Source organism: Schistocerca piceifrons, chromosome 3 (assembly GCF_021461385.2).
Source record: "Schistocerca piceifrons isolate TAMUIC-IGC-003096 chromosome 3, iqSchPice1.1, whole genome shotgun sequence".
NCBI classification, from domain to species: domain Eukaryota; kingdom Metazoa; phylum Arthropoda; class Insecta; order Orthoptera; family Acrididae; genus Schistocerca; species Schistocerca piceifrons.
The window spans coordinates 692,044,490-692,621,205 of record NC_060140.1 but is presented as its reverse complement, the minus strand read 5'-3'; the positions used below and the strand labels follow the sequence as shown (position 1 = coordinate 692,621,205).

The 576,716-nt window shown below is 42.1% G+C and overlaps 1 protein-coding gene across 1 annotated transcript; it reads right to left on the bottom strand.

Annotated features, from left to right (window-relative positions):
• Nucleotides 1-211,584: 211,584 nt before the first annotated feature.
• Nucleotides 211,585-540,786, bottom strand: LOC124788970 (ATP-dependent translocase ABCB1-like). Its single transcript, XM_047256259.1, has 23 exons — nucleotides 540,705-540,786; nucleotides 505,081-505,209; nucleotides 501,600-501,725; nucleotides 501,431-501,497; nucleotides 440,323-440,625; nucleotides 433,772-433,872; nucleotides 418,139-418,435; nucleotides 414,263-414,458; nucleotides 398,354-398,578; nucleotides 352,931-353,056; nucleotides 351,221-351,424; nucleotides 348,825-348,995; nucleotides 333,611-333,806; nucleotides 321,401-321,657; nucleotides 308,501-308,605; nucleotides 290,651-290,812; nucleotides 277,349-277,552; nucleotides 235,974-236,215; nucleotides 225,064-225,223; nucleotides 216,951-217,145; nucleotides 212,521-212,727; nucleotides 212,269-212,415; nucleotides 211,585-211,779 (listed from the first exon to the last, which is right to left on the bottom strand). The coding sequence occupies exons 2-23, from the start codon at nucleotides 505,098-505,100 to the stop codon at nucleotides 211,585-211,587; spliced, it is 3,906 nt and encodes a 1,301-aa protein (XP_047112215.1). The 5' UTR covers nucleotides 505,101-505,209; nucleotides 540,705-540,786.
• Between the last annotated feature and the right edge of the window lie 35,930 nt (nucleotides 540,787-576,716).

The window sequence follows — 576,716 nt, the reverse complement described above, 5'->3', positions numbered from 1 at the left end:
GTACAGTTGAAAAGGAATTGATATCACTAGAAAGGGCAATCACAGAAGTTTGCGAGCTAACATCCCAGAGATGTTCGGGCTCACATGCGGTTCCTCTTCGTCGAAATGTCTTGGCTCAAACTCGTCTCGGGGTTGAACCGCACGTGTTGCATTACACGCCTCAAATTAGACACTTGTGATCCTTTGGTTAAATTGTCTGGCTGATGGCAAGTTTACGAAATACACAGTTAATATAACATATAATAACCGTAATAATAATATCGGGAAATAAATTAACGACCCATAAATGATGTACGTCACACAGTTCTGATTTGGTTAGAATAATGTATATTCAGAAAGAAAACTAATAGCGAAAGTGGTCGTATTTACAATTACTATTACATTTGAGCCCATATCCATTTGACACAGTTTGATCTTTCACAATCTCATCAGTAATTACAAGTCCAATACTCCACTTTGTCAACTACGCGAGAGTTCACACCAGGCGCGCTGGTACTCGCCGCTCAGAGACTAAGCCCCGCGATACCACGAAATGCGAAATTTTTAAAGTCGATCTTCCTAGCTACCTAAAGACCGACCGTCCGCTTTCGCGTCCCTATCAGCACTGTCCACTTTGGTGTCTCCCGCCACACTGTCCATTTTCGCGTCTCCATGCGAACTGTCCCCTCTGGTGTCTCGATCAGCACTGCCCTCTGCCCGTCTCCGACCGCGTTTCTCGCGCGCTGAACATCTTCGCTCAACAGACTAGCGCAGTTTCCTTTCCTGAAGCCGTCCATCTGATTGGCAACAGCTTATACTACATTACTTTACATTTTAACATATTTAAATAATAAAAGCTTGACAACTTCCACATTCTAAATAAAGTAACAATACATATCCATTACACAATAAACATTAAATTCTTTTACATGAAACCAATACAATTTCCTTCTTAGCGTTGAATGACAGTAGCCTTGCACCAATGTTCTTTCTGATAAGTAAATAAAAAACAAAAGTAACGATCATGAACAAAACTTTACAACAAGTATTCTATTACCTAATAATTCAATAAGGTGTCATGCTGCCATCGTTCAATGTGTTTTGTGTGGAGGAAATGATTATTTGATGCTGAACTGTAAATACTGATAATTTAAATTTCTGTATCTTTTAAAGAAATAAAGTTACTGAGTTGATATTTACAACGTTTGTCATTTTAATTATGTGCTTCTATATGAGACGTCCATCGTTAAGATCGACCAAAGCGTTCAGATTTTAACATTCTGGTCTTTGTTACAAAACTTGTTGATTTCACTTTAACAGTATCTCCTAAAGTATTATAGATATGTTCAATATTCAAGTTGTATTGGGATCACCATGAAAATGTATGAAGAATGGTAGATTAAAAGAACTGTGGCTTAATTCCCTAAACTACTACAGAATTAAACAGTTTTCATAATGTTCCCTTTATGGCCGATCTTAGGTCCGCCATATTTAAAACTGCTACGTTTCCTTGGCCACAAAGCCTCCTACTGGTTTTCCCTATGACGTAGGTTCTTGTCTGTCCCACTTACTACAACGCTTAGGCCTCAATACGCGCCTGTGAGTTTCCTCATCTCGTGGTGAATCTGCGCCCTTTGTGGCATCCGATCCTGGACGACAGGGTTCGTTTCACAATTCCTGGAGGCTGACTTTTTCGGCGACATACTTAAATGAGAGCGAAATGCTCTTTAACTCACAAGTAGAAGAGAAAAACATACGTACAGAGAAGGTAGCTGTGAAGAAAAACTGGGAAACAGAAGAAAAATTTCAGCTGATCGATAAAGGAACGAAGTGAAAAAATGTTAAGGGACATTCAGAATACGGAACTACAAGTGGCTGAATAACGTAATAAATAGGAAGTACAGAGGAGATAGGACGAAATGGCTGCATGAAAAATGCGAAGAAGTATAATAAGAAAAGATTGTCGGAAGGACTGACTCAGCATATAGGAAACTCAAAACAACCTTGGGTGAAATAAAAAGCCAGGATGGTAACGTTAAGAGTACAACGGGAAATCCACTGTTAAATAAAGAGAAGAGCGCAGATATATGAAAAGAGTACGTTGAAGGCCTCTATGAGAGGAGATCTGTCTGATGTGATAGAAGATGAAACAGGAATCGATTTAGAAGAGATACGGGATCCAGTACTAGAATCAGAATTTAAAACAACTTTGGATGGCTCAGAATCAAATGGGCACAACGAAATGAGGGACAGATAACATTCAGGATCAGAATTTCTAAAATCATTGCGGGAAGTGCTACAAAACGACCATTCACGTTAAAGTATAGAATGTATGAGTCTGACGACATACCACCCGACTTCCGGAAAAATATCATCCACACAGTTCCGAAGGCTGCAAGTGCTGACAAATGCAGAGTTATTGCCCAGTTAGAGTAATATACAGAAGAATGGAAAAGAAAATTATGGATGTGTTAGATGACGATTAGTTTGGCTTTAGGAAAGGTAAAGTCACTAAAGAGACAATTCTGACGTTGCCGTTGATAATGGAAGCAAGCCTAAGGAAAAGTCAAGACACGTTCATAGGATTTGTCGACCTGGGAAAAGCGTTCGACAATATAAACAAGTGCAAGGGGTTCGAAATTCTGAGAGAAACAGGAGTAAGCTATAGGGAGAGACGTGTAAAGTATAACATGTACAACTGGCAAGAGGGAATAATAAGAGTCGACGACCAAGAACGAAGTGCTCGGATTGAAAAGGGTCTAAGACAGGGATGTAGTCTTTCACCCCTACTGTTCAATCAGTACACCGAAAAAGAAATGATGGAAATAAAAGAAATGTTCAGGCGTGGATTAAAATTCAGAATGAAAGGATAATAATGACAAGATTTGCTCACGACGTTGTTATCCTGAGCGAAAGTAATGCTATCCTGAGCGAAAGTAAAGGAAAATTACATGATCTGCTGAATGGAATGAACGGTCAATGAACGGTCTAATGAGTACTGGATACGGTTTGAGAGCAAACTGAAGAAAGACGAAAGTAATGAGAAGTAGCAGAAATGAGAACAGTGAAAACTCAACATCACGGTTGATGTGACGAAGTAAATGAAGTTAAGGAATTCTGCTATCAAACCAGCAAAATAATCAACGATGGATGGAGCAAGAAGGACATCAAAAAGCAGTCTAGCCCTGGCAAAGAGGGTATTTCTGGCCAAGAGAAGTCTACTAGCATCAAACATAGTCCTTAATTTGAGGAAGAAATTTCTGAGAATATACGTCTGGAGCGCAGTAGTGTATGGTAGTGAAGCATGGACTGTAGGAAAATTGGAACAGAAGAGAATTGATGCATTTGAGATGTGGTGCTACAGAAAAATGTTTAAAAGTAGGTGGACTGGTAAGGTAAAGAATGAGGAGGTTCTGCGCAGAATCGGATAGGAAAGGAATATGTGGAAAACTCTGACGAGGAGAAGGGACAGGATGATAAGACATGTTGAGCCATCAGGGAGTGACTTCCATAGTGCCAGAGAAAGCTGAATAGGGCAAAAACTGTAGAGGAAGACAGAGATTGGATAAAACCAGAAAAAATTGAGGAGGTGAGTTGTAAGTGCTACTCTGAGATGAAGAGATTGGCACAAGAGAGGAGTTCGTGGCTGTCTGCATCAAACCAGTCCGAAGACTGATCACTGAAAAAAAGAAGGAAACATGTGGTTCGATACTCGTATGCTGCTGCCTGTCAACGCTCCCTCCCATATAGCTAATTCAACGTCTAGTGTCTGCCTGCTGCTGCATTGCAATGCAATGTGCCACACATTGATTGCACTCTTGGATGTGGGGCGATGCGATTATTTCCAATGATTTTACAGTATATACATTATTCTATATCAAAACGTTTTGAATTTCATTTCCAATAATTTTACCCTATCAGTTTTAAAAGAGAAAGTTAGGTTTAAATTGTTCAAATAACTTACGATGAAAAGCAGATACTACTTGCGTGTACTTTTGACAATGTGGCTGTTACTTGTGTCCAGCTTTCACAATTTCATTTTTTCGCTGCCTCGGGTGTGTATTCAACCTTTACATAATCGACGTTTTTTTGACATATATCGACGCTTGGGGAAGGATTACTCATGAACAATTTATTTTATTTGCTTATTCGAGGCATGGATGGTAGGTTCACAATTGTTCAGCACTGTGGATATTGGATAATTTTTTATTTCGTCTGTCTCAGTTGGACTGATATAAAATTCAATTGTAGCAGTCGGCTCACAAGCCCGTTCTTAAACCACATACATAAAATTAGAAAGTACATATCTTACAAAAATTTGTACAAACGGTATGTATGTCCATATAATATGTCCATATAACAGGTACTCAAATCCTTATAGACATAAATTGCTATTAACGTAATTATTCATACAATACAGTAACAAAAGGCACCAACAGCTTCTGTATAGCGAATTACAACTACCCTCATTGATCTTAGCCTGCGTGTCCTTCGAAACCGATTGATACAGCCAAACTGTCAAACATTGCCTCCAGCAGCCATACTTACGCGCATGCGCAAATGGACACGAGTTAGTTTCCCATGGAGCCGCCACCGCAAACGCTTTCATTTAGTGAAGAGACCTTTAAATAACAATTTTACATTTCAGCAAATATTGACAGTTTTGTTTCACAAAATAACATAGCATCCAAAGGAGAATATCAGTTTTACATAACGTAAATCTAAATCTACACGAATACTCTGCAAATCACGTTAAAGAGCCTGGCAGTGGGTTCACTGAACCACCTTCACAATTCTCTGTTATTCCAATCTCGTTTAGCGCGCGGAAAGAACGAAAACCTATATCTTTCCTTTATTTTATTGTGGTCATGGTTTCTCTCTTTGCAGGTCGGTGTCAACAAAATATTTTCGCATTCGGAGGAGAAAGTTAGTCATCGGAATTTCGTGAAAAGATTCCGTCGCAACGAAAAACGCCCTTTTTTAATGATGTCCCGCCCAAATCCTGTATCATTCCAGTGACATTCTCTTCCATATTTCCATATTTCGCGATAGTATAAAACGTGCTACCCTTCTTTGAAATTTTTCGATGCACTCCGTCAGTCCTATCTGGTAAGGATCCCACACCACACAGCAGTATTCTAAAAGAGGACGTAAAAACTAGTGTAAGCAGTCTCTTTAGTAGATCTGTTAGATTTTCTAAGTGTCCTGCCAATAAAGCACAGTCTTTGCTTAGCCTTCCCCACAACATTTTCTATGTGTTCCTTCCAATTTAAGTTGTTAGTAATTGTTATTCCTAGGTATTTAGATGGATTTGGCCTTTATATTTGGCTGATTTGTCGTGTAACCGAAGTTTAAAGGATTTCTTTTAGCACTCATGTACTGAGATGTCCTGTGGACTACCGTAGGTAACGTTTGTCAGTTTGGTTGTGTCAGCCAGTTTCAACGGACACCTAGGCTCAGGTCAATGAGGGTACTTCCGGCCCACTGTATACTTTGCTGCATAGAAACTGTTCATGCCTTTTGTCAGCTTTTGTATGAATAACTACGGTTGAAAGCAACACATGTCTGTAAGCATATGGACATACTTATTGTTTGTGCACATTATTGTAAGATATTTACTTTGTAATTTTAAGTTTGCGGACTGAGAATGAACGTGTCAGCCCGAAACTGGTAACCACTATAGCAGAATTTTACAGCAATGTAACTGAGACGGATGAAATAAAATATTATCCGATTTCTTGTTTTAATTTTCTGACGTGATCACTGGGATCAGCGGCATCGTTCCCTTCCATATCCATATTCCTTACGTCGCCAGTTACATGAAGACGGTGACATGGCATGTTTGGAGAGAGTCTGAGACGATTACTTACTTCTTTTTCAGAACAACGGGGCCGAAATCGAGCCACAAATGTGGCAAAGCACTTTCACGCCGCTTTCAAAACCTAGTCTTTTAATCGTTCCTGGGAAGATGGTAAGAGGAACCTCCCAGAAGGTACTAGAAAGTTCTCTGTCCTCAAGGCTCTGAGGCCGTTAGCACCCCGCGCTCTTTCGAGTCAATGTGACTGGGTTAGCGCCCCCCCCCCCCCTCCACCCATTCCCATCCCACGAAATCACGAAATCTTTGTGCTGGACACAATCCGCGGTGAATTTTAGGTTCTGGAACGACTCACTACTATTGTAAGTAGGCTGTTTAGGTTTTTATGTTGGTAACGCCACGTAGCGCTCTGTATGAAAATCACTGACTGTGCTGTGTGCAGTCTGTGGCTGGTTGGACTCGTTATCGGAATATTCGCTTGTGTAGTGTTGGGCAGTTGGATGTGAACAGCCTGTAGCGTTGTGCAGTTGGAGGTGAGCCGCTAGCAGTGGTGGATGTGGAGAGAGAGATGCCAGAGTTTTGAAAGGTCACTATAAACGGACGATCTGGATATGAGTCCGCCAGAAAAAGGAAATTTGTAAAGATGGGTGTCATGAAATGATCATATATATATATATATATATATATATATATATGATGACGTTTGAATATTATTAATGTAAATACATTGTTTGTTCTCTATCAAAATCTTTCATTTGCTAGCTGTGCTTGTCACTAGTTAGTGCCTGCAGTAGTTAGAATCTTTTACTTAGTTGGCAGTATTGGAGCTCGCTGTATTGCAGTAGTTCGAGTAACGAAGATTTTTGTGAGGTAAGTGATTCATGAAAGGTACAGGTTATTGTTAGTCAGGGTAACTCTTTTGTAGGGATTATTGAAAGTCAGACTGCGTTGCGCTAAAAAAATATTGTGTGTCAGTTTAGTGATGATCAGAATAAGTAAAGAGAGAAATTTACCAGCACAGTAATTCTTTAATTTTTGTAAGGGGACGTTTCACTGTCCGAGACTCACGTAAACAGGAGGAGCTAGTGAATCGCTATATTCGTTTTACTGACAGATAGTGTGGTTTACTTATTTCGTGTGAAGTTTTACATGAAGCAAATGGCTCTTATATTACCCGCGTGCCACCAGTGTAGACATATCAAGAAATAAGTTGAACTTCTGGTGCTGACTCTTTACTTTGATTTCTCAAACGCTGTTAGGATTCTGACGCACTCATTATGTAATATTTCAGGAATCAAAATCGAGTGGGTCTGTATTTATTGTAAGATGGGTTCCATCGCCACGTGGGATAACAGCCGTTGTTCACGTTTTTAAAGTGTACCATGAGTTGGCAGTTTAAAAGATGCCAATTTTTCCTGTCATATAGTTTATTCAAAGCTTAATAGTAGTCAGTTGTCCTTGGTGATGAAACCATTTACCTTCTTCGGTTCTTTAGAGATTCCCCCAGTGTGATAAAGCTGTCCCCTGTCGATTGTTCACAATCAAAACGTATCCCACCTTGCAATACGTAGGGGCTATAGTAGGTACCTAAAGTATTATAAGTATATCGAACTACGCTGTAATTTTGTAATAAGTAATTAATCAGTTGAACACGAAAATAATTATCATCATAAATAATATAGGAGTATCCAATCGCTATCGGGTATTTATCAGAAAAGGTGTACGCTGAGTGAAATTCGTCACTGAACACTTTCACTGGGTCTTAGCGTTGTCGTTGCATGCATATATTCCTCTATCACTCAGATTTAGAGCTTAAATCTGAATTTCAGTCATGACTCAAAAGAGCCACTGCACGTGCAGTGAACGCCCTAGCCGCCCGTGGGACATGACATGACAGGTGAATTCCTGCTTTGTGTGCTAGTCTAAGCTAAATTCCGCCTCATTGTACGTAACCGAACACGCTCCGGAAAGGATGAAAAAACAGATAAGGTAACAGGCCACAAATGTAGTAACTTCCTTTCAATAGGAATGTAGCTTCGACATTTGGTGATAATTTAGAGTAACGAAATTTCGGGAATACATTTGTCTAGGTAACAAATTTAATTGAGGACCGAAGATGCTCCATTTGAGATCGACTGGAGACAGATCTGGTGATCGAGTGGGGAAAGTAGCATGTCGCACTCTGAACACAATGTTGGCTTACAACAGCAATATGTGATTGAGCTTTATCCTGTAGGAAAACATCTCAAATGGCTCTGAGTACTATGGGACTTAACTTCTGAGGTCATCAGTCCCCTTGAACTTAGAACTACTTAAATCTAAGTAACCTAAGGACATCACACACATCCATGCCCGAGGCAGGATTCGAACCTGCGAACGTAGCGGTCGCGTGGTTCCAGACTGTAGCGCCTAGAGTCGCTCGGCCACTCCGGCCGGCCAGGAAAACATCTCCTGGTATGGTGTTCATGAATGGCAGACTGACTTACAAATTTGCAGTAAAGGTTCGTGAGATAACCACAAGACTGCTCCTGCTGTCGAAGGAAATCGCACCCCAGTCCGTACTCCAGGTGTAAGTCCAGTGTGTGTCTAGCATACAGACAAGTTGGTTGCAGTTCCTCATCTGGCCTCCCTCTAGCCAACACATAGACATCACTGACTGCGAGACAGAACCAGATTCCATCAGAAAACACATCTCCACCCTGCGCTTCAATGAGCTCTCGTTCAACACCACTGGAGTCGCAAATGGCAGAGGTTTGGGGTTAGTGGAATGCACACTACAGGGCTTCTGTCTCGGAGCATTTCTAGAAGTAACCGAATTGTAACAGTCAGTTGTGTCACTGTGCTGCCAACCAACTGCTGGTCAAATCGCTGCTCCAAATGCAGTACGATGATGCCCCAGAGCCATACACCGCATACGGTGGTCTTCCCTCTCCGTAGGGCCACACGGCCGTCTGGAGCCCGATCTTCTTGCGACCGTACATTGTCCTGACCACCGCTACCAGCCATCACGAACAATGGTCACATTCCTGCCAATTCCTTTTGCAGTACAGCAGAAGGAACATCGAGCTCCTCCGAGCGGTATTACTCGATTTCCTTCATATTCAGTGAGGAGCTGATTATGACTGTCCCCCAAAAGGCAACTTACTACGCCCAATGTCAAAGGTAACTTACGCTTCCGACCGTTACAGCGTGTATTTAAAGTAAACGTGCTTTGCATCCTTGTAGTAGCGCTACTAGCCTACCCCTGTGCGACCGGCGCTAAATTTGAACATCATCTTTCAGGTGTAGAAGAACGCCTCCCAACTTTCATTTATATCGCACAACTCCTTCTTGGTGTTACGATTTTTTTTCTGTCAGTGCATTTCGACAAGTGCACCCCCTGGCCAACTGCAGCGAGAGACCGCTGTGGGAGGAAATTTAATACCTCGGTGTGATGAGCACATGCGGAAAGATGACACATGGAACCTTCCTCTGAAAATAGATTTGTTCGAGCTTTTATTTTCACATATTGTTATGAAATCGGAAGGAAATACCAGATTCGTAACGAACTTTGCACTTCCTGCGACACTAGTGTCATTATCATCCAGAGTCTAACTATTCTGCTCCATTTGTTACGTGCGAGATATGTGCAGCGGTCAGAAAATTAGCATTATAGATTATTAATCAGGTAAGGGCGGAATGGTGGCAGAAGTGTTGGAAGTGTTAAGGGATTCTACAGGCTCAATGGTGCAACAGCTTTACGCCACATAAGATATGAGTATTAACTTTATCGACGATTCCCCAAGGCTATTCTTTGCGGCCTATGAAGAGGTTTGACTTAAGCAATCAAGATCTCCAAGAACTCGTTATCAACTAGTCAAAAGACAAAAACACTCATCGCAGTTCGTTATGTTGAACAAGGATTACACGTTATGTGTAACGGATGTAGTTTCTCGTTGTGTGGTCACTCCTTGAATTTAATTTAAAAGAAGGTGTAAATTAAAGAAAGTGAGGAAACACTTTCATACAGATGATCTAGAAATACGAAGTCCTATCTTCAGCTTGTAACCTCATTCCACATGCACATTGTGTACAATCTGCGGTCTCCTACTCAGACTCAGATCATCAATAGTCGTTGTATCCCAACAAGGCGTCTCAGCGATGAAAGTTCATTCGGCACCATGACAGTGGGAAATTCGCGCTAGCTGCAAAGAACCTAACGGCTGGCACAAATAATGAACTCTCCTACAGTAGCGCAGCACAGAAGCTATAGCACAACAGAACAGCAGCTTAACCCTATAGAACCACAGGGTTGGCATTACCCGTTGCTTACCTAACTTTTTTCTGTTATCTTGCAGCTGATTTTTTATTTCTTTTCCTTACACGCAGAACGGTGCATATATAATTGATGATTCACTGACAAATGTTGCTCTGTTTTACTTAACCTACCACACTGTGACATTGATTTCAAGTTTTTTTCTGTATATGTTCCTACGTTCCACGATTCGTGATGTGAAATATCAGATGCTTGAACGTGGTAGGGAAACTAGAACATCTGAAAAGAGAACTGCAAAGGCTCATTCTGGATGTAGTAGGGGTCGGTGAACTGAACGTTAGATGGGAACGTAGGCTGAAGAGTGTGCTACTGTGAGCAGTTCAGTGCTTGGGTTGTTATCAGAATCGACAACAAGCGAGCACCGACAACGATAGTTCGGGTGTACATGCAGACGACACAAACTGAAAATCAAAAGACAGAGAAAGTATATGAGGATATTAAATAGGTAATTCAGTATGTAAAGGGAGAAAACAATATAATAGTCATGGGAGAGTGGAATGCGTTCGCATGGAAGGAGTAGAAGAAAGGGCTGCAATATAAAATGGGCTTGGTAGTAGGAATGAGAGAGGAGGAAGACTAATCCAGTTCTGCAATAAATTTCAGACAGTAACAGAGAATATTCTGTTGAAGAATCACAAAAGGAGCAGGTATACTTGGAAAAGGCCGGAAAAGACGGGACGATTTCATTTAGATTACATCATGGTCAGACAAAGATTCCGAAATCAGATACTGGATTGCAAGGCGTACCCACTAGCAGCTATGGACCCAGATCACAATATGGTAATGTTGAAGACTAAGCTGAATTTGACGGCCGGAGTGGCCGAGCGGTTCTAAGCGCTACAGTCTAGAACCACGCGACTGCTACGGTCGCAGGTTCGAATCCTGCCTCGGGCATGGATGTGTGTGATGTCCTTACGTTAGTTAGGTTTAAGTAGTTCTAAGTTCTAGGGGACAGATGACCTCAGAAGTTAAGTCCCATAGTGCTCAGAGCCATTTGAACCACTTTTATAGGCTGAATTTTAAGAGATTCGTCAGAAAGTTGACACGCAAAGAAGTAGGATACGGAAGTACTAAGGAATGACGAGACACGCTTGAAGTTCTCTGAGGCTATAGATACAGAAATAAGGGATAGCTCAGTAGGCAGTACAGTTGAAGAGGAGTGGACATCTCTAAAAAGGACATTCACAGAAATTGGAAATAAAAACATAGGTACAGAGAAGATAACTGCTAAGGAACTATGGGAAACAGAAGAAATATTTCAGTTGATTGATGAAAGAACAAAATACAAAACTGTTATGGGAGATTCAGGAATACAAAAATACAAGTCTCTGAGTAATGAAATAAACAGAAAGTGCAGGGAAGCTAAGATGGAATGGCCGCATGAAAAATGTGACGAAATCTAAAAAGAAATGATTGTCGAAAAGACTGACTCAGCAGATATGAATGTCAAAACAACCTTGGTTGAAATGAAAAGCGACGGTGGTAACATTAAGAGTACAATGGGACTTTGACTGATAAGTACCTGCAGTCGCGCTATTCGTCTGTGTCCTCGGTGGCTCAGATGGATAGAGCCTCTGCCATGTAAGCAGGAGATCCCGGGTTCTAGTCCAAGTCGGGGCACACATTTTCAGCTGTCCCCATCGAGGTATAGCAACAACACCTGTCGGCATCTGAGGGTTTCAAATAATTATCTATTAATATACTGTTCTCTTACGTCAAGACATGTTCTATTAATAATATGGTGGACTGATCTTTATTTATGGTGGTAAATTACAGCGAAAGTAAAAGAGCTAAAATTACAAGGCTTGTAGAAAATGTCTTACATTACTCGCATTGTCTCTTCTGTGACAATATCACCTGTTAGTTATACACTACACTCATACTATTGAATAATAATATAACACATCGCCGGCCGGAGTGGCTAGCGGTTCTAGGCGCTTCAGTCTGGAACCGCGCGACCGCTACGGTCACAGGTTCGAATCCTGCCTCGGGCATGGATGTGTGTGATGTCCTTAGGTTACTTAGGTTTAAGTAGTTCTACGTTCTAGGGGACTGATGACCTCAGATGTGAAGTCCCATAGTGCTCAGAGCCATTTGAACCATATAACACATCGACACGGAAACTTGTTGTTATTATTTCAGCTGAGGTGTTGCCATTGTTTAGTTCATTGTTCTACAGACGTCGCAAATCAAATCCAAAATATTCTCGTGATCCACGCATCCAACACCCGCCCAGGCTCTACATTTGACACACAGCACCCAGTCTTCTTCAAATGACTCTGAACACATAATGTACTTTTCTTCTTCTTTTCACCCCCAATTATTTCTAGTAAATTCCAGTTTTCTTCTTCGCTTTGTAACTGGCTTTCCATCGCCAACTTTTGCATGCTTAAATTATTTGGGAACTTCCGATTTAAATCAGCTTCCTTCACCTCTCTTTCAGACTTTATTTTTCCTACTTTTAATCTATTCTTTTTAGAGGCAACCTTTTTCTTTTCTTTGTTGAAAACGCCTCAGCTGTCTAGTCATTTTGTTAGAAATAACACTGCTCCGAGCCATTTTCATGCACTCTTCATTAAAATTTTCCACTTACTTTTTTCACATTTTCCGCCATTTCAGTCTGAAAATAAGTAAGAAGAAGAAAATATAACTTAAAAATTGAAATTACTTGTGGTCGGTACTGGAAGGCTATCGGGTAGCCGATCTGCACGACAGAGACACAGCAGGATCTAGTCATACTCTAGTCATACAGAAAATCGGTGAGCGGGTCGAAGGCTTCCATCCAGTCACTCACTGATCAGTCTGGCCTGTCAACGGAAGACAGCAAAACGAAAGCTGAAATTTTAAATTTAGCATTTGAGAAATCTTTCACGCAGGAGGATCGTACAAACATATCGCCGTTTGAGTCTCGTACAGATTCCCTTATGGAGGACATAGTGATAGACATCCCTGGGGTTGTGAAGCAGCTGAATGGTTTGAAAATAAATAAATCGCCAGGACCGGATGGGATTCTAATTCGGTTTTACAGAGAGTACTCTACTGCATTGGCTCCTTACTTAGCTTGCATTTATCGCGAATTTCTTGCCCAACGTAAAGTCCCGAGCGACTTGAAAAAAGTGTAGGTGCCGCCTGTATATAAGAAGGGTAGAAGGACGGATCCTCAAAATTACAGACCAATATCCTTAACATCGGTCTGTGGCAGGATTCTCGAACATACTCTCAGTTCGAATATAATGAATTTACTTGAGACAGTCTGGCCTGGCAACGGAAGACAGCAAAACGAAAGCTGAAATTTTAAATTTAGCATTTGAGAAATCTTTCACGCAGGAGGATCGTACAAACATATCGCCGTTTGAGTCTCGTACAGATTCCCTTATGGAGGACATAGTGATAGACATCCCTGGGGTTGTGAAGCGGCTGTATGGGTTGAAAATAAATAAATCGCCAGGTCCGGATCGGATTCTAATTCGGTTTTACAGAGAGTACTCTACTGCATTGGCTCCTTACTTAGCTTGCACTTATCGCGAATCTCTTGCCCAACGTAAAGTCCCGAGCGACTGGAAAAAAGCGCAGGTGACGCCTGTATATAAGAAGGGTAGAAGGACGGATCCTCAAAATTACGGACCAATATCCTTAACATCGGTCTGTGGCAGGGTTCTCGAACATATTCTCAGTTCGAATATAATGAATTTCCTTGAGACAGAGAAGTTGCTACCCATGCATCAGCAGGGCTTTAGAAAGCATCGCTCCTGCGAAACGCAACTCGCCCTTTTTTCACATGATATGTTGCGAACCATGAATGAAGGGTATCAGACGGATGCCATATTCCTTGACTTCCGGAAAGCGTTTGACTCGGTGCCCCACTGCAGACTCCTAACCTAGGTACGAGCATATGGGATTGGTTCCCAAATATGTAAGTGGCTCGAAGACTTCTTAAGTAATAGAACCCAGTACGTTGTCCTCGATGGAGAGTGTTCATCGGAGGTGAGTGCCCCAGGGAAGTGTGGTAGGTCCACTGTTGCTTTCTATATACATAAATGATCTTTTGGATAGGGTGGATAGCAATGTGCGGCTGATTGCTGATGATGCTGTGGTGTACGGGAAGGTGTCGTCGTTGAGCGACTGTAGGAGGATACAAGATGGCTTGGACAGGATTTGTGATTGGTGTGAAGAATGGCAGCTAACTCTAAATATAGATAAATGTTGATTAATGCAGATGAATAGGAAAAAGAATCCCGTAAGCTTTGAATACTCCATTAGTAGTGTAGCGCTTGACACAGTCACATCGATTAAATAGTTGGGCGTAACATTGCAGAGCGATATGAAGTGGGACAAGCATGTAATGGCAGATGTGGGGAAGGCGGATAGTCGTCTTCGGTTCATTGGTAGAATTTTGGGTAGATGTGGTTCATCTGTAAAGGAGATCGCTTATAAAACACTAATACGACCTATTCTTGAGTACTTCTTGAGCGTTTGGGATCCCTATCAGGTCGGATTGAGGGAGGACATAGAAGCAATTCAGAGGCGGGCTGCTAGATTTGTTACTGGTAGGTTTGATCATCACGGGAGTGTTACGGAAATGCTTCAGGAACTCGGTTGGGAGTCTCTGGAGGAAAGAAGACGTTCTTTTCGTGAATCGCTACTCAGGATTTTTAGAGAACCTGTATTTGAGGCTGACTGAAGTACAATTTTACTGCCGCCAACTTATATTTCGCGGAAAGACCACAAAGATAAGATAAGAGAGATTAGGGCTCTTACAGAGGCATATAGGCAGTCATTTTTCCCTCGTTCTGTTTGGAAGTGGAACAGGGAGAGAAGGTGCTAGTTGTGGTACGAGGTACCCTCCGCCACGCACCGTATGGTGGATTGCGGAGTATGTATGTAGATGTAGTCTACATTGATTACGAGAAATTGTCATGAAACGTTTGTTAGATGTCATTCCTTAAATAACATAGACAACAGAGATATAGCAACGAAATGAATCACTTGCCCTAGAAACGAGCACCACAGGTCATAGGAGCTACAGCAACACCCTCAAGCATTCAGAACAGACAAAGCACTGAAGGAAAGCAGAAGAAATGCAACTCCGGTGCACATGGATACCTAAGCTTTCTTCAACTTACTGTACACTTCTGCCATTTGGAGGCGGAAAGGGAAATCACAGCCGAGGCCGATACTATAAGCCGGCTGATACTGCACGACTCTCCCTAATAACTTTTAAACTGTTTTCATGTCCTGTAACTCTGAAAAACAATTATCGTGAAGTATCAGTTTAAAATTCCCATTTTTGCCCAAAATTCATCTTTAGCTGTGTTTGAAACGCTACGCCCCCGGCAGACCAACATCGATACACTCAGTAACATTACATCGAAAAACCCACGGATATCACTGAACAACGACGGAAAGCTTCGTAAGGGTAAGTGTATTGTCTTTGACAGATTCACATAAATACTGCTAAATAGTTATGTATATATGTCGCAGTTGCAAGATAATCCTGTAAAACATTTTCGGATTCGATCTTTAGAGGGTTTTGCTCAGGTCTCCATCGATTGACTACGATGTAACACGTCACCTATAGGCGGGATTCCCATAAATGAACTAAGTCACGCAATACGATACGTGATGTGACTCACAGCACGATGCAGAAATAACCTGCACTGGTGATTTTCAAAAAGAGTTAGTTGAAGCGGTTTATCTGTTTCACACCGAGAAGTAGCTCTATTTCGTCACCCAGCTGAAGAGCGTGTGCTGATTGCTCCACGCCACTGTATTGCAAGATACAAGTTACGAGTCATCAGATATGCCTTGAAGAAAACTGTTTTGTATTAAGTGAAACAAAGCTACATCCATCTCAATAGTTAGTTTCTCAGTAGATCTTTTACTTTTTGCCTAAAAAATTGCTATCCATGGTTTGCGGTCTTTCTCATTCGATTCTAAGGTTATTCGATAAAAAAGTGTATTTCTCACATCTTATAGTTTCACCTCACAGACCGATCATGAATTTGTTTCCCTTTCGTTATTTCCCGTGTTTATTGTGATACGTCAACAATACTTTAACCGCTGAGGGTATTTTCATAGATTTGCAGTGAAGAATGCAGTCATTACCCAGTTTACATTTGGTGCAGTTTAGCCGGCCGGTGTGGCCGAGCGGTTCTAGGCACTTCAGGTTGGAACCGAACGACCGCTACGGTCGCAGGTTCGAATCATACCTCGGGCATGGATGTGTGTGTTGTCCTTAGGTTAGTTAGGTTTAAGGAGTTCTGAGTTCTAGGGGACTGATGACCTCAGATGTTAAGTCCCATAGTGCTCGGAGCCATTTGAATTTTGGTGCAGTTTAGGTCATACATGGCTGTGTATGAAATATAGCTGATATACCGAAATCGTTGTTAATGTTAGAAGGGGGGTGAGACCTCTTTCCATACTCAAGGAAGTTCCTAAGATACACTGGAGTTCGTCCGCATCGAGGTTGGCAGCTACATGCCTCAAGCAACGCTTCTGCCACCGGATGTGGCCTACTATGCGGAGTGCAGCACAACTTCTGGATTATCTTATTTTGTGTGCTCTTTATACAAGGTGAAGATGGAAATGAAAAAAAGAAAAACACTGAAATAATATGACACCAGGAGTTATCAGGTGATGATTGCTATTTTTTTTTTTTTGTCTGAGCTTGAAAGGGACTGTCCTATTTGCCATGGCGACTTTCAGATAGTTTTGGCCGTAAATCTGACTGAAGTTGCGAATTTGATAAAGGTAGTCAACAATTGTAATATTATATTGTTTGGTCGGAGACGTTACTTCTTTGGGTGAGTACGTTGTAGTAGTGTGTGTTGCACAGTCTGGCAATGAAAGTCAGCATTATTTTAAGAAGGATTTTCTACTAATATGTTTTAAGGAAAGATAATGAGATTATATAAATGGAAGAAGATCAAACTTTATTTTTCATTGTATAACGTTTTCCGTATTTTTGTATCTGTATAGCTTCTTAATGTAAGAACATTGTGGATGATAGAAGTTTGCTGTAGAACTCTTGTAATGCAACATATGGTTGTTTCTTATAACTGAAACAAGTATCAAGGAAAGTAATTGTACAGAGGAAAGTTATTAAGAAAAATTCTGCTAATATATCTAGGTGTGAGAACTTTATGAAAAGGTGTGTTGTAGTCATGGGTTAATTAAGAATAGTCAGAGTTGGATATTTGTTCTCTCTTTTATCAGTCGTTAAACTTACTTCTCCATTTTAATTTATTTTCATGACTGTTTGCACGCTCGTGTGGTCATCGAGAGTTATTTACTGAGAAGCATTTTGTGAAAAATGGTCAGATACTGTCTTGCATTGCACATCGCAAGTACGTCAAATAAAATTTAATTTTTGACAGTCTCATCATTATCCTAATAGCGACAGGCTACAGAGCAGACGAGCGTTCCGTGCCCGCAGGTGTGCCAACAAATGAAATTATCACCAAAGTTCATGTCCATTGTAAAGCACATTGGCTTAATACCGGTAAGAGATATCAGTTAAGTGCTGTCTTCTGAATTTTCTGTTTGTTTTATGAGATAGTCAGACGCGTTGATTTGATGGCATGTGTTGAAATTCCAGGTAGTAAAGGCTTAGAGCACCCATGGTAACTTATTCAGTTACAGAGGATTTTGAATAATAAGCGCTCAACTCTGCAGTTTTAAAACCGACAATGTTCTGGAGATACGTCGCTGGCATATACATAGTTTGGGTTCTTGGCGAGGAGGGATTGATAGCATTTCTTGAAAATCCTAGCACCCTTAATAAAAATATCACTTTTACCATGGAATGCGAAATTAATGGCTGTCTACGGGTTTTAGAAGTGTTAGTTTGGCGTAGGGAGGGTGAATTCTTAGGACATCGCATGTACTGTTAGTTCACCCACACAGATTTATGCCTGAATGCGTCTATCTGACACCATCCTTTGCACGCTAAGAGTGTACTCCAAACATTATTACATAGGGCCCATGTAGTGACCGATGCCCACAGCTTAGTGGGTGATCTGGCACAGTAAAATTTGATATAGACTGGGAGCGCTATGAGAGCGAAAAGGTCTGACCAACTAAAGAAAGAGGAATAAGAAACAGATGTATAATCTTCGGCCTTTCTACCGTAAATGGGAAATATTTATTCAAAAACTGCCAGAGCAATGAAGAAGCGTAAGGTGGAGCAGCCAAGACAGCAGCTCTTCTAGGATCTGTGAAATATGATTTGCTTTTACGAAAGGTGGACAGATATTAAATTCTTTACCCGTATGGGAAAAAGGCATATAGGAAAAACAATATCCACTGTACAAGAACGGTGCTTCGAACAGCAACGACACTCTTGCCTTGCACAGTGTAACGAATCTCCATGGACTGAACATTGTATTTCCACTGGTCATTCGATGGGTTATGGAAAACGAAAAATGCCGGCCGAAGACTCACTGTATTGGGATTCAGTAGTCAAGGAAACTTTGGAATTACAGCTGACGAACTGCTCAACCTAGACGAGGGATTACAGTTCTACAAATCATGAAACCACTCATTTACTGTTTTGAGACTACACTGCCAGGGATTCAAACACATGCCATTCATTTTAATATAAGGCGTGATCAAACCAGTTTCCGTTTGAGGGCGTTGCCACAGGATATATGCAACGTAGCATGACTCCGAAGCAGCTACGTAAGCATCGACATGTACAAAAGGGATTAGTGTGACATTCGTAACTTGTGGCGTGCGTGCGATAAATCCAGAAACGCGAAATGTAGCGACGTTATTACCAAATGTGTACAAACAGTATCAACGTGCTCTTATTCTTTTCTCTGCCGAAGGACGAATACCGGTGGAGAATGAAGAACGTGTATGGGGCTTCCTGTCTGTCGAAAACCCGCCCTATAATCCTGATCTCTCTCCAAGCTATTATCGCACCTTCGCTCCCTTAAGAAAGGCCTTGAAGGGTTGACGATTGCTGTCTAAAGAGGATTTGCAGCTATCAGTAACGCATTTCTTCACGCACCAGGTCACGGTGTTTTACTAAGTAGGCATCTTGCTCCTGCTGTATCGGTGGGATGGCTGCCTCAACGTTCACAGTGATTTTGCTTGATAAGCATACCAGTTCTGTACTGTGTTTACTCCACAGTATTGCGGGCTGGTGTAAATTCTGCCAGCGACTCATGCTGAAAATGGTTGTAAGATTCAATTGGTTCAAATAGCTCTAAGCACTATGGAACTTAACATCTGAGATCATCAGTCCCCTAGACTTAGAACTACGTAAACTTAACTAACCTATAGACATAATACACATCCATGTCCAAGGCAGCATTCAAACCTACGACCGTAGCAGGTCGGTTCCGGACTGAAGCGCCTAGAACCGCTCGGTCACAGCGGCCTGACGCTGTAAGATTATCAACTGAAGTACTGGAAGAAATAATGTTATCCCAGGTGCAATCTTGAAAGACGATGAAATATTTGGTTTTCCCGTAAGACTTCAAGAAACACATAATTAATTTATTACAAATTTTCAATAGTAAGCAATTAGAAGACTCGAGTTGATAACCAGTACTTAGACAATTCAGCATCAGTTTAGCTTTTTCACCACCAATCACAACAATACTATTCGGACATTCACACAAAAGAATGAAACACATGTTTCCATCTTCTGAAGTTCTGCAGAATGTTTTCCGTTCCCTTTCTCTCCACAGAATGCAACAACGAACCTATAACAGAAAGACGCAGCAAATGTTTAATAACAACTTAATTTATACAGCCAGAAACGAAACAGTTTCACTCAAACTTGACTATCGTCAAATCGCCGTGAACATTTGTAAAATTTGTGTCAACCGTTGTGCCATCGATGGATCGCGCCATGTCTCATGGAACACGAGCTTTGACGTGAAGGGGGAGTGACACGTTTGCCGCGAGTGGCATTGAGGCCGTCCTCCGGGAAACGGAGGCAAGCAGCATGGACAGCGAAGGTCCGCGAGACAACGGGCCCAGCTCTCCGTTCCACCGCCCATGTGTTGGTTGGTTGGTTTGAGGTATAAAGGGACCAAACTGCAGGGTCATCAGTCCGCCCATGTGTCTTCCAAGTCTGTCTGGCTGAGCATCTTCCGGGCATGAGGGACCACATTCACCGTAAACGGGAATGGACACATTATTCCTTTGGCCGACCAGATTTAGAAGCGAGCGGTGATTCGCCATTATCCAAACATCTCCTGGTGGCTCAAAGTTTTTCCCTTGCTTGGCACCAAACAGCGGCTTTGGATGCTCGGAGAGCTACTTTCAGTTCGTTGCCTCGGTGCCGAAACGAGGCGGCATTCGTGTAGACTGATCTTGCTGCCCCTGTGAGCGTGGCAGTTATGACTGGTTCGCTTCCTGCATTTCTTTGTGTCTTGCTGCTTCTGTATCTGACTCGGTTCAGCCTCCTATTTGCTGCTGTTCCCTGTTCCTGTGCCTGATCAGGCGATTTGAGGAGCGTATCGCTCGTATCAAAACATAATAGCGTCACTCTGATAATTGTCATAGAGTTGTGTTTTGATTTGTTTTAAATTATTGGGTTTGTAAAATTTCTTTATGTTCAGTGTGTCATTATTCGTGACGTCCAAATTTTTTCCCCCTGGCACGTTGTGCACTATATTGCCAAGTCACTTTATTGGGTTATTTGGAGCCCTCAAATTTGTGCGTCTTACGAAGGAAAATCTTGTTGCATATATTTTGTAAGGGTTATACTTCCAATCCACATAGGTGAGGTTCATCAGCCAATCTTTCGCGTCTTCCTTCCACCTACGTTTCCGTCCCTCGCGACAGTTAAGTATTTACAGTTTTCACCTCGTGGCGTGATTTGAAACAGTCTTGGTTAGCCGTTGAACTTCTTTACAATTAGATGAAGGGGGGAGGGGGGGGATTGGGGATTGCCATGGCCAGCTAACTTATTATCCTTCAACGACTTATTGCAACTGTTTTTTCTGTGCTGCCAGTATGTAATCTGGTAACTTCAGTTTTTAGTTGTTTCACTTAAGTAACTTCTCTGCTCATCATTCTATCATTGTATGCTTGTGCCTTGAGACGTCACCCATTGGTTGCTGAGAAAAGGAGGAGTATGGTGAGCAGCGTATAGGGCCTGTCCTAAGTAATTTCCGGACCACATTGCCCGATGCCTAGTGGCTTCATATCAAGAGGGTTTAATTGTTTTTCTTTCCATTTAATGAACTCCCTTTTAGGTTAACCTGTATTATTTATTGTATTTTAATTAAGTAAATTCCAAAGATGTTTGGCTGCTTGTTTTTCTATCGTGTTTTAGCTGTTGTTAAACAGTTATTTAGGGCATTCTTGAGTTCTGTACTGCAACCTTTAGAACCTTTCAGGACGCTGTTTTATCGATTATCAATAATTGTTCTTAAATTGTCTTATCTAATTAGATGGCTTTATCTTACTACGTCATCTATTTGGTAAAGTTACTTTTCCAGAGGAGTGTTAATAAAACTCGTACTAATGATGTTCAAGCCTTATTTTTCCCGGTTCTTCGACTCCCAGGCAATCTTACGCCAGTAGTGTGTGTCGTTGTGGTTATTTCTTTCTAGTAACTTTCGTCTAGAAAGTTTGTTCAGAAAACGTAGAGTAAAAGAAGGAAATCTTACAAGCTTCTAATCTGCTCCTGCCAGGTAGAAAAGTGGCTGCAGGCAGGACCCCAGTAGCCTCGAACGAGACGCTGCCGTGGTCAACGGTTTGTATCTGGGGCTTCGGCGGATTTTAGGCTTCTGTCTGCCCAGTGAGGACGGATTCTAAGTGATTTGTCCTATCTCGCTTTAAGTGATGTTCGGTAGCTTACAATCCTGAAGATCACATCGTCGATAGCACATTAAACCCTCATTTTAGTTTGGTCCTCCTAATAACCTAATGGAAAAAAGGAGTGAAGAGAAGAACGACAATCCACGACTGTTCGCATGTATTCTTGTGCACAACGCCTGTACAGAATCTTTATCACCAAAGGACAGCAACATTGTTAAAAGGAGATCAAAAGCACCATCATTACAGCTGCCGCCGCGCCAACCAACGCCTTTTCCACCATTACAGTTATCACAAGCTTTATCATTATCTTCTTCTTCTTCGTCACTACCATCATGACTGTCGACTCTTTGCGCGGATATAAAAATCTTTCCTACTATAAATGTAAATGTATCACACAAATCTGGGGGCGACAGGTATGATTATTTTCAAACCGTTTGTTTAATGTGCAAAATACTAACACTAATTATCTGCAGAAGAAGGGAACAACTGACAGAAGCTGACACAAAGGACAATCAGTGCAGGTGAGCAGAAATACGGGAATAAGCAAAGCAATACGTAGATCATGGTTTAATGTAGAAGTTTGGTTGAGAAAAGACAAAATTTCCAACAACGTTTATTGAAGTACGCTGACAGATCAGATTATCATAGGAAATTATCACAGGATTAAATACAATTTTTGAGAACTCAAATTAGAAAGTGAGAATCTGAAAGTTGTTGATCAAGTTTTAGACATTTTTAGCGACGTAATTGACAGCAGCAGAAGTCAGGGCATACAAAATGCAGACGATGTTATAGCATTTGAAAAAAATTCTAGCAATGAAAACATATTAACAGCGATATAAATTTAATTGTTGTGCAGTCTTCTCTGGAAGTATTTGCCTGGAGTTGACAATCAACAGTACAGATAAGAAAGCAATATCAGCTTCTGAAATGTGGTGCTACGGAGAAACGTTGAATATGAGGTAGATTCATCAAAAAACTAAAGAACAGTCAATGAATCCAAGCAAGGAGAAAAGAGCTTATGATCCAACTTGACTAAAACAAGGGAAAGAGTGAACAGGACAAAGCATTACTTTGGTACAAGAGGAAACTGAGAAGGGTAAAAGTGATACGGGAGATCATGCCTTGAATATAGTAAACAGGTACAAGTAAATGGAGGTTTCGCTATTTCTGCAGAGATGAGGAGAAATGTGCAGAGCAGACAAAAATGTAAAGAGCTACGTCAAAAAAGTTTTTGGAATGATGACTACACCTTATTACTACCACTAATCACATGTTTTATCAGACTACTTGTAAATTTCAGAACGAAATTTTCACTCTAAAGCTCTGTGTGAGCTCATATGAAACTGCCTGGCAGATTTAAAGTCTGCGCCGTCCGAGACTCGAGCTCGGAACCTTACACGGGCAAGTTTTCTACCGACTAAGCTACGCAAACCTGACGCACCACCCGACTTCACAGAAGCTCTGCTGCGAACTTGTAGTTTCCGCGATGTTTCTCCCACTTTTCTGATACTGCAGAAAGTGAAGCAACTGGATGGTGGTGGTGAGGCTGCTAAATGCGTACATAGACTAATCACTTCGGAAAATTAGGTTAAGTCCCAACCATGTGAAAGAGATACATTATTATGTAATTCACGCCGACAGTGTTCACTAGTTTGACGACTTGCATCTTACTCTTCCTCCTGGAAAGACTTGAGCAATCACTGCAAGTTTCATATGCAGTGAAGGTAATGAAATATGCATCCAATAGTTTAATAACATTCAAAACCAAATTAACGTAAAGGTTCCACTAAGATGTAAAAGAAATAACTTTCTTCAAAAATTTACTCTTAGGTATTTACTCTAAAAATTAGTCTCTTTTTAAAACTTACGCCTTACTTCAAAAATCAAGTACTTGTGTCCCTCTTCATATTCTTGGCATTTGCTGTGCTGATTAAGTTCTTATATAATGCTAACACCACCTGCTCGGCTACGTGTTCAGAGTGTTACAAACATGGAATTTATCTGGTCCATTCAAGGCACAAAGTTTCAGAGAGAGTTGTTAACCGCATTGAGCAATGATTTCAGACTTACTGGGAATTAAAACTTCGTTGCGGACTGCAGTATCGTAGAGATGAAGGGCAAGTGGTCTGTGATCTCCAAGACAAACAAGATTTTCCGGAAATTTTCAGTTATTTTGATCGATTTCAGGGAAATGAATTTTAAGTTAATAATCATTGTAACATAATTATTTTATTTTTTGATTTTTCTCATGAAATATTTTACAAACAATATTTGTAGCAAATCGGTCAAATATCTCCGTATATGAAACGTTCTTTTGTTCACTACAAGAACACTTAATCATTAAAGTTCCTTGTTGCTATCACACCATCAAAATTTATAGGTTTCATTTCAAAATACTCAACTGGTAAACGGTTATATTCGACGCCCGATCCGTGGAAGCCGTCCTCGTTCCAGTTGCAAGCTTAACACATGATGTCAAACCTTCACGAAACTTTATCTCGCTCACAACCGTCACAAAATGATGAAAGCAAAAAAGTTTATCGATTACTACATTTTCGTTGTTCATGCGGTCAAACTTCAGCATTAGGCACGGCGTTTTAATTCATTACTTATTTACTGCTTACTCTATTCGCATCACACTTTGCAGACGGAATGCACATGCATCACTGAATGTATCTGCAAGACTGTATCATTGTAGTTCAGGAGAAATGACATAATAAACATTCAGCTGCCTAAGAGAACACGTTTAGCAAAAATTACTCACACTATATTAATTACCCAGTGCCCCATAATGAGAGCACGTACCGACTTATAACAAACTTTAGGCATAATTTCAAATAATTTCTGAACTTTTTCTCGCGTGTATGCTTAACGTCAAATATTTAACCCATTAACTGAGACGTTTGAATATGTTTTACACATCGGTGTTCGATTCGCTAGGGAATCGGAGATTTACTGGTGCTTGTACAGACGTTAAATGGGATTTTCTGAATTACGACGAGTCCCATTTTATATTCGACACGCCAACATAAATTAGTCTAGTAGTATCAGAACGATACACCCAAGACATGCACTGGAATACAGCTAACCTCTCGGTCTCCATAAAGGTTTTCGTTCATACCGGTAGAGGCGCTCGCAGTCAAAAATGCTACATTGGCACACTCCATGGATGTTGCATTTTTACCATCAACTCGACTGTTCTATTACTCAGTGAATGGTGTATGAGTGAAACTGATATGGCAGTATTCAATAAAATAACTGAAAAGATAGACAGCATTCAGATTTTACTACATTGTTATCAGTTTCCAACAAAGCAAGTTCGCCTTTTTTACATTTCATTTACAATTGTTGCTCTGTTCAAAAGTTATATCATAATTAATAAGATAAAGTCTCTTTTTATTTATGTTACGTCAGTGACTGAAGAAAAGAAATCCTTAGGCGTACCCACAATCGAAAAAGATAACTGAAGCAAGAAGAAGCAGCTCAGAAATCCAGAAAAACAATGGAATCAGTTTCTATTATGTATTAAACCGCAGACCTAGACGGAGAGGCTTCGTCCCGCCGTAGTCCTCAGTGGTTCACAACCCCACAACAGGCCACAGCAGTCCACCCATCCCACCGCCGCCCCACACCCAACTCAGGGTTATTGAGCTGTTAGGCCCCCAGTGGACCCCCCCCCCCCCTGACTCCCCGCCCCCCCCTCGAACCTCTCCGCCCCCTCCTGGGAACGTCTTATACCAGACGAGTGTAACTCTAATTGTTTGCATGGTAGAGTAATTATGGTGTACGCGTATGTGGAGACAGTGTTTGCGCAGCAATCGCCAACCTAGCGTAACTGAGGCGGAACAAGGAGAACCAACCCGCATTTGCCGAGGGAGTCAGAAAACCAAAGATGTTGCTTATTTAAAATTCATTAATAATCTTCCTGTAATATAGAATCAGCTTCAAACAGAAATAATTATTCGTGGATGTCGCATATTACAGAAGGAATGCAGTCTAAATGCAGAGCAGCATCAGCTTATCGTCTAATGCCAAAATGTCTGTTCCGTCGACGGGTCGGTAATGAAAAAGAAGGAACAGAAGCCAACCGACCTTGATTATTATATTTACCAAAAAATAATGTAGCATGCTGCTATTGTTGTTTTCTGGTTCTTACATCAAATTCTGCGATACAGTCATCTTTCGTAACTACATCCGGTTTTAATAAATGGAGCAAAGAAATTGTTTAGCCATAAAAGAAGTCCATAACATCGAAAATCATTTACAACTTGGAAAGAAACAGAAAGAAGATTGGTTAATACAACAGGAATCGTTGCATCATTAGAAACAAATTTGAAGTGTGGTAAAGAACGGCGGCGAAATTTATTGCAACGACTTGCATGAAGTACCTGATTGTAAAAAATCTTCCTCTACGTGGTTACGTTGAAAATCTAGCGCTTCAATATGGTACAAATGTCGAAAACGTATTACTTTACTTGAACTTGTAGCTCAGTTTTATCAACTAGTAGCAAATCATCTTAAAAATGTTTTGGGGTGCCCAAGAACTGTTTCATACCTATCACCATAAATTCAAGTGACTTTATTCACCTCCTGGCATATACAGTTCGAAATCAATTAATAAGTGACATAAAAAGGAATAAAATTATTGATTTTTATTTGAGTCGACTTATAATATCGTTCATCGAGAAGAAATTGATTTTTTCCAACAGCAAAGTTACTATTAAGAATCTTTTTTGGGGATTTATTGAAATACATACTAAAGATGTATCTTCAACTGAAAATACAAGTTTTGAAAAATTAAATTCGGATCGTATTTAATTAAGAACTGTAGATGACAGTGTTATGAGAATGCTTCCATAATGTAAAGGTTTATTACGAAATTGTGGAAAAAAACAATAAAGCTTTTTTTTAAACTGTGATAACCACTCCTTATATTTTGTAGGAGCTACTGCGGTTAACAAGATCCAATCCCTATTATATGTTTTGGACTAAATGAAAACATATAACTCTTTTTTCTCACATTCAACATAATACTGGGAATTATTTAAGAAAATTATTTATAGGAAACTTTTAAACGTTAATCTGAAACACAATGGAATGGCAGGGCACAAGCGGTTATTGTCGACGAACTGGAAGAGTTAAATCAGAAAAACTGGCAGAGGACATTACTACCACAAGTGACACCAGAACTGAAACTACAATTGTATTGCAAAATTCACTGGATTTCAATTTCCTGACTTTAGGCAACCTATGACGTAAAATCTTGAGGAGACCTGATGGCGTGCAGCTCAGATTACAAGGTCGTAAAATGAATTTTAGAGCTGCGTTCCATGATCTTGAACCATTAGCGACTGAACTCAACATGTTACTAGCTCAGAAAATGCTCTCGTCATGACTGTAATAATTCGTCCTAATCGGTCACGAGTGCGTTGTGGATAGGAGCAGGAGTAAACAGCCGACGTATCTTATCTATGCATTACACAGGCTTCACGCTTGCGTGCGGTATGTTTCGGCAGATGGGCAGAGTCACATGTCTCCTGTTATCAGCGCGACCTCAAGACTGATGGCAGATGCTTCTGGCTGTCTGTCTCTTAAGCGTGGCTTTGCTGACTGTGCGGCTGATTAATTTGCTTATATTTTTGTGGTTCGAGATAAGCGTGATTCATCTAGTCAACGTAACTGCTCGAAATTTATGAGGCTAGTTGATTGAAATTGTCTTGATGTCAGGAAATCAAATATTGTCATCGATATGAGCCTTGAATGACTCCTGTATGACTCCATCTACTATTGGCATTTGACACTGTTCTTTCCTCGTCTTCGTACTTACTAAGGATGTTTAAATGTGTGTGAAATCTTATGGGACTTAACTGCTAAGGTCGTCAGTCCCTAAGCTTACAAACTGCTTAACCTAAATCATCCCAAGGACAAACACACACACCCATGCCCGAGGGAGGACTCGAATCTCCGCCAAGACCAGCCGCACAGTCCATGACTGCAGCGCCTGAGACCGCTCGGTTAATCCCGCCCACTTATTAAGAACCGGTTCTCCTGACATTAATACAAGTATATACTCTTGGATATGAACCTTGGCGTAACTTGGAACTAATCACATTTGCAATGAATATTACGAGTCAGGATGAGTTCTAGGGGCATCAGCAGTTGTCCTGAAGAGTTACAGTAATGCGTTAACAATCCATACATATATAAGTGCTGCTGCCCATACTAAGGCATCTACCAGGTGCGGTAAGAGAAGTAACTCGTATAGCGTAACTCTGAAAAACTGTCGTATCTGTGACATGGTGTACCCTGTAACCTCCCCACAAAAAATTTGGAATTTTAAATAATTATTATGGATAGTGATTCTCATTTTTGTGTGACCTCGGAACAAAACTGGTTCCCATTTAATGTACCCACAAAATTCTTTTCTCATTTAATGTAAGCACGAAACAGAAAAATTCCTAAGCCTCATAATAAAAAAATAAATTCAGTAACCTGGTAAAATTTGGACGACAGCAGTGCTGCGTCGTGGCCCTGTAAGATCATTCTGAATAAAAAGCAAAAATTCTTACCTCAATAAAAACGGCGAATATATCTGCTCTTACTTAACATTTTTTTCGGCAAAGCTCCGTTCAATGCTGGCCTATACATTTGTGATTTGTGAAAGGTAGCAACTGATTTTTTGAAAGGAATGCTTTTTTTAAAAAAAATTACTCTGTATTACCAAAATTATTATTAGGAATTTTTTTAAACATTCGAATGACAGTTGCTTTTTTTAAAAAAAATACTTTATATTACCGAAATTATTATTAGGACATTTTTAAAACATTCAGATGACAGTGCAGATAAATTACTAGATATGCGCGACGCTGCTTCTTTACCTTACACAATAATACTCCATCTCCAGATTCCTGACCAGGGCAGACTGCAGACAAGCGCAGACAACCTCAGACTAGCGACTAGCAACAACTAACTGCTACAGTTACACAGTTCGTACTGCAGTCAACGCTGCTCTCTGGTCAGCGATTCTCATATCGCAGTCCACGCATACCTCTTACATAACCCTCCACTGGGGGGGGGGGGGGGGGGAGGGGCAAAAATTTGGCAGCGATGAAATAAAATATAGTGCACATGCACTGAGTACAGAACATATCAAGATGTATACGCAATGAGTACAAAACATATTAACAAATGACATAAAGTGCACACGCACTGTAGTACAGAACATATCAGGTAATGACAAAATGTATACGCAATGAGTACAAATCATATTAACAAATGACATAAAGTGCACACGCACTGTAGTATTTTTTTACCATTTTACAAGAACTAGGATAGGAAAGGCAAGGATTGCATCATGGTTGTAGCACAGTAGGTTGCACGTAGCTGCACTGAAAGTCCATATCTTTCTACAGAAGCACAACACCAAGTGAGACAATCTGAAGTTCTCTTCCCTGAAGAATCGATTAGTGTAGCCAAGACACTGAAATGTCGTATTAATATTCAATGTTATCATTTTGGTAGTACATTAGGTACACCAATCATTGGGACCATAATAACATCTCCATCGCTCAAGGTGGTGGACAGCATTTCGTGTCAACACCACGTTCTTGTAAGGTACACCAACGTAGAATTAGTGCAAAAACCAAATATAGTGCTCCATGATCATGAGGATAGACAGGACAAACGGATATTGCAGTAATTCCTGGTCATTAGGTCAGAAGGTGAAGGACATTAAGTCTTATGCCAGTCATCACTGAGAATTACACTAGTCTATCAACTGATTTGAGTAACTGGTGGCACTCATCGCCTAGTTACTGAACATTTATGTACTATGTATGAAGTATTACAGAATAATGTTCATAAGTCATCTGATTATAGTGAACATTGGCACTCATTGCCCAGTTCCAAAACATTTTATGCATTATTCAAAAGTGATCATTCAACAAGAGTTAATTAATGGCATACTATTTACATAATTCAGCTAGTTATAGTAATCATTGACACTCATTGGCCAGTTACAAACCATCAGAACTCATCCTTAAAAACAGGAGCTAATGAGTGTAGCATCAAGCCAATAGTATTCATGTATATAGCATGTAAGTGACATAATACAAATATAAGAAACAGTGGCATTCATTGGCCAGTTACTAAACATATAGCAAGTATTGAATATTACAAAACATTTTTCATCATTCAAGTGACATACGACATATTTAAAAATAATTATTGGCACTCATTGGCCAGTTACAAAACATCAGAAGTCATCCTTCAAAAGAGGAGTTAAAGAGTGTAGCATCAAGCTACTAGTATTCATATATGTATATATATATATATATATATATATATATATATATATATATATAGAGCATGTAAGTGACATAATACAAATATAAGAAACAGTGGCATTCATTGGCCAGTTACTAAACATATAGCAAGTATTGAATATTACAAAACATTTTTCATCATTCAAGTGACATATAACATATTTAAAAATAATTATTGGCACTCATTGGCCAGTTACAAAACATCAGAAGTCATCCTTCAAAACAGTAATTAAAGAGTGTAGAGCATGCAGGCATTATTACAAAATATCATTCACTATTACTCAGAACTCATCATTCAAGTGACATATGACATATTTAAAATGTAACACACTGTAACTATTACTCAAGGTCTGTGATTAGAAAAACATCATTCAGTATTACTCAGAACTCTCTTAAACTGGTAGCATTATTTGGGACTGTTAATACTTTTTTTATATTAGCAATGCATTGCCTTGGGATCGATAATTAATTGCCGGGGCATAACAATATTTACTCTTGACTTATTGCTGCAAATGAGGATAGGTAACGTCATTCGTCATGAGTCAGCTGTAGCAAGGTTACGAAACAAATAAAGTATATGTGATCACATTCATGAATGACACACACAAATGGGTAAAAAAAATGCAAGTACTAGAACAGGTTTAATGACCAACTGCTTATAGCACATTAATTTCGCGAATAGCTTCGCCTGGACTATTAAGCTGAAAGAAGAAACGCTTATTATGCTGAAAAGTAGTGAACTTCGAATTAACAGGTAATGAAATGTGTATTAAATATATATGTTATCTAGCTGTCCTTTCCAAAACCTTCAGTCATCATACTATGCGACATAAGACATACTGTCTGAACGAACAGCAACAAATACTTAAATAACTACATAGCATAAATACATAAACTTCATCATTATCCTCATCTGCAAATAAAAACTTAAAAGTGGTGCGTTTAGTGGCCATATAAAGTTTATCACTATCAACACCTGTAAACAAAAACTTCATTATTCATATCACCATATCTCCATTATTATCATCACCTGTAAAGAAAAACATCATTATTCATATTACTATATTCTTCATCACTATTCATCACCATTCATTATCATCTGCAAAAAGACACTTCATCATACAACAATTCATAGTATAGAGTTCCTTATTTCTAGTATATTTCATCACTAAAACTAAGATGTGTAGTTCTGTCTGACAGCCTGCATCAATCGCCTCGTATTCTGAAAAAAAAAATTAGTTAAGACCGCTATCATATCTACATCTACATCTACATTTATACTCCGCAAGCCACCCAACGGTGTGTGGCGGAGGGCACTTTACGTGCCACTGTCATTACCTCCCTTTCCTGTTCCAGTCGCGTATGGTTCGCGGGAAGAACGACTGTCTGAAAGCCTCCGTGCGCGCTCTAATCTCTCTAATTTTACATTCGTGATCTCCTCGGGAGGTATAAGTAGGGGGAAGCAATATATTCGATACCTCATCCAGAAACGCACCCTCTCGAAACGTCGCGAGCGAGCTACACCGCGATGCAGAGCGCCTCTCTTGCAGAGTCTGCCACTTGAGTTTATTAAACATCTCTGTAACACTATCACGGTTACCAAATAACCCCTGTGACGAAACGTGCCGCTCTTCTTTCGATCTTCTCTATCTCCTCCGTCAGACCGATCTGGTACGGATCCCACACTGATGGGCAATACTCAAGTATAGGTAGAACGAGTGTTTTGTAAGCCACCTCCTTTGTTGATGGACTACATTTTCTAAGCGCTCTCCCGATGAATCTCAACCTGGTACCCGCCTTACCAACAATTTATTTTATATGATCATTCCACTTCAAATCGTTCCACACGCATACTCCCAGATATTTTACAGAAGTAACTGCTACCAGTGTTTGTTCCGCTATCATATAATCATACAATAAAGGATCCTTCTTTCTATGTATTCGCAATACATTACATTTGTCTATGTTAAGGGTCAGTTGCCACTCCCTGCACCAAGTGCCTATCCGCTGCAGATCTTCCTGCATTTCGCTACAATTTTCTAATGCTGCAACTTCTCTGTATACTACAGCATCATCCGCGAAAAGCCGCATGGAACTTCCGACACTATCTACTAGGTCATTTATATATATTGTGAAAAGCAATGGTCCCATAACACTCCCCTGTGGCACGCCAGAGGTTACTTTAACGTCTGTAGATGATGTGTATAGTATATTCTTGTTAATGCTTGTTAATTCTGATCCATTTACTCTTCGTGACGAGGTATTGCATCTTCTTTCGTTCATTCCGAAGGTGGAATTCCCATTTCATAGTAATCCACTGTGGTTTGTTTAATTTATTTCTTTTACAAGTTATTGCTTTCTGAAAATGATGAACAATGATTAATTTCTTGCATTTAAATCATATACCCATTAAATAAAAACTGGTTTCTAGTGATATAATTGAGCATACAGCATAGCATGACAGAAAACGTAATATGTCAGAAACATAGACAGTGTGCAGGTGCAAAAATGTACACAGAGTATCACAATGTAGCAGCAAAAAAAATGTAAAATAGTCACGATGTTGAGATATCATAAGGCAAAATGTCAAAGTCAACTGGTGTTTCTTGTATCTTAAATATTTCATAGTGCATACAAACAAAACAGGAAAACATTCATACGTGAAGAATGGAAAATGTGCACGGTCTAATGTGTAACGACAAGAAAAGCGACCTGCTAACCTTACCTTGCCGGGCACTTGCCAAGAAAAAAATACGATAATCATCAGTAAGTAGTCACATAAATGTAATTGCATCATTGGTCATATAAAAATCAGGAAATGGCATTACAGTGTGATAAATCATAAAGTATATTCATTTAATAAAGGGTTTAATATTGGAGACATGGTGATTACCTTTACTTTTTTTGGTTCTCAAAGTTTCGACGTGTACTACATTGGGGTGAGGAATGCTGCGAATTCGATATGGACCTGCGTTCAGAAGCTCAAATTTACTACACCTATTCTTTCCTCTGTTGGATAAATAATGTGTGCGTACTAATATCTTCTGTCCAATGTGAAAGTCACGGCGCGTACAAACCTGTTTTTGCTGTCTTCTCCGGCGCTCTCCGGCACGTTTGATGTTGTTCAGCGCAATGTCAATTATTTCATGGGATCGTAGTCGACGAGATGTAGGAAAGGTTACTAATTCTTTAATTTTGTTAGGTGGTTCAACATTTTTCAGTATAACAGTCGGAGATAGCATAGTAGATTCATTTGGTATGGAATTAATTACATCTTGGAATGAGAGTATGTGTGTGTCCCAATCAATATGTTTTTTATGGCAGTATATTCTACACAGTTTACCAATTTCTTTCATTAATCGTTCACAAGGGTTCGAAGAAGCATGGTACCTGGATATATAGATCGGAGAAATGTTTCTAGCTCGTAATATACATGTCCATATAGCAGATCGAAACTGTGATCCATTGTCGGAAATTACTTTCAATACATGCCCTACATGGAATAGAAAATGTTTTACAAATGCTTTCGAAACAGTTTTAGCAGTAGCTTTGCGTAACCGAGTGAAGGTAACAAATTTTGAAGTGAGTTCAACAGCGACAAAGATGTAGCAAAAACCTCTATTAGTTCTGGGGATCGGACCAAAAATATCTACAGCAGCCATGTGTCTCAATTTAACAGGTACAATGGGATGTAACGGAGGAATATGTGAAGTCGTATCTGACTTAGCTTACTGGCAGATTCTACATGACGCTAAAACTCGTCGAATACGTTTCTCCATGTTGGTAAAATAACAGTTCTGTCTCAGTATAAGAAGACATTTTCTAGCTCCGTAATGTGCGTAACTTAAATGAGTATAACAAATTAATTTGTTAACAAGCTCGTCAGGAATATATAATAACCAATTGTTGCTGTCAGGGTGAGAGCGGCGAAACAGAATATTATTCCGTACAATGTAATGGTTTCTAATGGTAACATTATTCCTATCTTGCCAAAGGTGTTTAATTTCTTTCCATATGTTGTCTTTACTCTGCTCTTGTGCTATGTCTTGTAATGAAGACGAAATGAAATTTTCAAATGCAACTTGTTGAATGAACATGACGCTGAAATTTGCTTTGCAGAAGTTGGTTGCGATGTCTTGCTCATTGTTGCTGAGAGAACGGGATAGTGCGTCTGCTACAATATTTTGTGTGCCGGGAATGTGAACAATTGTAAAATTAAATTCCTGTAAATACAGTTTTCATCTGCTTAACCTGTCGTGTGTAAATTTAGCGGAAAGTAAAAACTGTATAGCTCTATGATCTGTGTGAACGGTAGTGTGTCTTCCATAAAGAAAATGCCGAAATCTCGTAAATGCCCAAACAACACATAATGTTTCAAGTTCTGTAACAGAATAATTGTGTTCAGCAGGTGACAGAATGCGACTTGCAAAGGCGATGTTTTTAATTACTGTGGTACCATCTTTTTCAATTTCCTGAAAAATATGTACGCCTAAAGCGGTGTTAGAACTGTCGGTGGCAATGGAAAAATTTCTAGTAAGATCTGGATGTGATAAAAGTGGTGCACTTAACAAAGCTTCTTTCAGGTTCATAAATTCAGAATGTGCTTGCCTATCCCAGGACCAAATAGTGTTTTTACCCGTCAATTGACATAATCTAGGGGTGTCTAAAGCAGAGCAATGAATAAATTTACGAAAAAAGTTAATTAAACCCAAAAAGCTGCGTAGTTGTTTCTTCGTCGTAGGAACAGTAATGTCACGTAAAGCTTGAAGTTTTTCCGGGTCAGGCGCAATGCCTTCTGCTTAGATTACACGTCCAAGAAATTTTATAGAAGTTTTGCCAAAGTGCGATTTACTGAGATTAACTGTGAGTCCTTGTGCACGAAATGTATGCAACAGTTGTTCAAGAATCATATTGTGTTCAGACCAGTCAGCTCCTGCAATAAGAATGTCGTCTACGTACGTTGTGATTCTGTCTTGAAGTTCTGTCGGAAGTATAGTATTCAAACCGCGAATAAATGCTCCTGAAGAAATAGTTAAACCGAACGGTAATTTACAAAATTGATAACAGTCACCAAAACAGAGAAAGGCCGTGTACTTTTCTGCAGTTCGGATGGAGTTCAATTTGCCAAAATCCCGATTTCAAACCTAATGTGGAATAAATAGCAGTACCATGAAATTTCTGTAGAAGGCCTTCTAGTGTTTGTGGGCGATCGGTTTCATTAATAATAATGTCGTTGATGTGACGCGAATCAAGTACGAGACGAAGTGAACCATTCTTTTTCTTAACAATATGGAGTGGATTTATGTACGGACTAACTGCCGGTTTAATAATACCTTGGTCATGCATAGCTTGCAATTCTTTATTAACTTGTTCTCTGTGAATATACGGAATGGGATAATGTTTGGCTTTAAATGTGTCGTGCTGTTTAGCCTGAAATTCATACATAAAACCGGACATAGTATCAGGAACGTTGTCAAAAACTGGAGCTTGCTGTAAAAGAATTTTGCGTAGTTGCGTGCGTTCATCGTCTGTATTTGCACTGCTCTGTTTAACTTTATCAGAAATCATTTGCATAACGTCATAGTCAGCTTCGTCTGCAGTATTATAGTTGTGTACGTACGTATCTGTGAACAATGTGGAATGACAGTCTATGTCACGTGATCCGGAAATGACCTCTGTACGATTAATTGTTTGTTCTTCTGCAGATAAAGAGTGCTGAATTTCTAAAGCCAGTTGTACATTTTCATCCTTTAACATTAAATAGGTGTTTTGAAAGTCAATAATTGTGTCGTGTTGTACCAGAAAATTCGTACCTAAAATAACGTCTGTCGTCAATAAGGGAACAATCCAAAAATTTGAGTGAAATGTATGACCTGCAATACAAAATGATAAATGTGTCTGTAATTTTACATCTACTCCTTTACCAGATACTGCTCCTTTCACTTTAGTTTTGCCTAATGGTAACGTAGAATAGGTATTCTCTTTGTTACATTCGTTGAAAGTTTCCTCATTTATAACTGACATGGGTGATCCAGAATCGATTACTGCTGAAAATTTGGATGATCCAATCTTTACTTCAATGACAGGGTGTGAAATGGTTTTTTTAATAACCGATTTTTCCTGCAAAAGAGTGTCTCGGATGGCGTCAAAGTAATAACATTTTCGTGAACAAGATTCTGCGTGTCAAAAGTATTGCTTGCGTTGCTGGCAGATGCAACCTGTACTGTATCTAGTCAAATTCTATCTGACGTGCTATCATTTGCGGGAGGATGCTATGGCATTTCCACTGTTTGTACTGTTCTGTTATTTCTTCCTGACGTATTACGTTCGAGATTATATCTACTGTCTGGTTCATTCATGATAATTTGTTGTTGCGGATGATTTTGCTGCTGATAAGACCGATTGTTATTAAACGTACGCTGAAAATTGTGACCATTACTTTTACGTCTGTCATGATAGTCATTTCTATACGGTGCATTGCGATATGAGTTGAAATGATGTGTTTTCTGTACGTAGTTATTTCCTTGTTGCTGTGCGTTACTATTTGGTGGAGCCGACGCTATACCCGTAGGCGGCGAAACATTAAAGCTTGGTTGACCTTACAGATTACATTGTTGATTAGGTATGTTAACCGGCTGGTTTCGTTGCTGTTGTGGGGAAAAACCTCTATTGTTACCAAAATGTGGTTCCTGTTGCTGATAATTTTGACGATACTGATAATTAAAATTTTGTCTGTTATTAAAGCTCTGGTGGTTGTCGTTCCTGAAGCGTCTATTAGCTTTGCTATTGAAATAGCGTGGCTGATCGTAATTGTTGTATCTTTGTTGACCTTGGTTATTATGTGAAAAATTTTTGTTTATGAAGGAATAATCTGATTGCTGAACTTCCAAAAGCTGTAACAGATCTCTAAATGCCGAAATATTTTCTTTCTGCTGACCCGTTAAAAGTGATACTCTTAATGATCGTGGTAATTTAGAAATACATAATTGAATAAGATCAGATTCACTCTATGGTTCACTTAAGTACTGGTTTTGTTGCACCATGTGTTCAAAAACCTGCGTGACAGTGGAAAAATTTGAGTTCTCATAATTCGGTAAACTAATTAACTGATCCTTGATTCCGCGCTGTGTCGTCTTCGACCAATACGCTGACAGAAAAGCATTCTGAAATTCTTCTACCGAATAGCATTGTCTCGCGATCGGTCTCATACGAGTTGCCGGTTCGCCTTACAAAAAACTGCAAATAAATTCAAGTTTGTGTGTTACGGGCCAAGTCGGTGGAAAAGCAAAGCTAAATTGTTGTATCCAATCCAATGGGTGAATCTGTGTTCTGTCATTTTTAAATACTTTAAATTTTCTTACAGATAGAAAATGCTTGTAATCAAAATTATCGTCTCTGTATGTCTGAACAGGTTCAGGATTGTATGAGAATCTATTTGTCTGTGACTGTTCGGAATCTAACTCACGTACTCTCTGTAAATTACCTAAATTATACTGGCGGTGTGAGTCTGATAAATGTTCGCAAAGTGGCGTCTGCTGTGATGTGGTAAAGGCCGAAATATTTTTCATTTCCGTCACTTCGTGCTGTAAAGTTGACAATTTTCTACGTAATGTATTATTGGACGAACCTATCTCACTGATCGTCTGCTGCAAATTTTGGAATTCGTGTGTTTGATTAAACGAAATCGGTGAAGTATCGTCTGATTTGGTGTCATTATTACTTTCAATAACATCAACACGACTGGCCAATTCATCATATTTTTCTGTCAGTGCTTTTACCTGATCATCGTTTTTAGTATCGCAGGCATTAATTTGTTCTTGTATTTTACGTGTGGTTTTGTTCAACTTTTTAACGTCTGCTTTGATAGCGTCGGGATCCTGAATTAGTTCTAATTGTTCAAGTCTGTCGGTCACTGTCTGAAAGTCTACTGTGTGTGTGTCTGTTTTTGTTTTAAGATCAGAGATTTCATCATGAAATTCGGTGTTCAACTGATTGATAGCATTAATTTCGTCTGATACTGTAGCAATATTGTTGTCTACGTATGTTTTTGCTTTCGTAAACAATTTACGCTTATCTTCCTGTCACTGTGCAGTAATTGTTTCCATGACTTGTCGCTTTACTTTATTCTGTTCCTGTATAAATTTACGGTAACGTGTTTCACTGTTTTGTAGGTGGTGATTAAAACGTTCGTCAATTTGGCTGTTCTGTTGGTCAAATTTCGCGTCTACTTTTGCATCCAGTGTGCGTGACAGTTCTGCTGACATTAATTTAAACTCGTCGCGTAACTGTGTTGCGTTTTCAGAGCATTGTCTAGCGACTGCACTAATTTCGTCTCTAAGTAATTTAGTTGTAGCTTCATGTGTGTTATTTAATTCCTGTGCCACAGATCTAATTTCTTCACTACTGTTCCTAGCACAAGCCTTATTTCCTCACGTAATTGTTCCTTAGTATCATGACATTGCGCGGCAACGGCTGTAATCTTTTCATTAAGTTGTTTGAAATTGTTGTCTTGTTTTTCATTGTTTTCATTAAGTTGTTGTTTGAGATTTTCATTATTTTCATTAAGTTGTTGTTTGAGATTTTCATTATTTTCATTAAGTTGTTTGAGATTTCACTAAGTTGTTTGTTTGATTCATTAATTTGTTGTTTGAAATTGTCGTCTTGTTCTTTCTTCGACTGTCTGAAATTTTCATTAAGTTGTAGCAATAACGCCATAACTTGATCCATGCCAATATGACCTACTCTATTCTCTGTGCTGTTTAATAGAGTACCTGCAATTGTCACGTTTTGTGTAACCATTTGTTCATTCTGTGATTCTTGAAAAGGTTTGCCAATCGGACGTGCACTGTGGGTCACTACCTCGGAACCAAATAAGTCTGACGTATTTTGACTACATTGTTCATCTTCGTGAGAAAAATTTATCTGTTCACTATTCAAATTTTGCAAACCGGGTGTGTCAAACTGCGCAGCGTTCATTGTATCGGAACATGCCGCGTCATCAATTGTTAGATTTACGGTGGACGTAGTTGACTTTGTTTGCTCATCATTAGCATTAAAATCATTATTAGTGATCGGTACGCACTGATTATCTGTAATTAGGGGATCATCACTATTACACTGAGTGTCGCAAATATTATCGGTCAAACTATTCGAGTCGGCTATTTCACTCATTGCACATCGCGATGTGCTGTTAACAGTTTTTCGCGGCATTTTTCACAAATCAAAATTAAGCACAAAATGAAACAAAGACAAAGCAAAAATGGAACAAACACAATTACAACAAAGAGCAATAAATTGCCGATGATCTGCGAAAGCAAGAGTGACAAATTAGTAAATGCGTTGCGCAGATGCAAACTACGTTTAAGTAAATAAGAGCAGATATATATCTACTTCTCAGAGATTCACAAAGAAATACGATCCTGGCCGGATGTCGCCAAGTGTAACCTCCCCACAAAAAATTTGGAATTTTAAATAATTATTATGGATAGCGATTCTCATTTTTGTGTGACCTCAGAACAAAACTGTATCCCATTTAATGTACCCACAATATTCTTTTCTCATTTAATGTAAGCACGAAACAGAAAAATTCCTAAGACTCATAATAAAAAAATAAATTCAGTAACCTGGTAAAATTTGTACGACAGCAGTGCTGCGTCGTGGCCCTGTAAGATCATTCTGAATAAAAAGCAAAAATTCTTACCTCAATAAAAACGGCGAATATATCTGCTCTTACTTAACATTTTTTTCGGCACAGCTCCGTGCAATGCTGGCCTATACATTTGTGATTTGTGAAAGGAAGCAACTGATTTTTTGAAATGAATGCTTTTTTAAAAAAAAAATTACTTTATATTACCAAAATTATTATTAGGACATTTTTTTTAAACATTCGGATGACAGTTGCTTTTTTAAAAAAAATTACTTTATATTACCGAAATTATTATTAGGACATTTTTAAAACATTCAGATGACAGTGCAGATACATTACTAGATATGCGCGACGCTGATTCTTTACCTTACACAATAATACTCCATCTCCAGATTCCTGACCAGAGCAGACTGCAGACAAGCGCAGACAACCTCAGACTAGCGACTAGCAACAACTAACTGCTACAGCAGTCAAAACTGCTCTCTGGTCAGCGATTCTCATATCGCAGACAGCGCATACCTCTTAACCTTCTAAAAATATTGCACACTGTCTTCTTTTTCTATTTGCTTTACTTCAGATTTGAAAATAAGAGGGTCACACAGGCAGTAATATCTTAATCAATATTAAAAAAAGGGGAATTATTTTATTTTGTAGGTCGAAGTACGTACCATCTAGAGCTTTAATGTAAAATTTTCTTTGAAACTGAGACTTTATTCGTATCGTGTGGATACATTCAAATAATTTTTCTCCCTGTGTTGATAATAACATAATAGTTCCTCTCCCTTCAACATTGCTCCTGGACGTGTTGATATACCATCAACTCTCCCGTCTGTTGGTTAAAGAGACTCTGGCGGAAAGCTGTCGGATCTCCTGCCAGATGATTGTTGATAAACGGCTCTTTGTCACTGCCACCCATCTGGTGTCCCGAGAACTTATTTCCATCTGCAGGAAGCGTAGGGAACGTCAACGTTCACACATCCGTCTTCTCATTGCCCCTCAGTTTTGTTTAGCAGGTACTCCGTTGTCCGTAGAGAACATTTTCATATACAGAACGCGACATTCACGTCTGCCTAATAATCATTGCCTCTTTCTCTATATCTCACAATTGTGACGATTATTGTCTGTAGTTATTGCTTTTTTCTCGATGAACAGACGAAATGAAGCTCGAATCTCATGATAATCATTGTTTGTTTGTTAGTGGCTGCACACCTCAGTTGTTATGCAGCTCAAAAGCAACTGAAAATATCTCACTTTGCAACGAAAACTATACACTTTTCTCTTCTAATGTGCTAGATGCGAGATAAACGAAACAGTTTGATGGATATGATCAAGAAAACGTACCTGCCTGTTGATCAGTCGTATCTATAACAAAGGAAAATTTGAAAGTACTTCGAAATGACTATCGACTGATCGACGTCCAGAAAGAGAGACAGTTAATTTCGCCATCCAAATGATTAGAAAACTTCTATTTAAAAAGTATGGAGTGAGGAAAAGTTAGTGGCACCAACATTTATCACCTCGGACCTTGATTGAAAGGAACAGGAGAATCAAAATATGCTGGACGCCTTGAGTAGCAGGATGAAATACACAGGCTAGCGCTTACTCTAGTGAGATGTTTGATGGACCTTCAAGAAGAACAGCAAGAATGGTCAGAACTTTGTTCAACTATTACACGGTGTCGGTAGTGGGAGAGATAACTGGGTACATAACCGCAAAATGACATCTTCTTCTTCTTTTTTATCGTCACCTTGTCCCACGTCATGTAGGGTCGCCGTTGCTCTTCTGGATCCTTCTCCTCCATAGTACTCTATCCATTGCCTCTTCCTTCTTCCATCCTTTCTCCCTTAGGTCCCCGGATATCTTATCCTTCCACGTCATCTTCGATCTTCCTCTCCTTCTCGCTCCTTCAATCTTTATATATTCAACTCTGTTTCAGATGTACTCTTCCCCTTTTCTCTGTAAGTGTCCGTACCACCTTAGTCTGCTCTCTTGTAACTTTTTCCCCATGAATCCCACTTTCACAGCTCCTCTAACAAATTCATTTCTAATCCTGTCCTTCCTTGTAACCCCACACATCCACCTCAGCATCCTCATTTCCGCCACTTCCATCTTCCTTTCCTGGGCTACTGTGGTTGGCCATGTCTCTGCCCCATAAATCATAGCAGGCCTTACCACCGATTTGTAAACTTTCCCTTTCAACCCAATGCTCACCTTCTTGTCACACAACACTCCACTCATTTTCCTCCAGTTGTTCCAGCCGCAATTTATTCAGTGTTGTATCTCGCTTTCCAGTCCTCCGTCCCTCTGTATGTACGACCCCAGGTATTTAAATCTGCAGACCGATTTCAGCTCATCATCCTGGATCTTGCAAGACCTCATCTGCACATCCTTCAGTGCTAAATATTCTGACTTTGTCCTGCTAATTTTCATCCCTCTTTTTTCTAGTGCCTTCCTCCAATCCTCCAGCTTTTCCTCAAGTCTGTCGATGTTCTGCTCACAAAGAACCACATCATCCGCAAACACCATATTCCATGGCGCTTCCTTCTTCACATCTTTCACCAGCACATCCATAATCAGGTCAAAGAGGTTGGGGCTAAGCGCAAACCCTTGATGCAACCCTACTTTTACTGGAAACTCCTTTGTCATGCCCACACTACTTCTCACCTGTGTCATTGCTCCTCTGTACATTTCCTTCACTAACCTCACATACTTCTCTGGCACGTACTACTCTCTCATGCTTCTCCATATTTCGTCCCTTGGGACTCTGTCATATGCTTTCTCCAAATCAATTAAAGCCATATGTAGATCGGCTTGTAGCTCTCCGTGTCTCTCCATTATCCGCCTTAAAGCATGTATTGCATCAGTCGTTCCTCTTCCAGGCGTGAATCCAAACTGTTCTTCACCCACCACAGTCTCCTTGCGTAATCTTGCTTCTATAACTCTTACACAAATTTTCATTGTGTGTGCTATCAGTTTAATACCTCTATAGTTACTGCAGTCCTGCACATCACCTTTCACCTTAAATATTGGGATCAGTACACTAGTTATCCACTCATCTGGCATCTCCTGCTGTTGCCAAATCTTCTTCATTACATCCCAAAGGAGCTCAATTCCCTTTTTACCGAGACACTTCCATACCTAACAGGGATCTGGTCTGGGCCAACTGCCTTCCCATTTTTCACTTTTTCAACTGTCCGTTCGACTTCATCTCTACTTATATCCATCGTTAATCCTTCGTTTGCCCCTCCTTCCTCAGTTTTCACTCTTAACATTTTCTACATACAGTGATTTCTCAAAATAATTCAACCACCTTTGGATTATTTTTCCACGGTCATGCCGAATTATTCCTCTTTCATCTATCATTTGTTTTATTGCTGTTAGATCCTTAGAAGTTTTATCTCTTGATTTGCCTATCCGTATCAGTTGTCTCATATTGTGATTTTTCTGTAGTTGTTCGTATGCCTTCCTTACTGATTCAACTTTAGCTTAAGCCACTGCTCGTTTTGCCTCCTTCTTTGCACTTTTGTATGCTTGCCCATCCTCAGCACTTCCGGACATATCCCACTTCCTCTCAGAGTCTTTCATTTCCTTCACAACCTTCTGCACCTCTTCATTCCACCACCATGCTTCCTTATCTTTTGGCACCCCTCTCCCAGATGTTAACCCAAACACTTCCTCCCCGTTCTTCATTATAACCGCACTATTTATTTTCCACCACTCCTGCACACTCTCTGCCAATTTTACCTTTCCAGGTACTTGTTCACTAAACTCCTCCCTCAAATTTTTATCCTTTAATCTCCACCACTTAATTTTCCTTTCACATTGATTTATGTGCCTCTGTCTTATACATACTTTCATCTCACAATCCGCTACAATCAAGGTATGTTGTGTTGCTGTTTCTTCACCGTATATGACCTTAGTATTTCGCACCTCCCCACTATTTTTCCTTCTACATATTATGTAATCAATTTGGCTTTTATTTTCGTCACTCCTGTATGTTATTAGTTTCTCTCTTTTTCTTTGGAAGTAGGTATTCGTAATCGCTAGATCAAAAGCCACTGCAAACTCCACTATCTTTTTTCCTTCCTCATTTCTCTCGCCATACTCTCATCATCCATGCCACCTCTCTCCCCCACCTTTCCTTCCGTCACCACGACCATTTAGATCCCCTCCGATTATCTCTCTTTCATTCTCTGGTATCCCGACCATTACTCCATCCAAATCTCTCCAAAACTTTTCCTTCTCGCCCTCCGAACATTCCGCTTGGGGTGCATAGGCTGTCAGCACTGTTACCATTTCTCCGCTAAACATCATCTTAACATATATGATCTTATCATTTACTCTGTTGATTTCACATACCTCTTCTTGAAGCTCTCTGTGCAAAATAACTCCAACTCCATTTCTTGATTCCCGGCTTGCACTATTATAAAGTAGCTTATGGCCTTCAGCTAAGATCTTTGCCTTCTTGCCCTTCAACCTCGTCTCTTGTACACACAAGCCTTTATCTTTCTCCTCTGCACCATGTCTACTATCTCTCTTCCCTTTCCCGTCATCGTTCCCACGTTTAGAGTTCCCACTCTGATCTTGAACACCTTTGGATCCTTTGCAAAACGCCTCCCCCGGATATCCGAATGGGAGGCTATTACTCCGGAACATTTATCTTGAGAAGTATCCATCATTCCTCTTGTTTTGGAAATGTTTTTACAGCCGGATGCCCTTCCTGCCGCCAACCCCCTTTCCGTTTTAGAGGGGCGGAGGCAAAATGACTACTTACCATATAATAATTAAGAAATCACAATTTCAGAGAAAGAAAATTTAAACAGTTTTAAGCCAGACAAGTAACAACAAAAAATTTTCTCGAAAAACACTGAGTAGCCGCCTTTTCCTAGGCACGAATGTTGTTCCGTAGCTTATAGATCACATTACGCATGTAGTCGTTGCTGACTAGCCACTAAAATATGTACAAAATTGAGTTTCTGCTCATCTGAAAATTGAGTAACATTAGACTTTTGGTAAAGACACACGCTTACAATGCAAGTCTCTTCCATCCTCTCAGGTATTTTCACCGAAGAGCCAAAGTAAATGGTACACCTGTTTAATATCCTATAGGGCCCGCGCGAGAACGCTGAAGTGCCGCAACACGACTTGGCATGGACTTGACTAATGTCTGAAGTAGTGCTGGGGGGAACTGATGCCGTGAATCCTGCAGGGCTGTCCATAAATCCGTAAGAGTACGAGGGGGTGGAGATCGCTTCTGAACAGCACGTCATTGCAAGACATCCTAGATACGCTCAATAATGTTCATGTCTGTGAAGTCTGGTAGCCATCTCGGAAGTGTTTAAACTCAGAAGAGTGCTCCTGGAATCACTACGTAGCAATTCTGGACGTGTGGGGTATCCCGTTGTCCTGCTGGAACTGCTCAAGTCCGCCGGAATGCACAATGAATGTGAATGGATGCGGGTGATCCGAAAGAATGCTTACGTATGTGTTACATGTCAGAGTCGTATCTAGATATATCAGGGATCGCATATCACTCCAACTGCACACGCCCTACACTATTACAGAGCCTCCATCAATTTAAATAGCCCGTGTTGACATGCAGAGACCATGGATTCATGAGGTTGTCTCTATATCCGTACCCGTCCATCTGCTCGATACAATTTGAAACGAGATTAGTGCGACCAGACAACAAACATGATTCCAGTCATCAACAATCAATGTCGGTGTTGATGGGCACAGGCGAGGCGTAAAGCTTTGTGTCGTGCAGTCATCAAGAGTACACGAGTGGGCCTTCGGCCTCGAAAGCACATATCGCAGATATTTCGTTGAATGGTTCGCACGCTGACACTTGTTGATGTCCCAGCATTGGAATATGCAGCAATTTGCGGAAGGTTGCACTTCTGTCACGTTGAACGATTCTCTTCAGTTGTCATTGGTCCCATTCTTGCAGGACCTTTCCCGGCCGCAGCGATGTCGAAGATTTCATGTTTTACCGGATTCCTGATATTCACGATACTCTCGTGAAATGTTCGTATGGGAAAATCCCCGCTTCATCGCTACCTCGGAGATGCTGTGTAGCATGCTCGTGCGCCGGCTATAACACCAAATTCACTTAAATCTTGATAACCTGCCGTTGTAGCCGCAGTAACTGATCTAATAACTGTGCCAGGCACTTGTTGTCTTATACAGACGTTGCAAACGCAGCGCAGTATTCAGTCTATTTACCTATCTCTGTATTTGAAAACCCAAAGCTGTACCAGTTTCTTTTGCGCTTCAATATATATACACGGTATTTTAAAGGTCACTTTTATCTCGGAGATCAAAACTTAAGGTCCACGTCAGTGTAAGAGGTTAACATACTGCTCATAAAATAACTAATGTTGGGCGGTATAACAAACCTTCAAACCCCGAGTGTAAAACACGTATAATTCAATTAATTAACAAGACAAACTGCTTAATACGAATGCTTATAATATATGTTTAAAGTATGTACGTCAGTAAGTGCCTAAAACATTTATTGCACTTTCTGATAAACTCTGTGATTCAAAATTGTAAGTCAGATTAACAGAGCAACTATCAGGGTTAGCTCTTCCCACAACAAAAAAAGGTATTGTACTCTTCACTTACGATACTCGTAATGATAACAGTTTCCATCGTACAAGAGTCGCCAGCGCATCACTATCTCCGTTCGCAGTCGCAGTAACCATTCCGGAGTAGAACCTCCTGCAAAGACCGATCTAAACCGTCTTTACAAACAACACCAAAGAACTGGAAACAAACTCGGTACCAATCAAGCAAATTCCAGTGCGGGATCTGATAAGAGTAGAGACGCCAGATGACCCAGTTTTCTATTAATAAGTTACATGAAGAGAACCGACAGAAAGCAACTCTAGCATTCCAAAACATAGTTCAGTGGAGTGCAGCTATTCACCGCTGTTAATGCTATCTGAAAATTCGGCTACACTCAACAGTAAGAATGTCGGTTTCAAGTATGAGTATACACAGCGTAGTGAAGTACAACCAGCTCATAGGCAGATGAGAACAAAGGGCTCTCAGCAGGCAGAATCATGAACATTCTCACCAGTGCGTCCTCTGTCTTTACATAAAATGCCACTGGACTGCGGCTTGCACTCACTAGTCGCCTCCAGCCGTCAGATTAATAAACCTCGGGGAGTCTCGCCCTGAACTCCACCCTCGGCCGCTTCGTAGAGGTCCACAAATTGGGCGTTTGGCTCTCTCATGCTCGCTACGGGCATAACGTGTTCGAATTTTAATACTGGAAGCGAGCATGCTGTCTTCGAACGTAGAGCCAAGTGGAGGGTAAGGGCAGACGCCAGCCGACCTGGCGCGCTCGACGCTCTGTGTGTCGGTAGGCTGGTGTTGCTGTTGACATACTCCCACCAGATAATGGAACTACAGTCGGATCACTTTATTTTTATACTGGAAACGTATATTTTCGCAATTTAGTCTATACACTGATCAGCCAGAACATTATAGCCATGATATCAAGTCGTCCAGGCGCTAACAGCGTTACCTGGCAAGGAATTATTGTTAATCACGCACATGCACGGTACATGTAGTATCAGCAAGCGTGATGTCCGAGTGTAGAATGGGGAAGGTACGCGATGTATCTGAGTTTGACCTAGGACTGATTGCGATCGCCCGGAGGCTCGCCACGAGAATTTCGGAAACTGCACGACTTGTCGGATGTTCGAGGAGTTCTGTGGTGTCTTCAACACTTAGCGAAACCAAGGTGAAACCGTGTCCAGCCGTCATGGGGTTGAGTGGCCACCCCACATTACAGGTGTCGGACGTCACAGGGTGGGCATACTGGTAGAACTGGACAGGCGGTAAACTGTGGCGCAAGTGACATCAGCCTCTAATGCCGGGCAGAGTGTAAGTATGCCTGAACACACAGTGCACGGAACACTCCTAACGATGGGCCTCCGCAGCCGGCGGCTCATGCATCCTAACACCACGACATTGGAAACACAACGTCTGAAATGGGCACGTGACCATCGGCACTGGACGTTGGCCCAATGGCAGGGCGTTTCATGGTCTGATGATTCCCGATACCTTTTTCATCATGCAGAAGGGGGCGGGGGTGGGGGAGGGGGGTCGCAAATCGGTAGTCTTCCAGGTGTACAGCTCCTTGACACCTGTACTGTGGGACAGAGGCAAGCTGGCGGCGGTTCTTTTATGACTGGATGTGGCGTCAGAGCCCATCGCACTCCTCCCGGGAATTTATGGGAATTAAGAGACTTGTGTCTGCCGATGTGATGCCACCTCCCTCCAGCGACTTACCAAGACCTCACTGCTTCCATCCCACGACGCGTCGCAGCTGTTGTCGATGCCAAAGGTGGACAGACCAGCTATTAGGTAGGTGGTCACAATGTTCTGGCTGATCACTAAAATCGTGCCGTCATTATGAGCCGCATGAGAAAATTGTTTTAAAGCAGTTAAAATTTTCACAGGAAAACTAAGTAAGTATCAACTTTTGTACTAATGGTCTCGGAGTGAAAAATCGCATGCCTGTTTTTCATAACACCATCCGCTCGACTGACTCAAAATTTCTTATGTGAATTTTACCACCTTAGAAATTAGAAATCTAACAGGAACCAAACTGTGTCCTCATTACTCTCAGTTAGCGTCCTAATTACAATAAATGGCAGGGATATCATCTACTCATGTCGGATCAAGTCTCCATCGTCTGTCCTAGATAAGGTTCCCTGCCTACTAAAATGTCTCTCGCTACTCACATTTTAGGCTGAAACACAACGTTCTTCTCGCTAAGTTAAATAGCTTGAGAAAGAGGCTAATGTTACGCTTCAACCACTGAAGTAGATGGTCATCGTCACCACTATTCATTACGCTTGAATAAAAGTCAATCTCATCGGAAGGTCGAGTGCGACGTGGCCACAGTGTGGTCATTCCGAAAACACACACTACATTTTTGGGGTGGTGAGTGCGGCTGGCATTCTCTCGGCGGCGCTAAAAAAGTGGTTATACAACAAGAACAGAGTAGTTATTACTGTTGCGTTGTAATTTGGTTCTAGCTTACCTGAAAATGATATTTCATCACAAATTTGACGCACAGTACTTAAAATCTCTGAGCAGTGTCGCATATCGACCTCTCGCGCCATGATTTGGCGGGCATTTATTTTTGGCTGGAGGACACCCACGGGCGGCTTCTAAGAGGTTTCTCGCAGACAGTCCGCCGAGGAGGCAGCTGGTGCCGATACGGAAAGCTCGTGGGACGTGCGGAGCTCCTGGCGGTCGGGGCCGTCGGCTGTGCTTCCGACGATGGGTGTGTGGGCCGCGTGCCGCCATAGCTGGTGGTATAGTGGGAAGAGGGGCCTTTGCCACCTAAGCCTGGCTGGTGGTACAAATCGCAGTCTATGGGAAAGGTCCACTGTAGGTGCTGCCACGGGACCTCAATGTGCATGTTTACGTTCCTCCATTAACACCCGGTGAAAAGCTTTCAAGCGCTTGCCTACACTTAGCAGTGCAACAGCGCTGTTCTAACAGCAGTTACGACACGTTGTACCAACAGAGTGTCTTGCAAGTTGCGCTAACTTTGGTAACGCTCGTTAATTGGGAGAGATTCAGAGAATCCGATACTCGCTAATCATCATCTCGTGGCAAAGCTCCCTTCTAATTACATGCTTGTTGTTTAATGCGTTGGTTCTTTGGTGAGGGAAGGAGATAAGAACATACGATCTTACATTCAGTAAGTTTTGTCCGGCTGAACAGTGTAAATTTCTGTTGTGACTTTTAACGCTCCACTTGTGTTCACTGCGGGTCTCCTTACGCAGTTCGCCTAGCCTGGGCAACCTAAGCTATTGACTGGATTGTCTATCTAAGACCAATAGTGTGGATTTTGCAACCAAAATCTTTCTACGAAATGCAGAAAAATTGTCTTAACTTATTGTAACTCTCAGGTACTAGGAATTTTTACTTGTCCTTTCTTACGTCATAGAACATAGTGGTACAGAAGAAAAGGGTGTAGCTAATCCCTAAATATAATCTTCAGAGTGTGAGATTCAGCACTTTTTGCCATGCTACGTTGCGCGTGTTAATTTTATTGTGTTTGTAATAACAGCTTTGGGTATATTTTGGAACCAGTTAATTTGGGCTACTTGGCCGCGTCCGTGTCTCGGGCTCTACCGCCCAGTGCGAACCACTTGTAGTACCAGGAGATTGATCAGAATAAAAGTTTCCTCTTAAAATTTCTTATTAGAGTTATTGTGCAAGTCTTCCTTAAAACATAAATGACACTGGATGTGCCCAGTTAAGATTTAACTGGGCTTTGCTGTGAGTTTGCGTACATTATTTCACGCACTACTAAAAGAGCTTCAGTGTTGTTTGATTTTATTTAAAGCCTATAAAAATATTATTATGTAATTCTACTGTCAATTGTTCTTTGATGTAATGAATATTAGGCAAATTTCATCACATCTAAGTCCTTGCCTTGCAATACGCTCAATTTGGAAATTGGTAGATATATCCTTTGGTTTTGAGGGCCATCCTTCTAAAATTAATTTCAGACGTGCATTAACGAACGATGTTCAATCCCATTTGCCCAGTCCTTCCTTTACCTTTCTAGTAGAGGCGTACTAAGGCGTCTCAAGTCTCATTTCTATCAGAAACGGACATCATTTTTAATAACGTGAGAGGTGACTACAGAAATGTGGAGTGTCCGAATTTAGACTCTCTCCTCTATTCGACAGAGAGAGAGAGCACGCTTTCAGCGCTCGTAGTCTATTCGGTTAATAGACGACAACATAACAGTTCTACCGCACTGACAAAATAACAGCGACGTTGAAGATGGCATTCCACAATTAAGTTGTTTCTGCTGGACACGCAACCTGTATTAGACAAGAAAACACTGTGTCCAGTAACTTAAACGTGCCTCTGTATCCTCAGACACTGTGTTAGTGTGACTTTCCTGTTTATGAACCAATAATAAGAATAACTGTATTGTATTACACTTCTTGCTCTAGAGCACTTCTGTTGCATCTCTGATTAGCCATTAAAAAGTCACGAGTTCTTTTGTAGGGTTGTTATTGTAAGCAATAAATTATTCAGACAGCCCATCTCTGCAAGCATATCCATGTTTTCTTCGTACAGTCCCACTTAAAATTGTTGCATTCCAAACAAACTGTTTCACCTAATCTCAATTTCTTGTTTCAAGCTTGTCAGTAATGACTATCTCTCGCACACACTGCAGCAACCCCCGCCTTTCGCCCTCGGAGTACATTCTTTCGAATCGAGTTTCACTTCCCACACTCTTCTTTGGCTCACGTTCGCGAGCCACGATCCTGCAGCGAATGACTGAGTGCCGATCGGGTAACTAGAGTAGACAGGAGGGCCACTCGAGCATGAGATGCTCGAACGGGCATAAAGGAAGTCATCTCGTTGCTCCCTTCAGCCAAATCCTCTGTATTGACATCGAAGTTTCGAGGAACCACATTCACTCAGCAATTCGAGATACCATAAACGCCACAGGCGCACCTCTACTGCTCCCTCACCCCTCCACGGCTTCGCCAAAGAGGGGGCACCATTGCCAGGAGCAAGGAACCGCATTTGGCTCGCAGCAGTCGAAATTATGACAAAGCCGCACGTTGAGCAATGTGAGAGCGTCGCGAGGATTCTGAAACACCTAAACGGGCAAACTCTTGAAGATAGACGCCAACTATCATGTGAAAACTCACAAGAGAAACTCCCCATCTCAGCCTTCCTCAGATTTAGTGGTAAGACGGCCCAGTGGATAGCACGTCAAAAACTGAACACTGATGAAGCACAAAAACAGGAGATGGTGTTCTGAGCTGTGGAAAAGAAGCACAATAGAAACAGTGAAAACTTCAGGCTCGAGGTGTACAACAACGAGGAAGATGGAAGATCCACGGCGTCTTGTTCACGGTGCTGGACTGCAAAGTGGAAGATCCATTTTCAAACGACCATAATAATCACGAAATTCGGCGGCTGCTGTGAAAACATCTATGCGCGAAGCCTACAACTACTACCGTCACACCTAGCAAAATATGTGTCAGAGAACCCGAGAAAATTCTGGTCATATGTAAAATCACTAAGCGAGTCTAAGGCTACTGGTGTGGCGGTTGAAGATAGCCGAAGTTTTAAATTTTCCTTTCAATAAACCATTCACAGAGGAGAAAAGTACAAACGTACCGTGTGTTGACCATCGGACATACACCCTCATGGACGACACAGAAATAAGCGGACCTGGCGTAGAGAAACAACTGAAACATTTGAAAACAAATAAATCACCAGGTCCGGATGGAATCCCAGTTCGATTTTACAAAGACTGCTCTACGGCGTTGGCCCCTTAAGTGGCTTGCATTCATCGAGAATCTCTCACCCAGCACAAAGTCCCAAACGACTGGAATAAAGCCCAGGTGAATCCAGAATATAAGAAAGCCAAAAGAACGGACCCGCAGAATTACAGACCAGTATCCCTAACTTCTGTTTGCTGCAGAATCCTTGAACACATTCTCAGTTCGAATGTAATATACTTTCCTGAGACTAAGACGCTTACATCCATGAATCAGCTTGGTTTGAAAAACCATCACTCTTGCGAAACTCAGCTTGCTCTTTACTCGCTTGATATACTGAGAACTATGGATGATGGGGAACAAACAGATTCCACATTTCTAGATTTCTGGAAAAAATTTGACGTTGTGCCAGATTGCAGGCTATTAACGAGGGTAGGGGCATATGGAGTAAGTTCACAGATATGCAGGTAGCTCGAAGACTTCTTAATAATAGAACCCAGTATGTTGCCCTCGACGGCGAGTGCTCATCAGAGACAAAGATATCGTCAGGAATGCCTTAGGGGAGTGTGACAGGACCGTTGTTGCTCCCTATATACATAAATGATTTGGCGGACAGGATGGGCAGCAATCTGCGGTTTTTTCCTGTTGATACTGTGATGTACGGTAAGGTGGCGAAGTTGAGTGACTGTAGGAAGATACGAATTACACAACATTTCCGGTTGTTTTGATAAATGGCAGGTAGCCCTAAAAGTGGAAAAATGTAAGATAATCCGGATGAGCAGGAAGAACAAACCCGCAATGTTCGGAGACAACATTACTAGTGTCCTGCTTGACACAGTCCAGTCGTTTAAATATCTGGTCGCAACGTTGCTAAGCGGTATGAGGTGGAACGAGCATGTGAAAACTGTGGTAGGGAAGGCAAACGGTCAACTTCGGTTTATTGGGAGAATTTTGGGAAAGAGTGGTTCAACTGTAAAGGAGACCGCATATAGGACGCTGGTGCGACCTATTCTTGAGTATTGCTCGAGTGTTTGGGACCCATGCCAGGCCGGATTGAAGGAAGACATCGACGCAATTCAGAGGCGTCCTGCTAGATTTGTTACCGGTAGGTTCGAACAACAGGTAAGTGTTACGGAGATTCTTCGGGAAATCAACTGGTAATCCCTGGAGGGAAGTTGGCGTTCTTTTCTAGAAACACTATTGAGAAAATATAGAGAACTGTCGTTTGAAGCTGACTGCCGAACGATTCTATTGCTGCCAACATCCATCGCGTGTAAGGGCCATGGAGATAAGACGCGAAACATCAGGGCTGATACGGAGGCGTACAGACAGTCGTTTTCCCCTCACTCTATTGGCTGGCGGAACAGGGGGGAAATGAAAAGTAGTGGTACAGGATACCCTCAGCCACGCACTGTACGGTGGCTTGCTGAGTATCTATGTAGATGTATATGTGGGTTTAGAGCTAGGGCCGCGACCCGGCTGACCACTGCCAACAACTCTGTCACGCGTGAAGAATGTGTAAATGTCCTCCCAGATACAGCCGGCTGTATGGGCAGTTGCTCCATCCCGTTGGAAGTAACTGTAGGTGTTTTACTCCTCTGTTATTGCTGCTACAGCTGCTCCGGGCCACTTTTATTTGCCCCACCGTGTAGGCGCACCACTGTGTGCGAGTGAACTGTGACGACGACTGGAAATGTGCTGCAAAGTTGAAGTACGTGCGAAAGCACGATTCTTCTTGGCAACAAATATTATGTGAATGAAACCGTCTTAATCGCTAAGTAAATTTCTTTATTTACTAGGTGTTTAGGTCTACTGCCATCATCAGGCATCTGGGGTTGAGGTTAGAGGAACGTAAAGAATGACAGGCATTTGTTATACAAAATTAAGTTACAAAAAATTAAAAGTTCAAAAAAATTTTCTTGACAACTTAAGCTCTAAGATGAGGCCCCGATTAGTCTACGTTTTAATATTGACGTTGAACCTTGTTTCGCAATTTCAAAATTTCTTAATTTTTAAATTTTTTGTATCTAGACATATGACAAACACTGTCACTTTTTATGTTCCTTTCCTCTGATGATGCCAGTAGCTGAAACGGCGTAATAAATAAAGCAATTTATTTGGCGATCGAGACGGTTTCACTCACATAACATTTATAAATATCGTTAACTCATACCGAAATTTTATTTCTTTTATTCAAACCATCTAAATTGCGCAGAGATTCACGACTAAACTCTCTAGGTATGGTCTCAACAAACAATTTGACCAAAGTCGCACAGACGTGGGCGGTGCTGAGGGGAAGGAAGGTCTACAGTTCAGTTTTGCACCTTGTGATTTCCATCTTTTAAGCAAGCTAAGGAAACATCTATGGGGAAAAAAAATTCAGTGGTGAGGATGTCCACTCAACAGTCCTCGAGCGGTTGTGTGACCGAAGGTCGTATTTCTGTCGTCGAGGAACTGAACGATTGTTAGAACGCTCCAAACGTTGTTTGCAGAGATTTGGAGACTACATTGAAAAATAATGTTTAGTATCTGCGTCAGTCTGAAATGTAGGGTAGCATTCAAGAAAGTCACTTCGTCTGCCATAATACCATGTAACTTTCTTTTGGAGGTCCCTTTGTATATGCAGATTTATCGAAATAAGAGAAGATCATTTCAGTTGCGCACTTCATCATTGTTTCAAAGTAAATTGATAAGCAATACTGTGTGAGACTAGGTACACTCTGCCACTGAGGCCATTGCTTCTTGGTGGACTGCAATTGTTCATCGAATGGTAATCAAAGGCAGAAATAAAGAATATAACCAATTCCAAAATCATGTCTGAGAAACACTTCGAATTTGTGTAGCAAGTTTATGTCGCCCTGTGAAGTTCAAGTAATGTGGCTGTTTTAATGAGGTACTGACTTACTGTACATGCAGTTTCACCTTTCTTTGAATACTCCAACATTCTGTGCAGTGACTGATTATGATTTTTTTCCGTTCACCATATCAGACAGAATTTGAGTAAGTCACTACACATGGTTTTAGACTATTTCAAGTTTGAGCTGAATTTATCAACCAGCAGCCTTTGTCTGATGGTGAAGAAAGATAATACCAGTACCAATACGATTGTGAAATTGTTAATTCATGCTGTATTGTAAAACGTGAGACTCAGATTAACTGCTACGATTGTTAATTATCTAAAATTCTTAAACGGTTCGTAATGAATCCAACCAATAGCTGTGCATCTAGAATCTATCTGTAATCACGGTAGGAAGTAATACAGAAGTTGAAGGTTTCTAGTGCTTGTGTCGAGAAGAAACGTTGAAGTGGTTCCTTTCACATAAACTGATTAATCTTTCACATCATAAAGTCTCTCTTAAAGCGATAAAAAACTAAAGCACAGCTGTTCTCATTGCTGATTTAAATTTATTGTTTTTATCTGCATGTATATACTCTTACGATAAACTCCGATCATTTTTACTTCAAATGAAAATACACTCATTGATTGTGACTGAATGAAAACTAGCTTGAAGAACCATGGTCGTTGTTGCTGAACATTGCGGTTGGTGACGATTGACTGTGTAAGTTGAAATGGCTCTGAGCACTATGGGACTCAACATCTGAGGTCATCAGTCCCCTAGAACTTAGAACTACTTAAGCCTAACTAACCTAATGACATCACACACAACCATGCCAGAGGCAGGATTCGAACCTGCGACCGTAGCGGTCGCACGGTTCCAGACTGAAGCGCCTAGAACCGCTCGGCCACTTCGGCCGTCTGACTGTGTAAGTATTTAATGCTCGTAGAGAAGAGGTTGTTTGGTGCATCACGATGCAAGTTTGACCTTTTGATAATAAAATAACTAACAATAGAGCCTTAAGGTGCTCGATCGCTGTCTCTCCAAACAAGCCGCTTCCAACTTAATTTAAAAGCCCAGACATTAAATGCTTGATTTAACTAAAACATGAGAACCTGTAACGTAGCAAGTTATTACTTGTTAATATGGATGCAGTCAAGTATGGAGTCGTGAGCACCTATGACCAGTAGCTCCAGGAGATCGGTTTTTTTCCCGAAAGCAGCTGACGCACCTCTGTCAGATGCCGCCTGTGGTAATGATTCACACTACCAGTAGATGGCTGCGAATACGAATATGGATCTAAATAAAATTCATTACTTATTCTCTGATTTTGATCAGACTTTATACATTCCTTTTTGACACGGCGTCATAGGGAGCTATTACGAAGAGTTCAGCTCCTTAACATCATTTGTAATTTTTATTTCCTGGAGTATTTGAAACGTTTGGAATTAATATTCCGTTATATTTTGTTATGTGAGTGAGGGGGAAGTGACAGAGTGTGAATGAGGGACTTATGAAAATTCGAAATATTTTATTTTGTAAATATCTACGTGAAATACAATCTTTGGTAAAATAATTCCTGGGAAGAACCACGTATCATGTGACGTTTGTTGCCGGCCGCGGTGGCCGAGCGGTTCTAGGTGCTTCAGTCCGAAACCGCGCTGCTGTTACGGTCGCAGGTTCGAATCCTGCCTCGGGCATGGATGTATGTAATGTCCTTAGGTTAGTTAGGGTTAAGTAGTTCTAAGTTCTAGGGGACTGATGACCTCAGATGTTAAGTCCCATAGCGCTCAGAGCCATTTGAACCATTTTTTGACGTTTGTCTCAGTGAGCATGCTTTTGTAAAAGGCACTTAGGAACGGATTACATTTGTGAATTTGTTATTTAATTTTAAAATTTTATGTACTTTATTTGATTCAGGATAAAATCTAATGTAATAAACCGAATTTTGCTTGCGTGAAATAACTTTCTAAATTGTGATTGGATAAGAGAAGATCTGGCTGCGAGGATCATCTAGAAAGAATGTTCTGATCGGTCATTCAGATCAACAGCTAATCACAGCTGAGAGCTTCCCGTGCTGAGAGACGGGTGCTATTGTTACGAGGACACCGCCTAGGAGAGTCGCTTCCGAACCATTGTTCCGAAAACATGTTAGCCGGCTGCGACATAGTCGCGAATTGAACAGTGACCCGTATATAGAGTAAATTCCCTTTACTTCACGTCTACAGTCACAAATTTTTTGTCATCGCAAAACCGCTTTTGGTCTATAATGACCATCTTAAGATGTGTTTTCTATTAGGACATGTTTTTATAAAACAGATCTGAAGATGGGCATTACAGACCGAAACCGGTAGTCTGATGACAAAAAAATTGTGGCCGTAGACGCGAAGCAAAGGCAATTTGCATCAAGATAGGTTCATCTTCGCAAATAGTTTGTAAAATGAAGGATTAGAGACGTAAATTCGGATCGGTTATCGTTAATAGAGAGAGACGTGATGGGAAAGCATTTTACTTAACGTTTGGTAATTTTATGTGCTTCTGGGTGAAAGATAACCGTGTTTGAAATACTCAGGTCGAGCTTAGGAAATGCCGATGGCATGTTTCGCATTCGTGACGGAACAGTATGACGAGCACTTCGGTAAAGGAAGAGCAGTGAATCGAACGAATGTTTAAACCTCATGAAGTTGTGAGTCAGTGTTTAGATCGTGAATAATGTTAGGGTCGAGCTTGTAAAATTCTGGCTCCTTCCGTGTGACTATGTGTAGCATATCTTAATAACTGTAAATCTTGCAGAGACAATATTAGTGCAGACGTAAATAGGACTTGATAGCCATTTCAATAGAACATTGAACGTCTTGCTACAAGTAAGCAGAACCCGAACGCCCGAAATTTTTCATGAACTTTCAGGAACTGATTTTTAACTAGAGTTTTGCGACGTCTGTCTACGTGAATACACTGCAAATTACATTTAAGTTCCTGGCGTGTATTAAGTGGGTCGTGATTTCTATAACGCTGCTTTGCACCATCTAGAAAGTACCTGCTACGACAGAGTGAGGGTGCAACGAGCAGACAAGAAGCCTATCGAGATAGGTGGGTTGAACTGCGCGAATATGATAAAATTACGAAGCAACCCGAACCCCGCCCCGCCGTAAATGGTACGTCATCCAGGAAGAAAAGAACTCACTAACTTTAAAAGCAACAGTGCAATGAACACGAGAAAGAAAGACCCAAACTTTCAGACTAGTAAGTAGAAAGAGGAACTGTATTATCGAGGCAAAGACGATTACGTAGATTTAGCGGCCTTGAGCATTTCGAGGATGGTTGGCGACATCCGATCATCGCTCGGTGCAAATCAGCGGCGGCCGGGAAGCAGTGCAGTTGGCAGCAGCGGAAGTAAGGGGTACCCATGATCTTAATTGGTGGGAGCAGAGCCTGGAGAAGGGACCCGTAGTAACGCCTCGCTGCCCAAACAACGAAAGTGAAAAGCTAAGTGCTGTTTTAATTAGTTTAATGTGCGTATGTGTAAAGAAATTTGCGGATGTGGCAGATAGTAATAATCCAGCTATAAATGATGAAAAGGTGTATGTTGCTTCGAAAAGGTTAGTGGCTTACCAGATTCTATAATCTGTAATGATGGGTTCTAGGCACTACAGTCTGGAACCGCGCGACCGCTACGGTCGCAGGTTAGAATCCTGCCTCGGGCACGGATGTGTGTGACGTCTTTAGGTTAGTTACGTTTAAGTAGTTCTAAGTTCTAGGGGACTGATGACCTCAGAAGTTAAGTCCCATAGTGCTGAGAGCCATTTGAACCATTTTTGTAATGATGGGTCAGATAACGAACAGGACCTGGTGGAAACGATGTCAAATTTATACCATTTCGTGTTCAGACAAGGAGACAAATTTTGACGTGGATGAAAACTATATGCCCATTACTGCTCGTGCGGTAAAAATGGAATCAGAATAAGAGGTTGATGTTAAAATAACAGCAGTTGCTATTCCAGAAACGAAAATGGAGCTAGCATCAGTGTCTCTTGAATACAAAGGGGATATTGAAGCAGTGTTGGCTAATATGATGAAACAAATTAGGGATCTGTGTTCTGAGAGTAATACTAAAATGAGTGAAATGACTTCTGATCTAAAAAATTCATTAAGCTCTAACTGAATTTCAAAATAAATAAAATGCGTACTGCGATACATTCTAAAATGGATGGGTCAGTTTCTGAAGTTAATCAAGAGTTTATAAACAATGTAATAAAATTTGAAAGCTAGAATGAATTACAAGACTACTAAATTAAGGGATTTGTGGGAAAATGACTTGTCACTTTTTAATAAATGGTTCAAATGGTTCTGAGCACTATGGGACTTAACATCTGTGGTCATCAGTCCCCTAGAACTTAGAACTACTTAAACCTAACTAACCTAAGGACGTCACACACATCCATGCCCGAGGCAGGATTCGAACCTGCGACCGTAGCAGTCGCGCCACTTTTTAATAGTAGTGTAAGGAAAAATTTGTAAACTTAACAAAAATGTAACAGTGATGTTGTAAAATTAAAAAGTGAATTAAAAGATCAAATTAAGCAAGTCGCTGAAGATAGCAAATAGTTAACGGAACAGGTAAATCCATAATAAAGTACATTACAAGAGCAGGTAAATAATGTGCAAGAACAATGATAAACATATTTTGGAAAATCAAATTAAAAAAGGGAACACTGCGTGCGAGAGTTTCAGTGCGCGAGCGGCTGCCAAATTTACTAACCTAGAAACTAAACTAACTCAGTTCAGCACAGAGGTAGGTGAAGAACTTCGTGATCATAATGGTAAACTGAAGAGTGTAGAGTGGTAGGTTAGCAACAATACTGATCCTATAATATCTAATGGTGCAGTAGAATCATCTGAAGCTGCAATGTTATTCGTAGACAATTTGTGGGGTTTGATTCTATTAAAAATATACATCCTAAAGAATTTTGTAGTGACTTTGAGGACGCTTTACCTTGGAATTATAAACAGAAAACTGGTTCTATTGTGTCTAATTTATATGTGAAGTTCGTGTTTGGGGCAATTTAGCCATAGATAAAAATGACAGTATGGAAGGTTTCAAACAGGTTTTCATTGAGGACTGTGGAGACTGCAAAAAAGAAATGGAAGTGTTATATAATTTCTGGTCGGGGAAAATGCGCAGTCCCAAGAAATATAATTATAATAAGTCTATGAAAAATGGGTTACCACTTTGCCCCATTTGAGCGCTAAAATGGATAGAGAGCAGATGTGGGTAGAGAATTAAATGTCCTTATGATTGAGGAATAAGATCATTTTGGCACCCAGTGATGATACTGATAAATTGGTTCGTTAACTTGAAAGAGCAGAAAAATCGTCTAAAGAAGAAGGAGAATGCTAATAGAGACTTTAGGCCTCCCATTAGACAAAATGAGGGCAAGGGCGAGGCACATATACACAGACTAAGGGTATAATGAACTAGTAATTTTAGAGGAAGGCACCGGGGATGAGGGGGTTCTGCTGGAAGCAGAGACAATGAGAGAGACAGGAATATCGAGTTCAGGCAACAGCAGCCAGCTGACTGGACGGAGCGGCATAGGTAGCCAGTCGACCGTAAAGCCAGTGTCAACGATCGCGCAGGAGAGGGGGAAAACTAATACCAGACTGTAATGGTGCTAGCGTTTGCAAGCTGCAGCGGCGTACGCTATATCCGCTAGCAAAACCTCTCTAAGACAACCATAAACTGGAAGTCTTAATACTGGTACGTCAGAAACATGCACTGCAGAAGAGGAACGGGATACTGTCAAAACACCTGTTTTCCAAGGAAAGGTATTAGACTTTAGCGAAAGTAAGGATCGTACCACTGATTCTAGGAACCATGGTGACGAGAAACAGCAAATAGACAATGATGATTCAGAACAGGTCATTAGTGCAGAAGTGCACTGCGATGCCGATGGGGTTTTTGTACAAACCTGTAGGATAGGTAGTATAATTGGGTAAACAGTGTTAGGAGTGCCGGGGGAAGAGTACAGGCGTGTAGATGAAGCATTGCGTAGATTAGAATGAGTAGTGTCTAATAGTGATGAAGGAAAAAAAAGGAAGAAGCAGGAGGTTTTATTGAGAATCGTGACAAAGCTGTACAAACGGTTGAAGAATCTGATTATACTAACGATAAATGTTTAGAGAAATGTTTGGAAAAATGTTTTAACTTGTCACTAACGGACAGATTAATTAAAGCTGCCACAGAGAGAGGGGAAGAAGACCGATAAATACATGCGTGATTTCCACAGATGGCATAAGATTTAACAGACATGAGGTAGTACAAGACTTGCTACAAAATCCTGTTTGGGAAGCTAGGAATGAGAGAGATGGACAACCTACAACTGAAGTTAAGGTTTTTGACGAGAAAGTTACTAGATTGTTAGATAGTGATTTGGATTTATGTGCAGCGTCGCAAAATTTTGTAAATACTTTCCCTGACAGTAATGATGTTGTTATTATGTCAGTAAACTGAATAACATTATTGTAACCACTGGAAAAAACAAGAAAGTGGTTAAAGACGAGGTTACGCTGCCTCTCAGAAGAGATGATGTACAACTGCAAAATGGCTCTGAGCACTATGGGACTTAACGTCTATGGTCACCAGTCCCCTAGAACTTAGAAATACTTAAACCTAACTAACCTAAGGACATCACACAACACCCAGTCATCACGAGGCAGAGAAAATCCCAGACCCCGCTGGGAATCGAACCCGGGAACCCGGGCGCGGGAAGCGAGAACGCTACCGCACGACCACGAGCTGCGGACTGTACAACTGCAGAAAAAATTTTCTTATGACAAATGGCTTAAGAGTGGAAATGTTAGGGGGAGCAGATTTCTTACAAAAGTACACGGGAAAAACGAATTTTGGATGTAATGAGGTGGCCATTGCGGTAAAGGAAAAAATCAGTAAAAATTCGTTTCGTCGGTACGAAGTAATACGAATGAAACTAACAGTGTGACTTGCATATACGTTACGGTCGAAAGAAGGAAGATTTCGTGGGTTGCAATGAATATGGAGAAGCTGCGGTCGCAGGTTCGAATCCTGCCTTGGGCGTGCATGTGTGTGATGTTCTTAGGTTAGTTCGATTCAATTAGTTCTAAGTCTAGGGAACTGATGACCTGCGATGTTAAGTCCCATAGTGCTTAGAGCCATTTGAACCATGATAGACGAAAGGCAACGGGAATTTTCAGAATTGACAGAGGCTTAAAAGAACGAGTTAAAGCAAGTCTTACGTAAATATAAGGAAGTGTATTCTGATCAGCTTGGACTAGCTAGAGTTTATGAATTATATCTAACTATAAAATAGGATGCACATTTTTCCGAAAGACGTTAGCTCTTGCGCTAGTGCATAAAGAAGCAGTGAGAGACATGATTCAGAAAATGTTAAAATGGGACTTTATTGGAAAAGGATTTAGTGTTTATAACAATTCTCTAGCGGAGGTACCTAAAACGGACGATTCAACTAGGCTTATCTTGGATGCTAGAGCCTTGAACAAAATAATACTGCTAGAAAGTGATAGGCCTGAAAATATAGAAGTTATTACAGAAATTTAAAGGTGCCAAATTTTTCACATTTATGGGCGTAACTTGCGAGTACTGGAACCTAGCTTTAACGACAGAATCTAGAAAAAACGCAGCTTTCCTGTTCGAGGGAAGGTGCAATCATTATAAGATTGTGCCTTTTGCATTGAACGTCAGCCTTTGTACATTTGTCAGAGCGATGTCTCAAGTATAAGGAGATGAACTATTAAGGAGAATTACAGTCTGTGCGGACGATGTGTTGTTTTCAATTTATACTTGGCAAGAAAATGGTCTGTTGTTGGTAAGGTTTTAGAGGCGATAGAAAGGGGTGAAATGAAGTTAGATAAAGCAGAGTTTATGAAGAAAAAATAAAGTTTCTTGGACATATTGTTAGTGGATAAGGGTCTATGCCTGACCCTGTCAAGATTAAAGCCATTAGAAATTATGATGCACCAGCTACTCTACAAGACTTGAAAGATACATATGGTCGTCTCCGATTTTAAAAGAAAATTGTGTACTTTGTCTAAGGGAACTGTTGAAGAAAAAGTTTCCATATAAATGGGTAGACGGATGTCAGAGGGCTTTTGAAGAACTCAAAGTGATGTTGCTGGGCAGTCAGATATTAAATAATGCTGATTTTTCTCAGCCCTTCTGTCTAGGATCAGACGCATGTGGATATGGCCTGGAGGTGGATCTGTTCCAATATGAAACAAATGAAAAAAAAACAAGTTCACAAAACGTAGCGTTTGCTATACAGTCGTTGCAACGTGTGGAAAAGAGGTATGGCATTTCGGAGTGAGAGATTTTAGCAATCATATTTGGGCTCCAGAAGTTTGAACATTATTTACTAGGTCATAAAGCAATAATTTACTATTATCATCGGGCTCTAACATTTTTGAAGAGGCACAAACTAAAATTCCTCAGGCTTAGAAGGTGGCCGACGTATCTGCAGCAGTTGCATATAGAAATTAAGTATGTAAAGGCCTCGGAGAATGTAGTAGGTGGTTTATTTCTCGGTATATTGAAGAAATACATACAGAAAGGTGATGGGATGGTAGTAAATAATCTACGTCAGGGGAAAACATCGCGCATCCCGAGTAGTTGGCAATATTATTTCTTTTCTTCGTGTCATTGGCAACCTACCTGTTCTTCATTCTGAACTTCCTGCTGCTGTCTTCCTTCTTGTCTATACAATGTAAAATAGTCTACGTGAAATTTGAAATCGAGAGTGAATGCAAGCAGACCAGCAGAGATGACTACAATTATTTTGAGGGTAAATAAGGGTAAACAATGACTGAAGAATAACTTAAATGAAAGTGGAGTGAGTGATATATATGTAAATATACACTTAACACTTACAAATTAATATTGGAGAGGTAATATTAGATACTAATGTATTATGGGAATTCTGAAGTAAGTTTCATAATAAATGGAATGATATATGAAAATAGTTGCTGTATGCGGCATAAAGGAAATGCTTAGAGGAAGAAATAAATCGGACTTTGCATCTACGTGAAATTTGAAATCGAGAGTGAATGCAAGCAGACCAGCAGAGATGACTACAATTATTTTGAGGGTAAATAAGGGTAAACAATGACTGAAGAATAACTTAAATGAAAGTGGAGTGAGTGATATATATGTAAATATACACTTAACACTTACAAATTAATATTGGAGAGGTAATATTAGATACTAATGTATTATGGGAATTCTGAAGTAAGTTTCATAATAAATGGAATGATATATGAAAATAGTTGCTGTATGCGGCATAAAGGAAATGCTTAGAGGAAGAAATAAATCGGACTTTGCATCTATGGACTACAGATACCTAATGTAGCCCTTGTCAATATTTTCAATATTTTCAGTATTTCCAATATTGTTGTGTTTTGTGTGTGTTTCAGCTAATACTGGGTACTATTATGGAGCCATTGAATGGTAACTGTAAAGATAAATAATCTTTCTGGAAAAGAGTTTTTCTGATTCATGAAAAAAAATAATTTATGAAAGTAAGCAAGAAGTACATTGACTGCATAGTTGTAAGTATTGATTTCAGCAGTAACTGGCGTTAGTATTTTGTGTCAACCTAAATGAATTTCATGGTCCTTTGATAAAAAAAGTAAAGTTATTAGTGCCATCTTTTATCATGCTTTGAATGATTAGTTAAGTTTTTATTGGAAAATATTAATACTGAATGAGACTAGTAGTAATTCTGAATGAGATTTGTTTGCAAAAAGTCATAACTATAAATAGAAATTCGATAAAAAAGGAATTTTCTATGAAACTAATAGGTAAAAATGTTCCTGGAGCCCTTGTACTGTAACAGAGTCGCCCATAAAAGCTGGGCATACCGATTGTGACAAGTGAATATCTATGTTTACTTAGGATGAAGAAATTGTGACAGTTGGTCTAGACGTACTATATTGTGCAGGTACAGAAACATTGTAGGACCGGATATGAGACTCTCAGAAACCTGACTGAGGATAGGTGACTGGACGCTGGTTCCCAGTGCAATGTCCTTGGTTGAGCCACGTATAACTGTAAGAAAAAAATTCTTCCTCCCCAGTGATGCTGCAAAAGTAAGTCTTTTTTTTTGTTAGGGTAGATATTAACGATCTTCTGCCACAGCATTACACAATACTTTCGGTCAAAAAGCATTATCAAATTTAGCCTAAAACAAATAAATCAAACCATAGAGATTACAGGGAAATAGTTTAAATAATATTTCACTTACTGACGTAAACGGCAGGGAAGTTATACCATAAAAAGTAACTTGCTCTGTTAAGCCCACCGTAGTACATGAAAAATTTCCTACTATAATAAGTATGTACGATAATTTTCGTGAAGAAGTAAGTCCAAATCGACAGCTAGTAACACACCGATAGTTATCACAGGGCCAAACAGTCAAGGATACAGTCAAAGATAATGCCATGTCAGAGATAAAACTATAGGACATGCTATCAACTGCAGTATAACTTTACTAAAAGGTGCATTATAATCTTTGGTTCCAAGTAAACACTGCTTATTAGTGAGCGAGATCGAGAAATTCCATACATAATAGTATAATCCATCAAGAAATGCCAGACAGGTGACCTTTGTAATCTAAAATACATCGTACCTGCAGAAAATAAATCGGCTTAAACCATAGAAACCATCTAATGACATCAATACACTAGTTAACGGTACTCTGGTGAAATATTGTATATTACAAAGCATCGTAATTGCCAAAAAATAAGTCACCTAGGGCATATTACTGGGCTGGAATCTTTTTATGTTAACAGGTAAACACCGAAATAGCATATACTAGCAAGTGATGATCAACTCACAAAATGATGCATCGTAAAATTTCAGGTACAGTGTGAACAAAAAAAAAAGCCAACCTCACACAGTATCCTATACCAAAATATATTACAACGCTAACATGCATTCCTATTTAACATAGAGATTAAAACTTTACTACACTTTTCATTCCACATACATAATCGAAGATGTGGGGGAGGTGGGTAGGTTGTGGGGGCGAGGGGGACTTTTCTAACCAGTAGAAATTTTTTGGTGAAGAATGTGAATGCAGAGATTAGAACTCTCTTACCCTATTTATTTCACATACCCAACGGAACGTCTGGGTGGGGGGAATATTTCTAAAAAGTAGAAATATTTTGATGAATGTGAGTATGGAACATATTACCCAGAAAGTAGAAGGAAGTAGTACTAATTTTTTCTCCCTATAAGGAGGGAACTGTCATCTATGCTTTACTTTTCTAGGTTCTTTTGACTATCATTCATTATCTTAAATGCTTTACTCTCCAGCTGTACAATGATTTTCTACAACCACTGTTTTCTTTGTAGGTCCAAGGGTAATGGCAATGGAAGTATAAAGTTTATGGGTGTGACACTGTAGATGCTTTTGTAATATTGTAACGATCCTTTTAGTGTACCAGCTCAAGTCTGATACGATTTTATATGGATTACACAAGATTAAGTGTATTCTAGGTACAAACTCTATGTGTGGATCTTATCTGTAAGGGTGGAAGTGTTTGGAGACTGATGGTGTCTCTTTACGGGCATCTTTATTGAACGTAAGATTTTATGTAGACATAAATACCTATCAATTACGTTTGGAAATTATCATGTATGTTATATAATTTATAGGATCACATATTTTCCATTATCTTCAAGACATTCATTACTCTCTAGTCGTGAGTCCCAACCGTTTTAGTACGTGCACGAAAGTGATAATGCAAGTATACAGTTCGTATATGTCATGTTGTAGATTCTTCTGTAAAAATTTTATATATTTTCTAATGCATCAAACCATCTGTGATATGATTTGATAATACTACTTATGCGAAGCCTATTCTATGTGAAAGTTTTGTGAGTATATACAGACTGGATTTTCTTTTGTAATTTTGGAAATGTTTGGAGAAGGGGACTCTCTCTTATTGGACACCACTATTGCACATGAGTTTTAAGTATATATATGTTCCTCACCTTAGCCTCATTTTACACTCTTTGAGCAAAACTGTGTTTTCACTTTTTTGTATACACAATGAGTTTTCTAATCTAGAGAAGTTAACTTCTTTTTTGGACATAGAATATTTGCCAGTAATAAATATTTAAATGTGAAATGTAACATTTTGATGACTTCCAGTCGATAATATTTTATTATTTATTTCTTAGACATAACAGAGATATTGGTTATGGTAGGTCTTTCAAAAGATGAGTAGTATTAGGTAGTTTTTGGATTGTATATGGTCCTCACGTAATTGAGGACCATGGGTTCTTTCGCAGTTTTTTATTTTCCTTGTCACATCTTGTTTCTCTTCTGGTTAGGCATGAGCCCTCAGATCAATTCCTAACCCAATACACCCCCCCCTCCCCCCCGCTGCCTTGGATTGTACGTCTTGTATGGTTTTATTTGGTTAGGTGTTCGCCAGCAGATCCAAAAGGTGGTCTGTAATTTTGATAAAATAACATTTGCTTATCCCCCCCCACCTCCCCTATGGCTCCTCCTGTTAAAGAGTCCGTATAAAATTAAGTTATTTATCTCACTGTTTAAGCTGAAAGCTTATTAGACTTTTTTATCCTCATCATTCTATCAGCTGATCGTCTCCCTCACTTCCAACCCTCCTTATAGGGAGAAAAAGTTAGCACTATTTCCTTCTGCTTCCTCTGTGGCTTGTTGTACACTCACATTCATCAAAAAATTTCTGTTGTTTGGAAAGGTTCCCCCACCCTGATGTTTCATTGGGTATATGGAATAGGAAGTGGAATAAAGTTATATCCTCTGCATCCACATTATTCAACACAAAATTTCTCCTCTTTAGAAAAGTCCCCCTCCCTCCCTCTCCCTGCCCACACAACCTACCCACCTCCCACCCCATCTTCGATTAGGTACGTGGAATTAAAAGTGTAATAAATATTTTTTCTCTATGTTAAAGAGGAATGCATGTTAGTGTTGTAACATATTGTGGTGTAGGATACTGTGTGACGTTGGTTTTCTTTTAGTTCACACTGTACATGAAATTTTACAATGCTTCGTTTTGTGAGCTGAAGTTCACTTGCTAGTATATGCTATTTCAGTTTTTACCTGTCAACATAAAAACGTTCCAGCCCAGTAATATGCCCTAGGTGACTTATTTTTTGGCAATTACGATGTTTCGTTATATACAATACCTCGCCAGAGTGGATTTAACTAGTATACTGATGCCACTAAATGGTTTCTATGGCTTAAGCTGATTTATTTTCAGGAACGAAGTCTTCCGCGACGGCACTTATATGTAAAACATTCTCGGTTTTTTTTTTTTTTTTTTTTTTTTTTTTGCTGCGTCAATTCGGGATAAAATCTCAAGCTTTCGACGATATCAGCAACTGACTGTCTTCAATGCTACTGTGGTAGCCTTTTCTATAGCCCGTGGACGACTTCTGATTAGTCGGCTTATGATTGGTCGACGATTACGTACTGTTGTCACAGACTGTGTCAATGTGTGCGCCGGTGGCGCCATCGCTTCCGTTGGAACGTAAATTGGAAGGAACGTCTCTGCTGCTTCTCTGCATCAAGCGCCCGTTTCCATGCATAGCTCAAATAGTATCCGCTATCGCGGTTAAAGTTCATATTATAAAGTTCTTTATTGTAATTTACATAAAGTAAATTCACTTAAAATGTAGTATAATAAATTCTTATTCTCTTTTCCTGTTCTGCAAGTGCACAAAAGTAGGTGCATAAGGCTACTTACACACCTACGGCTTTTATATTGTACTGATTTGTCGAAATATAGCTATCATTAACCCTCTGGAAAAAAGAAGAAGAATCAGGATGACCAAAAGTAAGAAGCTGCTGTGTGTATTTGTACTACTTGAGCAGACAAGGAGCAGTTTAAATTTTTACAGTAAATGGCCGTTTAAATTTCATTACTAAATTCATATAAGTGATTCATTACGTTGAAGAATTGCTAAGCTCGCCATCGCAAAGGCAACAGAGTAGAAATTCATTTGTTTTTGATTTCATAAAGTTTAAATTTTGGGATTTATGAATTTTTATGTGATGTGAGATTAACGAATGAAGCCAATTCAAACAGTTCACAAAGTGACCGAATTTAGGAAGAGAGGGAAGGAGCGCCAGCCTGTAGAAGGCGATCGATAGTATTTTTAACACTCGCCGGCGGCCGTTCTATGTGACCGATGGCTATGATGATTATGATGTTTGCTTGTGGGGTGCTCAACTGCGCTGTCATCGGCGCCCGTATTAAGTCCCAATTATTATGCAGTCCAGTTTCTCTATACAGACCAATCTTTCCATTGTCACGCATGATGATGATGATAAAATGATGATGACAACACAAAAACCCAGTCCCTGGGTAAAGAAATTCCCCAACCCGGCAGGGAATCGAACCGACGCATGGTTAGACAGCCAACCAGTGATAATGACCCATTAGCGAAGTCGTTAGTTTTCTGAGTGCTCCCAGAACACTTTCTTAGTAGACCAAGTTGCTTGCTCACTTTGAAACGCGCCAGGCTAGAGCCATCCCACCGGTTTCATTTTTTTTTTATTTTTTTTTTTTTTAAGAATGCTAGATCCGCAAGCAAGAGATACAGAGACTTTTCTCCATTTTTATGTTGCACAATGCGAGTTTTGATAGAAAAACCAATCTTACAGGTTGATTGTGGAGGTTACAGTTTCTCTTTCACCAATCATTTTGCATTAATTGCATACTGGTTTGCTTGTGGGGTCTCTTTAGCGCTTTATTTGGATTTTGAGGCTGCCGTCGATCGGACGCTGGCAGCATAGTGATCCTGTAACGCGGAATGTGGTTGCTTGGCAGCTACCTGAGACCTCAGCTAATTGAGTTACCATCAGGACGGGTGGCTCAACCTACACCATTTCCAGATACGGAGCCCTTCCGTAGCTGCTGACCACGTTATCGCATGTGACGCCGCGCAGAGATAAAGTGTGCAGAGATTATGGGCAGTTGAGCTGGGCGCAGATAATTTCTTCCAGAGCCTGTGGCAGGACAATCGTGTACACATTATGATCGTTTGGACTTCCACCGAATCGCCGATGGCGACACCCTGGCGGGCCAAGAAGATGCATCTGGAAACCTCATTCAGTAGCTTGAAATGCAGATAACATTTGACAAGTTCCTGAATTTCACCACCGCCGCACTGGCACAGCCACGTTGGTCGTTATCGATATGAGATTTCGACGTGGGAAATGCGCATTCATTGACTGGATGATATCTTAAAAACTAGGCAGGGTGGGAGAAGTGGCATCGACGATCGAAAAGGGGGAAGGGCGACCTCTCTCCTATTGACCAGCTCTTCCACTATTTTCCCAAGTAGGGTAAATTCTTGTAAATTTGTTTAACCTGTAAATTAAGATACAGACTCTAATAATAACGAAATTTTTGGAAGGGAGATAGAACTGTTTTATGCACGGCCTGTCTCTAGCAATGTTCCAAACATTGTCTAATTGGACAACCAGTAATTTAAGGCACTCTTCCGCTAGGATGAGCCCCGTTTAGAAAGTACGCTCGGTCATACATGAATATGAACAGTACTCCTTGTGGGGACGTGAGGAATAGAAGAAATCTTATACAGGATGAGAAGCAGAATGATTGTGTTGGTCAAGACTGAGCCGTTGCAGCTAGACGGGAACCAGGATGAGAAATTCAATCTCGAAACAGAGTGTGAGAATGAAACAGGTGAGTCGAGACTCATCTTCGTGTTATCCACAACTGAAGGTGCACTAGAGGTCATGCTGTATTAGAGAGGCCACCTGAGCGAAATTATGAGTCAGCTAAAGGGAGGAAGATCACGTAATCGGGGATCTGTCAGCTGCCGGTGAGACGGTATTTTTACCATCAGAACCAGAGGCTCTAAGTGACTCTGTAATTGAAATCAACTCAGTAAACAACTTACAATTATCTGGAAGAGGTCAGGATGTTGATGAAGGTGAACACGCAATACTTCCATATTCCTTAGACGCTGCAGTCAATATTTGGTACCCACGATGAAGAGGATATTAAGGAAAGGCTTGCAAACTTTTGCATAATGGTCTATTGAGTAACCGATCCGATCCTCTCCTGCATCGTCTGAGCATCAGTGTGTACCGATAGAAATCCTCAGACTTCTTCAGAAAATGGATCAGAAAGCAAAAGAGCGGGTTCGAAGAGCGAAGGAGGAAGTAAAGTGGTTGCATGAATCAAGAAAGAAGGCGGGAGAGGCAGCACAGGAAGTCAGAAACGAGGCTGTTAAAACTTTCGTGCACCTGTCTGACTTGTCAATGCAGTTCAGTGATATAGCAGAGACTTTAGAACAGATTCCGATAACTAAACAACAGATTAGCGAAGTGAAGTATCGGCAGGAGAAGCTTGAAAGCAAAATAAAAATGGACAGATGGGTAGCCACACTACAAATTAGCTTCCAGTTGCTAACCAAGGTATCATAAGGGCAGAGACAAAGAACTTGCATAAAGAAACAAGTGGAACGTGGCTGACACCGGCAGGAGAAGTGCTAGAAGTGAAGCACTTCTCGCATTCAAAGAGAAACAAGAAAGTTGGAACGAACGAATGCGAAGGATAGAAGAGTGCTTCGATGAGGACTATGGTGGTTTCAAGACCAAGGTAGCAGAAGTATTAGCCTTGCTGGGTGACACTGTGACACTAATAATTGCTCACCACTTAGTAAAGTCGGTGCTCGTCAGATTCGGGAACGATGCACGGGATTCTTGAGATGAGAGGTCGGATTCTTCCGCATCAGTCAGGATTGATGGCCAGTCTTTCAGCATCAGTGTAAATCACTGTCATAAAAGGTTTTTCCACCCCATGGACTGGTGATACATCAACCAGTACGCAGAAGGAGGAGAAGAAAACAGTCTTGGTTGCGATACCGAAACAAATGTTTATTTATTCATCAATGTCGAGCGCTTCGCCTAATTTAAAGCATCTTATACTGGCCTACATTAATATACAATCGAATGTATTTCAATGTAGGCCAGTCTGAAGATGCCTTGAATTACGCGAAACGCTTGTCATTGATGAATAAATAAACAGTAATTTCAATATCACAACCAAGACTGTTTTCTTCTCCTCCTCAAACAATTTTACTTTTACTGGAGCAGTTGGACTACAGACGTTACGAAATTAGTACGAAAGTTTCAGTCTTTCAAAGGTAATGCAAAACACTTTGTGTCTCAAAACGTGGATCCAACATTTTGACAGGAATTCCCTACCTTCTTGGTCATTGATGCACCGACTGACGCGGTCATGTGAAAGCAGCATAACAACTGTGTCCAATCACACTGCAATGCACAGACTATAAACTGTTCTATGATGCATTCCTCACAAAGTACTGGTGGAGGCCTGTGCAAGAAATAATGAAAGCAGGTTGCAATTTCGAAGGGCCTGGAGCTCACAGTGCGGTGACATTTCATAAATCTAAGCTACACAAGAGTCTGTTCCTAGACATCACATACAGCCCCTCGGAGATTATTCGGTTTTGTTGCGAGAAATTCCTGTCAGTTAACAACACGCTCCTGCCTGATGGTATGGTGAAGACATCCATACAGCTTGAAACAAGAGTTAGAACTCGTACAGATGGGAGATTACAATCGGCACAAGCAGTATGTACCGGCGCACAATTTTGCAGGACAGCAGCGATCTCTTAGTGATCGCAGAAACAATGGTTTTCGAATCAGTAGTGGTGGACATGTCCATCCATACTAGCTAACCAGAGCAGGCTGGAACCATTATCAGTGCAACAACAACCCTATGTTCAGGCTTCGAGAGAATAATACGGAACAACATCTATCACAGGCAGAGATCATTGAGGTTCGATCATCTCTCCTGCGATCAATCCAGTTGCCGGCCCGTCATCTAGGCAATGACGAGGAGCTTGTATGGAGAGAATCATTAAGGAACCCGTGCCAAATCACAGATTAAGTGAAATTAATGCCATCAAGTACTAAGATTTAAGGGATACTTTGTTACAGGAAAAGGAGAACAAGACAATACAAAAATTGCATCCAGTTGTGTGTGAGCTACTAAGAAGAGTGGGTCTGGAAGCTATTTTGAATAACAGGAGTGAGGTGTCAGCTACATTAGAATTCGCCTTTCTTTAATGTATGCAAGACAATAATAGGTTGATGTTAAACCTTCACAAGAACAAAGTTCATGGAGCACTGGCAGGGAAAAGTATGCAGGTGCGACAGCAAGTTTGTCTTGGGTTTTTGTGCCTGGAAAACAGACTGGAAGGGAACATTTTAGTTGCGCCAAAACTGGCCATGTCGCTCATGTGGGTAATGAGTTCTTACAAGAGAATCAGGTAGTTATGGACTTGGCATGGAGAATTTGTGTTGTGGAAAAGTACCCCTTACACGTTAGTTTTGCAGAATAAGTGCTTGAAAACAACGTCTTGTGGACTGTCTAAAGCTGTGTACAGAATCAGAAGAATCAGAATTGGAGTCAAGTAAATGTTCCGAAAAAGAGGTGAACATCCACCCAGTGGTCAGGGCACGACGGAACGCGAAATGACGAGGAGAATTCAGGAGTAGGTGGATGCAATTCAAGAAGCTGAGATGACAGAGGAAGAAGAATTGTGAGAAATTTTGAATTCCAAGATATCTGTGTTTTCGACGAAGCAGGGAGCAATTAATAATTTTCAGTATACATTCCCTGTGAGGAAACACACAAAGCTTTTCGTGCTCTCATATCACATTCCATTGACATACAAGCAGAAAGTGCTCGACAGAATTCAAGACTTGCTAAATCTAAATGTCACTGAACCAGCGGTTTCATTGTGCAGTTACTCCCTGAGAATGGTGCAGAAGTTTGATGGAAGAATCCATTTGATGCTCGACTCACATGAGATAAAAACCATTATAGTAACAGAGACTGATAGGCCAATACACTTGGAGGATTTTTTCCAGAGAAGTTCCATGGAACTCAAGTTTTTCATCACCTGGCGTCCACTCTAGTTACTGACTGACCAAGATAGAGCTCAAAAAGGTTCAAATGGCTCGCCGGCCGGAATGGCCGTGCGGTTCTAGGCGCTACAGTCTGGAGCCGAGCGATCGCTACGGTCGCAGGTTCGAATCCTGCCTCGGGCATGGATGTGTGTGATGTCCTTAGGTTAGTTAGGTTTAAATAGTTCTAAGTTCTAGGCGACTGATGACCTCAGTAGTTAAGTCGCATAGTGCTCAGAGCCATTTTCAAATGCTTGCACGATGTGAAGTGGTAAAACGCATTTTGGTCGTGAACGCTGGTCAAGTCTATCCCGCTGTTTGGAAAGCGGTGGACACCTCATTTGCCTGTCACCTGCCGGTCTACAAACTTCAAGCGTTCTTGTTGTCACCTCTTCACTACGTAATATGGCGCCACAGTCTTCGTGCACCGTAGGTGCTGCGAAAGGTCTTCATAATCAACCATGTGTGATGATAAGCAATGCCATTAATGTTACGTAGGAAGAGGCAAACTAGGAATCAAAAATTTCTTTAAAGATTGTACTTGAGATTGTTGCAGGAACTGCTAATTGGCACAATAAGGAGAATCAAGAAGGAGGATGGAACCAACAAAGTGCAGTCTTTATTTCGCCTTTCCCACAATATTATCTGTGTGATCTTTCCAATTTAAGTTGCTCGTAATTGTAATTCCTAGGTATGTAGTCGAATTGACAGCCCTTAGATTTTTGTCTACATGAACAATTGAAATCAACGAATGTCCTTCTGGTACAGTCTGTAACCTCCCCCTCACTATCGACCTTAATGACAGTGAAAAATTAAACCGCGTGTACCTAATGGAAATTTGGGAAAAGCAATCATCACCGAAGTGAATCTGTCGGTAAAGAGGGAGGAAAGAGTTACATCTAAAAGAAAGGAAAAATGCAAATGAAACTAGTGGAAATTAATTTTGAAAAGTAATAAAGTTAATAAAGAAAGTAAATGTGCGGCCGTTACGTTAACAATTAACTAGCGATAATTAGATATTTGAGATTTGGGGGAAATTACGGTCGCCAGTCCTAAGGACAATTACTATAGTAACTGAAAAAGAAAGGTTATTACACATATAATTAGCACTAGAAGCGTGGCAACTGAAGGTTGACACGTGTAGTGTGAAAACTGAAAGTTTGCCAGAAGTAATAAATTTCGCTACACTCTGACTTAATTTAGCAAAAGAATTAATAAAACCGGAAAATCGAAAGTTAATTTAGTGACTGAAGTTAATAGTGAGCTTTCTTTCTTAAGCACATCGAAATTCAGTAAGATACGGTTAGTCTTGGACTACCTCAACAATCATTTCAAAAGCTACTTGAATCTACGCAATTTAGAAATAAGAGATTTAACTTTGAACTTGAATTAAATGATTCTGAACAATTAACAATAGTAAAATTTAGTACGTACCAAGCTGAGCTGCAGTCACAGGTAAGCTAAAATACGGTAACAAAACTCGCACTCTTAATTTGTGCTTGTGTAATCTAAATATTGTAGCCAGCTATGAATACCTCAACTGAACTTTGAAATTAAAGCAGTGAAATCTAATGATGCTGGCGTTTGAAGTTCAACGACACTCGGGTTCATTCCGGAAAAGGAAGGGACCCTGCTTGGTAATGCAATTGGGACAACGAGCAACAAAGGTTCATGCTACATTGCTGTAATTTTGTGATTTGAACAGTTTGAAAAGCTGAGGTCTGCCATACAGTTCTAAAACTTTACGTGCTTCCAGTGTTCCTTGTTGGTTGATTGAAGGTTTGAAGCCGTCGATCGAGGAGGTGGCGACAGTCACTCATTGTCGGTCGTCGCTGTTGCAGAAGCTGGATGTTGGCGCGCCTTCTTCTCGACACGGTCACCAGGCAAAACGGGCTCTTGATGTGCACCAGCTAATGCTTCCCGTCCGCGACACCGTGTGAGAAACTATCATAGCAAGTCGAGCGCAATTACATGCTGCCCAACCCCGAAAGCGCGGCAACTCGCGGGAGCGTCACACAACACACCTGCTCCACTGCACTACCCCAGCCAGATCCTCTCTGCCCGCGCTCCACGCGGCAGAGTTAACACTACGAAAGATCCTAAACACTTTGGTTCTCGACACGACCTATCGATGTATTCGTTCGATAGCATAGTTTTCCCTAGGCCAGACCCAGCTTATAAATACAAATAATATTCACAAAACAAACCAATTATACATCGACATAAATGCATATATATACAAATAGTAAAACAATTACAACATACAAAGACACAGAAATGTCATATCTTCAGGTGACAAAATAAGGAAAAAAAATTATAGTACAATAGATGGAAATAGAAGGATATGCATTTCCGGCGTTACAAGTCTCCACTTTACTGTTAATGTAGGTTTCCCCACTATTTCGCTTCTTCTTCCTTAGGGTTTTCTTCCATTGTTCCCTGTTTCCTTTTTTTTCTTTTATTGCCAGAAATTTCATGTTCATCTGAAAAACAAATCACTTAGATCTACAAACTCGTTTTCAAAACTGATTTATTAAGAATGCCAATCATGAGACCAAGTTACGATATTCCATTTCATTACTTTCGTAGCTGACGAATATGCGAAATACAATTCTTTCAGGAACTCTTCTTCCAGAGTGAACCATCTCCACATTAAATCGCATTTCCCACCCTAAATAAAGAGGTATTTCTTTCCATGGGGTCAATTTTTCTCTCCCCTCATTATTTATGGCAGCACTGGCCGAAATATCGACATACACTCACTATCGATTGTGCAGTGACCTTAGATTTACTATTTGTGTTCATGGTTCATTCTGGCATGTGAGGTAAACAACATAACCTCCAATTAACGAGTTTATCCTCTAAACTAAAGTATCACTAGTTATTAAAATCTACTTACCATTTGATGATTGAGAGGCACCACCATTAAGTTCATATACGTCAGAAGAACTAGAACTAAACGACTCGTCTTCACAATTATCATCGTTTTCTGCCATTGCGCGGAAACGTGCGCCTGAGCTATATACCGCGGTAGCCATCTTGTGATGCCGCATGGTTCACTTTGGAATAAGAAAATGAATAGTACCAACCTTCTGCCAAGGAAATGCCTTGCTACAGCAACGAAACGAGGCGAGTTGTCAGATAGTTCGTTTTGTCATAAGACAAAATGAAACCCTATCATTTTAAAATGGTGAAGAACTCAATTTTTTTTAATTTGTCGCTTAGTTCATTCTGGCATAAGACCACTCATTTCTGAATTCAGTAAATAGCGGACATGTCGTCTCTTCTGTAAGATACTGTGTCTGTGAACAATTTGTTATTGCTTCTAATGATTGTAAGACCTCTTGCTGTCCATGACACTGTACGTTTTTGTTTATACATAAAATGATAGGAGTTGGTAATTCTCACCTATTGTAAGTCATAAAATTATGCAAAACTGTTTCATTACCATTTTGTATAGCTTCTCTATCATTTCCTGTTAGATTTTATCTAATGATTCATTACCAATTCCGACGTTAAATTCTCGTGACATTATGGTGTAGTCACTTCCATTAGCATAACCTGATGTGTATTGTCAATCTTCCTACCTTCTTCCAGTGCATATGCGCCTATTGTCTACAGGTTTCCTGTATTGACTTTGAATCTTGCAGAAAACAGCTACTATTTATCGAGTTATAGTCTTCTGTTTCTCCAACAATCGTTTATCAATGTTGCTACCGCAGTTGTTGCCGTGCTCTCTTGTATCATAATGTAGTTGTTACCTAATCTTTTGTTCCCTGGAGGCTTCTCTTGGTTTCTTTAAATCCAGTAGTACTTATTTCCTTTATTGTAGCACATTTATTACCTCGTGCTCTTTTCTAGTTTTATCTTTCCCGAGACGCAGTAACGTTCTCCTTTTCGTTTGTCTTTGATCGTCATCGAAGGATGAATTCGGCTATTTATATTTGAAACTTCCTGGCAGATTAAAACTGTGTGCCCGACCGAGACTCGAACTCGGGACCTTTGCCTTATTTTTTATATTTGTAATATTATAGATCCTGACATATCCCTGTAAGAGTAGTGGTTGGTCTCCGTATCACAGCTTCCATTTTAAGCTCCCTCGTCTTGAGGAGGCGAACAGCAGTCTCCTCTGCACTAGATATTACAGTTATACCGCAAAAACTGGACTACCAGTCTTAATGATGATGATTATGATATGGGGCGCTCAACTGCGCGGTTATCAGCTTCCATACAAATTCCACTTTCAGGAATGATGATGAAATGATGAGCACGATACAAACACCCAGCCATCTCGATGCAGGTGAAAATCCCTGACCCCGCCAGGAATCGAACCCGGAACCCCGTGCTAGGGAAGCGAGAATGCGACCGCGAGACCACGAGCTGCGGACTACTAGACTTACGTCAACTAGATATGGTACACCACTACATGTAAGGTTCACGTTTACGAGGAAGAGGAAAGATATTCGTTTCACTATCCCACATCGCCTCCGTATAAAAACACGCCAATATGGTTATCTGATTCGTGTAATATCATTACCACACAGCGTACAAATGATCTGAGGGTAATGTAACTAATTAAACTTATTTGTTTACCATGAGTGCATTTCGTACACAGATATTGAATTTCAAATACTGGCATAATTTTTTTAAATTTTTTAACTAGAAAATCCAGTACAAAGAGAAGCAGAAACCGCCTTGTTTCACAACGTGACACAGAGCAGGTTCTTCCAGCTTGTGTCACCACTCGTAGTTTTAATTAGGTGCCTCGCTTGGAGGAGGTAAACCGGAGTAATGGGCACTTAACTTAAGCGCAAGCGGGTCTGACAACACCGGCTTTCCGCTGTAAAGTGCGGTGTGGTTGTCTAGGCAGGCTAAAACCAGATAAAGGGACAACAAGAAGACGAACTGATAAGATATGCTAGAGCTCTGGAGTAATACGCGTTCACGTGATGGCCGTGAAAAACATTACACATATTTGTGAATTCAGTGAATATAACAAGAGTTTTAAAATTGTAAACATTTTAGGAATGTTCTCACCATTTTAATTAATGAAAACTGTAGAGTTTTGGCAGCAGGATATGAAATGTGAAATTTCATCTGCATGTAAATTCCGGGGTAGGAGCAAATTCAATTACTAACGACCATTGGCTTAGAAGTTACTTAAGACGGACCACTGGTTCGTTTGCAGATCGATGGTCTTGTGTTATTCTATTGTTTGTCCTATTAGGGATTTATGTCACCTAAGACGTTTGTTCTAGTGAAGATTTACAATGAATACCTATCTAGGAATCAAAACTACTTGACATCTTCTCCTATTTTTTAATCATTTTACTGAATACGTTTAGTTTTCTTCACGAGAACGAGTTGTTTCTTAGAAGAAAACAGCAATCTAGTTCGCGGGTTGTGAGCTGTGTAGAAAACTTGGATACTCAAGCACATGTGGGTAATGTAACATAGGAGCATGTGAGCTAACACGAGAAATACTGTCAGCTTTCATTTCCCTGTAGCTGCTGCTGTTGTGGATTTCAGTAAGAAGACTAGTTTGATGTAGTCCTTAACGCTCGTCTGTTCCGTGCATACCTTCTGCAACCTACGTCCATCTGAACCCGCTAGCTGTAGTCAAGCCTTGCTCTGCCTCCATAGTTTTCAACCAAGCATAATTCGTCCGTAATCAAATTAACGATTACTCGAAGCATGACGACGTTTCCCATCAAACAATCTCTTCTTACACTCAAGTTGTACCACACATATCTTTGCTTTTCCACCGGATTCGGTATCTCCTCATTAGTTACACAATCTGCCCACCTAATCTTCAACAATCTTCTGTAGCATCGCATACCAAAAGCTTCTACTCTCTAAAGTTGAGAATATTTGAGTGGAGTTGATAGTTCTCTGCTTGTATGAACTGTCTGTCGTCCACGTTTCACTTTCGTACGTGGCTATACAACAATTAAAGGACTTCACAAAAGATTTCCTAACGGTGAAGTTCATATTCGACGTTAAAAAATTTCTCCTTTTCAGAAACTTTTTCTCGCTGTTGTCAGTCTGCATTTTATATTCAGTCTAATTCAACCATCGTCAGTAACTATTCAGTCCAAATAACACCAGCCATCTGCTGCTTTACCTTGGTTCCACAAATAGTTCCTACAGCACCGCGTGCTTTAAAACATTTCATTACCCCTGTCATACTTCTGTTAATAGTCACCACATCCATTCTGACCAACTCATCTTAGATGTACTTTACCGTCTCTGGCAGAAACAGTGTGATCTGCAAACTTTATAGTTTGATTTGAAAAAAAAATTATTGCCTAGGATAATCACGACCAATCTGAGAACGAATTTACCGGTTACGCCCCATATTCCGTTTTGTGAGGACCCTATATTGTCTCACATTAAATATTTGTCATTATGCGTAACGTTCTATCTAAATTTGTCGATCGGCTTCATAGCACATTGCGTACTGCAGTTACCTCTGGTTTTTCCGAGCCAGAATTCCAAAGTAATCGCTGCCTGCTGACAATAATTTGTGTGGTTGCTCGGCGAGAGCGCTTAATGTAGCAGTCTAGTGGAGTGAAAGTCTGAAATTCGCTGTCGAGCCGAGTGGAGCTCAGATGATATTCCTCTCCGCATTGTTCGGATGAAATTGTTAATTCGCCTTTGTTATAATAATTCACATTATGACTGTTCACTTTGGAGTTTCAGTGACAACCGATCAATGCCGTGCGGTGGCGTGCAAAATATTGTTAAACTGTGAATATTTAAAAGTGTTTGCAACGAGTAATGTTTTAAGCAATAAATCGTACTGTTGGTCATCCACTAACAGGAACTGTTCTGTATCATGCCCCTGATTATCCGCTTGCTTAAACTGTCAGTAATTCAAATGGGTGCCGTTAAACTGATGGAATGGAGCGAGGCAGAAACGTCGTAACGTACCACATCTAACCATTGTGTTATACCTAGCGACTGTCACAGGACATCGAATCTTGCATCGATCCAAAACCCGATTGCCAGCATCAACGCATGATGAATGAAATTGGAATTTTCATTGACACCAAGTAACGTTGGACAGAAAAAAGAATATAGATAGTGAGCAGTTACTTTGTTTATAAATTGTGTGCGCAGTATATATTTGAATAACAATGGCTCATCAGGCTGAGAATAGTGACATAATTAATGGAGAAGACAGTGTTGATCAGGGTGGTGTTGTAATGTATCTCATTCATGAATTGGATTCAGTGTGCAGATGCAGCAAAAAATGAAAGTTCTACTTATGTAAATGTTGAACAAGGTGAGGCAGGAATAGATAATAACTGTGTTTAGACTGTTGGAGGGAATTACATGGTACTGCAACTGTTAAAACAAATAATTGCTGATTGTCAGAAAAAATTATACAATCAAAAACTGAGCACAGATTCAAGCAAAATACTCAATGTTAATAATGAAAAATTGAGCGAGGATTTGAACAAAGTACTTGCTGATAATAACAATAATCTTTGAACAAAAATATTCGCTGAACATAAATTCGAAAAATAATACCGTAGTTCGTTTAATGTACAACTACCTGAGCTCATGTGCCAGATCACGACACATCGACTCTAGACGTACCTAACTCTAGAATAAGACACGAGTAGATTCACAGCAGTAAATTTTGAAACGAGTTCTACTGGGTTGCTGCCCTCATCTTTTACTTTCCCCCCTTTGGGGAAGTGTGTGGGGGGGGGGAGTTTGTAGCTTTTCAGCTTTTACTCCCCTATGTACGTGTGTGTTTGATTTCTTCTGTGCTTTTTTGGTGTCTGTGATATGTGATGACTGTTCTGCATGTGTCTGGTATTTGCCTGAGGTTGGCGATATGTTTGGTGTTATATGCGAAGGAGTAGGATTTGGGATTTGGTATTGGGATTTTCTCTTCGACTTAATCGTCGAAGATCGTCATAGGGCGCTTGTGCTTGTCACGTGACATGTCATACCGACCTAGGGACTGGATGAGGGCGTTTCCTGATCCGGAAGAACCTTCATAGAAGGCCCTTGACAGATCTTGGAAACGATCTCTCAGGAGTGGGATTTCGGCTGCGGCGTGCAGATCATCTGTGGGGAATCCAAGAGGTAAATGCAGTGCCCTCCTGAGGGCGCGGTTCTGTAGCGTCTGGAGTTTGTCCAGGTGCTGCTTTGCCGTGTATCCCCAGAGAGGGAACGCAAATTCCATTACTGGCTGGATCAGGACCTGGTCAGCATTTACTGCTACTGGGCAGGGAAGGGAGCTGGTTGAGTTCAAGATAGGGTATAGGATGGACATTCTGGCGCAGACCTTCCTGTGGACCTCGTCTATGTGGGGTTTCCACGTAAGACGAGAGTCCAAGGTTACACCAAGGTACTTGGCGGTTGTGCGCCAGGGGAGTCGGGTTCCGTTTAGGTGAAGGTAGAGGGGGGGACGTTGAGGAGGCCCGCGCCTTCCGAGCCTGCGGGTAATCAGTATCGCCTGCGTCTTTTCAGAGTTGATGGTGATGCGCCAGCGACGGGCCCAGGTTTCTGTCATCTAAAACCCTTTGTAGCCTACGAATGACCAGGTCCTTGTTCGCATTTCTCGTGTAGAAGGCTGTGTCATCAGTGTACTGTGCCGTGTGCACCAGGGAGGCCGCTGGAGTGTCCGCAGTGTACAGACTGTACAAAACGGGCCCCAGGACCGATCCCTGTGGCACCCTAGCACGAATATGACTTTTTGTGGAGGTGGCAGTTTCAACTTTGACGGAGGAAGTTCTATTCGTGAGATAGCTGTTGATCAGCTGAACTATGCTCCCGGGAAACCCTTGTGTGTACAACTTGTAGAGTAGCCCTCTATGCCATATTGAATCAAAGGCTTTGGCTACGTCTAGTAGCACTATCCCGCAGTAGCCTCTGTGGTTGAAGCCCTCTGTGGCTGCTTCAAACATTCTCATGACCTGTTGTGGGGCAGAGTGGGTCTGCTGGAACCCGAATTGGAAATCCAGCAGAATTTACTCTCTGGTAATATGTTCTTGTACGGGGCCTTAGCAGGAGGCGCTCATAGATCTTGCTGAGAGTTGGCAAGAGGATAATCGGCCTGTAGTGCTGCGGGAATAGAGGGTCTTTCCCTGGTTTGTGTACTGCGACCACTTCCGCATGTTTCCAGCAAGCTTGGAACTCGCGGGAACGAGTAATCTCGTTGAGGACGTTCGCGAGGTGTGTGATCGCTGTGGGTGGGAGATTTTTGACTAACTGGTTAGTGACACTGTCGTGCACTGGCGCCTTTTTTGTAGGAAGTCACCTGATTACTCTTGCCACGTCCGTAGGAGCAAAAAGTATGGGTTCGTCCTCTGGGTCCTCCTCAGCATTGAGGAAGACAGCCAGTTAATGACTGACTACCTCTTCATGTTCTTCATCATGGGATTCTGCCTCTTGAAACTGCTTCTCGAAGGAGTCGGCGAGGGCGTTGGCCTCCCCAGCATGGCTGTAGACCATTCCCCGCTCGCCGTGCAGTGGCAGCATCCTAGCACGTCTTTTTGTGAACTGTTTGGTTGCTTGCCATAGTGTATGATCGTCTACTTTGAGAGCTCTGAGGCATTTATGCCATTGCTGGTTTCTGTCCTCACTGAGCGCTACCTTCAGTTCTCTCTGTAGACGATTGAGCAGCCTCCTGGTGGCCTGATTTCTGGTGATCTTCCACTCTTTTGCCACTCTGTTCTTATGTCAAATTTGAGCTAGCGAGTGTTCCAGGAGCTGTATTTGCGGCGGTGGGCCATCCCTTTGTGGAGGGGTGGCCTCTTCCGCTGCCTGAAAGATGGTGCCTGTTCAGTCTTGTAGCGCTTGTTCTACTGTAGGTGGCGGAGCGCGAGCAATATCAGAGGCGACAGTTTCTCGGTATCGCTCCCAGTCTGTACGTTTGTAAGACGTCTGGTACCGTGGGAGTGCTACCCATTCTCCCACATCGACCTCTAGAATCACTGGGTTGTGGTCGGAGGACATTCTGTTGATTGTCCTTGCGGCCACAAACCCGGCGATCCTCCTAGAGAGAGCTATGTCTTACACACCGGGTCTGCTTCCGTTTTTCGGAAAATATGTGGGCTCGACTGGACCCCATGTTTCGAAGTGGTGGGTGCGCGCTAGTTGTGGCAGTTTGGCACCTGCTCTGGAGGTTACTCTAGAATTCCAATCAGGGTGTTTGGCATTGAAGTCTCCCCCTATTACGAGTTTGCCTTCAATTTGCCCTAGAGCAGCTATGTCTCCCTTATCTATCTGGTCATGTGGGGGTTGGTAGACTGCAAAAATTGTTAGGGGTCCGGTGGCAGTGGCTACATCCACCACCACTGCTTCGATTTTATTGGTAGCTGGTAAGAATACCTGGTGGTGCGGGATCCCTCTTTTTATGTATATGGCCACTCCTCCGCCTTGGGTTGGCCTGTCTTTGCGATAGCTAACATCGTTTTACCCAGGCCCTGTCCGTGTGTGTTGTCGTGTTTTGTTTTCTTGCGTGGCTGGATGGGATCGTGGTGTTTTGTTTGCATCTGTGGGGGGCGGCCTTTGCGCCCTTTGCCTGCTGTGTGTGTCGTTTATGGACCTCACAACGTTGGTAACCCAATGTGTGGTTTTTGCCACACAGTGCGCACCTTATTTGTGGGTCCGTGTGTTTTATTGTGCATGTCCTTGTGTCATGGGCCTCGGCGCATTTTATGCACCTTACTGTCATGGAACAGTGTGCTGCAATATGGTTAAGGCCCTGACACCTGAAGCACTGCACCGTCATGTTTTTGCGGCGCAGTGGTTCAGTGGTCACAGGGACAGCCAGGATCATCCTAATATCCCTTTTGTTTTGCGGGACATCTGGCAGTGTGACCTGATACCGGGGCTATTTGCTCCCTAAGTTGCCCATCTGCTGGACCTCCTTGACGACGTACCCTTGGGCAGTCAAGTCTGTTTTGATCGCCTGGGGGGCCAGTCGTCTCGGTAGGTCTCTGATGACAATGGTCTTGTTTCGTGTCTTTGTTGTGGGGAATGTGTAGTGGGGTATGTTTTTGTTGTTAAGAAGTGTTTTGATTGTGGTGTAGTACTCAAGTGTGCGTACTGTTATTTTGATTTTATTACCACCAGCAGGTTTTGCCTGGAAATTGCCTCCCCCGACTTCTGTTTCTAGCATCTCGAAGAGCTCCTCATAATTCCGGTAAACTCTGCGACGATCGGAGGGTGGTGGTGGGTGCCCTGATTTTGTGTTTGTGTTGTATCATGTGATGTCTCTGGCTCATCAGCCACCGCCTGAAGCCTGTTCGGGGTGGGTTCCACTCCCCGAGCAGCCGGAAGCCTCGGCTGGCGAAAGGTTTTCTTCTGAGTCTTGCCCGGTTACGTGGTTCCCTTCCAGTGTGGTTGTTTACTGGTCCCCACCCAGGGCGACGACAGGTGCTGTCGGGGGAGCAGGTTCCTCACAGGGTGATGGAGTGGTTGGGGTGGGGGTGTTGGAGTGCTTTTTCCCCTTGGAGTGCTTCTCCTTCCTGTCCTTCCTTGCACGTCGCTGTTTGGATGAGGTGGACTTAAGTGGGGGGGGGGGGGATTTGAGGAACTGAAATCAGTAGGGGGTTGGGTAGCAGTTGCGGGTTTGGGAAGGATTTTGGTCGGTTGACTGGACTTCTGCTTGCCACTTAGGTCGAAGATGTGTTCGGCGAGGCGGTGACGACCGTTGGCATGCAGAAGCGGGCTGAGGAAAGGGGAGGGAGGGGGGGGATTGCAAATACTGACAATGTATTTGTTTGTTTGTGTTTTGAGTTTATTTGCCATGTCAGGAGCGGAAAGGGGGCTTGCTGCCAGGTGATTGTCAGTTGCAACTTTTGTTGTCACCGTTTGGTTTTCCGGTTGCATTACTGACCCTAAGAGAACGATGGCAGACGCGGAATTCTGGACGGGGGCGGCGGAAAACCTTTCTGTGGTTCCCCGCCCCGCTTCCAGGTCCTGGCCTACTTTTTCCCTGTTCTTGGGGGGGGGGGGGGCAGAGACTAACTCTGCGGCAGCTGAAGTGCTCGAAACGGCCGGCCGCGCGGCCCGCGGTAACGAGAAAACGCGCCTGTGTCGTCAGCGGAAAGAGACCGCCGCGACCCCAAGGCACCACCCAAGCTCGACATACCACCTCGACGAGAAGACACGACAATTCTGTTGTCAGGCGACGCCATGCAAAATTTCGTAAGTGCCGTTTGTACTAAGACCTCGGTGCAAGTGACCGTCAGTGTTTTAATAAAAACAGAGCCGGAAAACACTTCTGTTTGTACTCCCGTGCAAGCGGGGGCCTATGGCTGACAGTGCGCGAGTAAGAGGAGCGATGCTCAACCCTTGACCACTCAGCGAGTGTCTACTGGGTAGTACAGTAACAAATAAATAGGTAATTTGTGCTTAAGATGCATGCGAACAAAATAAAGAATTGGCCATTTAAGTAGTATCGTATGTGCAACAAGAATTTTTCGATTTCAAATGAGAAGTGCGGGAACTAGAAGGAACGGTGAAAAATATCATAATTTGTCACACGCCAGCTGGTACGAACATAATTCAACAAGAAGTGTTAATTCGGGGAAATTTTAGTGTGGATTTGTACGAATATCATTGTCGATAACATGCACGGTCAAGGATAGTTCAAGGACTTTAACACCTACAAATATTTACCTCCCCTGGACGTCATTTAAAGTTGTGTTCGCTTAAATTCAAGATGAATTAGTGAAGACTGATATTTTTGCACGACACGCGAGTACATGTGCTAAAACATGGGAAACTCTTGTGTCCGATCAAAATACTGTATTTGCAGACTTTGAAAATGCTGTCTTTCCTCAATTATTTGTTGCGAGAGAAACAACGAAGTATCAGAGAAAAACTGTTTTCGATTCACAGTTACAATCACCACGAAGAATCCATGTATATCTTTCTTCAGAAATACTGGGAACGGAATAGTTATTTCGATAACATTATCAACAATGATTTGATCGTAATATTTATAAAATAACCAGTAACAACTCGTCAAAATCATCGAACGTTCGCGACGCTAATTCTTTTCTGAGTTTCTACGACAAATGTTTTACCACGGACTGTCAGAAAACAGCGCCGCGAATGTTCAGCGATTTTTGTGAGCTGTTACGAGTTGTTGATCGTTTAGAACAGAATGATTGAGAACGGTCACTTGATGAATCGGAACAAAATACGACACGTTGTAATCAAAAGTGTCAGCGACGGACGGGCCGCGGCAAGATAATTTTGGATAGCCGCCGTGGAATCGAGAGGACGACAATCAACCGCGATACAATGGCACGAGAAGAGATGATTTTTTGAGGACGATCGTTTTCGAAATGAGTAACGGAACAAAAATAATTCTGATAGACGTAACCACGCGGCGGTAGAACATACATTTCAGAATCGTTCACCACTCAGAAATGTGGATGACAGATATCGACAAAAAAGATCGCCGGCAAACAAATTATTTGCTGACGCTACCCACGCTAGACCATGCGAACAATTTTATGGGTCAGATGTAAGAATACAAATGACTGAATCCGATAAAGAAGACATTAAGGCAGAACTATGAGAGAAGAGCTGCAAACTATGATAATGCTTTAATTCCAGTTATTGAACTCAGTATAAATGGTCAGAAGATCGCAGCAGTTTTAAAAATTCTGGTAGTGATGCTACAGTGATTACAATGAAATGAACACCCTTAGCTGCTTACAGCCGTTGACATACGTCAACGGGGACGGATTAACATGTGAGCCCCGACCGGGACTCGAACCCGGGATCTCCCGCTTACATGGCAGACGCTCTATCCATAATTTTTTTTTTTTTTTTTGTTTGTTTTCGTTCGTTGTATCTGCTCGGGGCGGACGTCGTAAGACATCCGTTTAAGTTCTGTGTTGATCGATTAACTCAGTTTTTTATTACAGAGGGCAGCTAACCCTCTGACCGAACACGCTGAGCAACCGTGCCGGCTATATCCATTTGAGCAACCGAGGACACAGAGGATAGCGCGACTGCAGGGATTTATCTCTGGCACGCCTCCATCGAAACCCACATTCTCAGCCGGCCGCGGTGGTCTAGCGGTTCTAGACGCTCAGTCCGGAACAGCGCGACTGCTACGGTCGCAGGTTCGAATCCCGCCTCGGGCATGGATGTGTGTGTTGTCCTTAGGTTAGTTAGGTTTAAGTAGTTCTAAGTTCTAGGGGACTGATGACCACTGATGTTAAGTCCCATAGTGCTCAGAGCCATTTGAACCCACATTCTCAACGTATTGTCCCACACCACATTCGTAGTGCCCCCACCCATTATACACATTACTCGCGGCGCGTTGCCGATTCCCGTAAGAGTTCGGGCACTGTTCGTGCATTCGCACAGAAGAAGAAGATGGTCAAGTGGCCGGTGAGCCTTAGCTATATATTTAGTAAGATGGTATCTGTTCTTTCGGACATGTTCGCGGGAGGCGTGCCAGAGATAAATCCCTGCAGTCGCGCTATCCTCTGTGTCCTCGGTGGCTCAGATGGATAGAGCGTCTCCCATGTAAGCAGGAGATCCCGGGTTCGAGTCCCGGTCGGGGCACACATGTTAATCTGTCCCCGTTGACGTATGTCAACGCCTGTAAGCAGCTAAGGGTGTTCATTTCATTGTAATTTCATTCTAACGAGCTGCTTGGTCACCTATGGTATCTGTTCTTTCGGACATGATACCATCTTAGTAAACATATGCTACAGTGATTACCAAAAACTTACACGAACAGCTTCATGAAATAGAAGAGGTACCTGTTTACACTGTAATGGTGTGCATAGAGCTACTGCAACTGGACACAGTCGTGCAGTAACTGAGAGGTTTCTCATTAGGTACAAGATTTTTGGAAGATACACTGACGTGGCTAATTATTGATTCTTTGGCTGTTGATTGGATTTTTGGTAATTATTGGCTGACAGAACGAAGATGTAGAATTGATTTTGGAAGACGATGTTTAAGTATCTGTGATAAGAAGGAAGAATTAGAGGTTAATTTCCTGGGATTAGTCGGAGAAAAAAGAGAAGCGTCTCCAGGATTAGGAGTTCCAGTTACCTAGAAGAGGGTGGATGATGGGATCGTAGCGTCAGTGTATATAAAGGATAATATGCTCACAGTAAGAGAATAAGGAATTCGTGACGCCAGAAAAAAAAATCAGGAAAAATTGCTGATTTGAATAGTTTGACCATATTCTATACAGAAGAATTGCTAAAGTTCTACGTATGCACGCGGAATAATTTACAAGTAAACCTGGACTGATGAAGGGACGTTAATAACAAATTAAGATGCGACTGAATGAACTGTGCAAAATAAAATCTTGTTTTGTACCACTAACCAAAACAGTAGGAGATTACGCTTATGTTAGATAACGATATAAGTGAAAGATCAGTCAGCGAATGTTGCAGTCCGATAAATCCTGTTATTAAAAAGAACAGAGCATCAGGCTTGTTTTGGATGTACACATTATACACCCATTATTCCCCTTCAGTAGCACCAAACTGAGAATATAGATGAAATTTTGCAGAAGTTCACTAATTCCTGTTATCTTAGTAGTTTTGATATGATAAGTAGCTACTATCAGTTGCAGCTTGAGGAGGGTAGATGAAATTTCGATGCATTCTTGTAGTACGGTAGTCATTACCATTTTCAACGAATGCTGTTCGGTTTAATCTTTGCATGAGCTGCATTTGTTAGCGCTTTGGTTGCGATTCTGGGAGAGGAAACTTTACAGAATATAATAATGTATGTAGGTGAAGTTTTGATTGAGTCTACGTCGTGGGAAGAACATATGGACATGGTAAATAAAGTTTTGAACATCAGATGGAGTAAACTTGATTTGAAAAGCTGCGAATTCTTACGATATATCATTCTGTCAGCGGGAACTGAGCCAGATCCGAAGAAGTAGTTCGAAATATTCCACTATCACCACGTAAAAAACAACTTTTCCCTATACCATTGGCAATATCTTAAACAATGTTACTAACATCAATAAAGAAGAATTTAGTTTGGACCTGGGGAACGGAACGACAGGAGGCTATTGATGAAATGAAGAAAGAACTCTTAAAAGCTCGACTATTGCACCAGCCGGATCTTAATGAAACAATTTGCACTGATACTGACGCCAATGACTATGGCCTTTCTGCCCATTTACATCAAATAGTCAATAATAATAGTCAGGAACAGTACCGCATGGTTGCGTTCACAAGACGCGTTTTGTCAGCTTGGAAAAGGATATACACTGTGACTATACAGCACTTGCGATAGTTTGGGGCTTCGAACAGTTCCGCTATTTTCTGCTTGGACGACAGACGATTGTAAGGACTGATCGTAAAGCATTATCATTCGTTCTTTATTGCGAATTGTTGTGTAGCTACCTTGCTATATGGACGCTACAAGAATTCAGTATATTCGAAACGAAACAAATGTGGTATTCTGATGCATTGTCACGTCTTCCACAACATTTAAAAGATGTTTGCATTGAAATCAAGATTAATTTTATGAGAAGAGTAGAGAGAGAACAGAAAAGCCACATTGTGTTGCATAATATCAGTCATTATCAGCAAGCAGGTGATGTATTAAAAATGATAAAGACAGTGTACCAGCATGAAGTGGAGATTAAAATTCAGCAATATCATTTAAGTCATGACTGCACCTTGTACCGCAGAACAGACTTAAGTTCAAAGTCATGGAGGATTTGCGTACCAAAACATATTTTCGACGATCTGATTAAATATATCTGTAGCAGATTAACACATTTTGGTTCAAAACAATGTTTACACCAAGTTCAGAAACAAGTGATTTTAGATTACATGTCTCAGAGATTGCGAATGAGTTTTAAAGAATGTGACTTACGTCAGCATACAAAAGTGTCTATAACGCAACAAGAAGGATTCATGTGCAATATTCTCCTACAAACAATACATGAATTCATTGGTTTGTATGTTTTTGGCCCCCATCATAAATCTCGAGGATACGTCTCGCAGATCTTTGTAGTTGTGGAATTATTTACAAAATTTGTTCGCTTTGTTCTGCTAAGAAAGACTAACAGTAAATTCACAGCTAACATATTGAAGGAAGACTATTTTGTGAATGATATTTGACTACGAAGTATTCTGCCAGATAATGGACAGCAATTTCGCTCTAAAGCAAGGAACTCATTTATTGAGGAGGATGAGCGTCATTGTGCTGGCCAGCCTCGTATCTGCTGAACATACAATGAGAGAACTAGGAAGACGGTTCCGAGCGTACTGCAGAAACAAACACAAGAGCTGGATTAATCAGTTATCTGACTGTGAAGATAGTACTGGTCTGTCACCCTGTACAGTTTTACGTGACAAAGAACCTGACAATATTTTGGGTAAGATTATTAATTTCCGTTACAAATTGAATTAACCACCGAAGAAGCTTCGCTACATACTACAGCGTTGTATTTATCGCAGTAGTAAAAAGAATAACTTACAGCCGAGGGCAATCTATGCTGAGAGGCAAACGTCAAAGAGATCCTTTCTTTCAACGAGTGTTTAGTTTGTGCATTGTTGAGCTTCAGTGGCAGACGGAAGTGTTTTGTTAGGCTCATACGCAGATTATCTCCGTGAATTTTTCAATCTGTGAATGTTTTTAGTTCATGTAAACGCTTTGGACTTCGCTAAGGTTTAGACAATAGCTGGAACAAATAAGGTTGGAGACGAAGATGGAGGTTTTCAAAGACTTTGATAACGAATTGAAACAAGTAGACGAGGCGAGGAAGTATGGACTTACACAATCAACCTTAGCTACATTCCTTAAAAAACGAAAAGAAATTGAAGAAAATTCTGTTGGTGGCAAATTTAACCCTTCAAGAAAAAGGATGAAGTCGGCTGCTGCTGACGATGTGGACAAAGTTACACAGCGGTGGTTGAATGAGATGCGTGCGCAGAACGTACCAATTAATGGTCCGTTGATATGTCAAAAAGCCTTAGATTTCGCTAAGTTGCTTGGCGATTCTAATTTTAAGGCAAGCAAACATTTAACGACAGGCATGGGATGATTTTAAGGGGATTTCAGGAGAAGATATATCAGCACCTTTAGGTGATGCAGAATTTTGGAGGAAAAACACCATGTGTAAACTGTTAGAAAAATACAGTCCTGAAATCTTGTTCAACGCAGATGAGACGGGATTGTTTTATCAGCTGACACCAGAGAAGACGATGGCCTTTAGAGGAGAAAAGTACAAAGGAGGGAAGCAGTCAAGCAGTCTAAAGCAGGCCTAACTGTTCTTCACTACAGCAAAGAGTCAGGGACACACAAATTGACACCACTGGTGATCGGACGATGAGCAAACCCACGGTGCTTCAAAAATGTAAGAATTTCACCAGGTAGGTGGGTAAATACATTTTATTTTACCTTCCTGTAATTTATAAGTTAATTCGGTGCAGTATAGCTTCCGCTGTAAAGTTTTGCTGCAGTCGTATTGTAAATGTGATTTCTTTTACTGCAATCACTTACAAGGCAAATCGAAAAGCATGGATGACGATTATTCTTTTTAGTGAATGGCTTCTTTCCTTGATAAAGAGATGTCAATGAAGAATAAGAAAACTGCATTGGTGGTGAATAATTGTTGTGCGCGTAACAACATGCCAGCATTGAAGGACGTTGAACTGAGCTACTTCCCCCCGAACTGTACTTCGATTCTTCAACCACTAGATATAGGGATAATTAAGAACTTTAAAACAATATATCGTTCACGTTTAGTTCAATAAGTGATCGCAAATACTGAAAGAAAGATGAGCAACCCCTACAGTTTCAATGTGAAGCAGGCTTGTGACACGATTTCTAGTTCCTGCAACAGTGTACAGCCGAATGTGATTGTGAACTGCTGGAAAAATGCAAGCATTTTCGAAAGTGAAGATGATGGTGAGAATGTTGTGGTGGATGAAATAACGCAGGATGATATTCAAAGTGATCTGGAGATTTATTCAGCAGTTACTGATAAAAACATAGATGCTTCAGTAGCTGAATACTGATGATGAGGCGTAGGTGTTTGTAGAATATACCGACGAACCTGTCATCGAGGAGTTAAACAGTAATTCGCCTGTTGAAGATTCTGACGACGACAGCGATGTGATAAGTGCGAATCCCCCTCCTCTGATGGAGCTAATAGGCCAGTTAGAAACCATTCAGCAAGTAGCATGTTCAATCCCCAGTGTTTCAGTGCAATTGCGTTAGAGGAGATAAAGACAATATTCACAAGAGAATCTTTAAGAAAAAAGAAACAAAGGGAAATAGGTGAATTTTTCTGTACATAAAAGTAAGATATTCTACAGGTACAATATTAATAAATAAAGTGAACAAAATGTGTTTCTTTACTTACCTTTTAACGTTATATTTCATCTGAAAAGTACTACAGTAATGTGCTTCTCAGCTACGAAAACATGGCTCCTTGCTCTGAGTCACTATAACAAAACCTCTTTACGACAATAACCCTGGTACAACAATTTAATTTTCATGGCCCCATGAAATTCGTTATATGGAGGTTTGACTGTATACATAATTAATTTTTTTTCCAAGTACATGTTTGGAGTCCTCGTATACATTGTAATTCCTAAGACGTAGTACCGTATGCCCTCACCAGAGGAGCCAAAAACAAAACGGTACAGCACATCACCACTTTATTGCTGGGCTGCGCCAGTTTGTTTTGACTTCTCTGGCGGCACTCTACAGTACTGTACAGTGGGGATTTCAGTGTGTACCAGTGCTGCACACACATACCTACAAACAAACAAAGAAGAAATTACACAACTTAATTTTTTTGGATATGACAATTAGAACTTTATCACTGCCCCTGGTAAATGTAAATATACTGACGTTGGAAATAATTTATCTACATGCTGCTGACGAAATAAAACCGATGGATAGGAAGGAGATATAGTTAAGATATTCAGAAATTGTAGTGGTTCCCAGCTTGGATGTCATTGCGCCCTCATGCTTCTCACACTTATAAATTCACGAAGGAGTTTTGGAAGGAAATGGCGCAGCGGGCTACAATATTTTGAGATAGGATAGATGACCCAAATGCGTAATTCTTTCAGTGGCAGAGATGTTAAGTTGTTTGCTTTTGTTCTGTTACCAATGTTTATTTTTCAGCAAAGACGCATGGATTTAAAATACGAGATATTCTTTATTCAAACATGGAAACTGTATGTAATTTGTTTGTTTTCTCCCGTCTAATTAGTGTTATAAAATGGTTCAAATGGCTCTGAGCACTATGGGACTTAACATCTGTGGTCATCAGTCCCCTAGAACTTAGAACTACTTAAACCTAACCAACCTAAGGACATCACACACATCCATGCCCGAGGCAGGATTCGAACCTGCGACCGTAGCAGTCGCGCAGTTCCGGACTGAGCGCCTACAACCGCGAGACCACCGCGGCCGGCATTTGTGTTATAATTTCATGTATCTGTAGGTAATGTTATTTCCTTTTGTCACACAGGCAAATGACTTCGGCTTGCATGATGACTTTAGGTTCAGAGGATTTTCTTAAACTGCCTTTTACTTACCCAGTATCTTTTCTAGCTCGTTCAGTGTTGCGTTTTTAAAAGGATTGTTTTCACTTGTCTGATCTTTAATATGAACAGTATGAGGCACTGATAACAACATGCATAATGTAGTTAGTTAAGGATGTAGGCGGTATGATTATTGTGTGTGTGTGTGTGTGTGTGTGTGTGTGTGTGTGTGTGTGTGTGAATTCCTAAGGGACGAAACTGCTGAGGTCATCGGTCGCTAGTCTTTAACACTACTTAAACTAACTTATGCTAAGCCCAACACACACACCCATGCCCAATGGAGGACTCTAACCTCCGGCGGGAGGGGCAGCGCAATCCGTGGCATGGCGCCTCACACCGCGCAGCCACTCCACGCGGCGTGTATGTTCTGGTATGTCTATTGGTGATAATGAGAAGTTGTTCTAGTTAATGTCTATGGAGGAATACGGGTGGCTAATCAGTATACTATCAAGGACTGAATGTGCTTTTTTATGAAAGATGAGTAGTGGTTGATTGAGTTACAATGGCGCCATCACTAAGATGAGAAGACGAGTGACTGAGGGAAAAGAGAGTGAGGTATTGCCGTTTCTCCAGAATGATAGAGATGCAATGTAGGGACTTCTGTAATCAAGTTTTGTTTCATGTATCTGTAGGTAATGTTATTTCCTTTTGTCACACAGGCAAATGACTTTGGCTTGCATGATGATTTTAGGTTCAGAGGATTTTCTTAATCTGCCTTTTACTTACCCAGTATCTTTTCTAGCTCGTTCAGTGTTGCTTTTTTAAAAGGATTGTTTTCACTTGTCTGATCTTTAATATGAACAGTATGAGGCACTGATAACAATATGCATAATGTAGTTAGTTAAGGATGTAGGCGGTATGATTAGTGTGTGTGTGTGTGTGTGTGTGTGTGTGTGTGTGTGTGTGTGTGTGAGAATTCCTAAGGGACCAAACTGCTGAGGTCATCGGTCGCTAGTCTTTAACACTACTTAAACTAACTTATGCTAAGCCCAACACACACTAATGTTAGGGCCCTGCCAATTGCAGACTGGGCAGTTGACCCATGGGAGAAGTTATACTTCAAAGAATTAACAGGTAAATCCATCCACCGCCTAGACGCTTAGTAATGCGTTACGCTAGAAGATGGGCATCAAAGCTACATCTTAGCAGATTCAGCTTGATATCTGCCCCTGACAACTTTAACGTCAATGGGTCAGCATTGGTCAGAGTGCTACACCAGCGATCCTCACTCACGAAAGGCCTCTGGGCGGCAATAAGTGACGTAAAACACTGTTGTTTCTTGGTATAAGAGGAAGTGTATTGTCGTTTAGCTTTCAGATGAACGTCGTTGCTACCAAACTTTGAGTTTGTTAATGTAAAGTCCAGGAAAATCCCTACCTACCGATTAGGAGACGGGAAGCTACTCGAATGTGGTTCACCAGAGGCATCCTGGAGATACAGCGTCATTCGTCATTTTGGCAGAAGCCTGTAAAATGCCGGGAGATTGGTTGGACGATTATAGGAAGGGAAAAATAGTGCATCGCCATAATCCTTTAAACGCCTATCTTTTTGTATTCAGAGTTCTCAGTCAGATCACTGGGGCACCAATTTAACGTCGCTCGTTGCCAACCTTGATAAGCTCTGAGAAGTCTGTTTTTCTCACTTGGAGCGCTGCTCTCAAAGTTTGTACTTAAAATTCTGCCTCTGTCAGCACTCACGCCACGGGCTCAGACACTGACTTCTGTTGTGCAGTCAGTTGCACACTTTGTTTTTTCTAATGTTTAGAATCACTCTTCAGTGCAGTAGCTAGCGAGGTTGCAAATAAATTGTGTTAATCACATCCACGAGTATCATTGAATTTGCTGCAGCGAGCATCCTATCGAGTCTCAAAATCTTGCATCTGTCGTAGGTGCCCTATGACGCTGCTTAACGCTACTTCTAGCATTCAACCTGCTATCATTGGAAGTTGGTCTTTCTGCATTTGTTCCTAGTTAAATTGCAGATTGACCTGTAACCCCCGTCTTCCCCCTATCCTGCGTTACGAAACAACAAAGTGTGACGTCATCGGCCTAAAGTTTCCTTGGGCTGAAAGGTTGTGAAATACATCAAGATAGGAACAACAGGTGATTTCATTTATATTACTATTACACTTTCTCATCGAAAATGTGATAATTAAGTTTGTTTTTCTTTTAATTTCTGAAGCAAAGCTACAAAAAAAGTTCTGCATCACCTCGGTTCCGAGAGTTACGGGACCTATAGAGAAAATTGGAATAGAGATCAACATAAACATCATTTCTGCCCTTTTTATTGCTCATGAAAACCACACATTGCATGTTAAACCACCATACAGCGAGACCTTCAGACGTGGTGGTCCAGTTTGTTGTACACACCCGTACCGCTAATACCCAGTAGTAAGTCCAATTTCATTGATGCATGCCTGTATTCGTCGTGGCATGCTGTCCACAAGTTCATCAAGACACTGTTGGTCCAGATTGTCCCACTCCTGAATTGCGATACGGCATAGATCCGCCAGAGTATTTGGTGGGTCACGTCGTCCATAAATAGCCCTTTTCAATATATCCCAGGCATGTTCGATGGGGTTCATGTCTGGAGAACATGCTGGCCACTCTAGTCGAGCGGTGTTGTTATGCTGAAATAAGTCGTCCAAAAGATGTGCACGATGGGGGCGCGAATTGTCGTCCATGAAGACAAATGCCTCGCCACTATGCTGCCAATATGGTTGCACTATCGGTCGGAGGATAGCATTCATGTATCGTACAGCCGTTACGGCGCCTTTCACGACCACCAGCTGCATGCGTCGGCACCATGTAATGCCATCCCAAAACAGCAGGGAACCTCCACCTTGATACACTCGCTGGACAACGTCTAAGGTGTTCAACCTGACCAGGTTGTCTCCAAACACATCTCCGATGATTGACTGGTTGAAGGCATATGCGACACTCATAAGTAATGAGAACTTGATGCCAAATCTGAGCGGTCCATTCGGGATGTTGTTGGGCCCATCTGTACCGCGCTGCATGATGTCGTGATTGCAAAGATGGACCTGGCCATGGACTTTGGGAGTGAAGTTGCGCATCATGAAGCCTATTGCGCACAGATGAGACGTAACACGACTTCCTGTGGCTGCACGAAAAGTATTATTCAACTTGGTGGCGCTGCTGTCATGATTCCTCCGAGCCATAATCCGTAGGTAGCAGTCATCCACTGCAGTAGTAGCCCTCGGACGGCCCGAGCGAGACATGTCATTGACAGTTCCCATCTCTCGGTATCTCTTCCAAGTCCGAACAACAACACTTTGGTTCATTTCGAGACGCCTGGACACTTGCCTTATTGCGAGCCCTTTCTGGCACAAAGTAACAATGCGGACGTGATCGAACCGCGGTATTGACTGTCTGAGCATGGTTGAACTACAGACAACCCGAGCCGTGTACCTCCTTCCTGGTGTAATGACTGGAACTGATTGGCTGTCGGACCACCTCCGTCTAATAGGCGCTGCTGATTCACAGTAGTTTACATTTTTAGGCAAGTTTAGTGACATCTCTGAACAGTCAGACTGTGGCTGTGATACAATATCCACAATCAACATCTATCTTCAAGGGTTCTGGGAAACGGGGAAATGCAAAACTTTTTTTGATGTGTGTAATATACCGGAACAGAGATCAACATAATTTCCGCTCTTTTTATTGCTCAAGAAAACCACACGTTACATGTTGCACCACCATACAGCGAGACCTTCAGACGCGGTGGTCCGGATTGCTGTACGCACTGGTATCTCTAATAGCCAGTAGCACGTCCTCTGGCATTTATGCATTCTTGTATTCGTCGTAACATACTATCCACAAGTTCATGAAGGCACTGTGGGTTCAGATTGTCCCACTACTCAATGGTGATTCGGCGTAGATCCCTCAGAGTGATTGGTGGGTCACGACGTCCATAAACAGACATTTTCAATCGCTCCCAGGCGCGTTCTATGGGTTTCATGTCTGGACAACATGCTGGGTACTCTAGTCGAGCGATGTCGTTATTCTGAAAGAAGTCGTCCACAAGAAGTGCACGATGGGGACGTGCTACACTCGCTAAGGCGGACAGGGTTGTCTCCAAACATATCTCCGATGATTGTCTGGTTGAAGGCATATGCGACACTTATCGGTGAAGAGAATTTGATGCCAATCCTGAGCGGTCCATTCGGCACGTTTTTGGGTCCATGTGTACCGTGTTGCATGGCATCTGAGGTAGTCAGACCCCTAGAACTACTTAAACGTCGGAAGTGAAGTTGTGCATCATGCAGCCTATTGCGCACAGTTTGAGATGTGACAGGACTTCCTGTGGCTGCACGGGAAGCTTTATTCAACATGGTGGCTTGCTGTCAGAGTTTCTCAGAGGCATAATCCGTAGGTCGCTGTCATACAATTCAGTAGTAGCCCTTGGGCTAAGCGTGGCATGTCATCAACAATGCCTGTCTCGCTGTATCTCCTCCATGTCTGAACAACAGCGCTTTGGTTCACTCCGACCCGCCTGGACACTTCCTTTGTTGAAAGCTCTTCCTGGCACAAAGTAACAATGCGGACACGATCGAACCGCGGTATTGACCATCTAGGCGTGGTTTAACAACGATACAGTATCCACAGTCGACATCTATCTTCAGGCGTTCTGGGAACCGGGGTGATGCAATATATATATTGCAGAGGTCTTAGAAACTTCTAATAATGTAATTGTGTATTGGGTCTTTATTCGCAGTGAGCCTTGCAGTGAGCAGTGATGGGTGTCTTACTAGGCAGAGGATGAAGAACCCTTGGGAACAGTCACTCTCGCGTCCTAAGAGCCCAGGGAGCTCCCCATCCAATGGCCTCAGGCCCAGTGGTAGGACACCGCTCCTCCGAGCATTGTGCACTGGACCCCCCTTTTTCGAAGGATTGCGACTTTTTCCCGGAAACTGGACAGAGTTCTGACAATCGGTCTGCACAATATAGTTTCCAGTAGTGTTGAATACAGAAGTAGCAGGAACTGTAGGAGATGTGAGCATTTCTTTACACTGTGCCCTACTCGCCGGACGCTAGTCATACAAGAATGACGTGTGGGTGGAATGAGTCACGCGATAATATCTTGCCAGGCTGTGGGAGCATGTAACTTGTGGGGTATTAGGCCCCCATTTCGGAAAATGGTGGCAAATGTTGCCAGAAGACAGGGGTTATTACCCGATTACTAACGCAGGAAGTGGGATACGTGATAAATAGGTGGGGAATCAATAAATAGAGTGGGAGATCGGACGCAGTTTCGCAGGAAATGGAACCGAGGGTTTTTCGCATTTGTCTGAGACATTGTTTTTTTAATTTTTTTTATTTGCAGTGGATGCAGTCACCAAATGTTTGCTAATTTGTTCAAATGGGAAAAATTAGAGATTGGCTAGCGGGTAAATAAACTTTTCGGATGTGCGTGGGCAAGTTTTGTTACATTGCATCCTATTGGCAGCACATCTAACGGTGTTTTTTTTTCTACTTTGGATTTTCTTTGCAGAGGTATTTCTCCTTCGAGTTACATCATCGCGACTTCTTCGGGCTTCTGCACGAGACTTTGGCTCCTATGGCTACTCAGATCGCAGTGCACCTCCTTGTATGGATGCACTGCGGTACGTTCAGGCTACCTGGGGGAGTATGATGGGAGTAACGAGACTTAGTTAAGCGCGTTTCTTTCTTAAACTAAGGGAACGTTGTGAGGAATTGCGTTTTGTTCAAAGTCCCTCTCATGATGGAGCATTTGCGGTTTGCGCATGTGGCTTCCTTCGATCAACAAAGATTGATGCTATCAACTGTGCGATACCAAAGCGTGATTCATTTATTTTGATGTAGTGCGGCGTCGTAACTCGATCCTTTTCTCTACACTGTTACAACTGTTGTTTATTGCATTCATTGTAAGAACTTTTGAGTTTCAATTTTCTCTTACCTCCGTTGTTTTGGAGAATATATTGTTTCATTTATAAATCATACTTCCGCTTCACTTTTTAATCTCTATAACAATACACTACCGCCCAAACAGACCAATTTTTCTTTTGAGTTGATAGGTGAACCCCGTAACTCCATTTAGTGCTGTTGAATTTTACAAGGACCACACTCACGACTCCGTTGTCAGGGTCATTAATTTCGAAATCGTTTCCGTTGTGCACAGTTCGCCACATCACATTTGATTCAGAAGGGGGCGATCTGCAGATTGAGAGGGTTATTGCTGTACTGAGAAGATTCAAAATGGTTCAAATGGCTCTGAGCACTATGGGACTCAACATCTGAGGTCATCAGTCCCCTAGAACTTAGAACTACTTAAACCTAACTAAACTAAGGACATCACACACATCCATGCCCGAGGCAGGATTCGAACCTGCGACCGTAGCAGTCAGGCGGTTCCGGACTGAAGTTCCTAGAGCCGCTCGACCACCACGGCCGGCTACTGAGAAGAAGCACTATTTGTACTTAGGTGTAGGTCAATGGTACGTCGCGGCTTGTTTGCTGGTTCAAACATAAAAGATAACGTAAAATGATGTTTTTCTTCTAAAATCAGAGATCTCAGTATTATCCTTCCGAAGTTTGGCAATCCACATTTAATTATGAATATAAACGGGTACAATATCTGTGGTAGATAAAAGGAAGTGGAAAAGTTATTACATCTGGAGACGTGTCTCAACGAAAAAAACATAGATTCCCTCCAAAAACCAAATTAAATTTCATTTAAGCAACGAGTCAGACAACCGTATAGAACGTTTTTACTGTAGTAAAAATGCAGTCCGGTGACGATTTTGCTGTCTAACCAGGGAGAATAAATTCATGAAATAAGACAGTTTCTTCAGACAGCTGAAGGATTAATTGCTGACAGGATATAAAAGTGCAGCAACACCATCGTTGGGACAGAAAGAAATAATCTACTGACGCATCTCAGTATGAAAGCAGATTTTCAATTCTGCAGTTGTGTAAGTAAAAATATGACGACATCTGGAGGTCCGTAACGAATTAGTATTTGTAACTGATATTCCTCTGATGCAAACTTTTAACTGAAACGGCGTTCATTCTATTACTACTAGAGCTTGCAAACACTACACCTGTTGTTGTTGTGGTCTTCGGTCCTGAGACTGGTTTGATGCAGCTGTCCATGCTACTCTATCCTGTGCAAGCTTCTTCATCTCCCAGTACTTACTGCAACCTAAATCCTTCTGAATCTGCTTAGTGTATTCATCTCTTGGTCTCCCTCTAGGATTTTTACCCTCCATGCTGCCCTCCAATGATAAATTTGTGATCCCTTGATGCCTCAAAACATGTCCTACCAACCGGTCTCTTCTTTTGTCAATTTGTGCCACAAACTTCTCCCGAATTCTATTCAATACCTCGTCATTAGTTATGTCATCTACCCATCTAATCTTCAGCATTCTTCTGTAGCACCACATTTCGAAAGCTTCTATTCTCTTCTTGTTCAAACTATTTATCGTCCATGTTTCACTTCCATACATGGCTACACTCCATACAAATACTTTCAGAAACGACTTCCTGACACTTAAATCTATACTCGGTGTTATCAAATTTCTCTTCTTCAGAAACGCTTTCCTTGCCATTGCCAGTCTACCTTTTATATCCTCTCTACTTCGACCATCATCAGTTATTTAACTCCCTAAATAGCAAAACTCCTTTACTACTTTAATTGTCTCATTTCCTAATCTAATTCCCTCAGCATCATCCGATTTAATTTGACTACATTCCATTATCCTCGTTTTGCTTTAGTTGATGTTCATCTTATACCCTTCTTTCAAGACACTGTCCATTCCATTCAACTGCTCTTCCAAGTCCTTTGCTGTCTCTGACAGAATTACAATGTCATCGGCGAACCTCAATGTTTTTATTTCTTCTCCATGAATTTTAATACCTACTCCAAATTTTTCTTTTGTTTCCTTTTCTGCTCGCTCAATATACAGATTGAATAACATCGGGGAGAGGCTATAAACCTGTCTCGCTCCCTTCCCAACCACTGCTTCCCTTTCATGTCCCGCGAACCTGCCTCACTCCCTTCCCAACCACTGCTTCCCTTTCATGTCCCTCGATTCTTATAACTGCCATCTGGTTTCTGTACAAATTGTAAATAGCCTTATGCTCCCTATATTTTACCCCTGCCACCTTCAGAATTTGAAAGAGAGTATTCCAGTTAACATTGTCAAAAGCTTTCTCTAAGTCTACAAATGCTAGAAACGTAGGTTTGCCTTTTCTTGATCTTTCTTCTAAGATAAGTCGTAAGGTTAGTATTGCCTCATGTGTTCCAAGTTTTCTACGGAATCCAAACTGATCTTCCCCGAGGTCCGCTTCTACCAGTTTTTCCATTCGTCTGTAAAGAATTCGCTTTAGTATTTTGCAGCTGTGACTTATTAAACTGACAGTTCGGTAATTTTCACATCTGTCAACACCTGCTTTCTTTGGGATTGGAATTATTATATTCTTCTTAAAGTCTGAGGGTATTTCACCTGTCTCATACACCTTGCTCATCAGATGGTAGAGTTTTGTCATGACTGGCTCTCCCAAGGCCGTCAGTAGTTCTAATGGAATGTTGTCTACTCCTGGGGCCTTGTTTCGACTCAGGTCTTTCAGTGCTCTGTCAAACTCTTCACGCAGTATCTTATCTCCCATTTCGTCTTGATCTACATCCTCTTCTGTTTCCATAATATTGTCCTCAAGTACATCGCCCTTGTATAAACCCTCTATATACTCCTTCCACCTTTACACCTACGCTTGTAATATTATGGCTTTCAGAACTACCGAGCTGTCATATGCAAGGTTGTACTGCCTGGAAGTGCAACGATAGTCAACTCATCTGCTGCTGTTTATAAAATAAGCACCATCTATGACAAAGATCACTAAAGAGAATCCGTCACTGGCAGGTGAAATTGATAGCAGTGGAATCACACGATCGATACCCTCGCACCAGTTACGTGCATCGTTATCAAAGGACTGAAGCAGGACGTTGCGATAAGTACAGGTCTACTCGTAGCACCTCTGCGGTTTCCAATGTCGACTCCGTAAAACTGCAATACATACAGAAAAATGACTCGTATATGTGGATGGAGCATCACTCCAAATTTTGATTCCTAATCCGCATCGCGTAGTAGCTGCACCGAGATATAGTTGTGTCACTACAAGACAACAAAGCATCCGCACAGTAACGCCGCATTTACACTCTAAGACATACAGAAACGCCACATCGCGAAGGAATTATCTCAATCGGCCAAACAAACGATTACAATCTCAGAAAAATTCAAGAGAAAGAGCTTCACAAATTGAGCAATCCAATAACGTATTGATTCACCTTTGGCCATTATGGAAGCAGATATTTGGCTTGGCACTGAATGACAGAATTGGATATCCTCCTTCGGTATATCTGTCAAACTGACGCGTTATATCGTCCAGATCCCGAGATAGTTGAAGGGCCCTGGGCACAATGCTGCAGACTTTTTCAGTTGACGTTGCTGACCAAGGTAACATTTGGCAAGCAGGAAGACAAGCATTACATACTCTCGCCGTATGCGGGCAGACGCTAGCTTGCTGAAAAGTAAGCGCAGGGTGGCTTGTCAAGAAGAGCAACGAAACGGGCGCAGAATATCATCGAGGTACTGCTGTGCTGCACAGGTGCCGCAGATAACAACCAAAGGTGTCCTGCTATGAAAAGAAATGGCACCCCACCTCATCATTACTCCTGGTTGTCGGGCCGTATGGCGGATGACCCATTTTTAGCCCACTACTGTCCGGGCCATTTTCTCTGGTCACCGTGGCCTGAAATGTCATTGACAGGAGTAGAATTGTCTTCAGTAATGAGTCCCGTCCGAAATGATCCCTGATGGCCAAGCGACCGCTACGGTCGCTGGTTCGAATCCTGCCTCAGGCATGGATGTGTGTGATGTCCTTAGGTTAGTTAGGTTTAATTAGTTCTAAGTTTTAGGCGACTGATGACCTCAGAAGTTAAGTCGCATAGGGCTCAGAGCCATTTGAACCATTTGAATCAACCCTGATGGCCAGCGAAGACGAATGCCAAGCCGAATAACATGTTGTATAAGCGCCCGAAGTGGACCAGTTGTAACCTGCCCCTCACTTATCGACCTTAATGACAGTGAAAAATTAAACCGCGTGTACCTAATGGAAATTTGGGAAAAGCAATCTTCACCGAAGTTAATCTGTCGGTAAAGAGGGGGGAAAGGGTTACATCTAAATGAAAGGAAAATGCAAATGAAACTGGTGGAAATTAATTTTGAAAAGGGGCAAAGTTAATAAAGAAAGTAAATGTGCGGCCGTTACGTTAACAATTAACTAGCGGTAATTAGATATTTGAGATTTGGGGGAAATTACGGTCGCCAGTCCTAAGGACAATTACTATAGTAACTGAAAAAGAAAGGTTATTACACATATAATTAGCACTAGAAGCGTGGCAACCGAAGGTTGACACGTGTAGTGTGAAAACTGAAAGTTTGTCAGAAGTAATAAATTTCGCTGCACTCTGACTTAATTTAGCAAAAGAATTAATAAAACCAGAAAATTGAAAGTTATTTTAGTGACTGAAATTAATAAGAAGCTTTCTTTCTTAAGCACATCGAAATTCAGTAAAATACGGTTAGTCTTGGACTACCTCAACAATCGTTTCAAAAGCTACTTGAATCTACGCAATTTAGAAATAAGAGATTTAGCTTTGAACTTGAATTAAATGATTCTGAACAATTAACAATAGTAAAATTTTGTACGTACCAAGCTGAGCTGCAGTCACAGGTAAGCTAAAATACGGTAACAAAACTCGCACTCTTAATTTGTGCTTGCGCAATCTAAATATTGTAGCCAGCTATGAATACTTTAACTGAACTTCGAAATTAAAGCACTGAAATGGAATTACGCTGGCGTTTGAATTTCAACGACACTCGGGTTCATCTCGGAAAAGGAAGGGACCCTGCTTGGTAATACAATTGGGACAATGAGCAACAAAGGTTCATGCTAAGTAGCTGTAATTTTGTGATGCAACAATTTTAAAAGTTTGAAAAACTGAGGCCTGCCATACAGTTCTGAAACTTTACGTGCTTCCAGTCTTCCTTGTTGGTTGATTGAAGGTCTGAAGCCGTCGATCGAGGATGTGGCGACAGTCACTCATTGTCGGCCGTCGCTGTTGCAGAAGCTGGATGTTGGCGCGCCTTCTTCTCGACACGGTCACCAGACGAAACGGGCTCTTGATGTGCGCCAGCTAATGCTTCCCGTCCGCGACACCACGTCAGAAACTATCATCGCAAGTCGAGCGCAATTACATGCTGCCAAACCCCGAAAGCGCGGCAACTCGCGGGAGCGTCACACAACACCTGCTCCACTGCACCACCCCAGCCAGACTCCCTCTGCCCGCGCTCCACGCGGCAGAGTTAACACTACCAAAGATCCTACACACTTTGATTCTTCACACGACCCATCGATGTAATCGTTCGATAGCAGTTTTCCCTAGGCAAGACCCAGCGTAAAAACACAAATAATATTTACGAAACAAACCAATTATACATCGACATAAGTGCATAAATATATATATATACAAACAGTAAAACAATTACAATATATAAAGACACAGAAATATCATATATTCAGGTAGCAAAAATAAGGAAAACAAATTATAGTACAATAGATGGAAATAGGAGGATATGCATTTCCGGCGTTACACAGTCTGTTATTGACTTGTCCAGTTTGTGAATATGTCATTCCATTTTTCTGGATTGTAATCATTTGTTTGTCTGCATGTCTACATCACATCTACCGATTTCCTGCCCATGCCGATAATTCCTTTGCGGTGCTTTTTTTTTCACCGTGTAATTTGTTCACACCTGTAAGTAAACAACACAATGAACAGACTTCCAGGGCTGGCAGCTGTCGCGTCTTCGTCGAAATTCGTGTCATCTACTTCATCTAACGTCACGCTCGTACTGAGGTTTGCACGCCATAAACAGTGCGGTGGGTATCTGAAACGTGACTTAAAAACTTCGAAAGATACTCCATTCATTCATGTTTCTGCTTATTGTATGTCTTGAAGTTGTTGTTAAGTTATATTCTGAAATTGCAGAGGTACTTAGAGATAACCCTGAATATATGCACAGTCTCCATGGCACTCAGTTCCTGTTCGCGATGTCATATGCGACCATACTGACATGGATGAATGTGGCCTCCACTACCCGATTACGGTGAGAATGTCGAGCCACTTGTGTAGTATTATCACACAGCGTACACTTTCTCTTGTACTGACATTTCAAACTAAAGCATTAAGTCCGAATGTACTTGAGAGTAGTTACTGTAACGTTTATATAACAGTGCACCTACATATTCCAAATGGAGCACATTTAAACGGTGTTCATTACAATCAGAATGAACGTTCCCTTCCCTCTTATCAAATTATAGCAGTCGTCAACTTTGAACTGTCTGTTCGCAATATCTCACTGTTTCTCTTATCAAGAGATCTTTGCTGGGAATCTAACATACACAGTAATGACCTGTTGACCTTTCCTCACACCTATTTAATTGTTTCCAAAGAACGTTCCCAAACATCTTATCAAACTGTAACAGCCATCATCCGTGTAATGTGTCATGCAGTATCTTACTGGTTCTGTTGTCAAGACATCTTTGCTATTCATCTAACATACACATTAATCACCGCTGTTGCCTTTTTCTCTTTAATAGATACCAACATACACAATTCAGGAAAACTTTCTTGTTAGGAGTCTCCATCCTCAATATTCATACGTATTCATGTAGACAAACACTGAACAATGACGTGAAAATAGAATAATGAATTACAGCAATATTAAATAACTGAATAAGTGATAGAGTTTGTGTTAGCTAACGACATTATCGCGTTATGACTTTCGTTACTTGAGCCAGCCTAGACAGAAAACTATTTACCGTATGGGTACCAAACATTATAGGAATGTTCTTCAGACTATGCGCTTTTCAGTCAGGATTTGCGTTGGTAGTAGTGATAGTGTCATGTCTTGCCGTTAAGCGCCGGTGCTGGCTTGGCGACATAGGGTTGAAACAAACATCAGTGTGCATTGCAGTTGTAGACAGTCAACGTGGGTCTAGACAAGATGAGCAGGGCTTTACTGCTGATCTTCCCGAGTATCGTCGCTTTACAGGAATGCGGAGAGGTCCTCTTTCCGCGATTCGGAAGTTCGAATTACCTCTCGATTTTGAGTTCCTTCTGGGAGAGACCGACGGCCAATTGTGCCACAGTTTATTGAAGAATCTACTGTTGCCATGGCTGAAAATGTTGGACACAGTGTGCGGTCTTCAAATACACGAACTGTGTCATGACAGCCATCGTTAAAAAGGTGTTGTGAACAATTGTGAAATGGTACCTCTAGTGCAATTTCAGGCTGTCGTGGATGCAGGTGGTCGTCATATGGAGCAACGTTTGGTAGTTTTGGTACAGAATATGGCTGACGTAGTAAGTGGTAGGATTACCGGTATTAATGTTAGGCTTGGTTGGGAAAGAAACGTTAATGAATGTGGGAGAGAGAAACTCGGAGCCAACGACTTTTCTTAGTTTTTTATTTGTTTGTTTCGCACGTAATTAGAACCGCACGTCATTCAGTGTTAGTCTGTTGCGTATTTTATATCCTCACAAAATACAAATTGTATTTTATAACCCATAAAAATTTGTTGATCGTGTAACTTCTGCGCTTTTACTTTTCTTTACTTTTGATCTTAGTACAGTTTACATTTACAAACATAAGAAAATCTGTAAAATTCTTGTTGATGTCTTGTACTCAATGAACTTTCTCCGTCATGATCAAAAGCAAGAATCAAGAGTTACCTGTTACTATTGATAGGTACGAAAGCTGTTTAAGACTAACAGAAACATATTTCACATAAACTCGAGGAAGTAATGAAGCCATGTTTGATATGTTTTCATTTTGCTGGACATTTTTTTAGTGAATTCCCTTTCTTAGCACTTTATCGTAAAACTGTAACGTTTTTATTTTTACTACAATATCGTTCGGTTTCATGTCACAAACCAACGGTTTTCTAAAACAAACTGAATTAATTGTTGTTGTTGTTGTTGTGATGGTCTTCAGTCCTGAGACTGGTTTGATGCAGCTGAATTAATTATTGATTGCTAAAAATACTGTTTATTTATAAGTAACAGACAGGATAGTAACTAAGTAGAACAGTAGTAGGTGACACAGATGATGTTAAAGTTAATAATAACCGACGAAAAGCAGGGACAGATTAATGACTGGGAATGAAAGAGAAGAAGTATTATGAACGTATCCGGAAATGGACGGTATGAGTACAATGGCAACAAACCGTCCTGGAACACGGTACAGAGCATCGTCGCATACACATTACGGCAGATGTTCACAATGCCCTTTATGGGGTGCAGGTGACAGGAATAGTAGAGGTTATCATGCAGGATGTATACAATCGTACTCTGGCTTACAACACGCTGGCGGGCTACTTGCCTGGAACTTGGACTAGGGTTTGTCTCAATTTCCTGTAGAACCCGGTACTCCAAATCTGGTGTACGTACAGTCTGCCGTCTCCGTACACATTTGAATGTCTGAAAGGACCCTTGATCACATAAACGCCCAAAAAGGGTTTGAAATTTTGTTTTATATGGTTGGCGTCTGTGAGGGGACTTGTTTTGGTATAGCTGTGCAGACTCTCGCCCATTTGTATCTGTTTGGCCGTACACAAACACCACATCGGCTTGTTCCCGGTATGAATACTGGACCATTCTGCTGCTCTCAGTACGCTGCGCCAATCAGACAACCCACAACGTACAAGGAACACACAACATGTGGCTGGAGGAACTGTCATTCGTCAGCGCCATTTGGCATGGCAATGAAGCATTTCCAGATACATGTTCATAAGTCATAAGTCTTTTTTCCTCCATTTACGGTCAGGAATCCGTCGTTGCAGTTTGTCGATTTTATTCATGTTATCCGTACTCAGTTTTTAGACATGTCACCGTAACCAGTTTTCAGGGGAATCTGGTACGACACTGACCGCACACGCAAACAAAGCGAACAAAATTAGATAACGTCCGATAGCTATGCAAAACAACTAACGTACAGGAAACGCAGTTACGATCTTAACTGATCCTAACTGACAAAGGCTATTAGGATAATTACCACAGTCCACGCTTTCTTATGTAAGGCTATGACAGTTGTACAACTTTAGACGCAATTAACAAGTGTTGCACTTTCATGCGAAAATTAAAATGTGTTTCTTTCAAAGGTTTATTCGTTCTTTCTATTCCGCATGCCCTTCAAAATGGTTTCACAAAGTTTCATTGTACTGCGATCACTCGTTTTTCATAGGTGTCCTCTAAGATAGCGAAAGTTTTATTGTAACCCCCGTGTATTTCGACGAAACTCCCACACAGCTTTTTCAGGTGCTGCATGGTTTGCTTCTATGTGTATTCCCTGCCTGGATTCCAACCAAACTAAGAACTCTTATCGGTCTAGCGCCTCCGTTTTTGATGCCGAAGCCCACTGCGACCATTGCTGTTCTTTTGTTTTTCTGAGCCCACACTGATATCCCTTGAAGTGATAATTCTCTCTGTGTGTACTAGCTCTGGTGAATGTGATCGCCGGAGAGATTTTCATAAACTGGCTGCCGACCACCAAGCCTTGCATAAATTGAAACCTCCGTCCCTGTTTATTATTTCGACAGACTCCTTAATTACGCTGTCCCAGAAACTTAGTGTTTGCACTGCGATATTGGTCTCATCATTCGTGATTACATTCGAGGCAGTGATCGGCGACAGCTGGTTTGCTTGGTTGTTTTAGTCGGTCGCGTCGCTGACGTTCCTTGCATCTATTGTCGACTGTTCTCTTAGCCTGCCAACGGAAGACATGCCACTGTCGCACAGATTGCCAAGTACGCCCAGCTTATGGAGACCTAGATTGTATTTAACATTACAACGAATAGTTTTTATCTGAGACAAAGGTAGCGAAGTGCACTGGATATCGTGTTTCCGTAGGGGTCTACCTATCTTTCCGGATCTTGGGTCGAGTTTTAGACTTCTAGGAACTCTTGAAGCTTTTCCGGTCTATGTGGCCACACCACAAACTTGTCGTTCACGTACTGATAGAAACACGTTGGTTTCATTTTGGCTGCTTCTGGAGTCTTTGCTTCAAAAATTTTTGTGAAAAGTTCACCATGATAGGCCGTAACGGACTACCCATCGTCACGCCATCAGTTTGTTCCTAAAATTTTCCGTATTACAGGAAATATGTAGACGTCAGAAGGTGTCTAAAAATTTATGTCATACAATCGACCAAGTTTTCCGTAATTAGCTGCCAGGAATCAGGAAGTGGTACTGCTTTAAAGATGGAGACAGCATCAAAACAGACCACAATATCTGTATCCCGGAGCCACAACTGACTGAAGTGGTGTACGAAGTAAGCGGAGTTGTGAATGTTGTGTTTGCACTGCTCATATATTGCTCGTATATTCGCCGAGCATTTAGGTACAGAGGCTTCATAAATGTTTACCCTGATAACAAAACAATGTAACCCTTTACTGAATATAGTAGATGAAACATTTGCCTCTACTTACTAATTTTTGATCCTTGGGTACACATTTAAAACAAGTAATACACTTCAATGCCAACGGCCTTGCCGCAGTGGTAATACCGGTTCCCGTCAGATCACCGAAGTTAAGCGCTGCCGGGCTGGGCTACCACTTGGATGGATGGCCGTCCGGTCTGCCGAGCGCTGTTGGCAAGCGGGGTGCACTCAGCCCTTGTGAGGCAAACTGAGGAGCTACTTGATTGAACAGTAGCGGCTCCGGTCTCGGAAACTGACATACGGCCGGGAAAGCGGTGTGCTGACCACATGCCCCTCCATGTCAGCATCCAGTGACGCCTGTGGGCTGAGGATGACACGGCGGCCAGTCGGTACCTTTGGTCTTTGATGGCCTGTGCGGAAGGAATACGCTTCAATGTTTAAATCACTTCAACTTTTGCACCCTTGGTAACACGCAAAATATCAAGCCAATATTCAGCCTCTTGCCCCATTCTACAACATGTCTGGTGTGGCTGTGCCAATGTCACACCAGAAACTACCGTTTTGTACACAATATCTATCACACACCCCCAAAGAAACAAATCTAAGGAGATAATGTCAGGCGATTTAGGTGATTTTAGGAGCCATGGAATTAGGCCGTCGCTGCCAATCCACATGTGGGGGAAGGTATCATTAAGAAAATCGCGGGTTTACAGAGCCCAATGAGGGGGAATGCCATCTTGCCGAAAGCCTGCGGCTGGGGAACGGCATAATTTACCAACATATCTAGGTAAACGTATCCATTCACATTATTTCCGAGGAAGAAAAACGGGCGAATCACTCGATTACACATTAACCCCACATTGACCTTTGGACTGTTCCGAATGTGTTCTCGTACGACATGAGGATTTTCTAATCCCCATATCCAGGCTCTACCGAGGTTAACTGAGCCACAAACATGAAATGTAGCTTCATCGAAAAAACATGCACGCTTCAAGATATCATTGCTCTCACGCAAACGGTTCAGCATGTTCCCTGAAAATTGTTAACGTTTTGGGTGACCATATAGTTGTAATGCATGGGCAATTCGGTCGTTGTACGCGTACAGTATAAGACGTTTGCAAACCACATTTTGCACTGTACGCTTTAGCAGCGGAAGCTCCTGCAGGGGTCGTTATTCAGGAGATGGATTACCTTCTTATTGTAGTCCACAAGTGACATTACGACCGTAACGTTGTTCTGTCGACTGGCAGAACTACAGTGTTCTTGTCCTTTCCTACCTGCTCGTAGATGGATATGTTGGATCTTAGTATTCACGCCTTGGCAATTCCTCTACAGCTGTTGTCTCGTGTGGGAGATACCACGGTGTCGAGTATAGACTTCTGATGAAAGATAGCCTACATGTGCAAGTAAAAAGGATACCAGACTACGTGCGCCAAGGAAATCAGACAGCCGAAGCTAGTCGTGTGATAGAATAAAGAAATTATCAAGATTCTCTGGTGGTCCATTTTCTCATAGATTCAGTATTCTTTTCGTGATTCACCTTCACAGTCTCTGAATACGTGACACACTTAATTCTCGATTACCCGCTCGCCAACATGTCCCATCAAGACGCCATTGCTTCATCTCTGAAAGCACTCTTCGTTAGGTCTGCAATTTTTCGAAAGCAGCTTCATACTAATTGCTTCTCAAGGTAGTATTTCTTTCTGCACAATTCCCCATAAGTCCCGGCCTGAATATTGCTTCAAAATACTTCTTCTATCCCATGCACCTATCTTTCACAAACATTGCCCAATCAAACTTTGCTCGTCATTAACTTTCTTTCAGGGGTCTTCTTGTTCATTACAAAGATAAATGATTATTAAGACCTATCGGTCACAGTGCTTCAACATAAAAAAAATTACACATTCAACGTATTAATATCAGAGAAATGTACAACAGAAGTGAAGCATTTGCAAACAGGATTTCATACATTCAAATTTAAGCGCCTTGCATATGGTATTAGTAAAAATGAGAAGTAAAACGTGAAATAACGCAATAATGAAATACAAAATAATGACAAAAACGGATATTGCTGTATTATTCATACTTATTAGTTACAATGAGCGAAAATCTTTGTTACAATGTGTATCCTATATCTCGATATAAAATCCACCAGCATTATTGTTTGGAAGTGATTTTACTATTTCAAAGCACAACCCATTCAGATGTTCGGTAACGAGTACTTTCCAAAAGTCACTTTACTCTTTACCCATTCTCCGACTTGCAAAAATTACAATCGAACTTCTAGAGTGAGGAACATGACTATACGCTTCGAGACTGGCGAATGTTTTGGTGCGCTGTAGCACGTCTATCCACACAATCCACGATAACTAACGGCAACCCATCTCTACAGCACGTTGTTGCCTGTTGAAACTGAGTGTAGTGTCGTCTTACCCTGAATCGAGATACTCAGAGGGTTGACACACAGGTATGCGGGTAACTAAGAGCCTGAACGGTCTAGGAGACTTGATGTCCAATGGTACGGGCATATGAGACTGGCCGACAGTAGTATGTGGTCAAGAACTAGCGCACCCCGTCCTCAACTCTCAAACCAAAGAGCAGTACCCGTCAAAAGCTAGAGATTTTACCCAGATTTGACGACACAAGCAAACAGTGAACTATATAAAATGTAATACCCAGCCAACCAGTTGCACACAACATTTAACAAAACATGTTAACCAGGTTTCGATATTTTAAGACTATCTTCATGAGAATGGTAAAATTTACCTAGAAAAATATATAATGCATAGATAATATACATCAAATAGTTAAATATGTGAAAATTCTCAACTGTAACTAGAAAACTGTACTTACATAAAATCATATAACAGAGTCTAAATTTCAGCAACAGTAATTTCGTCAAATGACATGTCTGTGTCCCACGATTCCAGAACAAAAATCATGGTTGCAAGTGGCGTCACAAGTTAACTGTTGTAGCCGGCTAACACTGGCACTTACACAGCGCAAGAGGCATCAGACTAAATGACATGCAAGCCCACACTGCCATGAGATGGACACGAGGATTAGTAGTGCCATCTAGTAACCAAACGGCAAACTTATAAACATCTGCGTCAAGAACAAAATTACATGGCTGTAGGTATACGTTAGTAGCGTATAGTACCCAGATAAAGGCAATATGAAAGTGTGCAAAAATAGTAAATCAGCCTTTTTTATAGGTAGTTTTAAATAAAGTAAAATACTGACAATGACAGTTCGATAAGGTAAACCAGCATTCTCGACGCTACTGTGAGGAAAATTCGAAAATCGGGCAGTTCTATGTAAGGGCTTGAAACCTCGAAAGAAGTTTTTATTATGCAACTGCAATTCTTCGTTAAGAATAAAACCGTCTTTAAGCTAGAGGTGTTTGAAGATTTCCAAATATGAGACTTTTTTCACAAAGTGTAGGGTACTGACATTTTGCACTTCCTTGGGTTTATAACTTGTGATTAACAAGTGGTCGGCAAAGGAATTATTAATATTAGTACCACTTTTTCCTAGAAGATATTCTCTAAATCTTACAGATATAGCTCGCCCTGTTTGTTCTATGCAATAGGCCGGACAAGAGCCACAGATGATTTTATGAAGTCTTGATTTTCACAAATGAGAGTGTGTTGAATCCAGATTGTGAATAAGATTATTTTTTAGAGAATTATTGGTGGAAAAAGCTACTTTGCAATCATATTTGTTTTGTAGAAGATACTGTATTCTGTAAGAGACAGGTCCAAGAAATGGTATATAAATAAAATTTTTCTTATTATGTCGATCATTAACGGAAACGCCCAGAGTGGTGATTCTGTTCGTTTTTTTATTAAAAATGCTTCTTACTATGTTGGGTTCGTAGCCGTGATTAACTGCAATAGTTTTGGTAAAATTTATTTCTACTTCAAGATTTTCATCGGATAAGGCAACAGAAAGAGCTCTATGGACAGCTGAATGAAAGAACGCTATTTTATCTGACTACGAGTGTGTTGAAGTAAAAGGTACTATTTGATCAGTGCATATTTCTTTATGGAAGATGTTGAAGGAAATTTTATCATCTGCTATTGTCAGAGTAAGGTGTAAGTAGTGTAACCGCAGGAATTCGTTTTCAAGTTCGCAGGGGAAAGCAATTTTTTTTTTTTTTGTGAAGTTCGTTGAAAATTTTGAGTAGATGATCAATCCAGTTATTCGGTCAGCTCTAAATAATCAAAATATCGTCAGCATACCTAGAATGTGAAATGGATTCTAAGGCAGCAGCTGAAAATGTTTAGAAAATTTTTCTTCTAAGAAATTTATAAAAATGTCTGCTAGGATTACTGCTAACGGGTTCCCCAACGCAAGACCATCACGTTGTTGATATAACTGTCCACTGAATTCGAAGTAATTATTTTTAACTACGATTTGAAGCAAACTGCTGAAATCAGAAATCTGTTCGTCAGAAATGTCTTTTCTGAAGAACCGTAAATTATTTTTCTACTATGTCCAGCGCTGTTTGACTGGCATATTCGTACAGAGATTTTTAAAGTCGAAAGAAATTAACATAGTACCTTCATCACAATATATGTCTTTAAATTTATTGACAAAGTTTTGACTGTTGGACGTAGAACAATTATTCTGGAAAAACATATGGTTTCAATTTGTAATACAGAAATCTGACTAGGTCATGGTAGGCACTATTCATACTCTTAGAAATGGAACGTAAAGGAGTCCTAATTTATGAACTTTATATTCTACATGTAACTTTGGAGATTGAGGGTGCATGTTAATTAACTGACTTTTTTGGTAAGGTTTAAGTAAAATTTTAGAATTGTTAACCGCGATTCTGATTACTTTTTGCGGAACAGGAATGCGAACCTTATAGTTCGGAAACATCGTTCTTCTCGAAAAGCTTCAAGGTTTTCGTAACATATTCTTCCTTTTTGCAAGTCAGTATTTTACTTTATTTAAAACTACCTGTAAAAAGGCTGATTTACTATTTTTGCAAACTTTCACATTGCCTTTATCTGGGTAATATACGCTACTAACGTTACTAACTACCTACAGTCATGTAATTTTGTTCTTGACGCAGATGTCTATAAGTTTGCCGTATTGCTACTAGATGGCACTACTAATACCTTGTCCATCTCATGGCAGTGTCGGCTTGTATGCCATTTAGTCTGACGCCTCTTGCGCTATATATGTGCCGGTCTTAGACGGCTGCAGCAGTTAACTTGTAACGTCACTTGCGACCATTATTTTATCATTCTGTGATAACTGCCTGTCTTTTTTATTATGATTTTTATTCTTGAATGATGGGACACGAACATGTCATTTGACGGGAGTTGTTGTTGTGGTTTTCAGTCCAGAGACTAGTTTGATGCAGCTCTCCATGCTACTATATCCTGTGCAAGCTCTCCCAGTACCTACTGCAACCTACATCCTTCGGAATCTGTTTAGTGTATTCATCACTCGGTCTCCCTCTACGATTTTTACCCTCCACGCTGCCCTCCAATACTAAATTGGTGATCCTTTGATACCTCAGAATATGCCCTACCAACCGAACCCTTCTTCTAGACAAGGTGTGCCACAAATTTCTCTTCTTTCCAATTCTATTCAATACCTCCTCGTTAGTTATGTGATCTACCCATCAAATCTTACTATTCTTCTGTAGCACCACATTTCGAAAGCTTCTATTCTCTTCTTGTCCAAACTATTTATCGTCCACGTTTCACTTCCATATATGGCTACACTCCATACAAATACTTTCAGAAACGACTTCCTGAAACTTAAATCTATACTTGATGTTAACAAATTTCTCTTCTTCAGGTACGCTTTCCTTGCCATTGCCAGTCTACATTTTATATCCTCTCTACTTCGACAATCATCAGTTATTTTGCTCCCCAAATAGCAAAACTCCTTTACTACTTTAAGCGTCTCATTTCCTAATCTAATTCCCACAGCATCAGCCGATTTAATTCGACTACATTCCATTATCCTCGTTTTGCTTTTGTTGATGTACATCTTATATCCTCCTTTCAAGACACTGCGCATTCCGTTCAACTGCTCTTCCAGGTCCTTTGCTGTCTCTGACAAATTAGATTGTCGTCGGCGAACCTCGAAGTTTTTATTTCTTCTCCAAGGATTTTAATTCCTACTCCGAAATTTTCGTTTGTTTCCTTTACTGCTTGCTCAATATACAGGCTGAATAACATCGGTGATGTGCTACAACCCCGTCTCACTCCCTTCCCAACCACTGCTGGAATTTAAAAGTTATGTGATTTCATGTAAGTATATTTTTCTGGCTTTAGTTGAGAATTTTCGCATATGTACGAGGACTGGAACTTTAATAGTGGCAACTATTTATTTACAGCTCATGTAAAGTAGATACGTGTTTCAAAATTTTACTGGCCTTCAAAGTAGCAGCCAGCATTGTGTATGAGCCGTTGCCAGCGATGTGGAAGTTGTAGGGTACTCGTAGCAGTGCCAGTTGTGTTGACAGTTTGACTGCTGTCTCTATGCTGTTCATTTTCGGAGCACAACCTACGACCAGCCTAGGGACAGAAGGGATGAAACATTTTGCAGGGCCTGACCATCATTTTGCAGCACAATGCTGCAGCACGTACAGTGCAAGCTTCTAGTTATTTGTTTGACTGATGGGGCTGCTAAGTGCTATACCACCTACTGCCCTACCCTGACTTAAGCCCTCGTGAGTTCAACTCGATTTCTAAACTGAAGGAAACATTGCATGTCATTCGCTTCAGAACAGCTAATAGACCGCACCGCTAAAACTGTCAACACAGCTGGCACTGCTAAGAGTATCCTACGGCTTCCATATCGCTGGCAACCGGTTATACACAACGGTGGTGACTACTTTGAAGGTCAGTGCAACTTTTAAACTCGTATCTATTTTGTACGAGCTGTAAATAATGAGTTGCCACTATTAAAGTTCCAACCCTCATAACTATTTCCTTATATATTTTTCTAGGTAACTTTGACTATTCTGATAAAGATAGTCCTAGAACTATCGAAACCTAGTTAATGTGTTCTTTTTTAAGTTGTGTGCAACCGGTTGTCTAACTATTACATTTTATATAATTGCATACATGGTTGCTGACCGCACAGTCACAAAACGTTTAAAATGAGAAACAGTGAATGTCTTATGTAAAGATATCGTCGCGGAAACTTCAGTCGCACGTCCAGAGTTTTGCGTTGTAGTTTATGCTACACAATTTTCATTTACGTACCTCAATAGCTGACAAATCCGGCATAGAGCAGATAACCAGTTTGCCAATTTTCCATCAGAAGCGAATAGAAAAACTGAACTGTGTTCATTGTGAAGTATCGATAAAATTCGTTTTCCACTTATTCTTAAAATCATCTTTGAAAGAACGAAACAGTCGTACAAAGAAATATGCACAACGTACATATGTATAAGCACTGTATAGAAATTGAGATACATGATTCCAGAAAGTTTCTGCACTTTGGGGGCAGTTGCTTCGCGTTTCTACAATTCGACCGTGTAAATATCTCTGTGCCAAAGGCTCTTGATAGCTCTACAAACGGATACTGTTTTCGCATACAGCCATTCGCTCTTCGCAGTTGAAAGCTGTCAAAAGCGCTGCCACGTGTCAGGCATTTTCTTAACTGGACTCGACTGTGCGAGTGTGATAGTAGTAAAGAAAAAATGTATTAAAATGTCATGCATTACGTGCCAATTTTTGACCCAAGCCATTGTTTGACATATCTATTGAACTATGTATCGTACTATTCTGTATTTGTGTAAGTACATTCAGCGGCATAGGTGGATACTGCTGCGAAATATGTTGCGAATAGTGTTAGTAGCAAGAAAGTAATAAATTTGTACGTCACGCATCTCAGTGTTTATGACGTCATATGTCCTGATCTATGTGTCTTACAATGACATAATTTTTATAGGTAAATTCAGCGTCATATGAGGATACTGCCAGGAAAATGTGTTGAGAATACAGCTAGTAGAGAAGAGGTAACGAATTTAAACGTCATGGACAATGTTGCAGTTTTTCACACATCCCAGTGCTAATGACGCCATATATCTTGAACTACGTAGGCTACCTCTTTATACTTTTGTAAGAGCATTTAGCGGCAAATGTGGACAGTGTCTGCAAAATTTGTAGCGAACACGGTAAGTAGCACAGAAGGGACACATTTAAACGTCTTGCATGACGCGATCGTTTTTCACGCATGTCATTATTTATCACGTCACGTCTTCTGAATTATGTTAGGTAGGTGATTATTGATTGATAGTAAAAGATACATGTACGAAGAAATCGCAATAATGGTTTAGGATGAGATGTGGTACACACACACACACACACACACACACACACACACACATACACACACACACACACACACACACATACACACACACACATACATTTTTATACTATGTATGCATATAAGGGGCGATCAAAACATTTCCGTTTGAGGGCTATTGCTGCAACGACAAACACCGGTGGACACCTAAAATGAAGTAGGGTGTTGACAGGACAGCTAGTCCAGGCAAATTAGAAAAAATGAGTGAAAAATTTTATCAAGTTTTGAAACTTTAGAAAAACACTGTTACGGAATGGAGAGTAAAAAACAGAAAGTTCCCATTCCTATCGGTGGAGCTTCCGCCTCCCCATCCCTTAACGTAATTTATTTTCCTTTTTTCAAACTATACGAAAAATGGTTCATTTAACGAAGTTATCTATATAACAGAAAATATTCCTAGTGCAATTCTACTCATAGAAGGTCAAATCCATAATTAAGCAATGTAATTAGTTTACGAGTGCCAAAATTTGTAGGTAAAAAAGAAATTTATTTTAAAACAGACTTCTATTTATATGGAACAATTTTGCTTCATAGTCTTTTACTTTAGATTTGTTCAACTTAAGTTATTGGAATGATAATCATTTTTTATGAAAATTGAGAATTAGTGTAAAACTAATAAACAATTATTTTTCTTGTAATATATATTTACAATCATATGTATTGCAACTAGACAATGTAAATACCATAATATCTATCAAACAAATTAATTCTTGAAACTTCCTGGCAGATTAAAACTGTGTGCCGCACCGAGACTCGAACTCGGGACCTTTGCCTTACGCGGGCAAGTATAGTAATTAATTCTTGTAAATACTTTTTTAACATAAAACCATCATACAAAACTTCTGTCAAATCAATGCGAGACACTGTAGTGTAGCTTTGTCCATGTCAGTTTTTGCACATTGATGTGAAATGTTAGTCAGCCTTCACACATCTGCACTTTCTTCCGCAGCCTTGAGTGCAGCCGCATGAAATCAGTAGCAATATTTTCTCTGGAGCATATAGTCGTTTCATGTGAATTTGGGAGAGGGATGAGTTTGAGTCCCTCCAGCCCCAGTTTCTTGGATCCAAGTTGTTCCCCAGCCATCATTGGAATTGTATGTAAACTCTGTAGGAAAAGAGGCGTCCTGCATCAGTAGCGGGTAGCAAACGAGAGAGTGTGACAGCATTGTTTTCCTGACCCACGACTACATTAAAACGCTTAAATCGAATGGCATTTAAGTTATGGTCGGGACACTTGTTTTTGTATAGAAAGAGAGTATACATTTCTCTCCTGTTTTTACAATGGTATCAGGAGAGGAAGCAGGAGTGTTGAATATCTGTGGTATATTATGGAGTTGAGGATACTGATGGAATAGTTGGAAAGCTTATATCTTTCCTTTCCCTAACAAGGCTGAAGTGCTGTCGCAATCACATACTGCTTGAAGAAACAGTACTGAATTCTTGCATTCATGAACAAGTGAGGAGTTACGTATACCTTTAGAACTGTAACACCTTGTTATGATGCTATCTTTACCTTCCATCAGGACTATGTCTGTGTCGTCTGGAGTATGAGCGGTAAGTAGCACAAAATGATCTACAGCTTGACCCACTACAATCACTTGATAGTAAAATTTTGAGGCATTAATTGCTTTTACAACAATTTCAACATCTGAATCATCCTCAATCCTGGTTTCAATACCAAAACTGTCTAGTTTTTGCACAAGCTGTGTAATAAACATTTCCTTATTGCTGAGGTTACTAAAAAAGGCAGACTGTGATTCAACGCATAACGTCTCGTCATTAAAGAAAATTTCTCGCGAGGTCCGCTTCATCGTTCGCCTTTGGCGTTTAGTAGTTTTTATGTTCAGAGAGCTTTCTGAATATCTGTCAAATACAACAGCATCATCATCTTTACAGTGTCTCTGAATATAGGCTATTAAGGTTTCAAAAATATCACCGAAAGTTCCATTCTCGGGCCACACGACGTGGTGGATAAGAAACCCTACATCTATAACAAAGAACTTCGATTCATTATTGTCAAGATTCCTTTCAGGCACTTGACTGAAAAGATTGTACAGCGACAACTTTTTTATTTTCCTCATCAATCCACTTTTGCCAAACAGAGACATCGGTACACTCTACAATTCGTATGTGAAGCAATTCTTTAAATCATCAGGTGAATCAAAAGTGCACAGTATTCTCTGAAATAACTGAGTTGTATCTGCTTATACTTTTTTCAGGCATAAAGTTGACAAGCACATTGTCGTAACCATGCTCGATTTCTTAAGCTACAGAGAACCAAATTTTGGCGAGACAGCAACTATTGTTCGAAGAGCTTCTTCACCAACAAACACAGCTTTGTAGCGCTTTACTTCCTGAGAATCTGCTAATCCCTATCTTAATTAATACAATTGCTCCTTATAAGCAAATGGAGTGTGTTTTTGCAGCCATAGCTGAAACCTTCTGCGAATTTTCTCGTCAGTTTCTATCCACCAACTCCTCAGTTCAACGTGTTGATCACCCTAAACCGAATGTAAATTGCAGAACTGTTCCATAGCTTCGCATATGTGATGGGTTGTTGGTATACCGCAAATCTATCGGTTCAACATACTATCGGTGAAACATCTTCCGGGTGAAAAACCTCCAACACTCTTCAGGTTTTCATAAGCGTTTGTTCTATCGTCATGTCGGTCCATACTCCACACCAATACTTATCAGAGTCTCGAACCATGAAGAGGCTGTCCTTGGTGAATTTATCAAAATCGGCGGGTTTCATGGTTTCTATCAGTTTTTCCATGTCTTGGTGGTACAAATGACACGCTTTGGCGTAATGGAAGTGTACAGTAGCATGGAATACTGGGAACATAGCTCTCAGACATTCTATATAGAGCTTCCAATTCCCCACACTCTCTGCTTGGATGAAATGCTATGCCAGGATGACAAGCTGATTATATTGCATCCATAACTGGAAAGTTTTCCCTCTTTGCTTAATATCACCCATTGTGCTACCAAATTTATTTTTCAGCTTTTGAATCTTTTTTCAATTCACCGAAAGATGCACCATTTCTACTCATATCAGAAATACAGTCTTTAATATGTTGCTTCTCCTCCTCATCACTGCCATTTCCTCCAGTATTATGATGGAAAGAGCACACATGACGGCGGAGTGAGCTTTAATTGGCCTCCAATTCAATTGGTCTCCAAAAGCTCAGAGACTCCACTGTCGCTCATTCAGAATCATATTTCTCCTGGAAAAGACATTATCAAGTGAAAGCATCCTAAACGAATAACTACATTAGTGAACAGCTCATTACCTCCATTAGCCTCCACTGCAACTATATTTTTAGCTTTCATGTAGCGTGGTTGATCGAACGTCGTGATACATATTTGCTGCGTGATCTTCTTACTCTCCGTGGCGGCATAAGTTAAAGCAGTTAAAATAGTGCTACAATCCGTGGCAGGGTTGTTGATGAAGGGAAGCGCCAATGCATTTGATTGCGTATAAGGTTCTTCAGTTGTGATTTTCTCCATAAAACCTTTCCACGCAGGGATAGAAATCTGTAAGAACTTCCCCAACATCGAAGTAAAATCGTGAATGATAGGCACTGCTGCTTTAGTGAATGATTGTTCTGAGTATACATTTTGCCAACAATTTCTTGAATTCAACTCTATTCTGCCTTCGGAATGTTACCAGACAAATTTTTTGGGCACTTGTTGTTTCAGTAGAGCTCGAAATGACAGAGTTTCGTTACTTCCTGATGTTCTATCACTTTCACTGGAGTCACACACCTGACTCCACACATAGCATGGAATGTACCTTTGCCCGTCATTGTTGCAATATTGAAGTCAGCATTATCGAAAAGGAACTGTGAGAGCAAATCACTTGAAGTATTTGGTTTCCAGAACTGAACGGCAGAAGCCTCAAATAAAGCCACAGTACTATTTGAAGAAACTCGTATTCGAGACAATTTCAGCAATATATTATGATCCCACTTTACGAAACAAGTACATTGCAAGACCAAGTTGCAGTGGGGAGATAAATGAACGAGGTCTGGTAGCTGCCACAATCTCATAGGATATTGCTTTACTTTTTTTAAAAAAAGGGAACTGTTCACTACCTTTCCTTTTTGACAAAACCACGTCCTACACAAATTCCTATAATGTGTCAGGAACCACAACTTCAGCATTCTCTGCGAGGTCGTTGACATCTGGATAATTGGCATTACTGTAAGGAGGTGCAACCTGGTAGTCAAGGAAGGCAGGATTCGGTTACGATTGTGGACGGGGCCGTAATCAGTTATTGTCGGTTCCCTTTTGCAATTACACATATTTATTTTAAAACGGTAATTCCAGACTCAGCAATAAATAAAAATATCACACGCTATTAATGAAGGAAGAAACAATAGTGTAATTAATAGTGCTTTCAGTGCGTTACAATTTACCAAATGAGCATAAATACAGACACAGAAAATAATGTTTTAAAAACAAGCCAATTTGGTCCAAATTAGAATTTTAAGGCAAGTAACCATAGTCACGGCTGAAGGCCTTTAACGCCAAGAACGGCAATTATTAAAAAAATTAATAAACATACTGTAAAACAGGAATGCAATAGCAAGGTTAATTTAAAAAGATAAGCAACTGATCACCAAACGGCTGAGACAAAATGATGGTAAACTTTGTAGCACAACCATTTAAACCTGCTGTAACGCCAATAATGGCAATCATATAAAAAATTTAAAAAACATACAGTGAAACAGCAATCGTTAATTTAAAGGTCAAGTAACTGATCACCAAACAGGTGAGATAAAATTATAATAAACTTGGTAGCACAATTATTTAAACCTGCTGTAACGCCAAGAATGGCAATTATATAAAAATATTTAGAAACATATAATAAAACAGCAAATACAATAATAAAACACAAGGGCCAGTCACAGACAGTGCACCAGGAATCGACCTCAGAGTAGGTCCGGCAAAAAAACACTTTTGCGAGCGATGAGATAGGCAGCCAAGAGTTGTATTCTATTCGCAAGATGGTAACTCAGACTAGTGGCAGTCTAACGAATGACTAATGATAATCTTGCTGAGGCAACCTGACGTCCAATAAACCACATTGCAACAATCAAGAAAGCTGTCAAAACTACACGCCTCACCGGACAGCAGCGGCAAGGCGAGGAAACGTACTCTACCGTTACATACACTAACCCCCAGGGCAGGTAACTGAGGCGTTTGGAGGCTACGAGGCAGGGAGAAATACCGCTGATTGAACTTAAATAGTAACAAACTGAACGCTATAAATAGTAACTAGAAGACCAGGAAAGCTAATCAGATCCGCCTTTCCCAAGCACTCCACTCTCTGCTCTTCGCCTCAGCAACATTACGAGCAGCAACACGAACCCAACTCACTGGAGAATCGCAAGATCTCACAATGGTGGACGTTCCTCTACTTGAATCCAAATGCACTCAACTTAAAACTTGCAGTATCTGGTTTACGACGAGGTCGGGCACCCTCGTAACCACAGGCCTTCAAGCCGGCAGTCCATGCGCGCTGCCAGTGCTCCTGGCGTGTTCTCGCACTGCGTGGACGTGGCTTCTCCTGAGTCCCCAACCGAACTGCACACTCATGACCCGGAACAATCACGACGTCTCCCCAAAGATATGGCCACAGTTACTACATATCGATACCCGCCGCTGCTGCCACTAGCGGACAGGCAATGCTTGCGAAACCAAGTGGCGCCAGTCAACACGAGAAGAAGACAAACAACCGCAACCATGTCAACTAAACGATACGGTCTGGCCTCCAACAGAGGACAGAAACCTACGAACAGCACCAACGTGAGCTGCAGCACGGCTCAGCAGCCATTCTAATATCTTCATGGATGATAGCTGCTGCTGCTTCTACTACTCTATTTCTCTCATCTTTACACCATTGATTCAAAAGTTTGTGGCCACTGCCACGAAAACATACAAATGAGGGACATTTTGGCATTGTCGCAAACAAGACCTCATCATCAAAGAGTTTTTATAGTCATTGTCTCTCCTTCTGGGAGACATTCCTTAACTTTCAGCAACAAATCGAGCAGTGAAATTTGACATTCCTCTAAACTACCTATAAATTTGCACAATTCTTTAAAAGCAGGATCGAAGCTAGTATCTTGAGGGTGGCCTCTTTTTCGAACAGAGGAGGAGTTCGACACTAATTTAGCATAGCAATCTTCATAATAACGGGCTTGTGCAGCTACTAAACACTGTTGTTGCGTTCGGGACCTCTCTACCAAAATCATCATAGAGTTTCTTTGCTTTACCAAGCAGCATATGTTTAACAGTTAAAGAGCGAACTCCAAACACTCCATGGCGTTTGTGGCATGGTTTTTTTTGTTTTTGTTTTTTTTTTTTTGCCTCTGACAAACTTTTCAGCACAAATGAAACAGTCTTTTCTGAAATTGAATGGATAAGAGGAAGAGGATCTCAAACTTTTATCATCTGCTTGTGCAACATTCTGCTTAATTAGTTTCCTTATATTACGTTCCTTAATATATTCACGTCGACATACCTTATGCACTTCAATCAGTCCAGCGTTCTGTAGAAGATTATGAATCCTGTCCTTCCCTTCCATGCTGATGCGTATCAGAGTTTCCAAGTCCTTCGCCACTATTGATGTCTCTCCGTCCGAAACAGATTTACCACAAATAAAACAGGTGGTAGGGTCCAGCATTATTGTTTCCTCAGTCCGGACAAAAGAAGTGAGAGTGAGAATAAGCACTTCATAACACCACAAACTGATGAATGTTGTCACAAAAACACATTCCTCTGTCACTATTCTGACAGTTCACAACATTAACTCAACTGAACTGGACACTGGGCGAGAGAAAACGGCAGCAACAGTAGTGGTAGGGGAGCGCTGAGTGAATGGGAAGGGAAATTTGACGTTTCCATTGTTGGCGCATTTTCTTGATGTCAATCGCAAAAGAAATATCATCAATTTGAATATATAGGCTACGAATTATTCCCGCACACTTAATTACACTTTACATTTAAATACTTTGCTACGCAACAAATGCTGAAAACTATTACGTTAACAGAATTCTATTCCAAATCTTATACCTCAAATACCGTTCGTGTAAATGAAAAGATGCACAAGATTTTTTCATGTACAATTTTGCGAGGAGTACATTTACTAATAAGAGCCTTGTTCGAAACATGAGTTTTGCGTATAAATTTAAAATATGGTACAAACTGACTTTTGGAGGGGATAAAATGGGATGCGCCCCACTTACGAAGGGCAACTTTTCTGTTATTTATTAATATTCCCCAGATAAGTATTTTCCCGAAGTTTAAATAGTTTATAAATTGTTCCCCCAACTGAGCTACCGAAGCACGACTTATGCCCGGTACTCACAGCTTTACTTCTGCCAGTACCTCGTCTCCTACCTTCCAAACTTTACAGAAGCTCTCCTGCGAACCTTGCAGAACTGGAAACATCCCCCAGGTTGTGGCTAAGCCATGTCTCTGCAATATCCTTTCTTTCAGGAGTGCCAGTTCTGCAAGGTTCGCAGGAGAGCTTCTGTAAAGTTTGGAAGGTAGGAGACGAGATACTGGCAGAAGTAAAGCTGTGAGTAGCGGCCGTGACTCGTGCTTCGGTAGCTCAGTTGGTAGAGCACTTGCCCGCGAAAGGCAAAGGTCCCGAGTTCGAGTCTCGGTCGGGTACACAGTTTTAATCTGCCAGGAAGTTTCATATCAGCGCACACTCCGCTGCAGAGTGAAAATCTCATTCTGTTCCCCCATTTGATGATTTTCTTACTAATTTGCCGGAGGTAAGCATGTTTATGGAAAACCACCGTTGTGGAAGTGCGCGCTGAGTTAGTGCTGCCATATTGCAAATGTAACGCAGAAGTTCCCACTAAAGTAGCAGATACTCGAGGCTCCTGATCTGTCCATCGATTACGCCACCCTCTATCCCTTAAAAAAGGCTCGACGATTTCTTTCGCACGTGGATGTGAAGAAGGCAGTTACGGCCTTCATGAAGAAGGAAACGGTGCTTTACCTAACCGGTGTTTTCAACCTAGTGCGTCGATGGGATGGCTGCCTCAACGCTCACGACGATTTTTCCTGATTGACATACCGATACTGGATTGTATGGTCTTCAGACGGAAACTTTTTGATCTCTTTTTAAACATAGAAAGTGTCTCCGTATCCTGTGAAATCCCCATGTAGCAATGTATTCATTTCTCCGCGATCGCACTTTCGCGCTCCTCCAACGTAACATCTGCTCTGTAATCGATACTTGATTCTCTGTTTATTCTAAATTAATAGCATAAGGCACGTTAATCTTTCGCATTGGATCCTGTCCGTGATGCATCAGTATCGTTCGTGATTACGTTGTTTTCGCTAAAAAAAAAACCAGAGCTATTGTTATATGAATAAGAGTTCAAATGGTTCAAATGGCTCTGAGCACTATGGGACTTAACATCTGAGGTCATCAGTCTGTAACCTCCCCCTCACTTATCGACCTTAATGACAGTGAAAAATTAAACCGCGTGTACCTAATGGAAATTTGGGAAAAGCAATCGTCACCAAAGTTAATCTGCCGGTAAAGAGGGAGGAAAGGGTTACATCTAAATGAAAGGAAAAATGCAAATGAAACTGGTGGAAATTAATTTTGGAAAGGGGTAAAGTTAATGAAGAAAGTAAATGTGCGGCCGTTACGTTAACAATTAACTAGCGGTAATTAGATATTTGAGATTAGGGGGAAATTACGGTCTCCAGTCCTAAGGACAATTACTATAGTAACTGAAAAAGAAAGGTAATTACACATATAATTAGCACTAGAAGCGTGGCAACTGAAGGTTGACACGTGTAGTGTGAAAACTGAAAGTTTGTCAGAAGTAATAACTTTCGCTGCACCCTGACTTAATTTAGCAAAAGAATTAATAAAACCAGAAAACTGAAAGTTAATTTAGTGACTGAAATTAATAAGAAGCTTTCTTTCTTAAGCACATCGAAATTCAGTAAAATACGGTTAGTCTTGGACTACCTCAACAATCATTTCAAAAGCAACTTGACTCTGCGCAATTTAGAAATAAGAGATTTAACTTTGAACTTGAATTAAATGATTCTGAACAATTAACAATAGTAAAATTTTGTACGTACCAAGCTGAGCTGCAGTCACAGGTAAGCTAAAATATGGTAACAAAACTCGCACTCTTAATTTGTGCTTGTGTAATCTAAATATTGTAGCCAGCTATGAATACTTTAACTGAACTTTGAAATTAAGGCAGTGAAACTGAATGATGCTGGCGTTTGAATTTCAACGACACTCGGGTTCATTCCGGAAAAGGAAGGGACCCTGCTTGGTAATGCAATTGGAACAATGAGCAACAAAAGTTCATGCTAAGTTGCTGTAATTTTGCGAGGCAAATGGAACAGTTTGAAAAGCTGAGGTCTGCCATACAGTTCTGGAACTTTAGGTGCTTTTAGTCTTCCTTGTTGGTTGATTGAAGGTTTGAAGTCGTCGATCGAGGAGGTGGCGACAGTCATTCATTGTCGGCCGTCGCTGTTGCAGAAGCTGGATGTTGGCGCGCCTTCTTCTCGACACGGTCACCAGACGAAACGGTCTCTTGATGTGCGCCAGCTAATGCTTCCCGTCCGCGACACCATGTCAGAAACTATCATCGCAAGTCGAGCGCAATTACATGCTGCCAAACCCCGAAAGCGCGGCAACTCGCGGGAGCGTCACACAACACACCTGCTCCACTGCACTACTCCAGCCAGACTCCCTCTCTGCCCGCGCTCCACGCGACAGAGTTAACACTACCAAAGATCCTAAACACTTTCGTTCTCCACACGACCTATCGATGTATTCGCTCGATAGTATAGTTTTCCCTAGGCCAGACCCAGCGTATAAATACAAATAATCTTTACACAACAAATCAATTATACATCGACATAAATGCATAAATATATATATACAAATAGTAAAACAATTACAATATATAAAGGCACAGAAATGTCATATATTCAGGTAACAAAATAAGGAAAAATTTTACAGTACAATAGATGGAAATAGGAGGATATGCATTTCCGGCGTTTCACGTGCCCCACATTGTCTGAGGATGTTCGTGTAACCTAAACAGACTCAGAAAATGTCCCAAAAAAGAAACAGCGGAAATGCATATGTTCAAAACATCAACAAAATTTAGCATTCGTCTAATTAAGCATAAATCAATTTTTAGACCGTAATAATTGAGTGGAGACACTCCTAATCTTATTCCACTCTGTCATCTTGCACAAAATAAAACAGGTTGACAATATATTAAAATTCATAGAAAACATAGAAAATGGTTTAGCTATTCTAAAATTGTCAAAATTCCTAACAGTATCAAGAAATGGAATACTATTTACACAATTAATCAGATTACATGGTCATAAAAAACCGGTATATCAAATATGCAAATTAATAATTAATTACATAGAATACACATTTTATATAACGTTTTCATAATTAATACTCTCGCCATGATAGTCCACTTAAACGGTAAACAAGAAAATGATACACATCAGATCGAAAAAACATAAATATTGACAGCAGAATTCTTTCACATCAGCTGTCCGGGAAGAAAAACAACTGCGCCTTCCGTACTCGCAAGTACAAAGAATGCCGACAGCGGCACAAGAGCCGACAACGGCACAAGAGCCGACAGCGACTCCGCCGCGCCAGTATTGTTGCGCCCGCCTGTGCGGCACGCTTGATCTCACTCGCCCTGTGTAACGGCATTTCCAGAACGTCCGTTACACTGAATTCTTTCGGAAAAACTCACTCCCGAGTAATCTCAAGGAGTCCATTAACACTATCACAGTGGATAACTCAACACTGTCCATCATCACACGCATGTTCTAGCCTGAAACTTAAAACAGCGTCTAAGTACATCGGCAATGACTAGTGAAACACACATTCATGAAATCTTACAGCTAGTTACAAAATCATATTTACAATGCTTCATCTACTGTGACTCAGCTGAAAACTTAAGCTAGCAGCTTGGATTTTCGATTGATTAATACTCACTCTCTCTTAAATCATTTAGTAAAATTTAATTACTCATTAATTACAACTTCTTTAATGTCCTCTTGGTCAGGCAAAAGCATGACAAGCTAGTAAATCGTTTAAATCTTACACTCTATATTCACATACTGTACAAATTACCCATTCTGTGGTATTAATCAATCCTAGGTTGGTACAATTTCAAGTCTACAATGTTCCGTATACCTAATAGTTTTCCAGAGCTTGGATACTCTAAGCAATAAGCATTTGTGTGAGGTATACCAATGACTTTATATGGTCCATTATAAACAAACTTAAATTTAGAGATTTCATTGTCTATCTCGCTCGATTTCTCATGAGCTTTTACAAGTACTAAGTCTCCGATTGCAAACTTAGCAAAACGCGCTTTAGCGTCATGACGACGTATGCGAGCATCGGCTTTAAGCTTCATTACTTCTCGCAAACGATCTTTTTTCACACCAATACTAACGTCAATCCGTGGAGGGAATTTGATTATCTCTTCCACTAAACTTTTACTTCTGTCATCCAACAAGATTTCCTCTGGAGAAAATCCCGTCGATTCATGTCTCAAGGTGTTCATAATTCTCTCAAATACTGCTACATATTTGCCCCATGCCCTATGGTTGTGATGGCAATAGGTACGGCAAAGTCGGCCTAGCTCGCGCATATACCTCTCAGCGGGATTCCCAGCCGGACAATAAGCTGAAATATGGATCACCTCGACCCCATTACTTTCCATGCCTTCATTCCACAACTTAGAAGTGAATTGTGCCCCATTGTCTGATAGAATCGCCTTGGGCTTGCCAATATGAACAAAATAATCGTTCACAAGCTTGCTATAGACCGCTTTGGCTGTAGCTTTCCTAATCGGGTATAGTTTGATGAACTTGGAAAAAGCTTCTAGCACTACTAAAATGTAGGCAAAGTTTCCTGATGACTTGGGCAAAGGTCCCTACAAGTCCACGCACAGTAACTCAAAGGTGTCGTTAGGCCTTATACTTTGCGTAAGACCACGACTCGTACAGTTGGTAACCTTTACCTTCTGACATAAATCGCAAGTTTTCACTCTGTCAGTAACTCGTTTTAACATGTTGTTGAAATGCACTACTTCACTCAGCTTTTCCGTACATTTCTTTGGTCCACAGTGACCATACGCCAAATGGTAGTAGTCTATTATTTCCGTGACGTATTTGGTGGGCCAGCATACCCGCCAAATATTACTATCTTCACCCTTACGTATGTACAAGATATGATCGTATATCTTGTAATACTTCCTTAATTTCTCTCTTTCTGGACTCTTTTCATCATATCGGGTTTTCACCATATTTAAACAACCATCCTCGTTCTGATGACGACGTAGATTCTTACAGATGTTCATTATTAATTTACGTCCCTCAACTTCTTTAAAATAGTACAATTTGACCACTCCATCTGCCTAATCTTTCAATAGACCTTGATTAGACTCGGGCAACCGCGACAGCGCATGCGCTACGCAATTGTCGGTCCCTTTTACGTAACAGATGTCATAGTTAAATTGCTGTAAATACAGCGACCACCTAGTCAGTCTTTCGTGAAGTAGTTTACAATCCTTCAGATAAGTGAGCGCCTTATGGTCCGTATGAACAATCACCTTACGGTCCCATAGGTAACCCTTGAACTTCTTGAATCCCCACACGATAGCGAGACACTCTTTCTCAGAAATCGTGTAGTTTCGCTCACTTTTTGATGAAGTTCGACTCGCGAACGCTATCGTCCGGTGTTCCTTATCCTCTCCTTTACCAACTTCTTGGAACAGTTCTACCCCCACCCCGTAATTCGACGAATCCGTTCCCAGATGGAAGGGTAGCGATAAATCAGGATGAAACAGTATGTTAGATCTTAACAACTCGTCTTTTAATCTCTCGAAAGCGGTCTGACACCCGTCAGTCCACACAAACGGAACATTTTTGCGTAAGAGGTTATTCAAATTTTCATCATTAAACACTTGTCCTTTTACAAATTTACGGTAAAATCCTGTGAGCCCTAGAAAACTTTTTAACTGTTTCCTAGACTTGGGTGGAGGACAATTCCTTATTGCCACTAGTTTCTCTGGATCTTTCGTAATACCAGCAGTGGTAATTACATGCCCCAAAAATTTCAGTTCCTGCTTCACAAATTCGCATTTCTTTAGCTTTAGAGTCATTCCGCCATGGCGCAATGCTCTAAAAACTTCATCTAACAGGTCACAATGGTCATGCCAAGTGGCATTGGCCAACAATAGGTCGTCAACATATACAGTTAATCTTGAACTCAAAGCCGGTCCTAGCACTTTATCTAGGGCCCTGATGAATACGGACACAGATATATTAAGTCCAAACGGCAGTACTCTATACTGATAACACCTGCCCGCAAACAAGAAGGCGGTGTATGGCCTAGATTCTTCTTCGAGTTCTATTTGCCAGTAACTAGCCGTCAGATCGAGGCTAGTCATGAACTTAACGTCATGAAAACGTTGGAAAATCTCCTCCATACTCTCTGGTCAGTCTGTTTCGCGTTGAACGACCCTATTCAACGTGCGTGCGTCAATCACAATACGCACACTACCATCCCGTTTTGCTACAATGACGAAACCGTTATTGTATGGACTCGTACTTCTTTCAATCACTCCCCATTCGATCATCTTATCTATCTCCCGTTGCACTGCTTCCTTTTTGGACAGCGGAATAGCATACGGTCTCACGAAGAATGGTTCGTGCAGAATTACAAACAACTTGCATTTATATCCTTCCACAAGCCCTGGTTTGTCTGAAAACACACTCTTATTCCTCATTATTACTTCATACAGGCCTCGTCTTTGTTCGTGTGTTACGTTTGACACACCGTCTACAATACTTTCCAATTCACTTTCTACACTATTGTCAATGCCGAGATTCCTCACATTACAGTAGTTCAAATTCATACCACGTCATTACCATTCGGCCAGTTAACAATGTGTATAGGCTGGTATTGCCTATGCACACCGTCTCCTGCCTCGTCAAAACTAACTACTATTGTTTTATCTTGGGACGTACATGTCAAAGTTTTGCTTTCGCAATTAATCACTGCACGGTACTTTAATAGCCAATCTAACCCGATAATTACTTCCGTAGTTAAGTCTGGCACGACGACAAACTTGCTCAAAACGTGCCCCACATATCTCGAAGTTGACAAAAATCTGTTTTGTGACCGGTTTACTGGCCTTCCCAGTAGCACCGATAATTTTCACTCCTGTTACTGGCATAACTACGATGCCGGGTCTGTCTTTCAGTAACTCAAATATTTTCCCAGATACAGCACTCAATTCTGCACCGGTGTCAATCAACACGTTTAGTTGTAGGTCGCGCATATTAACAGACACTACTATCTGTCTACACTTGTCCTCGACTGTTTCATTATTTTCCCACAGAAAATCTTCGTCTATATCCAGGTCATTCCAGAAAAAACCATCCGGCTTTGATCCTAAATTCGGCTTATCTGGCGGCTTTTTCAGCCTCTGTTCACATACAGTTTTAATTTCAACACGTTTGTCCTGAGGCTTAGTCTGTAGCTTCGCCTCCAATACCGAAACCTTTTCCTGTAACTCGTCAACTAGTGAGTGTTGCTTTGCTATCAATTCACCAATTGTCACCTTCGTTGATTCCACTTTGGTCAGATTGATCTCATCTGCCAATCTACCTGGAAGAATGTGCCCAGTAGCATCTGAAATTACTTCCTCTGGATCTGCGCAACCCACACTGCTACCGTCTGACCGTATAACGTCAGCTCTAACCTCATACACGCTGTAATCAACGTGCTTTTCTACCAATCGTTTCCGGCTATCACTAAAATTTTCGTAATCTTTCTCCTTAATACTCTCGCAATGTTTAAACTGGATGTTCGCGTCGGATGGGTCGGCTACTTCTACCACACTACAACTTTCGGTAAAGTCTGCCGGTTAGGGCCAGAACTTTCCGTTACTACTTCAACATTCAACTCCTGCGGGACGAAACACGACGCATCTTGCTCGTGCTCCCCCTTAACATCAACTATTTCTAGTAAAGTCTGCCGGTTAGGGCCAGAACTTTCTATCACTTCACAATCACTATCTTCCTGCGGGACGAGGCGCGGCAAATCCTGCCCGCGCTCCCCATAAACACTTCTCCCGTACAGGCCCCTATAATCTCTTAGTTCGTCGTATAAGCGACCGAACTGCCTTAACCAGACCTCATCCCTCTCTGCATCCTCTCGCTCGATGACGGACGTTTTATCCGACATCTGATCTTCTTTCAACACTTGCGAATCATTCTTAAACTCAATCTCCAGTTCCACTGTGGGTGTTACAGCTGCCACTTTATAATCGATTTCCGGAACACTGCTTAAATTGTTCTCACTGACAGTGAATGTATTTTCTACTGCCGTGTCTACAGCTGATCTACTACTTGTGGGCGCACTCCTTTCTCCTAACACTGGCACACTCTCCCGCCGTTGATTATTCCATACGGAATTTTCATAACGACGACACCTGGGTTTTCTCCTGTTATTGGGCCGCCAAAATTTCTCCACGCCCGGTCGGCCCCTCACCGGCGCGGCTAATGGTTTCCCTGTCTCGTCCCAGCAGATACGCTCCCCGGATACTGCTGAGGCGGCTGGTCACACCCTCTGGTGTTATTACTATTCTGCGCAGCCCGTATCACGCTAGTATGATACTGGTTTCCGTCATTCCGGTTATTATTTGCATTGTACCGATTGTCATTACGGCCCGAACCATTATTGCTATTGCTGCCAAGATTGCGGTATGCATTATTCCCATAGTTATCGTTGTTGTAGTTCCCGTTGTTGTTACCACGGCCTCTACCACTGTCGCGATTATTGCGTCAATTGTCCTCGTCCTCAACTCTTTCTAGGAAATCATTGATTGTCTTGTAACTGTTTCCTATGTAGCGTTTTGTATCATCTGGAGGCTTCTTGTAGAGTTCCCAGACTATTTCGGATTCCGTGCGGCGATCACGCAAATATTCCAACTTGCGGATCCAGCCCTCACAAAACTCCTTCATCGAAACGCGTGAATTTGCAGCCAACACATCAATAACCGCATTAATTTTTCTCTCATTAGTCCATGATCTTGGTAAAACTCTTTCACAATTTTTAATGAAATCCGTCGGGTGTATACCGCCTTTTTCTCGTAATCACTTGGCAAGTGGTTGTCGCAAGCGTTTCCACTTCCCTCTTTTTCTCTTCGCAGGTATTAGCCTGCTTCGTCACTTTGGTATCTATTTCGGATACTAAAGCCTTTAAAGTTTCCACCTTCTGTTGATCCTCTTTTCTCACTAATTGAATTTGTTCCGTCACCTTATTCTCGATGATCGGATCAACTGCGTCTCCTACACTTTTCTCGATTCTGCTAATTTAGGAATCAAAACGAGTATTTATGCTCGCAATTTCCGCCTGAACGCCTATCATTTCCTGTTTAAGATTACCGATTTCGGTATTAATCACGACAATATCTTCTTTGATTTTATCAACTTCTGTGTTAACAACTTCAACATTGTTGTTAACAACATTAATAGCTTTGTTCTGATTGTCTAGCACTCGTTCAATTTTTTCAGACTGAGCTACTTGCTTGGCAGCCTGAGCTGCTTGCTTGGCAGCCTGAGCTTCTTGCTTGGCAGCCTGAGCTTCTTGCTTGGCAGCCTGATCTTCTTGCTTGGCAGCCTGATCGTCTTGCTTGGCAGACAGAGCTTTAATTTCTGCCGATTGACTCTTGATTTCGTTAATCAAAACATTCAATAAATCAGTTAAATTCCCGGAAACTACCAGTTTTACTTCTGCAGCGGCTTCCTCTTTAATTGTCCCCCCGTATTCGTCATCAAGGGATTCAGATTTGATTTTCACTTCCGATTCCGAAACAATTTCTAAAGTTTGGAATTCCATTTCTGCTCTTTGTTGCGTTTCGGCGGTCGCGTCTTTCATGCTAGCCGCCTGCCCCTGAACAATGGGTACCGTGGTGCGCGTTTCCCACTGTTCGACCGATTGTTCCGTATCCAAGTCTACCAAATTTTGGCAATTGTTGCCTTCACTCATTTTAATATTTTTCAATATAAATGCCAAATCTCAAATGTAATTAGGATTCCTCACACTAATATTCTCGCCGACGTATCGATCATTTCGTAACCAGTACTTTGTTACAAGATTTGCACAATGCAAAATTCGTGTCCAGAACAACCTCAAATCTGAAGATTGTCCTGTCACCAGGTCGCCACGTGTAACCTCCCCCTCACTTATCGACCTTAATGACAGTGAAAAATTAAACCGCGTGTACCTAATGGAAATTTGGGAAAAGCAATCGTCACCGAAGTTAATCTGTCGGTAAAGAGGGAGGAAAGGGTTACATCTAAATGAAAGGAAAAATGCAAATGAAACTGGTGGAAATTAATTTTGGAAAGGGGTAAAGTTAATGAAGAAAGTAAATGTGCGGCCGTTACGTTAACAATTAACTAGCGGTAATTAGATATTTGAGATTAGGGGGAAATTACGGTCGCCAGTCCTAAGGACAATTACTATAGTAACTGAAAAAGAAAGGTAATTACACATATAATTAGCACTAGAAGCGTGGCAACTGAAGGTTGACACGTGTAGTGTGAAAACTGAAAGTTTGTCAGAAGTAATAACTTTCGCTGCACCCTGACTTAATTTAGCAAAAGAATTAATAAAACCAGAAAACTGAAAGTTAATTTAGTGACTGAAATTAATAAGAAGCTTTCTTTCTTAAGCACATCGAAATTCAGTAAAATACGGTTAGTCTTGGACTACCTCAACAATCATTTCAAAAGCAACTTGACTCTGCGCAATTTAGAAATAAGAGATTTAACTTTGAACTTGAATTAAATGATTCTGAACAATTAACAATAGTAAAATTTTGTACGTACCAAGCTGAGCTGCAGTCACAGGTAAGCTAAAATATGGTAACAAAACTCGCACTCTTAATTTGTGCTTGTGTAATCTAAATATTGTAGCCAGCTATGAATACTTTAACTGAACTTTGAAATTAAGGCAGTGAAACTGAATGATTCTGGCGTTTGAATTTCAACGACACTCGGGTTCATTCCGGAAAAGGAAGGGACCCTGCTTGGTAATGCAATTGGAACAATGAGCAACAAAAGTTCATGCTAAGTTGCTGTAATTTTGCGAGGCAAATGGAACAGTTTGAAAAGCTGAGGTCTGCCATACAGTTCTGAAACTTTAGGTGCTTTTAGTCTTCCTTGTTGGTTGATTGAAGGTTTGAAGTCGTCGACCGAGGAGGTGGCGACAGTCACTCATTGTCGGCCGTCGCTGTTGCAGAAGCTGGATGTTGGCGCGCCTTCTTCTCGACACGGTCACCAGACGAAACGGGCTCTTGATGTGCGCCAGCTAATGCTTCCCGTCCGCGACACCATGTCAGAAACTATCATCGCAAGTCGAGCGCAATTACATGCTGCCAAACCCCGAAAGCGCGGCAACTCGCGGGAGCGTCACACAACACACCTGCTCCACTGCACTACTCCAGCCAGACTCCCTCTCTGCCCGCGCTCCACGCGACAGAGTTAACACTACCAAAGATCCTAAACACTTTCGTTCTCCACACGACCTATCGATGTATTCGCTCGATAGTATAGTTTTCCCTAGGCCAGACCCAGCGTATAAATACAAATAATCTTTACACAACAAATCAATTATACATCGACATAAATGCATAAATATATATATACAAATAGTAAAACAATTACAATATATAAAGGCACAGAAATGTCATATATTCAGGTAACAAAATAAGGAAAAATTTTACAGTACAATAGATGGAAATAGGAGGATATGCATTTGCGGCGTTACAAGTCCCCTAAAACTTAGAACTACTTAAACCTAATTAACCTAAGGACATCACACACATCCATGCCCGAGGCAGGATTCGAATCTGCGACCGTAGCGGTAGCTACTCTCGGCCACTCCAGCCGGATGAATAAGAGTTTTCCTCGCTAACATGCTTCGCAAGATATTCATCGTTACCTATGCCCTTCTAAACAGATGATTTGATTTTTAACTGGATGTTGCATCGTGTTGGGCAGTCCGCACTCGGAGTGACTGAAAAAGAACGCAACGAGCAGGTGATATAAATCGGCAACTGATTGCTGATTAGCTGGCAACGCAGTTCCGCACGCAAAGCAACTCTGAAAAGAAAACTGCAGTTGCCATGTTCGAGCATGGAGGACAGGGAGCATTGTTCGTGCACCCGAGAATCTTTCGATTACACTCAGCACGTCGAGCATAGATTCAGGATTGAGTTCATCCATACATCCAAATAAACATAAACTGCAGGGTAGATGTAGCAACCGCGGAGTTTCAGCAGACAGATTCGAAAATCGTAGCTTTTTATAAAACGGCTAAACGTGCTGTTGTGATTTAGCACGCTTGATTTCTTCCGCCATAACACAAAGTTTCTTTCATTCCGAAAGGTGTAATAAGTCGACAAATAGTTACAAATAAACAGAAATTAGTAAGGCAAGGACAGCGTACTTGTTATTCAAACTTAAACTTGGTAAGTATGTGCCATGTATCTGTGTTCCTATGAAGTGTAGTGCAACATTCTATAAAAGTCACTTAGTCGGCAAAAATAATTTTAGCTTAATTTTAAATGACCCCTCGTAGATTATATATGAGTATCCGACATAAATGTAACGCTGAATCTTCTTTACAGTTTCTTAAGGAACATTAAAAGATTCGAGGAAGCTAGGGTCCGCAAGGTATTAATGGTATGATAAGGACTCCCCTTTCGCCTTAGCCAGGAAGTCTAATGTGGACCGCAGGAATCTCTTCACTTCTGTATTAAAAAAACCACACACAAATTACGATCACCGAGGGGGTTTTAAAGAATTATTGAACTGGTGCTCTTTGTCAGTGTAACATATGCAAAACAAAGCAGCTGTGTGCAGGACGTTACGTGAGGCGTGTGGAGAAAACATTTCCACTGACTAAAGGTATTCACTGCTGACAACAGCTTCAAATGTCGTCTCAGCTTTTCGCAACCTAAGCTTGAGCGGCAGCACAGGATCATGTATGCAATGACAGGTAACGAAATATTAGTACAATACAAGAGTTCTTCAACCCTGTCACCATACAGTGGCGTACACAAAAAATACAGAACCGTTTATCTCCAGATGTTATTCAAGATATGCGCTCACTGAACGTTACATATCAGTACTGCTGCCAATAATGGACTCTCTTAGACGGAAGACTGATATGCAGTTTGAGCTGGCGTGGCAGTCAAAACAATCACATCCATGCAAATGTGGGGCGGAGTCAAGTAAATTAAAATTCTTCTCACGAACACAAGTTAGTAGTACTATGGTGTCAAAGTTTCAGTAACTAACTACTTTGACCAAGAATTTCACACACCAAGATAAATCCAAAATCTGATCATGCTCTGAAAGTTTGTCAGAAGAATTCGGACCCGCCATTCTATATATACTAGGAGCCTTTCGAATGTCATTTAGTGGAAATTTGACATAACATGACCCATTCTACTCGTATATACTCGGAGACCTTCGAATGGCATTTAGTGGAAGACTGGCGTAATATGCTCCATATTGTTCTATTATGGATTACATTCGCATGTTGTTTTCATAAACACGTAGTTTATAAATTATAAGATGTCTTCATTGTTCTGCCGGGTAATACCGTTAAGAAAGTAGCATGATATTTCAAAGACCAGTCTGAACTTCATTGAAAATGACTGCGTTAGTTACTTATTCTGCATCATTTTTTCCATGTCAAGTAAGGCTCAAACTGTTACTAACTGTCCATCATGAGCAGCGTAATTATAGAGCTGCAGCTATACGCCTGCTGGAAAGTAAACTACAAGCGGCCACGTGTGGCTGGTTGCCTGCCTGTAAAATCGCAGGCGTACCACTTTATTCATAACTGTAAAGGGTATCGTCGCACAGCAGTTGTCACTAAACATCGAACGTCGAAGAACCTACGATATAGCATGTCTGAGCTTCAGTAACGGTTGGTTCATGGAACGTCTGCACTGTATGGGCCTTACACCATTCGTGCAACAACTACATTTTCTTAGATAGCTGTAACTGCTGCGATTGCACAAATGCTCCCTTGAAATCTGCTGAAATTTTACTTGCCGACTTGGCAGTCAGCCTTTAATACTTAAACCGCGATAGTGTGGTATGAAACCGGTAATAAATTGTTAACAACTTATTAGATCGCATTTTCTTCGTAATTGCAATATAAAAGGCGTCGACAGAGAGAGACACCTTCTCAGACGGATAGGAAAAAGAGTGAGTCATATTTTCCTGAACGATTGTCTGCAATAGGGAATGTAGTTATAGGTTCTTCCTTGATAGAATACCAGAACCTGAAAGACTTACAAGGGAATGGTACCATATGACACGACGAAACTTGCCCTGAAATTTTTTTATGGGGAGATCACAGCTAAAGAAATACACTGACAAAATTTTTGCTACTGAGGCGCACTGTAGTATTTTTAAAAAATATGTTTGCCAATTCTGTAGCCCGGCAGGGGGCGGGACAAACGTACACCCCTACCAGGGATGTGGCAAACTGCGAGTGGACAACACTATAGGAGCATGTACGTATTTGATTGACGACGTATTTGTTAAAAGATAACACGACACAATGCGATTGTAATTTCGATTAGTGTTAACAGTAGGTATGAAACTGAATTAATATTCATTGTATTTTCTACATATATGCCTGTTAATAGCATCTTTCTGGACAGGTTCCAGAGCTTCGCAGTAATGCGAAGTCCAGTTAACGTTCTCAGTCTTGCAAAGATGAAATATGAAGAATGTGAAATGCAGTCGAAATCTCCTACTTCTCCTGAAGACCTCCGTATGTGCTTTTTATTAGTTACTTTCTTGGACATTCATTCGAATGGTGTCGACCTTTCATTAGAAACTGTGGAATATTTAGAAGAAATATGTAATACCTGTGATGATTCCGTGAATTGTGGTTCCAACGATGATTGTTGTTCCAATAAGAGTACGGAGCAACAATACCTTCCTATCCCAAAGTAGCTTTCAAAGAATACTTTTCAAATAAAATGATTAAAATTATTCTTTCCAATTTTTCTCAGTTTTGATACATCCATTACAAGATTTCTCCAACTAAAGATTTTTTTGTGGTCCTAACTTGCCTTGAGGTTCCTAATGACAGATATAAAGCTGAAGAAACAATAATCCACTCAGACTATTCACTGGCATCGTTGTATACGAATGTGTCATTTCATTCATTGGTTGCACAAGGGCCCTACCTTTTTCTCGCTCCGAAATGATACAGTGAGGTTTGCACGTTGTTTTTTCACGAAATTTTACTGATGGGCTTCATTCGCAGCAAGCTTTCAAGGAATATGTTGTGAATTTCTGGATAAACAAAGAAGGTAGAAAACATCCAAAATTAAGCAGTGTCGTTACGTAAAGTGTGAAAGTTAACTCTATAGATGGAAAGCATACTTACACGAAGTAAGAAATGTGTACCAAAATTAAAATGGCGAAAATGTGAAAGACAATCTTATTCGCAAGATTTTAGAATTGCTCATGAGGGATACTGCACCGTTACCGAGAGAGCTTTTCCATACCACGCCTTATGAATTGCAAGTGAGATGAAACTCTGTTTCCAGGCTCCTTCGACCTGATAAGTAGATTCAAAAAACCACACGGAATAGCAAGGCGCAAAATTACGAAGTTTACTTTAGAAGCCTTTAATAGGCAATACTACAGAGAAATTCGTAGCTGACGTGAAGACGAAGCTCACTGTTATTCCCGCCTGCTGCGTATAAAGCCAATCAGTCAAATTTCGTGAAAAATCTATGTGCAAACAGCACTGTATCATTTCGTAGCGAGAAAAAGGTTCAAAAATTGTTCCCATGGCTCTAAGCACTATAGGACTTAACATCTGAGGTCATCAGTCCCCTAGACTTAGAACTACTTAAACCTAACTAACCTAACAACAGCACACACATCCATGCCCGAGGCAAGATTCGAACCTGCGTCCGTAGCAGCAGCGCGGTTCCGGACTGAAGCGCCTAGAACTGCACGGCCACAGCGGCCGGCCGAGAAAAAGGCAGAGTCCTTGTGCAACCAATGAATGCTATGACACATTCGTATACAACGATGCCAGTGAGTAGCTTGAGTGGGTTATTGTTTCTTCAGCTTTACATCTGTCGTTAGGAACCTGAAGGCAAGATAGGACTACAAAAAAGAAGATCTTTAGTTGGAAAAATCTTGTAATGGATGTACCAAAATTGAGAAAAATTGGTAAGAATAATTTTAATCATTTTATTAGAAAAGTCTTCTTCGCATTTGCAGAAAGTAATTCATAGCTTTTGTTGGTAGCTTGGTCTGCACATAATGAGACCTCTGTCTCTGAGGAGGATGAACGCAAAGTCTGTCGATAAAATGTGCGTTCTAATTGGAACACATAATGTGAGGGAATCTGTCGATGAATGACTTTGTCGACAATGGAAAAAATTTTCACCAAATTGTTGGACAGTATAATATCCGATAATTCTTTCTCATTTCTAGTTTACCAGATGAACAAAAATTATCAGTCTAAATCGAACAAATATGCCTCTACACAGAGCGATATGCAAAACGACGAGATCCATCCGTAATATGTCTAAATAAAATTAGTTATTTTGTGCCTGAATCCATTATTTTTATCAGATGTACCTAGTGCAATGAAAATGTTTGTTTTCAAGTTTCAATCGACACTTCCCATTTTTGTGACAACTACAAGGAACTGATTCATTGTAAGTAAAATATATATTATTCAAAAATTTTCATACGTACCGTGATTCAAGAGTAAGAAATATTTCATTTCCACAAATTGAAATCTCGATTGACGAAAATCATCTGAAATTTTACGTGAAACATTGCCTTAATTTTCTTTTCCTCTGATATTGACCTATGTTAGTATTGCATTGTAAAGAGTTTATCTATTGATATGAGCTACAAGTTATTCAAATAATTTGGTAAGGTTTACTTGTTTAAAAATCGCAAGTCTGCAGCCCTGCATTTTAGCGCTACACTACTCTCTCGTCAAGGCTGTATCCGCTAATTCAGCGAGTCGCTGTTAACCGTACTGTTTGTCTAGCATGTAACTTACTAAAATTATGTTGCAAAAATTATATTTGGCGTTTTACTTTCGAATAGAGAATGGAATGTTTTACAGTTCTCGAATATGCGGACGCAGTACATTGAGTTGTCAGTGCGAGACACACTACTGTTTCAAATCCATTGTGGAACATTGGAATTGATTGTGATACTGTGCGCTGTCTTTACCTGACATTGATGATTTTTACAGATAAATCGCAAGGCAGCTGAAATGAGTGAAATTCGTGGTATGAATACTGACTTCGAATTTTCCTTTCCTAGTTAATACTTCCGCTTTTGCGATGTTGTTCAGATGCACTTTTTGTGAAAGCATACAAGGAACAACGAACGACTTTAGGACTTATTCTATTGGGAAGTCTAGACAATCGTATTGGTTCATCATTGCATCAATAGATTTAAATAGTTCATATCAGATATGTTCTGATTTGCTTATAGTACGTATGTGAACATTCAGTATGTCTTGGTATTTCCCGAACAACGTATGTGCAGTTAGACCCCCCTCCCCAACCCCCCACCCTCTGCACACACACACACATACACACACACATACACACACAGGCACTCAAGGTTAAGGAAGTATGGTTATTTACATTTGTAAATGCGATAACAATAAATCAGACGCAAATCAATTTCTTAAATTACTATAGTTGATTTTTAAGACTGTCAAACATTGAGTCACCTCCACATCAAAACATTCATTGTTTTGGCATAAAAATGACTATATGGCATGATATGATACGTAAACGATAAATGAACTTTTATAATGTGTTGATTGTTATTGACCAAAAGCTGATAGTCATAATTTCATGAAATACTTGACACCTGTTAGTTATTGTCCCAACAAAAAAAATTGATATTGCAACAACCTGAAAACACAAATGATAAATTCAGATTCTGGTGAAATATACGTAGTTCCGTTGAATCGTGCGAAAATTTAGTGAAACATAGAAGTCGTAGTTTTTATGGAAACGTAGCATATAGAGGTAGCGATAGTTGAAGAAAAACCCTCCTATACTATTACCTCATCGTTCGTGGTAGAGAACATCAACAAGGCATTAAGAAAAAACCTGTAACTGTGGGAAACAGGAAAGGAAGGGAAAATCCATACTAATATTTTCATTGTGAAAGTAATTCTGTTACGTTTCACGACTGAACCTCTCAAGAGAATTCGAAAAAAATTGGTATGGAGATGGTTTGAGGAAGAATATAAGCTGCTTTGAAAAACTGTGTAGTACAAGATATTTATTGAAGAATATTACCCGCATTAAGGAAAAAATGTTTACTCTTTGAAAAAGCTATTCACTCTGTAGGCAACAAATTAAACCCACATACAGCTTTGCACAAAACACTTTACTTCTCTAACTCGAAAAAGAAAACGAATTGAACTGACAGTCAAAGAGTAAAAACTTATACCTAACGTTCGCTGCACTTGCATGGAGTAAACGAAGCACGATCACTGGCTAACTCCCACGTTCCTACACAGCCTCCCCCCCCCCCCCCCTTAAAGTGCGGAGCACCCGCCATAGATGGGTACTTTAAACTTGACTTGTCTCCTCGCTCTCGTACTTGTTGCTGTGAGGATGAGAGAGCCGGTGGGAGCTGTTGCGTTGTGGTTCCATGTCCTCTTGCCATGGGTTCTTCTGCCATATCATGCGTAGTGAGTTCCAGACATCGGTCCTTCTCATCCTGTTGAGTGTCATCATACTCCAGTTCTTGTAAGACTCATGCTGGTTTTACCCTCTCTATGAAAACTCTAATAGTGTTGTCGTTCTGTGAGATGTCCATAGTATGGGTGTGCGTCGCACTATTCGATAAGGTACAGTACATGGAGGTTGTAGTGGTGCTCTGACTGTATCTGTGCGGAGCATGACATGTGTACAGTCTGCCAACGCCTTAGCACGAATACTGATAGATCACCATGTCTAGATGCCGATAGGCCTTCTCATTGTTTCGACATGCTGACGGATTTCCCGTATCAGTGATGAGATGTTTGTTGGCATCGCTGATGCGGCGCGGTTAAGTAATCTGCCAGGATTCTCAATGGTTCCCCTACACCAATTCCGCCACAGGCACCGATGTCCGTCTTGTATGCGGTCCGTAATCAAAGGAGAACCAATGATAATGCTTCTGTCCAGCTTCTCTGATGACACATGAGAGCTACTTTCAACGTCCTGTGTGTGCCACCTCTCCACCATACCACTGCTCGCTGGATGGTAGCTTGTTGTATGGTGGTACTGGAACCCACATAAATTACGTAGCTCGTTGAGCAGACTAGGCTCGAATTGTTGGCCTTGATCTGTTGTGATATGTAGGGAGCACTCAAAGCGAGCTAGCCATTGAGAGACAAACGCCTTTGCAACCGTTTCTGCCGCTATGTCAGTGATAGGAATGGCCTCCGGCCATCTAGTGCATCTGTCTACCACTGTTAACAAGTATTTATAGCCATCCGAAACTGGGAGTGGACCCACTAGCTCCAGATGGACACTGGCAAATCTTACTGGTGATCCTGTGAAATTCCCCATTTCCGCGTGAACGTGTCGTCGTTCTACATTACAGCGCTGACATTGTAGGCATGCGCGAGACCATTCCCTAGCGTCCTTTTTAATTGATGGCCAGACGAAACGTGCTGTCAGTAACTTGATCGTGGCATTTGCCCCTGGATGTGCCACGGCATGAACACTGTGAAATGCCGCCTTACGAAATTGTTGTGGAATGTATGGGCGCGACTTCTGCTGTGATATATCGCACCATAACTTAAGCCTTCTTCCTGGCATGAGTATCGGCTGTAAGTGTAGCCATATTGTGTGGTCCGTCAATAGCTTCTTTAAACCAGATCCGATTCCTGTGATGTCGCGTGTTCTTCGTTGTTTGTTGTGCTGGTCACACCGCAAACACGAGAAACGTAATCTGCAACCAGATTCCCCGCGCCTCTGATGTGCCTTCTTATATCCATGGTGAATTGACTGACAAACTCTATATCCCTGAACTGCCTGGCGAGCACTTATCGCTGATGTTGCTGAAAGCTGACACTGTAGGTTTATGATCAGTGAAAATTGTTACTGGCCTCGCTTCAATGTACGGGCGGAATTGTTTGACGCTTTCATATATTGCCAACAACTCTGTCATATGCACTCCATTTTGTCTGTCTGAGTTGCAGCTCCTTTGAGAAGACACTAAGAGGTTGCCAAAGTCCATCGACTTGTTGTTGCAAGGCTGCACCAATTGCGACTGGCCGGTGTCTACTACAATACTAAACGGTGCTGCAGGTATGGGGTGCGCGTGTGACACTGTCTCCTCAAAGCTTCTTTGTAAGTCGCCAAAAGCTTTGGTGCTTTCTGGTGTCCATTGCAGCTTTCGATTTCCTGCAGTATTCTTGCCAGCCAGTGCATTCGTAAGCGGGGCCTGTGTTTCGGCGGTTATTGGTAAATGCCGCTGGTAAAAATTTACCATACCGAGATAACGCAAAGTCGTTTGTAGTCTGTATGTTTGGGTAAGTTGCGCCACAATCTTCACTGGTAATGGCTGAATACCGTCGGCTGACACTATATAGCAGAGAAAGTTACTTCACTCTTGCCCATGACGCATTTGTGCTCATTTAACACTACTCCATATTTATCGAGCCTCTGTCGTACCTCCTGAATATGTCTATCATGTGATAGACATATCATCCAGATATGTATAACAGAAAGGTAATAACTGGAGCACTACATCAATGATTCTTTGTCAGGATTGGGCCGCATTTTTGAGTCCGAATGGCATAAACAGAAATTGGAATAGCCCAGAGGGTGTGATCACCGTTGTCTCTGCCACGTCAGCCGGAGCCACAGGATCCTGACTGTATGCCTTACGACAATCCAGTACTGAGAATACTTTCCCACCCGCTAGAACGTAAGTAAACTCTTGAATGTCTGGTATGGTGTACTTTTCCTGGATTGTTCTCGTGTTCAGTCGGCGGTAGTCGCCACAAGGACGCCAGGTGCCGTTTTTCTTGCGTGCTAGATGGAGAGGGGACGCCCAAGAACTGTCAGACCTTCTAATTAGTCCAGCCAGGACCGTCTCCTCAAATATCGCTTTTGTTTCCTCTAATCGTTCTGGGGCTAATCTGCGGACGCGTCTTAATACTGGCGCACCTGGAGTGGTGCATATTATGTTTAACTACTGGAGTCCTTATGGCTTCCTGTTGGGAAGCCTGTATAGCTGAGCTACTGAGTCCTCCTAAACCACCTCTACCGCTCTGCACCGAAAACCTTTCATGATGCCCCTATTTTATCCGGTAGTAAGAGTGTTGTTTGCCAAGTCCACGGTGACAGCAAAATGAGACAAGAAATCTGCGACTAAGATCGACTTTAAAATAAAATATATGCCACTACAAAATTCCACTTATAACAGATAGCTAAACCAATATCTATCATGAGCTCTTTATAACCGTACATATTTATACTTGAATTGTTAACGGCTATCAATTTCAAAGGCTCCCACGTGTCCTTTTTAACAAAGCTCTGGGCCGGCAAAGTACTCACTTCCGAGCCGATGTCTATCTGGAAGTTTAGGCCTCAGAGTCTATCAGTCACTTGTAATCTGTGTGATGTTAGCTTACACTCCCAGGGTGACGCAGAGTGGCATAAAAGTACAGCAACGCGAAGCCTTCAAGTGCCTTACCTCGACTGTGCGTTTTGCTGCCTGCAACTGTCACCTGGTTCCTCGTTCGTATACGGCGTCGTTCGTGAGTGCCGCAGCCCGTGGAGCCTAGAGCGGGCTGTCCTCATTTGGGTATCCACAAGGTTTTGTGCATCTCGTAGCTTGTGGCCCGAATCGTCTGTAATACCAGCAAAAATTGTCAGTCTGAGCTTGATCCTGTTTGGAGTGTGACCTCTTCTTGTTACTGGTGGACCTGGTGAACGTCTGCAGCTCCCTGTTATGTAGCCGAGTAGCCATATTTCCCATCGCGTCTTGCAGTTTTCTGATCCCCTCAGTGATGCCTGGTTTTTGTCTGTAACCTGCGGCTGCACAGCGTAACTTCGACTCTTCTGACCATTCCGATGAGTCATCATTGGCTTTGGTTGCAGAGGTGGCAGGTGACGTTGCTAAGGACGCTACGACCGTAGACTGTAGATTAGCGAAAGCTCTGCCAGCTGTTTGCAATTGTTTGTCGTGAGACTGTCCTTCTTACGAAATCAACGTCAGTTGAACTTGATGAGGAAACTGCTGTCGCCAAACGTGCAGGACAATTCATTGGATATCATGCGTGCGTCGACTATAGTGCGTAAATGTCTCCAAAATTCAGATGGACTTTTGTCCTCGTGTTTCTCCTGATACATCACCTGGGAAAGACGCTGTTCAGGTAATTTCATGCAGCAAGCGATCAACGCCGTTTTAAGTGTGGTGTATGATTGTCGGAGCGGCGGATGTATGATCATATCAGAGACTATCGCTGTTGCCCTTGAATTCGGGTTGCAATTGCGAGAGTGAATTTTTCGCGGTCTTCAGTTTGCGTTGTTACTTAGAGATATTCTCTATTATCTCAAACCATACGTCTGGCTGCTTAGGCGTAAATGGAGGCGCTCTTAACTGCAACTATGGCGTGGCTGATAAAGGCGCGTTGGTGCGTGAAAAATCTTCCGCATGTGAGTGTGCTCGTGGAATGGCTGACACTACTGGAGTTTGCAAATTCATGGATTACCGCTTTGCTATCATTCTTCGGCGTTGCAAGCTCCAAAATCTTAATCTCTTGCTTTAGCCGTCGTATCTCGTCGTTTGTTGCTTGCAGAATTTTGTTAGCTTCTTTCATCTTTGGAGAAACATTAAGTTGCGAGAGCTTTTCTTATTTTTCCCGGGGTCACCAAATATGTAGGCAACAAATTTAACCGACATACAGCTTTGCACAAAATACTTCATTTTCCTGACTCTGAAAAGAAAACTAACTGAACTGAACTAACAGTCAAAGAGTAAAAACTTATACCTAACGTTCGCTGCATTAGCATGGAGTAAACGAAGCACGATCACTGGCAACTCCCACGTTCCCTCAACTCTTTGACTTTTAAACTTAATCATATTTGTCAAAATGTTGTTATTGGCTGATCTGGTCTGCTTGATGCGATTCAACTTAATGAATACAACACTTACTCAATCCTCAACTAGTTAAGTCCATGCTTGGTTGCTATCCGTACTAACATAAATGTGAAAGTAACTCTCTCCGTTACGTTTCCACGCCTAACCGATTTTGATGTATGGTAGAAAATCCTGAAGAAGACCATAGGCTACTTTAGAAAGTTGTGTTATCATTGTATTTAATATTTCTGAATATGGCGAACGTGAGTGGGATGCAGATAAAGTTTTCGCGGAGGTCGAAGACATGGAGTCTTTGTAGATCATTCCGTAACAGTGGGATCCAATGTTTACCAATGCGCGCTTTTCTGAAAATTTATAAACAATTTCTACACCACCTGGCGAAGCTGGACAGTGTTACAGCGAAATATTTAGAGCATGCAATAATACAACCCGCAGGTAAACCCGAGAACCGAATTTAAAACTATTACGTCGGGAAAACCTAAATGAACATATTATTAAAATTTATTTTACGATATGCCTCGCATATTTCTAAGAGAGCTCGAGCTGCGGAAATTACACAAAGCCAACAAACCTCGCAGCAGTCTTATATCCGCTGGAACTTAGATGCAGAATGTCAAGCGGCCGTAAGAGCTGGAGAGACATCACGGCAGTCAGAAGCCCGTCACATTTGAGTCGCTGAGCGTCATGCGCCCCTTGTAGCTTCTGAGACACTTGAACACTCACAACGACGGCGGCATTTAAATGCTGTACGAGAAAGAGACGTCGTGACTTTATATCCAGAACTTAGTGAGGCTACATTTGATTATGATCCATTAACTTACGACGTTTATAATCATCTTAAGAGGATTTGACATACGGCAAAATAATAGTAACACATTCATTACATATCATTATACCGTTACTACCAGTATATACCAAGATATCTGTAAACTACTAGCTTACTATCTCGCAATCACTCATCATAACAAAACTACTGACAAATTTGCAGAACAGCGGGTAGATGCTTATTCGCGAATGGAGGAGGTGCAAACAATGTTACATCAGGTATACGTCTTCTGGAGAGAATATAGTGACATCAAAGAGCACTTTTATATGCTGTCTAGTGCTAGAACAGCACTCTTACTGAAAAACTGTACTAAGTACCTTGCAAATGGAGATATCATTGAGTTGTCAAAATCCATATCCGAGGAAATGACTGAAGAGGAAAGAAATCACGAAAAGGCAGGGGATCTTCACCATGAGGCATCCATTGTGAGTTCTACACCGTGTTCTGATAGTGTATTAGGAGCTTATCAGAGGAGAACCATATTACCTGTTCTCACAAAAACAGAAGGCCAGGATCCATAGTCCTTGTGATAGCATCACAGAACCCAGAAGAGTAACGCACTTCGAACCAATATCTTTATTATATGGCGAAATGCTCTCAGATATTCTCGAGAAAACAAAGGTGTACCTGTCTCAACAGATCCATATCGACTGATAATGTATAGCTGCAAACATTGTGACGACTGGACATTCATTGCAAAATTGCTGTGATGAAGTTAATCGTTTAAAACTAACAAATGTTTTATGTAATGTGAGATATCATAAATGGATTCAGTACGATCAGTCCTAAACAAATTTTTAGAAATACAAATATTTTTACAATTTACGGTAACATCCCAAAGCATGACTAACTATCAACAATATTATTCATCATCTCGTTGGAACAGGAGACAGACACTGTCAGCAATCATATTTCAGCGTATCACATAGGCGCAGAAAAATCCACCGGTGTTGCTTGTGCTGGTGATGTAACGTACGTAGTCAGTGATCAGTAAGACATTGAGAGCGTAATCGGAGTAATGGATACTCACACCAAAACACAATTCTTGTGATAAGATGAAAGTGACTATCCAACGACTCATCTTTAGATGAAAATGACAACCTAACGGCTGATCTTTGCACAGTCTGTTATATGACGGTATCGATCTTACCACGAATATGGTCGGGTTCCAACGGCTGAGCCCCTGTAATAATTCAGTGACCGCTACACAAAATAAATTAGTTCAGGTACAAGAACGCTTATTTCTTGTAACTCACAAATACCTTTACATCCACCTTTTGATACGCATTTAATCTTTACCGTCTGAAAGACAATCCTTTAGTATATACCTGGCCAGAGACTGCGCTATGGGCTGTGGTGGTTCCAGTCCTTGTGGACTGTTTTTAGAATATTGCAGTACGCCGGTGGTGTACTCCAGACGAACTCTGGCGAAGAACTAAGTCCGAAGACAACTGATGGTTCATCGAATAGTAGATTGACCACGCTGAAGACTGAAAAATGAACAATGAACACTGAAGATTGCTCACCAAAGATTGCCCTGCAGACTGTCTGGCCACAGTTGTATCACTGCACGGACTGCTACACCGAATCCGCACGATTAGCAACAGTTGCTGGAAATCACCAGCCCATCACCAATTTGCTCTTCAAGTGCGATGATGTCATCATTGCACATCTGCTTGGCCCTCATTGTGGTCATGGTAAAGTAGTTTGGCCACTGCGAGTGACTTCCGTAAACAACCACTGAAGCTGTTCTTGGCCTCGCCGAGATAGACGCTATGCAGAAAGCTACTACGATTGACGGGGGCCTATCCAGCAGGGGTAGTAACATGAGAGGTAACACATGGAAAACATTAAGATGGAAGTGTCAGCAGTAAAAAATGAAGAAGGCATAGGGATAGATAGCGGAGGCGAACGCAGAAGAAGTGCTGGTAAAATAGATGGTTTAATAATGAGTAGCACAAGCAGCCTGAATGTCAAGCAAAGAGTCATATGTGTTCACCCAACCGTGCTGTCAAAAATGTGGGCCACTGCTCAAACTGTGCGTTTTTCAAACAAAAAAATAAGAAGTAATTCGTGCAGCAAAGAATCGATTGACGAATTCACCAAGACCTGGTAGCGTTAGTCTGACTGTGAGTATTAAAGCGCTTAGTAAAAATTACGTAATAAAATCTCCTAAAGCATCAGGAAATAAATTTGGCTTGGACGAGGCCATGTGACATAACACAGGAGGAAAGATCACTTACGAATTCCACGAAGTAGAATTCGTATGTTGGGAAACATAAGGGTCGATACAGCGAAGCTACCAGATGAAAGAAATTGCACACCACAGAAAGTCAAAATCACTCCGAAGCGAATCAGATATATCCAAGCAAATATAAAGATTTCAACTGGATGTTGACATACTTAGGCTACCCGCAGTAGCAAACATGTTCCAAAACGACTTGATCCCAGCAGCTATATATTAAAGTGGAAACAGACGTTCGTACCTTTCTACTTATAACAAAATAAATCTTTTAGTCTTCAGCGGAGCATGTACTACTACGAAACTTTCTGGAGAATGAAAAGTATATACCAAAAAATGGTGTTTTGGAAGTGGGCCACAGGTAATGGCGGACCTAAAACTGTGAGGGCGTGTTTAAGTCGCGCCTGGATAGCTCAGTTTGTGAAAACATTGTCTGAAAAAGGCAACGTTCCGGATTCGAATCCCAGCTCAGGAGACATTTTTAATCTCCGGGAAATTTCGTAATGTGTAACTAACTTGTTTCGAAACAAATTTCAACGCCCAGAATGGTGCATTGCCTTTAGATGCACTGCAATTACGCTACAGGTGTTAAGGGGTACTCAGAGTTCCAGTGTCTAACTTCCAGCTTCATGTTGCAGAGCTCTGTCAACGAATCACGAGGGTACATGCTTTTGAGTGGAAGTTGTAAAGTGGAAGTGGTAAACATGCTAAGTGCTAGAACTGACATTTGGCTTCAAATGGTTCAAATGGCTCTGAGCACAATGCGACTTAACTTCTGAGGTCATCAGTCGCCTAGAACTTAGAACTAATTTAACGTAACTAACCTAAGGACATCACACTCATTCATGCCCGAGGCAGGATTCGAACCTGCGACTGTAACGGTCGCGCGGTTCCAGACTGTAGCGCCCAGAACCGCACGCCCATTCCGGCCGGCAGAACTGACATTTGCCAGGAAAGTTTGCACATAACTGATTTGTACCCAAAAATCTGCGAAGGCATTTTGATACCATAGAAGAATTCTGCTCACCGCATCACTGCAGGAAATAATGAGACAAATTAAAAGTAAATATTTTATTAAGAATGCTGTAAGTGCCATACCAGGAAACTGCCTGGTTCTAAGTGCGAATAAGAAAGTTTTCAGGAGCAGATTCTTGCAAACAAGAAAATAGTAGCCAGCCACTGTTAATAATAGTTTTTACTTACACAAATAGTGCCATCACCAATTTCATAGTGACACATTTATCTTCAGACGACTTTTAATAAATATATTACATTTGTTGCTGTTTACATACGGAGTTAAAAAAAATAAACAACCGATGTAGTGAGGTTTTGGACGGATTAAATAAAAGGTTGCGAACGTTAGGTGTTTTCTTTGATTTAACGAAGGCTTTTGACTGTGTTGACCACAAAATATTACTGCAGAAGTTGGAACATTATGGAGTAAGGGGAGTAGCTTACAATTGGTTCGCCTCCTACTTTAAGAACAGAAAGCAGAAGGTAATCCTCCGCAATATTGAGAGTGGTAATGATGTTCAGTCCCAATGGGGCACTGTTAAATGGGGCGTTCCCCAAGGGTCGGTGCTGGGGCCACTGCTGTTTCTTATTTATGTAAATGATATGCCTTCTACACTCCTGGAAATGGAAAAAAGAACACATTGACACCGGTGTGTCAGACCCACCATACTTGCTCCGGACACTGTGAGAGGGCTGTACAAGCAATGATCACACGCACGGCACAGCGGACACACCAGGAACCGCGGTGTTGGCCGTCGAATGGCGCTAGCTGCGCAGCATTTGTGCACCGCCGCCGTCAGTGTCAGCCAGTTTGCCGTGGCATACGGAGCTCCATCGCAGTCTCTAACACTGGTAGCATGCCGCGACAGCGTGGACGTGAACCGTATGTGCAGTTGACGGACTTTGAGCGAGGGCGTATAGTGGGCATGCGGGAGGCCGGGTGGACGTACCGCCGAATTGCTCATCACGTGGGGCGTGAGGTCTCCACAGTACATCGATGTTGTCGCCAGTGGTCGGCGGAAGGTGCACGTGCCCGTCGACCTGGGACCGGACCGCAGCGACGCACGGATACACGCCAAGACCGTAGGATCCTACGCAGTGCCGTGGGGGACCACACCGCCACTTCCCAGCAAATTAGGGACACTGTTGCTCCTGGGGTATCGGCGAGGACCATTCGCAACCGTCTCCATGAAGCTGGGCTACGGTCCCGCACACCGTTAGGCCGTCTTCCGCTCACGCCCCAACATCGTGCAGCCCGCCTCCAGTGGTGTCGCGACAGGCGTGAATGGAGGGACGAATGGAGACGTGTCGTCTTCAGCGATGAGAGTCGCTTCTGCCTTGGTGCCAATGATGGTCGTATGCGTGTTTGGCGCCGTGCAGGTGAGCGCCACAATCAGGACTGCATACGACCGAGGCACACAGGGCTAACACCCGGCATCATGGTGTGGGGAGCGATCTCCTACACTGGCCGTACACCAGTGGTGATCGTCGAGGGGACACTGAATAGTGCACGGTACATCCAAACCGTCATCGAACCCATCGTTCTACCATTCCTAGACCGGCAAGGGAACTTGCTGTTCCAACAGGACAATGCACGTCCGCATGTATCCCGTGCCACCCAACGTGCTCTAGAAGGTGTAAGTCAACTACCCTGGCCAGCAAGATCTCCGGATCTGTCCCCCATTGAGCATGTTTGGGACTGGATGAAGCGTCGTCTCACGCGGTCTGCACGTCCAGCACGAACGCTGGTCCAACTGAGGCGCCAGGTGGAAATGGCATGGCAAGCCGTTCCACAGGACTACATCCAGCATCTCTACGATTGTCTCCATGGAAGAATAGCAGCCTGCATTGCTGCGAAAGGTGGATATACACTGTGCTAGTGCCGACATTGTGCATGCTCTGTTGCCTGTGTCTATGTGCCTGTGGTTCTGTCAGTGTGATCATGTGATGTATCTGACCCCAGGAATGTGTCAATAAAGTTTCCCCTTCCTGGGACAATGAATTCACGGTGTTCTTATTTCAGTTTCCAGGAGTGTAGTATTACAGGTGATTCAAAAATATTTCTGTTTGCTGATGACACCACCTTGGTAGTGAAGGATCTTGTGTGTAATATTGAAACATTATCAAATAATGTAGTTCATGATATAAGTTCGTGGCTTGTGGAAAATAATTTGATGCTAAATCACAGTAAGACTCAGTTTTTACAGTTTCTAACCCACAATTCAACAAGAACTGACATTTTAATCAGACAGAATGGGCATGTTATAAGCGAGACGGAACAGTTCAAGTTCCTAGGCGTACGGATAGATAGTAAGCTGTTGTGGAAAGCCCATGTTCAGGATCTTATTCAGAAACAATGCCGCTTTATTTACCATTAGAACAGTATCTGAAATATGTGACATTTCAACACGAAAAGTAGTATACTTCGCATATTTTCATACGCTTATGTCATATGGTATTATTTTTTGGGGTAATTCTTCTGATTCAAAAAGGGTATTTTTGGCTCAAAAACGGGCTGTTCGAGCTATGTATGGTGTAAGTTCGAAAACCCCTTGTCGACCCCTATTCAATAGTCTGGGAATTTTGACATTGCCCTCACAGTATGTATTTTCTTTAATGTCGTTTGTTGTTAACAGTATTAGCTTATTCCCAAGAGTTAGCAGCTTTCACTCAGTTAATACTAGGCAGAAATCAAATCTGCATGTGGAATGCACTTCCTTGACTCTTGTGCAGAAAGGAGTGCAGTATTCTGCTGCATCCATTTTCAATAAGCTACCACAAGAACTCAAAAATCTTAGCAGTAGCCCAAACTTTTTTAAGTCTAAACTGAAGAGTTTCCTCATGGCTCACTCCTTCTATTCTGTCGAGGAGCTCCTGGAAGAGCTAAAAAATTAAGCAAATTCCAGTGTTACATTCTTGATTTTCTTTATTTAAACTAACGACTTGTCGCCTGAATATGTTTCTGATATTTCATTTTATCTGTTTCTATAATCGTGTTATAATTTCATGTATTGACTCGTTCCATGACCATGGAGACTTCTCCTAAATGTGGTCCCACGGAACAATAAACAAATAAATAAAAAAAAATAAACAAAAATGTAAGCAACCACCAGTGTACGAGGGCTATTAGGAAAGTAATGAGCGATCTGTCGCGAAATGGAAAACACAGGAAATCCGATGAAGCTACGCACAGATGTATTGGGCAGTGTCCTTAGTATGCCCGAAGATAGCGTCACGTCACTTTTCTCAGTTCTGAACGCACAGTGAGATCGTAAAGATGCCTAGAAAATAGTGTTTCCCGACAAACATGGGTGGCTGCAGAAAAACTTCGCCTCTTTCCATGCAACCCCACATTAAACACCTGTCACGCAATTCCGTTTTAATGATTTATCGGCCACACACTGCAAAGACAACGAGGACGCTATGCAGCGTTTTCGATGGGAAATGTGTGACCACCCACCGTGCAGCCTGGACCTGGTTTCCTCTCTTTTTCGTCTCTGCTCAAATGAACCACTGGTTATGAAGACATCATTTTCGCGTAGAAAACTGTCGAAAAGCACAGGAGGCTGCCTTTTTTGACAAGGCTGTTGGAAAGTTGGAACAACGCTACGACAATGTCTAAGTGCCGGCCGGTGTGGCAGGGCGGTTCTAGGCGCTTCAGTTTGGAACCGCACGACCGCTACGGTCGCAGATTCGAATCCTGCATCGGGCATGGGTGTGTGTGATGTCCTTAGGTTAGCTAGGTTTAAGTAGCTCTAAGTCCCAGGGGACTGATGACCTCAGATGTTGAGTCCCATAGTACTCAGAGCCATTTGAACCAATGTCTAAGTCGGAGCGGCGACTATGTAGTGGAGTTCCTGGAAGGTGTAGCTAACTATTGCAAACAAATAGTTTTGATTTTCACTGCCGTTTCCATTTCGAGACAGATGGTTCCTCATTTTCCGAATAACCCTCTTAAAATAAACGTGACCAGCCGTCTGAAGACAACCCGTCTGTTCGAAGTCAGTAACGGCGCTATTTGTGTAAATAAATATCATTATTAATAGTGGTTAATTGCTGTTTTCCTCTTACGGAGTCACCCTGTATTTTGTATACAGCCAAAAATAAGTTTCCGACCAAATACTAGGAAGGAAGTTTTTCTTCCAAGTGCTGTTAATAATGAGGTACTTCGTCGTATTTGTGGTTATACAAGCAGAGAAATATAGTATTACATTTTTAAGTAGTAGAAAACTGTTGTAAACAAGACACATTCTCTTTTAAATTTTTGACAAAGACCATGCGCCAGCTTCTAACGTATTTTGAATGACTTTTTCCATGGTTTGGCTCCTGGATCAAGATTAGGGACATGCAGTTGAGTACGGTATGCAATTGAGTACAGAAAACACTACTGCACTGAACTCGTTTTGTGAAGGAAATGGCATTTAGAATGTTTTTCATTTTCACTGTTCAGTTCATGGAGCTAGGATCAAAGGAATTTGCTCGGCACTACCTTGTAATTCATTGTGACGCAAGAGCGTTGTGGGAACTGCCACGGCCAAGAAGAATCACAGGTAGGGAGGGGAGAGGAGGAGTCGGAGACGCCCCCTCCCGGCGGCCACAGCCAGTGGAGGGGAAGTTGCGGCAGGCTCGGGTCAGTCGCCTCAGCTGGCGCCGCAGTGGGTCTCGGCCACGTGACGCCTCGCTTAAACACGTCGGGGTCTCGGACGATCACACAGGCCATCGACTATAGCTGGGACCACGAACGATGACGGTCAAGTTTAGGCTTGTGTTACGCTCATACGTCACGCATTCTTGGACAGCTAATATTAGTTTTCTAAGCGCTCTGCTGTGCATGTCATAGTCAATGCGAACGTTAAACGAGATCTTAGGGAGTTATTCAGGGAATTTTTGTTCCATTTGTTGATAGTTCTCATCGCTGATCGTTAGCGACAAATACTACTAAGAAGACGAGGGACGTAATTTGCAGGACAACTATTTTTTCAAGACTAAGGCATGTGTATGCCCTTAACGCAACTGTCGCTTGGAACCGGCAACAATGCAGTCCCAATCCGTACCTCGACCAGAGTGAATCGTCATCGTTCGCGAATAGGACTGTAAGATATGCTACAGCAAGAGAATGTATTTAACAGACAATGATGTGATTTGTGTCTCGGACAAGAGTTGCTACTGTGAGCAGCGCAGCGTCCTCCTCTGCAGTCAGCACTTACAACTATGTATTCAGAACAGAACTGGTGGTGAACAACATAATGGAACTGTTAGTTTTAGCTTAATTATTTTAAGTCAGTTATCTTATTCGTGGTTCGCTTAATATCACAACGCCCTTGTTCCTTGTATGTTTTCTCATGTACCGCAAAGAAGCCTGTGTCGTTTTCCATTCAAGCTGTATACTCCATTCTACTGAAGACGGCAGCTCAATACTACTCAGCCCACCATGATATTATCATTTATTTCTTATGTATATCATGGCCATGTTTTTAATTCTTGCACATTCCTTGTTAGTTATTGGGAGCTCCAATGTTAGGCGGGTCATGGAGACCCTCAGGAACGTAGCGGCTAGGGCGGGGAAGAAGTCCAACGTTCGCCAGCCGGAGTGGCCGAGCGGTTCTAGGTGCTACAGTCTGGAACCGCGCGACTGCTAGGGTCGCAGGTTAGAATCCAGCCTAGGGCATGGATATGTGTGATGTCCTTAGGTTAGTTAGGTTTAAGTAGTTCTAAGTTCTAGGGGACTGATGACCTCAGAAGTTAAGTCCCATAGTGCTCCGAGAAAAGTCCAACGTTACTCGGTGTACTTGCCGGGGGGCCTTGTCCGTGATGTGGAAGAGGCTCTCCCGGCGGCTACCGAGTGTGCGGGGTGCAGCCAGCTGCAAATTGTTGCACATGTCGGCACCAACGATGCCTGTCGTCGAGATTCAGAGGAAATCCTTGGGTCCTTTCGATGGATGGCTAAATTGGCGAAGGCGGCCTCCATCTCTCGAGGAGTGGAAACCAAGCTGACGGTTTGCGGCGTCGTACCCAGGCTGGACCGGGGTCCTCTGGTTTGGAGTCGAGTGGAGAATCTAAACCAGAGACTACGTCGACTCTGAGACGAAAATGATCGTAGATTCCTCGGATTCCTCGACCTACGCTATGAGTTGGATGAGGTGGAAGGTTGGAAGGGGTGCACTAGACACAGGAAGTAGCTACATGGGTAGCACAGCACTTGTGGCGTGCACATCTCTTTTTTTATTTTTATTTATTTATTAATTTTTTTTGTGATTAGGTTCCTCCCCACGGGAAACAAACCGTTGGCCTGAAAAGTTCCCAGTTGATAACATTGATGTGGGTGTGCCAAATGCAAAAATTGTTAGTTCGCCTAAACAGGTCATTCAAAACGATTTAAATATGCTAAATCTCATGTTAGTAAATTGTTGAACTTTCTGTAGCAAGGTCCCCGAGTTACTCTCCGAAATAAATAGTAGTAATGCCAATATTGTATTAGGTGCCAAAGGCTGGTTGAAATCAGACATAAAAAGCAGTGAAATTTTGAACTCGGATTACACAATGTTTAGGGAGGATAGGACTGATGCTATGGAAGGTAGTGTGTTTATTTCAGTTAAAAGCTGTTTGAACGCAGTTGAGATCGATACTCGGTCGGAATGTGAAATGGTCTAGATAAAGCTGTCAATCAGAAAAGGAGTGACCATTGTATTAGGATGTTTTTATAGACCACCAGCATCCGCAACAAACGTAGCAGAACGTTTCAGGCAAAGTCCTGACTACATAGGAAATAAATATCCAGATGATCCATTAGTTATAGGTGGAGACTTTTATCTTGTGTCCATTGACTGGGAAAATGACAAGTTTATCACAGGTGGCAGAAGCAAAGATTCGTGTGAAGTTATTCTAGGAGCACTCTCAATATACAACCTTGAGCAATTGGTTAGAAATTCAACTCGAGATGGAAACATATTAGATACATTGGCGACAAACAGACCTGATCATTTTGAGGAAGTTAATCTAGAAGAAGGTATTAGCGACCATTTTCTCGTTGTGGCTTCTATGTCAGTGGAAGTTGCAAAAAAACCAAAGAGCCAGCGTAGAGTTTTCTTGATATTGAGCATCTTTGGTCGGAATTTAAAGGTATTGTCCACCATGTGCTAGAGAAATATGTACCTAGCAAAAATATAGGGGAGGGAAAGAATCCACTTTGGTTCAACAAACATATTAGGAAGTTGCTGGGAAATCAGAAAATCTTGCATAGTCGTTTTAAACGTAGTCGGACCCGCTGACAAACAGAAATTATGCGAAATGAAATCAGATGTCAAAAGGTCAATAAGAGAGTCTTTTAACGAATTTGAAAGCAATATTTTATCTGTAGATTCTAAAAATAGACCCAAAAAATTTTGGTCGTACGTAAACTCTACGGACGCTACAAATAATTCAATACCTTCTCTTGCTGACAGTATGGGTAATGTAACGGATGATGATAAACAGAAGGCCGAAATTATAAACCTAGCTTTGAAAAACTCGGTAGAGGACTGCAGCACTATTCCCCCTTTCAGTTATCGAACAAACGCAAGGATGGCTGACATAGTGTTTAGCGTATCTGGGATTGTAATACTGTTAAGATCCTTAGACGCCAGGAAGGCATCTGGTCCATACGGTATTTCCGTAAGATTTTACGTTGACTAGGCTACAAATATAGCACCATTCTTATCCATCATCTATCAGAGATCACTGGAACAGCGGAAAGTTCCACGGGACTGGAGAAGGCCCAGGTCATAGCAATCTATAAAAAGAGTAGAAAATCAGATGCACATAATTACCGGCCAATTTCACTGACATCGATTTGTTGTAGAATCATGGAACATATTTTGTGTTCAGACATTATGACCTTTCTAGACTCTGAGAATCTCACCTGCAGAAACCATCACGGTTTTAGGAAACAGCGGTCATGGGAGACACAGCTGGCTCTCTTTGTGCTTATATACAGCAGGTTCTAGATACCGGCTCCCAGGTTGATGCCATATTCCTCGACTTTCGAAAGGCGTTCGACTCAGTTCCATACTGTCGCTTGCTCCAAAACGTGCGCGCATAGCGTCTGTCCGATGACATATGCTGTTGGATAGAATGTTTTCTAACAGACAGATAGCAGTATGTCGAGCCGGTCGCGGTGGTCTCGCGGTTCTAGGCGCGCAGTCCGGAACCGCGCGACTGCTACGGTCGCAGGTTCGAATCCTGCCTCGGGCATGGATGTGTGTGATGTCCTTAGGTTAGTTAGGTTTAACTAGTTCTAAGTTCTAGGGGACTGATGACCTAACATGTTAAGTCCCATAGTGCTCAGAGCCATTTGAACCAGCAGTATGTCGTCCTGAATGGGAAGACTTCAACAGAAACAAGCGTAACATCAGGTGTGCCGCAGGGCAGCGTAATAGATCCGCTGCTTTTTAAGATTTACATAAACGATCTGGTTGATGGTATTGACAGCGGTATTAGACTGCAGATGATGCTGTAGTCTACAGGAAAGTAGAATCACACGAAAGTTCTGAACAAATCAATGAGGATTTGCAGAAAATAAACGCGTGGTGTAATGACTGGCAGTTATCTCTCAATATTAGTAAGTGTAACCTACTGTGTATAACAAAGCAAAACCCCCATTAATGTACGAGTACAAAATAAATGCCCTGCCTTTGGAAGTGGTATCTGGGTGTGACTATTCGAAATGATCTCAAATGTAACGATCAGATTACACAAGTAACGGGTAAGGATAACTCTAGGTTCCGGTTTATTGGTAGCATCCTGAAACGATACAGTCCTTCAACAGAGGAAATTGCCTGCAATACTTTAGTTCGTCCATTCTTAGAGTATTGTTCGTCTGTATGGGACCCTTACCAGTTCGGCCTGATTCGTGAGATTGAGAAGGTCCAAAGAAGAACGTCAAGTTTCGTGACTGGTACATTTACCCATCGCGAGAGCGTTACAAATCTCATAGAAAGTTTGAAGTGGGACATACTTGCAGATAGATGACGCGCTAATCGGAAGATCGGAAGGGGCTGCTTACTAAATTCCAGAATCCGATCTTCGCCGAGGATGTAGAGCATTTATTATTACCACCTACTTTAATATCGTTCAATGATCACCATTCAAAGATAAGGGAAATTAGAGCTCGTACTGAAGCGTTCAGGCAGTCGTTTATCCCTTGCGCGATCCGCGAGAGGAAGAGAGGGGGGAGAGGGGGAGTATGACTTTGGCGCGAATAGTGCCCTCCGCCACACACTGTTTGGTGGCTAGCGGAGTATATACGTAGATCTAGAAAACGCCTGTCTCTCTTGTTAGGTCTACTACAAAAGTGGGTCATTAGTAACTGTTTATTCAGTGTGTGTGTGTGTGTGTGTGTGTGTGTGTGTGTGTGTGTGTGTGTGCGTGCGTGGTAGTCATACATACTACGATTGTGTCTACGAAGATGTGAGTGATGTTTCTCACGTTATTTGTGGACTGTATGACAATCATACACTTGTTGTTGTGTCGTAGTTGTAGGATTATGAGATGATGAGCAAGTTCTCTTTGCCTCATTCATGGTCTCTCTCTCAAGAGTCATCAGGCGCCTTTTCTCCGGTGTTTCTTAAGACGGTTACAAATCCTTTTTTGCAATGTATAACGGAAGTCAGCCCATGAAAATTTGGTCATCACGCTCAGCATCGATTGAAACTGTCCATTTGCTTCCCGTTACAAAGAAAATTTCTTTTTAAGTGGAATCGTAAGTGTCCATATGACAGAGCTGTCCCAAATTAGTCTCGTGTGATATTCGTTTGATCCGCTTGCATTGACAGGGACAGTAAAACACGAAGATTAGCCACTACACCAGTAGCGACAGCACCGCCATGGCCTGCGCTGACTGCTACAGCCACGCAGCAGCGCTGCTCTGTTGCTGCTGGAGTGCTGGCTATCCTCCGAGGTTCAGTGTCCCTGTTACCACAAATGGCTGAAATGGACAACGTGGCAGACTAATTTCCGACTACTCTATCGAATGGGCACATAAGATGTCACTTAAAAAATGATTTTGTTTGTACCAATAAAAATGCCTCCCCTCAATGATAGACGTCATGTGAAAGACGAGACGAGCAGAATTTTATTGGGCTACAAACGGCAAAACCATAATGGAAAATATCTGTCGAACCCCAGAGAAAATGCGCCTGACAATCCATACTGGAGGTACTTAGCGTATGTTGAGGCAATGCAAGTGTTGTCAATACATTATGTCCCACTCGAATCTCCCTGATTTCAAGGACCCAGGAGAGAAAAACCACAGAAGATACGACAATGAAAAATGCACCACATAGTAGAGCATCTCAAAGAATTTATATTCACGCGTCAGAAGTGCCAAGTATCGTTGCCAGAGTGCACATGGTCGCATGAAATGAAAATGGCGACTCCATAGCAGCACGGGTAAGCAGTAGTGTGGTTTGCAGAAACAAAATCACCGATTACTGCGCAAAGAAATTTTCGTCCTGTGTATGAATGTGATACACCTGATGTGAAAACAATTAAGGAATGGTATAGGAAGTTTCTGGTAACAGGAAGAGTTCTGAAACATTCTGGCGGTGCACGTTATGCAGTTTCAGAAGAGACAGTGGAGGACATCGGACAAACATTTCTCAGAAGCCCACGTAAGACGACTTATCAAGCATGTAGGCAACTTGATGAACCTCGATCAGCATTTCATCGTGTAGTTCACCAGCGTCTTCGTATGTATGCTTACAAATTGCAAATTCTGCAAAATCTGATGCCGAACGACAAACCACGCCGACAACAATTTGCTGCGGATATGCTGCAGCGTATTGACATGGATACCAGTTTCCTGCAAAGATGTTTATTCTCAGATGAGCCAACCTTTCATCTATCAGGAAGGGTTAATATGCATAATGTTTGGATTTGGTGTTCGCAAGATCAACACATTGTCATTGAACATGTTCGTGATAGCCCTAAACTAAACGTCTGGTGTGGGCTAATGCACGACAGGATTGTTGGACCGTTCTTCTTTGCGGAACAAACAGTGAATGGGTCAGTGTATCTGGACAAAATGGCTCTGAGCACTATGGAACTAAACGTCTGAGGTCATCAGTCCCCTAAAGCTTGTTGTTGTTGTTGTGGTCTTCTGTCCAGAGACTGGTTTGATGCAGCTCTCCATGCTGCTCTATCCTGTGCAAGCCTCTTCATCTCCCAGTACCTACTGCAGCCTACATTCTTCTGAATCTGCTTAGTGTATTCATCTCTTGGTCTCCCTCTACGATTTTTACCCTCCACGCTGCCCTCCAGTACTAAATTGGTGATCCCTTGATGCCTCAGAGCATGTCCTAACAACCGATTCCTTCTTCTAGTCAAGTTGTGCCACAAACTCCTCCCCAATTATATTCAATACCTCCTCATTAGTTATGTGATCTACCCATCTAATTTTCAGAATTCTTCTGTAACACCACATTCCGAAAGCTTCTATTCTCTTCTTGTCTAAACTATATATCGTCCATGTTTCACTTCCATACATGACTACACTCCATACAAATACTTTCCCTAGAACTTAGAACCCCTTAAACCTAACTAACCTTAGGACACCACACACATCCATGACAGAGGAAGGATTCGAACCTGCGACCGTAGCGGTCGCGCGGTTCCAGACTGAAGCGCCTAGAACAGCTCGGCCACAGTGGCCGGCTATCTGGACATGTTGGAGCAGTTTGTGTACCCTCAGATACAAGACTTGAAACCCAACATCAATTTTCAACCAGATGGAGCTCCGCCGCATTGGTCAACAGCTGTTCGCAAGTTCCTGGATAGGAAATTTCCATTCGTTGGATTGGACGTGGAGGACCCACTGCCTGGCCATCACGTTCACCAAGCATCATGCTGGTTGAGTTCTTCATGAGGGGTTCGTGAAGGACCGCATGTATGCTACCAAAGTGGATTATATCCCTACGTTGCGACATCGTATCACTAATACGATTGCAACAATAACAGAGAAAATGTTAGAAAGAACTTAGCTAGAAACTGAATATAGACTCGATATTCTTCGTGCTTCAAATGCTTCACATGTGGAGGTGTACTGAAATTAATTCTTTGACACACTCTACAATGTGGCGCATTTTTCATTGTCGTATCTATATTGTTTTTTTTTTTCTTGGTCTTTGAAATCAGGGAGGTTTGAGTGGGACACTCTATACTGCACAGAAAGTAAAGTTAGCTTATTTCATCAAAATATTAGAGTGCTCACTAGTAAGGTAGTAAAAGTTTTTTGTCAGCTTGGAACATTTAGAGAGCTCTGAAAAGATACACTTCCTGTGCCTGTCTGAGCACCACAAAATCACGCAGTTAGATAAGTTACATATAAAAGATTACACTATTACACCTTACCCATGCAGAAATAACTCAGGGAAAGGGTAAGAAGGAGTTGTTACATACATTAAGACAAAACACAAGTTCAAAAACATTGCGAAAAGTGGATTTTTGTAGTAATCACCACATGGAAGTGTGTGCTGTTCAATTAATACTGAAAAATAGTTCACTCATAATTTTAACTGTATATCGGTCCCCACTGGGAAATTTTAAACTATTGGTGAAGAATCTGGATTCCTTACTATGCTATCTGTCATACAGCATCAAGCAGTGAAGTCTGTCGCGACTTCAGTGTAAATTTCCTAAACATTCGGATATTAAAAATGATTTGGAAACCTTATCTTTACACTACCATTTGGTCTCAGTAATTACCTATCTAAAACTGGAGTATAAAGACAGTAGGTTACGAATTGATAATATTTTCTTTGATGAACCTCAAAGTAAGAAAATAACGGTTTTTCCATTAAAAATGCTATTTCTGATCATAGTGCAGTTAGTTAGGATAAATAACAGACTGTCTTAGTGGTAAGGATACATCTCGGTGGAAATCAGCTACAATAATTAATGGCTGTAGAACAAATGTTTTTAAGAATAGTTTACAAGAAATAACCTGAGACGAAATTTCTCACGAACCAAATGCCACACAAAATTTAATCTGTTCCATGACAAATTCATATCATTATTCGAAAATAGCTTTCCACATAAGCTAATCAGAAAGGACATTAAACAGCCAATTGAAACTCATGAAGTGCTAGAGGGATTATAGTTCCCTGTGAAAGGAAAAGGGAAATGTATGATTTGGCAAGAACAAGTAGGGATCCTGCAATAACTTATCACTACAAAAACTACTCAAAATGACTACGAAACATTATTAAAAACACGAAGAACATGCACATAGCGTTAGAAATCAGTTCTTCCGAGAGCAGACTTAACGCTAAATGAAATATAGTGAAACATGAGACAGGGCAACAAGACACAGACAACACTATTGAATTGAATGGGGGGGCTATAAATGATGAGTCACAGGTAGCAAATACATTTAATAATCCTTTCTTAAATATGGTAGAAAGCATAGGGACTAACTCTTCAAGATCAAAATCACAGCACTATGTTGAAAATGTAGCTTTCATAATATTCAGTCATATGAATTCAGTCGTATGAATGTATCACTAAGTTCTCCTTATGAAATTAAGAAAGTTATTCATTGTCTCAAAGATAAAAGCTCATCTGGTTTTGATACAATTTTCAATACAGTAAAAAATTTATTCCCACTTAATAAGCGCAGTGTTTTCTGAAATATATAATGCATCACTAATTAAAGGCATTTTCCATAGAGACTGATATATGCCGTTGTTGAGCTCCTGATTAAGAAAGGTGATAAGAGATGTCAATAACTACTGACCGCCTTTCACAGCTGACATTGTTATTCGAAATTTTTGAGATGATGATGTATTCTAGAATAATATATCTCATTAACAACAATAGTATATTTAGCACATCACAGTTAGGGTTTCAGAAGTGTCACTCTACTGAAAATGCCATTTACACGTTCAACCACCAGATTTTACAAGCATTAAACAATTTTTTGTGACCTCTCTAAGGCATTCAACTGTATGAACCACAGAATTCTCCTGCATAAATTGACGTTTTATTGGATTTTGGATATAGCCAACCAATAGATAAAGTCATATCTAACCAAAACAATGAAAAAAGCTGTACTTAGTAAGTCAAGCAATATCGCCCAGGGAAATAATTGTGACTGGGGAGACATTACATATGGGATTCCCCAATGTTTAATCTTAGGTCTACTATTGTTCCTCATTTGTGTAAATGATTTTCTGTCTAGTATAGTACAAACAGAATTAGTTCTTTTTGCAGATGACACTAGTACTATAATTAGTCCAAACATATGTACAATAACAGAAGATACGACAGACAAAGTTCTCAACTGTATAATTGGCTGGTTTGCTGTGAATGGTCTCACCCTCAATTTTTGAAAGACACAAAATATTCAGTTCTGCATGTCTAGAGGTACAGCACCAATTGCAGGTGCAGCACATGGCGAGGAAATAATAGCTGGAGGGAAACTTCAAAATTCTTAGGGGTCCATATTGATGAGATTTAAACTGGAAAAAAATTTGAAACTCCCGAAACAACTTAATTCAGCCACATTTGTGCTTAGAATCATTGCAGATCTTGTGGAAAGGCAAAACAGTAAGTCGGCATATTTTCATTGTGTAATGTCATTTCGAATAGTGTTCTAAGGCAACTAATCCTGAAGAAAGAAATTCTTAATTGCACACAGACGTGCTTTAGTAATAACATGTGGAGCTCACCGACAATCATGTTGTAGAGATCTGTTTAAGGAGTAGGGCATTCTGGTTACTGATTCACAGCATATTTATTCGCTCATGCAGTTTGTAAATAACCCACAATGGTTCAAAAGGAACAATGAAATACACAATTACAATACCAAAAGAAAAAATGACCTTCATTACTCCACACTGATGTAAAATGTCTGACACACAGCAAAGCTAAATTTGAAAGTAAATATTTCTATTCTGTAGAAGAATTTAAGTTATCTTAATGTATAAAAGGTGATGGATAGGGGTTATTAACTCACATCTGCATATCTTTTATAATATAATCTTAGAACTGTTCATGATGCAACCACATGAACAAATTATTTCGTGATGTGAATGTAAAATGACTTGTTCCACATTATTATGATATATCATGCAGAATGTGCCATGGAACACCTGATCAACTAACTCACGATTGCATTAGTCTAGTTGTGTTAGTCTAGCCATGATGTTGAGAGGTGAATGCACCTAAAACACTGTGTGGAATCATGCTACATTAAATTAGGCTGATTGTAGGTATTGTTACTGCACACAATTCCACATGAGAAGAATAACCCACGCCAACACTCTTGAAGATGGGTTTAATGTTGTTGGATTTAAGGTGGCCTCTTACTTCTGCAGAAAAAATGTGGAGAAAGCAGGAGTTGCCACAACTGTCAAAACTGTTTTAATTTCGAGAATATTGGTATTAATAAATTTTGCTTGGAGTGGCATTTAGAAGATCGTGTAACAGAGGTAGTGTTTCATAACAAGCCCTTTATAACTGTAAATATATACAGAGTACCTTCAGGAAACTTTAACTTCTTCATAAAAGGTCTGGAAGTTACTTTCTCCCATCCAGCAGTGAAAAAAAAGTGGTTACTTGTTATTTCAATGGAGATATATGGAAAAACTCTGTCAGTGAACAATCATTGCAAATAGTAACCATGCCATTCAGTGTAATTCCTATTGTGGACTTTGCAACTAGGGTATACAAATGCTCTGAGACTGCTGTTGACAATATCCTCATAGATAAATCTACGGAAAGAAGTCACATCAAAAACCCAACAGTAAATGGGCTATCCAGTCATTACATACAGCATCTTATGTTAAATGTTTGAAGTTATCAGGATTTAAATTTGTTAAATCTGAGTACAGGAGGGTAATAAATCAGTCACAAATTTTTAATTTAGGAGATTGTTCAATGATGTGAATTGGATATATGTTTACGAAACTTCTGTCTCAAATGATAAATACAAAGCTTTCCTTGTTTGAAAACTGTTTGCCCTAAAGGTAACTCAAATCGAACTAAAGTCTAAAAATAAACCATGGTTTGCACCTGGAATAAAGGTATCATGTAGGACAAAAAGCAACCTGTGTCTACTACTAGGAACAGTTCTGATGTTACCTTTGTAATACATTACCAACTATACTGCAAAATGTTAAAGGATGTAATCCAAAAATCTAAGCAACTTTATTGTGAGAGAAAGATAATTTCATCAACCAACAAAAAGAATAATATATGGGATATAGTGAAGACAGGGACAGGTCAGGTCAGAAAGGAAGAGGAACACATAGCTCCAAAAATAAATGAGGCATAGGTAATAAGTGAAAGTAATGTTGCAAACCTCTTAACAGTTACTTTGTTTCTGTTGCTAACAACTTGGGTTTATCATGGTCTTAAATCAGTGCAATAGAATATCTGAGATCGGTATCTGCACACAAACGGAAATGACATTCAGTTCTCCCAATAAGTAGCAACCATCATCAAATCCTTAAAATCAAAGCATCCTGGTGGTTATGATAACATATCAATAAAGTTAAGTAATGAGTGTTCATGTGAGTTGAGTACTGTTTCAAACAATCTCTTATCACTGGAAAATTTCTGGACTAGCTAACAGTCTCTCGTTTCGTAATGTAATTCCCTCAGCATCACATGATTTAATTCGACTGCATTGCATTATCCTTGTTTTGCTTTTGTTGATGTTCAGCTTATATCGTCTTTTAAAAACACTGTCCATTCCGTTTAACTGCTCTTCAAAATACTCTGCTCTGTCTGACAGAATTACAATGTCACTGGCAAACCACAAAGTTTTTATTTATTTTCCCTGAATTTGAATTCCTACTCCAAATTTTTCTTTTGTTTCCTTTACTGTTCGCTCAGTGCACAAATAGAATAACATCAGGGATAGGCTACAACCCTGTCTCACTCTCTTCTCAACGACTGCTTCCCTTTCATATCTTCGAGTCTTACTACTGCCAACTCATCTCTTTACATGTTGTAAATACCATTTCGCTCACTGTATTTTACCCCTGATACTTTCAGAATTTCGGAGAGAGTATTTCAGTAAACATTGCCAAAAGCTTTCTCCTAGTCCATAAATGCTATAAATTTACATTTACCTTTTCTCAACCTATCTTCTAAGATATGTCGAAAGGTCAGTATTGTCTCGCACGTTCCTACATTTCCTCAGAATCGAAACTGATTTTCCCCAAGATATGCTTCTACCAGTTTTTCCATGCTCCTGCAGAAAATTCGCATTAGCATCTTGCAACCATAACTTATTAAACTGATGGTTCGGTAATTTTCACACTTGTCAGCAACTGCTTTCTTTAGTGTTGGAATTACCACATTCTTCTTTAAGTCCGAGGATACTTCGCCTGTATCAAACTTCTTGCACACCAGATGGAAGAGTTCTGTCATAGCCCGCTCTACCAACGCCATCAGCCGTTCTAACGAAACGTCTACTCCCGTCACCTTTATTGGGCGTAGATCTTTCAGAGCTCTGTCAAATTCTTCTCACAGTATTATATCCCCAATCTCATCTTCACCTACGTCCAATATGATTTCTATAATATTTTTTTCAAGTTCATCTCCCTTGTATAGACCCTCTATATATTTCTTCCAACTTTCAGCTTTTCGCTCTTTGCTTAGTACTGGTTTATGATACAGTTTTTCATTCACACATCTGCTTCTCTTTTTCACAAAGGCCTCTTTAATTTTCCTGGTGGCGATATCTATCTTTCCCCTACTGAAATATGCTGCTAAATCCTTACATTTGTCACCTAGACATTCCTACTTAGCAATTTTGCACTTCCTGTTAATCTCATGTTCTAGACTTTTATATTGTCTTCCCTCTGGTTCATTGGCTGCATTTTTCAATTGTCTCGTATCATTAGTTAAATTCAACATCTTGTGTTATCCAAGGATTCCTAGTAGGCCTTGTTTCTTTACTTATCTGATCGTCTGTTGTCGTCGTTATTTCATCTCGTAAAACCACCTATTCGTCTTCTACTATAATCCTTTCCCCTGTTCTAGTCAAATGTTGTCTAATGTTCCTCTGAAGCTCTGAACAACCTCTGGTTGCTTCAGCTTATCCAGGTCCCATATTAAGTTCCTACAATTTTCCTAGTTATTCAGTTTTATTCTATAGCTCATAACCAATAAACTGAAAGTGTGAAATTTATGGGAATACACCTCGATAATAAATTTAATTCTGAAATGCATACAACAGAATTGCTTAAGCGTCTTAACAAGTCTGTATTTGCGATGCAAATGATGTCAGACGTAGGATATTGAAATATTAGAAAATCACATACTTTGCTTACCTTCATTTCGTTATGTCACGTACGATCGAATTTCGGCCTTACTCGTCAAATCAAGCAAAAGTTTTTAGAGTACAAAAGCTAGTAACAGACTCACCTTCGGTGTAAATTCAGGAACATCATGTAGATACCTGTTCTAGGTACTAGATATTCTAACCACTGCTTCTTAGTGTATTTATTCCTTAATGAAATTTGTAGCAAATGATATGTCTCTGTTTCCAACCAGTACCTCAATATATTTCATCAACCCTAAGAATAAGGATAATCTACATAAAGGTCTAAAATCATTTACTTTGGTTCAAAAAGGGCCCCAATATTCGGGAACACACATTTTAGTAAATTTCCAGCAAGCATTAAAAACTTGGTTTTTAACAGAGTTTGACTTTCTTGGCATGCAACCCCGTCCACTCTATAGATGAATATCTTAACAAGGACTGTTAGATCAGCTTAAGTAAAAATGTCAGTTACATTTGAGTTTCGACAGCGCTTGGTCGCAAGAGTCAAGATTCGGTATTTTGTGTATGATAAATTTATTAAAAGTACGTAACTAAGTTTCATTATGACAGTGTATTAGTTCTGTAAATCTTACCTGTTCCACTTTACTGTAATGTATTTACATATTTTGATAATTTCCTGACAAATGATCAGGGAAGTGAGTATTATGTTCAAATGCTCTGTGTTTTTTACGTTATACTTTTTAACATATTCCGCGCTTACGAGAATCGCCTCAGTTTTGGGTCTACGGGACGAAAACTGAATCTAATGTAACTTAATCTAATAAGCAATATTAAGAGCCCATTGTTCACGCTTCCAGCTTCCCTGAAGCAGTGTATAATACAACATCACAGTGCCTCATATTTCCAGTTATTTAATTCCATATTTTTGATGGAATTTCTTGGCTATATAATAAATGTACTTTGTTAGTTTTGTCAATGTCCGTTACTCAAAAAACCGTAATGCAATTATAAAAACTATTGGAAAAAATTGTCGCAAAGTTTTCGAGTACAAACGCTGGCAAAATCAAGGAAATTTCTATTCTATTAAAACCTGAAGAATATGTTTGAAGTATGGAAATAATATCGCATGTGCTGAGTAGGAGACAGACGGGAAGGAGTAGTTTCAAGTCATCGATGTTGAAGTATGGATGCAATGTGGCAGCTATCAAGGGCATAACGGTGTGTAATATCAAAATGTTGTTTTAAGTATGGTAAGGCTTTGTAAATGGTCAAATTACAAAGCTTAGAAGAAAAAATGATACTTAAAATATTGAAAGAACAGTACTGTGTCGCTAAAGATAGAAAAATTTAGTTCTTGTCTGAGAAGAACCTGTTGACATTAAATACTGTCACGTCGTACCGTTTGCAACTCACCTGAAAGTAAGATCGAGCCGATTAGTTTATTAGCTATGTGGCGTCTTAGATACAATAATTTTAACATTGTAGTTTTTTTAGCAGCTCAGTAATTCACCTGAGTGTCCTTCATTATCCTAGGCACTTACCATTAATAGGTTTCTATTTTTCACCAGTGTTGCAGTTTCAATCATAAGTAAAAAATATAATATTATTCCAGCTGAGACAAAATTAACTACATTTTCTAGTTAATTTAAAATCAGTCCGTTCATAAAACTAGATGCAATAACAACTAACTAAAGCTCATTGTCGATTGTTTTGCTCATACTGCTGCCTATCAGCAACTAAGTAAAATAGACTGTTTGTAGCAAAAGTAAACACAAATTGCTGCTAAATTAAAGTGATTAATCAATTCTGACGAGAAGGATTAAAAGCAAGGAAGGTAACATTAGATTGGAATGGGAATTTCACTGTTCAATCCAGAGGAGAGAGCGGATAGGAGGAAAGAGTACACTGATGTGGGGAAGATAGCATAGGTTGAAGGCTTCTATAAGGGGACTACTTGTCTGATTAAGAGACATAAGAAGAAACAGGAGTAGGTTTACAATATATAGACGATCCAGTATTAGAATCAGAATTTAAAACAGGTTTGGAGGACTCAAGATCAAACAAGGCAGAAGGAATAGATAACATTCCACCTAATCACTGAAATCATTTGGGGAAGTGGAAAACAAAACGAACATTCCCATCGGTGTGTGGAATGTATGAGTATCGCGACAATCCATCTGACTTTGGGAAAAATATCATCCACACAATTCCGAAGACTCAAAGAGCTGTCAAATGCGAGAATTATCGCACAATCAGCCTAACAGCTCATGCATCCAAGGTGCTGACAAAACAATAAATGGAAGAATGGAAAAGAAAATTGGATCGTCAAATTTATACATGAAAGAAATTTGTTTAATATTACGGTCATTCCATGTTCTGAGTAACACATTTCTAAATTCTTTTATAAAGGTCACGGGATATACTGTTTTCTTTTCTGTATTGAACACTTGAAATGGCCTATGTTGACGGTTCATAATCAACAAACAAGTAATGCAGAAAAAGAAAATATGCATGTACACGGAAGTATGCATATTCCGAATCAGGTTGGGACAGCTTCTCATGTAGTAACATTGACGAAAGCTTAATGAATATTAGAATACATACTATACACATAGTCTCTATGTCTTCCCCCAATATAACTGGGCTTTATTTATTATGACGTGGTTATCGAGCCCCACGTTACCAGGCGGCATTTACATTATCCCTTCTTTTCTGTCGTTATTTATTATTATTATTAAGTGAAAGACAAGAAATGGATTATATATATATATATATATATATATATATATCCATTATATATATATATATATATATAATCCATTTCTTGTCTTTCACTTAATAATATATATATGGCAAAGATAAATATTAAATTCTGTTTCAAAAGAGCGCCAGGGTCCCTACAAATTATTTCAAATGCTTTCGGCGAAATGTAATGCAGGCTAAGTTCACTGACCTAGAATAAATCGTATATTTGAAGGTATGCATTTTTTGACGAAATAAAATTAGTGAAGCTTTGCACTTTAGTTAATTGAATAACTTGAAATGATTCTTTCTGCTCCGGCTGTGGTGATATGTTACACAAAAAAATAAATTTAAGTACGACCCCTAACGGCAGCCAATTGTTGACAGTCAAAGATCACCGCTGCTCGCTTCGCAGAGACTGCAAAAATGCTAAATAACTTCTTGCAATTATTATTAATTCAGGAAGAATTGTTTGCATGAGTTCTTTAAGTAACACAATGCACGCACTTTTTGTAAATATGTTTCCACTAAGCACAGAACACACACTTGAATTATTCGCTACGTACGAGAAAAAAACAGAACAAAAGCTACCGCTTTACAATAGCAAGCGTACCTTACATACAGCAGAAGAAATGATCTGACACGAAGTGATTTTAAATATCTTTTTTCTCTTATATGTAATGACCATGATAACAATGTTAGTTTCGAGAACGTTATGCACTACTATCTCATCTAATATAAATAATGTCTTTTTATTGCATTGCAATCGATATAGTCTTTCTTTGAAGCTAATGTAATACATTTTCGTAATTAATTTGTCGTTTATGTCCATATAATATTATTCAGAGTCCTTTATTTACTTCAAATATATCGACTTGAATATTTCAAAAGGGACACTACGGTTAGATGACGATCAGTCTGGCTTTAGGTAAAGTAAAGACACCAGAGAGCTAATTCTGACGTTGCAGTTGGTAATGGAAGCAAGACCAAAGAAAAAAAGATACGGTCGAAGGATTTGATGACCTGGAAAAAACGTTCGACAGTTAAAACGGTTCAAGATTTTCAAAATTCTGAGAAAAGTAGAGGTAAGCTATAGGGGGAGACTTGTAATATACAATATGTACAAGAGCCTGGAGGGAATAATAAGAGCGGATGGCCAAGAACGAAGTGCCCGGTTTAAAAAGAGTGTACGACAATGAATTAATCTTTCACCCCTCCCGTTCAATCGATACATCGAAGAAACAATTATGGAAACAGGAAAAAGTTCAGGAGTGGGTTCAAATGGTTCCAAGCACTATGCGACTTAACATCTGAGGTCATCAGTCCCCTAGACTTAGAACTACTTAACCTTAACTAACCTAAGGACATCACACACATCCATGCCCGATGCAGGATTCGAACCTGCGACCGTAGCAGCAGCGTGGTTCCGGACTGAAGCGCCTAGAACCGCTCGGCCACAGCTACAGGCTTCAGGAATGGGATTAAAATTTAAGGTGAAAGGATATCAATGATACGATTCGCCCATGACATTGCTACCCTGAGTGAAAGTGAGGAACAGTTAAGTCATCTACTGAATGGAATGAACAGTCTGAGTACAGAATATGAATTGAGAGCAAATCGTAGCAAGATGAAAGTAATGAGATGTAGCAGAAATGAGGAAAGCGAAAAACTTAACATCAGGATAGATGGTCATGAAGACCAACACTCCTGGTCAGGAGAAGTTTACAAGTTTGGAGATCAGCGTTGTATGGTAGTGAAACATGGGCTCTGGGAAAACAGGAACAGAGGAGAATCGAAGCATTTGAGATGTGGTGCTAAAGACGATGTTGAAAACAGGGTGGATTAATAAGGTATAGAATGAGGGGGATCTCCAGCGAATCCGAAAGGAAAGGAATATGTGGAAAACACTGACCAGAAGAAGGGACAGGATGACAGGATATCTGTTAAGATATTAGAAAAAGACTTCCGCAGTATCAGAGTGAGCGGTAAAGTTCAAAAACTGTAGAGGAAGACAGAGATTAGAATACGTCCAGCAAATAATTGAAGACGTGGTTGCAAGTGCTATTCTACGATGATGCGTTTGGCACAAGAGAGGAATTCGTGGCATGTCGCATCAAACTAGTAAGATGACTGATGACTAAAAACAAAAAAAGGAAAATACTTTGAACAACTGGAGGATGTTCGTGTCTCCTCCTACATTACTTCGGTCATGCGGTAGCGTTCTCGCTTCCCACGCCCGGGTTCCCGGGTTCGATTCCCGGCGGGGTCAGGGATTTTCTCTGCCTCGTGATGACTGGGTGTTGTGTGCTGTCCTTAGGTTAGTTAGGTTTAAGTAGTTCTAAGTTCTAGGGGACCGATGACCATCGATGTTAAGTCCCGTAGTGCTCAGAGCCGAGCCTACATTACTTCGTTGGCCGTACGTTTGTGGTGTGTTCCCACAGAATTGACACTACCTGTGTTTCTGTAACATTTCAACTCCCTGCATCTGAATACTCATTCCACCAGGGAAGTGGAAATAGATGGCCGCTTACCATTTCTGGTTTGCCATACTTAGAAGAAAGGCCGACTGTCACAAGATTATACGATGGCTTTTCGGAAAGGAAGTTCCGGTAGCTAGTAAAATGGAAATCACTGTGAAAACCCGAAGAAGCTCTGCACAGATGGGCAGTGTCTCTAGTACGCCCTTTGATCACATCACATCGCTCTTTTCAGTTCTGAGCGCACAGTAAGCATGTAGACATGCATAGAAAATAGTGTCTCCTGCCAAGTAACAGGGCCTGGTAAGAAATTTCGCCTGAAGATATAGAGCCCAAGTAACGTAACTCTCATGCGTTTCTTTCTACAAAGCAATTCTCAGCCACATTATGCAGAGGCAATGAAAATGCTCCTGCAGTGTTTTCGTATGGAAGTGTTTGATCACCCACAATGCAGCATGTGTTTGACTCTCCCTAAGTTACATCTCTGCTCACATGAATCGCTGGCTATGAAGATAACATTTTGGCACATACTTGAGCTGTAGACCAGAGTTGAGAATTTGCAGAAAGCACTGTCGGCTAAATTCTATGACTAGGGTATCGGAAAGCTGGTGCAACATTATGACAAATGTCTTAGACGGAGCGCCGACTATGTAGATGAGTAGCTTGAAGTTTTGGTTATTAACTATTGCAAATAAAACATTTTTTATTTTCACAGTGGTTTCTATTTCGTAGCCGATCGGAACTTACTTTCTGAATAATGCTTGTATTTGCAGGTCAAATGGTGTCATCATCTTGGATAATGCGTTAGTGTCTTACGGTAGAAGGTACAAGGAGCACATGTGACCTCATAACCCGACAGCTAGCTAGGTGAACTGTTACACCTAAGAAAGGTGAAACTTTCGGCAGAGTAAAACTGTGTGCCGGACCGAGACTCGAACTCGGGCCCTTCGCCTTTCGTCGGCAATTGCTCTACCTACTGAGCTACCCAAGCATGACTCACAACCAATTCTCACAGCTTCATTTCTGCCAGTACCTCGTCTCCTCCATTCCAAACTTATCAGAAGCTCTTCTGCAAACCTTTCAGAACAAGTACTACTGGAAGACAGGATGTTGCAGAGCCATGGCTTAGCCATAGCCTGAGGGACGTTTCAGAATGAAATTTTGACCCTTCAGCGGAGAGTGCGCTGATGTGAAACTTCCTGGCAGATTAAAACTGTGTGCCGGACAAGACATTCTGAAAACATCTCCCAGGCTATGGCTAAGCCATGCCTCCGCAGTATGCTTTCTTCCAAGAGTGCTTGTTCTGCGCGGTTTACACAGGGGCTTCTGTTAGGGCTGGAAGGTAGAAGACTTGTTACTGGCAGAATTTAAGCCGTGAGGACAGGTCGTCGTACTTGTGTAGCTCAATCGGCAGAGCACTTGCCCGCGAAAGGCAGAGATCCCAAGTTCGAATGTCGGTCCGACAAACAGTTTTATTCTGCAAGGAAGTTTCATACTAGCGCACACTCCGCTGAAGAGTGAAAGTTTCATTCTGGAAGCCTTAGAAAGGTGTTCGAACAGTAGGGTCATCCTGACAAACACATAAATTATACTTTCCGATCAAAGCGAGTCCATTGTAGGATGTAAATGAAGATGCAGAGGCACCTTCTGCAATCCATACCAGCAAAACTTAGGAATTGATTTGTTTCGGTGAAAGACGATCAGGGGCTTAGAAAACGTGGCGTAGGATCCTATGCCAGTGTGAGAAATTTTATATTGGGCAGACATGTCACATCACGCAAAAATTCTTTGTTGAACACCATCGATATGAACGTGTGGGGCAAACTGATAAGTCTGCAGTAGCGGAACATTAGTTGAACATGGGGTACCTAATTTTTTACGAGAAGACTGAATTCTTATCTTCGGCATCTCTCTGGGATTGGATTCTTAAGGAGGCCGTAACACCTTCTTGTGGTGAACAATCTACAGCGACGCGGAATTTCAACTTAGCACTGCCGGAATCCAGCATTGGCAGCCATAAAATTAAAAAAGAAATCAACAAGATCCTCCGATATATGACCCGATGCAGCGCGTTGTAGGGTGTTAATTCAGCTTTCAACCACAGGATGGCTTCTCTTCAGCCCTGGTAGGGGGCTATAGGAGCGTCGCTTCCGTCCAACTGTAATTACCTTCACGGACACGCGAATTCCTACTCCTAGCTTGATAAATTTCGGCGCCGCCACGTGATTATGACGTGTCCCATTTTCCACGAGGCCAAAGAGATATATGGGCGCCTATGGTGTGCGTCACAGCAAGTGACTCTACAGGTCCATAAAGTTCCAGCGACCGTCTGCGGTGAAGAGCAACTTAATATTTCAGACAATTTTAACAATTCTTTACTGTGCGTTTAAATACATGCAAGTTCTCGATAATACGTAACAAAGTAAAAATCTTTAGTGAGTATATTTTCATTGACATACTGATTTCGAGTCGGACCCGGACAGAGCCGAGTGTTTTCTTCGTATTTCGGGGAAGGCATCAAGCGTGACGTCAAGCGTTCGTTGCGAAGGCTCGTATTTCACAATGGCTCCGCTCCTTGCGGCAGTGACGACAGTAGCGGCTACCTTCTGAAGATGTCAAACAGTTGTTCCGAGGAAATGTTGGGAGACTTGCACAATGTTATCTGGCGTCGAGTGTGTTTGCAACAGCTCCATCGCGAAAGTCTGAAGAGTCGCATAACTTTAAGAATTTAGAAACGCAAACAATTTATGATTTCCCAAAAATTAATAAATAAAACCTGAACTACCTAGGAAAAGATGATATTCAATAACATCTGCCAAATTTTCAAGGACAGTGACAGTTGGAGTGGCGATAAAATTAACTACCGCCAGAATGGATCTTGAAAGAACACCACAAAGCAACATATAAAAAAATCTCAAAATCAGATATAGCGCCACTGTACAAATAACGGCTAGTATCACTCTATTCAATCATCACAGCAGTTCCTAAGCGACGGGCTGAATACAACGTCCACGCCAGGGGCCCTTTCCCGTGTGGTTCAAACTGATCGGTGAGGCAGGTTAGCCTCGGTAGTAACGTCACTTTCGGTTCGTTAGCCTAAGTTGCTATTCTGTAAGCTTCTGAGACCTGTTACCGATCGATTCGCTCGTTGGTTTTCCGACAATTTGTATTGAGAAGTGGCCACCTTTTCGCTTCGGTGTGATTTGTTTACAGCTAGAGTTTGTTATTTTAGAAATATTGAGTGGTGTTAGTGATCATGCTTTTACTTACTTGATGATTGGCGGTGTATGGGACATCATGTACAATGGCCAACCACAAACGTGCTCAGGATGAGGCCAGGATGGCAATGACTGGTCCGAATGTTTATGCTGACGTTTATTACATACACTGCTGGGTGAAGTGACCTCAGCATCAACGTTTACATCCCAACCCGTCATCTACGGAACGGTAGCACACAACCCTGGCACGCTACTTCAGAATACGCCTGAGACCTCGGGAACGCCGCCCACAGCACCACAAAACACCGACGAGACCAGCATGGCTTCACTCCCAGTGATCGCACCGGGACCATCCACTCTCACGATCGTGATGGACCACCGTGCTCGAACAATGGACGTCGAATTAATGCCCTGCCGACTCCTGCCTTTATCCAGACGGGTATAGCATCGGATGGTAGACGACCACATTCGATTCGGCACAACACATTGGGAAACAGCGGTCGCCCAAGAAGCACAAGAGACGCCGACGAACACCCTGCAACTACGCCCTCCTTCAGACGGCTACCCGAGATGATGGTCAGATGTGTGATGGTGACTTTTCTTATTGCGTCTAGTCACATTGTGCGACCACTCCTAACGCCACTCCTGTTTCGGATCCCCTCTCAATCCAGAACACGTATTCAATGTTGCCATGAGGACGACAGACCCCCACAGATTTTGTTGCAGCGCCTGCTTCCCTCGCTCTGTCAGTAAACGACACTCACATGTCGAATCACATAGTCCGCGTATCAGAGCGAGAGCATCCCATAGAGGTGCCTCAGCCGGCACCCTGCCATTCATCATAACCAGGCTTGTCTATACCTTCTGGGAAAATACACAGCAATATCGTGCCACCACAATGAATCCTGTCACCATCCGTGCCCAACACAAACTGGCCGCATTCCGTGACACCATCTGCTCTGTGGATTTGCTGTTGGACTAGTACACAAGGTGTTTGTCGCAGACTGCCAAGTGCCCATAGGGTACAGCGCCCATATTTCTCACACTTCCGCCATCCTCCTATGCGATGGGCTCCCTCCAGTGGATGTTGCATACCTCCCCAGTGCACAGTGCATGGCCCTCACCCTATTTAGCGTGCATATCATTAACGTCTATGCACCGTCTGGCACTGTCTACCGTCACGACCGACATACGTTCTTCGCCGAGGAGGTCACACCGCCCTTCACAGGCCCAAGAGACGAACTGGTGCTTGGTGGGGATTTCAACTCGACACAAATGCAGTCACCTTGTGGGGCTCTCTCTGTGGTCTTCGATCGCCAGCGACTCATTGACACCTGGACGAAGCTCTATGGAACCCAACTAGGTTATACATTTCACACTGCTCACTCATCAAGCCACATATACAGCATCTATCTCACCTGCCCGCTTGCTGATCGCACCCGGTATGCAGAAGTGCGGTCCATGGCCTTTTCGGACTATGAAGCATAAATCTGCGACGTCACTCTGCTTGGCAGCATGTGTGGCATAGTTGGTTCTGTGGAAATTCAATGTCGCCCATCTGACCTCCCCAGACTGTCTTCGTATGGCCGAGGTTGCATGGGCACGATGCTGGAGTCGTCATGACGTCTTTGACCACCTTAACTTGGTGGCTACCCTGTGCAAAGCGACCATCTGTAAAATTTGGTAAGAAAGTCAAAGCATGGTGTCTAATAACTTTCACTTTTATTATCCGTTCTTCGTCACTGTGCCACAATGCCTTTTTCGCCAGCCAGGCAGATTGTGGCACGCCAAACAAAGGCACAGTTCTCCTCGATCATGCGCCGTCACCTGGAAAGCACTGTAGTCCAATCTCGGATCTCTAATCATATACTTCAAGAACATCAGTCGGTACTATCTGCTCCAGGAAAGGCAAGGGCGACGCAAGGCTCAGATCCACATCCTCACTGATGCAGAAGTCCATCAGCATGAGACCCCACAAACCACTTACCACGCTCTTCAGATTTATTTAGCTGGATCGTAAGCAGCTGTACTGCATTCCATGGAACTGATCAGAGGTCGCACAACTTACTACGAGTGCTCTCCTGGTGGAGGTAGCGCATGAACATCAAGGAGACATGACCGCAGATAGTACTTGACGCTACAATGGCGGGATCTGATAAGATACCCAGGGCCCGATGGTATCCTCATGGAATTCTCGAAAAGTTTTAACTCTTAATCGGCTTCCACATGGACGACTATTGCACAAGAACTGATATCTCTGATGACAGTGGACCCTAACTCCTTTCCAGAAGGCATCATTATACCTATTCACAAACAACATGGGCGAACGACCGTCCATGATTATCGACCAGTCATGCCGCTCAACACCGATATGATGATATTTATATGGCTGCTGTCATTGCGACTCAAGAAGGTCGCATGTTGCGTCTTCTCCTGTGACAAGACTTCCCTAGGAGGCAATAATATCCGTATGACCCTTCGCTGTTACCGAGACATGATAGGATTTGCTCATCACCATCGTCTCCCTGGTGCCTTGGCATCGCTGGACTTTAGCCAGGCTTTCGACCGTGTAAACTACTCCTATTTGCTGGCAGTTCTTCACGTATGGGTTTCCCCGGCCGTTTTGTCGCGATAATTTTGTGCCTTTTGAGCGGACCGATGTCCAGAATCATGTACAACGACCGCCTCATGCGCTCCTGGTCATCGCACGATTTGACCGGCAACACTGCCCCATTTCCACGATTTTATATGATTTCGCTTTGGAACCCCTGTACCAGGGACTGCACCAACGTTTCAAAGGTATGACGTTGCGTGGGAACCGTTTCTGTTGCATGGTCTATGTAGACGACCTCGTCCTTTACCTGCGCAGTGAGGATAAAGTTCCAGCAGCTCTGATATGGGTGGCGACTTACGGTGGATTATCGGGCAGCTCCCTCAATGTGCCCAAAACCGAGATCTTGCTCATTGGTGAGGACCCCTTAGCCTTCGAGTTGAATTCAAATCCAATCTCCTTCGCTCTTCTGCTATTAACGGTAGGCATTTGTTATAGACCATCAGATTACATGGGTCGAATGGACTACTGTTCCAGTCTCTTTGCCACCCCAGTTTTGGTACCGATCATCCCATCCTCCATCCCCCATCCAGCGATTTTCCCTGGACTTCAGTTATGTCTACTAGTCTTCACCACTTACATGTTTGTTTCAAATAAAAACAGTGTACAAAGTGATACAACGCCGGAGCCTGCCCAACCCAATCGAAATTAAATATCCCCATTATATGTGGCGGCACATATGGCAAGCGATCCATGCACGCTTTCTCGAATCTGATGACCAAATAGCGTGGTGTATCACAGCGAACGGCAAACACGTTAACCGACATCGACTGCATTGTATCCATTTAGCCGATTCGCCCCTCTGCACCCATTATGACGTAGACGACACAGACGACCACAGGTTCCACTGTGGTCCGGCGTGCAGTGTCTGGACACTTGTGTGGGATATTTTGGCGTTTCTTACACGCCAAACATCCGTTTAGATCGACAAGCACATATTTTCATTCCCGGAGGGGACTTTTTACCCCAGCACCAAAACTCACTCTGTGAACCGGATCTATGGCTTACCATCTGTTTTTTAATTCGAGGCATAACTCAGTGCTAGGATTTTGGAATTATCTCTACGAAACACACCACGTCTTAACACACAATCCACGCCATCAGCAACACTTCTCTAAATTCCTAGGGAACACCTTTAATGACCCATCTATCTGCTGGAACGTCCATGTGATGAGAAGCTGAACACTGATCTGAACCTATTGAAACTGAACAGAACATATAACAGAATCTACACCCACTCAACAGGAAGATAATTTTGGACATGCTGGCCGACACAAGACCCTCTACTCAAGGGACTAACATATAAAACAAAAATAAAAGTAAATAAAAAATAAAATAAAACAAAACGAATAAGAAAACTATGTTTAATTTTCGTGGCTCTCCTGCGGTGTCATTAGCTTCATCCTTTCTCGCAACCTCATAGTTCCAGATTATTCGTACTGAGAGTAGGATTAGATAGGGGCCTATGCCTGAAGTGGTGGTGTGTTCTTTTTCTTAGGGCAAAAGTGGGGATGGCAATTTTTCTTCCTTGTTTGGAATCCGTTTTATACTACCCAGGGCAAAATAAAAAATAAATAAATAAAACTAAAAGAAATGGATAAGGCAAGAAACCGTAATGCTAAAGTTCGCAGGTCTTGATACCACTAGATACAATTCTTTTTGTTTTTCCACATTCTGAGACTTCGTTTTCGTGAAAATTAAGTATTTTCCTGCAATATTCGTTGTTATTTATGTGAAATAGGGCGCTTTCTCAGTAATGAGCATCTTGAATTTATAACTTCTGTATGTTTAAAAATGAGATATTACATTGCTACAAATGAAACTGCTGTGCGTGAAACAACCGACAGTGACATTTATATTTTTTCTTGTCACAAATAATACACCATTTTTTCCGAATATTAACGAGTGTGTGGTTAGACAGAAATCTAAGAGCTCAATTAAATTATTGTGAATGAAACTAGGGCCAATTATCTTTATACTCTTGCCTGTTACAAGTATTTATCAGCAATCGAATCCTTAACAACAGCAGACAGAGGTGGAAGATCCCCGTCATAATATTTTTAAACTGTACTACCATATATGAAACATTTTGATTCATTAAATATGTGTTGTAAACTATAAGTAACTTCAACAGCTGCATTCCCCACACTCTCTCGAACAGGTATTTTTTAAATTTTGTTTTTAAGACTCAAAGCATTTTATTTACCATGTAGGAAAGTAGGCTACTGCATCATTTTGATTTCTAGGAGCAAGTTACAGCCACATTCTACGCATATTCTTATTATTTGACACTCTCTTAAACAATTTTTCAGGTGTTTTATGGATGTATTTGTACAGTGTGGTACTACACATCGTTCTTAACGTAAAATCCCAAACAAGATGTCAATATGAATGAGAATAAAATGACATAATACAGCAGTTATAAGAATATCCTGAGCACAGTTAAACACCTTATCGTTATTACACATGCATGGAAATACATGGTCAGCGAAAATTGAGCAGTGCTAAGTACTCTAAACACACTTCTAGTTACTGTGAAGAAAGTGTGCCCCTGTTGGTTGTTAGCTGCTTCAGGTTCATGGCACTGAGTGTGCTGCACTGGGCATGCGCAGATCTGCAGCAGCTTGCTTTTGTTTGGTTGGCGCGAGAACTGACACCACCACCTCAGCTCGCTAGCACCGTGCGGCATCGTTTCCGAAACGCTTACAGAATAATGTGGGGGCTCTCCTACTGAAACAAGGCAGTTCAATGTACTCCCTAGCGACCTGATATGAGGAGCACTCGAAAGATACAGAATAGGGCCCTAGGAATCGCTCGTATGCACTCCACACGCCCTTCCATATGCAGACCCACAGCACACCACAGCTGTCCACTGGGTCGTTGCTGCTTATTCGGCCCAGACCAAGAGAGTCATCCACCGTCAAGTTGTTGTTTCTGCAGCAAGAAACTCATCCGTCCAATCGCTAGTGCCGGCCGGCGTAGCCGAGCGCTTCAGTCTGGAACCGCGTGACCGCTACGGCGCAGGTTCAAATTCTGCCTCGGGCATGGATGTGTGTGATGTCCTTAGGTTAGTTAGGTTTAAGTAGTTCTAAGTTCTAGGGGACTGATGACCTCAGATGTTAAGTCCCATAGTGCTCAGAGCCATTTGATACATTTTGAACCTATCGATAGTGGTCCGCTGTCCACTCCTCAAGTGACAAACAGCGCTCTCTTCTCAGTTCGCAAGCGCTGCGTAAATGGGTGGTTCAGAGTTTGTGGGCTGCGACTGACAATGACCATGATGACTAACTGCACAGAGCTGACGAGGCTGGCTCATTACAATACCCAGAATACTAGAAAGAAATTTGTTAGATGAAATTGTCAGACCTCAGTTTGAGTTTAGAAGAAGAAAAATGCACTTTTTCTTCAATTCTTAATGAAGCAATAAAGATAAATCAGAATATCAAACAAACTTCTATGTTGCTACATCATTGGATCCCAACCTGCGAGAAATTATCCTTGAGGGGTAAAATGAAATTTTGTGAGAGGTAAGAAGAAAAGGGCCCAATTGTCTTCCGGTCACGAAACTAATTTTTTAGGGTAAGATCACTACTATTATAACTATTTCGTAAGACTGTAATGCTGATTACACAAGGTACCAACCACTAAACGTTTTATTTCTAGTACTAATATTGGAGTTGACACAATGTGGTGGAGGTTACAGTTTCTGAAACGAATGTATGAACAACTCATTTGCATAGTTCATGCAGTACACACTTACTTTGTACAATATATGTATAACAGTAAAATTGAGTCATGAGTATCATGTATGCTAAAATAGCTCATTAAAATGCCTACCCTGAATTGTTCCCGCAGTAGAGCACAAACTCTCGTTCACAACACAACAATATCTATGTAATGGCTGTAGGTCCCACACACTATTACTATTATAATTATTATTAGTGACAGTGAGCAGACACAACGCAACGCCATTTCAGAAATAAGGAGTCCAACAATAAAGTGATTTACAAATAGTAACTATAGCGTACGAATTTTTGCTTGGTTGGTTGTAAATATGGATGAACTGCTTCATTATTCTTTAAAAACGGTTACTGGAAAGAATGTCATAATATTTTCGTGTGGGCCAACAGCCGGGTGCAAGGTTTTTTTTTATCAATTGACGCAAATTGTCGACTTGTGTGGCCATTATCGACCACAGTTAGCCAACAGAGCTATAGATAAATGTAAAATCCGAACCATGAATTCTTCCAAGTTACTCCTCAAATAGTTAACAGGCGCCAATTAGATTAAAGGCAGCCTGAAAATCTTCATGGTCCGACCGGAATATGGTCCTGCAACCTCTCAGCTTCTAAGCACTTGCTTTCCTGCTAGACTAGCAGGCCTGGTTGTTTTTGGAAACAAGCAGCACTAATTGTCACGTTCACTCATTAGTTTTCGGTTTAATAAGACACCTAAAAAACTAAGTCCTATGTGGAAATTCTGGTCCCCCTCTGGGCGCACGCGCCCCCCCCCCCCCCCCACGTCTCTAGAAATGGAGGGTACCAGCGAAATAAAATACTTGAGGTATACCAAAACCAGCAGGAATCGGCGCCAATGGCTTCGAAGAAAGACTGAGGAGCCTCCATTCATCAACTGCTGCCTTTCAGTGAAGAGAGGGATCTACAAAGGCTAAGGGCTTCCATAAAAATGGAGCATGCTAGCCGGTGAGACGTAAGAGGCAACCGACTAAATGGTTGGGCAGAAGATTAACAATCTTCCCCCGTAACAATTGACTGTTGCGAATGCTAACAGAAAAATGGGCTGTTCAGATATTTTGATACCGACTCCAGCAAACTAAGAAAGGATAAGAGATAAGTGTGTAGGAACAGGGAACATGCGAATCCATACCAAGCTGGAGCCCTACGTCAGCTACTAACGCAAGTAAACAACTATGGCATAAAAATATTGGCCTACAAAGAAATATCAAATGACAACGGACTTAGGATTGTAGATTTTGCTGTAAGTAAAAACATGACTGTCAGTAGTACATGTTTCTCACACAAAATGGTACCCAAACGAACGTGGATGTCGCCAGATGGAGAAACTAGAAATCAGATAGAATACAAGGATCGGACATAATGAATGTTAGGAGCCAACGTGGAGCTGACTGAGGTTCAGACCATTGTCTAGTGAGAATTAAGTATAGGCAAAGGATCCCACTTCTGAGTAATTCACACGGAAATAAAAGAGGGGATAAAGAACGACACTGACACGTCAAATGAGCATACAGAAATAATGTGGAAACGATGTTAGATAGCAATCCTCTGGGCAGCTGGCGAGATTCTGGGGCACGTATGGACTCAAAGGAAGGCGGGTTGGTTTGAAAAACAATGTATGAGGAGAATTGAGGAGCGTAACGTACCAGGTATGAAATTATTTTACAGAAGAACCAGAGCAAATCTGAATCACTGTAATGTGTAACACCTTGTAGCTAAGAGGGTTTGCAGACGGAAGAAAAAAATTGGAAGTAATTGAACAGCTAGGAGAAGAGAAGCAAGTACGTGAAATGTACTAAAAGATTGAGGAAATAAAGGCCGGGTTTCAAGCAGCAACAAATATCTATAGGGTAATAAAGGGGATTCGATAGCGGACAGTAAAAAAATACTTGTTCTAACCCTTCCACTTTTGGGTTCAGTAACTCTCGGAAGCAGAGCTACTAAACCCAGAAGTAGGATTAGAACGAGAAGAACTAGTGGCAATATTATTGACCAGAGGTCTTAACACCAGAACCCACAGTGGAGAAGTGATACAAGCTATTAAGACCTTAAAACACAATAAGGGAGCTGGAGACGATTAGATCCATGCGGAACTTTTCAAATATGGTGGAGAAACACCATGGAAAGCGATAGATAAAGTAATACTGAGCATCTGGCAGGAGGAGAGCATACCTGTGGAGTGGAAAACGGCTATAGTGTGCCCCATACGTGGAAAAGGAGATAACTTAAACTGTCAGAACTATCTATTAATCTCCCTGCAAATACTACACGTAAAGTATTCTCTAAGATCCAAATTAGGAGGCGTACTCCCTGAGAAAGACTTGAAGACTATGAAAGTGGCTTTAGAAGAAATAGGTCAACAGGCTACCTTATATTCACATTGCGCATACTACTTCAAAAATGTTTGAACATCAAACAAACGTACGCAGCTTGATATCGTTTTTAGAGAAGGCTATGGTAGGATCTCAAGAGTGGCATTGCGGAATGTAATGGAAGAGGCTGGAATACCTAAGAAACTCGTTAACCTTACTTTGATGAGCCTCAGTGAAACCAACTGTAAAGAAAAATTACAAGGCGAAATCTAAAAAGAAATGGAAGTAAAGAAGGAACTGAGACGGAGTGACAATATCACCTCACTGCTATTGAACCTCTTCCTAGAAGAGGTCGTAAGCCAGATGTTAAATGAGGAACAATTTTTAACCGTTCACTGCGTAACTAGTCTACGCAGATGATGTGGCACTACTCGCACAAAACAATTCTATGCTAGCTGATGCCTATCAACAAATGGAGGGAGGTACAAGGGAACTTGGCCTGGTAGTCATGTCTTAAAGACCAAATATACGGTAACGACCAACCATCGAAACTTACCAAATCTTAGGATAGCCTACAAGTAGTTTGAAAGGATGAGGACTTGAAGTACCTTGGATCGATCATCACAGAGACATATGACATCGGGAGTGAGGGGGAAGCTAGATTCTACTTAGCCTGGAGGCCAGAGGAAAACAATGGAAGGGACGTCGCAGAACGAGATGAGTGGAAGGAATTGAAGAAGACATGAAAAATCTGGGTGTCAAAGGATAGAGACGGGAAGCCATGGAGCGGATAGAATGGCAGGATATTGTGATATAGGCCAAGGCTCTTCAACGGCTGTAGAACCGAGGAGTAAGTAAGTAAGAGTAAAAACTAAATATGAGTTTAAGAATACAACCAGTCAAAGAAAATTCATATTCGTTTTTAAGCTTAGTAAGGAGCTAATGTTGATCGTTGGGGACGGGCGGGAAAGGATTACTAGCTACTATCTGACTGCCCTCAGGGGTAACGGTCTCAGAAAGGTTGGGAACCAACTATCCTACATTGAGCCTTTGGCAACGAAAGGAAGAAAAATGCATTGGCAGCCCCATGGTGAGTGGTGTTAAAAAAGAGACGATAATCTACAAAAAACCAAGTGCGAGTCATTTAAATAGGCAAAGAAAGAAAAGTTCATGTAATGATATGCGGCAAGGCTGGAACTTATCACTACAGTTGTTGTACGGCGATGAAACAATAACGGAAGTGAAACATTTTGTCGTTAAAAGTATCGAATTGCAAAGGAAAGAAATAACAATGCTGTGCTTTCCAGGTGACCTAGTCCTTCGTGCTGAAAGAAGCCAATACCTATAAGACCTCTGTAATGAGGTGGCGACTCTGCACAGTACAATATTTGGCTGGAGATAAACAAAACTACGATGAACATGATGAAGAGTAGCACATACGAGAATAGCGACATACTTAATAGCAGAATTAGTGCTGACATAATAGTGGAAGACATGAAATAACTCTTGTATGAGCACACAATAGGCAAACCAGTGTGTAACGTTTGAGAGAGGGAACTTATCACTGCACAACATATTAAGGCGTCTTCCCGTTCCATTCCAGCTAGCTAAATAACAGCTTAAATGCCTTCTGGCACGCTGTAATTCATCTTAGATGGCTGAGATATATTCCTCAAATATCCATTCGGCGCTGGTTACTGAAACATAGTATGCTTTCATAGAATTCCTTTCACCTTCAATTTTAACCCACTTTTGAATCTTTCTTTTATTTCCATCATTGAATTTTTTTTAAAGCGAGCACTTCGTTGTACATATTGAATTTAGAACTTCTTGTACTATCTGACATTGACGAACGGACCTGCCAGACGACAAATCCTATGATAACGTATTGAGTTTTATTCAGTCTTCCTACCATTATCAACCCCAACGTTAGAGCTGCCTCTCTGGTGCCCTTACTTTTCCTGAAGCCAAACTGATCGTCATCCAACATATTCTCCATTTTCTTTTACATTCTTCTGTATAATATTCTTTTCATCACCTTGGATGTATGCGCTGTTAAGCCGACTGTGCGATAATTCTCGCATTTGTCAGCTCTTGCAGTCTTCGGAATTGGGTGGACGAAGTTTTTCCGAAAGTCGGATGGTATATCGGTACATATCAAATTGAATGGTCTTTTTGTTGAGACTTGCCCCAACAAAATTTAGAAATTACGATGGAATTTTATCTGTTCGTTCTGCCTTATCTGATTGTAAATCTTCAAAAGATATTTCAAGTTTTGATTCTAATACTGGATCCCGTAACTCTTCTATATTGACTACTGTCTCTTCTTCTATCACATCATCAGACAAGCCTTCCCCTCGTGGAGGCCTTAAATGTACTATTTCCACCTATCAACTCTCTTCTCTGCATTTAATAGTGTAATTCCCTTTTTACTCGTAATGTTGCAACTCTTGCTTTTAATTTCACCGAAAGTTTTTTGACTTTTTTGTATGGTGGGTCATTTCTTTCGTCAATCATTTCTTAACATTTTTCATGCAGCCATTTGGGTTAAGCCCCCCTGCACTTCCTATTTATATCATTCCTAAATGACTTGTATTTCTGTATTTCTGAATTTCCTTGTAAATTTTTGTATTTTCTTCTTTCATCGATCAACCGAAGTATTTCTTGTGTTACCCAAAGTTTCTTTGCAGTTACCTTTTATCCAGCTTCTGGGATTGCCCTTTTTAGGGATGTGCATTCATCTTCAACTCAACTGTCTGCTAAGCTATTCCTGATCGCAGTGTCTAGAGCCTTAGAGAACTTCAAGCGCATCTCTTTATTCCTTAGTACTCTCATGTCCCACTTCTTTGCACATAGATTTTTCCTGACTATTCTCTTAAACTTCTGCCTGCCCTTCATCATCACTAAATTGTATTCTGAGTCTATATCTGCTCCTGGATACGCCTTACAATCCAGTATCTGATTTCGGGATCTCTGCCTGATGATGATGATGTAATCTGTCTGAAATGCTCTCGTATCTCCAGGCCTTTTCCAAGTATACCTCCTCTTCTTGTGATTCTGGAACAGAGTATTCGCTATTACTATTTTGTCCAGTTACTTTTTCTTCAACTCCTTCCCCTACAACAGTATTGCAATCACCCATGGCTATTAAATTCTCATCTCCCTTTACGTACAGAAATATATACTTTCTCTGTCTCTTCATCTTCACCTTCCAGTGTCTGCATGTACACCTGAATTATCGTTGTCGGTGAATGGTGTCGATTCTGATGAGAACAACTCTATCATTGAACTTTTCACGGTGACTCACTCTCTGCCCCAACTACCTATTCATAACGACTTCTCTCGTTATGTTGCTGTTGCTGCACTCATCTGACTAGAAATCCTTATCTTTTTTTCCATTTCACTTCACTGGCCGCTATAATATCTAAATTACACCTCTGAATTTCCCTTTTCAGAATTTCTGTCTTCCTTGTGATGCAATGATCGAATCGCCTGTTGTGTATCGAGCTCTGCTCTTACTAACGTCTTGAAAGCAAAGGATCTTTCGTTTGAGCCAATTGCAAGTCTTGATCGACAGTTATCCTGTCCCAGTCGTGGTGGGAAAAGTGCTCCAAGTTCTCTGCGATTCCGGCTAAGTAGTCTCCACAAAATACACTACTGGCCGTTAAAATTGATACACCACGAAGATGACGTGCTACAGACGCGAAATTTAACCGACAGGAAGAAGATCCTGTGATATGCAAATGATTAGCTTTTCAGAGCATTCACACAAGGTTGGCGCCGGTGGCGACACCTACAACGTGCTGGCGTGAGGAAAGTTTCCAACCGATTTCTCATACACAAACAGCAGTTGACTGGCGTTGCCTGGTGAAACGTTGTTGTGACGCCTCGTGAAAGGGGGAGAAATGCGTACCATCACGTTTCCGACTTTGATAAAGGTCGAATTGTAGCCTATCGCGATTGCGGTTCATCGTATCGCGACATTGCTGCTCGCCTTGGTCGAAACCCAATGACTGTTAGCAGAATATGGAATCGGTGGGTTCAGGAGGGTAATACGGAACGCCGTGCTGGATCCTAACGGCCTCGTATCACTAGCAGTCGAGATGACAGGCATCTTATCCTCGTGGCTGTAACGGATCGTGCAGCCACGTCTCGATCCCTGAGTCAACAGATGGGGACGTTTGCATGACAACAACCATCTGTACAAACAGTTCGACGACGTTTGCAGCAGCATGGACTATCAACTCGGATACCATGGCTGTGGTTACCCTTGACGCTGCATCATAGACAGGAGCGCCTGCGATGGTGTACTCAACGACGAACCTGGGTGCACGAATGGCAAAACGTCCGTATTTGGGAACATCGCTATGAACGCACATTGGAAGCGTGTATTTGTAATCGCCATACTGGCGTATCACCCGATGTGATGGTATGGGATGCCGATGGTTACACGTTTCGGTCACCTCTTGTTCGCATTGACGGCACTTTGAACAGTGGACGTTACATTTCAGATGTGTTACGACCCGTGGCTCGACCCTTCATTCGATCCCTGCGAAACCCTACATTTCAGCAGGATAATGCACAACCACATGTTGCAGGTCCTGTACGGGCCTTTCTGGATACAGAAAATGTTCGACTGCTGTCCTGGCCAGCACATTCTCCAGATCTCTCACCAATTGAAAACGTCTGGTCAATGGTGGCCGAGCAACTGGCTCGTTACAATACGCCAGTCACTACTCTTGATGAACTGTGGTATCGTGTTGAAGCTGCATGCGCAGCTGTACCTGTACACGTCATCCAAGCTCTGTTTGAGTCAATGCCCATGCGTATTAAGGACGTTATTACGGCCAGACGTGATTGTTCTGGGTACTGACTTCTTAGGATCTATGCATCCAAATTGCGTGAAAATGTAATCACATGTCAGTTCTAGTATAACATATATGTCTAATGAATACGCGTTTATCATCTGCATTTCTTCTTGGTGTAGCAATTTTAGTGGCCAGTTGAGTAGCTTCGTAGGTTCACTTTAGTATATGGTGTGAGAAAAAAATGTCAGGTATACATAGCTTTGAGTAGGTAGCGGGGTCTAAGCATCTGAAACCTACAGAGAAGGAGACTGCATTAGAAGAACTGGAGCACTTTACCTGAACCTTCTTCTTGACCTCACCATACCTTTTCTTGAGGAATACAAGCGACTACTAATACAGTTTCTCAACAACCTTACACACGGAATTCCTCACTGTGAAACATGAGTGATATTTTGCGGTATCGTTACCTTCAATTAACATTTTTATTGATGCGGACAAGTAGTTTTTGTGACACTACTTTTTAATCCTCTTGTTCAGTATCAGCCCTCTTACAGTATCCTACTTTCATTCAGACAATGTTTTATGCATTTTCTTTTGCAAACAAGTTTTAATTGCTCCTGTGGAAAACACATTAACATTTAGATCGTTAGTGTTATTTCAAATCGGCTGCAAGAAGTTTTGGGCAGTTCGCCTGAAATCTTCACCTTTTTGGTGAATGGCTGAATGGTGTTATATTACTTGAATATGGGGTAAGACTACAAAATGAACAAGAAAACGGAGAAAGTCAAGTCTGAACTTCCCTGAATGGGTGCACTCCGGCAGAAAAATCTCCTACCCGGGCACGTTGATCGCCTGAAACTGCAGAAACTGTCATTAGTCAGCCTACTAGTCTCTCTTGTGGTCTCAGTCTCGTGAATTGTGTAACAAAACCCATTGATATATGAGATGGTTTCGCAGTCGCTAATGTGGAGTAGCGTAGCTGTATGGAATGACGACAACGAAACTTTGTGCAGGACTGGGATTAGAACCTGGTTTTCCCGCTTGTCACGAGCGGTCGCCTTACCATTGAGCCATCCGAGCACGACTCACAGCTAGACCAAAACTTCCATATATCGTCAACCATAAGTCGGTAATCTACTGTCACACATTCATTACGTATATTCCCGTAGAGGGGAGACATGTTAAGTAAAAGTCGTTTGCTCTGTGTTGGCAGTTAAATACAATATTACAGTGCCTGTTTTGTTCAGAAATACGATGCAATGTTCCCCTGAACATGCATGCAGAAGTACGATACCATGTTCCTTCAGACATGTATGCATTTCTAAAGGAACATTGCGTCGTATTTCTCAAAAACATAGGGTAGTGGTTCCGCCTGCTTTATTTTATTTCTTCGTTTGTTGTCCTCTATGTCGACAACTGCGTTGCTACACTGGCTGAATATGGCGTTTGTAATTTAGACAGTGACTACCGTAAATAATGTAGCCGACAGATGCACAGTTGCGTTTCACAGTCTTTTACTTTCACTTTTCAAAACTCGTCAATAATACACAGTTATATATGGCCATTGCACTATTGTTGAACTTTCGATAAGCCTCATTACCAGTTTGCGGACGAGCGTCCACATACTGCTACAATAGTTCAATGTTGAAAATGTACGATAAGTAAAAGCATAACCGCAAAATTAACAGTTCTTGAAGAATAGAAAAGTATGTATGGAGCAGACACTGTCACTGTCTTAACACACAGCCTAATTGTTTAACACTTATTACACTGTTAGGTTGATGCAGTGTTGTCGTTCTAAACAACACAGGTTCCTCATCTGAAACTCGGCCGTGGACTGACTTTATTGTGACCAAAAATCGGGCGCTTATATATCATTACAATAATAGGTACTGAAACTACACGTTGTTCAAAGTTAATATACAGAAATTACAATTAAAACTTCACTCATTAAATTCCGTCTTTTTAACAGTTTTTTCTACTACAGGGTTTAGGCCGAATTACTTGTTTAAGTGATGAAATTAACATATATAGTTATATAAGGAATTCTGTTGGAAGTAATGAAGGATTGGTTTTGGTTTTCGAATAGAGCAAAATAGATCCTTTAAAAATGCTGTTGTTTCGTCGCACAAATGTTATAATTAACACAGAATTTATATTTGTTTATACATCAACAATAGAATTTAAGTTACGAAACACTTACTGATTTCACCCTAAAACCAAAGATACTGACTAGAAATAGTCGAAATAAATTAGAAAATCAAATACATACCTAAAACTACGCACAAAATTAGATATGGAGTCATATTCTTTAAAACTGAGGCCAAATCTTTCTCTTTTATGAAAACGCAAATTATATTCACATGTGTTAATGGTAATTAGTTAAAATTTTAACAAAAACGAACTTAAATAGACAAATGGCAAAACAAGAGCGGAGGTAAAATTATCCCAGCTTCCTTCATCACAACAGGCACTGCAGTATCGTAAAATCCACTGAGCTGGCCAGTGTCTCATAATAAAAACATCACTATTCTGCTCAGAACTAGGATCTATGAAATCGTCCAGTGTGAGAAACGCCCATAATCTGAAGATAATATTCATTATTTTCATCACAAGAAATGCACAAAAACAGTATTTACTCAGAACACATAAACATAAATGATCAGAACCACAATACAGTACATTGATACCTCTGAACTGCTGCACTCAGTCTGTCATGTCGCTTGCAGGTAGCAGACAGCTAGAGTAAAGCTGCAGATGGTATTCTGACAACGAAAGAAGACAGCTTCATTAAACGTCCTCAACTCATTATTTACCACATGAACAGAAATAGGGCACCATTGCCATTAGCCAGCTGGTTAAATATCCGGTTTCTATCGTTCACATGTTATGGCCACAGTCTGAACCTCCTTTCCATTGAGAACGATTCTAAAAATTATTTTCGAGACGTTTTAAATAAATAGAAACACAAATAGTAATAACATAAATAGCACTAAATATTGCTCACATAGAATAAACGTTTAACTGAGTATTGGTAAAGTCTTATGACTTTTGCCTGTTTGCATAACATACAGTGGTGTCCAAAGTTAAAGCAACAAATAAAAATTTTACAAGGTTGCTTTTATTTTCCCACAAAACAGTATGAACAGGTGATAGTGTGGTAGAAACAATGTAATGAATGCAGAACATAAACAACTGCAACATGCATAATGGTGGACAAAAATGTCCTTTCTTCCAACCGAAGGGATTTGCACACACATTCTCACAACTGGTTAATGTATTCAGTATGTGGTGTGACCATCTCTGGCAGCAATACAGGCCTGACACGACGGGAGATGCTGTGAATTACGTCGACAGTCTCATGTTGATGCAATAACTCCCATTCTTCCTGCAGAGCTTGAAACTCCCCCTTTAAACAATTTATACATGACTGTGCTTAAACTGACATAAAATATTTTTAGCGCAACGCAATCTGACTATCAAAGATCCCTGCAAAAGAATGGCCCTGACTAACATTAACCTATACCTTTCACAAATCACTTACCTCACAAAAATCTTCGCTACTCAAGCTACTGCAATACAGCGAGCGCCACTACTGCCAGCTAAATAAAAGATTCAAACTACTGAAGGCACTAACTACTGATAGGGATAGTTAGCAAATGAAAGATATTAATAGAGAACAAACAATGTATTTACCTTAATATCATCACAAGTCATAATATATATAGCAGTTCATCACAAATTACAAAACTCCGCCATCTCTCTCCCCACATCCACCACTGCTGGCGGCTCACCTCCAACTGCGCAACGCTACGCGCTGTTCACATCCAGCTGCCTAACACTACAATGGCGAGTATTACAACAATGCAAAGCAGCCACAGACTGCACACAGCATAGCCAGTGATTTTCATACAGAGGTGGCGTTACCAATAAAAAAACCTAAACAGCCTAGTTACATAGCCCCCATGCTCCCCACAAAAAATTTTACAAATTTTTTTTGGGCACTGGCCAATACATATTTGTTAAAATTTTTTTCACAATTACAATAACAAAGAAATCAGATGCACACACTTATTGATCAATGTTGGTCAAAAGCTAAAATTTTCTCACAGTCCATAAAGATAGTCCTGATCATTGATCACACTAAAATTGTCGTGTTTTTCTGAAAGTCTGAGCAGTAAAAGACAATGCACACAGACGTAGTGGATTTCCATGCAGTCTTGAAGAAGTAGTGTTGTCCTTCCAACGGAAAGACAGTGCTGACTCGACATGCAGACAGGTAATGGTCCACAACAGAGTAAACCCACAGCAGAGTTAGTCGACGTTTTGAAGAATATTGGTAGTTAGGTCATCACAGAGCAGACCCACTGTAGTCCTGGTAGAGATTACGGTACTGGTGGGCCACCACAGGTGCAGACCCACTGCAGTCCTTGTAGAAATAATCGTATTGATGGGTCATCAAAGATGTAGACCCACTGTAGTCCTTGTAGAGATGGCCAGCAACCATCTGTTGGAACTGTGCAGGTGCACAATCACCATCGAAGAGTCTTGTGGACAATATAGCAAGTCCATGAACCACCACTCGTGCACTCACAAAAATTTTTTTTTTTAAATGTCCTTAGAACCAGCAATGCTGTTATCCAGTCCCTTGCTGAATTATTAACACACGTGCAAACACTAACAGTCCCTACTTCTCACATATTGTCCATATACTATGACCAACAGAAATGTGTGCAGTGCAATGTAACTTAATTTGAAGAACTGGTGTCTATACGATTATAAATTTACAACATAAGAATACAATAACAAAGGTACAAAATACATCATTAAAAACATAACAATACAGATAACATTTGTAGTACAGGATTTACAAAAGAATAGAAATAAACATATACATCAATGTTACAGGAATTATGTGATAAGTAGATACATAAAAGATCAGAATAAATTTTGAAACATCAACTTCACACATGAGTATTAAAACAAAACAGAACAAATAATGTCTAAGCATATTTACAAGGTAAATAACATATTATTAATGCCAATTACATTTGAGGATAACAGTATTCCTCATCATAGTGAATGTAGCTTAGTACTAGAAAAATTCTACAACATAAATCGTATTAGCTAAACACATAAAGACAGAAAAAACACAAATACACAAGGGTACACAAACACATAGTGGGACAACACCAACAGGAAAGGATAGGGTTCGTTTTCATTGTAACATTTAGTACTGCAGTCCAACCCAAAACTTCATATATCTTTCCTCTTATTTCATCCTTTGTTTCCACCAAAAAAATTCTATCTAAGCATGCTTTCTGTATTTATATGTTTACACATTTCTTACCTCAACATTTATTTCCAAGAAAATCCTACCTAAACCTGTTTTCTGTACTTTTTTTCGTATAGCCTCTCAGTGCATTTCTTCAAATTCATCGCAACTCATTCTCTTATAGGCTACCCCCTCTTAAGCTAACTTAAATCTACTGAGCTCAGATGCTAAACTAAGGGACGAGGCAATGCAGCAGCACATAAAACAATTAATATAAACAGCAGTGAAAAAAATGGAAAATCGCAAAGCAAGCTACAGTAAATCTAAATTACCAAGCAATTCAACATTACAACTAATATGAGGCAATGCGCAGCAAACAAAAAAATAAATCTGGCTTAGCAGAGTACCACAAATTAAAGTTCAGTAGCACTATGCCTGGCAAACAGCAGCTTATATCTAAACATGACATAGCTCAAGCAGAAAAAATAGTACACTAAAGATAACAATGCAGATAAGGGAAATGTATAATCACATCTTAATGTTTATGTAATTAAAGTGGTGCACCACAACAACTTATTGTACTTGAAAAGAATATTATGTATGCAGTTACTGTTACTAGTCCCTTCTTATTGTTCTTTCCTTTCCAAGTGCTCCTTTTTTGAAGAATGTGGATCACAAAATTATTATTTAATAGATCTGTTGACAGAAAGTGTTCACATTAGCAAATGCATTTAATTTTATTTTATGAAACCAATGCTGCAACACAGCTGAAAAACAGATGTCAAATGAAATAAGCAATTACGCAAACCAAAGCATAAAAATATCAGTCAATAGTCATGTGGCATTTCGTAAGTCAGTAGCTCTCAACTCTCGTAGAAAGACACTTGTCATAATCAGGTGTGCAGATGTACGAATATTTCCCATCAATTCATAAGCATTTCAGTAATTAGCACAAAGTACGAGTAACCATATGTTTTCAGGTAATGAGCGTGTAATATTTGCGATGCTTTCTACAAAGGAACGTCAATAGCCAGGAAATGGCCTCCCTTTTTTTTCTACCTGTGCTGCTGAAAGGCTAATGGCTTTTTTTCGGGCGGCTGTCGCCCAGGTGGGTGCCCGCGACGCATTACGTGCAGGTGGTCACTTAACTTTCTTACGGAAATATTTACGACAGCAGTTTCCGCTACAGTGACAGTCTCACATAAAAATATTTCACAGGTCAAGAATTAGCGTTGCAAATCTGTAGAAAGAAAATCCTATAAATATAAGTGTCCAAATAAAATATTCGTCAGCATTGTGATATAGTCACGCATTTACGCACATTTCATAACTCTTAAAGTACGTTTCTTGGTTTCCAACATACTTCTTATTCCTCATATACGGTAGCATCATCTTATTGATCATAAACATACCTCAACAGCATAATACACATCGTCGTCGTAATAATAACATCATAACACCTCAGTCAAATCTCAAAAACGTCGTAGCTTTCTGCAATAATTTCAAAACCTAAAAAAATTCTCTGCTCATTTCAATAGTGTCATCTACCTCAAACGTACTTTAAAATCATGCTCCCTTACCAAATACATCATTCAAAGCTCTCATAGTATCACAATGGGTCCGAAAAAATATGAACAGTGCACAAAGTACAGACAAAATACAATTTAGTAAATGTGAAGTTATCCAACTGTGTAATTACGTAAACATCTGTCACTGCCATAGTAAAAAAATGTTTATCTCTCAGTTAAATGATCAGATAGCTGTGTAATTTGTGTGTTAGAGAAATATGGTACCGATGTGTAAAGTTGTGTAAGCAAATACCATATTAGCTAGGGTTCCTTGTGGTTGCCACACACATGGTACACAAAGTAAGCGTGTACCCCCCTGAGGATTAATGTAATTATACCCTCAGGTGTTACAGATTACAGCAATGAAATGAAATGTATCACGGAAAACTTTCTTTGTAATTCAAAAATCTTTAAAAATAAATGCTTTAAGTACAAAATTAATCACTCAAATACGTGTACTGTAGCGCTAAATGTGCGTCTTGTTGCAACATAATCTGTGTGGAAGTGTCGTAGTTATCGTCCTCCGAAAGCTAAGTTCTGCAGAAGTCAATGTACTTACCTCATAATACACAAAAGTGAAATGCTTTGCGTATAAATGTCTTAGTTATTACGCTTATTGCTGTGATGAGGAAAGTACTGTGCTGTAACGTATTGTTGTGCTACGGAAAAGGCAGTCTCATTGTAGCTATACCACAAAAGTTACTACTAAAACCTGTTTTACTTTCCAGAATAAAACAGAAAACTGTGCAGATATAAAACAGAAACACTGCAAAAGCAACATTGTAAATTGTCACTCATTAGTAGCGTCGTGATAAAATCGTGTAGCTGTCACATAAACTAACACTGTGTCATCTGGTATCTCACAGAAAGTACTTTAAATCCAGAATATATTTTCAAGTCAACCAAAATGTTGCATTAAAATCTCATTAGCAGTACCAGTATGTTCTAAGTATGTAAGCCTTATAGTCGTTCCATAATCGTGCAACTAACAAGCAAGAATGTACACACACAATAACACTGTGACGTCTGTTCACTATAACAATGCATTCGTCATTTCTGTTTAAATAAGTTCTCTTGATTCTTGATTGGATATTTAACTTCAAACATTGTTGCATATTAACAGATTCGAAGTCTGACAAAGCATACTAGTAATGTAAAGTGAAAAGTTATATGGCAAAGACAAAGTTAAAAAGCAGATTATCTTTCAATAAACGGTTTTACATTTGAAATGTGGTACAATCTTTTACTCTTCAAAGTACTCAGAGTTTCAGCTTGAACACAATTATCATGCAGTATACGTCGTTAAAGAATATTGGAATTTTTCTTAATGTTAGCGTCTATGTTATTTTTCTCTGAGCCAGCCGGCGCACGCGGCTGCCTGCGGTGCTAGTCATTGTCTGTTCCTTTGTTGGCGCGCGTCGTTATTGGGATTAGGAGACCCAGCTTCTACAAATTCACGTTGTCGAAAGTGCCCTGCTCTGTTTGAATCCCGCCAGTTCTGATGCAATTCAGGTCTGTCGTTACGATCATATCGTCTGTCGTCATGTCGGTAGATTCCATAGTTTCTTTCTTGTCGGTCACATGGTGGAGAATTTCTCCCTGAATCGTAACTGCGCGCTGATCCGTTGCGTCTAAAGTTATTCTGTCTCCCTTGATAGTATTTATTTTGGTTCCCATACTGTCTGTTTCTCTTATTGTCTCTGTGATAGTCATTACCACGGAGAGGTGATCTTTCCCTGTAGTTATTACTACTCTGCCAACGGTTGTCATACGGGTGGTGTCTGTTTTGGTCACGATTTGTGTTGTGAGAATAGCCTTGTCGTGTCAAGTTATTACTTCTTGCATCGCGGAATTGCGACGGATGTGACCTGTAATTGTTGTGTTCCTGGTTTCGCATTCCGCGATTGTCAGTGTCAATTTCTAATTCTTGTAAGAGTCCCTGAAATGCTTCAATGTCGTCTTTGCAACGTCCTGCCAAAATAATATGTCGTAAATGTTCAGGCAGTTTGATTAAGCAAATGCGGATGAGTTCTGAGGGGCTGTATGGGTTTGAAAGATACTGATTCTTATGCAACATGTCTTCAAAATATTTCATAAGACTGGAAAATTCAGATTGATCGAAACGTTTCATCATTATGATGCTATGTTTTACTCGGTCTTGTGTGGCTTGAGACCAATATGCTGAGAGGAAGGCATGGTAAAACTCTCCTTCACTGTGGCAATCGTGAATTACCGATCGCATTCTTACAGCTGGTTCATTCTCCAAGTAGCCACACATAAATTCTAATCTGTGTTCTAACGACCAATTGGGAGGAAAACAATGAGAGAATTGATGGAGCCATGCTTGTGGATGAATGTCGTTGCCAGAATTCTTAAATGTTTTGAATTTACGTGTAGTAATGAACAGCTTATAGTCAAAATCATCATGTCGGCGAGTCGCATATCGGTCATTGTTAGGTCGTGTCGGCCGTTCCATCTCAAAACTCGGTGCATAATTTCCGAAGTGTCTTGTGTTATTATTTTGTGGTTGTTCCGTATTTCTAAGTCCCTCTTCCCGTATTGGAGCGCGAGTGGCCTCTGAAATACGTAATTCTTGTATTACCTGAGTCAGCTGATCTTGTACTTCCCGGATTTCTCTTTGGTGTTGCGTATTAATTTGATTCTGATTTTGTTTGAATTTCCTAATTTGTTCGCACTCTTCTGTGTCATTAAAGACTACCGGTTTTGTGTCGTTCAGATTATCATCTACCTTCGTAGATAAGTTAGTGAACTGATCCGAAAGTTCGGCTACTTTCTTCGATAGTGTACTTATTTCTTCACTGTGTTTTTCTGAACCAAGTTTCAGAGTATCTACTGTGTCCTTAAAGTTTTCCTGAGTTTTTGCAAGTTGCGTAACCGAATCGGTAGATGCAACTGAGTCAAATTTAGCTTGCAAGGTCTCATGATTTTCATGAACAATAATTTTCAGTTCTTTTATGGCTGCTTCGTGATTCTGTAATGCATTTTCATGCCGCGAAAAAATAGGTTGAAAATGCTCACAAATTTGAATTTTTACGTCATTACAGACTTTTTGACATTTCGATTCAATGTTATGTAGCTCAGTAGTTAAATCTTCACGTGTTTGTTCAAGAGTTTGTTCCAATGAGTCTAACTTTTGAAGCTTTTGCTGTGTTTGTCTCTGATTTTGTTCCATTGTGTCTAACTGTTGCTGTGTTTGTCTCTGGTGTTGTTCCATTGTGTCTAACTTTTTAAGATTTTGTTCCACTGTGTCTAACTTTTTAAGATTTTGTCCCATTTGTCTCTGATTTGGTTCCATTTGTTGCATTAATTGCAATAATAATGTATTAGTGTCTGGAATCTGTTTCTCTACGCTTTTCGGCAGTGCATTTGCACCGGCAACATTCACATTTTGACAAGCAGAGAATGTGTCTTGACTTATTTGAGAAAACGGTGATGACCCAAAACCTGAATCTACAGTATTTGCGAAATTGTGTCCTGTCATTTCGGATTCCTGAGGCGAGCTGTTGCCGACCGATCGATCGATAATGCTTCCCTGTTCACTACCTGTTTCACTGTCTACACCATTGTTTGCAGCCCGCTCCATTTCCATATGCACAATTACCAAATTACTACTTTGAACATCAGTTAATTCATTACTCGGTGGCGCTAACACACTGCTTTCATTTTCACTGTCATTTCTCAGTTTACTTTGGAGCCTAGTATTACGTTTTTCACACGCCATTATTGTCACAGTATTTCACACGATAACACAGAAAAACACAATTTGAAGAGCAAAAATAAGAGAACACATTAACATAACACAGAAAATAATATCTAGTTAATTGCAGCTGCGAAATACTTGGTGCAAATCTACATGCATGGCACAATTGTTTTACTGTACAACAATGAAAGACTGCAACTACAAAGGAGATTTTCTCTACAATTACGCGCTAGCAATAAACAAAATCTACACTAATTACACAAACTACAAAAAAAAATCAGAAGATTCCAGTGAGGCATCCTCGGCTAAGGGTCGACATATGAAACGTCCCCTTTGAACAATTTATACATGACTGTGCTTAAACTGACATAAAATATTTTTAGCGCAACGCAATCTGACTATCAAAGATCCCTGCAAAAGAATGGCCCTGACTAACATTAACCTATACCTTTCACAAATCACTTACCTCACAAAAATCTTCGCTACTCAAGCTACTGCAATACAGCGAGCGCCACTACTGCCAGCTAAATAAAAGATTCAAACTACTGAAGGCACTAACTACTGATAGGGATAGTTAGCAAATGAAAGATATTAATAGAGAACAAACAATGTATTTACCTTAATATCATCACAAGTCATAATATATATAGCAGTTCATCACAAATTACAAAACTCTGCCATCTCTCTCCCCACATCCACCACTGCTGGCGGCTCACCTCCAACTGCGCAACGCTACGCGCTGTTCACATCCAGCTGCCTAACACTACAATGGCGAGTATTACAACAATGCAAAGCAGCCACAGACTGCACACAGCATAGCCAGTGATTTTCATACAGAGGTGGCGTTACCAATAAAAAAACCTAAACAGCCTACTTACAAGCTGTTCGCAGTCTTGCAGAGTTGTTGGTGGATGCTGAAGTGATGCAAGCCATCTCCCTACTGCATTACAGACATGCGCAATGGAATTCAAATTGGGGAGCGAGCAGGCCACCAAATGCATGCAATGTCTTCTGTTTCCAAGAAAACATCAGCCATCCGTGTTCCATGATGTCGAGCATTATCGTCCATCAGTACGAAGTCTGGGCCCACAGCATTTCGCAACAACCGCAAACGAGGTCCAAGGAACTCGTCACGATACCTGACAGCAATTAAACCTTGACAAATCACCTGTACAGTTTCATGAAGAGAGATTGGAACAGTCGTCGTAACCCCTGCCCACACCATTAGAGATCCTCCCAAATATCGGTCTCTTTCCACAATGTCTGAGTCCCAAAATCGTCTTCCACGTTCCCTCCATATATGAATGCCTTGAAAACCACTCTCCAAACTAAATGAGGACTCATCTGTGAAAAAAACATTGTCCCACTGTTTGGCCGCCCATCTGGCATGCTTATCATTCCACTCTAGATGTTACCTTTTGTGAATACGCATCAAAGGTAGACATATAGCAGCTCTTCCACAATAAAGATCACTCTGCCAAAGCCTTCCGCACACCGTTTGCCTTGATGCTGTGAGCTTACCTGCCAGTTGTCTTGCAGTATTAATTGGATACTGTCATGCTGTTAAAGCCAAATAATGGGCCTCTCTTCTGAAATCAGATGTGGTCAGTTCTGCCTTGGTCTTTGGGATAGAGCTTCGATCTGTACAAAGTGTCGCAACATCCGAGACCAGGATGCCACTTCCGTGCAGAACACGATCGTACGGGCGTCTGGTTGACAGTTTGTATGATTATATCATTAATTAGACACAGGATGGGGAAATACCGGATTGTCGATTTAATTTTAGGCACCATTGTATTTAACTAACCTGTCTAACAATTATTGGTTTGGGAGTAACTTCTTAGAGAAGGTTTTCACGTTTTTGTATACTATTAGAGTTAAATAATTTTGTAAATTTCCTTGGGATAGTCTAATGAAAGAAAGGGACAGAACGAATCGTGTACAAAAATATATTTTATACTTTAAGTACAAGTAAAAATATACATTTACATACAATATTCATACATAGAAACTGACTTAAAAAGCACCATATAGGACAAAATTGATGTATTTGACCATATTAAGATCAGAAAACACGAATCAGGCATATGCTTTTATTATATACCACATTCCGGAAATGTTAACAAAAGACAGCTCTACGAATGTGTGAAGTTACAGCTTCACATCCATTCAATCAAGATACTAATAGAACATACATTAGAGACATAGTTATGTGTAATGTAAGTCTCTGTAAATTTTTCTGAACAATGTGTTGTTCTACACTGAAATATAAGATTAGCTGAAATAAATAATTTGGCACAAATGTTGTCTCTCTTTATAATAATAACACTAAGAAGTAATCTTATTATTAGTGCTTAAATATTTTATTGACCTCCTAAATCTTGGTGAATGTTTGACCATCAGTATTATCTTCAAAATTCAAAAATTCTTATTTGTATGCAGAAAATTTTTATTTTTTTTAAAGATGTTAGTAATTTCTATATAATACATCATAAAATATAAAATATGAAAATAATAAGACACACACACACACACACACACACACACACACACACACACACACACATACACACACACACACACACACACACACACACACACACACACACACACACACACACCACACTCAACCCTTACCTTCCATAGCTCTGGTGATCCCTCAGTCAGAAATACGTGAGCGGGACCATGTGCAGTGTGCTACAGTAAAGGTTATGTGCTCTGATATGTTTAAATGTAATCCACCAATATGAAGCAACCCTTACTATGTGCATCTAGCACTAACAGAACTTGTGGCTACATGACAAGGATACAAAAGTGAATATAAGTGTAAGAAACATATATTTGTAAATAGTTAGATAAATTAAATGATCTGTGAAGACTCTCTACAAATCTTCTATCAAAATGTGTATCATTAAACAATTTTGTTTATATTATAGACCACTAAAGATGCCTATCATGAATATGTGAATCAAGTTTGGTAGACACAAATAAAACATTCAGTAGCAAAAGACAGATTTTTTTTCCTTCTGTGTTTGACAAAGTGTAACTGAGTAGTAGCTGAGGAAAAATGGCTGCAAATATTCACAATAGTATCTATAGAACCCTTTCAGTGGAATGAGATGTTACTAACTGAAAGATCACAGTGATGAAATTTTTTACATGTCTCATAAAAACCATTATTAGGATACTGAATTTTTTTTACACATAAATAAAAAGTCAATATAATCATTTCCACAATTACAGAACGACAGAAAATGTGCTAAGATAAAAAAATGAGGAACATTGTTTTCTACCACATGCAAGACATGCTATACTGGAAGTATGGTTTCATGAGCACTGTATGACAGATATTATAGTCATTCAGTTTAAGTTGATTTCATTAAAGAAATGAGATTACTGAATCTTGTATTTCCTTTGTGTAAATCGAATTATCATTATCTGTCAACCTGACTCATTAGGTAACTACACCGCACAGTTTACACTCATTGAACAGAGTCAACACAGATGTCAAAATTAACTGTTCTTATCACCCAAGGTAAGAGACTAATCACCTCTTATTAATTCATCAGAACTCTGGAAAATGATAACATTCTCAAACATGTTCTATAAAAAGTGTCAATACTGTCAATACATTAATTACAATACAAAATATCATATAATCTAACACATATTTTTGGCATTTAGCAGGAACATGATTTTACATTACACATGTCAATGCTGTTAATAAAAATTAATTTAAAAGTATGTTTATGTGATGTTTATTTTCCAGTACCAGTTGCATATTTTTAGATCATAACTAGTTTCTATGTCTTTAGATCATACTGTAAAGAAAAAACAAGAAACCAAAAACAAAAAAATCGTAAGTGCGAGTAGGACTTGAGCATTGAGGGTTCTGCACAAACTTTCTCATGTGTATAGACAGTTCTTTCATCCCAATAATCGAGAATCTTGACGATTTTTGCCTGTTGTCGACACTGATACTGTCAAGGTATCAGTCCAGGGAATTCCAAGACTTTCGAGAACGTTTTAATTTTATGTCTGAAGTCGGCTAAAAAATTACAAAAGAAATATTTTTAACTTGTGATATAGTTACATATTAACTATTTTCTGAGTTTTCTGTCAACGAGGAGTTTCCTGTACGTTTTGATGAGTGAGTTTGCAAGTATCACAATATGTGAATATATCGTCGTATCTTTTGATGATATTGACTTAGAAGCTTTAGTTATTTATACCAACCATAGATCACATGACAATAATATCAACTCGATACTTAAATCATTTCCTGAGAAAAGGGTGTTTTAACAGACAATCAAACAGACACTCAGATAACAAATGGTAACAAAATTCTTTCATGTGATATAATAAAAAATTAACTATTTTCAGACTTTTCCCTTTACTTTTACTGTGAAAGCTTCTTCCTTTAAAAAATTCATGATTCTAGGTGAACTGGAACTGCAATATAGGTTTTGATGAGTGATCAATTATTATTGGTTTCACTGTCTTACGTTTACTGCAATTAATTAAAGAGAATTTTACAATGGGTACTTTTCGCTCTTATAACGCATCTTCTGTGGTCAATTTGCAAATACGTATAATTATTTTTCTACACTTTTGATCGTTTCAGATTAAAAACAGTATTTTATTCATAAAGTTGACTTGAATTTACTAATGATTTTTGTGTCTCTTGTTCACATATTTTGGAAACCACTGCTTCTTCTCTCTTGGTTAGCGGAGGTTGGTGTCAGTAGAAAATTTGTTACACATTTATGCTTGGCTGTAACGAATGTTCTTCCCCCATCAACCTCCGCTAACCGAGAGGGAAGAAGCAGTGGTTTCCAAAATATGTGAACAAGAGGCAGACACACCTTGAATAAATTGCACTCCAACTTTAAAGACAAAAACTGTTTTTAATCGAAAACAACGAAAAATGTGCAAACAATGGTATTGGTGTTTGCAGAATGACCATAGAAGAAGCTTTATAAATAAAATCGAAAACCGTCTGCTGTAAAATTCTCTTTAATTAATTTCAGTAAGCTTAAGATGGCGATATCAATAATAATTTAACAGCTCCTGCAGTTGATGGGCATGCAAACAAATATATTTTGCGTGTAAGTTTTCGTGTATCAAAATATGTGACATAAATGGCAGTATATTTTGGCTGGATTGACTTAGAAACTATAGCTTTTTTTAGACCATCAAGAGACCACAGATTTCAGTGTGTGACTTACATTTAATCCTGATACGTCTACCCGCTCTTGAGAAAAAGTGTTTTAAACACTCGGACCGACAGAAAGACAGACAGGGAGAGGAGAAAGTAATCCTATGAGGGTTCCTTTTATACCGATTGAGGCATGGAATTCCTAAAAAATGCAGCTAACACTGGAAAATAAATGTTACATAATTTTTTAAAATATCAATGAAGCTGCCGAAACCTTTCGTAACGAATATGTCGACTATAATAAAAATAAATTTTCTCAAAAATAAGAAAGCATACAGCTTTAATGGTAAATATTACACTAAGTACTCAGTCCTTTCATATATATGTGCACTGATCTAGTACACCACCTGACAAAAAAGAAATGAAGTACCCAGAAGACGTGGTTGGATCTCAATGCAACTTCATACGCGTACACACCAACGGCAGTTTTGTAAATAAGAGTTGTAAGGGACAGAATGGCCACCACAGTGCATTGGTGTTGCACGTGGTTATTGTTGTTACTAGACCTGGTAGAGTACACAGGGTGTCCATGGGGAATGGTCAATATTCAGAGATATGACAGCCAAATTTCTAGTAAAAATGGGCTCTAAAATGCGTATCTTAGTAACTATGATCACTTATTCTTCATCTTCGATGCTGGCAGACCAAAACAAGAAAAAATTGTCTAATATTTATCATGCCTTAAAAGATATGAGCACTTGCTCGATAGAACAGACGTGTTTGACAGTAACGAAGATGAAGAAGTGCTCGCAGCTTTTAATGTATGCAGTTTAGAAACCGGGATTATTTGACTTTTTTACTTCTGGTTATTGTTCCTGTCCTGATATTCTGACATATCAGAGGCAGAGAACTAGGAATTCACAGTCCAATACGTGGGCTACACCACAACACAAAGCGCTATCTTTGGAGTGCAGCCGTGGCCAGGAAGCATTGGCATCGCATTGTGTTCAGTGATGGGTCGCAGTGCTACACTACCCCGGATGACCATTACCGACGAGTATTTCGGCGACCTGGGGTGAGCTTCCATTGTGTCAACGTTTTGGAAAGGCACGGCCTTGTTACTTCTGGAGTCACGGTGTGGGAATCCATCGAGTATGGATTCAGGTTATGGCTGGTGGTGACCAAGGGACCTCTGAAGTCGTAATCGTACATCATGTGTTCTCATCTGTTAATTCTCATGTGACAACATCGTGGTGCTATAAGTCAACCGGACAATGTTCGTCCACACATGTCACATGTAATTCTGAGTGAGCGTGTAATGCTGAGATACTGCTGTAGTCAGCTAGTTCCTCAATTCTGTGAGGGAACTGACCGGACGCATGCCATGTATCAGTGCCAGTATCCAGCTGTATCAAGGTTAATTACAAGGTTGTGGTCCAGTTTTCCCCATGAGAGGATAAAACGGCTTTGTGACACCATTCCCAAGCGAATCAGCGCCTGCACCATGGCCAGAAGCGGAAGGGGGGAGGGAGGGGGAGGAAGGGACTCCAGTGTTATACTGTTGAGTGGGACCATAATGGAAAGGCCTTTGTAAATCAGTCTCGGTTTCTGTAATTACATAACAGCCCATACTCTCTCATCCCGTGGTGTTTAGTTCCATTTCCTCTCCCACCTCCAATTCTCGGTACTTCAGTTTTTGTCAGGCAGTGTATTACGTGATTAAGTGCTTTACTCGTTTCCAGTGAAACAAAGCAAATAGCAGGGAAAATGATCACAGTTATTTGCCAATTGTAGTTTCCTGAGATTGCACCTCCTTCACGTAAGGTAACACATTTTAAAACGAGAAAACTAAGTACTCTGCAAATTATGAAGTTTGTAGTAGATGCCACGTTTCGCTAACAGTTCTGCATGCTTTCCTATTTCAGCAACCTTTCCGTGACTGATCACACAAATGAGGTCAGCGTCCTGAATTGTAGAGAGCCTGTGAGCAATTGTTATGCAAGTCCGACCCTCTTTCGCCTTATCTAGTGCCTCTTGCACAATCTGAAAAAATTAAAAGATAAATGTTACTTTCACGATTGTTACGTACTCTCAGCCGAAGGTAAAAATTAATTACTAAGATCTAAAGATGGTCATTACTGACTGGAATAAATTATCTGATTACAAATAAACATTTTGGTCCAATACTGGAACTACAATATAGCAAATATTTTTCTGGATCACTGGGAACTTTTTCGTGACTGCGTCACAACGTGCAAAAATTAAAGAAAATACATGCAGCAGACGAAGGCAGGTACACAATATTTCAGGCAACAAAGTTGTCTAAAATAAAACTGAAAATGTCATTTGACATGAGAGGAAAAAAATTTAGGGAAATTGAAAATTAAATTACTCAAAAGGATGTTATTAGCTATTATGAAAGAAACGAATGCACTTATTGCAAGCCAAGCTATTAAATGGGATCATCATTTGGGCAATCCATGTATTTACGAAGTGAGTTATGAAGTGAAGTAATAAAATATTTTCATATACCTTTTCACTCTCGGTGTCCAGAGCTGAAGTTGCTTCATCCAGTAAAAGCACACGTGGATTTCGAACCAAAGCCCTTGCAATTGCTACCCGTTGTTTCTGACCTCCACTGAGCTGTGTGCCTTTCTCACCCATGCGTGTTTCGTATCCCTGTGCAAAAAAATTAAAATTCAAATTAATACAGAACAGACAGAGTTGCAAAAATCTTCAATAATTTATGGCAAGTTCTCTCCCATTATACAGAGTCGGTAATACCTGTGGCAAAGCTGTAATGAATTTGTGGATATTAGCTTTCTTCGCTACTTCGATTATTTCATCCATGGAAACATCGCGACTGTTGTCACCATAAGCAATGTTTTCCGAAATAGTTCTGTCAAAGAGAACTGGCTCCTGTTGAACGAGACCCAGTTGAGACCGCAGTGCAGCCATTTTAACTTGAGAAACGTCGTGTTTGTCTAGGGCCTGGAAACAAAACGAATTTTGATGTTACATGGAAAGGAAGTGTTCTGCTGATTTTAGTGTCTTGAAACACACTTGGAAGAAATTATCCAAGGAAATCAATCATCCAAGGAAACAACTTTTACTTTTACATTTCTGTTCACACTATGACTATGTGCAGAATATTTTTATTTAGTACAAATATTTGTTATTTGAGTAATGAGTGGAAAGCACAAGACGTTTTCATGTATATCTTTAGATTTGTTTTATTTGCCGCAACTTCCTATTTAATGGGGTTTTAGGACCATTGAACTACTGCTAGCTCCCATTCATGGAGACACCGTTAAATTACATAGGGACGTCATGTATACCAACAATATTAGTATTTATTTATTTTACTAGCAAGAAATACGTGAAAGAGGCCGTTCCTGTTCCTTTGATATGTACATAAATATAATTTAAAGTACGAATATTGCATATTGTAATCAAAATCTGCAGTTAATGCTTAACAAATTATATTAATTCATTCTAGCATGTTGAAATTATCCTAGCGAGTTAAAAACAGTGGTTAATTAGTGTAATAATATTGCTATCACCCGCACTCTTATTTGTTGTGCAGTTAATTCCGATCATCCAATGAAGAGCTACCAGTAGTGAGAGAGACAACATCATCACCTCCAACAGTGATGCAAGGGGCGTTAGGTTCACCAAAATGCTTAGAAATCTCTGCAAGATTACCAAAAACCGCAAAGGGCATGGGAAAATACCCTGCCCCCAGTCGTTTGGCTGTTCCTTTAGCAGACATTTCTTCTATCTCCGAAGCTGCCACGTCACTGAACGCCAGGTCGACAAAAGTCACACAAAAAACTTCATCTCTAAACAAGGATCAGTTAGGGCGTAGCGCTAACCCTCTCGCTATCCTAAAGAAAATGTTACTATAGAGAGTTAAACGAAACAGAAGAAAAGCACCAACACCAATGACTGGTTTCGTGAGCTATATCAAAACCCATTAGCGAAAGACATGATTCAGAGCATAGCATGTAGGAAGTAGCTGCATGAAAATTGCGTTGGAGTTAGTAGGAATGATAAAAGATTTTTTTTTTTTTTTTAATTGCAGACAGGCTATATCCTTGCGTTATGGAAAAGAGTTTGCACTGCCTCATAGTTTGACAACAATGATACGCCATGAAAATTATTTCATAAAGTTGCCCATATTTCACTTAATTTCATAATAATGTCAGGTTAGAATTGTACGCAGTTTTATATTGGTCTAATTTAGTCCCTTTTATGTTCAGAAGCAACATCTTCATTCATATGAAAATGGATTTCCATTTAATCATCTCTCTATTTTCTCAATTATACTGTATGGCCATAATCAAATTCACCCAACCGTTGTATACTCGACTGATAGGTGTTTAATCACGAAATTTCTGATATACATTCATGAAATTCATCTGCTCTACTAATGGAAACGGATGTCCATGAATGGACATTTACGAAAAATAATTCGGCATTTTTTTCCTGATTATGTTAATAGGACTTCAGAAATAACCGTTATAGCATCCAATGTAGGTTACCTGAAGAAGTCTGACATTCAGTTTCACAACATTTGAAACATCGGATTTCCTTAATTTCGAGACAAAAGTTAACTGGTCTATTGAAGACAACTTCCCCCATATATTAGTTTTTCTTTCTAGCTTCGTTCCTTTTCCCTACAGCTGATTTAGAGTATGATGCTCACTTTGTACCTACCTAAGTCCTGCTTACTCACATCGATAAATCTTTGTACCCAGAACTTTGGAAAGACTGAACGCTCATATATATATATACCAAATTTTCTGAGTATTTACAGTTAGATACAGCTGGTTATTCTGGTAAGTGTATAGTGTTGGAACATCGTATATTCTTAGTTATCACCCCTAAAAATCCGATGTACGTCACATGGGAGGAAATGCTTTCAATAGACACGCCCAGTTTGCACTGGCCCTCCCCGGGGGCGAATAACATTCTACTGCAGTCATATTACACTAATAGTTGCACTTTTAACTGTAGTACTGCATACTCAAGTTGAAAAAATCATCATGCCACTTTTATAAAATGGATTCGCTATCAATGTTATGTAGATAACAGCTCTGAATACACTAAATTGGGAAATGGGGCTTACGTGGCATTACTACTGAACCAATCTTTTGCATAACAGCTGCCGTAAAGTAGGCGATGGAACTTACCGTACTCATCGGCATTTTGTAAACTCTCATCTGAAGTCTTTCTTCAGTTTCAGCGTCTGAGATATTTGGACTCTACGTTACCAACACAATTAGGGTACCAATTTTAGTACAAGGCGTCTTTTTAGTTCCATATGCTCGATAACGATGTATTCCTAGAATGAGAGGGAAGTTATGTACACGATGTTTCTTTACCATTAGAGTTCACCCGTTTCTTTCAGTTTTGATCTATGACACTTTTGGGTAGGAATTGCCCATGTCGTCAACGAGTTAACTGGCGAGAAGCGAACAAAGATATAAAACTGACCAATCAATTATGTTTTTGATTTTAATTTAATGCGTGCCGAACACGTTTAATAATGATTCAATCTCTACAACAGAATGAAAACACTAACTATAGTTTAATGCCACAGGACATTTCGTCTCCTAGTTCTCGGGTAAGTTCACATGCATAATCACGGATCTAAATGTCCAGAAGAATTTCACATACTGGGCACTTGAAAATCACCTTCTTTTAAACGAAACAGTTAGGCACTGAGATTGTCTGCGTAGATGGTACATATATTTTGAGGAGATTCTGTTTCATTTCCTTCTCTATTAATCTTTGAAGATGAACATGTTAGAAGCAGGCTAATTTTTCTACATGATACTCTTACCTACACAGATTCACAAATTTCAGAAAACTTTCTTCATACCTATAAAATTCCAAATACATTTACAAGCACCGTATTCCAGAAAGTGAGCTAAGTTTTTTCCGTAGTCAGAAAATAAGACGTAGAAGCGGTGGTGAATCCAATTTAATGCTCCAGAGAAGTTTCTGGTGGTGATCGCTTAACGTTGCCTTTCTCCGAGTTGTTATGCAGCGTCCGGTGTTTATAAATGCCACACAACTGTAAATGAATTGTACCTATTGAAACAGACAATGCAAAACTTAAAAAAATTGTGATATCACTCTGTCAGCTCGACGACCTTTGGATAATTACCGAACTAGCGAGAAACCGAGATATGTATATTCACACGAGGGTGACACAGACCGGCAACCACATGAACCGTCTACTTACAATTGGCGCCAAGGTAAATTTATAGATTCGCTGCGTACGTTAAAATTGATCACAATTTTTTATTTTCATTCATATAGAAGAATCGTATGAATCATTTTGATACTCCTTTGATGAGGACGTGCTGAAACGAAATACCTCTGAATATTTATGTGAAAACTGTTAAAGCTTTTTAAATCGAACAAACGTTATCAGCTTTATACATCTTCATTCTTCATGTGTACAAATATGCACTCCTCCGCCGCTAGAGGGGTCCGAATCGTAGCTTGTAACATGGCGGTATGTAACGTAACAACTATGTCGCTGCGTGAGAAACTGCGTACTGTAATCGGTTTCGAACTCTAAGAGTTCGTCCACACATGGTGCACCTTCTCCTTCAGCATGATAGTGCCGGACCATACACGAGTGCTGTATCAGCAATAATCCGATGCCTTGGATTCACTGTCATCGATTATTCTCCACACAGTCCCGACTCGGACCTGTCCGAATTTCACCTGTTTCCAAAACTTAAACATCTTTGAGGACTTAACTGATGAGGCAGTGCAAGCAGAGGTGAGACTGTGTTTCCATCAACGAAGTCAAACATCTCACACTGACAGTATCAACAAACTGGTCACTCCCTGGGAGCAATGTGTACGTCAGGGCAGGATGACTATGTTGAGAAATAAAAGTTAATAATGTTCGCTTTATTTTAAACAACTTTAAGAGATTTCACATAAGAAATTCGGTGGCACTACTATCCACCATGCTCTCGTAGATCCATCCAGTGTACAATTCACGATTTTAGCCAGCACATGGGAGTAAAGTCTCGTGTTTAGGAACGTTCCGCCACTACGTTCCCTCCCCACATGTGCTAAACAGAAAGGCAGAGACAGATGTCACACTGTAAACAATTAGATGCTGTGGTAGCGAAGAGAGAGTCTCCGTCCAGTTTGTAAGAGCAGTGGTAGCTGGTCGCACTCACCACAGAACCGGAGGCTGCGTCGTAGAACCTCTCGAGCAGCTGAATGCAGGTGGACTTGCCGCAGCCAGAGGGTCCCACCAGTGCCACCGTCTGGCCGATTCTCACCTCTAGGTTGAGGCCCTTGAGCACCATCACGCCAGGCCGCGTCGGGTACCAGAACTCCACGTCCGAGTAGCTCACATTCCCGGCCGCCTTCTGTGGAATGCGAAGGACAAGTAATTATTCAGGCTCTGACGAACAAACTTAGAGTGGTTTTCTTTGTTGAATAAAGAAAAACTCCTGAAGAGGATTAGAATTGGCCTGAGACTTGCATGGTAAATATCCTTAAGAGCAGGACACATCACCACATCATGGAAGGGACAAGAATGGCAGATGAAAATGGGAAAGTCGTCCATCAGTCTCGTACCGTAATTAATGCTGCAGTTCCTCCGTCCAGCAACGAAGCCCTAACTACGAACCTGAAATTTCTAAACTGAATAAAATCAGGATTTTTACGAAACTGAGATCTCTAAAGCCAGAATTAACACACTGGTCTAAAATTCAAATATATGTCCTACAGTTAATGGTTTTTAATTCTCAATCCTTGAAGGGCTACTGCTACAGAGATACGATAGTCTAAAACAAGGTTGGAATTGAAAAAAAGTGCTGCGTATTACCTTATCAACATTGGTACTAACTTTCCAAACTCCTTAGTAAGAGTTTAAGACCCATACTTTCCTGGTCTATACAAGGTCCAAATTGTATGCGCATGATTAAGCAGATCATCGATAACTGACCTTGTAGTGTGGCTATTGAGAAATTCCCCTCGAGAACCAGATAACTCAATTCGCGGTCTCACAGTTTGCTTGGCACAGAAGAAACCTTGTCCACTTCTCATAGTACTTGAACTTCAAACAACAGATTTGCCAAATTATATCTGTTTGGGTTGAAAGTTGATTTTTATTTTCAGTTACGTATATAAGACTTATTTACAAGACTGCCTCCTAATTTAAATATTGATGCAGTGAACAACTTTCTGTGATATATCCGTTTCGCTGCAATCTACATTTCTATGTACCCCGGCAACGATTTTAAACAGGAAACTCACGACAGTCCCGCATAAATCTGGATACCTGGCAACTTGTCGGAACAGAAGCATGAATCCAAACTCCTGAGAGAAAACGACGACATATTTGATAGAAGTTGACGCGCTGGAAGGGGTGGTTAGCGAAAGAAAGAGGGGCACTGTGTAACAGATAGGATCGCTTGAGAACGCACAACAACTCTTCTGTCGATAAGCGAATCGAATTTCTGTACGCCTTCGCCTCAGGCGGCGCATGTGTAAGCGTATGTCTCTGCCGCCGACCAGCATCTGTGACCCGCATGCGCAGTACCGCCGCGATGGAGCATATAAGGCGGCGCTAGGCATTTTGTCGTGTCTTGTGACTCACTCTGAGGATGGCCGGACGATACGCGGCCGAAATATCATTGGAGGAAACTTTATTTGCGCGGCTGCATGCCCGAAATTTAATGGATTACGATTGTTGATATTCATCCGCGATTACCGGTCACAGTGCTGAGAACATGCACATAAAGGTAGTGAGAATAGCGATACTTACTAGTGCAGTTGAGAGACAAGGCGCAATAGACACAAGCTTTGTTCTTCTGAGCTAAGCACGTCTAAGTATGTACGTCACCATTCAAAATAAACTATTTTTGCACCAGTCGAAGTTACTTCCTGTGCGACTGTACACGTGTGGTTTTACTACGCAGTATCAGATAAACCAGATTCAGCTTAGTGCGCTACCGTGGCAGGAGTGTCTCTAGCGACATTGCCTAAACTCAGCCAACTCCCATCACGATATGTCTCAAAAAGGGGACACTACTCCTATTTGTAAACTCTTGTGTGTCAGCGGGATCAGATACGTCAGCTCCATTGGTGACTAATGCTTACACTATATCAGAGAACTCTGTTCAGAATTTTAGGGTGTGCCTTTCTTATCTAAAAGTGCTTTTACAATTAATAAATTATTCTCGGGTTGCGAGGCAGGTCAAGTGATTAACTGCTCACGAGCTGTCGGCAGAGTTCTCCTCTGCCATTTTCAAGTGTTTGACTGTCGTGTGGTTGCTAGTGTGTGGTTCTGTGACCGCGCCATCGCCAGTTACGTCAATGGTGCTCCGTCCCACGCCACATACGGTAATGTTTCGGTGGCATGACCGCCGCGACCGCTTCAACACCCCAATCATAGGACCCCAGGCCGTATTCAGCTTCAATCCAACGTCTTTATTGAGGGTGTTGTCCGATTCTCCGAAGCAATCTTTATTCCTTCGTTGCTTACAAAGCTATTGGTTGCCTTAACGATAGAAGTCTCGTCGAATGCAGTTCGGTGTCCTTTTTCCTGTGCGTGGTCCACTACAGCTGACTTTTCGGGGTAATGTAGGAGGGAACACCTTCCATGTTCTAAGCGGCGGTGTTCAGTTGTGCGGAGAGCCTGACTGACCTTAAAGTATCCACACCCAGAGTATTTTGTGTATTCAAGGTGTTCTGAGGCCTACATTGTATTTCACAGGTAACGTTAGTTGCCTGATCTTCAGCGGGGACCTGGGCACTGTCAATATTGTGTCTGTTCAGGAGCCCGTTAATCTTCCCTGTTGTTAAGCCACAAAACCGTAGAAAGGCAATCTTTTCCGAGTCTTCATCGGATGCCTTCTGCTTTTGTGGCTTAGGTGAAATTATTGTGATATTTGCCTGTTGTTTCACTTTTTAACTTTTTTCCCTGAAAACTTGACGTAAGTGGTTGAGTTCTCACGGTGGGTTTTCGGCGCTGAGACGGTTTCAGCTTGATTCACCAAGGTCCTCAGGACAGTCAGTTTCTGTGCTGGGTGATGGTAGTTGGTGGCGTGCAGATACCGATCCGTGTGGGTGGGCGTGCGTTAAACGCTCTGTCGGGACACCCATTGAGTTCCTTATGTGGCCTTAAGGATTTCCATTAGCCCTTTCTTCTTCATTGCAAGAGTCTCCAAGTCATATTAGACTTTCGGTCGAATTATAGTACAATAGTGTCTAATTTTGGTGTTTAAGGATATAGATCTCTTATTGCAGATACCTTTCCATAGTTGTTAGACCATTTTCACTTTGATATTGCGCGATTCGAAGGCTGTTTTCTATGATAGGTAGGCTATATCCATTCACCAAGGTATTTAAACTTTTCTTTCTGCTTAATTTTTCTCCGTCCGACGTCCAGTTTTCGAGGCGCTGCCTTTATATTGGTCATAAAGTGCGTCATCTAAATGAGATTTGAAGTCCTGCCTTCGCTGTCTGTATCTATAATTGACTAAGTTATTTCGATGCCGTATCTATGGAGTCTGAAAAGATCATTAGATCACCTGCCTGGCCTTATCCCATTTTCTACCCCTGCATTGCTCATTCCTTACCGCCATTTTCAGATAACGATTTCTAAAGTACAACTGAAGAGCAGAGGCTATGTAGTACATCTCCTTGTCTCACTGCTGTCCCCATTTGAAAGGCATCATACTTCTCTTCACTGAACTTCGCTTTGGATTTGGGGCGAGGTAAGGGTTTTCTCGACGATCACTTTTGTCTTGATACCTAATCTAAACTCTTAAAGAATTTGAAACAGTGTGGTTTGATAAACTGAGTCGTACGCTTTCCTGAAATCGACGAAGATCAGCAGGAATTTCCTGTTCCGGAGTTTCAAGTATGAAAGGATGAATTTCAGATTCATTACCGGCTCATCATATGATAGTCCGTTCCCGAAACACTCTTGATATTCTCCCTAGTTATGGATAGATTTGATGCTGCGTCCTGTTTAGTAGAGTTTTTGAGAGGAATCTGTAAGCTGTTAGCACGGGAGAGATGACATGGTAGTTGTTACCATAATCGACGAAGATCAGCAAGAATTTCCTGTTCCGGAGTTTCAAGTATGAAAGGATGAATTTCAGATTCATAACCGGCTCATCATATGATAGTCCGTTCCCGAAACACTCTTCATATTCTTCCTAGTTATGGATAGATTTGATGCTCCGTCCTGTTTAGTGGAGTTTTTGAGAGGAATCTGTAAGCTGTTAGCACGGGAGAGATGACATGGTAGTTGTTACCATCTGTTCTGTCCCCTGACTTACGTAGTGGATGAACTATGACAGAGGTCCACGCACTTGGGAGTTTTTCGGTTTACCAAATATTTTGACTAACTGAATTAAACTTATCGACTGCCTTATCCCCTGCTTACATCCACAGTTCAACAATTATCAGATCTTCATCGGGTGCCTGGTTGTCCTTTGATGAGCATCCTGATTTCTTCCTTCGCGGTTAGAGACGAACCTGGGTGGATGTTTGGATTGTTTTCGTAAATCAGTAGAGTTTCTGGAGACACGCAATTCAAACTCGCTAGAATCTGCAGTTACCTTGGTAACTGTGGGCTAGTTTCACTTTGTGGAGCCTTTGAACCGTAAGTTCTGAGGGTTGCATTTGTTCTGATTCTGCTTAAAGATTTCATGGAAGTAACGTGTGTTATTTTTCTGGAATTGTTGCTCAGTCTGTATGAACTGATTCTTTTTAAGCGGACGTTTCACCTTGCAGATGGCTTTTTATACAGATATTTTCGTGATTAGGAAGTTGACGGCGTTCACTTCATTTTTCTGGAAATTCCTTTTCTGCCAAGCAACCTGTCTTACCTGTAGTGCTGCGCCGCTTTTATTATCCCACTAAGCGTGCTGTCTTGATGTTGTGAGTGGGACAGCCTCCTTAGTTGCTCTGACTATTGCCTCTTCTAGTTGTTCCCACTTCTCCGGATTTAAAGATTCTAACTTGTAGGAAAATTCCTAGTTGCTCCTTAGCTTGTCTCTGTAACACTTATTTTTTCTGGGAGTAATCTCCTTGGTATCTGTTGGGATTTGATCTTCGAAAGATAGTGATTCAAGTGTAGGTTCGCGTTTCTCAGAGCCTTTACGTTCTAGGTATCTTGTTGCACTTCTCGTGCAATGGACCCATAGTCAACTTGGATTTCATCAAGGTTGGAGTTGGAGATGTTTGGTCTTCTGTTTTCTTGGTAAACGCTTGAAAGCAGTTTACTTTATTATTATTATTATTATTATTATTATTATTATTATTATTACGCATCACCGATGCTAGCAGCATGATCCTTAAGTATAACAGCCGATTAATAATGAAACAGAACTCTCCCACCTTAATTGATGTCGGACACCATGGTAACACTTGTTTAAATAGGCATCAGCAAATCTGCATTCCATCAGTTGCTGCAGACAAAGTTACAACCCGCGTTCGCGTCTCCTACTTTGTTCCTACAAAATTGTTTCTTCTTGGCGATGTCGTGCTGTTAGCAAAGGTATTTGCGTCGTTCGTCTGCTGCCATAGCCTATTAACGCCAAATGCCGCCGGACTATGCTAATGGACAGATTCGTCGTACGTCCCACATTGATTCCTGCGGTTATATCACACAGTGTTGCTTGTCTGTTAGCACTGACAACTCTACGCAAACGCGGCTGCTTTCGGTCGTTAAGTGGAGGCCATCGGCTACTGCGTTGTCTGTGGTCAGAGATAATGCCTGAAATTTGGTATTCTGGCCACGCTCTTGACACTGTGTGTCTCTGAGTACTGAAACAGAATATCCCATGCGTCTAAATCCAACTACCATTCCTCTTTCAAAGTCTGTTTATTCTCCTCGTGCGGCCGCAATCACGTCGGAAACCATTCCACGTAAATCACTTGAGCATAAATGACAGCTTCGCCAGTTCACTCCCCTTTTAAATATTGTGTACGCGATAATATCGCCATCCGTATATGCGCATGTTGCTGTCCAGTGACTTTTGTCACTTCAGGGTATAACATAATCCATAGTCACCGTCTATCGCCAGCCGTTGTGGCCGAGCGGTTCTAGGCACTTCAGTCCGGAACCGCGCTGCAGGTTCGAATCTTACTTCGGGCATGGATGTGTGTGACGTCCTTAGGTTAGTTAGGTTTAAGTAGTTCCAAGTCTAGGGGACTGATGACCTCAGATGTTAAGTCCCATCGTGCTTAGAGACATTTGAACCGTTTGAACCATTGTCTGTCTCTATACTGCACACATTGACCATGTTACTTTAGAGGACTCTTTTGTAGTTCTGATACAGCAGTCGGGGACGAAACAAATCGTCAAAAGACGGTCCCACCCAATTATGTTCGTGGTGGTACCCAGTACTCATTGACAACAGGACCATAAGCGCGATGTCAACGAGTGGTACAAGCGACGCGAATGGCGAGTAGCAATTGAAGAACGTGTTGTGGAGTGATGAGGGTACATCGTTGACATTTAGAAAAGGATGCTGCGTCCTGCGCTTTGGCCGACGCAAAGTATTTACTTTAATGTGTCGAATCGACAGGATATTTGGTGCGGGTGGTACGAAGGGCTGTCACTGTTCTTCCTTGTTTGCGCTCGACTTAACAATGAACGCACAAGTTTCTGTAAACGTGTAAGTATCCTTCCCACACAGTCTACCTTTTCTGTTTCTGGGGCAATTAAATCAGATATGTTTTGTGGACAGGGCTCCTCAATTCCCTGGGTGATCACAAATGGCTGGATCAAACAACATTTTCATGTATCGGACCGATTACTCTCAAACCAGTTCCAAACTCTATCTTATGGTTCATTAAATTATCTAGTAAGCCAGAATCGATGGGGGGAAGACGTCAGAGACATTCGACCTCCAGAGGCCAGCTGCAACTTGCACACGTGCAAGGAGCAGCAGCAGTGACAAGCACCTCTGATGAGTGAACACCGCGGACTATCGCAGGCCAGCGATTGCTTTTCACTCTCTACCCAGAATCTGAAGGAATCAGTTATGAACAGCAGAGTTTGACCTTGCCTGATATACATTTATGATCCGGGTTATTCACAGTACTGTTGTATAGGCTTAAGACGACTTTTCTACTCCCAGAACGTGTTTTGATTATTCGTTCACTTCGTGAACTCCACTGTCATTGACCTCATAACCCGCCTCTCGTTCTACCGGTCTCTGTGTTACCATCACTGTAAATGATCATAAACTGTGCTCTACTTACACGTAACAGGATAGAAAATGTCGGAACGTAATTCTGTCTTTTCTGTAGCAGAGTAGAAGACGTTCTTCGAAGGTAAGACTTAATTAATTACACCGATGAAGTTCTTGGGATGAAATACGATAGTGTTTGCAGACTGTTAGATATATAGTTTGTTTCTAAATCAGTTCGTGTCCTTCTGTATTACTGTCGTACCCTCTACAATTGTACGTCGAATGAGGGGGGCGAAGGAAATAAAAGTACCATTGATACCCATGTGAGTTCTGACCAGCCAGGGTAGCCGAAAGCGCTAATGCGCTGCTTCCTGGGCTCAGGTAGACGCGCCAGCCATGGATCGAATCCGCCTGGCGGATTAACGACGAGGGCTGGTTGCCGGCCCGGCTGGATGTGGTTTTTAGGTGGTTTTCCGCATCCCGCTAGGTGAATTCCAGGCTGGTTCCCACGTTCTGCCTTAGTTACACGACTCGCAGACAACCGAAGAAACGTTCGCACTATTCCATGGCTTACGCTAGACACAGACAGCTGGGGTACACTCATTTCATCGAGGGGGATTGGGGGTGGCGGCAGGAAGAGCATCTGGCCACCGTTTGCAACTAACATAGCCAAATCAATAGTAACATGGCCGAATCCGCTTTGATGCGGGACAAAGGCCCCAAGAAAAAAAGAAAAACCCATGTGAGATCTCTACATTTATCACTCTATGAGGATACTTAATCTTTAGTATTCTGTTTTGGTCAGTCACTGGCTGCATGAATGCAAGCAAATTAAGTGACATTCACAAACTATCGCTTAGTTGGGAACGCCTATAACTACTATCATACATAAAAGATATTCCTGAAATACAAAAAAAACATAATGGGGTTCATAATAATTACATTAAATAGGTGAATTCCTCTTCATAAATACCAGAGCTCATCCTCCAAGGGACTATGATCCTTGAATTTCAGCCGATAGTTTCCAGACAACAGGTCTGACCATAGGCAACCACGTGCCAACATTCAGCATATGTCTCAGAAAACTGCTAAACTCCAATATGTATTCCGTGTTTTATTTACATACCCATTCTTTATCCGACGCAGTATCTGTATCAGTTACTTTGGGCTGGCGGTTAAGCAGGTGAACTATTTTCGATGCTGCATTCAGGCCCTTTCTGAAGTTTGGAGCGAATGACAGGGCATTAGCGACCATCCAAGTCCCGAACATCAAAGCTTCGGTCACTCTGAAAGAAAGAAGAAAAAGGAGATGATTAACATTTACTCAGCAAAAGTGAATTTAAACGAAAGACAGTCATTTAAAATGTTATCCAAAGTTTCGCACTATAGTCATAGACTGTGCAACTGATCCCGGGGAAGGTTGAGTCCTCCCTCGGGCATGGATGTGTGTGTGTTTGTCCTTAGGATAATTTAGGTTAAGTAGTGTGTAAGCTTAGGGGCTAATGACCTTAGCAGTTAAGTCCCATAAGATTTCACACACATTTGAAAATTTTCGAAAGTTTCACTGTGGAGAATTTGATATTGTCGAAGTTATTAACTTATAATACATTTTGTCTCTATACACGACAGTTGCAGTGATTTCTGTTTCATTCTAGAGAGAGAGAGAGAGTTGTGTTTTTTATTTCTGCTAGGCAAATTTTTATCCCTTTTACGTTGCTTGGATGCTACTTACCCACCGCATTACGTACTCATCATTAAGAACTGCTCATTATGTATAAGTTTCAAATACAACTTTACTCAAATTTAAACTGCAAACTTCTTACGAAAATTTTATTTTCAGCTTTCACCCGGTTTCGCATATCATGAAAAAAAGAAGGAATGAAGACTGTTTAACGACGAAGTCATTCGAGACGGAACTTAAGGGGAGTTGGAATGCCCTATCTCGCCAATGTTAAATTTGCTAACTTTGTGTACCTTTTTCTTTGGAACTATTATCTTCAGAACTTTGAAATTCTGGCAGAGGTTTTCAGCATATATTGTGAGCCCACTGAACTAGAACCAATGTTTTCTTTTTGTTGGTATAGTATTTATGAATTTTTTACCATTAAGCCATTTTTTATTGGAAAAAGTATAACATAAACTTCCCTAGTTCAGAGAATAAGCCAGTTCTTGTCATGATTCTAGTTCAGTGGCCTCTTTGAACTGTTTTGCAGCATTTCTGAAAATTTGAATGTTGTTGGTTGAGTGGTTTATGAGATAAAGGTACATGTAACACTAAAAATGTCAAATGCCAGAAAATGCGATTAAAGTAATTTATTATGAAAATTCACAAATACCTTTTATTCTATTATCAAAAGTGTCCAGCAGAGTAATCAGGGTCATCTTCTAGTTCTTCTTCTTCACCTAGAAGCTTTCTTCTCCTTGCTGCCCTTGCTTTTTTTGTATTAAATTCAGCTGCATACTGAGCCTTCCTTACTCGCACGCTGTCCAGAAGCTGAAGACCTCTGATGGTGTTGATACCAGGAGCAATGCCGAGCCTTGCCATGACCTTTAGCCTACCCATATGACCATCATTGAATGAAATAACAGCATCACTGACTCCCCATTTCAATGTTTTTATCCCAACAAATACATTCTTAGGTACACGAGTCCAAATGAGGTTGTTGAACGACTCGTTTTGATTCTGGGTACAACCATGAAGACATTTTCGCAGAAGATCAGGATGCCCCAAGTCTCTATATATTGGTTTAATTACTTCCATAACAGCCAATGGAATATAATTTTTATGGTGATAAGGATCCCCAGTAGCTTGAGATTTTCTATAATTGCACCATGACTGAGGACCATCTGGACAAGCAAAATGTTGAGGATTATCATCAGTTGATGATCGATGTAAATATGTGGCCCATACAGCTTGTCTCATTTCCTGCAAATTATTTGCATTATTTCTTATTGCCATACCATAGTATTGTTGTAATTCATTTATAATTTTATCTGACAGGCGACCTCTAATGGTTTTACCATCTGACAAAATTTTGTCCTTCAGATTCTGTTTCAGTTTCCTTAGACGAGTGCCCATTCGTTTCTGAACATGACCGACACATTCTAGTTTAGTTATTGTCTTATTGACATATGGCATGGATTCTGTAACACTTTTGTATGCCTTGGAGTCCCCATCTCCAAGGAATTTTGTGTAAAATACTCCCCGTTCTTTTTCTGATCTGCTAAACATTTTCACAGCAGCGGCAGCCTCCATGCCTCCACTCGTACCTTCATAATTCTTGCTACATATGTGAGCTGCTTCTATCTTACCAGATGCACAATGGTAACAATGTTTAGTGAGCACTTCATAGTCCAAAACTTTACCGCTGTCCACACTAGTAACAGTAGCAACAGCATTTTTGGATGTGTGACCCCTTTTCTGCCAGGTTCCATCAAAAGCAACAGGGATATCTGGGTTTCCTTCATTTATATATTTTGCTTCACTGGCAGCAGCTTTCATTGATAAATCTGCTACAGACTGAACAGCATCTCCTATCACTTCAGTGTAATTGTCAATTTTAGCAGGTGGAGGTGGAAGATTCATTATGGCACAAAATGTTTGAGCAGCAGTATGTCCTTTACCAATTGCTCTCATTGCATACATTAGCCTGATATTACTCTCAAACAAATTGCTACTGCATGTTTTAGAGCTCCAAAAACAGGTCTCATTTTCACAACTGGCACAAACTATAGCAATTTTGCAGGAAAGTCCTATAGATTTTGTTATGTTCATATCAAAAGAACCTCCACAAAGATTACAACACAAACATTTCTTCATAAACTCAGTAAAAACAGGAAAGTCGACTAAAACATATTGTTCATTAGAAGCTTCATCTGTAATTTCACTTGCACAGTTTGATAACTTCTTTTTTGATGCACTGGTGGGCGTGTCTCCTTCACACATCTCAGCTGTACAAACGTCAGAACTTTCACCAGCATCAACAGGTGCTGAAGCAGAATCACTTGAACAAACGTTATTTGTAAATCTATTACCACGAAACTTTCGCTTTTTAAATAATGATGCACTCCTAGGCATCGTAGAAACTACGCACTCACCACTGAAAGTCAAAACAAGACAGATAACAAACTCCAAATGAGCGACAAACTAAACTCGAGGCTCAAAACAAACACTCACAGATCAAAAACTGAACAATAAACACAGCTAGTCGTAAAAACAATGGTACCTATGGAAGGATCAAAGATTCTACAACTGAAGAGTGAAATCCACAGCCTTCTATATGTAATGTTTTCGGAAATGCGAAGATTTAAATGTGTACAAATCACAAGATGGGTAACTTTGCTGGGCGCACATGTAATTTTGAAAAATTAAATAAAAATACTTCCAATTGGAATTTCTTAACAAATTTTGCACCATTTTAAGCAGAAAATTTCAAATTAAGTTATAAGGTTAAAAACTGAAAATGTGAATTTTTTCCATTTTCCGGCATTCCAACTCCCCTTAAGAATAGAGCAGCCTTTCCAAACGAACGTTCTTCTGTAATCCATTCAGGCGTACGTTAGCTGATCGTCGCTACGGTTGAGGTGATGGGTGATTCTCTGTTTTGCTCTAGCATCTATAGTCACCAAATACAAAAGCATATTGTAATGAAAGGTGATGTTTATACGAACTTCAGAACTGTAGGCACTCAACAAGAATTGCAGGGTGCCGCTGTGGTCTTCAGTCAAAAGACTGATCTGTAACAGATCTCTACGCTGTCTATCCTGCGCAAGCTTCTTCGCCGTTGCAAAAGTGGTGCAACCTACATCCACCTGAACCTGCTTCCGCTACTCCAGCCTCGATCTCCCTCTGCAGTTTATATCCATTAGCCTTCCTTCCACTACCATTCCTTGGTTCCCCCTAATGTGTCCTAACAATCGATTCCAGCTTTTAGTCAATTTGGGACATGAATTTGTTATCTCGCCAATTCGATGCACCACCTTCTCCTATAGCATCCCATTTCAAAAGCTAACTTTCTAGTCTTGTCTGAACTGTTTACTGTCGACGGTGTATTTCTGTACGAGGCTACACTTCCGGTGAATAGCTTCAGAAAATGTTTCTTAATGTTTAAGATACTATTCGACATTAATAATCTCCACTTTTTTAGGAATACTTTCCTTGCTTGGATGTCTGCATTTTATGTGTTCTCTTCTTGTTTCCCTGTCAAAATAAAAAAAAATCATTTACTCCTTTTAGTATTTCATTTCCTAATTTAATTCCATTATCCTTGGTAAATTATCTCCCAACGTATACCTTACGTTTTCACATAAAGTATATTTTCTCACGCCATACGCCTCATTAATCTACATACACCTGCACCAGTAAACAGAAGAGGCTCATAAAGTAATGACAAACGTGTTTCCATAACACTACTAACCAAGCACATAAAGACTACAAAGTCGTTTTTTCGAATGGAGATTTTCAGTTTCACTGCAGCAATTCTTGATAACACTAATTAAATGATATTACTGAAGGGAATTTCAGAGTAAAAATACACTTAAAATGGGAAAATTTTGATAATTACCAAAGAATCTTCTCCTTATTTCTTGAATACAATTTTTGCTTTGATAAATTTCAGATCGTTATTAATTTACATTATTTACCTGGTACGTTAACTAGACAGAATATACAACATGCAAAACACAAACGCATCACTAAAGATAAAGATTCATAAATACTATAAAAATGACTCTACATATACATGTAAGTGTGTGTGTATGTTCTAAATCTCCTCTTAAACTACTGGACCGATCAACAGCCAAAATTGGTATACGTATCACTTATAGCCTAGAAATCATCGCTATGGTGTAAGAACTACCTACCTTTCCAATTCATTTTCTTTTTTCTTTTTTGAGTCATCAGTCTTCTTTCTGGTTTCATGCGGCCCGCCACTAATTCCTCTCCTGGGCCAACCCTTTCATCTCAGCCTAGCACTTGCAACCTACGTCCTCAATTATTTGCTAGACATATCGCAACCTCTGTCATCCTCTACAGTTTTTGCACCATACAGCTGCCTTTCGTACCATGGAAGTCATTCCCCGATATCTTAACAGATGTCCTGTCATCGTGTCTCTTCGCCTTGTCAGCACTTTCCATGTATTCCCTTCCCCTCCGATTCGACGCTGAACCTCCTTATACCTTACCATATCAGTCCACCTAATGCTCAACATTCGCCGGTAGCATCACATTTCAAATGCTTCAATTTCCTTCTCTTCCGGTTTCCCCACAGTCCATGTTTCACTATTGTACAATGTTATGCTCCAAACGTAAATTCTCAAAAATTCTTCCTCCAATTAAGACCTACATTTGATAGTAGTAGACGTATCTTGGCCAGGAATGTCCTGTTTGCCAGTGCTAGTCTACTTTTGTTGTCCTGCTTGCTGCGTCCGTAGTGGGCTTTTTGCTAGATAGGTAGCAGAATTCCTACACTTCATCTGCTTCGCGACCATCAATCCCGATGTTAAGTTTCTCGCGGTTCTCATTTCTGGTACTTCTCATTGCTTTCGTATTTCTTCGATTTATTCTCAGCCCATGTTCTGTACTCATTAGGCTGTTTATTCCTTTCGGGAGATCAAGTAATTCTTCTTCACTTTCACTCAGGATAGCAATGTCATCAGCGAATCGCTTTTAATTTTAATTCCACTACTGAATTTTTCTTTTATTTCCATAATTGTTTCTTCGATGTACAGATTGAATAATAAGGGTCAAAGATTACACCCCTGTCTTACAACCTTTTTAATCGGAGCACTGCATTCTTGTTCGTCAACTCTTTTACTACCCCTTGTCTCTTGTACATATTGTGTATTACACATCTCTCCCTATAGTTTACCCATACTTTTCTCGGAATTTCGAACATCTTGCACCGTTTTACATCGTCGAACACTTTCTCCAGGTGGGCAAATCCTATGAACATGTCTTGATTTTTCTTCAGTTGTCAGAATTGCCTCTCTGATGCCTTTAACTCTCCTAAACCCAAACTAATCTTCATCTAATACATCCGCAGTTTTCTTTTCTATTCTTCTGTATATACGAAGGCTATCCACAAAGTAAATTACGTTTTGGAATTAAAAATAAATAAAGTACTGGAATTTTTTTTATTATATACAGATGAAAGCCACACTTAAATACTACTTTTCTACATAGTTGCCATTTAAATTGTGGTAACCACGCTTTTCGGTAATGATTTCGTGCAACAAACTTCGTAAAATTTGTGGAAAACTTATAGAGAGTTCCGTTATTGTGAAATTACGGTTTTCACAGACCGCGGCATCGACTTTTTCGACAAGTTCGGCAGTCACTATGCTGGGTCTTCCACTTCGTTCTTCGTCGTGAACGTCAGTTCGACCATTTTTAAATTTTATGACCCATTGACGCACTCCACCTTCAGTGATTATGTTGTCCCCATACACTTCACAAAGCTGCCGATAGATTTCTATCGGTGTACAGTTTTTTGCAGTCAGAAACCTTATTACAGCATGCACTTCACACTTCGCGGCATTTTCAATTAACGCTGACATTTAAAACTGTCACAGTAACTCAACGGAGTACAGCACGAACCTCTCACTAGCACGGCAGGATGCCGACTGAGCGGCGGAATGCCATGACACCAAGATTGCCGCGCTAGCCCCGCCCCTAATGGACACAAACGAAAACGTAATGAAGTTTGTGGATAGCCCTCGTAATTCTTGTCAGCAACTTGGATCCATGAGTTGTTTAGGGGAACGACCGGGTGACGGTTGAAAAAACTCGAAATTCTTTTGTTACGGAATTCGAATGTATATACATTAAAGAATTATTCCTCTAAACATTATGCGTGAACTCCAAAAATTAACAAGGCTATGACCGTTTGAAGCTAAAGCAAACGGTGAATTGAAAAGTTGTAAACACGGAACGCCATTATCACTAGTCGGAATTGATGCCATCGCTCCTATTTATACCGATTTGAGCAAACCTGAATTGCTGGAGAGTTGTTTGGCCGAGTTTACTCAAAATGTGAACGAAAGTCTCAATAGTCTCATTTGGAGATACGCACCAAAAATAACATTGTCAATATTGCTTCAAATTTGGCAGTATGTCTATTCGATGCAGGCCGTACTGCGTTAATGCACGTGGCAAATCCCCTTCAAATCAAAATCGGTGATGAATTCTCGCCAATTCTGTGAAGATAGAGACACTAGTGGCGATGCGTTCAGCGACGAAAAGGGCTTTCAGGACAAAAATGAGGGCTTATCGGGTCAAAGTAGCATCGATGATATCCTGTAAGTTCCATGTTTTGTGCCTTTGTTTCTATGATAAATACTTGTCAAACCTTAAACGCGTATCTCTCAAAAACATGTTTTTCGCCATGGTTGTCGTCGCCTACACTATAATTTTCATTCGATTTTAATGATTTTTGGTCTCCCTTAAAGCAAACTGAATTCCCTTCAGTTAATCGTAGATGATCTTTTTATGTTTATATTTAGTATTTTTTCAGCCAAATAAAGAGGTGTCCTAAAAATTACCATTTTCTTTCTAATACCTATAATTTACCCAATTTTTTTTCAAATCCCTACGGTGAACTAAAATTACATCTGTAGGGATCAGGATGATATATTAATTTCATGTTGCAGATAACCACAAACGGTGTAACAGTGACAACCGTCGATCTGTCTCCTTTCAGATTTGTCTCGGGAAAGTTCCAATTACACTATAAAGATATTAATATTTTTCAATAAAAAATTACCAATAGAAACTTAAATGTATGCCTTATACATTGCACCAAACACCATTTGTCTATTACATTCCAGTATGGAGCAACAAAATCCTGAATTTGAGCAATATTTTCGTTCGTCACCCTGCCGTTCTTTCTTAAGCTGATTGTGCGATAATTCTCGCCCTTGTCAGCTCTTGCAGTTTTCAGAATTGTGTGGATGATATTTTCCCGAAAATCAGATGGCATGTCGGTAGACTCAAACATTATACATACCAACGTGAACGGTCGTTTTGTTGCCACTTCCCCCAACGATTATACAAATTCTGATGGAATGTTATCAGTCACTTCTGTGTTATTTGATCTTAAGTCCTCCGAAAGTCTTTTAAATTCTGATTCTCATGCTGGATCCCCTATCTCTTCTAAATCGACTCCTGTTTCTTCTTCTATCACATCAGAGAAATCTTCCTTCTCTCAGAGACCTTCAATTTACTCTTTACACCTATCCGCTCTCTTCTCTGCATTTAACGGTGGAATTCCCGTTGCACTCTTATTTCTACAACCCAGTTTCACGCTGAGTCAGTGCTTCTGACAATCAACTCTTTTTCGATTTCTTCGCATTTTACATGCAGCCATTTCGTCTTAGCTTCCTTGCACTTCCTACTTATTTCATTCCTCACCGACCTATACTTACGTATACCCGAATTTCTCTGAACATTTTTGTATTTTTTCGTTCATCCATCAACTGAAGTATTTCTTCTGTTACCCATGGTTTATTTGCAGTTACCCTCTTTGTACCAATGTTTTTCTTTCCAACTTCCGTGATTGCCCTTTTTAGAGATGTCCAGTCTTCTTCAACTGTACTGCATAGTATCTCGTCATTCCTTAGTACTCCCGTGTCGCACTTCTTTACGTATTGATTCTCCCTGACTAATCTCTTAAACTTCAGCCTACTCTTCACTACTACTTTGCGATCCGAGTCTACATCTTCTCTTGGGTACTCCTAATGATCAAGTATGTGATATCGGAATCTCTGTCTGACGATTACGTAATCTAACTGAAGTCTTTCCGTATCACCAGGCCTTTTCCAAGTATTCACTCTTAGTAGCTGAAATTTATTACAGAATTCTCCTATCTCTCATTTCTCGTCCCAAACCTATATTCTCCTGTAACCGCTACAAATGCGCTCAGTCCCCCATGAAGATTCATATCCCTTTACGTATTGCGTTACCCTTTCAATATCCCAATGCAGTTTCTGTGTCTCTTCATCTTCAGCTTACGACGTCGGCATGTATATATGAACTATCGTTGTCGGTGTTGGTTTGCTGTCGATTGTGGTAAGGACAGCCCTGTCACTGAACTGTTCGCAGTAACACACTCTCTGCCCCACCTTCATATTCATACAGAAACTTACTCCCGTTGTACCGCTTTCTGCTGCTACTGATGTTACCCTATATTCATCTGACCAGAATTCCTTGTGTTCTTTCCATTTCACTTTACTGACCCCTGCTATATTTAGATTGTGCCTTTGCATTTCCCTTTCAGATTTTCCAGACAGAAGGAGAGATGGGCAGACAGCGAGGGGAAGAACAAATGGGCACAGATAGGGGGAGGAGGAGATAGAGTGAGCAGGGGAGGCGAATGGAATGAGGGGAGATGGATAGAGAAAGGGAAGTGTAACAGATGGACAGAGACAGGAGAGGACGAGATAGGCACAGAGATAGGGAGGACGAGATGAAAAGATAAAGGAAAAGGAGTAAATTGACAGAGGACGGGAAGGGGAAGAATGGACAGATAGCAAGGGGAAGGAGGAGATTGGCACAGAAACAAGGAGACGGTGGTGAACAGAGAGGGGGGGAAGATGGAAATAGAGAGAGGGGAAAGGAGTAAATGGACAAGGAAAGAGGGGGAGGTGGACAGAGACAGAGGGAGGATGAGACAGACAAAGGGAGGTGGAGGAGGAGATAAACAGAGCAGGAGAAATGGACAAAGAAAGGGAAGAAGACGAAATGGTCATATAGAGGAGGAAGAGGAGGAGGAGGAGGAGATGAAGAGAGAGAAGGGCAGGAGGAGATGGACAAAGAAAGGGGGCAGGAGGAGATGGACAAAGAAAGGGGGCAGTGGAGATGGAGATTAGAGAGGAAAGGAGAAAATGGACAGAGGGGGAATGGCAGAGGATGGGGGGAGGAGATGAACAAAGATAAGGTAAGGGTTGATGGACAGAGATAGTAGCAGGAGGAGATGGATAGGAGAAGGGGGAGGTGGACAGAGAGAGAGGGGGTAGAGAAGACGGCCAGAGAGGGTGGGTTATCGAGGGATGGATGAGAAAGGGGAATGGGTAAGGAGGAGATGAACGAATAGAAGAGGGAAACAAACACATACCTGCGAAACGCCAGGTACTCAGGTAGTATAATAATAATAACAATAATAGCAATAATAATAGTGATCTCACTAACCAACACGTTATATCTAGGACCAGGCGCACAGTTCCATTTGAAACAACAAAATTTAGTTTTTCCCAGTGATTAACAAGGCTCTGAAAACACGTCTTTTTGTTACGATTCACTTGTACTTGTTTAGGTTCCTCATTTACTTACTCTTGTGGCAGTTGGTCGTCTTGCGCTTCATCTGTCTTCAATTGTCCCCTTGTGGAGGTTTACGCCACTGCTGAATAAGTTGCTGGAATCACTGGTCACTTACTGTGCAAAAATTCTAATGTATTGACGCGTTGCGGGGACAGCCCGTCATAAGAACATCATTAAAAAGAAATGTCTTCACATAGAGTATGGAGTTAGCCGTTAACATCAGTACTCAACTGAATACTGAGAACGGCTGACACATTTGACTCCATATTTTGTACGAAGACTTTTCCTTTTTCTGATGTTTTGACGAAGGGCTGCGCCCTAAACGCGTCAGTAAATGACTATTTATTGACAATAGATGATCATTTATTCTAGCGACCCATTCAGCAATGGTGTAAGTCTCCTCAAGTCTATGTCATGGTCGCAGGCCTCCTCCGCAACATTATGTCGCACCTTGAGCTGTCTCATATAGCTGAATGTGATGAATATGTGCGTTGTGTTGTGCTTTTGATGAACTCTTCATCTTGTACATAGTCTACTCTTCCCTGACAGCATCAACGTGGCCGCCAAGAATAACGTACCAAATCGCCCAGGTGAAAATACATTACTAGTATCTTCAATTTGTCAAGAGAGATTTTAAAAAAAGTTTGAAGCCTCACACAGTGTAATACAAATAGCCAACGAGGGGAATATTCAGTGTGGTATCTTCACTCATTGCTACTCACTTGAAGACGTCTTCGTAGGGTACGCTATCGGAGACGATGAGGAAGCCTCCGTAGTAGATGCAGACGGCGTAGGTGAAGGTGCCGAGGCTGCGCGCCAGGCTGAAGACTGCCGCGCGCACGTAGGTGTTGCGCTTGGCGAGGCGGATGGCAGGCTCCAGCTCCAGCATGTACTTGGCGTGGAACTGCCGCTCGCGACACAGGCCCGCCACCGTGCGGATGTTGCCCACCGCCTCCACCGCCACCTGCAGATCGAGACAATGTTTGGTCGCGAGACGTGTTCTGGAGTGCTACAAGCAGAATCCTAAGAAAGAGAAAACAACACCTACCAGATAACGTGTTAACATAAAAGGCAGCAACCAATCCGCTGTTGGTTGGTCGTCTCGTGTTCCAGTTTGGTGTATGTCCGAGATTAGCGAACCAGGTAGAGTGAGGGGGAGGAAGAGTGGGAGAGGGATATGGTGGACGCAAATAAAACGGAAGAAAGACATTTAAAATACATAACTTTCTCTTTTGCAATATGATGTTTCATAGAATTTTTAATCTTTCTCTTCATCTCTTCAATGTGTATTAACTCTGGACACAGAACGTTTTCTAGCTGAGCAGCAGACAGAAAAAGCTCTAGATAAATGCAGAAAGTTAAGAAGCAAGAGAAGAAGAAGACACCTTTTGTTAATATATGATAACGAAAATGTATCTGTTAAAGTGTGTGGGATTAAATCCAAGGAGAGCATAGAGTGAAAGAATTCGACTTCTGAAATAATAAATGACTTTACTGTGAAATTACAACAATAACCTAAACCAAGGTACTCCGTTCAGAAGTGTGTCTGTCTTTTGCACACATGTGAAATCAAAATCTGCTGCTGCGTAACATTCAGTATCATGCAGCTCCACACCGCGCATTGTATTGTGTTCAATAACGATGGCAACAACTGAATGAAAATAATTCAGTCAGTTGTTGGGAAACGATCGACTCATTCTGTTGTAGCTTCATGTACTGGTCAGACTGCTCACTCATTGTTCTTAGTGAAACCAGTCTGTGAGAGCAAACGAATGAAAACTGTTGAATCAGCCGACAGCCGTTTTACATGTCGGCTGGACTGATATTCATTGATTTCTTTCGAATGTATCTACAATGTTGGCGCTACCAAATGACGACAACTGATACAGTACGTTGAAGTTTTGGATATTGAATGAAACCAGTCAATGATCTTCCTGTCGGTTGTGCTGTCCAGTATGAGAGTCGATTTTAGCCAGTTTCCACATATTCGTCTAGGTTTATGATGGGCTCATTACCATTCAAAACACACTAACAAACAATGAAAAATATTTCCGTCGGAACAGTACTTCCGGCAAGTGACAGTACATAGCTAAAATGGAAGTCATTAAGTCACTAGAGAGTTAGAGTTTCAACAAATTTAAATTAAAAAATGTTCATTTATTTGAACATAAATTTTCAAGTTAGCACCAGCTATCAAACTTTTAAAACCACCAAGAAATTTATATTTAATACCATAAGCTCCAAAAATAAGTATTTAAATAAATTTTGAAAATACTTCATTCTTGGTATACTTTACATTTACCGCTCTTTGAAACAAGATACATTATATTTGTTTGAAAACGTTGGATAACTACTTTGGTATGAATGGGTACAAGCCATGCTTCAACTCCATCCTACTTACATCGGATAAACGTCAAGTATACGCGTTTCTGCGATTGTCAGAAGAAAGAGTTTTAAGCGACCTGTTGTTTTCCTGTTGTTTCTTCTAAACACAACAGAACCCTAACTGCAAACCTTGTGAATTTTAATATGCCCCTTTTGTTGCTGCATGAAGATAATCAAATATATAACATTTATTTCATGTCACACGAGACAGTAACAAGTGTATATGAAATTTGGTATGCTATCTGTGGATGTATATCAAGGTGTATGCTTCTCTATCTGTGTTGAGTTCTTTTTTATATTCTATTATGTATATCGTCGATACTACGGCTAGATTCTTGGGGAACTATAAACCAGTCCTAAATCATTATTGAAACATAGTTTTATGTATGTACGCTGGCCGGGGTGTCCGTGCGGTTCTAGGCGCTACAATCTGGAGCCGAGCGACCGTTACGGTCGTAGGTTCGAATCCTGCCTCGGGCATGGATGTGTGTGATGTCCTTAGGTTAGTTAGGTTTAATTAGTTCTCAGTTCTAGGCGACTGATGACCTCAGAAGTTACGTCGCATAGTGCTCAAAGCCATTTTCTTTATATATGTACCAACCTGTTGGCAGTATGGTTCAGTAGTTCCAAGGGCAAAAAGACCCCACTGCCGAAATATTGACTGTAAAGTTGGACAATAGCTTTGAGGAATAACATGATGGGAGGTGGGGAACTAGCATTAATCGTGGTAGCTGCTATCATGCAGTCACACCGAACGGTCTCTCTCTCTCTTTCTGTCTGTCTCTCTCTCTAGGTGCTAGTTGTAGATTTCATTATCTACACTGTACTTCTTGCCAAGTTTTTCATGTGTAATATCTGGCCAACAGCAGGGAAACAGCTCTCCAGAAGCTTTCCAGTTCGTTTGTAATTGTGAGTGGACTAATGTAGCCGGCCGGGTGGCCGATCGGTTCTAGGCGCTTCAGTCTGGAACCGCGCGACCGCTACCGTCGCAGTTTCGAATCCTGCCTCGGGCATGGATGTGTGTGATGTCCTTAGGTTAGTTAGGTTTAATTAGTTCTAAGTTCTAGGCGACTAATGACCTCAGAAGTTAAGTCCCATAGTGCTCAAAGCCATTTGCACCATTTGAACTACATCTACATCTACATCTACATTGATACTCCGCAAGCCACCCAACGGTGTGTGGCGGAGGGCACTTTACGTGCCACTGTCATTACCTCCCTTTCCTGTTCCAGTCGCGTATGGTTCGCGGGAAGAACGACTGTCTGAAAGCCTCCGTGCGCGCTCTAATCTCTCTAATTTTACATTCGTGATCTCCTCGGGAGGTATAAGTAGGGGGAAGCAATATATTCGATACCTCATCCAGAAACGCACCCTCTCGAAACCTGGCGAGCAAGCTACACCGCGATGCAGAGCGCCTCTCTTGCAGAGTCTGCCACTTGAGTTTATTAAACATCTCCGTAACGCTATCACGGTTACCAAATAACCCAGTGACGAATCGCGCCGCTCTTCTTTGGATCTTCTCTATCTCCTCCGTCAACCCGACCTGGTACGGATCCCACACTGATGAGCAATACTCAAGTATAGGTCGAACGAGTGTTTTGTAAGCCACCTCCTTTGTTGATGGACTACATTTTCTAAGCACTCTCCCAATGAATCTCAACCTGGTACCCGCCTTACCAACAATTAGTTTTATATGATCATTCCACTTCAAATCGTTCCGTACGCATACTCCCAGATATTTTACAGAAGTAACTGCTACCAGTGTTTGTTCCGCTATCATATAATCATACAATAAAGGATCCTTCTTTCTATGTATTCGCAATACATTACATTTGTCTATGTTAAGGGTCAGTTGCCACTCCCTGCACCAAGTGCCTATCCGCTGCAGATCTTCCTGTATTTCGCTACAATTTTCTAATGCAGCAACTTCTCTGTATACTACAGCATCATCCGCGAAAAACTAATGTAACTGCGAGACGGACTACCTCAATTTATGTTCCTTTTGGTTAGCCGTATATAAATACTTTCATATTAAACTTCATCGAAAACCTCTCATTCACTGTAGCTTCGCCCCCTCCCACCATTTTTATTAATTACGAGGGTCATTCAGTTATCATTATGTAAAATTAGAGAGATTCGAGCGCGCACAGACGCTTTCCGGCAGTCGTTCTTCCCGCGAACCATACACGACTGGAACAGGAAAGGGAAGTAATGACAGTGGCACTTAAAGTGCCCTCCGCCACACACCGTTGGGTGGCTTGCGGAGTATGAATGTAGATGTAGATGTAGATGTAGATCAAAATCAGAAAGTGATGTATAAAAAATTGTATATTTTTACAAAATGAAACCCTTACTGTTTATCAACGTAATTACTACTAAAATTAATACATTTGTCGCAATGATGAACTACTTTTTATATCTGACGCAAAGAAGTCTTTGTCCTCTTTTTCAAACTACTTTCGCACAAGTTCTTTGGCCTCCTTGTTATTGCTGAACTTTTTTCCACATAATGCCTCTTTTAGTGGACAAACAAACAAAAATTCGAGGATGCGAAATCTGGACTGAAGGGAGGATGATGTACTATCATCAGATCAATTTTTCAATGGTTTCTTTAGTCAGTTGGGCGATGTCACGACGAGCAGTGTCGTGTATCAATATTATGGTTATTCTTTGAGATCCTAACATTTTTCTCTCGTTGCTGGCTTTACTTTGTTCACGAGCATGTCTGAACTAGCAGGCGAGGGGGTAGGGTGTAGCGACTAGAGTTTTTTACTACTTGTTCGTGTTTATTGTACACTGTTCTTCCAAATCACTAAAGATGACACCTTAGGCATCCCAAAAGACCGTCAATGTGTCTGTTGCCGCCGATGCTTGGTTCTGAATTTCCTTCGGACAGGTGAGCTGGTGTGTTTCCATTCCATGCTTTGTCTTTTGGACTCAGAATGGTTAACCCAAATTTCATTTCACGCTAAACTCATGTTTAGAAAATGTTCACCTTCACTTTCATAGTGTTCTTCCAAGTCTGTGCACACTCTGAGTTTTGTTTCCTTGTACTGTTTTGTTGACTCTTTCGAGACCCACTTTGCCCTTGCTCTGCTCTACTTGAGCTCGTCACTGATAACGTTATGAATTGTGCCAACACATACTCCAACAGTTTTTGCTGAATGTTGTTGTAACGCGTCGGCCTTCATGAATAACGTTGTCAGTGTGGCATCGAAGCGAACGAGCGTACACTTCAGCTGGTTGGCCGGGACTTTTCTCGTCAGTCATTGAGGTTCCACCGTTTTTGATCAGCTATACCCACTTACAAAAGTTTCCGCCGTTATAAAACTTTTATAATATTGTAAAATCGTTCGAGAAAAGATTTCAGTTGGTTTTTTTTTTCTTCAGAAAGCAAATAACCGATCACAGAACGTTATTTAACTAATGTGGCACGCCATCGTTAAGTTCAATACTGACATTATTAACAAAACAATTATTATCAGAAAATTGTTCTCAGCTTATCTCAGTGATGCCTACCTCAAGTCATAAAAATACATAACTCCATCTATAGACTGTTTAATTTCTAGCCGCTCGGTTTGAGGCGCCATGTCACGGACTGCGCGGCCCCTCCCGCCGGAGGTTCGAGTCCTTCCTCGGGCGTGGGCGTGTGTGTGTTGTTCTTCTCATAAGTTAGTTTAAGTAGTGTGTAAGTCTAGGGGCCGATGACCTAAGCAGTTTGGTCCCTTAGGAAATCAAAAAAATTTGAACATCATTTAATTTCTACATCAATTTGTCCATTTAATTATTAAATGACCCTCTTATATCACTGACTTGGCAACAAACCCATGCCAATAGAAGAAGAAGACGGATGCCTTTGCGGTCCGAGGACTGAAAATCAGCAGATGCGTGACTCTCCCACTGCCTGACAGGGAAAATGTGTTAGGCATCCTTCATATTTTTAACTTCAGTCAGCACTGACGTGAAAGTAGCCACAATCACTGTGACACTTCGTTACGAAAAAGCGATAAAGATCTCCAGTCGCTACTACTGGTGAAAAGAAGCCTACACCGCTAATCCAAGTTCTTTTCAAGGTGTTTCCTTGCCAGCCTTTCTTTGTGCTTATCGGTATACTTGTTCGTAATTGTTGCCTGGAGACCCAGTTGTCCGTGTGGAGTTTTGCACTGTCTGCATCGATACAGCTCTTTCAGTTGCCTCCCATAACGCCAGTGTATGGAGCTATTGCTACCTGCTCGAAATAGCTGTGATCATAATGGATACCGGTAACTGTCTTTTGTTGAGCGCAGACGACTACTACAAGACGGATTTTCAACGTTTTTTGTCTCTCGATAGCGGTTGAATGTTCGAACGACGTCGCTGTGGCGTAGGTAGTGTAAAGTCCCGGCGCGCAGCATTCGAGCCTACGGGCTTAGCCCGTCTCACCCGATGCAGCTGCCTGCCAGCCCGTGGCTCTGGGTGAGTCATGTGAAGTTGGCATCCGACTTTCGAGAAGTGAGCATTTTTTCCAGAGTCCCTGATAGGTATACCATAATTCTAAGGCTTTATGTACAAAATCTGAATAGATCTGCAGAATTATATCAAGAAAACAACAATATTTCGGAAAATTTTAATCTTATAGAAAAAGTAATAGCCACAGTTACGAAAAAATTAATAATGACAATTCTGAATAGTGCTCCAAGAGATCTACAGTAAACCCTAATGAAATTTTTTTGTGCAGATGATACTATATAACTGCAATAATGAGGGACACATTTCCCCAGCTGTGTGAAGATGGCACGCAATTTTCGAGAAATATAATTTCTTTTCAGAGTTCTTGGTAGATATTCTATAGCTCTAGAGTACTTTGTAAATATTTTAATACTTCTTTACACTTTGGCGAAAAAATTATGATCGCAATTCTGCATAGCTGAATGGCTGTGAAGTTGGCAACCGATTTTCGAGAAATACACATTTTTCCATAGTTATTTATAGATATGCTGTAGTTCTAGATCTCTCAGCACAAGTTTTGAATAGTTCTGCTAAATTTTGGGGAAAAATTATGATCTCATTTATGAACGGTTGAGTAACTGTGAAGCTGGCACCCAACTTTCGAAAAATAAACATTTTTTTCAGAGTTATTGGTAGATATGGTTCAGTTCTAGACTCCTCTGTACTAAATTTGAACAGTTCTGCAGAATTTAGCGAAGAAGACACCAGTAATTGGAAAATCTTAGTGTAAAAAAATTATTTATCAATTTTCAAAAGTGAAATTGTGATCACAATTGTGAATAACTCCCCAAGTGTGAGTTCTACAGAAAACCTAAATGACATTTTTTTTCTCAGGTAATAGTTTATGGGATAAGCGAAATACTGAGGCACCCATATTCACTACGGAAAATTATACGAAAAGTTTTATTGGGAAACGTAATGTAATTTCTTGCGAAGGTAATAGTTTAAAACCGCAATAGCGTGGGACCGGCTTCACCAACATATAGGTTTTCGATCGGAAGCTGAGCTTCGACGCCCTAGTTGTGATCGGTGCATGTAGGTACAAGCCGGCACACATCATGTCGACTATCGTTATGCATCCGAGTGCTGACAACCTCAGCAGTCTAATGATAGTCGCCATTTTTGCGTCTGCTTATTGCGTTGTATTACAACTATTTTGATTTAATTTGATATTCTTTCCTTGAACTGTATGACGCATATGAACTCCTCTGTGAAAAAAATGGCATACGTATTGCTAAATATTGGAAAATCCCAGTATGTATCAAACGGTAAAGTAACAGCAGTTCGTGGAAGAACATTATAGAGACAGCGGTACTTAATTGTAGCAAAGAATATCAAATTAAATCAAAATAGTTCTAATGGCTCTGAGCACTATGGGACTCAACTGCTGAGGTCATTAGTCCCCTAGAACTTAGAACTAGTTAAACCTAACTAACCTAAAGACATCACAAACATCCATGCCCGAGGCAGGATTCGAACCTGCGACCGTAGCGGTCTTGCGGTTCCAGACTGCAGCGCCTTTAACCGCACGGCCACTGCGGCCGGCAAAATAGTTCTAATACAACGCAGTAAGTAGACACAAAAGTGGCGATTACCATTAGATTGCTGAGGTTGTCAGGACTCGGATACATAACGACACTCGACACAATGTGTGTCGGCTTGTACCTACATGCACCGGCTGCACAAATAGGGCAGCGAAGCCCAGCTTCCGATCGACAACCTATACGTTAGTGAAGCGAGTCCCACATTATTCCAGTTTTAAACGATTATCTTCACAAGAAATTACATTACGTTTTTCGATAAAACTCTTAGGGTGCTATCCAGAACTGCGATCTTACCTGTCATCAGAACTCTAGTGCGATTTCGTATATTTCCCGTAGTGAATATGGATCCCTCATTATTTCGCGTATGTCATAAACTGTTACCTGAGAAAAAAAAGTCATTTAGGTTTTCCGTAGAGCTCTTGGTGAGCTATTCAGACTTGTGCTCACAATTTTACTTTCACAAATTGAAAAATATTTTTTTACAACATTAAAATTTATCGAATACTAGTGTTTTCTTCGCTAAATTCTGCAGAACTGTTCAAACTTAATACAGAGAAGTCTAGAACTATATCACAGCTACCAAGAACTTTGAAGAAATGTCGGGTGCCAGTTTCACAGCTACTCAATCATTCATAAATGTGATTACAATTTTTCTCGCAAAATTCTACAGAACTATTCCAAATTCGTGCAGCGAAATCTAGAACTATAGCATATCTATAAATCGGAAAAAGTATATTTCCCGAAAATCTGTTGACAACTTCACGTTTATTCAGCTATTCAGAACCGTGATCCCAATTTTTTCGCCAAATTCTACAGAACTATTAAAAATATTTACGGAAAACTCTAGAACTGTAGAATATCTGAGAAGAACACTGAAGAAAATGTATATTTCTCGAAAATCGGGTGCCATCATCACACAGCTGGGGAAATGGGTTCCTCAGTATCGCAATCGTTTCATAAAGTATTATCTGCACAAAAAGTCATTAGAGTTTCCTGTAGAACTCTTGGAGCACTATTCACAATTGTGATTATTAATTTATTCGCAAATGTTGCAGTTTTTCTTCTGAAAGATTAAAATTTTGCCAGGTATTATTGTTTCCCTCTCGAAATTCTGTAGAATTACTTGAATGTTGTAGAAATAACTCTAGAACTGTGAAAGAAATATATACGTCTCGAAACTTCTTTGCTAACTTCACATTACTCTGTGGGTCGGCTGTGTCGCGCGCAATGGGAAGCGAGTGTCACCTGTATGAACATCCCACACACTGTGCAGGAAACACGGGACACACTAACAGTAACGCAAGTTGAAATAAAGGTGCCAGTATCGCTCCTGCTGCTCACTCATGTTCTGGAAATCAAATGAGTTTAGTTTCCCTTCAATAAATGAAAAGTTCTCTGAAAAACAGAGTAAGTGAACAAACATACGCAACAAAATTCACATCAAAGGAAAGCTCTTTCACAAGGACTCGTATGGCAGGCTTAGCAGCAGCATAGGCTGACTGAGGATTGGAAGTGACTGAGGTGGCTTAGGGCTGTGGGGCCATATACATTTCTCATCAGAGTAAGCACCTTACTGATACCATGAATACCACAAATAATTCCAAACGATCAATTCAGTTCAATTAAAATACAACCTTATCGACATTATATGAAATGACACTTCCTGGTAGATTGAAACTGTGTGACAGGCTGAGACTCGAACTCGGGACCTTTGCCTTTCGCTGGCAAGTACTCTGCCAACTCACCTAGCCAAGAACGGCCCACGACGTGCCCTGCCCGTACTTCTTCTGCAAGGTCCAGAGGTCGAGACTTCGTTCGGCACAAAGTTTTAATGTGCCAGGAAGTTTCATATCAGCACACATGTCGCTGCAGAGCGAAAATTTCTTTCAAATTAAGGTTTTCTTAATGAATCCACAGTGAAAAAAATTATGAGTGAAAAGCCAATATTAAAGGCACAAAAAATAAAATATAATAAATTACATTGCTACAGAAGAATGCTGAAGATTAGATGGGTAGATCACATAACTAATGAGGAGGTATTGAGTACAAGTGAGGAGAAGAGAAATTTGTGGCACAACTTGACTAGAAGAAGGGATCAGTTGGTAGGACATATTCTGAGGCATCAAGGGATCACCAATTTAGCATTGGAGGACAGCGCGGAGGGTAAAAATCGTAGAGGGAGACCAAGAGATGAATACACTATACAGATTCAGAAGAATGTAGGTTGCAGTAGGTACGGGAGATGAAGAAGCTTACTCAGGATAGAGTAGCTTGGAGAGCTGCATCAAACCAGTGTCTGGACTGAAGACCACAACAACAACAATAAATTACATTTACTCCCCCGATAATTAGACTCTACTTTGTTGAGCTCAGAATCCCACAAACTAACAATGAAGTGAATATCTGAATTAATATCGTAGCTATCATTGTTGGGTCAATTTACTCCTAAAACTTTTATTTTCCAGATAAAAGTGCGTCGTAAAATCGCAGTACAAATTTGCTTCACCCTGTACTATTGCAATGATTGCAAGAAATAATACTATCCAGGAGACTCATAACTACGTGCAACGGACCACACATAAAATCTTTTAAAGGCAGTATAAGACCGTAACAGACCGTAACAGACCACACACAAAATCTGTTAAAAGCAGTGTAAGAAAGTGGAAAATTTTGTACAGAATCCCCGCCCAGGTGCTTGCGTAACACTGGTAGCTGTTCTGTTTCCTGTAAGCACATAATCGGCGGTATAGCGGGTACACTCAAAAAGAACTCGCGCTAGATTCTTGAGAAGCGTAGCTCTTATCGCCGTCTCAGTCGGTGCTCTCCAGTAATCCACTTACGAACATCAAGGCAACGCCAGGCGGGTCCTACTTCTAGCCTTCGGGACGGCTTAGTCGTATTGTCAACTGCCAATCACCGCTCGGCTGGCTAGGAGCCTTTGCCAAGTTACAGTTGCTCCATTGCTCCGAGATAACAGCGGCTACCCCGTCCTCCACACATACGGGACCGCTACCACAAGTTCACAAGTTGCCAGCAGCCAACCGCCACTAATCTGCCGACCCGAACGCTCGATTCTTCGGTTTCACCGCCGCCTGACCTACTGCAGGATAGCAAGGCAATACGGGCCGGCCCATGCTCCTTGCTTACGGAACCGCTCACCTGTTTTGTCAGCCGCCAACCGCGACTCATCTGTGCAGACGAACGCTTAGAGATCTGGCGGTTCCGCTGCTTGCCGACCAACTCTAGGAACCACGAAGTCTTATATTCTGAGAAGAAACTTCTTTCCTACCAATGAGACTCGCTATGCTGTCAGCCAATGTGCGGTTTCTCAGCCAGAGAGCTTACGTGGCAAGAAAAGCCGTAGCGGGAGAAGCTAGCGCCACGCTCGGCTTACTAAGGCTCCGGTCACTCGGCTGAAGACGGCCGATCCCTTCAAATCAGTAAGGCACTAACTGCGCGGTCACGCTGTAGCCGATCTTATCGCCCGAATATATTGACTTCGGACGACTGTCGGTGAAATTCAGATTTTATTTACTTCGGTCAAATCGACAGACATTCTCACAATGGAGTATGGTCTGTGAGAAACTGATAGGTATAACTCAAGAAAGAGTGAGTTGGTGGGTCCTGAGGATAAAAAATTCATAAATGGGATATAGTTCGGAATATATGGACTGAAATCTCAGGTTTATTGGAAACCACAAGTAGGCAAAATCTTCACTGCAAATTTTAGGCGTAAATTACAACCTCAAAAAACTATTTGTTCATTTGCGAAGGATGGCATATTTCATGCTAAAGTTACTGTAGTGGGACTTCTTTGGGTTGTGGAAGGTACATTATCAAATTATTATTACTGCATACTAGCGTTTTTATGCCAGTAGAGTGGTGATTCTGTTACAGGAAGTGGTTAACAAATGTAGTGTATCTCAAGATTTCAGTGCTTTAGCTTGTTCTGAGTATCTTATTCTAAATTTTATGCCTGTCTTTCACACGTATGCTGAACGACAGCCATTGAAGGTTAATTGGCGTGTATCTGCACAACGCCAAAGAAATTCGGCAACACATATTGTTTTTAATCATTGTTTCAGGGTCACTACTAATCATATCGAGTATGTAAAGCAGAATATTCATACGGAAAACACTTTCCGATAGTGAAAGTTATTTTCGAGTACCTGTAGAAGTGTGATCCGAGCTCTAATAAAAAAATCCGTCACTGACATTAAAGTTGCAGTCCTGGCTCAAGTAAAACAAATGACACTACGATATCTGACATCTGGCGATTACATCTTTCCAATATTTAACCTATACTACCTTCCGAAAAGTACAATTTCAAAGTTTTTGTGTGATATATTGGACACTATTTACGATGCCTTAAGGTTTAATTCAAAGGCCAATATCTTCGCGCTTGTACCCCAAATACTACGAAATATTAAATTTAATCTGCAGAGAAATTTGGAATATGCTTCGTGCATGTGCTCTAAAAGACACTATAATATACTGATTTCTTCTATTAAAAGCTGTATTCGGGCTGAAATAGCACTGCCAGCATGAAGCGTAGTTACTTCTTTTCTTAACTCCAACGGGCAAGTGTTTAAAGGGTATTGAAGTTTCCATTACTAAAATCTCACTATTTAAACATATTGCCAGTGTTGCATTAATTTTCACCATTTTTAGAATAAAGTGTGCTGCTGTGAAGCCACAAATCTACCCTTCATTAATTAAACAATACTTGCTTACCTACACACAAATTTTATCCAAACACCATAACCTCATCGGCAAAAAACTTTATTCGCAGAAGTCGCATTTCCGGCCACTGTAGCATAACAAACCATACTCGGATCAACGAGTTTTGGAGAGATCTTTGCTACGGTCACGGGTTAGAATCCTGCCTCGGGCATGGATGTGTGTGACGTCCTTAGGTTAGTTAGGTTTAAGTAGTTCTAAGTTCTAGGGGACTGATAACCTCAGAAGTTAAGTCCCATAGTGCTCAGAGCCATTTGGACCATTTGGAGAGATCTTTAAGTGGTGCATCACTGAACCATGTATTTTCATGATACACAAGAATAAATATGAAGAACATCAAGTACGGCATGTTAGATTCGAAATTGCTAAGCGGTGGTGGGAGAAGGAAAGTGATGTTACAAAATTTAAGCGTTTTCAACTTTTGCGGCACGGCGTTTTTCCCTTCATCTCATTTATTTGTAAAATTTGTGTAGGAATTCCAGTGAGTACTGAGAGAGTGTACAGTACTCGACACGGTCTTTTCAATATAGACGTAGCTCATTTCCATGCGTTCGGCATCTTTTTAATTGAAAATGCCGCATTGCAGCACTCATCTTGGAGCACAGAGGCGTCGCGGTATCCATCCCGCCCTTGGCGGCTGAAATATAACCTACGTCGTACGTAAAATGGACTCTAACCTAATATCCTTAACCATACCAAAAAACTGAGGAAGGAGATCGGACGTAACGTAACCAAACTGTCGGCCTATGTCATCGGGCGACCTCTGCCGACGGCGTCTGACGACCGTAGTCGGTGCCACTGTGAACTCACCCCAAGAAGTGACATCAACATGACGTGTCGCTCGATGCGTCCGTGCGGCAGGCACCACATTCATTTTTCGTGTTTCGCAGTTTTTGTTGCAATGTGCTGTTTCAAGGCAACGGAACATTGAAGCTTTATCACGAAAACGTGAACCACGACTCGATTTCTTACAATTAAATGTCAATAACGACGCATCAGCTATAAGATCCTCAAGAGACTGAAAGCTGAACAATACTGAAATCCCTTCCTCGGTGCAGCATACCGGTAGTGTTCCAGATTGTGGACTATGGAGTGCCAGGATATAAGTTTGCATCCTGCTTTATGTTAACGTTCGTTTTTCATCTTAATATTTGTAACACGTTCTAAGACTTTGTTATACATGTAATAGAAGTCTGTTCTACGTTATTCGGTATTACATGCATATAAGGGCACGCTCTCTCAGGAATGGGTTTCTTCGATTTTGTGACTTCTCTCTGATTAGAAAGGGAAGGATGAAATTGCTGCGGTTGAAAGGACCAGTAATGGCGTTCCTGTTCTTGCTTGTGACAAATATTTGGCCGTTTTTTCCTAAAACGTCGCGATTTCCTAGGCTATGGTTCGGCAGGAATCTATGAATACAGCTTAAACTGCTGCCGGTAAAACGGGAACGAGTAACACGTATATTCCTTGCTTGTCAGAACTATTTGGCTATTATTTCTATGTCGCTATTTCCGAAGGTTTGATGGGGCAGATATTCTTTTTAGGCAGATACTCGTTGATTGTCACAAATATTTGGCTGCGTATTTCCGAATATGGCCCACATTCCTAGGACGTGGTTAGCCAGGAAGAAAGAGGACAGCCTAAATTTCTGTTGCAATAGTATACTCAGAACAGCGTCGTCTGTCATTAGTACTACGTCCGGTCGTAAAATGTTTCAAAATGATTTTTCTAAAGAGCATCTTTGGGTGGGAAAATATATCTCTGAGCAAATCTGAATTTCAGTGGGTTTTAGCTCTTTGCATCATAGGAACAGCGAGTGTCTTTGCCGGGAATGTTTTGTAGCTTGGTAAAAAAGCGCACATCCAGGCCCCAATCACTCTGGAACAAAGACAACACTAGATTGCTTCAAGCAGCGTCTGCTCCGCTGTCAGACACAGGAGTCCTTCCTGTAGTCGCTCTCACCTGCGCGTCGATTCCCCGTGTCGCTCCGCTCCGTTCCTTTGATGCTTCACGCGCTCTCTGCAATGGCCCTGGGGCCGAGGCCCACGAGAGAGCAGGCCGTGCCGACTACGTCACAGCACTCTATACTACTGGTCTTACAAGTGCCAGCAGCCGTCTCCGGCGGACAGCAAGTAACTATTTCAGACGAGTTTAATAATTTTTGACTGATGTCTAAATGCAAGCAAGTTGTCGATAGTACACGACAAAAGTAAGACTTTTAGACGCTACCTTTCCAATAAAATACTGATTTCGCGTGGGCCCTGCACAGAGCCGAGAGTTCGCAAAATGTGGCGGACAAGCCGACTAGCGTGACGCCTGAAGTTCGTTGCACGTTCCGTACATCTCACTGGCCCCGCCCTGGCGCCAAGCCGGCCGGAGTGGCCGAGCGGTTAAAGGCGCTACAGTCTGGAACCACACGACCGCTACGGTCACAGGTTCGAATCCTGCCTCGGGCATGGATGTGTGTGATGTCCTTAGGTTAGTTAGATTTAAGTAGTTCTAAGTTCTAGGGGACTTATGACCATAGCAGTTGAGTCCCATAGTGCTCAGAGCCATTTGAACCATTTTGAACCTGGCGCCAAGGAGAGAGGGGCGGGAGGACTTTAACCGTCCCATTTGCTGCTAAATATCACGGGACAGTACAAATAACGGAAAAGACACTTAATTTTCGAAAAGAGTTTCAGCAATATTTTTTCATTCGTCTCTGTTTACTAAAAACAAAAAGAATGTATCGACCTTGACCTGGTCTAGAAGTGATCGTCTCGTATTGAGAGCGGAGCTAATATATGCTTCAGAAAGTAAACTGGATGCTTGTTCTATATACAATAGTTTTCTGGCGATCTTCTGAAGACTCGGAAAAATTTGCCAAATAGTTTTCCAGTAAGCAACCATATTTTTTTGCATTTTACGGTTTTTATTTAAAAATCTCTCCAATCCATCTGTAGTGGCACGGCTATCATCAACATCTGCCCACAAAGCAACCCTCTTATCTTTTACAAATCTGCGGTAACCCCCTGAGTCCTACTGTGAATGTGAAAGTCTACTGAAAACTAACCAAATATTCTGTTGCTCAAGTTATTTAAAATATTTCATTGCCTGACCTGAATGTTCATAGATTCGACTGGGCGCCGGCCAGATTGGCCGAGCGGTTCTAGGCGCTACAGTCTGGAACCGCGCGACCGCTGCGGTCACAGGTTCGAATCCTGCCTCGGGCATGGATGTATGTGATGTCCTTAGGTTAGTTAGGTTTAATTAGTTCTAAGTTCTAGGGGCCTGATGACCTCAGAAGTTTAGTCCCATAGTCCTCAGAGCCATTTGAACCATTCGACTGGGCTATCTCACAGAGTATTCCCATACATTCAGCTACTGTTCAGACGAGTGAACACCGATTCTGAACCTGTGAAACCTAGACTCGCTTCTCTGACCTACCTTGGTTTCGACTGGCAGCAGGCAGTTCCTTTGAAATTGGCCAATGGGAACTATTGATGTAGCAATAAATGGATTGTACTTCTTAGTTCTGCCATGACTTCTCGCCTTTTATCTCCAGTTATCATTTTTAGGTAATGAAGTCGTGACCAGAGAAAAGCTGCTAGCTCCTGGTGCCTCTGAAAAATTAACTTTTCCTATACGTATAAGGCGCTATCGTAAAAATCCTATTTCAGAGGCTTCTCTGTTCCGAGGCGCATTACTCATCGGAAGATGAAGTGTAGCCGATTTCTCCAGTGCCTTGGACGCCACCTCGAAGTGTTACAAAAAGGCTAATGTTTTGAAGGACTTCTTATACACTCCTGGAAATTGAAATAAGAACACCGTGAATACATTGTCCCAGGAAGGGGAAACTTTATTGACACATTCCTGGGGTCAGATACATCACATGATCACACTGACAGAATCACAGGCACATAGACACAGGCAACAGAGCATGCACAATGTCGGCACTAGTACAGTGTATATCCACCTTTCGCAGCAATGCAGGCTGCTATTCTCCCATGGAGACGATCGTAGAGATGCTGGATGTTGTCCTGTGGAACGGCTTGCCATGCCATTTCCACCTGGCGCCTCAGTTGGACCAGCGTTCGTGCTGGACGTGCAGACCGCGTGAGACGAATCTTCATCCAGTCCCAAACATGCTCAATGGGGGACAGATCCGGAGATCTTGCTGGCCAGGGTAGTTGACTTACACCTTCTAGAGCACGTTGGGTGGCACGGGATACATGCGGACGTGCATTGTCCTGTTGGAACAGCAAGTTCCCTTGCCGGTCTAGGAATGGTAGAACGATGGGTTCGATGACGGTTTGGATGTACCGTGCACTATTCAGTGTATCCTCGACGATCACCAGTGGTGTACGGCCAGTGTAGGAGATCGCTCCCCACACCATGATGCCGGGTGTTGGCCCTGTGTGCCTCGGTTGTATGCAGTCCTGATTGTGGCGCTCACCTGCACGGCGCCAAACACGCATACGACCATCATTGGCACCAAGGCAGAAGCGACTCTCAACGCTGAAGACGACACGTCTCCATTCGTCCCTCCATTCACGCCTGTCGCGACACCACTGGAGGCGGGCTGCACGATGTTGGGGCGTGAGCGGAAGACGGCCTAACGGTGTGCGGGACCGTAGCCCAGCTTCATGGAGACAGTTGCGAATGGTCCTCGCCGATACCCCAGGAGCAACAGTGTCCCTAATTTGCTGGGAAGTGGCGGTGCGGTCCCCTACGGCACTGCGTAGGATCCTACGGTCTTGGCGTGCATCCGTGCGTCGCTGCGGTCCGGTCCCAGGTCGACGGGCACGTGCACCTTCCGCCGACCACTGGCGACAACATCGATGTACTGTGGAGACCTCACGCCCCACGTGTTGAGCAATTCGGCGGTACGTCCAGCCGGCCTCCCGCATGCCCACTATACGCCCTCGGTCAAAGTCCGTCAACTGCACATACGGTTCACGTCCACGCTGTCGCGGCATGCTACCAGTGTTAAAGACTGCGATGGAGCTCCGCATGCCACGGAAAACTGGCTGACACTGACGGGGGCGGTGCACAAATGCTGCGCAGCTAGCGCCATTCGACGGCCAACACCGCGGTTCCTGGTGTGTCCGCTGTGCCGTGCGTGTGATCATTGCTTGTACAGCCCTCCCGCAGTGTCCGGAGCAAGTATGGTGGGTCTGACACACCGGTGTCAATGTGTTCTTTTTTCCATTTCCAGGAGTGTAGATTAAACGCTAACTCGTAGGAATTATGGCAATAAAATAGCTTATATGCCGTGAGCAGACAAATTAGTTCATCACTGTGATAGCAATAAATTCCTCCAACGCGAACTACTACTCCCTTCTCAGGGAGCTTTTCGCACAAGTTTCAAAATGGTTCAAATGGCTCTGAGCGCTATGGGACTCAACTCCTGTGGTCATAAGTCCCCTAGAACTTAGAAGTACTTAAACCTAACTAACCTAAGGACATCACACACATCCATGCCCGAGGCAGGATTCGAACCTGCGATCGTAGCGGTCGTGCGGTTCCAGACTGTAGCGCCTTTAACCGCTCGGCCACTCCGGCCGGCGTTTCGCACAAGTCCTCAGAATTGGCTTCCTACCGATTCTAACATAATCAACCGCGTATTCCAAAGAGTATCATTGAAGACCACTTATTCTTTTGTGACAAGTTCTTTAGCCGCAGTCAAAAAAGCATGAACTAATGTAGAACTGAAGCTCATATATGCCGCATTAAAAGCATTCCGTAGCACTGCATCAGTACACTAAGTCGTGAATAATAACACAGTGCAGCAACAATGTTGACACCTTGATCAGTCGTCTTTCAAAGCAATCTTGTGCATACCAGGATACATAAATCGTCTCAAGAATTCTCTTCGAATGTATTTGCCCCTTTTTGGCTCGTGTGGAAACCAGGTCGCGAACAAAACACAAGATCTGAGGTTCTGAACCACAAAATAGGAGGAAGTACGCACAAATTTCGCTGCACAGCGAACGTTTTCTTCATCGTCTACTGCAGCCTAATACATACCGTTGTAATTCAATTTTTTGTATTTGCTTTAGGCTCTGTAGATCTACATACATAAAAACAGTTTTGCATCGCCTCGGTTCAGAGAGTTCCGGAATCTGTACAGAAAATTGGAAAAGAGATCTTTTTATTGCTCAAGAAAACCACACATTGGATGTTGTACCACCATACAGCGAGACCTTCGGAGGTGCTGTACACACCGGTACCTCTAATACCCAGTAGCCCGTTCCCTTCCACTGATGCATGCCTGTATTCGTCGTGGCCCACAAATTTCATCAAGGCACTGTTGGTCCAGATTGTCCCACTCCTGAAGAGCGATTCGGCGTAGATCCCTCAGAGTGGTTGGTGGATCACGTCGTCCATAAACGACCATTTTCAGTTCATCCCAGGCATATTAGATAGGGTTCATGTCTGCAGAACATGCTGGCCACTCTAGTCGAGTGCGGAGGTTCGAGTCCTCCCTCGAGCATGGGTGTGTGTTTGTCCTTAGGCTAATTTAGGTTAAGTAGTGTGTAAGCTTAGGGACTGATGACCTTAGCAGTTAAGTCCCATAAGATTTCACACACACATTTTTCTAGTCGAGTGATGTCGTTATCCTGAAGGAAGTCATTCGCAAGATTTGCACGATGGGGGCGCGAATTTCCGTCCATGAAGACGAATGCTTCGCCAATATGCTGCCGATATGTTTGCACTATATATTGGAGGATGGCATTCACTTGTCGTACAGCCGTTACGGTGCCTTCCATAATCACCAGCGGCGTACGTCGGCCCCACATAATGCCACTCCAAAACAGCACGGAAACTCAATCTTTCTACAATAGCGGGACAGTGTGTCTAAGGCGTTCAGCCTGACCGGATTTCCTCAAAACACGTCGCCGAGGATTGTCTGATTGAAGGCATATGCGACATTCATCGGTGTAGAGAAAGTGATGCCAATCCTGAGCGGTCCACTCGGCATGTTGTTGGGCCCAATCTGTATAGCACTGTATGGTGTCGTGGTTGCAAAGATGTACCTCGCCGTGGACGTCGGGAGTGAAGTTGCGCGTCATGCAGTCTATTGCGCACATTTTGAGCCGTAACACGACGTCCTGTGGCTGCACGAAAAGTATTATTCAATATTTCCTTAAAGTCAGTACCGTCTTTAGACTGGCGGTACTGACTTTAAAGAAAAATATTATGACTGTGGCCCAGCATTATCAAAAAAAGAAAATTATTATCGAACATGATGGCGTTGCTGTCAGTGTTCCTTCGAGCAATAATCCGTAGGTAGCGGTCATCCACTGTACTAGTAGCCCTTGGGCGGCCTGAGCCAGGCATGTCATCGACATTTCGTGTGTTGTCTCACTTTGGTTCACTCCGAGACGCCTGGACACTTCCCTTGTTGAAAGCCCTTCCTGGCACAAAGTAACAATGAGGCCGCGATCGAACCGCGGTATTGATCGTCTAGGCGTGGTTGAACTACAGGCAACACGAACCATGTACCTCCTTCCTGGTGGAATGACTGGAACTGATCGGCTGTCGGACACCCTCTGTTTAATAGGCGCTGCTCATGAATGGTTGTTTACATCTTTGGGCGGGTTTAGTGACTGAACAGTCAAAGGAACTGTGTCTGTGTTACAGTGTCATAGTCGACGTCTATCTTCAGGAGTTCTAGGAACCACGGCGATGCAAAACTTTGTTTGATGTGTGTACATTCACCATTCATTAGTTTTTCTTTTACTCCCCTTCTCTTAACATGATATCCTTCGTTTCCAAACCACGTTTTGTCCCTCCACCTGCTTTACGCGGTAGGAAAGAAGTGGAAAAATTTGTGATAACGTAAATTAGCGTACAGACTTCATCGCACTGATCCACGATCTCAGTACTAGCCGCCGTTAGTAAGTCGCAGCTCGCAACTGCGGCCAGTGCTAACAACATCCCGTAACACAACGGTGCTTGCAAGCAGCTCGGTGACGCGGCGAGACAGTCGGCCCGAGAGAACGTGCTGACGACTATGCGCCCTGCGGCAGGTAGCAGCGACCTGAAGCGGCAGCGGCAACAGAGCATGAGTCGGCAGCGGCAACTGCCGACGAAGTAGCAAAATCGGCGACAGCTCCTTGAAGACGTAGTAGATGTTGCTTTTCTACTGCTCAGTGGTAAACAGTCTTTGACCCGCAGCTTCCGTAGTCTATGTTGCAACTCCATAGCGGGACTCCCCCATGTTTTAGCAGGGGGCCTTCAATGTCAGGGGATCGTTCACCTCTGATCACCTAGCCCACTGTAGGCTTTCCTCTTCTATCTGTGCTCCCTTGCGTCTTTAGGACTAAGGCCTTTTTATCACTTAGAGTAGTGTATAGTGCAATTACTTGAGAATCCGAAATAGCAAAATTGTAGTCTCCCTAAACAGAATCCCAAATGCTAGGGCGATGTCAGACCCCCACCTCAATTTTATCCTTTCCACCACAAGAAACAGGTGTTAGAGGCGGAAGTGAAGGGCGATCCCCCCCTCTCCCCCCAACACTGACGTCCCACTTCCCAACTACCCATAGCTCATCGAAACAGGTGGGAGTGGCACACCCAATATAATCATGCTACATAAAGACGCAACAGTGATTACACTGTACGTTCCCACACACCAATCTGATACCTAACAAGAACAGAACCACTGTAACCACGAAAACAGACCAAGAAATTACTCAGGTTAGCTTTCATGCTCAACTGGAAATGGTAAAACATCGCCAACCCTAGACGACCAAAGCAATAGTAACATAACAATCAGGCACAACACAGACCTACAAGTGTCTAGCACAGAACAGTGATTAGGTTCCCACCAGTCATGATCGCAACTACAGTGACCTGAGTTGCGTAACCACCACACACTGAGCAGGCGCAGTCCTCTTACTCACCACATAAAACCCTTGAGGGAATACACCACACTGTACATTCAGGAAGAACATATTACAGCAACGTGTTGAATTTCCTTAAGTAAAATAAAATAGAATACCATACAAACAGAAGGTAAGATGGAAAGCAACAGAAATACGTAACAAAGGTATTGTCGCACGATCCTCACACATGAAAGTACAAACAAAACTCGAATAACTCAGATGTAACTGCAACAGCATGAACCGAATGATGGGATTTTTTACACACAGAGCACTCCAAAACTACTATGAGGAGTTGGCCAATACGGTCGAATTTGCGAGTTTTATACGGTAAATCGCCTCTTTCATAAGGACGTAAATGTGGAACCACTGAACATACTCCTAAAGTGCCACCACTACCAAAGGTTTGGACATGCAGCCACGTGCTGTGGCTTGGCACCCTGCTACAACAGATGTACTGGCAGCCACTACATTCGACAGTATACACTGAACAAGACAGACACAGGACTTACGCCAACTGTTGAGGTTCGAACATGGCCATCTACAAGGGGTGCATTACATACAAGGAAGCATTGAGCTGCAGAAATGAGAAAAAAAACGGATCACAAGAGTTATTCCTAAAATCTGCTCACATCTAGTGAGGAGTGGTGTCTCATTTGCTGGTGATCTGCATGGCATGGTGGTGACAGTGCATAAAACCAACACAAGAAATTGAACCCACACTTTGTTCAACACTGTAAATAGTTCACAACATGCCCCAGCAGCACGAGAGACTGACTACAAAATGTAAGTGGACAAGAAAAATGCATCTACACAGTAGAACACCAGCCCTAAAGGAGGAAAACACAATAACCAAAAATCTAAAACACCAACACCACAACAATAACACAGGCGCCAATGAACATGGCTCATACCACTGACACAAAAGACTGCCAACACACTGCAGCCACACAAAAACCAGTGTCTGGAAAACACACAAAGAACGACATCCACTTCAGGAGTTTTAGTGGCGACACTATTCCCCCATCTCATGACTGATACACTTGTTTTACGATTTGCAGCTTCCGTCATAGGACTCCTATCAGCTGGCCAATTGCAGTCATAAGTGCTCTGTCACTAAAACAGTCTTCAGAAAGCTTTCACCACCTCCCCCAACCTGCGTACAAGGAAAGAAAAGTTATATTAATTAACCTCATAAACATGTTACTGCTTACCCCATGTAAGAAGTAGTGGGGTAAGGGTGAAGTCAGCCCAGACTGCCAAATTTATTCAAGATGGCGACTGTCGTCAACTTCCTCTCCTGGGGAGTAGGTGCGGCAAGGTTCAATGATCTCACCACCCCAATTCCTTACCTCTTCACCACTTTCCCTCATGTCCTCCACCTGGATATTGGCAGGAAAATGACTCTGTTTGTGCACAGCTGTTGGAGAGGTACGATGTAAGATCTTTATTTATGTAACTGATTCATTTTCGAGGGTGTTGGGTAGTCCTCCACTCTCTGCTGCACACTGTTTCCCAACTTTTCACTGACCCCTACCCCCATTTTGTCCGATCGTGTGTGTCCTGGCATAACCACAAGCGCCAGAACAAAGGCGAAGAACGGAAAACCAGAGAAGGCGGTGAGGAAACATCAGCCAATAGCCCACTGACATGGACCGAGCCACACTGGGAGCGCCCCTGCAAGAAGTGAATACAGGCGCCTCTTCTGCCAGCCTCAGCCCCTCAGATTGGATCTGAATATGGGCAATAGTGCACAGGATTCGCCGAGCAGTATTAGTGACGTGTGTCAACGTCCAGGAACATTATACATAGCCAAAGACTCTAAATTATATTACATGTCGCCCTCGTTTGCGACTACAACTTGTGAATCTCAAAGTTAAGTATTGTTAATCTGCTTATTTGAAATAAAACTACTAATGTTATTTGCTTGAATTGTTGTATAGCATTCCAAGGACGCAGCATCCCTTAGGCACCCTGTAAGTGACGAGTCGGAACAATCTAACAGTGTCTTTGTACGTTCACCTCAAAGTTTGAAGACTGACTCATCTAGTTCACAATACTGCCACTAGAGAGCACTCAAAATTGTCCTACAGCCAGCCTCCACCCCACCCCCCACCCCCTTGCCATAGCCACCCACAGCACCTCTCTGCTGACCTCTGCACTCGTTTATTACAATCACACTTGTGTATGTTCACATTGAAGTCTGAAGAGTGACTGCTCCAGTAGAACAGTACCACCACCAGAGCGTGTGCAAAACAGTCCTACGCTGGCCGAAGTGGCCGTGCAGTTAAAGGCGCTGCAGTCTGGAACCGCAAGACCGCTACGGTCGCAGGTTCGAATCCTGCCTCGGGCATGGATGTTTGTGATGTCCTTAGGTTAGTTAGGTTTAACTAGTTCTAAGTTCTAGGGGACTAATGACCACAGCAGCTGAGTCCCATAGTGCTCAGAGCCATTTGAACAATTTTTGAAAACACTCCTACACCCACACCCAGTTGCCCCCACTTTCCGCAACAACCCATCCCCACTTCTGATATGATGGTATAAACGCTGTAATAGAAGGTACTGTCTACTTTTTGTTGGAAATGTGTGCAATTGGCGAGATGTTGGTGTTGGACAGAAAGGAGATTAATGAGTGTATTACCTATAAGCATACAGCTGAGGACTGCGTTCATAGACTACAATGAGGAATGGGTAGAGGTAATAAAGGATGAGCATAGCAAATAATGGTGGCTCTAACAGGATGGACTGACGATGAATTTTGCAACTCATGGACACTACTACCTGTGCTAAAGCAGTTCATGCTTTTTGAAATGGCTTGTCAGTTCACAATCTAGAAAACAGCTTTTTCCTATTCCACTAGCCCAGACGCGATGAACGAAAGTTGCTCAGCTTAGTGTATGGGGCTCAACTGAGGATGCTTGCTCCCTTTCCCAATTACATGTGTGTCTATGTTCACCTTGCTGTGTGTTCTGGCCCACAAACCATTCTAAATTTGCTGGGAACTGTCCTACAGCCACTGCCATAAGAGAAGCTTCCTATCGATCTACCTGTGTATAGCCACTGAAGAACTTGTACACAGATACATGGTAAGAGGAGACAGGACGACAAACTATCACTGAACTGTAGGAAGAGTAGCCTGCTACGGATTTACAAATGCGGCAGCTGCTGAGGAAGTCGTGCACACACGCATATATACATGGTAAGTACGGGCACGACAGTAAACTCTCACCTAAGTGCAGAATCAGTTTCCTCCAACAGATCTGCAAGTGAAACAGATGCTCAGGAACTGAGAAGGGATGGGACAGCAAACTATCACTGAATAGTAGGAAGACTTGCCTCCTACCATATGTGTAGGTGTTGAGGATCTTGTACAAAGATACTTGGCAAGAAGTGAAAGGGCAGCAAACCATCACTGAAACGTAGGAGGGCCAATACATGCAGTCACAACTGCTCTAATTACACATCGAAATTGTCACGGAGAAAAACAATCACTCATAAAAAAATGGATCATAATGCAACATACGCACTGGGAATTTAGAAAAATCATTGCACACACGCACTAGGAATTTATAAAAATCATTGCAATAACGCAACTACCACAAAAACCGACCACAAAAGATCTCGCCAGGAGAGAGTGGCTGCAGCTGCACGTGTGTTCACCACAATGTGACGATACAGACCAAGCAGTTTAGAGCCAGTCTCACCTCGTCCTACCTTCTGTCCTCCGACCCTCTCCTCCCCTTTACTACCGGTCTTCCAGATCTGCCACTCGTGGCACACAATGACATCCATCTATTGGCAGTGTTTTACTGTTTCAAGTCTGCAGAAATCGGTCACGGATGGCCAAAAGGCTCAAGAACAGGACGCATCCTACAAGCCGTTAGAGGTATTTACTGCCACTCTGAGGAACAATAGCGAAATACATGACTTTTCGTCAAGCAAAAAGACCTGAATAGTCAACTGTGGCTTGCTTTCAAACATTCTCGATTTGCCGCCAGTATCTGAAAGGGGTCTTCAGCTAAGTAAAGTCAGTCCCATGCAGGAAAAACGTTGAAATGATAGGTAACACGTAAATGATATACATACGCACCTCTGTACTAGCACTTTCACACAGCAGTTATCCACCTGCTCTGTGCGCACAAGGTGGAGAGCAGTGACCTGCACTTGCTAGTCTCTGTCACTGCATGTGGTTGGAACCAGTCATCGCCCATGTTTGTTCTAATTATTCATGTAAATTGTCCAAAGGCTGTATGGTAGAGATTTCAGATGCTCCACTGTACCGAATAACAGCTGTGAGTGTATGTGTGTGTGTGTGTGTGTGTGTGTGTGTGTGTGTGTGTGTGTGTGTGTGTGTGTGGGCGCGCGCGCGTGCGTGTCTTTGTATACTATGGAAGAATGAGATTCTGTCTGTACAGATGGTGGTGGAATTTTACACAGATCACTTGCTCCTCGTGGGGTAAGACAGTGCGTGTCTGCCTAAAGTGTTGCCGTTCTTAGTTCACCTCCTGTAATGTCAGCTCATTAATTTAAAAAAGTGACTGAATAAATACGAACACTCACTCATTTGGTGCATGAATTATTACCATCGTGCATTCTGCAGGTGTGATTATTATACTTGCTACAACGAATACTGTACCTTCAGAACTTACCTCACATTATGTAAAAGGTGTAGTGATACGCTTTTAAAACAAATACTGTGGCAGTGAAAATAGTGGATATGGTACTAAATCAATGAAATCTGCGGCTAAGAATACTCTCCTGGCGTAATTCTTGCACTTGCCACAACGAAATATTGTACCAGCAGACAACAGCTCAAATCATGTAAAGTGTGTAGTCTTAGGCTTTTAGAACGAATGCTGCAACAGCACAGGTGAAAATAGCAGATGTAGTACTAAAATCGTTGAAATCTCCAGCTAAACAAGTGTAAGCTCACGCTTGTGGTATGAATTTATGCTTGCTACAACGATTATTGAACCGAGAACATGTCTTGCATTGAATACACTGCAAGATAAGCACTTAATACCACCCGCCAGCTCTTAAAGATACGTCCCACTAGAAAGTTATACACACTCTGGTGCCGCCCGGAGTTTCCACGCGGTTTGAGGAACCATGTCACAGATTGCGCGGCCCCTCCCACCGGAGGTTGGAGTCTTCCCTCGGGTATGGGTGTGTGCGTTGTTCTTAGCATAAATTAGTTTAAGTAGTGTGTAAGTCTAGGGACCAATGACCTCAGCAGTTTGCTCCCTTAGGAGTACACACGACACACTGTGGTGAGCGCAAGACTTCAAGAATGTCATATTGGTAGACCAAACAGCAACACGAAAGACAATACTGAGTGAACATTCCACGATGTATAGACATTTATTTTTTTGTGAGTGGTGCCATTGTGTCTTAAGACGAAGGAGACGTAACCCACGTATAAGCAAGCAACAATTTAAAAAAAAGGCACATTGTCAGCGACTATGTTACACTACGAGCTCGTCCCGCCCATAGGTCTACAGGAAGACGAAACACTGTAATAATATCACACTACTATCGAAAAAGACACCTATCAGGACAGTGCTTGTGTCTTCATCTCAATGTGTGGATGGAGACTAAGCAGCTAGAACCGCTCTTACCTCCCCTCCTAACTCCCTGCCTCTCCTTTTGGGGAAGGTAGGGAGATACTGATTTTCCAGGTCTGTTCTATCCTGTCACTGTTGGCACATAAAGAGCTCCATCCACTGTAGTTCCTCTTTTTAGGACGGTTTTGGTTTGATAGTGATATACTGTTTCAGGTCTGTAATTAAACCCTCCTGTAAGTAGAGGATCTGTTTACCTCTCACTGATGGTACATCAAGAGATCCACCTGCTGGTGATTCTCTGCTTTGGTCGGTGTCAGGCTGAATATAATGTATTGTTTCAGGTTTGCAAAAATCAAACATGTTTCTAGGAAATGTCGATCCCTGGAACAATAGCAAAATACTTGACTATTCATACAGAATGGCCCACAGCACGCTATGGACCTATGCTACATATCCTGATGGAAAGAGGAAACTTTAGTGGCTGCACTCACGAGGGGGCCAGACGCTGTGACTGGGCGTATGCTGTGATAGGGTGAGCCCAGTGACTGGTGGCCGTTGAGGCCGTTGCAGACAGGAGCTGGTCAATATTCTGGCGCCGAGCACACCACTGCCATTGGCCACTCACTGCAGCAGCCTCCTGCAGCCCGCACAGTCATAATTAGTGTCTACGGAAGTCACTCACATAAACTTAGATGTGGGTATTACGTACATTTCAGAGGCACAAATATTAGTAAAGAACAACGGGTCTGAAGCTATCTACTCACATGTCAGGGGGAAAAAAAAACACCGTAATTTTTACACCCAACAGCAAGCCAGAACTTGCATTCCTCCCTCCTCGTTATTTCGTATTAGGCGACTGGGTGAATCCACGACCTCTGTCTGCGATACTGTACTCGATGATGGATGAGCAACCTGCCGAGATGGAGCTCTATAACAATCATTTTTGTCGTATTTCTCTTCAGTTCTACGCATTTTTCATCAACTACGCTATTTTATAAGGTTTTTTCCGTAATTTCAACGTATTGTACCCAACAAATCGAGTTCAAACCCACTGCTTTAGGTGACTTACCACATCAACAAAATGTATCATCTCACTGATGTCTTGATGCTGTCAGCCAATGACACAGCAGCATGTTTCTGAGTTTCTGCATCATGGGTAAACGACCCCCTCGATTACACTGTAAGTGCTAGATATATGTGGAGATATCGTGAACCCTGTTACACTGTTTACATCACATGACACAAATACTGTTTTGTAGTCTGGAAAATAGCCAGAAGCAGAGAGAAGGTGCAGAAAGTACATTCCTTAGCGAAAAAATAAATTCAGTAAGATTTTATTACCTTAGCCGTCTCTCCCTCTGTGAATGGGAGTCACAACGTGTTCTCACATTCATAGAATAAAACAGGAGATTGAAAGATCTCACCAATACCTCTGATGACTACCACCACAACAAAGGAATCATATCTGTAGCAGCACTCTTCTGTATTTCGAAACGAGCTACTACTTTGTTGAACGTGTCAGCTAAGGATCCTCAGCAAAACTCTAGACGGTCTCTCTCTATGCGTCTCGTAACTCTTCCTCTGTCTTTAACCAACCGTCCCTGCAACACTGTCTCTGATACAATTTGTAACTGAGCACAAGTAGGTCGACACTACACCCGCTACATTCAATGGCTCGTGAAGGAACAGAATGAACTGAGTTCAAAGCAATCAGTAGACATCCATACTTTGTTTTTGAAAAGAGTATAACATGTATTTCAAACTTGCACAACAGACCGACACTAGTGATACGGGCCGGTATTCTCATTCCAGCACCGTAATTGCTCTTCTGCGAAGACCGTGGATATGATCCTGATACGAGAGTGTTGTGGTCATATAACAGACGGCCAAGAGAAAGTAGAAGAAGAAGCAAACGATTTATGCACGATGCTGCTCCAGATGGAAGTCACTTGGGCTATCAATTCTGGGGCATTGTCCTAATTGTTGGATTCCATACTAAAAAGGTAATGGAAAGAGAAAATGCTATGTTCCACAATCATTACTCTCTTTCGAATACCTTCTTAGTATCGACTCCAAACATTAGAATAATTCTCCACAAATGATAGCACCAGTCACTTACATAAAACGTTTCAGACTCCTTCTGTCTGGAGCTCCACCACGCATAAAAAATCGTGCATTACCTCTTCTTCTTTACTGCCTCTTATATCATCACAACGCCTTAAAATGTATCAGGGTCGTACCTACAGTCCTAGTAGAATGGCAGCAATGGTACTGGAATAAGAACACCTGTCTATATCGCTAGTGTCATTCGGTTCTGCAAGTTTGTAATACGTGTTATTCCCTTTCCGATAGTAATCTGTTGATTTGTATTGATTACGCTGAACTCAGATCGTGCTGTCTCTTAAAAAGACAATCAGTTCAGCTTGTACAGTGCCCTCCTACTTCTGGTCAGTTCCAAATTAAATAGGGGACAATGTTGCATGGAAGGTTCGTTAAATACAGACGAAGAATTGCAAGATGCATAGAGAGAGACATCTTGAGTTTTCTATAGGATCCTTAGATGATACATTCAACGAAGGAGCAACTTATATAGAAATAGAGGATAGAGTGCCACTATAGACATGATTCGTTTGTTGGGGTGGTAATCGTCAAAGATGTTGGTGAGATCTTTCAATTTCCCACTTTATCCTAAGAATGCAAGAATACCTTGTGACTCCCATTCACAGAAGAAAAGAAAGCCAATCGTAACAAAAACCTTAGTAAATTCGGCTAAAGAACGAAGTTTTTGAACCCCCTCTGTGCTGCTGGCTATTTTCCACATTACAGAACAGTATTTGTGTCAACGATATAGGCAGTATAATACTGTTCATCTCCACATGTATAAAGCACTTGCAAAGTAATGGAGAGGGTTGTTTAGCCATGATGCAGAAACTGAGAATCATTAGTTGACAGCACTACGATATCGATGGGATGAGATGTTTTGTTGATGTAACAAGGTATCGAAACCACTGATATTGAACTCGAGAAATTGAGTAAAATGGGTTGAAAATACGGGAAAACCTAGTGAAATGCGAAACTGATGGAGAATACGTAATCTGAGAAAATATTCGACAAAAAAGTATGACAACCTCGTCAGTTATCTCATTCGTCATCGATAACAATATCACAGATAAAGTTCATAGCTTTACTCAGTTGCATGTAACGAAATAAGGAGGGAGGAATGAAATTTGTAGCTTGCTGTCAGGTCTAAAAATGACTGAGTTTTTTCCGAGATGTAAGTAGATAGCGTGGAAGCCGCTGCTCTCTATTGATACACTCCTGGAAATGGAAAAAAGAACACATTGAAACCGGTGTGTCAGACCCACCATACTTGCTCCGGACACTGCGAGAGGGTTGTACAAGCAATGATCACACGCACGGCACAGCGGACACACCAGGAACCGCGGTGTTGGCCGTCGAATGGCGCTAGCTGCGCAGCATTTGTGCACCGCCGCCGTCAGTGTCAGCCAGTTTGCCGTGGCATACGGAGCTCCATCGCAGTCTTTAACACTGGTAGCATGCCGCGACAGCGTGGACGTGAACCGTATGTGCAGTTGACGGACTTTGAGCGAGGGCGTATAGTGGGCATGCGGGAGGCCGGGTGGACGTACCACCGCATTGCTCAACACGTGGGGCGTGAAGTCTCCACAGTACATCGATGTTGTCGCCAGTGGTCGGCGGAAGGTGCACGTGCCCGTCGACCTGGGACCGGACCGCAGCGACGCACGGATGCACGCCAAGACCGTAGGATCCTACGCAGTGCCGTAGGGGACCGCACCGCCACTTCCCAGCAAATTAGGGACACTGTTACTCCTGGGGTATCGGTGAGGACCATTCGCAACCGTCTCCATGAAGCTGGGCTACGGTCCCGCACACCGTTAGGCCGTCTTCCGCTCACGCCCCAACATCGTGCAGCCCGCCTCCAGTGGTGTCGCGACAGGCGTGAATGGAGGGACGAATGGAGACGTGTCGTCTTCAGCGATGAGAGTCGCTTCTGCCTTGGTGCCAATGATGGTCGTATGCGTGTTTGGCGCCGTGCAGGTGAGCGCCACAATCAGGACTGCATACGACCGAGGCACACAGGGCCAACACCCAGCATCATGGTGTGGGGAGCGATCTCCTACACTGGCCGTACACCACTGGTGATCGTCGAGGGAACACTGAATAGTGCACGGTACATCCAAACCGTCATCGAACCCATCGTTCTACCATTCCTAGACCGGCAAGGGAACTTGCTGTTCCAACAGGACAATGCACGTCCGCATGTATCCCGTGCCACCCAACGTGCTCTAGAAGGTGTAAGTCAACTACCCTGGCCAGCAAGATCTCCGGATCTGTCCCCCATTGAGCATGTTTGGGACTGGATGAAGCGTCGTCTCACGCGGTCTGCACGTCCAGCACGAACGCTGGTCCAACTGAGGCGCCAGGTGGAAATGGCATGGCAAGCCGTTCCACAGGACTACATCCAGCATCTCTACGATCGTCTCCATGGGAGAATAGCAGCCTGCATTGCTGCGAAAGGTGGATATACACTGTACTAGTGCCGATATTGTGCATGCTCTGTTGCCTGTGTCTATGTGCCTGTGGTTCTGTCAGTGTGATCATGTGATGTATCTGACCCCAGGAATGTGTCAATAAAGTTTCCCCTTCCTGGGACAATGAATTCACGGTGTTCTTATTTCAATTTCCAGGAGTGTATTTGTGCCTCTGCAATGTAAGTAATACCCACATGTATGACAGTTTATTTAAATGACTTCCACAGACAGTAATTTTGAGCGCACGGGGTACAGGAGGCTGCTGCTGGAAGTGGACGGCTCCAGTGGTGTGCTCGGTGCCAGCGTATTTGATAGCGACCACTCACAGTGGCCTTAAAGAACGCCAGTCACTGCAACCATCCGGTCACAGCATCAGCCCCTTTGGCGAATGGAGCCATTGAAGCTGCCTCTTCTCACAGGGAGATGTAGCAGAGCGCCATAGCACACAACTGGTTGATCTGTGTGGAATATTCACGTATTTCACTATTGTTCTAAGGGTCGACATTTCCTAAACATATGTTCGTTTTCTGCGGACCTGAAACAAAATATCGCAGTCAGCTGGACACAGACCAAACCAGAGTATTATCAGCATATGGATCTCTTCGTGTACCACCAGCAAGAGGATAGAACACGGCTGGCAAAGCAGATCCACTACCTATAGGATGTTTCATCTGCAGACCGGTAACCGCATATCATCGTCAACCCAACACTGACAAAAACAGAGCAACTGCAGTGTATGGAGCTCTTTGTGTGCCATTAGCGACGATAGAACAGACGGGGAAAACCAGTACTCCTACCTACACCAAAAGGAGAGGGAGGGGCGAAGGGAGGTATGAGGGGAGGTATAGTGGTTCTAAGCTGCATAGTCACCATCCACATATCGAGATGGTGACACGTGCACTATTCTGATGGAAGGTTTTTTTTCGATAGTTGTGAGATTTTATTACAGTGTTTCGGTCTTCCTGTAGTATCAAGGATTGAACACACTCGAAGTATAGCATAGTTATTGCTACTGCGCTATTTTTAATAGTTGCTCACTTATAAGTGGACTGCATCTCTCTCCCTCTAAGACATACTGGTAGCACTCACAAGAGAAAACTGACTATCCATCTTGGAATGTTCACTCAGTATTGATAATCATATGTTGTTTGGTCTCACCAGATTTAAGTTAATGGTGAAGTATTGTACTCGCCATAATGTATGTAACTTGCTGGTGGAACGTATGTTTAAGGACTGCTGGATGGTGTTAAGTGCTTCTTTTGTATTATATTCAGAGCAAGATTCTATGTTCTCGGTTCAATAATCATTCTAGCAAACATAAGTTCATACCACGAGTGTGAGTTTGTACTTATTTAGCTGCAGATTTCATTAATTTAGTACTATACCCATTGTTGGCACTGTCAGTATTCGTTCTAAAAGCGTAAGACTACACCCTTTACAGGCTGTGAGGTAAAGTCTGTAGGTAAAATATTCGTCACAGCTTGCATAAGAATCATACCTGCAGAAACATGATAGTAATGCTTCATGCAGGAAATAAGTGAGTGTTTATTCAGTCACGTTTTTTTAAATTAATAAGCTGACATTATAGCAGGTGAGCCGCTAAGAATGGTAACACTTTAGGCAGATATGCAACGTGTTATTCCACAAGGAGCAAGAGATTTCTTAATAATTCCTCCACCATCATTCCTCCATCCTCTAGTCGTCCGCTGTCTGTACAGCAGGAATCTCATACTTCCACAGTATACGACAACAGTCACACAAACACACACACACACACACACACACACACACACAAAGCTGTTACTCGGTACAGTGGAGTGCGTGAATCCTCTACCAGACAGCCTTTGCTCAGGTTACCTGAAGAAACAGAACAAATGTGATGATGACAGGTATAACCACATACAGCAGCAGAGGATAGAGTGTTGGCCATCGCTCCCCACGTGTCGAAGGCAGAGCGGCTGGATCGATACACTGTGAGAAAACTAGTATATAGGTCGGTATACATCTCATTTATGCAGTATGTATTATTTCAACATTTTTCCTACATGAGATTCAATTCACTTACCTGAAGGCCACTTTCAGACAGTGCTAGCTCATCCAAAGCGTCTGAAAGCACGCCACAGTTGCCTATTCAGTTCTTCATCCATGACAAATAGTTAAGTACCTCGCTATTGTTTGAGTGTTTCGAGCATCCGCTGGTGGCGGTATTGTGACTAGAGCAGTTGGTCTGCAAACTTCGTGGTGAACGTAGACGCGTGCGATCGAAAAAAAATGGGGGGGCGGGGGGTAAGCTGGAAGTGTGGGCGGGGGTGACAGAAAGTGGTGGTGGGTGTGGGTGGCTGTAGGATAGTTTCTATCGCACGTTGGAAGTGGTATTGTGGACTAGAGCAGTCGGTCTTCAAACTTCGAGGCGATCATATACATACATGATCGGAAAAAGTGGGGGCAGCGAGGTGGTGGAAGGTGTGTCCTTCCTCTTGAGTAGCTCAGTACAGACTGAGCCGTTTTTCCACCAATTTCCAAGTGGAGGAGGGGGAAATGGAGGCGCCAGCCGGTGTGGCCGAGCGGTTCTAGGCGCTTCAGTCTGGAACCGCTACGGTCGCAGGTTCGAATCCTGCTTCGGACATGGACGTGTGTGATGTCCTTACGTTAGTTAGGTTTACGTAGTTCTAAGTTCTAGGGGACTGATGACCTCAGATGTTAAGCCCCATAGTCCTCAGAGCAATTTGAAATATTTGAAATGGAGGTGAGGAGGGGAAGTGGGGGTGCTGATGTCATGTGACATTGTCACATGACCACCCAGAGAGACGAGGAGGGGGACAGTCGCCATCTTGAATAAATTTAGCAACAAAGCAGCCTGATGAGAAGGAAGTTAAGAGCGAATGGAAAAGCACTAGACACTTATTGTTGACAAACATTATCAGTGTGAAGATTACTACTGCTACATTTTACCAAATTTAAGGGTAAGTGGCAGTCATGTGACACGAGAAAGATAGAAAAAAGTAAGTAAACTATTTATTATTTCAAAAGTAATCTCCAGGTAACTGTTAGTAGATTTATCCCACTACGTGAGAAGACGGACAACGCTTTCATGGAAATTCTTTTACGGTTGCCTACGGGACTATCATTGTTCCCAGGCGCGCATGTCTAAGTCCGAAGCAAATCAACGGCACGAATGTCTTTCTTAAGGACTCCAAAAATATGGAAATCGGATGTGGAGAGGTCGGGACTGTTTGGAGGATGGGCGGGCTCGCATATTGTGAAGATTGTTTCGATTACGCTGCAGAAGTTTCGCTGGGAAGCCCTTAACACATCCTCCAAACAGTCCCGACCTCTCCTCCTGTGATTTACACGCTTTTGGAGCCCTGAAGAAAGACATTCGTGGCCGTTGATTTGCTTCAGTCAGAGAGATGCGCGCCTGTGTAAATCATGGCGCCGTAGTCAACAACAAACAAATTCCCATTTCTAAATTCATTGCATGAAGTGGCGAAAAAGAGGCTATTCATTCTGGTGTGTAGAATATGTGAGCTAGGTGGCGATATACCATCAGATATTCCGAGAAATATAATCCACCCGATTCCGAAGATAGCAAGAGCAGACAAGAGCGAGAATTATCGCGCAGTCAGCTTAACAGCTCATGCATCCAAGTTGATGGTAATCATGTGACACAGAAGAATGCAAATGAAAATTTGAGGAAGCAAGACTGAAGAAAAATCACGACACATTCATAAGATCTGTCGATCTGGAAAAGCGTTAGACAATGTCAAATGTTCTAAGACAATTGATATTCTGAGGAAAATAGGGGTAAGCTGTAGGATGAGACGAGTAATACAGAACGTGTACAAGAACCAAGACGGAATAATAAAAGTGGACGACCAAGAACGAAGTGCTTGGATTAGAAAGGGTGTAAGACAGTGATGCAGCCTCTCACGCCTACTGTTTAATCTGTCCATCGAAGAAGCAATGATAGAAATAAAAGAAAGAATCAAAAGTGGAATTAAAATTCAAGGTGAAAGGATATCAATGATAAGATTCGTTGATGACATTGTTATCATCAGTGAAAGTGAAGAAGAGTTACAGGATATGCTGAATAAAATGGACAGTCTACTGAGTACAGAATATAGATTGAGAGTAAATTGAGGAAAGACTAAAGTAATGAGAAGTAGCAGAAATTAACACAGCGAGAAAAAGACTGTCAGGACGGAGCTAGGAGGACATCAAAAGCAGACAAGCACTGGAAAAAAGAGCATTCCTGACCATGATAAGTGTGTTAGTATCAAACATAGTACTAAATATAGGAAAAAAATTTTGAGAATGTACGTTTGGAGCACAGAATTGTATGGTAATGGAACATGGATTGTCAGAAAACCGGAACAGAGGATAAATGTGCTGATTTTTATCCATATAACAAATTTGCATGAGGTCCAAGGTAAAACGAACGCGTTTCATAAGAAAAAGATTTTTAGGACTTGAAGATGATAGCAAAGTCTGTCGAAACCGGTTGTCTTAAGTAAACAATTTTTTATGCGATCTGTGACGTTCAGTGTTTTTAGCAGTATTCTCAAAATGAGAAAATTCAGTCGGAGCTCAAGAGCATGGCTTGACGAGAAATCAACTGTCTCTTAATAAACTTTTAAATTTAACTTTTAAGTCAAAGTGCTTAAATTTATCTTCAGGACGAGAAGATCCTATTTGAAATGCGATGCTGCAGACGAATATCGATAACTAGGGGGACCGATAAGGTAAGGAATGACGTGGTTCTTCTCAGAATCGTAGAGTTAAGGAATTTGGAGAAAACACTGAAAGGAGAAGATACAGAATGATAGGACATCTGTTAAGACATCAGGGAATAACTTCCATGGTACTAGAGGGTGCTGTAGAAGGTAAAAACTGTAGAGGAAGGCCGATACTGTAAAACATTCAGCAAATAACTGAGGACATAGATTGCAGGTCCTATTCTGAGATGAAGTAGTTGACACAGGACGGGAATTCGTGGTAATCCGCATCAAACTCGTCCGAAGACGGATGACTCAAAAAAAAAAAAAGTAAAATAAATTAGCTGATGGTAGAGTCCGAGTGTGGCGTAGGACCTACGAAGCCATGGACCCAAGTTCTGAACAAAGCACTGAGCGGTGTTTACATGGAATATACTGGATTTAATGGTCCACATGAACCGATCATTGACTGGAAATGGTTATATTCACTTACTTGGAGACCATTTGCAGTTATTCATGAACTTTACGTTCCCAAACGATGATAGAGTTTTTATGAATGACAATACGCCATGTCACCTGGTCACCATTGTTCCCAACTCGTCTGGACGACTCGAGCAAATGATTTGGCCACTGACTTCACCTGACGTGAAACCCATCGAGCAATTATGGGACATAATGCAGACGTCACTTCGTGCAGAGAATCCTACACCGGCAACACGTCCGCAGATATGGACGGCTTTATAGGTAGCTTGACACAACATCTCTGTAGGGCAGTTCCAAGGACTTGTTGAGACCATGCCACGTCGAGTTGCTGTAGTAAGCAAGGCAAAATGAGGTCCGAAACGATATTAGGAGGTATTTCGGGACTTTGGTGACATCAGTGTAAATGTCCTTTGCTCCTTATTATTTCCAATCATTCAGTCTTCTTGACCATGAAATTCGATATCTAGAACTTCAGCGTCTCCAGGCGTTTTGTCCTTGTTGCGCCGTCCTAGTCATCGGCAGCGCTGGGCTAGCCACCCGCTGACGCAGCGTCAGACCGCTGTGAACGTCTTGAGTAACCGAATCCCTAACAGGCACGGCCGCGACGTGTGCTGTAGTACCGGAGATGACGGCCAAGTGCCCGAAGGCCGCGCCAGTGTCCCGAGCTGAATGTTGGACTGCTATGGCAGCTGCATCATGCTCCAGCGGTTAAGGGCTCGATTCAAGCCCCTGAATAAGGGAAGGCGAGCCGCCTGTGGTGACGGCAGAGCGCAGGGCTGCCGACAACCTGGGTGGTCGAGCATCAGTCCAGCAGTCCACAGTTCGAGGCCCGGTGACGGTGTTCGCAGCTCCATCATACGAAAGTCGTTATCTTCACGGCACAGTCTGACACAGGGTGGGCATTATAACATAGCTGATTTGGCCAGCGATGACTGGCTGGTGGACATAAATACTTGTGTTTGAAGCTGATCATGCCGATGAAGTTGTACAGCCGCATTCTTCTACCAAGCTGAAGTTTCTCGAAGGATGGTCAGTGTCCTACGACTCAGTCATTGTCTCCCAGAAGTAGGATATCGCGCGGTAGGGGTTAGCAGAGAGCAGGACGTGGGGTTGTCCTTGGCAGATCCTTTGTATCCCTACGATTATAGAATTTACTACACAAAAAGATGAGCATAATAGCTACGTAAATAAGCACCACAGTCCTTGTTTATTTTTTTAAAGCAGTTATCTACACTCCTGGAAATTGAAATAAGAACACCGTGAATTCATTGTCCCAGGAAGGGGAAACTTTATTGACACATTCCTGGGCTCAGATACATCACATGATCACACTGACAGAACCATAGGCACATAGACACAGGCAACAGAGCATGCACAATGTCGGCACTAGTACAGTGTATATCCACCTTTCGCAGCAATGCAGGCTGCTATTCTCCCATGGAGACGATCGTAGAGATGCTGGATGTAATCCTGTGGAACGGCTTGCCATGCCATTTCCACCTGGCGCCTCAGTTGAACCAGCGTTCGTGCTGGACGTGCAGACCGCGTGAGACGACGCTTCATCCAGTCCCAAACATGCTCAATGGGGGACAGATCCGGAGATCTTGCTGGCCAGGGTAGTTGACTTACACCTTCTAGAGCACGTTGGGTGGCACGGGATACATGCGGACGTGCATTGTCCTGTTGGAACAGCAAGTTCCCTTGCCGGTCTAGGAATGGTAGAACGATGGGTTCGATGACGGTTTGGATGTACCGTGCACTATTCAGTGTCCCCTCGACGATCACCAGTGGTGTACGGCCAGTGTAGGAGATCTCTCCCCACACCATGATGCCGGGTGTTGGCCCTGTGTGCCTCGGTCGTATGCAGTCCTGATTGTGGCGCTCACCTGCACGGCGCCAAACACGCATACGACCATCATTGGCACCAAGGCAGAAGCGATTCTCATCGCTGAAGACGACACGTCTCCATTCGTCCCTCCATTGACGCCTGTCGCGACACCACTGGAGGCGGGCTGCACGATGTTGGGGCGTGAGCGGAAGACGGCCTAACGGTGTGCGGGACCGTAGCCCAGCTTCATGGAGACGGTTGCGAATGGTCCTCGCCGACACCCCAGGAGCAACAGTGTCCCTAATTTGCTGGGAAGTGGCGGTGCGGTCCCCTACGGCACTGCGTAGGATCCTACGGTCTTGGCGTGCATCCGTGCGTCGCTGCGGTCCGGTCCCAGGTCGACGGGCACGTGCACCTTCCGCCGACCACTGGCGACAACATCGATGTACTGTGGAGACCTCACGCCCCACGTGTTGAGCAATTCGGCGGTACGTCCACCCGGCCTCCCGCATGCCCACTATACGCCCTCGGTCAAAGTCCGTCAACTGCACATACGGTTCACGTCCACGCTGTCGCGGCATGCTACCAGTGTTAAAGACTGCGATGGAGCTCCGTATGCCACGGCAAACTGGCTGACACTGACGGCGGCGGTGCACAAATGCTGCGCAGCTAGCGCCATTCGACGGCCAACACCGCGGTTCCTGGTGTGTCCGCTGTGCCGTGCGTGTGATCATTGCTTGTACAGCCCTCTCGCAGTGTCCGGAGCAAGTATGGTGGGTCTGACACACCGGTGTAAATGTGTTCCTTTTTCCATTTCCAGGAGTGTAGATTGGCCCCCAAGGGGTGGATTCGCAGTGGCCTCTCTGCCGCCCTTCAGTTATTGAAAATGACAGTTTTCACACATAAACAAACTGTTATTTGACGAAACAATGATGCCGAAATACCTCTCATTGTAAAGTTTTGCATTATCCTATAATCAGTAGCGACAGTACATCAACTCACACTATGGAAACTTCGTTTCTAAGTTTATTTAATTCACCTCTTTAGCATCTGTAAATTCTTGATAGTCTTTCTCTTTTAGAAAGGAAATTTTGAACGTAGCGGATATAATACACGGGGATCGTCTGCAAGTTGGATAGAAATCAGACTGAAAATTTGCATCTAGCAGGGATAAAATATGGGGAGCGAAAACATATTTATAACTTGTACCGCAATCACACTGCAGTTAGTAGAAGTATATGAAAAGGAGGCAGCAGATGATAAGGAAATAAGACAGGGTTTCAGCCTGTTGTCTATCTTATTCAATCTACCATATCAGTCAAAAATGCTTCTAGAGTGGCTTAATATAAAAATAGAGACCTTAAGGCTGTCACTTTAATGCTTCAGGTGTTCTACATAGCCACCTCGAACTTGAGTCGCATTCGGGAGAACAACGGTTCAAAGCCGCGTCATCGACATTTCATTTTCCCGTGAAAGTGCACCGCCGATTTCCTTCCAGATCCTTGACAGTAACCGAGCTTGTGCTCCGTCTCTAATGACCTCGATGTCGACAGGTCGTTAAACTTAAGCTTCCTTTTCCGAGTTTGAGTACAATCGTAGAACGTTCATACGACCATGTGAAACTGGCAGAAAAGTCCTTCCTTGGGATGTTATTCGACTTTTGCTGCACATTGGCTTGAATGTGGCTTAAATGCTGCTTGTCTCGCCAAAGCCTTGGCGGTTCATGTGAATTTCTGCACTTTGACGTTTTGTGACAGGTTCATATTTTCAACACCAAGTCTCATCTCCCATAAAACTATTGTCCACGTTTAGGCGTCCAAGAGTCGATGTTTTTCTTCAGAATTCAAGGTGGGCGGCAAAAATATAGCACACTATTTTCTCTTCTTCGACACATTCTGGTGAACTAAACACTTGATTTAGAGATGTTAAGCCATTGCAGTTTGTGACACAACAATGTTGACACTCTACCGATTCACGCCCACTACTTAACGCTGCGTGTTCACAACTGACAACTCGAACGCGCATCTGCTGTTTACGGTTGATAGTGAAAGCCGTCACCGTAGCTACTGCGCTGAGGTCCTTTATATGCCATGAGTAAAACCAGTCCCGCAACTTTGTACTAAGCAAGTTGGTGTGAAAAAATGGAGAAACTTCAAGCGGGAGTTATAGTACAAGAAGAACAAATAAAAAAATTTTGAAGTTTGCCAACTACATTCCAACTGTGGAAGAGACGGCAAAGGATTTGGAAGGTCAGTAGAACCAAATGGGTAATATCTTGAAAGGACGTTCTAACGTGAACGCAAGTAATAGAATATAATCGTATCAAATCAAGTGCTGATGAGGGAATTTGAAAAGAAAATTGTACACAAAAGTAGAGGATAAGTTTTCATATTAAGACGTCAAAATATCGGAAAACGCATACAATCAACAGCGAGAGAATTCTTTTCGGAAAAGAGAAGTATGTTAACATTCGATCGGAAATTTACGTGTTAGAAAGTCTTTTCAGAAGGTATTCGTCAGAGTGTAGTGTAGCCTTGTACGAAAGTGATATATTGACGATAAGGTGCGCAGACTGGAAGAGAATGGAAGCTTTGGAAATGTGCTATAGAAAAATGCTTAACATTAGATTGATCCATCGGATAAGAGATGAGAAGTTATTGAAACGAATCTGGGAGGAACCAAATTTGCGGCACAAATTGACGATAGCAAGAGATCGATTGAGTGGTCAAATCCTAAAGCGGAAAGAAGGATCAACATGGAACTGGAGCTTTTATCCTAGGTAACCACTTTAAAATAAACACGTACAGTTAGTTGCAGACAGCAATCATTATACAGAGAATAGCGCTGATATCTGCATCAAAGCAAACTTGTGACTGAAGACCAGAACAATAAAAAGAACGTACGATAGTCGCCTTCTCCATGGACTTCTGCTTGCTCTTGGCTTCCGTGAGCACCAGCCTGTCGTCGAAGTACTGAGCCACCACCAAGACAGGCATGAAGGCGACGGCCACCATACCCAGCCGCCACTCGTAGAACAGGCACACCATCACAGACAGCGCTAGTGTGCACAGAGCCTGCACCACGGAGCCGATGCGTTGACCCGTGGCCTGTCGAACGTATACAGTTTTAGACCTTGACATACACTGACGTAAAAAGAATCGCAACACTAAAAAAATAATTAATACAGAGCAATGAAATTTCTGGAATACATTTGTCTAGGTAACATATTTAAGTGATAGAGCTTGCTAGTCCACAAGTAACGTAAGGGTGCGGAAAGCCATTGCAAATGTGAAATGCTGTTACATTTATAACCAGTGTAACCGCCAGAATGTTGAATTCGTGCATGTAAACGTGCGTGCATTGTGCCGTACAGGTGCCGGATGTCAGTTTGTTGGACGGAGTTCCATGTGTGTTGCATTGGGTCAGTCACCTACACGTGCGATTAATGCTGCAATGCTGGTTGTGGATGACGCTGGACGTGTCATCTGATGATGTGCAATATGTGTTTGATTGGAGAAAAATCTGGTAATCGAGGTGGCTAAGGCAACAGGTCTGCACTCTGTAGTGCATCTTGGGTTGCAACGGCTGTGTATGAGAGAACGTTGTCCTGTTGGAAAACACCCGCTGGAAACCTGTTCATGAATGGCAGCACTATACGTCGAACCACCAGACTGACGTAAAATTTAACAGTAAGGACGCGTGTGGGATAACCACGAGAGTGCTCCCGCTGTCATACGAAACCACACCCCAGTCTCTTAACTCTAGGTGTAGGTACAGTGGGTCAATTTGCAGGCAGGCTGGTTGCAGGCACTCGACCGGCCTCCTCCTAACCAACGCACGGCCACCACTGGGAGAACCATATTTCATCAGAAAACACAACAAATTGCACTCTAATGAACTCTCGCTTGACACCACTGAAGTTGCATATGATGATGGTTCGCGGTCAGTGTAATGTACACTACAAATCATCTGGTTTGAAGCTGCCGTTGAAGTAACTTCTTTATAAAAGTTCGTTGTGTCTCTGAGATGACAACTGCTGCTCAGATTGCTGCTGCAGATGAAGTATGAAGCGCGAGAGCCATATGTCAAGTGACCGTCAGGGGGCCTGTCTTCTTGCGACCGTACATTCTCTTGACCAACGCTGCCAGAAGTCATGTACAGTGGCTACATTCCTTCCAAGTCTTTCTGCAATATCGCAGAAGGAACATTCAGCTTATCGTAGCCCTCTTACACGATCTCATTCACACTCAGTGAGGTGTTCATAATGGCATCTTTGTCGCCTAAAAGGCATTCTTGACTACCATCAACTCGTCACGTCTATTCTCAAGGGTAACTAACGCTAACGAGTCTTACAGAGTGTATTTGAAGCCTACCTGTTTTATGTACTACATTTCTCCCACCAAAGTAAAGGGGATTGACTGCAATTCGATAAATTGCGAATCAGGTTTGGCTTCAGACCAGAAGACACAACATGGAGGTTTATTTTCCTTTTTAAAAAAATTTGCCGTTTCGAGACAGAGTTTTGACTCTGGTGAAAGCTTCCTAGGGTGTCAGCCGCACTGAGATGAAATTTACTTCTGCTGCGTAGGCACACGCTCATATAATGAATGAATTTTTCAATGTGCAGCTGGGAGTATGCTATTGTGAAACTACCTGAACGATTTAAATACTGGGTAATACCGGAACTCCGGCCTTTTGCAGACAATCCTCTTACCGACGGAACTGTCTGATGGTGACTCATGATCATCTTCCAAAGATGGGATTCAGCCAGTAGCACTCTTCTAATTTTCAATGTCTTGCAGGACCAGCAGCCCTGGAAGGAAGGCCTGTGAAACAGCAGGCTATAATTTGTTTCTATCGTCTTTAAATCTGCAGAGGAGTGTGCTCTGTCTTGAAACATCCTGGCAGGTTAAATCTATGCACCATACTAGAATGGTAAACGCGATTCTCCACAACATCCTGTTTTACAGGAGTGCTAGTCCGTCATGGTATACAGGAAAGATTATGTGAAGTTTGGATAGTAGGAGAAAGATCATACTCGTATCGTAACTGCGATTCTGACGCAGATCTGCACATCATAATCGCTTGAAGTATTACCCGTGAAAGCAATTGATCGGGTTCAAAGCCAATTCGTTACCCACTTTTAATTCCTTAGAAAAATACACAAGCTGTCATGTTTTCGCTTAAGAGAGGGCTTGGGTCCAAGACTCATAAATAGTAAAAATTATTATTAGTTGACTATACTCTCCTATGCCATCGGTCTTGCCGCAGTGGTATCACTAGTTTGCGTCAAATCACCAAACGCTGTCGGACTTAGCTAGCACTTGGATGGGTGGGCGTCCGGTCTGTGGAGGGCTGTTGGCAATCGGAAGCGCTCAGCACTTGCGAGCTCAATTGAGGGGCTACTTGATAGGAGAATAGCGGCTCCTGTCATAGAAACTGACAACAGCTGGAAGAGAGGTGTGCTCACTACATGCCTCTCCATATCTACATCCAGTAACGCCTGTGGGCTGAGGATGACACGGCGGTCGGTCGCTACCGTTGTGGCTTTAATGCCTGTTCGGTCGGAGTTTAGTTTACAGTGACCTATTGGCCTATTCTGAAATATATGAAAAATGTTGCATCACGTGCCCGTGATTTACAGTTGTACAGCAGGTATTATAGTGAGAACAGGGTATGCAATGGTACAATAACTGTCAGCTTGTCTTCTACCGTTGTTCATTCACGGACGTGGCAAAAGCCATAGGTCGCTGGTAATTCGTTGGTAGTCTTCTGCAGAAATAAGGAGCTATGCTGCCCCTACAGACGTCCATAATTGTGGAAGTGTTACCGATGCAGGGTTTTGTGCAAGAACGGACTTCTCGATTACGTTCCACAAACGCTCGGTGGGATTCATGTTAGGCGATGTGGGTATCCAAACCATTTGCTCGAAATGTCCAGAATGTTCTTCAAATCAACTGCGAACGTTTGTGGCCCGGCGACGTGGCGCATTGTCACTCATAAAAATGCCATTGTTCTTTGGGAAGATGAAGTCCATGATGGCGGCAAATGGTCTCCAAGTATCCGAACGAAACCATTTCTAGTGAATAATCCATGTAAACAAGCGCTTCCCATTAGCTTGCACAGCTCTTTGTTGACAATTGACTTCATGGTTTCATGGGATCTGCGCCACACTAGAAACATGCCATCAGTTCTTACGAAATGCAATCAGGACTCAACTGACTAGGTCACAGTTTTCCAGTCGTCACGGGTCCAACGGATATGGTCATGAGCCTAGGGAAGGCGCTGCAGGTAATGCGGTGCTGTTAACAAAAGCACCTGCGTCCGTCGTCCGCTGACATAGCTCATTAACGCCAAATTTCGCTGGACTGTCGTAACGGATACGTTCTTCGTACGTCCCACATCGATTTCTGCGGTTATTTTACGCAGTACTACTTCTCTGTTAGCACTGACAATTCAACGCAAACGCCTCTGCTCTCGGTCGTAGAGTGAAGGTCTGGCGAGAGGCAGTCCCTACATTTGGTATTCTCGGTACTGTCTTGACATTATGGATCCCGGAATATTGGATTCCCTAAGGATTTCCGAAATGAAATATCCCATGCGTGTAATTCCAACTCCCACTCCGAGTTCAAAATCTGTGAGTTCCCTCCATGCGACCATAATAACGTCGAAAACCTTTTCACATGGATCACCTGAGCACAGGTGACAGCTCCACCAACGCACTGCCCTTTTATACCTTGTGTATGCTATACTACGGCCATCTGTGATGTGGTTATCGCTATCCCATGACTTCCGTCACGTCATTGTATTAGTGGATCCGCTAACACGATAGACCCAGCTTGTGATCATTCTACTACAAGTTCGTTCGTCATTGTAATGCGAGTAGCTGGCGATTCGCAGTACATCAGGCAAGTCAGCTCTAGAGCCGAAACACTGCCTGACATGCACTAGTCCGAAAGCTCTCAAAAAATAGTCAAATGGCTCTAAGCTCTATGGGACTGAGCATCTGAGGTCATCAGTCCCCTAGACTTAGAACTACCAAAACCTAACTAACATAAGGACGTCACACACATCCATGCTCCAGGCAGGATTCGAACCTGCGACCGTAGCAGCCACGTAGTTCCGAACTGAAGCGCCTTAAACCGCTCGGCGAAGGCTCTCATTTGACTCAGTGTATTGACGACTACTTCACCTAACTCAATTGGGCCCGCAGTCTATCGCATGAAATGCCGAAATATTCGTGCACCTGAGTTAGTAAAAGAAATAAATCACACTTAATATTACTTATAATTAGTTTAATAAAACCGAGGTAAGAACATTATAATAACAGTGTCGGTGACAACATAATAAATCACTCTGTTACATTTTTTTTATCATCTTTGCGTTATAGGACACAAAATTAAATATAACAATATGCCGACATGCAGAGTTTTGGTTGCATACAACTAACAAAATTCCATTTTAAATATTCTGTTCCCTTCCCCATTTGGTACTTTTTTTAGATTTCTGAACTTTAGAGGGAAGATTCTGCCGATGAACGACGTAATGACACAGGTCACACCAGCTCATTTCATAATTAAAAACACATGTTACGTTTGCCTCATCTGTTGATATTTGTAAGCTATTTCGTTCCTCAGTCCACTGGATACTCGTGAGAGAGAAAACTCTTCCCACGTTAAGAATGTGACCAGGAAGAGTAAAGACTAATTTCCACGGATTTAAATTATTGTGTGTATTCCCTACTTGTCCACACTGTTCAAGGAAATTGGTCCATGTCTCCTGACACGATTTACTAGTTCAGTTATTCTTGCTGAGTTGTGATAGAGTTAACTGGTTGAGGAAGTAAAACTAATAAAACACTGCACTATTGTGCACTGAAAATCCTTTATCGATATCTTGCATCTATCTACATCTGCATGGATACTCTGCAAATCACATTTAAGTGCCTGGCAGAGGTTTCATCGAACAGAATTATTACTGTCCCTGTTACTTCATTCCAAACAGGCACAGAGTAAAGCAACATCCATTTTAAAATGGAAAATTCCTTCAAGTTTGTTGACCATATGTTTAACTAATCTACAAATGTTTCGTAAAACTTCTCAATATGAGAATTAAGTATCTGAATTCCACTGACTGATTCAACCTCCATTTTCTGCTGGACAGATGTCGCTTTGAGAGGTATAATCTTTTCCTCTTCACACTGTGCTCTCTCTCCGACAACAGCTTCCAAAATCGCCGCTTCTTCTGTAATACTGGTATCTGCCTTCACGATTTTAAGTTTTTGTGCCTGACATACACTCATCAGACTGGGCAAAAACCATAAATATGGCTCAGTTAGCTGATTCTGAAGAAGAGTAATCAAAATTTTGGGTGCGAATCCTTCTGAGAGCAGGAATGACTTAAGAGCATTGCAGCAGACCTACTCTCATTCTCTCTCTCTCCCTCTCTCTCTCTCTCTCTCTCTCTCTCTCTCTCTCTCTCTCTTTCTACTGCAGCAAAGAAAGATAACTACCTTGTTTTTGTACGTCAAATACACAAAGTTCTTCAAGCTGCGGTTATAATGGAGCGGCGCGGCACGAGCAGGGCAGTGCGGCGAGAGGAGCAAAGCAGCGATGGCGAAACAAAGCATTGTTCCTCATCGCGTGTCATGATAGTGACGCTCCTAGCAGGAATGCGCGGAGCAGAGCGGCACTGAGCGAATCAGACGTGTTTGTATCTGACCTTTCGAGTGAGGACTCTCGCTGTGGACGGGCCACGCCGACAGCTTCCCGCTGTCGTTGTGGCTATCAGCGTTATAGTGCTGAACGCACTTGCGTTCCTTTTGTTGTAGTGTTGAAGAAATGGTATCGACGGAAGATCTGATAGCAGCTGTTGTTACTGGGCGTCCTTCATGCGACCACCGAAAAAAGTATCACTCATCACAACTGATTCATTTTGGACTAGTTCTGTGATGAGGTGGCAGAATAATTACAAACTACAGGTATAGAATGCATTTCATTAATCTCTTAGTTCTGTCTTTGTCTTAAGACGAGTGGCGATAATAAACTTGAAGTAGCGTAGCTCATAAACACATGAAAATAGTGTTTTATTTTGTGAGAAAAAGTTTTCAAAACTGTCTCATAAGGACAGCGTCATTTTGCTTTGAAGTTTGAAAAAATGGCTCTGAGCACTATGGGACTCAACTTCTGAGGTCATCAGTCCCCTAGAGCTTAGAACTACTTAAACCTAACTAACTTAAGGACATCACCCACATCCATGCCCGAGGTAGGATTCGAACCTACGACCGTAGCGGTCGCACGGTTCCAGACTGTAGCGCCTAGAACCGCTCGGCCATCCCGGCCGGCTTTGAAGTTTCCTCCTGTCCCATAAATGCCTCGCATAGAATGCTCGATGTCTTCTGTATGTTTCCCATCGACACATAGGAATCCTTGTAGGTCAATGACAGTGCCGTGGAGAACATGTACAGGGTGTCCCACTCAAACCTCCGTGATTTCAAGCACCCACGAGAGAAAAACCACAGTAGATACGACAATGAAAAATACATCACACTATAGAACATCTCAAAGAATTTATATTCCCGCTTCAGAAGTGCCACACATCGTCGCCAGAGTGCAGCATAGTCGCCCGAAGTGACAATGGCGACTCCACAGCAGTGCACACAAGCAGTAGTGTGGTTTGTAGAAACAAAATCACCGATTACTGTGAAAAGAAATTATCGTCGTGTGTATGAATGTGATCCACCTGATGTGAAAACAACTAAGGAATGGAATAGGAAGATGCTGGCAACAGGAAGTGTGTAAGTAGGCTGTTTAGGTTTTTATGTTGGTAACGTCACGTAACGCTCTGCATGAAAATCACTGACTGTCCTTTGTGCAGTCTGTGGCTGGTTGGCATTGTTGGAATATTCGCTATTGTAGTGTTGGGCAGTTGGATGTGAACAGTGCGTAGCGTTGTGCAGTTGGAGGTGAGCCGCCAGCAGGGGTGGATGTGCAGAGAGGGATGGCAGAATTTTATGAGCAGACGATCTGGACGTATGTCCGCCAGAAAGAGTAAATCTGTAATACTGGATATCATGAACTGATATATATATGTATGATGACTTTTGAACATTATTAAGGTAAAAACATTGTTTGTTCTGTATCAAAATCTTTCATTTGCTAACTATGCCTATCAGTAGTTAGTGCCTTCAGTAGTTAGAATCTTTTATTTAACTGGCAGTATTGGCGCTAGCTGTATTGCAGTAGTTCGAGTACCGAAGATTTTTGTGAGATAAGTGAATCATGACAGGTATAGGTTACTGTTAGTCAGGGCCATTCTTTTGTAGTTATTGGATTATTGAAAGTCAGATTGCGTTGCGCTAAAAATATTGTATGTCAGTTTAATGTTGATCGGAATAAGTAAAGAGCGAAATGTCTGAGTACGTTTAGTTTTGCTCAGCTGTTTGAAAATCAAATAACGTAAGGGTTTTACCAGCACAGTAATTCATAAATTTTTCTAAGGGGATGTTTCATATGGTGACCCTGCCAGAATACCTCAGTGGAATCTTCAGATTTTTTCTTGTAGTTTGTGTAATTAGTGTTATTTATTTCTGGAGCATAATTGTAGAGAGAATTTCATTTGTAGTTTTAGTTTTTCATTGTTGTACAGTAAAACAGTTGTGGCATGCATGTAGATTTGCACCAAGTATTTCGCAGCTGTGCTTGCAATTAACTATATATTATTTTCAGTGCTATGTTAATGTGTTTTCTTATTTTTGCTCTTCAAATTGTGCTTTTCTTGTTATCGTGTGAAATACGTGATAATTATGGCGTGTGAAAAACGTAACACTAAGCTCCGAAGTAAATTGAGAATTGATAGTGACGACGAACATAGCTTATGAGCACTGTAACTCATAAATTTTTCTAATGGGATGTTTCAAGTGTTCTGAAACATTCTGTTGGTGCACATAATGGAGTTTAAGAAGAGACTGTGGAGGACATCAGACAAATGTTTCTCAGAAGCCCACGTAAGTCAATTCATTAAGTATCTAGGCAACTTGAAGTACCTCGAACAACATTGCATCGTGTAGTTCACCAGCGTCTTCCTATGTATGCTTACAAAGTGCAAAGTCTGCAAGATCTGGGGCCGAACGACAAACCACGCCGACAACATTTTGCTGTGGATATGCTGCAGCGTATTGATATGGATGCCAGTTTCCTGGAAAGATATTTATTCTTAGATGAGGCAACATTTCATTTATCACGAAGGGTTAATAGGCATAATGTTCGGATTTGGGGCTCACAAAAACCGTACGTTGTCATTAAACATGTTCGTGATAGCCCTAAATTAAACATCTGGTGTGGGCTAAAGCACGACAGGATTGGTGGACCACTCTTCTTCGCAGAACAAACAGTGAATGGGTCAGTGTATCTGGAAATGTTGGAGCAGTTTGTGTACCCTCAGATACAAGACTTAAAACCCAACATCATTTTTCAACAAGATGGAGCTCCGCCGCATTGGTCAACAGCTGTTCGCAAGTTCCTGGACAGGAAATTTCCCAAGCGTTGGATCAGACACGGAGGACCAATTGCCTGGCCACCACGTTCACCCAACATTACGCCGCTTGATTTCTTCACGTGGGGATTCGTGAATGACCGCGTGTATGCGACCAAAGTGGACGATATTCCTACATTGCGACATCGTATCACTAATGCGACTGCAACAATAACAGAGGCAATGTTACAAAGAACTTGGCAAGAAATTCAATACAGAGTCGATATTCTTCGTCCTATAAATGGTTCACATGTAGAGGTGTATTGATGATAAATAAATAAATTCTGTGAGATGCTCTACAATGTGGTGCATTTTTCTTTGTCGTATCTACTGGGTTGTTTTTTTTCCTGGGTCTTTGAAATCACGGAGGTTTGAGTGGGACACCCTGTATATTTCACAATATCATCAACAAATTCTGGTGAAATTTCTATTGGCTTCCAAAAATGTTCCACTTAGCGCTTATTATTCCAAAAGCATATTCTGCTAATATTGTGATCTAGAAACGCGTTTGTTGAAGTACTCCTTCCACGGATCTAAAACACATTGACTGTAATATTTGATAAAATACTTCAATAATAGGTGCCCCTAATTTCGAATGAATACAAAATGCAGTCCAACTGATATACACTGAAGAGCCAAAGAAATTGGTACACCAGCCTAATATCTTGTAGGGCCCCAAAGAGTATGCAAAGTGCCGCAACACAACGTGACATGAACTCGACTGATGTCTGAAGTAGTGCTTGAGGGAATTGACACCATAAATCCAGCATGGCTGTCCATAAATCTGTACGAGTACTAGGGGGTGGAGATCTCTTCTGAACAGCACGTTGTAAGGCATCCCAGATATGCTCAATAATGTTCATGTCTGGGGAGTTGTTTAAACTGCGAAGAGTCTTCCTGGAACCACTCTGTAGCAATTCTGGACCTGTGGACTGCCGCATTATCCTGCTGGAGTTGCTCAAGTCCGTTTAGATGCACAATAGTCATGAACGGATGCAGGTGATCAGACAGGATGCTTACATATGTGTCAACTGTGTGAGTCATATGTAGACGTATCAGGGTTCCCTATCACTCTAACTGAACACGCCCCACACTATTACAGAGCCACCACCAGCTTGAACTGTCCCGTGCTGACATGCAGGGTCCATGGATTCATGAGGTTGTCTCCATACCCGTACACGTCCATCTGCTCGGTACAATTTTAAACGAGGCAACATGTTTTCAGTCATCAGCAGTCCCATGTCGATGTTGACTGGCCCAGGCAAAGCGTAAAGTTTTGTGTCATGCAGTCATCAAGGGTACACGAGTGGACCTTCGGCTTCGAAAGCCAATATCGATGATTTTTCGTTGAATGATTCGCACGTTGACACTTGTTAATGGCCCAACATTGAAATCTGCAGCAATTTGCTCAATGGTTGCACTTCTGTCACGTTGAACGATTCTCTTCAGTCGTCATTGGTCACGTTCTTGCAGGATCTTTTTACGGCAATGTCGGAGATTTGATGTTTTATCGGATTCCTGATATTCAGAGTACAGTCTTGAAATGTTCGTACGGGGAAAACCTCACTTCATCGCCAACTCGGAGATGCTGTGTCCCATCGCTTCTGCTCCGACTATAGAACCACATTCAAATTCACTTAAATCTTGATAACCTGCCATTGTAGCAGCAGTAACCGATCTAACAACTGCGACAGACAGTTGTCTTACATAGCCGTTTTCGACTACAGCGCCGTATTCTGCCTGTTTACATATCTCTGTATTTGGATACTCTTGCCTGTACCAGTTTCTTTGGCGCTTCAGTGTATTTAGTAGTGGAGAGTCTGGAGGTGTATCGAGTTACCTTCTTGCATCTAGTGGAAAACACTATAAGAATAAAATCTACCAACTTCCCTTTCCGTCCCATATCTCCCAACATTGTTTATAATGAATGTCCCCTGAGGAACTGCAACTGCTTATAGTATAAATGAATGAAAATTGTGATAACTGTAAAATAATGTACCAGAATTTTCTGGGCATGTTGGGGGAATGTAATTTCTGCCAACATCACCGAATGCAGTTGAAAAATTCTATATGATATATGAATCATTTACAGTAGTGTATTTAGAAAACGTCACTAGCATGTGGTTTTCCTGGAGGCAATCTTAAAAGATTCTGGTAGTTGACTCTGCATTACTTACAACGGATCTGAATCCTATCGTGAATGTCAAGAGCCTTGTCTGTTCTGGTTACTAGGGATCTGTAACGATTCGTGTTTCATCAGCTACCGATTGCCCTTACAAATGACGTTATTTCATTGGAAAAATTTGTGGCAGCTTGAATATCGATTACATATGGAAGTTTTGCCTTTTAATCATATGGCAAAATATTCTCCTCTTTGTGTACTATCATTTGCCAAAATTTCATTTCGCTATCTCAAAGCGTTTGTAAGATATCAGCAACGATACTAGTATTACACTCTGGCTTTTTCACTGACGCGCTAGCTCGAGACGAAGGGCTTTACATACGTTCAGTTTTCTCGAGATTGCTGATAGATAGCGATATGCTTCAAAGTTTAAAGAATAATTCAATATGTTAGCTACATTTCATACGCAGAAACTTATGACCTAACATACACCCAAACGCAAATTCATAATGACACCTATTTTTCAGTGCAAACTTTCCGAAATTCTTGCAGTAGGATACTTAATTTTGGCCGAGCGGTTCTAGGTGCTTCAGTCCAGAACCATGCTGCTGCTACGGTCGCAGGTTCGAAAACTGCCTCGGGCGTGGATGTGTGTGATGACGTTAGGTTAGTTAGGTTTAAGCTGTTCTAAGTCTAGGGGACTGATGATCTCAGATGTTAAGTCCCATAGTGCTTAGAGCCATTTGAGCTTAATTTTGAAACATCACAATGACTCTGACCATTAATGCAATGAACCTGGGCGCGAAGTACGCTGCGACTGCTACCCAACGCGCAGCTGCGCTTTGCGCTGTTGCGTCGCTCCACTATAGTCCGGGACTTAACGGTCCGTTCCTACTATGTACATGGAGAAGTAATTGAAAATTTAATTACAAATGTTTCCATATCAACACTCACACGTCAGCCTGCAGCTGCCTTTTCAGCATTGTGTAATACGTGTGGAGGACATCTAGCTCCTACAAGATTTTCGTTTACCTCACTTTTCATTTTCGCAGATGCATTGTTTGTACCAGCTCGTTGTACTCGTCCGAACTTGGTGTTGGCATTTCACGGCAAAAGCGCTATGCACTTACTTTTATCAGTTTTGTTTCCCTCTAAACCTTTGACGTAAACCCTACTTATTACAGACGCATTATCGTTTGGTAGAGAAGTTAATTTATTTCACTAGAACGCCATTTTCCGGTGTAAAATACTTAACAATTAATCGCCGTTCACTCGGTGAGATGACAGCACACTCCTCAGATACGCCAGTTCACTCACTATATAGTAGAATTATATCGGACGTCTGTATATGTTATAGTAATACCGACAGAAAAACCTATTTTGTGGATTTGTGAATGAGTTATAGTACATTAAGTTTTGAATATTATCATTCAGTAATCCATTTGAGGCGATGAGAATCATAAGGGCCTAAACCACATCACAGTCAACTGTGAGACTGTAGCATTTATTCATGCTTCTGAAAGCCTTTGATCTCGTGGTGGGTAGGGTTTACCTGTGCTGCAGGCCCACACTGCATGTATGAGAATTCACGAAAAGCTCTGAAATTCACTTAAATGTGGGGCAGACGACGGTGTGCTTGTGTGCTTTAGGCCTTACGGATCTCGGCGCCTAATTTGTATTCTATTCAAGTTACCATGTTGTTGGACGTTACTATTCGAATTTGATCACTTAAATAAACGGTAGCTTGTATATGGAATTGGTTGTTTGCTGTGTGGGAATCGGCATTCGTACTGCGCATACATGATCTCTGTTGCAACTGTTTTAAATGCTACCAGAAAAGGAAAGCTGTGAGAACGGCCGCAGCTCGGTCGCACACTTCGAGAGCATCAGCAGTGGGTAATTGGAAGACGTTACTCAGCTTGCATTCTCCGAGTAATAATAGTAAATAATGTAAGTGCATGTAACAGGCACAGAAGGTACAGTAAGCACAAAAAGTTAAGTTTATTTTCTTTTCAGAAATAAAGTGATCAGTTAAGCACACAGTGTTTAATACAGATGATTGTGGATTCCTGCCACCTGCCATCGCTACTTCTCTCCTTCCGTATTCATATCGGTGCTGACTGCCACAGCAGCTGACCCAACAAAATATATGTTAAATTTACCAGATCTGTCTGGGTTTACTTGGTCTATGGCTTTTCCCTGCGGTCTATTTTTTATCATGAGTTGCATACTGGAACTCCAGCTAGATGTGATGGAGCCTGATGTCAACGGCTGTTGGGAGCACAGCAGAACCGCCGATGATGTTTAACCTCGCCAGTTGATTAAGGGAACAACCACAACAGAGAGCGAATTTAATCACTGCTATCATATTTTCGATCAATTAGATCATAGCACGCCAGCTGAAGAAGCAACAGCCATAATATGCATTTAGTTTCGTTCTACATTATTTGAATTATTTACGTATTTTAAAATAATATTAATTATATTTCAGTCTTTCGAACTGCATTACTTCCTTTGCAACAGTAGCTTGTACAGGTGTTGGTTGACTCACCGCCTGCACGCTAGCGGCGTCTCCAGACAGCCGGGCGCAGAGCGCTCCCGTGCTGTTGTTCTTGTCGTCGAACCAGGCCACCTCCTGGCGCAGCATCGCCGAGAACGCGAGCCGTCGCAGCCGTGTCGTCAGCCGGTCGCCGGCAATTCCGAATGCGTAGATCTGCAGCACACGAATCCGAAAGTTACAAGTAAAGTGACCACAATGAGCTCAGCGAAAAGAACACGAGAAGATTGCCAACATGCACGGAATGAAAATTCTTCACAACTGCACGAACTCAGACAGTAAATTCACTGCCGGAAAAAAAAATCGCAACTCAAAACATAATTAATGTAGAGTAATGATATTTAGGAAATACGGATGTCTAAGTAACAAATTTAAGTGATTAATATTGCAGGATCACAGGTTAATGTCAGTGCGAGATACGCCATTACAGACGAGAAATGTGGTCCATTAATAACCGATGTAATCTCCTGCAATGCAAAAGTGCATGCATTGTGTAGTACAGATGACAGGTGTCATTTTGCTTGATGGAGCTCCATGCCTCTTGCACTTGCTAACAGGGACGGTTAAAGCTGTTTGCGGATGACGAAGTTGTTGTTCGATGATGTCCCAAATGTGCTCGACTGGAGACAAATCTGGTGATCGAGTAGGACAAGGCAAAATGTCGAAGCTCTGTAGAACACATTGGGTACAAGAGTGGTATGTGAGGGAGCGTTATCCTGTTGGAAAACAACCTCTGGAATGCTGTTCAAGAATAGCAGCACATCAGGTCGAATCACCAGACTGAGGTACGATTTTACAGTCACGGCGCGTGGGATAGCCACGACAGTGCTTCTGCTGTCATACTAAATCGCACCCCAGACCATAACTCCAGGTGTAGGTACAGTGTGTCTAGCACATAGACAGATTGGTTGCACGCGCTAAACTGTTCTTGTAACTAACACACTGCTATCCTGGTACGGAAGCAGAACTTGCTTTCATCAAAAAACAGACCTCCACATTGCCCTCTAATGTGTTCTCGCTTGACGTCACTGAAGTCGCAAACGGCGGTATTTTGGGGTCAGTAGAGTTCACGCTACAGGGCGTCTGGCTCGGAACTCAAGTAACCGATTTGTAACAATTCGTTGTGTCACTGTGGTACCAACTGATGCTCGAACTGCTGCTGCAAATGCAGTACGATGCGCCATAGCTTTACGTCGAACACGATGGTTTTCGCTATCGGTAGGGCCTCGTGGCCGTTCGGAGCCCGCCTTTCTTGCGACTGTATATTCTCGTGAGCACTGCTGGCAGCAGTCATGGACAGTGGCTATTTTCCTGCCAAGCTTTTCTGTAATATCGCAGAAGGAACATCCAGTTTCTCGTACAACTATTACACGACCTCGTCGAATCTGATTTAGGTACTGGTAATAGTAACGTTGGCATCTTAAAGGCATTCTTGTCTAACACCAGCCCACCACTTTCAGTCTCAAATACAACTAACGTTCACGGCTGTTATTTAAGGCAAACCTGATGTGCACCCTCATAGTCGCCTTACTAGCGCCACTCTTGTGTGACTGGTGCGAAATTTGAATAGACACCATCTTTCAGATGTAGAAATACGCCTACCAACTGTCGTTTATGTCGCACAGCTCCTTCTTGTTGTGTTATTTTCCGACAGCATACAAGTGTAGGACTCAGGAAAATCACGGGAGATTCACTTAATGAAGCTATCTGCTTGGACTGGGTGTTGTGTTGTCCTCATCATTTCGTCATCATCGATGCATAAGTCACCAAAGCGTCGTCAAATAAAAGACTTGCACCTGGAAGCATCTCCGGCCAATATTGCCACACGACATTTTCACCCCTAAATATGGACTCACATTGTGATCTGCTTGCATTGGTATTAATGGGCTCTGCTTTATTACTGGTGAAAATTTTGTTCTCTAAGTGTGTCAGGATGCAGTTGCGGTCTTTCGTAAGTGCCTGTTCAATGTAAGGTTGTCTTGGTCTCATTACGGATGGGTCTGGAATTAAAGAGAAGGAAACGGGCGACTACGCTTCTTGAAGTGTTCAATGTAAGGTTGTCTTGGTCTCATTACGCATGGGTATGGAATTAAAGAGAAAGAAACGGGCGACTACGCTTCTTGAAGTGTTCTACCAGGCCTACCTAATGTAAGATTCGCACGCGATGCACGGATTAGCAATAACAATTTCAGTTTTCGTCTCTGTACGACACATTTAAAAGAGATTTAGGATTTAATACAAAATACTGAAGCACCATCTAAGAAACACGACTTCATGGCCACGGTTGCTAACACGCACTTTTGGGGTGGCACTCGACCCGCGGTCAGCTGGTTCGAATTCTGATTGCGGAAAAATGTTCACTGCCCGAATTTGGCCGGCAAGGGGAGAAGAAGTGGTGGGGTAAAGTTCGCGATGGCCATATTTTGCGCCATTGTCACGGTTTAAATAACAAACCTTCGAGCTATGTTTCATGAAGTGAGGGTACATGACATGCGAATTTGAAAGAACATTCCAATTTATAAAGAAGGAAAACTGCTATCTTGGTTATAGAGAAGGTGAAGGAGCTGTCAAAGATAATTCGTTGAACATCCTAAGAAGTAAACAAGTATTTTCATTAAAAACTGCATCATCAGGCACCAACTCATTACTGATTAGCAGCTATTCCTAATCAAACAAGAGGAGAGAGAAAAGTCAATCGGAAGGAACGCCAAAAGAATCAAGGATATATTTTTAACGTCCCGTTGATTTCTTGGTTATTGGAAACGGACCACTCACCTTCAACAAGTCCGAGAAAGAAAGTTAGTTCTGGTCTGTTCGAAGAAAACGGCTTGACATTTGCCTGTGATATGAACCTGGATACTTTTGCTTGCGAGACACTCTCAACCACCGTTCAGTAAGATGAAAGTCACAAGAAGTAGAAGGTGAGCAACTCACAAAGAAACGAAAAGAGATTTTGGAGGAATAGCATGAAGATAATTAACGTCCCAAAGGGCATACAATATATTAGTGCAACAAAGGCGCAAAAAAAGGTCACCAGGAAAACGAAATCAGAGTAACAGTGGAGCATAGGTAATGATGACGCAATCGTAAACAAAGCATCAGCATACACAGAAAAGTAATGAAAACGTTATAGTTAGAAGGTGTGCTTCCTGTGTCCACTTTCAACGACTGTTTCATTTTTATTCCCTTTGTACTCGTTTTCATTACGCACTTGTATGCTGTTTTTGGTAAACCAAAAATATTGTCTTTTCTTATGTATTGTGTTAACCTCCAATCCGTAATTTATTAAGCTACAGTTTAAAAATGATGTCTAACGAATATAGTTGTTTCAGTTCTGTCCAGTAAACATTCGTTTTGCGCAACAAATGTTTCGTATGTCACTCACGGTGATAGTGTTACAAATTAATTTTACTTCATGTTAGCTTCCTTGTTTTGTGTCAGCCACCTACATCTCATGGCCCTGACGCTAAGCCATCTGCCTACAGAGACGTCGCAACTGATAGGCATCTCCACGTGGTGATGTGGTGAATTAGTAAGTTGTTCCATGCACCATCTCAGCCATTCTTTTATCGGATGATGAGGAGCAAATCAATTTATAGAACGTGTATATGAGATTAGTGGTTTTTAATTTCCAAAAAACTGTTAAGTTATTCTCCAAAAACCAATTCTCCTTTATTTTTGAGAAAACACACTATATTTAGTTCTGTACAATAAATAGAGTAATATCAACACTTCATTTACTGCTTGCGTAGTATGACAACCAGACAGCGTAGAAGATACCACAACAAGTAAACTAACGACAGTGTTGCGACTGATAATTCACAGCTTGCAGTTATTTTTAACAGCTACTTTCTAAATGTAGCAGCTAAAAATACCAAGTAATATCAGCACCTCATTTTTAATTTTTCTCGTGCAGTTCTCTTCAGGCTACCAGTTTAAATGTAATAATTCGTCCATCGAAAAGATGGTTAGATTTTAAACTTCCTTTGCTACCAGTCAGACATTTTATATTAGTTGGAAAATGATCAGAAATGTTTGTAGCGGCATACTTAACTTCTTTCTGAACCAGTGACAGTTTTAATAATAGGTAATAAACGTAATTTTTCTTTAATTGTTGAGATATGGAGTCAGTATTCTTCTCAAATTGTGATGGATTATTTATGGCAAATTCCTTTATTGAATGTATGTATTATAGTGGTGCAGTTACAATACCTAGTTCCCTGAAGAGGTACCTACACGGCGACTGCAGGTGAACACCGTGTATGATTCTTACTGCTCTTCTTTTATTTTTTTTTTTTTTTTTGGCAATCAATACCTTTTTTTTTATTCATGAGTTACCCCAGAAAATTATTCCGTAAGATAGTACCGAATGAAATATGTGAAATAAGACAGGGGAATGATTCGTTTGTTTCCAGGACTAGCAGTTATACAAACAACAAAATCAGCTGAACTTAATTGTTGGAGCAGCTCGGTAATATTCTTCTTCCAGTTCAAGTTTTCGTCAATATGTGCATCAAAAAAACTGAAGCATTGTACCCTCTTTACTGACTCTTGCTCATATGCTGTACCAAGTGTTGATATTGCTCTATTTATTGTACAGAACTGAATATAGTGTGTTTTCTCAAAAATAAGGGAGAATTGGCTTTTGGAGGATAGATTACCAGTTTTTTGGAAAACATCATTAACAATCTCTTTTGTTGCTTTCTCCCTAAAGAAATTCTCTGCAAACAGTACCAATTCTGCTTGATGAATGCTAAATGGAAGGCGTTTCAGACATTTAAGGTGTAGGAATGGACCAAAAATTGAATATTGCGGAGCTCCCTTTGTGATTTGCCCCCTCCCAGGAACTAAAATTTCTCTGCTTCCAACATTGTTTGAATTATTCAGCACCACTTTTTGCATTCCATGTGTTAAGTATGATTCAAACTGTTTGTTTGTAAAGCCCCTTATTCCCACAAAACGTAAGTTTTTCTAAGACATTAACTTGATCTATGCAGTATAATTCCTTTGAAAGAACACAAAACATATCAATTGGTGATATCGTAATATATAAGGTCTGCAACACTTGGTAAGTGAATACATAAATAGCCTTCTCACTTCAGCAACTCTTCTGGAATCCAAACTGTAGTGTGCTGAATAAATTGTTTCTAGTTAAATTACTTTTCTGAATATTTTGGAAAAAGACTGGTAAGCAATTGGGCGATAATTTTTTAAGTCTGTCTGATACTAAAGAGGATTAACGAATGCAGACTTTAATCTGTATGGAAAAATACCTTGCACAAGTGATGCATTACATATATCACTGAGAACATTACTTATTATGGTAATTTCGAACAACTTATCAGAATTCCACATGTGCTTTTCTTACTTTACAATATTCATAATTCTATTAAATTCAATGAACGATGCTGGTGTTACTTCTGATTGTGTTAAGTTTAACTTGACATTTTTATACATTCTTTTCTTTTTCAACTGGAGTATGTAATGATATTTTTTGCTGCTAAATTTACATAGTAATTGTTAAAAATAACTGCAAGCTGTGAATTATCAGTCGCAGCACTGTCGTTAGTTTACTTGTGCTCAAAATATACAATATAGTTTTAATCTTATTATCTGCATTATTAATTTCTGTCAGTATGTGCATATTTGTGACCAAAATAATGACTTTACTTAATACACTACAGTATTATTATAGAATGCAGGTAATGCTGAATTTTGAATTATTTTGGTCTTCTTATAAATTTCCCTTTACTTTTTACATGAAATTTTGGCTCCTTTACTTATCCATGGTTTATTTTTTATTTCATGTACCTTCTGAATAACTTTTTTTAAAGCTACCTTCAAATACTGACGCACATATATTATCGAATACATACTGAATTTCACATTAGCCTCTTTTTATATGTATATAGCTCATCCAACACCACTTCTTTTATTGGTGTTGAGAACACTGTACCTTGTTCTCATTAATAAGCCTCACAGCTATGCATGAACATTCTGCAGAGGTGTAAGGTGCTGCATTGTTTACTTCCATTAATTGTGTACCATGGTCAAGTAGTTCATTAAGAACTGGGTACACATTAATGGTTCCTCATCTTTCCATGTTCACTGCACATGAAAATCATATTAGTCTGTAATCTCATTTATTTAACTTCTCTATCCCTGTGGTGACATTGTGCTCAGAGATACAGAACATCTACCACTTCAGAATTTTCCACATCTACACACACAAAAATGTTACCTACCACATTTTTCGGCCCCCTGATGTTACAATGAAACAATCTATCTTTATCTTTCTGGTAACTGTTACATATACTATGGTCCTGTTCTGTTTCAATTTCTTTCAAGAACGCCAGTCTCTAACCTGGTTCAAACAAAAAGACTGTGCCCCTTTCGCCCCAGTGTAGAAATTTCAGTGCTTTTTCTTGTGTGTTACTTTTTGTGGTTATGTAACAATGCTAGTTTCAGTGAGACGTTTGACAATGGTGTGCAAATGTTGCGTTTCTCACTGTAAAGAAAAGAATACTAACGATCTAACGTCCATGTATTCTCCTTTCCTGAAGATGAAAACCTTCGTTGTAAGTGGATTACTGCCACTTACAGGTTCGCGTTCTCAGCAAAAAATATTCGAATGTACGTAAATGCAATGGTGCTGCTTATTTTAATATGGTCATATACCCACCAGGTTAGCCGAGAGCGCTAATGCGCGCTGACCCGGATCGAATGCGCCCGGCAGATTACCGACGAGTGCTGGTGTGCGACCCAGCCTGAATTTGGATTTTAGGCAGTTTTCCACATCCCGCTAGGTGAAGACTGGGCTTGTCTCCACGTCCCGCCTCAGTTACACGACGCGCAGACGTCTGAACACGTTCGCACTATTCCGTGGCTTACACTAGATGCAGACAGCTGGGGGTCCACCGATTCCGTCCCGGGGGGTATGGGGTGTCGGCAGGAAGGGCATTCGGCCACCCCTTAACATTAACCTTGCCAAATCCGTTCCTAACCATGCGTACCCTGCGAAACCGCGGGATCAGGAACAAGCGACAAAGAGAATTTTAATATGCTCTTATAGGTCTCTGTGATTCATTTATACTGTTTGGAGTCCTGTATGACATTGCAACGAGATATTAGTACTTATTTTGCGTCGTTGGCCGTACTTGGTAAACCAATTTTTACCACTCGTTCAGCATGTAGTATTTCATAGTTGCATAGAGGCAACTTCATTTTCTACTTCTTTGAATGTCCGTTCACACCCCGGCTCGCTACTGATTTCAGCAAAACTCCGCTTCCACCTGCTTCCGTTCAGAGGAGTGACGTCACATGTTTTCAATAACCGAGTGCAACTGGCCCATGGCGACTGCTACAGCCCACGGTTGCTATCAACCAGTGGTGGAAGACTGGTACACATCTGCTTCAGCACCGAAATCCAGATGTAACTCAATTTCACATCTTTCTTCTTCGTACTGAAATTCGTGAGGTGTTTTAAATCTCTATGACCTCTCCTTATAGTCTTTCATGGTACCCGCTTGAGGCTGCCAGTTCTTGAGTCCTATCAAAATTTATGTGGTAGTCTACTGGCTGAAAAGTACGTGTGTGTGAAATCTTATGGGACTTAATTGCTAAGGTCATCAGTCTCTAAGCTTACACACGAGGCAGGACTCGAACCTCCGCCGGGATCAGCCGCACAGTCCATGACTGCAGCGCCCAAGACCACTCGGCTAATCCCGCGCGGCTGCAAAGTATGAGCCGGCCGGGGTGGCCGTGCGGTTCTAGGCGCTACAGTCTGGAACCGCGCGACCGCAACGGTCGCAGGTTCGAATCCTGCCTCGGGCATGGATGTGTGTGATGTCCTTATGTTAGTTAGCTTTAAATAGTACTAAGTTCTAGGGAACTGATAACCTCAGAAGTTAAGTCCCATAGTGCTCAGAGCCATTTGAACCATTTTGCAAAGTATGTTCCGTTACTGCTCATCTGTCAATCTGCCCTCTTCTGTAATGCCCTTGTGCTATTCTAGTCGTTTTGCGACCATCATTTTTGTAGTGCCCGCATACACCTCACCTCAAGTACACGGAATCCTATAAACTCCTGTTTTTTCCAGCGGTTTTCGAGCATCCTTGGCCGATTGGAGGTAATCTTGTATATTCCGGGTCGTTTTGTACATTATCGCGATGTTCCACTTTTTCAAGGTCCTTCCTGTGCTGTCAGTAATGTCCTCAACGAAAGGCACGAAAACTTTCGATTTGAACGGCGCTTGAACATCCCTATGATTTCCAAGAAGTGGTCTTGAAGCTCTTTTTACCCCAGCGAACGAATAACCATTCTTGAGCAATGCGTTGGTCAGATGCTTTAATTCTGTGTCAAGCATTACTCGTTCGTAGATTTTCCCTGCTCCATCAGCCAAGGTTTCATGATGCCTCGCTTTTCTTGTAAGTTGTGGTTCGGATCCCAGTGTAGGTAACGGTCTAAGTGTATGGATTTTTGGGTAAACCATACGGCCCAACCTGCCATCTTCTTTCTTCCTCTTGCCTCCTCCTCGAGCGTAAACAGAAGCTTCGGAATAATTTCGTTGACATGTTTGTGAAAATGACCAAGTTCCTCCCTGCCATGCCGCCACAAAACAAACGTATCGTCCACATACCCGAACCAAATATTCGGTTTCTTGTTCGCAGTTTCCAATGTCTGCTCATCGAATTTTTCCATAAAGAAGTTCACTATAGCTGGTCTTAAGGGACTCCTCATAGCAACACCATCCGTCTGTTCATGAAATTCATGTTCCTTGTGCACCTTTGGCAATACATAAAGCCTGAATAGAGAGACTTCTCTGAATACTCTGTTCGACATAGGACTTCTTTGTCAATCACGTAACAGTTCTAAGAACTTTCTCAGTGGTGTTTGTACTCGGTTTCGGATGTGCCTGTAGATCTATTAAGTCATTAATCTTATTACCATTGTCGCTCACATTCGAAACAACCATTGCATTTCCATTGTCCGCGGGGAGAATTATAAGATTCCGTGTACTTGTGGGGAGGTGCATGTGCGCACTATAAAAAGACCGTTCAAAAACAACTGGAAGAGCATAACGGCAATTACAGAGGAGGGTAGAGTGGCAGATGAGCTGTAGCGGAACATGCTTTGCAGCCATGGGACCACCACTTCCATTTTGATAGGACTGAACTACTGGCAGCCCCAAGCGGATACCATGAAAGACTATACAGACAGGAATATCAATAGGAAGGGAAAGGACATGAAATTGAATGACATCTGGATTCCGCTGACAGCAACAGCGGACGACGGTAGTCGACACGTGCCAGTTGCACTCGGGTATTCAAAACATGTGGCGTTACGCCACTGCAAGGAAGCACGTGGAAGCGGAGTTTTGCTGAAATCAGTAGCTAGTCGGGGTGTAAATCGGACATTCAAGAAGGTACGTCGTGCGCAGATGGGGACGAAACGTTGGGTTTTAATGTGAAATCCGACCACAGCACAATAGCCCAGAACCTTTTATTAGTTGTGACTTTCCTGGCCGTGAAAGTAATCATTTTACAGAGGATCATATTGACTCATTTATTTTTGATGAGATACTTATTAAATCATAATTGGGTTATGAGGAAGGTAATATTCTGGGGACTATTTCCAATGGAGCATATGTTTTCTTTTGCTTCAATATAGAGTAAATATGCGCATTGTGCCCACAAACATTCTTCAGGTAGATGAACTTGTGCTTGCACATTATTGGTTTTAATGTGGTTTGTGTTGTTAGTGATAAGTGATAACAAATCCACAAATCGAAAATGTATGTATGTGCAATGGGGCTAAATAACTGTGTTGTTTATCCACATTCTACAGACCCTTGCCCGCCACCGGTTTTTTTTTATTATTGAAAATGTGCATGTGTTGTAAATAATTGGGAATGACTGGGCCAAAAATAAAAATTCCCAGCCACTCCTCATATATATCCTTATTTTGAAAACCGAGACCAAAATTTGCCACTCAAAGTGGCTTCATTTTCTATTCCGAAGAAGCGCCATGCCTTGGAAAGCAAATCAATCATAAAATACTACCATGAATGTATTGTAAATCATTGGGAACAACTGGACCAAAAATCTCCCTGTCCATCAAATTTTGAAGTACTATGTGTAAAATGTAAATATTTTCAGTCCAAATTTTGTGCAATGCTTCTCACTTCAGTTTGGAACACAGTCCCTATGAATATAACAGAACTGCCGAGTTTATTCCTTTAGCTGGAAAGAAGCTGTCAGTGGTCAGTGTTAAAACAAAAATATTTATGTATTTACTCATTGTTTATTTATCCCGACCGTCTCTTACATCTAACCAGGAACAACATATACAAAAGATATTGCATAGCAATCATAATAATAATAATAATCTGCATTATTAATAAAATAATAAATAAATGAAATAAAAATAATGATAACAATAACAATAATATTATAATAATACATTTGTCAGGAAGTCTTTCCTGAAAGCGTATTTGTATGGAGTGTGGCCATGCATGGAAGTGAAACATGGACAATAAATAGTTTAGACCAGAAGAGAATAGAAGCTTTCACAATGTGGTGCTACAGAAGAATGCTGCAGTTAGATGGGTAGATCACGTAATCAATGAAGAGGTACGGAACAGAATTGGGGAGAAGAGGAATTAGTGGCACGATTTGACTAGAAGAAGGGATCTGTTGGTAGGACATGTTCTGAGGCATCAAAGGATCATGAATTTAGTATTGGAAAGAGGTATGGAGGTTAAAAATCGTAGAGGGAGACCAAGGCATGAATACAATAAACAGATTCAGAAGAATGTAGGTTGCAGTAGTTACTCGGAGAGGAAGAAGCTTGCACAGGATAGAGTAGCATGGAGAGCTGCACCAAACCAGTCTCTGGACTGAAGACCACAAAAACAACAACAATAGTAACACTAATAATAATGATGAAATAATGGTAAGATTAAGAATGATGTTAATTTGTTATCATATAAAAAACTCAATCACCATAATATGTGTTACTAATAAAAAATTTGCAGCATTAATAACAATAGTAATGCTAAAATTAATAACAGAATAACGGAGGCATTAAGAATATTGGCTATTTTAGCATCTACATCTACATGGATACCCTGCAAATCACATTTAAGTGCCTGCCAGAGGGTTCCTCGAACCACCTTCACAATTCTCTATTATTCCAATCCCGAATAGCGCACAGAAGGAATGAACACCTATAACTTTCCGTACGAGCTCCGATTTCTCTTGTTTTATCGTGGTGATCGTTCCTCCCTATGTAGGTCGGTGTCAACAAAATATTTTCGCATTCGGAGGGGAAAGTTGGTGAATGGAATTTCGTGAGAAGATTCCGCCGCAACGAAAACGCCTTTCTTTTAATGATGTCTAGCCCAAACCCTGCATCATTCCAGTGACACTCTCTCCCACATTTCCCGTATTTCGCAATAATACAAAACGTGCTGCCCTTCTTTGAACTTTTTCGATGTACTCCGTCAGTCCTGTCTGGCAAGGATCCCACACCGTGCAGCAGTATTCTACAAGAGGACGGATAAGCGTAGTGTAGGCGGTCTCCTTAGTAGGTCTGTTACATTTTCTAAGTGTCCTGCCAATAAAACGCAGTCTTTGGTTAGCCTTACCTACAATATTTTCTGTGTGTTCCTTCCAATTTAAGTTGTTCGTAATTGTAATACCTAGGTATTTAGTTGAATTTATGTCTTTCAGATTAGACTGATTTATCGTGTTAGCGAAGTTTAACGAGTTCCTTTAAGCACTCATGTGGATGACCTCACACTTTTCGTTATTTAGGGTCAACTGCCACTTTTCGCACCATTCCGATATTACCTCTAAATCGTTTTGCAGTTTGTTTTGATCTTCTAATAATTTTATTAGTCGATAAACAACAGCGTCATCTGCAAACAACCTAAGACGGTTGCTCATATTGTCTCCCAAATCGTTTATGTAGATAAGGAACAGCAAAGAGCCTATAACACTACCTTGGGGAAAGCCAGAAATCATTTTTGTTTTACTCGATGACTTTCCGTCAATTAATACGAACTGTGCCCTCTCTGACAGAAAATCACAAATCCAGTCACATAACTGAGACGATATTCCATAAGCACGCAATTTCACTAGGAGCCGGTTGTGTGGTACAGTGTCAAAACCCTTCCAGAAATCCAGAAACACGGAATCGATCTGAAATCCCTTGTCAATAGCAGTCAACACTTCATGTGAATAAAGAGCTAGTTGTGTTTCACAGGAACGATGTTTTCTAAACCCATGTTGACTCTGTGTCAATAGATCGTTTTCTTCGAGGTAATTCACAATGTTCGAACACAGTATATGTTCTAAAATCCTGCTACATATCGACGTTAACGATATAGACCTGTAATTTAGTGGATTACTTCTACTATCTTTCTTGAATATTGGTGTGACCGTGCAACTTTCCAGTCTTTGGGTATGGATCTTTCGTCGAAAGAACGGTTGTATATGATTGTTAAGTATGGAGCTAATGCATCAGCATACCCCGAAAGGAACCTAATTGGTATACAGTCTGGACCAGAAGAATTGCTTTTATAAAGTGCTTTAAGTTGCTTCACTACTCCGAGCATATTTACTTCTACGTTATTCATGTTGGCAGCTGTTCTCGATTCGAATTCTGGAATATTTACTTCGTCTTCTTTTGTGAAGGCATTTCTGAAGGCTGCGGTTAGTAACTCTGCTTTGGCAGCACTGTCTTCGATAGTATCTCCATTGCTATCGCGCAGAGAAGGCACTGATTGTTTCTTGCCGCTAACATACTTCACATACGACCAGAATCTCTTTGGATTTTCTGTCAGGTTTCGAGACAAAGTTTCGTTCTGGAAACTGTTATAGGCATCTCGCATTGAAGTCCACGCTAAATTACGAACTTCTGTAAAGGATCGCCAATCTTGGGGATTTTGCGTCTGTTTAAATTTGGCATGTTTGATTCGTTGTTTCTGCAACAGTGTTCTAACCCGTTTTATGTACCAAGGAGGATCTGCTCCGTCGTCTGTTAATTTATTTGGTATAAATCTCTCAATTGCTGCCGATACTATTTCTTTGAATTTAAGCCACATCTGGCCTACACTTCCATTATTAATTTGGAATGACTGGAGATTGTCACTCAGGGAGGCCTCAAGTGAATTTTTGTCTGCTTTTTTAAATAGGTATATTTTTCGCTTATTTTTCGGGGATTTGGGGATTACAATATTCGATCTCGCTACGACAACCCTGTGTTCACTAATCCCTGAATCGGTTTTGATGCTAGTTAGTAACTCAGGATTATTTATTGCTACGTGGTCAAGTGTGTTTTCACAACCGTTTACTATTCGCGTGGGCTCATGAACTAACTGCTAGAAATAATTTTCAGAGAATGCGTTTAGCACAATTTCGGACGATATTTTATGCGTACCTCCTTAATTGAACATGTATTTTCGCCAACATATCGAGGGTAAATTAAAGTTACCACCAACTATTATCGTATGATGCGGGTACGTGTTTGAAATGGTTAATAATGGTGAACGAAATATTCCCTCAAGTGTCCACTGGCAGTGAAAGAAAATTAGATTATTTTCTTTTTTCTGAGTAATTTTTTGAACTAGCTAGATGTTTGTAACAAGACTCCTTTTCATAAGAAACCCATTGGGCACTATCAAACACCACTTATGGGCTAAGTGGAATTGCCAAGTACTGCATTAACTTGCCTTCAAATACTTTTTTACAGTACGTATGAAAGTTCAAAACCTTCCTCCATTTCAATCAAGTGTTTTTGTGAATGTAAGTGTCTGACTAGTACTAATGAAAGCAATTTCCGTACATTTCCTGTAGTCCTGGAAACCACTGCTACATCATCTATATCTAATGTTAGTGAACAATTCATGTTAAGTGTTCTCCGACAGGAACTTCTTGCTCTTCTTACATACACTCCTGGAAATTGAAATAAGAACACCGTGAATTCATTGTCCCAGGAAGGGGAAACTTTATTGACACATTCCTGGGGTCAGATACATCACATGATCACACTGACAGAACCACAGGCACATAGACACAGGCAACAGAGCATGCACAATGTCGGCACTAGTACAGTGTATATCCACCTTTCGCAGCAATGCAGGCTGCTATTCTCCCATGGAGACGATCGTAGAGATGCTGGATGTAGTCCTGTGGAACGGCTTGCCATGCCATTTCCACCTGGCGCCTCAGTTGGACCAGCGTTCGTGCTGGACGTGCAGACCGCGTGAGGCGACACTTCATCCGGTCCCAAACATGCTCAATGGGGGACAGATCCGGAGATCTTGCTGGCCAGGGTAGTTGACTTACACCTTCTAGAGCACGTTGGGTGGCACGGGATACATGCGGACGTGCATTGTCCTGTTGGAACAGCAAGTTCCCTTGCCGGTCTAGGAATGGTAGAACGATGGGTTCGATGACGGTTTGGATGTACCGTGCACTATTCAGTGTCCCCTCGACGATCACCAGTGGTGTACGGCCAGTGTAGGAGATCGCTCCCCACACCATGATACCGGGTGTTGGCCCTTTGTGCCTCGGTCGTATGCAGTCCTGATTGTGGCGCTCACCTGCACGGCGCCAAACACGCATACGACCATCATTGGCACCAAGGCAGAAGCGACTCTCATCGCTGAAGACGACACGTCTCCATTCGTCCCTCCATTCACGCCTGTCGCGACACCACTGGAGGCGGGCTGCACGATGTTGGGGCGGGAGCGGAAGACGGCCTAACGGTGTGCGGGACCGTAGCCCAGCTTCATGGAGACGGTTGCGAATGGTTCTCGCCGATACCCCAGGAGCAACAGTGTCCCTAATTTGCTGGGAAGTGGCGGTGCGGTCCCCTACGGCACTGCGTAGGATCCTACGGTCTTGGCGTGCATCCGTGCGTCGCTGCGGTCCGGTCCCAGGTCGACGGGCACGTGCACCTTCCGCCGACCACTGGCGACAACATCGATGTACTGTGGAGACCTCACGCCCCACGTGTTGAGCAATTCGGCGGTACTTCCACCCGGCCTCCCGCATGCCCACTATACGCCCTCGCTCAAAGTCCGTCAACTGCACATACGGTTCACGTCCACGCTGTCGCGGCATGCTACCAGTGTTAAAGACTGCGATGGAGCTCCGTATGCCACGGCAAACTGGCTGACACTGACGGCGGCGGTGCACAAATGCTGCGCAGCTAGCGCCATTCGACGGCCAACACCGCGGTTCCTGGTGCGTCCGCTGTGCCGTGCGTGTGATCATTGCTTGTACAGCCCTCTCGCAGTGTCCGGAGCAAGTATGGTGGGTCTGACACGCCGGTGTCAATGTGTTCTTTTTTCCATTTCCAGGAGTGTATTTATGTGCTGCTGTACTGAGGTTGCTATGAAGAGAGCGGAATATGAATTTTGTGTTTCAGTCGTGATTTTAGAAAAGGGCGCATTTGCCTGAATATAATATAATGGCAGGCATGGATAGGGGAGGTCTGCTGTACACACACAGGCTTGGATATTGTGAATGCAGTCATGAACAGCAACATAGCAGTGCATACTCTAATTGAAGATAGTATGAAAACTTCTGTCAGACGGTCCATAAGTAAAAATTATTAATATACCGTAATATTACACGCAACTGAGGAAGACAGGACTATAAAAGTTGAAGATAGTATGAAAACTAAATTTGTAAGACATAGGAATTCAGTGAAAACTTAATTAATTTGACATCAGACATAGTGAATAGAGAAGGTTTCGCCCTACAGTATTTCAGCTGAATGAATGGACCTCCTAAGAAGAGAACAAAAATTTGGCTGTCTCTTGTTTCTATGGACATACTTAACCATCATGTGAAAAAAATTAATGATTACGCTAATGCTGAATTTAAATTGAGAAATAATGTGAATGTAACTGAAGCTACATTATTATCAATAAAAATAGAAACTTAATGTTTTAAATTAAAAACATTAAAACATAGGTTATTGTTTTGAATGATATGATAGGTAAGAACATGATTTGCCTCGCTCCTTAAAGTCCTATTCTGAGAGACCTGTATGAAAAGAACCAAGTTTCTTATGAAATTATGTTATGGTTCTGGATGTGTGTGTGTGTGTGTGTGTGTGTGTGTGTGTGTGTGTGTGCGTGTGCATGTGGTACATTAATATGTTGTAAGTCCTCTAAATGTTTTCTGTAGTGCTATACAATGAATATTGAACACATCCTAAAATGGCTGTGCCTTGCATTTGTGTATTTGAACAATATATGGCTAAGTACTACACAAAGTAATTGCGGTTTTCTTAGACGATTAGTTAACTTCCAGTTTATTGCTTAGTATATATACATTCTTGTCACTGATGCTGCTGAAAATGTATCACACACATAGTGGATTTCATAGCTTGAGGTTCTTATTTGTGACAGAAAGTAATTCAAAATTTGCAGTTTATTTGAAGTGTTAGCACGTACCAAATTTTTCTTCTGTTACATTAATAACAGTGGTATCTCCTGCCTCTTACAGAGGAAAATGGAAGCTCTCGATGGTAGGTCGTCAACAAATATTGTGCGACCAAGTAAGTACATTCATCATCATAGCTCCTAGCTAAGCACATACTGTCTTACTTCAGTAACATAGTCCAACACTAACAGACCTAGTATATTTTATGAATAAGTTAGTCTGTACTAGGTCGCTTCTGTAATGTGCTATGGCCAAGTTTGTGCTCTTTATCAGATTTCTTGGCTGATCTATGGAGTGAAGAGCTTTGGACGTCATATAAATGAGAATTCTTGTTACTATACAGTCTGGAAGGGGGGAGGTGTGAGAGAAAAAGAGGGGAAGGGAGAGAGAAAGAAACACACACACAGAGAGAGAAAGAGTGATTTGAAACGACACGGCAGATGAAATTGTATGCTGGACTGGAACTCCAACCTGGAGATTTTTCCTTTCACGGGCAAATGCTCTATCGACTGAGCTATCCAAGCACTACTCGCAGTCCGCCCTTACAGTTTTAGTATAGTTTACTTCCACTAGTATGCCATCTTCTGGTTTCAACTTCACACAGGTTCTCCCGTATTCCTTGCGGGGCTAGCACGTCTGGTAGAAGGATTTCCAGAGACACAGCTTTGTTACAGGCTAGAGAATTGTTTCCAGAATAAATTTTCACTCTGGAGCGGAGTGTAATGACGCCATACACAGCTTTTTTGTTGTCAGCTTACAGGTGTTTTCCACATAAAGAAGTAGAATAACTGAGACCACTTCGACATTCGCATATGTAAATTAGATGTTATCCTTTTCAATAAGATTCCAAAGGAAAAAATTGAATTTTTAATGAGAATAGGTTTCCATGAGGGACTGGGTATATTACATATCAGTTAACCTTAAAATGTCCGCAACTCGCAGTGGTGTAGTGCACCTTGTCGTGTTGATATACATTATCTTCTAGAGCACATCGTAATACAATGCTATGGCCTTCAGTTGTATGTTTATCGTGGTACTAAAATTGGATTCACACAAGAAAACTACAAAACGCAGAAAAACACCTAAGCTTTTCTCCAAGAGTACCAGACGTTTATCTCAGCTAGTGACAAGCACACCAAAAAGTGCATGCCTACGACGGTTCTTCCCTTCCCCACGTGACGTCACAACAAAGCGCGAGGCCTTTCTTTGAGTTGGTGTTGACTGTACTCAGTCTCATAAGAAAATTGTAAGCTGTAGAAATGCACAGATCATCGTATTCTCTGCCCATCACACTCCAATGAGAGAAGCGGGTGATCAAATGAAAACTGTGTTTGTTGAGTCACTTCAGCCATTTCCTATTATGGCCCAATTTTTCACTTACCTGGAGGAATGAGGCCACGGAAATGAAGATAGCGATAGCGAAGAACAGCAAACTGAACCAGTTGGTCTGGCTACACACGTCATCAGGATCTGGGAGCGAAAGCACCTGTGTGAAACGACATGAGATGTGTGAGAAGGCATTACAGATACTCACTATGCACGCATAAATTTTTAAGCTGTTATTTGCTGTTTATGTCAGAAGTTATATATTTGTTGTCCCTTTTCGATGTAAAAGTTAGAGTATCGTATCCTTAAGGAAAGATTGTACGAAATTAGAAGAATGTCACTGCGATTAGGACACTGATAAGATCCATAAATTAGGCGTATCGGTGTGGTGCCACGACCATCCTCAGCGATGAAAAGCAGTATTTGGAAACGTCTATTATTGCTTTTTGCCGCTGATGTCATGTAGATGTTACAGGTCTTTTAGTCCATGTGTGAGACTGATGTGTACCTAACAGGATACTGATGTGTCGTAACAGGGTGTGATCACTGTAATCAGCAATTCTGTGAGAATGTTAAGTGCCACTAATAATTACGATAAATATTCCCAGTCCGAAATGGAATGGAGAGTATCATATACGTATGAAAAACGCATTTTCCTACCTTGCATAAGGTATATTCTTAGAGAGGGAAAAAAACACACTCACGAAGGAATTACCCGAAATGGACGGAAATCGGTAGATGGGACGTACTCGTACATGCCGATCGATTGAAGAGAAAGAAAGAACTTCACAAATTGAGCACGTCGATAACGCGTTGGTCCACATGCCGCCCATATGCAAGTAGGTATTTGGGTTGACATTAGGGATGTTGATATTTTTAAAAATATCGGGAATTCAATATATCAGTATTTACGAAATCTTAATATCTGCTCTTGATATATCGAGAAAATGTATCCAGATATATAAATACATCGACGGGAAAGGTATCGACGTAACGGCCCACAAAACAGTCGGCATCACACAGCAAATATACTGCCGTCTTAAGTATTTATTTATTATTAGATATTCTGTACATGAACAAACTAACAGCGTGACTATCCTAATTAGAGCAAGAATTGAAAGATTATTATGCCGTGTGGCTAGGGCCTCCTTGTCGGGTAGACCGTTCGCCTGGTGCAAGTCTTTCGAGTTGACGCCACTTCGGCGACTTGCGTGTCGACGAGGATGAAATTATTATTATACGGACAACACAACACCAGTCTCTGAGCGGAGCAAATCTCCAATCCAGCCAGGAATCGAACCCAGGCCATTAAGTATGACATTCCGTCGTGCTGACCGCTCAGTTACCAAGGGGCGGGGGGGGGGGGGGGGGGGGGGGGGAACAGAACTGAAAGGAAAACGATGCACGTTCACGCTTGGGGATAACCACTTTGCTAACAACGGTAACTGAATGTAAGTGACACCATGAAAGGTGTCTAATGGGTCCATCACTCGGTTTCGTCACGTATCGGATTTATCCGGAACACTTCATGTCGACTTTCCTGTCTTTTTTTTTTCTTTTTTTCTTTTTTTTCATTTTGCCAACACCAGCGACCTAGCAGTTGTAGTGTCAAAACTGTGTGGTGAAATTAAACATTACAGATTCTGTTAGTATGCCAGCATTTCCCCTTGCACGTCTCTGCCCACCGAGAAACTGGTGTGCTATTTCTTCACATCGGAAATCTTATTAGATTAATACCGCATCCCCCAGGGCAATGGGACTTCTTCTTTTGTGCCGCATATACTTGCTTCACAGAGAAGATGAGAAAGATTGGACGTGTTGAAACCTCTAAAAGTAGAAAGACTCCTTCACACAGTGAAAGTAAAATTATGTTCTATTACAGTCCCAAAAGAACAACTGCAAAGACACTCCTGGAAATTGAAATAAGAACACCGTGAATTCATTGTCCCAGGAAGGGGAAACTTTATTGACACATTCCTGGGGTCAGATACATCACATGATCACACTGACAGAACCACAGGCACATAGACACAGGCAACAGAGCATGCACAATGTCGGCACTAGTACAGTGTATATCCACCTTTCGCAGCAATGCAGGCTGCTATTCTCCCATGGAGACGATCGTAGAGATGCTGGATGTAGTCCTGTGGAACGGCTTGCCATGCCATTTCCACCTGGCGCCTCAGTTGGACCAGCGTTCGTGCTGGACGTGCAGACCGCGTGAGACGACGCTTCATCCAGTCCCAAACATGCTCAATGGGGGACAGATCCGGAGATCTTGCTGGCCAGGGTAGTTGACTTACACCTTCTAGAGCACGTTGGGTGGCACGGGATACATGCGGACGTGCATTGTCCTGTTGGAACAGCAAGTTCCCTTGCCGGTCTAGGAATGGTAGAACGATGGGTTCGATGACGGTTTGGATGTACCGTGCACTATTCAGTGTCCCCTCGACGATCACCAGTGGTGTACGGCCAGTGTAGGAGATCGCTCCCCACACCATGATGCCGAGTGTTGGCCCTGTGTGCCTCGGTCGTATGCAGTCCTGATTGTGGCGCTCACCTGCACGGCGCCAAACACGCATACGACCATCATTGGCACCAAGGCAGAAGCGACTCTCATCGCTGAAGACGACACGCCTCCATTCGTCCCTCCATTCACGCCTGTCGCGACACCACTGGAGGCGGGCTGCACGATGTTGGGGCGTGAGCGGCAGACGGCCTAACGGTGTGCGGGACCATAGCCCAGCTTCATGGAGACGGTTGCGAATGGTCCTCGCCGATACCCCAGGAGCAACAGTGTCCCTAATTTGCTGGGAAGTGGCGGTGCGGTCCCCTACGGCACTGCGTAGGATCCTACGGTCTTGGCGTGCATCCGTGCGTCGCTGCGGTCCGGTCCCAGGTCGACGGGCACGTGCACCTTCCGCCGACCACTGGCGACAACATCGATGTACTGTGGAGACCTCACGCCCCACGTGTTGAGCAATTCGGCGGTACGTCCACACGGCCTCCCGCATGCCCACTATACGCTCTCGCTCAAAGTCCGTCAACTGCACATACGGTTCACGTCCACGCTGTCGCAGCATGCTACCAGTGTTAAAGACTGCGATGGAGCTCCGTATGCCACGGCAAACTGGTTGACACTGACGGCGGCGGTGCACAAATGCTGCTCAGCTAGCGCCATTCGACGGCCAACACCGCGGTTCCTGGTGTGTCCGCTGTGCCGTGCGTGTGATCATTGCTTGTACAGCCCTCTCGCAGTGTCCGGAGCAAGTATGGTGGGTCTGACACACCGGTGTCAATGTGTTCTTTTTTCCATTTCCAGGAGTGTATGTACCGAAAATTGTGAAAAAAAATATAACACACGAAATTCCCATTTTAATATTGATATGTCCGGGGGAAATATCGCCGATATCTGTGAATGTTCTTTTGGAAAAATATCGACGTACAGGGTGGTCCACTGATAGTGGCCGTGCCAAATATCTCACGAAACAAGCATCAAACGAAAAAATTACAAAGAACGAAACTCGTCTAGCTTGCAAGGGGAAACCAGATGGCACTATGGTTGGCCCGCTAGATGGCGCTGCCGTAAGCCAAACGGGTATCAACTGCGGTTTTTTAAATAGGTTCAAATGGCTCTCAGCACTATGGGACTTAACTTCTGAGATGATCAGTCTTTTAAATAGGAACCCGTATTTTTATTACATCTTCGTGTAGTACTTAAAGAAATATGAATGTTTTAGTTGGACCACATTTTTTGCTTTGTGATAGATTGCGCTGTAATAGACACAAACGTATAAGTACGTGGTATCACGTAACATTCCGCCAGTGCGGACGGTATTTGCTTCGTGAAACATTACCCATGTGAAAATCGACCATTTACCAATTGCGGAAAAGGTCGATATAGTGTTGATGTATTGCTATTGTGCTCAAAATGTCCAACGGGCGTGTGCTATGTATGCTGCTCAGTATCCTGGACGACATCATCCAATTGTTTGGACCGTTCACCGGATAGTTACGTTATTTAAGGAAACAGGAGGCGTTCAGCCACATGTGGAACGTCAACCACGACCTGCAACAAATGAAGATACCCAAATAGGTGTTATAGCTGCTGCCGCGGCAAATCCGCACATCAGTAGCAGACAAATTGCGCCAGAATCGGGAATCTCAAAAACGTCGGTGTTGAGATTGCTATATCAACATCGATTGCACCCGTACCATGTTTCAATGCACCAGGAATTGCATGGCGACGACTTTGAACGTCGTGTACAGTTCTGCCACTGGGCACAAGAGATATTATGGAACGATGACAGATTTTTTGCACGCGTTCTATTTAGCGACGAAGCGTCATGCACCAACAGCGGTTACGTAAACCGGCCTGATTTCCTACGTAATGTTCTACCGATGTTACTACAAGATGTTTCAATGCATGACAGAATGGTGATGTACTTCCAACATGATGGATGTCCTGCACATAGCTCGCGTGCGGCTGAAGCGGTATTGAATAACATATTTCATGACAGGTGGATTGGCCGTCGAAGCACCATACCATGGCCCGCACGTTCACCCGATCTAAAGTCCCCAGGATTTCTTTCTGTGGGGAAAGTTGAAGGATATTTGCTATCGTGATCAACCGACAACGCCTGACAACATGCGTCAGCGCATTGTCAATGCATGTGCGAACATTACGGAAGGCGAACTACTCGCTGTTGAGAGGAATGTTGTTACACTTATTGCCAAATGCATTGAGGTTGACGGACATCATTTTGAGCATTTATTGACTTAATGTGGTATTTACAGGTAAACACGCTATAACAGCATGCGTTCTCAGAAATGGTAAGTTCACAAAGGTACTTGTATCACATTGGAACAACCGAAATAAAATGTTCAAACGTACGTACGTTCCGTATTTTAATTTAAAAAACCTACCTGTTACCAGCTGTTCGTCTACAATTGTGAGCCATATGTTTGTGACTATTACAGCGCCATCTATTACAAAGCGAAAAAAGTGGTCCAACTAAAACATCCATATTTCTTTACGTACTACACGAATATGCAATAAAAAATAGGGGTTCCTATTTAAAACAAAAACGCAGTTGATATCCATTTGCCCTATGGCAGCGCCATCTAGCGGGCCAACCATAGCGCCATCTGGTTTCCCCCTTCAAGCTAGACAAGTTTCGTTCTTTGTTGCTTTTTTTTTTGGACGCCTATTTTGTGAGATATTTGGCCCAGTCACGATCAATGGACCACCCTGTAAAGATACTTTAACAACAGCCTTAGTGGGCACTGGCTGATGGAGTTGTTGAATGTCCTCTTGACGAATACCATGCCAAATTATGACCATCTGGCGCATTAGATCGTCATAATACCGAGCAGGTTGCAGCGTCCTGTCCTTAATGCGTCTTCAATCACGTCATCACCGGTCTTCAAAGCTTAATTCGGACTCATCACTGAAAATAATTCTACTTCAGTCAATTAGATTCCAGGCCAAAGAAGTGTCTGGAGACCCCCCAGACAGCGGTAGGATACTAACCTCACTTCAGTCCTCCACAGCCAAAAGTAATGGTCTGACATGCCGTTTCTTTTCACACCAAAACCTCTTCGGCTGTCGTCGGCGGCACCCTTACATCACAACGGTACCTCGACGATATTCTACGGTCCGTTTTGTTGGCCTCCATGGTAGGCCATCCTGCGCTTACGTTTCAGCAAGATAATTCCCGCCTGCAAACGACGAGAATTTCCACTGTTTGTCTTCTTGCTTGCCAAACCCTTCCTTAGCCAGCAAGAACGCCGGATGTCTCCCTAACTGAGAACGTTCGGAGCACTGTTTCTCCGTACCTGTACATCACATCTACCGATTTCCATCCTATTCGGAAAATTTCGATAATTTCTTTTTTTATCTTAGGTCGTACATAATATTACGTAATCAACATAGACAGATATCCATTATATGTATGTTATTATGTGAAATAGCTTGAAACAATTAGTCATGTTTTCATTATTGATCGAATGTGGTAAAAATATCACGTCTTCCCAAAAGATGTAATATTTTTTAATTAAATGAATCACACATTTCGAAACGGATGCGTCATAAGCTGCGTACTGACTCACAAAGTTCGTATCCGAAAATATGTAGTCGTGAAATAGTTGTGGTTAACTTCTTTAGCGACTGTCAAAGACGACAGCAGAAAAATCTTAAGAACAAAATCATCCATTTCGTTTGTGTCTTCCATGAGCAGGTAGTGGCTTGAGATAGCATACTCTCATAACGCACAGTGTCTAATACAAAACCACCAAATGCAGAATTTTGCTTCAGACAGCAGTAATGCAATATATGGCGGTCGAGGAATGAGTTGTGACGCAGAAAGCGGTTTTCCACCGGTTTGGTTCATGTTCCGTAGGTTGCTGCAAAAATAGGACGGAATTTGTTCAGCTGATCACGCCTGTAGAGCCATGACGTCACCAGTCTCGTCCACCTGCACGTCCACGTTCGCTTTCATGTCCCATATGAGGATGGTTTTTGACTAGTATACACGATGATATGGTGATGAAGTTACAAACTTTCGGGGATTATGAAGATGGGTAAATGTATCAATTTGAGCTAAGAGAACTGGTCTGGAGACAAGAAATCGAAAGTTAAAAGCGAAAATCATTCTGATACCTCTGACAGAGGAATACATGTATCGGTGTGGTTGTTGCTAAGATTTTAGGGCAGGCATCTCTCAGAGGTGGTAGTATGGACCAAAAAAAGAAAAAAAACATGTCCTTAAATATGGGTTCTAAAATGAATTCCTTAAGAACTGTGGGCACGTGATCAGTAGAAAAGATATGTTTCCCAGTAGCGAAGGTGCTCACAGCTCTTAAGGTAAGTATTTTAGAGCCCATATTTCCTAGAAATTTTATTCTTCTTTTGGTCCATACTAACGTCTGTGGATGTTCCCTACCCTACAATCTTAGCAACTACAGTATCTGTGCATGTATTCCACAGTCGCTTATATCTTTCGGCTCGGTCGTTTATTGACTATGAACAAATGGTTCAAATGGCTCTGAGCACTCTGGGACAACATCTGAGGTCATCATGTAATGCATATGTGCATTCCCTTCACGTGTTTAAGCCAAGTATTATGCATAATTGTGCGATCGGGAATGCTCAGTAGCAGCTAGGCTACATGTACATTTAACAATCAAGCGTCAGCAAGGAGCATTAGAGATGAAATCATAGCAGGCAATGTTGTGCAACCTTAATACGTACAAGATCCGACTATTCGGGAGTAGGATCTTACAATCTGAGACAGTGTTCCGAGACAAACTTCCGTCGCAAACTTGGCGTCAGATCCACCTAGCAACAGCGATCTGAACGCCCATTGGCTGAAAGTTTGGATATATATATATGTATATATATATATATACATATATATATACACATATATATATATACATATATATATATATATATATATAAAGTGAAGTTATTAGTTATAAGAACGCCACGTGTCGTGGGCAGTGTTTATCATGGAACCTGACGACTGAGCGCTACTACTGTGCGACGAGGGACTTATTGAAGCAGCAAGACACCAGATTAGTGATACTGCCGAGAGAAGTACATCCTTCTCGCTTCAGTGCCACTGAGGGTGTTGTAATCAGTCCCCTTGAACTTAGAACTTCTTTGGTGTGACGTCATAAGCGATTGACTGCGTGTGAGATCGCTCTCTAAGTTTTCATATATTTTTAGGTTTCAGATACATATTTTAACGGTTTTTGTGATAATATTTACTATATAATTGACGTATTAGTGGTTTCTTCATTCACCCCTGCCTTTCTTGTGTTGTGACCTGATATTTGTGAGTGTTTCGTATCGAGCAACTTATCCCCTTGCCTGTGTTTACATTCCGCACTGACCAGTTGCAGCTGTAGCGGCGCATCGAAAGCTAAGTACTAATTAATTGTTTGTGTATAGTGGTTTATTTAGGAACTTTAGTAGTCTTCAACTGGTGTTCTTGGTGTTTTCTGGTGAAATAATTTCAGAAGAACCTTTTGGGAACTGTTTTCAGCTTCGTTACTGTGTCATTAGACGTTTGATTCTCTTTCTGTATTAGTCTTTTGTTATATTCACATTTGTTGTTTATTAATACTGTTAATAATAGTAGTTACTTCCCTTGTAGAGTAAGTTTGTGATTACTGTAGTCAGGTTTTTAACATCTTCTTATTGTAGTAGCGGAACTTGGAAGAGTGAGAAGTGTGGGCTTTGCCGTAGGTTCGTGAGTAGTGGATTGCGGTGTGAGACTTGTTCGAAGTATTTTCACTGGGGGGAATGCAGTGGGGAAGCCAGTGGGCATTCTGGTGAGATCCTCTCCTGGGACTGCAGGTTATGTAGCAAAAGTAAGTTGATAGAGGAGCAGGAGCGTAAGATCTGTGCCCTTCAGGTGCAGTTGAAAAACGCACAGGAGGAGCTAGATAGGATGAGGAGGGAGAAGGGGGTTGGGGAATGGGAGCTAGCTGTTGGCAAGAGATCTGCTAGGAGAAGAAGATTTTCAGATAGTTTTACTATTCGTGTTTACAATAGATATGACCAACTGTCAGAGTCTAGTGGAGAGGAATCTCTAGTAGCTGTAGATGTAGGAAGTATGCAGCAGACCTCAGTAGTTACTGTGCCTAGGACAGTTGCAAAGTCGAAGAGGAAGAAGAAGGTTCTGCTGTTAGGTAGTTCTCATGGCAGAGGTGTAGGCCAGCAGTTGGAGAAAGTGCTGGGGAGTGAGTACCAGGTCACCAGCATTGTGAAGCCTAATGCAGGGTTGACTCAGGTGACTGTTAACATAGGGGGGTTATGTAGGGATTTTACTAAAGAGGATCAGGTAGTGATTGTGTGTGGGGCTGGTAATAGTATTGATAGGGATGGGGAGTATAACATAGATGGTGACCCGGAAAAGACAGTCACTCAGACTGGCAACACGAATGTGCATTTCGTGGAATTGTTTCAGCGTCACGATCGGCCTCACCTTAATACAGCCGTCAGGCGTAATAACATGAGACTTGGGGGTGCGCTGATGACAGAAAGCTTGGGTCACATTTCAGTGGTGTCGGTGGAGTCTATCAGCAGGACGGGTTTCACTAGACATGGCCTGCACCTCAACAGGTAAGGGAAGGGGAGGTTGGCAAAGCTCATTGGTGACAGCATAGGGGGGTTGGTGGGATCACTCATGGGAAAATTCCTGCAGTAGTGGGTGTTAGAGCTGCACCTTTTTTAGATTGAAGTCAGCTGATAGGTATTCCTGCTTAAGGGAAGTCTCTCTAACAAGGGAATCACTTTTAACAAAGCTTAGGTATCCGAGTAATGAGGGAATTAGTATATTTCATCAAAATATACAAGGTATTAGAGATAAAGTTAGTGAACTGCTTATAGATGTTGACTCTGAAATTATTGGTATATCTGAACACTTCTTAAATAAGGAGATAATTCAGAGGCTTCCTTTACCAGGATACAGGTTGGCTGGCAGCTTTTCGAGGAGCTCTATGCGGTGTGGGGGAGTAGCCATGTATGTGAAAAACGGCATCCCATTTGAGTCAGTTGATGTTTCAAAGTACTCCACTGAAAAGGTGTTTGAATGTTGTGCAGGTGTGGTTAAATTTAACGGAGCTAAACTTCTAACTGTTGTTATTTATAGATCCCCAGACTCCGATTTCACAACATTTTTGCTAAAGCTAGAGGAGGTTCTTGGTTCACTTTATAGGAAATACAAAAAGTTAGTTATATGTGGTGACTTCAATATTAATTGTATAAGTGATTGTGCAAGGAAGAGGATGCCGGTAGACTCTCTTTAATTCATATAGTCTTATGCAAACCGTATTCTTTCCAACGAGAGTGCAAGGGAACAGTAGAACAACCATAGACAACATTTTTGTTCATTCCTAATTACTAGAAGGGCATTTTGTTAGCAAAAAGGTGAATGGCCTTTCAGATCATGATGCACAAATTTTAACTTTAAAAGATTTTTTTGCTGCAACACGTGTTAAATATAGTCATCAACTGTTCAGGAAAGCTGATCCAGTTGCTGTAGAGACCTTTGTAAACCTTATAAAGGAACAAGAGTGGCAAGATGTTTATAGCGCTGATACAGTAGACGATAAATATAATGCTTTTCTCAAGACTTTTCTCATGCTCTTTGAAAGTTGCATTCAGTTAGAACGTTTAAAACAGGGTACTACCACAAACAGGCAGCCTGGGTGGCTGACTAGAGGGTAAGAATATCTTGTAGAACAAAGTGGCAATTATATCAAAACGTTAAAAACAGTCAAAATCTAAATGCAGCAGCCCATTACAAACAGTATTGTAAGGTGCTTAAAAATGTTATTAGGAAGGCAAAATGATTGTGGTATGCAGATAGAATAGCTAAGTCTCAGGATAAAATTAAAACCATATGGTCAGTCGTAAAGGAAGTTGCTGGTCTGCAGAGACAGGTCGAGGATATAGAATCAGTGCGTAGTGGGAATGTCCGTGTTACTGATAGGTCGCATATATGTACAGTATTTAATAATCACTTTCTGAATATAGCAGGTGAACTAAATAGAAACCTAGTCCCAACAGGGAATCATATAGCGCTCTTAGAAAAAAGTTTTCCGAGACTGTTACCTGAAATGATCCTCCATGATACTGACAAGAGGGAGATTGAGTTAATAATTAAATCACTAAAGACCAAGAACTCTCATGAATATGACGGGGTATCTAGCAGAATACTGAAGTATTGTTCTATGTATGTTAGCCCAGTTCTCAGCCATATCTGTAACTTTTCCTTTAGGAGTGGTCGGTTTCCTGACCGATTAAAGTACTCGGTAGTGAAGCCACTTTATAAAAAGGGAGACATTGATAATGTTGACAATTTTAGACCAATTTCTATGCCATCGGTGTTTGCTCAAGTTATCGAGAAGGTTGTATATACAAGGTTACTGGAGCATTTAAATTCACATAATTTGCTGTCAAATGTTCAGTTTGGTTTTAGAAATGGTTTAACAACTGAAAATGCTATATTCTCTTTCCTCTGTGAGGTTTTGGACGGATTAAATAGAAGGTTCCGAACGCTAGGTGTTTTCTTTGATTTAACGAAGGCTTTTGACTGTGTTGACCACAAAATATTACTGCAGAAGTCGGACCATTATGGAGTAAGGGGAGTAGCTTACAATTGGTTCGCCTCTTACTTTAAGAACAGAAAGCTGAGGGTAATTCTCCGCAATATTCAGAGTGGTAGTGATGTTCAGTCCCAATGGGGCACTGTTAAGTGGGGCGTTCCCCAATGGTCGGTGCTGGGGTCACTGCTGTTTCTTATCTATATAAATGATATGCCTTCTAATATTACAGGTAAATCAAAAATATTTCTGTTTGCAGATGACACCAGCTTGATAGTGAAGGATCTTGTGTGTAATATTGAAACAGTACCAAATAATGTAGTTCATGAAATAAGTTCGTGGCTTGTGGAAAATAATTTGATGCTAAATCACAGTAAGACTCAGTTTTTACAGTTTCTAACTCACAATTCAACAAGAACTGATATTTTGATCAGACAGAATAGGCATATTATAAGCGAGACGGAACAGTTCAAGTTCCTAGGCGTTCGGATAGATAGTAAGCTGTTGTGGAAAGCCCATGTCCAGGATCTTATTCAGAAGCTAAATGCTGCCTTATTTACCATTAGAACAGTATCTGAAATAAGTGACACTTCAACACGAAAAGTAGTCTACTTCGCATATTTTCATACGCTTATGTCGTATCGTATTATTTTTTGGGGTAATTCTTCTGATTCAAAAAGGGTATTTTTGGCTCAAAAACGGGCTGTTCGAGCTATATGTGGTGTAAGTTCGAGAACCTCTTGTCGACCCCTATTCAAAAATCTGGGAATTCTGACATTGCCCTCACAGTATATATTTTCTTTAATGTCGTTTGTTGTTAGCAATATTAGCCTATTCCCAAGAGTTAGCAGCTTTCACTCAGTTAATACTAGGCAGAAATCAAATCTGCATGTAGAATGCACTTCCTTGTCTCTTGTGTAGAAAGGAGTGCAGTATTCTGCTGCATCCATTTTCAATAAGCTACCACAAGAACTCAAAAATCTTAGCAGTAGCCCAAACTCTTTTAAGTCTAAATTGAAGAGTTTCCTCATGGCTCACTCCATCTATTCTGTCGAGGAGCTCCTGGAAGAGCTAAAAAATTAAGCAAATTCCAGTGTTACATTGTTGATTTTCTTCATTTAAACTTAACGACTTGTCACCTGAATATGTTTTTTTTTTTTTATATTTCATTTTATCTGTCTCTAATATCGTGTTATAATTTCATGTATTGACTCGTTCCATGACCATGGAGACTTCTCCTTAATTTGGTCCCACGGAACAATAAATAAATAAATAAATAAAATAAATAATCCTAGCCGACCGGGGTGGCCGAGCGGTTCTAGGCGCTACAGTCTGGAACCGCGTGACCGTTACTGTCGCAGGTTCGAATCCTGCCTCGTGCATGGATGTGTGTGATGTGCTTAGGTTAGTTAGGCTTAAGTAGTTCTAAGTTCTAGTGAACTGATGACCTCAGCAGTTAAGTCCCATAGTGCTGAGAGCCATTTGAACCATTTACTTAATTCTAACTAACCTAAGGACATCACACACATCCATGCCCGAGGCACGATTCGAACCTGCGACCGTAGCAGTCGCTCGGTTACAGACTGAAACGCCTAGAACCGGTCGACCACTGCGGCCGGCAGACTAGGAACCCTAACATCAAATTCTTACATTTAACTTTCACCATCATCTTGAAAATCTGTAATATTGTCGTGGAATTACACTGTATATCGTACGATGGAAATAGTGAGGAAGTCAACTAATAGACAGTCCTCACGGATCTACTCATCGTTGTAGGGTTTGCTTAATGTCAAATTGCTAGAAGTCCTAAGAAGCGCAACGCGGTCCTCGCGCTTACCCCGAGAACATCTCCGAACAAGACAGCGAAGACTGGGAAGCCGGCGCTCTCGATGATCGCGCCCACGGTGCCGGTGACCAGCAGGTGCCACTCTGGCGCGTTGAGGCGCAGCACGGTCGCCACCCCCACGTCCGGCACATTCTCCTCCGGAGCCTCCGGCTGCGACTCTGCGGCACCCGCGTCGCTGCCCGCCATCGACGACGCCTCGCTGCGGACGCTCACCAGACGCTGTAGATCTGGCCGTTCGCCTCCTGCCGCTACAAGACCAAGAGCCTTAGAGCCTTAGTCAAAGCTCTGCGCACAGCCAGCTGGCACATATATATGCCTTACGTACACAGAGGATATGGGACGGTGATTGAAGCTCACCGACCAAAACGTTAGTCACTCCCGAAGCACTGCACGTGTTGGAGCATTGTATACGGTGTACATTTGTTATCATGCGGGCATGTGAGTGTCCACCACTGACGTCAAGTCATAGAATTTAAGAATGGAATGGAAGAAATCGCAACACCAAAACATAATTAATGTAGAGTAATGAAACTTTGGGAATATAATTGTAGAGGTTGATGTAAACGCGAGATAACCCACTGCAAATGTGAAGTGTTGGTAAATTAATAACCGGCGTCACAGCCAGAATGTTGAATGCAACTATGCAAAAGTGCATTCATTGTTTTGTACAGATGACAGATGTAATTCTGTGTGATGGAGCACAATCACTGTTGCACTTGCTCAGGCAGTACAGGGACGGATAAAGTCGCTTGTGGATGACGCTGGAGTCGTGCGGTGATATCCCAAATGTAGTTGACTGGAGACAGATCCCAAGGCGACTTCTCGACGCTCTGTAAAACATAGTGAGTACAAGAGTGGTGTGTGAGTGAGTGTTGGCGGAAGAACAGCGGTAGAAAAAAAGGAGTACCGGACAGGGACCAGAAAAGAGTGACATGCCTTCTCAACGACAACTGGTTTCAATACCCTCCGGAATTGATGCAACTATCGGTGCAGGTCCATCTCAACCAGTAGACATTTGGAATGGGGTACCTCCTATAAACCATTGCTGACAGCCGTGCATAAAGCTCCAGTTGGCCAAACAACATAGAAACTGGACAGTACTCGACACCAGACGAGTAATGCGATCCGGCGAGTAGCTATTTTGCCTCTTTTCATATACCACAAGATGGTGAGTGGACAGACTACTCGATTTGTTTAACCTACAGTGCTTCGCAGCTGGCAAGAGACGATGAATAAGTAAAGGAACATACTTTTTTGTCAATCCATTTCGCTATACAAAATTCGCGCAATAAGCAGCCTTCAAAATGACGTCAGTAACGGAAGTGAGTTCCAAGCAGAGAACAGCCAATGAGTTTCTTTCTTACGGAAACTCAGAGTATCGCAGGTATTTATAGGCGCTTGCAGAATGTCTACGGAGACCTCGCAGTGAACAAAACCATGGAGTGTCCGTCGTTGGGCGAGGCGTCCGTTATCATCACAACAAGGTCACGCAAACCGGTCCTATCTGGCTCGTCGCGGCCGGCTGCACACAGCTGTGACTCTCGCAGTGTTGGAACGTGCAGACACTCTCATTCGAGATGATCGACGGATCACAATCAACCGCCTATCGCTGCTCAACTAGAGGTCTCGGTTAGTAGTGCTGAAAACCCTCCACCAGCTGGGTACTCAAAGATGTTTGCCAGCTGGTTTCCTCGCCGCCTAGGAGAAGATAAAGTGCAAGGAAGGATCATGTGTGCGGAATTTTTTGCCAATTTTTTGACGAACATAGTCAGAAGCATTGAAACAAAGGTTCATCACTTTCAATCCGAAACACAACGGTAATCTATGGAGTGACGCCACACTACCTCTCTTCCGAAGAGAAAGTTCAAAGCTGCACCCTCAGCCGGTAAAGTCATAGCGACGATCTTCTGCGAGTCTGAAGTGGTTATTCTGTTTGATGTCCTCTGTCACGGTGCAAAGATCAACTCTGAAGTGTGTTGTGCTACCCTCAATAAACCGAAGAGCCGACTTCAACGTGTCGTCACCACAAAAATGCAGACGAACTTTTGCTTCTTCCTAACAAAGCAAGGCCTCACACAGTTCTACGAGCCGAGAGGAGCTGACAAAACTTAACTGAACTGTTCTTGCTCATCCGTCCTACAACTCGGATCTCGTACATTCCGACTTGCAACAGTTTGGCCCAATAAAGGCTGCACTCGGCGAGAGCAGCACGTGAATGATGGGGAGGTTATTTATGCAGCAAGGTGTTGGCTCCTACGGCGATTGGTAGTATGCAGGCAGAGAAACCTTCCCATTATGATGGCGTAAGGCTGCCGTATTGAACGAAAATTATATTGAAATATAGAGTTTTGTAGCCAAAGCAGCGGGAAATAATATATTATATTCGAATACCGAATAAAACCAACCTCTTTCCAAGAAAAAATGAACGCCCGTCGTAGTTCAGGCAGAAGGTGGTGAGCCGTTTTCCATGCTGTTATATCGTTGCTTACTGGCGCGATCCATTTTCCTGTCACGCCACTGGGTGGCGCTTCGGTCTTCTTGTAGTTTGCCATTTGGTTAGAGGAAGTTGGAGGCAGGTTGTTGACGGACGGTGGGGCAGAGAGAGAGAGAGAGTGAGAGTGTGTGTGAGAGAGAGAGATAGAGAGAGGGAGAGTGAGTGTGTGTGTGTGTGTGAGAGAGAGAGAGAGGGAGAGAAAGAGAGAGAGAGAGAGAGAGAGAGAGAGAGAGAGAGAGAGGAACGGTGATGAACGATGAGCGTGCGACTACGGGGCATAATCGTCTATTTGTACCGGGTCGTGTTGGTGAGGAATGTTGGGCTCTACGCTGCTGCGCCCGATTGACTATCTGGATTTGCGAGTGACCGTCTGCCGATGTCGCCGTCGTGATATTGATTTTTCCTGGTAACCGCCCGTCCTACCTTATTTTTGGGTAAGGTACTTCTGTTTGTGGATGTTGACACCTGTGCTCCGGTGCTGGACTTGCTCCCGTTAAGTCGGTTTGCCCTCTGTTCTCCGTCACTACATACTCAAGCTACTAAATTCGCCCTCCCCCTCTGTGTGAATCTCCTTATTTGAGTGTATTTAAACAGTGTTTTCCTTTTATTGTAATTTTTCAGCATTTTGGTGATCTTGTCATTATTGCTTGGGTATGAAATTAATTTACTTCTAATATGTTCTAGACCATATATTAGTGACCACTGAGGTCGAATATCGAGCCTGACCTTTAAGGTGGCAGGTTATTGCTTGCCCGACTTGTGTAAGAATTGTAACATCTTACATCGGGCATGGTCGAGATAAGCAAACTCCAGCGGCACGATGAATGTTGGCTCGTTTTATGTATTCATTTTGGAAGGTACCAGGTGAGATTCACCACTTCTCTTAAAAGAAGGAATTCATTGTTTATCGTTGTTTATTTTATTACCACTGTGATTTCATGCTTACGTATTAGCGCTTAAGCATTTCTTCTTACTTTTACGCTTAGTTAAGTGAATTTGTTTCTGGGAGGGTCTTGTTAACAATTGGCTGTTCAATCAAATTAATTCTTGTGTTTGCTCATTACTGTTACATGATTAGCCAATTAATCTTTGTTTCACTTATGCAGTTTTGTAACACTTAGATTTTGATCGATGTTTGGTACGGGGTTTCCATTTAGTATTCTCGGGCCTTGCGAATTTACTTAGTTGATGCTCAGTCTTACATGACTCATGTGTCTGTTTGCCGTGGGCTTCCTGAGTTGGTCGTAGCGTTGGAGACGTTGTCCCCGGCATGTTATCTCTACCCGCCGATACACCGGAAGTGGCTAGTCCACTTCGGCTGTGTACGTGTGTGCGGCGCGGCCTCCTCGCTTACCACGTCATCTCTCTATAAGTAAAGTTCTTAATCTTAGGACTTTCGGACTTTTAAGTCAAGGGGTCCGCTACTCTAAGTCATCCTAGCCAAGCCTTGCCTCCACCAGCCCAGACTTGTCTAGTATTCTCTCTTGATTTGAAGATCTTTCATTTCTTAATTGTCGACTGCCGTAAATTTTAAATCATTGTTACCTTCTCTTAAATATTGTTAGTACCCAAGGTGCTTCCAAAATCTTTGTTGTAATCCTGGACCTACAAATTTTAAAATATTTTCAAATGCTGAACTTGTAAAATTTTGAACATTGTTACCTTTCTGTTTGAAAACTTGCTAAATTGCCAGCGCCAAAGGCGCGCTCGAGTTATTTCAGTGGTAATCCTGAACTTTTAAAAATTTTCCAAATGAGGACCACCTTACATGTTTGAAGTTTACTATCTAATGAGTTGGTTTCAAATCATTGGTGGTAGTGCTCTTTCTGTAACTGTAGTAACGTCAAATTTACCTGGTTGAAATCTTACAGATGCCTAAAGGGCTCTCGAACGGTACTTTTATAAATGTTAAACTTGTAATTTTAAAGAGGTATTATTTATCCTGAAAAATAAAAAAAATATTTTTTGGTCCTTTGGGTTCGCCGTCCTGAAGTCAATCTGACAATTACTATTGATTTATATGTTACTGATGTCAACTGGTATATCTTGTTAAAGGGTGACCAACTCTTGTTAAGCAACAAATGGCCTTCTGTAAACCCAGCCTGCACCTTTCTGCCACCCGTTAAATTGTGGTCGTATCCTGGGGCGTCCACTGAGATTTGAGGTAGTTCTGCGATTTTGTGGGGTTTCTCGTACCGTGACTTGGGCTCACTCATTCAGAGTACTGTGAACGTGGACTACGATGTTTACTCCAAGATTCTCGGTGACCAGATGTTACCATTTCATCTACAGCGCCATGATGAGTAAGTCGTGGACACTCCCGTTTAGCAGAATGACAACATTCATGTTTCCAGGACGTCATTCATACGCCATAAATTCCATGAACAGTCATGCATCACCCCACACATCTATTGATCCACTAAATCGCCTGATCTTATTTCCACATAAAATGTATGCGACTATTAAGAACAGCGGGTGAAACTTAGTTGTTGTTGTGGTCTTAAGTCCAAACAATGGTTGGTGCAGCTCTCCATGCTAGTCTATTCCATCCTACTCTATCCCTAACAGAACAACTGCAACCTACATCGTTCTGAATCTGTTTACAATATTCATCTCTTGGTCTCCGTATACGATTTTTAACCCCCCCCCCCCCTCTCTCTCTCTCTCTCTCTCTCAAGCACACACACACACACACACACACACACACACACACACACACACACACACACTTCCCTAGTACTAAATTCGTGATCTGTTGACATTTCAAAATGTGTGCTATCAACCGATCCCTTCTTTTGGTCAAGTTGTACCATAAATTTCTTGTCTCCCAAGTTCTATTCCGAACTTCCTCGTAAGTTACATGATCGATCCACGTAACCTTCAGCATTCTTCTGTAGCATCACATTTAGAAAGCTTCAATTCTCTTTTTATCTAAACTGTTTATCGTCCATGTTTCACTTCCATACATGGCTACACTCCACGAAAAGACTTCCTAACGCTTAAATATATATTTGGTGTTAACCAAATTTTTCTTCTTCAGAACTTTTCTTGCCATTGCTAATCAACATTGTATGTGCGCTCTCCTTCGGTCAGCATCAGTTATTTTGCTGCTTAAATAGCAAAACTTATTTACTACCTTAAGTTGTATGGTTTCCTAATCTGATTCCCTTAGCATCTCCTGATTTAGTTTGACTACATTCCATTATCCTTCTTTTTTTTCCTCCCTTCAAGACACTGTTCATTCCATTCGACTGCTCCTCCAAGTCCTTTGCTGTGTCTGACAGAATGAAATGTCATCGGCAAACCTCAAATTGTTTATTTCTTCTCCCTGAACTTTAATTCCTAATCCAAATTTTTCTTGTTCAATGTACATCGGGGATCGGTTACAACCCTGTATCACTCCTTTACAACCACTGCCTCCCTCTCATACCCCTCTACTCTTATGTGTTATGTTGAAACATAGCAATCAAGCTTTCCCCAAATTTGGTAGATCGATGGAATCCACTTATGGCGTCGCCTCAACTGAATATGGCATACCTGGATAAACTTCTGCCGGCCGGTGTGGCCGTGCGGTTAAAGGCGCTTCAGTCTGGAACCGCGTGACCGCTACGGTAGCTGGTTCGAATCCTGCCTCGGGCATGGATGTGTGTGATGTCCTTAGGTTAGTTAGGTTTAATTGGTTCTAAGTTCTAGGCGACTGATGACCCCAGAAGTTAAGTCGCATAGTGCTCAGAGCCATTTGAACCATTTGATAAACTTCTGGACTCTCCTCCATGCCGAACTGAAGCCATTATCCAGGTTAGAGATGACGTGCTACAGACGCGAAATTTAACCGACAGGAAGAAGATGCTGTGATACGCAAATGATTAGCTTTTCAGAGCATTTACACAAGGTTGGCGTCCGTCGAGACACCTACAAGGTGCTGATATGAGGAAAGTTTCCAACCGATTTCTCATACACAAACAGCAGTTGACCGGCGTTGCCTGGTGAAACGTTGTTGTGATGCTTCGCGTAAGGAGGAGCAATGCGTACCATCACGTTTCCGGCTTGAATAAAGGTCGAATTGTAGCCTATCGCGATTGCGGTTTATCGTATCTCGACATTGCTGCTCGCCTTGGTCGAGATCCAATGACTGTTAGCAGAATATGGAATCGGTGGGTTCAGGAGGGTAATACGGAACGCCGTGCTGGATCCCAAAGGCCTCGTATCACTAGCAGTCGAGATGACAGGCATCTTATCCGCATGGCTGAAACGGATCGTGCAGCCACGTCTCGATCCCTGAGTCAACAGATGGGGACGTTTGCAAAACAACCATCTGCACGAACAGTTCGACGACGTTTGCAGCAGCATGTACTATCAGCTCGGAGACCATAGCTGCGGTTACCCTTGACGCTGCATCACAGACAGGAGCGCCTGCGATGGTGTACTCAACGACGAACCTGGGTGCACGTATGGCAAAACGTCGTTTTTTCGGATGAATCTAGGTTCTGTTTACATCATAATGATGGTCGAATTCGTGTTTGGCGACATCGCGGCAACACACATTGCAAGCGTGTATTCGTCATCGCCATACTGGTGCATCTCCCGGCGTGATGGTATGGGGTGCCATTGGTTACACGTCTCGGTCACCTCTTGTTCGCATTGACGGCATTTTGAGTAGTGGACGTTACATTTCATATTTGTTACGACGCGAGGCTCTTCCCTTCAGTCGATCCCTGCGAAACCCTACATTTTAGGAGGACAATGCACGACCGCATGTTGCAGGTCCTGTACGGGCCTTTCTGGATACAGAAAATGTTCGACTGCTGCCCTGGCCAGCACATTCTCCAGATCTCTCACCAATTGGAAACGTCTAACCAATGGTGGCCAAGCAACTGGCTAGTCACAATACTCCAGTCACTTCTCTTGAGGTACTGTGGTATCGTGTCGAAGCTGCATCGGCAGCTGTACCTGTACATGCCATCCAACCTCTGTTTGACTCAATGCCCAGGAGTATCAAGGCCGTTATTACGGCCAGAGGTGGTTGTTCTGGGTACTGATTTCTCTGGAGCTATGCACCCAAATTGCTTGAAAATCTAATCATATGTCGAGTGTAGTATAATATACACTCCTGGAAATGGAAAAAAGAACACATTGACACCGGTGTGTCAGACCCACCATACTTGCTCCGGACACTGCGAGAGGGCTGTACAAGCAATGATCACACGCACGGCACAGCGGACACACCAGGAACCGCGGTGTTGGCCGTCGAATGGCGCTAGCTGCGCAGCATTTGTGCACCGCCGCCGTCAGTGTCAGCCAGTTTGCCGTGGCATACGGAGCTCCATCGCAGTCTTTAACACTGGTAGCATGCCGCGACAGCGTGGACGTGAACCGTATGTGCAGTTGACGGACTTTGAGCGAGGGCGTATAGTGGGCATGCGGGAGGCCGGGTGGACGTACCGCCGAATTGCTCAACACGTGGGGCGTGAGGTCTCCACAGTACATCGATGTTGTCGCCAGTGGTCGGCGGAAGGTGCACGTGCCCGTCGACCTGGGACCGGACCGCAGCGACGCACGGATGCACGCCAAAACCGTAGGATCCTACACAGTGCCGTAGGGGACCGCACCGCCACTTCCCAGCAAATTAGGGACACTGTTGCTCCTGGGGTATCGGCGAGGACCATTCGCAAACGTCTCCATGAAGCTGGGCTACGGTCTCGCACACCGTTAGGCCGTCTTCCGCTCACGCCCCAACATCGTGCAGCCCGCCTCCAGTGGTGTCGCGACAGGCGTGAATGGAGGGACGAATGGAGACGTGTCGTCTTCAGCGATGAGAGTTGCTTCTGCCTTGGTGCCAATGATGGTCGTATGCGTGTTTGGCGCCGTGCAGGTGAGCGCCACAATCAGGACTGCATACGACCGAGGCACACAGGGCCAACACCCGGCATCATGGCGTGGGGAGCGATCTCCTACACTGGCCGTACACCACTGGTGATCGTCGAGGGGACACTGAATAGTGCACGGTACATCCAAACCGTCATCGAACCCACCGTTCTACCATTCCTAGACCGGCAAGGGAACTTGCTGTTCCAACAGGACAATGCACGTCTGCATGTATCCCGTGCCACCCAACGTGCTCTAGAAGGTGTAAGTCAACTAACCTGGCCAGCAAGATCTCCGGATCTGTCCCCCATTGAGCATGTTTGGGACTGGATGAAGCGTCGTCTCACGCGGTCTGCACGTCCAGCACGAACGCTGGTCCAACTGAGGCGCCAGGTGGAAATGGCATGGCAAGCCGTTCCACAGGACTACATCCAGCATCTCTACGATCGTCTCCATGGGAGAATAGCAGCCTGCATTGCTGCGAAAGGTGGATATACACTGTACTAGTGCCGACATTGTGCATGCTCTGTTGCCTGTGTCTATGTGCCTGTGGTTCTGTCAGTGTGATCATGTGATGTATCTGACCCCAGGAATGTGTCAATAAAGTTTCCCCTTCCTGGGACAATGAATTCACGGTGTTCTTATTTCAATTTCCAGGAGTGTATTTGTCCAATGAATACCCGTTTATCATCTGCATTTCTTCTTGGTGTAGCAATTTTAACGGCCAGTAGTGTATATTAGCAGCAACGAACACCAGAATTCTGCGAATACTGCAGTGAAAGAAACACCACGCAGATGGCAAGCATTTAGCAAGGGCTTGGCCTCAAAGATACACGTGGAGAAGGTGCGTCGCAAGTATTTAGGTATGAGAAATTTGTTTTGTGAAACAGTAAGAGTCATGTATTCCGCTGCGTGAATTGTGAAGAAGGCTAAGGTTTACCATTGGTAGAGTGAGATCTGTATAAACAATGGAACAATATGTTTTGATATTTCTGTAAATTCACGGATTTGGATAAGGATAGATTATTTTTTTAATCGTGGGAACTGCGAGAATCTCAGTTATTTGAATGGTTCGTTGCACCAATAATCAAACTCTTTCTTGTAATCCTTCTCTTTAAGTTGTTGATAACAATGCTGAAGTACTGAATGAAGTGTTATCTGTCTGAGCGGTATTCAATCTATGATCTACACGCTGATTGAGAAATCTCCTGTAGGAATTACAGAAAGTGTGGTGTCACCGCCAGACACCACACTTGCTGGTGGTAGCCTTTAAATCGGCCGCGGTCCGTTAGTATACGTCGGACCCGCGTGTCGCCACTGTCAGTGATTGCAGACTGAGCGCCGCCACACGGCAGGTCTAGAGAGACTTCCTAGCACTCGCCCCAGTTGTACAGCCGACTTTGCTAGCGATGGTTCACTGACAAATTACGCTCTCATTTGCCGAGACGATAGTTAGCATAGCTTTCTGCTACGTCATTTGCTACGACCTAGCAAGGCGCCATTATCAGTTGCTATTTATCTTGTGATGCATGTACCGTCAGACCGATGTTCACCAATTATGGATTAAAGTTAAGTATTCCAGAAGTTACGTACTATTTTTGCTAGTATAAAGACCTTGTCATTTTCCAGACCTCACGCCATCCTGCGTGAGCTTAAACGCGTGCCCTTCGGCCTCCCGTTCTCGTGGATTGGCTGTCTTGCCAGTCCACAAAAGAAAGCCCAAGTGGGTGCCTCGCGAGAAAGTCGACAGTTATCAAGCGCGGAAGAGCTGTGTACATGTCTGCCAAAACGAGACACAGAATGGAGGATGAGATCACGTAGAGCTGTTATATGGTATCCTCCAACATCTTACAGTTCCAGATTCCTTTCCATTCCAGTGGAGATTACTGTCAGGTGATCCGAAAATCCGTAATCTCAATGTGAGGATCACATATTGCTGCTATAAAACAGAAAAAGACGGATGTAGCTGGTCAGGCAACATTAGGAAGATAAATACACTCCTGGAAATTGAAATAAGAACACCGCGAATTCATTGTCCCAGGAAGGGGAAACTTTATTGACACATTCCTGGGGTCAGATACATCACATGATCACACTGACAGAACCACAGGCACATAGACACAGGCAACAGAGCATGCACAATGTGGCACTAGTACAGTGTATATCCACCTTTCGCAGCAATGCAGGCTGCTATTCTCCCATGGAGACGATCGTAGAGATGCTGGATGTAGTCCTGTGGAACGGCTTGCCATGCCATTTCCACCTGGCGCCTCAGTTGGACCATCGTTCGTGCTGGACGTGCAGACCGCGTGAGACGACGCTTCATCCAGTCCCAAACATGCTCAATGGGGGACAGATCCGGAGATCTTGCTGGCCAGGGTAGTTGACTTACACCTTCTAGAGCACGTTGGGTGGCACGGGATACATGCGGACGTGCATTGTCCTGTTGGAACAGCAAGTTCCCTTGCCGGTCTAGGAATGGTAGAACGATGGGTTCGATGACGGTTTGGATGTACCGTGCACTATGTAGTGTCCCCCCGACGATCACCAATGGTGTACGGCCAGTGTAGGAGATCGCTCCCCACACCATGATGCCGGGTGTTGGCCCTGTGTGCCTCGGTCGTATGCAGTCCTGATTGTGCGCTCACCTGCACGGCGCCAAACACGCATACGACCATCATTGGCACCAAGGCAGAAGCGACTCTCATCGCTGAAGACGACACGTCTCCATTCGTCCCTCCATTCACGCCTGTCGCGACACCACTGGAGGCGGGCTGCACGATGTTGGGGCGTGAGCGGAAGACGGCCTAACGGTGTGCGGGATCGTAGCCCAGCTTCATGTAGACGGTTGCGAATGGTCCTCGCCGATACCCCAGGAGCAACAGTGTCCCTAATTTGCTGGGAAGTGGCGGTGCGGTCCCCTACGGCACTGCGTAGAATCCTACGGTCTTGGCATGCATCCGTGCGTCGCTGCGGTCCGGTCCCAGGTCGACGGGCACGTGCACCTTCCGCCGACCACTGGCGACAACATCGAAGTACTGTGGAGACCTCACGCCCCACGTGTTGAGCAATTCGGCGGTACGTCCACCCGGCCTCCCGCATGCCCACTATACGCCCTCGCTCAAAGTCCGTCAACTGCACATACGGTTCACGTCCACGCTGTCGCGGCATGCTACCAGTGTTAAAGACTGCGATGGAGCTCCGTATGCCATGGCAAACTGGCTGACACTGGCGGCGGCGGTGCACAAATGCTGTGCAGCTAGCGCCATTCGACGGCCAACACCGCGGTTCCTGGTGTGTCCGTTGTGCCGTGCGTGTGATCATTGCTTGTACAGCCCTCTCGCAGTGTCCGGAGCAAGTATGGTGGGTCTGACATACCGGTGTCAATGTGTTCTTTTTTCCATTTCCAGGAGTGTATTTCGAAGCATGGGCCATTGCAACAAACTGTACCGGAGCATCTCTGAAACGATACCGTCTGCTTAAATATTTTCTCACATGGAAATTTTCTCTAGTCCCTACTCCGGTTCAGCAGTCCTCATACAAGCTCCATGATGCCCCTGTGGTATGATAACAATGATGGGGAGATGAAGTAAGTAAAGAATTACATTGGCGGTGCACCAGTGTCATACATTATACCACCGACGACGACCGTCTAGGTTACTGGCTGAAGAGGCAAATCGTACCGTCGAAAGCCCAGAAGTAGTTCATTGAAACCGTACGAATTTGTGTCTGGCAACCACAATATGACATTAAAGATACGTTACCGTGCAAGTACTTCATATTATTTTCACTCGTCATAATTGAATAGAAGCTACCTTGTACCATAACTTGCTGGTGCTCACCCTTTTCCTCGGCCTCCTTGACGGCGGCGGACAGCTGGGCAGTGACGAGCGTGTGGTAGTGGCCCTTGAGCGCCATCAGCTCGTCGTGGCTGCCCTGCTCGACCACGCCGCCTGCGGACAGCACCACGATCCTGTCCGCGTTGCGCACAGTCGACAGCCTGTGCGCCACGATGATGGTCGTTCGACCAACGCTGGCCTGCAAGTTGTTCACGAGAAAAACTTCATTAACGAAAAATTATTTTGTTTGATTTTTTTATTTTGGTTTAAATTTGGATTTTTCGATCACACTTTGCATGTATCTGAAATTATAATAACTTAACAAATTTTTTTCCATGAGTCGTTCCATAACGCTTCTTTATATCGAAAAAGATGGTATTGTCTAGGCAGCTTCCTCTCTTACACTGCATTGGTACTCTGTCCCTCCGAACACGGACGGCAACAAGGGGCAGATGACGTGTAAAGTTATCCGTAGGTGAAGCAGAGGCAACTAAGATGGGGGTACGAGTACAGGAACATGTCTTCGTAGCACAGATGTAAACTATACTGCACGTGTGCTACTCCATAAATAAGTCTGCCATAGGCTGAAGCGTTTTGCTTGCAAATGCAAATTTCAAATTGTATCTAATGCTATGTTATAGCACACTGCCGCGGTTTTTTGGCTTTTCCCAGTGTGGCCGAGCGGTTCTAGAAGCTTCAGTCTGGAACCGCGCGACCGCTACGGTCGCAGGTTCGAATCCTGTCCTCAGGTTAGTCAGGTTTAAGTAGTTCTAGGGGACTGATGACTTCAGATATTAAGTCCCATAGTGCTCAGAGCCATTTTGGCTTTTCCGAATGATGAAGGACGCTTTCTGTTGCTGTTGATTTTCCAGTATGGGAGTCCTTACACCAAGAACATTCCAATGAAAAAGAGACCATAAAGTGTAATTCACGGCATCAATGGACATATTAAATGGTTTCTGTTGATAATCAGGAGTATACAGTGGATGGAAACTTATACTGGGAACTCTCAGATCTGTACAACTAGTTCCACGTTTAATTATGGTAGGTCACCACCTGCCTAAGTTGGGAAAATTCAATTATAATAAAGCTTTGATCCACACTAATCATATTTCCTTAATTGCTTTCATCAGTTGATCACTTAAAGTCAAATTATTTACGAAATATGTTCCTTTCGGTGAAAGGCAACAGGAGATCTCGACGAAAAATAGTACTCTCTCAGTGAGAAACATGAAAAGAACTGGCTTATAAGAACTGTTGCACGCCAGGTTGGGTGTACTAATTCTAATAAGAAAGTTGTTGATTGAGAAACAGTCATAAACTTGTAACGATTTATTTTAACAGAAAGAAACACTTTCAAACACTGCATAAGGAGTTAACTTAAAGTTTGCTATTGCCTGCATTTTCGTACTGATAACATTCCGAAGGACAATATGTTGGATAGTGAGGCTCTTTATGAATATAATCCATACAAAATGGGAGGAGAACAGGATAAATTTACACGCATACTAAGTTCACATTAAAAGAATAGAGATTGAAGGGAGTCAGCCCTTCAACATATAACAACAGACTAGACCTTCCAATACATAAAAATAAAATGTCACGGAACACTGACACAAAAACAAGTCTATGCCCAAGAGAATCACATCGGCGCAAGACTTCAAAAAATGGAATGCTTACATATTTCCTAAATATTTATGAGTAAATTACTTGTTAAATACTTGTCACGATATGAAAGATCCAAATGAATTACAAAGGACAATAGTATCATGTGAGCAAATGGCCTATATGAACAAAGCAAGTACTCGAAAATCAGAGTTTAACACAATGAAATCACAGAAAATATAACTGTATAGTGCTGAGGGCAGATTTGTCCATGTGTGGTACCATATAAAGGAAATCTGCAAAGTTAGTCATAAAACTGAAACGGGAATGAATTTCCGACTAGAGATGAAACCATATTTACACAAGAGAACATTCACATGCGCATTCTCAATTAATAGCAAACATTCTCTCATACCGTCGGCAAATATCGAGGAATGTATTACGATGACACAAGCTATGGTAAGACAAAGTAAGTCTCAGAAAATTAACAAAACCTCAAAAATACGCCATTTCCTACACTGAATAAACTATTACATGTTGACTCCTAGGCTATCGCTGAGAAATAAATTGAATTCAAACACTTCAGTAGGCGTACGCAATTCACATTCTAAGACGAAGTCTCTAGGCTCGCTCTTAAAGTTACGATGTGCACTCACCACCAACCACCCAGCAGATCTGAGTGCTTTTGTTCTTCTTGTTCTTCGCTCCCCGAATAACGAACACCCCCCCCCCCCCCAAAGGCCACTTAGAGGGCACGAACATTTTTACTTTAACTGAAGCCACTAAGCCGAGTGTCTAAAGCATACAGCAAAGTGCTGCGCTGCTAACTGCTATTGAAATGCTAAACTGACACACAGATACACTCACTCTTTCACGCTGAGGATAAGGAAGGAAGTGAAATGTGGTAGCAAAAAATATAAATAACGTAAGCAGTACTGAGGACTTGCTTGGAACATAAATATGCATATACCGTATAAATATGTTAGGGAGATGCAGAACACAGTTTGTTTGCATCGTTCCGTTAAATTATCATGAGATAAACATAACTCACTGCTCTGATTTGTCGCAGGCTGAACCAAGAAAGCCGGCCGGTGTGGCAGAGCGGTTCTAGGCGCTACAGTCTGGAACCGCGCGACCGCTGCGGTCGCAGGTTCGAATCCTGCCTCGGGCATGGATGTGTGTGATGTCCTTAGGTTAGTTAGGTTTAAGTGGTTCTAAGTTCTAGAGGACTGATGACCTCAGCAGTTGAGTCCCATAGTGCTCAGAGCCATTTTTTTGAACCAAGAAACGCACCAATAATGAGAGGTGTCAGTATTGATTGAATGACAGTAACATTAAATCCGATAATGTTGTTGTTGTTGTGGTCTTCAGTCCTGAGACTGGTTTGATGCAGCTCTCCTTGTTACTCTATCCTGTGCAAGCTTCTTCGTCTCCCAGTACCTACTGCAACCTACATCCTTCTGAATCTGCTTAGTGTATTCATCTCTTTGTCTCCCTCTACGATTTTTACCCTCCACGCTGCCCTCCATTACTAAATTGGTGATCCCTTGATGCCTCAGAACGTGTCCTACCAACCGATCCCTTCTTCTGGCCAAGTTGAGCCACAAAATTCTCTTCTCCCCAATCCTATTCAATACTTCCTCATTAGTTATGTGATCTACCCATCTAATCTTCAGCCTTCTTCTGTAGCACCACATTTCGAAAGCTTCTATTCTCTTCTTGTCCAAACTATTTATCGTCCATGTTTCACTTCCATACATGGCTACACTCCATACAAATACTTTCAGAAATGGCTTCCTGCACTTAAATCTATACTCGATGTTAACAAATTTGTCTTCTTCAGAAACGCTTTCCTTGCCATTGCCAGTCTACATTTTATATCCTCTCTACTTCGACCATCATCAGTTATTTTGCTCCCCAAATAGCAAAACTCCTTTACTACTTTGTCTCATTTCCTAATCTAATTCCCTCAGCATCACCCGACTTAATTCGACTACATTCCATTATCCTCGTTTTGCTTTTGTTGATGTTCATCTTATATCCGCCTTTCAAGACACTGTCCATTCCATTCAACTGCTCTTCCAAGTCCTTTGCTGTCTCTGACAGAATTACAGTGTCATCGGCGAACCTCAAAGTTTTTATTTCTTCTCCATGGATTTTAATACCTACTCCGAATTTTTCTTTTGTTTCCTTTACTGCTTGCTCAATATACAGATTGAACAACATCGGGGAGAGGCTACAACACTTTCTTACTCCCTTCCCAACAACTGCTTCCTTTTCATGTCCCTCGACTCTTATAACTGCCATCTGGTTTCTGAACAAATTGTAAATAGCCTTTCGCTCCCTGTTTTTACCCCTGCCACCTTTAGAATTTGAAAGAGAGTATTCCAGTCAACATTGTCAAAAGCTTTCTCTAAGTCTACAAATGCTAAAAACGTAGGTTTGCCTTTCCTTAATCTTTCTTCTAAGATAAGTCGTAACGTCAGTATTGCCTCACGTGTTCCAGTGTTTCTACGGAATCCAAACTGATCTTCCCCGAGGTTGGCTTCTACTAGTTTTTCCGTTCGTCTGTAAAGAATTCGTGTTAGTATTTTGCAGCTGTGACTTATTAAACTGATAGTTCGGTAATTTCCACATCTGTCAACACCTGCTTTCTTTGGGATTGGAATTATTATATTCTTCTTGAAGTCTGAGGGTATTTCGCCTGTCTCATACATCTTGCTCACCACATGGTAGAGTTTTGTCAGGACTGGCTCTCCCAAGGCCGTCAGTAGTTCCAATGGAATGTTGTCTACTCCGGGGGCCTTGTTTCGACTCAGGTCTTTCAGTGCTCTGTCAAACTCTTCACGCAGTATCGTATCTCCCATTTCATCTTCATCTACATCCACTTCCATTTCCATAATATTGTCCTCAAGTACATCGCCCTTGTATAGACCCTCTATATGCTCCTTCCACCTTTCTGCTTTCCCTTCTTTGCTTAGAACTGGGTTTCCATCTGAGCTCTTGATATTCATACAAGTCGTTCTCTTATCTCCAAAGGTCTCTTTAATTTTCCTGTAGGCTGTATCTATCTTATCCCTAGTGAGATAAGCCTCTACATCCTTACATTTGTCCTCTAGCCATCCCTGCTTAGCCATTTTGCACTTCCTGTCGATCTCATTTTTGAGACGTTTGTATTCCTTTTTGCCTGCTTCATTTACTGCATTTTTATATTTTCTCCTTTCATCAATTAAATTCAATATTTCTTCTGTTACCCAAGGATTTCTACTAGCCCTCGTCTTTTTACCTACTTGATCCTCTGCTGCCTTCACTACTTCATCTCTCAAAGCTACCCATTCTTCTTCTACTGTATTTCTTTCCCCCATTCCTGTCAATAGTTCCCTTATGCTCTCCCTGAAACTCTGTACAACCTCTGGCTCTTTCTGTTTATCCAGGTCCCATCTCCTTAAATTCCCACCTTTTTGCAATTTCTTCAGTTTTAATCTACAGGTCATAACCTATAGATTGTGGTCAGAGTCCACATCTGCCCCTGCAAATGTCTTACATTATAAAACCTGGTTCCTAAATCTCTGTCTTGCCATTATATAATCTATCTGATACCTTTTAGTATCTCCAGGGTTCTTCCATGTATACAACCTTCTTTCATGATTCTTAAACCAAGTGTTAGCTATGATTATGTTCTGCTCTGTGCAAAATTCTACCAGGCGGCTTCCTCTTTCATTTCGTAGCCCCAATCCATATTCACCTACTACGTTTCCTTCTCTCCCTTTTCCTACACTCGAATTCCAGTCACCCATGACTATTAAATTTTCGTCTCCCTTCACTATCTGAATAGTTTCTTTTATTTCATCATACATTTCTTCAATTTCTTCATCATCTGCAGAGCTAGTTGGCATATAAACTTGTACTACTGTAGTGGGTGTGGGCTTCGTATCTATCTTGGCCAAAATAATGCGTTCACTATGCTGTTTGTAGTAGCTTACCCGCATTCCTATTTTCCTATTCATTATTAAACCTACTCCTGCATTACCCTTATTTGATTTTGTGTTTATAAACCTGTAGTCACCTGACCAGAAGTCTTGTTCCTCCTGCCACCGAACTTCACTATTTCCCACTATATCTAACTTTAACCTATCCATTTCCCTTTTTAAATTTTCTAACCTACCTGCCCGATTAAGGGATCTGACATTCCACGCTCCGATCCGTAGAACGCCAGTTTTCTTTCTCCTGATAACGACATCCTCTTGAGTAGTCCCCGCCCGGAGATCCGAATGGGGGACTATTTTACCTCCGGAATATTTTACCCTAGAGGACGCCATCATCATTTAATCATACAGTAAAGCTGCATGCCCTCGGGAAAAATTACGGCTGTAGTTTCCCCTTGCTTTCAGCCGTTCGCAGTACCAGCACAGCAAGGCCGCTTTGGTTATTGTTACAAGGCCAGATCAGTCAATCATCCAGACTGTTGCCCTTGCAACTACTGAAAGGGCTGCTGCCCCTCTTCAGGAACCACACGTTTGTCTGGCCTCTCAACAGATACCCCTCCGTTGTGGTTGCACCTACGGTACGGCTATCTGTATCGCTGAGACACGCAAGCCTCCCCACCAACGGCAATGTCCATGGTTCATGGGGGGAACAATCCGATAAAGACAATATGAAACGTCTCCAATTGGGAGGTTTCACATAACATCGACGTCGTTGGCAACCTTAGAAATTTGAGGAGTTTCTTGTTTAAACATGTAATTAAGAAAACATAAAAATTATTTCGATAAATCAGGCGATCGCTATCTTATCTCCAAGTGTTCGGTAAATCAATTCGATGAAAATCATTTTGTCCCCACCTTCGAAAATAATACGCACATGGGTCACAAGAAAGAGAGGTTAGTGCTAGTACAAAGATACATGGACATCCGTTTTTACGGAGTACTCTCCACCATCCACTGTACAGTAGCTTGCAGAGTGAGGTATAACTCCAAATCTAGTGTGATATTACACTAAACCGTCAGGTGTAACAGGTCCGCGAAAGGTTTCATAGGTAATAAGCTTACAGTTGTTATGGTTCAAATGACTCTGAGCAATATGGGACTGAACTTCTGAGGTCATCAGTCCCCTAGAACTTAGAACTACATAAACCTAACTAACCTAAGGACATCACACACATCCATTCCCGAGGCAGGATTCGAACCAGCGACCGTATCGGTCGTGCGGTTCCAGACTGTAGCACCTAGAACTGCTCGGCCACTCCGGCCGGCTTCTCAATAGTTTTCGCAAAAAGAAGTTCACCTTCCTTTCGCGGATTCCCATTTGAGTTCACAGAGCATTTTCGTAACGCCGGCCGGAGTGGCCGAGCGGTTTTAGGCGCTTCAGTTTGGAACCGCGCGACCGCTACGCAGGTTCGAATCCTGCCTCGGGCATGGATGGTGTGTGTTGTCCTTACGTTAGTTAGGTTTAAGTAGTTCTAAGTTCTAGGGGACTGATGACGTCAGATGTTGAGTCCCATAGTGCTCAGAGCCATTTGAACCATTTTCGTAACAATCGCATGTCGGTCGAATCTACTGGTAAGAAATCAAGCAGCACGCCTCTGAAATGCTTCGACGTCTTAATTCAATCCGAAATAGTGAAGGTCCTATAAACTCCAGCAGTACTCACGAATGCGTCGCACGAATGTTCTTTACACGGTCTATTTCAAAGATGAAGTATACTCTCCAGTCTTTCTCCCGATAAACCAAGATCGCACATCGGCCTATTATACAACGATCTTATGCGATCGTTACATTTCACATCGCTCTGCAACATCACTTCTAGATATTTAATAGAGTCGCGCGGAATGGTCGCACGGTAAGAGGCGCCATGCCACGGATTGCACAGCTTGAGGTTCGATCCCTCCCTCGGGCGCGGGTGTGTGTGTTGTTCTTAACATAAGTTAGTTTAAGTAGTGTGTAAGTCTAAGGACAGATGACCTCAGCAGTTTGGTCCCTTATCAATTCACACACATCTGAACATTTTTATTTAATCGACGTGTAGCCGGTCGCGGTGGTCTAGCGGCTCTAGGCGCTCAGCCCGGAACCGAGCGACTGCTACGGTCGCGGGTTCGAATCCTGCCTCGGGCATGGATGTGTGTGATGTCCTTAGGTTAGTTAGGTTTAAGTAGTTCTAAGTTCTAGGGGATACCCATATTTTTCTGTACCACTGTCAACGTACAAGTAACACTAAGGCAAAAATAAGCCCTAGACACCACCGAACAGTACAGAATGCAAGCTCCGTCGCGATATTTGGGTCCTATAGTATCCATCATTCCCATGGCGCACTCTTACCCTACGAACGGCACTTAAAGTTACATTCCATATCCACCATACACAATCACGCGCTAATGAAATAGAACAATTCATTCGCCAAGATCTACGCCTTGACGAATAAGAAGTAATAGGTATTTACTTCTCTATCACCGGCAGCAGCTTCTAGATTAAAATGACGATGGAGACAGCATACCGGGTTCCCGGGTTCGATTCCCGGCGGGGTCAGGGATTTTCTCTGCCTGTGATGACTGAGTGTTGTGTGATGACCTTAAGTTGGTTAGGTTTAAGTAGTTCTAAGTTCTAGGGGACTGATGACCATAGCCGTTAAGTCCCATAGTGCTCAGAGCCATTTGAACCATTTGGAGACAGCATGCACTAATGTAGTTCGGCGAAACGCACACGGACTAAAGTTGAAACGTTCTGACGCTTATTATCTCGAGGTGACGGTAGATTATGCTGGTTTCGGTCTCCAAAAATTCAGGTGTTTGAGGTACCTTTCGAGGTGCCCCAAGAGGTGGTCGTTGAAGCCTTCCGACCCTACAGCAACGTAGTGTGCCACATCGCGCAAAAGTGGCAGACGTTCACGACATACCACGGGATAAATGGTGTCCAACGGATCAATATCGAATTGTCCAAACATATCCTATGCTATCTGGTGATAGATGGTGTGCGAGCTATCGTTATGTATGATGGCCAGCTGCGGACACGTGCAGGATGTCGACAAGACTGTCGACAAGACTGTCTCCATCAGCCCGAGACGCGCGGGGTAGCCGTGTGGTCTTAGGCGCCTTGCCGCGGTTCGATCGGCTCCCATCGTCGGAGGTTCGAGTCCTCCCTCGGGCACGGGTGTGTGTGTTGTCCTTAGCATTAGTTAGTTTAAGTAGTGTGCACTCTTAGGGACTCATGACCCCAGCAGTTTGCTCCCATAAGACCTTAAATTTCAAAAATGGTTTAAATGGCTCTGGGCACTATGGGACTTAACTTCTGAGATCATCAGTCCCCTAGAACTTAGAACTACGTAAACCTAACTAAACTAAGGACATCACACATATCCATGCCCGAGGCAGGATTCGAACCTGCGACCGTAGCGGTCGCGCGTTTGCAGACCGTAGCGCCTAGAACCGCTCGGCCACCCCACAAATTTCCAAGTTTCCTGATCCCGACCGGTGACGCAGCTCTCTAACCAGTGAATACTTCTTTACTAGGCATCTAAGCCTAGCTGTGCGCAACCCAGACGCGTCACTACTGGATGCGCCTATTCTTGAGCCTGCAGTCCCCTTCGGAACCAACGGTCGTCTATGGTGGCGACGAGGCTAAGGCTCCCCACAGTTCGATGGACGGCCCGCCCAACGCCATGAACATCGAATGAAGTGTGATGACTATATCTGCTTTCCTCCAAACTGGCAAGATGACGGACGGCGGATGGTCGCATTCCAACATGGAACAGCACCTCTGAAAGCAACGGTCGCCTCAGAAAAGGAAGAAGCCGAAAGCCCTCCAATGACACACTCCTTCATATGGCATCGTAGGTAGTGGACCAGATACAGACAGTGTACACCCTTGGAACGACCTGACGACAGATGTGGCCGCTCCCGATGTTCCATCTGAGGAGCGTCCTTCACTCTACTTGGGATCCCGCCCAACGACGACAGATCCCATGGCGGGAGGTTTCCCAGATGCCACCATGGCAGCGTTATTACCCCTACACCTCGATGGACGCGACACTCAGCCGCCACCAATTTCGATCCGCTGAGCTGATGATGTCGACGACACAGCACATTGGGAAGCTAGCCCACAGTAGTAGGGAGATGGCCGCACAAGCCCACTTTTGATATCAAATTGATATACACATTAATTAAATTGATCAATTAATTACCCCCACCCCCCATCATACCTCCCCCCAGTATGAAATCACGTGATTTCCTCATCTGGAACATTGGTCAGCATCCCCTCCCCGCCCCTCCCTCTCGCCCTCCCCCACCTACCCTATTGGCGGGATTTTCGAATTTTGGTGGGAATTTCGAATGTTAGCGGCAATTTATTTGTCCCAAGCCTAGACGTCCCACACCACCCCTCACCCGGGGATTGGCGGTAAATTAAAAATGGTGGTGCCATTTCCCGAACTCGAACTCCAGTCCTTCCGAACAGAAAGCCAAAGTGCACTCTCCAACACAAGGAAACTATTCAGATGCTGGAGAGGAAGGTTAGGTTAGTGTACTTTAGTCATTTTGGTTGGGAAACTAAAGTAAATATCAGACCTAATTACGTAATTAATCATAAGGATCTGTCCTAACTACACAACTATATGCAAGGCGCTACACAAAGGGTGCATTATAGCTCAAAAATTGACGATGCCATGCAACTGGTGTCATCCTGCTGGGAAACAAATTTCACAATACATCTTGAAACTAGCGGCAGACGTACTCAAACTCTACACTTCACCTATAAGCTGGTGGGAAAAAGGCTGGAATGGAAGGTACTATCTTTATTTGATAAAACTACTTCCTTCCACACTATTCTGGTGTCCTAGGAATCCATCGTCAGTGTATATTCACTGCTCGAGGTGCTTATAAACCAACTAGAACGAAGTCAGCATACTGCTGTCATGTCTCTTAGGAAATTAATAATTTTATACATCTTTTTTAGGTTACAAATATACGTACCATCAACCACATTTCCCACATCAGTCGTGCTTATTATTCGTAGTAGTAGTGGTTTTGACAGATATGGCTATGCCTCCCTAGGAAATAGAGTGAGGAAAACACGGCATGATTAATTTCTATAGTTGATTCATTGAATTACCACCCAAGTCCTGCTGCACGAAAATACACACAAAGATGCAGCAACTTCTAACAAGGGAGTAAGCACCATGATCAGTAGCCAAAGGAGATGTAATAGTCTTATTGCCGTTTACAGTAGCATCACCAACGCTCTGGTAGCTCTCCGCTTACACAAAGAAATCCTGGTCTGGTGTTAGGTACTTTTGCTCATTTGTAGGATAATATAGCAAATTTGTCCTAACACCATGTCTCTTGACTACACCCTCTGCACGCTGTAAAAGGTGATACAAGTGGCATCAGTCCACTCTCCTGCAGAACACCCTAGGAAATGGCTTAAGTCTGATAAACGCATAGATTCTTCATAACATTGCTTGTGAGGACCAACAGTAACCCGGTAACATCTATATTCGACTGCATTTGTGAGAACACAGTTCAGGATTGGAATACATATGTTTCGCCTGCTTTAACATAGCGCCTCTGTATACTACTTATATCCCCTTTCATGAATCATTTGTTAAGGAAACCCATGTAGTTTACATTGGAGGAGGGAGGGTAAAAACTGAACGCAGACAAGCTTATTTTTTAATCTTTTCTCGCTCTTGAGTGTCCAGGTACCCCCCGTCCACTTCAGTTCCCCGCATTTCATGGTACTTTATTTTTAATTCTGTGTATTCTCAGCAGGTTTTTCGCGATTTTATATATTTCGTCGTATTTTCCTCAATTTTACGTAGTTCTCATCAATTTGTCGTAATTAAATACGTTTTCTTTCGATTTTTAGCGATTTCACATCACTTTTTCAAATTTTTTGTCGATTGTCTTAATATGTATATAGTCTCATTGCTGGCATACCCATGCATTGTTTGATTTTATATGAGTATATTTGCGTGCTCTATACACCAGCCAAAAATGGGCTCATGCCACAATCTGCCTATTTCTGTCCACCCCTCGGGGAGTGCCACACTGTGGTGCGTGACCCTGTATACACACACTGATTACAGCCTCAGTGGGTGTGGCCAATGTTTCATGCCCGCTGGACATGACTCTCTATCCCAGTAGGAGAGCACTTCCACATCGTCACAATGAATCGTCACAGTTCAAGCTCCATATAACCTGCCAATGTTCATAGACATCATTTGCTGCTAATATCGACATTGTCCTCCTCCAAGAAGTTACCATCACTGATTTCTATGCTCCCACTGTCTAGGCGACCCACACCTCCCACACCTCTGACTGCTGATGTCGACACTGACCTCCTCCAAGAACTGATCATCGCTGATTTCTACCCTCCCACTGGCTACGTGGCCCACATTTCCCAAGCCTCTGACACCAGTAATGTAGAGGCCATCCTCCTCCATGCACGGCTCCCACTGAAGATGTAGTGTGCCTTTTTAATGCTAGGAGTATCACCCTCACGCTGTTCGGCATCCGCATCCTAAAGCCATATGCACCATCCAGCTCCAGTCTCTGTGGCGAACGACACTCCTTCTTTGCTATCGAGGTAACGTAATTTTTTGAGGATCCCCTTGATGATCTTGTACCCAGTACCTGATAGCCTCCCCTTGAATTTTACAAGGGTTTTAGCTATATGTTGGCACCTACTTGGACGTCCATCTGATGTCAACGACCCCAACAACGATGATCCTAGCTATCTTCCTTGACGGGGACATCCGGCCGGTGTGGCCGTGCGGTTCTAGGCACTTCAGTCTGGAACCGCGTGACCGCTACGGTCGCAGGTTCGAATCCTGCCTCGGGCATCGATGTGTGTGATGTCCTTAGGTTAGTTACGTTTAAGTAGTTCTAAGTTCTAGGGGACAGATGACCACAGATGTTAAGTCCCATAGTGCTCAGGGCCATTTGAACAATTTTTGATGGGGACATTACACTGGTTCCTAAACTGCACAGGCGACTATGGATTTGTGATCACTAGCCCATCATTCTACTAAACAGTGACATGAAAATTTTCAAATTTTTGCTGGCATCACGACAGAAGAAGCTAGTATCATACCTCACCTCCCTGGATCAGACCTTCCTGCGTGGTGACAAAAATATTCCTACTACCCTTTGCATGAGTGTACTCGCCAGGTCGCGACATCTGCCTGGTGCATTGGCATTGCTTGACTTCAGTAAGGCATTCGACCATGTAGATCACACCTTTTTGATGTTGATCCTCGAACACATGGGTTTTCCGGGTCTTACAGTAACAGTGGTAATGCGCCTCTTCAGCGGCGCGACTTGAATAATTATAATGGACGCCTCATTGTGCCTCTAGTTATCGAGCGCTCTGTCCGACAAGGATGCCCATTTTCCACGATACTGTATGATTTGCCATTAGAAAACCTGCTCTGGGGACTTCCCCAACGCCTAGTGGGCCTGTCACTGCACGGAAATAGCGTTGCCACAGCTATCTCATTCTCTACGTATGCAGTAAAGATAACGTCTGCACAGCTCTGGCATCGGAGGCGACATGTAGTGAGGCATCAGACAGTTCTCTTAACGTTTTCAAATCGCAGGTTCTGCTCACTGGAGAGGGCCTACCTGAGAGACATGTCACTCCTCTGAGTGTGGCCACCACCGTCCGCTGTTTAGGCATTGGTTTTACGAATGATATTCATCGTTCAGCGTCAACAAACAGCAGACACCTTCTCCAAACAATCAGAACTGGTCCCTTATGCATAAGTGTCCACCATGCCACTGGTATCCCTCATGTGGTGCAAGTGTTCCTGGTCCCATTGTTGATGGCGATGAGAACCTTTGTCTGTACCAAGAAGCTAATCATAGTTCAATATTCTTCCCTTGCTCCCTCATGTAAGTGTGGTAATGTTGGCTTACTCCAAGTGCCAGACAAAGTTAAAGCACCTTTTGTTAGGTCTCAGCTGAAAGTCTGGCGCTGTTGCCCAGTGAGCCTCACTGGAATGCTTTTACATGAATATGCTTCGGACTCCATGTCACCCCAGTCATGTTATCAGACATTCCACCCCCTTTTATCACTTGTGGCATTTGTTTCTGGAATTAAGTTGCATCCTCTAATCCTTACAACACCCACAAGTACTCCAGACCAAGACTGTACGCAACGCATTACAAATGAATCAGTCCTAAGTCCCCAGCTCATATGGTTCCATGTGTGGAAAGTGGTGCTTTCAGACTTTCTCGACACCAGCTTCCAATCTATCTAGTATATCACCATCAATGGGAAACAGGTAAACCAGTTTCGTTTGCACCACATCCACCACGCCGACACATCCCTCTGTGTTCAGTGTGGTGTGGACGACACAAACGCTCACCGATTTTCATGTGGTCCGTTGTCTGACGTGTTGATGCTCACGCAGCGTATTTGGCTTTCCTTACTCGACATACACCTGCTCAGATCACTTTCCAGATGCTTTCACTCCCGGACGTGGTTCATTACCCTGCAACGAAAACTAATATTGTGAATTTGATACGCAGCCATACAGTCCACTACCTATTTGGCGCAACAAAAAATCGGAACTGGATTATTGGACTACCTTGATAATTGTCACTGTGCACTTCTTCACAGCCTCAGAAACAAGCAGTTCTTTTCAAATTTTCTATGGAGCATCTTTCTTGATCTGCCTTCCAGCTGAAACGTCCAAGCCATGAAATGCTGATGTTTATTTTGCCGACATTATGCTCTGAACGAACTATGAACGGAATCAACATAAAAATTTCGAGAAGACACGTCTGGATGTTCCGCCATTCGAAGGGACGAGAGGCTCTCGGAATTTCAGTTAAAAAAATGGAAAAAAATACATCTTTCATGTTCATCGCCCCCCCTGTGTTCTCTTCCCATATTTTCTTCCTTTCTTACCTCCCTTTTAGTAATAGGTTAGTTGCTTTGGGATATGCATAGATAGACGCCAATGCCTGAAGAGGTGCAATTCTTTTTTTCTTAGGACACAAGTGACGGTGGCAAGTACATCATTCGCCTGTAGTCCTCTTTCCCTTCCAGAGGAGGAAAAAAGTGGTTCGTGTAGATGGCTGTCATATAGATGACCTGAGTTTAAAAAAATAAAAAAGAAGAGGTAGAGTCTTTAAAACTACATAAGAAAAGTGGTCAGAGCATCTTCGTAGTAAGCAAGAGACCCGGGTTCGAATCCCAGCCTAGCACAAATTTTCTGCTTTCCTCAATGATTTTACTCAATGCTCGCTCGCAGCCAAGGTCTGTAATTCCTTAGTGTCTTCGAAATTTTGTCGTTGGGGTTCGGGTGAACCATGTATTCCTCGCTCAGATTATTCTTTGTTATTTTCCCTACATAGGAGATTATTATCGTTACTGTACTGCTGTGCAAGTAGCGTTCCTGAAAGTCAACCGAATTTCCCAATCATCAGGTAGGCTAGTAAGGTGGCTACACAAATTACGAAGTCAGATAAAGAAGTAGTTCAGTAAAGAACCAACAATTCTAATCTTCAATGTAGTAACTGGTGGAAGGTGATTGATCTCGGTAGGGGTGTTGATTTCAACTGAAGTTTGAATTGTGTAAGTGATGATACTTAATCAGAGAAGTGACTTGGACTGACCTTGTCTAGCGCGGCCTGCACCTTGGCCTCGCTGCCGGTGTCCAGAGCAGAGGTGGCCTCGTCCAGCAGCAGGATCTTGGGGCGGCGCACCAGCGCCCTGGCGATGGCGATGCGCTGCTTCTGGCCGCCCGACAGCTGGGCGCCGCGCTCGCCCACCAGCGTGTCGTAGCCCTGCACAGGGGATGACATTACGTCCGGATGGCTTGCAGTAGACGTATAATCCTAAAGTGTCCAAAGAACTATCATAGCCTCATCCACTGCCATCGAAATCACGAGTTTTGCTGTAGCCGCCAGCAGGTATGGCCGAATGGTTCTAGGCGCTTCAGGCAGAATTCGCAGGTTCGAATCCTGCCTCGGGCATGGATGTGTGTGATGTCCTTAGGTTAGTTAGGTTTAAGTACACTACTGGCTATTAAAATTGCTACACCACGAAGATGACGTGCTACAGATATGAAATTTAAACGACGGGAAGAAGATGCTGTGATATGAAAATGATTAGCTTTTCAGAGAATTCACACACTGTTGGCGCCGGTGGCAACACCTACAACGTGCTGATATGAGGAAAGTTTCCAACCGATTTCTCATACACAAACAGCAGTTGACCGGCGTTGCCTGGTGAAACGTTGTTGTGATGCCTCGTGTAAGGAACAGAAATGTGTACCATCACGTTTACGACTTTGATGAAGGTCGGAGCACGTCTCGATCCCCTGAGTCAACAGATGGGGACGTTTGCAAGACAACAACCATCTGCCAGAACAGTTCGACGGCGTTTGCAGTAGCATGAACTATCAGCTCGGAGACTGTGGCTGCGGTTACCCTTGACACTGCATCACAGACAGGAGCGCCTGCGATGGTGAACTCAACGACGAACCTGGGTACACGAATGGCAAAACGTCATTTTTTCGGATGAATCCAGGTTCTGTTTACAGCATCATGATGGTCGCATCGGTGTTTGGCGACATCGCCGTGAACGCACATTGGAAGCGTGTATTCGTCTTCGCCATACTGGCGTATCACCCGGCGTGGTGGTATGGGGTGCCATTGGTTACACGTCTCGGTCACCTCTTGTTCGCATTGACGGCACTTTGAACAGTGGACGTTACATTTCAGATGTGTTACGACCCGTGGCTCTACCCTTCATTCGATCACTGCGAAACCCTACATTTCAGCAGGATAATGCACGACCGCATGTTGCAGGTCCTGTACGGGCCTGTCTGGATACAGAAAATGTTCGACTGCTGCCCTGGCCAGGACATTCTCCAGATCTCTCACCAATTGAAAACGTCTGGTCAATGGTGGCCGAGCAACTGGCTCGTCACACTACGCCAGTCTCTACTCTTGATGAACTGTGGTATCGTGTTGAAGCTGCATGGGCAGCTGTACCTGTACTCGCCATCCAAGCTCTGTTTGACTCAATATCCAGGAGTATCAAGGCCGTTATTACGGCCGGAGGTGGTTGTTCTGGGTACTGATTTCTCAGTATCTATGCATCCAAATTGCGTGAAAATGTAATCACATGTCAGTTCTAGTATAATATATTTGTCCAATGAATACCCGTTTATTATCTGCATTTCTTCTTGGTGTAGCAATTTTAATGGCCAATAGTGTACTTCTAAGTCTATGGGATTTGTGACCTCAGATGTTAAGTCCCATAGTGCTCAGAGCCACTTGAAACATAAGAGACACTCCGCAGCAAACCAGCGCTCCGCTGCACACAGCTGCAGTGGAGCTCTGCGTGTCACAGTGGCCAGACAAAAGTTAGTGGCCATTCGCACACCGATCCTGTCTGATCCAATTCTCAACTTTTCTCACGCTAGTAGCGTCCACTATCCATTCTGCTACTTGCTCGCAGAGTTACATATTAGCGCAAGAGGCTTGGACCCTGTTGCACACCCACACTGATGTTATCAAGGCAGTAAGGTATGTCTGGAAGAACAAACAGCACGCATTACACATGTAGTATATCTGTAGGGATGAAAGCCTTGATAACTTCAGCGCGGGTGTGGGATAGGGCCAGAGCCTCTTCAAGCAATACATAGCTTGCTGGGAATAAGTTGATGAATGGGTAGTGGATGCTACTAGCGTGTGCCAAGTTGAGAATTTGGGCTGGACACGAAACACAACCACTCACATCAATCGGGAGATCCGGGTTCAAGTTCTAGTGCATTTGGCATCAGTCTTTCGTTCTAAACAGATACCTCCCAGCCATCTCTGTGTATGTAATGTATATATTAATGGAAGAGCAAGCTGTGTTAAAAAAGTAACATCAAATATCGGAAGAAAACTATTCAGCACAAGGAACAAGTTCTACAGTTACAAGGTGAATTATATCGATGGGAAAGCAAACCTGTCAGTTTGTGTATGTTGTGGCATCGGATGAGAATGATTAGTCTCACCTGCGGTAACTTGGAGATGAAGTCATGAGCGTTGGCCATCTTAGCGGCCTCCTCGATATCCTCCATGGTACAGGTGTCCCGCCCATAGCGGATATTCTCCGCGATGGTGGCCTGGAAAAGCACCGGCTCCTGGCCCACCACGCCGATCTGCGAGCGCAGCCAGCCCACGTTGAGACTGCGGATATCGTGGCCGTCCAGCTCCACCTACAGTAGTTGAGGAACTGAGTTTAGATGTAGGGCCAGAAGGCACTATGTAAACGCTAAATTCGTACACTGGAGGGATGAACATGTAATTTCTAAAAAATCTATGTATGTGATCGACGTTATTGAACTCATTCGAAAGACCTGCAACAACACATGGTATAAAATGTCAACACATCAGGAAGAAGTTGTTAATATTAAGTGGCTACATTACAAGACGGTAACAGTATGCTCCAAATAGCAGGATTGAGCTTCTATGTAAAAGAGTGTGGTGGACTGTTCAACATTATGCAAGCATTGTATGTCGGAGGGTAAACTTGAATAAAACACGAGTTAAACTTGTCAACACCATACATCGCATAGTTTACACGATACAGATTTTGAACGAGAGCGAATGGACAAAAATAAATTAGTTTTTCGTGACGTACAATATGACACAGAATGGAGGGTAACGATACTTCATTAACGCGTGTGTGGAGTATGTCGTCAGCAGAGAACTGCGCTAATCGTAAGCTTCATACTGGACTATTAACTTATGACATTAGCATGCAGTGACATCTGAGTAGCACTTCATCTTTATTGGAGACTTTGACCTGTGTGCCAAGTGCACCATCAGTTCTCCGTCGCCTGATTACAAAGATACGTTTTGAGTAATTTGTGAACTGAAAACTGGCTGCAGTTGAATGCGTGAAAACTGATACGTCTTCCAGTACCTACAGTCATGTAGATATTAGAACTGATAAAATACGGGAACAAACAGATGACGATACATAAATATATCGAAAGTAAGAAACTACTGAAAATGAGGTCACAGAAGACAAGGAAACGTCAGTTATTATTTTCATCAGGATGGTTAAGTACTCAAGTCTATTACCTTTAGAAAGAGAAAGTATGAAATGAGATAAACAAAAAATATGTAGGAATGTTGCTCTAAGTTGGCACACCTGATAAATAGCAAGTTACTATCTTATGTACACAACTAGAATGGGAAATACGCTACTAAGGGTAAGAGTGCGATCCTGATTGTGGATAATGGCTGAAAAATAAGGTATCATGACTGTGTCAGTAATTACAGTAGACAGTCAATATTAATACAACACACTCAGAATAGTAACGTCTCACGGATACTGTGATCAACGTCTCTGAAAATGCGAAGGGTGTGGGCAACGAGCGCACAGTGACAGCAACTTCCGTAGGTACAATAATAATCGACAACGTACATAATCTTCAAAATAACGTCTGATAGCGAGCTTATACCTCGTTTGACTGGCACTGAAAAGATATTACGAAACAATGAGTTTAGAGACACGCATGTCTGGTAGGCTCTCTACTTGAACTTTGTGGCTCATGCTTCTAAGAAAAGACACGACATGAACGGCGAAGACGTACTTTGTAGCATGTAGACGTAGTTTGTAGCATGTCTCGTAGGATCTCTACCTGAAGTTTGTGACTCATTCTTCTAAGAAATTACACGCCATGAACGGCGAAGACGTAGTTTAAGATACGTACCGTCCCTCGGAGCGGGTCGTAGAACCTCTGAATGAGTTGGATACACGTGGACTTTCCGCAGCCAGAACTTCCGACAAGCGCCACTGTCTCGCCACTCTTCATTCTTAAGTTCAGACCTCGCAGAATCTGAAAAGCAATATACTTCACTGCAATGTATTTTTTAACTGAGTACCTGCAATGTAAATTACCACACATCTCAAGAAAGCGGGAAAATCGACGCTTCTGGTCCATATCCCTCTAAATTCAACACAGTAGTTACTAAACTCCTGTATTATTCCGTTTGTAATTACAATGAAAGAAAATGACACTTTTGAAGACGGACTTAGAAGTCTAACCTATGTTCAGTTTGTTTATTGCTGCCATGCGGTATGAAATTGCAGCACTGCCAGATTTTTACAAAAAGAGCTCTCAGCAGAATGCTTTCTGTGATGCGTTATCACGCAGGGTCCTTCAATCGAACCCTAACCTCTTCAGGGTGTTAGAATGCTGTTGTTATTACAAGTTGTGTGATTTTATCTCCAGAAATCAACAGTTCCTCTGCCCAAACACGTCAACAATGTCCAGCAATTAGACAAACCTGTTTTTTTAGTGTATCTCCACTATCAACAACTTGCCAACACAAAAGTGAACCCAGAATGTTAACATGTAAACATTTAAAAACGGAAACACAATGAATAAATATAGCTGGTCGTCTTCTCTCCCTCCATTATCTACTTCCCGCGCATTCACCGATCTTTTGTGAAGGATGCGTATAGGTAAAGTAGGAACAGCTGATAAAGGAAACAACTTATAAAAAAATCAAATACTCAGCACATCTGGATTCTGCGAAATCGAAAGCAATTCCATCGTGTCAAGTACGACTAATGTATGAGTATTATCTACTTGGCCATCTTTGTACATAAATAACATGAAGCAAGTACTCTCATGAAATTCGTGGATCCTATCTACCATGATGACAGACATATAGTCTCTTTAGAAAAATATGAGATAATTTAAATAAAGATGACCAGACGAAAGTTCGAACAGCCTTCAGGTTTCAAGTTATGGATTCTTTAGGGAAGTTTGTTTCAATGAATCTTCATAAGTGAACAAAAAAGCTCTTATGAGTGTTACCACGTCATGAACAACTAGATAGACAAGCTTGAGAGGTGACTTTTTATTCCGTACCTTCATTGTTCTCTCATTGTATCTTGTTTTCTGTCTATATCAATCGCAGCAACCTCTTTGGTCGGTCACTTAGAATATTTTGAGTTTTTGGGAGTCCGTTTTGTTTTCGACCAATGGGAATCGTCTGCGGCTGTTGGACTGTGTGGTTCTGCTCGTTTGAGCGGAGTACATCATTACATTACTCGCTGTTCAGACTCGGTTTGGTGAAGTCGAGGAGCTCTATGCTGTGTTTTGATGTTGAGAGACAGGCGGAGATCCACACTGATATGTAGACAGTATGATGCACAAGAAAGCGGGGACATTAACATCAATACTAACGTCATAAATGAATCCAGCAGCACCTTAAAAACATCCTTCAAAGTTTTGGCATGCCCCTATTGGTCAATAGTGCAACAAGGGTTACCACAACGACTTCATCAGTAATTGACCATGTGGCCACAAATATGGACAGGGAAAAATGTGATGTAGCTGTAAAAGATCTCGGACTATCAGACCATCTCTTTCAAATAACAACAGTAAAGTCAGGCATCGAATCATTCCCTAAACTACAAGCCTACAAACGACATCTGTCAGAAATCAGTATAAAAGATTTTTCAAACGAACTAGAAAAACAAAGCTGGGATGAACTGTATAAGGAAACCAATGGGGATATGAAGTTCTCGAAGTTCTCTACATTGTTTAAATTGAACTTTGAAACATTTCCAAAAGTATGCATGTCTGTATCAACATCTCACAAAAACAGATCGATAACAGCAGGTATTATGAAGTCCTCCCAAACACTTAAACACCTCAGTCCCATGAAAAAGATTCGCAAGGATCCAGAATTATTAAATTTCTATAACAGATACAAAAAGATCTATAGGAAGGTACTGATTGCTGCAAAAGTCATTTAATGACAAAATAATATATAATGCAGAGAATAAAAGCAAAGCAGTCTGGGAAGTTAGAAAAAAGGAAACGGGGAGAGGCAAGCAAATGCACAATAACATACTGCTAAGAGAGGGGGATAGAGTAATAAATGATCCACAGCACTTAGCAATCTATGTAAACGAGCATTTTTCAAATATTGCATAGAAGTTAAAGCAAAAATTCCCTCAAACAAATATAACACCTGTAAATAATGTTGCACTAAATACAATGATGTTACTTCCAACCACAGAGAATGAAGTCAGTAAAACAATTCAAAAAATAAAAAATAAAAAGTCAGTCGGCTTAGATGAAGTACCAATGTGTGTACTGAAACAATGCATAGGGATTATACAAGACCCCTTAACAAATATAATAAATGAATCCTTCACATCAGGAACATTTCCAGGGCAGTTAAAACAGGCAAGAGTTGTACCTTTGCTTAAGAAAGGTAATGCAGAAGACACAGAAAATTACCGGCCCATTTTCCTGCTGTCGGTATTCTCAAAAATAATAGAAGCAATAATGAAAGACAGATTAATGAATTACCTGAGTAAATACAATTTTTTAAGTGAATCACAGTTTGGTTTCCGAAGAGGCAAAAATACAGAGTCAGTCATAGTAGTATTCACAAAAGCTGTACTTGATGCTTTTGATAAAGAGCACTTTCACTTTTCACTTCCTCTTTCTGAGCTCAACATCTCACTCATTATGGAGGGATGTTGACTCAGCTTTTCAGGATAGCAAATGGGAAGTTACGGTACAGAAAATGGCCTAGAGATCACCAATGTGTGTGTGTGTGTGTGTGTGTGTGTGTGTGTGTGTGTGTGTGTGTGTGTGTGTGTGTCACAGACATATTTTTTGATCTTTCTAAGGCGTTATGATACAGTCGACCACAAGATGCTATTAAATAAATTAGAAGCATTAAGAACAAGAGGGGTAGCTAATGATTGGTTTCGATCATACCTAACAGATATAGTACAAAGATTAGAGATTACACGTACTTCAAATAGATCCAAACATTTAGTGAAACACTTATCAGAACCAAAATGCATTGATATAGGTGTTCCGCAAGGTAACATATCAGGACCAATACTGTTCCTCATATACACTCTTGGAAATTGAAATAAGAACACCGTGAATTCATTGTCCCAGGAAGGGGAAACTTTATTGACACATTCCTGGGGTCAGATACATCACATGATCACACTGACAGAACCATAGGCACATAGACACAGGCAACAGAGCATGCACAATGTCGGCACTAGTACAGTGTATATCCACCTTTCGCAGCAATGCAGGCTGCTATTCTCCCATGGAGACGATCGTACAGATGCTGGATGTAGTCCTGTGGAACGGCTTGCCATGCCATTTCCACCTGGCGCCTCAGTTGGACCAGCGTTCGTGCTGGACGTGCAGACTGCGTGAGACGACGCTTCATCCAGTCCCAAACATGCTCAATGGGGGACAGATCCGGAGATCTTGCTGGCCAGGGTAGTTGACTTACACCTTCTAGAGCACGTTGGGTGGCACGGGATACATGCGGACGTGCATTGTCCTGTTGGAACAGCAAGTTCCCTTGCCGGTCTAGGAATGGTAGAACGATGGGTTCGATGACGGTTTGGATGTACCGTGCACTATTCAGTGTCCCCTCGACGATCACCAGTGGTGTACAGCCAGTGTAGGAGATCGCTCCCCACACCATGATGCCGGGTGTTGGCCCTGTGTGCCTCGGTCGTATGCAGTCCTGATTGTGGCGCTCACCTGCACGGCGCCAAACACACATACGACCATCATTGGCACCAAGGCAGAAGCGACTCTCATCGCTGAAGACGACACGTCTCCATTCGTCCCTCCATTCACGCCTGTCGCGACACCACTGGAGGTGGGCTGTACGATGTTGGGGCGTGAGCGGAAGACGGCCTAACGGTGTGCGGGACCGTAGCCCAGCTTCATGGAGACGGTTGCGAATGGTCCTCGCCGATACCCCAGGAGCAACAGTGTCCCTAATTTGCTGGGAAGTGGCGGTGCGGTCCCCTACGGCACTGCGTAGGATCCTACGGTCTTGGCGTGCATCCGTGCGTCGCTGCGGTCCGGTCCCAGGTCGACGGGCACGTGCACCTTCCGCCGACCACTGGTGACAACATCGATGTACTGTGGAGACCTCACGCCCCACGTGTTGAGCAATTCGGCGGTACGTCCACCCGGCCTCCCGCATGCCCACTATACGCCCTCGCTCAAAGTCCGTCAACTGCACATACGGTTCACGTCCACGCTGTCGCGGCATGCTACCAGTGTTAAAGACTGCGATGGAGCTCCGTATGCCACGGCAAACTGGCTGACACTGACGGCGGCGGTGCACAAATGCTGCGCAGCTAGCGCCATTCGACGGCCAACACCGCGGTTCCTGGTGTGTCCGCTGTGCCGTGCGTGTGATCATTGCTTGTACAGCCCTCTCGCAGTGTCCGGAGCAAGTATGGTGGGTCTGACACACCGGTGTCAATGTGTTCTTTTTTCCGTTTCCAGGAGTGTACATCAATGACTTTCCCAGCTGTGCAACTCATGATGAAAAAATCCTGCAATGACAGCAATATTATAGTCACTGAGTAAACAAGAGAACTCTTTACCGAGAAAGCAAATGAAACTCTCAAGGAAGTTTATGATTGGTCAATAAGTAATAAAGTGACATTGAACTTAAGAAAACGACTGCCATGAATTCCAGTTTGAAGAGGAAAAATTACAATGTTAAATTAAATGTAGATTGCACCTCTATAGACTGTGTAACAAATGCAAAATTTTTAGGAATGAATATTGATCCTCAGTTGAAGTGGTGTGAACACACAAAGGTACTTGCAAACGAAATGTCATCAGCATGTTATGCCCTTAGAATCCAATCATCAGTGTGCAACATGCAGTGTGTTTTAGTAACATATTATTCATATATACACTCAATTCTTAGCTATGGTATTCTTTTTGGAGAAACAAATGCACAATATATGAACACAGTTTCCAAACTCCTGAAAAGAGCCATAAGAATAATAACCAAAAATACTAGTTGAGTTCATTGTAAAGATCTATTCAGAACACTGGGGATTTAACTCATCAATGTGAATACATTTACCAGTCAGTTGTAGACATCAATAATAACATTGGTAATTACTGCACAAACAGCGCCGGCCATGACCATGCAACAAGAGATAAACTCAACTTACATTTACCAATAAAAAATAAACATAAAACTCAAAACAACATTTTCCACCAAGGAATAAAACGATACAATAAATTGCCAAAAGAGATTAAAGAAGTTGCAAAAATGCACTTATTTAAAACGGTAGATAAAAATGACCTGTTAAGCAATACATTTTATACATTGAAGGATTACTTAACTAAAACAGAGTAGGACTTTGATATAAAACGTTATACAAATAAACAATAATAATAATTATAATGATTATAAAATATCCAACATTCCACATAACACCTTCACTTTATGTTTTTTCCTTCTTTTTTTCTTTCTAGAAATACTTACCCCCAAGCTATGCATAGCACAATACTAACACCTCTTCCTCTTCCTCTTTCACTCATTGTGGACGGATGCTGACTCAGCTTTTCAGGATAGCAAATGGGAAGTTGCAGTACAGAAAATGGCCCAGAGATCACCAGTGTGTGCGTGTGTGTGTGTGTGTGTGTGTGTGTGTGTGTGTGTGTGTGTATGTAGTGAGTGAAGTATTATGGAACAATGTGTGTATAGTATGTACAGAGACTGATAGTCAGATATGAGTGAACAATGTGGCATTATGTTATTTAATCAGTTATTTGTAAAAAAAGTATTGTATATCCGGAGTAAATCTAATGATTGTCTCTAACTAGAAGTCTATAAATTTATGTGTATATGAATTAGCTTATTTTAAATTGATCTAAATTTGTAAATACTTGGACAGGTCCTAATTCTTGTAAAAAGAGATCTATGGGTGAATAAAGCTACTACTGCTACTAAGATCACTGTGATTTATTTCCTACAATGTATGTTAACTTTGTGGTGATGATAGTGTGGCATCATGTACTCAGAATCATTCCGTGTATAGGTGTTGGTACGTGTGCTTGCACGTATTGGTATAGGAGCTCATAGGTAACTAACACACAACTGTTTGGAAGCAGATTATTGCATCTCACACTATTTTGCTTCATGATATTCTAAATTCAAAGACGTTATCTTCTCCTGAAGTGTAAAGATTAGTTTTTCAATCAATCAGAATTGTATGTTACAAAGACTACTTTTCTTCAGTTTGTAAATTTAAATCTTGGAATATCTCTTTGGAGTGTTAAGTTTCTGCTAATGTTTAGTGACAATATACTTTTTGCCAATTCATTTCCCTCATTTTTATTTTGCCACAAACCATCTTATTCTTTGAATTCAGTCACTTGAGTGTGCCAGGTTGCTAGTAAACAGGAAGCGCTTGCTCTGTTGATCAATTTATTTATTTTTTTTTTTTTACAAATCAAATAATTTGTTTTCACAAATGAGAAGTCAGTCCCACTTCACAGCTGGACGCTACAAGCATTAAATTACATTCATGTACAGTGCACAAGTACTAGATAAGTGGGGACCCCCTTTACATTCATTGCACTAAGTTTATGAAAGTGTATGTGTGGTGGTGCTATTTTCAACAGGTTTTCAGTTCATGACTTAAAGTGCATTTCCAAATAGTTTTTCTGGGGCATTAGAACTATACACATTGCATATATTGAAATCATAATGACTTGGTTATCACTAATTTTCTTCGTAATCCATGCTTTTAAAAAGATCATAGAACATTTTTAAGCTGTGTTCCAACCTGTGTTCCGAAAGCAATGTTGATTGTTACTATCAAGTGCAGCTACTAGTGTTCAGAGGAGACTAAGTGGACATATGGGCCACACTATGTTGTTTTGTAGTTAGTGTAAAATCGTGGAGCGAATCCAGTGGTACAGGTAATGGAAATTCTCTTGTGAGTTTAGTGAATAGTTAGAGTCACAACTTGAGCTTGAATTGACAATGATAGGCATTAGTTTTGGAGTCTCTTTGTATGTCAGCAACGAGTATGGAGGTCAATGTGAAATTAACATCTTTGATTAAATATTATCCCTCTCATTTCTTTGGGACTTGAGAACGTTATGGAATTGCCAGAAACGAAAGGGTACTCACCGTAATGATTTTCTTATGATCCTATACAGTCAATAAGAGTGAACTTAAAGTCGAAAGCTTTTGTGAAAATATGGTAATAGCAGTATTTCCTACATTGTTTAACTGACAAAGATGATCATGGTTGAAAAGGAAGCGGGTCGAATTTAGTACACTTTCGATAGATTAAGCGCCTTTGTATTGGTGCTTATTAGTAAAATGCAGGAATAACTGTATCGTTATGTCATTGGAGAACAATGAAGGTCTTAGAAAAAAATCATTAATCTATCTAAGTATGTTCTGGACCACTTTATTTACATTTGTAGCGTCCCATGACCCAGTTCATTGTCTTATCTTCGACATCACAAGCTAGGCTGTCAATGTTGGGTCATCACTCTTATCACTTGCATCATCATCCTTATCAATGATGTCATCGTCTGACCATTTACACCCCATTTCCCTTTCACCCTCTCTCAAGCCAATAAAAATCCACAGTGGGGGAACTAGCTAAGTTGTACTTTACAGCCCTTCACACTACCAATATCCACTCCCCCTCTCCAATCAGTCACAGTATAGTATCGAAATAGGGCAACCAGTCAGAATGTAGATGCAAGCTGTAGGCACCAAACTGAAGGAAATGTATTATTTCTGAAGTAACTACTTAGCCTTCTCTTGAATAGGCGCTGTCATCAAAGATAGTTGCATAAAACAGCGTTATGTTCAACGATATTTGCCTATGAATTGCGTACACATATACACACTTAAAAGAATTAAGCAACCTCCACCTCAACTGCGTAACATGGTGATATGTGTTTTCATACCTTAGTACAAAAAAATCATTTGTGGAATGTCTCAAGAGTAAATTTCCACTTCACATCCGTAAATTCCATTGTCAACCATGTAGCTCTCGCTATGGAATATTAGAATGAGTATAAAACATATGCTCAATACATAGCTGAAAGCAAACATTTAATTATGCAATGTAATTAATGAATTAGAAATATATAGTTGCCACCGATAATTTTTACTTCAAGTACTGTTTCTCAAAAAATTCCAAATGCAAAATAAAATCACCGCAGCATTTTGCTCTGGTTGCTTATCATCACCAACAAGTGGCAAGTTTATACTTTGATCTATCAAACACAGTTTGTGTAAGACACAGGATGCAGCGGGACGGTGTCGGTCGTCTTTGTGGTTGTTATCGCTATCGTTCAGTCCACCTAACTCGATAGAATTCTTGCCGATATCCCTTCATTCTGTGGGAGCAGATACGTGCTAGGCATTGTAAAGCAGTGTTGATGAAACCAATACCTAATAGCCACTACACAGAGGCCGCGTAACTATAGTTGAAAGTCAGTTCCTGTAAGTTCATGATTAAAAAATCGGTCGTTCGGTGTATTCAGTCTACTTGCAGAAAAGCGTTTAAAATTAGATTAACTCTGTTTTTAATTATATTGGAACACTAGAAATGGCTATCAAGTTCGTACTTAATATGGTGAAACGTTATCATTGAAAGTTCACTGTCTGTATAACAAATATTCACTCGAAAGCAGCCAGAATGTTAGATAGTCTGACCCGATTCATTTTCATGTTCTAATAGTCACAGACCGACAACTATTCGCGAGTTAAACATTCGGCCGTTTCAGTGGCGTTCTTCGTAAGAAGTGCTTGCCAAAATATTCCATACAGAGCACTAAACATGCCACGTGGAGGCCAGAAAGTTCACACGCTCATATCTCTCAAACTATTTAACTTGGAAACACTAAATTTCCATTAAAATGTTCGTAACTCCATTCGCTTCAGTCACGATATGCTTTAATCGAAATTAGCTCACTATTTCATCATCTAACAGAGTATTTTTAAGGAGTGACCTAACATCGTATTAACTGTAGGTCAGCTAGCAAGCGACCACTCGAGGTACTCTCCTCTCCGCACACTCCTCTGTTCGTGCCTGAACCGCTTAATTCTGATTGGCTGCTGATCTAAAGGACCAATCAGAACGATCCTTCATGATAGTTCTCGCGGCAAATCTTAAATTACCCAATCACTAATTTGATAGTAATTAATCTCAGCAAAACTTCAATTTCTTATGTTTAATAAAAATAAGCAAAGTGCGAATTATTGTTCAAATTAATAAATAAACTTATTCCGCCTCTAACTGCTATTCTGGCTGCTTTTATACAAAAGTATGCTGACACAGACATACGTCGCCTGAATCGTGGTTGCAACATAACTTTCCCACAGTTCGTTTGTGCATGGTTTTATGTAAAACGAAATATTAAATTTTAACGTATGTCCCACATACACTCTCTGAATCATTCTCACGTACACAACGAAATATAATCAAATAATAATTTTGACTGATTTTTGTATTACGTAATTCAAAGTGACTAAAGTTTTAAAAAGAAAATTCTTATTAATTAATTTTTATGCACTGATAACTTTTTAATGGCTTCAAAGCATAGTGAAAATCAATCTGTTATTGTTCCCAACTTGGTTTTAGAAAACAAGCATAGGTTTTAGGGCTTTTAGGTAATTCTCTTTATCTCCGGAATCGTAATAAATAAAAATCTGAAATTTTGACAGCATCATTCCAATAATATTAAAAGGCTCTGTATCAAATCTAAACCAAATCGGATAATTATTAAAATGGATTATTTAGATTCGTAGAGGGTATGAATCTTCATATCGACTGAATGTTATGCTATGCAGCTCTCGTGGCAGGCAGCGTCATCCGTGCTGTGAGCAGAGCGAAAAAAAAAGAAAAAGCCATCCTGCAGCCACCTTACTAGATGACTGCGTGCCTTACTGCAACGAATGTTATCTCGTAATAACTTGTTGCGTTACAAAAGGACCAAAAAGTAATTTGTTTTACACATCTAAATTGTTCTATGATTACTTTTAAGTGTCACAATGTTAATTCAACGATTAAAATGGATGCTAAACTACATCAGCAACGCAATGCAACATATACATCAAGTATCACAATGTTATTTGACAGAAGGTTTTACCTTATTTTATTACCTTTCAAGAGGCAACTTTATTTTTCTTGTTACAGCCAAGCCTCGGCCGGCAGTGTTGGCTGCCTGTAAATTTTCTCTTCCCACGGTCTGGCAACAGGAAGTCAGCACCAACGAAAGCTACCTCGATCATACGCCTCCCTCGTGTGCTGATGAAGTAACGCCATCTATGCTAGGCTGACCAGGCCACGCTCTGGAAATTTCCATGCCGCCCCCGCGGGTTCCTCGGCTTCTGACCCATCAGGGCGGAGGAAGCCGTGTGGCCGCGTTCGATGTACCCGGCCGCCCGTCGCAGGGCTCTCACTCTTGGACGCGCGCCCTGTAGCAGTGAACACCTCCCAGTTCTCCCAGTGCTGGGCCACTGTGGACTTAGTTTCGCAGCCGGCATGCCGCTCGAACTTGCCCGATTGGCAGATGCCAAATTTCGTTAGTTTCTCAAACTATGTTTCGCCAAACTCTACACTCTGGCTCACCCTCGCTTCCCTAGGCCTGGCTATGTGACTCCTATTTAACATGCTTTCGCTAATAAATGGCCTTTGTCTAAATATTGCCCTGATGATTTAATTACGCCCACCGCCTTCCCTTCCTCCCATTTTGCATAATATACGTGACTAAAAATAATACGCTAAGCAGGACGATAAACTTTCTCAAGAATATAAGAAGGAGTATAAAACATATTCTCCATAAATATTCGAAATCAATGTTCGCTTATGCTACGTAATTAATCAATCAGAAATATGAATGTGCTGATATGCAGTTTACTTTATCTACTTCTCCAAAAAAACTTCGAAATGCAAGATAAAATCAACTGCTGCTGCATGCTCCTGTTGCTTGTCTTCGCCAACAGTTAGCAGGATTTATACTTCGACTATTGTACCATACATATTGTAAAGTTAGGGGAAGTTTACGAGGGACTTCTGCAACCGATGTTAATGTATAGCTTGGCATGGAAGGGGGAAGAAGGCTGTTAAATGTGCCTCGTGGCGGCAGTGTGCAGGAGGTCGGGCGGTCAGGATTTGAGAGTGGGCATCCAGGGCTGTCGTGAAATGACAAAACAGGAAATTAAGTACAATGAACAGGATTTATTTAAATATAAGGAGTACAATGTGCACGCCTAGGGTCAGAAGTTAGCAGGTTTAGGCCAGTCTAGGATGTGGAATAATTAATTAAAATGGGCAACGGAAGGGGATGTGGTTCATGTTAACTTACGTTGGTGGCCGTTCGCGAAAGGAAGAGCCGGAGGCTCAGCCTTCCAAAAATATGTCTGTTCTGCTCGAGGTCTGGATTACAAGAGATAGAAGCAATTGTGTTCTGCACTGCAGGACGCTCCGGCGTCCAAACGGGTGATCGGTATACCGCGCACCCTATTGGCTAAAATCAATGGCGTGAATTCGCTAGCAGTTGCAGCAGAGGGCTCAGGGCGTCTCCTGTCAGCAGCATTAACTGGACAGAACCGCCTCGGTTTTGAAAGGTAAGCGACTTGTGTCACGTAGACACGGCGTGAATTACTCTCGAGAAAACTTGTAAAGATTCCACTGCGTCTTTGAAATGAATTTCTTAAACCAATTCCCTAAAATATTCCTTGACTGGCTACTATCCTCTGCAACAATGTAAGGCAGAGCACTTCATCAAATTAATTATTTTCCATATCTAGTTTTATCATGTTTTTATGTCTCACAATATTAATTCAACATCTAAAATATCTGAAAAATGCGTCAGCAACGGAAAGAAAGCAATTTTATGTCAAATATCACAGTATTACTTTCCACACACCCACATATTCATCAAATTAGTACCACAAACGCGACTGTCACCTCTAAAGTAAGTACTCTAGCGCTACTTCCGTATCTAAATACAAATACCATGCGTAACAGCCAGCTGACATTTCAAGTTAGGCATAAAAGAGCACTATAGTAAAACTATCCATATAGAAAATACATGTTAGCTAAACTGGTACGCTAAGCACGTAAATGGGCAGTCTGAATTACTGGAAGAATGTCATTAATTCCATTATTTAGGCCTGCTCCTCGTATAAGGCACAATGCACTCTCAAATTACACATTTTTGTCTCTAAATTGTTCTATAAGTGTTACAACTGTATCCAAATATGCAAATGTTTCTAACATTTCAATCTGATACTGTTTTACAGTATGAAACTTCATCACCAAAAGTTTTTACAAAATTTTTCAGTGATGTTTCTCCTCAGCAATAAGCATTCCAGAGGCGCGAAGGTGATGTATCATTAGAAAATATAATCGATATTACTAACAGGCTATTATTGCTTTTTATTCGCATTTGAATTAGGCATAGTAAGGATTAATATGAAAATAAATTTTCAAAGATGGCTGCAATATTTACCATTCAAAACTACGTGCCAAGGCTCTCTACAATGTATTTCTTACAATAAAATAGTAATTGCTGCATACACTGCACGTAGTACCAGAAATACCATTCGAGACCGCGACCACACAGGCACCACCACTCGCGTGGTACCTTCTAAGTTCTGAGCACCTGCCTCCAAATAACACTTGCTGATAAGGACTAAACTTTTCTTCCGTGCCACGTCCATCACATGTCATATTCGTCTGCCTAAAGTATTACCAGCCACTGTCAACAGTGGACCATTTCACTGCCGCCTAGTACTGCCAGGGATGGAGATACTTCTGTCAACAGACAAAAAATACGACGCATCGCTGACTCTTCCTAAGTTCATGCTTTTCGCTCTATTTCTACAGTGCAGCAGGTCCAGTAATTACGCCACTATGCACAGTTCTGTGAGTTTCATTCAGGAGACTACAGTCCCGACTTATCAGTCGCTATTTACGGAGTAATATAAACAGTCAGCTATGAGTGCTGGCACAATACTTCCCATCTTGATGACAAAACCATAGACTCCTAAGAGTCAACAAAGTTATTTAGAGTTTTACTGTGACAGGTATACGATATTAGGTGCCACGTACCGCAGTTTCCAAGGCTAAGAGAATTGTGTGTTCTCATTACTAATAAATGTTATTGACTATTTCTTATTATGTTGCTATATTTCTTTCCTAGCGGCATCATGCCAAGGTTCGTGTTAACGTAGGTTTGGAACTAATGTGCATAGTGCATAGTGAGCTACGGTAGAAGTATGTTTTCTGGTACCGTGAATGTTTCGGCCGAACTGATAGTAATATTCAGTTCTAATATCCCCTACACTGGCGATGAGGGAAAGTAGAAATTACCAATATTTTTTCGCCGGTTACCAACACTGGCAACCAGGTAATGTATTATAGATTTGCTGAAAAATTTCGACCAGTATGCAGCAGTGGAGACAAAACTATGTCAAGGTTGATGATATTTTCATCATTTGCCGACATTGACAACGAGACATTGAGACCCACAGATTTATTCACGTTTACAGGGACGACCAACAAAGAGAAACATTAAGAAACTAAGCATGTGTTTTTATTTTTCATTTATTCTTTTTAGTGCACGTTCTATTTTATTGATTTTTTTTGTAGCAAAACTTCGTGGTTTACATTTGCCTGTGCATACGAGATTCTAGGTTTACTAATACGTTTCCTTGCCCAGTTAAGTTTTTGTGAATTTTGTAAACAGTTCTGAGCGTATTTTTCAGACTTGTTCCAACCTGTACTCAGTAGCCTACAGCCCATGCTCAAATCTATACAGTAATTTCCATCAACCAGGGGCTCATGATGGTACGCTTTCTAGATTTGAAGGAAACAATGACGAAGATCAAAAGCAACTACAATTTAGGATGCCTCCATCCTTCCCAGAATACGATCGGCAGATAGAGGCTTGGAACGACTACATCCAATGTCAGGGACAGCATTTCATCACTCATCAGATATCAAGTGATATGAAACGGAAATCATTCTTTCTTGCCTATTCCGCCCAACTGTATATCAACTTCCATATAAGTTGTCACCTATCTGTGAACCTGTGACTCTCTCTGTTCTGCCGTTGAAGAAATGCTCATCTATATTTCGAGTCCCACGTACATGTCACAGCTTCCAGAGATGGATTTTTTCACCGATTCAAGTAGTCACATCGAAGCTACAATTAGTGGATTGTTCAGTTACAGGCATAACTAGGGAATGTAGATTTCATTGTGAAAACGACCAATGTAACAGATTACATGCAGATTGACTAATTCACGACAAGACATGCTTATCAAATACTCCCTTGGCAATAACTTAAAGAAGGACCTGCTTAGTCTAAAAAAACCATCCTTACAAGACTGTCTGCCATTGATTTGGGCATACAAAGAAACGCAAGTATCTGCTGGAGCATTACAGATCGGTGACGCTGACGTGTTCACTACGGATTAACTGGGTATGCAAAGCGATGCACAACTGACACGAAAATCAGATACTCAAACACGTTGCAATAATTAATAATGAAGCGTATCTGTTGGTGAAAGATCTGGTTGGGGATCGGTGTTCGTCATGAAGGTATCCATAAAAATGAGGTTCCATTAACATGGAAGATGGGAAGACGGTATCTGCACGTGCATGAAAGAAAAACGTTTGATATTTAGATGAACTGAGTTACCGGATCTGCACATTTATGACAGTTGAAAAATATTAAATAGGTAAGTTAGCCATACTTATCTCTTGCACAACAGACAGCAGTACGACGTAAAATGGAAGTTTGCAAGGGGATACGTACGCACGTGCTCTGGTAAAAAGATCACGTTTATTAAAGAACAACTGAACAAACTAATAAGCTAAACAACTAATAAATGAATGGTGGTTGCTGTTCTTCAAAACACTGTCGCCTATGTTTGAAAATTACATTTACAACTGCGTCTTGGAGACCCTACCACGATTTAGCATTAATTATTAATTATGTACGGGTCAGAGGAATCTTTCAATGGCGACACTCATGCACATATACACGTATAATAAAGAGTCAGGACAAACATAAGAATGAAGAAAAACTTCTGCAATATGCACGCAGTTGGCAAACGGTCGCTGCCTTGGCCTGAGTACACGAAGCAAGTGAACAAGAATTCATCGATAACAATAAACTATTAATAGTTGTACTACAGAATAAATTCTGAAACTGATTTGGAAGTTTTACCCCGACAGTCGGTAACTGTGACATGTAACGCTTCTCACAATCCGCGAACACGTGGCCGTCACAAACAAAAATTCTGCATAAAATGAGTGGTAAAATTCAGAATAGCCGACCAGATTGAACATGATACAGTACTGTGAGTCACGATCTGCGAATTTAGGGCTCTCAGATCCGTACGTAACACGTACTGAGACAACAAAGACATGTGAAAACTAGATTCCGAACTCAAATCGAAATTAGCGACGTTTCAGAAATCTGTTCAATTATACTGTACTCGTGAGACCACCGACGAGATAAATCAGACTGAACTGACAAGATACACCACGAGTCCACATGTTTGAACAGAGGGAGAGAAGAACAATGGCTTGCATGAGTGGCCAAGTGCAACTGGCTCTAATGTTCCGAAATTAACCAGGAAAATTCCGTATACTGCTCAACGAGCAATGAGCGATAAAAGCAAGATGTTAATTTTGACTGGGGCTGAAAGCTAAAATGGTTCAAATGGCTCTGAGCACTATGGGACTTAACATCTGAGGTCATCAGTAACCTAGAACTTAGAACTATTTAAACCTAATTAACCTAAGGACATCACACACATCCATGCCTAAGGCAAGATTCGAACCTGCGACCGTAGCGGTCGGGCTGAAATCTGCAAAAGTAACATAATGAATTAACTATGAACAGTCACACACACACACACACTTAGTCGATATCGCCTGTGTCGCGTCTCCTGGAACACTGCCTAGGGAACTCTTTTGAAACCCACGTGTTCCGTTCCTCTGGAAATGCCCAGAGAGCTTTGTCCAAAGCAAATAGAAACCTCTTTGATACCTGGTACGTTCTTTATAGGATTGGGTAGTCTGCCACAGTACCAGACTACGTTTTCTCCCACATACCTAGATCCTGTAATTTACCTTGTACACTCCCATTTATGCTTTTCATTCATGAGGTGAGAGGAGGAAAGGATGGATACAGTCACATACTGCACATCGATATACTGAATGTGCGTTTGAGGCTCCGATAATTGCCAAAAATCTTAGTAAAATGTGAGGTGAAATAAAGATAATAAACCTTGTGGCCACTATAAACACACTCAGCTGCTCGGTCTTTTTTCTTGTGTAATTTTCAGTTTGCGTCCAGAATTGAGTTGCAGTGGGTAATTAAGTTAAATGCTAAACCAAATGATGAAGAACTCATGTAGAGACACTTGAAGAATAAATAGTCAAGTAATGATCATAAGGCACAAAGCAAATTCCAGTGACAAAAGTCATATTGTCGCTGAGTAGCACATCGAAAAAATCTTGTTGAGCACCACCCCAGATAAATTTAGCATCGGCTTTTAACAACTCTTGGAGTGGCCTGGCTTTGATACAAAAGTCTTTGATAAAACGACGGTAGTAATAACATAATCCGAGGAAGCTTCTCACGTCTCCAACACTTTTAGGAACAGGAAATTCCGTTATAGACCTCACCTTTTCTGGGTCTGGCCGCACACCTTCATTTGATACAAGGTGTCCAAGTATTTTGATTTCTTTTTCTCCGAAGAGACACTTCCTTGGATTAAGTTTCAGTCCGCCTTGCTGGAGACACTTAAGAACGGCCCTCAGTCTTTTTACGCGTTCATCAAATATCTCTGAGAACACTATAAAAATGAAATGTCGTGTGGCTAGGGCCTTCCGTCGGGTAGACCGTTCGCCTGGTGCAGGTCTTTCGATTTGACGCCACTTCGGCAACCTGCGCGTCGATGGTGATGAAATAATGATGATTAGGACAACACAACACCTAGTCCCTGAGCGGAGAAAATCTCCGACCCAGCCAGGAATCGAACCCGGGCCCTTAGGATTGACAGTCTGTCACGCTGACCACTCAGCTACCGGAGGCGGACTGAGAACACTATAATGTCATCTAAATAACATAGACACATGGTCCACCTTGGGTAACTTAGAAGATTATCCATCATTCGTTCAAAAGTTGCTGGTGCATTACACAAACCAAACGGCATTACCTTAAACTCAAACAGGCCCTCAGGGGTGATAAATACAGTTTTTCACCATCAGCCTCATCTACTTCAATTGGCCAGTATCCCGATTACATGTCCATGGTTGAGAAAAACGTAGCCCCCGTCACACAATCTAGTGTATCATCAATTTGTGGAAGAGGGAAAACGTCCTTTTTAGTTATCTTATTAAGCTTCCTGTAATCAACACAGAAGCGCCAACTGCCATCCTTCTTCCTGACAAGAACCACTGGTGACGACCATGGGCTCTGCGAAGGCTGAATGTCGTCATTCTTCATCATTTTCTCTACCTCGACGCGAATTATTCTAAGTTCCGTTGCTAAAACACGATATGCTCTATGACTTATTGATTGATGGTCTCCAGTACTAATTCGGTGCTTCACCGTCGATTTGCCTAATTTGCTCTTCACCTGTGGATTGAAGCATTCAGAAACTCTTGAAGAATGGCAAGTAGCTTCTCCTTCTGTTGTTCCTTAGTGAGATCTGGTGATAGTCGAGGTAGAAGACCTTGTCTCATAGTGGTAGCGCTAATTCCGCCCACAGACTCGGCATGGGAGGTTTCTATGACGCTCAGCTGATCTGAAATTAACGGCTCAGAGTTTGCTACGGACATGAGTCTTGGAAGGATCTGCGGTTCTCGGCGACAGTTAACTATCCACAATTCACCGAATTCGTTCTTAAACAAGAAAACAGAGGCTGGGATGACTAAGTTATTCTTCAGTGGTATGTGTGGTGTCACCGCCATACACCACACTTGCTAGGTGGTAGATTAAATCGGCCGCGGTCCATTTAGTACATGTCGGACCCGCGTGTCGCCACTGTGTGATTGCAGACCTAGCGCCACCACAAGGCAGGTCTCGTGATATGAACAAGCACTCGCCCCAGTTGTACGGACGACCTAGCTAGCGACTAGATGTACGAAGCCTTTCTCTCTCATTAGCCGAGAGACAGAATAGCCTTCAGCTAAGTTAATGGCTACGAACTAGCAAGGCGCCATTAGCCTTACAGTGATTGTAATTAAAGTCTCCTGTGTATAGTCAAGAGCGATGTACCACAATGATTGATTAAAGATAAGTATTAATCCCGCTACGTACTTTTCTTCATAGCATTAATTACGTAGCCTGTTCCAGTACTTCACGCCCGTCTGCGTTAGTCTAGCGTGCATTTTCAGCCATCTCGATCTACAAGGTGTTGGCCCAGCTGCCGACACATCACATGGCGACGAGTCTACAAAGGATCTTGTGTTTTACTTTGCCCTAATTTATTTGTGTCATGGCTTCGCCACATTCTCCAGATGTACTGTCCGAATTTTATCGCTTGCAGAATCAGCAGACGCAGGCGTTATTGGATGCCCTTGCACAGCTCGTCCAGGGTCAACGTGCCATTCAAACCGATGCGGCCGCCGCCGCTTCACCGGTACCGCAGCCTCAACTCGCCGTTGCACCACCATTTCGAAGTTTTGATGAAACCCACGAGACATGGCGGGAATGGTCCCGCCAGTTTGCCTTCCACCTCGCCGCCTACAGAATTCAAGGTAATGAGCGGCAGCCGTTTTTGCTTTCTTGTGTCGGTGTGTCCACCTACCGTGTGATAGTGAAATTGTTTCCCCGACGCGACGTAGCAACTCTGTCCTACGAGGAGATTTTGTCTGCTTTAGATGCCTATTTCAAAGACACAGTTAATGTGGTTGCAAAACGGTATACGTTTTTTCGTACAAAACGTACGGCCGGTCAAACTAATAGGGAGTGGGTAGCAACATTGCAAGGACTTACTAGGGACTGTGCCTTTGACTGCGACTGTGGTCTTTCTTATTCAGATACAATGGTACGTGATGCAATTGCACAGAACGTTTCTGATGTTCGCATACGGGAGCAAATTTTGAAACTAGTTAATCCCTCCCTTCAACAAGTGATAGACATATTGGATAGACAAGACACACTTGACTGTGCTCAGGAATCTTTTGAAACTTCGCCAGCAGTGTGTCACATTAACCGGTCCGCCGGGCGAGCTGCGCGGCCCGGTCAACTGCCATCGCACAAACAAACGCAGCTGCCGCCGCGCTCTAAGCCACGTGTGCCGCGCCAGCCCACAAATGCAGTGAAATCATGCCCGCGGTGTGCTACTAGACATTCGCGTGAACATTGCCCGTCACGCCAAGCTATTTGCTTTTTCTGCAATAGGAAAGGACATGTTCAAAGTGTTTGCCAGAAAAAGCTCCGATCAGACAATCACAATCATTCCAGGCCCTTTGCTTCGCGCCGGAATCGAACCAAGGACCCTCAGGCTCGTGGACCTTCGCCCATGGACATTCATGTAGTTAATTCCACTTCGTCCAGTGACACTTTCTCTAACAGTGACTGTGTTCGTCCCACAAAAACTGTGCCTCGACGTCGCCGGAAATCACGTCAATTAGCAAGTGATTCTGTACCAGTGTCTATTCAAATTGCCCAAAACAGTCGCTCTTGTCGTCAGCAGAACAATAAACTTTTTGTGGACTTAGACTGTGAAGGCAAAGTGATACCATTCCAGCTCGATACCGGAGCTGCAGTTTCATTGCTCAATCACGACACGTACAAACAACTGGGCGCACCTCCGTTGCGTGCCGCAAATGTTCAGTTAAAAAGTTATTCCGGACAGACAATACCTGTGTTAGGACAGTGCACTCTTTTTGCAACATATAAGGGACAAACAAAACTTGTGTCATTTTACGTTCTTCGTTCTTCTTCTGCAGTGAACTTGTTTGGTTTAGATTTATTTCAGTTGTTTAACATGTCTATTGTCAATCAGGTCCTATCAGTGAATCAGACTGTGCCTTCAGACAGTGTTTCTCGCTTATGTGACGAATTTGCAGACATTTTTGCACCGGGCTTAGGTTGCGCTAAAAACTATGAAGCACATTTGGAACTGAAGGTCAACGCGCAACCGAAATTTTTCAGAGCGCGCAATGTTCCCCACGCATTGCGTGATGAGGTCGCAAGAACATTAAACGATCTCGAATCACAGGGTGTAATTGAACGTGTGCAAGCTTCTCTCTGGGCCTCACCCTTAGTAATTTTGCCAAAACCTTCCGGCAAATTGAGACTTTGCGTGGACTTCAAGGCCACAGTGAATCCACAACTAGTGACTGCTACTTTTCCTTTGCCCCGCCCGGAAGATCTTTTTGCTAAACTGTGCCCGGGAAAATATTTTTCGAAGTTGGATCTAGCCGATGCGTACTTGCAAATACCTGTGGACGACGAATCCCAGCGTGTATTGGTGGTTAACACGCATCTTGGATTGTACAGGTTCAAAAGACTGCCGTTCGGGTGTGCATCCGCCCCTGCATTGTTTCAGCAATATTTACAAAATATTTGTGCGTCGGTCCCTACTGCAGCAAACTATCTGGACGATATAGTGATCTCCGGACAGACAGAAGAAGATCATCTTGCGAACCTACGAACGTTATTTCAGGTCTTGCGACAAAATGGTCTTCGCTTGAGGAAGGACAAATGTGTGTTCTTTGCTCGTGACTTACCATACCTGGGCCATGTCATCAATGCCCAAGGCATACATCCGAGTCCAGAGCACCTCCGTGCCATACAAGATTTACCTTCCCCTCGCAATGTGAAACAGCTACAGAGTGTGTTGGGTAAAATTAACTATTATCACAAATATATGCGCAATGCCTCTTCCATTTCAGCTCCGCTTCATCGCTTACGCCGTAAAGGTGTTCCGTTCGTCTGGACGACGGAATGCGAACGCGCCTTTCGCCAGTTGAAATCGGCGTTGCTTTCTAATACTTGCCTCACGCCTTTCGATCCCCAGAAACCCCTTTTGTTGATGGTAGATGCATCGGATTTCGGGATCGGTGTTGTGCTTGCGCACAAAGTTGGCTCGCATGATCGCCCTATTGCCTTTGCGTCCAAATTGCTCTCGTCTGCGCAAAGAAATTATTCCCAGATAGAGAAAGAAGCTTTGGCTCTCGTGTTTGGTGTTACTAAGTTCCATGATTTCTTGTATGGTCGTCCCTTCACCATCATCACAGACCACAAACCTTTGACATCGCTTTTTCATCCGAACAAGCCTGTACCTCCGCATACAGCGCAGAAATTCATTCGCTGGTCTATTTTTCTCTCGCAGTACCGCTACGATATCTTGTATCGGTCCACTGCTAAGCACGGAAACGCCGATGCGTTGTCCCGTTTGCCGGTTGCTGAGGATAAAGCATTCGATTCTTCCGAACTTGCTTGCATGTTCATTGATTCGGAAACCGATGAAGTGGTCGAATCGTTTCCGATTGATTTTCGTCGTGTAGCTACCGCCACAGCTGCTGACCCTGTCCTTGCTACTGTTTTGCGTTTTGTTGCTACGCAATGGCCTTTGTCAAAGTCTCGGATCGAGGATCCGTTGGTTCGCAGATTTTTTGCTCACAAGGAGAGACTTTTTGTTCGACGTGGTGTTTTGTTGTTGCGTTCTGATAATGATCAGTCCCGAGTCGTGGTCCCACGTTCGTTACAGTCCTCTGTCTTACGGCTTCTTCACCAAGGACATTGGGGTATAGTGCGAACGAAACAACTTGCTCGTCAGCACTGTACTTGGTTCGGAATCGATGCTGCGATTACGAATATGTGTTCTTCTTGCATGGCGTGTGCCGAACAACAATCCGCACCGCCGCGGAAAGTCTTTGCATGGCCAAAAGCCACTTCCCCTTGGCAACGCTTGCACATTGATTTTGCTGGTCCATTCTGGAATGCTCGATGGTTGGTTCTGGTCGACGCCTTCAGTAATTTTCCTTTTGTTGTCCGGATGTCTTCCACGACGTCCTCCGCCACCATCCAAGCGTTGTCTGCTATCTTTTGCATTGAAGGTCTTCCGCAGACTATTGTTTCCGACAATGGCCCACAATTCATGTCCGCAGAATTTCAGTCATTCTGCCAGGCCAATGGTATTCAACATCTGACATCCGCGCCGTTTTCGCCTCAGTCAAACGGTGCCGCTGAACGTTTGGTCCGGACTTTCAAGTCACAGATGTTGAAATTGAAAGAGTCGCATTCTCGGGAGGACGCGTTGTTGCTCTTTTTGTCTTCGTATCGCTCTCAGCCCCGAGATGGTCGCTCGCCGGCTGAGTTGCTCCATGGTCGTTCTCATCGCACCTTGATGTCTTTGCTGCATCCGCCGCATCAGGTTCCTTTGCAGCGGCAGACTCCTGCTTTTGCTCCAGGCGACGTTGTATTTTATCGCAACTATCGAGGTTCACGGCGTTGGCTCGCAGGGCGCATTCTTCGCTGCCTCGGCCGCGCAATGTAATTGGTTTTGGGGCCTCTGCTGAGGTGCGTCGGCATCTCAATCAGCTGCGCCTCTGTCGTCGCACGCGTTCTGCCGCTCCCCGTCTGCTTTCAGCGACGGTGCCGTCCGGTCAGCGCCCGGGGGACCCATCTACTGGCTCGCCTCATCCCCAGGTGTTACCGACGATGCCTTCCATTTTGCCCCATGGCGACGCGCCGCCGCAGCTGCTGCCGCTGCCGCCGCCGCCGCCGCCGCCGCCGCCGCCGCCGCCGCCGGTACTCCCGCCGGCGCCGCCCGCATTCGACGCTTCGCTGCAGCCGCCAAGCGCCTCCCTGGGTCACGCGCCGCCGATCGCTTACCGTGACCAGCTGTCTTCCGCCATGGAACTCTTGCCCGCTCCGGACCACATGACGTCATCGCGCGTCGGCTACCCCGACGCAATGGAGGTCGACCCTTCGGCCCCTCCTGTCTCTTTACGGGCGCATACACTGCATTTTGACGTGCACCCTGGACTAGGTTTTCAGGCGTTTCCTAGCTGCCCTCGGACCGAATGGCCGGGTGCGGGTGGCACAGCCTCGCCTGTTGTTAGGCTCCCCACCTCATCGCATACGTCAACATGGGGTCCTCCCCACGGCGGGCGGAAGCCTTATCTCACGACCGTTCGCCGATTTGCGGGGGAGGAATGTGGTGTCACCGCCAGACACCACACTTGCTAGGTGGTAGATTAAATCGGCCGCGGTCCATTTAGTACATGTCGGACCCGCGTGTCGCCACTGTGTGATCGCAGACCTAGCGCCACCACAAGGCAGGTCTCGTGATACGAACAAGCACTCGCCCCAGTTGTACGGACGACCTAGCTAGCGACTAGATGTACGAAGCCTTTCTCTCTCATTAGCCGAGAGACAGAATAGCCTTCAGCTAAGTTAATGGCTACGAACTAGCAAGGCGCCATTAGCCTTACAGTGATTGTAATTAAAGTCTCCTGTGTATAGTCAAGAGCGATGTACCACAATGATTGATTAAAGATAAGTATTAATCCCGCTACATACTTTTCTTCATAGCATTAATTACGTAGCCTGTTCCAGTACTTCACGCCCGTCTGCGTTAGTCTAGCGTGCATTTTCAGCCATCTCGATCTACAAGGTGTTGGCCCAGCTGCCGACACATCAGTATGCTTCTCTTACATTCCACTACAAGATCCATGGGTTGATGCATGGCATGACACATGACAGTTACCTTACTAGCTCTGACTGCAGGAATGATCACTTCATCCAGCACACATAGCCACACACTCGGATGCGCATCTTCTTGTCCACAGTATCTCATCTCGTCTAGCATAATCTTCGAGCGTCCACAATCTATAATTGCCTGAGAAGCTTTCAAAAAGTCCCATCCGAGAATGACGTCATGACTACACTCTTGTAAGACGATAAATTCTACGGGCTGTATACGGCCACTTATACCCACACGAATGACACATCTTCCTGTAGGTTTTACATATTTCCGATTAGCCACCTTCAACATAGATGTTATTCTGTCGACGAATACGGTTTTCTGCAACTGGCTACGGTACTCCGAAATTACTGAATATGATGCTCCAGAGTCCACAAGAGCTTGGGCTGGTCGGCCATCCATGAGGATATCAACGTAGTTTCCTATCGTTTTTGTAGTGATCGACGACGGAGGATTTTTCTCTTCGGTGGCCTCACCTCCAAGGAAGATCGCACCCAGGTTGCGGTGGCTAGATGATCGGCAGGAGTTTCTAAACGGCGATGGAGACCTTGATCGGCGTCTTAGGGAGCGGCCTCTCCAGCGGCTAGCTTGCGGCGATGGTGACCAACGTCGTCCTGCACCCCATCTTGGTGTTCATCTTCGTCGTCCCGGAGTTGGCGTCGGCTAAGATAGGTCTGCTGTCTTCTGGCGTGGGCGTCATCAAACATCCGCAATAGCGCACCACATGTCCCGGTCGTCCGCAGTGGAAAAATACTGGTTGGTTATCTTGGATCCTCCAGACATCAGTCTTCCTTGGTGCCCAAACAGGTTCCTCATGCGGCATTTTAGGAACGTAACTTCGTTTGGGTCTCGACTTTTTCACCGTTTTAAAGGGATATGAAGGACGAGAGATTGGGTTCAATGTCTGTTCCACTTCCTCCCTTATGACCTCTTGAAGCGTCTCCGTTTTTTGCTCGCCGTGCAATCCAAGTGCCTTCTGAACTTCCTCTCTCACAATCTGAAGAAGAACACTTGTGAAATCAGTTCCTTCCTCCATCACAGACATTGGTACGACGTTTGGAAGCCGTTCAAACTTCTTGCGTGTAATTCTTCTTTGAAGCATTGTCTCGAGATATTGGCACTGTTGTATGAAGTTGTCTGCTGTCGTAACATCCTTCAGGAGTAGGGCTTGGTACATGTCCTCAGCAACATCCTTCAAGAGGTGTGCAACCTTATCTTCCTCCTACATTCTTGGATCCCCTATTTTACACAGCTCCAAGACGTCTTGAATACAGGATGCTGTCGTTTCTCCTAGACGCTATGCCCAGCACTTTAATTTATCTTCAGCCTTGCACTTCTGTCGTTGTGTGCCGCCGAAATACTTGCGCAATTAAGCCTGGAATACTTCCCAGCTTGTGAATTTATCCTCGTTGTTCTCATACCATTGCTTGGCAGTGCCTTCCAAGTAGAAAAATACGTTGGTCAAAGACACGGTGTCATCCCATTTGTTAAATTTGGCTATACGCTCATATACCTTCAGCCACTTGTTTGGATCTTTACCATCGTCACCAGAGATCCAGGAAGGATGTCTCATGTGGTGGCACACAGTTGCTGTCATCGTAACGTCCTCTTCTCCTTCTGTCTCCGATAGATTGCGATCTGTTAAATATGGCTCGAACACGGGTTTCTCGGCACGTAAACAGCGGCTTTGCCGTGGCTGATGGGAGCCCCTGTGTCGTCGATAGCGTGCGCTATCACAAGGTCCAATACCCGGCGCCTCGACCGGAATAATGTCACGTAGAAGAAGGTGTAATTAGATGAATGACGAGCACTAAGTTCAATAACGAAGGTTTATTCAGCACTTGCACATACAAGAGCGCAGAGTGAACTGCCTCATGCCAGAACACACGGTATATACACATTTACAGAACATTCCAGCACAATGTTTCTTGACATTTGTGGATACTTCTAGAATGTACTCGAACCGCATATAGAAATTAAAATTTTACAGTTCAGGTGAGTTTTCAACTCACGAACCTCCATGCAACAGCCTAGTATGATACCTACTACACCACGGTGACTGTGCTATACACCTTCTTCTGCGACAATGTGATACCTTCTACTACCGCGGTTGACCTCTTTTTGCCTTGTGTAATGCTGCAGCTCGACTTGACAAGGACTGAACAACTCATTGGAAGAAGCCTGCAGGAATACTGAGCCATGCTGCCTTTGCAGCAATCTGTAACTCCGAAAACGTTGCGGGCACAGGATGTTGTACGCGAGCTGACCTCTCGATTACTTTCCACACATGATTGGTGGTGGGGCGCAGCACGTTACTTTTTTTACCGCCCTGCCAGTGTCCAGCAATGTTGATTTGTGTAGCTAAAAGCTGTAGTAGAAAATACTAGACCACTACTGTCTACTGCAGGTCGCAACATACATAGAATTATCCGGTAAACGGGATGTGGCTAGCTACTGAAATAAAAGTTTTAACTTGGCAGTGTAAATTTTCAGGTGTATTTTTACGATAAAGATCACAGTTAATACTGCCAAGTCCGTACTAAGTGTCTACACAATGTAAAGCTCCCACGCACACCACAATCACACACGAAGCCAGTTTATGGTATTTACACCCGTTACCGAAGTTACTAGAGTTCACTGGATCGTTTAGTTATGAAAATGCTCGCTCAAATGTTGTGCACTCTGCTCTACACGTAATACCTGTTCCAGTCTTAGATCGCACAACACGTCACGCGGTTTTAAGTAACAGTCAAAAGCAATAATTTTTATATTCCGTCCGAAATTCCACACGACTTTCACTATACCGTTCACTTAAATACACTTTGTACTACTTCGCGAACTCGTAATTAGCATTTTTCCACGATTTTACAGTACTTTAGTCGGAGCTGCTTTCAATGAGATGTTACTAGTCCGAACCCTCAGCCCCGACCCCCCTAGATCACACCAAACGCTTTGTTCCCAGCACAGATTGGCGCGAGCCTGCATTTTTCTGATTGGCTGATATCACAAACAGCAAATCAGGTTGCAGTATTATCCCGCGCTAACCTGCGCTTTACTTCAGTGACCAATCATAGTAAAACATTTCTTTCTATGGCAATTGCTAAATAAATAAATTTAGAAAAGCATCAAATATGAAATTACTCCTTCTGAAATTACCGATTAATTTGTGTTCTACTCACGATTTGTTAGTACCATCAACTGACTGCACATTTAACTATAGTAAATCCCCGTATAGTTTAACTGGTAATTCGTGAATAAACAAAACAATTTTCGTTTACTTCTGTTCTTCTTCACTCATACAACACTCACACTGCTAATTACTACACATATGAAACAATTATAATTATTCAAATACATTAAATATTAATCAAACATAACTTTACAACATTGTTTTGACTACGACTGCTAGCACTGTCTGTCAACTGCTGACCTCTGCCGCCTACTAGTACAACTACGTGCAGCTCTGTAACTCAGGTCCATGTCAGTTGGTGACATCTGTCGATGACTCATGCCTATAACGATATCGTCCTAACAAGTGACAGGAGCGATGCGAAGGCGCTACGCCTCAGTGATATTCTTATCGGGTCATCCGGATGGCCGAATCATTTGCTCAAATTATCCAGCATTGCGAACAACTGTGGCCGGGTGACATGGCGCATTGTCATCCACAAAAATTCCATGCGTTAGTCGTACTTCCCACATTGATTTCTGCAGTTATTTCACGCGCTGTCCATAAATGGCTGCAGCCGGCCGAAGTGGCCGTGCGGTTAAAGGCGCTGCAGTCTGGAACCGCAAGACCGCTACGGTCGCAGGTTCGAATCCTGCCTCGGGCATGGATGTTTGTGATGTCCTTAGGTTATTTAGGTTTAGGTAGTTCTAAGTTCTAGGGGACTAATGACCTCAGCAGTTGAGTCCCATAGTGCTCAGAGCCATAAATGGCTGCAAATGCTGTCCAAGTAGCCGAATATAACCATTTACAGTCATTGATCGGTTCAGATGAACCAGAGGACCAAGTCATTTCCATGCAAACACAGCCCACACCATTATGGAATCTCCACTAGCTTGCACAGTGCTTCTTTGATAACTTGAGTCCATGGCCACACACGAACCCTATCATCAGATCTTACCAGCTGATACCGGGATTAATCTGACCAGGCCACGGTTTTCCAGTCGTCTGGGTTCCAACCGATAAGGTTGCACCTTTCAACCGATAAGGTCACGAGCCCAGGGGAGGCGCCGAAGGCATTTTGCTGTTAGCAAAGGCATTCGGTCGATCGTCTGCTGCCATAGATAATTCACGCCACATTTCCCCGCACTGTCCAAACGGATGCGTTAGTCGTACTTCCCACATTGATTTCTGCAGTTTTTTCACGCGCTGTTGCTTGTCTGTTAGCGGTGACAACTGTTCGCAAACGCCGCTACTCTCGGTCGTAGAGTGAAGACTGTCTGCCACTGCGTTGTCCGTGTTGAGAGGTAGCGCCTGAAATTTGGTATTCTCGTCATACTCTTGACATTTTGCGTCTCCGAATATTGAATTCTTTAACAGTTTCCGGAATGGGATGTCCCATACGTCTGGCTCCAAGTACCATACAGCGTTCAAAGTCTGTTAATTGCTGTCGTGCAGCTACAATCACGTCGTATATCTTTTCACGTGACTCACCTGATTACAAATGACAGCTCTGCCGATGCACTACCCTTTTATATCCTGTGTACGCGATACTACCGCCATCTGTTTATGTGCATATCGTTATCCAATGACTTTCGCCACCTCACTGTATTTGCAGTCAAAAAATTTTATGATTACATTTATGGACTTAAATTTATCCTTCTCACAGAGCACAATTCTTTAGTGGCCATCTTTAGGCCGGACAATACTATTCCTTCACGAACAGCTCAGCGTTTGCAGTTCAGGGCGTTACCTCTGTTGAAGAACGACTACAAAATCGTATTCGTATCCACAGCACCACAAATGAATGCAAATTTGCTATCTCGTTACCAACAGCGTAAGATACTATGTGATCAGAAGTATCCGGACACACTCAAAAAAACATACTCTTTTCATATTAGGTGCATTGTGCTGATATCTACTGCCAGGTACTTCATATCAGCGATCTCAGTAGTCATTAGATATCGTGAGAGAGCAGAATGGGGCGCTCCCCGAACTCACGGACTTCGAAGTGGTCAGGTGATTGGGTGTCACTTGTGTCATACGTCTGTGCGCGAGGTTTCCACACTCCTAAACATCCCTAGGTCCACTGTTTCCGATGTGACAGTGAAGTGGAAACGTGAAGGGACACGTACACCACAAAAGCGTACAGGCCGACATTATCTGTTGACTGACAGAGAACGCCGACAGTTGAAGAGGGTCGTACTGTGTAATAGGCAGACATCTATCCAGACCATCACACTGGAATTCCAATCTGCATCGCCGGCCGGTCGCAGGTTCGAATCCTGTCTCGGGCATGGATGTGTGTGATGTCCTTAGGTTAGTTAGGTTTAAGTAGTTCTAAGTTCTAGGGGACTGATGACCTGAGATGTTAAGTCCCATAGTGCTGAGAGCCATTTGAACCATTTGAACCAAACTTCATCAGGATCCACTGCAAGTACAATAACAGATAGTCGGGATATGCGAAAACTTGGATTTCATGGTCGAGCGGCTGCTCGTAAACCACGCATAATGCCGGTAACTGCCAAACGACGCCTCGCTTAGTGTAAGGAGCGAAAACATTGGACGATTGAAGAGTGGCAAAATCTTGTGTGGAGTGACGAATGACGGTACACAATGTGGGGATCCGATGGCAGAGTGTGGATATGAAGAGTACCCGGCGAACGTCATCTGCCGGCGTGTGTAGTGTCAACAGTAAAATTCCGAGGCAGTGGTATTATGGTGTGGTCGTGTTTTTCATGGAGGGGGTTGCACCCCTTGTTGTTTTGCGTGGCACTATCACAGCACAGGCCTACATTGATGTTTTGAGCACCTTCGTGGTTCTCACTGTTGAAGATCAATTCGGGGATGGCGATTGCATCTTTCAACACGATCGAGCACCTGTTCATAATACACGGTCTGTGGCGGAGTTCCCTGTAATGGACTTGCCTCCACAGAGTCCTGAACTGAATGGTATAGCATACCTTTGGAATGTTTTGGAACGCCGACTTCGTGTCAGGCCTCACCGACCGACATCGATACCTCTCCTCAGTACAGCACTCCGTCAAGAATGGGCTGCCATTCCCCAAGAAACCTTCAAACACCAGACTGAACGTATGCCTGCGAGCGTGGAATCTGTCATCAAGGCTACGGATGGGCCAACACCATATTGAATTCCAGCATTACCGATGGAGGACACAACGAACTTGTAAGTCAATTTCAGCCAGGTGTCCGGATACTTTTGATAATATAAAGTAGAAAGTTTGACTCACCAGCTGATGTTTGTTTTTCAGAGGATTTCAGTAGTCAAAACTGTGGAAAACTTACTAATAAATGCAAATTTAATTGCCAAACTTCTGTCTAAAATCCCCTTTTGTCTAAGATCAAAGTTTGTATTCAAATGGAATGACCTATTGGTAAATTTAAGGAGTCAGAGATTAAATCTTATTGGAATATGAAGCACGCATTAGCAGTGTAAAAAGATGTCCTGAGATGTCCTGGTACATTAACAATCAGGCAAAACACGTATGGTTATTCCTGCGTGCTTAAATCTGACGTACTGCTGTTGCTGTATCAGTGCCATCGGAGCAACTTGGTACTAAATGCAATGACGAAGAGCATTGCTGCTGTAAAATATTGACGAACCATTGACATGAAGGTCGCTAAATGCTACTTACGTCAAAAAAGTATCACTCAGCTTCGCGTCGACAATGTTTTTAGTGGCCACAGGCAGCAGAGTGCTGATCGCGTCTGTACACTGATTTTGCAGGACCGTTTCTCGGAGACTACTGTCTCATCGAAGCTCTCTGCAAACTTCCATTTGTGATACAAACGTCATCGATATCTTCAATGAAGACTATTCAGGCTTTGTCAAAGATCTTCTCCATGGAATGAAGCTATTGTCGAGAGAACGGCAGAAACATTTCTTCTCTGGCTTTAAACTATTTTGTTAAGTCAGTGGCATTTGACACTTCAGAAATACACCGTTTCTTCCTGAGGCCAATCGACTCGCTGCAAGATACATACGAACTGTCAAGTCACATATGTCATGTACTGACCTTCTTCTCTCAGTACAGAGCCGCTCCACAAGATACACGATCTCCAGCTGAGAACAACAAGGAAGAATGTATCGAACAATAATGTCAGTTTTAAAGCCACTCGTGCACCCATATGCGGAGCTTCGACAACAGTCGAAACAAAACTTTTTTAAAACTGAATGATCCGATACCTATTTCAGCCTGCAGATATGAGAAAAAGACATGGGCAACAGGCTTAGTCGTAGAGCAGTTCGCTGTTATCATGTTAAAGTAAAATGTTCGCATGTAATCGCAATAAGCCATAAAAATCAAATCAGTCCACACTGGCGTCACAATCACATAAACGGAACTCCTAGACTGTTTTCTTTTGCAGAATCAGGGCACTTGAATGGAGCCAGATGTCTGATGGACCTTCCCCCTGCAGCCGACAGTCGGCCCCGTCAGTACCTCCAGCAGCAAGGCCAGACAGCGACGAATCTATGGCAGTGGACATCGGGCCTCACTCATCAGGCACGACTACAGATGTCTAACTGGCAACGTTCAACTGCTCGCCACCTGACCATGGTTTAGCATAGGAACTGCCGGCAAATGCCAGGAATTAGAAACATGTGTGCACCCACCAAATATTCACGCCGGCAAGCAAGGAAGGATGATGACGCTAACGAAGCCAGCCCCCCCCCCCCCCCCCTTACCACAGGAGGGATGCTGTTTACATGGCAAGCTGAGAACAGAAATACCACGACAGACCGCCATCACATATTCACAACCACTTGCGCTGTACCTTCTCAGTTTCGAACAGCTGCCTAGAAGCGGCTCTTGTTAATTAGGACTACATTCTGCTTCCGCGTCACGTCCAGCAGCGCGTTGTATTCGTCCGTCATAATATTGCCAGCCTCCATAGAGTGCGCTTCCAATAGCGGACTACTTCTCGCTCGCCCATTTCTGCCAGGGATCGAGATTCTTCTGGCAGCAGAAAAAACTTACAGATCGCCGACACTCCCTCAATTCCTACCGTTTGCCTAATTCCTACACTGCGGCAATTCCGGCAATAGTGCTCCACTGCACAGTTTCGCAAGTTCCGTTCAGTTCTGACTTATCAGTCACTACTTACGAAGTAATGGATACAGTTAGCTTTGAGTGCTGGCATAACACCTACTGACTAAATCATACATTGCTAACAGTCAGCAAAATTATTTAGAGTTTATCTGTAATTGGTATAATGGGATGATAACTCCCATGAATCACACTGTTATATCAAAGTTATTTAAATACTGTGTTCTCACTATTAATAAATCTTATTAACATTTCTTATTGCGTTGCCACATTCCTGTTCTAATGTCGCCTATCACGCAAGTGTTATGTAGATTTTAACCAGCATGCATTGTGGCACCATTTCAGTGACCTATAGTAGAAATATGTTTACTGCTACTGTGTATTTTTGGATTGAACTCATAGTAACATACAGTTACAACATACCATACATAAATAAAACCAACTCTAACAACAGAACTTTATGTAAAAACGTCATACAATGTTAGCAAAAGACGAACATCATTTTAGGAAGGAAGAAAAGGGGTGTTGCACAGAGACTTTATTACGATGCATCACTTAAAGTTCATGTTTCCAGCCGCGCTGGGTAGCCGTGCGGTCTTGGGCGCCTTGCCACGGTTCGTGCGGCTACCCCCAGTCGGAGGTTCGAGTCCTCCCTTGGGCATGGGTGTGTAACTTCCTTAGTAGTGTGTAAGCCTGGGGACCGATGACCTTAGCAGTTTGGTCCCATAGGAACTTACCACAAATTTCCAAATTTCTAGTTTTCACAATATGTATGGAGGACTTATCCTCTATTTATACACAACACGACCAAGGACAGCGTCAGAGATGAAACAGTGCCAAAGACGATGGTGGAACAAGACACCGTCGATTTCTCGAAAATAAAATCTCTGAGAAACATATTTATCAAAGTCAATAAAATTCTTCTGGGTTTGAGGCCGCATTGTCATGTATAAAATACCGACGTTTCGGCGACTGTTGCAAGGCGCCTTCCTCAGGGTGTATTGCTGGCAACAGTCGCCGAAACGTCGGAATTTTATACATGACAATGCAGCCTGAAACCTATAAGAATTTTATTGACTGTGACAACGGCCGCGGAAGCCTACGTTTACATTTATTTATCAAAACTCAGGCAGGATGCAGACATAAAGATCTCATAAATTCGAACTTTGCAGAAAAATAAACCTGTATTATTTCTAACATGCAAGTTATCAGGCACAAAACAGTCTTTGTAAGCACAATGCTCCTACAAATTTAATATATCCACGTCCATATTCTCGGTATAACTTATTAAAATACACACAAATCGCTTGTTGTTACTACTACACTACTGCCAAATTTCATATTCTCGTCTCTGTCTCTAAGGAGCTTCCATTTCGGTTTTTCTATATTAAGGAAAGAAGGAAGGAAAGAAGATTAGGGTTTAACGACCTGTCCACATCGAGGTCGTTACAGATGATTAAGGAAAAGAGTAATGGGCAGGTTCAGCGTTTTCTCAAACACTGCAGGGCAGGTAAATGAATTATCATCGATTTATCGATCGGTGTGGGTCTGTGTGTATTTCTTATTTTTCCTTCTTCCTCGCCCTGGTGGACTGATCTGCTCCACCTTAAGAATTCCCACTCTTTGACAGTTGACTTACAACGTCGTAGATAACACAGACGCAGTCATCAGCTGTTCACTGCCAACGAGTCTGTCCTTTCGTGTAGACAATAACTTTATTATTTTATCTGTATTGTTTTGGCAGCGTAGTAACTAGTCAAATTTTGAAGCATAGACGAAATCGGAAGTTATGAACTCTGCTCACATTTAGCGGCATGAAAACTTCCCTGAAAAATTTTATTCGTATTATAGGCTTAATCATATGCATTTTCATATGTGTTGCTGAACATTGAAGACACACTTCTAACCAAACAAAAATTCTTGCTGGACGATGACGACAAAAGAAAAATTTCATACAGCAATAAGATAAGATAGATTAAAGCACAGCCTTTGTTTCGAAGAAATTTGTACATAACGCATTGCCCTCAATCGTTATCGCCAGGCTCCTGTATCTGAAGTTTAAAGAATATTTGCCTCTGGAGAGAAAGCGAGTTTATTGGACTCCTGAGATACTTCAGGAAGCAATTAGCATCGCCATCTTCCGTAATGTCTTGCTGTGTCCTCAGCGAAGGTATTTTGTCCTTTTTGAGTTGCAAAAATTCTTCAATATTTTCTCCACTAACTCTTTTTTCTTTGTTCTTAACGATGCTTGCTTGTCAGAGACAGTGGCTCTTTGACGGTCTGTCAGACTGATCATCTAGTAACACAGACAGATCGATAAGCAAAAATCTCTGAGATAATGGCATTTGTCTCAATGATTCTGTTTCTGCCGACATGAAACTGTGCATATCTATTGGAATTAGCATACCGTTTAAGATATTCATGTGATGAAACCAAAGCCAGGTGTAACCGCAATTTGATGCATTTTTTCGTGGATTACCAGATCTGATTTTGATAAGATCTTTAAGCTATCCTCTGTAACTGCCTCTGACGTGCTCCCAATTCGATTTCATGATTTTTAGTTGAAAGATAATGCTGCGCCACGAATAAGTACAAGTGTCGATTTGGGTAATTCTTTTAAATTTCGCCACATTGGATGGCACGCACGGGCAATGTTGATAATTAGCAAACGATTCTGCAAGGCAATTTTACGACACCGCTCGAAGGCGAGAAGGCATGGCCAGGCGGGCACTGCATACAAGTGTGAATTAATGACGACAGCACAGAGCACTGACGTGCTGTGAAAAACCCAGAAGTTGCAGTTACACCAGCGCCTAATGATCTGTGTATAGGGGCCGAAGTGAACTGAGGAAAGCTGACGTTATAAATATTAAAGAGCACTCCACTTGTCACCTCCAGAGGACCTATGTCAGAGGCGTTGGGAAAAGACGTGTTAATAAACGAGCCCGGAGGTTCAAATGGGGGCCATTCTGTCCGCGTCTCAGACCGCTAGGAATGACGTTTGTTTAAGTTGCAGGACAACCACTACGACTTCCTGGTGATGGATGTCGGCGGCCAACCAGCTTGCTCCAACCACCGCTGCATGGAGCGAGGCGGGGTGAGCCTCACCTTGTTTGAGTTGCGCCGGCGCTAGGAGTGAGGCAGCTGCTACTAGCTTCTGCTCTCTGGGTGACATCGCGCGGCGGACTGCAAGCTGCCGTCCACAGGGGCGAGGCCGAGGCGCGAACTCGAGGCCTCGCGGGAGTAGAGTTGTCTTCGATCACTGACCTAGCTTCACTGGGCGGACGGCTGCACCTGCTTAAGACTCACTACAACGACGGCGGTCGGCTGTTTCCCTTGGCGTTCTACATGGGGTCCACGAGCTGCACTTGATGGAACAGCCAGCTATGTCCCCGGCTACCGGCACAGCCAGTACATGTGGCGCCCACGTAGATGTGGCGTGGGCAGATGTATGCAAGGCTGAACAGCCGGACTCCGTCGCAGCAAATTCTGGTATTGACACTGGCGCTGAGCCACACACGCACCCCACGTGGTGCCATCACCGGGATCAGTAGAAGGCCCACTGTGTACCTCCGATGCAATAAAGTCAGTGACACACTTGCCGCTGTTACCCTGAAGCCTTCGGCGTGCGTCCCCCGTCTCTCTCAGACGACACATCTATGTCGTGCTGACATATTGCAACCACTGAGCGTGGGGGGCTGTAACAATTAGGTGTCAGGAAGTGGTGTTTTGCTGACCACGTTGTATTGGAAACAAAAAATGGTTCAAATGGCTCTGAGCACTATGCAACTTAACTTCTGAGGTCATCAGTCGCCTAGAACTTAGAACTAATTAAACCTAACTAACCTAAGGACATCACACACATCCATGCCCGAGGCAGGATTCGAACCTGCGACCGTAGCGGTCACGCGGTTCCAGACTGAAGCGCCTTTAACCGCACGGCCACACCGGCCGGCTATTGGAAACAGTTCGTCCACGTCCAACACTATGTTTTGGTGAGGTAATTGCTGAGTGGTGAGTGAGGTAGTGGCATTTGACATAGGTTGAGTGGCACCAGCTCAGCACAATGTGGTGCGGTGAGTCTAAGTTTTATTTTATTATCTTTGATGCTTGCTCTCGTTGTCAGAGTTAGTTGTACGAACTAGGGTACACGATTTTTTAAGTTACTTTTGTGAAGCCACAGGAACCCGTGGACGTATTTTTGTTTAAAGGTAACATGATAATTTAGTGTCAGCGAGGTGTCCGTTTTGCAATTTGTCTGGGCACAAGCTGCCATGTACCAGAGCTGTAGCAACTGTTTTTTTTCTGTAAGTAGGCGTGCTGGTCATCTTTCTAGTAGTTGTACTGAGTGTTGATGGGTGATGATTCATGGGTTATAATTCACCGGAGGAATTAATTTGTGATTACATTTTTTGTGTAGGGTTAAATGGGAGATTGCGTTTTGTCTTTATTAAAAAGAAATCTGTTGGATTAAGGTGGACGTATAGCCCACAAAATAGTGGAAACACGTACTGCTACATCAGATGCAGTTTCTGCCTTAACGCAGCAAGTGCAAGCGTTAACATAGCAATCTGAGGGCATGAAACAGAGAAGCTTCGAACCTAATCGTGAGTTAGACGCTAGTAAAGAGACTCATGATCAGTCGCAATCAGAGTCACGGGGAAGTAAGTCAGGATTCTCTTCCGTATGACCCGGCAATGGTCGCACTGACTAATCCCTTCTTAAGCAAGGCACGGAGAACGTGACAGTTTTTATGTATGATATTAGGGACACTGCTGAAGCATATGGGTGGTCAGACTAAGTAACCCTGTATGTTGCTAATATGAGTTTGGTGGGGGACGCCAAAGCATATGTTGTCAACCACAAGACATTGAGTAAAGCCCATACGTTCCAGGAATGGGCTGCTGGATTGCGCCAGGGGTACAAAAGCGACTTTTTCGCGAGACATTATGTATGTTGTCGATGCAGTGCAACGAGTCTCGGAAGCATTCTCGAACAAAATCTGTAAGCTATATGCAAAGACAATGAAAAGACCCAGAATGCAGAAGCTAAAAGGGTACTGTTACAGGAGGCAGAAAATAGAGCGGTGAATGTTTTTCTGCCTGGTATACCCGTCAAAAGTCACGGAGGGTACGGATGGAGAAACTAGAGGACTTAGAGTCAGCTCTTAGGATCACAACACTTATAGAGGACGTAGATATCGTCACAAAGTAGAGAGTTGACCACCGCGTGTTCGCTTCTGAAGTGTTGTTGATGTGGTCGGGAGGAGCATGTAAGAAAGCAGTATAAGTAACCAGAGCTCTATGCGTGTGGCATACAGGGCCACCGGTTATTTGGGTGTAGAGGCGGGAAAGGTGGAAAGCTGTCAAGGGAAGCAGCTGTCAAACACAAACTGAATTGCTTCAATTGTCGGAAGGAAGTACAGATAGACCATAAGACTGCACAAGTTAGTGATAGACAGAATTCAACTTAGTGGGCAGCAGGAAACAGATATTTTTAGTGGACACAGGTGCGAATGTGTCCGTTATCAGTTTTAACCTCATGGGGCAGAGGAGACTGGGGCCATTACGGTATTGGTTACCTCGCGTTGGCGATAATAGGGTGGAATCATTGGGTACGGCAGTACTGGAGTTTTCCGTCTGTAAAAGTTCAGTGAATGCATCGAGGTGTTGCCATGCATAGGCGAAGGTTATTCATTGATTTTCAGGCTAGACTTCCACGATAATCATCATGTTAGGATCTTTTGTAACGCACATTGGAACTGAGTAGGACTTCGTTTCAGATGGGGAAAACAGTAGCAACTGAGACAATGGCACAAGGTTCACCTATCATGGAGGTGAGACCAACTAAACTGTGTACGGTTTCAGTAATGATCGATCAGCAGCATAAAATACCAGCAGGTACGAGAAAGATAGTATTTCAGTCGATAGCAATTTACCGAGGGAAACATTATATTTGGTAGAATCGCTCTTAAGCAATGCAGAGTTGGTTAGTTCACATTGTTTTATCCGCAGGAGTTTGGGGCATGAAAGTGACATTAATGGGAACAGACGATATTGGAAAGTGTGGATAACTTTGGAAGAGGGGAGGTGACTCTTTCAAAGGGTGCCACAATAGTGACTGTGGGAGTCTTGGAAGACGACTTCGATAGGTCGAGCCTAGAGGAAAGTCACAAGCTAACTGTCGATACGGAAGTGTTATGAGGAAAAGTAGGTCATCTGAAGGGCTGTGATCGAACGGCTGTGGAGAACTTGTTGCTGAGGTTTAGAGATTTATTTTGTGCGAACAGTGGGTTACCGGCAACCCCAGTGACATAATATCACCAATTTATAGGAAGCCAGACCGTGTAGCAACAACTACGGGATGATATTACAGAACTGAGTGATAATTTCTGGAGCACAAATATTTTTATCGTGCCGAAGAAATCAGCGGACGGGACACAGAAATACAGATTTTGCTTTGGCTGCAGATATCTAAACACGTGAACCATTTCCAATGCTTATCCAACTCCAAACATCACGGAAACTTTGGATAGTCTGGGTCAGCGTTGCTTCTTTACAACCATGGATCTCAGGAGTGGACACTATCATTTGGATGTGTCGCCTGAAGATAGGCCGAAAATAGCGTTTATCGTCTCAGCAGAACATTTTCATTACAAATGCATGCCATTTGGACTCAATAACGCACCGGCAACTTTTTAGCGGTTATTAGATGGGGTATTGAGGGATCAAAGCCAAACACTTGTTTGGTCTATCTCTATAACATAATTGTCTGTTCAAAGGATTTACCGGAACATGTGGGACATTTGGAGAATGTCTTTAATAGACTGCGATTGGCATATTTGACGTTAAATATGGACAAGTGTCATTTTCTGCAAACTCCGGTAAACTATCTGAGGCATCCGTGTTTAGTGAGCATGGCATACACAGATACTTGTCTTACAGACACAGTTTAAAATTATCCAATAACACAAACAAGGAAGCAGGTACGGTGGTTCTTTGGACTCTGTAATTATTGTAGATGGTTCGCGACGGATTTTGATAAAATAACCAGACTCTTGAATAAGCTACTAAAGAAGGGGACGAAATTTCATTGGTCGCAGAAGTGTCAGAGGCATTTGAAAAATTCAAATCCAGTATTGGTTTTTCCGGCTTTAAAGAAAGAGTTGAGCCTTTCACGTAATGCTTCAAATAAGGCAGTAGACTGCGTTTAAGGACAAATTGTAGATGGTCAGAAGCATCCGGTAGCTTATGCTTCAAGGCAGTAAACACGCCGGTGCGTAGCTACTCAGCAATGGAGAAATAGATGTTGGTAGTTATGTATGGTATTATGTATTGTCGGCTGGAGTGGCCGAGCGGTTCTAGGCGTTTCAGTCTGGAACCGCGTGACCGATACGATCGCAGATTCGAATCCTGCCTCGGGCATGGATGTGTGTGATGTCCGTAGGGTAGTTAGGTTTAAGTAGTTCTAAGTTCTAGGGGACTGGTGACCTGAGAAGGTAAGTCCCATAGTGCTCAAAGCCGTTTGAACCATTTATTAAGAATTTCCAATTTTATCTGTATGGTATAAAGTTTAAAACTCGGCTGACACTTAAGGTTTGTGAATTCGAGTACGAGGTAATGCTGAAGTCAGGGATATCATACGCAAATGCAGATTCGTTATGATGTGGGGCAGGAATGTTATGTACACTAGAGAAGTGCGTTGAAGAGTGGCAGCAGGCACAGGAAAGGAACAAGGAGTACCAGAAATTTTAGTCACGGCCACATTTCATTACGCAAGTGTCTTTGCTGTGTAGAACGATGAGTTGTGGACCACGTGTGGTGGTTCCAGAGGGTTCTCAGAAGTACGTTTGGCAGCAAGCTCACGACCATATGCTGTCAGATCACGACGGGCGACGTGCGATAGACTGGCAGGGCACTTTTAGTGGAGGAACAGGAAGCGTAACGTGGAGCAGCACGTTAAGGACTGTTTGCAATGTGCGAAGAGGAACGTCATTACGAACAAGAACGTGCCATTGCAAAGGTTACCAGAGGTGTCCATTTTCTGTGCTATGGTTGGATGTCCTCGGGCCATTTAATAAAACACCTGCAGGACCGACCACATTTCTCGATTTTTGGCAATGGTACCGAAGTCGGAACAACGGTCTATTATTGTAGCTCAGACGTTAGTAAACAACTGGAAACGGAAGTTTCGGCTGCCTTAGACCATTATTATTGATTGTTTCGAATTTAATGAAACAATGCCACGTTCTGCGTACAAGGAAGTTACGGACTAGTCTGTTTCATCTGCAGACCAATGGGAGAACTGAACGAGTGCACAAGACAGTTGCAAATATGTATTACATAGGTTCCAGGCGCGGCGATTCGGATGCCTATTTACCTTATGTGCAGTGTGCCTATAATTCAAAGATACATACTGCGAAAGACTTGTCACCATTTGAGGTGGTGTACGAAATGAAAGAGCCACCTCCCTTTGAAGTTTTGATTCCTAAATTAGGACTGGATGGTGAGTTGCTGATGAAGTTTAGCAGAATAATTAGGGGAGTTTGGAGGAATATACAAAAGGCGAATACGAAGGCACCAGAGGGCAAGAAACAACAGACGCATCGACAAATTGCTGCAATACCGCTTGGGTCAGTGGGTAATAGTAAATAGTCCCATTCGTCAAAGAGGAAAATGAAGAAATTTATAACGAAATACCTGGGACCACACCAGGTCGTGGAATAACCTCACTGGTCAACGTGAAGATACTGTTCCCCATGAAAAAGTCTGCTATACACCCCGGTCGCATAAAACCGTCTAAAGAAATGGTAGGGAGGGGATACTGCCATTATCGGCACCCAACCAGAAGGTGAAAGTTACGAAGCGTAAGAAGTATGTAATGACATCGTGAGGAACGATGATGGTCCTGCTGTAGCTGTACGTCTGCAAGGGCGAGGCAGGGCAGGTAACAGTTGTTCAGCCTCTAGGATTGGGTGTGATGTTCTTGAGACAACCGGGTGTGTGCCCTACTAGTCATAAGTGGGTGCTAAAAGCAACAGTGGAGATCTGGGAGATTAGGAATGAGGTGTGTAGATTGGAAGATGCCTTTTCGAAAAAGAGGCACAAGGGAATAATTTATTTAGGTAGATAAACGGCGAGATCCAGGTGTTGTAGTTCACTTACAGTAAACTAAAGGAGCAGTTGCAACAATTGGTTCATGTAGTTGCTCAAGCTAGGAGTCGGCGGAAGAAGAGCTCGGTAACTGCTGTAGGAAAACTGTTAAAGACATTATTCGGAATAGCAAACGAAGAGGAAGTGTAGAGAGCTAGGCAGCGCAGCTGTTCAGGTTCAGCAGATGTCTAGTTCTAGTAAGGATGCTGTTGAGTGGTATACAAAGCGGGAATCAAACTTACAATAAGAGGTGTTGAATTACACGAAAATAGTACAGGAGTTAGCAGTAGAGCTAACCCGGTGCGCTAGCGAAACGAAGGAGGGGCTGAATAGCGAGTTGGAGAAAATGCATTTGCAGCTAGGTATGCTGGATAGTGAATTGAATGTAGCGAGGTTGCAGCATGTACCAGCGGACCAACTTGGCGATGCTAGGAGTAAAGCGACGATATTATAGGAGCTAATGAACGGGCAACTTTGTCCCGTATTGGCTATACCTAGGGAATTCATGATGGATCTTCAGCAGGTAGGAAGCAAATTTCCCGTGGAGTTACAGTATATAGCCTAAGTGTTGCAAGAGGATCTGGCACTGTTCTTTCATATAGCTAGCGTGGATGTGGAAACAGATGGAGCCAAGGTGCATACAGCGGCGCTTATACCTGTTGCAGGGAGAAACTCGAAGTTTCACTGCTACAGCGTTCATCCGTATTCAGTGAAATGGAGGATATTGGGTAAGTGGATGCAGGTGAGAACACGGGAAGTGTTGCTAGTCTCAAAGGACAGGCAGGCTTTCTTTCACGGGTGGATTTGGAAAGGTGTATGAAAAGGAAGGTTGTGATCTGTCCAGGTGGCCAAGTGCGTACTGTTATGTGAAGCGGGTTTGTTCCTGCTGGAAGTAAATGAGATGAGTTGTGGGAAGGACCTCCTGCCACCCCGAACATACTTCATGAGAATACGGACTCATTAGTTATACTCCATATTCACTCCGGAAAATGTATGGATGAACTGCTATGAAGGAGACAGACCATAGGGTTGAAAAAACTCGAGCTTCGGGAAGGCGGAATGATAATTAATGGCACGACTTGTGAGGTAGTCAGGACGGATTTTCGTCTTCTGGCTATGCTTATGGACTCAGCTGTTATGACATTGTCACGGAATACGCTGTATTGACCAGAAGGATATCTGAGGGTATTACCCGTTCAAAATGTAACGTATTTAAATGACTCACTTAACCCCGAGTTTTTGCAGATTCTGGTCAGATTAAGGGTGACCTATCAAGGGGAAATTTCGATGGAAAAAATGTGGCAGCATGCACACCATATCCAGGAAGAACAGGAGCACGAAGTATCAGCGGTGCGCGTATCGACCAACAGTTGTGGCGTGTTTGTAGCAGGTTTTTGCATACTGTATTTCTGGGTAAGACGCAAGAGGGCACGGGCTGTGGAAGTGCAAATAGATCAATTACCGGTAGAATGGTTGACCGACAATGCTTGAGGGGCAATTAGTTTTAAGGTCTTAATTATTGTATAAGGGTATGATAAATGTGACATGGCAGCAGTAAAGTGTGAGCAGAATACTGTATGGTAAATTCGAGAGATTGCCTCAATATGTAAATTAATGAATTCTAGAAGTGAGGTGGGGGGAGGGACACCAAATTAAAGATATGGGATGTTCTCGGAAAGGGGGAGGGCACGCTGCTCCACCATCAAGTACAGGCTGGAAGGGAGTAGTTAAGGGACCGATTGTCACACCGTTTGGCACGCGCGGGCAGTGTTGATATGTAGAAAATGATTGCGAGGGGATACGTCCTGGTGGGCGCTTTGTACAAATGTGAAGAAATGAGGGCAACACATGCTGGGAAAAATCCATACGTTTCAGTTACAACAGCGCTTGCTGTTCTGTGCGTTGGGGCTGAAACAGGCTGAGGAAAGCTGACGTTGTAAATATTAAACAGCACTCCACTTGCTCCCTCCAGAGGAACTACGTCAGAGGCGTAGGGAAAAGACGAATAAATAAGCAAGCCCAGAGGCTCAAATGAGGGCAGTCATTTCGCCATTTTGCCCACGTCTCGAACTGGAGCGAATGACGATTGTTTAAGTGGCAGGCCAACCACGACGACCCTCTCGTGATCGGTGGCAAAGCGGTCCACTGAAGCTACCACCAACCTCCTCTGCATGGATGCACCATAGCTGGGGTGGGAGCTGCAGCGGCACGAGGAGTGGGCGGCTGCCAGCCTCCGCACTAAGCGTCGGGCCGGTTGCAAGATACCGTCCACAGGGAGCGGGGCCGGGGCGCGAAGTCACGGCCTCCGGGATGCAGAGAGTCTGTGGCCACTGACCAAGCTGCCCTCGGTGGACAACTATAGCTGCTAAGGCTCACTACAACGAAGGCGGTCGGCTGTTTCCCTTCGGCTCTTTACGTGGGGTCCACGAGTTGCGCTTGAAGGAGCAGCCAGCAGGATGCATCTGGGCTACCAGCGCAGGCAACAGGCCTGGCGGCCACTTACCTGCGGTGCGAGTAGGAGCGCTACGTCTGCAAGGCTGGACGGCCGGACGCGGACGCAACACATTCCGGCATTGGAATTCGCGCTGACGCACGCGCGCGCACTGCACGACGGCATCACTGGAATCAGTGGAAGGCTCGCAGTGTACCTTCGGTGCAGTATAGTCAGTGTGCACACTTCGGTGTGAGACATCTGCCTCTCCCAAACCATATCCTATCGGTCGTTTGCAGACCTTAAGAAAATATGGCTCTTTAGTTTCCCGTCGTTACAGATGAATGAAAATGGTTGGACTAAGTAAACGTAGATGGACTAAGTAACTCTGCTTGTGTCACTAAAAGACTTGTAAGCTTTCCTCCCTGAATGCGTAGATCTTCTTTAACAAACAAACAAAAATCTTGTGTTGTGACGCTTCTGATAAAATAGGTGGAAGACATCTGAAACACTTACCGCTGAAGCCGAAGCATGGCTCTACTGGCTTGCGCCGGCTCACACATTAAACATTCTGAATGTTGCCAGCACATGACGGACCAGCCTCCAGTGTACTGTTGTGGACGGGCAGTAATTTGAACACCAGAACACGGAACAATGGATTTGATATCCCGCGGCGTCACTGCCTGACTCGACACGACTCGGCCAACTGCACAGTTTGAACACTCCCTAATACTTGCACTTTTCAAGATAATTTAAGTGCAAATAGATGTAAAGCCAACAAAAATATACTACTAAAATAAGTGAGGCTTTTTCTCTGGCGAGTACATTAACTGGATCCAGTAATACCGATTTTGACAAGTGAGTGTCCTTCTCATTAAGCAAGTAACCCAGTTCTTCAGCTATAATGGATTTCACGAACAGAAGCAACGTTTTCTTCTAAATTAACATTTCGTCCTTTTGTAGTATCGTCCACACTTAATAATTCCGAATAAGGCGACCACTGTAGCCTAAGAATAGAAATTAGGAGCCAAAAATTTGCATCGACGATTTCGAACTTTGTACATGAAGCGTCCTGTATAACGAGGCCAGCAAAGACAAAAGAGGCCAGTAATTATGCAATAGGTTTTGCCCAGTTTTTACGAAGGAAGCAGTTGTGTGGAAATACACTCTCTGGTTTGTTCAAATGGTTCAAATGGCTCTGAGCACTATGGGACTTCTGAGTTCATCAGTCCCCTAGAACCTTAGAACTACTTAAACCTGATTAACCTACGGACATCACACACATCCATGCCCGAGGCAGGATTCGAACCTGCGCCGTACCGGTCGCGCGGTTCCAGACTGTAGCGCTTAGAACCGCTCGGCCACCCCGGCCAGCTTCTGGTTTGTTACTTTAAACGCTTCTAAAACCTGTAGAACACCCATGCTGAACGTTATCACGAATAACAAACAGGAGAATTGAAGCTTTAGTGATCTAGTGGTTAGTCTTGCTTATTTATAAGACAGAGATTCCGAGCTCAGATGGTTCTGTTGTGGAAAAGTCTGGACCGCGATCTCCTCAGTCGTACTGGCAACTGTTTGAGCAATGCTGCCATTCAAGCTGCCGTAGTGAGGTTAAATCTGTAGCTCTGCATCGAGCCGAAGTGTTATTATTAACAATCTGAAAAACGTTTATTGATAAAAGATAAATACGTACACTTAAGGAGAAGCAGCGTTACCATGTTTCACATGCGTGCTGTTAAAATTTGGGCACTCACCTTGACACCCTTGCGTGACGGGTACTCGAAGTGTACGTCCTTAAAGATGAGATCGCCCTTGACCGCTAGAAGCCTCTTGCCTTCCTCAGACATGCTGTTGATGGGTGATTTCCGGTCGATGACGGAGTACACCTTCGCTGCCGCGCCTCTGGCTATCGAAAACGCCTCGATGAAGGGCGACGCCATACCTAACATCCAGGAAGCCATCAGCACCGAGAAAAATACCTGTAATGGGAAAAAGTACTCGTTTAAGTGGCTGATTTGGTGAGCAGCGTAGAATACCACTTGCCTTTATCTGCATGTTCTGAATCACTCTAGTTCGAATAATTTCTTGATGAATCCATATCTCAGGGTAGTAACATACCCAGACAGGACGGAGATTTTTTTGGCACAGTGCCAACAAACTCTCCGTCCTGTCAGGTTATGGTTGCTTGAGACTGAACCCACAAAATATCGTCCTGCCCCAAACAGTTTTACTGACAAATACAGAATGTTGATAAACAATGAAGAAATTTTGCTGTGTAATCCACATGCTACTGGCAAACCGAGTGAGACTTACAATGCGGTCTCAGGAACGAGTATTAGAATGCCTGCAGCAGATACTACAAATACTATATTCTTATACCATATCTATACCATATCGTGTTGTTCTTCGGCATTCAAACTCACACTGAAGAAAACCAGCACATATAATGGATACTGACTTGTAACAAGTATTCTCAGAGCCATCGAACGTGAAATCTCGAAACTACTTCTTCATTAACTACTAACTACAAAAATTCGTGATTTTTTCACCAGACTCGTTTCCCTTTATTGAGGTAAAGCATCATCAGTGGTCTGTAGTTAAGGTATTTACAATTTGATTTGCTTTTAGATCGAAAAACAGTTCGTTAAGAATAGGTTGGTTTGTATTTACGGTGATTTTTCGGCTGATTTCTCGCTTACATAGGGAAATGCCGTCTGCTAGCCCATCTTCTTTTTCTGTGTTAGACACTGATAATTTTGGTCTAATTTTTAGATGTTCTGCAGCACCATGCTGTTTTTATGTTTTTCATAATACACTTTCATGCACACCACTGTATTCTGTTTGTTTTTGCCCTTCAAGTATGTGTTGTCTGTGTTTTGTGGTGTTGCCAACATATCCTTTCTACTATTTCTTCAATATTGCTTGGCCTATGGTGTTGAAAGCGACATGAATATCATAAAAATTAGTAAAGACAGACACCTCATCCCTTTCCAAGAAAATTTCTGCAGACAAAATGCATTAACACAAAATAAACAGTTGCTCAATGACCAGACAAATATTGGAAACCACATTCTATACAGAATAGTTGATGAAATTACATGAAAAAGAAATGAGCCATTTCCATCCTTCACCCTCTCCCACTCTGCCACAAACCCTCCCCCCCCCCCCCCCTCACACTTTCATTCCACTTTCTCCTCTAACTCACACTCCATCACACTGCTATATACTTACGTCCACTCATCATGGTTTCCTCCCTCCCTTAAAAAAACTCCTTCCATCACTATTCCTTCTCTACTCTTACACAGTACATAAATACACAAAAACATAATTAAATAGAATTACACACTTACAATAATGTAATTTAAAAAAAGAATGTTGTAGGTCAAAGACAAAGTAGCGGAAGGGTTATGTTGGCAACACTACAAAACGCTAACAACAACACATGCTTGTACAAAAACAAAGAGAATACAGTGTTGTGCATAAAAGTGTGATGTGAAAAAACATAAGAAATGCATAGTGCTGCAGAACATCGAAAAATTAGGCCAAAAGTATCAGTGTCTTACACAGAAAAACAACGATGTACTAGCAGACGGCATTTCCCGATGTAATCGAGAAATCAGCCGAAAAATCACCGCATGTACAAATAAAACTATTCTTACCGAACTGTTTTTTGATCTAAAAGCAAATCAAAATGTAAGTAACTTAATTACAGACCGATGATGAGGCTTTAACTCAATAAAGCGAAATGCGTCTGGTAAAAAAATTACGCATTTTTGTAGCTGCAACGACAGGATAAAAATACCCTCAAGAGTTAAAAAGCAATTTCGGACACTAGGGCCACACAAATGAATAATTCTCGCTCTTATTTAATTTTAATAATATGTTTCGAATTCAAGTGCTGTAAAATCTTGTAGGTGAAATTTTGCCGTGAAATTAATAAGAGGTACAGGAGGAGCCAATGTTTTACGTCTCATATAGACCGAGACATCACATGCAAGCAGGAGGAGCTTAGCTGAGCAAGCATGGGACAACGGATGGGGCTGGATTTGTTCCTTTGAAGGATCCTGAGATCTACCTAGCTTGGCAGTTCAAATTCTAAAAAAGTGAGCCCCTATCAGCAGATCCTCAAATCCGCAACTCTATCAGATATGGGAGTGTAGGATAATGTGTCCACTCTACAGATAATTGATTTTTCGCCAAACCACGATTATTGATAAAAGCTTGTCACATATTTTAAATCTATATGTTACCATACAAAATGAGGTATCGGCCAGAGACTGCGGTGCCAACCGAGGTCGGCAATGTGAATCGACATCACAGACATTAGTGAGGGCTCGCTGCAATCCGCAACAACCAGTGGGAGGCACTCCAGAAGGCCACGCCTCCTTCTCAGCATAGCAGCGCACTGAGGTAAATACAGTGTCGGACATGCAAGAGCTCAGCACAATCAGAGACCTCAGCTACAGCAGTCAACATCAATGTGTAGGACATCGACAATTAAAGATTCTAGTGAAATGTACTTCCATAAATGTTTGATTTTATACTTCAAGAGAACATTTCGTTAATCTGCACATCAAGTGATGCTGTAATAGTCAGTGACAGTTGTACACTATCAAATAATACTGTGGTAATGAACTGTGTCAAATATAAGTAAATCTTTTACTCATTTATGTACTAAAGTGAACTAATATTCCATGTGTTCTGGTTTGGTGAGAGTTCTCCCAGAACAATCAAAGAATCCACAGATCTTGCAGGACGAAAGTAGTTTAACTGGTAACAACACAAAAGAACTACATGCATTTTTCTGAAGGCTTACACAGTGAGCACTTTTTCCTTCCTAAGGGGTAACGTAGCCAACGCCATCACAACAGGATACTATGTTGGTTGTTCTGATTTACAGACGTATTTTCTAGGCATATTTATGCCCTAGTATCTCAAACAATATCAAACGACTACATCAGACCGTTTAAAATCGGAATTTTGTATTAATCCAAATATAAGAGAACAGAGACGAGTTTAAATAAGAAAATTAATTAATTAAAATCTTCATAGAGGAAAAACTTTGTACACAAAAGGATTAGAAGTCAATCTGATATGTAGAGTTACTCCTGATACACGGAAGAAATTATCTCTTATTCCGTAAAACACCTTGGCCACTTTTCCTGACAAAGGGAGAAGTAAGATCAGAGTTTAACATCCCGTCGATATCGAGGTCATTAGAGACTGTCTTTCCGAAGAGAGTGTGGCCACTTTTTCTGCTAGGATCCTATGTCAGCACTAGTGAGTCACAGATTGAAACTATCACACCAAAGGGAACAACAAGGAGCTACTGCCCAGCCACGATAATATTGCTCTTTGCCTCCCGCGGCCATTATCGGAAACATGCAGTGACGCTACAATAAACGAAAACCATACACATTTCCTCAACTGTCATACACACTGGGAAACTCAGAATATGTTCACGAAAAAGTTGTCTGCTCCTTAACACAGCCGAGCTCATTCTGATGGGCTTCAAGCACAAAAGTAAACTCGTGAGCTGACTAATTGCCCTCAGACCCAGTTGCAAAAATATTGTGGTCGACTAATACATTTGCAAGCCAAAAGTCGTTGTTTGAATAAATACTTTAAGAAATTAATACTCTACGTATAAGTAAGGTTATAAGACTAATACAATTGTCATGGTCTGCACAAGGCGAATGAACATCGGAAAAGTTTTCAGTAAGGGGAGCTGGAACGCCCTATCCCGACAATGATAAATTTAGTCCCTTGGCTTCCCTGTATTTCAGGAACCACTGTAGCCATTGACATGAAACTTTTACAGGACATTAAACTGTATGTTCTCAGTCTACTGAACTACAATAATTGCATTTCAGACACTGCATACGGAAATACAATTTTTAAATTACACTGTTAATATTGTGTGTACTTTTTTGTACGTTATCCTAAATAATTTTAATTATAAACAACATTAGGTTCTTATTTTAGTTCAGTAGACTCAGGATATGCATGTTATTACTCCCTGAAAATTTGAATACTTTACTCGAAGTGGTTTCTGAGATGGAAAGAACACAACGAAATCTCAGAACAACAACTAAAAGCTTTCAAGAAAGCTCAGGGTTTGGACCCACGAAAGTATGTTTTTTAGGACATGTGATACCTGCTGATAGAATTCAGCCAGACCCACAAAAGTTAGAAGCCACTGAAAGGTACTAAGTACCAAGAACTAAGCGACAAGTGAGTGCATTTCTCGAGTCAGTGAATATCTATAAGCCATTCTTAGGCATTATCGTTATCACACCGAATTTGACAGGAAAAATGTAATATGGAAGTGGACCAAGGTAGAACAAGGCGAGTTCAGAGAACTGAAAGAAGTGTTAGTGAGACGTTACTTGTTTGGCCAGACCTAAGCAAGAAATCCTGTATGTCCTGGGATGCATTAAGGACCGGTTTTGGCTTTCAGTTGCTTCAAGAAGTCGAACAGGATGGGTAAGTAATGAAAGAAACCATTGGTTTTGGTAGTCGTGTTTTGAGTGACGTGAGAAAAAATTATCCAGTGACACAATTAGAAGCGTTAGTTGTTAATGAGGACTCAGCAAATTTAAGGACTTCTTAATGGAATGTGTAATGAAGGTGTACACTTCAGAATGAATTTTCTCTCTGCACTGGAATTTGCTGACTATACACCACGATACCACTTGGCTTCGAACCCCCCCCCCCCTGCCCCCTCCCTCAGCGGATAATGAGAAAGACTGCTAAAACGTGTCTTTTGTACTGTCATACTCAACAATGATCGTGCGACACATATCTGGCAAATTTTCAGTTAATGCCTCACCGCACTAGGCTACTGGAATTGCATCAAAATTAGCTCTGACAAACCAGCCCCATGGAGACTGAATAGGAGGAATTGTAGACTACCTAATTGTTACAAGGAAACGCCAATATGATACTGTAAGATTACTGCTGGAAAGGACATGCACAAAAATTGAGAAGAGGAAGGAAAATCAGAGAGGACTGATGAGAGAAACGAAGGTTACAGTGGATGATGGTGGAAGCGGTCAAAGAAGAACTGATATCTAAGCATCATATTCCTGTATGTATTTTCAGCAACATACTGCATCTGAAAAATCGTTCATCACAACGCCATAGAATCAGAATCTCTATGTAGCTGCAAATCGATTGGAAAAAAACGCATTTGGCAGGTCAAGATGTTTAAGCAATTTTGCAGAAATGAACTGAGACACAACATCCAGCATCAGGTCTTTTGTAAGAGGATGTAGTAATAACATGAACTAATCCTATGCAAAAGTAAGACAATCGTAAGGTCATAAAAGAGTTTTCACACAAACTAGTCCAAGTTCATCCAGAGAAGTCAGGGAGATGGTGCAGGTGGTACTGAGAAGTGAAGCATTAAACAGATCACTAGATGTAGTTTCCCACTTATGATGACATACTTGTTGGTTGAGTTTTATTACTGGATGTTGTGTGATGTCCTTAGGTTAGTTAGGTTTAAGTAGTTCTAAGTTCTAGGGGACTGATGACCATAGATGTTAAGTCCCATAGTGCTCAGAGCCATTTGAACCATTTTTTTTTTAGTTTTATTTTTTATACGGTTGCCAGAGCACTGAGCTGAGCACTGAGCAAGAAACAATAAGCTACATGATCTGAGTTTGTGTGAGTGATATTAAGTAGCAAAGAGATTACGGGAGTTTGAGGACAGCGGACATGAAGGAACGCTGCGCTGTGAGTCTTCAGTAGACCTGAAGGAACACTGAAATGTGTGGGTGTAATTGATTAGTAAAACAATAATGAGTTTCTGCTATTTGGATGAGAGTATGATGTGATATTTTTTGTGTATCTCCATATTCTGTTGACAGGAAAGACAGATGAAGTTTTGGGCGAAAACTATGAGAGAAAAAAGAGAACGCCATACGATGAAAGAGTGAACTTAACATAACTCTGGTTGAAGAAAAGAGTAAGATAATCACGGGCCTGCAATAAAAGAGAAAAAGACCACGAACCACTGTGAGTGTGAAACACGGTAACCATTAAGTATAAGTGGTGATAAGGTAAGGATCGACCCAGGAAAAAAAGCACATAAAATATGATAACATTGTATTGTAATTTTCAGGTAGGAGTTGAGAATCGTATTATGCTTTTGTTTATGTTACAGATTATCAATCGCTGCAATTTAGGAAATCCACAGTATAAGGAATAAAACAAATTCATGAGATGGGAAGTAACGGATGTGTGGAGAATTTAACTTTTGGGATGAAAAGTAGTTAATGAAGATAACGGAAGATAGGTACTACGTTGAGACAGTAGAATATTTAGGGTGGCCACATCTAATCTGGGTGACAGATAAACCACAGTCAGAGTGCTGGTGCTTGTGAGCCGTCTACTAGATATCGATAGACCTCTCTGGGTTATCGATAAGTACGTGTAAACACAGATAACCGCTTAAAACAATGATCAAATAACATAAACTTGAACTCTCAATGGATATACGCATTGAAAAAACCGTCATAATGTAAATAAGAGAATGAGTTTAAATGCTTTAAGTAATAGAATAATGATCACGTCTTAACTTTCAAGACAAAAAGTGAATGTATGAAGATGAATATTTACAAAAGCTAGCAATAATGACAAACAATCCTGTTGGAAGAACATCCGCAACTGAACGTTATACTAGAGGTTGAAAAAACCGCTTCAGTTGCAAATTTCTTTTGTTATCACGATCGGTTTCTGACCGTCATAAGCCCATCCTCAGGTGTCGCAACTGTGCTGTGGCCCCCGATCGCCGCGGTGGACGTGTACTAGGCGTGGTGTGCTACCTATACCTATACCATAGCTACCACAGCGAATCTAGTACACGTCCACCGACGCGCTCGGGAGCCACAGCTCAGTTGCGACACCTGAGGATGGGCTTCTGACGGCCAGAAACCGATCGTGATAACAAAAGAAATTTACAACTGAAGCGGTATTTTCAACTTCTGGTAACAATAATAAGTAATTATAAAAGAATGGAGAATATATATTTGTATTATTGTTACACTGGAAGGGAATTGTGAATTTTGTATTATTCAAAGAAGAGTAATCAGGGCAGAAATATCTTTAAGGTTGTAATATTAAAGTATGTATTGTAAACTGTTTGAGGTCACAGCAGTCACACGTTGGAGAAAGGAATTAGAGAGCTACAGATGGAGAATGACATGAGAGATGTGGCATGAGTAACTGAGGCGTTATGCCCAAGTATCTGGTCAGACGTACTTCCAATTGCACAAGAAACCTGTACAGCAAGTTACCCAGTTGCAATGCATACCGTGACTTAGTCACTGACCGCCAGCAAACACAAGTTGCCACGAGGACAGTACACTCACCATCTACCTGCTTGCTCCTGAAAGAGCCCGTCATGCAAGCTGCAGCCGCAAGAGAATTTCTGGGAACTATCGCTGTCTCGCAGCAAGCAAGCGAATAGTTGGCACTCCGAGGTTTAGATACCACAAACAGGCGTGCTCCAGCAGCCCTGTTTACCTATGCAAAACGGTAATGTCATTTGGGGACTACATGTAGCTACTGTCAACGAACCTCTTGTTGCCCATGCGATACATGTACCATGTTTTATGTATAATGAACCTGAGACAATCGCAAAGTCCCCGAGGAGATGGTCACTTACTTTTAATTTCAATGCAGAACCTTGTGGATGGATTTGAATGTTCTGTCAAGTGAGAGGAGGTCACTGACCACTTCGCCGGAGAACACTTAATAGCATTACAGTGTTGGGCGAGTGAAAAGACAAAAAACGACGCAACTTACGTATCCTGAGACGCTGTCAAGGAAGCTAGAAACATTGTTACGACCTTCTTCCGACAGCTGTAGCCAAAACCAAAAGTGAACAGACATTATCATATCAAGTACTAGAGCTATTTTAAGATAGATTATGATCACCAGTATTGTGAACACTTGAACTAACGATTTCATATGTACGTACAACAAAAACAATACCAATGATGGCCAATACTTAACTACTTAGTTCATTTTGTAAAATGAATAAACTACACAACAGCTGCTTGATCTTCAGTCTTTCAGTTTGTACATATTTTTGTTAACTACTTAGATTATGATTTATTTTATTGATTTGCAAATACACCTAAATAAGAAGCCACTGTGAAAGCAGGCTGCACTTGGCTGTTGATGAGGGTACACACTGTAGGTCTATCAAACCGGCAGGGAACCAGCCCAGACAGTAAGGCCGGACAGCGCGTTAAAGAAGAGCCAACCATTACCCAAAGTCACGACGCAAATTACATCTTGAAGTTATCTGGGGACAACAGACATATTATTAGTGAGCAGTGTATGGTTGGGCGATGCATGCTATTTTTGGAAGAGTCCTGGAAAAACTGGTATTGTGAAAAGAGCTGCAGGCAGGAAAAATTTACCGTAAAACGTAGGCTGCTAAAAACCATTTTAGAAGGTGGCGTAGGAACATTGTGTTAGGGATCCTTTGAAGATTGTGAGACCGCTACACCAGTACAGGCTCTGCAAAAGCCCAAATGTTTATGGGAATATATAAAAGGCTACCATTGTTTAAAATACGTAATTTAGAAGTAGGAGTAAGGAAAACGACTGTGGTTACAGATGTCCACCCTTATTGGCCAGAGCACGAACGTAGAAAGAGGAAGAGCGTTCAAAGTGGTTCAAATAGCTCTGACCACTATGGGACTTAACTTCTCCGGTCATCAGTCCCCTAGAACTTAGAACTACTTAAATGTAACTAACCTAAGGACAGCACACACATCCATGCCCGAGGCAGGATTCGAACCTGCGACCGTAGCGATCGCGCGGTTCGAGACTGTAGCGCCTAGAACAGCTCGGCCATCCCGGCCGGCGAGGGAGAGCGTTTTGGAGCGCCAAGTATAATAAATATTGTAACCAGTTAACCACCTGAAATGAGAGTGAGGAAGGGAGACCAGCGTTTTTATATGACAACCTCCTACTAGTCGACACACACAAAATTTATCATTCAGCCAATCATATAACGTGACGCCAGAAATACTCAGAGGACACAATCGTCCTTGTCAGAAGCGCACTGCAGAAAGTTACTTCTTACTTCAGCGTCTCCATGAAACTTCGCTACTAGACAACTTCTACCGGCTCTTCGTGGGCGAGAGGCTTTCATCCCACTGAGCTGAGCTCAGACGCAAAAGGAACATAGTTGTTGGTACAGAGCCAATTTTTCAGACACTTCAGCCGCCACTTGCGCCACGACAGCGAGGTGAACTGCAGAGAAAATGGAATAACATTTAATGATGTTCAGTAACGGCTTTATTCTGAAGAGTGCTTTGCAGTTAGAGGTTCAACATGCTTTCACCTCCGGCAGCAGAAGCGCATGGATATTCTTCTGCAGTATTTTCTATCCCTATGCACCGAACTTCAGCGATCATAATATAATTTTCACGAATATGAATGTTTCATACAGATATGCGTTCATTTAAAACACATTAAAAACCTTTTTTCCGGATTTACCAAGGCATTAGCTTATGACATTCAATGATTGTTAAACCATTTCTTTCGGTTTTACATGTAATAAGCTGAGTTAATTAAGATCATTGTCTAATTTCGTAGTCAGATGAATTCCTTTATTGTTTATTTCAAGTATTCGGGGCCATATTACAAGGTGCAATTAAAGATTCAATTAAAGTACCCCAACACAATTTCAACGTACACATCGGCTGCTTTCATTGACTTTCAATACATATTAGTAAAGCTGGGTTCAATTTCTAAAAGAGAAACCAAATATGAAAACTTGAACCACGGGAAGAAAGCTGGTAATGTAAATACAATTAGAAAGATGTAAACGGAAAGGGACGAAGAATTCCAAGCAGATTTATGTAGCGCAAAAAGGGTCCGTTACGTTACATCAAGACTAACTTTTATTATTGAAAATTTATGTTATGACTAACAAAGGGCTTCCTGCCTCAACCAGTCGAATAGGCGTAGATCCAGTGGTCACAATCGATCTATAAGTCGATAGACTTCCACTACAGTATGGCCAGTTTACGTCCCCAACTTGTCCATTCCGACTATGTACTCCGTTTCTATTAACCTTTACGTCTCCCGTCCTTTCCTTGCGGAAGAGACATCTTGATCTGCATAAGCACACTATTGCAAAGGAACACACTTTAGTAGAAAATGGATGCTAAGCATTGAAGAAAGAGGTTTTCTTGTGGAAATTGTTGCTGTTTCAGTCCACCACATTGTATCATATGTGCTGCAATGCCACTATGTGATTACCAGATGAATGAAAACTCAGTTGTCTTCAGAATTAAAATTTAAGTGACTCAAACACCCATCTTGTGTGACTCAAACACCCAACGATTTCAACTTTCACATATTTGGATTTCTTAAGCACATGTAGAGATGGAAGCCTTTTAGTTTCCGAACAGATGAAGTTTGTGGGCCTTGTCAGAATTTGAATATGTCCCACACAAGTTATGTCGTTGCAGCATCCTTCTAGGTCTCCTTACAATGCCTCAGAAAAAAGTACATTCTTTTATGAAAAAGTCTCTGTCGTAACGCAGCAGCTATGTACGCTGTAAATTACTGGCGTACTTGAGAAAATTCTGTACGTGGTCTACTATAACTCTACGAAGAGTCTAGATAATATTACTGGTTCAGAAAATATTTGGAACCATCCGTTTTGGTTGCCACATCCTGTATGGGAAGTAAAAGAGAAACGTTTGACACTCTCCGTTGCGAAATAACTTCCTGACAATTTTCCAAGTGTGTAATCTGACGTTAGTGACTGTATAACGATACAGCCTCCTCCTTCTACTATATAATTTTGTTTTTTCAAAAACTGAAAGTTCCTTTTGTTGATCTGTACTACCTGAAAGATCTGTTGATCTTCACAGAACAAAACGAAGTAGCATCTAGTCTGTGCTTCTGCCTTTCTTACAAACTGTGAACTTCATATTAATGCAGAAGATACGTTTCTCAATTAATTTCTATTTTATATCCTGTAACTGTTAAGTGAAAAGGAAGTAGATGAGGTGTGATATATGACACTGCGAGAAGAATTTGACAGAGCACTGAGACACCTAAGTCGAACAAAGTCCCCTGGAGTAGACGATCTTCCCTCAGTAATACTGATATCCTTGTGACAACCATGACAAAACTACTCTGCCTGGTGTGCAAGAAATATGGGACATGGGAAATATCCTCAAACGTCGAGAAGAAGGTAATAATTTCAATTCCAAAGAAAGCAGTTTTTGGTAGGTGTGAATGTTTCCCAAATATCAGTTTAAGACGTTGTGGTTGCAAAATATCGACACGAATTATTCACAGCAAAATGGAAAAATTGGTGGAAATTGATCCTGGCGAAGATCAGTTTCGGTTCCAGAGGAATTTAGGAACTCTGAAGCAATGCTGATCCTATGGCTTATCGTAGAAGTTACGTTAAAGAAAGGGAGAGAAGGTCTATATACAATTTCAACAGACACCAGAAAGCTATTACAAGAGTTGAAAGGCATGGAGGGGAAGCAGTGGTTGAGAGCGGAGTGAGACGGGGTTGTAGGCTATCCCCGATTTTATTCAGTCTGTACATTAAGAAAATCAAAGAGAAATTTGGAGAAGGAATGAAAGTTCAGAGAGCGGAAATAAAAACTTTGAAGTTAACCGATAACATAGTAATTTTGTCAGAAAGGAATTTGGAAGAGTGTAGAAAGGAATGGACAATGTCTTGTAAGGAGGATGTAACGAACATCAACAAAAGCAAACAAGGGCAAGAGAAGATAATCGAATTAAACCAGACGGTGCTGAGAAAATTAGATTAAGAAATCAGACATTGAAAGTAGTATATGAGTTTTGCTTTCGTGACAATAAAATAACTAATGATGGCCATAGTAGAGAGGCTATATAATACAGACTGACAACGGGAAGAGAAACATATATTGAAGAAGAAAAACTCCTTAACATCTAGGATAAATTCAAGTGTTACGAAGTCTTTTCTTGAGTTATTTATCTGAAGTGTAGCCTTTTACATAACTGAAATGTGGACGATAATCAGTTCATGCACGAAGAGAACAGAAGTCTTTGAAAAGTGGTGCTACAGATGAATGCTGGAAATTAGATGGGGAGGGCACGTAACTAAGGAGGAAGTACTGAACGGAATTTGGAAGAAAAGAGATTTGTGGCATAATTTAACTAAAAGAAGGAATCGGCTAATAGGACATAGTCTGGAACATCAAGGAATCATCAATTTAGAATTGTAGGGAAGTTTGCGGGATACAAATCGTAGAGGAAGACCAAGAGACGCTTACAACAAGCAGTTTCAAATAGATGTCCTAAGATGAAGAGGCTTTCACAGGATACAATAGCTGTAGAGAGCTGCATGAAACCAGTCTTTGGACTGAAGAATACGGCCGAAGTAGTTGTCGAAGGATACAATAGCTGTAGAGAGCTGCATGAAACCAGTCTTTGGACTGAAGAATACGGCCGAAGTAGTTGTTGAAACGTGAGCAGAACTGTGGAAAGTCTGACGTGTTTGTTGTGTGTAGTTGTTGGAGTGAGGAGTCGTTACGGGGAGCGTGGCAGGAGAGTCTCCTGAATCTTCTAGATGTCAAATAGCCCAAGTAACCGAGATGCCAACACCGGGAAAATACCTCGTCTTAAATATGGTGGCAATGGAAGAGGAATAAAATGAGAATAATGGGTTAAAGGTGAAATGACTGGTGTATGACGTGAAGCAGGAAGAGATGCAAAGTAAGACGGAAATATTATCATGTGGTATCCGCATCGATAGCGACTTAGTTAAAATGGCCCTTAAAAATCAAGTATTGTAATTACACCTTCACTTTAAATTCATTTTTATCGATGAAAAATAAATCAGTCAAAAAGAATCTGTATTGAGATTCACCTTATGGGGAGAATCAAAAGCCTCTGCCAGCAGTATTGTTTTCTTAAAGTTGAGTATGATTGTTGTTGTTATTATTTATTCAATAGTTATCGTTTGCTCTTCATTGTTCGATTGTCATATCACAAAACAAAAGCACCTAGGTACACTATAGCGAGTTCCTAATGTTCGCACAAGTATCTTTAGCTAAAAATTTCGTGGGCCACGTTTGTTATGAAACGGTCGTGATTGTTTCTGAGTAGAATACTTTCGTATGGCCGTGTACATTTTCAACTGAACTACACTGAATAATAACCGCAACATTCGGAAGCATTTGGGAGACTATTTTACAGCACACGACGTTCTGTCCTTATGTCCTAGACTCGTTGTTGTAGAATATCCAGTCTTCCACTGCACAGACCAAACGCCATAAGGTTTCTGCTAGGTCTTCAATAGGTTTATCTATGAAGGTTACTCTGGATACGCACAGAATTAAGAAACATGCCTTTTTAAACACAGTGTTTAGAGCTGTGAATCGAACTAGTAAAGCGATCTGACTACATTTTCAACTGAAGTTCACTGAATAATAACCGCAATATTCGGAAGCATTTGGGAGACTATTTTACAGCACACGAAGTTTTGTCCTTATGTCCTAGACTCGTTGCTGTAGAGTATCCAGTCTTCCACTGCACAGACCAAACGTCATAAGGTTCCTCCTAGGTCTTCAATAGGTTTATCTATGAAGGTTACTCCGGATACGCACAGAATTAAGAAACATGCCTTTTTAAACACGGTGTTTAGAGATGTGAATCAAACTAGTAAAGCGATCTGACTACAAAGAGTTTGTAGAAAACCGTGTGAACAGTGAACATTTACTTTTCTGCCCTATGATTTACAAAGGGCATAGCAAAAGGAAACTGAATCTACATGGAGATTAGCAACTGCACCAAATATCTTACCAAGCATAAAGATGCGTAATGCAATGTGGCTTATAAGCCTGTGCAATGCACTGGACATGTGGACCGAATCCGTTATAACAGCTGACTGACACAGGGCGTCAAATAAGCACATAGTCTGTAGAATAAAGCTCTGTGTCTCTACCACTTGCGTCACCTCTACATGTGCGTTTTCTACTGAGAAGCGAGACAAAGAACTTCCAAATGTAATGTTCGTATTGCTTACCACTCCTGTTGATATTAACTACAGTAAAGTTTTACTAATTTCTGAAGACAAATAGTAGTTTCACATCAAGGTATTGTATTCCAACTGCCGAGTGGAAGTCAGCATAACGCGTCTAAAACAGGAAAATGAGTAGCAGGGAAGTCTAATTTCGAAGAATATTTGAGTGAAATCGACTCTCAGAAAGTAATTCAGTGACTTAGTATATGTAATATAAGTGGCACATACAGTTCAGCTACATAAGAAAATCATAAGAAGTATAATGCCTATAAGACACAAAGTATTGGCAAATGCTCATTGATATGGGGTGTGACAGACTGTACTACCTATGTATCGCTTGTACCTGTTTACCCGCATGAAGCAGGGACGGCGGGGTTAATCGGATTTGGCAAGGTCAGTTTAAGGGGTGGCCGGATGCCCTTCCTGCCGCTACCCCGTATCCCCTGGGACAGAATTAGTGTACTTCAACTGTCTGCGACTAGTATAATCCATGGAAAAGTGTGAACGTGTTCAGATGTCTGCGAGCCGTGTAACCGAGACGGGACGTGGGGACCAGCCCAGTACTCACCTAGTGGGATGTGGAAAACCGCCTAAAAACCACATCCAGGCTGGCTGGCACACCGGCTGTCGTCGTTAATCCGCCGGGCGGATTCGACCCGGGGCCAGCACGCCTACCCGGGTCCAGGAAGCAGCGCATTTAGCGCTCTCGGCGGCCCTGGCGGTTCCAAAACAGACCGTGCTACCATTCAGTCGAATTAATAACACACAGGTCCTGTACCAATCCTCAAAAAGAGAAAGAGCTACCACATATCGATTCCACCCCTTTGGCATCGTAGCAAGGGAATTTGAAGTTTCTGTCTGACGCCAATAGTGGTGGAGCGGGATCTAGCGGACCCAATGGCGAATCCCCACTGAGCCACGCCTCCAGCAGCTCTGGACTACGAGCACCCTCAGCCGCCGTGATACAGAATGGCCGGCGGCAACCGCTCATCCCACTCGCATTTTTTTCGAAGCCTCGTTGCTGCAACACCATCATTCGTGCTTAGTAGTACAAAGTAGCACACAACAGATATGAACACTGAATCACCACACATGACACATGCTTCCTACCCATGAAATTTACAATAACTTTGTCTTTGCAGTGCGAATCAATAGTTACACGGGGACCGCTTGTTTTCCGTAAACGAACAGCTAGTTCGTACTGCAAGCATGTTCCTGTTCCACACACATAACCATCTCACGATACAGCAAAACAGCAATCAGTGGCATCAGACTCCGAAACATGACTGACACTCAGCACAGCGGAAAACAGAGTGCCTCCTTAAAACTTATGCTCCAGCATTCTCAGCTTGGCGGGTTGTCAGCTGATTGGCTGGCTCAGCTGAGACTCTATGAGTATTTCCTGAATAGCTCACACACTGGCCCAAATATTACCTAGCTGTTCAGAATCGACACTATGTATAGAACTGCATCTCTGCAATAAGCCTGCAGTAGCTAGTAACGAAATAACTGAGTTGTAAAAATAAAAAAATAAACACTGAAAACTGCAGTGTAACAGCCAACATTCAACGCACATCGGCGTTCGGGTACGCACCGTGAGCATGGTGGCGGCATCGTACCGCCTCTCGCTCTCTGGGTAGTCCCTGTCCCTGAGGATGAGCCCCACGCCGTACCAGAAGGCGAGCCCGTAACTGCCGAAGGCGCAGAACCACTGGAAGCCGTTGCCGAGCCCGTTGATCAGGTTTCGCCTCACACTAAGTTTCATCCCTGCCATCAGTTTCTTGTTGTACCTGCCGAAAAGACATGAAACTTGATTTTGCTTAGATTTACATTTTCAGTTGAAAGTCACGTTGGTTTCGTCGTTCTGTGTGTGCAACTCGGACAGTATATGTGAAGGGTAGGAGGAACATTAAGCCACTCTACAGTCGACGCTAACGTTGCCTCCTTTCTTTTCATACATTGCTCTGTTTGTGACTTCCTGGAAGAAACGGCAGAGTGTTCGAAGAATGTGCAATAAAGACTACCATCAAGCTATTATTAAAATCGTAGCAAATTGTATTGGAGGGAAGGAGGGCTTTGGCGAGACAGTGAAAACTTTGCACCACAGAACCGAATTTTGAGTTGGCGTCTTGGTGATTGCTCAAATTAAATCAGCTAATATCACGTATGCTGCCCACCCTCAAATCGCCATCCACGCTGCGGCTAGAACCAAGTTCTAACGACATACAAATCACCTTAAATGCCCGAAATATTCCAAGGTTACAGAAACGCTCTCTCTTAAAGACGACAGCTATCTAATTCTTTGGCTTACAATCGTGTTTTAGAAAGCTGAAATAAATTATATTCTTAAAGAGTTGTTTCTTAGATGGGTGACCATGCGGTCTGCCGAGCGCCGTTGGCAAGCGGAGTGCAGTCAGCCCTTGTGAGGCAAACTGAGGAGCTACTTGATTGAGAAGTAGCGGTTCCGGTCTCGGAAACTGACATATGGCTAGGAGAGCAGTGTGTTGACCATATGCTCATCCATCTCCGCATCCAGTGCTGCTTATGGGCTGAGGATGGCACGGCGGCCGGTCGGTAGCGTTGGGCCTTCATAGCCTGTTCGGGAGGAGTTTTTTTAAAGAGTTGTTTCTTTGAATAGTTATCGAACGTCATCTACATACATAACCACAAGCCACTCTGCAGAGCAAGGCACAGGGCACATCATATGAATATTCTCGATATTTTACTGTTCCATGAGTACGTAGAGCCAGGAAGAAATGACTGTCTGAATGACTCTCTACACACCCTTGTACGTTTTTTCTTATTCTCACAATCCCTAAGTGGCTAAGGCAAAACCCGGGATGTTTCCTCAATCAGGACCACGGCTGACCACCTGTTTTATCCTCCTAAACCACATATTTTGACCTCGTAAAGCATGTCATGTATTTTCGGTCTTGTATATTTTGAGCTACCGATTTGTAAAATTGTACCTTGATAATTCCTATATCACAATGACATGATCCTTGGTTGAATAAACATGACAAGGATAGTGATAATGTTTAAATTAGGCTGGCTATTTTCAGTCATTTATTAACTAGTGGAAAAATGCTCCTATCAGAGCACAAAAAATTTTAATATGTTCCTGCTTATTTAAAAGGCTTTGGAAAGTGGAGTACCAGCTGCCTAATGCTATCTTCCTCAGTACCTTTAAAAATTTTCCCAAAGAAATTTGCATGCGAACATATTCGTGCTTTGTTTCACATGTAACTCATCTCAAACTACCACAAACCTCTAACTGTAACTCACTCAGACCCATTAGTCCATCGCTGTAAGTCGCTCATACCCATCCACTTCCAGCTGCCCTTTCTCACTCACTCATTCAGCGTATTGCCTTTATCTCTTTATGGCTCCCTGTAATTATCTGCCGAGCGGTCTATGGCGCTGCAGTCATGGACTGTGCGGCTGGTCCCGGCGGAGGTTCGAGTCCTCCCTCGGGCATGGGTGTGTGTGTTTGTTCTTAGGATAATTTAGGTTAAGTAGTGTGTAAGCTTAGGGACTGATGACCTTAGCAGTTAAGTCCCATAAGATTTCGCACACATTTTTTTTTGTAATTATCCAGCCACAGTCCCCTTCGTTCCGTCCTACTACTACAGTCTCCTCTCACTGTCACTCCGTTTTGCTCTCTGTTACTGTTAACATCTTATTCCTTCCTCCCTACTGCTGCTGCCTCTTCTCATTGTCCCTATCTCTCTCTTCCTCTTTCTCACTATCATATACTGTGTCTCTCATTATCACTACCTGTCACCCATTTACACTTTCCCTTTCTCTTCATTCCTCGCCTTCTGGCACTGTCTCCTTGACTCTGTTTCCTAACGTTGTTCTGTTACTGTCAACTATGTTCCACTACCACTGTGTCCCTCTCTTTCTCTGACACTGCCATTGTCCCCTTCTTCTCTCAACCACTGTCTATTGTCTTCCATATTTATTACTTTCCCGTCTCTTTGCCATTGCCACTGTCTCCTTCTCTCCCAGCACAAAAAAAGGCATAAAAAACGAGAATATGATCACTGTCTCCCTCTCCCTAGGCATACAAAACGGGAATATGACCGCATGACAAAATTTTTGAGAAAGTTTTAAAGGTACTGAGGAACGTGGAATGAGGTAACTGGTACCCCACTTTTCAATCATAGTCTTTTACATTTACTGGTAAATATTCCGCATTTTTTGTTTTACGATAGGAGTGTTTTTTCGCTGGTTCCCTTCTTTTCCCTGCTGCACCAGAGAATGAAACTCATATGAAAAGAAACGTGTTGGTCAGTAAAATGTATGTACTTTACTTATGTGAAACTGAAATAATTCAAAACTAAATTTATACCTCAGACCGGATTCTACGTGCAAAAAAATTCTGCATGTGCTTCAGTACTACAACATGATGACAACGAAGACACTTTACAGCATATTTCTTCGCGCTATGTCACTTTATAAACTACGTTTCCGCCTCACTCCGGATTCTATATGCGTACAAGAAGGATAACTTTGATCCTCTGTATCTCGGAAACGAATTAAAAGATGAAGACACTTTTCAAGGTTGTTCGAGATCGGGATCTTGGGAACACGTCGTAAAAATTAGTCATTTGCTGTGTCTTGGAATAGTCGGCTTGGTTTTGGTCCGCTGCTGACGGTGAAATTAGAGTAAAAATTATTTTTCCAGAGCTTTACGAGGAACCGTCCATGAACTAATGGTGTCACCATAAGTCTGATCACATTAAGTTTTAAAAAATTCTCCATTTGTCTAAGCAGGAGGATGTGTGTAATGTTCATACTTTGACACTGTACTGTAGGATATTGACAATAAGACGATCCTTCTGTTGAGTACATAAATGGTCCCTAGCACAGAAGCTATCCAAAGCACTTGACCCTATCTTGCTACCACCAATAGAACCCGTGGTATGAGCACCGGAAAATCCCGTTTTTACGTCTGGCGTTTTGAAACATATTATATACCCATGGTGTCTCACGCAAGTCCCCGATATACTTGGAATGTACTTCTTCAGGGTGCGGACGGGCTTTAACCACATTTCACAACTGTTCATGTTTCGTTCCTTAAGTAACTTGTTATGGGCTATCGGATTTACCATAATGTAAATATTTTCCTAGATTAATTGATTTTCGTTCGTTCCTGTCGTTAACTCCCCTCTCATTGATGGCACTGTGGGAAAGATCAGTTCTTTTTGTAACTAGGATATCTAAAGTATTTCTTTCGGGTATGGGTTGTCGGACCATTAGTTCATGACGCTTGTCACACCAAATTTCAAAATCACTTCGCAAATCAATGACATAATCGAATGTGCATTTTCACAATATTTAACGAGTTGCAACTTTCAATCGTCACGGCGATATTGAATATGCAGCAGGGGAATAACGGGTAGCATACGCCCATTTACTGTCACTGATCCATGAGTGCTGCCTGGGCAGGCAGTGTGTGCCTTACCTCTTGTCCTCCTTGTCCTGTCCGCCGAAGGCGATGACGGTGCGGATGGCGCTGAGCACCTCTTCTGCGATGGCTCCAGCCTTTCCGTAAGCGAGGAGCTCCTTCTGGACGAGACGCGACGACAGCACCTCTGTGGTGACGATGGAGGCGACGGTCAGGGGGAAGCAGACGAGGCACACCAGGGCCAGCTCCCAGCCACGAGCCAGGGCCATCAGCACGTCGCCGATCACGTTCACCAGGTACATCACGAACATGGCCACCTTCTCCCCGATGCCGTCCTCCAGTTTAGTCAGGTCCCTGCCGGCATCGTTGGGTTCGTAGTCATAGTGCTTACAAAACATTACGTAAATGGGCTGAAATGTGTCAATATATACCGATAAGCCTAAACGTGCCTAATTGCGTGTTTCTCCAACTTCGGAGCTCAACACACCAGCGATTCAGCGGCGATTAGACAAATCCTTGTCAGTTTTTCGGAAGTATGTGGCGTCAGATGTCTAAGAACAGGAGGAAAATGGTTTGCGGGCTCAGAACAGGCGCCCGGTAGCATTTCAGTTGTGTTCAGTCAGAGACTTTGATGGCAACGACGTCATCCTGAATTCACTATCACCGTCCTAAAATCTCTGTAGCAGGTGTCTGAACTTCGGACAAGGACAGTTAGATTGCTGGAAGATGCCATCACCATCCCGGAACACATCAACTATCAGAGGATGGAAGTGATGCGCAATAACGTTCAAGCAATCGTCAGCTGTTACGGTGCCTTCGAACACTGTCACAGGTCCCATGGAAGCCCATGTGAACGCCCCACCCCGCTCCCCATGTAATACTGCACCCATTAGCCATCACGTGTCGCGCAGAGTTTGTTTTGAGCTATCGTTTGCCCGAACAATGGCGTACCAGGGCACGACAGTCGATGTGGTGTATCAAGAAACATGATTCATTAGATCAGGTGACAAGTTTCCAATGATCCCATCTATGACAATGTCTTCGGGCCAACGTGGGAACACGTTAGGGTTGTCTCCTGCAGATGTCGTTGTTAGCTGGGCCATCTCCTGGATGGTTAAGCTGCCTGTGAGACAAGGTGTCCTTCCTCTGTGCACATAGACCCCATTTGTTGCGGTTTGTCTCGCATGTGTATTTCTACAGCGCAGTTGAGTGTAATGGGTGTGTGTATAGTCTAGTGCTATGTTTATGTTGTGTGAAGATGAGAAGGGAGCAAGTGAAACCCAGTGCCAGCACATAGCCTACTCCTCGCGAACAGCACGAAGTGAGCAGCTGAGACCAACGTACCCACGGCGACGTAGTAGGGTAATATTTGTGAATGTAAAATAGTAATGAGTGTTCACACTACTCTTCTTCCTGCTGCATATCAGAAAAATAAATGACTAAAGATAACCAATGTTGCTTCCACCAGAGATCATCTCTTGAGTCCTCACGTGCATCAGCACGAATAAAAGTTAAATAACACTGTTCATAGGGCTTCCATATTTTTGCTTGCATTTTAAAATATTGGTTATGCATTGTCGAGGGTCCAACCAACGCATCCGTCGCATTAACGCAAAATGAAATCAGTTACAAGTTTACTAAATTTGCAGTATTTATGTTCACTGTCCACACCAATTTAATCTTTTTTGCAAATGAGTTTATTGCAGAAAAAACAAACGATATATCTTTCCACACTTTCCACAACACATTTATATTAATATAATATTTGTCGCTGCAAGAATCTAAATAATTTGACCAGCATTATGGACTCGCTTAACCTTTAGAAAATTTACAAAAATTGTTTAATGTGCTTCAGCAACTTGGGAGTTAATGTTCCGTGGCCGCAAACTAACGATATTTTAACTGCAGATCACAATTAAATTTAAATGCAGAGCAGTTCACAGAAATTTAGACTAATTCGCCTAATGCAAATATATTCAGGGTCCTCAGGCTGAAAAATGTTTCAAAGCCTTTCCAGTCGGCACATACAAAACATTTAGAAGTCGTAACAAACGAGGTCACGTAGTGCGAATGTTTCTACGTTTACACAAGATAAAAATGTTTCCGAGTTCCTCACGATCATCACACACGAAAGTTTTACAAGTCCACTGCCATATACTTAAAAAATATTTCTGGTGCACACACGAGGCGACGTCCAGCCATACACACTTTCTATTTGGTCCCGATCTTCACTCCAACTGCCTGCTGAAGTGCAAGTCCCCATGTGAAAATGGCCGCCGTTACTTATATCCCCGGACTGACACGAGTCAAGCTCATGTATCCCTGTCTTCCGAAAGCATACATAAACTACAAACCTAATAACGTAGATACAATTTATACATAAATATGGACACGAATTTCATCAGATTTTCAGGGCCGACCGTAGTCTTCGTGTAGCTTTAATGGTTTTCTCACAAATAGTGTTTCTGTTTGTACGGAAGCTATTTGAGTCTTTATATCACCAGTAAATCTTAAACAATTAAACCAATTACAGTCATACATCTCTAACTATCTCTACTTACTAATGTTGCTGCTACTTTCACTACTTCAAGTTCTGTTTACTAGAAAATTCACTTTTTCATCTACAGAGTATACATACTAATCACTAATCTGAAGTACACAATCTTCACAGAAATTCGTTAGAACAGTTCGATAAAGCACTCATGAGACCTATCCTTTTTATATGAATCACTGAAGGTGTTTGTGAGTTTATAATTTCTAAAGATCAGTTTATATTCAAAGTAGTGGCTAGAATGTATATTCTGAGCATGAAAAAGTGAATTTTCTAGTAAATAAAACTCGAAGTAGTGGAAGTAGCAGCAACATTAGTACGTAGAGCCAGATATAGGTGTATGACTGTAATACTCAATAACTCGTTAACTATACCTCGTAGCAAAGGGGCGTCTTCACTCATGAACTAGCCTAATTTTTGTCTTTAAAGCCATTTGACTGATGACTGTGTTTCCGTTCAGTATTTATTTAGAGTTTTCCTTTCTTCATATTTTCTTTATTCATTTAGTTCAGTCATTGGGGCTAAACTCCCCAGGTTCATTCAGATCGTCGAGATTTTCTTACCATGTGATCTGTGTCTATAGCTAGCTGAGCAAGAGCCAAATTTCTCATACTTTGAGCATCGCCAATCATCACGGGTGACAGGTGCCACCATCTACTGACAAAGCAGCAGAGCTCGTCTGGCTTGGTATCCCCCCCCCCCTCTCCCCTTGTTGTGAAAACACGTTCTCTTATCTGTCGCTGGCTGAGCTGCTAGCTTTACAACAGATAACGCGTGTACTGTCTTATCAGTTATTTAATTTTTCTGTAGGCATTTCCGGGATGTAGTGCCATACGATGGTCAGGTTACCATCGACAATGTTACATGCCCTCGCTTCATAAGACACTGACGACAGCTTTGTGTTTTAATTCAACACTTTGGCGCAAGGACTGGTTATTAGGAACCTTACGCAATAAAACCTGCTCCCCTTGCTAGCCAACTACTGGTGATGAAAATTACATTCACAACCCAAAAATTAAAAAATGTAAACAAATATCTTCTTGAGGATTCCGAAATTCGTGATCCAGTGTCGCTGTTGCAGATGAGACTGCTAATATAATATGGCCGGGGGAGCTGTGGTGCTCGCATGGTGAGTGAAATGAGACATGAACCAAGTAAACGAACGATGTTTTGTACCTGGAAACATGTGCCAGTGTGCGTGGAAAATGAAAGTTGATGGTGACAGGGCTTGTTATGACGATGACAGCCAATTTCTTCCTTCAAGACAAAAAGGAATTAAAGAGATTAGCTGCCAGCGGTAATTCATTAATATCAATGGGGAAAGCTGAAAAGTTATGCGGGACTAGGATTCAAATCCAGGTCTCTTGTTTACTAGATAGATGTGCTGATAGTACGCCCTTTGCACATTGGTGACAACCTAGCATGCTTCCTTTCAGATCCAAATTCTCAAGACACAGAGGAATTAGACGTTGGCTACGAGTTGGTATTGCTTTAAAGCAATGAGGAAAGTCGAAAATTTGTACTGAGCCAGGATTCGAACCCAGGTCTTATGCTAACTAGGGCGATGCGCTGACCACTGTGCCATCTGGACATTGTGGTCATCGCAGTCGCACGGACTACCCTAGAACGACTCCCGTCAGCCCCAAATTCTCAACTTAAAAATGGTTCACATGGCTCTGAGCACTATGGGACTTAAGATCTGAGGTCATCAGTGCCCTAGAACTTAGAACTACTTAAACCTAACTAACCTAAGGACATCACACACATCCATGCCCGAGGCAGGATTCCAACCCGCAACCGTAGCGGTCGCGCGGTTGCAGACTGAAGCGCCTAGAACCGCTCGGACACATCGGCCGGCTTCTCAACTTATCCACACACCACTAATGCAATACCCGTTGCCCATTATCCCCATTACACGAGGCATTTCGGACCTGGTGTACATGCGCAATGAGGAGATCATTGGCCTTCCTCGTCATAATTATACATATTTGGAGTATAAGTACTTCCTTGTCCATGAGCAAATATTTTTATGATCTGAACAAATGAATTTATGTGTGAGAATGCCCTATAACTGACACTTTCGGTGGCGCGGATTTGACATTAGATTAACGTTGTGCAACTTTACTCAAACTGTAACATTGCTCGGAGACGGAAGCGTGTAGATCTGCCACAAATCACCACTTAGCCTACTTTGCAGAGAGATCAAACATCCGAACTCCATATTCAGTGATGAGGCGTGAACATCCAACACCTTGTCGCCTACCTGTGGTTTCATCGTCCTGACCACATCCGATAGATGCTCAGACGACGGGACGAGAAAAACGGAGCAGCTTCACCGTTTCCAAGATGCTCCTCCACAGACCAGGGTCATAACCATCTATCCTTTATCACTGTCGCTAACGCCTATGGGTTTCCCCATTTTGTAACCCGTATCGTCACAATAATGGTTTCCGATTAGTCTCTCTTTCATCCATATACGTTCCTCACGTGTCCGTCGCGCAACAAGGTGGCCGTCAGTCTCGCGATGTGCAATGGTCATAACGTCTTGCCTGGTCAGTGTACGTGCAAACTAGTCTAAATGGAAGTGTTACAAATTTCAGAAACAGCTATGTAACACCGAGCAAACTACTCCTAAGCAGATTTATCTGCTGCCGCCAATTGAAAATTCTACTATGTTCGTGAAATTTTAGCCTCTTTATTTGAGACCTGATTTTGCCCACCCCATAAATCTTCCGACGAGGAAGGAACATAATAAATATCTAGCAGTGTTCCTTCATAGTTACTTCCATAATTTTACAAATTCTAGGACTCAAGGACTGTCGTAAGGTTTTACCACATTTGTCGTCCTTTTTGGATAAAATGGCTTTCTGTTTAAGGAGACAATGTATGACTGAATTTTGATTGACTTTTGATACGATCATTTTCTGTGACACAATAATAACCGTTTCGGCCTATAATGGTCATCTGCAGATCTTGTTGGTGGCACTTGTTAACAAATGAACATGAGTTGACAATGTATGAACATTTGTTAAGCGATTGCCGCACATCGCACCTAAAGAAGGCTATTGCAGGCAGAAACCGGTTTTGGTAGAGTCATACAAAAGCGATTGTTTCAAAGATAAACAGCACTTTATTCCTCATCCTCTACAACAAATGGTTCAAATGTCACTGAGCGCTATGGGACTTAACTTCTGAGGTCATCAGTCCCCTAGAACTTAGTACTACTTAAGCCTAACTAACCTAAGGACATCGCACACAGCCATGCCCGAGCCAGGATTCGAACCTGCGACCGCAGCGGTCGCCCGGTTCCAGACTGTAGCGCCTAGAACCGCTCGGCCACCTCGGCCGACCTCCTCTTCAACAGTTCTTGGTGTGAGGAGAGACCTTCATTATGATACAACCATAAAGTCGTCATTCACTAGATTTCCTTTCTTGATACCTACTCATCTCAACTTACTGGAACCAAAAACAGTTTGTTGCGTTTCTTGTACTCACACGGCTACTTTTAGTGTCAGCAATTATCAGTGCGTTAGATATTTTGGGCTGCAGTAACAAGCCCCGAATTTAACATGTTTTCTGTAAGAAACGATATGTGATGGCGAAAAGATGATGAAACTTGCATGCGACATCTTTTTGCAGATGCTGGAGTGAAATCTAACAGTAGGAGGACCCACGACCAAAATTTTTGAATTATAGCAATCCGCTGAAACCATTTGAAATCGATAGATTCGATGACCGTAAACCAAATAATATTAATCTCAGATGTTTTCGCTTCACGTCTGACCGCATTTTCAAAAATTACAACCAATTTTACCGAACTGTACCACAGCAATTTCTCTGATTTTTGGAATCTAGTTGAATGATTGGTTTAAGATATCAAACACATGTTTTTAAGTCGCCAGTAGTGAAAAACTGGGGTACCATTTGAAAAAAAATGAAACAAAATCGTTGTAAACCGTCTGAAAATATGCTTTACTAGTAAATTTGAATCAGTTAATGGCCGAAAATCATTTTTCAGAAGAAAATATGAGCACCTTACATTCTGAGACCGCTATGTAAACGTTAAAAATTTTACCGATCGGTAACAAAGCATTGCGCCAGCATTGCACAGAGGCAGAAAAAATTTATATCGCACAAATTTAGTGCACCATCTTACTAATCAGACAACTTTCCAATGCTCGAATTCATTACAAGGTCGCACTGAGGCTTATGAAAATCCATGTGGAACGGCATTGAATAAGCCCCAGCCTTCAAATTCTGATATGACTAATGAAGCGCTTACTCGAAACCATCGTAGTGATGAATTTCCTAAATGAATCACACAAAAATAAAGTGGGATAAAGTTAAAAAAGAATTTATTTAAAGGAAAAATACAAACTTTTCAATCACTGTCGGACTCATAAATATTATCATCATCACCAAAATCATTCTACAGGTCACTACCAATATTTTCAGTGTCTTGAAAACAAATAGAATTACTCAAAAATCATCCATTTCTTTACAAAAATCTTACTGTTAGATTCATGTCAGCTATACTTTTCGTGCATGCTTGCTACCCGAGAATCACGAAAAATCATAATGTCTCTTGTTGTCACACCATCAAAAATCTGTTATGTCTAGATCCGTTAGATTTTTCGTATGAGCGTTGCTCCATATATACGAAATATATTTTGTTTTCAATAAACGCTATTCCAGTCCTATTTTACAAGGCGGTAGCTTGCAGTCGTCAAAACTAGATAAATCAAAATTTAGAGCTGTAGAGCAATTTTTACTTTTCGTTTTATATGTCTGTGTAAAAATGTTTAATCTAACAAATCGACACGATTAAGGTTTTTTTGTCGAATAATCTGCACGTGAATTCTTCTGAGACGTTCTGTTGTGTTGGCAGAAGAGCCAACACCGTGTTACGAGGGGAGGCCGAAATGCACGCGTCTTAGCTCACGCAGGCTGGCGTGAGGAGGGAAGAACTATACTGACGTGAACTCTGGAACATGACAAGGAATTAGAATTCAGAAAGCGGACGTAATTAGTTTGATACTTAACTTTAATCCATTAATGATGAACATCGCTCTTGACGGTACATGATTCACAATATTATGTGTTCAGAATAGTAACTGAATATGGCGCCTTGCTAGGTCGTAGCAAATGAAGGCTATGCTAAACTGTCATCTCTGCAAATGAGAGCGTATGAAGACAGTGAACCATCGCTAGCAAAGTGTGCTGTACAACTGGGGCGAGTGCTAGGGAGTCTCTCTAGACTAGACCTGCCGTGTGGCGGCGCTCGGTCTGCAGTCACTGATAGTGGCGACACGCGGGTCCGGCGTATACAACGGACCGCGGCCGATTTAAAGGCTACCACCTAGCAAGTGTGGTGTCTGGCGGTGACACCATACGTTCAGTACCTTCTCAGCGTCTCACTACCTTTTGGTAGTGTGTAGAATTTTTCAGCATTGTCAATCTTTTTTTTTTTTTAACTTGTACTGGAGTGCGGGTTTGTAATCGCCGATGGTAATAGCACGAAAAACAGGTAAAAGTTTTGCTGCAGCAAACCGATTGTTCATACAGAAGTGAAGCATCAATGTAACGGCGGGAATTACTAACGCTATAATCCATCTAACTTTTTAAAAATTCCATAGTCACAAGCATCATAATTAAAACATCGGTTTTGACTACTGAACAGATACTCGACCCCGTTAACTTATTTCACAAACATGGTAAACAATCTTAGTATCTGCCTCATCGAACTCTTGACAAGTTAGACCTTCATTAACCGTTTGACGAAGAGTGCCAATTTTTTTTTTTTAGTTCGGCAGTCTTCTGACTGGTCTGACGCGGCCCGCAAAGAATTCCTCTACTGCGCCGATCTCTTCATCTCAGAGTAGCACTTGATTTACAGCTCCCCCCAGTACCACATAATTCATTCCCTGATGTATTAACGGATGTCCTATCATCTAGTCCCTCCTCCTTCTCAGTGTTTTCCACATATTCCTTTCATATCATATTCTGCTAAGAAACTCGTCATTCCTACCTTATCAGTCCATCTAATTTTCACATCCGCCTGTAGCACCACATCTCAAATGCTTCGATTCACTTCTTTTTCGGTTTGCCCACAGTCAGCTTTTTACTACCATACAATACTGTACTCCAAACGTACATTCGCAGAAATTTTTTCCTCACTTTAAGGCCTATGTTTCATGCTAGCAAACATCTCTTGGCCAGAAACGCCCTTTTTACAGGGGATAGTCTGCTTTTGATGTACTTCTTGCTCCGTCCAGCATTGGTTACTTTGCTGCCTGGGAAGCAGAATTCCTTAACTTCATCTGCTTCGTGTCCATCCATCCTGATGTTAAGTTTTTCGCTGTTCTCGTTTCTGCTACTTCCCATCACTTTCGTCTTTCTTTGATTTACTCCCAATCCAAATTCTGTACTTATTAGATCGTTCATTCCCTTCAGCATATCATATAACTCTTGTCCACTTTCACTTAGGATAGCAATGTCATAAGCGAATCGTATCATTGATATCCTTTCATCTTAAATTTTAATTCTACTCCTGAACCTTTCTTTTATTTCCATGATTGCTTCTTCAATGTACAGACTGAACAGTAGGGGGGAGGGGGGAAGACTACACCCCCTAGCATACACTTTTTTTAATCCGAGCGCTTCGTTCTTGGTCGTCCACTCTTACTGTTCCCTCTTGGCTGTTGTACATATTGTATATTATCCGTCTCTCCCTAAACCTTGATCCCGTTTTTCTCAGAATTATGAACATCTTGCAGTATTTTACATTGTCGAACACTTTTTCCAGGTCGACAAATCATATGAACGTGTCTTGATTTTCCTTCATCCTTGCTTCCCTTATCAACTGCAACGTCAGAATTGCCTCTCTGGTGCCTTTACCTTTTCTAGAGCCAAACTGATCGTTATCTAGCACATCCTCAATTTTCTTCTCCATCCTTCTATATATTATTCTTGTCGGGAACTTGGATTCATGAGCAGCCAAGCTGATTGTGTGATAATTCTCGCACTTATCAGCTCATACAGTCTTCGGAATTTTGAAGGTGATATTTGTCCGAAAGTCAAATAGTATAACCCAAGACCTCCTCTTCTACACACTTACGTGAACAGTCGCTGAGTTGCCACTTCTCACAATAATTTTAGAAATTCTCTACCCCTTCTATCTTATCTGACCTCAAGTGTGCCAAAGCTATTTTAAATTCTGATTCTAATACTAGATCGACTATCTCTTCTACACTGGCTTCTAGTTCTTCTCCTACTCCATCATCAGACAAGTCTTCATAATCCCAAAGACCTTCAATGTACTCTTTCCACCTATCCACTCTCTCCTCTGCATTTGATAGTGGAATTCCTCTTGCAGTCTTAATGTTACCACTCTTGCTTTTCATTTCATGGTAGTTTTGACTTTCCAGTATACTGAGTCAGTCTTTCCGACAATCATTTATTTTTAGATTTTTCCACATTTTACACGCAGCCATTTCTCCTTAGCTTCCTTGCACTTCCCGTTTATTTGATTTTCAAGTCACTTGTATATCTGCATTCCTGAATTTCCCTAAGCATTTTTGTAATTCTTTCTTTCAGCAATCATCTGAGGTAGTTCTTCTGTTACCTATTGTTCCTCCACAGTTACCTTCTTTATTCCCATGTTTTTCTTGCCAGCTTCTATAATTTACGTTTTGAGAGACGTCCATTCATCTTCAACTTAACTGGCTGCTGAAGTATTCCCTATCGCAGTATCTATAGCCGTAGAGAACTTCAAGATATCTCTTCACTCCTGAGTACTTCCGTACCCCATTTCTTAGCTTACTGATTCTTACTGCCTAGTCTCTCAACCTTCAGTCTACTCTTTACTATTGCGAAATGGTGATCTGAGTCTATATCTCCTCCTGAATATGCTTTATAATCCAGTATCTCATTTCGAAATCTCTGCCTGATCATGATGTTATCTAACTAAAATCTTCCCAAATCTCCCTGCCTTTTCCTCCTCTTGTGATTCTTGAACAGAGTACTTACTATTACTAGCTGAAATTTTTTACAAAACTCAATTAGTCCTCTCTCATGCCTTGCCCCAAGTCAATATTCTTCTCTGACCCTATTCTTCTACTCTTTCCCCTACAACTGCATTTCAGTTCCCTATGACTATTAGATTTTCATCTCCATTTACGTACTGTTTTATCCTTTCTCTATCCTCGTATAGTTTCTCTATCTTTTCATCTTCAGCTTGCGACTTCGGCATGTATACCTGAGCTATCGTTGTCGGTGTTGATTTGCTGTCGATTCTGACGAGAACGTCCCTAGCATTGAGATGTTCACTGTAAAACACCTTTTACCCTAACTTTCCTTTCATAACGAATCCTACTCCCGTTGCGCCATTTTCTGCTGCTGTTGATACTACACCATACTCCCCTGATCAAAATTCCTTGTTTTTTTTTTTCTTTTTACCTTCACTGATCCCTACTGTATCTAGAATGAGCCTTTGCATTTCCCTTTGCCGATGTTCTAGTTTGCCTACCACATTAAAGCTTCTGACATTCCACGCCCCGATTCGTAGAACGTTATCGTTCAACTGATTATTCAATCGTTTTCTCATGGTCACCTGCACCCTCTCAGTCCCCTCCTGGAGATCCGAATGGGAAACTATCCAGGGATCTTTTGACAATGCAGAGATCATCGTGACACTTTTTCAATGACCTGTGGATACTAGTTATGTGTCTTTAATGCAGTGGTTTCCATTGCTTTTTGCATCATCATGCAGTTGATCATTGCTGATTCTTCCGCCGTTAGGGGAAGTTTCACACTCCAAGGTGAAGAGAGTGCTCTGAACCTCTGTCCTCTCCTCCGCCCTCTTTGACAAGGCCGTTGGCAGAATGAGGGTGACTTATGCCGGAAGTCTTCGGCAGCGCATGTTGATTATTAATTAAAATTTATACGGTTGCGGGTTTCGAACCCAGGAGCGAGTATTTTTCATTACTAATCAAAGACGCTTCCCTCGCCTTTTTCTTTTGCGTTTTGTTCGTTATTGTTCGTTGTATTTGGTCCTAGCCGACGCCACATGACATCCGTTGAAGTTCGTTGTTGATTCCTTCCCTCAGTTTTTTCATTATTGAGACCAGCCAACTCCCTGACCGAACAGCTGACCTACCGCGCCGGCATCCCTAGAACACGGTTACCATGTCAATCCATTATTCATAGCTCATGTGATTAATGCGAATGGTTTTTATCGCGATAATCTACATTGTATCGTGTTGTGACCAATTAATAATTAAAAATTCGGCCAGAGCTTCTCTAGATTTTATAACTCTCAATTTCTTTGCGAAGCTGTGAGATGTGAGTCGAGGGACAAGAACGTAACAAGCAAATAGTAGTTCTCAACACTGGAGAGTAACAATTGCTGAAACGTTCTTTTTATTTCTGGAATTACTGGTGACATCGCTAAAATCTGGAAACAGTGTTTTGGTAATCCTTAGAGGCATCCAATTTTTTTGAACGATAAACCGAGTGGCTTCTAGAAAGTTCGATAAACTTTGTCGATATTTTCGAAAATGCACCCAGGCCAAATGTTGCTCTCAAATTCTCTGAAAACAAACGTTTCCGTAATAAAGTGACAGAATCTAAGTACATTTTTAACATCAGACGTATTGTAATAATACCATCTGCCAATTTCTTTGACATAGCAGAAATGAACCCCTGTGGTGCTGTGGGGTTTTTGACCGTTACTGCCCACCTAATTGGGTTCAGGCTCATCTACTCTAACGATTTTATGTGGTTTTGGTCGTAAAATGATGATACATGGTTTTGGTCGTAAACTCTCGTTCTATTATGAACTGTGGAGAGGAGCTTCGAAAGAATCACTGATAAACAGATGTAAAAATTGTGAACTAGATCAAGGATGGACTTACGCATCACTCCTGATCAATGGCATAAACAGAGATAAACTGGTGGCCTAGAAGATACAGAAAAGGAGTGAATCAAGAATTGGAAATGGCTGACATACCCATTCTTGTTGCCACAGGAACGTCACGTAAAAACGCTGGAAGCTAGTTTTGAAAAAGTCTGGATAACTGGCCCTGTGAGACTATGCTGTAACACAACAGGCCCAATGAACTGATTCTGCACCATACCACAACCGACATTTCCTGAGAAGTGTTCTTGAAAATGTGGATCCACATAACTATGTGGGTTTTCGTCGGTCCATCGATGTGAGTTATGAGTTTAACTGATATCGTGAAGACTGAAAGTACTCTATGTCATCGAAAGTATCAGGACACCTGGCTGAAAATGACTTACAAGTTCGTGGCGACCTCCATCGGTAATGGTGAAATTCAACATGGTGTTAGCCCACCCTTAGCCTTGATGACAGCTTCCACTCTCGCAGGCATACGTTCAATAAGGTGCTGGAAGCTTTCTTGGGGAATGGCAGCCCATTCTTCGCGGAGTGCTGCACTGAGGAGAGGTATTGTTATCGCTCGATGAGGCCTGGCACCAAGTCGGTGTTCCAAAACATTCCAAAGGTGTTCTATAGGATTCAGGTCATGACTCTGTGGAGACCAGTCCATTACAGGGATGTTATTTTCGTGTAACCACTCCGCCACAGGTCATGCATTATGAACAGGTGCTCGATCGTGTTGAAAGATGCAATCTCCATCCCTGAATTTCTCTTCAACAGTGGAAAGCAAGAAGGCGCTTGAAACATCAATGTAGGCCTGTGCTGTGATAGTGCCACGCAAAACAACAAGGGGTACAAGCCCCCTCCATGAAAAATACGACCACACCATAACACCACCGCCTCCGAATTTTACTGCTGGCACTACATCCGCTGGCAGACAACGTTCACCGTGCATTCGCCATACCCATACCGTGCCATCGGATCGCCATATTGTGTACCGTGATTCGTCACTCCACACAACATTTTCCACTGTTCAGTCGTTCAGTGTTTACGCTCTTTACATGAAGCGAGGCGTCGTTTGGAATTTACCGAATTGATGTGTGGGTTATGAGCAGCCGCTCGACCATGAAATCCAAGTTTTCGCATATCCTGCCTAACTGTCATAGTACTTGTAGTGAATACTGATGCAATTTGGAATTCCAGTGTGATGATCTGGATAGATGTCTGCCTATTACACATTACGACCCTCTTCAACTGTCGGCGGTCTCTGTCAGTCAACTAACGAGGTCGGCCTGTACGCTTTTGTGCTCTACGTGTCCCTTCAAGTTTCTACTTCCCTATCATATCGGAAACAGTGGTACTAGGGATGTTTAGGAGTGTGGAAATCTCGCATACAGACGTATGACACAAGTGACACCGAATCCCTGACCACCTTCGAAATCCGTGAGTTCCGCGGAGCGCCCCATTCTGCTCTCTCAAGATGTCTAATGGCAGCACAATGCACCTAATATGAAGTACGTATGTTTGGGGGTTTCCGGATATTTTTCATCACATAGCGTGACATGCTGAAGCAGACGAGCTTACCCTGGAAATTTAGAAGATTTCTTTGAAGTGACAGACCCAGCCATTGAATGGACTGAAAATTTAGACATTAATTCGTAGATTTAATTGTTTAGTTCTACTGATTTCGTAAAATTAATCAATTCACGAATGTTAGCTGTAGTTCAGTTTGTGCTGACATATGCTAAAGAAAAAATGTTAGCTCCTAAAATATTAACTATTTCTCCTGAAACAACCCATATGTCGTTTTCTTTCTTAATTTTTTTTAAGTGGTTCTTATACGCCCTGTATGACACCACAACATTCAGGTCATTTTCTTTTTTGTTAGCTACGTGTGTTTATAATGCGCTTCAACCACAAGGCCTCCGTTCTGGGATACAATTATAGCAAATAATTAATCACACCCATTACCACAGAATCCGTTGTCTCCAATACGTATTTTATGTAAATCAAGTGATTATTATAATTGACGATGTTAGAATACTACCAGTCACATTCCATCGTTGCTTTCTATTAGTCACAAAATTAATTTGGTTCTTCTATTTATTGCGTAATTGTTGGGCGAGGTCGCTGGCTAAGTGTTACAATTTTAAAATGCGTTAGTGGCGTGGCCACTAATCAGGTCTGCAGCTTGCGCATGTTCCATATTAGAGCGTGACAAGCCTTGAACCAGTAATGTCCGGTAGCTGAAATCTGCTAATGTACAGTCACGTGGAATACGTATCCGTCCGAGATCATAATGGGAGCTAACAAAGTCTTTGAGACTACTGATACGGTCTCAGTAATGTTTTGTCATTCCTTATAAATATTTCCAAATCACTTTCACTGGTTTTTCAATTTCACATCAATTGCTCGGTGATTAATCATTGTAGCATAATGTAAGGTATCAAGTTTAGGAACAGGTGGATGGCCCGCGCAACACGTCGAAGACAGGTGTGCACTTTGTTCCATTTTCGATGGACTCAACTTTTATTCTGACACGATCTTTGTTCTTTTCTCCCTGTATATGTTAAGCGACGCTCCGTATTTCACTAAGAGCTCTGTTAACGTTTAATCGTACCACGTTCAAATGGTTCAAATGGTTCAAATGGCTCTGAGCACTATGGGACTCAATTTCTGAGGTCATTAGTCCCCTAGAACTTAGAACTAGTTAAACCTAACTAACCTAAGTACATCACACACATCCATGCCCGAGGCAGGATTCGAACCTGCGACCGTAGCGGTCTCGCGGTTGCAGACTGCAGCGCCTAGAACCGCACGGCCACTTCGGCCGGCTCGTACCACGTAATAATGTTTCTTTCCGTCCCATTCCAGGAATGTGAGAACAATAACTGTAAACTTCCGTCTCCAAGACAACTATGGATGCGATACGAATGGGGTTAATGAAATATAATTGTAGAATTGCGTAAAAAATGGGCTGCTGAAATTTTCTATTTGTATAAGGCTACTGTCACACTATCCTGAATTAAGCACAAAATTACATCCATGTCTATAGATGAGATCTGTTCAGGAGAGAATATGGGAATTTGCAAATGCTATACTCCACATATCAAAAAGAGTCATGCATTTAGTTCGTATTGAAACTACAACCAAGTAAACTTCGAAAATACTGTTACATGATTTGGGCGAGCCGAATATTTGAGGCTGATAGGCGTCAAAAGAGGATGCTTTTACTTACTCGGTCATACTGCTTGCGAACTCCCCAGTTTGCTGCGTATCGTACCAGCCAATATCCTGCTGCAGGGCAGACTTCAGGAATAGATCACGTATCCGATGAACCTACAGAAACAAAATTCGTGTCTTACAATATACTTCTTCGACAGGTCACACAAAATTTAAAAAACCTGGACAAAGAATACAGATTTTCTAGTTTTTATATTCTCTTTGTAACACTCAAGAGAATCTTCGGATTTGCATTCTAATCCACACAATCGAACGGAACTGCAAAATTTGTACTGTCCTTAATGAATTAGATTTCTCTTCTTACCGTTGGCAACAATAGTAACTTTTTATCAAAAGTTGGAAACACTGATTACCATGTAGCGTTCCATCGACGGCTAACCACAAGAAGTGGTGGAGGCAAGTGAATGTGGTCTTGAAAATGGAAACTTCTAAAGTATGTGATAAGATCACGTAAAACTACTGTCACTCTCTGTTTCACAAATTTGCTTTACTCCGTTATAAGGCCTACTAGAACGCTCTTGGTTGAAATGGCTCTGAGCACTATGGGACTTAACTTCTGAAGTCATCAGTCCACTAGAACTTAGAACTACTTAAACCTAACTAACCTATTGACGTCACACACACCCATGACCGAGGAAGCATTCGAACCTGCGACCATAGCGGTCGCGCGGTTCCAGACTGTAGCGCCTAGAACCGCTCGGCCATTCCGGCCGGCTACTAGAATGCTCTCTGTGAAGCGTTCCTGGTGCCACATATAAACACTAGCTCTGTAGCAAGCAGCTGTCGCGGTGCGAACGACATGTTCTTGATGAAAGCTGCAAATTGCAGATCGTTTCAAAGAACACTGAAACGTTCTTATTAATGGAACGGCACCGAAAGACAACTTTTATTTCATGCGCTGAAGATCCTGAACTTGCTTTCGTCATTCACATGGGTGTTATATTGTGAAAATCAGGCAAGGAAAAAAAATATATAAAAAATCACTGTTTTGATATGCGAGGCATTTGGGTAACAACATTCTTATTGTGAGACGTCAATTAGTATCATATAGTCAATATCCTGTGGTACATCATGCATGTCTGAAGGACGTTTCGCAGTACACCGCTAAACAGAGACACTGTAATAAAACAGGCCGCGACAATAATAATTAAGTCTCTCCATATGTGGGAATCACAGCAGTTGCGCGAGTGCAGGACGTAGACACTCAGTGATATATGAAGATTTGAGTTGATCCTGGAGGCGTGCCCGGATACCCAGAGTGGTTAAGGAGACCACCGGCGCAAAGCGAGAAATGCGAGTTCGAGTCCCGGTCCGGCATAAATTTTCATTTGTCACTAAAACATTGTGCAGAAGCAGTCTAATAGCATTCGAAATTCCGTCAGTATTTCATCAGCCGTTTGCTTTACCTGTCTGAATACTGCAGAATGAATGTGTTGTTGTTACCGCTGCCTCAATGATTCCACGACAGCCGGAGAAGAGGTTCTTTGTACCTCCTGCCTAACCAACCATCCTGTGATGTCATCTTGACATGTTACGGGATCTAGAAGGCTCAAATCTCTCTGACCCGTAACGGAAAGTGTCAGAAGTGATCTTTATCTTCGAGAAATGTCGTGGGCCATCATACATCATCTGCGCAGGGGGGTGAGTGGAAAATCCGCGGGTCTTAAGTCGTCTTAATGTGCGGCGGCTTGTACTCCTGAGAGGGCCTCTGCCTAGTTGCAGCTGCTTCTTAACGGTCATATCGGTGGGGTGGCTTCTGGAGTCGGTCTTCAACCTAGACGTCTTAACTATTACCGTTGCTCTTCCTGAAGGTCGCCGCTTGCAGAGTCATCTCTGGGGTCTGAATCGGTGACAGTGACGGCTACCGTAAGACATTAATGTTATTTTGCACTAATTGGCGCCGATGCTTAAGAACGCTTGCATGCTGGTACCTGAATTTGTTGGGCGCCATGCACGGCTTGGCTGATGTTTCCGTGCCGCCGTTGTGTTTTGTTACTGTACATAAATAAGGGTCGACGGCATCTTAGCACAAGCCGAATTGTAATATTCAGATGAGTAACGTTATCAGCGTTGCTAACAGAACTAGTTATTCCAGGCATGGATCACGGCACGTAATTCGTTAGTTGAGCGTATTGCAATAAACCGTTCAGTTAAAATAAAATCATTTATGTTATGTTTCTAGCTTGGATAACCAAGTAATAAAAATTTTAGCATACTTATCAATTGCAAATAAGAATTTCAAAATTTGGTGGTATTATAACCGTGTGAGAAATCACTGTAATTAATATGTAATGAAAATTTTGATATTTGATAACTGTAGTAAAGAAATTGTTAGGAGAATCTTTAAAATTATTATGAAGACACGTGTTTGTTGGATGCTGAAACTGTAATGAAGGCACTGTGTTTTAAAGGAATATGTCACACGCACTCCAGCTTAGCCGTTCCACTCACTAGGAGCTAGAAGTGGTTTGAATCATGAGTCTGCTGATTGGTTTGATGCGGCCCACCATTAATTCCTCTTCTGCGCCAATCTCTTCATTCAGAGTAGCAATTGCAGCCAACGTCAACAATTATTCGCTTGATATATTCCAATTTCTGTCTTCCTCTACATTTTTTACCCTCTGTAGCTGCCTCTAGTATCATGGAAGAAGTTCCTTGATGTCTCAACTGATGTCCTATCATATTGTCCTTTCTTCATGTCAGTGTTTCCACATATTCCGTTCCTCGCCGATTCTGCGTAAAACCTCCTCATTCCTTACCTTATCAGTCCACTTCATCTTCAACATCTCAAATGCTTCTATTCGCTTGCGTTTCGGTTTTTCCACAGTTAATATTTCACTATCATACAATGCTCTGCTCCAAATGTACAGTCTTGAAATTTCTTCCTCAAATTAAGGCCCATGTTTGATACTAGTAGGTTTCTCTTGGACAGAAATGCTGTTCTTGCCAGTGTTTGTCTGTTTTGAATGTCCTCCTTGCTCCTACCTTCATTGTTTATTTTGCTGCATAGGTAGCAGAAATCTTTAACTTTGTCTACTTCGTCATCCCCAGTTATGATATTAAGTTTCTCGCTGTTCTCATTTCTGCTGCTTCTCATTATTTTCGTCTGTCTTCAAGGTACTCTCAGTCCATGTTTTGTATTCATTATACTGTTCATTCCATTCAGCAGATCCTGCAATTGTTCTTCAGTTTCACTGAGAATAGAAAGGTCATCAGCGAATTTTATCATTGATGTCCTTTAGCCTTGAATTTTAATTCCACGCTTAAATCATTCTTTTATTTCCATCACTGCTTCTTTAGTTTGTAGCTTGACCAGTAAGGGCGAAAGACTACATCCCTGTCTTACATCCGAGCATTTCATCCTTGGTCTTCCACTCTTATTGTTCCCCCTTGGGACCTGTACATGTCTCAACACAGGATTATACAGCCAAACGGTTGCCAAAATGAGCACAGCTGCTCTAATTTCTGACCATTGCTTGTTCGCAATGTAATTTTACAGTTTATCAAAATTTCATTCTGATGAAGACGCCCTTAGTAGGAGCCGAAACCTAGGTCAATGTACCAAACAGTTATCTGGAACCAGCCGGCTGTATAATCCTTTGTTGAAACTAGTAAACGGTTGTTGAGTAACAGCCATGTTTAAAACTGTCTCGCACATATTGTATATTACCCATATATAGCTTACCCCTATTTTCCTCAGAACCGCGAACATCATCTAACATTTGACACTATCGAACGCTTTTTCCAGGTCGACAGATCCTATGACCGTGTCTTGAATTTTCTTTAGTTTTGCTTCCATTTTCAACAGCTTCTCTGATGCCTTTACCTTTCCCAAAGAAAGACTAATTGTCATTCAACACATTCTCAGTGTTCTTTTCTTTCTTCTGTACATTATTCTTTTCAGTAACTTGAATGCATGAGCTGTTAAGCTGGTTGTGCGATATTTCTTTCACTTGCAAGTCTTTTAAATTGTGTGGATGATACTTTTCCCATGGTCAGATGCTATATCGTCACAATCATACAACGCGATTAGTCGTTTTGTTGCCACTTCCCCCAATGTTTTTAGAAATTCTGATGGAATGTTCTCTATCCCTTCTCCCTTATTTGATCTTAACTCTTCCAAAGCCCTTCCAAATTCTGATTCTAATACTGGATCTCCCATCTCTTCTACATCGACTCCTGGTTCCTCTTCCGATCTCTCCTCTGCATTTAACAGTGGAATTCCTATTGCAGTCTAAATGTTACCACCTTTGCTTTTAATTTCATACCATTTCCACCGCTGTCTCCTCTGCCTTTAACGGTGGAATTCCTATTGCAATCTAAATGTTACCACCTTTGCTTTTAATTTCACGGAAGGTCGTTAGACTTTCCAGTATGCTGAGTCATTTATTCTGACAATCATTTCTGTTTAGATTTCTTCACATTTTACATGCAACTATTTCTCCTTAGATTCCCTGCACTTCCCATTTATTTCACTCCTAAGTAACTTGTATTTCCATAAATATTTTTATACTTCTTTCTTTCAGCGATCATCTGAAGTATTCCTTCTGTTACCTATGGTTTCTTCGCAGTTACCTTCTTTATATCCATGTCTTTCTTTCCAGAGTATACGATTTACGTTTTTAAGGACGCCCTTTGTTCTTCAACTGAACTGGCTACTGAGGTATTCCTTACCGCAGTATCTACAGCCTTAGAGAACTTCAAGGTATCTCTTTATTCCTGAGTACTTCCTTACCCCATTTCTTTGCTCACTGATTCTTACTGACTAGTCTCTTAAACTTCAGTCCACTCTTTACTACTACTAAATAGTCTACATCTCTTTAGTACTACTAAAGAGTCCATATCTCCTCCTGGCTACATCTCACAATCTAGTATCTCACTTAGGAATCTCTGCCTGATCATGATGTTATCCAACCAAAATCTTCCCGTATCTTTCGGCCTTTTCCTGCTATTGTGATTCTTGAACAGAGTATTCGCTATTATTAGCTGAAATTTGTTTCAGAACTCAGTGCTTCTCCTCTCTCATGTCTACTACCAAGCCCATATTCTCCTGTAGCTTTTTCTTCTTCTCCTACAACAGCATTGCAATTCCCCATGACTCCCTTTACGTGCTGAATTACCCATTCATTTTCCTCACATAGTTTCTTTATCTCTTCATCCTCGGCTTACGACGTTGGCAAGTACTCGTATACCAGAATTACCGTTGTTGGTGTTGTTTTGCTGTCGGTTCTAATGAGACTAACACAGTTAGTGAACTGTTCACAGCAACTAACTCTCTACTTATCTTCCTATTGATAATGACTTCTTCTCCCGTTATACCATTTCCGCTGCTGTTGATATTACCCTCTACTCATCTAACCAGAAATTCTGTTTTCTTTCCGTTTGACTTCACTGACCCCCACTATATCTAGATTAAACCTTAGCAGTTCCCTTTACAAATGTTCTAGCTTCCCTGTCACATTGAAACTTCTGACACTCTCCACAACCTGACTCGTAGAACGTTATCCTTTCATTGGGTATGTAATCTTTTCCTCGTGGTTTCCCCCTCCCCCCTCCTCCCGTATCCAAATGGACACGGGAAATCATTCTGGAATGGAGGGATCGTCACGATACTTTCTCAGTTCCAGGTCACATGTCCTCTGGATACACATTAAGTGCCCTTAATGCAGTGGTTTCCATTGCCTTCTGCATCCTCATGGCGTTAACCATTGCTGACAGTTTGTCATCCCAAGGGCAAGAGAGTGTCCTGAACCTCTCTGCATCCTTCCGCCGTGTTTGTCAATGCCGTTGGCAGAATGTGGATGACTTCTTATGCCACAAGTCTTTTCCCACCAAGGCTGATGATTTTTATTCAGAACGTAAGCGAGGGCAGGTTTCGTTACCTGGATCAAGGAAGTTTTGATTGCTAATCAAAGACGGTACACATCGTCCACAGGTACCATTTTGCATGCAGTGTTACAGAAATAACTTGGTTTTGTTTGACTGTTCCACCCACACTTATTGTAAAGGCAGAGTGGAAGGCTATGTTTATAGCGAAATTTGTGAAGGTTAACAAGGGTGCAGATCACAGTAATTTCAGAGGTAATAACAGAGGGGCTTTCGTCGGCATCCAGTTCGTTAGACGCACGCAATGTAATTTACTTTAGGCATAGTGCCCCCTATACCATGATATGGGCATTAGACCAGAAAGTGTGGCAAGTGTAGATGATTACCTCTCAGCTGAAGGATTTCAGCTGTGTCAAGAGATGTTACAGTAGCATTAAGTATCCATGTTTTTATCCTGCTATGTTCATCCTAGTGTGTTAGGCAGAGATGGTAAAACTAGGGAACTGGTTCAGTCTTTATTACAACTGGTAGTTCTATTTAGGGCATATAACACATAGCAACATATAATTGTTGTTATGGTTTGACAGAAATGAGCTACAGCGTTTCAGCAACTATTGTTGTCCAGTGTTTTGAACACTATATACACTCAGCGAAAGAAAGTCGTCTCCACTGCACGAAGGCGTTTCCGTCCTTCATCCGACACTTCAGTGCTGCACTTACCTGACGGTATGCGACATAGTTGAAGGTGAAGACGCAGACGTAGGTGAAGAGGAAGGTGGCGGCGCCCAGGATGGCGCTGTAGATGACGAACTGCCGGACGCCGTGCAGGAAGACACGCACCGCCACGTCAGGCACCTGCTCGCCAGCGGCTGTGGCGTTGACCAAGGCGGACCCGAAGTCCACCATGACGCCCGTCAGGTCTCCAAACAGCAGGTTGCTGAGAGGTGCGCCTACGCCGGCGCCCGCCGCCGCCAAAACTCCAAGGGCCAGCAGCCAGCGCTCCCATGCGGTCGAGAAGCGGAACTAAACAGCAAGCGAGGCGGAAGCATTAGGAGTTAGCGCCATGTCGACGGCGGAGTCAGGAACTGTAAAGGATTTCATGTTCTAGCACGTATACATTTTTTACGTATCACTCCAGTAGTCCGATTTAAGGCAGCTGAAAACTGACAGACAGTCGGCCGGACTACTCGTACCACCAACGCACCAACGGCAGCCGGGAGTTGCTGACAAGATAAAACGTAGCTACAGCTCTAATTACAAATAAGAACTGGCTTTGACATGGTCGGACCAAGTATGGAGATTTATAACATAAGTGATTTTTAGGTACTTTACGTGATTTTTGTAGGAGACAGAAACTTTAAAGCGATTACCTATTCCACAGAGAGAGACACGCTGTGGCTGTTACCTGCAGAGAATACTTGTCGACATGAGGTCGCAATTTCAGACCTTAAATGTCAGATGCCAATTATTTTGAATCTGACTACAGGGCAGCACACTAACGACTTTCAAATCTATGGATCCTAAAGTTAATACTACACTACTTTAGTAACATCAGTCTGTTAAATGGATTTCAGATAGAGAAAAACGTCAAAAATCAAGTGAATGTAATAAGTACGAAGTGAAATGATCTTCAAAAGAGCTTTATTTGCAGAATAACTGAAATACTGCTACAAGTCGATTACCCTTATTTTACTTTTTGTAGCCTCTTTTTAAGAGTGTGCCAAGTCCATTGCCCTTTCTGCCAGAATTAGAATGTCGTCAGCAAACTTCAAGCCTTTTATTTCTTTTTCCAGAAATTTACTTCACTTTCCAAATATCTCTTTGGTTGCTTTAACTGGTTTGTCAATGTGCTATTTGAATAACTTCCAAAAATATACACCAGATCTAATCGATTACCAGATAATAGAACCCACAAATAAGAAAAGATAAACACAAAGTAATACATCACCAAATTGCTAATCAACTCAACACAGGGATAGGGGTGTGGTGTTGAATGGTGACGCTAGGTATATACTAAATACCACTTCATAAATCTCCCATATGGATTGCAAGAACGACAACAGAATATGTACACACAGAGGCGTTAAAACAATCATTGTTTTATTTATGTTGAATTTATTATGGAACTCTTGTTAGTTGTAATGTTTCTTCCTCTATTTTAGCTCACAATCGGATTTATTTAATCAAAATCGAAACAGAACTACCGAAGTATGGTGGAACTCAACAGTTTGATCTCTAAAAACAAATTGCTCATTTCTAATTCTAAAATTGTGTTGTTCAGCTGCTTGGATTTATTTCAGTTCCTCAGACTTTATATGTTAAACAAATACGTAATAACTATTTGGAGTGGCCTTTACAAAACTGAATTGTCTTTTCTTATGTTTTTGTGACGTGGCAGCTTACCACTTCTAGCTTCTTTCTTGAAATATTATTTCAGTGGCAGCAGAGCGTAGTTGTGGGGGTGAGTGAGCCGTCATATCAGAAAAGACATAAAAAGCAAAATTGAATTTTGTAAAGCTGTTTTTTCCATGCTGTGTACTGTTCAAGTGTTTTTGTTTACATCTGATTCTGGTTTCACTCATGGCACAAAATGTGCTGCCCTTCTTTGAACATTCTCGATGTACTCCGTTAATCCTATCTGGTATGGATCCCATACCGCGCAGTAGTACTCCAATAGAGTACGGACAAACGTAGTATAGGCAATCTCTTTAGCAAATCTGTTGCATTTCCTAAGTGTTCTGCCAATAAATCGCGGCCGTTTTATCTCCTCCCCCACAACATTTTCCATGTGTTCTTTCCAATTTGAGTTGTTCTTAATTGCAATTCCTAGGTATTTAATTGAATTTATGACCTTTAGATTTGATTCATTTATCGTGTAACCAGAGTTCAGCGGATTTCTTTTAGCAATCACATGGATGACCTCAGTATACGAGGAACAACAATTTTCTCACATTTCAAGTGACTTAGCTCCGACATAATATATTCACTACTACACAGAACACTGTTGTGACCATGACTGACTCTTTGTGTTGCATTGAGGGTATTTCGCCGGTGCTGTTCGAGGTGCAATACAGCAGCTCAACCTGCAGACTTGGCTAGCATTGGCACTTATGTTCAAGAATGCATTTCTGGCGGTGTTTTCATGTTTTCGTCCACCCCGTTTAGGTCGATACAGTGATACACACTGCCGAGTGACTCGTGACAAATAATCATGCTTGACTTACGTCGTCGAGTATAGCGGGGCTCAGCTGTAAAGGGCACTCCAGCGCTCCTCAGAGACGCTGCCTTCGATATCCTGGTTGCTGATTTTTATCTCAGAGCTCAAGTGATCCTTCTTGAGATATCCCATCTCTGTAGTACATCTCTTACATTTCCCCTGAATGCAGTATAGCTGTTCCATATGATGGCTCTTCCAACACACAGGACGACCTTCACAATAATTCTCCGTTATTCCACTCTCGAACAGTACGTGGAAAAAACGAACACCTATATCTTTCTGTGCGAGCACTGATTTCCCTTATTTTATTATGATCGTCATTTCTTCGTTTGTAGGTCGGCATTAACAAAATATTTTCGTTTTCGGAGGAGAAAGTTGGTGATTGAAATTTTGTGAGAAGATCCAGCAGCAACGACAAACGCCTTAGTTTTAATAATATCCGCCCAAAATCCTGTACATGCCCGTGACTCTCTATTTCCTGTTTCTCGACAGTACAAAACGGTAATTAACAACGCAGACGAAAGTGACAGACAGTCACTGGAGAGGATTTTGGCGAAAAGTAAGGGGACGAAAGTTGGAAAAGTTGATGCAGAACTCAATGTCGCAGTTGCGAACCTTGTTTATACCAAAACACCGTAAAAACAGCCATAAAAATGCCCATGAAAGCAAAGTTTGATGTCAAAGCCATATAACCTGGAATGTGGAGAAGTGGAAGGAAGTCATTTGGCCGGCCAGTGTGGCCGAGCGGTTCTAGACGCTTCAGTCTGGAACCGCGCGACCGCTACGGTCACAGGTTCGAATCCTGCCTCGGGCATGGATGTGTGTGATGTCCTTGGGTTAGTTAGGTTTAAGTAGTTCTAAGTTCTAGGGGACTGATGACCTCAGATGTTAAGTCCCATAGTGCTCAGAGCCATTTGAACCATTTTTGAAGCCATTTGGTCAGATGAATCTAGTTTCAGACTGTGTGTACCTTCTGGCGGAGTTCACGTCCCAGGAGTGAAACGGAGTAGGTTTCGATGATGATTTGGACAGCGATTTCGTGGTATTCCATGAACCCCATGTTTACTCTGCAATGCTGCATTGCCTCTCAGAATTATGTGACCATTTTGGCTGATTAGGTCCATCCTTTGGCACAAGGTTTCTTCCCCAAGGATGATGTTGTGTTCGAGGATTACAGAGCTCCTGTTTACGAAGCTTGGATTGTCCAGGACCAGTTTTGTAGACACGAGTATGAATAATCGCATCTCCCCTGGCCACCGCAGTGATCAGATCTCCATATTATTGAGCTTTTGTCGGCTGCGTTACTTTGGGAAGAATAGTGCGTGATGACTATCCACCTCCATCATCGTTACCTAAACTTTCCACTATTTTGCAGGAAGAGTGGTATAAGATTCCCTGGAAAACCATACTGGATCTGTATGTTTACTCCGAGACAACTGGAGGGTGTTCAAATGGTTCAAATGGCTCTGAGCGCTATGGGATTTAACTTCTGAGATCATTAGTCCCCTAGAACTTAGAACTACTTAAACCTAACTAACCTAAGGACATCACACACATCCACGCACCTGCGACCGTAGCGGTCGCGCGGTTCCAGACTGTAGCTCCTAGAACCGCTCGGCCACTACGGCCGGCCGCCAAGGTGTTTCCTACACCGTATCAGACATGCTAATGTGTTGCTTTTGCAGTACTTCCGTATTTTTGATTTCCCGCCGTACTTCAAGATAGTTGTACCTCAGAGTCTGAGATAATTTGGATATAAACTCATCTCAGTCATTCAAGTGATCGATACAGGATTTGCGCAAAATTAACACGGATGTTAATCTGGGTGCAGAAATCGAAGAGCTACAATAAAAAAAGTAGGGAACTCTACTACAATGGAAACAATTTTTTTTTTTTTTAGTTATCGCTATTCTGACGGTTTTGATGCATCTCGCCACGAGTTCCTCTCCTGTGCCAGTCTCTTCATTTCAGAGTAACACTGGCAACCTAAGTCCACAATTATTTGCTGGATGTATTCCAATATCTATCTTCCTCTACAATTTTTACTCTTACAGCTCTCCCAGTACCATGCAGTTTATTCCGTGATGTCTTAACAGATGTCCTACTATCCTGTCCTTTCTTCTTGTCAGTGTTTTCCTCATCTCCCTTTCCTCTCCGATTCTGAGCAAGACTTCCTCAGTCCATACCTTTTCATTCCACCTAATTTTCAACATTCGTTTGTAGCACCGTATCTAAAATGTTTCGATTCTCTCCTGTTCCGGTTTTCCCACAGTCCATGTTTCAATATCATACAATGCTCTGCTCCAAATGTACATTCTCAAAAATTTATTCCTCAAATTAACGTCTACTTTTGATAATAGCAGACATCTCTTGCCAAGGAATGCCCTTTTTGCCACTGTTAGTCTGCTTTTTATATTCTCCTTGCTCCGTCTGTCATGAGTTATTTTGCTGCCTAGGTAGAAGAATCCCTCAACTTCATCTACTTCGTGATTACCAATCCTGCTGTTCTCATACGTTCGTCTTTCTTTGATTTCTCGTAATCCGTATTCTGTACTCATTAAACTGTTAATCCATTCAGCAGTGCCTATAACTTTTTCACTTTCACTGAGGATAGCAATGTCTTTAACGAATCTTATCCTTGATGTCCTTTCACCTTGAATTTTAATTCAACTCTTGAATGTTTCTATTATGTCCGTCATTACGTCTTCGATGATAGCTCAAACAGTTAGTGCGGATGACTACTTCCCTGTCTTACATCCTTTTTAATCCGAGCACTTCGTTCTTGGTCTTCCACTGTTTATTTTTCCCTCTTGGCTCTTGTACATATTGTATATTACCCGTCTTTCCCTATAGCTTTTCGCTATATTTCTCAGAATTCGTAACATCTTGATCTACTTGACATGTTTTCCAGGTCGACAAATACTATGAGTGTGTCTTGATTTTTCTTTAGTCTTGCATCCATTATCAACCGCAGTGTTATAACTGCCTCTCTAGTGCCTTTACCTTTCCTAAAACCAAACTGATCCTCATGGAACACATGTACCATTTGCTTTTCCACTCTTCTGTATATTATTCTTGTCAGCAACCTGGAAGCATGAGCTGTAAAGATAATTGATCAATAGTTCTCACACTTGTTGGCTTTCGCAATCTTCGGAATTGCAGGGATAATTTTTTTCCAAAAGTCAGACGGTATACGGCCAGACTGATTCTACACACCAACGTGAATATTCGTTTTGTTGCCACATCTCTAACGATTTTAAAAATTCTAATGGAATTTTATCTGTCCTTGAGCTGCTACTGTCTTTCAAAGCTCTTTTTAATTCTGATTATAATACTGGATCCCCTATCTATTTAGTATTGGAGGGCAGCGTGGAGGGTAAAAATCGTACAGGGAGACCAAGAGATGAATACACTAAGCAGATTCGGAAGGATGTAGGTTGCAGTAGATACTGGGAGAAGAAGAACCTTGCACAGGATAGAGTAGCATGGAGAGCTGCATCAAACCATTCTCAGGAATGAAGACAACAACAACAACTATCTATTCTATATCGACTCCTGTTTCTTCTTCTGTCTCTTCATCAGACAAGTAGTCCCCTTATGGAAGCCTTCAACCTATCGTTTCCAACAATCCGCTCTCTCCTCCGCGTTTAACGATGGAACTCCCATTGCTCTCTTAATGTTATCACCCTTGCTTTTAATTTCACCGAATGTTGTTTCAACTTTTACGTCTTCTGAGTCAGTCCTTCAGACAGTCAGTTCTTTTCCGGTTTCTTTACATTTTTCATGCAGACATTTCGCCTTAGCTTCCCCGAATTTGCTATTTATTTCATTGCTAAGTGACTTGTATTTCTGTGTTCCTGAATTTCCCGGAACATTTTTGTACTTTCTTCCTTCGCCGATCAACTGAAGTATTTCTTCTGTTACCCATGGCTTCTTCACAGTTACCTTCTTTGTACTTTTGTCTTCGTTTCCAGCTTCTGTGATTTTTGTTTGTAGAGATGCACCCGTGGTATCGGGCAACCGACACGGTAGCGCAGTGTGTTCAATCTGCCTTTGGCAGGGCAACAGGGCGGACGCGCCAGTGTTTCCGCGTGAGGAGGGCGAGCTCGCCTTGTTTATATTCTGACGGCCGTTGCTTAAGAGCCGGCTTACCGTATACAATCCATGGCGAACAGTTACCGTAAATCTACACTCCAATCTACTTTCTGCATCGATTATCGCCGACCCAAAGCACTGGAGGTGGAGCGTTTTCTGCGAGAGGAAGTGAAGATTCCGGCGACCGATATTATCGGCATACATTTGTCAATCTACATCTACATCCATACTCCGCAAGCCACCTGACGGTGTGTGGCGGAGGGTACTTTGAGTACCTCTATCGGTTCTCCCTTCTATTCCAGTTTCGTGTTGTTCGAGGGAAGAAAGATTGTCGGTATGCCTCTGTGTGGGCTCTGATCTCTCTGATTTTATCTTCAAGGTCTCTTCGCGAGATATACGTAGGAGGGAGCAATATACTGCTTGAGTCCTCGGGAAAGGTATGTTCTCGAAACTTCAACAAAAGCCCGTACCCAGCTACTGAACGTCTCTCCTGCAGAGTCTTCCACTGGAGTTTATCTGTCATCTCCGTAACGCTCTCGCGATTACTAAATGATCCTGTAACGAAGCGCGCTGCTCTCCGTTGGATCTTCTCTATCTCTTCTATCAACCCTATCTGGTACGGATCCCACACTGGTGAGCAATATTCAAGCAGTAGGCAAACAAGTGTACTGTAACCTACTTCCTTTGTTTTCGGATTGCATTTCCTAAGGATTCTTCCAATGAATCTAAGTTGGCATCCGCATTAGCGACCATCAACTTTATATGATCATTCCACTTTAAATCGCTCTTAATGCCTACTCCCAGATAATTCACCGAATTAACTGCTTCCAGTTGCTGACCTGCTATATTTTAGCTAAATGATAAAGGATCTTTCTTTCTATGTATTCGCAGCACATTACATTTGTCTTCATTAAGATTCAATTGCCATTCCCTGCACCATGCATCAATACGTTGCAGATCCTCCTGCATTTCAGTACAATTTTCCATTGTTACAACCTCTCGATATACCACAGCATCATCCGCAAAAAGCCTCAGTGAACTTCCGATGTCATCCACAAGGTCATTTATTTATATTGTGAATAGCAACGGTCCCGCGACACTCCCCTGCGGCACACCTGAAATCTCTCTTACTTCGGAAGACTTCTCTCCATTGATAATGACATGCTGCGTTCTGTTATGTAGGAACTCTTCAATCCAATCACACAATTGGTCTGATAGTCCATATGCTCTTACTTTGTTCATTAAACGACTGTGGGGAACTGTATCGAACGCCTTGCGGAAGCCAAGAAACACGGCATCTACCTGGGAACCTGTGTCTGTGGCCCTCTGAGTCTCGTGGACGAATAACGCGAACTGGGTTTCACACGATCGTCTTTTTCGAAACCCATGGTGATTCCCACAGAGTAGATTTCTGGTCTCCAGAAAAGTCATTATACTCGGACATAATACGTGTTCCAAAATTCTACAACTGATCGACGTTAGAGATATAGGTCTATAGTTCTGCACATCTGTTAGACGTCCCTTCTTGAAAACGGGGATGACCTGTGCCATTTTCCAATCCTTTGGAACGCTACGCTCTTCTAGAGACCTACGGTACACCGCTGCAAGAAGGGGGGCAAGTTCCTTCGCGTACTCTGTGTAAAATCGAACTGGTATCCCATCAGGTCCAGAGGCCTTTCCTCTTTTTTAGCAATTTTAATTGTTTCTCTATCCCTCTGTCGTCTATTTCGATATCTACCATTTTGTCTTATGTGCGACAATCTAGAGAAGGAACTGCAGTGCAGTCTTCCTCTGTGAAACAGCTTTGGAAAAGGACATTTAGTATTTCGGCCTTTAGTCTGTCATCCTCTGTTTCAGTACCATTTTGGTCAGAGTGTCTGGACATTTTGTATTGATCCACCTACCGCTTTGACATAAGACCAACATTTCTTAGGATTTTCTGCCAAGTCAGTACATAGAACTTTACTTTCGAATTCATTGAACGCCTCTCATATAGCCCTCCTCCCATTACATTTCGCTTCGCGTAATTTTTTTTTTTGTCTGCAAGGCTTTGGCTATGTTTGCTGTGAAGTTCCCTTTGCTTCTGCAGCAGTTTTCTAACTCGGTTGTTGTACAACGGTGGCTCTCTTCCATCTCTTAACGATCTTGCTTGGTACATAATCATCTAATGCATTTTGAACTTTGTCCACTGATCCTCAACACTATCTGTACTTGAGACAAAACTTTTGTGTTGAGCCGTCAAGTACTCTGAAATCTGCTTTTTGTCACTTTTGCTAAACAGAAAAATCTTCCTATCTCTTTTAATATCACTATTTACGGCTGAAACCATCGATGCAGCACGGTCTGTGTTAAAATCATTAGCGGCGGGGCGTGCGAACGCATCTTTCTGCCATGCTGATGGCAGTATCGGGGAGGTAACTGTCGACCGGGCGAGTTTAGATATGCGTACGGTACGCATTTTCGAACTACCATTCGAACTTCCTGCAGAGGAAGTCGTCGAAGCACTGCGACCATACGGTACAGTGCACGGCCAGACTGCGGAGAAGTTTCGGACACATGCTGTCCTAAACGGCATCTGACGGGTCCCCATTGATTGCCGATACCGCGTCCCGACCTACTTACAGATCGGCGGATGCCTTGCAATAATTATGTATGACGGCCAGCCTCGGACCTGTTCCGGGTGCGGCAAAGATGGCCACCTTAGATGCGAATGTCTACAACGGCGTATTACGCAACTCTCACCCGCCGCCAGTGGCCTACGCCGCTGCTCTTGCTTCTCCTACCGACACGCAACGCTGCCCTGACACCATAAATGAGCCCAAGCATACCCCGACGTAGAGCGCCTTGGAAGGCTCGCCGCCTCGGACGACCAACAACCCAACTCTGACGGTACCGCCGCTGCCGGCCGCTGATCCAGTCCCCTGTAATGCGATTGCAATCGACTCGCTCATCACCCCTAACGCGACCTTCTTGCCAGAGCGACACGACTCCCCTCCGTCATCGGACGTGGAAGGTCTCGTAAGGAAACAACGTTCTCCAAAAAACGTCGCAAGAGAAGGCGCCGCACAGTTTCCGGCCAAGAGGAGACATGCAGACCGAGGACGAGGCCGCCGTTGATCCGAAAGACGCCCCAGAATGCGCCAATGCCGAAGGAGACGCTGTGAGCATGGCGACATCCATTGGTGTGCCTGCACCATGGGGACGCTGATCTGAAATGGACATAGCGCAGCCGAAACTATACCACGAGCCAATAATCCATCTTCTGGAGACAAAAAGGACGATACACCGGTGCCCGCCTGCACGGCATGGCAAGACGAGGAGGCCGAGGAGAGGGATCCGTTACGGGACCCTGCGTCGTCCGCGCCACTCCAGTAATCACACTCTCCCCAGAACCGCCTTCGAGCGAGCAGGATGGCGTTCCACCATAACACTCACGCCCTTACGCTGGCGCCAGGGTGGACCAGCATCCAGCGGTCCACCACCAGGTCTATCGGATGGCACCAACAACATCTGTCCCAGAGTGAGAAACCGCCTTACGCAGGAGATGTTCTGGCTTCTGATATTGATTTCGCCCTCCTGCCCACGCCTCCACTAGTGATACCATGGGTTGTGGAGTGGCCATCTATGTCTGCTGATGGATTCCCGTCACTGATGCCACCTTCCATCCATCAACTCGAGGCATGTCACTCCTGGGAGGGGGGGGGGGGGGGGCGTCATGTTTCATGAACGTCTGTGTCCCTTTAGGCACTAACCAACGACATGAATGGGCCCAGTTTTATTCTGAGGCTATCACACCCCCCCCCCCTATTTTTAGGGCGATACGATTACTGCCTACTAGCAGGTGATTTTAACTGCGTTCTGCACCCATAAGATCAGGTTCCACGCTATACTACATGGCTCGAACCATATATAGTGGTGTAGGACCTCCTGCTCCAAAGTACCTGGGAATGTGGGAAGTCCAACATGGCGACCATTCTGGTTCTATCCTTCTTACCTGTCATTCAGTAAGCCGTTTACATAGGATATATGTCTTGCAGAATTTTAGATCTGCGATTCTGGATGCCAACTGCCGGCCACTGGCCTTTTCGAACCCTTGTGCTTATATCTCCATGGTCCTCCTTCCGCCCCAATCTGTAATGTGCAACCATGCGCCATAGAAACTAAATACTTCTCATCTCATGAGCTGACTTGTCGCCTACAAGTCACCGAGACGTAGGCAGCCTGTGAAAGACGCATTCCCAGCTACCACTCGACACTGACGTGGTGGATGGACTGTGCCAACTACCGTGCGGTTCTCCAAGATTTGGATGCTCAACTGCAAGCCCCGACAACCAGTTAGAACGGCAAAGAACTAAGGCGAGGATAATTTCTGTGGTGTCACCGCCAGACACCACACTTGCTAGGTGGTAGCCTTTAAATCGGCCGCGGTCCGTTAGTATACGTCGGACCCGCGTGTCGCCACTATCAGTGATTGCAGACCGAGCGCCGCCACACGGCAGGTCTAGAGAGACTTCCTAGCACTCGCCCCAGTTGTACAGCCGACTTTGCTAGCGATGGTTCACTGATAAATTACGCTCTCATTTGCCGAGACGATAGTTAGCATAGCCTTCAGCTACGTCATTTGCTACGACCTAGCAAGGCGCCATTACCAGTTGCTATTGATGCTGTAAAACATGTACCGTCAAGAGCGATGTTCACCATTTATGGATTAAAGTTAAGTATTCCACAGCTACGTCCTTTTTTGCTAGTCTCATTTCCTTGACCTGCTCCAGACCTCACGCCAGCCTGCGTGAGCTAAAACGCGTGCCTTTCGGCTTCCTCTCATAGTGGGTTGGCTCTCTTGCCAATCCACAACATTTGGCGATGAGGCCAATCCGCGTTCGTAACTATACTGCCCTGATTTACTTGTGTTTTGGCTTCGCCACCATCTCCAGATATACTGTCTGAATTTTATCGCTTACAGAATCAGCAGACGCAGGCCTTACTGCATGCCCTTGGACAGCTCGTCCAGGGTCAACGTGCAATGCAAAACGATTAAGACAGCCGCTGCTCCACCGCTCACGCAGCCACAACATGCAGTTGCACCAACTTTTCGTCCTTTTGATGCTGCACTGGAAAGCTGGACGGAGTGGTCACGCCAATTTGGATTTCATCTCGCCTCCTACAGAATTCAAGGTAACGAGCGGTAGCCTTTCTTATTATCTTCCGTCGGAGTGACTACATACCGTGTGATAGTCAAATTATTTCCCCGACGCGACGTCGTAACTCTGTCCTACAACGAAATTTTGTCTGCATTAGATGCATATTTCAAAGAATCAGTCAATGTAGTTGCGAAAAGGTATACCTTCTTTCGTACAAAACGTACGGCAGGTCAGACTAATAGGGAGTGGGTTGCAACCTTGCAAGGCCTTACTAGGGATTGTGCTTTTGAGTGTCACTGTGGACTCCCTTATTCAGATACTATGGTGCGTGATGCAATTGCACAGAACGTTTCTGATGTTCGTATAAGGGAACAGATTTTGAAACTAGTCAATCCCTCCCTTAAACAAGTGATGGATATACTTGGATCAGCAGGACACACTTGACTTTGCTCAGGAATCATTTGAAACTTTGCCACCCGTGTGTCAGGTTAACCGACCCGCCGGGCGAGCTGCACGGAACGGTAAACAGTCCTCGCGCCCGGCCACGCCAAAACCGCCTGGCTCTTGGCCACGTGTACCGCGCCGGCAAGCCAATGCAGTGAAATCATGCCTGCGGTGTGCTACTAGACATTTGCGTGAGAATTGCCCGTCATGCCAGGCTATTTGCTTCTTCTGTAACAAAAAAGGCCATGTTCAGAGTGTTTGCCAGAAAAAGCTCAGATCAGACACTCCCAAATATTCCAGGCCCTTTGCTTCGTGCCAAAATCAAACCAAGGATACTCAGGCTCGTGAAACTTCGCCTATGGAAATTCATGTAGTTCATTCCACTCCGCCCAGTGCTAATCTCTCTCACAGTGACTGTGTTCGGCCCAAAAGTAGTGTGCGTCGACATCGCCGGAAATCCTGTCAAGTCGCAAGTGCTTCTGTACCAGTGACAGTTCACGTTGCACGAGTCAGTCACTCTTGTCATCAGCAGCACAATAAACTTTTTGTAGATTTGGACATTAATGGCAAAGTGATACCGTTCCAGCTCGATACCAGAGCTGCAGTTTCACTGATCAATCACGACACGTACAAACAGCTGGGCACACCTCCGTTGCGTGCCACAAATGTTAAGTTAAGTAGTTATTCAGGATAAGTGATCCCTGTGTTAGGTCAGTGCAGCCTTCTTGCAACATACAAAGGACAAACAAAACTTGTGTCTTTTTACGTCCTTCGTTCTTCTTCTCCAGTGAACTTGTTTGGTTTCGATTTATTTCAGTTGTTTAACTTGTCTATAGTCAATCAGGTCCTATCAGTGAACCAGACTGTGCCTTCAGACAGTGTTTCTCGTCTATGTGGAGAATTTGCAGACATTTTTGCACCGGGCCTCGGTTGCGCTAAGAACTATAAAGCACATTTAGAACTGAAAGTAAACGCGCAACCGAAATTTTTCAGAGCGCACAATGTTCCCCACGCATTGCGTGATGAGGTCGCAAGAACATTACACGATTTGGAATCACAGGGTGTAATTGAACGTGTGCAGGCTTCTCTCTGGGCATCACCCTTAGTAATTTTGCAAAAACCTTCCGGAAAATTGAGACTTTGTGTGGACTTCAAGGCAACAGTGAATCCACAACTAGTGACTGCAACTTTTCCTTTACCCCGCCCAGAAGATCTTTTTGACAAACTGTGCCCGGGTAAATATTTTTCGAAGTTGGACCTAGCAGATGCGTACTTGCAAATACCGGTGGACGAAGAATCCCAGCGCGTTTTGGTGGTTAACACGCATCTTGGTTTGTACCGATTCAAACGACTGCCATTCGGGTGTGCATCCGCCCCTGCATTGTTTCAGCAATATCTACAAACTGTTTGTGCGTCGATCCCTACTGCAGTAAACTATCTGGACGATATTGTAATCTCCGGAAAGACGGAAGAAGAACATTTAGCCAATCTCAGAACATTATTTCAGGTCTTGCGACAAAATGGTCTTCGCTTGCGGAAGGACAAATGTGTGTCTTTTGCTCGTGACTTACCCTATCTGGGACATGTACTCAATGCCCAAGGCATACATCCCAGTCCCGAGCACCTGCCTTCGCCGCAGAATTTGAAGCAGCTACAGAGTGTGCTGGGAAAAATAAATTAGTATAACAGATATGTGCCACATGCCTCATCGCTTACGCTGTAAGGGTGTTCCGTTCGTCTGGACGACGGATGGCGAACGCGCCTTTCGCCAGTTGAAATCGGCGTTGCTTTCCAATACCTGCCTTACGCCATTCCATCCCTGAAAGCCCCTTTTGTTGATGGTGGATGCATCGGATTTCGGGATCGGTGCTGTGCTTGCGCACAAAGATGGATCGCACGATCGCCCTATTGCCTTTGCGTCCAAATTGCTCTCGTCTGCGCAAAGAAATTATTCACAGATCGAGAAAGAAGCACTGGCTTTCGTATTTGGTGTTACAAAGTTTCATGATTTCTTGTATGGTCGTTACTTTACCATCATCACAGACCACAAACTTTTGACATCGCTTTTTCATCCGACCAAGCCTGTACCTCCACGTACAGCGCAGAAATTCATTCGCTGGTCTATTTTCCTCTCGCAGTACCGCTACGATATCTTGTATCGGTCCACTGCTAAGCACGGAAACGCCGATGTGTTGTCCCGTTTGCCTGTTTCTGAGGACAGAGCATTCGATTCCTCCGAACTTGCTTGCATGTTCATTGATTCGGAAACCAATGACGTGGTCGAATCGTTTCCGATTGATTTTCGTCGTGAAGCTACAGCCACAGCTGCCGACCCTGTCCTTGCTACCGTTCTGCGTTTCGTTGCTACGCAATGGCCCTTGTCAAAGTCACGGATCGGGGATCCGTTGGTTCACCGATTTTTGGATCACAAGGAGAGACTTTTTGGACGACGTGGTGTTTTGCTGTTGCGTTCTGATAATGATCAGTCCAGGGTCGTGGTACCACGTTCGTTACAGTCCTGTCTTACGGCTTCTCCACCAAGGACATTGGGGTATAGTGAGAACGAAACAACTTGCTCGTCAGCACTGTACTTGGTTCGGAATCGATGCCGCGATTACGAATATGTGCTCTTCTTGCATTGTGTGTGCCGAACAACAATTAGCACCACCGCGGAAATTCTTTACATAGCCAAAAGCCACTTCCCCTTGGCAACGCTTACACATCGATTTTGCTGGTCCATTCTGGAATGCTCGATGGTTGGTTGTGGTAGATTCATTCAGTAGTTTTCCTTTTGTTGTCCGGATGTCTTCCACGACGTCATCTGCCACCATCCAAGCGTTATCCGCTATCTTTTGCATTGAAGGTCTTCCACAGACTATTGTTTCCGACAATGGCCCACAATTCATGTCCGCAGAATTTCATTCTGCAAGGCCAATGGTATTCAACATCTGACGTCCGCGCCGTTTTCGCCACAGTCAAACGGTGCCGCTGAACGTTTGGTCCGGACTTTCAAGTCACAGATGTTGAAGTTGAAAGAGTCTCATTCTCGGGAGGACGCGTTATTGCTCTTTTGTCCTCGTATCACTCTCAGCCCCGAGATGGTCGCTCGCCGGCTGAGTTGCTCCACGGTCGCCCTCATCGCACCTTGATGTCTTTGCTACATCCGCCGCATCAGGTTCCTGTGCAGCGGCAGACACCTGCTTTTGCCCCAGGCGACGTTGTCTACTACCGCAACTATCGAGGTTCACGGCGTTCGCTCGCAGGGCGCATTCTTCGCTGCCTCGGCCGCGCTATGTATCTGGTGAGGTGCGTCGGCATCTCAGTCAGCTGTGCCTCTGTCGTCGCACGGGATCTGCCGCTCCCCGTCTGCTTTCAGCGACGGTGCCGTCCGGTCAGCGCCCTGGGGACCCATCTACTGGCTCGCCTCAGCCCCAGGTGTTACCGACGCTGCCTTCCATTTTGCCCCATGGCGACGCGCCGCCGCCGCCGCCGCCTGTTTTCGCGCCGGCGACACCCGCAGTGGACGCGTCGCTGCAACCGCCTGGCGCCTCCCTGGGTCACGCGCCGCCGATCGCTTCCCGTGACCAGTTGTCCTCCGCCATGGAACTCTTGCCCGCTCCGGACCATATGTCGTCTTCGCCCGTCGGGTGCCCCGGCCCGATGGAGGTCGACCCTTCGGCCCCTCCTGACTCTCTACGGGCGCATACACCGCATGTTGGCGTGCACCCTGGAGCAGGTTTTCAGGCGTTTCCTAGCAGGGTGCGGGTGGCACAGCCTCGCCTGTAGTTAGGCTCCCCACCTTGTCGCATACGCCCTCATGGGGTCCTCTCCACGGCGGGCGGAAGCCTTATGCCACAACCGTCCGGCGATTTGCGGGGGAGGAATGTGGTGTCACCGCCAGACACCACACTTGCTAGGTGGTAGCCTTTAAATCGGCCGCGGTCCGTTAGTATACGTCGGACCCGCGTGTCGCCACTATCAGTGATTGCAGACCGAGCGCCGCCACACGGCAGGTCTAGGGAGACTTCCTAGCACTCGCCCCAGTTGTACAGCCGACTTTGCTAGCGATGGTTCACTGACAAATTACGCTCTCATTTGCCGAGACGATAGTTAGCATAGCCTTCAGCTACGTCATTTGCTACGACCTAGCAAGGCGCCATTACCAGTTACTATTGATGCTGTAAAACATGTACCGTCAAGAGCGATGTTCACCATTTATGGATTAAAGTTAAGTATTCCACAGCTACGTCCTTTTTTACTAGTCTCATTTCCTTGACCTGCTCCAGACCTCACGCCAGCCTGCGTGAGCTAAAACGCGTGCCTTTCGGCTTCCTCTCATAGTGGGTTGGCTCTCTTGCCAATCCACAACAATTTCGCTGACACGCCACAAATTGCAGGGGGGTGATATGGAAGCGACGCCACGATCATGCGGGTTTGCCTCCGACCAACGACGGCGTCGTCAGCAGCTCATCGACACTCTTGTTACGCCTCATGGCACGCAGGTGACCAATCAGACTGATATAGTTCACGCAATCGTCGAAAACTACCGTCGTACTTACAGGAAAGAAGATGCCAATACTGGGGCAGATGACTCCATTGCATCACACGCATCTTCCCCCACACAGAGGCAGATACAGGGTGTTTCAAAAATGACCGGTATATTTGAAACGGCAATAAAAACTAAACGAGCAGCGATAGAAATACACCGTTTGTTGCAATATGCTTGGGACAACAGTACATTTTCAGGCGGACAAACTTTCGAAATTACAGTAGTTACAATTTTCAACAACAGATGGCGCTGCAAGTGATGTGAAAGATATAGAAGACAACGCAGTCTGTGGGTGCGCCATTCTGTACGTCGTCTTTCTGCTGTAAGCGTGTGCTGTTCACAACGTGCAAGTGTGCTGTAGACAACATGGTTTATTCCTTAGAACAGAGGATTTTTCTGGTGTTGGAATTCCACCGCCTAGAACACAGTGTTGTTGCAACAAGACGAAGTTTTCAACGGAGGTTTAATGTAACCAAAGGACCGAAAAGCGATACAATAAAGGATCTGTTTGAAAAATTTCAACGGACTGGGAACGTGAAGGATGAACGTGCTGGAAAGGTAGGGCGACCGCGTATGGCAACCACAGAGGGCAACGCGCAGCTAGTGCAGCAGCTGATCCAACAGCGGCCTCGGGTTTCCGTTCGCCGTGTTGCAGCTGCGGTCCAAATGACGCCAACATCCACGTATCGTCTCACGCGCCAGAGTTTACACCTCTATCCATACAAAATTCAAACACGGCAACCCCTCAGCGATGCTACCATAGCTGCACGAGAGACATCCGCTAACGATATAGTGCACAGGATTGATGACGGCGATATGCATGTGGGCAGCATTTAGTTTACTGACGAAGCTTATTTTTATCTGGACGGCTTCGTCAATAAACAGAACTGGCGCATATGGGGAACCAAAAAGCCCCATGTTGCAGTCCCATCGTCCCTGCATCCTCAAAAAGTACTGGTCTGGGCCGCCATTTCTTCCAAAGGAATCATTGGCCCATTTTTCAGATCCGAAACGATTACTGCATCTCGCTATCTGGACATTCTTCGTGAATTTGTGGCGGTACAAACTGCCTTAGACGACACTGCGGACACCTCGTGGTTTATGCAAGATGGTGCCCGGCCACATCGCACGGCCGACGTCTTTAATTTCCTGAATGAATATTTCGATGATCGTGTGATTGCTTTGGGCTATCCGAAACATACAGGAGGCGGTGTGGATTGGCCTGCCTATTCGCCAGACATGAACCCCTGTGACTTCTTTCTGTGGGGACACGTGAAAGACCAGGTGTACCGCCAGAATCCAGAAACAATTGAACAGCTGAAGCAGTACATCTCATCTGCATGTGAAGCCATTCCGCCAGACACGTTGTCAAAGGTTTCGGGTAATTTCATTCAGAGACTACGCCATATTATTGCTACGCATGGTGGATATGTGGAAAATATCGTACTATAGAGTTTCCCAGACCGCAGCGCCATCTGTTGTTGACAACTGTAACTACTGTAATTTCGAAAGTTTGTCTGCCTGAAAATGTACTGTTGTCCCAAGCCTACTGCAACAAACGGTGTATTTCTATCGCTGCTCGTTCAGTTTGTCTTGCTGTTTCAAATATACCGGTCATTTTTGAAACACCCTGTACTTTGACAGTGGCTGTCACGGGAGAAGAAGTCGAAACGCAGTCGATAAGGGTGCAGTCAACAGATTACCCAGAACTGACACTTTACCAGCTGAGTTTTACTGTGCCTTCCAGGCATTCAAAGCAACGTGGTGGACGACTATGTTTCAAGAACTGATGACATCTGACTAAACAGTCCTACACACCTTTGTTGAGGGCATCATCATTCGGGTCCACAAACCAGCCCATGATTCAACAGTCATGAGCTATAGATCGCTCACCCTACTCAATGCCAATTTGAATATTTTCGCCCACTTACTGATGATGCCCCTCCGGACATTGCTGCTTCATATCCTCTCCCCAAAGTAAACAATGCCTGAGGGACAGGTTAACATACATACTACCACAGGGAATGCCGTGACTTAATTGCAATGGCAATGTTCTGTAGACTCCATACAGCAGTCGTCGCTATAGATTTCGATAGCACCTTCGATAAAGGGCGCCACCTTTTCCTGCTTTCGGCGGCAGCCCGTATGGGCATCCCCCCCTCCTTCATTCCTTCATCGGTATCCTCCAGCAGCGTCACAACAGTGCCAGTTCAGTAGGCCAAGTCAGTGAACATTTAACAGGGCAGGTTCAATTCGTTAAGGGTGCCCCTTCGCTAGCCTCCTACATGCTATTGCCCTGGAGTCCCTCACTGGGGACCTGGCGACCAAGCTCTCGGGCCTCACCCTTCACCAACACACTGTTCACTCTCGGGCATAGGCTGATGATCTCCTCCTGCTCATTCTCATTCTCACCAGCTCTGAGATGCGAGTAGTCCTCGAATTGATTACACATTATGAGGCTGCCACTAGCAGTGCCAGGAACGTCGCCAAGTCTGATTTGCGAAATGTGATTGCTGTGAAAGGATGCGAGATGCATTGGTGACTCTTTGTTCATGGCTCCAGGCTGTGATGGCTTCCGTCACAAAGCTCGAGGCTGCTGCATAAAACAATTACTGTGGGGGGTCGGATGCGGGGGTAAGAGGGACATCCAGAATGACCGACGTGTCCCCTGATCGTTCCACTGCTGTGGCCACCCCAGGTACTGCCTGCACCTGTGGTCGAGTGGGAGATCATTCCAAAGTCTGGAAGGCAGCGAAAGAGTTTCCAAGGAGCCGATCATAGGGTATCCCCAGTTCGTTTGTCGAACAGCTTTCTGGTGTTGTTTGTGCCTGACGAAGTCTCCAAGCCGGATGCAGTCATCCACTCTGTTCGAAAGGAAGCTTCTCGACCCACGAGGTCTGGGCATTCACAGAGCGTGGGTTTGCTGGTAATTTGGAGCTCCGATGTTAGGTGTGTAATGGGACCCCTTAGGAACATGGCTGCCAAGGTGGGGAAGGAAGCCAGTGTGCACTCCGTGTGCATACTGGCAGAAGTCATTCTGGATGTGGACAGGCTGCTTCCAAATGCCATGAAGAGTACAGGGTGCAGCCAACTTCAGGTGGTGGCTCATGTCATAACCAATGACATGTGTCGCTTTGGCTAGTGGAAATGGTAAAGACTACCAGTCTTGCTTAGCAGATTAAGGCGAAACTCACCATCTGCAGCATCATCGATAGAACCGACTGTGGTCCTTTGGTGGATAGCCGAGTGGAAGGTCTGAATCAGAGGCTCAGGCGGTTCTATGACCGTGTAGGCTGCAGATTCCTTGACTTGTATCATTGGGTGGTGGATTTGCAAGTTCCGCTTAATAGGTAAAGGAGTTAACTACACACAGGAAGCAGCTACACGGGTAGCGGGGACTGTGCGGAAGAGATTGTGCGGCTTTTTAGGTTATAGGCTTTCAGGCAATCACAGAAAGGGCGTCCGTCTGAAAGAGGGCAGATAAAACACAGTAAGGTAGTTGAAGAAACGTACGGTATTGGAGCTGTTAAATTGTCGTAGCTGTGTTGGGAAAGAACCAGAACTTCAAGCCCTAATAGAAAGCACTGAAGCTCAAATAGCCATAGGTACAAAAAGCTGGATAAAGCCGTAAATACGTTCAGCCGAAATGTTTTCAAACAGCCTAGCAGTGTTCAGAAAGGGTAGATTAAATACAGTTGGCAGAGGAGTATTTATTATTGTCAGAAGTAGTTTACCCTGCAGTGAAATTGAAGCAGATAGTTCCTGCGAAATAGTATCTAAACTATTAACTGGATCGTTTTATCGACCACCCCGACTCAGAGGATATAGTTGCTGAACATTTCAAAGAAAACGTGAGTCTCATTTCAAACAGGTACCCTATCACACAATTATAGTCGGTGGTGACTTCGATAAGCTGGACAAATTACATGTTTAAAGCCGGTGGCAGGCATTAAACGTCATCCGAAAATTACTGAATGCTTACTCAGAAAATTATTTTGATCATTTAGATCAAGAGAATAATTGAAGAGTAAATGGTTGCGAAACCATATGTGACCTCTTAGCAACAAATAACGCTGGACAAATATGGAGTTTTATGACGAATACAGGGATTAGCCACCACAAGGCAGTTGCTGCTGAGCTGAATACTGTAACACCCACAACCATTAAAAATAAACGCAAAGTACATCTATTAAAAATGCTGATAGTATTAAAATCCGTGGAGAAGAAATAAAAACTTTGAAGTTCGCCGATGACATTGTAATTCTGTCAGAGACAGCAAAGGACTTGGAAGAGCAGTTGAACGGAATGGACAGTGTCTTGAAAGGAGGATATAAGATGAACATCAACAAAAGCAAAACGAGGATAATGGGATGTAGTCGAATTAAGTCGGGTGATGCTGAGGGAATTAGATTAGGAAATGAGACACTTAAGGTAGTAAAGGAGTTTTGCTATTTGGGGAGCAAAATAACTGATGATGGTCGAAGTAGAGAAGATATAAAATGTAGACTGACAATGGCAAGGAAAGCGTTTCTGAAGAAAAGAAATTTGTTAACATCGAGTATAGATTTAAGTGTCAGGAAGTCGTTTCTGAAAGTATTTGTGTGGAGTGTAGCCATGTATGGAAGTGAAACATGGACGATAAATAGTTTGGACAAGAAGAGAATAGAAGCTTTCGAAATGTGGTGCTACAGAAGAATGCTGAAGATTAGATGGGTAGATCACATAACTAATGAGGTATTGAATAGAATTGGGGAGAAGAGGAGTCTGTGGCACAACTTGACGAGAAGAAGAGACCGGTTGGTAGGACATGTTCTGAGCCATCAAGGGATCACAAATTCAGCATTGGATGGCAGCGTGGAGGATAAAAATCGTAGAGGGAGACAAAGAGATGAATACACTAAGCAGATTCAGAAGGATGTAGGTTGCAGTAGGTACTGGGAGATGAAGAAACTTGCACAGGATAGGATGGCATGGAGAGCTGCATCAAACCAGTCTCAGGACCGAAGACCACAACAACAACAACAACGATTAAAATTATTTTAACGCCGTTTTAAGAGACAGTTTTTACGCCTTCGGATATGATCATGTATGTGTAGAAAAGTTGTGGAATGATTTCAGAGAGATAGTATCGACGGAATTCGAGAGATATATTCCACATAAATTATGAAGTGATGGTGCTGACCCCACATTGAACACAAAACGGGTCAGATCGCTGTTGCAGAAGCAACGAAAAAAACATACCAAGTTTATAAGAACGCAAAATCCCCATGACTGGCAAAGTTTTTCAGAAGTTCGAAATATAGCGCGTACTTCAATGCGAGATACTTTCAATAATTTCAACAACGAATCTCTCTCAAAATCTGGCAGAAAACCCAAAGAGATTCTGCTCATGCAATCAATACTGTCACTGCGCGATAACAACGGTGAAGTCACTGATAACAGTGCCACTAAAGCAGAGTTATTAAACACGATTTTCCGAAATTCCTTAACCAAAGAAGACGAAGTAAATGTTCCTGAATTCCAATCATAAACAACTGCCAAGATGAGAAACATAGAAATAGATATCCTCGGTGTGGCAAAACAGCTTGAATCACTTAATAAAAGCAAGGCTTCCGGTCTAGATTGTATACCAGTCAGGTTCCTCTCAGAGTATGCTGATGCAATAGCTCCATATTTAGCAATTATAGGCCGGCCGAAGTGGCCGCGCGGTTCTGGCGCTGCAGTCTGGAACCGCGAGACCGCTACGGTCGCAGGTTCGAATCCTGCCTCGGGCATGGATGTGTGTGATGTCCTTAGGTTAGTTAGGTTTAACTAGTTCTAAGTTTTAGGGGACTAATGACCTCAGCAGTTGAGTCCCATAGTGCTCAGAGCCATTTGAACCATTTTAGCAATTATAAACAATCGCTCGCTCACAGAAAGATCCGTACCTAAAGACTAGATAATTGCTCAAATAATACCAATACCCAAAAAGGGAAGTAGGAGTAATCCGTTGAATTACAGGCCCATATCACAAACATCGATATGCAGTAGGGTTTTGGAACACATACTATATTCGAAGTACCTCGAAGAAAACGATTTATTGACTCGTAGTCAGCACGGATTCAGAAAATATCGTTCTTGCGAAACACAACTAGCCCTTTATACTCATGAAGTAATGAATGCTATAGACAGGGATGTCAAATTGATCCCATATTTTTAGATTTCCACAAGGCATTCGACACCGTTCCTCACAAGCGTCTTCTAACAAAACTGGGTGCCTATGGAATATCGCCTTAGTTGTGCTACTGGATTCATGCTTTCCTGTCAGAAAGGTCACAGTTCGTAGTAGTAGACTGAAAGTCATCGAGTAAAATATAAATAATATCCGGCGCTCCCCAAGGAAGTGTTTTAGCTCCTCTATTGTTTCTGATCTAAATTAATGATATAGCAGACAATCTGAGTAGCCGTCTTAGGTTATTTTCAGATGATGCTATCATTTACCGTCTGGTAAAATCATCAGATGACAAAACTAATTGCAAAATTATTTAGATAAGATATCTGTATGGTGCGAAAAGTGGCAACTGACGCTGAATGAAAAAAAGTGTGAAGTTATTCACATGAATACTAAAAGAAATCCGCTACATTTCGATTACGCGATAAGTCACACAAATCTGAAGGCTGTAAGTTCAACTAAGTACTTAGGGATTACAATTACAAATAACCTAAATTGGAATTACCACATGGAAAATGTTGTGGTTAGAGCAAACCAAAGACTGTGGTTCATTGGCAGAACACTTACAAGATGCAACAGGGATCCGCATCAGGTGGGACTGACGGATGACATCGAAAAAGTACAAAGAAGGGCAGTTCGTTTTGTATTACCGCGAAATAGGGGAGACAGTACCACAGACATGACACGTGAATTGGAGCGGCTATCATTAAAACAAAGGAGTTTTTCGCTGTGGTGGGATCCTCTCTTGATATTTGAAACACCAGTTTTCTCCTCCGTTTGCGGAGGCACCCACCTACATAGGGAGAATGATCATCACGATAAAATAAGAGAAATCAGAGCTCGCACAGAAAAATTTAAGTGCCTGTTTTGCCCGCGGGCCTATCGAGAGTGGAACGGTAGAGAGACAGCTTGAAGGTGGTTCATTGAACCCTCTGCCAGGCACTTTATTGTGAACAGCAGAGTAATCACGTAGGTGAAGTCTTCTGCATTGTTCATTGGACGAGGCCTCCAGGAAGGTGAAGTGGCACTGCTGCCGCTCGTGCTGACTTTTCGGTACCTTTACCTTCACTGTCACACACACACAGCGACAACAAATTTCCGTCGCCTGTTACACATCATCCGTAACGACGTTTGACTGAACCTCCAGCATCGCCTGGACACATTTTAATGCGTTGAGATTCTTAATCGCTATGTGGCACCGAAATTCGTCCACATCGCGCAAGTTCTCCCTCTACCGACTGTGATTGGGCGCAACCTTCAGGCGGCCCTTGGCCATCATCTTACGGCTTATTCCATGTTTACAGTCCAGCCTGAGACACTTACCCTGCCCCCATGGGATGATGGCAGACTCGTCAGGGTCCCTATGCGAGCTGTGGCATTTATATCAATACCATGAGAAAGTGTACCAGACAGAACTCATCCCTAACATCTAACTTGCTTGAGGTCCTACTGCCTGCATCCACCTCACCACCGGTGTCTGGCGGCCACATCATGCCCATTATATCACACATTTCGACCTTTTTCATCAAGTACAGTTACACACATACCAGCCTCCCAGATATGCGTCGGCACATGACCAAGAACTTTTACAGCCTACTGTTGGGCTGTGTTCCCAAAAAGCTGATGGAGACCAAACATCCCTCCATCCAGTGGCTTATAGTATGGAATACCATCCACCAGTCCTTCCTCACTATGGATGTCCGGGCAATATGGTACCACAACAAGAAATATGCCACAAAACAGCGATTTCACTCCATTGGTTTGTCGGATTCTCCTCTTTGTCTCCTTTGCCAGCAACTCTACATTGATGACCACCGTCTGTTCTACGCCTCTTCGCACGACGTCTCGCGATTCGTGCAGGCCGCGCGGGATTAGCCGAGCGGTCTGGGGCGCTGCAGTCGTGGACTGCGCGGCTGATCCCGGCGGAGGTTCGACTCCTCCCTCGGGCATGGGTGTGTGTGTGTTTGTCCTTAGGATAATTTAGGTTAAGTAGTGTGTAAGCTTAGGGACTGATGACCTTGGCAGTTAAGTCCCATAAGATTTCACACACATTTGAACACATTTGATTCGTGCAGAAAATCGTTGCTTGCTATCTCCAAGACCCATCAGACACGATCCTACCACGAATGATTCTATACCCTGAGAACAAACATCTTCTCGCCGCAAATTTATCATGCCATTATGTGGGTCAAGGGGTAGGCAGTCGTTACCTATTTCATCTGGGATCTAAATCCCACCTTGACAGTATTGGGGCTAGGCTGATAAGGCCCGAAAGTACCGTTAATCAAGATGGCGGTGATGACGTCATCCAAGATGGTGACGTCAATTAAGCTGGCGGATTTTGGTGGGAAAGTGCCACGCCCCCCTCACCCAGAAAAATGGAAGTTTAAATTCCAACATGATAATGCTTCACACCACACTTATCTCTACTAAGCAAAGAAAATGACGGGAAAAAAGAACTTGTCTTCATTATTTAACCAATTTCAAGGAGGTGTGCTATCCACTGGGTCTGGACTCCAACTGGCTTAGTTCATTTCGGTGCCACCAGAGGGCGCTCTCCTGACGTCAAGTCATGACGCAAGTACTGGTATTCAAGATGACGGCACACATCGTGTTCACTGAGAGCTCCAGAGCCCAAATGACTTAGTTCATATTGCGGCCACCAGAAGGCGCTACCGTGAAGTCGCGTGATGACACCGGATCCTCTGCTCTCTCTCGCTACACACCACCGGCCCACGGCTGTCTGACGAATTACATCACACACCCCGACCGCCACCTCCATACACGTGTCGGACATAGTCTTCTGTAAATATACTAAGTAAAGAAACACCCACATCAAGCATCTACCCTGTCAATTACCAAAGTACTCAATTACATTTCAGTTTTAATAATATTCAATAAGTCAATTTACAAGTTCAAAATTCAATGATCAAATGAGAAGTCCCACATTTTTCTACTATCAGCACCATGTTAATTCATGACCTAGCAATCCTCACCCCTAGAATGCTGCACTCCTATTGGCTACTGCACTAGTCCTGTCATTCGACTTCCTAGAACCTAGGACTTGGAATCAATATTCACCAGTGCCACACCCACCTGGACTTGGAATCGAATAGATAAATTCTCCACCACGATCCTCAACCCAGCACCACGCCCCCATGAAAACCCCCTTTGGCAGGCTAACGTGTACTAACGTGCACTAACCTGTACTAAAGTGTAGTACTAACGTGCACAGCGCATGACGTCATCCAAGATGGTGGGGCGAAATGATGGGAAAACAGATCTGAACACAAGTCTTTATTTTGACTCCACCATGAGGTTTACTGTCCAATTGACATAGGACACATTACTGCCATCAGATCGTACTGTCATCCCTCCTATGACCTAATCCCAGATGGTGGTCTGTAGAGGCGAGAATTATGCTAAAATTACTCAGACTGCGCTAGGCTGCTGGGGAGAGTAAGGCAGGAGTCCACTCTGTTTACTTCTGAATAATTTATTTAGAGATCGAATATATTTATCACACTGAGGCAAAACACTCTCCACCTTATGCTTGTGCTCACAATATACAGTCTGCAGACACGCAAACAGCTCCTAATTTACGCAAATAAGTTAAGTACAGACATTCAAACTGCTCCTAAATAATTCAGCACAGTTATGTCTAGAACACTCAGTACTCGTAAACTGTCCAAATAACTCATAGCACAGCCTACAGACCTGCTCGCAAAATAATTCAATCAACGCGCGCAAGCAGCCTGTGCCGCATCCCGTCCACAGCCCCAACTACGTGGCGCGGCCGTCAGCTGTCAAACCACGCACACGCCCCACGTCAGGGTCCCACAAGTGGTGACATCTCATTCATACTTCATTTCTGAGAAATTCCTATCCAAATACGTGTTCACGTAGACATACATGTTGACGTGACAGGGCAGGAGCGCAACCGCGAGCTGCAGCCGAACGCAGGCGGAAGTTGTCTGTAGACGCCGTTGATGACTGGGGGCTTAATTACAATGCGCGCCCTCCAAGCAGGGCCGTGCGAGTGGGGCGTTCCTCGCTACCCTCACTCTAAATTCAGTCGGACGAAGACGCTGTAGAATTCCATTCCACAATAGCAGAACCTGCTTTCTCCTTAGCGATTCTAACGGACCATATGTCACGTTTGACTGACGCTACATACCATCGCAAACGCATCTAGCAACATTATCAATCTTATGCTCAAGTCACATTGCTATCTAAAATAATAACCAAGTCTAACTCTAGTAAATTCCATATCCCCCCAGAAATACTTAAGGGGACCACCCTGTGTTTCAGATCGAAAAAAATCGATTTTCGGTTTTCATCATTTTTCGATAGATGAAGGTTTTATTTAAGTACTCTGAAAAGGATTTTGCTTAAAAAATTTTTTTGAGCATTCAAAGTGCAATTTCCTACAACGTATATTTATATGCCACGCCCACTGTTTTATCACCCACTTTTCTGCATATATATCAGATCTTTATATCCCCTACATTGCAAGTTAGGGATTTGTTTTTTACTCCCAAGTGTGTTGGCTGTTCTTCGAATGCATCGGTCGGTATTCTTTTGTTTCTGCTGTTTATAAACAACATGCTTTCAAACACGCGGTTAGTTTTGTTCAAGTGTGATTGCGAGTGGTTGTTATACTTACGTTTTCAGTGCTTGTTTACGTGTATTTTGTTGTGATTATTGAAGATGACGAAACGTAAAGTATTTTCCAGAAACAACAATTTAGAGGAAACAAGTTTAGAAAGCTTTCTGTACAAGAGGTTATGTCGCCTGGCAAGGATGTTTCTAATTGTAATACTTCAACACGTGCACATCAAAGAAGCTCTCACCATTTCAAGAGAGTTACAACGAATTTACTGTTAGTGACAAGGGGTGAAGTAACATTATTATAAATTTTAGAATATTATCAAATGTAATTTATAAATTTGTACAATGTAGACAATGTGGTGAGAAAATTGCTTTGGATTTAATTTGCACTAAATGCTCAACTGTGATTTCATTTATGAGATCTTCATAACCAGATGCAAGTGGCCCTTATGAAATCAAAACTAGTTATCGATTACGATCCACTGGCAAGGGCATGGCTGCAGGGAGAACAATTTATTCAGTGATGAACTTACATCAGCCACCAAATAAATTTAAAAAACTGACTGCAATATTAGAGAAAGCTGTATGTGAGGTCAGTGAGGAAAGCATGAAACTGGTTGCCAGGGAAGCAGCGGAAGAAAATGATGGATGTTTGGATATTGCAGCTGCACTTGATGGAAGTTGGCAGAAAAGAAGATATACTTCTCTGAATGGAGTAGTGACTGCCACCCATGTAGACACCGGTAAAGTGTTATATGTGGAGATAATCTCTAAATACTGCAAATGTTGTAAAGTCAATGAACATAAAGAAGACAACTGTGTGGCTAATATTAGAGGAACAATTGGTAGTATGGAAGTTCATGGAGTACAACAAATATTTCATCGCACCGTAGAAACATGAGGCGTACGGTACACCAAATATTTGGGTGATGGTGACAGTAAGGCATCCAACAATGTGGTGAATTCTAAGCCATATGGAGGTGCCATTATTAGCAAAATAGAATGTGTAGGCCATGTTCAAACACGTTTTGGAACAAGGCTGAGAAAACTAACTGTTGATATGAGAGGAAAGAGATTAGAAGATGGAAAATTGTTGACCAGACAGGGTCAGTTAACTAAAACTGAAATAGAAAACTTGCAGGTATACTATGGGCAGGCAATTAGGAGAAAAAAAGAAAATTTAGAGGCAATGAAGAGAGATGTTTGGGCCATATTCTTCCAGGACTGTGTCCATCGGGAGAAAATTCTTGGTGCAAATACAATAGGACTCAGGCAACTGGAGAATCTTATTCTCACCATCATTCTCATTCTGCTGCTTTTATTACAGCAGTTAAAGCTACTTTCAGAGACTTGGCTCCTCCTCACCTTCTAAGGAAATGTTTCAACAGCATAATTTGAAACCGCCTTCCTAAAACTGTATTTGTAGGCATGCATACAATGAATCTCGGAGTTCATGATGCTGTTATTACATTCAGTTGTGGTAATATTGCAAAGTGTTGGGTATTGAAAAAGCTGGGAATTAATCCTGGTGAAAATATGATCACTGGGCTGCAAAATTGCGATAAAATGAGGATAGCCGATGCAGACAGGTCTGCATCTAATATGGCCAAGAAAGCAAGACAAACATCCAGAAAGGTGAAAAAGAAGCTGAAAGACCTGCTAGAGGCCAAAGAAGGGCCATCATATACAGCAGGACAGTTTTAATTAACTGTAAGTAACAAATTTCAAAAGTTTTTTCTTTAAAGTCAATTTTCCGCAAACTAAAATTTTCAGTACATATGCCCCATTTCATCAGAAACTATTATTTATAAATGAATGAAATTCTTAGAGACTCTGTATAACATAAAAAGCCACCTCTGGTACTACATTCATTAATATTCCCCACTAGGAAGTTCACAAAAATATTTTCTGCAGAAAAACCTTAATATTTTCTGTTAATAAATTTAAAAAAGTATTTCTAAAAAACTATAAAATGGATGAAGCAGATTTTAGTACAGTTAACTCTATTAGCATCATGTAACATAGAGCAAAAATATTAAGGTCGTGCATCAAATAGTTTTTCCAGAAATGGGTCAACCTGTGAAGAAGGGTGTATGTCATGCGCCGGAAATATATTTCTCACAATGCAGTATTAACGGCGCTACATTCGATACGTCTGATAGGTTGGAAACGCAGGCGATCTAACATTATAGACCGTTTTTAGGTGCAGAAACGTTGTAGCCTTAACAGTGCCGGTGTTTATGTTCTCTCTCTCACCAATACCTTCTAGGACCGATCCTAGGCTCTAGAACAATACTTTAGAGTTGATAGCCTGGTAGAGTTAGGTAAAAATGCCCCGAACTCCATCCGTCTGGAGCTCGATCTCGTATAAAAATAATTTAATTTCTTATTCTTCTTAACTGTCTGCTATCAGATGACGGCACTTTGAAATCTGTTACTATACATCTCGAGAAATGTCATGCACTTGGACGCGTTAGGAGTTGGAAAGCTCAATTCATTCACAAGACATGGAGTGTAACGGTCTTCTTCTGGTAGGTTGCAGATTAATTCGTTAACTGTGCTCCATGGCTGGTTGTTCAATGACATTGTGATGAGGGTCTTTCAATCTCTAATTTTACTCTTAGACAGCGAGAATGCTCTGTGACCCCCATACGCAGAGACATAGATCTAATATTAAAGACTATGCTAGAGGTGGTAGAAATATGTGGCGAGCTGTCTAGTATACTTTTATGATTTATGTGTTCGCGAATTAAGACTGAATGGACGTACTGCTCAGTCATCTATCCATGTCGCAATGATACTCGCAACGTGGAGAGGGCATGGTTTAGCTATGATACTGAAATTGAGGAAACATGCTGTCACATCATTGGCCGGTGTTGAACTTAGTGTAAAATTGTTCGTGCTATCAAGCTTCATGTTTGTTATAAGAGTACATGGATGGTGTCTTTACATCCCACCCCTAAATTGGTTAGCAGGTAATGATTGACTGATGTGGCTTGTTTGAGTTGGGGAAAAAGTTTTCGTGGATGGGCAGCAACTCCTGGGGGTTGCTAGAAGCAAAACAGTGATCGCGTAAATGAGTGCAATATGAGGAATGAGTCGAAAGGGAACGCATAGTCGTCACCTATCCCGTCAGTGTGAGAGAAGAGTCTAAATGTATAGGTCGTCATTCGCTTTCGGACATCAGTTTGGAGACCTACACCAGTGCCGTAAAAGTCTTCTACTTTCGTTATGTTGTAAGTGGGTTTTTATTTAAAATAAGCAAATGTGTGGCGTGTTATGGTAGTTGCAGTAACAAAATGATTTACACCATGCAGTGTCTAGATTTCTCTGAGAGGCCGCGATTCAGGGCATCTTAATGTTAGTTTAGAAGATGAGACAGGCATCGAAGTCGTGACAGAAAAAACGAAATGTTTGGCGTTGTACAAAGGCGCGTTAGAAAACAGTGTTTGAGACAACTAAACAGGACGAGAGGGATCGTGTCATACGATAACTCCCCTAGAGTATAGGTGATCAAACTTTAAAGTGGCCTCGGCGGTGTCTGTATATTTAATAGAATCGTGTCATACATACAGCATCAGTAGCAGTAGCAGTATGAGGTGAGAGCTGGTGAGGAAGTGGTTATACAGCTAGGAATGCATGGATGGCTGCACGCTACGCTATTGTGGGAAGTATTGTGAAATCCGTTTCTCCGCACTGGAGGCCGAGCGCAGCTATGTGTCATTGCACCCGCATTGGTGCCTTGGTGACTTCTAATTCGTATGAGCTTTTATAGTTCGTAATTTTTATCTGTTGGGCTGACTGATTTGGATGGACGTGGATCTGTAGTACCTTTATCTAGTTTGGGGACGTACCACATTGCGTGCATTTCCACAGAATGGTCAAAACACAGTAATTCAGGTCGTTCTGTTTCTGCAGACGTTGGTGAAGGTGGTGGATATGTCTTTCTCCGACTTCTGCTCAAAAAAATGGTTCAAATGGCTCTGAGCACTATGGGACTTAACATCTATGGTCATCAGTCCCCTAGAACTTAGAACTACTTAAACATAACTAACCTAAGGACAGCACTCAACACCCAGTCATCACGAGGCAGAGAAAATCCCTGACCCCGCCGGGAATCGAACCCGGAACCGACTTCTGCTCAGTTCAGACTTAAATTGGACCGATCATATGCGCGAAGCTGTAGAAATGGTATCAGTTGTACGATGTGTAGGGGGTGGCTAAAACCACGTTGGAATTTTACTGTAGAAGCTAGGTTCAGAAAAGGTGACTCGTTTCGAGATACGAGAGTGCCATAAATATGATTGAGTAGTTGCTGTAATCCAATGCGGGTATGTGTTTGAATGGAGAGAGGTGATTCCAAATGATTGACATCATTTCGAACATATAGCGTTACACTAGAGATCTGAGAAGCTAGTGCACATTTTTCTTCTTACGACCTCAGTCAGCACATCATCTACTACTGCTGTTTGTGTTCCTTCTCAATCAGTCATCTCCCATAACTCGGTGGATATATCGCAGAACCTCTGATATGATGTCGAGACAGAGTGCGTTACAAATACTAAAGATTTATGTAGTTGGCGGGCTGTGAGGGAGTCGCAAATACCGCGTACATACCACCTTCCTTAGCCGAATCACTTTCAAAGTTCAGTGATTTTATCCCATCGTTGACTGATAATACGTATTTCTACAATCACCGTCAAGGTATTCGTCCAGAAAAAAACCACCTCATTGAGAGGCGATGTCGTACCTCGATTCGTAATAAGGGTATAGATTTTAACATTAATACGGGGCTATTACAAATGATTGAAGCGATTTCATAAATTCACTGTAGCTCCATTCATTGACATATGGTCACGACACACTACAGATACGTAGAAAAACTCATAAAGTTTTGTTCGGCTGAAGCCGCACTTCAGGTTTCTGCCGCCAGAGCGCTCGAGAGCGCAGTGAGACAAAGTGGCGACAGGAGCCGAGAAAGCGTATGTCGTGCTTGAAATCCACTCACATCAGTCAATCATAACAGTGCAACGACACTTCAGGACGAAGGTCAACAATGATCCACCAACTGCTAACTCCATTCGGCGATGGTATGCGCAGTTTAAAGCTTCTGGATGCCTCTGTAAGGGGAAATCAACGGGTCGGCCTGCAGTGAGCGAAGAAACAGTTGAACGCGTGCGAGCAAGTTTCACGCGTAGCCCGCGGAAGTCGACGAATAAAGAAGCAGGGAGCTAAACGTACCACAGCCGACGGTTTGGAATATCTTACGGAAAAGGCTAAAGCAGAAGCATTTCTTAAACAGGAGATTGGAAAACCGATGGATCAGCCGTGGTGGAGATCATGATCAACAATTCATGTCATGGCCTCCACGCTCTCCCGACTTAACCCCATGCGATTTCTTTCTGTGGGGTTATGTGAAAGATTCAGTGTTTAAACCTACTCTACCAAGAAACGTGCCAGAACTGCGAGCTCGAATCAACGATGCTTTCGAACTCATTGATGGGGACATGCTGCGCCGAGTGTGGGAGGAACTTGATTATCGGCTTGATGTCTGCCGAATCACTAAAGGGGCACATATCGAACATTTGTGAATGCGTAAAAAAACTTTTTGAGTTTTTGTATGTGTGTGCAAAGCATTGTGAAAATATCTCAAATAATTAAGTTATTGTAGAGCTGTGAAATCGCTTCAATCATTTGTAATAACCCTGTACTTGTGTGCACTTGCAGAACCAAGACTGTGACAGTATCATGCAGTAGTTACTGGGACCGGTTTCTTCTTTAACATCTCGCTGATTACGTGCCTCTTTCTAGGACACAGTGGTAGGACTCGAAAGAAGCGCTTAAGAGAGATGCATGCCCATCGCTCATTTTCGATCAGTATTATTTGGTATGGTAGGCAATCAGTTATTGACGAAGTAATATACTTAGTGGGTGCGTGATACGTTCGGATTTCAGCATCAGTTTTATGAAGTATGTGCGTTTGTGGAAAGGAGATGATTATGCCCTGTTGTAGGGAAGGTAAGGCTTTGACTTGGAGTACTGTGATAGCGATGGGGAGAGTATGTCCAGTTGTAAGAAAGGTACAGCTATTTCCAGAGCCACTGCCGACAAGAGGGTGTATTTCCGATACTTCACTCATTCTCGAATGCTGTTCAATTGAGAGCGCGATCGTAACATTTAATCGTTAGTATAATGATAAATATATATTCGAGCGGTTTTCTGGAATGATTCCGTGTATGCAAAGTCCGTGGTGGTAATGATTCACGTTTTCTGTTAACAGCAGCATCCGTGCGAATTCAGAGACCTGTTGGATTGTAGAAATGTATATGAGTTAACTTTGCCCTTGTCTAGACGGCCAGATACCCAACTAATACTTAGTATGTGTTGGGCGGCTTTCGTGATCAAGTGGAACTTTGAGAAGATGGTATGATTGAGATGGAGTGTTATTGACTCCCATGTAAACTGTTCGGTTGACTGTTTGTGCACATTTGGGGTCTTTATTTAGTTGAGAGAAGATCGAATGTGGTGTGTGGAAGATACGTTTGCCTGTTCAAAATGGTTCAAATTGCTCTGAGCACTATGAGATTTAACATCTGAGGTCATCAGTCCCCTAGAACTTAGAACTACTTGAACCTAACTAACCAAAGGACATCACACACATCCATGCCCGAGGCAGGAGTCGAATCTGCGACCGTAGCGGTCGCGCGGTTCCAGACTGAAGCGCCTAGACCCGCTCGGCCAAACTGGCCGGCGTTTGTCTGTTCTCTAGACGTAATTTAGATCAGCGAGATCGGTATTCGCCGGTAGAAATATGATTTTTCATGTGTTTTTTTTTCTAGTTACTCAGTGGTCTAGAGGGCGCTCCACGTAGCTACAGTTTTGTGTTTGTAGAGAAATGATTTCGAGTCTCAGGAATTATCTTGCGTTAGCGATCGGGAGGCTACTGCTGTGTACTTGATATCGAGAAGTATAGCGAAAATGGTATAATATTATGGCGAAAATAATTGTGTTCTTGTAATCCCCGAGTCTGGAGATGTGCATAGAAAAGCGAGCAGGCAAGGAAGCAGACAGTAACGCGTTTGTGTCGAGGGGAAACGATCGCAAATTTGTAGAATAGTTCTGAGAGTGACTTCGGTTCGCTGATGTAAAAGGGGTGATTTTGTATGGTGGGGGATGTGAACTGTATGTTTACTAGATCGACACGGTACTCGGTGATATATTGCTGGGATGGTGATCGCTTTCATGCTCGAATATTCTTGCGAGTCTGGTGTGTATTTGATGATCTGTAGATAATTTTGCAAGGTTTAGTTGTCGCTGAGAAATGGTGATCAGTGTAAATTAGTTTATTACCACTGAATGTCGCGTCTGTAGAAAGAAGGAAAAGGCTGACGGTGCTTCCCTAGGACTGGGAGGATCGTGACATATAGACGGTGTGAGTTCAGGCGTACGATAATTTTTGCGGGTGCTGTACAGATATAAAAGACGACTGCAGTGTTTGTGTAAAATGTGTATATATTGTACTGTAAAGTTACTGTGGCTTACACCATATACTGCATTGTAAAGATAGTCTTTTTTATGTTATGGCATGATTAGAGAGGATGACTGTGTGTCCTATCGTGAGGGACGTATAGATGGAGCAGATTGGTAATGATGAGGGTATGAGATAAAGTTTTTCGGTGGAAAATTATATGCGCTATTGATACTGAAGCACAGTCGTCAAAAGAAGAGATTACCTGTACATTGATTGGTGTCAGAATGTAGCAGCAATCGCAATATTTAATTGTAGTTACAAAGGTAAATATGTTCCTGGCTTCCAATATTCTCGTGAGTCTGGTATGCATTTGATGATGTGGAGGGAATTTTGCGGGTTCAACTTTCAATGCAATTTAGCGATCTGTGTAAAATAACCGCTGGAAGTCCGAGAAAGAATAGGTGGATGGTGCTTCGATACTGGTGGCATCAGTAATTCGGCGAATAAATTGGATTACAGCAAATGATAATGTTGGATTCATTAACATCCTTTGTGCTGGGATACGGGAGCCTCTACGTAGCTGTGCAAACATTTGTGTATGTTGACAGCAGGATGGGTATCACGTGATGGGGTGGGTATCAAGCGAAGTCTGCGAGGAAGACTGCATTGGACGTTATTGTGCGTTATTTTCGTAATGAGGTTCTGTTAGGGCATCAATTTCCGTGCATAAAAGATGAGAGAAGACGAAAACTAGTACAAAAGTGCATGATAAGTATTTCTGGGGGGATATGGAATTTAGTAGAGTTAGACTTGGTTATTATTTTAGATAGCAATGTGACTTGAGTATAAGATTGATAACGTAGCTAGATGCGTTTGCGACGGTATGTAGCGTCAGTCAAACGTGACATATGGTCCGTTAGAATCGCTAAGGAGAAAGCAGGTTCTGCTATTGTGGAATGGAATTCTACAGCGTCTCCGTCGGACCTCAGAGTGAGGGTAGCGGCCTTGCTTGGAGCTCGCGCTCTGCAAATAAGCCCCCAGTCATCAACGGCGTCTACAGACAACTTCCGCCTGCGTTCGGCTGCAGCTCGCGGTTGCGCTCCTGCCCTGTCACGTCAACATGTATGTCTACGTGAACACGTATTTGGATAGGAATTTCTCAGAAATGAAGTATGAATGAGATGTCACCACTTGTGGGACCCTGACGTGGGGCGTGTGCGTGGTTTGACAGCTGACGGCCGCGCCACGTAGTTGGGGCTGTGGACGGGATGCGGCACAGGCTGCTTGCGCGCGTTGATTGAATTATTTTGCGAGCAGGTCTGTAGGCTGTGCTATGGGTTATTTGGACAGTTTACGAGTACTGAGTGTTCTAGACATAACTGCGCTGAATTATTTAGGAGCAGTTTGAATGTCTGTACTTAACTTATTTGCGTAAATTAGGAGCTGTTTGCGTGTCTGCAGACTGTATATTGTGAGCACAAGCATAAGGTGGAGAGTGTTTTGCCTCAGTGTGATAAATATATTCGATCTCTAAATAAATTATTCAGAAGTAAACAGAGTGGACTCCTGCCTTACTCTCCCCAGCAGCCTAGCGCAGTCTGAGTAATTTTAGCATAATTCTCGCCTCTACAGACCACCATCTGGGATTAGGTCATAGGAGGGATGACAGAACGATCTGATGGCAGTAATGTGTCCTATGTCAATTGGACAGTAAACCTCATGGTGGAGTCAAAATAAAGACTTGTGTTCAGATCTGTTTTCCCATCATTTCGCCCCACCATCTTGGATGACGTCATGCGCTGTGCACGTTAGTACTACACTTTAGTACAGGTTAGTGCACGTTAGTACACGTTAGTACACGTTAGCCCGCCAAAGGGGGTTTTCATGGGGGGCGTGGTGCTGGGTTGAGGATCGTGGTGGAGAATTTATCTATTCGATTCCAAGTCCAGGTGGGTGTGGCACTGGTGAATATTGACTCCAAGTCCTAGGTTCTATGAAGTCGAATCGCGTGACTAATGCAGTAGCCAATATTGTTTATTTTTTTTCCTTTCTTTTACCCAGTCTTTGTTTTTTTTTCGTTTGTGGATAACATAATTTCATATAATTTCATAATAATAACAAAAAGTACAATAATATCAAAATAAATAAATAAAAAACAAAGAAGACTCCCAATTCTGTTGATTCCTGTGTCTCCCAATTGTTTCCTGTGCTTCACCGGCTCAGTGGCGGTGAGGGGGACACTGTGGCAACGCGCATTTCAAGCCCTGCACACTCTGCCCCCTGAGGCCTCCCCCTCCCCTCGCCCTCCCACCAGTCCATTCCTTTAAAAAGAAAGTGTGTTCCGTCAGAGGGTTACTTGATTTCTACAATAAAAAAAAACTGAGTGAATGGATCAGTGATGAACCTCAGAAGACATCACAGGACGTCTGCCCTGATCAAATGCAATGAACAATAATGAACAAAAGGAGATTTTAAAAAAAATGAAGTCATAGTGTTTTTCATTAGTAGTCCAAATGTCCTTGGTCCTGGTATCGAGCCCCACTTCAGCTTAAATTTTGATTAAGAATATCAGCAATGGCGGCCGAAGACTTCCGGCATAAAAAGTCACCCCCGTTCAGGCAACAGACTTGTCAGTGAGGGTAGAAGGGCAGAGAGAGGTTCAGGGCACTCTCTTGTGCTTGGAGTGGAAAACCGACCCTAAAAGCGAAACAATCCACAGGGCGTATGGTCTGCTAGTGAAATGTGTCATGATGACCTCTCCATTGGCATTCGGAAAGCTAGTATCCCATTTGGACATGGCAGGGGACTGCAACGAGGGAGGTGGCCACGAGAAAAAGATTCAAATGTAACGAGAGGGTGACGTTCTACTTGTCGCGTTGTGGAATTTCAGAAATTTCAACGAGGTAGGGAAGCTAGAAAATTTGAGAAGGAAAATGTTACCGCTTAATCTAAATGTAATGGGGGTCAGTGAAGTGAAACGGAAAGAAGACAGGATTTCTGGTTAGTTTAGCAGAGGCTAGTATCAACAGCAGAAGAAAATGGTATTACGGGAGAAGAATTCATTATGAATAGGAAGGTAAGCAGAGACTGAGTTACAGTGAACAGTTCAGTGATCGTGTTGGTCTCATCAGAATCGACAGCGGATCAACACCAATAATGATAATTCAGTTACACTTGTCGACGTCGCAAACCGACTATGAAGACATATAGAATATATATGAGGGTATTGAACGGGTAATTCAGCACTTAAAGGGATATGAAAATCTAATAGACTTGGGGGATTGGAATGCGGTTGCAGGGGAGGGAATACAAGAAAAGGTTAGAGGAGAATATGGGCTTGGCAATAGAAATGAGAGAGGAGAAAGACTAATTGAGTTCTGTAACAAATTTCACCTAGTAATATCGAATACTCTGTTCAAGAATCACAAGAGGAAGAGGTATACTTGGAAAAGGGCAGGAGATACGGGAAGATTTCAGTTAGATTACATCATGGTGAGACAGATGTTCCGAAATCACATACTGGACAGTAAGGCGTACCCAGGAGCGGATATAGACGCAGATCACAACTTAGTAGTGATGAAGAGTAGGCTGAAGTGTAAGAGACTGGTGAGGAAAAATCAATGCGCAAAGAAGTTGGGATACGGAAGTCCTAAAGAATGAAAACATAAGCTTGAATTTCTCTGAAGCTATTGTAGAGAACTCGAGAAACTGTTTGTGACATCACATAATAGGAAAATGTCCAATGAAACCCCACCACGCTGGGAGCAAACAATTAAATGACATCAATAATTAAATGAAATCAAACCCAATGGGTTATGAGATTAAGAGGTTGATGTATGAATGAAACAATTTGGTTCGATGTTTAAAACAAGAAAAAATTTTATTTGTTTCAGTACCGTTTATACCAACCAAATCAAAATTACAAATATTACGGACGATTTTACTGACACGACTTGCTTATAAAGGGGAAGGTATGGTGCATCGCCTCGGAGCTGTGCAGCGCGGGTCGGCTGCTCTTCCCTGCGTTCCGCAGCTACTCAGCTAGGGCCTGGATACGAACTCCGCGTTGTCTGTCTGTAGTGGGTTGCGTTGTCAAAGCTGCGATATCACTGCGCCGGAAGGCCGATGTCGGTGATGGATGGAAGAGTCCCCAAGTCCTCCTGCTTCCGCGCTGTCCTTCTGACTGTTCACTTCACGCCTCATCCCTCTCTCAGCTCAACGGCTCCTCGAAATTTGCTCCTCTCGCGACTTTGTCATTGGTGGAATCAATTCTCAAGTTGTCGGTAATATTTCTTGACTGGGATCAAGTTGTGATAGATACAGTAGAAATGAGTTTTTCTGATCAGAGGGTCGTTGAGCAAAGGAGCAACTTGCCCGGAAAAACTTTCAATATAACGGGAGTAGCCAACGTGGACGATTTAGTGCGAACCATTTCAGTTGTATGAAGACAGAACATTTTGCTCCGCAGTGTCAGGTATAACGCGGAAAAGATGACAGCAGGTGACGTTTAACGAAATGGGGTTGGTGAACGCGAACAGGATGGTCACCCATGGGGCGTAGCCAGTTGAATGGTATCAGCAGGTTCTTCCTACGCTTTATATGTGCTGAACCTGTTCACGAACCAGGCTGTTGACTGCTAGGTTGTGTCAGCAATATTTTCTTATTTAATTGCGCTTGGTATCTCAAGAGCAGCAATGTTTTTAAAATTCTCATTTTAAGACGACTGGATACACAGGTTCTGACTGTTAATTGTGTAGTGTGGATGGGGTGGATACAAGTTAATTTAAAAATACAGCAAGTCTCATGGCCTATTAAAATCTTAATATTTGTTGATCCATAATGGATACGACACTACGGCTTGTCAGACATTTACCAAAAAACATAAAAGCAGCCGATGTTTTCAGAAGTTGTTATTTTATTTACACGACCAATTTCGACATCTTATTAATGCCTTCTTCAGGCACTTACACAATCCATGTATAGAGAATTACATACATCTTTTTATGTACAACCAGATCCATCAATAGCCGGATCGGTGATTTTTTTTTTCTGGAGTGTGTACTTCGAAGACTTGGCAACAATTGTTGTCAAGTCTTCAAAGAACACAACCGAAAAAAGTTTACGGAATCCAGGTACTGATGCCTCCTGTTACGCATTTTCATTGATGTATCTATTTCTTGATGCATAGGGACCTGTAGACTGCATTAATGAAATGCCGAAACTGGTCATGAAAATAAAATAACTTCTGGAAACATACAAATGTTTGGTGATCTTAGTTTGGTAAATATTAATATCTTTGCTGCCGAACATATGTCTACCAACTCACTATTGCGGTGTGATTTTAGAGACAAAATGGGTTGTGTCTTAGACTACTTCGGAAATAAGTTTGTCTTCAAGTTTCATCTGGGTAAGGACTATCAGTTATGTAGTCATGGTCCAACTGCTGTTGGTTCGAGTGATTTTCAAATTTGGTGTCCGCCATTTAGGGGAAGATGAAGCTTGACAATTACTAAGTTTATTAAATGAATTTCCAGATGTCCTGTCCGAACAGCTGGTTTTAACCAACAAAGTCAAATATCAGATCCAACTCTGACCATATTCCGGTGTGTCATTCTCCTTAGTGGTTATCACCGCTAAACTGCAGGAGTTAAGGAAGACTTTTGGTAAGTTGCACACGGAGAGGGTGACCAGCCCTTCCACGCCTGTCTATGTCTCGACAACACCTGTGTTTATGAAACCCAATGGCGAAAGTTATAGGCCCACCGTGAACTACCGAGAGCATGAGCAGAAGGTAGTTTTGGAGTCGATACCCTTGCCTGATCTTCACACGTGCTTTACTTGGTTTGCTGGAGCGCGCTGTTTTGTATAGGATTCAAGCCTACAACCAGATTTCCCCTAGCTGAAGAATTGGAGCCTCTGACTGCTTTATTCATGGGTTCTAACTTTTTTTTGAGTTCAACAGAGTCCCCTTCAGGTTATCATCTGGTGCAGCAGTCCTGTCACGTTTGTTAGTTTCTTTTTTGGGCGAGCTGAAGTTTTTGTGTATAAAATTACCTCGATGATGTGGTTGTTAACATCAAGACTGCTGGTAAGCACCTTCAACTTCTTAGGCAGGTGTTATCACGTTTTAGGAATGCGGGCTTAATAGTCAAACCTACTAAGGTTAATTTAGCCCAAGCCAAGATTTCTTTTCTGAGTCATCTAGTTTCAACTAATTGGATTAAGAGTGATAATGAGCCCACCGTTGTCCATCTGTAATTTTCCGTACTTAATTTTCTTTTCTGGATCATCTAGTTTCAGCTAAGGAACTAACACTGATAATTTTGACTATAATTTTGACCCTCCAAAGACATTACGGGAATGACGATTTCTTACAGGAAGTCCATTCCTAACATCGCTCAACTTGCCCACAAACCAACTTCGTCATCAGGAACAGCCATTTAAGTGGTTTGACACCACCAATCATCATTTGATGCCTTGAATTAGGTTCTCAGTAACGTGTCTACACTAACCATTTCGGGTTTTCAGCGTCGACGTCGATTTAGCCTCCAGAACGACGCCTCTAAGTTGGGAGTCACTGGCGTCCTACTACAAGAATTTACTGGAGATTGTTTCCCACTAAGGTATGCGTCGAGAACTATATCAGCAGCAAACGATACATACTCAGTGTGCAAGTTGGAAACATTGGCAGTTTTATTTGGTCTGGAAAAATATAAGTTCTATTTGGGTCATAGGCATTTCCTGTTAGAAACTGACAACCAGGCGCTAAGCTGAGTACTGGGGTGACCCTGGCTTCGCACCACAGGCCCCTTAATACTGGCAGAATAGCGCGCTGGGCAGCCTGAATTTTAGCATTCCGGTTTGTCGTAAAGCACATAAAGGGTTCCGACAACCAGCTGGCTGATGCCATGAGTCGTATTTTAAGTGGAGTTCACGAGCCCACAGAGGTCATACAAACAGATGATAATCGTCAATGTAGCGTAGCTATACTGACAGAGCTTCTTTTACTTTTCTGGAATTTGTGGGAGCAATAGGATCGGGAACAGGGGCTCCGGAGTATTAAGGGTCAAATCCTCAGTGGGAAACAAGTAGTTGGGTATCACGTTAACAAGGATTTCCTGTATTGCGTATCCATCCCTTAATTCAGTTGTTTGAAAGTTTATCACGCAATGTCAGTCTGCGTAGCGCAAACCCAATTCTTGTGGTAGTTTGTTGCACTGTAGTCGGGAAAAGGGACCGATGTACAAATACGAGGGCGTTCTGAAGAGTAATGCTTCCGTAATTTTTATGTGAAAACTCTTCAAGCGTTTTCAATAAAGCAAACTTCATTAACACTCAACATCTTTATTCTTCATTTACAATTTTAGAAAGTATTCTTTCATGGAGAGTGAACACGATCGGTGTAAAATACTAAAGTTCAGTAAAACACGCTCTATCGCAACAAATATTTATTTTGGCTGAAGTTCGTGTTCTTATGAATCTTGCTCCGTCCACCACTACCAGCCACCATGATGGTGCTTACCGCCTGAAGATGGTTTAAATTATAGACCGAAGCCAACCATAACACACATCTGTTGCAATCGAGACTGTTTTCCTGAATTTTAATTTTTATTCTTCATGTCTATATATTTATTTCTCAACATAGTCACTCTAGCGACGAATACATTGCTACCAAAGAGAGGTCAATTCGTTAATACCATCACTGTAAAATGTTTGAATTTGTTGATGGACACACAACCTTACCTTTGCTTGCACCGCTTCCTCACTATCAAAGTGAAGTTCTCGAACGTGTTCTTTAAGTTTTGGAAACAGATGAAAATTGGATGGGCCCAAGTCGGTACCGTATGGAGGATGGATGATCAGTGACAATGAACCCAAGACGTCGGACTGTTGCAGATGTGGTCCAGCGCTGTCATGCTGAACGAGAGGGTACTCCATGTGTGGACGAACTGTTCGAATTCGTAACTCTGTGACAACATCCCGTTTCTCCCGCATCGATGTGGTTACGTTACATACCATCATATTAAACGCTATAATTCAGAGCCCTCGAGTGGCTGAAAATAGGTATACATGGAGAATCAAGATGTAGCTTGTTAATAACGTTTGTTTTATTTAAAAAGCTTTAGCAGTTCTCATATAAAAAATTCGGAGTCATCACTTTTCAGCACTGCCTCGCAGTTTGTCGGTTATTCAATGTCGTTTCCATGCTCTAAGAGGGCAGAATGTATATTTTGTCTTGGTGGATGCTTTCACCCGATTTGTGTGTTTCTCCAAAGTAGGGAGTGGCTACATGTGTCAACAGTTCATTAGAGTGATGAAACAGAACACGACAAAAGTCAGATTGTTAAAAAGTGGAAGAGTTAAGAGACAGTAGTTGACATATTGTATGCTCTAGTGCCAATAGTCTAGATAATGACATAAGTGCCGCAGGGTACGAGGGGCCCTCTGGCGGTCACCTTCCTCCAACCACTTCTCGCCTATTCTGGTGCTAGCGATGACAGAGGGCGCTGATTATGTGCAGCACTATGTTTTCTTTCATTGTGACTCCTTTAGCGACTTGTTTTATGGTTTTTAACATTATCAAAAGTGTTTATTACTTATGTCATTATCTAGAATATTGGCACTATTGCATATGTCAACTACTGTCTCTTAACACTTCCTCTTTTTAACAATTTGACTTTTGTCGTGTTCTATTTCATTGCTTTTTGTTACTGTAACGCCTTTTATACGTTATAAGCTCATTACAAATTTCAGCTATTGTATCCCCCTTTATTTTACGCTGTTTAGTTAATTATTGAAAACTAGTGTATGCCGACATTAGCGACATCTGGTGAACTTACAACACAAACATCTTGTGGCTACTGTACGGCAACTTGTTTTGAACAGTAGTGCTACTGACAACATGACTCGTGCATATGATGTTATATACCTGTGTATATATATATATATATATATATATATATATATATATATATATATATATATATATATCGATGCTGGTGCTGATTTTGCATTTAACATTTGACGATGCCACTATGGCTGCAGTACATTAGGACTTGGTTTTATAAATAGGTATGCTTAATCATACTTAAAGCGCACAAATGCATATGTTTGTCAGTAGTACTTTTCATTATGGTCTATTTATTGTTTTTAAGCTGTAGACAATCTGCGAGTGTATTTATGTTATTTCCCATTTTTGCTCCAGATCTGATGATGGTCATTATAGACCGAAACCGGTAATCTGTTAACAAAAAGTTTGTGACCATAGACGTAAATTAAAGGAAACTACCTGTAAAATTTGTGTTCCGTTCTGCAGTTGACGAATCGTGCTTCAAATCTTCCGTATTTATAGAAACAGATAAATCCATAACGACGAACAAAAATCGAAAAAATTAAAATTGTCCAGAATGAAAAACATTTCTATATCTCAAACTCACCAAGAATGAAAATAAGTACCGAATTAATTGGAATGAGCAAATGATGTAATTCAAGCGATAAAAATAGTACACCCTGTCTAGCCCGGTCTTTCCAAAAACACATTCATTTATTTCAGTTAACAGTGACGACGCTACGTCACAGAAGATAACCGATTTATTATCTAAGGCTCGAAAATAAAGACATTAATATCTACGAGTAAACTATTATGTCGTTGGTCAAAGTTGACAGGTTGTAACCGTCCTTCAGCTGTCCCGTTTTGCTAATCTGTCGGTTTACATGTCTGAGAGAAGACAGCCCTGGTAGTGTGTCTACTGTTTGGTGTCTGCGGAAATCATGGGCATGTGGAAAGGCTGAGCAGTAAGAACTTGTTTGGTGAGGACTTTGATGTGTAGAATGTACAAGCTGCTATTACGAGCAACCCACTGTTCTTTACACTGTGTTTTACGCTTGGGTTCATCCATTCATCCCAGTGTTATTTACAAAGAGTTTTCCATTCGCACTATCTGACACTGGTAATTTTTTTAGAGTTAGTGTTATTTCTGTCTTTTGGCTTTGGAACTTGCCGATAACTCATCAGTATTGTATGAATTGCTGCTGTAACCTATTGCGTAGTCAGCATAAATGCCAGTTCAAGTTTTAAAGTGGATAATTGCCTGTCGTGATCTAATAATTAAATTTTTATTCATGTGCGATATATTAGTATGGAACACTTTTTAATTACAATGTTTCTTGTTTTTTTCTCTGTTTTAGGTCACACTGTGGTTCATTTAATGTATGATGAAACAGAACCAACGGAGTGTGGTGAAACTCAACGGTTTCTAATTCAAAATTGTACTGTTCATGAGCTCACATTTATTTTACTTTCTAAGGCTTTACATGTTGACGAAATTCATTACAAATATGTGGAGTACCCTTTAAAAAAAGAAATTATATTTTTTGGTTTGAATATTGTTTTCGTTCCCCATCACCTTACCACTCCCAGCTGATCGCTTGCAGTAGTATTTCTGTACGCTCGTCTACGTCTTCGTGTACGCCTACGTGATTAATCTGCTATTCACAATAAAGTGCTTGGCAGTGGGTTCAATAAACCACCTTCAGGCTGTCTCTCTACAGACCCACTCTCGAACGGCGCGCGGGAAAAACGAGCACTTAAATTGTTCTGTACGAGCCCTGAATTCTCTTATTTTATCGTGATGATCATTCTCCCTATGTAGGTGGATGCCAACAGAAAATTTTCGCTATCGGAGGAGAAAACTGGCGATTGAAATTTCATGAGCAGATCCCGTGGCATAGAAAAACGCCTTTGTCTTAATGATTGCCACTCCAATTCACGTATCATGTCTGTGACACTATCTCCCCTACTTTGCGATAATACAAAACGAGCTGCCCTTCTTTGTACTTTTTCGATGTAATCCGTCAGTCCTACCTGATGCGGATACCACACAGCACAGCAATACTCCAGAATAGGGCGGAAAAGCGTGGTGTAAGCAGTCTCTTTAGTAGACCTGTTGCACCTCCTAAGTGTTCTGCGAGTGAATTACAGTCTTTGGTTTGCTCTACCCGCAACATTATCTATGTGATCGTTCCAATTTAGTTTATTTGTAATTGTAATCCCTACGTATTTAGCCGAATTTACAGCCTTCAGATCTGTGTGACTTACCGCTTAATAGAAAATTTAGCTGATTTCTTTTAGTACTCATGTGAATAACTTCACACTCTTCTTTATTCAGGGTCAATTGCCACTTTTCGCACCATACAGATATCTTATCTAAATCATTTTGCAAGTTGTTTTGATCATCTGATGACTTTAAAAGACAGTCAATGACAGCATCATCTGCAAATAATCTAAGACGTCTACTCAGATTGTCTCCTATGTCGTTGACATATATCAGGAACAATAGAGGGCCTATAATACTTCCTTGGGGAACGCCGGATAGTACTCCTGTTTTCCTCGATGACTTTCCGCCTATTACTACGAACTGTGACCTTCCTGACAGGAAATCACGGATCCAGTCGCACAACTGAGGCGATACTCCGTAGGCATGCAGCTTGGTAAGAAGACGCTTGTGCGGAACAGTGTCGAAAGCCATCTGGAAATCTAAAAATATGGAATGAATTTGACATCCCCTGTCGATAGCAATCATTACTTAGATCAAATGGCTCTGAGCACTATGGGACTTAACTGCTGAGGTCATCAGTCTCCTAGAACTTAGAACTACTTAAACCTAAGTAACCTAAGGACATCACACACATCCATGCCCGAGGCAGGATTCGAGCCTGCGACCGTAGCGGTCGTGCGGTTCCAGACTGTAGCGCCTAGAACCGGTTTGCCAACACTCATTACTTCATGAGTATAAAGAGCTAACTTGTTTCACAAAAACAATATTTTCTGAATCCATGCTGACTGTGTGTCACTAAATCGTTACCTTCGAAGTACTTCATAGTGTTCGAATACAGTATATGTTCCTAAACCCTACTGAAAATCAACTTTAGTGATATGGGCCTGTAATTCGGCGGATTACTCCTATTTACCTTTTTGGGTATTGGTGTGACTTGAGCAATTTTCCAGTCTTTAGGTACGGATCTTTCTGTGAGCGAGCGGTTGCATATAACTGCTAAATATGGAGCTATGTATCAGCATACTCTGGGAGGAAACTGACTGGTATACAATCTGGACCGGGGCTTTGGTTTTATTAAGTGATTTAAGCTGCTTTGTTACACCGAGTTTATCTACTTCTTTGTTTCTCATCTTGGCAGTTGTTCTTGATAGGAATTCAGTAATATTTACTTCATCTCCTTTGGTGAAGGAGTTTCGGAAAACCGTGTTTAATAACTCTGATTTAGTGGCACTGTTATCAGTGACTTCACCGTTGTTATCGCGCAGTGAAGGTATTGATTGTGTCTTGCCACTGGTGTTCAAAAATTCAAATGGCTCCGAGGACTATGAGACTTAACATCTGTGGTCATCAGTCCCGTAGAACTTAGAACTATTTAAACCTAACTAACCTAAGGACATCACACACATCCATGCCCGAGGCAGGATTCGAACCTGCGACCGTAGCAGTCGCGCGGTTCCGGACTGAGCGCCTAGAACCGCTAGACCACCGCGGCCGGCACTGGTGTTCTTTATTCATGATAAGAATCTCTTTGGGTTTTCTGTCGTATAAACGACGGCAGCTAATAGCCCGGTTACATGAAATCCACACTTCTATAAACTATACAAATATCCTAGGTCCCAAAGACATGTTCTCGAAAATACTGTGCATTTTGAGCAGACTGCCGATGATCGTGGCACATTCTTTGGTGCTTCCTGTTGACCTGGAAGACTAAAATCCGCAAGAGGTTCGTGAACAAAGAAGTCACCGTGCCTCCAGATGACTGATTATGCGCCACTACAGGAGACACTCAACGGCAATAAACCTCATATGGAAGATCTGGAGGAGCCTGAAACACATAAGAACGGACGTAGCACCAATGAAGGAAAACATGGTCAAGTGGAACATGACAACAGATGTGATTGTGGCACATTTCAGAATATGAAATATGTCCCGGCCTGTCCTAAGAGTCCCAGTAATTTCACCGTCAATGACTTCGCAGGGAAGCAAGGAAGCATTTCACGCACTCCAGTTTTGGGCTAAAAATCTTCGGACCGAAAACTCAAATTCAGTGCTTTCTTGTTCTGGCTGCCTCCGGTATTGTGTGGATAACAACTTCCTGAAAGTCTGATCGTATGTCTTCAGTCTCATTAAGTCTACACCAGAAACGAAATAGTCATTTAATTGCAGCTTACTCGAATCAGAAAACATGCTGTTTATCCTTTTTTGCCTTATATGATCGCATGTCTTTCAGATCTCTTTCTGTTTCTAATGTTGGATCCCCAATGTCTTCCACATCGACACCCATTTCTTCTTCTACCGCGTCACCAGACATATCGTCTCATATGAGGCAACAATGTATTCATTGCATCTGTCCAATCCTTCTTCTGCGATTAACAGTGGAATTCCTACTGCACTCATAATGTCGATGGCATTGCTTTAATTTCACCGAAGGTTATTTTGACTTTTTCACGAGGGAGTTCTAAAAAGTAATGAAACCGGCTTTTCTTACAATGTCGGCTGAGGTGCTACATGTATATTCATCGGTCAACTTTTCCGCTTCGCTAACGCAAGTTGCAACCCTCTGCCGCTAGAGCGCTCCGAACTGTAGCGTGCAACAGGCGGTGTATAACATAATGTATCTACGTCGGTGCGTGAAAAACAGCGTGATATAATCGAGTTTCTGACAGCAGAAAACTTCATCCACACATAGAACACCGTCTCAGTCAGCAAGAAAATGCCAGATCACACCCGAGGGCTGCGACATCTGCAACAGTCCGACGCCTTAGGTTCACAGTCATCGATCATCCTCCCTACAGTTCCGAACTGACCTCATGCGATTTTTTTCTGTTCCTAAAACTTAAAGAATATCTTCGAGGACTTCACTTTGATAGCGGTGTAGCGGTGCAAACAGATGTGAGTTTGTGTCTCCCAACAAAGTCAAACGTTGTACAGTGATGGTATCAACAAACTGGTGTTCTCGATTTTGGTGACATCACTTCGCACCGCTTGGACACTGACCAGCCAGAATATTATGACCATCGACATGTGAACTCGATCGAACACATATAGTATGTGACTGAACGTGGTGGAATTTACGGAATTGGTGACTTTTGTGTGCAGATGTGGTGCCAACTCCCTCTAGCGACCTATCAAGACGTCTCTGTTGCTATCCGTGAAAAAAAAATGTTCAAATGTGTGTGAAATCTTATGGGACTTAACTGCTAAGGTCATCAGTCCCTAAGCTTACACAATACTTAACCTAAATTATCCTAAGGACAAACACACACACACCCATGCCCGAGGGAAGACTCGAACCTCCGCCGCGACCAGCCGCACAGTCCATCAGTCCATGACTGCAGCGCCATAGACCGCTCGGCTAATCACGCGCGGCTGTCCGTGAAAAAGGGAGACAATCGGCAATTGGATAGGTGGTTATAATGTTCTGGTTGATCTGTATACATCGCCTTCCACGACACTTTCGTGCATTCATTCTTTGATAACACCGCAGTCGCTCGGATTTTCTCCCACATAGCTGCGACTCTTTCAGACTTACTTCGTAGTCCTGCTTCCAAACTGGCCTCAATTCCTCGCATTCGGCTATACGTGCTTCCTGTCCACGAAATACTGACGAAAAAATATCTTTATGTTCTTCCTTCCCCTTTAACTGTCGTGCCACCAGTTCTCTCATTAATTCTTTAACATATTACTATTGTTCTTTCCTCCATTTCTTTTCTTTAATTAATTCGTTGGGTTGATACAGTTTTTTCACTTCATTAACAGTCGTTTTTTTCTTCTTTTTGTTGATCTTAATGCGACCCTGCGTAAGGCGTGTTACTTTATGTATGAGGGCGTGCTGAGAAGTATTGCCTCCGAATTTGAAATAAAACAAACGTTATTAATGTTCTACATATTTATTTCTCAACATACTTACCGTGACGACGAACGCATTTCTCTTAATGGGAGAACAGTTTGTTGATACCGTCACTGTAGAAGTCTGACTTCGTCGACGGAGCTACAATCTCACTTCTGTTTTCAACGCTGCGTCAGAGAGAAGTCCTCAACAGTGCTCTTTACCTTTTGGAGATGGAAATCGGATTAGGCCAAATTGCGACTGCATGAAAAACGACACGTGGCAGTGAACCCAAGGCTTCGATTTGTTGAGATGTTGCAGCAGTCGTGTGTCTTCTAAAATTGTCATGCTGAGGGAGAGGGTGCTCCATAAGTGGACGAACTCTTTGAACTCGAAAGTCGATTACAGAACGCTGTTTCTCACACACCGGCGCAGTTACGTTACACACCACCATGTTACACGGTACAATTCGGATCCCTCTGGCGGCAGAGGGCTGCAAATATTTTGACATGAAGAATAAATATGTAGAATGTTAATAACGTATTTTTTACTTAAAAACTCTTCAGAATTTTCACATAGGAAATTCGGAGGCATTGCTGTCCAGCACTCCCAAATAATAATATCTCATAGTCTAATTTCGCTATCATCCAAAAATCCTGAATCAGTAGATGCATCGCCTTGTTTCATTTTGCTGTCAGGTCTTTATTTATCTCGTTAAATAATTCTCTTGTTTGGATCATAACGATACTATTAGCAATAGTAAAACCTTAACAACGAACCCAACTCAAATAAATATGTAACGCAAAGTTCCAACACAGTTCACTCTAAATTTTCACACGTTGTGCCACACTCAGTGATATAACTGTAACTTCCAAATATTCTACTGCAGCAATGTTAGACAAAACTACGGCATTGTTACTTCCAGTTCCTGCAGTTGATCTACACATCATAAATTTATTCCTTTTTGCACTTCACAGTTCGTTAACAATTCGTTCCGGATGTGCAGTTGGTCACGCTGATTCCTGCTAGCCGGACAACAGTGCGTACTCCCGCCTATTGTCGAGCGCGTACCGTTATTCTCTTCGTCATTTTTAATGTTAATGTTATGTCATCAACTCGTTCTCTTTCGCATTGCCATTCTCCGTAGATTCATCGCCACTTGTGAGGTAATCGGCGAGGAGGAGCAGGTACTGAACCGTTACTGCTTTAAACTCAGATCCATAAAACTTTTAGAAGACTGCAGTTAGACCAGGATGTAGTATTTCCTATGGCAAATTATTGATAGACGCATTCTCATTTACTCATCACACTGGCTGTTTTTCTGACTTCAACAATCATACATTATTCAACACGACGCGCTAGCTTCAGCTCCACTCTAATCAATTTAATACAAAGAGCTCGGAGGACACGGTTATCTTACTATCGTATCCTTTCACCATATTTGTCTTCGCAACTTCTTTGATTCCTCCTTTTAGTCTTCTACTTAACAGCCTGCTGTGGTACTCATTAGTGCTGTTTTTCCAGCCCTAGAGAACTTCAAACGCATAGTATTATTCGCCAGTACTACAGTATCCCACTTTCTGCCATTCATCAGGAAAATTCTCTTAAACCTCAGTCTACTGTTCACCATTATTTAATTGTGATCCGGGTCTATAGCTGCTCCTGGATATACCTTACAGCTCAATATCTGATTTCGGAACCTCTATTTAACCATGCTGTAAGCCAGTTGGATTCTTCCCATGTCTTGCGCCTTTTATAAGCGCACCTCCTCCTTTTTGCTATTTTTGGACAGTGTATTCGCGTTTACTAGATGAAATTTACTGCAGAACTCAATTAGTCATTCTCGTCCCCCACTAATACTACCATGCCCGTATCCTACTGTAACTCTTTCTGTAACTTCTCCTACTAACACTTTAAAATTCCCAAGATTATTAGACTGTCATCTCCGTTTACACCTAAATTACACCTGCATCATCCACATGTACTTTCTTTATAACTTTATCTTCTGCTTGTGACGTTCACATGTATATCTGAACTATTGTTGTTAGAGGTGGTTTGCTCTTAATTCCGATGAGAATAACCCTGGCAATGAACAGTTCAGAGCATCTCACTCTTCGCCCTATTTTCCTATCCATAATGAATTTTCTTCCATTTTAACAATTTTCTACTATTGTTGGTATTACCCTTCATACTTCTGACCAAAATCCTCATCATACTTTCACTTCACTTCACTGCCTACTACTATATCTACAATAGATCTTTCTATATCCTTTTTCAGATCTTCTAGCTTCCATACGACATTGAGGCTTCTGGAAATGAAGAGAGGCTGAATAGAACTGCTTTGCAAAGAAATTTAAGGTGCAACATGATCACAAAATGATGGATGACAGAACTCATCGAGGAATTGTCGGTTATGTAAAGAAGGGAAACGTGGAGGGGAAAAATTTTGGAGGCAAACAAGGGCTTGATCGAAGCAAGCAAGAATGTCAGTTGCAGTAGTAATACAGAAATGAAGGGGCTTGCACGGGATACACTTGCGTGGAGAGCTGTATGAGACAACGTTTCTTACTGAAGACCACAGCAACCAGAAAAACTCAAAAAAGTAGATGGAGAAAGAAAACAGTGGAAGACTCTAACAGAAGGAGATACAGGTTAATGGGGCATCTGCTAAGGTTTTCGGCACCGGCGCCTGGAGAACCGCAGAGGGGCTGGTTGTTAGACGAGGACTAGAACATGGCAAATAGGTGACCAAATCTTGTGCGAGAGATCAAAAGAATAACACGAGGGACGTAAAGGTTTAAGAAGAGCATCGGAACAGTCGAAGCACTAATGACTTCAAAAATGTTGCGGTGCTATACCTGAATAAAACGACTGCCATCCAATCGTTTAAAGGACATCTTCAATAGCAGCAACCAATGAGCGAATATGTTTAGTCACGCCTTCTCTGCTGTTCGTCGTCGTCACATCGCTGTAGTACCCCAGCCGCAGATCACAGTCAGTTAAAGCTGAAAACTGTGGCCAGTAACGTGATTGTCAAGGTTCCTTTTCGCTGAAAAGTGCAAGGTTCGTTTTCGCTGAAAAGTACGTTTCTCTGTTTCTGGCACAGCCATGTTGTTGGCGCTTGCAATAGCGAACCCAGTTCGATTGGGGATACGCCTATCAAATCACTGTTGAATTGAGATTCATTTATTAACTGTACCATCCAAGGTAACAAAGGTGTGACATAAAGTCACATAGGAGGCTAGTAACCATTCTAATAAATATGCGTAGATCCGTAGTTAAGGTGAGTAGGTCTCATAAAAAGTCACACAGTAGTTCAGGAAAGACTTTATAGACTACAACGCATTCATGGCATGTTTCGGAAACATTTCTGTCTTCAGAAACCTAAGTGGAAGGGTAGCACAAAAACAAGACCGTTCCCAGTTGCGTGCGTAAGGTGTCATCTCAACTGATAACGCTCTTGTCCTTGCGCTACTATTCCACTTGGATTTCTGAAGAAAAACAGATTCCGAAACACGTCGTGCATACTTTGTGCTCAGTAAAGCGATTCTTGAACTGCTGTGTGCCGTTTTTTGCGACCTAGCCAGCTTAACTACGGATCTACACATATTAACTAATTAATGTTGATTAACTGTTGGACTACTAAAGTTTGCTGTTTCACATCACTGACATTTTCTCGTATAATAACTGAATCCTATAATCTAAGACTTGGTGATCCTGAACTGTCAATGATTTTCCTTAGTTTCGGATCTGTCACTTCTACTGTACATTTTTTACCTCTGTATCTTGATATCAACTGCTATTTCTCGGTGAAAGAATCATGTACAGATAATTTCAAAGCAAGGGTAGCCACAGCTGAAGTAGTGTTCGACCACGTGACGATTTCGCTAGTGCTGCCAGAAGTGGAGCCAATGGGCACTACATGAAAGTTACTCACTTGTCTCTGAGCCCTGCCAACGTTAAATTGACTCTACAAGCGAAGTATTACGAATGGTGTGCCTCCACTAACAAGTAACTTCTGTAAGCACTTGATGAGGTGTTTACTTACTCAAGCTGACTTCTTCAGATCACTAGGGGAAGTTTATTTCAGGAACATTCTGCGAGTACTTGTTGCAGAAATGCTGTTTTATTAGGAACCAGAGCAGTCGCCACTGATGTTGCTTTATTATTAATGAATAAAAATGGTGACTAAACATAAATATAAAAAGATAGAAATTTTGTTTGAGAGTACATATTTATGTTACCAAGAAACACTATTTATTTAATTAAAATCAGAGTACTTCACTTAGATTAAATACTTTGAGGATGTCATGCAAATTTCGAACTTCTCTTGTCGAATATATAATCAAATATTCGATAGCAGGAACCAAAAGTGCGGCGCGATACGTCACCAAGATACTGCGTTTTAGTTACTCTTCGACTTTTGCAAAATGTGTTTACTACTTTTAGCAAAAAAGTAATGCATTTATTTTTACGGTAATATTAAAACATCAGCTAAAATTTAAATTCGTCTGTACTGCCATTTTACTTTCTCTTCTGTTCAAACAAATTGATTGGTAAATTTATTTTACATTTCCTTTACTGGTGGTGCCAGTGGTACATTCGTTTGACCCATCTCTGCGAGTGCCTTTCTGCTTTTCGATACTGGTATTTCCGCACCGGTGCTGAACACACACAAATTCTGTGAGTTTGAGAAAACTTCCATGAAATGACAAATTCGGCAAGCACTTGCAGGATGATGCAAGAAACTAGAACGGATTATCACCTTGCAGTGGAGTGCTCGCTGATTTGAAACTTCCTGTCAAATTAAACTGTGCGCCGAACCGGGACAAGAACCTGGAAACGCGATGCAGGACAGTTTTAATTTGACAGGACGTTTCATGCAAAAAATTGTTTCCACTACCGTGTAAACTTCTTGGAATGTACGAAACTGGAGGACGTCGACCCAAGGGGAGGGGGAAGGGGGTTTTTTTTGGGGGGGGGGGGCAGGTATGGTGGCTCGTAGTACTCCACCCAATTCTGTGATTTTGTGGTTAATGCGACATACCCAGTGGCGGATACATACACCTTGTCCTTGCGGGGCTGTCGGCATTGCCACCCGTACCGCCTCCGCCAGTCAGCTCGCACGCTATTCGTTCGTTTCTTTCGTCAGTCGACTCGACTGAATCGAGTTATCGATTAGTTGTACCTTCCTATGTAGCAAGAGCACAAACGCTCTCAATTATCGTGATTCTGTTATGCCAGCGTTGTCTGTTTGACCTAGGTTTGACTATCCTACTTTGCACACACTGTACAAAATATTTGCTTGTGGACCTGCATCTATTGCTACAGTAGAAAGAAGTTTTTCAACATTGCGACGTACAGAGACCTCGCTGAGGTCGACGATGAAGGAGGATCGACTTAATAGCTTAGCTCTCTGTTGAACACTCATCCTGACATTGATTGTCCTATTGACGATGTAATTACGCAATTTTCCAGGAAGAATAGGCTCATAGAATTCATCATTTAAGAAAGAGAACCACAATTGTAAAATTTTTATATCACAAGATGGCATTGTCTTCTGTATGTGTATAGTCAGTTTAAATTAAACTTTCTTAAACTTCGCATCTGACTTGATTATTTTTTATCACGGTTAAAGTAAAGGTAACTCAAGATAACTTTAGCTACCCCTCCTTGAGGTCTTTCTGTATCCGCCAATGGCAATACCACAGCAGGAAGTTCGACAATGCTTAATAAATATGATTTCAGGGTTACAGTGTTAGTGTCAATCCGAGACAGACAAATAAATTGCAACGTCTCAATGAGAAAGACTGAATTGTTATCTAAAATAAAGGAAAACAAACGAGACGTGAATGTGTAAGTCGTGGAAGCCACAAAGAAATCCGTTTACTGCCCTACAACTGTGACATAAATCCGATAGAACTGGAATGGGCCAAAATAAAACACAGTTTCAGGGAGAAATATGTCGCTGGTGACACGTCGAAGAAAGATTGTAAAATCTTGTTAATGCTGCTTTCCTTTCAGTTACTGCACGGAATTGGCAAGATTACAGCAGGAAAGTGCAGCAGCTGGAGCAAGAGTTCAAATGGTTCAAATGGCTCTGAGCACTATGGGACTTAACGTCTGAGGTCATCAGGCCCCTAGAACTTAGAACTACTAAACCTAACTAACCTAATGACATCACACACATCCATGCCCGAGGCAGTATTCGAACCTGCGACCGTAGCAGTCGCGCGGTTTCGGAATCAGAGTATTGGACTCGAGATGGAATAATGGAAATGCCCATCAATGAACTTATCATCAATACCACGCCCTCAAGCGATGATGATGATGATCTTGAATCAAACAGAAAGACATTGATCTTTAGTAAACATCGTTTTGACAATTCCTTCAGGCGCAGTCAAGTACACCTTTGTAAATGTTACTGCCGTGCTGTGTTTAATAAGTGTAATGTGCTAACAGATTCCAAAAAAACAGTTTTTGACTCTCGATTCATAGTGTCGCGTGTTGCACATTCATCTACTTTCATTTTTCATTGTTGTTGTTGTGGTCTTCAGTCCTGAGACTGATTTGATGCAGCCCTCCATGCTGCTCTATCCTGTGCAAGCTTCTTCATCTCCCAGTACTTACTGCAACCTACATCCTTCTGAATCTGCTTAGTGTATTCATCTCTACCCTCTACGCTGCCCTCCAATGTTAAATTTGTGATCTCTTGATGCCTCAGAACATGTCCTACCAACCGGTCCCTTCTTTTTGTCAAGTTGTACCGCAAACTTCTCTTCTCCCCAATTCTATTCAATACCTCCTCATTAGTTATGTGATCTTCCCATCTTATCTTCAGCATTCTTCTGTAGCACCTCATTTCGAAAGCTTCTATTCTCTTTTTGTCCAAACTCTTTATCGTTCATGTTTCACTTCCATACATGGCTACACTCCATACAAATACTTTCAAAAATGACTTCCTGACACTTAAATCTGTACTCGATGTTAACAAATTTCTTTTCTTCAGAAACGCTTTCCTTGCCATTGCCAGTCTACATTTTATATCTTCTCTACTTCGACTATCATCAGTTATTTTGCTCCCCAAATAGCAAAACTCCTTTACTACTTTAAGTGTCTCATTTCCTAATCTAATTCCCTCAGCATCACCCGATTTAATTCGACTACATTCCATTATCCTCGTTTTGCTTTTGTTCATGTTCATCTTATATCCTCCTTTCAAGACACTGTCCATTCCGTTCAACTGTTCTTCCATTTTTCATTACTGTAGATAAATAAATAATGCGTAAGATGTAGGGAAAACTCTCGAGCATGAATATGTCAACAAATTAGATGATTTCCGATCCGACGAAAGTATCACTGAAGTGAATAATATTTCCGCGAATGCCGCCTGTAGTGCACTGCTACAAGCTGCCGATGCTGCCTTCCTCTCACCGCTCCTCTCCCCTCGGCAACCGTAACGCAATGGAAAGGCCGTTCCCAGTCACCGCGCCAATTCTCAACTTATCGTGGACAAGCAGTAACCATACGTAACCGATCGACCTGTTCATACAGTATAACAGGTGTTTCTATACTGGTATTAAAACTATTAAAATATGATACTGAATGAAAAGTCTAACAGTCCTCTTTAGCTGTATGTATTTAAGCCGATTAGGGACACACACAACAGCTTTCGCAGTTCTTAAGTTGCATCCTCTGGTGTACACAATGCTATGTCATGTGGTACATGGAGTTACTATCGAATGCCGCAGAGCAACGGCGTGGCTAGGCAAAGTTCTCAACCTTCTTCAATTCAGTTTTTATATTCATCAATGATGAATATCCAATCTGTGCCAAAATCACGAACGGACATGATCTTACCGATTAAAAATATGTTGCTTTGGGTCTATGTCAAGCAACAGAGTTTTCATTCAGTTTTATATTTTAATGGTTTTAACACCTGTATGTAAACACCTGTTATACTGAATGAATTGGTCAATCAATTATGTATAAACATCGTGTACGTCAGTAACTTTCTATATTCAAAATGCTTGTACGAAAATCTATACAGCCAATCTTTCTCTTCCTTAGTTATAAAACGAATGTAGATGACTGGAAATCGTGAATAAGACATACGTGCTGTCACTGCTGTTCACCAAATACAAGATGTAGCTGTCTATTTACATTACAAGTCACTTCCATTGCTAATTCTTGTGCTTTGTTGCTCATTGGCGTTTCCCTCAGATTACTCGCCTTAGCTTGGTGTGTTTCGCCGTTCTACATCAAATCAGTCTTTCGAGATTATGAAAATTGTAAACATCATCATGAATGATGAAATACAGATCAAATTTGAACCTAAATTCCTAGATATTATGAGTTACAAATTAGTACTTTGTGAGACCAACACGCACTATAATTTTTAAGACCCTATAAGTGCACCTGTGGATCAGAATTCGAAATAACTTATACCGAAGTACAACGTTCAAGCTCGCAAACGACTCGCTGAAATGTGATAACCATACCCGTTCAGTTATAAGCGTGTCAACGGAGTGGGAGAGCCAGCCAGGTAAGGTCCAGTTGTTTGTCGTGTAAGTAGATGTCTTGAACACCTATTCGACAATGGCCCGCAGCCTGTTGAGTAGACTATTTAAAACTTACAGTATCGTGACGAAGACACATAGTACTATCCAGGATGAGCGTTACTTAAAGTTCAACAATTTTCCTATCTGTACATCAACGTCGCAGATTTTTATGGATTCTTAGGTTAGGCAATTGTTGATCCATTTGTTTTTGAGAAGACATGGGTTGTATAAACGACCAGACGTCTCTCTGTTCTACTCAATACTAATTTTCTCGGTACATTATCAGTGGCAAATTGAAATTTACTCTCCTGCCTTTTCGAAGGGAATATTTTACGGACTTAATGGCATAATTGTAGTCGTCACTTGGAACAGTGAACACAGTTTCACACTATGTTCATTCTTTCTTGTATTCATCGTTAACTTTTCCCGTGATACCATAATCATCATACAAACACAGCTGAAATTTTCACACCTTTTACAGATTATTTTGGAAAATCTCCCGAAACTACTTGTTTACAGCAGATTGATACAAGAGTTAATTTGAAATGAATTTCTGCTCAATTTCAATTTCAGGGCTGAAATCAAAATGTAATTTCATCATTGGTTGCTTGAAACTATCCTCACACTCACTACACGAGATACCGTATTAGCAACCAATGAACAGCATTGGCCGCCGCTAGGTTGCAGATTATAGGCTACACGGGTAGATTTCAGACGAAGAAAGAAAGCTAAGAAGAAAAATGAGAACAAATAAAACATCAATACGATGATTAAAATGACGCGTCAAAATATTAGAAATGAAAAAATTACATTTAAACCGATTAACTGAATAAAAATAATAATCAGTCATTTAGCTGGATTTAGAAATAAAAGAAATTCACTGTATTTCAAGGGATTCGATCCAGCTACTTACTACACGGCAGTTACAGCTAGGCCACTACGGTACATATATTCACGACGCGGGTTACTCAGTCGTAACGATGAATTGGAGACATTAGAAAAACAGCTTGACACAGTGAGGTGCGAAGCTTACCTTATGTAAGTTGGTCCCGGTGATTATAATAACTGTATGTCTAACGCTGAATAGGGTTTGTGTGGAAGTATTCAGTAATGATTAGTTAGTGCTGTGTATGAAACGTACGTATTCCGATAGCTTCGTTGTGTGGGTGTGTTATTTTTGGTGTTGTTATAATGTGTGATAAAATATGAAACAAAAGAGTCAGACCCAGGATTCGGGATCTAAACACATCATGAAAGAAAGTCGGACGAGGAACTGAAAAAGAACTAACCGCTGGCCGGCCGCTGAGTCCGAGCGGTTCTAGGCGCTTCAGTCCGGAACCATGCGGCTACTACTGTCGCAGGTTCGAATCCTGCCTTGAGCATGGACATGTGTGATGTCCTTAGGTTAGTTAGGTTTAGGTAGTTCCAAGTCTATGGGACTGATAACCTCAGATGATAAGTTCCATAGTGCTCAGAGCCATTTGAACCATTTTTGAACTAACTGCTGTGGCAGCGATGGCGAACGATTCGGTCGTGACGTTGAGCGCTCTGACTGAAGAAACCAGCTACAACGCGAGAAGTGTCAACTATCAGTCAGTTTTAATCGGACTTGTAATGACTATATTACAGCGCAGAAAGCAGTTCTAAGTGATTACTGTTGTTTAAGATAGCTACTAAAATACATAAACATAGTCATTTAATCGCTGAAATCATTTGTTCATACTTGTCCATAGAACTCAGTTCACAATAGTTTCATTTGATAAATTCATTTGTAACATCCCGCCATGAATAAAGGCGGATACCCGTCCTATTTGTCACATCAATTGTCTTGCAGCATTTTGCAGATGACGCATCGTCAGTACCGATATTAGTGGGGGCCTAAGATTGCATTCCTGTCTTACTTCCTGTCTTACACTCTTTTTAGTCCGAGAACTTTGTTCTTGGTCTTCCAGTCTTAGTGTTCCCTCTTGATTGTTGTACACATTGTATGTCATCCGTCTTTTCCTGTATTGTAAAATGGCAAGAAACAGTCTTCAAGTTTCTTATATTATTTCCTGCCATCACTGAGGAATTGCTGCAGTGTAAAATGCGAGGGACAATAACATCTATCACCAGAAACTACTAAAAGATTCCTGTGGCTCAGCTACATTAAAATAAACCGGAAAAACAATAGTCATTAACTGTATGATGATGGCCTTGTAAGCCGAAAACCGGCAAACACAATAAATTCATACTGCAGAACAAAAGCATACTAGCGCTTTTCATTTATTGTAATTGAGTTAACTTGAAAGAAGTATCTTTTACTGGCACTCATGTTCCGACAATTTCATTTACGCAGTCGTTTGTTTACCGCTGTCAAACTTAATTTTCTGTTCTATTACATGGAATGTTCGTGTCTCATGAACTAGAATCGCCATTTGTTGACATCTGCGGAGAGAAAACAAAACAGAAACGTTGAGTATGATGGAGGAACGCGTTATTTCGTGCTTTGCCCGTTCTCCACACAGAACAGACAAAAACGGAAAACAAGTGAAAACGTTTGAAAATGACAAATACTGTTACAGAGTACTGTAACTGATCTTCGTTAATAATATGAGGCAAGCGTTGCACTAAAGATATGATTTGGTGAGAGACTGCCTTACCAGTTGAAAGAAGGAAACTGGAGGGGGAGATTCCTCTGACTGCGGCTGAACAGGTTGCGTGAAGTTCCTGGAGTTCAGAAATGAATGTTATTACTAGTGCAGATAGGTTGCAAATACTGAGGGAAAAATTCTATGTGGCAATATCAGCAGTTGAATGCTGATAGCTTACCCGTCAATGGAAGCGGATTTACTTCGTGGCGATTTTTCCTCGACGGACTGCATACGGAATATCGTTCCTTGAACTTCCTCATTATTGTCTTCAGTCAAATTTGGTTGAGAACTGTGTATCCCGTACCTGGAGTGAAAAAATATAATTAACGTATATTTTCTTTGTGCCATACCGCTTGTTAAGTCAATAGATTAAAACTAGTAGGCTTACTTAATAAAAGTCTTTTATTGTCGGCTTTACGTTATCTGTCTTTCACATACAGCGCAACCAATACCATCGTTTGGAAACAAATAAATTTCTTAGAAATTTCTTATGTGGAAGATGCACCTCACTTCCAAATAAAGAAACATCTCTTCTTATTCTTATTGTTACTATTCCTGACAATAAAGCTATTTGAAACATGTATAAAATGATTCGCATGAATACATTAGTTTGGTTTGGTCAGGCCCTCCAAGTGTTCCTCTTCCGCGCCAATATCTTCATTTCAGAGTATCCCTTGCACAGTACGTCGTCAATATTTTGTTGGATGTATTCCAAACTCTGTCTTCCCCGACAATTTTTTTTAATTTTCAGTAGTTCCCTCTAGTACCATGGATGTTATTCCCCCGTGCCTTAGCACATGTCCTAGCAGTCTGTCCTTCCTTCTTCCTACAGTTTTCCATATGTTCCTCTCCTCGCCGATTCTGCGGAGAACGTCCTCATTACTTATCGTCAGCCGACTTGTCAACAGTTGTCTGTAACACTACATTTCTGATCCGGTTTCCCCATTGTGACTACCATGCAAAGCTATGCTCCAAACGTATACTCTCAGAAATTTCTTACTCAAGGCCTATATTTGATACTAGTGGACTTCTCTTGGCAAGGAGTGCGCTCTTTGCCTGTGCTAGTCTGCTTCTTATGTCTTTCTTGCTTCCTCCAGCCTGAGTTACTTTGCTTCCATAGTAGCAGAATTCCCTAATGTCGTCTCCTTCGTGACCTCCATTTCTGATGTTAAGTTTCTCGTTATTCTCATTTCTGCTGCATCTAACTACTTTTATCTTTTTTCAGTTTACTCTCAATCCATTCTCTGTACTATTAGCCTGTCCATTCCATTCAACATATCCTGTAATTCTTCTTCACTTTCACTGAGGATAGCAGTGTCATCAGCGAATCTCATCATTGATATGTTTTCGCCCTGAATTTCAATTCCACTGTGGAACCTTTCTTGTAATTCCATCGTTGTATCTTCGATCCGAACACTTCGTTCTTGATCTTCCATATTATTGTTCCCTGTGAGTTCTTGTGCATACCATATATCCCTCGTCTTTCCTTGTAGCTTGTTCCTATTTTTTCTCAGAATTTCGAACATCTTGCCCCATTTCGCACTGTGGAAAGCTTCCTCAAAACGACAAATCCTATGAGTGAATATTTATTTTTCTTCAGTCTGGCTCCCATTATCAAGCACCAAGTCAGACATATCTCTCTGATGCCATTACCTTCTCTAAAGTCAGACTGCTCGTCTAACAGATCCTCAGTTTTGTTTCCCATTCTTCTGTATATTATTTTGTCTACAGCTTGGATAAGCGAGGTGTAAATGCGGCTGTGTGATAGTTTCCGCACCTCTTTGCCCTTTCTGTCTTAAGAACTGTGTGGATGATATTTTTTCCGAAAGTGTGATGGTACGTCTCCAGTCTAATACATTTTCACACCAACTTCAGTAGTCGTTAGGTTACCAATTCACTGAATGATTTTAGAAATTCCGATGGAATCTCGTCGACCGCTTCTGCTTTATTTTAAGTGTTCCGGAGCTCCTTTAAATTCTGATTTTACTATTGAATTCCCTGTGTCTTCCTCGTTGATTCTAGTTTCTTCTTCTATCCAGTCATCAAAACTCTCCTTCACTGAGAACTTCAATGCATTCTTTTTAAGTATCCTCGCTTTCGTCTGTGTTTCACAGTGGAATTACCATAGCAGTCTTAATACTACCACCCACGCTTTTAATTCACCAAAGGATGTTTGGATTTTTCTGTATGCTGAGTTAGTTCTTCCGACAGTAGCCTAAGTTTTTGTTCGATTTCTTCACATTTTTCCTGCTGTCATTTTGCCTTGACTGCCCTGCACTTACTATTTAATTGATTCCTGGTTTATATTTCTGTATTCTTTACTTTCTCTGAACATTTTTGTACTTTCTCCTTTCGTCAATCAGTCAACTATTTCTTGTGTCACCCAAGGCTTCTCAAAAGTTGTCTGTCTTGTACCTGCATTTGACTGTTCAATGTTTGTGACTGTCCTTTTTAGAGACAGATATTCCTCTTCAACTGAATTGCTAAGTATGATATTCTTCATGGCAGCATCTACATTCTTAGCGAATTTCAAATGAGTATTAACGTTCTTCGGTATCCATCCACACTTATTCTTCCGTAGGCGTGTCTTAAACTTCAACCTACTCATCATCATCACTAAATTGTGATCTGAGGCTATATCTGCTGCTGGGTATGGCTTACAAATCAATATCTGATTTCTGAGTCTCTTTCTCACCATGATGTTGGGTTGGGTTGTTTGGGGGAAGAGACCAAACAGCGAGGTCATCGGCCTCATCGGATTAGGGAAGGACGGGGAAGGAAGTCGGCCGTGCCCTTTCAAAGGAACCATCCCAGGATTTGCCTGGAGCGATTTAGGGAAATCACGGAAAACCTAAATCAGGATAGCCGGACGCGGGATTGAACCGTCGTCCTCCGGAATGCGAGTCCAGTGTGCTAACCACTGTCACCATTATGTAATCCAGATGGAATCTTCTTGGGTTTTTCCAAGTATACCTGATCGTCTTGTGGTTATTTTATTACAGTCTGAGCTACAATCTGAAATTTTGTCTTTCTCTTTTCCCATTCCTTCTGACTAGGCCATATTCTCCCGTAACCCTTTCTTCTATTCCTTCCCCTACAATTTCGTTCAGATTCCCCACGATTACTAGTTTTCATCTCCCTTTAGATACTGAATTTTCCATTCAACTTCCTCGTACATTCGACTCTAACGAAGATTAATGAAACGCAAGACATTTCCTACCTTCATGGTCCGAACGATAACATAGAAACTCTGCTGTCACCCTGAATTTTGTGAAATACTTTGCATGTTTTGTCTGTAGTTTCTGGTAATATCTCACGGTCTGGTTTCGATATACTTGTTTTTTGTACTTGTTAGACAAATTTTATCTTATGGCAGGGAATTAGTTATAGCTAAAGCAGAGAGATCCATGAAACTGAGGTTCTTTGTATGGTCTCTCTCTGTTCGTTGAAACCGTAAAATAGTATAAAGTTTCTTTACTGTTTGCAACATTGACATAATGTATTTATGGAATACTTAAGTATAGAACGTAGGTCAAGTTAGATTAAAAATCATAAATTATCAAGTGTGTGTTCGGAAGTGCGCAGAGCTTACAATGTTAAGAATTTGTGTATTGGAATCTCTGCTTGGCTTTAACGTTGCGATGTATTTCAAAACTCACGTTCTTATCGCGGCAGACATATTTTTCCTTGTGTTTCACACCAGAGGGAATCTCAGCTGAGAATATCTTTCTGTCCTTCTTCAATATGTGCCTTGAACAGCTGCCTATTGGGCGTCAGCGACGGCTGTACTGTAACGAGAAGAATTAAATCAAAATTATGTTTAGAAGCTTCAATCGAGGATATTAATACCAGTTGAGAGAGCTTTCTCAACCGTTACTGAACATGGTGACTATACAAAAATTTAGCAGTGATCTCTTGGTAACGTAATAGTGGAGATGGTTATTATTAACCCTGTGTCAATCAACTGTGATGAGACCGTGCGCAGAGCTGCTACGTATTATTACGGATAAATGCAGAAATGAAAGTAATTTTGAGGGTTCACCAATGATCTGTTGCATATTCCATTATTCTTCAATTCCACGCCGAGCAGCCCAATGGACGTGTAGATAACATCAGTTTCAGGTTAAAATAAACAGTCGAGATCGCAAAAATATTTGTTTATTTACCGGTTTCGACTTGCGTTAAAGCCATCTTCAGAATTTTTGGCCCTGCAAGGGTAGGAACAGCAAAGTTACTCACAGTACTATTACATACGGCTTTAAAATGCGTGAAAATAAGATAGAGAAAAGTAGTAGCAAAATTTACAAAGAGTACTTGCTTATAACGTATGGCATCAAAAAAATAGAGAAAGAGTGTAGCGTTTACCCCTATGGCTGGTGCTGGAGGCTCCTCAGTTTTCTCCTGATACCACGATCGCACACTGTGACTGATGGCTCCGCAGATGTGGACAGGTTTGAAATTTTTACCATCACGATGCTGTGCTGTTGGTTGTTGATTAACCGTTCGCCATTACCTCTCCTCCTCTTACCAGACAAGTACTGGTAATAACGATTTATTCCGCATGAAGATCCGAAGGAGCTACCTCTGTACCTCACACCGCTGTATCGTCTTGGGCTGACGAACACGACATCAGAGGCGGGTGTCTGAAGCAGTAGTATTTACAAACATAATGCTACGTTATCCATAGCTCGTACCGCACTATTGTAAAAACTTCATGAAATCCCATTACAGTCTCATCAATGTATGTCTTAGATCTTTAATATCCAAGTAAACGCATTCTTGGAACTGTCCACAGCGATTTAATTTCGAAAGTTTAGTTAGACCATTCAGCCGTTTACTTCTTCTCTAAGTATCGGTTAGTCTATCAGTTTCCGCTAACGTTATTCTGCTACGGAATGGGTCTTTGCTGTTTCAGTTACTCTCGGATACGAGAAAATTATTTTGTATGAACGATCCGTATGGGCCATTTGGTAGCGAAAGTACTACCACAGTCGAGTTTTCGTAAATACCGAAAATGAAAAACTGTTTCTGCTATTCAGAGACACGAAACAGGTAGCTTCTAACTATGAACGCGGATGGACTTTGAAAAGAGATGACTGCTAAATTTTCTTCGTAAGTAAGCGATGCATTCCGTCGCGCTCGATCATCCGATAAATCATCCTATATGAACAGCGCTGAAGACAATACTTAATGTGCTTAGAAATATACCACTACAGAACAATGGATAAACGAAGCCGGGTAGTTGTAGCAAGGCAAACTGATTCTCAGTTTTTCGTGGCGACTGAACTAAAGTTTAAGTCACCAGTCAACGAAAACTCTTTAATCTCGTTTAGCTACTTTCTTTTATCCTTCAGCATTACACAGCGAGACTGACCGGGAAAAGAAAAGTATTTTGTGAGACAGGAGATATATCGCCAAGTTAACCTGCAAGTGTTCATTGCAGTATCACAGCTGGTGATATGTTTTATTGTAAACCGGAACATTGGCTTGTAAGTTCAAGGACGTTGTATACAAGAACTCTTCATCCTTAAGCATGCTGCAGAAACTTTCGTTTGGATAGACATTTCTCGTGTCGTGAACTTAATTTGTTGTTGTGCAACACAACAGGGCGATTAAATGCAGTGTTTTTCTCTCAGATGACGATTTGTTTCTTTTTATTTAGCTTCGTGCCATAGCTGCGTACATAACGTTATACTTCTGTAAGAATGAGAAGCGTAAAATGGATGTGTGATACAAACATATTCGAAAGTTGTTACAGACGAATGAAAATCTCTCCACGCCTATAACATAAATATAAAAGTTTCTGTGCGCTACAGTATATTGCACAAACACAGTTAGAGTATACGCACAGTCAGATAAATACACCATGAAATAGGAAGGCCTGCATAGCTGCAACATATCGTCTATGCATTTAATTAAGTGTAACAGCGGTCACACACATTAGATAAACAGATACTGCATAGAAGTCGAATTAAGGATGGTTCATGTCACTAAAGGTGCCATATAAATCGAAATTTTCACGAACAGCACTACAAACGACAGTGAGACGTAATTATTAACACTCAGAATGACTAAAAGTCTAGAATTTACTCTGTACAGATCAAGAGGAGAAACTGAGTGAAAGAATATTATGTCTGTAACTGCCGGCCGCGGTGGCCGTGCGGTTCTAGGCGCTCCAGTCCGGAGCCGCGCTGTTGCTACGGTCGCAGGTTCGAATCCTGCTTCGGGCATGGGTGTATGTGATGTCCTTAGGTTAGTTAGGTTTAAGTAGTTCTAAGTTCTAGGGGACTGATGACCACAGAAATTGAGTCCCATAGTGCTCAGAGCCATTTGAACCATTTTTTTATGTTTGTAATTCCAGAACATTCACAGTAATCCAGTTATAGACGTATGACTGGTACAGAACCACCGAAGGCCAAATAACGAAAATTGTTATCATATCTCTGCATGTATCGGATCTTTGATGTAAAAAAAAGAGAGGTGTCATCACGTCACAAACTTGAAGCCAGTGTCCACCATCTTAACTAGCAGAAGATATTAGGTTCACCGCATTCATACCTCCATGGTTCACTGCGGCGATACTTCCACGTGGAGTCACTGTGACGTACCAGTGTCTGGTTTCCACACTCCTCCGTGCTTTGAGCGGAAACGTAGATTATTCATCAGAAATGCCAACTTGCGCTGTTTACTGGTGTGAGAATCGATCCGATCGTAATCTGAAGTTTAAAGGAATCACATCTCATTCCTAAGTGGAACAATTCAAGCAATTTTTGTTTTAGATACATAAATTATTGCTGCACTGTTTACTTTTATTGTAGTGGTTTTGTAAGTAGACTGTTTAGGTTTTCTTATTGGTAACGCCACGTAGTGCTCTGTATGAATATCACTGGCTGTGCTGTGTGCAGTCTGTGGCTAGTTTGCATTGTTGTCTGCCATTGTAGTGTTGGGCAGCTGGATGTTAACAGCGCGTAGCGTTGCGCAGTTGGAGGTGAGCCGCCAGCAGTGGTGGATGTGGGGAGAGAGATGGCGGAGTTTTGAAATTTGTAAGACTGGATGTCATTAACTGCTATATACATTATGACCTTTGAACACTATTAAGGTAAATACATTGTTTGTTCTCTATAAAAATCTTTCATTTGCTAACTATGCCTATCAGTAGTTAGTGCCTTCAGTAGTTTGAATCTTTTACTTAGCTGGCAGTAGTGGCGCTCGCTGTATTGAACTAGTTCGAGTAACAAAGATTTTCGTGAGGTAAGTAATTTGTGAAAGGTATAGGTTAATGTTAGTCAGGGCCATTCTTTTGTAGGGATTATTAAAAGTCAGATTGCGTTGCGCTAAAAATATTGTGTGTCAGTTTAAGCACAGTCATGTATAATTTTTCTAAGGGGACGTTTCAGTTTTATTTCTGTCATTTGACTTAAGATTTGCTTTACTTTACTCGCTGTCCTTTCGTTCTCTTCTTTCTATGTTTTTCATTGCCTTCCAGATTTTAACAATATGGAAAAGAGAATTCAAAGAGTCTTGTCTATTTGTAAACTTTGTCAAAAGGCAAAAATATCTGCTAGCTCACATCATGCTCCATTGTTTCCTATTATTCCTTCTAAATTAAAAGAATTTGCTGCTGTTGATCTCTTGGGACCCCTTGTCAGAACATCGAATGGCTTTTCGTACGTTCTAGTCGCTGTTGAACTTACTTCAAAATTTGTTTCTTTCACTCCGTTACGTAAAGCCACTGGACGATCTGTATCCAAAGCCTTTGTTAAAAATTTCTTACGTGAAGTTGGCCACGTTGCTAAAGTCATTTCAGATAACGGACCACAATTCAGATCTGCTGTTTGGTCACGCATGCTTCGGAATCATAAAATCAAACCTGTTTTTATTTCATTGTACTCACCACATTGTAACCCGTCTGAACGGATTATGAATGAAATCAATAAGCTTTGCAGACTTTATTGTCACAGAAAGCATCAGCATTGGGACAGATATTTACACTTATTTCAAAATGTGCTGAATGAAATGCCTCATGATTCCACTGCTTTACCTTCTACTCTTGTACTAAAGAATGAAGAACCAACGAACAGAATCAGAGAGCTTGTACCTTTCCCGAATACACGTAAACTTCGACACAAAGACATAATTGATTTGGCTCTTAAAAATATAAAATCTGCAGCAAACAAAAGGAGAAAACTACATGGTAAAGCAAATGCAAAGAAATTATATATTGGTCAGAAAGTTCTCATTAAAGCTAATTCATTGTCACATAAGAAGAAATACTTGAGTCACAAATTATTTCTAGTTTACAATGGACCTTACAGAATCCGACGTATACCACATGATAACTGCGTTGAAGTTGAAACTCTGCGTACTAGGAAGAGTAAAGGTTTACACCACATTTCACATGTAAAACCGTTTATTGAAAGATAATCTGCTTTTTAACTTTGTCTTTGCCATAAAACCTTTCACTTCACATTTCTAGTATGCATTGTCAGACTTAGAAACTGTTACCATGCAACAATGTTTGAAGTTAAATATCCAGTCAAGAACCAAGAGAACTTATTTAAACAGAAATTACGAAAGCATTGTTATAGTGAACAGACGACACAGTGTTGTTATTTGTACATTCTTGCTTGTTAGTTGCACGATCACGTAACGACTATAAGGCTCATATACTTAGAACATATACAGATACTGCTAATGAGATTTTAATGCAACATTTTGGTTCACTTGAAAATACAGTCTTTATTTGGAGTACTTTCTGTGGGACTAAAGATGACTTAGCATTTGGTTTCTTTGACAGCTACACGATTACATCACGATGCTACTAATGTGTGACACAATTTACATTGTTGCTTTTGCAGTGTATCTGTTTTTCTGAATTCTTCTGGAAAGTAAAACATATTTTAGTCGTACGCTACACTGTGACAGCCTTTTTCGTAGCACAACAATACGTTACAGTATAGTACTTTCTTCATCATGATAATGTACGTAATAACTATGATATCTATACACAAAGCATTTCACTTTCGTTTATGATGAGGTAAGTACATTGACTTCTGCAGAACTTAGCTTTCAGAGGATGATAACTACGACACTTCCACAGAATTATCTTACAGCAAGACGCACATTTAGCGCTACAGGACACGCATTTGAGTGATTAATTTTGTACTTAAACCATTTATTTCTCAAGATTTTTGAATTACAAAGAAAGTTTTCCGTGATACATTTCATTCCATTGCTGTAATCTGTAACACCTGAGGGTATAATTACATTAATCCTCAGGGGGTACACGCCTACTTTGTGTACCATGTGTTTGGCAAGCACAAGGAGCCCTAACTAATATGGTATTTGCTTATACAACTTTACACATCAGTACCATATTTCTCTAACACACAAATTACACAGCTATCTGATTATTTAACAGAGAAACAAACATTTTTTTTACTACATCAGTGACACATGTTTACGCAATTACACAGATGGATAATTTCACACTTATCAAATTGTATTTCGTCTGTACTTTGTGACCTGTTCGTATTTTTCGGAACCATTGTGATACTATGAGAGCTTTGAATGATGTATTTGGTGAGAGATCATGATTTTTAAAGTATGTTTGAGGCAGATGACACTTTTGACATGAGCAGAGAATTTTTTTTAGGTTTTGAAATTATTGGAGGACACTACGACGATTTTGAGAGTTGATTGCGGTGTTATGATATTATTACGATGACTATGTGTATTATGCTGTTGCGGTATGTTTATGATCAATAAGGTGATGCTATATGAGTTATTTGATTATGCTACGTATCTGTTATGATGAAATATTGAAGAAGTGTCGACGAATAAGGTAAGGAATAATGAGTAGTGGTTAGGGACTCTGGTTTGTGAAAAAGAATGGTACTTTAAGAGTTATGAAATGTATGTAAATGCGTGAATGTATTACAATGCCGACGAAAATTTTTTGGACACTGTTATATCAATAGGATTTTGTTTCTACAGATTTGTAACGCAAATTCTTGACCTCTGAAATATTTTTATATGAGACTGTCACTGTAGCAGAAACTGCTGTCGTAAATATTTCAGTAAGAAAGTTAAGTGACCACCTTCACGTAATGCGTCGTCGGCACCCAGCTGCGTGACAGACGCCTGGAAAAAAGCCATTAGTGTGTGCCTTTCAGAGGCACAGGTGGAGAAAAAAGGAGGCCATTATCATCGCTATTGACATTCCATTGTAGAAAGCATCGAAAATACGACACCCTCAAATTTGAAAACATGATTACACTGTAGAGTTCTTAATTTATGATATTTACTAAAATTCCTAATGAAATGATGAGAAACATTTTACATCTATTGTCCTTCTAGTCGAGAGATTGCTCATTTTGTTTGATATCTAGTTTGTAGCTGGACTGCAGCATTGGTTAAAATAAAATTTTATCGATGTACTAAAATAGATATTTTATGCCTACAGATCCAGTAAAAAATAACTGTATGATGTACTTAAAAAAAAACGAAGGAGCACAAAAACATTTCACAGGAATTGCATACAGAATTTTCTTTTCAAGTACTTGGTAGTTTATTTTGTAGAATAATTTGTGGTGCACCACTTTAATTACATAGACAGTAGGATGTGAATATACATTTCCCTTGTCTGCATTGTTGTCTTTAGCGTAATATTTTTTCTGCTTGAGCTATGTCATGTTTAGGTATAAGTTATTGCATTTGCTGCTGCTGTGTGCCAGGCATAGTGCTACTAAATTTAACTTTGTATTACTCTGTTAAGCCAGTTTTACTACTGATTTATTTTTCTTGTTGCTGCACATTGGCTCATATTAGTTGTAATTTTGCATTTTATCTGTTAATTTAGATTTACTGCTGCTTGCTTTGCAAATTGGCATTTATTTTGTTATTGCTGTTTGTGTTAATTTGTTATGTGCTGCTGCATTGCCTCGTCCCTTAGTTTAGCATCTTAGCTCGGTAGATTTAAGTTAGCTTAAGAGGGGGTAGACTATATAAGAAACTAACTATGATGAATTGGAAGAAATGCATTGAGAAGCTATAAGAAAATGGTTTGGCCAAAAAAAGAATTTTGAAAGAGGATATGAACCACAAAAGTAAGGTTTAGGGACAACAGGTTTAGGTAGGATTTTCTTGGAAATAAATGATGAGGTAAGGTAATTGAAAATAAATAATGAGGTAAGATATGTGTGAACATATAAATACAGAAAGCATGCTTGGATAGAATTTTTTTGGTGGAAACAAATGTTGAAATAAGAGGAAAGATATATGGAATGAAGTTTTGGGGTGGACCGCAGTACCAAATGTCACACTGAAAACAAACCCTGTCCTGTATTTTTGTGTTATTACACTATGTGAATTTGTGTTTTTCCTGTCTTAATGTGTGTAGCTAATCAGAGTTATGTTGTAGAATTTTTCTGATAATATGTTATTTTCTTTGTAAAGATGTTTAGACATTATTTATTCTGTTTTGTTTTAATGCTCATGTGTGAAGTTGATGTTTCAATAATTATTCTGACTTTTTATGTATTTAATTATGTCATAATTCCTGTAACAATGATGTAATTATTTATTTCTATTGTTTTGTAAAGCCTGTATTACTACTAATGTTATCTGTATTATTATGTTTTTAATGATGTATTTTGTACCTTTGTTATTGTATTCTTATGTTATAAAATTGTAATTGACACCAGTTCATCAAATTAAGTAACTTGTAAGTTACATTTCGCTGCACACATTTCTGTTGGTCATAGTATATGGACAATATGTGAGAAGTAGGGACTGATAGTGTTTGCACATGTGTTAATAATTCAGCAAGGGACTGGTTAACAGCATTGCTGGTTCTAAGGACAACTAGAAAAAAACTTTGTGAGTGCACAAGTGGTGGTTTATGGACATGCTATATTCTCCGCAAGACTCTTCGATGGTGATTGTGCATCTGCACAGTCGCAACGGATGGCTGCTAGCCATCTCTACAAGGACTACAGTGGGTCTGCATCTTTGATGGCCCACCAATACCATTATTTCTACAATGACTGCACTGGGTCTGCGCCTCTGGTGGCCCACCAATACCGTAATCTCTACCAGGACTACAGTGGGTCTACTCTGTGATGACCTACCTACCAATATTCTTCAAAACTGCGACAGACTCTGCTGTAGGTTTGCTCTGTTGTGGACCATTACCTGTCTGCATGTCAAGAGTCAGCACTGTCTTTCCGTTGAAAGGACAACACTACTTCAAGACTGCATGGAAATCCACTACTTCCATGTGCATTCTCTTTTACTGCTCAGACTTTGAGAAAAACACTGCAATTTTACTGTGATGAACGATCAGGACTGTCTTTATGGACTGTGAGAAAATTTTAGCTTTTGATCAACATTGTATCAATAAGTGTGTGCATTTGATATCTTTGTTATTGTAATTATGAAAAATTTTATCAAATCATTATTGGCCACTGACCAAAACAATTTGTAACATTTTTTATGGGGAGCATGGGGGCTATGTAAGTAGGCTGTTTAGGTTTTCTTATTGGTAACGCCACGTAGCGCTCTGTATGAATATCACTGGCTGTGCTGTGTGCAGTCTGTGGCTAGTTTGCATTGTTGTCTGCCATTGTAGTGTTGGGCAGCTGGATGTTAACAGCGCGTAGCGTTGAGCAGTTGGAGGTGAGCCGCCAGCAGTGGTGGGCGTGGGGAGAGAGATGGCGGAGTTTTGAACTTTGTAAGACTGGATGTCATTAACTGCTATATACATTATGACCTTTGAACACTATTAAGGTAAATACATTGTTTGTTCTCTATCAAAATCTTTCATTTGCTAACTATGCCTATCAGTAGTTAGTGCCTTCAGTAGTCTGAATCTTTTATTTAGCTGGTAGTAGTGGCGCTCGCTGTATTGCAGTAGTTCGAGTAACAAAGATTTTCGTGAGGTAAGTAATTTGTGAAAGGTATAGGTTAAGGTTAGTCAGGGCCATTCTTTTGTAAGGATTATTAAAAGTCAGATTGCGTTGCGCTAAAAATATTGTGTGTCAGTTTAAGCACAGTCATGTATAATTTTTCTAAGGGGACGTTTCAGTTTTATTTCTGTCATTTGACTTAAGATTTGCTTTACTTTACTCGCTGTCCGTTCGTTCTCTTCTTTCTATGTTTTTCATTGCCCTCCAGATCGAAAATGCTGCGACACCCGAGCCACGCTGTATCAACGATCTCGGCCCCACAAAACACACGGCTACATAACCGCAATGATCGTTGGGGCAGCATCTGATGTCTTAAATTCATCTCGCCGATAATTTTTATTCACTGTTCACATTTGCTCCCGTTAGTACATATGTTGGCTGTGCCTCCTTTCTGAAGAAGGCTTTGGCTGAAAATTTATGTGAACTCTCCTTTCGTCGTGCCTGTTTTGTGCTCGGTGTGTCAGGGGCAATCTATTCGTTTCACAGAATAGTGTTCAGTTCCACAGTATATTCCTCAAGAAATTCATTGTAAATAATCCGCTGCACTTCAGCAGGAACAATGATGTACGTAATTACAACACCAGAAAGAAAAACATTAAACTCATTTCGCCACATTCATATTATCTATAGCACAAGTAGCGGTTCATAATGTTGCAACCAAAAGTGCTGATCAGTTACCCATTGATACAAAATGCCTAACACACAACAAAATAAAATTTGAAAGTAAACTGAAAACGTTTCTCTTTGATAACTCTTCCTGTTTTCGCTGAATATTTATTCCTGAAGGTGTAAATGGTGATAGGTAGGAGTTACTAACATATGTCAGCCTTTAATTTAAAAATGTAAAAACTAACACATTAACAGCGCATATTTACAAAAATAATGATGGACTCGTTCAATATCATTACAATTTATAGTGCAAATGATACATGGAACAATAAACTAAGTAACTAACTATTGGTATATCACAAAGCATGGTATAGACCTATATACTTTGAGTACCTGAAAATGAAATTCAAAAGTAATAGCAAGCAGATGATCAAAGTGGACGTACATTCTAATTGTGCTATGTTTTGTTATACCTGAAAAACTGAAAAATTTACTGATGAGAAATATTCTGGGAAAAAAGGCAAATACCAGGAAAAAAAACAGACTACTGTTGGAGAGGCAGGCCTCCACCTTGCACGGGTTAGGCTATTGTTACTAAAAAGTTACTCATATACATTTTAAAGCAAAATATCCATTTAAGGGGTCTTAAGCATTTGCAACCATTCTCTTAATCACATTTATAGCATTCCACAATGCTGGAAGACGTTTAAAGAATTAGAATTTTTTTTACCCTCTAAGGTGCTATTATTGGCCACACACTGAATGACACATCATAGGTAACATTTCAAAGTGAGAATATGGGTAAACTACAGTGAGACTAATGCACTGACAATCTAATAAAACAAGAACTCTGTTCTGCATGGAGGTATAACTCTATACAGTTCTGTTTCTTTGACATTTCGATAATCATTCACTGTGTCGATATGCACGAGATAGCGATAGCATGGCTTGCTTCTTTCCACATTGCACTCCTTTAAGGGCTAGCAAAGAACACGTAAGTAAATTTTAGCAAACGTGAACACTAAAAATGTTGTGCATACGAGATACGAGTCTGAAGCTGAAAATGTAACGAACAAGACGCTGTACCTATACCAGTAAGCAAAGAATCATTAGTTTCGGAGTTCCATCTTCATTTGCTATCGTTACAAATACAGTAAAAGTGGAATTAGATGGATAATCAAATCATGCTTTTCACATCACTGTCTTCTGTTTCTGGTTATCCGGCATATAGCAGCAAAAAATAAGTTGCGTCAACGAGGCCAAATGTGTCATATTACTACAGCAAATGCGCATTCAAGAACAGAAAACCGATTTGGCCTTCCTAACACTACGTTATTCATGTAAGCTCTATAATTTTTCGTATTTAAAACAGTTGTTGTGCGCACAAGAGAGAAATAATGAACAAGAAGCTATCGTAAACAGTAGTCTGCTAATGTTTTGATGTTTTGGGCTACTTAAAATGGCGGCAGACCGCGCCCTCTCGTTTCAAAACAACGTACGGCATTTAAGTCTTTAGTGTCTACTCCCATTTTTTACCTCTATGTATCGAATATGGCGATTGTTTGTAATCTCTGGACCCCGGATTATAAACAAACGAATGATGCATCCATGTCTTCGACCATAGATACTAATAGACTGGGCAAGCAGTGCAGCGGCTATACATCTGGCGTGGCTGCAACATAGAATCACGTGACTGTTGGCAGAACGTCGGCGGGAGTTCAAGGCAGCATTCTGATTCCTGATTTCACTTCCAGTATTTCTCAGTGGATTTCCTGCTAACTTCACCACATTAAATGTAGCTTATGTAAACACAGCTAGAAGTGATAAATTATTGCGTAACCACTGTACAAATTTAGTTTTACAGCCATTACTTCACAATGAACTTTGTGAACTGCTGAAACACTTGCTATGCTCGGCAATATATTCGCCGCGAATATTTCAGTGTTACCAATTATGAGATGCATTCTCTACTAACAATACGCGTTATGCACTGCATAAAATGTAAATATTGGGTGTGTGTGTTTTAGTGCCTTAGTTGTAGAAAGTGTTATAGACTTCATAAATCGGCATAAACAACGAAACCTGTAACGTAAACACACGTGTTCACATCGAATGTAACGAACTCAATTGTGTCGTTCACCCACAAAACGTAAAGCAGTTTCATTTGAAAGCTCTTTTTTGGTTTAAACAGTTTGTTTCGTATATGTATCAAATAAGATATCTACAAAATCAGTACCTACTTACATGAATACTTGTTCCACAGATCATGAGTACGATACTTCACAATGATGTGTCAGTTTAATGAAAGGTAGACCTATCACTACATGACAATTCTTCCAATCACTTATTTATACCTAAAAAATCGTCTACTGAGTAGGAGCTGTCATTCATAGATTCTTTTAGTTTGATTTTAAATGCTGGTTGGCTATCTGTCAGGCTTTTAATGCTTTTTGGTAAATGACCAAAGATTTTTGTAGCAGCATATTATTTATCCCATACATTACAGCTTATTATCTGGAAACTAACATAGGCCATACAACTACCTTTTTGCAAATGGTATTCAGTATTTGTTTCTGATATTCGTATGTTTTGTAACTGGGAAGTATAAAATAAAACTAAACCCTGATGAGAAATCAAACCCCTAACTTGTTATTGCAAATTGTTCTTTAAAATAATACCAGCATAATTCACCCCTTTTTGTACCAAAGTCAGATTTAATCCCGGATAGTAAAAATCATCCTTTCTTCTTGTGTAGTAGCAATGCACATTGCCATTGCTTTTGGAGTGGGAAGGGTTATTGGTAATAAATATCTCTATCTCTCTCTCTCTCACACACACAATATATATATATAGGTGTGTATGTGCGGATGGATATGTGTGTGTGTGTGTGTGTGTGTGTGTGTGTGTGTGTGTGTATACCTGTCCTTTTTTCCCCCCTAAGGTAAGTCTTTCCGCTCCCGGGATTGGAATGACTCCTTACCCTCTCCCTTAAAACCCACATCCTTTCGTCTTTTCCTCTCTTTCCCTCTTTCGTGACGAAGCAACCGTTGGTTGCGAAAGCTTGAATTTTGTGTGTATGTTTGTGTTTGTTTGTGTGTCTATCGACATGCCAGCGCTTTCGTTTGGTAAGTCACATCACCTTTGTTTATATATATATTCTTCAAAGTGCTTCGAACAGATGCGTGTGTGCGCAGTAGGCTTGAAATCTTTTCGTCTCACTGCCTGTATCCACATCTGCCTGCGCCCTTCATCCTTTGGAAACCTAAACGAAAGAGAAAAAGCAGCTTTGTAGCTTACCATTTCAAGAAATATATACGATTGCAATGTGCGCCTGGAAACACACACAGCACTTCAAACCCCCAATTTACGTAACTGTGGCGTCCTGGGTAAGGATATGATACACACAATAGTTTATCAGTATTCAAGAAATGCCGCTAAATTATACTAATAATACTTACACGTGAAATTTAATGTTACTTCCCTTCACAAAACGCTCGGTACAGGCATTAGCACAACAGGATACCACCATTGTTTTGCCAATAGTCACGTGGTATAGCAGTAGAGATGTTGGTGCCACGAAATATACGTCATGACCAGTCTACCAATATCTATGGTCGAAGATCCATGTCTAAGAGTTGCGTGTGTTGCTGAGTGCTCCACAGAAGTAAGTATCAGACATTAACATCCATATGAAGCTAAACCAAAATTAGTTTAATCAAATTACAATAGGTTTTATGCCTAATATAAACTCTCTAAGCAATATACCACAACAAATCTGAAACGTCTTTTTTTTAAATTCGTACTGTTTTTCGCTGTCCCAGCTACATCGGTAATTTCCAAGAATGATTGCCTATCAAATTGGCGGGGTCCAAACGATACATATTGAACGTGCGATCGTAAATCGATCATGCGACTCTGGAGGCGGGCGTAGTGATCAGTTATTTGTGATCGTCATTTTTATCTGTTTCCCATCGTTCCCTTAGTTGCTCTAAATTACATACCTCCACGAATTATTTGTAAACTACTACGGAATCCCAGACGATTTATGTGGTTAGTGAGTGCGATGTCTGGTGCTCTTGACCTTTCTTTGGCGGATTCTTTCACATGGAAAAATCTAATTCCATGTTTATCCAGCGTAGAAAATTGTTCGACTTTTTGTCGCAGATATGGAGTACTACTGGACGAGGAAAGAAGGGACTGTGTAGACTGTGGCGGTGCGAAGTGTGTAAAACGTCGTAAGAAAAGTTTCGATGCTGAAATACCGTTTACAATTTCATTGTGGACAGTGCGGAAAACGAACGCGCATCAGGAAGAATACATGGTTCGACTCTTCCAAATTATCCATCCAGACCACCGTAATGGACTTTCACATGTTTCCAACACCGACGACGAGTAAGGTAAGTCGTCTCCTTTGCAATTAGAAGTATTTCTGTAATGCTCTTATTTTGTCGTTGCTGTAGCGACCACCATAAACATACTCGTAACGCCGCCACCAGAGTCGCATGATCGATTTACGATCGCACGTTCGATATGTAACGTTTTAACCCCGCCACTTCGATAGGCAATCATTCTTGGAAACTACCGCTACATCTATAGGGCTTTTTCTACGGCAATTGCTTCGTGTTTCTCTCCGATAAATAGTTGAAGCTCATGTGTAATAATTGTTCCGATTTACGAGTACTAGTGATACATACATGTACTGTTGTTTCCACGTGAGCTGTGTAGCTAAATCCATTTTCCCATATTAGCTTCGATTTCTTTAAACAAAATATCACAACAATTATTCATTGGGGTTGGTTCATACCATGTGTCGTGGTCTCTAGTACATTTGTAGAGCTGTACTTAAGATTTTCTTACGGGTTTCCTTCCGACAATTAGTTGGAGTTCTTCTTGTCAAACACTTTTCACATTTTCCACTGAAAAGTACATACATCACACACTTCGTATTGCAATCTCCACTTGAGCTGTATAACTGAGGCGTATTTTCGGACAGTATGCCATGATTAATATAAGTAATTTTTTAGTTCGTACTGTGTGTGTATTGATGCCAATTTCAACGGCTGATCTTGCTATTTATGATACTCGATTCGTTTTATTTACATGAAATGTGCCTCTTATCTGCTTGTGACTAATGATAATTGTAATTCGAACTATTTTTTCTCGACGTACTAAATTTTCGTAACACACACAAAATTCTCGTAGATCCCTGTAATTAAATTTGAAAAAGATCTAGAACTTAATTTGGAAACAATGCAGATCCACAGGAATGTCACTGTGTATATCTTACTGTCGCTGAACTCGGTTCCATACAGAATGATAGTCACATCTCTCTGTACAATTGATTATTAACTGTGACAGACAGTTCTGGCTTCAAGTACAATTCGCACTGCAGGGTCTGAAGTACGACGATGCCGTCGTCGTCGAAGCGATGACTGACGACTAAGCTGAACGGCGCTATGCTCTGACGTAAGCATCCAGCAGCGGTAGCGTATGGGCGTCTCTCATTCGTTGTGTATTTTTGGGCAATATGCCAAGATTTATTTCATATAAATAATTTTTCAGTTCTTACTATGTGTATTGATGCCCATTTCAACGGTTGACCTTGTTTTTTACGACCCTGTCCTCACTTGTGGTTGCGTCGTCAGGTACCAACTTTGACATGGAACCTCGTTCTTCGGACGTCACCACAAGAACTGTGTTATATATGTGTAATAATATCACCAATGTTATTCACATGCTGTGACATTTTCACAGCGTTACTGATCAAAGTCTCGCCATTTCCTCTTTATCCATAATTTGTTGCAAAAATTGTAATTTTTCTAGCATCTAGTTAATTTTCGAAGTAGTAACTACTAGATACAGTCCGAATTCCCACACTCCCCACCAAGCAGGCTAACGCTTAGCCTGTCACGTAACGTTTTAGCACAGATGCGTTTAATAGAATTACTTTGTAGTTTCGGAAGTCGTGGTAAAACAGTGCATCCATGCAGGCCGGTTACACAGTGCTTTCGGGTTTGGAATCCAGTCTCTAAACATATGTTTATCGAAGAGACGTTATCTCTAATCTTCGTTTCTTGCTATATTCAACAATGACAGCTGTACAGAATGCGTTTTAAGTTTCCCATTATCCTCCCGAACAGTACGATTATAGATCTTCTTGGAAATGTGTTTGAGTAACAGTGCATGTATCCCTTGTCACCTGTGCTGCAATTTCTTGTGGATAAATTTCACGTTATTAATCGGAAATATTTCATTTACGCTCTGAAAATGATGATTTTAGTTTACCAGACTGCTGTAAGTACACAATTTTGTGCACACGTCTACCTAAGCCGGAGGCAAACATATTTACCTATTTAACCCAGCTGTTCTGTTCACTTTTACTATACATATGTACTGTTCGGGTCAATATGGCCCGACATAATTAAATGCTGAAAAAAACTTGTACTCACACGTATTTTTCGTACAGCTGTAAGCATCGACATTGTCGCTATATTAATGTTGTTAATGATCATAGCGATAATAATAAAAGTAACAATAATGATGATGATAATAATAATAATACACAGAATGTCAGTAAAGAAAATTTATTAATTTAATATTCATGCAGGGTATATTAGGAACAACAGAAATTTTCACCAAAAACTCATTCTCATCAACCATCTGTCCATCTGCCCATATCCCTTTCTTTCTTTCTTACTGCAGTTCGGACACAAGTAGGTGACGTGTGTTTTGCATTCATGTTTATTTCACTTTCCCCAAATGTTTGTTTTATTGTCATTGCTTGAAGGACAGAACATACAGCGTGCATGTTTAGTAAAGTTTCTTGTTGTTACTGATTTAGCCACACCTGCCACTCATTCAGGATCTTGGATGCTCCTGAGCATTCTCAAAGAATATTCTGTTCTTGGAAAATGCTTCCTGTATGCAATGTGCTCTGCAACCAGTGACTTCCCAAGTGCCTCCAAAAATATTCTTCTTCTAGTCAATTTTCTTTCATTTCAGTTAAGGTGAATCGAAGTACAAAAGACATTATAAGCGGCAACATCAAGAATAGGGTAGAAAACTATCAGGGGCCATCTATCGGATTTTCGTTTACATTTATATGTACCTCTTTACTGATCGAATGTGTCTGCAGCCATTTTAGTTGAATTATAATCTAAACTCATTTTTGGCTGCTTATCAGCTCTGTTATTTATTTCCCCAACATGGTGGAGAGTGCTCAATAGTACAACATTCTTATTTCTTATAGGAATATGACTGACCATCGTAATGTCACTTGTGAAGTAAAATGAAGAGCTATGAACCTCCTTGTTGATCATATTTTGTGGAAGCTCTGGCTTATTTTTACGTATAGTTTCTAACATTATTAGTTTCCTTTTCAGGAGCAGTCGTCCCAAATTGTATGATGCAAAAAGACTGTCACATGTTACATTATGACCTCTCAAGTCAGAGGTAAGATCAGCAATTACCCTCATTCCATGATTTTTTTTCTGGTGCCTCTCCATTGAGTTTTCAGTACATACGAAGATTTGCTGTCAGACAAGTCCATATCTTGATCCCATATTTTGCCGGTTTGTTTGGGGATGTACTGCTTGAATGGACAGCGGCCTCTAAATGCTACCAGCTGCTCGTCGACGGTCATATTTTACCGTGGATTATACAATTTAGAACGGACTTCTAACCACTTCTCCCAGACACTTCGAATTGCGGCGAGTATATCAGTACGTCGTCTTTCTTCTCTGTGGATTTCATATCAAATCGCAAGACGTGCGAGATTTTACAGAATGTTTCTAGGGACATGGCTGTATGTTGCAGCCAGTATCGTTACCCCACAGACCTTTTGTAGATTCCCCATGTGAGCGATATACACCCGCAATGAATAGAAGTCCTAGGTATGCATAAAAAAGAGAAACATCAATGTTTGTCCATTGTTTACTATAAACTCGTTGTCCCTCAATATTTGACATCTCTATTATTTCATTCTGAGGTGCTGTACAAAATAATACTTCAAATGAACGTTTAACATCACTTATTCTGCTACTTGGTACCTGATAACTCCAGGGATACACTTGATGACGTTCAAAGCACGTAAGCAGCCGTATTGGGCTGGTTGTTGCAACTGCCGTTCTGTGTTCCCGTTTTTAGAAATGGATGCCCGTATACTACTTTGAACAGGCTGTGGACTGTCGTCAGTGCCGTCGGAACTCTCGTATTCGGATGACCGATTGACATGATCTTCAAACTCTATAAGTGCTCCTTCGTCTGCAATTCTTCCCACTCAGCGTCAGGCAATGATGGAATTGCCATAATGTCACAATTCAGACTGATAACAAACGATAGAGAACACGAACTGAGTAGAAACAATGCATAATTCGAACAGCTCGCAAATCTTAATGACAAGTCCATTGTTGTAAACGCCGCGCCTTTGTTGACTTCTTGAATGTTGAGAGTAGTATGAACAATGAAAGTCATTACTACTGTAAAATATGAGTCAACAGGAAGGTATTTGACTTTAAAGAAATCATATTAATGCCGAATCACAATGACCCGCATATTAGGTACGTATCTCTACAGTTTGTGACCAGATGACTTAAAATATTTTAAACATTTTTAAACCACATATTGCCCTCGCATTTTCAGACAGTCACCAAATTTCATAAAGTTATTTTGATATTTAGAGCATAAGAAACGAAATTTATAACCATTTCGAGTCATACAGACCCGAACAGAACAGCAGGGTTAACATCAACTGTCTGTTGCAAATGGCGTACAGTCAGCAGCTGACTGCGATATTAGTGTGCCTCGCTACTTGCAGATACGCAATTAAACTGCTGTATCTCAGCTGTGCAAACCAACTAATACGATTCTTGATGTGTCATTCACGGCTCGCTCCAGTGTACTGTAACACATAGTTCCAACGGTTTTTTTTCGCTTCCTTATTTACTAGCCGGCCGGTGTGGCCGGGCTGTTCCAGGCGCTTCAGTCTGGAACCGCGCGACCGCTACGACCGCAGGTTCGAATCCTGCCTCGTTCATGGATGTGTGTGATGTCCTTAGGTTAGTTAGATTCAAGTAGTTCTAAGTTCTAGGGGACTGATGATCTCAGATGTTAAGTTCCATAGTGCTCAGAGCCATTTGAACCATTTGAACCTTATTTACTCTGTTCGATAGGCAGTTGTCACCGCACCTAAGCCGTCAACAGTTGGTAATATTCGACATTGCATTTCTCTATCAGAATTAATAGTGTATTCATTCTACAAACGACTTTTACTTTATTACGTGCGTACTTAATAATCAACTATCATTAATTAGAGAAACTCAGATCTAGATTTTTATCTTATTTCCATATTTGCTGTAGCAGCACCGTTTTAGTTAAAACATGTAATGACCGCGTAATCGATGTGGCTTTCTGTCTTAATATTACTTCCATATTATACATAGTGAGTAAGTTGACTAACAGACAATTTTTTTGTTTATTTAGGTTTTTGCAGATTATCCAGCGTCCAATGGATTGTTTTTTAAAGATAATTTCCAGATGGCCTGTGTTCTGCAAACGTAACCTTCGCTTCAGTTACGATGAGACGATCTTTAATGTGTTGAAAAACTGTAAACTATCAAACTAACTAGTGACGTAGGGACATTTCCGTTCGCTGTCGTCCTAGAATGGAAGCAGATACCGTTTGAGATCTACTTCCTGCCATCTTTCTAGGTTCCACTGACTCCTGCTTGTTTTCCTGGCGTTTCAGCAGTACCAGCTGCTGGCTGTTGAAGACGTGCTCTCCATTCGTGGACAGTTAAGTCTTTGACAATATCAGATGCTCTTGCTTGAAAGAGACAAGGAAGTTGAACAACTGTTGGATGAAGCTTACGAGAAGTCTTACATTATGCAGCATATCAAGAGACAGGCACAAGAATTTGGTTTTAAACCTTTAATGTTTATATTGGACAAGCAGACATTATGCATCATATCAAGAGACAGGCACAAGAATTTGGCTTTAAACCTTTAATGTTTATAGTGGACAAGGAGTAAGTTAAGAAAGTTCATATTAATCATACGTGCTGTAGTATCACCGTATTTAACTCTAACAGCCTCTTGCAGCTGTCGATAATTGTGTAAGACCTGTAATCAGTAGATGTTCACGCTACAAATATCTTAACAGAATTTTGTCAATCTTGTCCACAACTTGTCGTAATAATCACCAAATAACGAAATTGGATTTGGTTTTCTACAGAATGGCATATCAGGAAGTGTCACAATGACAGCTGGTAATGAAATTATGGTAAACTATGACCTACATAGAAATAAGAGCCTGCACACAGCGATGCAGACGAATACGTTAGAAGCATAAACATTGAGATACCCAAACGAGGGATGTATTTAAGAAGGAAAAGAAGCATTTTGGTGGTACTTAAGGATCACTATGCTCACAATGGCTTCAAGAGCTATTCACTTGTGTTAATTTTCTAAAGAGGAGATAGGTGCCCACTATAGAATGCTGTGCTTTGTATTCAGGTTTTCTTTAACACTGTTTGAAAACATAGTTCTCTCTTTCCCATCACAAGCAGAATACAGCATATTGCTGCCCTCCTCGCTGGGAGCAAATTTGTTTGGTAGGAATGCACGTAAAACTTAGTTATAGCAACAGCAAAAAATGGCACTGCCTGGGAAAAATAATCTGTACATCAAAATTATTGCTACTTTGAATCAATCACATAGCTTAATAATTGCGGCATCGCAGAATTAGGTTCCGAAAACGACTCTCACATGCAAATTATATACTCCTCCTGACAATGGAAAAGACATATGTTTCTTTACTTTTCCGTAGATAACTTCGAAAGACAATATGGTTATTCTCAAGGGACTTAAGAACAGAGACTTGTCATGTTACTCTCTCTAATTAATCTAATATTGTCCTCGAGATCCCTGGGGAAACGATATGTAAGGCATTGTAGTGTATTTCTAGCTTCATCACTTAAAGGTGGTTCTTAAACTTTGTAAGGAGGCTTTATCGGGATTGTTTACATCTATCTTCAGGCGGCTTCCGGTTCAGTTTTTTCAGCGGCTCCATGATTTTCCCATGGGTCAGTTTACATGCGAGAATTCGTGCTGTTCTTCCCCGTGTACGTTCAATATCGCTTTTTAGTTCTGTTGGGTACCGGTTCCAAACCATTGAGAAATTTTCTGGGATGGGTCACACGTGTGTTTTGTAAGCAATCTCCACTTGAAACTATCTGCTGAATATTGAACTGTGTCACATAAATGCCATGAAGTCTCCTTTTTTATGACGACACACAACTACACAGGGCACAATAAAGAGCAACTGCTAGCCGGGCAATAGGGAATAAGGTTATTATTACTCAGCAAAGTCAAGCTGGGTCGCATGACAACGCGAATAAGCGTGCTAACCAGTGGTGCGTGTTATTGTTGTGGGGCGTAAGCATAGCACGTTAAAACATACTGCGTTAAAGGACAAATGAGACGATTTACTGTCAGGCTTACAAAGATTTCAGGCGACCAGAAGAATAGAATTCCGATAAAAAAGACGACAGAATACACTTTAATAAAAAAAAAACTGGGTACGCCGTTTGTAAAATATGGAGAGGGGAGTGCCACGCCGTGATCGTGGAATTTCGGCTTCTCCGGTTTTATCTTGACTGGAATCCGAAAGAGCTCAGTCAAATTTTCAGGATGATGCTACATACCTCTCCGTTTCATGAATTAAAAATAGCACTAGCATTTCGCTGTCGTAACAGATGAATAATGGACGGCGAATATTAATATTTCATTATAACAGATGCCATGTATTAAACGATGACTTCACTATAATTCGCTTCCGGATCTGCAGAAGGCAATTGCGCGTTATTGATGCTTAACTTCGTGATACTGTCATAACTGACCAGACAATGCCAGCGAAGTAATGTGAGTAGCAGAATACAAGTGTGTCCAAATATTTTTCATGTAGCAGCTTGGCTTTCTCGTGATAACAGTGGGATGTATGCGGTTTACCGCCAGCTCTCTCTTTCTAGGATGTGAATGCGGCGGTGTGGTCTGTTTGGCAGTGCGACACATTTCCTAAACGGCTAACATAAACGTAAGGGTAATTATCACAATGATATTTTCACGGAAAAAGGAATGTTTAAAAGAACTGTTTCCCTCCAGTCCGATGACACTTTAGCACTCTTCTGGTGAAGGAGGCACTCACTCTCTTCGTGTGACAAAGTAATGGATATGTATCGTGCATTGTTAGCTGCAGTTCACAGTGACTAATATTAACGGTACCTCGTAAAACAACCGAATCATGTGGGCTTATAACGATTCCATCAGCGGGCTTCTATTAGAAAACCTTCGCAACCTTGCCACTTATCCAGCACTGGCGATTCAGTTTGCACGAAAAGTGAGGTCTGTCTTGTCTACTACAATGAACAATGAAGTCATCCTGTACAAACATATCTATACATTTTAAAGGACAACATTGCACTTTGCTTTCAGACATCGAATGCTTATAGGAGTTTGCTGTTGTTTATACAGAAGGGACCAGAAATCTGATGTATACAGCAACTGAAGGTGACGTCTAATAGATGATTTTTAAATTTAGAAATGTGCAAGAGTACTATATTGTTTCGCCTAAAAACGGCCTGAAGGCTGAAATTGTGATCGTGAAATCTGTGGTTTTTACAACGGCAACAGTGGCTTCCTTTACAAAGATTGATGTAATTATGAAACGTACATAGGAAAAGAAAATCAGTATTTGCACTTATGTCCAAATCGACTTCTTTCACCCATTTTTTATTATTTTTTGTGAGGGTTTAAGATAGGATGGAAAATCTAAATAGAAGCCTATGCTCAGATGATTTTTCGCTGGAATTGCTCCTTGACAACTCCGTTCTTTAATGGCCTGAGGGCTTTTTGTAGAGACGTGAATCTCCTGTTTACCGTAAAAATCTTTGTTTGACATATTCCTTTTGTCAATGAACAGAACGTTTTCCGTCCTCTAACAAACTAAAGCAAACTTCGTAATGTCTTACAAGAATCCTTTATTTCCTCAGAATTGCTGCCCTCTCCATTGTTATGTAGCGCGAATGACCAGTCTCTCCTCGTCTGTAGTATAGATAATGTTGCATTACCATCTGTTTTCAGCATATCTCTAAGAACGTATCACAAAATACGTTCTTTATATTTGGTCAACACTTCCGTCTGTTGTACACAGGTAGAGTGCATTGCTACGTTTAACGATCACAGTTTCAGCCTTCCGGCCGTTTCTAGGCGAAACAATATAGTACGTACTCGTCGCTCGAGAAAGATTGCGTTGCACTGTTATCGACTCGTGCAGAGCAGCAGGTCCGCCACGCCCACTTGGTGTCAAAGGTCAAGCAGAACAGCCTAAGGAGGCGTAGGACATATTGTGCTTCCAAACTTAATACATTGTTTTCAGTCTTCATTGAAAGGTCACACATTTGCTATCAACGTAAGTCGTTCTAACCTTGCAGTTCCATAAATTGTTCATACAGTATATCACTTATTTAGTTTGTGATTCTTCAGATTTGTCTCCAAAATTTCCATCTAGCAGTTCTTTTGTGTCTGGGAAAGTGAGACAGATTGGTAATTATTAGTTCAAGTACAAATTGTTCAGAACTATTCGATACATTCCAGTGTTTTCAACCCTACATTTGCAATGAAAGCGTATTACAGGCTGTCTCAAGGCTTTATGGTGAAGACTAAAAGGACGACAGCGGATCCTAACTTACTTTTAGTTCAGAAATCAACAGTCGGAAATGTTTATTTCAGGTGATATGAGATGCCGAATCAGCAATGTGTGAGAGTCAAGTGTTCGTAAAATACTTACGCTTCGTAATGAACAGTTAACAGCCATTGGTGGGATACCTTGAAAATAATACCCATTCGTCAGCGATGTGTATACGGTAGACTAAATGCACTGTTTGGGGTGTACGACTCGTTGTTGAAGATGAAGCATTACTTATTACAGGAAGTTGCAGGCAAGCATTTACTTACGACGCAGCAACTAGAAAGTATCCAGAAAGCTAAATAACTGTGGAAAACGTCTGCAAATTTTGGGCAGTCTGCTTTCGTTAGATTAAAGGTTACATTTCCGATTGTTTCACACAACGTAAGAGTTTTTAAGGATAAAGAAATGACTGACGTCTACTGGCAGCCCCGGATCTACAATATTTCCGAACCGGGCACAAACTTGATAATAGTCAAAAATAAAATCGATTTTTCAATAATATGTTCATTTTGTAGCGCATATCTTTCTGAAGAGTTTCATAGGTAAAACATGTATGGTCGAGGAAATGTAAGACATGTTATTTGGTCATAAGTACGAAAAAGTTCAGTGCCACGCCCCTACACAGCATTCTTCTATCTCACATCACTGTGTTTCGCTCTGTGGAATTCAGATGTGCGTATTTTGTAGGGGAACCCACCAAACCTATATTCAGGACAGTGGAAATTAAAATGACCTGTGATGCCTCTCCTGATCCGAGTCGGCCGGTCTGGCATCATACCCCTCTTTAAAAAACTCAAATACTGGGTGGGATTATTTGTGGCCTGGAGAAAAAGAACTCTTCAGAAAGTTTGCCCACTTTATTGCTTATTAGCTAATAACTGAATCTTTTGTGTGACATAAAATTAAATATAGGAAACATAGAACCAGCGAAGACAAGAGACAAACGAGACAGTACACATATCTTCAATTCTAAGGTCTCAGCATTTTTTCCTCTCTAATCGTGCTACAACTTTACACGATGTGCTTCCCTTTCTGCAAAAGGATCTATTAGCTCTTCGAAGTTCGTCAAACGTTTTGCTACATTAAAACTCAAAATATCGTTGCCTAATACTGAAAAAGCTGTTAATATGAATAGTAAGCAAGACTGGTGTGGTTTCTCGATTTGATTACGTCTATTTTGTTACTTTCTGCTACATAAAACGAAATATGCCTTTCTAACATTGGAGCAATTGTGGCCCAGGCCAAATAAGAGAGACTGTTTTAGCACAGACGGTCATGGTTATCTACCTCATTCACATAAATAATACGACACAATATAATTCACGAAGTACCAATATCAAATGCTTATTAGGCCTACTACAAGCAAAAAGTTTTATGTTAGGAAATAGTTTCAGTTTCCATTCATATACCCCAGTTTCTCTAGCATGAGATCCAAAAGTACTATTTGTACGAAACTTTTGTAGAAATTTGGAATCGTCATATTCTTCCATATAGTTTGTGACATGTCCCCGTATCTTCTCCTTTCTCGTTCTAACGATCTATCTTTTTAATTCAGTAACTGTTCCTGCATTTATCAAAACTTATTCTCAGGTTAACTTCGCTAACCCTGCCAGAATCACCGGCACGGTTACCCTGCGTTTATATCCCGGTTTGGCGTTAATACGTATTCTTACAACGCGTTTTCCGCACTGTTCTGAGTAGAGATGGGCAAACTGGTTCATCCTTTGCAAATAGGTCACTGGTGATCGCTTTTTTTTGGGAACTGTTCATTTTTACTCGTTCACCCTTCCTTTGTGGATTGTATATGGTTGTTACGAAAGATTTAAAATTAGTAGCATATATGACTGAAGGATGGAAGGCGCCAAAGTGGGGGGCGGGCATTTGCCTCCCCCTGGCGTACAGAGTTCTTATTCATTACAGAACTCTCACTCACTCGTAGAAGTAATTTCCGTGATTCTGCAAAACCTCTCGTTTAGCCAACTATAGCGTTATGCGGCTGATCGCAGTGAAATAATATAACATGATGCACGAAAAACCGGCCCCAAGTACAGACTGTCCGCTGATTACACACGATTTGTTGACCGCTACGAGCAGAATAGATAAACATGTAATAATTAGGTAGTAAAGAAATAACAAATAAGCTAATGCAAACAACAACTTCGAAACAATAGATAACGATTGGTGGGTGACAGTGACCAGTTTAGTACTCGGGTCGATTTTTCGTGGCCACCCTGCACCACTGAAATAATATTTTAGACGTTACAATATTCTCTTTACAAGATTTGAGACCAAACAACCGATTATGGAGCTTGGACTTCATCCGTTGTAAGTCGGTCTGCCTTCCATAACAATGAACATGCTGTTTTATCTTAGATAAGAAAAAAAAGAGGGGAAATGGCCACTCGCGTGTGCAGTGCCGACTTCCCTTGCATGTGTCATAACAAAAGTATGTCTTGTATAGTTAATCGAGAAAATGAAGTACGCCAATATGCCCTTTTGCTACCTGGAAAGATGTATGTATTACTCACAACGTATTTTTTATGTAATTTACGTAATTATGAAATACATTTTAATAACCGGTCGTGGACGCTGAGGCCGGCCGGAGTGGCCGTGCGGTTCTAGGCGCTAGTCTGGAACCGAGCGAGCGCTACGGTCGCAGGTTCGAATCCTGCCTCGGGCATCGATGTGTGTGATGTCCTTAGGTTAGTTAGGTTTAAGTAGTTCTAAGTTCTAGGCGACTGATGACCTCAGAAGTTAAGTCGCATAGTGCTCAGAGCCATTTGAACCATTTCTTTTTTTGTGGACGCTGAATAGAATACGAAAAGAACCAGAAGTACAGAGTTCAAGGAAGGTTTGCAACAGATCTAGAATGGGCGTGCGCAGCGAACTATACGAACAACAACTCGATAGTTAACTAACTAGGAGCAGTCCACGAGTGGCCATTTGAAGGAGTAGGCAGGCCGAGGGAGACCGAGGCAGAGCGAGGGGTGAGACCGAGGCAGGAACGTGACCGCACGACGTGCCGTTGCGGGAACGAGACCGACCCCTTTTCCCGTTCCTGGGCACTATAAGTAGAAAGCTGCGACCGAAGTGAACTATGAAATACCGTTCCTTACAATTCGTTTCTCGCACCTTCCGTTCATCTTGGTACCCGTTATTTCGCGAACGACCCATCTCTAGTTCTGAGAACAGAAATTAAGCGGCTGCTAACTGGTGACTGTACAAGCACTCTGAAAAAAGTTTTCTGTCAAAATTTCACTTTTTGGATTCACCGAGAATCTTTCTAACCTGTTATTCCCGTTAATCGTTTGTTTTCACTCTGGTACTCTGAATCTGTGGATTTCGCTAATAATCATAACAACGCTTATCATCTCCTTTTGTCTGCCGGCAAGTTATTTTTATTTCTAGTTGCGACTCGGATTCCACTGGCACAGACGTTTACATACACTATGGACGCGTTCAAAACTCAACTTACGATTCGTTCAAAAATCAACTTAGAGTGTGTTCAAAAATTTCCAAGTACCAGTAGGGAAGTGTTTCAAAATCACATGAATAATCTATAAACCAACACGGATTGGATGCTAGGCACTTTGTGAAACAAGGTATTTTTCTAGAATATGGTTTTGGCGCCCACATGAATTTTCCTCCCGTGGCAGGTACTCCGGTTTGCCCCCCCCCCCCCTCTCTACTCCCTCCCCCCTCTCTACCCCCTCTCCCGCCCTCCTAGACCCGGGCCTGTCTATTGGTAGACGGTGTTCGTAAACGGGAAGCTTATCGCACCCCTTTTTTGTCTCTACGAGATCCTAGTAGTTATGGGAATCGGCAAGCTGCCTTCAAAATCCCGTCACTTAGCATTCAGCGTAAAACGAGATATCTTTGATTCTCTGAACATACACAGCATACTCTTCAACTTTTCATACACAGCATACTCTTCAGCTGTATAACATTTGGCCAGAGAAGCCAAAGGTTGTTTAGTTGAAGAGTGGACGTTGGTAGGGGGTCACGTGATTCACGCTAACCGTTGAGAAATTGGCGCGCTGTGGACGCAGGAGTGACAGCCATTAAGAGAAAACCCATGCACTCTCTCTCAAGATCCATCAGAGGCGAAGGGAGGTTGGTATGTTATTGTGCACTATGTTCAGAGGCAAGGTTAGATAGGAACAGTTGAGATGTTCTGTTCTTTTACCTGTTAATATTGCTCAGTGTTTCTACATCATTTTTCTCGTTTTCCTATTTTGATATCTTTGAATCAGACTACGATATTTTTCGTGTCTACCAAGTGTGTTTAGGTGGCCCTTTAGTGAATTTCTGTAGCGTTACTCTGATTTCTATAGCGCTTTCTTCGGTTCATTTGTTACAATTTGGATGCAACATATGGTCTCCACCACATGACAGATTAAGATATGACAGACGACGATCAGTTTGTACCGCAAGATAAAGTTAATATCGCTACAATGTGTGTGCGTCTTTGGAAATTAATTACAAGTGATTAGGTAAAAGGATAGCAATTCTCGTTTCTTAATTATACGAATGTGTATTGCTGTTTTTCAATATGCTGTTTCAATGAAGTCACTGGGTGACAGCATTAAGTCAGTCATGCACATTTGCACTTTAATTCGTAAATTAGATCAGCAGGCCTATGAGTATTCTTATGAATAATACAGACAATTTTTGGTTTCTTTGAAGTATAATACAAAGCTCAAACTATTGTCAAAAAGTGCATTTGCTGCTTCCCCTCCAAAATGGTGCTTGGTGAGGTGAAGCTTTACGGAAAAATTTCTAAAACTGTCAGGTGAAGTATGTTAGATCTTCGTGACTACCAGTAACATAGCTTCCAGCGGATTTAAAGTCTAAATACTGATATCTTTACACCTTTTGGCTGATGTTACAACAACTTAGACATGTCAAGTAAGATGTAGTAATAACATTGTAGTAATTGACTCACCAGTTGTGAGTTTCTGAAATATTTTTGGACATACATATTAGACGTTCAAACACTGCCAGTGTGACCGAGCGGTTCTAGGCGCTTCAGTCTGGAACCGCGCAACTTCGAATCCTGCCTCTGGCATGGATGTGCGTGATGTTCTTAGGGTAGTTAGGTTTAAGTAGTTCTGAGTTCTAGGGGACTGGTGACCTCAGATGTTAAGTCCCATAGTGCTCAGAGCCATTTGAATTTGAAACACTATAAGTTACTTCCTCTATGTATCATGACAGACGTTTTAGATGTGTGTGTGTGTGTGTGTGTGTGTGTGTGTGTGTACGTACGCGTGTGTGCGTGTGTGTGTTGCTGATGTATTTTCGACATGTATTATAGACTTAATATCTTTGATGTACTTTTGATAAATAATTGAATACTACTGAACACGATTCCAATTTGTGCAAACTTCATGTAACGCTTATCTACTTTTGGTAAATAATAGACACATTTTAGACTTGGAAATGTTACAGTATCGTCAATATCTTTATATATTTCTGACAAATTATTCAGGTCGTTCAGATACTTTTGAACATGCCGCTAAATTCAGATAATTTTCATCTTTTTGAACGTGGCCCTTCTTGGATGTTAACGTCAATGGCGTTGAAAACCATAACCGGGCTTGTAATGCCATCTTGGTTATTTAAAAAAATCATTTCCGATCATATTTTTAGTTTTCTGCCGCATCCATATTGCATTTTTTAATTTCTCGGCGCCACCATCCGTTATTTATGGAATTTCACAACAATGCCATCTTTGATGTTTCGGCAGCTGCTTCGACTGTTTTCTTGAATGCGTATAGACAAGGAGTTTCCAAACTTTTCCTCTGACAGAACGTTTTGGGAATCCGTGTACTTTCATGGAACACTTCGTTTAATTTTGGGGTTAATAAAAGTTATTTTATTCAGTGATAACATCAGTTTTAAATCATAACTAGTAACACAGAAACAGTAATAAAATTTAAAAAGTCGAAAGAAACGCCATGTTATTTACAGTTATTCCCGTCCACTGGAACAGATTGTCCAGTGGAAGACAATTTGCGGAACCGTGCTATAGATATACTACTTTAATGCTTATGGAAGGATAGAATGACATTCCAGCTAGCTCTGTAAAAACACACACACGTACGTATGTGCCCCTACAAACACTTCATTCGGCATCCTGGGCATCTTCACCATTAAATACGTTACAGGTACAGCATTTGGCCGAAAGATTCAGACAAGCGGTGATATCTTACATCGCCTCTAAGGTAATTACTTGACATTTACTTCTAGAGACCCATACGTGGTGTCCCAGAAGGAATGACCAGTATTCAGTGATGTGACAGGAACGATCATTTGAAGCAAAAAAGTGAAAATGCATACATTAAGAGCTAAGAGAGTGCTTCATCTTCGATACTGTGAAACAAATCGCTTCTGTTGGACGCTCTTTGCTTTCCATATTTTGGGAGGAGGTAGTATGGATCAAAAAAAGGGAAGAATACTGTCTGGTAAACATGGGCTCTAAAATGCATACCATAAGTGCCATGAGGACTTCTTCGGTAGAAAAAATGTGTTTCACAGTAGCGAAGATGAACAAGTGCTCATAGCCATTAAGGTACGCGCTTCAGTACCTAGGTTTACTGGACTTTTTTCCTGTTTTGGTCCGAACTACGAGCTCTCAGGATGTGGAAAGCAAAGAAAACAGATTTGTTTCCCAGTAGCGGAGATAAAGAAGTGCCTTAAATTTGAATGCATGCGCTCTAGAGCCACCGTTCACATACATCAAATTTTAAATTAGTGCTGGTGGTTGTGTTGTCTGCTGGACGAATATGTGCCGTACATCAGGCCACAGATGGAGCAATATTTGAAGAGGACGCCAAACTCGCCTAAAGTAATAGTTACCAACCGTAGGAACATGTCCTTAGCCGTACGGAGTTTTGGCTATTTTTTCCAAAATGTAGGAACGTGGAGACTGCTTTCCGATTACTCTGCAAAAAGTTGGCCTATAAGGGCCTACTTCAGTGGCGAAAAGATGTTCCGAAGGAACGTATTTTAGTCACTGTCTGGAGAGAGTACGTGACAGGGCAATACTGACGTGTTTGTTGTTTAGCGCTCCTGGTGCCGTTGAGATGCTGCTTGCTAAGGTACAAATTTCTCACGGAAGTAACATTGATTCGCGAATGCGCTTTACAAGACAATCATTTTCAAAATCGATACTTATTTGTAACAAAAAACGTAAATCAAACTAAAGTTGTTGCCATACAACGTAGTGAATAGAAAGAAATGGTCACTGTTGAGGAAACCTTGACGGTAGCAGCAGTCGTGAATAGAAGACAATCAATGAGAAGTGTCCCTGTGACCCGAAAGGGGACGACATGCAACGACCGAAACCAGGGACCCATCTGGCCACTTTTAATTCCTCTACTGTAATCTCCACACCATTGTTACTTTCACAGTTACATTCTGAAATCCCACGGCGGCAACTGTGCTTCTGTCTTTGTTGTGTGTTCACATGTTCACAATAATGGAACATATCAATTCCTTTAGCCTTAACATACGAAATATAAAGTAAAAAATTAAAAATAAAAACTGAAAATGAGTCTTTTCTTTTCAGATACCTCCAGTGGAGGAGGACTGGAAATAATGCAACATTTCTAAAAGAAAGACCTCAATTGGCTGTGTCCGTTGGCACCGTTAATAGGAAGCACAAAATGTTGCACTGCCGCGCATGGTGTACAGACTCACAGCAGCAAGCTACCCAAATAACAAAATAACATTATGGGATACGGGTTCCGACTTTTTGCAAACACTGATTTCTTTTTACCCAAACATGTTTTAGCACCTCTGTGCCATCATTAGTGGATTTTGTAATGTAATATAAAATCACGTTTTCAATAAACATAAGACCACTGATGATGACACAGAGGTGCTGAAACATGTCTGAGTAAAAAGAAAAACAGTGTTTTTACAAAAAGGTGGAACCCATATCCTATATTTTAACTGCATATGTCGAAAGAAAGCACAGGAGCTGGAAATTCAAAAGATGAATAACAACACAACACTGTGAATATTTTGTTTGAAAACAGCGACCGTCCAATATACAAACTTGTTCATAAAGGACAAATGTTACAACCCAATACGCGATTAGCTTTTTATTTTCGTCAGCCTAGATGTTTTTGCGTCTGTAGGGACTTTCAAGGTAAACTTAGGAGCTTTTCACATGTGTTGGGGCATCGAAAATGTGTTGGCAACAGCGACTAAGGTAGCCCAGCCAGCAGCTGTCTTTGCGCATGCGTCACGGCCTCAGTTTTTGGAATACAGTTAGCGACGTGAACTCACGAAACGAGGTCTAGAAACCTTCAGAACTCGACGAGTGTGGAGCTATCTCCAGTGCAAAACACTCACTTGAAGATGGCTGAATGGTTATCAGCCTAAATATCGTGGCAAAAAGTCGATGTTATCCGGCTACAGTCCCGTTGTGTGGTCTCCAGTGGCTCGCTACAGAGTAATTGTATGTCATTTGATTTCTTATTCTATTTATTTTTTTACCTGTATTGCACGAAAATAACTGCACAACAATTTAATCATCGGCAGTTTGCGTTGTATGTCTTCCTTCATTCATTCACGGTACTTGGTGTTGGCGACTATAACGACCACTTCACTCATCGCCCTCAATCTTGTTTTTAGTACTGCTCGTAGTTTTCTTCTTTATTTGTTCGTAATTATTAGTCGTACGTGAATAGTTAAGCGTAGCAGTATAAGTTAATTTACTGATGTGCACTTCATGTCTGGGTTAACAGAATGCAATGGAAAAGCGGCACAACAAAGCTATGCTGAGCTGTACCCTCATCGACGGCAACCGCATCTTAGAACTTCGGCATCTGTAAATGGGCAATTAAAGACACTGGAAAATATGAGTTGTGTTTTTTTCTTCTTCTGATTCAGATAACGTCTTCTCTAGTCGAAACTAAAACTGTATATTGATTTCATTAACTTACGATACGAAATTCTTTCTAAAACGTTCATTTTAATTTATTAGTCATGCAGAAATTTTAATTTCATGAAAATCTTGTAAATTTGATACTGTAATGTGTGAAAGATAACTGGTATACGAACAGTGGGAACGAGAGTCCAATCGATAGTCAGAGACTCAAGTGCATGAGTAAAACGTATGATAAATACCCGTACTGCCGACACTTAGTTTCCGAATACGGCATAAACTTAGTACTGACGTGGACAATGAGGAAAGGAAGTGTTAAAATGTTTTGAACTGTGCGACCCCCGATTAATGCTGCAAGCCGAAACGAAACGAAAGGACAGTTGATAAAATAGTGATACATCGATAATTTTTTCAAAAAAATTATCGTTAAATTTCGATGATATTTTGTCACCGATTTATCGACATCTAAATGGCAATACGGGGTGGCGATACTTTTATTTTGTACTACATTTTTCACAACTTTAGGTAAACATTTGAAATTGTTCTTTTGAAATTATTGAAGGAGCCGTACTACTTTTTGAGCTTTAATCACGCGAAGTCTTTCTCTTTGGCTATGTGAAGCAGTTATAGGTGGCACAATGAAGAGACCGATTATCCTGGGGGGTGGAAATGACGAGATTGGCCTTTCCGGTGGGCGGAGACGTGTGAGCAAAAATGGTGACGTAATCGGCGCTCGGCGGTCAAGCAATTTGACAGTACAACCGCTAGTTCTCTGCCGTTTGCAGAAATGAAAAAAATCCGGGTAGTCGACATGAACTGTTCCTACAAATTCGATATGTGACGAAACTGAACGGCTGATCAATTGGACATCTTTTATTGTGTCACTTACATGCAGTTACAATTGTTAGCTAAGTGGTTATCGCCAAGCGTGAACGTGCATCGTTTACCTTTCAGTTTTTGCTCTAAGGTGGATAAGGAGGCTGCTAGTTTGTTGATGCGCAGAATATCTAATAATAAATCAATAATTAAATATACAGCTGCAAAGATGGCAGTATATTTACAACGTGAAGCCGATATTTTGATAGGCCAGTACGTCGATATGTTTCACATCGGTGTAACAATGCATTTTTTTTCGATGTATCAGTGGCCGATAATGATCTCCGTTTATATATTTGTCTATCGGATTCCTAATATTTTTAAAAATATCCGTAGCCCTAATGCACGCTCAAGCGAAAAGTTTGTTGTCTGCTGGATTACATTGTTAGCTGTGGGTGAGCTGCAAAACTAATGAATTCTGAGGTTTTGCATTTGCCGCCTAATGTGATTTCGTGCGCATTTAAACATTAACAGTCGCTATAAAAACAATTTAAAATTTTCTAATCGACTTTGACTTCGCCACACCTCCGGTAAGCTGCTAATATCGCACATCACCTGGTGTGCAGGAGTGCCTTTGGATAAATGTTATTTTATGAAGAGTGGATTCAGAATTTCACGTTATCGTTGTTCAGTATATCATTACTTCTCTATCGATACTTTTTGCTAAATTCTCCTCTCCATTTTTCATTTTCTTTGTCTTCGTGTGTGTCTCTTGAGAGATGTGGGTCGACATACTTTTTAGATGACATACTTTTGAGGTGATTTTACTTATTTAAATGTTGCGTGATCTGTGGTGTGCGCCATTAGTTTCTGTGAAACGTGAAGCAGGTCATTTCTTATTGCTGCACGGTGTAAAAATAATTGGAATTTCGAATTTGACAGCTGTCCTTCGACAGCATTCTCGAAGCCATGAGTGAGATTAGATGTTTTGTGGATACCACTGAGTGATATTACAATTTGTTTGACCATTATGTTCAAAGGCATTCATGGGATTTTTTGCACTTCGTGTATTTTCAGGGTTCAGTTTACTACATTCTAAAGTGTATTTCATACTAACTTTGGTAGTAAAGACAGTTCCCCCAAGTCTAAAATTATTAAATTATACTGCATTACGATTTCTAGTTAAATACTTTAGGCGCATTCACGATCAGAAATCGAAGGATGAGGAGGAGGAGATTACCGTTTAACGTCCCGTCGACAACGAGGTCATTAGAGACGGAGCACAAGCTCGGATTAGGGAAGGATGGGGAAGGAAATCGGCCGTGCCCTTTCTAAGGAACCATCCCGGCATTTGCCTGAAGCGATTTAGGGAAATCACGGAAAACCTAAATCAGGATGGCTGGACCTGGGATTGAACCATCGTCCTCCCGAATGCGAGTCCAGTGTGATCAAAAATCGACATTTGAGTGTTTTTAGGGTTTGTTTCGCGACAGCGTCTTCCGTGTTAGAATGATGGCACAGTAAAGGCTCTTTCACTGTCGCAAAGATATTTTGATAGAAGCAAAGAGGTAACTGGAGTAAAAAACCGAATAAATCATGGTAACATTGTTACCCTGCAACGAGCCAACACAGACCACGAGTCACTTATACCTAAATATTCACAACATATCCACGAATTACCCCTGAAATTTTGTCGTTGGAGTTGTCTTTCACTCGCTATAGTAGCCGAGTCACAGCTATGGCGTGTACAGCCGCTCTCTTAACAGGAAAGCTGCGTCAGAAGAGCTGAGATAACCTGCCAGTTGTCTCCGTCGGTCGCTCCGTCGCGTCTCTTCCGCAACCTCCCGTTGCCGGCAAACGGTTTTTCCTTCCACAACCTACTTTTCAGGCAGCGTCACGTGGTCGCCGTAAAGTGGACCAATTTCACAACATCCAAACCTTCACTACACATGACAATAGCTGCTCAACGCGGACGATACGATATTCCACACACTGTATAACACATGGAACACAATCGCCGATTTGCTCCCACGAAAGTAGCCGGTACCGCTGTCGCGGCTGGTTATGAACAGTTTAGCAGACTTTCACATCCGGAGCGTCACCACCGCACACCGCACGACGAACACTACGGCACCTGTTTGGCCGGGCCGCCGTAGACAGAAATAGCCACTCACTGAATTTGAGATCTACGATACGATAAAAAGATAGGATATATTGCGGAAACGTCGCGGAGCTGTAAATATGACTCACCGTTGAGGCTGAAAGACACAGCGCAGGCCACGAGGTTCAGCGTCCGACGCTAACAGTCTTTACACGGAAGCGAGGGCCGCAGCTCATAGGCGGCGAGAGAACTGCGTGGCGGCGGCCAGCTGACTCGACAGCTCCCGCCTCCTCCCCCACTCTGCGACCCGTCCTCCCACCACAATACCCGGCGCCACGCTCGGAAGCACGCGGAAGAGCCGCTTTTCGCGGGACGTAATGCTCTTACTAGGAAGGCTGTTCTCACAGGAACAACCGGTTTCGATGATTTTTTTTTCCGCACCAATTTAAGCTGGCTATTAAAACCGCCGAAAATAACCAAAGTTTGCAATTTATTTCTCTTATGTTTCGTAACAAAGATTCATAAATTTCGGCTGTTTCAGTTTCAAGATACAAAGAATTAAAGAATATTAAATTTAATAGGCAAATAAGTAATACGTGGGTGAAGACTGCCAAAAATAACCAATTTTCAGATTCTAGTGTTTTGAACCTGCTCAATAATCATCATGTAGCCGGGGAGCATAACTCGACTTGACTATTCGGGCATTACGAATCCTCGATGCGAAAGGGTGAAAACTAAGGTTGAAGAGCTCTGTTTTTGGTGCTAATTCGTCCGTTTTCAAAGCCTGCAACCAGATAAAGACACATTATGTAGACACAACTGCAAATCAGCTACTGTCTATTTTTTTGTATTGTTGTTGTTGTTGTCTTCAGTCCTGAGACTGGTTTGATGCAGCTCTCCATGCTACTCTATCCCTAGCAAGCTTCTTCATCTCCCAGTACTTACTGCAACATACATCATTCTGAATCTGCTTAGTGTATTCATCTCTTGGTCTCCCTCTACGATTTTTACCCTGCACGCTGGCCTCCAATGCTAAATTTGTGATCCCTTGATGCCTCAGAACATGTCCTACCACCCGGTCCCTTCTTCTTGTCAAGTTGTGCCACAAACTCCTCTTCTCCCCAATTCTATTCAATACCTCCTCATTAGGTATGTGATCTACCCATCTAATCTTCAGCATTCTTCTGTAGCACTACATTTCGAAAGCTTCTATTCTCTTCTTGTCCAAACTATTTATTGTCCATGTTTCATTTCCATACATGGCTACACTCCATACAAATACTTTCAGAAACGACTTCCTGACACTTAAATCTATACTCGATTTTAACAAATTTCTCTTCTTCAGAAACTCTTTCCTTGCCATTGCCAGTCTACATTTTATATCCTCTCTACTTCGACAATCATCAGTTATTTTGCTCCCCAAATAGCAAAACTCCTTTACTACTTTAAGCGTCTCATTTCCTAATCTAATTCCCTCAGCATGACCCGACTTAATTCGACTACATCCCCTTGCCGTTGTTGGGGAGGCTTGCGTGCCTCAGCGATACAGATAGCCGTACCGTAGGTGCAACCACAACGGAGGGGTATCTGTTGAGAGGCCAGACAAACGTGTGGTTCCTGAAGAGGGGCAGCAGCCTTTTCAGTAATTGCAAGGGCAACAGTCTGGATAATTGACTGATCTGGCCTTGTAACAATAACCAAAACGGCCTTGCTGTGCTGGTACTGCGAACGGCTGAAAGCAAGGGGAAACTATAGCCGTAATTTTTCCCGAGGGCATGCAGCTTTACTGTATGATTACATGATGATGGCGTCCTCTTGGGTAAAATATTCCGGAGGTAAAATAGTCCCCCATTCGGATCTCCGGGCGGGGACTACTCGAGAGGATGTCGTTATCAGGACAAAGAAAACTGGCATTCTACAGATCGGAGCATGGAATGTCAGATCCCTTAATCGGGCAGGTAGGTTAGAAAATTTAAAAAGGGAAATGGATAGGTTGAAGTTAGATATAGTGGGAATTAGTGAAGTTCGGTGGCAGGAGGAACAAGACTTCTGGTCAGGTGACTACAGGGTTATAAACACAAAATCAAATAGGGGTAATGCAGGAGTAGGTTTAATAATGAATAGGAAAATACGAATGCGGGTAAGCTACTACAAACAGCATAGTGAACGCATTATTGTGGCCAAGATAGATACGAAGCCCACACCTACTACAGTATACAAGTTTATATGCCAACTAGCTCTGCAGATGACGAAGAAATTGATGTAATGTATGATGAAATAAAAGAAATTATTCAGATTGTGAAGGGAGACGAAAATTAAATAGTCATGGGTGACTGGAATTCGAGTGTAGGAAAAGGGAGAGAAGGAAACATAGTAGGTGAATATGGATTGGGGCTAAGAAATGAAAGAGGAAGCCGCTTGGTAGAATTTTGCACAGAGCACAACATAATCATAACTAACACTTGGTTCAAGAATCATAAAAGAAGGTTGTATACATGGAAGAACCCTGGAGATACTAAAAGGTATCAGATAGATTATATAATGGTAAGACAGAGATTTAGGAACCAGGTTTTAAATTGTAAGACATTTCCAGGGGCAGATGTGGACTCTGACCACAATCTATTGGTTATGACCTGTAGATTAAAACTGAAGAAACTGCAAAAAGGTGGGAATTTAAGGAGATGGGACCTGGATAAACTAAAAGAACCAGAGGTTGTACAGAGATTCAGGGAGAGCATAAGGGAGCAATTGACAGGAATGGGGGAAATAAATACAGTAGAAGAAGAATGGGTAGCTTTGAGGGATGAAGTAGTGAAGGCAGCAGAGGATCAAGTAGGTAAAAAGACGAGGGCTAGTAGAAATCCTTGGGTAACAGAAGAAATATTGAATTTAATTGATGAAAGGAGAAAATATAAAAATGCAGTAAATGAATCAGGCAAAAATGAGATCGACAGGAAGTGCAAAATGGCTAAGCAGGGATGGCTAGAGGACAAATGTAAGGATGTAGAGGCCTATCTCACTAGGGGTAGGATAGATACTGCCTACAGGAAAATTAAAGAGACCTTTGGGGATAAGAGGACGACTTGTATGAATATCAAGAGCTCAGATGGAAACCCAGTTCTAAGCAAAGAAGGGAAAGCAGAAAGGTGGAAGGAGTATATAGAGGGTCTATACAAGTGCGATGTACTTGAGGACAATATTATGGAAATGGAAGAGGATGTAGATGAAGATGAAATGGGAGATATGATACTGCGTGAAGAGCTTGACAGAGCACTGAAAGACCTGAGTCGAAACAAGGCCCCTGGAGTAGACAATATTCCATTGGAACTACTGACGGCCTTGGGAGAGCCAGTCCTGACAAAACTCTACCATCTGGTGAGCAAGATGTATGAAAGAGGCGGAATACCCTCAGACTTCAAGAAGAATATAATAATTCCAATCCCAAAGAAAGCAGGTGTTGACAGATGTGAAAATTACCGAACTATCAGTTTAATAAGTCACAGCTGCAAAATACTAACACGAATTCTTTACAGACGAATGGAAAAACTAGTAGAAGCCAACCTCGGGGAAGATCAGTTTGGATTCCGTAGAAACACTGGAACACGTGAGGCAATACTGACCTTACGACTTATCTTAGAAGAAAGATTAAGGAAAGGCAAACCTACGTTTCTAGCATTTGTAGACTTAGAGAAAGCTTTTGACAATGTTGACTGGAATACTCTCTTTCAAATTCTAAAGGTGGCGGGGGTAAAATACAGGGAGCGAAAGGCTATTTACAATTTGTACAGAAACCAGATGGCAGTGATAAGAGTCGAGGGGCATGAAAGGGAAGCAGTGGTTGGGAAGGGAGTAAGACAGGGTTGTAGCCTCTCCCCGATGTTGTTCAATCTGTATATTGAGCAAGCAGTAAAGGAAACAAAAGAAAAATGTGGAGTAGGTATTAAAATTCATGGAGAAGAAATAAAAACTTTGAGGTTCGCCGATGACATTGTAATTCTGTCAGAGACTGCAAAGGACTTGGAAGAGCAGTTGAATGGAATGGACAGTGTCTTGAAAGGAGGATATAAGATGAACATCAACAAAAGCAAAACAAGGATAATGGAATGTAGTCTAATTAAGTCGGCTGATGCTGAGGGAATTAGATTAGGAAATGAGGCACTGAAAGTAGTAAAGGAGTTTTGCTATTTGGGGAGCAAAATAACTGATGATGGTCGAAGTACAGAGGATATAAAATGTAGACTGGCAATGGCAAGGAAAGCGTTTCTGAAGAAGAGAAATTTGTTAACATCCAGTACTGATTTAAGCGCCAGGAAGTCATTTCTGAAAGTATTCGTATGGAGTGTAGCCATGTATGGAAGTGAAACATGGACGATAAATAGTTTGGACAAGAAGAGAATAGAAGCTTTCGAAATGTGGTTCTACAGAAGAATGCTGAAGATTAGATGGGTAGATCACATAACTAATGAGGAAGTATTGAATAGGATTGGGGAGAAGAGAAGTTTGTGGCACAACTTGACCAGAAGAAGGGCTCGGTTGGTAGGACATGTTCTGAGGCATCAAGGGATCACAAATTTAGTATTGGAGGCAGCGTGGAGGGTAAAAATCGTAGAGGGAGACCAAGAGATGAATGCACTAACCAGATTCAGAAGGATGTAAGTTGCAGTAGGTACTGGGAGATGAAAAAGCTTGCACAGGATAGAGTAGCATGGAGAGCTGCATCAAACCAGTCTCAGGACTGAAGACCACAACAACAACAACAACATGTCCATCTTATATCCTCCTTTCAAGACACTGTCCATTCCGTTCAACTGCTCTCCCAAGTCCTTCGCTGTCTCTGACAAAATTACAATGTCATAGGTAAACATCAAAGTTTTTATTTCTTCTCCATGGATTTTAATACCTACTCCGAATTTTTCTTTTATTTCCTTCACTGCTTGCTCAATATAGAGATTGAATAACATCGGGGATAGGCTACAACCCTGTCTCACTCCCTTCCCAACCACTGCTTCCCTTTCGTGCCCCTCGACTCTTATAACTGCCATCTGGTTCCTGTACAAATTGTAAATAGCCTTTCGCTCTCTGTATTTTACCCCTGCCACCTTCAGAATTTGAAAGAGAGTATTCCAGTCAACATTGCCAAAAGCTTTCTCTAAGTCTACAAATGCTAGAAATGTAGGTTTGCGTTTCCTTAATCTAGCTTCTAAGATAAATCGTAGGGTCAGTATTGCCCCACGTGTTCCAACATTTCTACGGAATCCACACTGATCTTCTCCGAGGTCGGCTTTACCAGTTTTTCCATTCGTCTGTAAAGAATTCGCGTTAGTATTTTGCAGCTGTGGCTTATGAAACTGATAGTTCGGTAATTTTCACATCTGTCAACACCTGCTTCTCTAGGATTGGAATTATTGTATTCTTCTTGAAGTCTGAGGGTATTTCGCCTGTCTCATACATCTTACTCACCAGAATTGTTCGTTTTATTATATTGTTGTTGCCAAATTTCCTTTCTCTTCTGTTATTACGTGAAAATGACAGACCAATCTCTAGTCTTTTAAAGCAAATGAAGTACTGTACTTCATTGCTACGTCTCTTCGTCAAAACAGTTCCGGACCAGGGCTGGTGCTATTCTACAATATAACGGCTGTCCGGCGACGATAGCGAGAAGCTCGCGTCGCGTAAGACGGCACTTCCGCGCAGTGGGCAGGGGGGGGGGGGGGGGGGGTGGAGAAAGAACTGCGCATACGCGTCAGAACAGAGTGGGCAATCGAAGTCCACGTTGCGGAACTGCGCTGCTGCGTACAACAGTCAGGCCATTTGCCTACGGTACATCGTGTTATACGTACAAATCTATGAGGAGAATAGTGAGTATTAAAACCAATTTCGATCAGTCGCCATGAGAGGAATATTAATTCGCGTCTTGACGATGTTGCGCCCACTGCGCTACAGATTTACTCTACGTGAAGTCGGGAGGCGAAAACAGCTGACACATCTTTGTTAAAATGTTAAGTACAATTTTTTTCCAAATGACAAATGCCTAACGACCAAATATTGAAACTGCTTGCAATAATTATCATATATTGCGATTTGAATTGTATTATAAGTAAAAATTTAATACACCACAAAATTTACTTCAAGCACAAACCAAAATCATTATACACTATTTGCTTGACAACTTCTTCTACACAATAGGATTTTTAAAAATGTGTATAAGGTGTGTGAGTTCATGCGTTTGACTGTAGTTAAGTGTAATCAAAAAAATGGTTCAAATGGCTCTGAGCACTATGGGACTTAACTTCTGAGGTCATCAGTCCGGAAGAACTTAGAACTACTTAAACCTAACTAACCTAAGGACATCACACACATCCATGCCCGAGGCAGGATTCGAACCTGCGACCGTAGCGGACACGCGGTTCCAGACTGAAGCGCTTAGAACCGCACGGCCACAACTGCCGGCTAAGTGTAATCGCTGCGCATAAAAAAGAATTAGTGGTAGAAGTGATTAATGAAAAGACTATCGTAACAATGCTCGGTTAGTTGTCACATTTTTCGTTGTTAACGGGCATTGTGAGTGTAAACTAACTCGTTCGAAGTTACAGTGAGAGACCGCATTTATAATCAGTTGAGTAAGTAAACAATTAACCATCACCTGCGAATAACCCAAGGGAATGAAGATCGATAACATCTAAAACCACCGATATCTGTCATTTTAAAGCCTTATCCAGTTCGTGTTTTGGAAATGACAGGTCTTTATGTGTGGAAATATCGGACTTTTGACGAATTTATCCAGCTGCATTCACGCGTGTTATCAGAGCATACAACATGGTGTGAGAAGCTTAACTTCTCCTTGGGCAATAGTTAAACATTATAGTCTGCATAATTCAAAGGATGCAAACTCCTACTCAAAACGGCTTGGAAGTTCTCATTATTATGCACGCAACTGGTATATTGAGAAAGACATGTTTTTAAACCACGAGTCGTTAAAACTAAGAAATACTATTACTTTGTTCCAAAGTTTACATCGCCATACCACCAACACTTCTATTTGAAAATGTTTCCGCACAATCTGATCGTAAATTTACGATGATAAGTTCTAGGCTAATATCCATCATCACTTCCCCGTCAGATTATTCTTTTTGAAGCTTTTCAGCATACCGCACAGACTGCGCTCATGCTCAAGGTGGGATGTTACCTATTGCCTCATTCACAAGCGACTCAGTGTATTTTGAACTTTTTTTTCCCTCCCATATAGCCTTATCATTTGTCCAAATTACTTCAATAGGGATAAACTGACAATGACACGTGGGTAAACGAAAACTCTGTGACCCACTCACGTTCAAGGAAGTCAAATTTGTACGTTCTGTCACGTGGCTTGTATAAATTAACGAACTGTAGGAAATCGCAAGAGTCTGGTTTGTACTGTGCTTAATATTTTTATTTTAATCCAGCGAAAATCATCCGGTTTTCTGGTGTTCATACTTGGTGTTTTCTCTGTAGCACTTGAATTATAACTCCCAATGACCGACTTCGAAGCAAGGTATGACAAGAATTGTGAATCACGTTTCCAAATGGTATTCACTGCTGTTTTTCTTACACGTAAATACAAGTTTACTCTCAGAAACAAAACAAGAAGGAAGAAGAGTCAATATGCAGAATAATTATCCGAGAACCTATTCCTATGAAAACCTTAAAACTGCTAGTACCACCACTCATCTTGCTGCAGATCTTCCTGGAATGATTCTAATTGACCCGTGTTTCATCAAGGTAATGCACTGTTGAACGACCTCCTTCTCTTGTGTCGTGAATCTTTATATGGGATGTAGTTCGTGCTGTAGCTATGTCACCGCTGATCTAAAAGCTCTCTTGTTAACATATCAGGAACCAACGTCTTTTAAAATTCTTTACATTGACGAAGAACTTACCATTGAAGCTGATTTTCTCCTGCATAAGTGTAACACGTTTTTGTGATGTCAGTCAGTCATAATTTACATGGAGCACTTTAAAACATCCTTGTTAAAACCATCCATTTGTGTTTCAGGTTCCTTGCGATTTCGATGCTTTCAAGGCCACACGAAACCAATTTTTTCTACTGTTCCTACAGCTCCGACAATTTCGTTTACAATTCCCTTTACAGTTCTCTTGCCGACACCACACGATTCTGGAGTCTTGTGTCTTCAGATGTCAACTGTAGGAGACCTGCTTCCAAATTTACTTTTGAAAAAGTTATAAATGCGGTAAATAATCCCCCTCGCCTGCTTGTGAAACACTTGATATCAATTGCCGTCACCTGGCTCTTTTTTTTACTCTCACTTAAGCATTTACAGATACGCATTCACGCCTATACTGCTACAAGGAAAAAATACAAAAAAACTGACAGTTCAGCTCGGAAAGAGAATGAATATTATGGGCTGCTAGTGGCTAGTGGAGGGGGATGCGCAAAACGGCTGAAAACTGGGCCGCCTCTCAATGTCACGCGGACTTAAGTTTCTGTCAGCATTGTTATTGAAACAGCACTTATCTCTTTTCCCATTTTCTGTAGCAAGGAATATTTCAAAACAATGCAAAACGACGAAGAGGAGGAGACAATGGCGTATCTGCTGTACGCCGTCAAGGTATCGAACAAAATCGGCAGAATCCTGGCTCGACGTAGGCCTAATATTAAATGCGTCTTCCGCCCACCTCCGAAAACGCATGCGCTATTAGGCACTTGGGGCTCCATAAACCACGTGTTCACCGTATTCTGTGCAAATACGGTATGGCTTATATCGGGAAAACTGCACAAATAATCGAAGAAAGATGCAAGTAACACAGAAGACACGCCGAACTCAAGCAGACAACAAAATCTGCGTTTGCAGAACACTGCATGGCTATAGGGAACTCAGAGGAGAAGGAACAGATGGAGTTGCTAAGACAGACCTCGTCATTTTGGGTCGGTGTTCTGAAGGAGGCTATTGAAATTCGAGGAGCTGAAGGGCTAGTCAACAGAGTTCCTGGGTTCACTCTCAGCAAAACTTGTGACCCAGCACTTTGCCAACTAAAATAAAACCACAGCCGACAACGACTTCCACTCCCGAGGAAGGTCACAAGAGTACTGAGGGACCAGAGTTCGCGCCGCATGCGACGGTGTCTCCCCCTGCCCCCTCCCCCTACTCACACCCACTCCAACCGTCACGGCCTGCGACCGCCAGTAGTGTAAGGGGTGGGAGGGCCGTGAAACTCTAAAGTAGGCAGGATGTAGCAAAGACCCTCATTTTACAGTATAACAGTTTCACCTGAAGGTACACTCTCGAGATATAAATGGTTCAAATGGTTCTGAGCACTGTGGGACTTAACTGCTGTGGCCATCAGTCACCTAGAACTTAGAACTACTTAAACCTAACTAACCTACGGACATCACACATATCCATGCCCGAGGCAGGATTGGCAGACTGTAGCGTCTAGAGGCCGGCCGGTGTGGCCGTGAGGTTCTAGGCGCTTCAGTCTGGAACCGCGTGACCGCTACGGTCGCGGGTTCGAATCCTTCCTCCGGCATGGATGTGTGTGATGTCCTGAGGTTAGTTAGGTTTAAGTAGTTCTAAGTTCTAGGGGACTGATGACCACAGATGTTAAGTCCGATAGTGCTCAGAGCCCTTTGAACCATTTTTTGTAGCGCCTAGAACCACTCGGTCAATGCGGCCGGCCTCGAAATAAAGAGTTAGGATAATGACTGGACCTGATAACAGTACATCCGATAGCCAAGCTGTATCATTACAATAAAGGTCACGAAATTTTATAATGTAATTCAGTTAGATATGGACATAAGAAAAGATCGTCAAATTTTAAAGTTCCCTGTTATGAAGACGAATAAATAGCAAATACCGGGGCTATCCAGAATGTAGCCAACTTTTTATTCTAATGTCATCAGGCAAAAGTCGTATGTTAGAGCTCAATAATAATCGCTGCTCCAAACTTTTCTCCAAGGCAGGCATTCAATTAAATTCAAATAAGATTAAATACTTTGCCAAATAAATGAAAGAATCATGAAGTGAAACTAGAACAAACTTATAAAATTAGGAGGATTTGCCAACACACACTTGACAGCTGCCTCAAAATTTACATCAACTTGTACTTAAAGAAATTATTAACATAGTAACTAGTAGCAAAATATTTTCTATCTGATTAAACAACATCAAATGTCTTAATGAACAATATGGAGACGCTCTGTGAAAGTAAGTTTTGGCAGCAACAGCTGCTTCAGGCTTAACAGCTCACAATAAGAGTTTACACTCATTAGGTTTTTCAGGTAACTTAGCCAAGACAATTAGTCAAAGAACCTGAAATCACATGAACGTTGCAGTGCTCAGTCCTAGAGACAATTTCAAGTTTCAATTCAGTATCCAGGTTCATGACAATCCATTCACTTTTAACTGGCGTATTATTAGCTCAATTTATTGTTTAACATAGAGACGTGTTTAACAATGGGAAGGCTCCACCAAAACATATCAGATGGGTATGCCATAGGCCAGAAGTCTGAACAACACTTTATCTTGAGCCCAGAACAAAGTGAAACAATCTGCTGATACAGAGATTGAAATAGTGGACCAACAAATAAGTAGTGGGAAAGAGCTGGTTTTTGTGCAATTTTGATCTGAAATTAATTACACAAATTAATTAATTGATCAATTAATTACCCCAACCTCTGATGACAACATGGGCTTTACCCAGCTGTCATTTGGGTCTCCCTCAGGGAACTCCCAGCATGCTCTCCTCCCCTCCCCTTCCCCATCCCTATAAATGGTGGGGAACTGAAACTTTGGCCGTAAATTCAAATTTATTGGTGGGAATATCAAATCTTGTGTGTGTTCAGCTTGAGACCAACTGTCCTAGTTCACAACACCACCACCAGAAGACACTTTTAGCTCTTTTCTCCTGTGACATCCAAGATCCAGCAAAACAAGGGCAGGAACCAATAGGAATGCTGAACGTGGTCACATGATAAGCTTTGGCCAATAGCATAGCAGTGTCTAGTAACGTCATCAGACGAGATATAAGGTGAGCTCAGCAGCTCCCCAGCCTCAGTCAGCCAGCAGCAGCAGCTGAAGAGGAACCATGAACCATCAGCAGCAGCAGTCAAGATCCCAGGAACAAATGGAAAAGAATGCATATTACATCTTAGTTTGTAGTTAGCAGTATTATTGGTTTGTTTCATGTCTTGCTCTGTATGTGACACTTAATCCTCCTTGTTCAACATAGCCTTCAACCTGTCGAGGTCAGCAGGGGCGAGCACCTCGGCTGCATCCTGCCCAGCAGCAACCTCAGTCGCCTCCTTCTTTAAACCTGCATTGACCTCTGGACCTGCAACAGCAGCAACCTCCAGCATGTCCAAACCTGTAGCGACCACATGGGATCCTGTAGCGCACATTACCCATTTTCTGGAGCAGGGAAAGTAGCTGTTATTGTCTGTCCTGCTCATCGATTTGAGAGATGAGGATGCCTGGCCTGTTCCTGACGCCTCAGATGTTGCTGGTATCATAAGCAACAGCAAGATGGAGGTCCAACACCGGTCACTGACATACGATCCATCCCACCAGAACGTCCTTGTGGTAGCACAGAGTTAGAGTGCAGATACTGTGGATAAGATGGTTCCACACATAGACCACTTGTTAGAGCAGGACAAGGAGCTGTTACTGTCTGTCCCAGTCATCGATTGTGTAATGAGGATTGTGGTCTCTTTCCAGTGCCTTGAGTGCTTCTGGTGGTCTTAAGCAACAACAAGATGGAAGACAGCACTGATCACCACCGTATGACCCATGCCATCAGACCATCCCTGTGGCAGTGCAAAGGCAGAGTATAGATGTTGTGGATGAGAAGGTACCAAGGTGGTCATGCTCTTCGGTTCAATATACAATTTAACTCATAGTGGAATGAAGTGCGTAAATCTGGGTATAGAAGCACTTGCATGTGAAGATAGAAACTGAAAATGTATCGCTGCTGTTAATATGACTATTTCTAAGTTAGACTGGAACCAAATACGTCGTGCATAGCACTACATCAACCAGCAAATGACCTCAGAGTATTATCCAACTTGTGCCCCACCAAGCATTCGCCTTACTGTTGTGACACTATCTATTACAACAGTGTTTGGTGGCTGCACTATATGTGAAATCAGTTGACAATTGTGTTCATCTATGACATGCCTAATGATGAACTTATACAACGTAGCTGCTGTGCTACACCATGCATAGGAGAGGCCGAGTACGTGTTTACCAAGCATAGAATCCACATACATTTATGTTGTAAACTCCTTATGGGTGCATAGTGTACATGTTGATGGTCTGGGATACTACCTTGGTTTCTGGGTTAACAAAGAGCCAAAAGCGAAACAGGTTAAATGTTCACGGAAAATACCAGAGTACCATGAGCTGCCTATCAGTTTGAAGGAGATACACAGAGAATTTAATGTATGTTGAAAAGCTTTATGTGGGAAATACTGCAGAGGTGTGAAGAAGATAAAGAAGAGTCTGAAGTTTTTTTTTTAAATATTGCATCCAACATACTATTTTTCTTAAATATGTTGTTGTTGTTGTGGTCTTCAGTCCTGAGACTGGTTTGATGCAGCTCTCCATGCTACTCTATCCTGTGCAAGCTTCTTCATCTCCCAGTACTTACTGCAACCTACATCCTTCTGAATCTGCTTAGTGCATTCATCTCTTGGTCTCCCCCTACGATTTTTACCCTCCACGCTGCCCTCCAATACTAAATTGGTGATCCCTTGATGCCTCAGAACATGTCCTACCAACCGATCCCTTCTTCTGGTCAAGTTGTGCCACAAACTCCTCCCCAATCCTATTCAGTACCTCCTCATTAGTTATGTGATCTACCCATCTAATCTTCAGCATTCTTCTGTAGCACCACATTTCGAAAGCTTTTATTCTCTTCTTGTCCAAACTATTTACCGTCCATGTTTCACTTCCATACATGGCTACACTCGATACAAATACTTTCAGAAATGACTTCCTGACACTTAAATCTATACTCGATGTGAACAAATTTCTCTTCTTCAGAAACGCTTTCCTTGCCGTTGCCAGTCTACGTTTTATATCCTCTCTACTTCGACCATCATCAGTTATTTTGCTCCCCAAATAGCAAAACTCCTTTACTACTTTAAGTGTCTCATTTCCTAATCTAATACCCTCAACATCACCCGACTTAATTCCACTACATTCCATTATCTTCGTTTTGCTTTTGTTGATGTTCATCTTATATCCTCCCTTAAATACACTCCTGGAAATGGAAAAAAGAACACATTGACACCGGTGAGTCAGACCCACCATACTTGCTCCGGACACTGCGAGAGGGCTGTACAAGCAATGATCACACGCACGGCACAGCAGACTCACCAGGAACCGCGGTGTTGGCCGTCGAATGGCGCTAGCTGCGCAGCATTTGTGCACCGCCGCCGTCAGTGTCAGCCAGTTTGCCGTGGCATACGGAGCACCATCGCAGTCTTTAACACTGGTAGCATGCCACGACAGCGTGGACGTCAACCGTATGTGCAGTTGACGGACTTTGAGCGAGGGCATATAGTGGGCATGCGGGAGGCCGGGTGGACGTACCGCCGAATTGCTCAACACGTGGGGCGTGAGGTCTCCACAGTACATCGATGTTGTCGCCAGTGGTCGGCGGAAGGTGCACGTGCCCGTCGACCTGGGACCGGACCGCAGCGACGCACGGATGCACGCCAAGACCGTAGGATCCTACGCAGTGCCGTAGGGGACCGCACCGCCACTTCCCAGAAAAATTAGGGACACTGTTGCTCCTGGGGTATCGGCGAGGACCATTCGCAACCGTCTCCATGAAGCTGGGCTATGGTCCCGCACACCGTTAGGCCGTCTTCCGCTCACGCCCCAACATCGTGCAGCCCGCCTCCAGTGGTGTCGCGACAGGCGTGAATGGAGGGACGAATGGAGACGTGTCGTCTTCGGCGATGAGAGTCGCTTCTGCCTTGGTGCCAATGATGGTCGTATGCGTGTTTGGCGCCGTGCAGGTGAGCGCCACAATCAGGACTGCATACGACCGAGGCACACAGGCCCAACACCCAGCATTATGGTGTGGGGAGCGATCTCCTACACTGGCTGTACACCACTGGTGATCGTCGAGGGGACACTGAACAGTGCACAGTTCATCCAAACCGTCATCGAACCCATCGTTCTACCATTCCTAGACCGGCATGGGAACTTGCTGTTCCAACAGGACAATGCACGTCCGCATGTATCCCGTGCCACCCAACGTGCTCTAGAAGGTGTAAGTCAACTACCCTGGCCAGCAAGATCTCCGGATCTGTCCCCCATTGAGCATGTTTGGGACTGGATGAAGCGTCGTCTCACGCGGTCTGCACGTCCAGCACGAACGCTGGTCCAACTGAGGCGCCAGGTGTAAATGGCATGGCAAGCCGTTCCACAGGACTACATCCAGCATCTCTACGATCGTCTCCATGGGAGAATAGCAGCCTGCATTGCTGCGAAAGGTGGATATACACTGTACTAGTGCCGACATTGTGCATGCTCTGTTGCCTGTGTCTATGTGCCTGTGGTTCTGTCAGTGTGATCATGTGATGTATCTGACCCCAGGAATGTGTCAATAAAGTTTCCCCTTCCTGGGACAATGAATTCACGGTGTTCTTATTTCAATTTCCAGGAGTGTATATAATATGTATATAAAATTTCACATTTCTCTCATTATAGTCCAAGTGTTGCACTTACTAATATGATTATTTTCGATGCCACACCAATGATCATCAGCAGACAATTGACTCAAACACCTCGTCACCAGTCATTGTCAAACTGAATGATGAAGTTTCTTTTCATGGGCCAGTATCTACATATAGCTGATTTCTCTCTGTAGCCATTCTAACTCAGTTGCTTGATAAACTTGCAAACAGAACACCGTACTGTCTTCCCAGGTGCACATGGAAGAGGAATACATTGCATACAAATAAATGAATGCAAATACATTCAAAAATACATCACATGGGAACGCTGTTTACAAATCGAGATGAGCACAAATACACTACTTCAGAACTCTGGAAACAATAATAAAATATTGTTAAATACACTATACCATAGTTTGCTACATGAGGCGCAGTCACAACCCAGGATGCATGAAGTCACACATCCATCAGCAGCTGCAGCTCACTGCAGAGTGAACCGACGATCAGAAGTGGGTTCTCTGGCCAGATCAAGAAGCACATCCAGCACAAAGAACAAATCAGTGGGACACATGGGTATTTACAGAATGCACCAGAAACTGCATACAAAAGCTGGCAGACTAGCACCAACTTGTCCTGCGTGCTAACACCAACATTCATCAGCAGGTGTGGAAGAATGCTGCACTCATATCGGTTCCCTGGTTGAAAAGGTAGGTGGAGGGGTTAGAGTTTATATAATGCACAGTCATGGTGCAGTAACTCTCAATCTGCCATCATCATTTCGCCTGTGTGGCTGATTGTGAGTTCTAGTACCAGTTTTTTTGGGTGGTTGAGGGGGGTGGGGGGGGGGGGGGGGGGAGAAACAGCAATAGCAGCAGCATACGCCTTCGCCAAGGCAATATGACATGCAAGTTAATTTTCCAAATCATTCCATGTACCTGTGTGCCCTGTGATTTTAGCATCCCTCACCGCACCCGTTTAGGTCGAAGTGGTGGAGGCATACCTCCATACTACCAAGATTTTTAGTGTTTCACTGTGTAATTTTTGTATGCGGCGAATTTCTGTTTCGTACCTGGTATTACATTCCTGAGATGTTGGCCGATCTAGGTCGACAGCTGGAAGCTGAGAGCCTACTGAACAACACCATCCAGTGCAGAAAGAACGTAAGTGCATTTTTTTTGTATCAAGTAGTTGTTAGAGAAAATATCGTTTTCTTCATCTAATGTACTGTGTTTCTAATGATGAGGGCTGGTGAGTAGGGCTACGTGTCGAGGCTGAGAGCCAGGAGCTGTTGATTCAGTCTTGTAAGTAGCAGAATACGATTTTCAAATTCAGTGTGTTTCATATATAAGAAGTTTCAGTGAACTAGAGAATATAATGTTCTCTTTATATTTCAGTGAGCTGACGAATACAATTTTCTGTGTGTATGTCTCTAACATTTTCAAGAAATAATTATGCTCAATATTTTATTGTTGTAAGCAACTTCAGAGAGTAAGATAGATGGCTCCTAGTTGAGGGTAAAATACTAGAGTGAGTGCATGAGATGGCGCCTGCTGCAGAAGCTGAAAGGCAGTGCCATCTCGCCCTTTCTGAGGAGAATGAGGAAATACTGAGTTGGATGGGAGAACTACTGGAAAGCTCTACTGTACTGCTTAATCCTTGGACCAAGAGTGGAAAAGGTGATTATAATGCAACCGTTGTCACTGCAGCATATGATTATTGTTATTCTGGTATGTTGTTATTTGTTTATTGCAAATATTTTTGTATAAAATCTTGAGCATTATAGGTAATTTTTTTCATTTGTCATGTTTTACAGTGGTACCACAGTCGCCAACAGCTCCACAACAGCTAGCTGTGGCACAAATGCCTAGAGCGGTGGTTGCAGTGGCAGGAATGAAACACGTGTCCGAGCAGCATACTCCCCCGGGCAAAGCACCACTCGTGGTTGTGCGAGAGGCGGCGGAATCAGCTGCAGTCGCTGTAGTGCTCACCCCCGCACCATCACATACCCTCTGGCGTCCGTAGGTGATTCAGTCGGAGGAAGTAGAAGAAGAAACAAAAGACCAACGATCTCCCACCCTCCAGGCTCCAGATGGTGAAGGCTCCAGCATGCAGCAGCATCACTGCAACCAGTATAGTCCCACTGGATTTCACTGCGCCACCTCGTCCTACTCCAGCTCCGACTGTTCGCCCTCGCCGGCAATGGAAGACATGCGTGCGTCGGCGCATACTCCTCAACCCAGCATGCGCCTCATCCCTAACGCCATCATCCACCAAGTGGAGGTAGTCATCACCTAGTTGTAGTGTCAATGCGGCTAGCAGTAGTGCCCTCTCCCCGCCTGATAGTGAAGGACATCAGATTAGAGGTGTCATGACCCCTCTAGAAAACTCAGCGGCTGGTAGGGCCTTTGAGGGCGTATCTCTTTCATTAAAATTGATCTGGCCGGGGGTACCGCAACCCGGTCAAGTTTCTAGAAGCATGGCTCCCAGTGCTGGAGACAGATCACATAAAAAGGGTTAGATGATCTGTTAGTTTATTTTTTTTGACTCATCTATCTTCTGACTAGTTTGATGCGATTCACCACGAATTCCTCTCCTGCACCAACCTCTTCATCTCAGAGTAGCAATTGAAATCTACGTCCTCAATTATTTGCTGAATGTATTCCAATCTGTGTCTTCCTCTACAGTTTTTGCCCTCTACAGCTCCCTTAGTACCATGGAAGTCATTCCCCGAAGTTTTAACAGATGTCCTATCGTCCTGTTCCTTCTCCTTGTCGGTGTTTTCCACATATTCCTTTCCTCTCCGGTTCAGCGCAGAGCTTCCTCATTCGTTACCTTATCAATCCACCTAATTTTCGACATTCATCTATGCACTACGTCTCAAATCCATCGACTCTCTTCTGTTCCGGTTTTCCTACAGCCCATATTACACTACCATACAACGCTGTGCTCCAAACGTATATTGTCAGAAATTTCTTCCTCAAATTGAGGCCTATGCTTGATACTAGTAGACTTTTCTTGGCCAGGAATGCCCTTTTCGCCAGTGTTAGTCTACTTTTGATGCCCTCCTTGCTCCACCCGTCACTGGTTATTTTGTTGCCTAGGTAGCAGAATTCCTTAACTTCATCTACCTCGTGATCATCGATCCTAGTGTTACGTTTCTCGCTGTTCTCATTTCTGCTGCTTCTCATTCCTTTCACCTTTTTTTCGATTTACTCTCAATCCACAATCTGCACTCACTAGACTGTCCATTTCATTCACCAGATCATGTAATTCTTCTTCACTTTCACTCAGGTTAGCAACGTCATCAGCGAATCGTGTCATTGATATCCTTTCACCTCGAATTTTAAACCCACTCCTGAAACTTTCATTTATTTCCCTCATCGCTTTTTCGATGTACAGATTGAACAATACGGGGGAAAGTCTACATCACTATGGTAGACCCTTTTTAATTCGAACACCTCGTTCTTGGTTGTTCACTCTTTTTATTTCCCTCTTGGCGCTTGTACATATTGTATATTGCTTGCTCTCCCTACAGCTTACCCCTATATTTGTCAAAATTTCGAACACATTGCGCCATTTTACATCATCGAACGTTTTTTCCGGGTCAACAAATCCTATGAATGTGTCTTGTTTTTTTTTCTGTAGTCTTGCTTCCATTATCAATACCAAAGTCAAAATTGCCTCTCTGGTGCCTTTATCTTTCCTAAAGCCAAACTGGTTGCCGTGTACCACAACCACAATTTTCTTTTCCATTCTTGTGTATATTATTCTTGCAAGCGTCTTGGAAGGATGAGCTGTTAAGCTGATTGTGTTACTGTTCTCGCACTTGTCAGCTCATCCAGTCTTCGGATTTATGTGGATGATATTTTTCCGAAAGTCCGATGATATGTTGTCAGAATCATACATTCAACACACCAGTGTGAATACTTTTTTGTTGTCACTTCCCTCAATGACTTTAGAAATTCTGAAGGAATGTTATCTGTTCCTTCTGCCTTATTTGATCTTAAGTCCTCATAAGCTCTTTTAAATTATAATTATAGTACTTGATCCCCTATCTCTTCTAAATCGACTCCTGTTCTTCTTCTATCACTCCAGACAAATCTTCCCACTCATAGAGGCCTTCAGTCTATTTTTTCCATCTATCCTCTTCCTCTTCTGTGTTTCACTCTTGCTTTCAATTTCACCGAAGATTTTATTGACTTTCCGATATCATGAATCAGTCCTTCAGACAATCATTTCTTTTTAGATTTCTTCGCAAATTTCACGCAGCCATTTGTTATTAACTTCACTGCAGTTCCTTTGTATGTCATTCCTCAGCGACTTATATTTCTGTTGTCCTGAATTTCACAGAACTGCCCTGTTTCATCGATCAACCGAAGTACTTCTTCCGATATCCATAGTTTCTTCGCGGTAACCTTCTTTGTGCCTATTGTTTTCTTTCCAACTTCTGCGATTGCCCGTTTTGGAAACTGTACTACCTACTGAGCTATTCCTTATTGCTGTATCTATAACCTTAGGGAACCTCAAGCGAATCTCGTCATTCCTAAGTACTTCCGTATCCCACTTCTTTACGTATTGATTCTTCCTCACTAATCTCTTAAATTCAGCCTACTCTTCATCGCTACTACATCGTGGTGTGAGTCAATATCTGTTTCTGGGCACCCTTAGAATCCAGTATCTGATTTTGGAATTTCTGCCTTACCCTGACATAATCTAGCTGAAATCTTCCGTGTCACCTAACCTTTCCCAAGTTCACGTACTCTCCTTGTGATTTTTGAACAGATATTTGCAATTATCAGCTGAAACTTATTACACAACTCAGTTAGTTTTTCTCCTCTCTCATTCTCTGTCCCAAGCCCATATTCGCCTGTAACCATTTCTTTTATTCCTTCCCCTACAACTGTATTCCATTTCCCCGTGATTATTAGTTTTTACCTCACTTTACGTATTGTATTACCCTTTCAATATTCTCATGTACTTTGTCTATCTACTCATCTTCATCTGAGATATAATGCCATTATATGTAACACAGTACTCTGCTGCAAGTTGACTCACTTTCCGAAACAGCACGGTGCTGCTGTAGGTGCATCTAGGGTGATAATGGCATTATATCTTGTAGCACATCAATAGTTGAGTGGTATCGTGATTCCACGTTGGCCCGGTTTTCCGAGATGGAAGTAAGAGCGTCAGCTAAAGCACTCAGCCAAATTCGACACCTCGACATCCATATTGATGTCTGCGGTCCGTTGAAAGGAGGGTCCAGCTACATCAAGGTCCCTAAGGATATAGCTGGTAAGAATACATGTATTAACGTTCAAAATAAAGAGGACAATGCTTCTTTGGCAAGGTCAATCCTGGCCTGCGAAAGAGAAATTAAACAGAATCCAGAGTGCACATCTCGATACGGAATAGGTATTACCATTCGTGGCTGTTACAGCTTTGACGTTATCGAGTTCCCCGTAGAGATTCAGGACATACATGAACTTGCACAAAATCTTGGAATAGCGTTTCGTGATTATGGGCTGGAGAAGATGAGCAGGAAAAGCATAGTGTAGTTGGACCACTCCATTTTTTTGAAATATGCGGGTGAGTGTGATCTTCATGTAAACATGCTGCTCTTGTTTGAAGGTGATAATCAGCATCACTTATTGGTCAAAGACATGTCCCGCCTTCTTCCCTCCCTGATGAGTAGACACAAGGGTGTCTAAATACCTTTTCGGAAGAAAAATATTTATAAAGTCATCTGAAGGACTGTGAATCCAAGCAAATGGTACGTGTTGTTATGCCTTGAAAAGAAAACAAATTCGCCGACCGCTGGTGGCCGAGCGGTTCTAGGTGCTACAGTCTGGGACCGCGCGACCGCTACGGTCGCAGGTTCGAATCCGGCCTTGGGCATGGATGTGTGTAATGTCCTTAGGTTAGTTAGGTTTAAGTAGTTCTAAGTTCTAGGGGACTGATGACCTCAGAAGTTGAGTCCCATAGTGCTCAGAGCCATTTGAACCATTTTTTTAAAACAAATTCATTACATTCAAGAATGCTCACCACCAGGAGAGATATCCATTTGTTGTATACGCTGAGTTCGAGTATCTCCTTGCCCCTGTCACACGCTCTGAAGGGAGTCCCTTAGCCTCACATGCCACCTTCATGCAAAAACACTTACCAAATTAAAACGTACCAAATTGCATGCTCATATGATTCAAGTCTTAACTGCAGCGAATCTTATGTCGGGGATAATTCTGTGGTTTGGTTACACACTGAGCTTGAGAAACTCTCATGGGATGTTGGTAGGCTTTACAGCACCAATATTCCCATGAGTGAATCGGAGGAGGATAAAAAATTATACTACTATGCAGTTAACTGTCATATTTGTAGGGTACCATTAGATAGAAAAGTTGAAATTCCCCGTAGAGATCGTTGTTATTTTACGAGAAAGTTCCGTGGTGCAGCTGACAACGCAGGCAATTTGAAGTATAAGTTATCTGGGCACACACCCGTTTTCTTCCATAATTTAAGCGGGTATGATGCTCACTTTCTAGTTGAGCAGTTGGCTAATTTCGGTTTGAAGACAGATCAGGTCAGCGTCCTTCCTGAGAGTGTAGAGAAGTATATTTGTATATTTCTTCCTCGAAAGGAACGACGCCATAAATTACGGTCGCTGGCCGGGGTGGCCGAGCGGTTCTAGGCGCTACAGCCTGGACCGCGTGACCGCTACGGTCGCAGGTTCGAATCCTGCCTCGGGCACGGATGTGTGTGATCTCCTTAGGTTAGTTAGGTTTAAGTAGTTCTAAGTTCTAGCGGGCTGATGACCTTAGAAGTTAAGTCCCATAGCGCTCAGAGCCATTTTTTTGAAATTACGGTCAGCTTCCTTGACTCTTCATGTTTCATGCAGACTTCACTCCAGAAACTTGTTGACACTCTACCTCAGGAGGATATGTGCATCACCCGATCTGCGTACCCCGATGGGGAAAAGTTTCAAAATGTGACTAAGAAAGAAGTTTTCTTTTATGAGTATCTGGATAGTAAGGCGAAACTCGACTAAATCAGGCTACCCGACATATCTGCATTTATCAATACTCTCACAGGCGATGTTAACACTAGTACAGATTATGAACATGCCGTGAATGTCTGGCGGTTATTCAACATCCTCAATTTGGGTGAATATGCAAGACTATACATGGACACCGATGTGCGCTTGCTTGTGGATGTTTTTGAAAAAGTTCCGGACTGTGTTCAAGGCCATATACTTTCTGGACTACGCCTTTTGTTACACGACACCTCGGTTGTCGTGGAACGCAGTGCTCAAGTAAATGATCCGCAGCATCTAGCTTGTGAGTGATGCTGATACGCTTCTTTTCTTTGACCATGAGATTCATGGGGCAGTGTGTCCATAGAAACGCCAAGGCAAATAGGCCTAACCCACATACGGATGTTGGGTTCAATCCATCCCTCGATTCATGTTTTATATCTGGATGTGAATAACTTATATGGAGACGCCATGATGCTGCCACTGCTGTTTGGTGTGTTTTCGAAAACGAATTAGAAGGCTTAGGGGGAAAAATAATGGATCTGGTGGCTGATTCTGATGTAGGGTATGTGTTGGATTCAGACCTCATGTATCCTGTTACTATGCGTGAAATGACAAGCGAATTGCTGTTATGTCCAGAGCAACAACTTCCGCGAGGGAGCACTGTCCCTGAACTGATGGCCACTGTTAGTCACAAACAGAGGCATGTAATCCATTATCATAATCTCCATCAGTGCCTCGGCTTAGCGATGGAGCTAGGTAGAATCACTGGGCTATCTCCTTCAAGTAGTCCCCCTGGTTGAAAGAGTATATTGAATTAAATATCGAAAAGAGGGCGGGCGCGACTAGTGATTTCGAAAAAGATTTTTATAAATTAATGAATAATTCCATTTGCAGTAAAACCGTGCAGAATGTAGGAAATGAACGCGATATTTTGATTAGGAGTGAATTGGAGGGGCGTTATGGCATAAGGAATTGCATTGCGAGACCAAATTTTAAGGGGTCCATTGGTTTCAATAAGAACTTCGCTGCTCTAGAGATGTCAAATGTTTCAGTAGAGTTGACAAAACCTGTCTATTTGGGGATGTGTATACTGGACACCTCCAAACTCCACATGTAGCAATTCCACTATCAGTTTACTAAAACTCGTTTCATGGAACCAAAGTTAATTTATATGGATGCAGGTAGCTTCATCTGTTGAGTGAAGAACTGCAATCCATATGAAGCAATGAGGTATCACAGCAATGAATTCGACACATCTGGATACACAGCCGATAATCCTTTGGTACTGTTCCTCAGAACAAGAAGGTTTACGGCTTAATGAAATATGAACCGAAAGGATTGGCGATTGTAGAGTTTGTGCGTCTAAGATCTAAAATGCATGCATATCGTACAATAGATGGGGCCACCCACTAAGGGAGTGTGATGTGTAGCATCACGTATTCTGACAGTCGAAGACTACTTGCAGTGCCTGTGCAGTGCTGTTCGTGGTGCTGCACCACAACCTCCGCATGTGGGATGGCAAACGAGTATTCGATCAGGAGGAGTTTACTGTGCTGCAATCTAAAGTCGGACTGTCACCTCATAACGATAAAAGAGCCATTTGTAATGATGATCTCGAAACTCTCTGGTATTCACATTATTTACTTGAATCACGAGAGGGGTGGAGGATTCCGACGGCGTGGATGAGAGAGAAAGAGAGTGACTGGCTGAGTTAGAGCTTATGCTGAACAGAACCATATTGTAAATTTTGTATGTGTGTGATGTATGGTGTACTTGCATGTAGCCGGCCATTGTGGCTGAGCGGTTCGAGGCGATTCAGTCCGGAACATCGCTGCAGCTACGTTCGCATGTTCGAATCCTGCCTCGGGCATGGATGTGTGTGATGTCCTTAGGTTAGGTTTAGTTAGTTCTAAGTATAGGGGACTGATGACCTCAGATGTTTAGTACCATAGTGCTCAGAGCCATTTGAACCATTTGAACTTGCATGTAAGAGTGCTTCTGTGTCCGTGTATGTATGCATTTGAGTGTGTTAGAGAATGGATGCCTGTGTACATATATATGCCTGCGTGAAAACACATTCACCTCACTTTTTAAATAGGTAGCATACTATGTATGCATGAATATATATAACAAACATGTGCTGGAAAACGTTATAAAAACATAAAAAGAGTTAACTAATGTGCAAAGAATACATAAAAAATACAAAATGGTTGAAAAATCATAATAAAATTTAAGAAATTTAAAATAGAGGAAAAGTATAGCTTTACAGTATTTGTCTCTTCTGCACTTCATGCGCATGTGTAAATACAGTAGTTTTTAAGTTTCATCTACCACTAGCTGTCCAAGTCCTACTAGTTTTAAGTGTGAGTTTCACCAGTTCATTTTAGTATATCTGTTTGTGATGGACGTTTTAGAGCCACCTACTTCATTGTGTTATTACATTATTTCGGCTGCTTGAGGTGGAAAATGTTTAGAGACATCCACTTCAACGTATAAATTCACTTTTCTGTTTGGGTGGTATTTCACTAGTAATAGTAACAGTAATAGTATTAGAGTAAGAGAAACTTACAACAGCTGTAATCAGTACTGCAGTAGCTGTACTGCAATAGCTGTAATCAGTACTGCGATATAATGTAGAAATTTTCACACAGTACTGTTAGTGATGTAGTAATGTTCGGTCGGTAATGCAATGTAAAATAAATAATTCCTTCAACTATTACTATTATTTGTAAAACCAAGAAATGTGACTATGTGCGTAAAAAAAATTAAAACAGTAACAAAAACTGTGAATTTTAAAGGTGTATTAATTCGTATATTGTAAAGACAATAAGATTTGTGAATGTGAAGCAGTATTACTACTGTGTCTGAATAAAAATAATGTTATTCGCAACCATACGTCTTTGTTATTATTTCACAAATCCATACCATCACAAATGTATATAGAGACTGTGCAAGAAGCGTGAGGGAGATAACATTTAAGATGGGGGAAAACGAAACACATAAAATGGTGACATGCGGCTTTGCTATCGGTATTGGGTTATGCGAGCAGACAGCAGATAATTGTGTCTGCTTCCAGAGAAATATAGCAAACGTGTCTAATATGTATTGCCTGTGCTTGAGGAAAATCACAGGCGCGTTATCTTGGCTAAACTAGATGGATCAGAGTGAAATCCGTAAAAAAATACGCACATCTTATGAAGTAAAAGTTCATTTAGTTCTTATCCAACTTAAAAGTAATTTTACATTTTAATAAGAAGACACAGCAACACTGTTATCATACGTCTTATTCTTGAATCGATGGATGGCAGGGCACCCGCAATATTCCAGGTCTTAAATCGCAGCAAACCTGAAGATTCGACGCATACATCAGATCTTCTCCTTCCTTTTCTCGTAGATGATGGTATCAGTCTGGTCGAATAACTGAAGCGACGTCACCATATCCTTACTAGGTATGCCATAGTCATCCCAGTAAATTCCATGGTAGAAATGTGTTAACCACTCTCCGTTCTTCCGAGTTTTAGCACACTTCACGTCTTTGAAAGACCTTGGTGATGTAATGTTTGTTTAAAATGTCTCTGTTATTCCGGCATCTTCTGTGTAAGCTACAAATGCAACATCTGTGTTCCAGGAAATTTGCCAAAGATTCAAATTTAGTTCCTACGTCTATAGTTTCTGATTTAATTATCTTGCTCTGGTTTGAGCATCTGTTACGACGGTTGGCGATAGCTCCATGAATTTCTGTGGACTGAGTAGACATCCTCCTCTTTCTTCTTCAGTACTTTCATAGAAAAAAACACAGAACCTCGAATACGTGTCATACGCTAGACTGTATAAATTTTTATCCCACTGCAGGTGTAAATTATCAAATGTGTAGATTTCAGTATTCAAGTAGACTCTGGCGTCAGTTAACTTGCAGTCGTCGAATACAGTGGAATCATTTGCTGTGTTACCTCTTCTATCACTCTGAAACGCAAGTATATGAATCTTCGCGTCTCCAGCAGGTTTAATAGTAAATGTTTGCTTGCAGTCGGTAACACTGGATATTTGAAAAAACCCCAAGAGCGGGATGTTAGTCATAGATATGTACATGCATTCAGAACTTTTAAAAGCTCAAACGCTCCTCGTCTGATACACTGGTGTGAGGCATTTTCCATATTATCTCGCTGATTGTCATCATATTCTCCTCCTGAGCTCCTTGAATGTATGAGTTAGTATCCGTCGCATTTCGTACCATAATAGTTCCAGTTTAGCATTCATAATAGCGTGCTTCATGTCCTCGAAGTAGCCCATAACCATTTTTAGAGGTATCCATGCAATACATCATTTGTACTCTGCTATTATTACACCCACGGATCGTCTATGGACCATTCTGCGTTTTCTAAACCTTTGAAATCCATGGGTGATGCAGAGACGTACGTTTTAAGGGTTGATGTTATGCCGACATTGCGTGTACCGTCAATCTCAGATCCACTGAGTTCGTAGCATATCTCTTGAAACAGAATTGCTAAAGCATTATGGATAACCTTGGATCCCACTAAAGAGCTGCTGTCGGTTTTCTTGAATGACCCCTCCAAATATATGAACTCTTTCATGGAATAGTCAGCGCGTCTTGGTACTGGATAACAATCCTAATTTCATCATTCATATTAAATGTGGCTGAAGCACAAGATTTATGCGAGAAGTATTCCTCACATATAATTCGCTCATCATACTCTATTTGACTGATTATATTTAGTGAGGACGTAATTGAGAGGGTTCAAACCAGCTGATTTAAGAAACTCGTAGTTCGCACGTGATATCACCTTGTGGGTGGGCAGCGAATTGATGTGCTGTGGTTTGCGTGCATTGGTTTTATACTGTACGCCCATCCTACCTTAGATATAATCGTACAATGATTTCCTCACGCCGCGCGGGATTAGCGAGGCAGTCTGAGGCGCTGCAGTCATGGGCTGTGCGGCTGGTCCTGGCGGAGGTTCGAGTGTGTGTTTGTCCTTAGGATAATTTACATTAAGTAGTGTGTAAGCTTAGGGACTGATGACCTTAGCAGTTGTAAGTAGGCTGTTTAGGTTTTTTTGCTGGTAACGCCATGTAGCGCATTCTTTTGTAGAGATTATTGAAAGTCAGACTGCGTAGCGCTAAAAATATTGTGTGTCAGTTTAGTGTTGATGAGAATAGGTACAGAGCGATATGTCTGAGTACGTTCAGTTTTGATCAGCTGTTTGAAAATCAAATAACGTAAGGGGTTTACCAGCACAGTAATTCATAAATTTTTCTAAGGCGACGTTTCACAGTTAAGTCCCATAAGATTTCACACACATTTGAACATTTTTGAATTTCCTTGCAGCGAAAGTCAAGAAGTTGATTATAACGTTACACAATACTCAACGTAAATTAGTACAGTGTCTGAACTGTCACTGGAAGGTATATTGCGCTGGTAGGAGTCTCTTCCATCTTAGGCCCTGTTGCAACTGAGGGGAAGAATCCGTGAATAGTATGAATCACACTGTCGTTGACATAGGCCTTTGTTGCAATGTTACGCTCAATACCGATTGTACTGACTAGGAGAATATCCACTGTCGGATCAGATTTATAAAATTTACTGGGATCGGTTTTCAAAATCTGTACCTTTGTGAAACCTCGTTGTGGGCCTATTGAACCTTTCTGCTTAAGGTTAATCGCGCGGGATTAGCCGAGCAGTCTGGGGCGCTGCAGTCAGGAACTGTGCGGCTGGTCCCGGCGGAGGTTCGAGTCCTCCCTCGGGCATTTGTATGTGTGTGAGACCTTAACTTTTCCCGGCGAATTGAATGTGCAAATAACTTACGGGTTTGCTGCCGCGTGACGTCGTCGAACACCGCCGATATTTCGACAGGAGCACACCCTGCCATTCTCAAGGCACCAATGCAAGGAAGACGAAATGTGCAAGGAAATTTAATACCTCGAACATTGCCTTCACACCGGTCATCCTATGAAATACAACAACACGGAGATTCTGGCTTGCACGTCTAGCTATTGCGATAGTGTCATTAAGGAAGCTGTTGAAATCAAACTATCTAGCAACCTTATTAACAGAGATAGTGGATTCTGTTTAAATGCTGCTTGGAATCCGGCTCTGTCTCTCATCAAAAAACAGAGGGACAGAATCAGTGCTACCTCATCTGTTGATTAATAGTGACTATTGATATTCCTGATGTTGATTATCTTTGTTTGTGTTGACACTTGTTCTGTGTGTGGTGTCTTCCTTGTTTCTCCTCTGTGAACCGAGGTATTAAATTTCATTGCACATTTCGTCTTCCTTGCATTTGTGCCTTGAGAATGGCAGGGTGTGATCCTGTCGAAATATCTGCGGTGTCCGACGACGTCACCCGGCAGCAAACCCGTAAGTTATTTGAACATGCGTATGTGTGTCTGTCCTTAGGATAATTTTGGTTAAGCAGTGTGTAAGCTTTGGGACTGATGACCTTAGCAGTTAAGTCCCATAAGATTTCACACACATCAGAACATTTTTTTAACGTCAATCAATGTATTCACAGTCCTTATTTCAGATTTTGGAGTACTGATGTTTGTACGGAGCTCAATCCCTTTTCCAGACTGTTTTAACACTTCCTTTAAATGTTCAATATCGTATGCACCAGGTTCAATTTCCACAATTTCGGTTTTACCATTAATTTCCAGACACAGTTCATTCTTAGTCTCTGTGATATCTGGGATGCTGTTGTACGTCTCCAGTCCAATCATTGCAACTCCATTCACAAATACTCAAATCAATTGGCGGGAAGTAATTTGCACGTAATACAGGTGATCGTTCTTTTAAAGTCAAAGTGTATGACATTGCATCTCAACTTTAACTGATGAAGGATTGTTTAAAGCTTTTCGTTACATATACTTTTTCTTCGTAATAGTCAAGAGGAACATGACTTACAGATGCCCACAGAGGTGTATATTAAAGTCCTGAATGCGTTGAAAATTGTAGAACACACGTCTTCTCCGCGTGAAGTATCGTAATTCTTCTAGCGGTTCCAGGTCATCAAATGAGTCGGAATAGTAGACGGTGTTTGCACTTTTCGTAACATATGACAACCAGTGGGAGCCGGCGACCTGCAACATCTAAATTAACAATACCATATTCACCAGTTTTCCACGTAGTCTTCGGTAATGTATCCCGCATAAATACACCACGGAATCTGAAATGTTGAATTTTTTTTCTAACAGCCTTAAGTTGGCCATTTTTGTTTCCAGGACTGCTAACGGTCTTTTTTTTATTGATGAACAGACCAAGCCCTTTCCTGTACGGTTTCAAGTATAGTCGTTTAACGATGGGTGTGGCTTCCATCATGCGGTTATGTCTTTTTGCTTCTTCTGACAGCGCCTGGGAGTTTCGCGCGGTCTTGACTGTTCTAGAAATAGCTGCAGCACCATTAGCGAGGGACCCTACCGCCGAGAGAGTGGAGAGGCCTGGCATGAGAAATGGAAGAAAATCACCAGACGCCTCAGGTATTGGTAGAATTCGAGGTGCTTTAAACGATCTTCTTCTTATTCCAGCTGCTTTCTGTTTCAGAGCGTTTTTAGCGGCATATATCGCCGTCAGGACACTGTTCATCAAATATCTTTGCTTCCCATTCTTCTTCTCCTTTGTGAACAACGTGCAACATTCATAACTCGCTTGAAGTTCATCACTCCTAAATCCAACTTAAGTTTTCCACGCATGGTTTTATCAGCGGCAAATGCTGCAATGCGTTGACCTATACCAATATCCTTTCTTCTGCGTATCACGTTGACCTTATTAGCTAAAATCAGGTCTACAATGTGACGACTTTGAAGGTCCTTATTTGCAGCGTATGCATTTCGTGTTCCATACACGCTTCGTCGAGCAGATTAATCCGCTTATCACCAAGTGGTTTCTGAAGCTTCTTTCCAGGTTCACAGCGGTTATATCCCTGAATGTGCAATTCCGCTGGAAGTTTGCATAGAATCCGATCATCTCCCGTAACGCTTCTCCTACTACGCATGTTATGTTACTGCGGTGGTTGTGGACTGCGCACCCCATTATACAGCAGATCGTTAGCGTAAATCCAACTGTTTTGAGTAGCAGGAAAACCAAGCATTTGACTAGCGCTATATTACCTTTACGTCTTATACCTCTCTCCACCAGAAACACAGTGTGTTATGAGCTTTCTGAAACTCTTTAATGTAGAGGAAACCTGCAATTTCTACGCCTTTACTATCCTTCAAGAAGTTCTAGGATTCGTTCTTTGCACGTTGGAAACTGTAAATACCTCTGTTAACCAGTTTGTCAGATATGACTTTCAAATTCTGTCTTGTATTTTGAGATACGTACCAAATCACCCACATTAAATTTATGTTTACATGACTCCGTAATCCAGGAGTATATTATCACTAACATCAATTGGTATCGTTTTTATTGTGCTATGTTTGGTTCGATTATACTGAGCAATTATTTCTGGGACGATATCTGTCCATTTGTGTGAGACACGAAGATTAAAACGCATCCACGTTTGACCTTTTATTGTTCTGTTCAAATGCTTCACGATACTCGCCTTGAGGTGGGTGAACGTTGAGTAGTTGGCTCAAATGGCTCTGAGCACTATGCGACTTAACTTCTGAGGTCATCAGTCGCCTAGAACTTAGAACTAATTAAACCTAACTAACATAAGGACATCACACACATCCATGTCCGAGGCAGGATTCGAACCTGCGACCGTAGCGGTCGCTAGGTTCCAGACTGTAGCGCCTAGAACCGCACGGCCACTCCGGCCGGCGTTGAGTAGTGATGTGTTCCATACCGCTGCAGCACGGTCTTGAAATACCTAATTTAAAACTCCCCGCCGTGATCGGTTTGAAGGTTGTCCAGGCATCGATTCGTCTTTGTGTGCAACAACCGCTCAAACACATCCACAACACTTCTCTCCGTTTTTGTTTTAACAAGTGAAGTGCAGGCAGATTTGGAGTACGTATTAACAACCATTAAATATATATTTGAATCCATTATTCTCAAGTGAATATTCCCTCCTACAAGATCAGCCTGCTATAAGTCATACAAACCTTTAATCATGACATGCCTAAGAAGGTATGTTTTGCGTGCTGGTTTGTGCAGTTCTCGAATTATTGTCTCCATACTTATTCAATGAAACCTCTCTCTCTCTAAATTCGGAGGTTACTGAAACAACCTCATTCGAATCAGGTGTATTATCTGCAGCAGCTGATGTCATGAGCAGACGTAGTCGATCTATTAGCTCGTTGGGGTCTTCATAATATATGTACTGCGGAATTCGACTGTTTGCTGCTTTATGCTCAATGTCAACATCATCGCAGCTGCTGTTGGTGTTGTTTTCATCATCGAGTATTGGTTTTACACTATAATGGTTTTATGCGATCTTATGAACATCAGTCAAATGCAGTATTCCACGGTACATTTCCCTATGATTAACTAAATAATTTATGCTTTTTCCGTGGGTCTGAAGGAAAACATGAATCCAAACCGACCACGGTGGAGAGTTTTACAACAGATATTTCAAGACCCTGATGCAACGGTATGGAATACATCACTACTCAACTCACCTAAAGGTGATTATCGGGAAAAGTCTGAACAGAACAATAAAAGGTTAAAAGTGATGCGTTTTAATCTTCGTATCCTCTGAAACTGCCTGCCACCAATCTGTATTGTGTCATCAGTTACAGTTATAGGTTATGTGCCTAGGGTGTACGGTCTTCCCCTGCTGAAGCCGATTGTTCTGTCTACCTGTCCAGGAACGTGACGGATGATGAATTCGTCAATAACGACAGTATCGTTATCCTGTGGTTTTGTTTCTGCTGTGAGCTGCCTGAAAAATCCAGTAACCGTCTTAAAGGTCTCTCTTAGTGTTTACTGTCGATCCATATACCCTAACCTTAGCAACCGTAATTTCTCTCGGCGCCTGAGTGACTTACCGCTTCGTCGACATCTCAAGTATACTAATCAGACTTCTCTGCAGCGTGAGGCTTTGTATATCCGCTCTTCTTCCTCTCATTATGTGACTACTTCCCGTTCTCGATAACAAGTGACTGTACATATATATTCTCCTCAATAGCCTCAACCTTTTCAGTTATGTCCTTACCGGTTTAATTAACTCACACATTTAATGATTTGATAATTCTCAGAAGAGTCCCATAATACCTCCCTAGCTCCCAGCGGATACCTCCAAATTTATGAATAATAGCCTGAATTTTCGCATCCATGTACAGGCGAATGTTCTGTCTGTGTACACCCATTCTCTCGGGTTGAGAGCTGGACATGCGCGCGAATTTGTCCATAGCGCAGTGTATACTGATGTACTAACCTCTCTTACCAGGCTATATATACAGAAACTCTTGAAAGTTTCGCCTTTACCTACCATCATTCAGCCTTCTTGTTTTATCAATAACGAGAAACCCGTACTGTGAATGATTCCAGCAATTGGCACATATCTTTACAAAATCATTGAACCACATGTCAGTTCCTACATGTACCTGGTAAATGTGTTTTAAATTCAGATTGACTAGTTTAAAGACTAAAATAAGGTTTGCATTATCTCTAACCAACTGTTCCGGGATTCTGGAATATGTTTGGCTTAGATAAAATACGTTAGCACCCATATTACGACCGAAACAGAAATATTTTCGAATTTGGTCTTGGTTTTCCACAGCAACATCGTCAAATATGAAGACAGTGTTTGGCTTTGCTTTTTTAGGTGGTGGGGGATATCACCGCTTTCACTGAATGTCGTGTATGTAACACCATCTACACCGCGCAGTATCTCCTGCAATAGCTGATATTTGGGCTGAAACAATGTTTTTGAGAATACACAAACGTGTTCAAACCGGACTCCATCTACATGTGTTATCAGCGTCATGAGGACATTAGTGTTGCCACAACTGGATGTACCTGCAATAATTGCTCGTATATTAGCAAGAAGAAGTACTGGATTCTTATTTTTCTTCAGGTCTTCTTTTACATCTTCACAGGACCAGTCACCTACAACAAAGTCCTTGTGACGAGAATGTTTCACCCACCCTAACATGATACCGACTGCGTACACACACACGCATACACTCTTGTAAGGATGGTAATAATATGTGCAGCCCCTATAGCTACATCATTTAGCCAACTGAGCTACAATGGCTACACAGAGAATTCAGCTATATACATATTTACCCATGAAAAGTAACTTCATCATTCAGTTTGATAATAACTGGTGAGGAGGTATTTGAGGCAATTGTCTACTGCTGCCTGATTATGAGTGCAGCGAAAATAATGATACTAACAAATGTAATACTTGGACTGTAATGAGAGACGTATGAAATAAAACTGAAGCACAGTCTGAGATTGTAATACTCATTATTTATTTAAAAGTCGTATATTGGTCGCAATATTTCAAAAAAATCAGCTGACTCTTTATTTCTTCTTTGCACCTGTACTGTATTTCCCAAATACGGCTGTTTCTTATGCAATAAATTTCCTGCATATCTCCTTCAAACTGATGGGCGCCTCACAATATTCTGGTTTTTCGGACGTACATTTAACGTCTTCCTCTTTCGGCGCTGCGTTGATGCAGAAACAAAGGAGGGGAGGGGAGGAAGCTGGAAGTTCCCCGAGGGAGACCGACGTGCCGGCTGTGGAAAACTTATGACATCAACAGGGGATGGGGGTGGGGGAAATTTTTGATCAATTAATTAATTTTCATAATTAATTTGACATCTGTTTGATATCAAAGTGTTCCAGATTTCGCTTTGTCACACAGGATAGCATACTGTGGAAGTAATTTTTACTCTGTCGCTGATTCATGCTATTTAGGAAATAAAACACCACCCTCAAGGCAGCAGTCTACCTTAATGCATTTAATTCTACTTGGCCATAAGTGAACTATATGACACAGCAGTTACCAAGCTATCCAAAAATGCAATGGCACACATTTGTAAAATCAAAAGGAACAAATTAACACCAAACTGTCAAGTACAGGAACTTCACAGCTGTTTAACTTGCTACCTAATTTGATCTGTACCGAAACGTTTGACTAACGGACATAATACGCGCAGTAAGATTCAATGGCGTGACGCACGCGCCGCTACCGAGTATAATATAGAAACCATAACAAGCACACAGTCTGCCTACAACAGAGGTAGACAGAACACGAAATTTCAGCATAATAACATACAAATCCGAATTTACAGGAAGAAAAGAATTATATGTGAACTGCCACTGACATAATTCAGCCCACACGGTTTCGAAGTAACATCGGCACAAGAAGCAAGACAGTTTTAAACGTTAACTACTCTCTTCAGTTAATAGAAAATTTTTGTATCACAATACTAACAAAATACAAATCTGAAAGCACATGGCAAAAAGAGTTACTTGTGAACTACTACTGACATAAACAAGCCCACAGGGTAAAGACAAATTTAAACGTTAACTACTACTTCCAGTTAACAGGAAATTTATGTATCACAATAATTACAAAATACAAAACCGAACGCTCATCGGATGGGATTATAACACTTGGTCGTGCCGAAACATTCATTCAGATCGCACTGTATAAAAGCTCAGCAGGCCTGTGGTAATTTAACAGGCGTGGCCAATGGCCTAAATGCACTTGGTTTAACTCACAGCCAAACGAACGCACCTCAACACAAGTGCCTCAGCAACAGAAATATCAAAATCTGCTAAATCAGCAGATGCTGTGTTGCTTACCATGGAGTCCCGCCTATACGATGATTGACAAATTAACGATCAGTCGCCTTCTATGGAATTTCAGACGGCTGTCCTAAGTGATTGCCACGACACGACAACCACCTATTCTAGTGTCTGCCGCCTCCTTACGACCTTGCTTGGCCGCTGTCAACGGCGCCACTTCTGCCCAGCATACTACAAATGTCCTCTACACTGTCTGCAGACGTAAACACAATCCCCCTCTGCTCACACGGGGCGAGCCTGTACATTCGCTCACGGCCTTCACAACTCAGCAAATTCCCAGGCCAAAATCAGTAAAAGGCACTCGATCGACTGATCTCTGGCGCCTTGCCACAAAACTTGTGTGCACCGCACTGAAATCGAAGCAAATTATCTTTGAAATTCCATACCTTTAACTGACAGACGATTTGCGGTTTAAAACAATAAAGGAAGACGTGAACTCAGTCTCGTCACTTCATGTTTGCATTGTCAACGTTTACCATTATACAATGAACAGATACATCAGTACAACAGATCGAGCGAAGGACAACACCCTTCACAAACTTCTGCTTCCTACAGTATTGCCAGATTATTCACATGGCAGGACTTAGAATTCTGAGGAGTGGCCAGTTTATTGGTACCTCATATTGACCACTCTGACTTTTACTATGAAGCAGCTAGCTGTTAGCCAGGTCTTATGTCAAAGACTGTGAGTCAAGACACCAGCAAAGTATTGTGTTTGAGTTAGCCATGACTATCGCTGGTGCTAATACATTACACAATGTTTCCACTCGGTTGTTTTGGTTGAAACTGATCCGATTTTTCTATTGTACGTTATCTTCATGTATGACGAATAAACTGTCACTGACTGTAGGACATAATTTTTTTCAAAATCATTTCATGTATGTGAGTTACAGTTAAAGCATCAGATAATACACATAGAACTAAGGGAATTCAGGCTCGAAATTTTTGATAGTAAGAAACATAGTTTAGTCCTTAAGTTACCACAGCCAACTACTATGACAACTAAACCACTGTCGCTACCCTGGCACATTATATACTTCATTTGATATTTTCCCTGGAGAGATTGATCGTAACGTATTTTGGCAAACTTGTAAATCATGTCCGAACTAATTTCTGAATACTCTGTAACGAGCAAGCCAAACTCCTTCCTATCGACACGCTTTAAACTCCTAACAGTGATAGCGGCTAGAATCATGGAAATTTCGGTATCTATTTCTGAATAGACACTTCTAAGTGAACTAGAATATTTTAAACCGAAATATTTAGCGTGTAAAATTATGTGATCAAATCCCACCGATGGTAATCTCCTGTTGCAACAGCTCCAGACCAAATTGTTTCAAGAAAGAGACAATAGCAAATCAGTCACGTTTATAAACTACTGACTATTGCATTCATACCTGAATGAGTGACGCATCTATTTGATGGGATATGTTCCAGCCCCATTGCCTAATCATCTTAATGTAACCTCATAGTTTTAAACATGGGTGTCTCTCAGCATCCGTAAGTAAGTTTCGACATAGGAATCACTCAACCAACCGGTTGGGAATAACTGTTGGGTACATTCACCTACGATTCGACACAGACTGCAGTCTGATATTGTTCCTACCAAGGCATATTTGCCAAAGGCTGGAACGTGTTTAATTTTAAGTTTTGATTTGATCATATCTCCTCGAAACTTGACTATTGCCTTCTCGCAATATAACTTTACGGTTTCTTAAAATTTCATT

What these genes read in the sequence shown, in the direction of transcription:
- LOC124788970 (XM_047256259.1), bottom strand. Translation starts at nt 505,100, where the DNA reads ATGTCTGCCGCGATAAGAAC. An exon ending in ATGTCTGCCGCGATAAGAAC is followed by an intron (nt 501,726 to 505,080) that starts GTGAGTTTTGAA and finishes TTTTCACTCCAG; the next exon opens with GTACGGGATACACAGTTCTC. An exon ending in CCCTACGAAGACGTCTTCAA is followed by an intron (nt 225,224 to 235,973) that starts GTGAGTAGCAAT and finishes TCTTTCTTTCAG; the next exon opens with AGTGACCGAAGCTTTGATGT.